Below are 576,716 nucleotides of genomic sequence, written 5' to 3'. Positions count from 1 at the left end.
ATGTGGTTAGGTCCAGTGATGGTATCCCCAGAATAAACATGTGGACAAAGTTGTCAGTGGGGTTTGTTTCAAGGAAAAGTTTCAGGATTAGTATACTCTGGTGTAGCCTGTGATGGCCACTGGGAATCTTCCTTAGGTTACAGCAATGAAGGGTCCTGTGGCACCTTATAGACTAACAGAAAAGTTTTGAGCATGAGCTTTCGTGAGCACAGACTCACTTCATCAGATGCTTAGGTTAGGAGCTTGTCTATAGAAGAGGACAGGCCTGTCACCTAGGAACTTCCAGAGTGTAGCATCATGATCTAGAACAGGTTGTAGGTTTTTAATAATGCATTGCAGGGGTTTGAGCTGTTTTGTAAGTAGCTCAGGGAAGACACTTAACATACACTACCCCTTCTTCAGTTCTATGTATTTGATTTGTCAGTTTTTATTCCTTTGTGCTACTGTGTCTGGACTGCAAATTCTATAGATCTGAAGAAGTGCGTCTGTCCCACTTAAGCTCATCACTTAGTAAAACATTTTGTTAGTCTTTAAAGAGCTACATGACTTCTGTGTTGTTTTGTTAGAATACAGGCTAACATAGCTACTTCTCTGTTGTTAGAATAGAAGCAGATAAAGGTTCAGCTCTTCTAAGAATAAATCTTGTCTCGAAGCTATTACAGTTCTTTGAAAGGGTTTGCTAAATAGTGACAAAAATATATATCTAGACTTATAAAAAGCTATTGAAAAATTCCTTTCAGCCATTTTCAGTCATGAATTCTTGCTGACCACATTGGTGTTTAAGGGATAAAGGTAGGTGACAGGGAGCTGAGACATAAGGTTGTAGTATTGATTAAAAAGTGTTAAATATTAGGCAAAAATAGGTGTAAGTGTCCAGTTTTTATCATGGAAAGATCTTAAAGGAAGTTGTAGGACTGGTGTTTTATATATATGGAAACGAAGGGTGAATAGAAAGGTGGCAAAATATACCATTAAAATACTAATTAGGTTTCTCGAGCATATGGAGTTTTCAGAAGTACTGACCACAGCCAGAGGGTCTGGCAATGCGTGAAATTCCAGGTAGACCAGTGAAAAATATAGCATGTTAAAAGACAGTTTAAACTTCTAATGTACAGTGACAAGTTGTGAATTAATAATAACCTCACAAAAAAATCTAGGTATTGGATTTTAGCAAATATGTACACTAAGCACACCATCTTCTGCCGGGGGGAGAGAGGGCAAAAGAAGCATGAAATAGGCACTAGTCCAGCACTTTGCATCGTTGCAATGGTGACCAGTGTTTTCATTGTGAGGGACAAACTTTTCAATAAAGTGAAGGCTAAAACCAGTACTCTGAGAATATTTATCCTTTTCCACTCTCTTTGCACTGTTCAATTAGCACAAGGGGAGCAGAAACCACTCTTGAGTGCCAAGCAGCCTGAGATGACATAACTACCTTCTGCGTCCCTTAGTCAAGGGGAGCATTTTGCATTCCAGGTATCTCCAGCTGACTGACCCATTGAGGCTTATAGCTGGCACAACACAGAGTATCCCCCAAGCTGCTATAGTCACATAATCTAGGAGAAAATTACAAACATCAGTTTGTACACTTTGTGACATAAACTGGTCCATTGAGGATAGAAAGGAATCCCACACCCCATTTGCTATAGTATGTCATCACTTGGTGTCCCTATGTGGGGATGGCACCCTCCTCTGAATTACCATACTTTGACCACTTAGAAAAAAGACTAGACAACTGATCTATTCTAATATAACAATTTTTATAAGAGCTAGATATTATTTTTGTGTTCTTGGGTACAAAATGACCCAGGTTTGTAAAGTGACCGAAGGGTAAGCATCCCAGATTAAGTAGCATAAGAGACACTTTTATTTTCCCCAGTAAAATTTATCCCAGCAGTCTACTGACATTAGTACAGTCCATGATTGTGTCTAGGTCAGTTTGTTCAATTTGTTTAGCTATATTCATTCTACCTTGAGCTCCCTTGCCCTTTTCCCAGGTGGCATCAAGAGAACTGTATGGTATGATTTTGATATGTCTGGAAAGAAAAGCAAAGGGGGCACAGAGCTGTGACTAGTACAAAGATGCTTAAATATTCAGCAGATGTATCTGGGATGACAACGCAATTTATGCTCCTCTGTGGCAGGCCCTTTCCTGTTCTTGGCTTTTGGTTAATTTCCACAGGTGTGAAACACGTTATCTGGAGCCATTTGACTGCTGGACTCCTACTCTGAGAAGGTGGGTATAGAATTGCATGTTTTATACAGTCCTTATTTGCCCTTCTGAAAGTGCCCTTTGGGCCACAAGGTCTCAGGCTGCCTGAAACCGTTGCTGTAAAACAGAGCCTGTTAATCAGCACTGAGGCTTTTGCCCCCAAGTCTTCAGATGTGCTGTCCCTGACTCACCTGTGCATGTATGTTTTGTCTTTTGGTGGTACCCAAGAAGGCTATATATATGTTGACACTGCTTTTTCTTCTACTAAACAAATTATTAAACAGTTAATGTGAAATTATTTTTGAATTTGTGTGGTGTTTGTTTTAAAATCTGTTTTCAGTTAAACATTTTTGAATAACTTACTTCATGCAGATTATATTAAAGCAATATTAAAAACAGCATCTGTTTTAGAGGCTGGAGGATGCAGAAGCTGCCTCGCTCTTTTTGCCTCCCAGCACTTTTGCTTGTGTGGTGAACAGAATTTGACAGAGAGGTTTATGTATTCTGTGGAAGGACTGGTGATGACAGGGGGAAGGAGATTTTAGTCTTCCCTTTTCCACATTTCTTGGGTATTTTAATTCAGCATCAGACTTACATCTACTCTCGAATTACCCTGCAAGTTGACTCTTATGTGATTGCAGAACTTGCCCCTTGTTATTTCACCTGCCTGAAAGGGGCTTGCTGCTGCTGTCCACATACCCACCGACCCACCCCTTTAAAGTATGTCAAACTGAGGACTTTGTTATGAAATATATTTATCAGAGGTGTTATTTATCCCAGAAAATATTGCGCAGGAGCTTTTCTTATGTCTATATATAATGCAAGTTGGGCTAGTTCTGCCATGAGAAGAAATGGTTGATCTCGCTTGTGCTGCATGAATCTTATGATGGCAAATGAATGTCCTCAAGTAATACTTGCACATCAGCCATACTCACTGCCCTTTGCCCTGCTACATAATCAATATATTGAATTACCGAGGGTATGCCTGCTTTCACTCCACTGGTGGTGAATTTCCCTGTCTCCTTTTGTTAATTTACTTCAGAACTTGAGGACTATCTAAACATAACTACAGAAGCACTGAAGTGTTTTCTATCTGGTTAATATTGAGTAGTCCAGGGATGAACTAAAAGAGCAACAGCTACTCTGATATTTGTAGGAAGTGGATTTTGCTGATTTCACTGGATGTGGATGTGGAGTGTATCCCTTTTCAACAGAGATCTCCAATATCTCCTGTCTGTCACAGCTGTGGACCACAAGATAATTTAGATTCTGCAGAATATTAGTTTTTCGTGTATTCAGAACAGTATGTCTAGCCTTTGTGGATGTGAAAATAAGCTGCTTAATGGTAATGACTGATGCAGAGAGATGTTCCTGAGTCTGCAAACAGTCTGAGGCTGTAGGAATGAGATGTAAATGGTGCTATCGTGTTAATTGTAGCTGAGTGTTGGCTGCAAAACCTACTGATAATTTAAGCATTATTTACTTGCTGATCAGTTTACCAGATGGAATGGGATATGAGTGATACCTGGAGGTGGGAATTGAGAGCTGCTGCAGGGGTAAGTGCATAAGGAAGAATAGAAGGCAAAAAGCTAATGAAATAAGAGGAAAAGTGAGGCAGAAATAGCAGTAGTTCTGAAGCTAAGTGCTACTGTATTTGGTAAAAAGGTATAATACTTATAAATGAAAAAAATCAGTTCCTGACTAAGGGCCCTATTTTACGCTGGATCTTTGTAAATTGACAGCAGTATGTGCTTTGATAGGAGGAGTAGCATACAATCTCATGGCAATTCTCTTTTGTAATGGGATAACTTTGGAATGCCACATTGAATTAATTCCAAAACTTCAGGGAATGTTCTAGATACCAAAAAACACAGCACTTTCGATGTTGGTACATATCAGAACACAGAAATGCCTCACCAAAAAAGCTGTGCCCTCCTGTGCACCCTGTATCAAACACAACAGCTTAACTTGTTGTATGAGGAGATTTGTCAATAAGCTGGAATCGAGCAGAAATTAGAGTATTTCAAGGAGAGTGCGGAGGAAGGAGGATGGATGAGATGAGGAAAGCAGCAGAGCCTGGAGGTAGAAGTGGAGGTGAAAAGTGGTGGGAGGAAGCAAGTTCTCAGGACAAGGACAAGAGTGGAGCAGGCATATGAGCAAATTGTTAATTAGGTAATGAGAGCGAAGTGGAACCAGGAGGCTGTCAAAGTGGACAGGAAGGTGTAGAACAGGGGTGGACGAAATACAGTCCACAGGCTGGAACTAGCCCAAAATACATTCAGATCCAGACTGTTATACTCTGGGTTGCCAATGTCCAGTGGGACCCTAAGGCTTGCTCACTCCTCAGAGCTGCCAGCTTCTTGGGCCAGTGTGTCTCTCTGTGGGGTGAGCCCCTTACCCCTAGGTGCTGCCCTGCTTCCAGCACAATCCTTGCAGCTCCCATTGGCCAGAAACTGGCCAATAGGAGCTTCCTGAGCTGTGCTTACAAGTGCAGGCAGCTCATGGAGACCTCTTCCCCTTACTGTGTGCACCACACAGAAATGCACAGGCTAGTCCCAACAGCCAGATGCTTTGAGCAATGTGTTGGAGTGTGGCAGGCAGGAAACATGCCTCATGGCGCCACTGAACTGGTGGCTGGGGTAAGCTGCTCTCAGCCAGAGCCTGCACCTAGCCACCTTGTTCTGCACCCCAACTTTGTCCGAGGTCACCATGCAAACCCTTTGCACCGCCCTCTGCATCTGTTCCTTGATTACAATCAAAACCCTCGTCATCCCCTCCTGCACCCCAATCACCTCACAGGCTGCATTCCCTCCTGCACCCCAATGCTGTGCCCCAGGTCACAACCCCTTCACCCAAACACTCTCCCAGACCCCACACCGCCTTCATGAATAACATAGAAAAGTATGGCCCTTGACCACTCACCTAACTTTTGGAATGGTCCCCCATCAAAAATTATTGCCCACTTCTGGTGTAGAAGCAGGGACATGGTGAGCAAAGGGGGAGTAACACAAGGGACTGCCATGGGGAAGAGGGTGATGCGCTGGACCCTGATATAAGGAGATGGGAGGGGCATATGGGGAATGGAACACCCAGTCATGTGGGGACAGAGAATGGGGGATAGTAGTAAGGCAGGAAGAGCATGAGAGACAGCCACAGTTGGGGAGAGGAAGTAGGGGGATGTGTAAAGCCCTTAGCATGAGGAGCAATGGGAGGGCTGCAGAGAGTCTGAAATGGAGGGAGCTAGACTCATGGCACTTAAACTGTTTGGGGGGGCCAGGGGAGTGGAGAGATGCGTGGAGCCACTGCTATGTGCAATGAACTCACCCTACCTAAACTACAAAATGTAGTATACCCCAAATTAAAAATGAACTTTGACTCTTTTGCAGAATGAGTTTGACAACTCTGCTTTTGATTCATTCTCTTCCAACATCTCTTGCTGGGACTTCTCCAGGGCAATGGTGAACTGCTTCCCCCTTCTTCAGATGCCACAGGAAGCTGGATAATAAAATTTGAAAGGCAAGTGCTAGTCCTGTCCTGTTCAACTCAAATCAGACCTTAGACACTGGACAAAGTTTTCAAAAGTGATGTAGGCACTAAAGAGCATAAATCGCATTGACTTCAGCATTTTTGAAAATATGATGTACCCTCTCTATGAACCATGAACTTGATAAAGGAAATTCTCAGTGAGGTTTATGTATTTATCCCTTTGATGTCTAAGTGCTAATTTATGCCATACTTAATATTGCAGTGAATAAGCTCAGTTTGTGCCCCAAAGAACTTACAGGTGTTTGCAGTGAATCTAATTTTTAATATTTGCACAGTGCCTAGAACATAGGACTTGCTTTCACAGCAATTTTCATGTGCTCCATGGCAAGCTGAAAGTAAAGCCTGTAGCAAGGTGTATAGATTCTGCTGCACTTTGGTGAAGCTGGCTGGAAAATCCACAGCAGCTTCAGTGATGTTCAAAAATGGAAGCTTTCTTTTGAATAAGAAAAGGAGTAAGAGCCGCAACAGTGGAAATGCAGTTGTTAAGAAGAAGGCTTGGAGTCACAAGGACGGACCACGTTCAGAACAATGAATTCAGAAAAGTGTAGAGGGGTATTAATTATAGAAACCAGAGGGACTCCCGGCTTAGATGGCATGAGCATGTGAAAAGATAAGGAAAAAGAGTTAGAAGTGGAGGATAAGAAAATGGTTAGAAAACCCAAAACTGAATTGACGCTGTAAGACACAGTGGAATAAAGAAGGATTTAAAGAACCAACCCCATAAGAGCCAAGACTAGGAGTAGTAGTAAGAACCACTACACCATGTCCCCTTATGTTATTTATTTTGGTATTCTGTGTAACCACAGTTGTGAGTTTAAAATGTGCAACAGTGTAGGATTGTTGCACAGTTGGGACTTGTAGCACCAGGGTGGCTGTTTGGGATTGTGAGTTAAGCACATTAGCTGGATGTTTGTTATGCTACTAACCATTTTAACAGTTAAAGTTGACATTAAAGATGTGTTAAAATGGTAACTGTGGATGATTTAATATAACAGCGGAAGCAGTTCACAAAGCTCAAATTGGTGGTTTCAGACTACCTGCAAATTCAGTCAGATATCCTCTCTGGGTTATAAAAGGGGCGAGAACCATTTCAAAGCTAATGGTTGAAGTCTAGAGTGTGAAACTGATGCAAGGGATAGATGCAGATGGTGGCCTGGAATCATGATGTGTAGAACCCTGCATTTAAATATTGATAGAGAAAGAAGTGTAAAAGAGGATGCCGAGAAATCACTGAGAGTAATGGAAGAAAGCACACATGGAAGAGGGATTTAGAGGAAGGTGGAAGAGAACACGAAACAGACGTCTAAGCAGAGATGACAGCTGTTGCTCAGATATTTGGGTGGATGCCATACAAAAGCCTTAGGCAGAAAGAAAGGGTAGTGGATTTGTCAGCTGGGATGTAGAAGGGAGGCAGTGAGAGAGAAGCTGAGCTCAGGTCTGGAGACTGAATTTGAGAGAGGCGCAGAGGAAGAGATGTGAAACTGGTGGGGAAAGGCTGAGGCCAAACAGAATACCAGGCCATCTGCTGCATAGAAGAGGGAGCTATAACTATAGCAATTAGTCACCTAGGAAACATACAGTAATCCTTAATATTTGTGGTAGTACTTCAAACTCTTTACACAGGTGGGTGTTGCTCACTCCATTATGCAAGGTTGGAAACTGAAGGCCCAAGAGGTAATAAGTGTGATACATTTCACGGCCGGCTCAGCAATTATCTCAATTATCTTATGCATTACAAGGACAATTTCCCCACCTTTTATATTTGCAGGAATGGCAGCCATCCCACGTAATTTACTCTTGCAATCGGTCCTTTTGATGATAGGTGACCCCCATCCTCCCCCCAACTTATTTTCTCCCCCACCCTCACTTACATTTCCCTGAGTCCCTATTTCTACTCCAGAATCTGATGAAGTGGGTCTTACCCATGAAAGCTCATTACCTAATAAATAAAACTGTTAGTTTTTAAGGTGCTACATGACTACTTGCTTTGTTCTGTGAAGCTATAGACTAACGCACAGCTATACCTCTGAGACTACTGATTTCCAGCTGTGTACATTACATCCTCTTTGTTTTTATTCTACAAACTAAATAGGGCTGAACCTCAATCCTCTGACATATTAGGTGTCCCAAATCCTGCCTAAAGGAATTTGATATTTTACTGGTAGAGGAAAATTTAATGAATTATACTGACAAGTACTCCTCTCACCTGTACAGGGCTCATGGCTAAAGACTTCCAGATTCCTGTGTTTCAAAGGCCATATGGTCATGTTCAGATGCCACACTCCTTATATAATCTATCCTATCTTAAACTGTTTTAGAAACAATTTACAGGTTGATCTTCTCTAGTCTGGCACTCTTGGGACCTAACTGATGCCGAACAGCAGAATTTGCTGGATCACAGGAGAGCAATATTGTCTGGCAGCATTACCAACGCTTTCACTGCGTACTAGGCTTGTAGAAGACATTTAGGGTAAATTAGAGCTAAATAACACAGAACACAAAGCCAGAACTGTTGGCTGTACACAAACTTTATGGAACCACAGGAACTTGGCCACACCCATAAGTGGCCATCTAACTAAAATCATGCCGGATTCTGGATGTTGCCAGACGAGAGTGCCAGGTTCAACATGTAGTTAAATTGATACTGTAGACACAGCTATACTAATGTAATGGTGCTTATATTGGTATAGCACAGTGTTTCTCAGCTGGTGATCGCCTTTTGTAATCCAGGGAGTGTGTGACACTGAACAGTTTTTATTACAAATCTAAAGCAAAGTTAATAATTGGAAGTACAAAAGCATTCAAAATTTGTGAGATCACATAGTTTTGTATTACAGGGTATATCAAATTATGCACTTGTTACTGTAGTTTTTATATTACATGTAGGGAGTTAAAAATGACTTTGGAAGAAGAGGCTATCAACCTGAAAGGTCTGGAAAATGCAGGCCTACCTTATTTCCCTAGAAATGTAGCTGCATTGACATAAGCCCTAAATTTCTGTTCTGTACTGTTAAAGCAGTGGTTCTTATCCTAGGGTGCACGCACCCCTTGGGGGTGTGAGACATGCCAGCCTTTTTTTTTTAAGAAGGTAAATTGTCGAAAGCACAGGCATGTAAGTAAAACTACTTTTTTAATCAAACCTATATTTATTAACATTATACATTTTTAATAACAAAACTATTTTACATAGATTTAATATGCATTTAAAAGTTTATAGGCCCCCCCATATCCATTTTTGATAAGGTGTGTGAGAACTTTTGAGAGCCAAAGGAGTGCAGACTGCAGTAAAGGTTAAGAACCCCTGTGTTAAAGGATCAAATTCTTGACATACTGAAATCATTGGTAAAACTCCCATTGACCCCAGTGGGACCAGGTTTCAGTATGAAGATTAGACAAAAGGTGATGAAATGTTTATCATTAGGCCTGACAAACTACTGTGGGCTTATCTGTACAAAACTCTGCAGTCTAAGGCATGTCTAAATGAAGTCTAGTACATGGCAAGCCAAAGTATAAGTCCTACAGCAGGCTAATATGACATGCACTAGCTGGCTGTGTGGCCCCAGTGATCATGCACTAGATGTTGGGAAGTATGCTTCCAATACAAAACATTACTTTTAGTGCATGCTAGGTAGATCCATGTGGCTAGTTCCTGTGCATCAGGCTAGTGGGCTGTAGATTTGCACCCTACTTTGCTGTGCAGTAAGTCTCCATGTTAAGTTCATGATCTAAGGAGGGGACTATATTACTGAGCCCCCCACAACACAGGCAGAGCACTTGAGCTCAAATTCACGGAGGTAGCTGGGTTAACTGAAAGAACATACTGCAATAACTCTATTAACCAAATATATGCTTTCCAAATCCATTTCTGTAAAGGGCTTGGTCAAGTTAGATCACTCCACAGGCACCCCTACAGAATGAATGACAAACGAAAAATCAAGACCCTAGTATTCGGCATAATGGATGGCTCAAATAGGAGAGGCAGACCCCATAGAGAATGGATAGATGATGTAGTAGATTGGTGCGGAGCTAGTCTACAGAAACTAAGCTACTCTGCACTGGATAGGGAAAGATGGAAGGAAATTGTGAGAGAGGCATCAGACACTAATGGACGCTGAGCCCACGGTTATTGATGATGATGACAGGCACCCCACATGAGCCTTACTAAATCTTTTAGGTATGTTTTGTATATCGCTTGAGCAGTTAGGCCTGGGATGTAAAATGTCCTCTGGGAATGGAAAAATAGCAGAAGCTGGGGACTTGCACATTTACATAGGACAGATTACAATTAAAACCATCTTCTGAAAATGATCATTTGTATAAACAGTAAATTAGCTCTTGAGACAGAATACCACAACACATCCCTATTCTTAATCAGCTTTCTACATCACACTTCTGGGGTATGCAGCTCATCACTGGGCTTCATAATATGGCTTTGACTTTTACCACGCAACATTGCTGCCTCATACATAAGCCATGGTTTTGGGATTCAGGGACTCCCTGCATCACTGCCTGCAAGATCCTGGCTGCCTGTCCTGCAACAACACACAGCCCAGTAGTACTAAAGACTGCAGAGGGAATTTTTCCTTCCCTCCCTTCCCCTTCTTTGTGCTTCCCTTTGAGGATGCTGGCTGGAACTGTACAGAGCTCAGAACCTACCCATCTCACAGGATATACCTTGACTAAAATATAAGATTGTGTTTAGAACACAACCTTGAAAAATGTTAGTCAATGCAACGTTAAGCACTGTGTCCTATTTACAGAGTTCTGTTTAACAGCAGCAGTATCATTTGCTATGGGGAAAGGGCCCTTTCCTTTGAGCATACCCCCTACTTTTTGTAGGTCTGTATGCTCTAGGAATGTAAAAGCCCATTTAACTAGCTAACCAGTTTAACATCAAATTTAACAGGTTAATTGATTAAATAGGGGGCCAGAATGTCCCTGCCTGCAGTGCTCCTGGGCCAGGTCTGCTATGGACAGTTGCTGTGTGCAGCCTGGAGCACCCCTCACCACAATGAGCCTCGTGGATGTGGAGGAGCCCCTTGCCTTGGTTACCTATGACCAGTAAGCATCCATTTTGAGTGTGGTTTACCTGTTAACCATTAACATCCCCAATACACTCTTACATCATCTAGTTTTTGATCCCCTGACCCTGTAGGGACCAGCACATATATGTACTATATGGTGACACGTTTGTCCTCTCCCTGCAGAATTTTTCTGAAATAACATGACTCTCCACTATATTAAGGTGTCAACTAATACTGATGTTCAACGGGACTTTGCAGCTACTGTATGCGGGAACTAATCCAGTTGAATATTGTGCTAATGGGCTTGACTCATCCAGGTTCCTCATTCCGTCATCCTGATAATGGGGCAGTGTCTAACCTCCAAACACGCACGTGCCAACACCCGGACAAGGAAATATGACTGATCTGCATAAATCCACAAGATCCTCGAGTTCCTCTTTCTCTCCAGCCCTCCCCACTTTAATTTCCGCACACGAGCCAGCAGCTGCATTTCATTGCAAAGATCCTGCCCTCGTTTTGCAAGTCCGAGGGAAGGGCCACGTCACGGCTGGATCGCAAAAATCCTGAGCATCTCCATCCCTAGGCTGGGGGGCTGGCAGTGCTGGGCGCGCGAAAAGGTGCAGGAGAGTTAGCCCGGTCATTCTCCGGTGCCATGCCCGCTGGAGTGCTGAGAAGGGGGGAAGCGCCCGCCAGGGGGCGAATAGCAGGAGCCCGTGCTGTAGACGGTACCACGCGCGTTCTCTCTTGGGTTACTATTAATGCGGCTGTACGACCGGAACGCAATAGCCGCTCGGCCCCAACTAGCGCTTTGCATGATGGGATTTATAGTCCTAGCCCGCCCCGCCAAAAAACAAAACAAAAAACAAAAACACGCTCAGGCGCAGGAGACAGTGGCCGCCCTATGATGAAGTTTGACCCTTTCTCCGCTCCCATCTCCGTTTGTTTTAACTTTTCTGCTTCCAGGCGGCAGACGCCGCACATTCCAACGTGCGTTCCACTGGCGAGGTCCTTCCTCTCAGGGCTGGCCAGACGCTGCCTGACAAAATATTTTAATTCAAGGTGGCGTTTTTGCTATTAAAACAAAGACCTGGTAGCTAAAAACGCATCGTCGCTCACACTGAAAGAGACGCTGGAGAGCAGGGGAGACGTTAAAAGAACACAAGGCGATGATGTGAATGAGGCACCGCTTCCGGCAGCCCCTGGTGTCGGGTGAGAGGTCAGGCCGGGGGCCTGTCACTTCCCCTCCCCCTGACATGCCAACCCGGCAGTCGGCTTGGTAGCTGCTTGCGCAGAGTGCGTGGGGGCAGCTCGCTTGGGCAGGGGTTAGGCCTGGAGAGGGGGGAGGGAGCTGACAGGGGTGACCCCGATGTGGGGAGGGTGGGGTTGAGGAGCCCCCGGGCTGCAGCTGAGCGGGGTGGAACAGCTCGATGAGGGGCCTCGCCGCGGGTCCGGCGCGCTCGTGACTGACTCTGCTTTGCGCTGCAGGTGCCAGCTTTGTCCCTCGCAAGGAAACGGGCCGGTGGGTGCCAGGGCAGAGGATGGAATTTGAGCTTATGGAGAGCGACATCCTGGAGTCGTTGGAGGATCTAGGGTAGGTGTTCTTCCGCGGGGTACGCCTGGCCCTCCTACACCCTCTCGGCGCAGCCAGACAGACTCGCGCCAGGTGTCCTTTGGGGGGGGGGGGGAGCGTGGATCTGCCCCGGGTAGATGACTTGACAGTTTTCATTAGCCTTATCGAGGCTGAAATCTCCCTTGTTCTCCCTTTCTATGTTAGCTCCGGCTGGTCCGTGTGACACCGGCCTTTTGTTCCCTCTTCCATAGCCACATGTGAGGGGCTTCTCTAGTGGCAGGTGGGGATTCAACTTTTTCAACTCAAAAGCTTTGTTCTGGAAAAATCCTGACTTCTCAGGTTTGAAATGTCTCAGATGCAGGCCTGAAAAATCGATTGATCAGTCTGTCTCGGGGAGGACCTTCTTGTTTTAGTACAATAGCATGTCTGTTGTCTCATCTGTGCTATGGCATTTTGTTTATTGATGATGCTTACTGCATTCATGAAATCCAAATATCTGAGGCATGGTTTACACCTGTGAGAGACAGAGCTATATAGACCTAACCCCAATGTAAAATGCTTCCCTCAGTTTACCTTCTCTCTCTTGATCCAGTGAACTGTCTATGTTGATGGGAGAACTTCTGCTATCTGCCTAGGTAGTATGTTTAGTGAAACATTATGCGGAGTAACTACAGTGTTTTGTGCATATGCAAATGCTTATTGCCTTGCAATCCTTACACACATAGTCTTGCAACATCACTCAGTGGTTAGGGAGTACTGTTATACCTGTTTTACCTATGGGGAGTTGAGGCTTAAGGTTGTATAGGAAGACTGTGGTGGAGCATGGAATTTAATGTGGGGTTCCCATGTCCCAGATTAGCCAATGGACAATTCATTCTTTGTAATTGAATGTTTAACCAAAGATGCCTTGCTACAAAATTTTCGGCAAGCACTGAACTCAAATAGATGTTAATAAAAACAAATAAACCAAACATCTTTAAAATGTTACAAGTCTCTTGATTAACATTCCCTTAGTTACTCCACATTCATTCCCTTGATTTTTGTGATATCATCCCTTAATTCTTTTGTCAACACATGCTTTCAGGAGGACAGAAGAGGGAGAAACAGGAGGGAAACTTTCCCTTTAAAGAAGAGAGAAAAAACAAGCACAGTTTTTGTACAATGTAAAGAAAATTAAAAGGACGTAGGCCATTTTCTTTTTTTCTTTCAGGTTATCTTTGTAGCACACATGGCCAAATTCTTTATTCAAGGAGTACTCTGGTTTAACTTTCAGTGTCAATAGATGGTTGCACAGATGTAAGGAGGGCTGAAATTGGCCCACTGTGCTTTTGTTGATCCATTTGGACTAAACAAATGCTGTTATAGTATGGATTACAAGAGGCTGTAACAGGAGTAGTACAGCAACAAGCGTAGGGACTTTATTGGAGGCAAGAGATTGGATTGCTAGCTAAAGATTTCCACAATTGGACCGGTATCAGAGGGGTAGCTGAGTTAATCTGTCTTTAAAGACAACAAGAAGTCCTGTGGCGCCTTTGTGGGTAAAGGCCCACAAAATTGTACCAGGTTCTATGAGAGATGCTAGCTGGGATGGCATTTCTCAGAAAGGGAAATTGTTAGGAAAGTCAGAGAGTGGGCCTTTCACTTGACAAACTACTTAGGCCCTCTGTGAGTAACAACCCAAATCTCTGCAGGATGAGTGCTCTCATAGGCTAGTTGAGACATCTGTCATTTTAAGAACTGATTTCACCAGTTGTGTCAAAGCGGACTCAGTCATTTGAGGTTTTACTTCAGCATATAAGGGTAACTTGAATTGTATTTGACGTATCTTTGATTCCTTTTCAGATGGATACAGGACATCAAAACAATCAAGCACATTTTATATTTGCCACAGTACAAGCTATAATGAGTTGTTTTACAAAGTATGGGGAAATTTTTCTTTTTTCCTTTTTGTCCCAAAAACTTATCTTCTAAAACAGTAAATAACTAGAACGTGTTGCGATTAGTATTAATGTGTGCAGCTCCTATTGCAGAACTCTGCTTGTATATGATAGGACTAACTTTGGCATATAATTCTCCACTTTACTTCTTTTTAATGTCAATTTTAAGGTTTTAATCAAAAGAAAATTTTTCCTACTTTACTACTTATATAACATCTGTATCCAGTATTTCTTTTTTGCATTGTCTGGCAACTCAGTAAAAATATGAAAGCAAATGACGTGTGGGCAATAAAAAAAAACAAAGGAAATAAAACAATCAGACACTAGTTACTTAACATTTCATGAAGTAGCAATTCCAGAGAGGTACACTAGAATTTCAGAAAGAATAGATCAGTAAATTAATATTTGTGATTGAAGTTGCATTCCATATTTCAGTAGCATTGTTCAGAATGAAGACGTTTTGACTACCTGTCTTGTTTGACTGAAACATTTTTAATGTCCTGCTTACCATAGTTAAACACCTGAATTTGTGTGACTTTTCCTTGTGTCTTCAGCACTTCAGATATAACTGTGATACGCCTTACAAGAACACACAGATGTTAAATCAATAACAGAGTTCAGTCATAATGTATAGTCAGGACTCAATTTGCATAATGGTTATATGTTGTATAAAAACACTGTGCAAATTGAAATTGTGTAAAAAGATATATGTCTATGGAAATAAGTGTTTAGGTTTCATGCTCACAAGATGATGTCTCTATAAGATATAATACAGTACTATAAATGTTAAAATTTTTAAAATTTAAACTTGCTACAGTACAGGTACTGTACCAACCTTTATTGATATTGAAGATTAACTTGATTAAGTATCAGCATTATCATCATGTAGTTGAAGTTAGAGGTCTGAGTGTTCATCTGGAGTGTCTGGGGAGGCCCGTGGAGAGTGGAATGGGCAATGATGGGTGCGGGAGGGGACACAGGCAGGGGAGCACAGGAAAGATAGGGGCTGCCTTCACTCTCCCTGTCCACATGGCTTTGTTGAGGCCCGTGAATATTCTGGCAAGAGGCCTCCTAGGCATGTACCCAGGGCAAGGGGTTGGTGGACAGAGGCTTGCACTGTTCTGCCCATCTGTCTGGTGCTTCTGCCAGAGAGCAGAGTCGGAGACTTGCCCTGTTCCATCTGTCTGGCACTCCAGATGGGGAGCAGCTAGGCAGAGTGGGACGAGCTCTGGACTCTGCTCCCTGTGTGGAGAGCTGAGCTTTCTCTGCTCTGCCTGGTGCTCCAGCTGGGGAGCAGCGTCAGAGGCTTGACCTGCTGCACCCAGTACTCCTGCCAAGGAGTCAGGTCAGGCGTTTGTCCCGCTCTGCATGTTCACCTGGAGCTTCTCCCAGGGAACGGAGTCAGGGCTTTGCCCTGTTCTGCCCATCTAGCACACCAGACATGGAGTAGAGTCCAGGAATCCCCCTGCTCTGCCAAGCATCCCAGCTGTCCAGCAGTGTTGGGAACTTACCCCTCTTCACTTGCTTGGTGCTCACGTGGAGTGGAGTTGCGACTCAGGGGCTTGCCCCATTCCCCTCACCTGGTGTTCCAGCTGGGGAGCAGGATTCAAGGCTCACTTGCTCTGTCTGCCACTTCTGGGGAACAGGATCTGGGTCTTACCCTACTCCACCTGCCCACCTGGGGCATCTGCTGGGTGTGGGATCAGGGACTTGCTCCACCCAGCCAGTTCTTCTGCTGGGGGTGGGTTGAGGGTCCAGGAGGCCTGCTCTGCTCCTCTTGCCTGGCACTCCTGACAGAGAGTGGGTTGGGGGGTTGTGAGTTTACCCTACTGTTCCTGCCTTGTGCTCCAGTCAGGAAGTGGGATAGCAGGCTTGCCCTCTTCTGCCTGGTGCTCATTCTGGGGAGTAGATTTGTGGACCTGCCCCTACCGCTCTCCACAGGAACGCTGAGCAGAGTGGTGCAAGCCCTGTACCCGCTCTTCGTAGGGAGGGTTGGGTGGGCAGCTGGAGCGGGGCAAGTCCCCAACTCCATTCCCTGGTAGAAGTGTTGGGCACAGCAAGGTGAGCCCTGGATTCTGCTCCCCATATGGAGAGCTGAAATTTCCCCACTCTGCCTGGCATTCCATCTGGGGAGCAGGGTCAGAGGTTTGACCAGCTCCACCCAGTACTCCTGCCAGTGGTTGTCTACAGTAGCCCCCTCCTTTGAAAGGGGCATGCTAAGCAGCCCACTTGGTGAATAACAATGAGGTGCTGCTCTGCATATGCAGCCACTCATTAGCATAATTCCTGCCGCACAGACTTCAAAGTTGCTAACTTTGAAGCGCTAGCAAGCAGTGTAGCCCCGGGCACTTCGAAGTACCTGCACAGCTTTGATGTTCCTGTACTCCCAAAATGTTTTGGGAGCAGGACTGGGGTCTGGGAGCTTGCCCTGCTCCACCCACCTGGTATTTCTGCCAGGGAGTGGGGTCAGGGGCTTGGTAAGTAACGTTTTGGGAGTAAGGGAACATCGAAGTTGTGCAGGTATCTCGAAGTGCCTGCGGCTACACTGCTTGCTGCCGTGTCAAAGTTGGCAACTTTGAAGTTCGTGCGGCAGGAATTATGCTAATGAGGTGCTGCATATGAAGAGCAGCACCTCATTGCTATTCACCGATCGGGCTGATTAGCATGCCCGCTTCAGAGGAGGGGGCTAGTGAAGGTAAGCCCCCACAGAGTAAGGTCATGAGGGATAGCTCAGTGGCTAGCACATGGGCCTTCTGAACTCAGGGTTGTGAGTTCACCATTTAGGGATCTGGGGCAAAGAGATTTTTAAAAAAAATAAAATCTGGCAGGGATAGTGATAGGTCCCGCTGTGAGTGCAGGGGACTGGACTCAATGACCTTGTGAGGCCCCTTCTAGTTCTGAGATATGTATATCTACATATATTATGGACTCCTGTCCCTGGCCCAGGGTACCAGGCCGATGGCAGAGCAAGGTGAGCCCCTGGCCACTGGCTGGGGGGGTCAGTGGGGAAGACTGGGGTAAGACCAAACCTCTGACCGCACTCCCTGACAGCAGGGAGTGATGGCTCAGTGGTTTGAGCATTGGTCTGCTAAACCCAGGATTGTTAGTTCAATCCTTAAGGGGGCCATTTAAGGATCTGGGGCAAATAGATTATTTAAAAAAATAAAAGAGATGGTCGTTGGTCCTGCCAAGAGGGAAGGGGACTGGACTGGATGACCTTCCAAGGTCCCTTACAGCTGTATGAGATGTGTACCTCCACATATTTTATTTATTTTAAGTACCAGGTGGGTGGAACGGGGCAAGCTCCTGTGTCCCAGTCCTACTCCCCTCCTGGAGGGCTGGATGGAGCAAGACAAGCCTCTGGCCAGAGTTTCCCAAGCCCAGCTGCAAGGAATGAGTGGAAGTACCCTCTCTCTCCTGTCTTCCTTCCCCACCACTGTCATTAGCCACCCCTCTGAAGTTGGGGCCCACCAAAACGGGTTTTGGTATGCCACTGATTTGCACATCTCAGTGACTGAGCCACACCATCTGAAAGTGAATCCCTGCAATATACAGAAATAAAGGGTAACAATTAATTCTGTGTAACTGAAACCGTGCAAAAATGGTGCAAATCAAGGCCTGACTGTGCATGCATAACAAATTGGGCTTTTAATTTTGCTTGCCAGTTACAAAGGACCGTTGTTAGAAGATGGAGCACTGACTCAAGCAGTCTCTGGTGGAGCAGGTTCCCCTGAATTTACCAAACTCTGTGCTTGGCTGGTATCTGAGTTAAGACTATATTGTAAATTGGAAGAAAATGTGCAAGCAACTAACAGTAAGTAATCGCAGCTCTGAGAACAAAATTATGCAGTTAAGACACTTCTATAGTTTTGGGCTGACATTTCTTAAATCAGTTGTACCACAAAACACTGTCTGCATCCTGTCAGTTTTTGGATTGTTTTGCACTTCATTTTTCAAGCTGAAAAAATATTTGTTTAAAACCTTTTTGTTGAGTTTTCAGTGAGCTGTAATTCTGGAATTCTTCAGACTTAAAATATGGCTTCTGATAGAGTGTATATTGACAAGTTATTCAATAGAATTCTGAGTATTTGTGAAATTGTATACACTTTTTAATTTATTTTTCTACAGGAAACACATAACCTTAATATTTTTAAAAAATTTTTGAGTTACAAACTTTCCTTTACCTTCCATTTGTTTAATCTGCAATAATTTTCCTTGGTACAATTAACACTTCGACACAAAAGACTTTTTAAAAAAGGAAACATAAAACCACACGGAATGGCAAGAACACTCTTACTGTAACCTTTAATTTAATGTAAACTTTAATGTAAAATTTAAACTTGTAATCAACTCGGTGTCCCTATATATTTTGTAGTGCTAGTAAGTGTATCCTAATTCTGTCTGGTTTGGGTTTACAGTAATATTTTCAAGAAGATATCCTGTTTTTTAAATGCTCTAATTTTTAACTTTCTATTTGTATTTTATACTTCGCTCAGCTTGGACGATGAAAAGCTGTCTTAGTTTCCCTTTAGTGCTTGTGCTCTAGCACAGGGAAACATGACTTTTGTTACCTCAAATGTTATACCTTAGCTACTTGAGTTTCCCTCTTACTAAGAAGAAGCAAGTAGGGGAGGAATGCAAACATAAACTTAAAAGGGTTAGGCTTTTGGTGTTCTTGACTTTTCATCTCCAGCAATTCTTAATTATTCAGTGAGAGCACTTCCACCAAAATCATTTTAAATTATGGAGCGATATGCATCTTAAGTTTAGACGGCACCAAGATTCCACAGAGATTTTGGTTTGGTATCATTGATATTGTTAGTTCCAACATCAGTGCTTTATTGGCTACTAAGCGAAAAGTTCCTAGACTGGGAAGAAAACAAATGGAAGTGTAATTCTACACTCAGTGAGGAATTACTTGTCCTCAAATCAGTCAGGATGAGTTCCAAGCTTTGAAAACCCAGAGGAGTTCTATGGCTTTTACCCACAGTGATATTTTAATTTCACTCCTAGCTGCAGCCACAGATTTTTTTTTCTTTAACTAAATCATCCCAGTCTCCAAAGTACTGTATTTCCTAACTGATTTATAATCACAAATTCAGTATCACAAATTTGAATCACAAGTTCAAACTAAGTATTAGAGCTAATTAAACATTTGCTTTTTTAAAAGGTCCAAATGAAGCAGAAGAGTTCCAGCTTGAAGTGAGTGGACTGCTGGGGGAAATGAACTGTCCATATGCATCGCTAACATCAGGAGATGTGACAAAACGCCTTCTCAGTCAGAAGAACTGCCTCCTGCTTCTCAGTAAGTTAAAGGGAACATTTTCATCGAAGCCTGCTAATGCAAAGACTCCACTTCTGTTCCTTTTTCTGATTCTGAGATAGACTAGAGGTGGCACTGGGCTATTTGTTTCCTCCAGGGAGTAAATATTTTTTAGTAATTCTTAAGAATTTCACCTGTATATTTTCTATTACATTTCAAAGGGAGGCCAAAATCCAAACAAAGCAATTGAAGGAGTCCTAGTATGTTGCCAAACTTCAGAAAAATACCAGCCACTTTTTAGTCAGTATCCAGTAAAAAACTTTTGAGGGAAGAGTGCCTGTAGAAGGTCAAGGCACAGAGTTAGTGAAAAGCCAACTGCGTTCCTCCTCATAGGATGCTAGGAAGAGGAAAGCATTTTAAGGTTCCCATCAGGGTAAAGACCTTGGATTTGCTCAGAGGGTTCGTTTTTTGTATTTAACTCTGGTTGGTAGATCTGTCGTCAGTTTGAATTCCCTGTCATGGCCTTCTACCTGAGTCTTGGAATGGGATGTACAGGTGGTGGACAGTTAAGAACTTTTCCTCTTCCACACCCCCAAACGCCTTTTGACTTTTGGGGATAGGAGGAACCTCAGTTTTTCTATATCAGCCTCCTCCACAGATATCTCCTGTATCTTTGTTTTTTGGTGTTTGGAAGCAGCAGAGTAGAGTGACATTCTTGTTGTTTTCTATACAAAGTATCCCCGCTGTACTTTGAAAAGAAGAACTCTTAAATTGCTGTTGAGATTGCTAAGTGAAAGTATAGAGAAAATGTACCATTGCTTACATCTCATTTTAATTCAAACTTTAAAAGTTACGGGAGTCACAGGGTAAGATTAAACATTTAAATCTGATATTAAACATGATGCTGAATTCTTGTACGTAAGGAAATTCTTCACAAGATATTGTTTGGTTTTGTTAAATTCCTGACTTACAATATGATGCCAAGTCCATGTTGTCTTCGTGTTAAAAGCTTTTCAAAGTTCTCTTCAGTCACATTCAGCATCAGTTCCTGCTTTCTTTACAGTGTCCCCACTGCCACTGTACAGGTTGAACCTCTCTCATCTGGCACCTTCAGGACCTGACTGGTGCTGACCGAGAGAATTTGCCAGATGGCAGGCAGTCAATATTTTCTAGCATATTACCAACACTTCCACTGCTTACTGGGCTCTTAGAAGACATTTAGAGGTAAATTACAGCTAAATGACAGCACATAAAACTGAAAGTCAAGACTGGTGGCTGCAAACAAGATTTATGGGACTACAGGAAAGTTGGTCACACCCATAAGTGGTCACCTGGCTAACTATAGTCATGCCAGATTACAGAGTTTACCGTACGATAAAGTTCCAGATTAGAGAGGTACAGCCGGCAGTTGCTTTAACTATTTCCCGGCCAGCCCACCACCCCAGTCCTTTGGATAACCTCCAGTTCTGGCTCCCTGCCAGTCTTTCACTTATACTTCCAGTCTCCCCAATACCTTTATGGAGCCTTATCAACCTGGCTCTAAAATCCATGTGCTAGCCCCCTCTTGCTTTTTTCCTCATGTTCTAGATCAGCTCTCCTCACTCTGCAAAAGCCTTACAGAGGAAGGGTTATGCTTTGTTAGACAATGTAGTAAAGTCTAGTGAAGTAGATCATCTCTGCAAATTGCAGCAAAACTGCCAGTTGACAGCACCTTAGAGCTTCCCCTTCTAAATGAGGGGACCACACACTCCATTTAGTGATTCATATAAATATGAGCTTTTGTTAGGTTAAAAATTACAGTAACTCTTTAAAAATGCTCTGTGTGCACCTTTATCAATTGTAAATACTTTAATTTTCAGTAAATTTAAAATTGATGCATCTTACTCCAGAATCTAATTTTCTTATCCCAGCATACCTCATCTCAGAACTGGAAGCTGCCAGAATGCTATGTGTGAATGCCCCCCCCAAAAAAGCACAAGAAGGAGGTGGCAGCGAGGCCTTTCAGGAGCTAAAAGGCATATGTATTGCATTAGGCATGTCCAAGCCTCCGGCCAACATAACTATGTTCCAGTTCTTCAGTGGAATCGAAAAAAAAGTAAGAGCCAAAAAAAACCGTACAATATTAGCATATTTCAGTCATTTAAACTAGCTCCATTGCCTCTTGAGACTTGACTAGCATGGGGTGGTGGTGATTTTAAGGTAGTTTACTGAATGTGCTATGAGTCACAAAGAAATTGCAGATATAAAAGGTGTACTGCAGGACTTCTTCGTTGTTGAGACCAGAAGTCGGGGTTTTGTGTATCTTCTGGCTGTCTCGTTACCGTGAAAGAACGCAGCTTGAGGGCTGTGTCTAGATTACAGTGACTTGTCAACAGAAGTTTTTGTCAAAGGATATCTTCAAACAAAGCTTCTGTCAACAGATCACGACCAAACTGCCAAGTGGACTGCAAGAGCGATCTGCTCTGTTGACAGAGAGGAGTTTTGAGGAGTAAGGGGACTTCAAAGTTGCCCCAGCACTTCGAAGTACCAGCAGGTGAGCCACAGCTAGACACGTGCCGGTACTTTGAAGTTTAAAACTTCGAAGTTGCTGCAGGGGGAAATTTGCTTAATGAAGCGCTGCCTATGCACAGCAGCACTTCATTAGTAAACTCTCAACGCCCTAATTACAATCCTTCCTTTGAAGGAAGGTGATAGTGTAGACAAGCCCTTGGTGTCCTCTAGTTCTTATGATTAGAACAAGTAAATAACTTTTCTTTATTCACCTTATCCATGCCACTCATGATTTTATATACTTCTATTATATTGCCCCTCAGTCTCCTCTTTTATAAACCAAAAAGTCCCAGTCTCTTTAGCCTGTCCTCATATTGGATCTGTTCCAAACCCCTAATCATTTTATTTTTCCTTTTCTGAACTTCCTCTAATGCCAAAATATCATTTTGAGGTGAGGAGACAACATATGTACACAGTGTTAAAGTTGTGGTCATAGCATGGTTTTGTACAGGGGGAGTAAGATATGCTTTAAGATATTCTTTATCTTATTTTCTATCCCTTTTTAATAATTCCTAACGTCCTATTTGCTTTTTTGACTGCTGCTGCATACTGCGTGGATGTTTTCCAGAGAACTATCCACAATAACCCCAAGATCTCTTTCCTGATCAGCTGTAGCTAAATTAGCCCCCATCATATTGTATGTATACTTGGGGTTATTTTTTTCCAATGTGCCTTACTTCACACTAATACAGATTAAATTTCATTTGCTGTTTTGCTGTCCATTCACTTAGTTTGGTGAGATCTTTTTGAAGTTCTTCAGAGTCTGCTTTCATCTTTACTATTTTGAACAGTTTAGTATTGTCCACAAACTTTACCACCTCACTACTTACTCCTTTCTCGAGATCATTTATGAGTAAGTTGAATAGGATTGGTCCTAGGACTGACCCTTGGGGAACACTACTCCTTAAGCTTGTCCATTCAGAAAATTTACCATTTATTCCTACCCTTTGTTTCCTGCTTTTTTTTACCAGTCCTCAGTCCATGAAATGATCTTCCCTCTTATTCCATTACAACCTAATTTACACAAGAGCCTTTGGAGAGGGTGTTTGTCAAAGACTTTCTGGAAATCTAAGTATACTATACGTACTGGATCCCCTTTGTCTGCATGTTTGTTAACTAATTCTAATATATTAGTAAGACGTGATTTTCCTTTACAGAATATGTTCTTCTACGTGTCTGACAATTTTATTCTTTACTGTTGTTTCAACTAATTTGCCTGGTACTGATGCTAGACTTACTGGTCTGTAATTGCCAGGGTCCCCTCTAGAGCCCTTTTAAAATATTGGCGTTATATTAGCTGCCTTCCAGTCCTTGGTTACAGAAGCTGATTTAAAGGGTAGATTACAAATCAGTTAATTCTGCAGTTTTAAACTTGAGTTCTTTCAGAGCCCTTGGCTGAATTCCATCTGGTCCTGGTGACTTGTTACTGTTAAGTTTTTCTATTTGTTCCAAAACCTGCTCTAATGACGTGGCATTATTTGGAGCATGAGTTGCAGAAACACTGTTCAACTGCAGTTCCCATTGATTTCCGTGGGAACTGCAGGTAGTCAGTACTTCTAGGAAATGAGACCATTAGATTTTTGTAGGCTGCTGAAGACAGTATTTGCAAGTCATGTTTCTGATTTATGCAATAGGGAAAAGAGGCAGTTTCTTTGTGAGTCATTGACCCACTTTTTTCTCCCATTCAATCCCATTTCCATATCTGCATCCTTAGTTGTTTTGAGATGGGAAAGCTCATACAACAGCTGCACACAAAGTGGTTGATCAGCATATAATTTAATTATTATATTACATTTATATTTTATAACAAGGGAGGACCTTTTTAGATCCTTCATGAAGACTTGATAAAAACATTCCAGAACTGAGAATTTTAGATAAAGAAAATTGTTGAAACTAATTCTATATTGGGTAGTTTCTGGGTTTAAAGGGAGATCTCCTCAAGTGTGATTTTTTTTTTTTTCTTTTCCGTTTTAATCACAGATGTTCCTGTCTCTGAGACCATAAGACAGAATTTTGATATTTATGTATATTTTCTCTACCTTTTTAGTTAGTGTTACAACTGATATAGTAATCTTGAGAGTTAAGACTTTTCGTACACAAGTATGATTTGAGACTTAACTGACAATTTTATGGCACAGTGTACTTGGCACAGTCCTGTGTCAAAACAAAAGCCCTCCACTCCCTTTTCCCCGTAGCCTATGATTCCTATATAATACACTCTCCCCAGTCCCTCCCAAAATCTGATCTTTATAAAGCAGTATTTATGGCCACTGTAGCATGTTCACAATATATTTAATTACAGCTGAAAGAAACTTTAGCAAAGGTTCCGCCTGGTCATGTTGGAAAACCTTTACTGAAGAAACCATTGGGACCTGCTCACTGGGTAAGGAATTAAATGTGTGAAACTCTTTCTCTCTTCTATATGGTAACATTACCAGATACTTAGTGTGTGTAGGGTGGGGTGGGGTGTTGTGATTTTTTTTTAAATCAGTTATCTTGTGTATATTTTAAGTGAAAAGAAGGTTTCTCACTAATGTGTGTAGGGTTCATTTATGTTGGTGAAATACATTTTTGACGAAAGATTCTTTTTAAAATAAAAATTTTAATAAGTTTTTTGAGTACCCCCTGTTATCCAAGGTCACAAACTACAATAAATCTCTGAGGGTACAAACTTGCAGCAAAGTACATTAAGAATTCCCTTTAGCACTAGAAGTCTGTTCTTTTGCCCTAGCAGGGACCATTGTTTGCCACGCTGTGAAGCCATAGTGTTTCCAGTGATGTCTTGTTTTTCTTTTTCCTGATTATTAATCATAAAGGAATATCTACTGCATGAGGCTGCCTTGTCTGTGTTGTATCATAGGCTCTAATCAGGATCCTCACACAGTATTTCAAACAATTTTCCAATTACTGTTTTTTGTTTTTAGCTCCACATCTTGTGCCCTAAAAAGGTTTATTTTAGTTTTAAGGAGCTAGGGACTTTCAACTCCCTAGCACTTAAGTATAAATCCTTGTGTTTCTTTGAGTTTGTACCTTGTTCGTATTATTTGGTTGCTCTGGAAAATACTGGAGGAAACAAAACAGCAGCTTGAAAAAAAAAGTGCAGAATATAGAAGTGTGTTTCACGCCTTGTGAACAGCATTGAACACTGTGCTGTTAGGAGGCTGTACTTGGGCTGCCATGAAGAAGAAGTTTCATGACTATTAGGGAAGCAGTGTTAGCAGCTGGGGTGTGTATTTACTGCTCTGTTCCATGACTGGAGAATGAATGCAAAAATTATGCCTTCAGAATATTTAATAGGTAGATAATTATGTGCTAAAGTCAAATCAGTTTTTAATATCTGAATCTGTTTATACCATCGTGCCTATCATTTATTGTTGCAATTGAAAAGTGACCTAAAATATACATCACACTCATGAATCTTCATTTCAGGAAAAAATTGAAGCAATTAACCAAGCCATAACTAATGAGTATGAAGTTCGGAGAAAATTACTAGTGAAACGTTTGGATGTAACTGTGCAGTCGTTTGGCTGGTCAGATAGAGCCAAGGTACAAATTGCTTTCCATAAACATGCAGATCGTTTATGCTTTTTGTAAAATATCTTTTAAACACTGCTTTTTCTTGCATTTAATGGAAAATATGCCCTGATATATTTTTTGATTTATGGATTTCTGAAGAAATTTACTATGGAGTACGTTGACTGCAAAATGCTGTTTAAAACTGATGATTGTTATATGATTTAGTAACTACATAGGTGCATATAACTACATGTAGAAAGCAAAAAATAAAGTTAAATGGATAAATAGGAGAAAAAAATGCCAGTAGGAAGAAAGGATTGCTAATGTGTCAGTGAGTGGAAAAATGTAACAATCTCCCATTAGAACCAGGGAAACCAATATTAGAAACTTTTCCCCATTGTTTCTGAAGAATTGTAAGCAAATCCTCCTCCTGACTACCTCTTTACTTAGCACCAAAGCCTGTGCTATCCACTAGAGCAGTGGTTTTCAATCAGTGTGCCATTACACACTGGTGTTCCATAAGAACTGTCCAAGTGTGCTGTGAAATTTCATCAATTTCCCCACTGAGTGGCTCTTTACAGAGCCACCTTGGGGTGGAGGGTGGAAACTGATTACCCCACAACAGGTGGGGCTCAAGGAGAAAGGCTTCCTGAATCCCAGCTGGTGCAGGGTTGGTCAATTTCTACCCCCAGGGTGGCTCTTTGCAGAGCTGCCATGAGGCAAAATGGTGACCCCACAGGGGCCCATTTACAAAGGAGGCAGATATGGTGCTTCTCTGCCTGAATGGGCTGGCAGGGAGCCCACCCCCATCCCTGCTGTAGCCAGGGGGAAGGGAGGGAGGGAGCTTGTTGGAGCTGGGACATGGTATAAATGCTTGTGCCCCTTTCCTTCCCTCTCACCTCTGTGAGTGAAAGGTGGGTGTGCCATGGAATTGTCTCACTGAAGTGTGCCGAGTTACTGAAAAGTTTGGGAGCCACTGCACTAGAGCATGTTCTGCATTGAACTTGTCCATGCAATGCAGTTTTCTCTGTCATCTGCGCTGTTAGGTAATATTTTGGCATATATTTTCTGTTCTTGAATTGTACAAGGTGATGTGACTTCAACCCCTTCTGAAACTAATTGGTTATAATAATTCAGATTTCCCAACTAATTGCCTGTTTCCTACTGTGTCAAAATTCCAAATACATTGCTCACAAAAAATTAAAATAATTCCCAAACATAACATGGCAAGCATTTAAGGCCCATAATGGGGCAATTAATTAGCTCTACCGCATAAATCAGGTGGTCTTCACCAGAGGCAAGTTTCATAGCCAGATGAAGAAGAATCACATGTCCGTTATCTTTTGACTGAATGAGTTATGTAAAAATCAACAGTTATTAAAAAAATAAATTATGCATTTATTTTCTCTCTGGCTTGGAATCCTCTACCAGTGCACAAACCGGGCTATAGGTGTCATGCAAGTGATATAAGAGGGGCAATATGTCAAGTTTCACTGACAAACTGGGAAGAGGCCTTTCATATTTTGAGTGCTTCAACAGAAAATGAAAGTGAGTAGTGAGAGTTGTAGGCTGTTAGAAACGTGTGGGAATTAGCTTGCTCTCTGATTGTTTTCACCACTGAGCAGAATTAATTTTCATACATGCACCAATGTGGAGGTGATGGGCAACACAGCACTTTCACACTGATACATGTAACAAAATTCATGTGGAAGGACTGAGGCCAAGGGGTTCTGATTGTGGGAGGGAGCTCAGGGCTGGGGCAGAGGTTGGGGTGCAAGAGCTCAGATTGAAGGCTCTAGATTGGGGGCTGGAAATGAGGGGTGCGGGGGTTGGGAGTGGGCTCCAGGTTTGGGGAGCGGCTCAGGGCTATGGGTTGCAGTGCAGGAGGGGATACAGGCTCTGGGCTAAGGGTCTGGGCTTTGGGATGGAGCCAGTGATTGGGCTTGTTTGGGTGGCTTCCTGGGGGAATGGCAAAGATGGGTCGTTTTCCTCCCCAGTCACAGTAGCTCCATGCTGCGGCTGCGGGAGTGGTATTCTCTTGCTGGCACTGGCGCCTTCAGGGCTTGGGAAGAGGTCGCTCTGTGCTGTAGCCCTGAGCCTCTCACTGGGATTAAGAGTCTCTGCATCAGACTTAATGGGAAGCTGTGCAGCTTAGGGGGAACTTGGATGGGCATTTGTAGCTGTGTCACGGCTTTGCAAAACCTGTCCTCCTTTTGTTTAAAAAAAAAAAAAGTGTCTTGCAGGGCCTCAATGTGTGATCAGCTGCTCAAATTCAGTTTTGAAAAAGCAAGTTTGTTTTCACTATGTCTTCAGCAGAAATTTATTTAAAGAACACGGTAAGGGAGAACTAAGAACAGTTTGGGTGGGGGAAATAGTTTGAGCTCTATGTGAGTTTGGAATTAAACTACATATGCACAGTATTTAAGCACTGGCAATATACTGTATTTAAAGTTATTTTCCTATCATGTTTCAAAGATGTGGTACAGGTTGAACCTCTTTAATCCAGAACTTTCGTGTGCAGCAGCATCCATAAAATCATGCTGGATTAGTTAGATGACCATTTATCATGGGTGTGGCCAAGTTTCCTGTGGTTCCATAAAGTTTATTTACAGCCACCAATCATGGCTCAATGTTCTATGTTGTTGTTGTTTAGCTGTAATTTACCCCTAAATGTCTTCTAAGAGCACAGTAAGCAGTGGAAGACTTGATAATGTGCTAGAAGATACTGACTTCTTGTGGTCTAGCAAATTCTCTCATCCTGCACCGGTGAGGTTCCAAGGGTGCTGGAAGATAGAGGTTCAACTTGTATTCATTTTAAAATATGAACTTTTAAAGGCTCCATTTCATAATTTCATTAAGAAGCAAAGATTGCAGTAGTGGTAACTAATTGTATGGATAGGAACTCCAATAATACTTCACATCTTCCTTGTTTTCTTAGCTGACTTACACTGTGTCTTAGGTACTAGTCATTTTAAGGTTAAAGAAATAAATAGTAAAAGTGCTAAAATATTATAGCTCTTCTGTATATTATGTGTGTGTTCACCTCAATGTTGACTTAATTTAAACTTGCAAGCGTTTGGGTTGTAGATCAAGAATGGAAAAGCATTGTACACCTATTCTTTTTCCCAAGCTATTCTGTTCTTTCTGCCTTTGCTTAGTGTCAGGTGGTAAAGTAAGGGTGTCATTCAGTTTTGTTCCCTTTATGGTAAACCATTTTACCTTTAGTGGCTAATGTATAAGTATAAAGTTGTTTGGTTGTATCAAAGAATATTTTCCAGTTGTTTTGTTTGTCCTTGAGTAACCACTTTGATCTGCCCGCTACAGCTCTTATCATTCCTGTTTCCTGTCTTGAGGGGAAGCTAGAGATGGAAAAACCAAATTAGTAAGTCACCTTGCAGATGTTGAAGTATCAGGAGTTCAGCTAGGAGACCAGATTCTCCCATCAACCTGCCCTCTCCCAGTGTTGTCCTCCCTAGGCGATCCACAGCTCAGTTACACCGCTTCATCCCTTGCTCTACTCCTTTGTTATTCCCTCACTCTCCTTTATTCCCAGGTGCATCTCTCTGATCCTGTCCAATTTGGGCTTAGTCTTGATATGTTAGCTTCATGTAGCTTTGATTAGCATGTGATTGTGCCAAACATGTTACTCTGCGGAGATGGGAAACCTTGACATAGGTAAATTTAGGGCGGAGGTCAAGAAAGCAAGCTGTTACTGACAGAAGGCAACAGAGGAGGATGCAAATGGGAAATCAGTAAGCTGGTATTTGTTCCCAGCTGAACTTCTGATGGCTCATCTTCGGAGTGACTTACCTTTATTTGCCTGTAATATCTCTTCCTTAAGTAGATTTTTAACTTTCATTACCTTGGTCAATTGTAGCTCCCCTCAAACACAGGAAACAGGAACCGCTGATGGCAGCGGCCGAAGCATGTGAACCAGAGTGGCTTCTTAGGAAAAAATGAGGTAAAATATTCCTCTTTTAACAAAATGTTTTAAAAAAGAGAGTTACATCCTTGGCAATTGGCATTGCAAGTTACAGGGAAAGCATTTTTCAAACAGATTCCTGCAACTCTGTAAAATGTCCATGTTAATTATACTAGCCTGTGCATGTCTCTTTACCTGTGGACTATCATAATAAGAACATGAATATTTACTAGTCTATCAAACAATTTACTCACATGAGGTAAGGAGAAATCCAAAACTGAACAGCTATGAATTTCTTCAGTAGAAGACTTGAGGCAGATGCCCAGAAGAGGTTTTTTGACCATTCAAAGGACCTGTCATCCGCTCATTGATGTACTGGCTCTTTTCTGTTCTCTCCCTCTTTGGAATATAAAATTTGTTACCCAGGCAAATTATATCTTGTAGAGAACAGGATGTAAGATTATAACAGCAGTTGGAAAGAGTTAAATAGGTTTCTGTTATTTAGTTTAACGGGTGGCAGGTTTAAGAAGTTGGCATTTGCAAAACAGTAAATAACTTTGGCTAATTAAATAATATTTAAAACAGCCACATACTATCACAGTGTAAGGAATATCTGATTATGGTTCAGCAAACCATAACAGATCGTCCCTAAAATAAATCCCTCTCCTTTTTATGACGCCATATGCATTGGTATTACGGTAAAGTCTTTCATATCTGGCATTCTATCATCCAGAACTCTCAGATAACCAGCATTTTAACCTTTAAGTAAATTTTACTTACGTTTTCCATAAGCAGGGTATAATGAAAGTATATACAAATAAATATAGCAAATACAGTATAAGTTCTCAGTGTGTAATGCTACTGTTGGTAAATAAAGTACTCTGCATGCATTTTTATTTGTTTGTTAATATCTAATCTTGTTTTTCTTTAGCGTTATGGATTGTTAGGTATACCTCTCTATTATCTGGAATATTCGAATATCCAGAAACCTCCTGGTCCCAGGGCTGCTAAATATGAAAATATTTACTGTAGGTAATTAGCTGCATTACAGACCAAAGAGGTATCATATCTGCTTCAGAGATCTTGCAGAGTAGGGAAAACATGCCAAGAGGAATGGGTAACATAAAACTCACTTGAGAAATTTTTTTTTACACATCAGCTGTTTAGGAATTGTGCAAGTGCAAAAGGAAAAACGAGAGTGATGCAATCCATATCAGTAACTTTCATTGGCATTGTGATGGTATTGATTGGCTAGAATTCTTTTTCTCAAATAGAAAACTAGTACTATTTATCAGTGACTGCCTCTTGAAGACAGACAAAAATGCGGAATAACAGAAAATGTTTGCAAAATGACATTTTAAGAATCAGGTTAAAACTTAATATCCTTGTGTGACTGAAGTGAAAAAATAACTTGGCTTATGCAGTCCTTACAGTTATCTTTATAGTAAAATAAAATATGTTTAACTATTTTGGTATTCCTCTTGTATTTTAATAACAGATATATTTTAATTGATTTAATTTATTGATCTGGATTTTTTGGGGGCACTGTCACACATGGATTCCTTTAGCTAATTGATTTGTTTATTTTTTTCTTTCCTACAATAGAGTCAAACAGAGAAACTGGCTAAAATCTACCAACCCAAACGTGCCCTCTTAACTACTAAGTGCACTATTTCCATTGCTCACCTCTTGGCAGCTCGGCAAGATTTGTCAAAGATTATGAGGACAAGCAGTGGGTCTATCAGAGAAAAGACTGTGTGTGCCATTAATAAGGTATGTCTTCAGCTATTGTTATGAGAGGGCAAATATAATTTGGTACTAGGCTGTGAACATTAAGTGATTTCATTTTAATGTTGTTTTCCCTCAGTGAGAGACTGAGTTTTTAAAGCACTGAGTGAATTTCCATATTTTTCATCAAAGTAAATGTAAACTGGAAAATGAGTGATGGGAAACTTATCTGTGAACTAGTTAATGATTTTGGGAACTGCAGCTTCCCATATAGGGTCAAATTCTGACATCCTAACGTGCATTGAATATTATCTCACTCTACAAGCACCCCATTGCTTTCAGTGGATCTCAGTCTGGTTTGTAATCCTATTCTGTGAGAGTAAGTGGTTCATAATACCTCCCTGAAGTTTAGTGTTACAGTTGCACAGCATAGTCAATCCACATGAAGTGAGAACGCCCTAAGGAAGCTACTTGTATATTTGTGGTGTTATCATTTCATTATCAAGGTTGCAGGTGTTGATATTGCTGTGTTATTAACAAATACAGGCTGAACCTCTCTAGCCTGGCACCCTTGGGACCTGACTGGTGCCAGACAAGACAATTTACTGAGCCACAGGAGGTCAGTATTGTCTAACAGCATTACCAGCATTTCCACTTCTTATGAGGCTCTTAAAAGACTTGGATGCAACAAACTTCATGGGTCCACTGGAAATGTGGCCACACCCATTATAAGCAGACATCCAGCTAATTAAAATCATGTCTGGATTATGGATGTTGCCGAACGAGAGAGTGTGGATTAGAGAGGTTCAATCTGTACTGTCATCGCATCTAAAAATAAAGTGAATGAAATAATTTCATTGCATGGTTTTTAAGTAGATGGGATATAAGTCTGTTTGCAAAATCAGTGTTTTGCAATTTAGATTCTCTTATGGGCTCTGATTAAATTTATACAGTCAAGGTGCATATTTTTAAGAGCAAGTGTTGCTGTGGAAAGAATATTGCCTAAATTAAGAAATTACACACGTCCTCCCCCAAGACCTTTTTTCCCTGAGAATTCAGGCTCATCTGACTGACTTGCATCATGAACTTGAGACTCATGAACATTACATTATAGTGGATCTGCTTTTCAACAATTAACATGAAATGCCACCCACAAAATACCAAAGAAGGATTCTGTGTTTCAGTAGCACTCAGTGATGGCAGTCGGGATTGGGGTTCATTGTGCTGAACTTTGTAGAAACATAAAAACAGTCCCTACCCCCAAAGAACTTGCATCCTGTGCCTATTTAGATGACAGCAAGGAGATATAGAAGCCAAGCAAGGAAGTGGGCAGACAAGGATGATAGTAAGAGGAACCCGAGTTTGAATATATTCTTCGCTAGGAACGTAAGGTTTGTTATATGGGATCATAGTGGTTATGTGTCTAGTTCTAATTTCTTATTTCCAGCAATGACACTAGAGGCTTCAGAGGAATATACAAGAAAACTCCTGTGGCAGGCAGATGTGTGATTACTCTAGTCCCAATAAAGGTTTTGTCTCAATGAGTATTTAGAGGGGTTGGTCCAGTTCTAGCAAACCCCCCTGTCCATATTACCAAATGCATCATCCTACCTCTGTCTTAACTGACAGATTCTACAAGGATTGATTGGCTTGGGGAGATCACCTGTGCACATTGGGTGCTTCTTTGGGACATGATAGTACATAGTTGAGTGACAGCTTGCACGTCTGCTCCTTGTTATTTTATGACGTGCCTGATATTTCAGTACATAACTTATTCACAGTGACTGTCAGATCAGTACCACCTTATGAGTACTACATCTCCAAGGAAATTGTATTTTTATTTAATTTTAGAAGATGCGTTACACAGATGAAACCAAATATTGGTTCTTTTACATCTTTTTCAAACTGACAGCCAGTTTAGTATTTCTGTTGATTCATTTCATTCTTTGAGGCTGTTATAAAATGTCCTCTCAAACTACTTAGGACCTGATTCTGATATAAACTTCTGAGACACTTCTATTTGAAGTTAATGGAATTACATCAGCATAATACCAGCATGAAAGACCTTAACAGACTTCTCTGCCTTAACTCAAAATCCAGATTGTCCTACAAATCTTGCCCATATTGTCATACAATAAATAAGCATGACTGCATGATATTCGCACTCCTTAAATAATATTTTCCTTACCTTTACAGGTATTAATGGGCCGAGTACCTGACAGAGGGGGCAGACCAAATGAAATTGAGCCTCCCCCTCCTGAGATGCCACCATGGCAGAAGAGACCAGATGGTCCTCCACAGCAAAGTGGAGGCAGAGGAGGAAGAGGTGGCTATGAATCATCATATGGAGGAAGAGGTGGTTATGAACAAGGGGGTCATGACAGAGGAGGGCGAGGAGGTTATGACTCATCATATGGAGGACGAGGAGGTCATGAACAAGGGGGTCATGAACGAGGTGGCCGAGGCGGAGGACGGGGTGGTTATGACCATGGAAACAGAGGGGGAGGAAGAGGAAACAAGCACCAAGGAGGCTGGACAGATGGCGGAGGAGGCTATCAGGACAGCAATTACAGAGATAGCAACTACAGAGATGCAGGTTTTCAAACAGGTGGCTATCATGGTAGTGGCTACCAAGGAGGCGGCTATGGAGGCTATCAATCTTCATACACAGGAAGTGGATACCAGGGTGGTGGCGGCACCAGCAGCAGCGGTTACCAGCAAGACAACAGATACCAAGATGGTGGGCACCATGGTGATCGAGGTGGTGGCCGTGGAGGAGGGAGAGGTGGCCGTGGAGGAGGGAGAGGTGGCCGTGGAGGCCCAGGTGGCGGCTGGGGAGGCAGAGGTGGACAGAACTTTAATCAAGGTGGGCAGTTTGAGCAGCACTTCCAGCATGGAGGCTATCAGTATAATCAGTCTGGATTTGGACAAGGAAGACACTTCACGAGTTGAGGCTACTAAAGCTTTACACTTCAGCAGAGCTCAGATAATAGAAACCTAGTTTCAGAGGCCTGTTCTATTGCTTCTTGAATTAGTCCAAGACCACGTGTCAGGCAAGATCCTGCCTGCATAAGGGGTCATGCTTCAGAAAAGGTATAGGTTCCCATGCAACTCTGCTTTTGTTTTTGTTTGAAAAAAATAAGTTGTCACTCTTCACTAGGATTAACCAAACTTTGAACCAGTAGCTTTGTGGGTTTTTTTTTCCCCCCGGAATCCCTTTGATCAATCATTTTATTCTGAAATTATTACCCTGCTGTTTCCCTTCATTCCGGGGGTATGTATAGTGTACTGACACTAGCAGTGCTTTTTGGTTAGACTTGTAATTCACATACAACATGGGAAATTAAATAATCTTTTACAGTTCCAGACAGTTTTGAATGTTGCTTTTGATTTGCTGCCCTGTTGTCTCAATCAAGAAAAGGTCTCTCACTCGTGGTCATGCACGCCTGGTTCCAAAGTGCTTTCTCACGCATAAGTCTGGGGCATCTATTATATGAGCTCTACTGCAGATACCACATTCAGTAGCCTTATCTTCCACTAATTGAAAATTGTATCTCCTACTCAACTTTGGAGATCTCACCTGCCACCAGAATCTGCAAGATCATTTTTTAAACCAAGCTAAGTTGTGAACTGATAGTGTCTGTAGGGCTGTAGTTAAGTATAGCAATTCAAACTGACCTGCATCCATCCAAAACAAGTTGCTCCTTTTACAAACCTAATTTTTACTTGAAATCAGCTAGAAAGAACAGCAAACTGCAATTTGTTTTATGCACGAGTTAATACCACTGGCTCAGCAAATTTAGGGCAATTTGTTTTGGGGGGGTTGTCTTTCTTTTATTATTACATTTTATTTTTTTTGAAGAAATGCACTACGGCCTGGAAAGACTAATTCCTGCCTGGAGGGAAGCCCTTTTACTATTGCTGCAGAAAATGAAGCCTGGCTAAGTTTGATGTCTTGACATTTTTTTTTCTTTTACTGAAAGCCACATAATGCTTCTTGCTGGGATTTTGTGTACATAAACATTGTCAAGCTGTGAAAGAAAATGGCTGAAGGTGTGCTGTTGTATAAAAGGTGAGCAATAAAAGTATCTGTATGTTCTCCAGGTTGTTGGTTTTTGTAATTTTTTAAAATCATGGTAAGGTCCTAAAAGAATTGTGTGGTGGTAGGAAATTTTGTAGAGGTTCCTGGTGAGGTATTTTAAGCATATTAGACATTTTGTGGGATGGGATGGGTTCTGCATCCCTTGATGTTTTCAATCCAAGAGCGACATGATACCTTTTTGGAAGACATGCTTTAGTCAGACACATTATTGGATTCAATATAGGGGTAACGGACTGAAATTCTGTAGCCTCAGTTGTACTGGAATCTCACACTACATTAATCAGTGAATAAATGTACTCATTTTATTGTCCATCCCATTGTTACCTATTGTTGATCATGTTGAAGTACCTGAATGCAGCAATTCACAGCTAAATAGAATAAAATCGAACAAATAGTATTAATAGTCACTGATTACAACATTCAGAAGACTGGACCAGAAGAAATTCATATTATTCTCTGGCCACTAGATGTTGCTGTTGCTTCACAATTGAAGGCCAGTTCAGATGCACCAATACAAATATATAGGAATCTAGGTCGGGGATCGGCAACCAAAATAGCAAGAGCCATTTTTTTTTTTAGTTTGGTAAAACTAAATAATTCAGGAGCCACAATGCACATCACAATGAGATGGCCCTTAATAAATCATTTCAAACCATACTTTTTGTAATGCTTATTTTAAGCGCAGCGCTCACACAATGATTTGTAATGAAATACATGTTTACTGTAGGACATTCACAAATTTTTTACATATTCTGTTTCTTCACATTTTACCTGTCTGTCTGCACTACCGTCTTCCTGATTTTTCTCACTCCTGAACCCACTTTAATTATGCCAATTTTACTTCGCGTTAAATTTCAGTTTTCTTTCTTAAAATGTGTTGCCATTCACAGCAGGAATGCCGCGAACTTCCTTTTCCTAATCAAAACTTTAGTAGTAAGAGGATCAAAACACAGATACAGTATCATACCCCACAAAGCACTGCACGTATTTAAAGGGTAATTTATCCAACATTTTGAGATCACATATTGTTTGCTATTTAGATACAAGTTGTTCACTGTTGGGCTCTTAGATGTTCACCATTTATGGAAAATAATCAGAAGGTATTTTTTTTTTTTTCAATTCTGCAATTATAGTGTTGGAAGCCACAAAGTCGTCCTAAAAGAGACACATGTAGTGCAGGAGCTGCAGGTTGCAGACCCTCTGATATAGGTCAATGTCTATTCTGTTATCATTTAAGCTGTGGTCTATGTACAAACAGTTTGATGGAGGAAAATGCACGTAGGAGTAGACAGGAGTTTGCACAAGCCCTTTTTTGTGAACCTGGTAATGGATTTGTCATAGTGTGAGCTTGGTGGTGTTAAATTTATTATGAACTTTTGGTTACAGCTAAGCATTTGCACTTCAAAAATGTACAGCTGGCTTCCAGATCCAGGCAGCTTAAGAGTCCCTAGTTGATGCACTTGTTTTCTGGTGAACTGTAGTTCTTTGCCTATAGCAGTTTCTGCTGTCAAGTTAAATTTATTTAAGTGTTCTCTCCTCCCCCCTCCCCCGCTAAATGATTTTTAGGAGTGACAGGATAGCTTTAGATTAGCAAAAAGGTGTTGAGGCTTTCTCATCTATGGTCATTGGTTCAGATTTGGTTTAGGTAAGTGGCTGCTACTATCCATTACTATTTGTGCTTCACTCTCATGGGCTGGTGCTCTCTCACCCTGTTTGTGACTTGCTTCTCTTTGCTAGCTGCCAAGGATGGAAGGTGCAAACTGGATTTGGTTGTAGTAGCTTTTTCTCTTAGCTCTAGCAAGAGATTACTTCCTCACCCTGCTAGTGGGTTAAGTAAGAGGGAAGTTGGTGAATAGAAAACCATAATGTTAGTGCAGTAGGGTCTCAATATTTGCGAACCTAAGGTTGAAGAATTCAATTGTTCGTGAGCTGCCGCTTCCCCCGGGGCTCCGGGCAGGGAGCACCGGCAGCCACCATATTTGCAAAATCCAGTATCCATGAGCATTCTCAACATGGAACTCTCATGAATGCTGAGACCCTACTGTACTCTTCTAGTAGCCATGGAGCTTCCAAAGCAAAGAACTATAAACAGCAAGGCTTGCTTGTTCCTTTTCAGGAACATGGTTTTCACTAAGAACAGATATTTACTAATTTTTAAACTTGCAATGTCATTTGGCTTCATGTTCCCACCACGACCTTCAGCTTCACAAACTTAAGTGTTTAGGCTCGAGTGGCATAGTCAAACATGGCACGTATGCTGAAAACTAGTATGGAAGCTTACTCTTTGACTGTCTTCATAACTTTTAATATTTCTGGTTTCCAAAATATATTTCTATCAAACAGAGGGTGAGGAGAGCTCTCCTGGTTGGGTGTGTGAGAGCTTGTAATTCCTTCCCAGAGAAGGAGGCAGAGAGAGAGAGTGGTGTGTGTGAGGTGAGAGAGAAATTGACTGATTCTTGGTGATTCCACCACAGGGCTACCTGGGGTGGGAAGAGAAGGTAAAGAATTTCCTGCACAGTTTTTCATCAAGAGCAGGTAGAAGAGCACAGGAATTGGAGGGAAGAGCTGTGCTGAGCGAATTATAGGGCCCTGCTAAGTGAAGGGCAGGCTGCAGAAGTTTTGTTTGTTATGGAGAAGAATCGGAATTAAATGGTGCTTGGAGTCAAGAGGGAGTGGGGGAAGGAGTATTAAATCTTCCAATCCCCTGACCTGAAGTGGAATCCTTCCCAACCACCCTGCTTCCTATCTTCTACCTACCCATTTTCTTCCTCTCCCGCTTTACAAACCGAAGAGGGATAAGATTGAGAGGGGACAAGAGGAGGAAAGAAGAGTGCCATCAGTGATGGGGGGGCAGAGCCAATGATCCTAGCAACACCCATCCATTTCATGCTGAAGATGTAGCTAATTTCTGCCACTTGTGGGTGGCACTCAGTGTGTTGTACCCATGCCCCAATCATATGAGGAAGACTAGGAGCATGGCTTGTGCATGGGACTCACTGAAGGAATAGTAGCGAATATCTACTTTCTATCATCAGGTCCTCTCCACACCCCTAGATGAAAAGCTGAAAACCCTGCTGCCTTTAACAAGTATTTTTATTTACCATGGATGTAGAGTCTAAATCTACTAGCTTGTTGGGGTCAGAAGTTGTTGGCGAGACAGCATGTTATACATTGGTTGTAAAAGATTGAAATGTTTCATTGGTTTAGATTTTGATTGTTACCAGTGATATCTAGTTGCACTTTAAAGGGGCAAATGTGTTTGAAATTGTTCAGGTCTCAAAGTAATGCACTCTGTGCCTTCAGCCCCTCTACAAGGTATTGTAAATAAGGTGGAAAGTCAAGACAGCAGGTTTTACTTTTCCAGCAGAGAGAGAAACTTTCTAACACTTGCTGTATTTTTCTTTAACATTCCATTATTTCCTCTTGTCAGTTTATGCCTCCATTTTCTTCAGGAAAGCAAACATGTTTCATGCCCTAAATCATCCATTTTCAAACATTTTGAGCTTAGGTGCTCTCCCATCACAGACAAAAATAGCCACAATACCTATCCATCCAGGTTCAGGTTGTGGAGGGTGTGTGGGATGCTCTTTGGTGGAGCCAACATTGGGTGTGGAGGCTGCCAGAAGAAGTGGTGGATGCTGACTCTGTAACCCTAAGGCTGGGCAGCCTGATTAGATGAGTCAGGGGGCCAAAGTAGTGCTCCATCCCTGACCCTTGCCATGCAAGGCTGGCCCAAGCCACCTGGTGTTGCCACTCATCATCCCCCCACCCCCACCAAATGTTCCATTATGCCCCCATAGGGGTGTGTTGCCCTACAGTTTGAAAACCTCCACTGTAAAAAGAGAGACAGGAGAAGCTTTGATAAATGGACACAAATAACGGTTGGCTCATTCTTTTTTTTGTCTCAAGTCTCTTCTGTCAAAATATATTTTGTGCTGTTTCACCTGTTCTGTTCTCCTTGGGCTGGCAGAATTTGAATCTGGAACTTGCACTACTGTGTAAAAATGTCAAACTTACTTGGGAATGCGGTTATACTGTCAGCTGGGATGTACATTCTGTATTTTATATTTCCCTTGAGCAATAGACAATCTCTTGCTTTGTTTTGGAGTGAGGAATCAAGGGGAGAACACAGTTTTCACGTATGAATTAAACATTAATTTATTTTGTTACATTCAGCAGTACTCTGAGAAACTCATCCATCTTCAGGTTCCTGCTGCTCACGCTCCCTTTGTTCCTCACTCGCAGTCTTTGGCCGTTTCTCTTTTTTACCCCCTTTCATTTCCTTCATGACACCAACTCCCATTTCCTGTTTCCCTTAGGGCTTTGCACCTATTCACCTTCTGTTCCATCTCCCCATTCTTCTCTTCCCCTCGTGTCTCGCCACTCCCTCGTTTGCCCTCCCACTCTTCTGCCTCTTTCTCACCTCCCCTTCTCTTTCCTCGCAGCATCGTCATCCTCCCACTTCCTTCCCTGATTGCCCCCAACTCTGCCTTCTTCCCCTTCTTGTCCTTGCATCCCACCACCTCTATCCCCCACACACCTTCCTTCCCCACTATCTCACGCCCATTTACCCTTATTTTCACCCCTGGCCTTCCAACCTAGCCTCCTGCCCCAATGAGCCAGTTTCCCTCTGTCCTGAATGGGACTAACCTGCCTCCTGCAAGACAGTGCCTAGCTCTGTAGCTGCACATGGAAACTGCTGACTCAGCTGAGCAGGGGTTGGCACTAATGTTATAGCACAGCCTGCTCTTGCCTGCCCCGAGGCAGCTTTCTCTTGTTAAAAAGTGAGCAGGCATAGCCTTCACATTTTTAAAAACTGAAGGGCCATGGCCTGCTCAGCTCCCACCCCCTTCTTGGTTCTAGTGCCCTGGGCCCCCCCACACTCAGCACCTGTCTGGGGGGGGCGTGGACCGTGGCTGCTTTTGGCACCCCAGCCCTCTCCGCATGGCAGATGGAGGGTCCAGCATGCCTCCCCCACCCAGCAATCTGAGCTCCCTGCATGGCTGTGGCCCAGCTCTGGCTTCTGGTCTGGTGGAGGAGGGGCAGGGCCACAGTTCTGCTCCTGGGGGCCCTCAAATTGGCTGTGGCCTCTGGGCATGGGCCATGGGGTTTGTGTGGTAATTCACCACTGCCAGGAGTGTAAGGGCATTGTTAGCCTCCTATAGTGCTTCCCCCCCCCCAGCCCCCTTAGAATAAAGGCACCAGAACTCAAGTCTGATGATCCCTCATAGGGGTTAGGGTGTTCAGTTTTAATGCCCTGGTTCCCCACACTGCTGTGGGACTGCTGGGGGCTCCTGTCCTGGTCTCCATTCTGCTACAGAACCAGTGGTGAAAATTTTTTTGGTGTTCAAAGGGGAAAAAGGTGCTGGAACACTGTTCTGGCGTGTTCCGCCAGGAAAAAAAGCCCTGGCCCCCTGCCAAAACTTAGTGGGGTGTTTGGTTGGCCCTCTCCGAGCACCAATAGAAAGGTGAAGGGCCCTAAGACTGACGATCCCCAGTGCAATGAGGAAAGGCCTGTGTTCCAGGTGAGCCTGATTGACTGGCCTGCCTGCCCTGTCAATGAGGGAGTCAGGAGGTCAGAGGTCCTGTCCTCTCTGGGCTGGAGCTGCCTAGGCCAGGGCAGGGCCCAGCTAAGAGAAGAGCAGGAGCCTGGGATAGGCTGAGGCAGCCTGAGCTGGGGAGCAGGGTCATGGTGACATGTTTTCCTTTAACCTTTCCAATTTTTTCTTATTTTTAAATTGGTTGCTGTTTAACAAATTGTATTTGCTTGAACTACTTGCAATGGTCAGGGAAACATCCAGAGCAGAGAGAGCATCCTGGAGTCATTAGTGTATAAGCTGGTGTCATGTTTAAGCCACAAAAGTTTGCCACAGTAACAAAACCACCAGCACAAATGTCTTCCCTGCAACACAGTCAGGCCTGGAAGGTGTGACGAACAGACTGAACTACCCTCACAGTGCAGAGGTGGCTGTTGTGTGTTGTGCTTGTGCCACAGAGCAGGGTGATGTGTTTTCCTTTAATCTTTCCAATTTTTTCTAATTTTTAAATTGGTTGCTGTATTTGCTTGAACTACTTGCAATGGTCAGGGAAGCATCCAGAGCAAAGAGAGCATCCTGGAGTGGTTAGTCTGTAAGCTGATGTAATGTTTGAGCCAGGAAGTTCGCCACAATAGCAAAATCATTCCCCTATTTACATAGTAGGCACCAGACTAATAGGCTGGAGGGAGCTGTCTAGCTTAGTGTGGCAGTATCAGCTGTGAAGCCTGAAGTTAGACACCTAAAGCAGAGCAACCTTTTCTTATGAAAACAAATAAACAAATCCCTTGATAGCCACTAGTAAGGGTATGCAGATTGTGGGAGACCTGTTTTTCAATCATTGCACTGCCTGAATCAGAGCAATGACTTGAACCTGTAGCTTCCACAGTTCCGTAGACCATGGGGTATTGTGAAGTAACAGGGCAGACTCTTTATTCTCTCCTATTGAAGATTTTATTCTGTGTATTAACTAGTCAATGGCAAGAGAAAAATCCTATAGCTCAGTGGTTGAGCTCTGACACAGTAGGGGAGTCTGACTCATGTCTGTCTGTTAATGATTAGCTCTAATAGAAGAGTCTCACAGGTAGCCGTGTTACTCTATATCTTCACAAAACAAAAAAGCAGTCTTGTAGCACTTTAAAGGTTAACAATATAATTTATTTGGTGATGAGGCTTTGTGGGACAGACCCACTTCAGATCTGGAAAATCCTGATAAATGATAACTGGGATGAAGAGAATTTAAAAGAAAGATAGTGTAAAAAAAATGAATCGGCTAGATAGGACAGAAGGAGGGGGATGAGGGGGGAGGAAAAATTAGTTTGTGCAAGTGTCTATTAAGTGGGCTTCCTGGGATCACTGCAAATATCAAAGGTGGGGAAACTGTCCCTGTAATGCATAAGGTAAGTGATATCTTTGTTGAATCTCAGGTGATAGTATCAAAATTTAGAATTAACTCCAATTCAGATGTCTCCCTTTGTAACCTGGTGTTAGTCTCTTTGTTTTAGAATGCACTTTTAAATTTTGGATGCTGTGACTTGCTCGATTGAAATACTCTGACAGGTTTATGTGTATGCAGATTCCTAATGTCTGATTTGTGTCCATTCATTCTTTGGTGAAGTGATTCTCCGGTTTGTCCAATATACATAGCAGAGCAACATTGCTGACACATGATGGCATATATCACGTTGGTGGAAGTGCAGGAATATGAGTCCCTGACCATGTAAGTGACGTGGTTAGGTTCAGTGATGATGTCTCCACTGTAAATATGTGGACAGAGTTGGCAGTGGCGTTTGTTGCAAGGAAAAGTTCCAGGAATAGTATTTCTGAGATGTGGCATGTGGTTGTTAGTGAGAATTTTCCTGAGATTAGGCAGCAGTCTGCGAAAGAAGAGTTTGCGAGAACTCCTGTGTGCCCTATAGCCTGTTGAATAGGGCACTTAATGGGGAGCTGGAAGATGTAGGTTCAAATCTGTTCCTCCAACTGAGGCAGAATCTTCAATCCTGAGTTATTTACAGCTCTGCTATGGGCCCTAACCATGAAGTAATTACTCTCTGATGCAGCCCTGCCTGCCTTTTGTGCAGCTTGGAGGGATTGAGGGATGGGGTTGAGGAAATGTATAATTTAAGAATCCCACCAAGGCTTACCTGTGAGCAAATGCTCTGGGAGTGTTCTAGCAATATTTATGATGCTGCTCTAGTATGGGAATCTGCATACTCTCATTCTTCAGGTTATGCCTTTCAAAGGGTCATCATTAGCTAGAAATTAATCACAATGCTTACGTGTTTTTATTGGCTAAGCATTCTTTTAAAAACAAACCCCTCTAACAAACAGCACTTCTCAGCGCTGTATCAAGCAAAATGAGAGAGAATTTTTTTTTCTCAGTTGTTTCGTTTGACACCACTGTGCACTGTAAAAAGCAGCATCATTGTTTTCTCTTTGTTGTCAGTTTCCTTTGTTGCCTACATGGGTTTTGCTCCCAATAGGTGTGAAGAAAAACAAGGCTTTTAAAAATGAGAAACTAACTGAAAAATCAGAGCCAGAGTTGCAGATGCATGTTCAGTAGCAGGTATAGGTCCTTTTCATATGTCTAGGAATCTCAGACATCAAGTTTGGCATGAACCTGTAACTTTTCAAGAGTAGTTTAATCCACTGAAAAGCCCAGTATAATTTAAGCTCTTACCTCTGGAAAATGGGGTAAATGGAAGTATCAAAAGTTGCAGGTGACACAAAATTACTCAAGATAGTTAAGTCCAAAGCAGACTGTGAAGGATTACAAAGAGAGCTCACAAAAATGAGTGACCAGGCAAGAAAATGGCAAATGAAATTCAATGTTGACAACTGCAAATTAATGCAGATTTTAACACATAATCCCAACTATGCGTATAAAATGCTGTATGTCTCATATGTTACTACCCAAGTAATAGTTCTTGGACTCACTGTGGATAGATCTCTGAAAACATCTGCTCACTGTAACAGAGAGATAGCTGTGCTAGTCTATATACTATGAAAACAAAAAAGCAGCCCAGTAGCACTTTAAAGACTAACGGAATAATTTATTAGGTGATGAGCTTTCGTGGGACAGACCCACTTCTTCAGATCAACATGAACAAAAAGTGATCTGAAGAACTGGGTCTTTCCCATGAAAGCTCATCACCTAATAAATTATTCTATTAGTCTTTAAAGTGCTACTGGACTGCTTTTTTGATCTACTCACTGCGTGGCAGCAGTAAAATAAGTGGAAAGAATCATTAGGAAAGGGAGAGCTAAGACAGGAAATAATATGCCACTATAAACGCATGGTATACCCACACCTTGAATACTGAGTGCAGTTCTGATCACCACACCTCAGAAAGATTGCTGTATTAGAAAGGGTACAGAGAAGGGCAACCGAAAATGATTAGGAGTATGGAGCAGATTCTGTACAAGGAGAGATTAAAAAGACTGCTCAGTATGGACAAGAGAGAGCGAAGCGGGGGGATATGATCAAGCAGTGTTTCTTAAAATTTTTGAGACCACAGAACACCACACAATATTTTTTTATGTGGAACACCTGTGAACATTTTCTTCAAAAAAAAGTCCAGACCAAAAAAACCCCAAACAGCTATACTGTATGTACAGCAAAAGCACAATGAAGTAATTTAATCAGGTTTCAGGGCAATGAAAAGGTAACGTGTTCTTCCTCGAGTGTCCCCGTGGGTGCTCCACGATAGGTGTCGGGCTCACCCCGGCACCGCAGATCGGATCTTTCCAGCAGTTTCTGCTGGACCGTGCATGCGCTGGCGCGCGCCGCTCCCTTGCATGCTCCCAGCCACATGTGCGATCCAGTCCCCGCCAGTTCCTTCTTAACCGCCATCGGCTGCAGACGGAATCCGCTCAGGCTGCGGCCAGAGTCAGCGTATTTAATGTTTTAAGTGTTTTTAGAGTTTCTTTTCAGTCTTTCAGTCAGCTTGTTGTTTTTCTTATTGCAAAAAAAAAAAAAAAAAAGTATATAAAAGCCTTAGTAACAAGAGGAGCAGCGGAGGCCCGGGGACTTAAGGCCATTAGGCCTCCTGCTGTGGCAGGCTGGGTCCGAGAGGGGAACAAGCACAGACAAGGTGCTAAGTACCTTATTGACAACTCAAAGACTCACTGCAATGTCCTCTTCAGGATTCAAGAAGTGTGAGTCATGCCGCGAAGCTATGCCGGCCTCCAATGGGCACAGTCAGTGTATTAGGTGCCTGGGGGAATCTCACGTCACCCAAAAATGCTCCTTCTGCGCAAAGCTCACGGCTAGAGCAAGGAAGGACAGAGAAATGCAGCTAAAAATGCTGCTCTTTGAGAAGGCCCTCCAGCCAGATGTGCCGGAGCAGCCCCAACAAGAGGGACCCGCAGGGGCCCATAAAAGGAAGGCGGCTTCTCTCACCCCATCAGTGCAAAAACGGAGGAAGCTCTCGCCAACCCGATCCCTGCTGGCAGCCACAGCGAGCAGGACGGGTGCAGCACATAGTCCCCAGCCGCAATCACAGACGAGCGGCGGCGGCACAGAAGCACACGTGGCAGAGGCTGAGCCTCCGATAATCAAACAGCCGGCCTGCACCGTGGGCAGAGCTGCGGCCAGGCAAGCGCCGGAACCAGCGGCACTGCACCTAGCGGCACAGACCCCCAGAGCGCCGACGGTGCAGAGCTCGCAAGCGCGCGGCCTGCAGGCGCCGGGGGAGACCACCCGCGCGGCACCGCAGCAAAGCGTGACGAGCGCGGCGCCGACAGTGGGGCCGAGATCCCCGGCGCGGAAAGGGGTGGAGTAAGCCCCACAGGGGAGGGGAAAGGCAGCAGAGAAAACCCGGCACCGCAGCCCTTCTCCAGACAGGGCTGCAGGGCTGCTCTCTCGAAGCCCTCCCCTTATGCTGCGAACTCCAACAAGGAGGCAGGGGTCTCCCCCAGTCTACCCTGAGCCTCCCTCCCCGTTCCTCCAGCCAGCCTCACCATGGCTCGGGCCACCCTCGCCTTTTCTGGGATTTGACCCTCTGGAGTACTATCACAAATCAGTCTCACCATTGTCTCAATCACCCAGACGATCTCGCTCCCCCAGACGCCGGGGGTATGCGCCTCGAGAGTGGTCCAGGTCTCCATCCCAGGAACCGTGCCAGTGTTGCCATGGTCGCCCCTATCATGCGGGGCATAGACACCATAGGCATACCCCCAGGGACAGGTCCCCTCAGACGGTTCACTATCCCCGCAGGCAATCGCGGACGGGGACGGAAACGCAAATATCTCAGGGGGAGTTGATTCTGGAACCCCAAGATTTCCCCTCGCAAGCCTCCAGCGAGAAGATGTATCACCGTCAACAGGACCCAGAGGGATCCAGAGAGGCTTACCCTAGTGGTTCCTCTCTATCCTCCCCCGACAAGGCTACGGCCCCAGGGGACTTCCACCCCCTGGACGATCTCAAACAGTTCCAAGAGCTGTTTAAAAGGGTGGCCTTTACGCAAGGCATCCAAACAGCAGAGGTGCAGGAGAAGCACCATAAGCTCCTCAAAAACCTGAGACCTCCGGCCTCTTCCAAAATAGCTATTCCGCTCGACGAAGCAATTATGGAGTCCGCTACCACGATATGGCAGACCCCTGCGTCCACTCTGCCTATAAACAAGAGAGCGGATAAGAAATACTTCGTCCCGGCGAAGGGCATGGAGTTCCTGTTCAGTCACCCACAACCAAATTCTCTGGTGGTGGAATCGTCTGAACAGAGGTCGAAAACTTCTCAGTACAAGACGGGGAACGGACAAAGATGCCAAGAAGCTAGAGTTATTCGGCAGAAAGGTCTACTCCTCCTCTACCCTACTGTTGAGAATGGCAAATTATGCAGCACACCTAGCGAACCATAACTTTGACAATTACTCCAGGCTGACTTCCATCATGGACTCGCTTCCAGAGGATAAGAAGCCAGTGCTGAAGGCCATCGTGCAGGAAGGCTATGCAGCCTCGAGGACAGGAGTTCAGATCTCCCTGGACGTAGCAGATACGGCGGCACGCTCAACGGCTATGGCACTGGTCATGCGCAGGGAATCCTTGCTTCAGACATCGAGTATCCCGAGGGATCTGCAGGCAAAGATTGTTGATCTCCCCTTTGACACACAGAAGTTGTTTGCTGAATCAACTGATTCGGTCCTTCATTCCAGTAAGGATTCAAGGGCTAATCTCAGAACCTTGGGGATTTATACCCCTCCATAGAGAACATAAGAATGGCCATACTGGGTCAGACCAAAGGTCCATCGAGCCCAGCATCCCATCTGCCGACGGTGGCCAATGCCAGGTGCCCCAGAGAAGGAGAACAGAAGACAATGATCAAGTGATTTATCTCCTGCCCTTGTTATGAAGGCTAGGGCACCATACTTTATTCCTGGCTAATAGCCATTTATGGACCTAACCTGCAAAAATTTATCAAGCTCTTTTTTAAACCCTAATAGAGTCCTGGCCTTCACAGCCTCCTCGGGCAAGGAGTTCCACAGCTTGACTGTGCGCTGTGTGAAGAAAAATTTCCTTTTATTAGTTTTGAACCTACTACCCATCAATTTCATTTGGTGTCCCCTAGTTCTTGTATTATGGGAAAAGGTAAATAATTTTTCTATATTCACTTTCTCCACACCATTCATGATTTTATATACCTCTATCATATCGCCCCTCAATCGCCTCTTTTCCAAACTGAAAAGTCCCAGTCTCTCTAGCCTCTCCCCATATGGGACCCTTTCCAAGCCCCTAATCATCTTAGTCGCCCTTTTCTGAACCTTTTCTAATGCCAATATATCTTTTTTGAGGTGAGGAGACCACATCTGCACGCAGTACTCAAGATGTGGGCGTACCATAGTTTTATATAGGGGAAGTATGATATCTTTTGTCTTATTATCGATCCCTTTTTTAATAATTCCTAACATCCTATTTGCCTTACTAACTGCCGCTGCACACTGCGTGGATGTCTTCAGAGAACTATCCACTATAACTCCAAGATCCCTTTCCTGATCTGTCGTAGCTAAATTTGACCCCATCATGTAGTACGTGTAATTTGGGTTATTTTTTCCAACATGCATTACCTTACACTTACCCACATTAAATTTCATTTGCCATTTTGCTGCCCAATCACTCAGTTTGCTGAGATCTTTTTGTAGTTCTTCACAATCCCTTTTGGTTTTGACTGTCCTGAACAACTTGGTGTCATCTGCAAACTTTGCCACCTCACTGCTTACCTCATTTTCTAGATCATTGATGAACAAGTTGAACAGGATCGGTCCCAGGACTGACCCCTGGGGAACACCACTAGTTACCCTCCTCCGTTGTGAAAATTTACCATTTATTCCCACCCTTTGTTTTCTGTCTTTTAACCAATTCCCGATCCATGAAAGGACCTTTCCTCCTATCCCATGACCACCTAATTTACATAAAAGCCTTTGGTGTGGGACCGTGTCAAAGGCTTTCTGGAAATCTAGGTATATTATGTCCACTGGGTGCCCCTTGTCTGCATGTTTATTAACCCCTTCAAAGAATTCTAATAGATTAGTTAGACACGACTTCCCTCTGCAGAAACCATGCTGACTTTTGCCCAACAATTCGTGCTCTTCTATGTGCCTTGCAATTTTACTCTTTACTAGTGTTTCTACTAATTTGCCTGGTACTGATGTTAAACTTATCGGTCTATAATTGCCAGGATCTCCTCTAGAGCCTTTTTTAAATATTGGTGTTATATTGGCCGTCTTCCAGTCATTTGGTACCAAAGTGGATTTAAAGGATAGGTTACAAACCACTGTTAATAACTCCGCTATTTCACATTTGAGTTCTTTCAGAACCCTTGGGTGAATGCCGTCTGGTCCTGGCGACTTGTTACTATTCAGCTTATCAATTAATTCCAAAACCTCCTCTAATGTCACTTCAATCTGAGTGAGTTCCTCAGATTTGTCACCTAAAAAGGCTGGCTCAGATTTAGGAACCTCTGTAACATCCTCAGCCGTGAAGACTGAAGCAAAGAAATCATTTAATCGCTCCGCAATGGCACTGTCTTCCTTGATCGCTCCTTTTATATCTTTATCATCCAAGGGCCCCACTGCTTTTTTAGCGGGCTTCCTGCTTCTAATGTATTTAAAAAACATTTTACTATCGTTTTTTGAATTTTTGGCTAGCTGTTCCTCAAAATCTTTTTTGGCTTTTCTTACTACATTATGACACTTAATTTGGGAGTGTTTATGTTCCTTTCTATTTTCCTCACTAGGATTTGACTTCCACTTTTTAAAAGCTGCCCTTTTCTCTCTCACTGCCTTTTTAACATGGCTGTTTAGCCATGGTGGTTCTTTGTTAGGTCTCTTACTGTGTTTTTTTATTTGGGGTATACATTTAAGTTGGGCCCCTAGTATGGTGTCTTTAAACAGTTTCCATGCAGCTTCCAGGGATTTTAGTTTAATTACTCTACCTTTTAGTTTCTGTTTAACTAGCTTCCTCATTTTAGTGTAATTCCCCTTTTAGAAATTAAATGCCAGAGTGTTTGACCGCTGCGGTGTTCTTCCCAACACAGGAATATTAAAAGTTATTATATTGTGGTCACTATTTCCAAGCAGGAAAAAAAAGAAGAAAGTATTACCCTCAGCAAAGACGATACCCGTATCAACCCCAGCGTGCTCACTACCAAAGGGGCTACGAGCAAGGGCGGCATCAACAGCACCAACAGTACAGAACTCCCAGGCGATGTTCTCAACAGAGCCGTGCCTCCTCAGGGCAGGGCCAAAGGCAACAAGTTTGACGGACAGATCGAGGGCTTCACTATCACTACCATCACGCAATGTCATCCAAAGCTAATGTTCCATCATCGCCTCCGACCATTCTACGCCCAGTGGCAAAAGATCACCACAGACAAATGGGTACTGGACATCATAGCCACGGGTTACGCGATCCCCTTCCAGTCGCTCCCACCGCCACGACCTCCACCCAGGCCCCATCTAAAGGACGCCTCCCACGAAGCGAGACTCAAGCAGGAGATGGACCATCTTATGCTTATAGGGGCAGTGGAAAGAGTGCCGGAGCAACTCCAAGGGAAAGGGTTCTATTCAAGATACTTCCTTACAGAGAAAAAAACAGGAGGCTGGAGGCCCATTCTAGATCTTCAAGGCCTCAATCGGTACTTGCGCAAACAACGCTTTCGGATGATCACAGTCACCTCTATACTTACGGCACTGGACGATGGAGATTGGTTCGCAGCCCTCGACTTACAAGACGCGTATTTCCATATAACAATCCACCCGGCTCACAGACGTTTTCTCCGGTTTATGGTCGGCAAAGAACATTTCCAATACAAGGTTCTGCCGTTCGGCCTCTCCTCGGCCCCCAGAGTATTTACCAAGACCCTGGCAGTGGTGTCAGCCTACCTGCACAGACAGGGGGTGTTTATATTCCCATATCTGGACGACTGCCTACTGAAAGGGGCCTCGAAGAAAGAGGTACTACGCGTGATACACGTTACAGCAAGCACGTTCTCTTCACTGGGCCTGGTCATCAACCTGGTGAAGTCAAAGATTGACCCCACACAGGACATAGAGTTCATAGGGGCACGCATAAACTCCATCACAGCAAGGGTTTATCTACCGGATGCCCGCTTTCGCACCATTGGTTCCCTCGTACAAGTCATCACCTTCAGCCCCACGGTACCGGTTCTAATGTGCTTACAGCTGCTAGGCCATATGGCAGCAGCAACGTTCGTAGTACAGAACGCCAGATTGCATATGCACAGCATGCAGCGCTAGCTGGCGAGCGTCTACAAACCGGCAGCACACACCATCCGCAGGGTGGTGTCGCCCACGACAGAGGTGTGCAGATCCCTGCAATGGTGGGTGAACCCCAAGAACATGATAACAGGGGTACCCTTTCATCAACCACAAATATCTATCTTTCTCACCACCGACGCCTCCCACATAGGGTGGGGAGCACACATGGGCGAAAAGGTGACACAGGGACTGTGGTCCCCTACGGAACAGTTGCTGCACATAAATATACTGGAGCTCAGAGCAGTGTTCAACGCCTGCAAACACTTTCGAGACCATATACAAGGCAAAGTAGTCGGGATCAATACAGACAATACCTCCACCATGTTTTATATAAATCGACAAGGAAGAGCTCGGTCCCGTGCCTTATGTGTGGAAGCAGTCCGCCTGTGGAACTGGTGCATCGCCAACAATGTAACTTTGAAAGCCTCGTATTTACCAGGCGCTCACAACGTGCAGGCAGACCAGTTGAGCAGGCACTTCGCACTCACACACGAGTGGCAGATCCGTTCCGATCTGCTACGACCAATTTTTCATGCATGGGGGTTTCCCCAGATAGACCTGTTTGCCACTTATCGCAACAAGAAGTGCCCACAATACTGCTCCAGGGCAGGACTGGGATGGGGGTCCCTGGGGGACGCATTCGCGATCTTGTGGAAGGGCCCCCTGCTCTATGCATTTCCTCCCACAGTGCTCATCCACAAGGTCTTGCAGAAAGCCAGGAGAGAGAGAGCCCACATGATCCTAGTAGTCCCAACTTGGGATTGACAGCAATAGTTCCCCTTACTCCTGCGCATGTCGGACCGCCCACCGATGCCCCTTCCGGTGGCGCCGGACCTGCTCACGCAAGCCCAGGGGTCTATAGTGCACCCACACCCCTGAGGCCTGCAACTGCAAGCATGGTTAATCCATGGCTCAGCTCCCTAGAGAGCACATGTACGGAGGGAGTGCAACAAGTCCGAGAAAGTAGCAGAAGGACTTCCACCAGGAAGACCTACAAGCAGAAATGGACTCTGTTCACTGCATGGTGTTCTACCAAGCAATTAGCTCCCCTTGCTGTGCCTATACCTGTAATATTAGAATACTCACTGGACCGCAAGAGAGGCGGCCTCTCCCTATCCTCGTTGAAGGTCCAACTTGCCGCTATATCGGCTTTCCGACACGAAGAGGAAGGGCCCATGGTGTTCGCCCATCCCATGGTTACCAGGTTCCTGAAGGGGCTGGTAAACCTGTACCCCCCTTGGAAACCGCTTCCACCTTCGTGGAGCTTGGACCTGGTGCTTAACGTGCTAACGGGACCACCGTTTGAACCCTTAGCCACAGTTTCCCTCCGTCTCCTTACGATAAAGACGACCTTCCTTCTTGCAATCACGTCAGCTCGCAGGGTGAGCGAGCTCGCGGCAGTTATGGCAACGCCACCCTGCACAGTATTTTTGAAGGAGGCAGAAACCTTACGGCTGCATCCAGCCTTTGTTCCGAAAGTTTCTTCAGAGTTTCATATTAACGAACCTATAGTCTTACCCTCGTTTTATCCAAAACCTCATAACTCCAACAAAGCGGCGCGCCTACACCTCCTGGACGTGAGGGCACTGGCTTTTTATATAGACAGGACTAAGTCCTTCCAAAAAATGGATAGACACCTAGTCTCTCTCACTCCCAGATCAAAAGGAGTAGGTCTCTCTTCGCAGAGAATCTTGAAGCACATCGTATCCTGTATAAAAATGTGCTACGAACTTAGACTCCTTTACTGGCCCTGCCTAGGGCTCACTCCACCAGGGATGTGGCGGCATCAACAGCCTTTTTCAAGGGCGTTGCGTTAAAAGACATCTGCAGAGCGGCGACATGGTCATCCTATGACACCTTTGCCAAGCATTATGCCCTACACAGGGTATTTCAAGAGGATACCCGTCTCTCTCGACAGCAGTCCTTTCGGGGGCAAGCTACACATAACCCGATTACCCACCTCCTTTCTTGGGTTACTGCTGGGTAGTCACCTATCGTGGAGCACCCACGGGGACACTCGAGGAAGAAAGAGAAGTTACTCACCGTAGTAATGATGGTTCTTCGCGATGTGTCCCCGTGGGTCCTCCACCACCCGCCGGTCCTCTACCACCCACCCATCCTCCCTGCTTCGGATCTCTGTTTAGTGTTTTTCAGGAGCATCCGAGGCGGTTGGTCAAGGAACTGGCGGGGACCAGATCGCGCACATGGCCGGGAGCGCGCAAGGGAGCGGCGCGTGCAGAAACTGCTGGAAAGATCCGATCTGCGGCGCCGGGGCAAGCCCGACACCTATCGTGGAGCACCTACGGGGACACATCTCGAAGAACCATCGTTACTATGGTGAGTAACTTGTCTTATCTGGCTTTAATAGCAGAAACTATCAACCATCAGTGTATGGGATCAAAAAAAGTGTCACATGACACCTGCAAGTTGTTCATGGAACACCAGTGTTCCTTGGACCGTGGTTTAAGAAACGTTGACAGAGGACTTTAAAAGCGTGAATAGAGTGGAGAAAGTGAATGAAGAAGTGGTATTTATCCCTTCCTGTAATACAAGAAGCAAGTATCATCCAATGAAATTAATAGGTAGCAGGTTTCAAGCAAACAAAAGGAGGCACTTTTCTACACAGTGCACAACCAGCCTGTGGAACTTGTTGCCAGAAGATATCGTGAAGGACAAAATTATAATGGGGTTCAAAAAAGAACTAGATCAGTTCATGGGGAATCAGTTCGTCAGTGGCTGTCAGCCAAAATGAATGGGGCTGTAACTCCAAGTGTTGTGTGCCCTAAGCCCATAGCTACCGGAAGGTGGGAGTGGGTGATAAGGGATGGATCATGCGATAATTGCCCTGTTTTGTGTATTCCTTATGGAGATGTCTGAAAATGGACTTGCTGGCCCATTGAGCTGACCCTGTATGGCTGTTCTCATGTTATTACTCACCAGTAAGATCCCCTGCTGTGTCAACAACAGTCTTCCACTGGTGGCTTTTTGCACTAGTCACACAGGGACATAAGCACCTTTTGAGGCAATTGGGTGCTGAAGGCCAATGCTTAGGCACTACTGCCATCCATAACAATCCTGGCAAAATGACAGCTACCTCTGTTTCCATGTTAGTTGCTCCAAAAAGTGGTGATTTCAGTTTGAGTCCTGCCCCCCTTTACCTAGTCTGTGCCCCCCTGGAAGCTTGAGCAGCAAGGGATGAGTGGGGCAGGAAGAGGGAAGGGGAGCTGCACTCAGTTAGTGGGGGTGATTGGGGCAGGGGTGGGGGAGCTGCACCTGGGGCAGGATGGGTTGGCTGCCAGTACCTGTTTTTGCAGAGCTGTTCTTAAATGCTCTTCCAGATGCTAGAAGCAGGTGCTGCTCTTCCCACCCCTGATGACTGGTTACTGTGGGTAGCCAGATTTGCGTCTGGGCAGTTTGAACTTGGGTCAGTTCAGGATTGGCTGGTGCTCTCTCCTCACCCCTGTAGGAAGGGCTGGCCCAGCACAATACCCATCCTGGGAGATTCCTCTGCACCCCTCTAGGGGGCATGCCCCACATTTGGGGGGCCACTGCAGCTATTGCTGTAAGCACTTATAATCCATAAGCTTCTACCATTAGTGAGCCCAAATCACCTACATTTTGGGCTTGATCAGGAATATTCAAAACTTGATCTTGGTACTTCTATGCTCAGTGGAAGCACGACTGGACCTTTTGCTGTTATGATGCCTTCTGCCCCTGTTGCTACCAGTTCTCCCATGACAGTGAAACTACTTTGATTCTGCCACGAGAGAAGGGAAGGTGATATGTACACAGCACCCCTGCCTGCTGGCATCAGAAATCAGGTCGCCTCCTAACAGCACCTGTACGAGTCCTCTGAAGAGTCTCAAAGCCTGATCTAGACACTGGGTAAAGTAGCTCTGTGGCCCAATGGCAAATCTCTCTCCGCCCTAACGCAGGTGTACAAGTTCAGGGCCTGGGCCCTACTATTTAGGGTGGCGGTTAGATAAAAGATTTGCCCCTTAAGGAAGCATGAATAGGTAGGTAAGATTGGAATTGCTGCACTCAGAGAGAGCCAAGAAGAGGCCAGTTACTTGACCCACCAAAGCAGCACCTACCTCAGTGAAAGCTCCCCTGGAGAGAGAAGGAGATGCCGCCATTTAGTTCTCGACTGCTGCAGTGCGTTATGGAAACAAGGGCCACGAAGACGGTAAATGAAGATTAAGAAAACCAGCCCCTGGTCGATAGAGATGACGCCCTATTTCCATTCAGAGGATCCACCAGTTGGTGCATCGCAGATGGTGGAACCAGCCCCCGCAGTGCGCGGCGGAATGATCACCCCTTCTATCTGTTCTCCTGAAGCTGCTGAGTGAGATTATCGAGGGGGGTGGGGCTGTGCGGTACTGTGACTGGCTCAGTTTCTCCCACCAGCCTTTCACACAGTCCAGACGCTATTAGGGTCTTGCGGAAGCAGGGAAGGTGGGTGTGACGTGTGATTATGCAGAGTTCATCTCCAAGAAGTTCGCCTAGTTAAGTACAGTAGATCCTCGATTTACGCGCAGGTTCCATTCCCCATGAACCCTCACGTAACCTGAATTTCGCTTAAGTCGGGGGCAGGGTTTCCCCAGCAGAACTGGAGCTCCTTTTGCAAGGTGAGTCCTGGGGGGTGGGGTGCAGCTGGGGCAGGTTAAGCCTGGCAGTGGATTGGTGCTGTGTGTGGGGGTGGGGGTTAAGCTTGGGGTGAGTTAGGGCTGCAGCAGGGTGGGGAGGGGTGGAGTTGAGCCAGAGCCGTGGGGGGGGTGTGAACCACAGTGAGGGGAGTGAGCCAGAGCCACATGTGGGGATGGTGAGCCAGAGCCCTGCTCGGGTGGTGTCAGGCCACGGTGGGTTTGAACTGGGGCCATGGGGTTAAACTGGGGCAGGAGGATGGAACCAGATCCGCGTGTGGGGTGGGTTGGAGCCAGAGCCACATGTGAGGGGTGGTAAGCTGGTGCCAGAGCCGGGGGTGGGGGGTGAGCTGGAGCTGTGTGCGGTTGGTGAGCAGGGCTGAGGCAGGAGGGCTGAGCTGGGGTAAGGGGAGTGGTATTTTGAGTTCCGCTTAACTAGCGCTAATGCGAGTTAAGCTCAACTTGAAATCTGTGCATTTTGAGCGTTTACGCAAACCTTAATTGCTTCAAGTGTACTCTGTGTACTTGACCCTCTGCCTTGGGTGGGAATAGTCTCCCTAACAGTAAATCAAGCTCACTGTTGTACCAAACTGAGCAGCAGCTCTAGATGCTTGAGCTAAGGAGTAGGGCTTTGCAAATGTAACTAGAGAGGTTCAAACCACAGCCCTACAGATTTCTGCATGCAAAACATGTCGAATACATGTTTCAGTTGCATGGTCGGTCTGGTAGCATGTGACCTACCCACACAATGCCATTTAAGGGATCTGTGTCTAAGGTGAAAAGATTAGTGAAAGGGTGAACTTTCCATTTCTCCCTGGATAAGTTTCAATTGAGGTAACTGCTGGGGGGTGGCGGGGAGAATGGATGGTAGCTAATAACTTTTTTCTACGCTTGAAGTAATGTAGCTAAAATCTGTCAAGAGGCAGGATATTGTTCATGGTTGGCTGCATGTGATGGGGTGTACCAACCCCACACGGGCGCATGCGGCAGCTGGAACCGGAGTATAAAAGGCCTGAGAGGAACTCAGTCAGGACTGACTGCTGACAGGGAAGGAGGTGCTGCTGGAGTTCCTTGAGCTCCTGAGGAGGAACTGTCAGTGGCTCAGGATGAGGAGACCAGGCTGTGGGGAATGACAGGAGAAGCCCCACCTCAATCTGGAAGGAAGAGCCAACAAGGACTGTGCCAGAGAAGCTGGTGGGAAGTAGTCCAGGGTGGGGAGCTGCAGCCCAGGAGCTTGGCATATTTCAGAGGAATCCCCTGCTGAGCTAGTGGTGGGTCCTAGGTCCTCCTACTCCACACAGGGGATGGCCCTTGTTACTATTGACTTTGACTTAGGCCCTGATGCCCTATGGGAAGGGAGCTTTGAGAGGGACTCTGGGCACTGGTCCATGGTGCCCTACAGGACAGTGGAGTTTGTTATTGACTGTGGTTGTCCATATGCCTTACAAAGATGGGATCCAGAGGCCTACCTGATCACATTTGAGTGTGTTGCCGTTGTCGGTAGGTGGCTGTCAGAACACTGGGAGACATTACTGGCCTCCTATTTCATGGGCCCTGCACAGAAAGCTTACTGGAACCTGGGAGTCACTGGAGTACCCCAGAGTTAAGGTGACCCTACTGCATAAAGCTGGGATCTGCCCTGAGACCTATTACCAGTGACTGCAGAGGGAATGGTATTGCCCAGAGGGTAGGCCTCAAGCAGTAGCCTGGCAGATCTGGGATCACGGCTGGTGGTGGCTAGAATCTAAGCAGTGGGACAGGGGCACAAGTATACCTCTCTCACAGAGCTGGAAGGACCCTTCAGAGGTCACTGAGTTCAGTCTCCTGCACTCACAGCAGAGCCTATTGCCATCTGACAGATTTTTTTTTTAAATCTATTTGCCCCAGGGGCTGAGCTCACAACCCTGAGTTTAGCAGGCAAATGTGCAAACCACTGAAGTATCCCTCCCCCCGAGAGGGTGGCCCTAGAATAATTTGTAGAGGTCCTGCCAAGGGGTGAGACTCAGTGGGTGCAGCAGGGTCCCTGCAAACCGTTGCCAAAGCAGTCTCCTTGATAGAGGATTATATTGTGACAGAAAAGCCTGGGAAAGCTGACCCAAAACCAGGGAGTCTGGGGATGTGGAACAAGAGATGAGATTGGGGGATCTGCACTGTCGTGCTGGGTCCACCCACACCTAAGGCCAACCCCACTGGGGAGCCCATTGTTGGGTACACCCACATGGGAAGAGAGAAATGTGCTGAGGCATCTGGAAGTCACCCCAGGATACGCTGGAGCCGGAAGGTGATAGATACCCAGAGATCTTGATGTTGACTTCTTGACCTTCATCTTTTCCAGCACCGCCTCAGTCTGATTACTAAATAAACAAGAGAAGGTCTGTTACCTTCCCTTTGGTTTCAGGTGGGAAAGTAAAAGATCTCAGCCAAGCACATCTTGATAGCACAATAGTGGATGCAGTTGTTCATGCTGCTGAATCTGCCACATGAGAGAGAAGCTCTCAGCACTTCTTTAGGTACTGTATGCCTCTCATAACCAAGGCATCGGTCAGCTTCCTTTGCTCTTTGGCAACCACAGACACTTTTTCCCCCATCAGTGATATTGGTAACGTAACATCACTGCTTAGTACTTTCTGAGGACACGTATTGAACCATCCTTTTGTCTTTTTTGGAGGAAAAATTATTTTGTCTCTTGTGGATTTCACATCCGTCTGCCTCTATGGTGCAGAGTATCTGGGTGATGTAGAGATGACTCTGGAATAATCTTCAGAACTGGGGGATGGCTCTTAGGCGGGGATTGTATCCCCCCACTTGGATCGGAGGCTTTGATTTAGGATCTGATGTTCTTGGATCAAGGTCTGAGGAGCTCCTGAATGTGATTTAGTTCTGCCAACAGGAGCTTCATCCAAAATTTTTTCAGGCAGTTAGGCTTTGTTTGCAAAGTTTGGTGCTGAGAGAGGTGCTGCAGGATGGGATTGAATGTGAGCCTGATGCTGGGGCAGATATGGGATTCTTTCTCAATATATATATATAAATGAAATCTCTTCATCTGCAGCATGTCAAGAGCAGAAACTGACTAGTCTTTTCACCTTAGACAAAATCCCTCAAATAGCATCAGATCTGGGAGCTGTTGCAGACAGAACTTCTTGCAGTAACACAGCTTGACGCCTGTTCTGGTGCTCCTTGTACACCCTTTGGCTAAACATGCTGTAAACAGCACCGGGAAAGAGAGGGATTCTCTTCAGGGCAGACCAAACATCTGGTAAAGACAACAGATGCAGGGGAGACTGCTGGACAAGCGGTGCCCCTTGTAAAGGTAGCCAAAAACAAAGTCTTAACTAGCTTAATCTCAGGGACAGCTAACTAAGCTACATTATATTGAGCATCTTCTTTTAGTGAGGAGAATTTAGGTCCCGTGGATCTAGAGAGGCTCACTTCCACCTGCTGCGGCTGCGGTTGGAAGTAACTGTGGGTACCAAACACCCTTTCATAGGCTTGCTCTGAAGACATTCAGGAATGGTGAGGGGGGTGGGTCTAAGGAGTTCTGAGAAGATACCACTGACGGAGCTGGATCCATCAGCAAATTCCATGAGTGGCAACACACCGGGGATGCTCAAGGAACAACGTGGCCAAAGAGCTATTCTCCAGTTAGCTACTCTATAATCTTCTTTCACTATCATCACTGTAGGCCCCTCTTTTGAAACAACCCCTGCTCATAAGTAACACATGGATTTAGCTCCCACTGCACTCAGCGGGCCTACTTCAGTGAGTAAAGTTAAGCATGTGGTTGAAATATTAGCAAGATCGAGGCCAATATGATCCTACCTTTCCTCTCAGCATCTCCAAAAAAGGTTAGCATTTGGGCTGTAATGGGTGAGGCTGAGCAATAGCCAGCAATAGTGTGTTAGAGTAAGAGCCAGCTCGCAGCATGAGTAATGGGGTATTCTACTCTGAAACGTGACTGTGTTAAAGTAGTTCCTTTCCACTCAACAGATCTCTTTCCTGGGTGTATTCAGAGACCCAACTGCCTGCCTGAGTGCCTCTAATAAATTTTCACTGTTTTATGCTCCCCTTGGCTCTGAAGACCCAACACAACTGAGTGACAGAGTATTCTGGATTCTGTTCTGCTTGGCCAACATCAGTACTATTAGTCACTGAGTGCCAGCCAGTCATCCTTGTGCTGCCCCTCTAACAGCACAGTGTTCATGGAAGGTTTGCAGAGCCCTCATGTGTGAGATGGGAATGACCCCAACTTCACGCTCCAGCCCCATGCTGAGGTTTCAGGTGGGGTACCTCAGAAAATGGCTTTTGCTCTTTACAGAATCCTAGACTCATAGAAGATTAGGCGTCAAGAGACCTTAAGCAGTCATCTAGTCCACGCTCCCTGCTCAAAGCAGGACCAACCCCAACTAAATTGTTCCAGCTAGGACTTTGCCAAGCTTGGATGTAACACCTTCTAAGGATGGAGATTCCAACACCTCCCTACATAACCTAGTCCAGTGCTTCACCAGTCTCTAAATAGTTTTCCTAATATCCAATCTCCACCTCCTACCCTGGTAACTAGAGACCATTGCTCCTTGTTCTGTCATCTGGCACCAGAAGCCCAGCTCCATCCTCTTTTCAGCCCTTCCCCCCTTCAGGAAGTGGAAGGCTGCTATCAAATCCCTGCTTGTTTGTCTCTTCTGCAGACTAAATAAGCCCAATTCCACGTAGCACACAGCAAAGTAGCAAAATGGCAAATTGGTGTTTTTTAACCAGCCTGGACTATTCTGTTTAGACTCGTTGGCTCAATCTATAGTAGCACTTTGGTCTGCCCTGCCAGTGGAATGATTTAATTTGCCATGGTTTGTGTTTTCAGTTGGGATCAATATTCTCTGTAAGCTCTGTGAATGCGAAGACAAGTGGCAATTTTCTAACTACAGCATAAATCATATGTCATATGAGTGCAACCAGCATGTGATCCTGAACTTTCAACTTACCAAAACCTCAGCAATCAGGCTGCCAAACTCAAGATTTACTAGTGGAGACGGGGTAAGGAGCTAGATGGGAGGCAGGAGTTCCTGGAAGGGTAAGGAGTCTCACCTGAGGACTAGGATGTAGGGCTTGTGTAATGTGTCCGATCATTAGGTGTGATTTTTTTTTTTGCATTTTTTCTGCATCTTGGAGGTGGCAAACCTAGTAAACAGAGTACCTGTATCTGGGAAAATCACTGGCAGAATAACCAGGCAGGCTGTCATGCTTTGGAGGGTCGCTTGATTCCATAGCACTAAAAATCTCCATCACTAAGGAATCCTGGCATCTCTCATTGTCCTTTGTGAACCACAAGAGTCATAAGCCTTTCGGCTCAGTGGGGGGATCACAGTGCATTCATGGCCTCCCAAGCTCATGGGGGCAATACGATTTATTTGCTTTTATTTTGTCAGAGCTATGTTAGCTCCAGAGAGGCTGCCCTGACTGTGCTCAGTTTGATTTGCCAGGTCCATTATCATTTCCTCACATCAAGAATCAGCCCTGTTCCCAATGACCGAGATGTACTAGCTTGGGTTGTGCAGAAGAAAATCAGTATGTTATGCCCCAGCATGCTCAAACTAGATGGTTGCAAAAACTCACTCCATTCAGGATAGTATTACTTTCCCCAAACGAATCAATTGTGCAGGTTTGATAAAAAGTCAGGCTAGGTTTTAGGACTCAAATAATAATGAAACTGGACTTGACTTGACAGTGAGAAATCCAGTACTGGACCAATACCAAAAAACATTACTAGACCAAAAACAGTCTAATAGTTAAAAACTATTATGTTGCTCAGTATGTAGACCACAAGCTAAATATGAGTCAACAGCGTGATGCTGTTGCAGAAAAAGCAAACATGATTCTGGGATGCATTAACAGGTGTGTTGTGAGCAAGACATGAGAAGTCATTCTTCAGCTCTGCTCTGCGCTGGTTAGGCCTTAGCTGGAGTATTGTGTCCAGTTCTGGGCACCACATTTCACGAAATATATGGAGAAATTGGAGAGGGCCCAGAAAAGAGCTAAAAAGAGTGATCAAAGGTCTAGAGAACAAGACTGATGAAGGAAGGCTGAAAGAATTGGGCTTCTTTAGTTTGGAAAAGAGAAGATTGAGGGGGACCATGATAGCGGTTTTCAGGTATCTAAAAGGGCGTCATAAGGAGGAGGGAGAAAACTTGTTGTTCTTGGCCTCTGAGCATAGGACAAGAAGCTATCGGCTTAAACTGCAGCAAGGGAGGTTTAGGTTGGACATTAGGAAAAAGTTCCTAACTGTCAGGGTGGTCAAACAGTGGAATAAATTGCCTAGGGAGGTTGTTGAATCTCTGTCTCTGGAGAGATCTAAGAAGAGGTTAGATAAATGTCTATCAGGGATGGTCTAGACAGTACTTGGTCCTGCCATGAGGGCAGGGGGCTGGACTCGATGACCTCTCAAGATCCCTTCCAGTCCTAGCGTTCTATGATTCTATGATTGTTATAAACTATTACATCACCATACTGGAAATTTAAAATTCCATCTTTTAAATGATTAAATTTATAATTCTATTGAATAATGAGATACCAACTGCTAAAAGTCTGGGGGAAAGACTGTTCTGGTTGCTCAGTTGACAGATCACCGAAATGCTTTGAGGGGCTTTCAGGGTCTCCTGGACTTGTGACCAGGAATTAAAACAGGTAAAGTGAGATACTAAAATTGAGCAAGATGTCACACCTAGTAGTAAACATTTACACAATTGCATTGGGGGTTCAGCATGTGCTTTAAAAGTTACACAAAAGAACATCTGCACGTTCTAACCAGTTTGGTTTTCATTTAATCTTAACTGTATCAATTTCTTCCTAATTTACAGTACAGTCATACCCCGAGATACGCCCATTCGGGTCACAAGAATTCGACTTTACAAGGAGTTTCATTTAATACCCCTACTTCATCTTATGAGGCATTTCTTCGCATTTATGAGGACTGATTTGGATTTCGTGTGCCTCAGCAGGACGCGACCACCCTGTAGAGGGAGAAAGGCTGCGGCTCCAGGCAATGGCTGCCCGCCCGGCGCATCTCTCCGCAGCATCGGCAGCGGTTTCCCAGAGCCCGCGGCCAACCACAGCGGGTGCCCACCTCCAGAGCCAGGAGTGGAGGGGACAGCGCCCATCCACACAGCCGCCACCCTGGGTACTTTGGCCCACCCCTGCCTTTACCTTGACACTGCTGTGGCTGGTGTGGGTCTCTGCCTCAGTGCTGCAGCAGCGGCGCACCCTAGCCTGGCTAGCGGACGCGGGCTCCCTGCGCTCCTGGCGGTGCAGGCTGGGGCTGGGCGGAGGCTGGTGGCTCTGGTAGGCGAACACCGAGGGGATGGAGTTGGCTACCTCAGTCTTGACGAAGAGGCCGTGCAGGGGGGTGGCGGCACGGTGCAGGGAGGTAGACTCGTCCGAGTCCTGGCAGTAGATCACGCCGCTCTGCGAGACATGGATGCTGGGCACACAGCCCATCCCGGCCTCGCCACTCGCCCCCCCCTCAGGTGGCTGGGGGGCCATCGCTGCCCCCCCCCCCATGCAGCTGTGCCTCGGGTGCTGCTCGGCGCCTGCGGCGTTCCATCCCATTTAGTGCCTGGCTTGCCTGCCGCTGCCACCTCGGCCGCCGTCAGTGGGGCCTCTCCGCCGCAGAGCCCCGTACGAGCGAGGCATCGCCCCTCGCCAGCTGGGGGTCCCCTGTGCCTGCCTAGCTCCCTGTGCGGCCAGCCCCCTGGCACTGCTTCCTCCCCGCTTAACCTAAGCTGCGCTCAGGCCGGACTGCCTCTCCGTGCCCTGCCCAACCACTTGCACCGGCTCTGCTTCTGCAGCTGTGGGCTGCTATCCGATTTGGGCCCCCTCCCAGGCACTCTTTGATTTCTGTTCCCCTCGCAGCCCTGTCACTGTACCTGAGACAGCCCCCCCAAAAGCAGCTAAACAGACATATTATGGAATAATTAATGAAGGGAAAATGCCTTGTTATGTTATGTTATGATAACTCATGTTAACTATTGAAGTAATTGTGTTCATTTTAATGGGATTTGGTGGTGTTTTAGCATAAATGGGTGTAAATTTTGGGGCTCAGGAACACATACCATTTTTTCATGTTGAAATTAATGGTAATTACTTTTTCAACTTACGAGGATTCGCCCTAAGAGGGTTTTTTCAGGAACAAATTACCCTCGTAAGGTGGGGGAAGAGTGTAATCCAAAACAAGTTGCCAACATTTCCCAAGTACCAAACTAATTCATGTTTCTAGTTTGTGAGTTAGACTATTTATTTTTCATTGCTAAATGAATATAGTCAGTTATCTATATTTAATTTAAGAAGCATTGATAAGAGCAGGTTAGGTTAATTCTATATTTCACATCATAGCCAATGTAATGCATTCAAAATCTCTACCAGCTACCTTTTTGTTTTCGTCTGTTAAAGAGGAAACACTGTGTACTAACCCCCATCATGTGGTGTCACGTGACACAGGTCAGGAAATCTAGACCAATGCTTACTGGCACATGTGTGCGTGACACCTGTGGTTAAAACAAGAAGGACATGGGTCCCCTTCCTCAACCCCTTCTATAACTTTCTCTCTTCCTAATATGGGGCAGCAAAAACTTCTCCTGCTCCTATTTTAATTATGGGTCACAGCTTTTTTCTATCTCCAGTTACTGAGTTCCAAGCAGGAGAAACATACAAGATCCAGGTTGTGAATCAGGCAAGGGAGCTGGTATCCACAAACTTCATTTAGAGACACGCAATCACAGAGGAGTCCTTTGGAGGTTGTTTTCTGATTTAGTTTACACAAGTAAATACCTAATCTTGATTGATGCTGAGATGTCAATGAAGGGATCACGCCTGTCAGGACAAAACCCTTTGCTAGCTTAGGTTCTCAGAATATCCTACAAATAGCTTCTTTCGGGTTGTTTTTTTCCTCTTCTACCACCATGCATAAACCTGAGTTAATCCAAACCAGAGTGTGAATTTGAGTTGTGAAAATTTAAGAATGAGATTTTCCAAAATGCTCAAGTGATTTAAAAATATAAGCCACTTGGGATTTTAACAGGACTTGTGCCTCAAGTTATTTGGGTTCAAACTAGTATCAATATACATGTTCATAGGACAGATCCAAGTATAAGCTTGTGAGGGACACTGGCTATAATCAAGTTGACCAGAGGCAGCGAATTTCCTAAATTCAAGGATGCTGTTCATGAAATCTAGTATTAATTTTTATTTAGATATTTTCAGTTTGATTAAAAGAAGAACATTAAAAAGTAAAACTAAAATATTTATTACATGTTAATTTTATCATAATCAGTGCTCTCCATTTATTGGATAGCCAGACATATGAATAATATTTGTCCTGAAATTCCTACAGTCCTTTAACACGTGCTGCATGTCTGAAGGAGCCTTCTCGTATGACCCTGTTTTATAAGCCTTTGTGGCACATTAGTGTACACTTGGGTTTAATGAGAACTATGTAAACATCTTAAAAATTTGAATACCTGTGTGCCAAAGAATTCATCCCAGAGAAGGATTTTTAATTCTGATGTTTTCAAAGCCTCCTGTGAGATTTAGCAATGAACATAAACTCAGTTCTTTCCTAATAAGCTATTATGAGCATTTGAATAAGGAGCATTATCAAATTATCTTGTGTATTCAGATGCCATCCCCATCACCTTTACCATGGATAGGCACAATGAGCTGATGAGATAATTTCAAAGAAGAGAAGTTCCATCCTCATTAGTCTGTATTATTGTAGGATTGGGTGTAGAAACAGTTTCCACCTGTGGTCATATAGCTATAACAATCATAGATGAGAAGACTGAGTCACATCACACACTGTCGTGTTCTCTCTAAGCAGTGTTCACCAGACAATTTACTCAAGTGAGAAAAATAAATAGTGCATTTTTACTCTAATATCCTATTAAATACGATAACAGAAAGATCTGCTGGATTCATAAGGTTAATGCATGAAATACAGGAATATGCATTCCCATAGCTAAAGGGTAGTCTACTGAATTCCACATCTTGCTGTGTTCTAATGGCCATCTTAATTGTCCTCCATCTTTCAGGGCAAGTGATCAGCTATCCTGTAACCAGAAAACAAGCACTATTTACATATCAGAATTCCACTGCCATTGCTAACAAACTGCTAGAATACAATCTCTTTTACTTCTCCTTACAATAACTGGCAACATTTTGCTTTCATGTACACCAGAGTCCATCAGGTCCAAATTCTGTTGAACTCAACGACTTATTTTGTTACACTGGCACAACAGTACAGAATATGATCTAATTATTCACGTAGTATTCTACTTATTTAATATTTCAGAAGGAAAATAATCCATGAAGTAGAACATCTGACTTCTAAGAGTGCACTTGGCCAAAGCACAGAAACTAATTCCCAGTGTTAGAGTAAATAACAGTACACATAACAAAGTCTGGGTTTATAAAAATAGATGCATATATATATTGATAATTTAGTGTTTGAGTGAAATCTTTTTGAGTGACACAAAAAAGAAAGCAAAGTACCAGCATTTAAAAATGCACATTAAATAGTTTTTTGCCCCTTAAGTAGTGATAGATTTTAAAGTGATCAGCTCATACTTTATTACCCACCTCAGGTTCTTGCCTTTCTTGGAGTGTTTCTATTCCATTCTCATCCAGCATATGCTCTGTGGTCTCTACTTCAATATCCACATGGGCCTGTATGCTGGGCTTTTCGTTCTCCCATTTTGCAAAGCCTTTGTTCTTTCCAGCTTTGCTATGAAATTTGGACTTCATTTTGGGAAAGGTATGGGAACCCAAGTCACTCCAGCCTGGTTCATGCCACAATGGTTCTGTCTGTGTTGCTTGGCTGGTGGTAGCCCGCTGGAGACGGACGGAAATCTTTCGAGAAGAGCCAGTCACTAGAGTGATTGCTCTGCCATCTAAATCCTGATGCCCTGTAGCAATACTGGGGAATTCAAATACTTCATCTTGTACTATGAGAGAGATTGGAATAAATTATTTTCAATATACCACATCAAGATTATTAAACACTTCCAAGATGTTTTCAGCAGAGAACTTCTAAGCCAAATGACAACTCTTACTAATTTATTTAACAGTTAGGGTTTGATTCTTCCATCATTACTTAGACCAGCACTGTAATTCCTTAGATAGCCCCACTTATTTTTAGCAGGGCTTCTCCTGGTATAAGCTGTTCCTTGGTGTGAGGAAGGGTGGCATGAGGAAGCCATTATATAGTAAAATGGGTTCACATAAAATTCCTGGTTTAAAAAGAAAGCAAAATTGGGGAGAGGAAGGGGAGGAGAAAAGGTCACTTTGCAGCTGTCAGCCATGAAGGAATCTTATCTAGCTCAGCCAAAACTCTTCTTGGGTTAGAATGGCAGTTCTACCATGCTATGGAAACAGCCTTTTGGGCCCCAGATCAGCTCCAGTATGAGGGAGATGGCACAGACAGGGCTCCTGGGCCCTATTTGAAATGTCCACACACTATTCTGGGACTGCCATCAGCCTTGCACATGTGAATGAGAGAGGGTATAAGGGGAAGTACAGGACTGGGTAAGGCTGGAGTAGTATCACTACATTTAGTCAAGTACTTAGCAGCACAGCTGGCCTGCTGCCACAATGAGTGTATTTTACTGTATCGTTACTTATGTGTTAGGGTGCCTGGAGTTGGCTTAGGTGTATTTAGTAATGAGCAAATTAGAAGAAAAGGCTGTTTTTACCTGGAGGGAGGGAAGGACTGTTAGGTAGAGAACCATGATTACTGCCCAGGGAGTTTCCTCTGGCAAACTTCCTGCATGCCAGCACCAGCAGGTCTCTACACTGCTTATGGCAGTTGGCACCACAATCTGTTAAAAAAATTGTGAAACCACTAGAAGTTAGCTGTAGTGTCCGATGAGCCATAAGGGCCATTAACAAAAACATAACTGTGCAGAAGCTCTGATCAGAAAAATACGGAGAAGACAAAAGCCAATGGAAATCTGTAGGTCACTGAATTGATTGGCATAAATAAGACAGGCAAGGCGTGTGCATTTTCAAATGGCAACAGAAAGTCAGATTAAGTCACTACTGAAGTCATAAATGGATCCGAACAGGTCACCATCAGCAAAGAATCTGCTTCTCTGCAACAGATTTGCAGTCCAATCTCCAAAAAGTTTGCCAAGTTGGGTCTTTTGTTTAGAGTGGCCACCACTGGGTGCTTCAAGGACTTTCTGTTTAAGTTTAGAGCTTCTGAATTTTGGGTTTAATAAATAAGCACTGCTAAAATAACTCCCAATTAAAAAAAAAACCAGCATTTGTCCATCAGATATGGCTACTTCTATCTGAGGATTTGTCTCCCCATAGCAGTAATGCAAATGATGGTGGTGTGATTTCTAAAGTGCACTTATGTGCTGCATATTTGTTGGTCCATGCAGACCCTGCTGGTGTGCAATAAAAGTTCCTCAGTGGTTTTTATCTTAAGGCTGTTTCAGAGATCATGTTCATGTATGCTAGGAAACATTAGAAAGCGATTACTCATTATAGTATATCCCAGTGTAATGAGTAACATATATTAGTCATTACAATGCATACAAAAAGAAGGCTCTGAAATTGCCTGATTTTTGACAGCTACATAAAACTCAAACATTACTGCAAATAACTCCCTCCAATGAAACAAACCCTGAAAAAAGAGAAGCCTTGTTACATTCTAAATTTGTACATTTTGGACACATTGTTTGTCTTACTCTTCACCTTTGCCAGGGCAGCTCAGACAGAAGCCAGTTAAAGAGCTGGCATTTTTAAAGGACCCTGCAGATAATCAATGTCCAAATTCCATTAATTCTCCCTCAATTTCTTAGAAGTGCTGTGGCACCTTATAGGCTAACAGATATTTTGGAGCATAAGCTTTCGTGGGCAAAGACCCACTTCGTCAGGTGCATCTAATGAAGCGGGTCTTTGCCCACGAAAGCTTATGCTCCAAAATATCTGTTAGTCTATAAGATACCACAGGACCTCTTGTTGTTTTTGAAGATACAGACTAACTCGGCTAACACTCTGATGCCTATCAATTTCTTAGGTTCCTTTGCAAATTGTAGTCTCATGTATGTCTCTGTTATAACTCTTCATGGGTCACTGTTAAAGCACAATTCTGCCCAGATAAGTGACTCGAAAGAACACGGACCAGTTCCAGGCTTATTCCGCTGCAGCTTCCAAATGAATACACTCACTTTACGTGTACTAAAGTAAAGTTACCATCCTTACTTTAAGTTTTATCTTCTCGGAAGGTAACAACAAATGAAACTGAGTACAGGGTTCTGTTTGGAGATACTTAATGTTTTCCAGTGTCTGTTAATCAGAACATATGTCTGTGTTCTTGGCTGTGGCATTTGGCTGGGGTTTTGGGAAGGATCTAAGTTTTCATCTGAATAGGAAATTTTCATCTGATGGCACATGGTCAGTAAGCTGAACAATGGATAAAGGAGACCGTGGCTTGGAAGATGAGGAGGAAGAAGCCATTTGTAATGGTGCATGGAAAAAAACAGTTACTCACTAGTGTAACTGTTGTTCTCTGAGATGTGTTGTTCATAGCTATTCAAGTGAGGTGTGCATGAACTGTGTGCACGACTGCAAGAAAGTTATATCCCAGGTGTTGACTATTGGGTGGGCTGTGGAGACTCCTGGAATGGTGCCGGTGCAGAGTCCTATATAAGACCCTGCCCCTCAGTTTCTTCTTGCTAGTTAAACCGCCAGTGGGGAAGGAAGGTGGATTTTGAATAGATATGAGCAACGCATCTCAACGAACAACAGTTACAACGATGAGTAACTGCTTTTTTCTTCTTAGAGCCACGGTGTCCAATACACAGTCCATTCGCCACGTGTGGTGAATGGACAGCATGGTGTGGTGAAGTGGCTCATTAGAGCTGCCCATGTGGAGCACCCTCTGCCCCTCTGCGCGCACACCCCACCATTGGGTGAGACAAGGGTGGGGCCAGCAGCAGAGGCAGCTTGCTCGGGCTGCGGGAGAGCTTGGGGATGGGTGGCACAGCTCGCTGGGCTGGGCTGGGTGGCTCAGGCGGGGCAGTGCAGCCTGGCTCGCTGGGCTGGGCGTTATGACTCTGGGGCTGGGCTGGGCAGCTCGGCGCAGATCTTGGGGCTCAGTGCAACTCGTGTGACATGGTTGGGGGCTGGGCTGGGTGGCTCAGCATGGCTCTTGTTGCTTGGAGCACCTTGGGGCTGGGCTGGGCTGGGTGGTTCAGCTCTTCAGAGCTCAAGTGGCATAGCGTGACTTGCGTGGCTGTGGCCTGGGTGGCCCAACAGCAGCTCTGGTGAGTCACTGGGGGTGGTGGGTAGAGTGCCTGGCTGCAGTGGGGAGTAGGGTGCCTGGTGGGGGTGGCACCTGGCCAGAGGGGCGGGTTTGTGGCGATCAGTTCAGTTGGTTTTGGACACCACTGTCTTAGAGTGCTTGCCCATATCTATTCAAGCGAAGCCCAGGAGGAGGGGTTGGAGTCAACATATGGCTGACTCAAGGACAGCCGCCCTGAAGGCAGGGTCCCATCTAGACTATTGCACAATAGCAAAGTGAGATATAGAAGTGGAGAGGACCATGTCACAGCTCGACAGATTTCCTGGAGAGGCACATGAGCCAGCAAAGCAGTTGGATAGGCCTGATCTCATGAAGAGTGCACCATAACAGGTGGTGTGGTAACCTTAGTGAGACTGTAACATGTTTGTATACCGGACATGATCCGGGAAGAGTTGCACTGTGATAAAATTGGAAGCCCCTTCATTCAATCAGCAAAAGCCACAAAAAGCTGTGAGGTCTTGTGGAAGGGCTTGTCCATTTGATGTGAGGTGGGTGCTTGCTTTCTATATTGAGAGAGTGCTGCTGCTGCTCCTGCTGGGAGCTGGGAGGTTTAGGATCGAAAACAAGAAGGAAAATATCCTGGCTAGTATGGAAGCTGGAGACCACGTTCAGTAGGAAAGTGAGGTGAGGGCAAAGTTGAACCTTGTCCTTACGGAACACTGTGTGTGGGGGCTCTGACGTGGTGGCCCAGAGTTCAGACACCCTTCTGGCAGATATAATGGCCAAGGAAGATTACTTTTCAGGTCCTTCAAACCTCTGGCCACATCTTCCCTTCTCTATCTCTCCTGAAAAGTGTTGGGATTAACAAGCAATTTGATGGATTGAGCAAGAGTCCCAGCTTGTCGAGAATTTCTCTGGTGAAAGCCACCTGGGCCAGCACCTGACAGAATGAACAGCCCTGCAGGAGGCAATCCTCCAGGTACAGGTAGACCTGAATGCTGTTTTGGCAGAGGAAGACAGCCACCACCACCATGCATTTGGTGAACACTCTAGGGGTCCATAGAGAGCCCAAAGGGAAGGACCATAAACTGAAGGTTTACATACAGGTGTCCCACAGTAAAGCGCAGGTATTGCCAATTGGAAAGCAGATCATGACATAGAAATATGTCTCCTTTAAGTCAAGAGCAGCTTACTAGTCCCCCAGATCCAGGAGGAGAATAATGGTGCCTAGGTGGACCATACGGAATTTGTGGGAAACGACAAACTTGTTGAGTTCCCTGTGGTCCAGGATAGGCCACAGGCCCCACTCCCCTTTGCTTTTGGGATGAGGAAATAACAGGAATAGAATCCTCAGCCCCCGTAGTGAGGTGGCACCTTTTTCACTGCTCCCAGGGTCAGAAGTGATTGTGCTCCCTGGAAGAGGAGCTGAAGAGAGATGGGTGGGGGACAGGAAAATGAGGGAGAATGAAAAGGGAAGGCATAGCCCAGTGTGACCATCCTGAGGCCCCACAGATCTGATGTAATAGCCGACCAGGCAGAGTCTGTTGAGGAACTTAAGGGAAGAATTGATGACATTTGGACTCTGATCTCAGGCGCACCATCAAAATGAGTTCTTGGCCCCTGAGGAAAACTTGGGCTGACGGTAGTTGGCCCCAGCCGGTGGACAGGAAGGCTTACAGTGTGAGCAATGGGGTTTACTGCAGTAGAAGTCTGAGCCCCCATGAGGTTGGAAAGGACTCGACTGGGGCTTAAGTGGCTTTTTCTGCATAGATGGTGTGTGAATGCCCAAGGACTTCAAGGTGTTCCTGGAGTCTTTGAGGCTGTGGAGGTGGGAGTTGGCTTGTTCTGCATACAGCCCCTCACCATCAAAAAGAAGGCCCTGGGTAGCTTGCTGGACCTCTGGGGGGGAGACCAAATGACTGTAACCAGGTCCTTTGACACATGGTGATGCCTGAAATGATAGCTTGGGTTGCTGCATCCCCTGAGTCCTCATGTAGCAAAGTCCTCAGGTAGCAAGTCTTTAAATTTAAGGAGAGAAGCCCAAGAGTTATAGTTATAATGGCTGAGGATGACCAATTGAGTAGTCAACCTGAGCATCGGACCACCTATTTCTCCCAAATAGGTACAGGCACTTAGTTTCCTTAGATTTTATGGCTGGAGACTGTTGACCCTAATGCTCCTTTTCATTAACTGCATCTACCACCGAGGAACAAGAGGGAGGATGAGTGTACAGGTACTCAAACCCTTTGACTTGTTCTATGCCCCAGGCAGCGGGAAGGGATAGAGGCTAAACAGTGGAGGCGGAGGACAAGAATATTTTTAAATGGAAGGGCCACACATAGCAATCCCTCTGAGGTGAGGATGGCTACCATGGGGTAATCCAGCTCAGTGCTCTCTTCCACAGAAAGGTTGAGGCTGCTAGCCACCTGACAAGGGAGGTCCTGGAGCACTCAGAAGTCTGTGGGTAGAGGACCCGAAATGGAGGAACCTGCCATGGCCTTGTCTGGAGAGGAGCTAGAAGAAGCCAATGAGGGGTGCCACCTGTGCCGAAACCACTGGCTGATCAGGAGGCAGCATACAGGAGGCTTCCTCCAGAGGAGTGGAAAAGTGAGGGTCTGGAGCTGGAGGGCTTATTGTAGCCTTGTGGCCAAAGGGGTACCTGTAGGCTGATGCTGAAGAGGATGCATGGTGCCCTGCACCTGAGGTATACCCCAGGCCTCCAGATTTGCTGCTGGGATGGAGGCCACTGAGAACCAACCATGTCTCTGTACAAGTGGGTGTGCTAGGATGGAGTGGTTGGACATGCCCAAGGCCCCCAGAAAGGAGACAGGCAAGGCTGAGTGGGAGGGCCATGGTGGGGCTGATCCAGTTGGAGCTGTTGGTGGAGAGCAGTCAGTGTTGAGCCAGGAGCATGAGAGCTGACAAGATGAGTAAGACCAGTGAAGAGAGTGAAACTGGCATCGAGACAAGAAGCTGTGGTCAGAGTGGAACTAGTGCTGAGAGGAAACATGGCACCAAGAGAGAGAATGGCACCGCTGGTACTGAGAGTGCGAGTGGCATTGAGACAAAGACCTGTGACGGGATCGGGGTGTTGAGCATGAGCGCTGATAAGGTGAAGTCTGGTGTGCTGCAGAAGGTGAGCGCGGAGAGCTGGGTCCATGAGGAACCTGGCTAGTAGAGCTGGACTTGCACGGAGAACAGGATCTGCTGATAGAGCAGGAGCAGCGTCGAGGTGCTTCCAAGCCTGACACTGGATGGAGCAGAGGCAATTGGATTCTGGGACCAAGATGACGAATGGGAGATCCAGAACTGGAATGGTGTCTAGATGGGCATAGGCCTTGAGAGACATGGTGCTGAACATCACTGCATAGGAATCAGAGCCCTCCTGCATGAAGACCTTTGAATGGGAGCGCTGGGCATACAGTGGAATGGAGCTGGATGCTGCAAATGTGACTGGTGCCATGAGTCAGACTGGCGGTGCCATGAGCGTCCAGGTCAGGACTTAGAGTGGCAAGTCCAGGAGGACTGGGCTTGGTGCATGGGGTGCTGGAGGATCAGGGTCATGGGCCCTAAGATTGTTGGGTGCTGCCTGTGTCAGACGTCAGGGTTGATGGAGCTAGTGCTGATGATCTGGGTGTCTTGGAGGCTTGCAGTGCAGAGTTGAGAGCAGTACTTGCCCAGAGGTTTGGGGGAATGCTGATGCTGGGACGAGCCTTTTTTTTCAATGCCAGGCCCAGAGCAGAGGATGGCACGCTGTGCACCGAGGAACTGGGTGAGGAGCCTTGCCATGGAGGTTGAAGTGCCAGCTCCATGAGAACCTGACAAAGCTGAAAGTCACTTTCTTTATGAGCCTGGGTCTTAAATTCCTGCAGATTTGGCACTTATCAGTCTGATGAGCGTCCCCCAAATCACGAAAGCAGGAGTTGTGGGGATTGCTCATTGTCATGGACTTCAAGCAGGAGCTACACTGCTTAAAGCCCTGAGACGTTGTCATGCCTCAGTCCCCTAAAGGGGACACAGGAGGAGAAAGGAGACCCTTCTTCACCCACTGATTGCCTAACCCTAACTGGAAAAGGATGGCTATGCTAAAGAACCATTTACAGACACACAAGAAAGTGCTAGAGAGACATGGCCCAGCAACAAGTATTCAGCCGCAGTTCCAACAGCGTGCACAAGCAGTAAGAAGAAATGGAGGTGCTGTCAGCTCAGCAGGGTCATATATAGGGCTCCATCCTGGTGCCACTCCAGGGGGATCCACAGCCTACCCCATAGGTAGCAGCTAGGGCAGTGATCTTTCTTATGTGGCTCTTTAAGGACTTCTTTGAGGCTCCCCATGCTATAATTGTGTAGTACCCAGAGGCACTGAGACCTCATACTAGGGTGAGTGAAGTCTTTGCTCTACAGCCTCAGTTGAAATCCAGGGGGCCTTTAGCTCATGCAGTGCAGCACAGGGCAGTAGAGCACAGAGCATTAGCCCCTAGGATTGGAGGCTCAATCCCTGGTGCTAGCAACCTGGGTCTGTCAGTATTATGATTGCAAAGTAAAAAAACTCTCTCCTGATAATTTTCAATATTTCACTAAATGTCTAAAAGCCAAACAATTACCAACTCATATCTAAATAGCAAACAATATGTGGTCTTGAAGCATCAGGTAACTCCCCTTTAATACATGCAGTGCATTCTGGGATATGTATGTGCACTGTTTTTAAAATAGGGATTACAAAAAAATACAGTTTGACTTATTTATTAAAGACTGTCTTGTATTCACACGCATTGCAGTTCTTGAATTATTGAGTTTTTTACTGAATTCGCAAACATGGCTGTTCTTGCTGTTTCGGTTGCCAACTCCTGAGCTAGGATAAATCATTCTGACAGTCATGCACGCTGGGTGTGTACACCTAACTTGAATGGAGATAAACAAGCACTTGAAGAAGAAGAATGGGTGCTCACAAGGGACAGGTGGTTTTTGAAATTGCTGCCCCGAAAACTCAACTGGCTCTGAAAGTCAAGCTGAACTCTCACGGTCATGCATCATTGCCTGTCACCTGGGCACTGCAAAGGAGCACATTTCAGTTGCATGCTATGAACAAAACAACAATAGATATAACCTGGTGCTCATGCAGCTCTTATCAGTAGGTCTCAAAGCTCTCTACAAAGGAGGTCAGAGTCAGAAGAGGGAGACAAGCATTTCTTCAGACAACTAAGAGAAGCTTCTGAGTCACAGGCCTTGGTTCTCATGTAATCACCCTGACGTTAGTTGGGAGATCAATACAGCAGCACACAATCAATCCAGGAAGTTTTTGGAGAATGTCGGGGATAAGTTCTTGGTACAAGTGCTGAAGAAACTGACCAGGGGCTGTGTGCAGCTTCACCTGTTGCTCACAAACAGGGAAGAATTAGTAGGAGAAATAGAAGTGGGTGGCAGACTGTGCAGCAGAGATCATGAAATGGTAGAGTTCACAATCCTGACAAAAGGAAGGTGAGTAGTAAAATACAGACCCTTGATTTCAGAAAAGCAGACTTTGACTCCCTCAGAAAACTGATGGGCAGGATCCCATGGGAAGATAATATGGAGAGGAAAGGGAGTTCAGGAGAACTGGCAGTGTTTTAAAGAAGCCTTATTGAAGGCACAGGAACTAACCATCTCAATGTGCAGTAAGGAAAGCTAATCTGGTAGGCAACCAGCTTGACTTACTAGGGAAATCCCGGGTGAGCTTAAAGTCAAAAAGAAAGCATATAAGAAGTGGAAACTTGGACAGATGACTTAAGGAGGAGTATAAATATATGGCTGGAGAATGCAGGGGAGTAACCAGGAAGATGAAAGCAAAATTGGAACTGCAGCTAGCAAGGGATGTGAGGGTAACACGAAAGGTTTTTACAGACATGTTAACAATAACAGGGTGATCAGGGAGGGTGTGGGGCCATTACAAGATGAGGGAGGTAACCTGGTGACAGATGACGTGAGAAAAGCTGAAGTACTCAATGCTTTTTTTTGCCTCTCTCTTCACGGAGGTCAGCTCCCAGACTACTGCATTAGGTAATGCAGTATGGGATGGAGCTGGGCAGCCCCTGTTGGGGAAAGAACAGGTTAAGGGCTATTTAGAAAAGCTAGATGCACACAAATCCATGGGTCCACATTTAATGCATCCAAGGGTACTGAGGGAATTGGCAAATGTCACACAGAGCCTTTGGTCTTTACCTTTGAAAACTCGTGGAGATCGGGAGAGGTCCCAGATGACTAGAAAAAGGCAAATATAGTTCCCATCTTTAAAAAAGGAAAGAAAGACAACCCAGGGAACTATAGACCAGTCAGTTTTACCTCAGTCCCTGGAAAAATCATACAGGGGATCCTCAAGGAATCCATTTTGAAACACTTGGAAGAGGGGAAAGTGATCAAGCATAGTCAACATGGATTCACCAAGGGCAAATCAGGCCTGACCAATCTGATTAGCTTCTCTGATGAGGTAACAAGCTCTGTGGACATGGGAAAGTCAATGGCTGTGATATACCTTGGCTTTAACAAAGTTTTTCATATAGTTTCCCACAATATTCTTGCCCATAAGTTAAGGAAGTATGGGTTGAATAGGTGGACTGGAAGGTGGCTAGAAGCTGGCTAGATGGGTGGGCCCAACGGGTAGCAATCAATGTGTGGTTGGCAGTCGGTTTCAAGTGCAGTGCCCCATGGATCAGTTCTGGGGCCGGTATTGTTCAATATTTTTATTAATGACCTGGATGGGGGTCTGGATCATCTGTACTGCAAGTAGCTCATTCTTGCTATTACATTTTGAGGCTATTAGGCTTATCTGTCAGACAAACAGGACAAAGAAAGAGCATTGCCAGCACACGTGGATTTCCTGAACTTCTGGGCCAAACGAGAATGCTGAAATACTTCAGGATTTCTCTCTACTTCAGATGGAGTCAGTTAGTTTGACCTACATAAATTCTAATGTCTGGCATTGAGCTAGAAATCACACTTGATTTCTGCCTTGTAATGAGTGTCTTAGCATGCAGCTGGGGTCTTATACCAGAAAGAGTTCACTGATTACTGTCAACTGTGTTACAAATGACTCATAAAAAATTTGGATGAACAGAATGTTTTTGCCAAAAAATGAGTGACTTCTGTGTGCCAAACATCATAACACCTGTCTTGAAAACAACAACTATTCATTCTGTATTTACCTTTGCATTTGTATCCTTGTTTGATTATACCCCAGAGCTGCAATGAAAGACAAATAACATCAAGGAATCAGAAAAGAAAGCTGGAAAGAAAACAAAGTCATAAATGAAGGAAGTGCCCATAGCTACAAAAGCACAAACAGGATATAACTGCTCTCAACACCCTTCCTGTTAGATAGAACTCCCCCTCCAGTTGTGATAAAAACCTAGACTAGCTTCCCCCCTCCCACTTCTCTTATCTGCAGTGGCGCTAGCATAGGATAGGAGATACAGAACATGCCTGCTTCCAGAAAGGGTGAAAAATCACCCTTTTTAAAGTGTAACAAAATTAATCTGCATAAAGCATAGCACCGCTTAATGTAATCTAGCTATGCAATGCTAATATAGCCATTCTCTGGTACTGGGGCGGCATGTGAGGTCCAAGTATGTCAGAGTAAAATAATGCAGATTAAAATCTCAACTCTCATCTACTATAGCAGTCACCAATCCAAGCATCATATAAAAACAGCTCTGGCCAGTGTTCCCTCTAATTTTATTCACGCATGTGTGGAATGAATTTTGTTCTGTGAACCAATATGGAGGAGATGGCTGACATCACATTTATTGGTTCAATAACAAGTAATGTGGCAGGGTGGTGCCAAGGGATTCCAAGTGTGGAAGGAGTTTCAGGGCAGGGGCTGAGGGCTGGTCTGTCAGGGTGAGGGCTCCAGATGGGTGTGCAGGTGATGGGGTGGATCCATGGATGAGGGATTTGTCATGCAGGCTTCTCTGGGGCTACAGTGGGGAGAAAAGTTCCCCTCAGCTCTCTTTCCCTGCAACAACACCTAGGCAGGGAGCAGGAGAAGTGCCTCTCTCCCAGCTGCAGGAGGTCTGAGGAAGGCTTGTGGCTTCAGCAGGACTGCCTCGTCCCTGGCTGTGGCAGGTCTGGATTGGGACTGGGTTGAGACTGGGGAAGGGGTGCCTCTTTCTGCCACAGTCCTCAGCACCTGCACAGCACTTAGTAGGCACCGGCACAGTCACACAACTTAGCGGGCATTCAGGTTCTGGGCATCTTATTTTTTCCAAAAACAGCTGAAGACAAAAGTCAAAACTGGCTTGAAAATAGACCATGGGGCTCAGACCTCTAACCCTCCCTCCCATGGTTAGGTGTTGGTCATCCCAGAAGACCTACTGAAATAAAAGAGACAGCTTGCAGAAGACCCATGCATTGCTAAATTTGAATACAGTTAGCTTGAATGTATGATGTAAGAAGCTAGATAAGTTCATGGAGGACAGGTGCACCAGTGGCTATTAGTAAGGATGAGCTGAGATTCAGAACCATGCTCTGAAGTGTCCCTAGCCTGTGTTTGCCAAAAACTGGGAATTCACAACAGGATTGATCACTTGGGCTATGTTGACACTAACCTTCCTCTTTTGAAAGAGGCATGCAAATTAAGTAAATTGAAAATGCAAATGAGGCATAGATTTACACATCTGGCACCTCATTTCCATATTTTTTCAAAAGAGGAAAAGCAGTGTAAATGTGGCTCTTTTGAAAGTAAACCCCATCTTTGAAAGACCCCTTTACCCTAAAAAAATAGGAAGATGGGTTCTTTTGAAGATGGGGTTTACTTTTGAAAGAGCTGCATTTACACTGCTTTTTTTCTTTCAAACGAAGAATATGCAAATGAGGTGCCAGATATGTAAATCTGTGCCTCATTTGTATTTCTGATTTCCTTCATTTGCATGCCTCTTTTGAAAGAGGAGTGTTAGTGTAGACGTAGCCTTGATGATTACCTGTTCTGTTCATTCCTTCTCAAGCTCCTGGCTTCGAACACTGTCAGAAGTCAGTATACTGGACCAGGTGAGCCATTGGTCTGATCCAGTATGGCCCTTTTTATGTTCTTAACGTACATATGATCATGTGGAAGTGGATCATAGAAAATTCCAGGCTAAATAAATGTCGTTATCCATGCACCGCATTCTTCAGGTTACAAGAATTTACAAGAAGGGCTGCTCCCTGGGTGGACAACAAGAGGCAATTGTCTCAGCTTGAGAAGAAGGACCTGGGACTGTCTGAAATTCCATCAGCAGGACGGCACTGGCCCACTGTCTGGCAGCCTGGCTGGTGCTGCTGCAACTTTTTCAGAGAGAATGACTGAAGGGGTGAGGGAGAGAGAATGATGCGGGAGCAATACAACTCCACTGTAACTCAGCAAAAACAGCCCAGAGTGCCGTTCTGACAAATTGGACCAAAAAACAAGTTTGGAGGATGGAAACGCATTTTTTAAAAGATGGAGAGAGGGAGTGGGGACACAGAGCCAAAGCAGGTATGGCGAGAGAAATGTGAGTGTGCATGCAAGAGCTTGTGAAAAAAAAACAAAATGGAGGGAGATGAACGTTGAAAAATATGGCAATTAATTAAACAGAAAATGGAAAAGCAGCAGAAAGACAGAGGAAAGGATGAAAAGGAAAACTAAGTGAGGGTATGCAGGCAAAATAGAAGGATTTGGAAAGGAAAATGAGGTGAACAGAACAGAGCAACCAGGATAGAAGGAAGGTGGAAAAAGAACAGGAGACGTGACAGCAGCAGAAATAATGGCAGTTGGTGAATTTAATCCATAATTTATCCCTACTGTTTTTTTGCTAAAATTCTGCTTTCCTTTTGTTTTCTTTTAATATATACATACTGAACTTAAATTTGATTTACGTGACCAGATGAGAATGGTATGTGTTTACAGTAAACTCTTTCACATCCAGCAGCCCTGGGACTGGGAGGTTGCTGGATAGTCAAATATTCTGGATAATACCTAGCAATTCATAACACTAAAGAAAAACAAGACTAGATTTTAAGAACCAAACAAAAATGTATGCAGAGCACTTTATTTACCAACCACAGTAGTATTGTACATTGCAAACGTATACTGTATTTGCGTATTTATTTGTATTTACTTTCACTATAGTGTACTTACAGAAAACATAAAATTTACTTATGGTTAAAATGCCAATTATCTGAGAGTTTCAGATAATAGAATGCCAGATATGAAAGAGCATACTGTGTATTTGTTTGGAAAGGGACACTAGACCTGACATTATTACCTTGCGAGCCCTTTTTGGGGGTATCTATTTATGATTCTTAGCAGGAAATGGTTTTTAATAATTATTTGCCTCCATTAATCTTTGGACCATTACCACTGAATATTAGTTTGAATGTAAATTATCCTAGCCATTCAAACCAGCACCTTCTTTAGCCTCTAATTTGACATCATTACGATGGCAATGCAATGGCAATCAAGATACAGATTCTGCCCCAGCAAGTGTGAACATGTCTGACACAGATTTTCTGGAAGCTAACTTGAGGTAGCTCTGAGTCAAGTGGAAGCACTTGTGTGGTCCCCATTGAATTAACACAACACTAAACACAACTTTGACCTGTAACAGCCACATCTATTCAACACTATCAAGTGCCAAGAGTTTTTTAGCTTGACAGAAAAGGTTCACATGTATTTAATAATAGATATTGTATTGGCTAGCACTGACCTTTAATTGTCATTTCAATTTTGCCTTGCACACAATCAGTGCACATCATTTTGACTTTGAATCACCACATCAGTTCAGAATTATGCATAACCCCTGAATGAACAGAACTGAAATGAACAATTATGTATGAAAAGCTTTTAAGTTCAATTTCCTTTGCTCTCATTACATGCTCTGGGAGAAGTTCACCTCCAGCACAATGTCATTGGATTCAGTGAATTTGCATCAGGGATATCTTTAACCTCTCTCTTTATCCAGGGTACTATTGTTTGTACATGCTTATTCTTAGGCTGGATTTAACAGAGATTAGAAAAATACAGCACTGCTCTATTATTCCAGAACAGGACATACAGTAAAAAGATTTAGTCCTTTGGAGAGGAGCAGGCTTGTGATGAGGACATTGGAGATCTGGGTTTAATTTCTGCTCTGCCATGGACATCCTGTGTGACTACTATTGAAATGTCAGCACATCAGGATCAGGCCTCAAAAAGCTTCTCCCAAAATGGCATCAAGAGAAAAGGAAAGAAATCAGATCAGAGAAGGTTTGGGACCATCTCAAGGTGATACAGTTTTCTTCTGGTCTGCTTTGTGGAATATCCTATTGTCTCACTGTAGGAGATTAATTAACAGAACTTAAAATTCACAGTGTTTGAGGCCAGGAGGGACCATTCGTTCACCTAGTTAGATCTGCTGTATGTCACAGGCCATGAAATTTCCTCCAGTTGCTCCTCCACTTAACTCAGTGACTGTTGACTAAGGCATATCATCCATATTAGAAGAGTGTATTTACATGCCCAAACAGTTTTCATCACTTTTCAGACCTTTAATAACCCATACATTTATTCAAGAACAACAAGAAGTCCTGTGGCACCTTATAGACTAACAGATATTTTGGAGCATAAGCTTTTGTGGGCAAAGACTTTGCCCCTGAAAGCTTATGCTCCAAAATATCTGTTAGTCTATAAGGTCCACAGGACTTCTTGTTCTCGAAGATACAGACTAACACGGCGACCTCTCTGATACTACACATTTATTGCTTCTTTTCTACCATGAGCTTTTTTCATTAAAACAAAGCTGTCAGTATACTGAGAACCATTATCAACCATTTGCTTTCTCTAAAAAGAAATAACAAGGATTTGAACAGGCAATAGATCTCGAGTCTTAACATTAAATGCTCTCATTCATAGGTGTCTAACCCATGGCCCATAGGCCACATCCATCTTGATTGATGTGACCCACTGATTTTGCAGCATTTAAGCTTCCGTTTAAAAACTACTAAGTTACTAGCTCTCAAGTTTGTGAAGAAAACCTTCCAAATGTAAATCTAGTGTAACTTATTCTGTGATGTCTTCCTGCAACTGCAGATAGCCTGAAAAGGACAGATCTAATAAGTGCCCTTTCCAGGTCTGTGGAGAGACTTATCATGCCCTTTAGCAAGGTGGAAGGGGGCTGATTCCATGCCCCTGGAAGGGGTGGGGCTTTGGTCAGAGGGGGAATGCCCCCCCAAGCCATCCTTCAGGCGTGCCTGGAGCATGCTGTGTGGGATCTGGTGGCAATTTAAAGGGCCCTGGATTCCGGCTCACTATCACTGCTGAAGTAGTGAAAGTAGCAGCTGGGAGCCCTGCGCCCCTTTAAATTGCTGGGCCCAGGGTATCTGCCCATTTTGCCCCCTGTCAGTGGCCCTGTGCCCTGCTCTACCTCCATAAGGACACTTCAGTGTCAACATTAACTATTTCACTGTTTATCATTTTAGCAGTTAGAATGGGAATAGATGTGAATGAAGCCCTTGGGGACGTGGGAATTGCTGCAGAGAAGGAAACTCTGAGGGAAGAATAGAGGAGACTGACAAAGACAGAAGCTGCATCTACACGTGCACGCTACTTCGAAGTAGCGGCACCAACTTCGACGTTAGGCGGCGAGACGTCGAAGTCGCTAAGCTCATGAGGAGATAGGAATAGCGCCCTACTTCGACGTTCAACGTCGAAGTAGGGACCGTGTAGACGATCCGCGTCCCGCAACGTCGAAATTGCTGGGTCCTCCATGGCGGCCATCAGCTGGGGGGTTGAGAGATGCTCTCTCTCCAGCCCCTGCGGGGCTCTATGGTCACCGTGGGCAGCAGCCCTTAGCCCAGGGCTTCTGGCTGCTTCTGCGGCAGCTGGGGATCTATACTGCAGGCACAGGGTCTGCAACCAGTTGTCAGCTCTGTGTATCTTGTGTTGTTTAGTGCAACTGTGTCTGGGAGGGGCCCTTTAAGGGAGCGGCTTGCTGTTGAGTCCGCCCTGTGACCCTGTCTGCAGCTGTGCCTGGCATCCCTATTTCGATGTGTGCTACTTTGACGTGTAGATGTTCCCTCGCTGCGCCTATTTCGATGTTGGGCTGAGCAACGTCGAAGTTGAACATCGACGTTGCCGGCCCTGGAGGACGTGTAGACGTTATTCATCGGAATAGACTATTTCGATGTTGGCTGCACGTGTAGACGTAGCCAGAGACAGAAAGCAAGATGCAGAAAGAACAGAAACAAAGAGTGATGTTATGCTGGTCCTAAAGGAGAATGGATTTTTGCCACTGATACAAAAAGAAATTATGGCTATGTCTATACCAGCACAAGTCTTTGAAATGGCCATGCAAATGGCCATTTCAAAGATTACTAATGAGGTGCTAAAATGCATATTCAGTGCCTCATTAGCATGCTGCCAGCTGCGGCTCTTTGAAATTGCTGCTTTTCGCTGCCGCGTGGCATGTCCAGAGGGGGGCCTTTCGAAAGGACCCTGGGAACTCCAAAATCCCCTTATTCCACTTGCACGGCCATTTCAAAGATTTGTGCTAGTGTAGACGTAGCCTATGTGTTGAAAAAATACAACCTCCTTAATGGATGTTCAAATGAGAAAATGGCAATTCAGCATGATATTTCAGATTATTCTTTGTACTCATTTAAATCATTTTAATCCCACCAATTCATTCTTTTATTATAACTTGTTTGAAGTAGAGATGGTAAAAAGTTACTGGTTTTATTTGGTTTGCTGATTATTCAAGAAATGCTTCAATAAAGTGTTAATTTGTTTAAATGACAGGACTCTATCATTGACTGATAGCATTTTGTATATTGTGGGAGAAATCAAATATTTTTAAATTTTTAAACTGCCATTGATTTATTGGAGATTTTTAAAACAGTCTTAATCTGAACAGAATTATGGTGGCAAGAGCAATTTAAAAAAAAAAAGTTTTGCCTCTTCTTCATCCACATCTTCTGCTCCACACATCCACTTTCTCTGGTACTCAATACTCCAGAAAGGAAACTGAATTAACTAAAGATGCAAATTTAATGCAAGAGCCTTAAAAAGTGTGAATTTAAAGTGGATTACCTCCCTGCGTGGATGCTCTCTTTCAGAAGTAAAGTGGCCTTAATTCACTTTAGCTTTAGGTAAGACCACTTTTACTTCTGAATGTGTGTTCATGCCGGTGTTGAATACATTTTAACTAATGTTCTTTAAATTCACACCTTTGGTTAATTCCATTTAGCTTTCTGTGTAAATAAACTCCCTTTAGGGATATTCTCTCTCTCCTTCCTCTAGGAATTTACAGTCCTCCTTTCCTTGGCCATTGGCATTCTTTCCCAAAGAGAAAGTCTTTATATTTAAACACCCAAAAGCCAGAGGAAGAAAATATGGACTCCACAGAGTCAACATTTTCAGTTTCCCTTTGTAAAATTAGGCCAGGCTGAATACATTAGTTTTAATACTGGTGTCTGGGCCCTGTTTCCTCTTGGTGGTGTTAGTTCATCGTATGCTGAATATAGTATAACTAAGTCTATATGTGAAGAATGAGAATATGAGAAACATACTTACAAATCCTGCACAGTGCTCACAGAAAGTTGGTTTAAGATAGGTCATCTCATGAAAGTTATGAATAAAACCTGGTCCCATTTTACACTGCAGCTGCGATTTAGCCCTCAGAAAGTAGGCCATCATTTCTTCTTTGCTGATAAGACCATCCCTGTTAAAAGAATTTCATGGTAATCTATTAAAATGTTGCTAGGACCTTCTGCAATATAAACACTAGATAGTAATAAATAACAGTAAAAGGCAAAAGACTAATTGTCATTGCTCTTCACGCTGTTGGGTGAAAAGTCAGATATATAAGAAGTTTGGAGGTCTGGGAGACATTGTATGTTCTTTAAAAGTCCAGGGAAACAAATGAAAAAATTGAAGAAAAATAAAAACATACTGGTCTTTGTCCAATACACAAAAGGAGTCCAGGAAAGGAAAGTTGGCAGCTATACTTTCGAAGTCTTCTTGAGAGATGTAGCCATCATGGTCATGATCATAGTTCCTAAAAACAGACTGAAAGATGAGAGAAGTGATTGTTTGATCATAAACAACAAAACGGCAGAATAAAATCCAATTGATGCACATTTGTGAGTCCAAACCAGCTTTTGCAGTTACAGGAGTTAAATGTCCAACTTCATTAACCAGACCCTGCTGAACTGGTTAATTTTATCAAATACCAACTATCACTACCTCGTGCTTTCATGTTCGTAGCGGTTAAACTGCAGAGAAAAGGTAAATTTCTCAACAAAAACTTGCCCTTAATAACAACAAGTCCTGCGGCACCTTATAGACTAACAGATATTTTGGAGCAAAAGTTTTCATGGGCAAAGACCCACTTCGTCAGATGAAGCAGGTCTTTGCCCACGAAAGCTTATGGTCCAAAATATCTGTTAGTCTATAAGGTGCCACAGGACTTCTTGTTGTTCTCAAAGACACAGACTAACACAGCTGCCTCTGTGATACTTGCCCTTAATAGTAACCCAATGTACATTCTACCATGCTCCCACCACACACACAATAACCTTGCTCACTTGCTTGCAAATCATTCTCCTCTTGCACGACAAAGCATAATCCTTTTCATTATGGATCATATATTTGGCAACCCCCCCCAAATACACTTATCAAACACTTTATTTTTAGTATCACAGATTTTCTTGATTGCGTTTTACGGGTTTATGACCAAGACTGTTCCTCTCATCTCCAAAATAAGACTTTATAAATCTGCCTTGCTTATAAATATTCTGACATCCATATCTCCTGCACTGAAGCACACATACTCAGTCTATGACATGCCACCCAATGTAAATACAGATAGTGGTTCAAATTCACAAAGTGCATAAGGTAGTATACAAGACTTTCCCCCGCCACACTAATTTAATTTATTTGTACCTATTTACATTCCCAGTGTGTATGGAACTCAAGGCACATGCAATAAAACTATGAAAAAGTGTAGGTCAAAGTTAAAATAGTTTTATGAAAAAATCAGATCCTGTCAAACCACATGATTTCTGATGCCATTACAGATGTGGTTGGTAACAGGAAATATGTAGAATTATGGAGTGATTTTTAAAAAGCATTTGTCATAATACTGCATGATATTATCATTAAAAAGTTAGCACTATCCATTATCAAAAAAGCACACATTGGATAGTTTAAGAACTGAAAAACTGACAGATTCCAAAAATTAGCTGTCAATAGGAAATCACCATCCTGTGGGGTGTTTTCAGAAGGGCTTCCACCAGCCTGATGCTATTCGATATTGTCATCAATCTGGAAGCAAATATAAGATCACCGCTGATAAAATTTGCAGATCATACAAAATTGGTGGAATGTTAAATAGTGATAAGGGAAGTCCAGTCATACAGAACAATCTGGATTGCTTGGTAAATTGGTCCTATTCCACAAAATGGGTTATAATATAGCCAAATGTAAGGTCACATGTCTGGGAACAAGGAATAGGAAAATATACACTGGAAAAGAGTGACTGAAAAGGATTTAGGGGTCATAGTGGACAAGCAGCTCAAGATTAACTCCCAATGTGTTAATTTGGCAAAAAAGGGCTAATGCAATCCTTTGGAGGTATAAGGAAGAAATAATGAATTTTCTCTTTCTCTATATGACTGTGGTGAGACCAACACTTAGAATTCTTCATATTTGGTTTTGGTGTTCATATGTAAAGAGGGTGTGAAAAATTGGAGAGAGTGAAGAAGGGAGGTGCAAAAGTGATTTGATGGTTGGAGAAAAAACCTTGAGCGGCAGACCTAAATATGTAGTTTATGAAAAAGAAAGAGAGAGAGAGAGACAGAGGGAGACAGGTGATTTTATTACAGTGTATAAATATCTTCATAGGGAAAAAAATCCCAGGTACTAAAAGGCTCTTTGATTTAGTGGAGAAGGTCATGGGAAGAACCAAAGGCCGGAAGCTCATGTCAAATTCAAATTAGAAAGAAGGCACACATTTTTAACAAATGAGGGTGAACAATCATGGAGCTAATTATGAAGGGAAATGGTGGGGACTCCATCTCTTGATATCTTCAAATCAATACTGACCAAAGCTTATCTTCCAGAAAGCCATCCAGTCATGAATTCAAGTAACTGGGTCACGAGAATGGTAAACAGAGTGAAATTCAACAGCTTCTGTTATACAGGAGAACAGACTAGCTAATCTGATAGTGTCTTCTAGTCTTAAAAGATCCCAAAACAAACTAGCACTCTGTGGACAGAAGAAACTTTCATAGTTTAATGGAGGTCTTCTGCTTCTTCAGAATGCAAATTAGCTCATTAAGAACTCTATCACAATTCAGTGGAGCAAATATAAGTTGCTTTAAAAATATCTAAATTAGTGAAAAAAAATTTGTTCTACCTTATACATCCCTTTCAAATTTGTTCCGCTAGCTCCAGAGCACAATTTTCAACCTAATTATGCCCTTGTCTGATATCAGCCTCTAAAGTGGGAGACAGACTATGTTACCTTCAGCATGCACAATACGCGCTCAATGACAACTTAAATTTAAATCAGAGACGGGCCGCAGACTGCCTTGTATTTTTCATTTTGCACATCCAACACCCCCTACCCTCCACAGCCCCTACCCTCCAGGTCTTTAGAGATCCATCTCACATTTTACCTGAACCACTACAGCCTAGTTATAGTGTATCTCTAGGATTAAAGCAGCCTAGGTCTTTGGACTCAAAGGCCCTGTTCTTATTCCCTTTTAAATAAATGGCAAAACTTCCTCTGATTTCAATGGGAGCAAAGCAGGTCCTAACTGTGCTGCAGCTGCAATTAGCACAAGTTTATGATTGTCCTACATCACAGGATCATGTGAGCTAATCACAACCAATGATTGCTTAGACAGTAAAAAAATATTGACCCTGTAGCCCAAAACAGAATGGAGTTGAGGTTTATAGTAGAAAATTGTTGTTCTGATGTTTGGAACCATGGCTGATGGCACTGATAGAATGCACAGTCTACCAAATGCTGCCAAACTCGGCATGGGTTCTCCTTCAAGGTAGCTCATTGAAGGGCATGGAATTTAGACCAAGTTTGTCAGATCTGTCTAAAATAAATATAATTTCTGCCCTTTCTGTCCTGAAGCACAAATTTGACTTGCCTTATTTTTAAGCTGTTGAAAAGTTGCATATTTGGTGCCAAGAATTATGAGATTTGCCAGAAATTTATGGCAAATATAAGGTACCTTAGCACTTAGCATAAGAGTTCAGAAAGGCTCGCAGTTGCATTGGTGCTTCCCAAAACCAACACCCATCTTTCTGAAGTTGGAACTGCTAGGACTAACATTTGCATCTCATTACAAATAGAACCCATAAAAAGGGAAGCCTGACTTCAAAATCTCCTGAAAGTTTATGCTTTGGCATAAACTGGGTTGTGGACTCAAACTTTGATTTTCAGAATAAAGTTAAAATCTGACAGTGTGAGCATGAAAATCACAAATTACTATAACACTGAAAGTCTCAAAGGGGTAGCCATGTTAGTCTGTAGCTTCACAAATAATAAGTAGCCCTGTTCCACCTTTGAGACTAACAAACTTATTAGGTCATGAGCTTTCATGGGTAAAACCCACTTCTTCAGATGGCTCATGACCAAATAAATTTGTTAGTCACTAACGTGCTACAGGACTGCCTGTTATTTGCATAGCACTGAAATTCATTTTGTCTTGGAAATCTCAGGAAAGACAAAGCTGCTCTTCCCTTTTGAGTAACGTAATGTATCAAATACTTACATCCACCAGCTTTCTTATGTGCTTGTTAATGATGGTTGGGTCAGGTTTTGGTAGCACCCCAGATGCCCATTCCAGTGGCACTACTGGCTTGTTAGGAGTTGTTGGGGAGGTAGGTTGCTGACAAAAATAACAAAAAGGTATTTTTCAAATTTTAATAGTAAAGCAAAGTTTGTTGCTAAAGTAACACTGCAGATCAGAACGACAAATGAAAAGCCTATTTGGTAAGCTGTCAAGGAAGGTTTCAAGGAAGAGGAGAGTTCCTTACCTCACACAATGCCAGTCCTCATCCTATATTACCCCCATGCTGGCAGAGTCCTACGCCTAAGCATGCAGCCACCGAACTTCCAGGAGCAGTGACAATTAAGGGGGAAATGTGTTGAGAGCCTTCCCTTTCTAACTGTCTCCAGTTTCTTTCTACCTCCAGGTGTTTCACCAGTAACCAGGCTCTACACTAGATGGTTGGAGGGAAGGTCAGTGTGTCTCTGTAGAGACAAGACAATCAGAGAACAGGAGTTACACAAGATAAGTAACTTCCTTTTCCCCTTGCTGACCTTGCCTCCACAGAGTCACACCACTAGGAGATAACCAGAATTGTCCTCCTGGAGAAGGTGGGTCAAGAAGCCCTGCTTGTTCCACAGTGGCTGGAGCAGTGCGGTCCCAAAAATAGCATTTACTCTTAGTGCAGCACCACAAGCCCAGTGTTTGTGGCCATTGACATTCCACACAGAAGCCCTACTAACTTTTGATAAAGCCATGTTACGACTGCCTGGAGGGGAAGCTGCCAGTCCTGGAGGAACAAGCCATGACTCTTTCTGAAGCGGGGATTTTAGCCAAATCCTAACAGAACTGTGGATTCAATCCACTCCATTTAGACAGCCTTTGAGCAGAAGGACTAACCTTTGGATTTCGTTTCAAAGGCATCAGCCAGCCTGTCTGGTTTTCAGAATAGCATGTTCTTGTTTAAACAGTAGCTGACAGCTCATTTGACTCGAGCTGGGTGAATAGCTGATTTTTCAGTTTGTTGGCAGTTCTAAAAAGTTGTGAAAAAATCCAGTTTGACCCAAACTGACAACTGTGCCAAATTTTGATGAATAAAAAACAGCAAAAATGACAGAACACTTTGTTTGGGGTCAAATGAAACATTTTATTTGGCCTGCAGCAAAACATCTCATTTTGTTTAGTTTCTGGGTGTTGATAGCAGAGGGGCACGTTAATGGTAGTGGCAGCACGGGTAGTCTGACTAATTAAGCACTTAGGGGAGCAGGGACTTGAATGTGTGCCTGTGACCTCTTAGGGGAGTGCCCTAATGACTCCCTCCAGAATAGTTCCTAAATTCCAAAAATTTATTTTGCTCGAACTATTGAGTCAATGTCATAAATAATGTTGGCTTGACCAAAGCCGCATCATTTGGCAAATTCGACCAGACAAACAGACACCCTGTTCCTTGTGTGAAACCTACAGACCAATCTGCCTCAGCTTCAATGACTGTGTAGGTTAGGGGCAAAATAGGACGATAGGGACTTATTCTACGAAAAATCTGAGACAGTCTTGGTTATAAATTTCAAGGAAGGTCCCAAAATAGCCTGATCCAGATGAAAAATGATATAAGGTGGACAATTTTTCTCTTTTTTATTAATGCCTGCAAATCTGACAAACCTGGTTGAGGTGATGGTAACTAGGAAAGAAATCTGAAATGTGGCACTGAACAGAGATCAAGAGCCCGGAAGCTCAAAAGTGCTTGTGTAAGTTTGGCAAGCACTAAAATTGATTCTCACTGATTACCAGGCTCCCTGGTAGAAGGATACCAACTTACGTGACTTGTGGCAGAGCAAGTTAAACTATCAAAAACTTTAATTTTAAACACAAATGTTAAACACTTCCTACCCCCAAAGCTACATGTATTAAAACATACCTGTGCTGCTGTGTTTGTAAGAAAGAGAGTATTTGGGTGTATCAGCGGGGTGGATTAGTTCTACGGTTGGCCCAAGACTGTTAGGAGTTGAGGGACATGCACACATTCCCACTCACTGCTCTTATATTTTCTGCAGCTGCAAACCTAGGTGTACAACTCCTACAATAAGACTGTGGAGGCAAGTTTAGGAAGGAGAAATCTCTATCTCCACAAGCCTAGAGAGTTCAAGTTAATTCAAACAAGAAAATAAAGGGACAAATGACCCTCCAGATGTAAAATGCTCAAACGTTTATTTTTCATCCCAAGATTAGCATGCAAGGGACTTTCTTTGCTAGAATTCATGTCTCAGAGGAACAGTTGGCTGCACCCTTGCAACTGCAAGTTCCATATATTTGAAGTACACAGGCTTTTAAAAATAACACACTAAACTTACAACTACACTAAATGAGTTTAAAATACTTAGCAGACATATGGGACAACTTGCCCTTTAAAAAAAGAAAAGTCGGGGTGCTCTCTGGGGAGTTGAAATAAGGGAAAGTCCCAGGGGAAACAGAACAGATGGTTACCCTATCTAACATGCCAGTATGCAGCTGCACTATTGGTAATGCTACTAGACAACTTGTTGAAGCTTGGATAAAAGCTGATAGGATGAAATCTGGGAGATGTTACATGCAGTTTCTAAGTTGTCAAGTTTACAAATTTATACAAAACCAATAATGAGTAACGACTTCATTAGAAAATGCACATGAAAAAGTTTTTCATTAAACTTGAACTAGGCAAACACTAATGGGTGGATTGTCCTCTAATTTTTAGGCATTTAAAGGTATAATCTCATTACTGCTAATATAAATATGCTGAAATTGATTGCTACTGTATCTCCTTCAAAATTCAACAAAGGTAACTTACTGATTTAGAATTCCTTGGTTCTAGCACCAATGAAAGCTTGTAAATATCATCTTCTGTGTGATAGAGATCCAGGGAAAGCTGTAAATCAACAGGAAGGAAAACAGTGATATTTATTCAATTGGGTTGGAAATGACAACAAGCTTAGCAATTTAAAATAAGGGACTCCTTTTTCTCCTACTGAAGTCAACGAGAGTTTTGCTATTTGGTGCTCCAAGTATGTAGGGAGGCTTGTTCTGAGGAAGTTCACTGATCTGTAATAATACTGTTTTTCATGGAGATATTGTAACCCACTGGTGAGCATTTTACAATTTTCCCTCTACTAGTTGGCAGAACACATCAAATATTACAACTTCCAGCTGCATTATGCTACAACATATCACGTTTGGCAGTCTCACATTTTGGCCATTGTCAAAGGACAAAAATGTATGCAAAGAATTATCCTGCCACAAACACTTCATTGTCCACAGCTTGGCAACCAACATGCCTGGAAAAAGAATCCAGTGGATATGAGAGATGGAAGAAGGAAACAAACATACTGGGTTTTGTGTTAGTAACTTAAACAGGGGTAGCACTATAAAGACTACCAAATAATTTATTAGGTGATGAGCTTTTGTGGGACAGACCCACTTCTTCAGATCCAGAGATAGCGCTGTACTGGAAATAGCACTATCTCCAGATCTGAAGAAGTGGGTCTGTCCCACGAAAGCTCATTCCCTAATAAATTATTTTGTTAGTCTTTCAAATGCTACATAACTGCTTCTTTGTTTTGTTAGAATACAGACTAAGACTTTCTGTTATTATTAAACAGGTAATGTTTTAAACTGTGCTAATTAGAACTTGGCAAACACTCGGCAATAAACCTACTTGTTCATGTAGTGGTATTTTTATCTCACAAATTGTTTGCAAATTGAGTGGTTTTGGTTCAGTGTTGTTTTACAAGTGTTTTATATACACACTTCAGCTCACTCATCTCCTGAATCTATTTGCAGTGAGTGTTGGGTACAGGTAATTAGTTCAAAACTCAAGATGATTTGATCAGCTATGTAAGTCTCATGATCTCTTTCTGTTCCCTGATTGGATGTACATAAAATTCAGCCTCAAGCTGCTGGTGCAAATATTTATGATTACTAATTCACAATTTTCCTTCTACCCATATTATATAACACCACAACAAAAACCTTCTGCCACTAAACTGGCTTTCAAGGACTATCAATAGTCAAACCTGTCAGTTTTGTACTATCATGAGTTAGATTTCCTATAAGAGGAAACCTGCCACTCTGGAGGATGAATGTGTTGATTAACACCATCTGGACCTATACAGGTAGGTCACTAACTTAAGAAGGGCTCTGGTGCTATCTTACTCCCCTGCACCCTAATAAAATCTGGTAACTGCATTACAAAGGCTCTGTCTACACTAGAGTATAAAGTTGATTTTAAGGCACTTAGCTCAATCTTACAATGTGACTGTCTTCACCGCAAATCCCATTAGGTCGATTTTAAGGGCACTAAGGTTGACTTTCTCGCCCAACCCTCCCCCCAGGTTGTGTAACGCCAAATTTGACTCTAAAATGTTGAATTAGTACTAGTGTAGAAACAGTGTTACTTTAAATCAATTTTTATTGGCCTCCAGAGGTATCCCACAATACCACAAATGAGTCTGTTCTGGCTGCTTTCACTTCTGCTGCTCTCCAGGTATGCAGGAAGTGGGTGACAGGAAGACTGGTATTTTGCATTCATTTTCTTTCTGGCCAGCAGCGTGATCACATCTAGCCATGGTTTCTCAGAGTCACACAAGAGCCCCAGCATGGACCCATCAGGAGGTCCAGGATCTCATTTTTCTGTGGGTGGATAAATCTGTGCTGAGTAAACACCAGGGACACTCAGCAGTACCATCTGAAAATCATGCTCCCCTCGACACTCACCTGCCTGCCAGGCTGTGCGGACCATGCCCGCAGACAGTGGTATGCCCTATCCTGCTTAAGAGGGCTTCTTCCCTGCACAGGATTAAGCAGCAGAGGCCAAGAACTTGTTTCCTCTGCTTCACATTTGTGTGGGGCAGCCCCCTGCTCCACAGGCACTTTGTGGCTGGTGGGCTAGCCCCCTTCCCAACCACCACATGGCTAGCTCCTGCCCCACCACGCCATGTGGTGGCTGGCTGTGTGAACCATGCTTCCAGACAGTGCTATGTCCTGCCCTCTGCAGGGTGATGGCTTCTTTACTGCACATGGTTTAGCACCGAGGTATCCGATAGCAATTCAAAGATTGCCACACTTGCAGTTGTCAGACTTTCATATTCTCCACAGGCAACCACAGCTCTAAATAAATGCTTTCCCCCTCCCCCCGAGCCAGGCACTCCCAACCTCCCTTTAAATAAAAGCCCTCCTCCTCCCCCAGAGCCAGGCACCCATGGCCTCCCCATTCTAAATCAATGCCAGTGAGCCACCAGAACTGCTGGAAGTGCCAGGGCTGGGGCCTTTGGGGTTCTCATGCGCTTCTCCCACCAGCCAGTGGGGTGTGTGCCCAGAGCAGGCAGATGGCACTCCCCACATTCAGCTCTAAGAAGAGCTGCATTTAAGAGCCTGTCCTGTTCGCCACATGTGGTGAGTGGCGAGCATGTTGGACACCACGGGTTTAGCAGAAGAAGCCAAGAAACTTGTTTGCTGCACTTCACATTTGGACAGGTGCTATGCAGCTGGCAAGCTAGTCCCCTCCCCCCCATCACGTGGCTAGCCTCCACCCCTCCTCACCACATGGTGGCTGGGCAGTGCAGACGATGCCTGTTGACAGTTTCATCTCCTTTCCTGAGCAGGGCTTCACTGCTTGAGAGGGCTTACCCTCACTGGGGTGGAAGCAGAATGTGGCTGGGGGACATATAGAGTACTCTCCCTTCCCAAATTGTGTGGCTTGTGGGAGGATTTCCTGTGAAGGAATGGAGCTCATGGGTTTTCTCTCTCTCTCTCTTCCCTCTGACACACAGGCAGTTGCTAGGGTTTCTTTACCAGAAGAGGCAAGGGAATCCCTTTAATCGCTCCTCAACTGTTTTATCTTCCAAAGCTTCCTTAATTTTTCCTTCTCTTCTTGAGCCACTGCTGCCTCTGATGGAGTAATGGCTCCTTCAAGTCCTTCTCTTTTATTTAGTCTTGGGGATTCATAATGAGTCTGGAGCTACTACTTCAAATAGTCTCCTTGCCTCATGTTGGGGGTGTCAGCCTCCCTACAGCATTCGTCACTTCTGTGTGACAATGGCTCACAAATTTCTCTCTGGCTCTCTCTCCCCTTCAAATCTGGCTGCTTCAGCTGGATACATTACCACCTTTTCATCTTATCTTCTTTCCTTGTGAATAATATGGTGTCTTTCACGAGTTGCACAGACACCTGTTTGGTGTATTTTCACTAGTGGAAGAGATAGTAACCACTACAAACTAACACCCTCTGCCTTTCCTTCTCTTCTTTTGAGTCATGCTAACCACTAGACACCAATGCCCTCTGGGATTCCATACTTTTCCTTCTTTCCACATGAAAAATATAAAGTCTTTCACTGGTTCCATAGACCCACTTTGTTCCACTTGGGTGTCATGGACTTTAGCTACTGAACCATTCCTGTTTGGTGTATTTTCACAGGTGGAAGAGATGTGAACCACTAGACACCAACACCTTCTGCCTTTCCTTTTCTTCTTTTGAGTCCTGCTAACCACTAGATACCAATGCCCTCTGGGATTCCATACCTTTCTTTCTCAAGTCATTATATCTTCTTTCCTTGTGCATAATATGAAGTCTTTCGCTAGCTGCATACACCTACTTTGAGCCAGTCCTGTTTGATATATTTTCACCAAGGGGTAGAGACTTCTGAAAAATGGCCAGTCTTCACTGCTGTGTGGTGATGGCTCACAAATTTCTTTCTCTCTTTCTAGTTCAAATCTGGATCCTCCAGCCCATCTCTCTCTTCACTTGTATTTAATGTTAATTTAAAGTCTGTTGTAAAAACTCTTTTGTAAAAGCCGCTTCTTTCTGGAATGCAGACAACTCAAACAATTTCTCTCACTAGGGAAAGAGACTTCTGAAAAATGGCCATTTATTTTCAATGGTGGGGGGAATGAGGGTAATACAGTCTAGGAAGATGACATCACACACCCACAACCACTTGAGGGGCATTTTTCCCCCATAATGCATCAGCAAAAAACCCAGAATGCAATGGGGCTGAAGGAATTGTGGGATAGGTTCCCACAATGCATTACCACAATAGTTGAACTTTGGCAGTTGTGGGGACATGCTGAATTGACTTTGTGAGCAGGTGTGGACACTCAACTTCAACTTTATAAAATCTAGTGGTAAAAGGGCAAATTTAATAAATTCAACTTTATTTCATACTGTAGATGTACAGCTCACATTACACTCTCTGTTGTGAAGTCCTAAGACTTTTTTTTTAAGGGAGGGGCAGTGGCAGTTTTCCACTTCTGTGTTCCTGTTTCTACTACCTTTTCCTCCTCTTCCTCCCTAGTAGACTCAGACCTGCAGGACTCAGCAGAGGAGCCATGTAATAAGACCAATGCTGCTAACTGCTCCAGTCTAGTGATGGCTACCAAAGAGAGTACAGCACTGTCTCCCAGCCAGTGTTTGTGAACAGTAATGATCGGGGTTGTGGGGGAGAATCTAGCGTCAGAAGAAGGTGCACTATTGCTGCTGCTCTGTGGAGATAATGCCATGTTGTAACGAAGGAGGAAGTGTCAACGCTCAGAGGAGACTGAAGACGCCAGAATCATTAGCATAGGCCTTGCCCCATGAGATACACAGCCACATGCATGCCGAAGGAGAAGCTCCTTCCTTCTATCGTCCATCAGAGACCTTAAATCCATCCCCAACCAATCCAGTCACTTCAACTCATGTCTCCAGTTCCTGTTCTGCTGACTATGAATATCATGGGCACCCCCTGTTCATGTGGCCTTAGATTTTCATGTACCCAAATGAGAGCCTTCTCCCTCAGCTCCATTCCCAGACCCTCCTGGAGAAGTATAGTCAACTCAATAGTCCCCCAGGCTAGTAGATTCACTGTGCAAGTGAGAAACAGGGCACAGATGTAGAAAAAAAGGGAGCAAATGCTTGCGAGTTACTTCAGCAGCTTTCAGCTAGCTCTAAAATTAATGATTTATCATATACATTGTCTTACCCCCCTGCACTGCAGTGTAAAGGAAGGATATCATCAATGCTCAATAGCTTGGATTATCTAAGAGGCAGGAAACAACAGTACCTATTTCCTGTGATCAGGTCTCTGTAGTAATAGATGCTAGAACCATGGTGTCCAATACGTTTGCCACTCACCACATGTGAGAAACAGGACACTGCAGTGTGGCGATTCCGGCTCTGGCACCGCATGCGTCTCTTGAAGCCTTTAAATGCAGCTCCTCCTACAGCTGCACACAGGGAGCGTCATCTGCCAGTTTCATGCATGTGCCCCACCGCTTGGCGGGAAAAGCACATGGCAGCAACAGCAGCAGCCCCGGCAGTGGCTATGGCTCCTGCGACAGCTCTGGCACCAGCAGCGGCTCTGGCAGCCCTGGCAGTAGTTCCAGACTTGGCAGCCCTAGTGGTGGCTCCAGCCCTGGTGGCCCCAGCAGTGGGCTGGGCTCCAGCAGTGGCTCTGGTGAGTTGCTGGCATTGATTGAGAATGGGGCAGGGCAGGGCTTAGGATGCCTGGCTCTGGGGAGGGGCATTTATTTAGATGGGGGGCTGGGAGGAAGGGGAAGGATATTCATTTAAAGCTGGGGGTGGGGACTGTATTGAATATGGAAGGAAGACAACCACAAGTGTGGCGATCTTTGAATTCCTATTGGATACCACTGTGCTAGAGTAATTCTGATATGAGTTGAAGTTATCATCTACCTTGCAACCCTCAGTTTAATCTGGGCTGTGTTAAAAGAGTTGAAGAGGTTCTGTTTTCCGAATTATCTTTGACTAAAGATTTATGAGGAACAGATACTCTGAAAAAGAGCAGTGCAAATGGCTTCATACGAACAAGTGCTAATTAAATTTCAAAATCATCTCTCAGCAATCAGCTTCATATGGGGAGAACTTCAGTGGATACATTAAAAACAACAAATAATAGATAAAATTTTCACAAGGCTTAAGTCACTTAGGAGCTTCACGTCTCAATGAAAATGGGACTTAGGTTCTTGTGTAAAATTTTAGCCATTGTTCACGTTGGACAAATAGGGCACTTGAAAGATGTTGGAATTCATTTTTCTTTATATTATTCTCTTTTATATATAATTTCCAAACCATTTATAATACACCCAGCTATACACACACACAACATTCATTAGGCTCATACACTCCAGTTGAAGAGTCTTCCCCTCCTTCAGCGTCAGTAATTTGATAGCGCCTTCTAAGCCTGGCTTGTCCTTACTGGTGGGGATGCAGAATTTGTCCCACAGATAATACGTGTATTGTGCTGTTACTGGTAGGGAGCCAAGGTGGGTGAGGAAATATCTTTTACTGGACCAGCTTCTTTTTGTGAGACAAGCATTCAAGCGACACAGAACTATTTTATGTGACTGTTGTAATAAGTTTTGTTCATGTAGTTGTATGTACATCTAAATGTTCTGCTCATATAAACAGGCAAAACTTCATCAAAACCAGCAATATTTAGTAGCTCAGGTTGCAAAGGACAGAGTTAGTAGTTTGAAATTTGTGGGGTTTGTCCTGTTCCCTTTGAAGCCAAGAGAAGATTTTCCATTTGGAGATCAGGTAGCAAGGGAGGATGTAAGTTTGGGGAGGGAGATTGTACCAATATTGCATGTAGCAATTTTTATCATTAATATTTAATTGTGCCCACTTACTTCCTTAGAGACTTGGCCTTTAATATGCAGATATGTTTAATTTAATAAACTTAACATGCAAGTACATCGTAGACTAAATATTATCTAGTCATGAATAATTTTAAAGGCTGGGATTAGTTACTCAATACATTAAATACTAGTAAATAATTTAAGGCTATGCAATTACTGTGTAATTCCAAATACATCATCCAGATTAGTTTCACAGTGTTTCAGTGAAAGATAAGCAAAACTTCTGTGGAAAAATGTACACCATGATTCCCTTTTGCACAGAAAGTAGCTCTTAATTTTAATGTAATTATCACTCTCATTCTATTTATAAATCATTTTGAAAAATAAAGAGGCATAAATTAGTTTTCTGATCTGTAAACGAAACTTCAGTGAGGAAGAATTTATGAGGGTGACCGACTTTCCATTAGATTTTTAGGTATTTGTTGCTCAGCTTCACTAGACTAAAAATGATGGGGACTTTCCAGTTATTTGCATAGTCTCTGAACAGGTTAGTTAAGTAGCAGTTAGTTAAGTAACTGTGAAAGTTAAAAATAGAGAGAAAACAAAAAAACTGGTATAAAATATGATTGGCATATATGACTGGTATGCTATTGAAGTAAATATGTGGTAGGTTAGCAAAGTAACTTTGCATTAGCTACAGTCCTTTTAAGGAGTTCAACAGTTGCCTACAGCCAGATGTTCATTCGCATTATGAGAGTAAAGGGAATGTAAAGTCACATCAACATTGGAGAAATTGTGCAGCAGGTATTACTAGCCCAACATTAACTTAAGCTTTCCCTCAATCCTTCCAAAATGATCTTTTCCTAATAATGCTCTTGGGGGAAGAGGGAAAGGGGGAAGGGAGAACAATATTGTTCTTAGCACTAGTCTTCCTCTGTGTAAAGCCTTTCCTAGAACCGTTCTCAATTTTGCTGCTGCCTGGCTACCAGGATTAGTTTTCAAGACATTTTATACAAATCTCCTCTAAATTTGGTTCAGTGAGGCAATGGGAGACTAGGGGCATAGTTGCCCTGCAGTTTAAATTAAGGGAATGTGCGGATAGCAGTGTGAACCAAAATTTCATGCAGTATTTCCTTTGTGTGGAAATTGGGGGTGCAAACTTAGAAGTCCTTAGTTTGTACTGATGGAGTAGTATTCAAAGAGGATTACATCTGTGAGAACTAGGGACCTTTATGTTTGGAGTGTACAGTGCAACACTTTGGTGTACACTGCTACTTATCCCAAATGAGCCAAACTGCAGGACCCCGTGTACACCTCCGAAACTTGTGTAGTTCAGTTGTCAAATAGTCAGAGGTGAAGGCAGCATAGCACAGGCCAACAGTGTAAGATTCTTTCAAGTGAGGTTAGGCCACTTCCCTTTTAATTTACACTTTGTTCTCGCCTCAGTTTTTACATCATGCCCAGCTTGATTTCCTTGCACGTTAGTAAGAACACATAAAAGACTCTAATTTACACATCACCTCTGACTTTAGCCCTTAGCAGTGCAAGCTGTTTCTCATTTCCTCACACTCTCCTATGCCACATGAACACAGGGGAAAGTGTGACACGTACCAGTAGAGCAAGACACACTTTGACATTTTAGTTACCACACAGCTTTTCGTTTTCGTCTTGAACTAGCAACTGACATTGTAGCTCCCAGTATGTTTGTTTATATATTGAAATGCGTAAGGGTCAAGATCTGAAAAAGCGGGATCCTAACTTTATGTTTTATGCACCTAAAATAAGAGGCGTGACCTTTAAAAGTGCTCGGCACTCAGCAACTACCACTGAAATCAGGATGAGCATTAGATCTCAAATGTATGGTCTAAACAGTTTTAGATACACTAGGTTAGATTATGGAATTTAGACTAAATTCTTGGGCTCAATGCAGGAGTAAGAGGATGAAATCTTCTCTTATAGGGAAGGTCAGAATAGATTGTTTAATTGTACCTTCCAAACTTAAGTCTATGAACCTCAGCAAGTGCTGTACTCTGCTAGTTTCATAGAATTCCTTTCCCTTGCCCCTCACTGAGATACCCATGAGCTAAACTGTCTAACTAACAACCATTCACTCAACGATTAACGTGTCAAATAATTGAAGCCCAGATTGTTGGCAGCTGAATGCAGTGAGGGAATGCTTGGCTTGATAAAGACTTCCAATACCTTATGGTATTGCAGTCATTTTATATGCTGATATTTAAGCCTGGTGGTACAAAAAGTTTCTGAAGAGAACACAGAGTGGGAAAATGGCGCCAGTACATAACAAGCAAGATGATTACCTGATTCACAGTCAGATGCACAACACTATCCCCATTGATTGCCTTCATAAGGGAAATAGCTTCTCTAGGCAAATTAAAGAGTAGAAGGAAGTTGACAGTGAGGGGATGGCTACACTGCAGCCGTAACGCAAAACAACCTGTGCAATCTGCATTGAGCAGTTTGCGCAAGTTATTTTGATTTACCTTATTTCGAACTCGGTGCCATTCAAATGGCTCAGAAGTTCAAAATAAGGGGCTATTTTGAGGTTTCTGCTACCCCTTTCACGACGAGGGGCAATGGAAATGGAATACTGAACTCAGAATAACCCTGCTGTTTCAAGCACGGTGTTTAGCCCTGGGGTTGCTATTTCAGGATATATTTGTACCCCAAAATAGCAACAGTAGTGTGGCCATAGCCTAAGACAGAAAAGGCAGCAATAGACTGACTACAACATTGTCCTTCTGTGCAGTGGAAACCAAGTACAACATTTATTAGTGAGGGAGGAAGAATACAATGGATGATCTCATCACATTTTAGCAGGAGTCAACTATATTTAGTATGCAATTCTTTCCAGATTTTGGCAGCAAATTTTAACTTTTCTCTCTCCACATGATCCAAAAATTCTCACTGATTTATTGACTAGATTATTTCAGAAATATTTTAGCTAGCATATGACTTTACAAGAGTAGAATAATAGATTTTTATGCAGATGCTATCAGTTTATCTTAGTTATTTTTAGGGTGCCAGTCAAAATAGTATCTAGAGGTTGAAAAAATGTTCACATTATGACTGTAAGAAGGGTTTACAATTCCTAACTTTACTGAAGACTATAGCAAAGGTTACAATGGGGCCAGGGTTTCACCCAAGGAGTTTTAGGATACATTGAGCTATCTGTTCTAATAAAGTTTTAAAAGCTGATGAGATACCACCACATTAAAGTAATACACTCAGTAAACAAAAAAGCAAGTGAAGTAACAATTAATCATTACCCCACAACCAGAGTTTAGGGATCTAACATTTCAATAGGTAACATTGCTCAATTACAAAGTCAACATAATGGGCCATTTTTAGCTGTGGTGTAACTGAAGTCAATAGAGTTACAAGAAGAGACAAATCTGACCCAATATCATAAAGTGAAAAGTACTCATCTCTTACTCAGTTATGAGTCCAGGGTGTAGTTTAAAAAAGTAAAAGAAAAATGGGATACAGCTTTTTGAAGGTGACTAACAAATGAGGAAAAGGATTAAACCTCCCCTTCCAAAAAGTAGTAAAGAAGCAATGGAATCATAAGAATACAAGTGGACAAAACTATGATTCTGATCCTGCAAAGTCCTGGGAGGGGTTAAGGCTCCTCAGACCCCAGTGAAGTCAAGATCAGGCCCTCTATGAGAACAGACCACAGTAGACCAGGCAAATGATACATTAGGTGATACTTCACAGCATTTGCTCTTGCTTTTCATACTCAGCTTTCTGTTTCTTTAGCTTTTCTCTCTAAAGGTCCACTTCCTTATATTTAGGTTTGAAAGAATATGTAGACATGAAAATGCAGAGCAGATGTGTGTATATATTTGCAAACAAGAAAATCCCCCTCCCCCATAAACTGAAGATTAAATTAAAAAGGTATATTTTAATACAGAAATTAGAGTGGGAATCTCTGTGGACTGTCTGCAGAGTCATACAAGGGCTGTTTGTTTGTTTTACACCTTTGGTTTGGACACTGTGTAAAATGCCAGTGGATGTGTAACAACTGAAAATGGTTAGAACCTCCTTTTTACATCTCACAGCATCTCATCTACAGAGTAGGAAGCTTGTCAGTTCAGTTGTCTGGTCTATCTTGTAGGTCAGGGGTCAGCAACCCCCAGCAGGTGTACCAAGAGTAGCACGCAGGCTGATTTTTATCGGCACGTGACGACGGAGCTCAGCCCGAGCCCCAAGCAGCTGGGAGCGTGCTCAAACCCATGCTGCCTGTGGATTAACAAAAGAGCAGCTAATGTTACCAACCACCATCTAAATGGTAAAACTTTGTATCTTGATTTATTTATTAATGAAGCTGTTGTAAGTCGGACTATTAGTGACTTTAGGAAGCATCACTGGCAGTCAGACCATATCTAGAGTTTAAAAGGTCAAATTTCGGCATCCGCCTTGGAAAGGTTGCTGACCCCTTTTCTAGGTTCATCTAACCAAGACTATATCTAGTCAAAGTCTTCAGTGACCTTATCCATATTTTACTTAGACTAGTTTCTATTTTGTATATTTATCTTCACTTTTATTTAAAGAAAACACACTAAGAGTGCTGTTGTGTAAATCCTGACAAGAGGTGATTCAGAACCTTCATGACACTTACTGTTAGCAGATTAATTAAATCCATGTTAGGCTCTAGATGATGGGTAGCAGTCTGCAGGGAAACCAGTTCATTCAAGGTAATGGATAGCTGCTGCATTTTCACTATGTTTACTTTATTCTCATCTATCCAGTCTGGAAAGATGACATGAACGGCTATCAAGTCTTTCAAGTGAACTCCTAATATGGGGATTTTGAAGCCAACACAGTCAGCAAAAGCTTTGCGGTAGTTGCAGTAGTTTCCATTGGAGGAGACCAGTTCTGTCATCTCATTCCAATCCTATAAACAGCCATACAAGCAAGACTGTAAGACCATTCATAACATTTGTTTGATTTATTCTAACTGAGTGCAGCTTAAGCAAGTCTCATCAGAATGCTGAATATGTTCATTTTTCCCTACCATAGTCGCCCAAATCCAAGCTCCCCACAATCTAACAGTTTTCTATCAAGAGCAATCTGACCAGCCTTTCTTCTAGGCTGCCCTAGTCCAACGGCTCAAATGCTCCATGTCTTATACCTCTGTCTTGTAATACCCATTACTCACTAGAGATAATACACAGAAAAGTCCAATATTTCTATTTTGGGTCCCTTCATGTTAGAGACACTCTTGTACCTTTGTAACATCGGAAGAGAGATGAGAGTGAGTTTCTTTGAGACGAGAAATAGAGCTGTGGCTTAGGCCTCCCACAACTGCCATCAGTGTGTTAAAGTTCTGAAGATGAAGCAGTTTCTGCAGTGGAATTAAACATATCAGCAAAAAGACTGAGGGCATCTGTATGATATTGACTACTGTTGCACCCATACTAATGCATATAAAGTAATCTACAGCTGAAATGCAATGGAAATTTGACAGAAATATGAATTAAATCATAGTACATCATAATAACCTAGCATAGTATCTCTGATTTCCTGTAGAGTAGGACAACATAAGAACATCCAGCTGAATAATTTCCAGAATGTCATTTTGAATACAAGAAGCCAAAAATGAGAACAGTAGTGAGAAGTTACTGTTAATTTTTCATATCTAAGAGCAGCTGTTTAACATTTTGATCTACATTTAGCTCAATGAATAAACTATGGCAGAATCAGCATTCAGCAAGAAAGCAGCTTACATGCATATCTGGTAAATTAGTTTTTGGTAGCATCAGTTTCTATTACTTCATTCTAGCAGATAAAAACAATCAAAGATTAGTCTTACCTGTGCAACATTGATAAATTTTGTAATTACTTCTGCCCTTTGCTGGGGCGTTGGCTTGCTAAGAACCATCAGCTGGACCCACTTAGAGATACCGTTAAATAATGCAATTGATCTCTCTAGGGTGGGGTTGTTTTCCAAGCAGCCATGAATCACATAGCTTTGGTAATCTGTAAACTAGCCAAGGAAAGATTTACATTAAGGAGTGTATAGAGTCAAAATTATATTTAAGACACTTTTAAAAAGTCCCTCTAGTTAGAAAGAGGCTACCAGTTTTATTTGTTATTTCTTTAAGGTATGTTAAATTAATTTTTACGAGGAACTTCTAAAACATATTCTCCTCTCTTTTCATATACAATCAGAAATGCAGCAACAGACATTGTGAACATGAATTTATCACCATCAGGGAAACAAGACTACAAGGAATGCAGCAGGAAGGAAAGCTACTTTGTGGAGGTCAGAAAGCGTAGGGATAAAATAAAAACTGCAAAAAGCCAAGCAGAGGTGAACCTTGCAGAAAGAATTCAAACCAATAGTCAAAATTTCTCTAGCTGTTTAAATAAAAAGAAAGCAAGAAAAGAAGCTGTTCTATGGCTAAGCACAAAGGATTGGATACATACAGTAGACCCTGATTTATGCAGAGGTTGTGTTCTTGCGCAACCCTGTGTAACTCAAATTTCACATTACTCGGGGGAGCCAGGAAACCGACCAGCTCAGAAGTGCTGATGAGTTTCCCTGCTCCCATCAGTGGTGGGCAGCCCGGAGCCAGGTACCAAATCCCCACCACCCTGAGTCATGTTAAATCGAGATACTCACAACTTGAGTGCCTGTATCTCAGGGTTTTTCTGTATTAAAGATAATCTAGCATAGATCTGAATCTAAACCAGTAATGTTCAACCTTTCTAAAGTACTGTACCCTTTTCAGGAGTCTGATTTCTCTTGGGTTGCCACCCCCTCCCCCCCAAGTTTCACTTCACTTAAAAACCACTTGTTCCAGATGGATGACTCTGATCATGAGTGGTCATCATGTCTGAGTTTTCCTCAGTTTCCACTTCCACAGATGTCCCTCTCCTCCAATCATCAGCTCCAAGGAGACTTTTTACATCTGGCTTTGTAGCAGGCATTACTAGCTTTCAGCAGAAGACACCTTTAGTTCCATTTTGCCTGGCTCCTTGTGAACTAAATCATCTTGCTGTAGGATGTAATCTTTTTTTGAAATTTAGTAGAATGTCAGACATTATTATGATCTGTGGGATGAGCTGGCAACAGCTGCACTCCCAGTGTAACACACTTATGTGTATATTATTAGTTTAAGCATTGGGATCCAAGATTTTGTTTTGTGTGGGGGATGGATTAGAGCAAATGTAGGGGTAAAATTTTGGGCCTGCTAATTCTAATGGTGTCCTTTAAAAGTACTGTGCTGGAAAGTCATCCATAAACATTGCAGTCCGTTAACCAGGAACTGACAAAGCAGGAAAACTGCAATTTTTTTTTAAGAACTAGGAAGTCGAACAATGGCTCCCTTCATCCTCTCTTTTATGCAACATGGAGGAAAAATCAAGTCACTTAGTGGATGAGCACATTTATGAATCATTAAATCAGCATAATATGTGGATACCTTTTATATTATTTATATCAAGATAATAAACAGTTGCCCTCAAAATAGGGAATCTCCACTTCACAACAACTGAAAAGTTGGTTGATGTTGGAGAGAAGTGAGTCCCTTCAACACACATAAATTCCAAGATGTCTCTGAATCAGAGGTGGAAGACTAGAGACAACTACAACTTCTGGAGGAAAGCACTGGAACAGGCAAAATTCAAATCTGCTATTAATTATGGTAGGATGATCATCAGACTGGAATTATTCTCATAATGGATTACCTACGGCAGAAGCCTATTGACAATACAAATAAAAGGGAGCTTAGAAGACATGGGGCTCTCCTGGGAATCAAGGAGAAGGAAATGAAGCAGTAGAATGAAAGAATAAGCTTCAGAAGGTGATGTAATTGGGAAGGGGTTTCAGATAAGCTCCAGGCTTCATCTGAATCAAAGTCTTTAAATTTCATCCTATTGATTTCAGACTGGTTGTCCCATTAAGGTAATGTTGAATTCTGATCCTATTCAAAGCCATTCTTCCCACCTTAGTGTCAGTTGCAAACTTTATAAACATATTTTTAGCATTCTTGTTAATGAAAATACTAAATAGTATTTCAGTTGTTAATGAAAATACTGAACAGTAACCCAGGACAGAGCCCTTCAGGAGCCCAGTTGATTCATCCTTCCAGGATTTATAAATAATAATTCATAAACAATGAAATGGGAAAAAATGTAAAAGTGTTATATATATTAAAGCAGGCAAACTCTCTGTGTTTCAACATGTAGCTCTGGTCCCATTATAACGGAATAAAACAAGAAGTTGTAGGCATCTTACAGCAATCCTTCTAAAAGATTTATGCTCCAGAAAAGTGAGGTGTTCAGCTAATTCAATGGGTTCCAGATGGTCAAACAATAGGCAGGCTTTTCCCTTCTTGGAAGTTTTTTTCCTCTGCGTGACTCTTCTCATCCAGTCATAGGAGGGACTACAGCAGAAAACAGGGTACAATCAGTATATTTTATCCATGCAAATACTCATTTGGACTGCATACAGGATCAAGTTACCAAGGGGCAGATCAAGAATTCCCTGAATTGTGACTTGCAGCATATTGCGAACACTCAGAATAGAAAAAAATCCTCTTCCAGGTGATAAGAATTTAATGGATACTGTCTGAACTGGCTGTAGAGTTATATATCTGGCACACATAAACAATTTTTTCTTCTGTGGTACACTGTATCAACTAATTCGATAGGAACTAATGGCTACATATCAAAGAAAAACCCTCTATGATCAACTTCAAACCAAAAAATTTCCTTGGTAATGTCAAATGTGTGGGGTGTGTTTGTGGAAGACCACAAGCCCTGAAAAATAGAACAAAAGAAGAAAGGGCTTCTGAGAGCTCCATATGACAGCTAGGAGATTACTTTCCTCTGCCTACACACACAACTGAGTTTCACACATACTCAACGTTTAGTGAACTTTTGTTTGCATGTGTGTTTTGCTGTCCCTCCAAAGCCTCATCCTTTATATTGGCTAATGCAGAGATTGGTAGAAGCATCAGTTTTTATTCTAGTCCATTGATGACATTTAGGAACAACCTTTCAAAAGCAAAGTGCTAGTACTAAGCCTCCTAACTTTTAGGTGCACATGGGAGTTAGTTAGGTGGCTAAATCCTAGAGTGGGTGAAGAACTAGAATTTCCATTTTGCGGGAAATGCCGAGATTTTGACTTTGATTTTGTTTCAAATTAGAATAAAATCTCATATCTGAAAATTTCTTGCAAAAGAAAACATTCAAGTTTTGTTGCATATGAATTCAGAACACGTCTATTTATTTTCATTTAATTTTTTGAAATGGTTTATAAAAATGTTACTAGCAGTATCACATCACTAGTTTATAACCTTATCAAATATTGCACTTGAAAATATCAATATGAAATTTTGGTCACAAGATCAATGTTTTTGCTGGATATTTTTGACCAGCTGTACCAAATCCAGGTGTGGCTTTAAAAATGTACTCCTCTGACTAGCGTAGTTACAGAAATAAGCCCAGGCCACACTATTTTGAACTGAATTTTTCTGACATGTATAAAAGTTTGGAATCAGGGTTTTTAGTCAGACCTATGTCTATGTATTTAAAAAGGTTTGGTGACATAGCCACCTAATTCCCATCAATATAAATGGAAGCGACACATTAAATAGATTGTTCATCCCTAACTCCAAGTGGGCTAAGACTGTATTCTAAGGACTGGTCTACAATAAAACTAAATCAACCTAACTGCATCATCCTAGCCTTCAGTGTAGAGGCAGCTAGCTTGACAAAACGATTCTATTGCAAAGGCGAATAAACTACAACATTGGAAACATCCTTCTGTTGATGTGGAAAGCACCTCCCTTATGGCACTAAAGGGGCACACCTGCAGCTCCAACGCTGTGCTTCTCTAGTGTCTATAGAGCAGACTTAGCCTAATGATTATAGGATCATCCAAAAAAAAGAAACTTATCTGTTCCAAGAGTCCACTGAAAACAGCTCAAAATTTCAATTATGAAATATCTGAAACAAACTAAAGAAACTGTAGAGCAAGAAATATTTGAACATCATTTTTAGAGAAAATTGAGAAAAGAGAAGGGTTAAAGAGGCAAAATTTGTTGAAGGCAAATGCATGTAACACTTTCCAGTCTACATTTTCCCAGAATGGTATTTGATGTTTTAGAACTTTATTTCTGTGTTGGAGAGAATGTCACCTTTTTGATAATTGCTTCCTAGTGCTTACCATACCATCCCTTTAACCCAAAATGGGATTCTTAATATCACATATTGTATTCAGTATAGAGGAAGGACTCTAGTGTTACAAAATATGGCAAGAAAGGTGCATGTGGAACCCAACAAATGGTATTCTTACATGCTGGAGATGTCTATAAGTTGGACATGTTCCTCATAACCAAGCTTGCTGGCTACGTCCCGGAACTCCTCAGTCAGACGAATCAAACCAAGGTCTAAATTAAATTCTGCTGGAAATTCCAAAATCCAGTACCTGAAATCATGGGAGAAAGCTTATCCAAAGATCTAAACATAACATTCAGTGGCTGCATAGATACATGCCATAATCACTCAGCCACATACATATGACAGTGGCGGGCAACTTGTGGCCCGCAAAGCCTCCCACCCCATGTGTCTTTCATATTCTGGGACACGGGAGTCCTGCAGTTCCTACTCTTCTCCTTCCTTCCCAGCACTTTTGGAATTTGTTGATTCATGATTCATCCTCACTTCTGGCCCTGCTCCCCGATCTGGAATGCCTCAAATCAGCTGTTCAACTCTGAGTGGGGGTGGCGGGGGAAGAGCAGAGGTGGTATGGAAATTGAACCAGCAGATTTGTGGCACTCCGAAAGTGCTGAATGGGTGTAGGAGAAGCAGGTAAGTGGAGGGCTACAGTGTCCTGAGATGAAAGAGGGCCACTCATTCAGACCAATTACTAATCATCTAAAGTCACATACGTACATGGTAAAAAAGCAGCCCCACCACTGGCTCTGCCAGGAACAGAACCTATATGTTTGATGAATTCTGGCATGCGTGATCCAACAAAGGACAATGACAGAGATGCAAAAGCCTCCGATTGTATACTCTCCCCACGTTGCCCCGGTCCCTGTAGTGGTATGCTGTGGGACTCTTTGGCAAGTAGGCACCTACACACCATCTGCCCCTTTCAAAATACACTCCACAGCTGGTGTAAGGCTTTGCCTGTATGGTTTATACTGAAAAGCTTTCCCAGAATGTGAATTTAGACAGATGTAGTTATGCCAGTAGAATACCCTGTGAGGATACACTTGCTCCAGGATGAATGGTCTGTTTTGGTTTAGCTTACGCCACATCTCCTCCCACAACAAGGGAAAGGGTCCTCTTACTGGATCACAAGCATCCACATTGAAATGGGCTACGGCAGTGTGGGGTTAGCCAGCATAGCTCTAGCTGTTTACATTCCCACTTTACTGCATATTGAAAAAAACCCAAACCAAGCAGTCATATGCAGAGAATGCATTACCAGATCAATGTTGGTATATGTCTGAAACTTCTACACAATAGACAAGGCAGCAGCTGCCAGACCTTCTCCTATTCCTATAGTTTGGGAACCTGGGGCAGCACTAAAGTTGCTGATGCGTCCTCGCTTATTTTACGGCATGTTTCATTGCACATAGGTGTGTCAACACAGCTTAGCTAACTCACATTAAACCCTCCATGAAGGCAAGGCAGCTCTATTTTTGAAACTCAGGTTAGCAGCTCAAGTTAAAAGCTGTCAGGAAGCTTGAGGCTGAACTTGAGCAGCTAGCCAAAGTTAAAAGTCAAGTTGCTTTGACTTCATTGCCATTTTAACTAGCTTTAACCCACTTTTTTGTTTGTTTGTGTTGCAAAGACATACCCTTGGTCTTGAATTATTCCAGTTCCTGTGAACTGAAACTAACAGTTCAGGGACATTCTAGATTATGCTATGATGCACCCCTCCCTCCACTTTTGCATGCTGGGCCAATCTAGTCTCAGTTATAAAGCTCAAAGAACAAATCCCTGTCAAACTGTAGCATGAGTTCTGTAAATTCTTTAGCTTGATACAGTGTAAGTGTTCAAAAACCTGAATAACCCCAGCTGAATAACTATGCTCTAAACAGCATTTCCCCATCACCATTCCTGTAAACTACTCCATGAGACAGCCTTAGTAGAGGTGGACTGACTTAGTTTAGGATTTTTTTATTATTTCTAAAATAACTACAGAGCTATAAAAAACAACTCTGTGAAAAAAATAGCATTTTTACCTCATGAAATAGCAGATTTTTAAGCGAAATTCACTGCAATGTTCCCCACTAGCATCTTTATAGGTAGATTAGTTAAAGAAAGCTTCATGATCATGGTTTCACTAATTTTTTTTACTCTGCAGCTGTCTTCTTCATTTAGAGAATTTTCTCTTTGGTACAGGATAAAGTGTTTTTGTATGTTATTCCTCCAAATTAAAATATGCCATATTATGAGATGAAGGCCACATCTACATGGGCATGTTCTGTCCACAAAACTGGGCTTTTGTTGACAAAACTCACCGAGTGTCTACAGGGCCAAAGTGCTCTGTAAAGAGTTTGTCAAAAAAAACTTTGCTGTACAATTGGCAGTGTTATACCTCTCCCCGATTAGTTAAAATGCTTCTGTCAACACTATTTTGTTGACAGAGTACTCATGTAGACAGTTCTGTTGACAGAGTGGGGTCGTCCATGGCGGCTAGCAGCGGGAGCTGGGAGATGCCCTCTCCACAGCAAGCAGGTCTCTATGGTCACTGTTTCCACACATGCTTAGGGTAACAGGGTTCCAGGAAGCCCCATGTAGGAAGCTGGGGGTGTGGCTGCAGGCTGGCAGCACGTGCTCAATCCCACACCCCAGCAGCCACTCCCCAGCCATTACAAACATGGCACAGGCTGCTTGGGACCACCCTGACACCTCCCAGGAGCCTTGCAATCTGTCCCAGGAGCCCACCTGGGGGACCCAGAAGGGGCCCTTTCCCAGTCTGGCACTGAGATTTGGGACCTGCTGGCTTTCCGGGCTGATGAGCCCCTTATCCTGGACCCCAGCGCCATGTGCTGGAATGCCCTGAGATGTGCATGTATAGCCGGAGCCCTGGTGTGTACAAAAATCAAGGAGCTGCGCCAGAGCTACATGTGGGCCAGGGATGCCTGGCAGTACTCAGGAGCAGGGGTGCCCTCCTGCCACCACTCCCAGGCCCTGTGCCAAGGAAGGTGTCCTTGCACATCCTGAAATTCTGGGTCCATTGCTGGTCCCCCCCCATTGCCCCATGAGCACATGGTCCTAGCAGTCGGTGCTGGTGGGGTACTGCCAGATCCGGGTGGGCATGCGAGGGGGCTCAAGCACTATGGCATCAAGGGGCAGCTCCACAGACGGCCTGTTGGGGGTATTCTCTCAGATGTGGTGGAAGCGCCTGATGATCAGTAGTGGCAGGGCCAACATGAGCTGGTACTCAGGCCAGGGCGAGCCCAGAGGCTTCTCTTGCATGGCAGAGGTGTGGAAAGACAAGGGTCTCTCTTAAATGGCAAGGGAGCCTGCAGCAGCTTTGCTTTCCCTCGAGAAGACAGGCAAGCCTTCACATGGGCAGGGAGCACGGGTCGGGGAGGACCCCCTTGGGGTGTGCAGGGTTGGTGCTCCAGGAAGGGCTTTCCCTCCATGCGCGCCTGCCCTCTGGGTCACGTGGATGGTTCTGTCGACAGAGCAGCTGGTGCGTGTGGCCGTTGTGTGTCAAAAGAGCGGCTCGCTGTTCCAAGCCACTTTTATGTGTGGACCTGATCTGTCGATAGAGGTACTCCCAAGGTTTGTCTGTTAACAGTGACCTCTGTCAACAGAAGCTGCTCCTGTAGACGTAGTGGTGGTAAAATACAGGGAACTATGGACACCATTTTCAGTTTGGAAATTTGCCTTTTGTCCTAGCAAAAACTTGTTTCCGGTATACACTATTTCTCAATTATCTTCTGGACAAAAAAATCTCCCACCAATACAAGCTAATCAAGGATATCAGTAGATACTGAATAATTACAGAGGAGATTTTCAAGAGACTGAACTGACAGGAAATCAAATCACAGAGAAAATCAATGGACATTAAATATCAAACTTTCATTTTCATATTTGTGTACAATTCAAAACTCATTCAAAGCACACTTCAGCAAACTCATATAGGACCTGATCCAAAGTCACTTGAAAGGCTCCCATTGATTTCAATGGGCACTGGACTAGATTTTACACACTATCACAGTTTATCTTCCACAGTGCCAATGCTACACTATATGGATCTTTGAAAGGATATATGGAGAGAAGTTTTCCTGCCAGTTCTGTGGAAGGCAGATACCATCGGTGCATTAAAAGAACCATTCTTGGCAAATGACTGGTGCCCAAATCTCCTTTATTATCTGTAAAATAGAAACACCATTTTAAGTCATATGATCTGCCTTATTCAGTGGTAGAGATCAGTCAATTTCCAGATATCTGTGATGTATTACCGCTCTTCAAGGAAGTCAGATCTATTAAAATGCAGAATTAAAATATATCCAGGGCACCGCCAATTAAAATACCTTCAGAAACACTGCTTAAAACAAGCAAATGCTTCTCTGGCACTGAGTCAGCAAATTCCAATGGCTGTAGCATATCAGTTTTTAAATAAGTGTAAAACAAAAGAGAATATATATTCCTTCCTTTCGCAAAATCTTTATTAAATATTACTGTAACAAGTGGCGTGGTAGCAATACTGGTGTTTTAACATGAACGCCTTCTTCAGATTCTTACAATGCACCCAAAACCAGAATTCTAGATTAGTAAAACATTACAATTAGAAGTTCAGCTGGCTGTAGCTAATTTTAAATGACCATCAGAAAATTCAGTTAATTCATTGATAACTACTGACCATGATGGCCAAATATCACACTCAAATGTGGGTGTACTGGGAGGAGCTAGCAGGGGAGTGAGTAGTGTTTTTCCAGCTACACAGATAATTTAATTAAGTACCAGAGTAAATTAGGCCACAGAGAAATAGGAAACACGCACGTTATGGACCTGAGTACGCAAAAGAGAAGTGTATGTATGTATTTGGCAGAAAGGGAAGGAGGAATGTTTATTCCAATATATAAGATGTAAATGGCCTTTGCTGTCTCTGGTTAAGTATACCGTACATGGGATTTGCACTCTTTTAGGGCCAGATGAACATAAATGAATGCACTTGTGTGTTTGCTTCAGTTGCAGGAACTCGCCGTTGTGATTTCTTCTCTGACAGTGAAGAGATCTCTCTCTCCTACCTCAAAAACGAAGTCAAATTATAACCTCATTCAAATCAAGTAGTCAGAAGATCTTTAAATAAAATCATTTCTGAATGCCTCATTTTGCTTATGGCCTCCAGACTTGGGCTTAAGTGCTTTAAGTGCCTGTTACTTTTTAAAGTGGAAAGAGGTGGTGTATGGTCAGGTTCCATAAACTGTAAGGTTGTAATATGACCATTTGTTTCCATAATATAACTAGCATTATGTAAATTGATATAATCACTTATATCCTGAGGCATGTGGTCATTGTTTTTTCCCCAAAAGACTAATATTAATTTCTATCTATGACAATCCATAAAGGTATATAAGTATGTAAATTACATGATTAGCAACAGGCTCCCATAAATGATATCAAGTTCTATAGGGGATGCTTGATTAAAATAAGATCCTTCAAGTATTCTACTATACAATGCACAAGAAATGTTTCCAGAAGTGGCATTATATAAAAAAAAAAACATCCAATGTAAAAAACACAGCAAAATCAATGCATCAAGAAATAAATTCTTATTTCTTTTGTAAACAGTCACAGGCAAATTCATAAATAATCCAACTGCACAGTTATCTAATCTTACTACACATTCACATGTTAATACCATTCTATCCATCTGTTTTATGTTAAATGCAGTGTGTGTGGTTTTTTTTGTGTGCTGTTATGTGTCAGTGGCTACGTCTACACATGAAGCCTACATCGAAATAGCTTATTTTGATGTTGCGACATCAAAATAGGCTATTTCGATGAATAATGTCTACACGTACTCCAGGGCCGGCAACGTCGATGTTCAACTTCGACGTTGCTCAGCCCAACATCGAAATAGGCGCAGCGAGGGAGCGTCTACACGTCAAAGTAGCACACATCGAAATAGGGATGCCAGGCACAGCTGCAGACAGGGTCAACGGGCGGACTAGCACTTCCGGGGCAACAGCTAGCCGCTCCCTTAAAGGGCCCCTCCCACATACACTCAGCCTGCACAGCACACGGTCTGACGAGCCATAGGCACACAGACCCCGGGCGCCGCAGTCATGGACCCCCAGCAGCAGCAGCAGCAGCAGCAGCAGCAGCTAGAGGTCCACCCAGCCCTCCCGGCAGGAGCAGGGCTTGCCCTGGCTCATGCCATGTGGGAGGCAGCTGACTACCTTCTTGCCCCAGGGGAGGAGATGCCCCCAGGGCAGCAGGGCTCAACCCCTACCCCTGAAGCACCCCGCTCCACCCCCCGCCTCACACGCCGGCGGCTGTGGAGCTACCCCACCAGCACCGACTGGTGGGAGCGGCTGGTGCTTGGGGAGTGGGACGACGACCACTGGCTCAGGAACTTCAGGATGACCCGCCAGACATTCCTGGAGCTGTGCCAGTGGCTCACCCCCGCACTCAGGCACCGGGACACTGCCATGCGGCGTGCCCTCCCTGTGGAGAAACGGGTCGGCATCGCTGTCTGGAAGCTGGCCACTCCGGACAGCTACCGATCCGTGGGGCAGCAGTTTGGTGTGGGAAAGGCCACCGTCGGGGCTGTCTTCATGGAGGTAAGAGAACCCACAGGGGGAGGCCAGGGCAGGGCAGGGGGGCCAGGGCAGGGCAGGGCAGGGCCACGCACACCCTGCTCACCCCTCATTGGGGCTGTCCCATGTGCTTTCTCTGCAGGTCGTGCGTGCCATCAACGCCATGCTCCTGCACAGGCTCGTAAGGCTGGGGGACCCAGATGCCACCATCGCGGGCTTTGCCACGCTGGGCTTCCCCAACTGCTTCGGGGCTCTGGATGGGACTCACATCCCCATCCGCGCCCCGCATCACAGTGGAGGACAATACCTCAATTGGAAGGGCTACCATTCTGTCATCCTGCAGGCCTTGGTGGACAGCCGGGGACGTTTCCAGGACATTTACGTGGGCTGGCCTGGCAGCACCCACGACGCCCGGGTTTTCCGGAACTCGGGCCTGTGCCGCCGGCTGGAGGCGGGGACCTACATCCCCCAGTGGGAGATCCCTCTGGGGGACACCATCATGCCCTTCTGCGTCATCGCAGATGCGGCATACCCCCTCCGGCCGTGGCTCATGCACCCCTACACGGGCCATCTCTCCACTAGCCAGGAGCACTTCAACGAGCGCCTGAACCATGCGCGCCAGGTGGTGGAGCGCTCATTCGGCCGCCTCAAGGGACGCTGGCGATGTCTCCTGACCCGCCTGGATGCGGGCCCCAACAACATCCCCCCAGATTGTGGGTGCCTGCTGCGCCCTGCACAACCTCGTGGAGAGCAAGGGGGAGACCTTTCTGCAGGGCTGGGCCGCGGAGGCCGGCAGGGCACACGTGCAGCCACCTGCTGCCCCCAGTCGGCAGGTGGACCCAGAGGGGACCCGGGTCTGGGAGGCCCTGCGGGCCCACTTCGACCAGCAGGCCGCGGGGTGAACTCTGCCCAGGCCCCCTACTGCCCGCCCCTTCCTCCCCCACACTCCTGCCCCAACGCCCACACCATGGAGCACCCCCCCACCCCCCCCACCACTTGTCCTGGACAAATGACAGCACGAACGTGTGGGTGAACGTAAACTTTTTTCCTCTTTACGAAACTTTTTTTTTTTTTGTAGATAAATAAATATGTGAAACAGAAACCAAAAAGGAGGGACAAACGTTCAACAAAAGCAAGATGTGCACAAATAAAACAATATACAACAACAAAGCAAAGAAGTGTGCGCCATCAACAAAAAAGAAAAGCAGGGAGGAGAACGGGGAGAACTATTTACATGGGGGGGACGAGGCAAACGGGGGCACCAAAAACAAACATTCAAACTATATACAACAAGGGGGGGGGGCCCACGTCCCGGGCCCCTCGCCCCTAGAGCCCAGCACTGGGCGTGCCCGGCCGGGAGCCCCGCCGTGCCTGCAGTCTGGTCCGCGGCTGGGTGGGAGTGGGCTGGACAGGAAGGTACCGGCGCCGGCGAGTCTCAGGGGGCTTCAGGGGTTCCTCGGCGCTGTGGCCCTCGCGGGTGGGTGGTGGGGCGACGGCGGACGGCCCGGCGACGGCTGGAGCAGCTGGTGGTGGGGCTGCAGGAGCGGGCAGGGCGGGCGATGGCTCGGCCGGCGCGGCATGGGGGGGCCAGGTAATCAACCAGCCGGTTGAATGTCTGCATATAGGCCCCCCATGCCTCCTGGCGCTAGGCCAGTGCCCGCTCCTGCAGCTGGAGGTGCTGCTCCGACACCTCCAGCTGCCGGCGGAGGATGGCCAGCAGCTGGGGGTCCGTTGCCGCCGCCGGTAGTAGGCGCGGGGTCCGCCGTCTTGCCCTCCGCGGGGCCGGTTGTTCCTCGGCCGAGGGGCTGCCCTGGAGCGAGGGTCCCGGAGGGCTCTCCGGGACAACCGAGGCCTCGCCGGCGCTCTCTTCCGGTCCTTCGGATGGTGCAGGTGCAGGTGCAGGACACAGGAGAGGAGGGGGGAAAGAAGAATGGAGACAGGCGTTAGTGTGGGCCCCGAGCCGTGGCCTTTGTCCCCCCGGCCCTGTGCTGCAGGTTCCCCATCCCCGTCCCCGGGAGATGCTGCTGTGATGGATGGGGTTCAGGGGTCCCCCTGCCCTGCACCCCGTCCCCTGGTGGGAGCGACTCTCACTTCACCCCGCAGGGTCTGAGAGCAGGAGAGCTTTCTTAGGCCACAGATGGCCAGTTTCTGGCAGGAGTGACAGCACCAGCTGTTGGAAGAGACAGTCCTTCCAACCCGTCGTGGGGAGAAGACCCCCAAGGGGGGCCCCTCTGGGATGCAGCTTTCCCCCTCCTCTGGCTGGCTGCCTACCAGCTCTCCCTTTCCCTAGCCTCTACCTGTGGCCCCTGCCCTCGCCCCCCAATTCCAAGCCAGCTCAGCTCCTCCCTCCTGTTTGCTCAGGGCAGAGGTGTCACCTGCCAGCTGTAGCACCAGGATACTCCTTTGGCCCTGGGAGCTCCTCGGCTCCTGTGGCTCATATGTAGCCTGAGTCTCCCTTTGGCACCCCCCCCACTCCATCACATGCTGCTGCTGCGGGGTGTCCCACCCCCTCCGCCCAGGGGCCCCTCAAGGTTCCGCTCCCCCCTGGCCCGGGGATGGGGCATGGCACTGTCATGCAGGGTGGCGGGGGGCACGGGCTGATGGCTGCAGTGCTGTGAGGGCCATGGCACTGGTGTCCTTGGGGCCATGGCCATGTGAGCGTGTGGGGGGCCCTGGACACATCTCTGTTACCCCCGCCCCTCAAGCACCGGGGTGTCCACCAGAGAGGGGTACCTACCTGTGGGTCCGCTCCCACGGTCCGGAGATCCCCGGGGGTCGGAGGCCCTGCTGCTGCTCCGGGATGGCAGGAGGAGGATCTGCAGGCTGGATTCTGCAGAGGAGGAGCCCCCCTCCTCCTCCTCCTCCTCCTCCTGCCGCGATGTCCCGGGGATGGCCTCCGGGGGGGGCCCCCGGGGTGCGGGGCTTGCCTCCGGGTCGGACTCCGGCTGCAGGGCCTGCTGGGGCTCGTCAGCCAAGGTGTCAAGGGTGGCCGGAGGGGAGGAGGTGTGCTGGGAGCCCAGGATGTCCCTGAGCTCCCTGTAAAAGGGGCAAGTGATGGGGGCTGCCCCAGATCAGCTGGCCGCATCCCGGGCCCGGGCATAACCCTGCCGCAGCTCCTTCACCTTACTCCGGACATGGTCTGGAGTGCGGGCAGGGTGATCCCGGGCAGCCAGGCCGTCGGCCAGCCGAGCGAACGCATCCGCATTCCGCCTCTTGCTCCCCATTACCTGGAGCACCTCCTCCTCGCTCCAGAGCCCCAGCAGGTCCCGCAGCTCGGCCTCCGTCCAGGAGGGGCCCCGCTGCCGCTTCCCAGACTGGGTGGCCCTCTGGCTGGGCTGGCTGCCCTGGCTCCCCTTGGGGGGGGTCCCCTGGGGGCGCTGGGGGGGCTCCTGGCTCGCCATCGCCGCTCTGTGGTGGGCTGAGGGCTCTGCAGGCTGCCCGCGTGTGCAGGCTGCAGCCTGCACGTTGCCTCAGCTTCCTGCAGAGTCAGGGCGGGGGAGGGGACCTTTAAGGGGCCGCTCCACGCAGCCACCAGTGAGCTGAGGGGCTGGAGAGAGCGTCTCTCAACCCCCCAGCTGATGGCTGCCATGGAGGACCCGGCAATTTCGACGTTGCGGGACGCGGATCGTCTACACTGTCCCTACTTCGACGTTGAACGTCGAAGTAGGGCGCTATTCCTATCTCCTCATGGGGTTAGCGACTTCGACGTCTCGCCGCCTAACATTGAAGTTAACTTCGAAATAGCGCCCGACGCGTGTAGCCGCGACGGGCACTATTTCGAAGTTAGTGCCGCTACTTCGAAGTAGCGTGCACGTGTAGACACAGCTAGTATGTGGTACCTGTCCCTTTTTTCAGAGCACTCTAGATGGGGCTCCTGCAGCTGGGGGTGCTGGGGGGCCTCTTTTACAAAAACAAAACAAAAAACAAAACAAAAAAATCCTCAGAACAACAACAAGATTGGTTAAAGGTATGAACTTCTTTGATAATATGTAACGTATATTAGTAAAAATACATGGAGTTTGAACCCATCAAGGCAGGGGAAAGGTTCTCCCACCACCTCATTCAGATAAATTACAGATTCTTCTTCAAAAATACCAGTGAAAGTTTTTCTCTGGGCTATGAACCAAACATGGAAAATTTCACCAAAAAAGGCGTTTGCCAACAGAACGATCAATTAAAACCGATGATAGTCTGGATGAGCTTATAATAGTAGCCGCATTTCAAGGATGGCAAGCAATGAAACAAAAGAGTAAAGAATCATACCAAACATTTCAATGCAAGTGTTTAAAAGTTCATCTAAAGTTGCAGCCTTTCCAAGTGTATTTGACCCCATTATCCTTTAATTGTCGTCAAAAAATTAGAGTCATTTTCACCACGTTGAAGAATATCTCCTCAGCTGCACCGTCCTTAGCTGTGTGTTGCTGGTTGCATGTTTAGCTAGGCTTCATGGAAAATCTGAAGAAAGAGAGCAAAGGAAATGAATGTCAATCTTAGCATTATCAGGATAGAATTTTACAGTTTAACTCATTCTTGTGCAGACTGACTTTTTCCCCTGCACGTCACAGAGAATACATCAAAGAAGGCCATGCATTTTTAACCCATTCCAACTTTTATTTTAAAATACGTTGTTCACTTTTTGTCCACTATACCAAAAGAAATATGTAGTGATGTTAGAAAATAGATGTCACACGGAAACATGTCACACAATTGATGCACTCTTCTGCAGCCCATTTAATCTTCTTTATGCTTGATAACCCATACATTTTAGTACTTCAGTTATGTGTAAAGCAGAACAGATGATCATAAAAATGTTTTATCTAGTGATACTAGTTAAATGATTGATTTTTAAGGCAATGCATTTATTGGTTGGAAAACCCACAAAATGGTTACTATTACAGTTCATAGATGCATTCTAGATGGCAAATTCCAACATACAAGAGGGAGATTTTCAGTGCACAAAGCAGGGGAAAGATATCATCCTGTTCCCTTTAACAGTCAGTCAGAGTTGGGCACCTATTTATCCTTGTACACTGCTCCTAACAATTTACAAGATCATTAAATAGCACTTTCAATACCCACTAAAATGCAAGTATTTTAAGGATTACACATTTTGTTATAGATAGCCAGTTCCAAATTTCTAGAATTTATTTAATCAGCCTTTAGGAAAGGTTACAGTTAGAGAGCAGAAGGCAGTATTAAATGTGATATAGATCCTCCATAGTCTTTCGTGCCAACCTTTATTTCAAATCTCATCTTGTTCTTCTTTTGTATATTTTTTTTAAACAGGCTGGCTCACAGGGTAGGGAAGGGTGCAACTGCTCTGAGCCCCAGCAATTCAAAGGGGCTCAGGGCTCCCAGACGCCACTGCAGTGATGGGTGGAGCTCTGGGGTCTTTGAATCACTGCCAGAGCCTGGCGCAGTATGCTTTGGAGGGTGCTGAAGGGGCAGAGGGAGGGATGTCTGGGTGGTGCTAAAGGCTGGCTACCCTGGCCTTGCCCCTTCTGGGAGCTGGAGTCACACACACCCTCCTGCCCCCCCTCCCCACACCTTGATCAGGCTGTTGGCTCATCTGCTTTTAAATGTGGACTGACTAGTGAAAATTCTGTGGACTATCTAGCCGCTTTTTGGAAAAAAGCCAAGGGAAGCTGTACCATGGCATATAAACCTAAACATTGCTGGAATTCTCTCAAGTTTCTTTTTAAAGGATGCTAAATACTACCTAATTTTTTGTAGTTCTGACAGGTAATGCACTGAACAGTATACATCCTGAGCTCCATCCACAGATACACAGTTCATCACAGTTAGTATCTTTCCAATGCCCTTCCAACTAGCGATAGCATACTTCTAAAACACTTTTTAACAAACTACCCCACTAACAGGCTTATTCCTGACCTTCCCCACACACCCTCTTTTACCACATTATTCTAAACAATTCTCAATTCATGGAAATGGGAGAAGATGCCGCTAAACTTAACTAGGGGCCCATCTGCACTAATGGGAAGATGGACGCAGTGGCAGTCCATCTTCCATGGTTTGATTTAGTATGCCTACTAGGGATGCACTAAATCGAACTGTCATGGTGCCACTGTTGACACTGGTACTCCTGACAGGTATAAAGGAAGTCGACGGGAAAGTTTCTCCCATCACCCTCTTGCTGTGTGGATGGCGGCAAATATCGATTTTACATAAGGTGACTTCAGCTATGCTATACTCGTAGCTATATTTGCCATCTAAAATTGATTTTACCTCCTAGTGTAGACCTGGCTTAGGAGTATAGCTGTTGAACTCGCCATGCAGGTATGTCAGAGTATAGATCTTAAATCAAAATCTAATGATAAGATTTTCCAAAATATAAACAGGTGCCTAGTTTTAGGCTGTTACATCTGTACCTATGTACAAGTGGCTGAATTTTCCACGGAATCAAATACCTTACAATTTCAACCAACTTCAGCTGACATTTATTTCCATCCCTACCAAATTCTCCACCCCGCACAAATCTTTCACGAAAATAAGCTACTGTACTTTAAAATATTGCTTTAGTCAGCTCTTTTAAGAGCCAAAAAAAAATCACACACATTTCTTGGAGTGCAGAGTAGAAGTGTAAGAAGACAAACGGTTCAGTCCTGCTTTCCAGTTTGTTAGTGCTGGTTTGCACTATAATGCCCCCAGGTAGCACAACTAATTTTTTTAAAATTAGTGTTTTATTGAGAAGGTGAAAGAGCAAAAGCTAATGCTCCCATGTTAATTTCACGGAGGGTTTTGTACTATGGCATCTACCCACACACTTCCATGGCCTTCATCCTGACAACGTCTGAGCTCCTCAGTCAGTAAAAGATTTTTATCCTTACAACCCCTCTGAGATCAATACAGTTTCCAGTTTTGCAGAGGAAGAACATGGTAGACTCAATGACTTGGACAAGGTAACTGTCTGTGGCTGAGCCAAGAATTGCACTCAGGTCTGGAGTTCCTGTCCAGTCCCCTAACCATTAGGTCAACCTTTCTATTCATTGTCACTCTTTGCACTGTTCTGTGCAAACCACAGATTAAATAACATTGCTAAATTATCAAAAGATTTCATATCCCTGTGATACTAAGGTGTGGTCCCACAGATAAAGATAGCTTTGTGGTAATAATAATGCCCAGTGCTAAACAGCAACATGAAACACCCATCTCTCCTTAAACGAGTACTTTATTTATGAGTACTTGGTTAAACGAGGGACACACATACCTCCCTTAGATCACCCCATGAGTGAACTCCCCCCCCGCTAATAAGAGCCTTACCCCTCTCCCCGCGGCTCCAACCCCCATAGTCTGACCCCCCGTGACCCCACAGCCTCAAATCGCGGCAGCCAGGCTCAAAATTTTGAGCAGTAAAGGCACTTCAAAGTAGCATGGACATGCATGCCAGCACTCCAAAGTTTGATGCTTCGAAGTTGCTGCAGGGGAAAATTAGCCTAATGAAGTGTTGCATATTCACCACAGCACTTCATTAGTAATCTCTCACCACCCTGATTAGCATGCCCCCTTCAAAGCTGAAGGCAAGGGTAGACCCAGCCCTAGAGTTCCAGCTCCAGCCACCGGGGATTTTTGCTATTGGCAGCTGCTGATGGGCCACATGCCGTTGGCAGCAGTCCCATCATATTATCCTCTCCATAAACTTAGCAAGCTCAGTCTTGAAGCTGTTAAGGTTTTTTTGCCCCTACTGCTGCCCTGGAAAGGCTGTTTCAGAGCTTCACCCCTCCAATGGTTAGAAACCTTCACCTAATTTCAAGCCTAAACTTATTGATGGTAAAGTTATACACATTTGTTCTTGTGTCCACATTGGAGCTTAACTTAACTCCTCTTGCTGCCTGGCATTTATCCCTCTATTTTAGTTAGAAAGCAGCCTGAGCCCTGATTTTCTCAGCCACTGTCCTACCCCACAGCCTGTACCTCCAACCAGAGCTCTCACACCCTTAACGCCCTCATCTTGTGCCCAGGTCTGAACCTCCTCCTACTCGATAAGCCCCTTGACCCCAGCCCCACTACATTAATTTTGTTATGTGTATCAATAGGAAGGTGATGTGTCGCCCATCATGTCCATAACGCACATCACTTCCACACTGAGGCCCATAACAAAATTATTTGTGTTCCAGGGTGAAAAAAATGAGAGGGAACACTGCCCCAGACTCTGTCTTACCCATTCCACCACTTCTCTTTTCTTTACCGTCTACCTCATCCTTAATATGCCACGCTACTCCACCACAGAGCTGTGTTTTTTCTGTTTTTCCAGAATAGCATATCCCCTTCAACTCCTGTACTCCTACCAGCCCTAATATTGTATCACGTTTCAACTATCCCCGTGATATCTGATTTCACTTTCTGCACCAGTAGTTCTAGTTCCTCCATTTTGTTACCCAGACGCCTTGTCTTGGGGTATAAACAACTTGACTGTTGCTGCTCGCTTCACTCCCATTCTTTGCCTGACGGGATAAAGTCATAGCCAGTGTTGCTTCTCTGATTAACATCAGCACTATCCCTCCTTTTAAGGACATATGTGCTGAAAGTGTACAGTGATTTAAACTAACGCAAAATAGCTTTTTCCAAATAATTATGGCCATTACAAGTGGCTGAACTAGGATATGTTAAAATAAGCCCAGTAGAAGTGAAATCAGAAACAATTATCATGATTTGCAAATTTGCTCTTCCTGTTGAGGGATAGACACATGGTTATTTTCATCTTTGGCTCCTAAAGTGTCACATATTTCTCCTATCATTCTGTCCCTGAAATGCACATTGATTTCAGATATATTTGTGGCTTCCTACTGCAGAGAAGGTAGCTTTCATTATGCTGACCATAAAATGTTAAGATGGTTTATCTTCTTTCATGGGATTGCACGCAGTGCAAAGGACTGGTTCAGAAATACTTTAAACATGTGTATGCAACGTGGGAGCAGTTAGATTGTGGGGGTTCCAGCAAGAGACTTGCAGAGCCCAAGACTATGAAGGTGGGCTCCTGAGAAAAGGGGGTCGTATTAAAAGTGTGTGTGGGGTGGGGGATAAGGGCTACCAGCCTCAACCTCTCCATGGAGGCCATCACTGAGTTGGATGACCCCATGAATGACATCCTCACCTCAGAGGGACTGTCGTGTGCGGTCCTCCCATTTAACAAAACCATCCTGTCTTCCACTACTTGGCAAACATTGGCCTCTGTCCATCCCACCATCTACGAGGTGGAGTACAAATACCATGTGCCAATCAACGGCTTTGAGTAACTTTGCCGTAACAGCCAAGCAAGGGAAATGAGCCATCCTGACAGCATCATGCTTGACCCTTACTTTTGATGACCACAGAAAATGGCTCTCATACAACTGCTCCTTCCTCAAGCAGGAGGAGCATAGAAACTGACATATTGTTCCCTCTCTGCTTCCTGCCAGAAGTGTTTCAGATAATCAATAAAAACTCATGTATAAAGAGCTGCGAAAGATTCCAGTGATACATGAGATTACGGAGAATATATAGACAACAAGGGTTGGACTCCTTGCAGATCTGCTGCTGGATGCTGGGAACTCATGCAAATTCCCTGGCACGTGCAATGGACAGCCACCCTAGACATTGGCACTTGTGTAAAATCAGGATTTTGCATTTTCAAAAACCATTTATGGCTCATAATTCACACGTGAATAACCCAACAGGTAAGTAGGCAGAAACCCATGTGACTTGGAAGTGGGGGAACTCTATAAGTCATTCCTTTAATAACTCTGGCCCGCAGATGCTGAACATTAGAATAGATAAAGAGTGTTCCTCCCTAGTCTATTTTTATGTGAGCTTCCCTAGGGAATTGGAGGGGAACAATGAAAGACCCATGGTTTCTGAACAATGTTGCAGGGAGAATTTAAAAAAACCCCTGTATTTACAGTGAACTCTTCCATATCCAGCAGCCCCAGGATGGGAGGTTGCTGGATATTCAAATATTCTGGATAATAGAGAGGTCTACCTAGCAGTGCATAACACTAAAGAAAAATAAGATTAGATATTAAGAAACAAATAAAAATGTATTCAGAGTACTTTATTTACCAACAACAGTAGTATTATACACTGTAAACTTACACTGTACTTGCTGTACTTGTTTGTGTTTACTCTCAGTATACTGAATTTACAGAAAACGCAACTAAAATTTACTTATGGCTAAAATGCCAGTTATTTGAGAGTTCTGGATGGTAGAATACTGGATAGGAAAGAGTTTACTGTAAATGGTGTTGTTTGACACCCAACATTTAAGAAGCTCTTAAAATATGAATTAATTCATGGGAAAATGGTATTGTTTATGTTGAGGCAAAGAAGACACCTAATCTCAATAGTTTGATCAGATTTAGATACATATTTTGTTTTGTTTCTTCCCAAAGAAGAATCAGATGATTAAGCCCCATTCTGTTGGCAAACAGTCTGTCATGGGAGACAAACTGATGAATACAGTAACATAAACAAACAATAAGCTTCCAGTGCTATTTATAACATTTTGAAAGCAAGTTAATAAAGAAATTGAAGATACAGCATCAACACAGCTTATTCCTTCCTCCTGCTGCTCAAAATTAATTTGTACATCTAAGTTAAAGCACATAGCAAACATTATTAATAGTCTACGTAATCACCTGACAATACTACATGGGTTACACTAGTGGACTTACAAGGATTTAAACCCTACTTTGTAAAGTTTATTCACAGCAACTGATTATTTCCCTCACAGGAGAAGATTGACAAGGATTTGCACATTCACTTGAGCACGGGCTAAAACCAAAAAGAATAGCTTAAATACCAGCAAAGAGGGAGGGTTACGTTTGCATGTGTTTAAAAGAAGAAAACCCTTCTCCACTGAAGGGAGGAAATAATCACCGTACAAACATTTTCTAGAGAACAAAACTTAACTTTACATTACATCAAACATAAATAAGAAATTTTACCTTCTTTGGGCTGATTTTTTGGGATACTTTCCTTCCTAAAACAGACCCATACCCACACAGGTTCAGTGCCACAAGAAAGCATACACTGCAACAGATATCATGAAAATGTAAAGCACAACTATTCTATATTTGTTTGCTATATAAAAAAGGGAGAGAAGAGAACAAAACTTACAGCCCATACTATTTCTTTTCCCTAAAAAATCAGTGGGGACATTAGAGAGAGGTATTTTATACAGATTCTGTGTCTTCAATATTCTTTTATCATTGTCATTCTGTGACAACTTCAATAAATAAATAACTTTAACAGAGTCTTACATTTCACTAAGGATTTAACTGCATGAGAAATTATCTTGAGTTAAACAGATTGCCAAGTAACTAGAGGTTGTTAATATCGTCGTACAGGGTAGCATGAGAGAACTTGGAGTAGGTGATGACAGCAAGGGTTAGAATCAGAGTTAATAGAGTTTTCACCCAGACTTTCAAATACTGAGCACCCAGATTTTCTGAATAACTTATCTTCTGGTCGGGCAAATTTACAGTATGGTTGTGCCAACCCTAGAAACTGCACTAGTTTTATTCTATGGATGGAATCCAAGAAACTATACCTATATCCCATTTCTGGCAATTAAGTCTCCCACTGGGATCCCGCCACATCCTGCAGGTGCCTAAACTTAACTTGGTGGCTAAATTTCTCAAAACAAAAATTCTCTGGGTGCCTTTATATTTGCCTCTAAGCACGTGCGCTAATACTTTATTCGAGGCTTCCCAAATGCCCACCTCCCCCCTTGAGTGCCAGAACAATTTACAGATAAGAGAAGGCATCTAATTAGCCAGGGGCTGGATAAAGTATGCCTGTCCAAAGAGCAGGCCCAAACAGACCAGGCCCCATTCAAAATGTGGCTGGAGGTGGTGGTGCTCTTAGCCTATAAGACAGGAGACCCAGGTTCATTTTTCTCCTCTGCTAGAGGCAATGGAAAGACTTGAACCCCTGATCTCCTGCACCTTAGATGGGTTCCCAATTACTGGATTAGAGGTGGTCTCACACTCCCTCCCCCAATCACCTTTTGTTCACAGTAGGACAGCATCAGCCAGAGTGAGAGAGAGTGAGGCTGGAGATTAATGGCCCTAGAGGAAACACGTGAGTGCCTAAGCCAAGAGAGGGGTTCCTGTTTGTGAATTATCAGCAGAATGTAGGTTCCACCCTGCAACCTGGATTTTGGGGCCTTCCTCTGAGAAAGGGGCAGGGCTTAGCACATCAGTATCTTCGCATAGCTGGTCTAGGCATGACGTAGCATTCCAGCCTCTATGGATCCCATTCTCCATGTCTTCCTCTTCCTATTCATTGGATAGGGAGCTGAGGTACCACACTGAGGATTTTTGAAGCACTGTGCTGTTCCTGTGATTTTCTACGTGCCTATAAATGAGGCACCATAATGCTCAGTATTGCACTGCAAAAATTCCTTATGCCGAGTCTGTCCTATCAGTTTCTAAATTGATTCATTAACTCAGTACAAAAGTGTATATAGATGAGCCCTCAGGCTCAGCTTCCTGTCATTTTTATTGGGATACGTACCCATGTCTCAGAAGAGCTTGGCTTTCTAAATTAATTTGAAAATCTGGCCTTTATTATGGTACCTAACTAGGAATAAGCTGCTTTGAAAAACTGGCCCGATAGGCCATGAATTAGCCTTTGAAAAAATGAAAACAACTGTCATAAAGCATTTTCTTGGGATGTTTAAAAATAAAGAAGGCTTTATCAGCTATGGTATTTTAAAATAAAGTGTTATCACTGATGGACGCATCCTAAACATTGGGATAAGAAGGATTTTTCAGGCTAGTGAAGTCTGAAAGAGGAAATATTTTTTTAAGAATGAGAAATAATAGTAAAGCTTAAAGACAATAGTGAGAAGAGCGTTTATAGGAAGTCTGGAAACTGCAGGTGCTCTGGAAAACAGGCAGTTGTGAATTTTGCAGGGAGGAGCAAGTGATTGTGCTAAAATGAACAAGACCTCTCTAGTCACTGAAGGGATTAGTAGACTCTTAAGGAAGCCACCTGATAAACAGTACAGTAAATCCAGAAATTTAGTGGTTATTCTGATCATGACTGTAGTTCAGTATAGTGAAAAAGTATACATAAATGAGAAGGCTCACTAAATGATTTAGTTCCCAAACCTGCAAACACTTATAAATATGATTAATCCCACTGAATTCAGTGGGGCTGACCATGTGCATAAAGATGAGCATATGGGTGCCAAATTTCTGGCTGAACAAGCCCAAATACCCTTACCCTGGCCCTTCTCCAAGCTGCTATCCTGCTCACTCTACCTCCCACCCTTGCTTGCCCACTCATTTTCACCGGGCTGGGCAAGATCTCTTTTCAACTGACTGTTTGGTTGAAAGCCAGACACCTGGCCACCCTGCAATACTGCCAACCCAAACTTTTCAGAAGCCAGAGTAAGGCCACCTCAAAAATCATTGGATTGGTTTAAAACCACAAATGTTTTTTAAAGCAATTCTTTTTCTGATCCTTTAGGTCACATTTGAGTCAATATTTCCAAGCATTTTTCTGCAACGAAGAGCTGGAAACTTACATAAAACATAAAATGGAGATTCCCAAGGAATCTCTTGATTCTGCAGGTGAGACTTGAAGGAAAACATCAGTTATTAAGAGAGCTGGCAACCATGCAGTGTGGTTTGGAGCAGAGATGAATTAAGTATTGGCCTTGCATTGCTGACAGATAAAATTAACTGAGGGACAAGAGAGTTGGGCACTATGGTGAGTAAATCTGTACCACGCTCATGCATGATGGTGGTTATTTCAGGAGGATATCGTTGGACAATGTCACTGTAGCGGTGTTGGGCCCATGTTATCAGAGACAAGGTATAACCTCACATACCTGTCCCTCATACAATTGAGTCAGTGAGCTGCAATTGTTAACTAGAGGAGAAAACATTTCTCTACATAAAATGTATGAAGGAGGCCCAAATTATAGCATAATGACAAGAGAATGGATTGTCTTCTGTAGCTCGAGACCACTGTATAAGAGCAAGTAACAGTACCATACTGAGCAATCTAGCAGCCAGGGTGAGCAAGCTCCCATGCCACTAAGCTAGCTGTAGATACACATTTTTAATGCTGCTTTTACGTTTAGTGTATTAGAATAAACAGAAAGTATGTGTTGTAGTCCACAATACATGCCTGTTTTACTGTGGCATATGTAACTTACACAATTAAAGTCTGTTCAGTGGTCTGTAACCCTGAAAATCAGCTGCCCGCTTACAATGAGCTATATATCTGTCTCAAGCTAAATGGAAAAGCCATGTTTCTCTGGCAGAAAGGGGAGCTGCTATTTCATGTATGCTTTGCTGTCGCCATGCTCTTTGCTCCCCGCCCCTCCAGCAGCTAGGTCAGTTCTTCATACAGTGAAGCATCACTTTTTACTAGAGGAGCATCGGGGGAAGCAAATGCATCACCACTAGAAAAAGAAAGGCTGAGGTAGTTATATACATGTATAATGGTGTAGGTAAAGCAGCACCGCTTTTGTGGTGTTTCCGCAGCTGAGAGTACGCTAGATACTTCTGAACTACCAATAGAGTGGCTGTTTTCAGTTTGTACTAGGAATATATGACAAATCTGGAGCAGAGAGCTCAAGCTTGAGTTTAAAGCTTACTAATAACTTGGGCAGATTCTTCAGCCTTCAGAGCAGTGTCCCCTCAGCTGTGGAATTCCATAGAGTTAACTAAAAAGAAAGGGGAGTATATAGTGTAGATATAGTCAAACTAAAATATTTTTATTTGAATGTGTTCAGAGGTCACAGGAGATGGAGACTTGTGCTTCACAGAAGTCAGACACCAGATGGCCACCAAAACAGAGTTATTCTCAGAGAAAGCCGTATTTTCTGAAGAGCCACCAATTTCTGATCAGAGAGGTAGCCATGTTAGTCTGTATCTTCAAGAATAACAAGAAGTCCTGTTATTGCACCTTATAGGCTAACAGATATTTTGGAGCATAAGCTTTCGTGGGCAAAGACCCACTTCATCAGATGCATGGGGGGGGTGTTCAGAGGAGTATGTAAAGAGGCAGGGGTGCAAAATTTTCATGAGGTTGATGGATTTCCACTCAGTATGGCTAAAGGCAGTACATTGCATGGTGACAAGTATCAGAGAGGTAGCTGTGTTAGGTGGCATCTTCAAGAACAACAAGAAGTCCTGTGGCACCTTATAGACTAACAGCCTTGTTTTCTCCTCTCTTGATATATACTACAGATAATGGGCCATTTCCACCTTGACTGAAGAGACCTTGTCAGCTCTGGCCCTCCCTTTTACTGGGACCCCCTTCTTTAAATACTGTTCTGACTTCCCCGCCCCGCACTCATGTATCTGATGAAGTGGACCTTTATGGGCTAAGTGGGTTTATGCTCCGAAATATCTGTTAGTCCATAGGGTGCCACAGGACTTCTTGTTGTTCTCAATTTCAGATTGTGCATGTTTCCACATTCCCACATGCTGACCTCCCCCCCGCAACCTGAACACACACACATGCATAACTTTGCAGGTAGCAGTAGTCTCATGAAAGTCAATGGGCCTGCTCAGGCCTGAAGTTCAGCAACAGTTTACTTACTTGATTTTCTTGCACCTTTCCTGAAACTTCTCTCTAAATTTAAAAATCAGGTCGAGTCTGTAGACTAGATTTTGAACTCAGCTAAAAAAATCCGACTGTTAGTTCATTAATTTCAACAGACTTTTCAAGATTTATGTGAATGAACATGAGATTAGAATCAAGTGAAAATTTTAGACAGCAATATAAGACAACATATTTGGTGAACAAATCTGGGGGTTCAGGCAGTTTTAGGCCTTGTTACCAATTGTAACCATCATTATATAATTCATAATGATCAGCCAGTAACTGCTATAAAAATGCATAAAAACCATAGCTACTGACTGAGCTTTAAGGATTATATAATGATGGTTTGCAATTGGTAACAAGGCCTGAAACTGCATGAACCCCCAGATTTGTTCATCAAATATGGAGTCATATGTTGCTCTATAAAATAAGGGGTCATCTTGAAAATACAGCAGCTAAATTCAATGGTGGAAAATCAATACATTAGAATACAGATTTACGAGAAGAGGAACAATCTTCTGAAAAGGTAGTTGGGTGAGCTGTTTGTAACCACATCCAGACAGTTTTGGGAAAAAGTTGAGCAAACCCCTACAGCATGTTCTAATCTAGTTTCCTCTCTTTAATGTGGGAATTTCTTGGGAGCAGCCTAGTTTACAACATCTTCAGTGAAAGAATGGCTTGGTGAATTTGTATTTGCCCTTCAGTTAGCTTGTAAAGCAGAAATATGCTTGTCCAGAGAACTGTAAAAGCCAATCTTTAATTTCTATTTAACTGTATTTGACCATAAGCATGGATTTTTAATACATAAAAATGTTTTCTAAACTCTATGAGTCATGTAAAGAAAAACAAAATCACATACAGGCTGCGTCTACACGTGCACGCTACTTCGAAGTAGCGGCAGTAACTTCGAAATAGCGCCCGTCACGTCTACACGTGTTGGGCACTATTTCGAAGTTGAAATCGACGTTAGGCGGCGAGACGTCGAAGTCGCTAACCCCATGAGCGGATGGGAATAGCGCCCTACTTCGACGTTCAACATCGAAGTAGGGACGTGTAGACGATCCGCGTCCCGCAACATCGAAATAGCGGGGTCCTCCATGGCGGCCATCAGCTGGGGGGTTGAGAGATACTCTCTCTCCAGCCCTTGCGGGGCTCTGTGGTCACCGTGGGCAGCAGCCCTTAGCCCAGGGCTTCTGGCTGCTGCTGCTGCAGCTGGGGGTCCGTGCTGCATATACAGGGTCTGCAACTAGTTGTTGGCTCTGTGTATCTTGCACTGTTTAATGAAAGTGTGTCTGGGAGGGGCCCTTTAAGGGAGCGGCTTGCTGTTGAGTCCGCCCCGTGACCCTGTCTGCAGCTGTGCCTGGCTCCCTTATTTCGATGTGTGCTACTTTGCTGTGTAGACGTTCCCTCGTTGTGCCTATTTCGATGTTGGGCTGAGCAACGTCGAAGTTGAACATCGACGTTGCCAGCCCTGGAGGACGTGTAGACGTTATTCATCGAAATAGCCTATTTCGATGTCGCAACATCGAAATAAGCTATTTCGAAGTTGGGTGCACATGTAGACGTAGCCACAGTAAAACTCTTCCATATCCAGCAACCCCGGGACCGGAAAGTTGACAGATTCTGTATAATATTCTGGATAATAGAGAGAGATATACCTAGAAATGCATAACACTAAGAAAAAACAAGATTAGATATTAAAAAAGCAAACAAAAATGAATGCTGAGTACTTTATTTACTAACCACAGTAGTATTGTACTCTGTAAACTTATACTCTATTTATTAGTACTTATGGAAAACATAACTAAAATTTATGTGTGGATAGAATGCCAGTTATTTGAGAGTTCTGGATGACAGAATTCTGGTTAGGACAGAAATTGCTGTAGTAGGACACTGCTAAAGTTCTGTGAGATGGGGAGATGTGCATGGTTTCCAAAGATGGACAAGGATGCCTTCCTGCTAACAGAATCTGTTCTGCCTCCTGTCAGTAGAACCCAATTTAAAGCAGTTAGTTAAACTTTTGAAGAAGTGGCACCAATATCATTCTTGTAATTGCTACCATGTAAAAAAAAAAAAGAAAAGACGACTTTATGGACTGTTGGTCAGGCCCTGATTCTACCAAGTTGAGAGAGATTTCTGTGATGTACCACGCAGCCTTAAGTCCCTGAGAAATGGGTCTTTACATCCTGCACTTGCAAAGACTTGACAACGATTAGGCTGTTAGTGTACAGACACCACTGCCTGTCATGTTAACCAATACTTGTCATTTGTCCTTGCCCCCCGCCCCCATTCCCTCCCCACCTCTACCTGTTGTCTCTCATACTTTGGGGAAAGGGACAATACTTTCACTGAGTGCTTGACCTGCACCTAGAATAGTGGGAGTCTGGTGTATGAGGAGAGCCTCTCTGTTCTGTGATATGATGAACACTCTGTGCTCAACTTTACGTATGAGTAGCCTCACTGACTGCATGCAATGAAACCAGGGGGACCACTATGCATACTGGGCTACGTCTACACATGCAGCCAACATCGAAATAGCTTATTTCGATGTTGCGACATCGAAATAGTCTATTTCGATGAATAACATCTACACGTCCTCCAGGGCCGGCAACGTCGATGTTCAACTTCGACGTTGCTCAGCCCAACATCGAAATAGGCGCAGCAAGGGAACGTCTACACGTCAAAGTAGCACACATCGAAATAGGGATGCCAGGCACAGCTGCAGACAGGGTCACAGGGCGGACTCAACAGCAAGCCGCTCCCTTAAAGGGCCCCTCCCAGACACAGTTGCACTAAACAACACAAGATACACAGAGCTGACAACTGGTTGCAGACCCTGTGCCTGCAGCATAGATCCCCAGCTGCCGCAGAAGCAGCCAGAAGCCCTGGGCTAAGGGCTGCTGCCCACGGTGACCATAGAGCCCCGCAGGGGCTGGAGAGAGAGAGCATCTCTCAACCCCCCAGCTGATGGCCGCCATGGAGGACCCAGCAATTTCGACGTTGCGGGACGCGGATCGTCTACACGGTCCCTACTTCGACGTTGAACGTCGAAGTAGGGCGCTATTCCTATCTCCTCATGAGGTTAGCGACTTCGACGTCTCGCCGCCTAACGTCGAAGTTAACTTCGAAATAGCGCCCGACGCGTGTAGACGCAACGGGTGCTATTTCGAAGTTGGTGCCGCTACTTCGAAGTAGCGTGCACGTGTAGACGCAGCTCTTGAGTTTTGTGCAGAATCTGGTCCTTGATGGTAAGACCTACTAGTGCACAGATTTTTATCTTCCCAGCGTCTGTAATGCACTCCACACTCATATGGACCTCCATGAATAAGAGCAATAGGTATCCTCACAATTACAGTAGCATTAACAGGTACTCATCAGAGAGGCCAAGAGCTGAATAGTCTCAACATTGCAATACCCTCTCATCCTTCAGCATACAGGGTTAGTGCTTAATAGACAGCACGAAAGGGGGCTTGAAATAAGGGTTGAAACAAAACTGCAGCATTGAGAACTTTGCTCCTTTCTCTGTTCTGTGAACTGAGGATTTGAGTATCTAGTGCTACCATTTTCCAGGAGAACTAAATTATATTAATAGTGAAAAGATAAATACATGAATAAAGGTACATCACAGCGTGAGGCTAAATAACACGATTAGGTGTGCATATAGTTCAGAACTTTTAGTTTTGTTTTCTATTTCATTGTTTAAATTTACTGAATTTAGATGACCTTAACAGGAAATACACACAGTGGGGACATTTGCAAAAGGCACAAACTGTGTGCCTGCCATACAGTGAAATAGTTGCTTTATTGCCATTTTTTTCAGGAACAATTCCCTAGTATCTGCACATTATCTTGACACTGTGTGCTTCCATCATCTTCATCATGTAATAATCACCAGCGCCACAGTCTGTTTTGTGAAGCAGCCCCTTTATTCTACTGACTGTACAGAGAAACACAAATGGGGACAAAATTGGCCTCACAGAACATTCTCATAGGCTAAAGGTTCTCCAACTAGCACTGAACAGGCATAATAGCTTTTTGCCCGTCCCCCACCCCCAAATGTACCTGGTATAATGGATGGGTCAGATTTGCGTAGGGGCCAGAAAACAGAAAGGAGGGGTGTGGCCGATGTACTTTGTGTTCCAGGTAGTCTTTGCCAGGAGAATAGCCAATAAAAAGACATCTGGAAGCTGGTGGAATTTTCAGCAGCTGGGGACTGCCCAATAATCTGTGATGAGATCATACATGAGAAGTTCTCATCCCAGCCTACCAGCTTCCACTCCCGAGATATACCTCTCTACCACACACTGAAAGAACGGGCAGCGGTTGCATTTTATATCAGTACTCCATCTGGGGCCACTGGGAAAGAAGCTGGTGATTTTCTCCTTCATAACCTTATTGTTTTTTTCCTGGTGTTATACAGCTCAAGCCCTTTCAATATGACAGAGATGCTTTCTGGTGAATTTCAGGCTTAACCTTAGCATTCAAAAGAACATCCTTCATCTAACCTTTCCAACTTGCTTCATAATCTGATACATTTAACATGGTCCTCACAAGTATACACTAAAGACTAAAAGCTTTTATAGACTGGACTCCTCATGGCTCTAATAATCACGAATGGCACTAAACTGGCAATATCATGAAGTGGTTTAAAAGCCATGATGTCAGAACTGAATAAATAAAGTTCCCTTCTGTGCATGTCGACACCTTTGGATCTGTTGGCAAGTTGGCATCAGAATCATTGCTCCACCTGTCTGTAAGACTAGGAAGGTTCAGAAACTAGTGGTGTTTTCATTGGACCTAATTCTGAAATTGCCTTCTGACTTTATATACACCATCTTGGACTCCGCTTATCTCCACACTCACCCCCTTTCACCTTCGTCTGATGCATCTGGTATAGTTCAACTCTCATGGCAGGATACCAGATTCAAATGCCCATTAACTTGTTCATGTATGGCAATTCCTATGCCCCAGGCCTAAATAACAACTCACTGCGATGAAAAAAATCTATTTAGTTTACAGTATGTATTGTAACACTTCTATTTCTTGCACATTTCTGACCAATATACAGTGACCCTGGGATGTTAAGACACAAGTTATCAGAAAGTGAAAGAATGCCTGAGAAACCTTCGAGCATCCAAATATAAATTGGATTGTGATGGCCAGAGATATTTAGGAGGCTTGGTGGTCCCTGTTTATTGGCAGTATTGTGTATCTATTATGTATGACTGTCAATCATTGAAGCCTTTAATGGCACAGCTTATGCTTTCCCCGCCACATGTATCTGTCTGTTTCTATTTTTTCCTTTCCAAAAATCCAGCCTCATTCATCAGCATATAACAACGAGTAGCATCAATCTCAAGCATCTCTTTAAAGCTGTATTGCATTATAGTGATGGAATTCCTTTGCAGATTTTCAACATCAGTATTATAGAGTGGAATATAACAATGACAAAACTCCCCATTTGTGCCCTTATCCACTTCACATAAAACAGAAAACATCTGGACCATAAACAACCTTTCCATTTCACCATCCTAGCAAACAAACATCTTTCTCCTTTGCTAGAACTAGGGCAAAACAAGATACCAGTTTCATTTCTGCAACAATGAACAATGTTGTTACTAACAAAGGTTCCAGACTAATTAAATTATTCTTGAATGACTGTTTATCATGGGGCAACAAAATATGCCTTGCCTGTAAGTGTTTTTTCCAAGATGCCTAAAATGAATATAGGAAAGCACTGGCAGTTAAAAACAAACAACAACAAGGAAAATCACTTACTGTACTTGGTTCTGCAGAGGTATTCAACACAAACATCACCCTTCCTTGTCCAACTGCCAAGTGCTAAAGCATGAAATGAGCAGCTGTTTCCTTCAAGCTGGGTCTGTGTGTCTTAACTAGTCACATGCCCTTTCTGACAAATCTCATTGCTGTGCCAGGAGGTCAGAATCTGAAGATCATTATTCTCCTTATTAGAAAACCTTTTCATAACAGCAGCATTTGCTAAAACATTTGACTGGAATGTGGAGAAATGTGCTCCCCAACTGATTTTTTTCTTTAAACTTGACAAACAGTAGATAAACCTCAAGCCAAAGCAGGGACAGCTCGAATTAAAAATTAATAAAAAATTAAACACTTCCCTGTTGATTGTTCATTTTTACTTCTCACCTTATACGATGCTGGCTTTTAATTTGGCCTTAATGCCACAAGCAGGACAATTCAAATATCATGTGGCACTAATCTCACACAATGCCATGACAAGCTTCCAGAGACGATGGACATTTACACTGAGTGCAACCCGAACATTGGATTTGGTTGGAAGTAAGGCATCTTTGGTGTTCAAATCTCATGGTGAGAGAAGCATAATTAATACCTTTGATAGACTTAATATTTGTATTACAGTAGCAACAAGCTAGGAACCCGTTGTGCGAGGTACCATCAAACATACAGGGCCTGCCCCAAAGAAGGTACACACTAAATAGAGAAGATTTACCAAGTCTGGATGAAAGGAAGCATCATAAGCCTCTTTTTATAGATTGGAAACTGAAACAGAGAACTTACTGCTGAAAAATTTCAAAGGAGGTGAAGGGAAATCCCACCAAAATTCAATAGGACCTGAGTACCTAATTGCCCTCAACTGCATTGTAAACCTCAGCATAGGGGCTAGATTTTAAAAGATTCTTGGGAGTCTAAAGATGGAGATATGCACCTAATGAAATTTTCATAGATGCCTAGTACTACTTAGTAATAGTTATATCTTTAGATCCTTTGCATCTTTACAAATCTGGTCCTAAGTGACTTGCCCAAGGTGGCACAGGAAGTCTGAGGCACTGCTGGAAATACTATAAACTTCCTGCCTTAAACACATAAGCATCTTGCTTAGAGGAAGACATATTACAAAACTAAGAATTCAGGATGGAACTTTCAAAAGTATAGAACAGTGGGGACCAGGCTCCTAAGTAACTTAGGCTACTTCTACACTACAGAATAACTCTTCCAAAAGAGCTTCTTTCGAAAGAGTGTGTCCACATACAAAACAACAGATCAAAAGCGTGATCTGCTTTTTCAAAAGAGAGTGTCCACATAGTTCCCTCTCTTTCAAAAGAACAGGCCAGGAACCGAAAATGAAGACTGTTCTTTCAAAAGAAGGGCCCTGAAGAGTGTCTACACACATTTTCTTTTGAAAGACGCTTTCGAAAGGGGGCACTCTTCCTGAAATGAGAAAGGAACAGCGATTTCGAAAGGAGCACCACATTCTTTTGATTTACTTTCAAATGAATGCTTTTTGTGTGTAGATGCTCCTTGGGATCTTTCAAAAGAGCCCCCTTCCTTCAAAAAATCTTTCAGAATAACTATCTGATGTAGAATAGTAACAGAGAGTAAGCCGTGCTAGTCTAGATACTATCAAAACAAAAATCAGTCAAGTAGCACTTTAAAGACTAGCAAAACTATTTTGCTAGTCTTTAAAGTGCTACTTGACTGCTTTTTGTTTTGATAGTATCTGATGTAGACACAGCCTTAGGCTCCTGAAAAATCCACCCTTAAACTAGCAGCCTCCCAAAAGTGTTTCTAAAAGATTTCCTTATGGGGCTAACCAGATCAAGCCTCCGTATCTACAATGTAAAGGTTACAGGGGCTGACTCACCAGTGATGTTCAATTAATAGCGAAGATAGTAAGAGTTGAGAGATGCTGGGTGCATCAGTAGAACCAGTTTCAAATGATAGTGGGTAAGAGCAGGTGAGAAGACTGAGAGGGCATGTCTCTAAAGACAGTAGCTTTTGTGAAGATGGAACAGACAAATCAACATACAAACTATTTTTTAATATTTAATTGTCATCCAAAATACTGTGTAGAATAATGTTTTGATAGCCCAGACCCACGCTGGAGCAGAACCTGCCTGTTCAGTGGAATAGTGGTTTTCCAGAAGTTTGGAGTTGTAATTCAACCTTCCTCTGCCCTCTGGAATGCAAAGGGTAGGGTAAGGTACCTTTAAGCCTCTTTTGGTCTCTCTGGAACCTGCTAGGCTTTTCTTGCTCAAGTTAATTTACACCAGCTGGCCGTGATCCCAAAGGACAGTTACTGGAACTGTGTACCTTTTCCCCTTGGGTGAAGCAGCAGCCCTGTGCGGGTAGGATGGGATCCTCTGATTATTTTCAAAGTAGCCCCAAACACCAACACACCATAGAATGGAGCTTTAAACAGAAGTCAGCCTTTGTCAAACTTTTCTCTGAGAAGAAGGGAAGCAGGTGACCAGAGTTTTACCTGTAGAAAGTAGAAAATTCAACTATGCAAATGAGGCGCTCATTTATAAACCATGCGCCTCATTTGCATACTCTCCTGTGATTTGTATCCCAGCAGAGGCTTCTCTCGCCACAAAACAAGTGATGTAGATGTGATTCTTTTGACCCAAACCCCCTTGTTGACAGCCCCTTATCCCTTAATTTTGTCTGTTGAGAAATTATACACTGAAAAAAAAGAGATGCAGAATTGGAGTCAACAGGCCAACTGTAACTCTGCCTTTTAATACTTATGCCTTGAAATATGTACTCTCTTTACATTAGAAATTATTTGTCAATTAATTATACATAGTGCAGATAACAATGCCTACAATTAAGCTTGGGGCACGCTGTCCATTACAATATTCTGTTTTCAATTATTTGTGACTTTACCAAATTAATTGTTTGGCTTGAAATTCTCTGTTGCCCTCATTTGCAAGATCCAGAGGGCAGCAGCATGCTGTGTAGCCATAGCCTTAGTGCATCTTTGATTTGGGTCTCATTACTAGCAAATGGATTAATTTTAGTGCAACTAAGATAGTTAAATTAATAATTTGACATTGATCTGTTGTCTACCTCCATTTAATTTTTTTTTTGAGTTTAGATAACTCAAAAGTTCTAATTCTCAGAAATTAACGTGTATTTTGTGTTCCTATGTAAAAAAAAAGTATAGCAGTTTTTTTCAGAAGCTTTAATATCATACTTTGGAACACAGACCTTTTGTTATCCCTATGAAATTTCATCCAAATTTGGCCACAGCATAAGCCCTTGTGTAGAGACCAGTCAGTTTGCCAGCTACATTTTCCGAAGCTTCATCAGCACTGGTCATGTTCTAGCACTTCACAGCAGCCATATGCTTACCAGGCTGCACAAGCTCTATCCCCACAGAACAATTAAGAATGTATCAACTCAGGGCTACAAGGGTTTCCAGTGTGTATATTCGCATTTGTGATTTCTGAATTTACTCAGATATTCTGCAACATTAACCTAAGAAAATCTTTGTTTTGGCAAACATTTTTGCCAAAAGCATGCTAGTGAGAACATTTGTGGGACGTGAACAAAACCTGGGTGTTAGCATCAAAGCAAATATATTTCTTTTCATGCTGAGTGGTTATTTAGAATGATTATATGTTGTGGAATCATCATTAATTTTGGTATATTGACTTAGTGTATTTAAATAAATGTCAGAGATACCTAAGCCTACAGAGGCAGCTTTTATTCTATAGAATATTGGTATTTTGGTAATAGTCACAAAGATCTTTTCACAATCTCTCTGGGAAATATTGACCCCATTTTCTAGAAGGTTAGACTGAGATACAGGGAGTTTTTAACTTGCCCAAGGTCATACAGGAAATGTGTGGCAGAGCTGGGAACAAATTTTATGGCTGTCTTGTGACACCCACGAGACTAGACTTTCTATTTGATTTTATCCTCTTTTGTGGAGTTTCTGCATATATTAGATAGGGCCAAGTACTTACGTTAAGTAAGAAAGACAAATACATTTCTAATGTGAATAGATAGCTTGAATATAGTGACTCTCTGTCTTCCATAGTCAAATTCATCCCACAGTTTTCCAAGTACAGTGTGATTAAAAGTCCACATACATGATGTGTAACGTTTCTGAGAAGGGGCCTTTTATTCCCCAATCAATGCAACATATGTTGTTCTGATGGAAAGATTCATAGCAAATCATAAGATGTTTGTGAGTCACCATATTCTCAATGATCCAGCTCAGGGAATTTTTCCTAAAACAAAACTAGGCCACAAGAGAAAGTTATCTGCATTACACATAAGCAGAAGAAAAATGTTCTGCTTGTTAATCTTTATTTAAATGCTATCAACGATAGCATCACAACAGCTCTTAACACTGAGAACTTTGTACCATTTGCACAATGAGACAGGAATAGGTCGATACATCAGATTTTCCTTTACCTTGCACCAGAATACCCACAACTGATATAAGCAATCCATACTAACTTAAAATAATGCATTCAAAGAGAAGGAAAGAGAAGATTAAAAAGGCTTGATCCAGCCAGGTGTTGAAAGAGCTGGTCAAAAATGCTGAACAATTTTTGTCAATCTTTTGAGATTCTGAAAAGTTTTAATCTGTGCTACAGAAAACCCTCAGCTCCCTCTGCAGTCAATGGCTATGTCTCCACAAGAGGCTTTTCCCAGCAAAACTGGGCTTTTGTCGAGAAAAACCATGCAGCATCTACACACAAAATGCGCTTTGTCGACAATTTGTCAGCAAAACCCAGCACATCTGTTGGCAGCATTACACCTCTCCCTGTTCAGGTATAACGCCTCTCTTGACAGTGTTCCGTCAACAGAACAGCCCTATAGACACGCCAGAGCCCTTTTGCTGACAGTCAGGGTATCTGGTTCACCGGGCAGCCCTGTTTGTAGAGCTTCGGGCAGCCGTTCTGTTGAGAGAGGGCCGGGCATTCTGGCTGCTCTCTGTTGATGGAGCAGATTGCTCTTTCGAACTGCTTTTATGTGTAGATGCGATCTGTCAACAGAAGTTTTTGGTGGGAAATCCCTTCTGACAGCCACTTCTGTTGAGAGAGGCTTCTCGTGTACATGTAGCCAATGAGGCTAGAGAGCATTCAGCACTTGACATGGAAAAGACTTTCTCAGAGGCTGTCACCACAGTGCTCACCATTTGTGCTTGTGAGAGTAAGCGTGTCTCATCACCTGTGCCATTCAGATCCAGAGCCCCTAGGGTCTAAATCCCCGAACTTGAATGAATGTCACATTTATTGAACCCAGTGGAATCTAGGCTGTTGTCTCTTGTTGAGATTTTCACTTACAGCTGCTAACTGTTCAAAGATGCTGCATTGCTTAATTATCCATATGTGAGGTATCTATTTGTCCCTATACTCTAAATACTGCATTGAAATGTTTCACTGTGTCCAGGAGTCAGTACAGGTCATGGAGCAGTTAGGAAATCACACTGGGATGAAGGCAGTATGGCTGTACAAGCACCAACCATTTTCACAATTCATCTATCACTTGCCATGGAGTGAGACGGCAGAGCCATTGTCATGTACACAAACCCCATGATGAAGAACTAGTTTTAACTATAGAGAAGACCAAATATTTTTGAAAAATCCAGCACTATACTTCTGAGCCAGTCAAGAAAAATTTCAAACTTAGGATTCGGATGTTGTCTCAAGTTTCCCCTTCTGTTATTACGGAGCTACTCAACCCTTGAAGACCCCCTCTTATTAAACAACAACATTCTGTAGAATACTGTAGTTCAGAACAATAAAATAACACAGTGCAGGATTACACAGGGTGCAAAACATTAGTCTATGAGAATCCAAGAATGCTGAGGCAAAAGACATGCTGCACCATCAGCAAAAGCTATTTATGCTTAAAAAGGGGAAGTCCATTTTTCACATATAGCGTGAATTCCCCTCATAAGTAAATCTAACACAAGCTCATGCACATTTAACTCCCACTTAAACTAAGAGGTTTGTATCATTCGAAATAATGCTGTCCATACTGAGCCTTTAAGTACATAATAGTGCCATGTTCTTCCTTAAGCCTTGACCTTGTAAATGCTTTGCTTTAAACAGGGTATGGGGTTCACTGGATGAAATTTAGTAGCCTGGGATATATATAAGGTCAAACTAGATGATATAACGGTCCCATTTGGCCCTAAATATTATGGCTATGCCTACACTAGAGAGTTTTATTGACAAAACTGGAGTTTTGTTGACAAAACCCACAGAATGTCCACATTACCAAGGCACTCTGTCAATAGTAAACCGACAGAAAGCTGCACTTCTGCTGACAGCATTCTGCTGTTCCCCGAGGAGGCAGAACGCCTTTCTCAACAGAATCCGTCAAACAGAAAGACAGTCTGGATACTCTGGTGGGCCCTCTGATGACAGACAGGGATTCTGGGACACCGAGCATCCCTGTCTGTTGTGCTGCCAGTTGTTCGTTCTTTTTAGGTTGTGGCCAGGCAGCCTGGCTGCTCTCTGTTGACTGAGCGGATCAACAGAGTGATCCACTTTCGTATCTGACCACAATCTGTCAACAGAATATTTGTTGGAAGATGTCTTCCAACAGAAACTCCTGTTGACTGATTGCTGTGGTGTAGACACAGCCTGTGAATCTGTGGAAGTTAACGGCTACAATTACACTACAGCAATCTGTTGGCAGAAGTCCCTGTCAGAAATGATTTCCCAACAAAACTTATGTTGACAGTGTGCAGCGACATAGAAAAGCCAATCGGAAGAGCGCTCCACTCTGTCGACAGAGTGGTCGGACTGTTCTCTCAACAAAACAGGCACCTGGAAGAACAGCAAACAGGGCTGCTCATTGTTCTGGATGCCTTGCTTGTTAAGAGAAGGCCCTCCAAAAGTGTCCACACAGCTTTCTTGTTGACAGAATCTGTTGACAGCTGCATTTTGCCTCATGGCTGAGAGGCGGAATGCTGCCAGAGAAAGTTCTGAGGTTTGTCGACAAACTGTTGACAAAATGCATTTTGTGTGTGGAGGTTCTACCAGTTTTATTGACAAAACCAGGGTTTTGTCAGCAAAACTAGCCAGTGTAATCATAGGCGATGCGACTACTCACCAGCTTGAAGTTGAACACCGGCATAAATATTTGCAGCCTTCTGGGGTTTATTCTGTACTTAGCCAATTCATGCATATTGAAAATTTTAAATATTTTCCCTTAAATTAGCTTTCAGCATTAGACTTTATTGTTGTTCTTCTTTTAAGTGCATGTGGTTTGTAAATAACTTTCTGGTGCTGACACACCCAGGACTGAAAGCATTCTATCAGATGGTTAATTCCCTACAAGATTCTGCTTCTTTCCCCCTCTCCTCAGTGGGTTGTGCTAGGCCAGTGGTCTGCAACCTGTGGCTTCGGAGCCACACATGGTGGTTTAAGGACTTCTTTGTGGCTCCAGACACTATATTGCAAAGTAACAAAAATAAAAACTAACCCATCCTTCTGCTTATTTTCGATAAATGGTGAATGTTCTAAAAGCCCAACACTGAATAACTCATATCTAAATAGCAAACTGTATGTGATCTTGAAAAGCTGGATAACTCTCCCTTTAATATGTGCAGTGCATGCTGGGCTATGATACAATACCTGTATTTTGATCATGTTGCTAATAACGTCTTGATTTTGAAAAGGAAAAGGAAAATTACAGCATTGCTGATGTGAAGGGCAACATGCATTTCAAGAAAGCAAATTGAAATTAAACATGAAATAAAATCGGCATAATAAAGTGGTGTCAGAATGGCTTTAACAAGGAGGAACATTGAAGATGAAAACAGAGAATTTCAGAATGAATGGACCCAATCCTTTGAATTTATATTGAGTTTGGCTGGTCTCCCTTTATGTCTCATTTACAATGAGAAATTTGCCAGGAACAAAAAATGCAACCTTGAGAGAATACATGAAGAGTTTGTGAATGTCCTGCAGTAAACATCAAGAAATCCTGCAGGAAACACGTATCGTATTACAAACAATTGTGTGTGTCGTTCTTAAAATAGGGGATACGAAAAGTATGGTTTGATGTCATTAAGGACCATCTCATATTCAAGTGCATTGCAGCTCTTGAATTACTGAGCTTTTTACTGAATTCAAAAAAAGTGGCCCTTCTTGCTCTTGTGGTTGCCAACCCCCGTGGTAGGCTGTTGTATAGATCACCACATTCACAGAAAACTATCTTTAACTGCTGTAACAGGGTCAGGCCAGTAGACCCCAGATGGAAGGGTAAAAGGCAGCCCAGGTCCCAGCCTGGCTTAGGGGGAAAAACAGAGTTAATTAAGCTCCCAGGTGGAGGCAATAGGGTGTGGTGAAGGCAATCCATTAACAAGGACCAGCTAAGTTGACTGCTGAGAGGCATAAACACAGCCGAGGCAAACAGAGCTGGGAGGAGAATGAGAGAGGTGGCAGTGGAGTGTGAGAGACATCCGGTGGGAAATAAGAAGCAGCCAGAAACAGATCAGGAGGACGAGAGTGCCAACAAGAAAGGTGGGAAGGAAGGAGTGATGGGATCTCCTTCCCCTGCCAGGCCGACAGCTCTGGTAGTGAGAGAGGAGGGAAGGAGACTGGCCCCAAACCAGAACAGCAGGGGCAGCCACAGCCCGGACCCTCCAGCTCAAGAAGCAGAGGGAAGGGGCCTTAGCCAAGGTGAAAAGGGCACCTTGAAACACTGCACCCTCACAAAATACCTGAATGTCCAAGATTCTGCTGCTTTCTTAGAATGCTTAGGCGCCATTTAGCGGGATCATCCAGTCCTATGCACCTCTCATGGCTAGGGTACTGCTACTGTGTCCTGCTAACTATTTCTCCCTCAAAGGGCTTCTTAAACTCCTCTCAGGAGATACTTGCTCATTCACCAAACCTTCTCAGGGGTCCAACTTTTATCACATGAACAAAGCTCTGAAATAAAACTCAAATCCCAAAACATAGTCCATCAGTTTTAATCCCTTTCCAGGTGACTCCCAGACTCTTCCTGCCTCTTGTTTCACTAAGAAAACACCTTGCCTTAGATTCCTCTGCAGGAGCTTGCTCTTCCCCAGCATTCTCCAACTTATTCTGTGCCCAAACCTTCCCACTTAGGTCCTTTCCTGCTTTGATAGGCCCTATTTGGAGCCTCAAGTTTCTTGCTCTATTTTTTTCTTCCCCAGCAGCAAGTTTTTCCCTACAACAGCTTCTGGTGCTGCCCACTATCTCCTAAACCTCCTGCCATCTGAACAGTCACCTGCTGCTCTTTAAGCTAATTACCTGATCTCATCCTCGTATGCCTCCTGAATAGTCTGGGTAGGCTGGCTCCAGGTTCTCCAGCCCTTGTGGGGCAAACCACCATGCTGCAGGCTAGAGTCTAACTTGGATTTGTCTAAGCTACTGGGGTAAGCTGACATATGTTAGGCTGCTCCAGCTATGTGAATAACATAACTGGAGTTGAAGTAGCTTAGATTGACTTGCCAAATTGCCTACACTACACTGCATTGATGGGGGACACTATCCCACTGAATTGCTTTACTTCTCTTGTTCCCATGGTGTACTAAAGTCAGCCAGAGAGCATTTCAGTTGCTTTAGCACGTCTTGCTAAATCAGCCTTCACTGGCTTGATTGCGGCAGCATCAATCCATAACCGGGGTGCCAACCCTTCAGGTCTGGCCCACAGTCTCAGGGAGTTAAGTATTAATCTTTAATTAAAGATGATGTCATTTCATGAAATCTCCAGGAATAACATCCAAACTCTGCCATAAAGTCATTGCAAGCTCCATGCCAGTCCCAAGCCTGGATGAAGCAGGAGGGTTGGTCAGATGTGTGTCAATGCACTGACCGTCAAACAATACAAATGAAATCTGATGCCAGTATAACTAAATGTTAAAAGATTCCAGCTCGGACATCGCCTGGATAAACAAGGTCTGTGATACCAACTGAGCGATCGGGATTGGGTCGATAAGTTGGCTACCGAAAGAAAATTACAACTAACTCATATGCTATCTATTGGAGCATAGAACGTCCAAATACTGTGGGCAACTGGTAAATTAGAGCTGCTTCGGAAGGAGATGGAGAGATACCCATGTGATATTCTCGGACTGGCAGAGACGCATTGGATGGCATCAGGAGAGATATGCAGTTGTGAAGTAATTTGGTCAGGAAACAAAATAAAGATGAAGCAGGAGTCAGATTCCTTCTTAGCCAAACAGCCAGAAGAGCATTATTACGATACAAACTGGTGCGTGCAAGAATGATTGTAGTGAGATTTGAAGCAAAACTATTCAACATCTCAGTCATTCAGGTGTATGCACCCACATCGGACAGTATGGAGGAAGAGATTGAGCTATTTTATAAAGACTTGACAAAGACGGTGGAGGAGATACCGAAGAAAGATGTGTTGATCATCAGGGGACATTGGAATGTGAAGGTTGGAACAAATAACGAAGGTTGGGAGAGAGTCATGAGAAGGTTTGGATATGGAGAAAGAAACGAAGAGGTGAGAAACTGCTAGAGTTTGCTACAGAGCATGAGAGGGTGATCTGCAACATGAGATTCCAACAAAAAGACTGTAGGAAGTGGACATGGCGATCGAATGACAGGAAGTCCAAAAACAGGATAGATGTGAGTTTGATAAGAAGATGGATAACATCAGTACAGCAGTGCTGAACTTTCCAAGGGGCGGATATAGACTCAGACCACAGTCTAGAGATCGTAAACATCAAGGTAAAACTCAAAAGAAAAGTAAGACACAGTTTAAGAAAAGAAGAGACATGGCGAGGCTATGTGAGGAAGAAACAGGGAATGCATACAGAACAGCGCTCGAAGAGAAGACTAAGAATCTCACCACAGAGAAAGACCTAGATAAGACAGTCGCGGGGACAGCCATGGCTATAGAAGCGGCAATTGAGCAGACTGTTCCAGAAGAAGAAAAGATCAATAAGAAGTGGATTATCTAGGAAACACTGAAGTTGGTTCAAGAGAAGAGAACGCTGAAGATCAGAAGAGATTTTTCTGTGATGGCAGAACAGCAATATAGGGTGAAATGCAATGAGGTAAGGAAAGCAGACAAAAAGGATAAGGAGAAATTGTTAGAGGAGCAATGTGAAGATATAGAGAGGTATTGCGGCAAATGTAAGACCATGGAGGTGTATAAAACAATTAGGAATATTAATAGGAAATGGCAACCGAAGCAGATGGCGATCAAAGGTGAGAATGAAGACGTGCTCATGAACAGGGAGAAGATTGTGCAGTGATGGACGTGATATTGCACCGATCTATACAAAGCACAGTTGGACCCGAGTGTCTCAGAGAGACTGATTGAAGAACTGAAAAAGGTATCTCCACCAAGCATCAAGAGTGAGACCGATATTTCAAAGGAGGAGTAGAAAAAGCAGTGAAATGACTAAAGAACAACAAGAGCCCTGGAAATGATAAGATCACAGGAGAGATGATCAAATAAGGTGGAGAATGCATGATTCAGGAAATACACCAACTATGTAATATATCATGGAAAGAAGGGAAGGTGCCTAAGGAATGGACAAGATCTGTGCTAGTGACAATACCCAAGAAAGGAAGCACACTGGAGTGCAAGAACTACAGAACAATTGCCCTAACAAGTCATCTAGGTAAGGTGCTGATGATGATACTGACTGAAGCTGCGTCTACACGTGCACACTACTTCGAAGTAGCGGCACCAACTTCGAAATAGCGCCCGTCGCGTCTACACGCGTCGGGTGCTATTTCGAAGTTAACTTCGACGTTAGGCGGCGAGACGTCGAAGTCGCTAACCTCATGAGGAGATAGGAATAGCGCCCTACTTTGACGTTCAACGTCGAAGTAGGGACCGTGTAGACGATCTGCGTCCCGCAACGTCGAAATTGCTGGGTCCTCCATGGCGGCCATCAGCTGGGTTGAGAGATGCTCTCTCTCCAGCCCCTGCGGGGCTCTATGGTCACCGTGGGCAGCAGCCCTTAGCTCAGGGCTTCTGGCTGCTTCTGCGGCAGCTGGGGATCTATGCTGCAGGCACAGGGTCTGCAACCAGTTGTCAGCTCTGTGTATCTTGTGTTGTTTAGTGCAACTGTGTCTGGGAGGGGCCCTTTAAGGGAGCGGCTTGCTGTTGAGTCCGCCCTGTGACCCTGTCTGCAGCTGTGCCTGGCATCCCTATTTCGATGTGTGCTACTTTGACGTGTAGACGTTCCCTCGCTGCGCCTATTTCGATGTTGGGCTGAGCAACGTCGAAGTTGAACATCGACGTTGCTGGCTCTGGAGGACGTGTAGACGTTATTCATCGAAATAGACTATTTCGAAATAAGCTATTTCGATGTTGGCTGCACGTGTAGACGTAGCCTGAGAGATTAAGATTGCAGATAGAAGAACATATAGCAGACGAGGAAGCATGGTTCAGAAAGGATAGAAGTACCATACAGCAGATATTGGCACTAAGACTGATAGCGGAGAAAGCTTGACAAAAGAACAAGAAAGTATACACTTGTTTTGTCGATTTTCAAAAGGCATTTGACAGTATAGATCAGAAAGTGACTTGGGCGGTGTTGGAGTCATACGAAGTGGATAGCAGACTGATACAATTGTTGAAGGATATCAATGATAATGCAGAGGCAGCGGTGAGAACATGCGGGGAGTCAGGAAGTTGGTTGAAAACAAGTAGAGGTACGAGACAAGGAGATCCAATATTGCCAAGTATTTTCATCGCACATTTGGAGAGAGCAATGGACAAGATCAAGGAAGAGGTAGAAGGAATATCTGTGCATGGGAAAAGAATTAACAGCTTGAGGCTCACGGATGCTATAGTTATCATTGAGGAAGATGAGGAGAAGCTAGCGAAAATGATGCAGGTGTTAAATGAAGAAGGGAGGCGGTATGGACTGGTTATGAACATCGCTAAAACAAAAACAATGGTATTGGAGATAAGTAAATAGGAAGGAAGATCAGTGTTGATGGTATTGAACTAGAAAATGTAGATCTGGGGAGTGACATAACGTATGATCTAGAGTGGAAGCAGGAAATAGCAACAGCAAGAACGAGTTTGAAGGTGATGGATAAGATCTGGAAAAGCAAAGCAATTAGCTTAAGAATGAAGCTGAGCGTCTTGATAATGTGTGTATTCAGCAGCACGTTGTACAGATGAGAGACATGGGTGATAACGAAAGATTTGAAAAGAAGAATATTGGCGTTCGAAAGGAGTTGTTATAGAAAGATTCTGAGAATAGGATAGATGCAGAAGCTCACCAATGAGGAATTATATAGAAAGATACACCTGAAAGAGAACCTGCTGCAGAAGGTTATAAAACAGAAGCTACAACTATTTGGGCCTATTTGCAGAATGAATGATGAATGAAAAATCAAGACCCTGGTATTTGGCATAATGGATGGTTCGAATAGGAGAGGCAGACCCCACAGAGGATGGGTAGATGATATAGTAGATTGGTGCAGAGCTAGTCTATAGAAACTAAGCCACTCCCCACGGGACAGGGAAAGATGGAATGAAATAGTGAGCGAGACACCGGACACCAACGGGCACTGAGCCCACAGTTTTTGATGATGATGGTGACGCTGAATCCATCCAACCAGAACTGGTAACTCTAAACCCCAGAAAGTGTAAACATGGCCTTAGGGCACAAAGAGACATGAGGGAGCAGTGTTCCTTGTTAGCTGAGTGCTTAGGCAGCCACCTAGGGGAGATTCAGGTTCCGTCCAGTTGATTACGAGAGTGCCCACAGCCACCCACAGCCAGCAGCCTGTGTTTCTCTTATGGTGCACATCTGCACATGCCTTGGTTCACATAAGAAAATTTATTCTGCCCAGGGATGGAAAAAAGGTAGAGGGACCACTGCAAGGGAGTCGCAATCTTTCCTTGCACAGGTATGGGGTGGCAATCTAGATATCCAGTCCAAAAAGATAGGACTACTGTAAGGTTCCCATGTTTGCAAACTTAATGTTTGCGAATTCAATTATTCGTGAGTGATGGCTTGAGGCTGCTGCTTCCTGGGGCTCCGAGGCAAGGAGTGTCAGTGGCTGTCGCTTCCCCAGGCCTCCAGGGCTGGGAGGGTTGGCAGCTGCCGCTTCCCAGGGGCTCCGGTGCCGGGAGTGCCAGTGGCTGCCACTTCCCTAGGGAAGGAGTGCCGGCAGCTGCTACTTCCCAGGGCTCTGAGCCCCCTCTCCCTCTCCCCCGTATTGGCAAAAATCAACAGTTGTGAGGGTTCTGAACATAGAACCCTTGCGAATGTTGAGACCCTTCTGTAATTAGGCTACTTGCAGTATACCTGGTGGAGTGGGGGGTGGATGGACCCTTGACTCCTCTCTTCTTACGCCTTGGCCAGAGTAAATAAGCTATCGTATGGTGTGGTGGGCAATAATTAATTGATGCTAGAGGCCAATGGTAAATCGTTACCTTCTCAAGAGTTTGCATGGGTCGGGGGAGCAGGAAAGGAATAATGGCTCAGCTGGATGTCGCTAGGTGAAAATCCTGGCTCTGCTGGAGGTATTGATGAAACTTTAACCATTGACTTCAATAGGAACAAGATTTTATTCAGTGTCTCCTAGAACTTTTCATAAGGGCATGCAGTTTAAAGCATCACCTGTTGTTCAGCGCTACTCTCAGATTTATAATCCAATTTAATATATTCCTGAGTCATTAAACTCACAGAAGAAAGCACTTTTGACTTAAAAATAACAAGAAGTCTTGTGGCACCCTATAAACTAACAGATATATTGGAGCATAAGCTTTCATGGGCAAAGACCCACTTCATCAGATGCATACTATTGAGCTGTGCAATCAATATATAGGTATTTCCCAGGGTTCAGTTTCGCGAATGTAGTGGACCACTCTATTCCTTACAAGGTGTGAGGAGTAAGGGAGGTCAATGGGAGAAACTCTTCTGTCAACCTTCCCCTGTACAGACAGCCGTTAGCTGAGTGCAGATATGTCTTTTTTACCTATGCAGTTACCATAGCTAGAATTGCGTATCTGTGGTCAGCTTTCTTAGCCTAGTGTAGCCATAACCTTGGAATGAAATTTGAGAGTTTTTAATACTTCAGTTTATGAATATTGATATAAAATTTCAAGCCTACAACACTGAAGCATAGACACATTAAGGGTAGGATTTCAATTCTGATTGAGTGTATGTGGAGGTTTCATCTCATGATATCATATAATTGAATATTAATCTTTGATTCCTGGAGATTCCAGAAAAATGCTGGAGGGTTGGCAACCTTAATTAAGACCAGGGTAGGAGAAGAAAACAACAGCAATAAGCTTCATTTTAAAATAACTAGGGCAGTCAAACAATTAAAACATGAATTGCTGTTAATTGCACAATTAAAAATTTAATAGTGATTAATTGTGCTGTTAAATGATAATATACCATTTATTTAAATATGTTGGATATTTTCTGCATTTTCAAATATATTGATTTCTACAACAACACAAAACAAAATGTATGATGCTTTATTTTTTATTTCAAATATTAGCATGGTAAGAAAAAATATTTTGCAATTTCTCTATGTGATAACTGAAGGGGTAATACCCTTTTCTGGCTATTCCAGCCATTCAGTTAAATAAAGTATTTTCTCAGTACAGTTTATACCTCTCCATGATCAAAAGACATTTTAAAGGTATTCTTTGTGTTTTAATCCTTTGTTTTCAGTTGCTCTGTGATACTTAGCAACGAAGCAATGTTTCACTGAGTGTGTTTTCTTTTACTTTCGTTAATAAAAGTCAAAAGGCCTTTTTGAGACCATGATCTGATTCCAATGTCCTAGAAGTCATGAGGTTCCATGTGCATGCACGTAAGACTGCACAGCTCAACTACTAACAAAAATTAAAAGTTTTCAAGCTCTCGCCATAGGGAGGGTTAAAAGTGTGCTCGCCTGGGTTTTCAAAGGGGTTTTGCACTTGGTGTGGCAGTGATACCACTAAAAAGCCAGGAAACCTGTGACCCTGGGAGTTTTAATACAAACCTTCGGTGGCAAACATTTTTTAATTTCTTGCAGGCCCCAATCTTCTGAACTCAACGTGCCAGAGCGGGGAACAGCCTGGATACCCCGTTACAAGTACTATAGTGCAATCTTTTTATCATGAAAGTTGAATGTACAAATTTAGAATTATGTAATAAAACCTTCATTCAAAATGCAACAGTGTTAAACTTTAGAGCCTACAAGTCCACTCAGTCCTACTTCTTATTCAGCCAATCAATCAGACAAACAAGTTTGTTTATGTGTGCTGCCCATTTCTTGTTTACATGTCAAAAAGTGAGGCCAGGCATTCACATGGTACTGTCATGGCTGATACCACAAGATATCAATATTTTAGCATATCTTTAATGTGTATATCCCTCTTCATGCTTTAGCCATCTTTCCAGAGGACATCTGTTCATGCTGATAAGGGCTTTTGCTCAATAGTGATCCAAAACAGAATGGACCAATATATGTTCATTTTTTTTCATCTGAGCCAGATGCCAACAGCAGCATATTTTCTTTTTTGATGGTTCACATTCTGCATTTTCTTCATTGGAATCTTGCTCTTTTAAGACATCTGGAAGCATGTTCTCACCCCCCTCAGATTTTGAACTGTACTTCAGATTCTTAAATCATGGGCCACATCTATCTTTGAAATCTCACATTGGTACCGTCTTCACATTTTGTCAAATCTTTTGTGAAAATGTTCTTAAAATGAACATCATGTGCTAGATCATCATCTGAGGTTGCTGTAACATGAAATATATGGCAGAATGTAGGTAAAACAGAGCAGGGGACATGCAATCTCCTCCAAGGAGTTCAGTTCCAAATTTAATTGACACTCTATATTTTTAAGAAGCATCATCAGCACAGAAGCATATCCTATGCAATGGTAGCCAAAGCATGAAGGAGCATAAAAATCTTTAACGCATCTGACACGCAGATATCTTGTGACATCACCTATGACAGGGCCATGCAAATGCCTATTCTCATTTTCAGTGACACATAAATAGGAAGTAGGAAGCATTATCTCCTGCAACAGTGAACAACCTTGTTTATCTGAGAGATTGGCTGACCATGGCCCTAGGTTCAGAATTCTGAATTGGAATTCATTTGCAAGTCTGACACATTAACATGGGGCTTAACAGAAATCTCAATTATCTTACATATTACAAGGCAATGTCCCCACCTTTGATACTCACAGGAATGGCACACATCCCACTTAATTTATTTCTTCCACTGGTTCTATTAGTGACAGGTGACCTCCTTCTTTTTTCCCACTCCTTCCCCTGCCCCCCCACTATATAAACCCTGGATTCTAATTGTCTGCTCCAATCTGGAAAGCTGAGAAGTGGGTCTTATCCACGAAAGCTCATTACCTACTACATAAATTGGTTAGTCTTTATGGTGCTCCAGGACTGCTTGGTTTTTGTTTTGAACATGTCTATTGTTTCCAGGGGGCAATAGAACTGGGAGACGGGTCCATGCTTCTGGAAGTAAGGATGTAAAATTCTGTTTAATTAGCTTAACTGGCTAACCAATTAAATAGCAGGAGGGGGAGGGAAGCCATGGATGGTGCTCCAGCCCAGATGGGCTGGCATGTCCCTGACAGTGGCATGCTGGACCAGGCTGCTCTGTCCAGGCTGAAACGCCCCTGCCTGCAGCACTTCTGGGCTGGGCCCACCATGGACAAGGGCTGCTCTGGTCAAGCTGGAGTGTCCCTGCCTGCACTGGGCCCTGTGGGGGCTGGAGCAGCCCCTGAATGCAGCGGGTGGGGGGGGCTACTCCAGCTTCAGTCAGTAACCAGTAGGCCTCATCATTAACATCCCTACCTGAAAGGGACGGGGCCTTGAGGGGAGGAGGCAGGGCTGGGGGTTGGCCACCCTCCACCAGTCCTCCAGCAACACCCATGGCTCCAAGAGTGAATTAAAGGGCACAGGGGTTCAGCTGCTGTTGCAGTGGCAGCCTGGAGCCCTGGGTTCTTTGAATTTCCAGGTCCTGGGGTAGTGGTTCCCATTTCCCTTCCCTCCTTGCGTCAGCAGGCCTGACAGTTTCCTGTGAAATCCGTCAGAGTGCCTGCAGAGTAAGGCTCACTGGCCTTTCCCGGGGATAGTTACCTCATCAGTACAGAATCCCTTCTTTTGATATACACACAAATCTTTATATTTGCTGGTTATTTAGCACCCAAGCTTCTGGCATCATGTGAGTCTCTCAGAATCTCAGTTTACCTAAGTTAAATTTCCAGCTTTTAAGGTTGCCAAGAAAAGTTTGACATTAACCCTAAAACGACAATGATCAAAAGGCAAATAAAAAAAAAATCCAAGATCTTTTGTTTTTAGAAGTCCCATGGTTTTTAAGATAATCTCATGATTTTTTGGAGCTCAAGTCATAATTTTCGAACACTTGATGTTGGCAGTACTACAGACACAACAGCCCTGATTCTCAGTTGCTCTGTTCCCATGCTGAGTGTAGGAGAAGCAGGGTGTGGGAGTGGAGAAAGGTAGTTATGAGCTCCCCATCCCGTGAGCAGTGGAGAAGAGTGGATGGGTAGTCTGCTGTTTTGAGTGGACTTAGCCCCGTGGGACAAGTTCTGTTCTCAGTGATGCTAGAGTAACTATTAATTTCTGTAGATTTGCACCAGAGCATATCATCAGAATTTGGTCCCTAATTCTCCTTTGTTAAAAGAATGAATTTATCAAAAGTATGAAGTCATTTCTAAGTAAATGCTGCAATCTACTATTTTACATAGGCTCCTGTATATCTGCTTCATTACACTATTCTGTCATTTTAAGCCATAGCAACTCTTGCATACTAACAATATAAAATGGCTGGTTCCCAAATTACTTTCCTCTTCCTGGCTGAGCAATTGTCCCAAGTTTTGCAGACATGTGTAAGCGAATGTACTTCTGAAATGAGACTGTAGTAAACATCTCAGGCCAGAAAAATTCTGAATGTTTTAACATTTATTCAGAAAAAATGATCAAAAGATTCTATATTTTTTTGAATTAACAAGGCTGATACACAGGCATTATACAAAGTACGAATAGTGCTGCCATTCAGCTTAGTCTGTGAAGCCTAGATGTTAATATTTCTTGAAAGCAGCTGCATTTTGAGAGAGCTTTTGCAAGCCTTCAGTTTGATGAGTACTTAGTTTACCTGAGTCGGCCTACTGAAGTGAGCAGGAGCTCATCTGTGTTAATAAGGGTTGCATAATTTACCTTCTTGGACTTAAAAATCATGGACCAAAGCCACTCAGATTCAATCATCTTACAGAAATCAAGCATGAGATTAGAGCTGAGTAAGAACAAATTAACTATCAACCTTCTCCACAAAAATCTATTGTATCTGGCAAGTTACTCACTGCAAATACTTTAATAGACCACCATTCTGCACTGTACTGTGCATCTATATTGTCAATGACTTCAGACTCACCAGAGATGAACCTCTCATGAGCAGGACCACAGTCTCTTAGAAAAGAGAACTGGCAGTGTTTTAAACCAGACAGAATGAGCGACCTGATCCTGTGAATGTTGGTTTACCATAAATTCCACCCAAACTCAAGCTCAGCACATCACAGGATTGGGCCTTTGATAAACAACACTGATTGACACTATTTACCATTGTCCTATCCCAGCTTTTCACCACCATGTGACTCAGCAGACATCCTGCCCTTGCTATCTTCAAAACAACAGACTCTAAATATAACAGCATCTTACCAGGATAAAGTAGTCTAACATCATGCAGGTTTCCTTTTCTTTTCCTCACCAGCAACATTTTAAAAAGCCACTAATCCTTAATAACATGAGTAATTCATGAGTAACAGCGAGCCTACCATTACAGATACAATGTAGTACATCACTGAAACAAGTATAACTATCACTGTCATGACTGATTGAAGGATGATGAAAACCCCCTAGTTTTATCCATATCTTGCAGAGAGTGCTGAATCTTTCATCATGATATAGCCTGTATTTCCAATATTTTGCCTTCAAATCACACCACTGCCACCTCCTATTTTGGCATAAGGCAAAGCAGTTTTGACATGAAAAAAACAAAAACCCAACCTACTCTAGATTGCCATCACTGACTGATAATCTGTATTTTTTACATCTTTCTAAGAGTTGTCTCTTCTTTTCAGTACTAACCAATAAACCGATATATTTTATACCCTGACATTTTACAGTGTAGCTTTTATAGATGATTCAAGTTATGCTTGTTGTGACGTGATGTAATATCTATAAATAACGTACTGAAACAAAAGGCCTGCATTTTCTAATATAGTTCAATCTGCCATTGATTACATTGGATTTTGCAATTGCTGCTGCATCATTTTGCAATTAAACAAATAAGCAAAAGAAGACACTTACCTTAATTTAACATGCATCTATGTTCTGTCCACCCCTTTTCAGTATAGTTCTCCTTTTTCCGCAATATCCTGCTACACGTGTTGGGCTTCTGAAATGTTTCTGTTTGCTCTTCCTCAATCCTTACATTATTTTCATTTTTTCACCCACACTCCCCTTTAAAGAATCTGAAGACAAAAACCAAATTGTGTTCTGTTTACTCTCAGCAACTACAGTAAGCTTTTACAGCGGATTTAAGCCTGATTAGTTCTAGAGTGTTTGGCTAAATGGCAGTCACACTTCCGGCTATTCTTTCCCAACTTAGTATTTCTGCTTCCAGTGGGTTTTTTTTTTTCCCTCGTCTTAGATTATAAATAGGTCTGCCATACAATAGTATATAACAATAAAGAAGACAGGAAATGCATTTAAACCAAGGAGAGATTCTGTATTTTTCCAATTAGACACTTAAATATATATAAAACTTTGAAATGAAGCTTCTTAATGTGGTTTTTCTGATGCTGTTCTTGTTTCTATGAATGGAATGTTATTGGCAATAAAATTTGATTGGGATGTCATCTGAATCTACTTACAGCAGGCTGATTTAAGTGTATGATTTCATGATCTCTGTCACCGAAATTGCCCTTCACCTTCAGCTTCAGTACCAGTTCCTCACTTTTGGTCAGAATGAACTCTCAAGTGGCTACCCCAAAGGTTAATTTCTCCTTCATGCACACCAGGCCCAGCAATGTAGTTTGGGACTCCCTACTCTTCAACTCCATACTGCCCCAACTGGCCATTAAGCAGGATAAGTGCACTGTGTCAGTCTCACACTGTGCTGCCCATACCGGCCATCCTCCCCCCGAGTGTCCATCACACAGGACCAGCACCCTGCTTTCCCTTTCACACGCTGCTCTTCACAGAGTGCTGCCTAGTCCCCTTTCTTGTTCTAATGCCCCACCCTGGCATCATAACGTCCCCCCTTTTGACCCTCTCTGGCCTCTAATGCCCTGTATGTTGCCCCTTTACCCTCTCTCCGCTGTAGCCTCTGGTGGGGGTTACGCACTTACGCACTTACAGCTACCTTTCCCCCTCCTGACCATCGGCCAGCCCTCATGTTCTTTATACACGGCACAGGAGGTAGTAGCCATTGCAGAGGAGAAGGTTCTCTTTCCCTCTTCACACGCTGCTGCCCCTCTTGCAATGTATGCAGGGTAATGCTGCCCCATTACCTCCATACACTGTATATTGTTCCTACTACCCCTTGTAAGCATGTTTCTCCCCCTCAGATTTAGCTGCCCCTATTTCACATTACCCAACGTTTCTCCACTTTTTGCCCTTTAGAACCCATCCTGCTGCTGCACCCCATGATGCAGTGGAGATGTCCTTTTCGCCCTTCCCCGCCTCTGCTTCCCATCAGGCCCTTTATACGATACAGTTTCCTCTTGCCACCTTGCACCTTCTCTGGCCTCTAGTGCTCATTATACAGGTCTGCCCCTCCTTTACCTGCTTCACGCTCTGCTGCCTCTAGTGCCCATTATGCAGCATGGAATCATAGAATACTAGGACTGGAAGGGACCTCGAGAAGCCATCGAGTCCGGCCCCCTACCCTCAGGGCAGGACCAAGTACTGTCTAGACCATCCCTGATAGACACCTATCTAACCTGTTCTTAAATATCTCCAGCGATGGAGATTCCACAACCTCTCTTGGCAATTTATTCCAGTGTTTGACCACCCTGACAGTTAGGAACTTTTTCCTAAGGCCCTAACAAAGGAAATCTCCTAGAACTGGAAGGGACCTCAGGAGATCATGTAGTCCAGTCCCCTGCCCTCTTGGCAGGACCAAGCACCATCCCTGACATCTATTTGCCTCAATCCCTAAATGGCCTCCTCAAGGATTGAGTTCACAACCCTAGGTTTAGCAGGCCAATGCTCAAAACACTGAGTTATCCCTTATTCCTCTTTGACTATCTGCCTCCTGTAGTGAGTCTAACACAGTACAGCCATCCTTTCCCCTCCTCAGAGGTTCTCCCGTTTCATTTTGAGGCAGTCTTGGAGCCAGGCAGGGGAAGGACAGGTCTGGCTTTTAGGAGAGCTGGAGCATCTCAGGCCTGCATGCAGGGTTTTGCTTCTGGAGGTCTTAAAAGCAAGAGCCTTCAGTCTGAGCCTGTCCTGCTCCAAGGCGATTCCCAGTTTGAAAACCTGTGGGAAAACTTCTCCCAGCCAAACTGAGTTAGCGCTCTAGCTCACTCGAGGAGCTCGGGCATCAGAGTCTGGCTGCTAGTTTTGGTCTGCCGTGAGAGTGTCTGAGACTAAAGTTTGGATTTTAGTATAGATTTGTAATTTGCACCTTGAGCCCTGCACATCTGGGCAGTGAGGAGAAATCCTGGGACTACGAGTGGCTTAGAGGACGCCTGGAAGCGGTGGGCATCCACCCTTTGTATGACACAGGAGTCCAGAGTCATTTCTAAACCTGAGGATCATTCACAATGTTTGTAAGTACAGCATTTCTTAGCTACTCAAGGAAATTGAGAGCCCCCTTACTCACTGTGCCATACCCTAAAGTCAGAGGTCAAAGGTTTGGGAATTTTATTACCAGTTATATTTTAAACCTGATAAAGGAGTTACTGCTGTATCTCATTTGTAAGTCCTTTGGTCCAGAGTGAACCCAGCCAGCCACATTACTAACTGCTGCACAGCAGAAGTGGTGGGCACAGGCCATTAAATGTTTCTACAAAGTAGACATAGGAACAGGCCACTAATTTTACATTTGTTATGTCGGGTCACGTGATTGGGGAGCTTTATGGTTGCTATCAGCACAGGCATTAGTGACTGGGAATAGTTTTATTATCATTTTGTTATATTCATTTCCTGTTAGTACAATTACAGTGTTGAATATATGGTAGGTGTTATTTCTTGTGAGCCTCCAAATATTTGGCACGTAACTGGGGATTACGCAATGGTTACGATTTACTTGCCAAAGTGCCTGGGTGATACTGCCAGGAAAGGGTGGAGGGAGGGGAACTGCCAAATCTACTATGTATTTTAGAGATTTTGTCTGTCTGTCTCTTCACGAACTCCCCCTAAACTGCAGGAGAGAGAGATCATCAGATTTAGTATGCAGCTCCCTCTTATCGTAACTTAAAAAAAATGTAAAGATTGTTGTGCCAGGAAAATGGGATGTGTCTGGAATGGGATTGCTTCTTAAAGAGACCAACTCAAGTGCAAGTCCTCAAAACTGACATAAGTGAAAAAATGTTGAAAGAGAGTGACCCAGAGATGAAAGTAAGCCAATGTGCCCCAGTGCAACACTAGGATAAGAGGGAGCCAGACAGCTGGGGAGGCTCAGCTGCTCCCAACCTGGCTTCTGGGGCTGTGCTACAGGCTGCCATGTAAAGCAGCAGGCAGCCAGGAAGGTGAAAGGAGTTGTCTGGCAGTGCACCCCGCCTCTCCGGGACTGCCCCAGCCCTGAGCCTCCTACCTTGCAGGTGTCCTTTAGGGAGGGCAGGCAGGGCTGAAGTCCCCTTCCACAGAGTCCTGTGGGGATGCAGATTCACTTCCACTGTCAGGGAGTGAGGGGAAAGTGCCCAGTTTGCTGCATTTCCCTCCTTCTGGCTGGGGAGGGGAGGGGCAGACAAGCCATGAACATTGTTCTTGCTTCCTGACAGGGACAGGTAGGGGAGCAACAAGCACCTTTGGCCCTCCCTGCACACACACACATACACACCACCCACTGGCTTGAACCCCTTATATCCCAGGCCCGAATCCTGCACCTCTCCACATCCCACCCGCTGGCCTGAGCTCCTCCGCATCCCAAGCCTGACTCCTGCACCTCCCACACCCTAAACTTGCCTGAGGGCCCCCCACACCGAACCTCTTTCCCGACTCCTCCTCCCTTCCATACACACTTCAACCCCCTTCCCTGAGCCCTTCACAGCCTCAGCAGTGCTGCTGTGAGCCCTTCTTCACCCCACACTCCTGACTCCTGCACCACCCACACCTTCTGCCCAGAGCCCCTCCTCACCTCTGAACTTTGACTCCTGCACCTCCTCCCCTAAGCCTCTTCGAAATCAAACAGAACCGAGACACAGAAACAGAGAGAAAGCCGTGCTAACCTCATATATGCCATCATGTGCCAACAATGCCCAGATGCTTTGTATAGTATAGACTTCAAACTCTCTTAGACAAAGAGTTAATGGGCACAAAACAGACATAAAAACACTCCTGAGCCACAAACTGGTCAGCCGACATTTTAATGGAGTGGGCCATTCTGTTAATGACTTAAGAGTTTGCATCTTACTGAAGAGAAATTTTCACACTACTTTGGAAAGAGAGGCAGCTGAACTCTCTTTTATATTCAAATTCGACATATTAACATGTGGTTTGAACCAGGATGGGAATTTTCTGGGTCATTATAGGGGTTCTTTTGCATACTTGGCTTCATCTAATTCTTGACCTCCCCCCCACTCTCTGATTTGCTCACCTTGATAATTTTTTTTTCTGATTTGTCAACCTTGATTACTATTTTTTGTTCTCTGTGCCTTAAAGATTGAGTCTGTTCTGGTATGGCTATGGTCTGAAGAAGTGGGTCTGTCCCACGAAAGCTCATCACCTAATAAATTATTTTGCTCATCTTTAAAGTGCTACTTGACTGCTTTTTTGTTTTGATAGAAACAAGACAGAATCACCAAATCAGACACAGTCCTCAAAACATGACAGAACTGAGCAAATGATGAAAAAGGCTGAATCAAGAGGAGCCAGAAAGATAGGAGGACCCTGGAACAGGAGTGCAGCTCAATAAAGGTGGCAGAAAAGAAATAAGAAAGGAGCATTTGCAGTGATCTGTTTTGCCATAGCTAAATCAATGCTTAAGGTTTGAAAATGACAGCAAAATGTTATTGGAAACCAAATTGCCTTATAGCCCTATTTGTTTAAGCAATGATGAGGTGTTTATAAGGCTGAAGAAAACAATACAAAATGCATTTCCAAATAGCGCTCAGCTATTTCAAACTAGAGTGGCTACACATGGTAGAACCTATTTTGAAATAGATCCATTGGACACACTATCGCTGACAGTAAACGCTTGATATTTACAGACCTTGATTTAGTGGACTTCAGGAACAATGGATATTCCCGCCCCCCATTGTTTCCAAAGACTGCTGGGGTTTGTAAAATCATCCTCCCCTCCTACCACAAAAATTAAGAGACTCAGTGCTGCTGCAGCCTGGAGAAGCTGCAAACCCCCGCCCCCCCACCCCGCCCGCCTGCTGGAGCCGCCATGCACTTCTCCCACCAGGGGTGTGGGGGGCAAACTGGCTTTCATGTACATGTCCCAGCCCTGGGGGCAGGGAGTGCGTGTGGCAGGTCTGGAGGTTGTCCCTCTAGGCCACACACAGTGGGTCCACTGGTAAGTGGCAGGGTTTTCTATTTTTTTGGGGGTGGGGATGGGGTAACCATCTGCCTGGCTTTGGGCAGGACAGCCCCATATTTTGGATGCCCTCTTGGCATCCTGATTTATTTTGCCAAAGGGGCTTCTTGCCCTGTATTCCACTTTTTGAGGAGCACAGATGGCTGGCCCGGTTCTGGCTCCCCATGGCTGGGGGAGCTGGGAGCCAGACCTGCATGGTGGCACAGGTGCCATCTGGCTTGCCCTGATTGGGAGAGCCAGATCTGCGTGGCTGCCACCCGGCTTTCCCAGCTGGCAGGAGCTGGAACTGTGTGGCAGCGCAGCTGTCATGGGAGCTGGACCCACATGGCTACCGCCTGGCTGTCGATGGCTGGCGGGAGCCGGGAGCTGGATCAGTGCGGCTCCTGCCCAGCTTCCCACAGCTGGTGGAAGCTTTGCTGGTGGGGCAGCAGCCCTGTCCCTGGTGCTCCAAGTCATGGGGCAGCCAAGAACCACAGCTGTCTCCACCACAGCCTCTCCAGCAGGGTGGCAGCCTCCACAGGGTAGCCAGTACCTGTCTCCCAGGTAGGGTGACCATCCATCCCATTTTGGCTAGGATGGCGTCATTCCCCCGTATCCCATATTTGGCTGGGGGGGTATGTGGGGGGAGATATGGTCACCCTGGGCTGGGGGCGGGTGTTGGGGAACATGAGGGCTTGGTGAGCCTGGCTTGAGTGGGCAGGCAGGCAGTAAACCCTCACATTTAATGGACTTCCAGGAATAGTAGACACCCCTCCCCCCACATTAGTCCATTAAATCGAGGGTGTAACTGTATTTCAAAATAGGCTCTATTCCCTGTCTGCACGGCCCCTATTTCAAAATAACTATTTCAGACTAGGTGCTCTTCCTCGTGGAGTAAGGGTTACCTGTTTTGAAATAAGGGAACCACAATTTTGAGATTATTTTGAACTGGCAGCTTCCTTGTGTAGATGCTCGAATAGTTATTTCACAACAGCAGATGTTTTTATGTAGCATGAGGCTGTAATCTTGTACTGCTGTTTCTTCACTCTGCTGCTGGACTGTTCTTTGACATTTTTCAACGTGTAGAATTATTGTAATCTTTTAGCTGAATTGTAGTTAGTACCAGTGTGCAAACATTTTACAGCAGTAGGTCAAACTGCTGAACACTTCTGTATGCTGGGGAAGAGTTATCAAGCCAACTGCGTGGGTGAGGATACTGCTACAGAGTGACTTGCTCAAAGGGTCGGTCTCCACTAAAGCTGGAAGGTATGATTCCCAGCTTGAGAAGACATCCCATGATAAAAGTACAGTATGGTCATGTGACACGAAGAGGCTCAAGTCCTCAAATATTTTCTGTAGTTGGGCATCTCTACCGGAACGGTGCTCGGACATCCAATCTGCTCCCTTTGATGTTCATCACTTTGGCCACATGCATGTGCTCTCTTTGGACAACAGTGTAGACCAGCTCCCAAGAACCACAAATCAAGTGAGGTACGACGGCACTGGAGCCAGGTTTATTGTCGTTGACATATGGGCTCCAACACCCTCACGAGTCTCCAATATGCCTCAACAGTTTACATTGGTACACACATACGCCATGACAATGGCCGTGACTCAGTTGATGGCAAGGGGGCTCCATCAGCCCCTAGGTCACGCAACACAGCCCCTGTTACACACACTTTTATCATCGGTATAAACAAGTTACATATCCAGGTACTACACCCTCCTCCCCCACTGTAATACCTTGACACCCCTTAATGTAACCAGACCTACCCATTAACTTGAGGGATAATGGTGGTACCAGCAAAACAATCCTATCCAGCATGCTGTCATTACGACCTGTTCCTGAAATTGGGTCGGCATGTACCTGGTGCTAAGCTGTTATCTATAGGAAGGGTATGGGGAGTGCATGGTACTAAGCAGGATGTGTTTATGTGTATCACTAAGTGCCTGGCTCTGGGTGCTTTTAGGTTTTTTTTTTTTAGGCCCTGTTACTTATCAGCTCTGTCTCTTGCTGCATTTCTGTGGACAGACTCTACCTAGCACAGTTTGTGCTTTAATCTACCATTGTTCGGGCTTGAGGCCTTTAGCTTTGGTGTATGTTAACAAAGCATTGCTTGCTGTCCTTGGCCTTTAGCCTTACACCAAGCCTCTCATTACTACATTTAGTCTTCCAAAATGCTAGGCACATGCTAAGGGCAAATAACTGCTCACACTGTCATGGCTACACTGTGTTTTTACCCTGCTGCCTCAGCGGTAGTGTGTTATGTCTATTTGATCTTAAAATTACACTTCCAGCTCAAAAGGTAGGTATTCCCAGAGTCACCAGGGAAAGTCTGTGGTAGTGTGATGAATCAAATGCCAGGCTCCTGACTCCCAGAGAGCTGTGAGATAACAAGCTTATCCTCCCATTTTTGTTCTTTTAAGTGGCCCAATGAAAGGTTTTTAAAGCAACAATTGTTAGAATTCATTTGCCTTACTTGACCAGTAAACACCCTAAAGAATTTTTATCCCAAGTCTTGTTTCTGATTTTAGTTGCTAACACTGATTGCTTTCTTTTCAGGGTGAAGCCTGGCTTTTCATGTGGGGCATGAGGCTTGAGGTAGATTATAAACAGTCCTAACATGGGAAAAAAAAAAAAAAAAAAAAAAAAAAAAGAGACATGGTTTGTTACTCCCTAAACTGCAGGTTGTTTTTTTTTAACTGAGCATACAAATAACCTCAGCTGAAGTGGGACTCGGGGTGCTATGCTGACCCCTAGTGATAATGACTGGCGGTATTAAAAACGCTAAACAATACATAGCTATAGAGCTTCTCACTGCTGTTCAGCTCATGTTGAATGCACACTGTAATGCAAACACAAGTTGGAAGGTTAATCTCTGCATCTGTGTGTGCAGACTGAGGTTTCTGTCCCTCAGCAGGTCCTTGTGGCAAACCTGCCATAATGGATCCACTCATTCCGGCACCACTTGATGTCCAGACATCTCACCACCAGTCTGACAGTGGCACCAGTCGCACTGCTGGCACCAGTCTCCGCCTCAGTCCATGCCTGGCCACGCCCTTTCAAGGACCGCTGTGGTGGGTGGCTCTGGCTTCAGAACTTCAGTATGCTCCTCCCACCACACTGATGCTTGACACCCTGTCACTATGGGACAGCACCCATCTCTGCAATGCTCCAGTTTGGACTCTTTCCTCTGTCATCCTGGTTCTGGTGCTCAGTGGCCTTGGCCCCTCTTCCTCAGAATGTGCGGATCTTGCTCTCCACACAGGTCCCACACTCCATGCTGGTCCTGCTCAATCCTGGCAGACAACCCCCACCCCCTGCACAAGAGACATGAGAGCGCCTCAGTGGGTCCCCTACCCAGTGGCAGTTTTTTGATACCTAGGGCATCCCATCAGACTCAGGGCACTATGCGCCCACCTCTGTCCTCAGCCACCTGAGGCTACAACTAGTCCCTGGCTCCCCAACCTACTACTTGCCCTGAGGAAGCGCCTTGAACTCTGCTGCCTAAAACCTAGGGAACATGCCGGGGAAAGAGACTGTGTTTCACCATGTTCAGCTGCTGCATGATTGCCAGCAGCAACTGAGAACTGTTTAATTCTATCGCTTGCAGCAGGGCTGCTTGAAGGACGTCACAGTGTTCTCTGTGGCTTAGCTCTGGCAGTACTGCAGGCTGAGGTGTGAGGTATTTGTAATGCTCACAACAAGCGTGCACAGCTGGGTGAGACCCATGCTTTTTTTGGGCTACGGCATACACATGGCCGAGCCAGCCTTTTGAGACAGTGTTGGTTGGTTGCCATTGATCTCAGGAGAGGGGAATAAACTGCATTGTGGTGTATTGTACCCACGGCCCCCATTGCCCAATGACAATGTGTTGGTCCCACACAGCTTTGCAAGTTTTTTGCCCCCACATCCGCTGCAGCTAGGTGGTCTTAAGGATACCTGCCCATGGTGCGCTGCTTTCTGCATCACTGAAAGCACGGCCGGTGAGGCTGCACGCCACTGACACCCTGCAGGAGGTGTGGCCACACCCAACTGACTTTGTGGTATCTGGATGTTGCCTTAAATTAAGTCCACTTTTTTAAAATGTAGCCATGCCCTGAGACTACCACCGTAGCCTGATAATTAGGCAGTAGGGAGAACTAAACCTGGTTCTCTCACGTCAGGTGAGGGAGCTAACCCTTGGCTTCTAAAGTGGATGGTGGTGCCTTCTGGCTTGGCCGGATTTTGAATAGAGCGTGGCTATGCACAGACATATCAGAGTGGCCGCCACACATGAAAACAGGCAGGTGTTTGCATAAGTGGGTGACAGGCAGCTGGATGCCTAGTGAGGTGGCAGTGCATCTGACTGGAGGCAGAAATATAAGCATATAGGGACCATCTGCTCTAAAAGCTCAGGTGCTCAAGTAAATCTGGGCACTTACAGGGTTCAGCAGGTACTTTGTGGATTAAATTGGAGTCTAAAACGGGGACTTTGGGATGGCAACCCCAGAGTCAGGTGTAAGCAAGGATTTAGGCACCTTTGTGAGTAAAGGCACTAAGTCTTCAATGGCCAGGTGTGCTTGTGGAAGGAGACCCAATAGGGAATGTTAGATGGCAAGGCATCCTCCTAACTAACAAGAGGATGGAATCCTGCTGTGTGTGTGTCATAGGATCTATCTAGGCACTTTCAGGAGGAAGACACCATTGATATGTTCAAGCAGTATGAGATCATGTGATAGTCTAGGGTCAATACAGTAATGGAGTATGTTTGACAAGTACCAGGTAGTGTACCAATTTCCTTTGAATACTGAATCCGTACCTAACTAATGAGAACGTATTTGCGGAGGCCACAGGTAGTATGCAAAGAGCAGGAAGAAGTCAGTGGATTTCTGGGGTACTGATCGTGGTGAAGGGTCTGGAGGAGGAGGAGTAGGAAGACTCTGAGGGTTGGGCCAGGGTGGCAGGAGGAGACAAGCAGAAGAGGAGAAAGGAGAGGGGATGGGGAATGTGCAATATGAGAGAGGCAAACTGGGAGAAATCTATACAGAATGGGAATCTGGAAAGATAGGACATTTGTATCTGAGCTTTTCCTTTTTGGTAGCTGCCGCTTCCAGCCCAGAATGCATAAGGCATGCCTCCCTTTGTCTGGGACTCTCAGGCAGGCCAGTGCTATTGCAGGGCATCTTCCTTCCAAAGCTCTAGCTACATTTACAAATGGTTATTAATAAGAAGCAAAAATAGCCCTTTGGCTTAAAAAATATCAAATTAACTATATTCACTTCTCCCACCTGTAGCATTTTTGATTAAACCTAGAGGCTGTATCTACAAGGGCAGTATTAACCACGCAGTGATGAGAAAGTGCTTCTATGATCAAAATATTTGACAGTTCTAGGAGAGTGAGGAGATGTAAATGGCTCTGGAAACTGCCCACCTCTTCTGGGTGATCTGTCTCTGTAGTGTGTAGAATAATAGGAACAAGAATTACAGTATCTCTGTGAGTTGTAACAGTGATAGCTACCAGCAGTGTCCCTGCCGTGGTAAATTGGACTGGAGGATGAGATATAATGCTCCCATGCTGTGCTTGTCTCCTATGAGTGGTGGAGAGCTGGAGCTTGGCTCGCAGACCTCCACGGCTCACAGGAGACTGGAAACTAACCAGTGCTCTTTCGCTGGTCAGTTTTCCTGCTCTTGTGAGTGGTGGGGAGTTGGAGCCTGGCTCCCAGATCCCCTCTGCTCAAGGGAATGGGAAACTGACCAGCGCTGCTGCACTGATCAGTTTCCTGGCTTCCCAAGTTGCACATAAATTCAGTTTATGTGGGGTTGCCAAGAACACCACCTCATTTGGGGGTCTACTGTACAGAGACTGTCTCATCTGTATCTTTGGTGCTTTTTAGGAACAGCTCAGGTTACACCTACCAGGGATTGTCTAGATCAGAGGTTTTCAGTCTGAAGAGTGGCCCCTGGGTGCACGTGCAGTGTAATATTTATGGAGGAAGGCATGAGTTACAAAGCTTAGGGGCCACTGGTCTAGATAATATTTAATCCAGACTAGAGGCAAGGGACTGTAGCTGATAACCTACCAAGGTCTCTTCCAGTTCCACATTTCTGTGGATTTCCTATTTAAAATCAATTTGTATTTATTTGCTCTTTTGTGTCAATATATTGTCTTTTTTCAGCTTTAGTCATTCTGCCTGTTTTGATTCATTTAATCTTACTTCTCTCTGTTAAACCTGTTTCTTTCTGTCTCCTCTCACCTGCCCTGTGCACTTCTTTTTTCATCCACATATGACCACAGAACTACCACCATTCAGCACAAACAAAATGGTAACCACAGGGAGAAATGTGACCGGGTGCTGCCGCTCCACATCTTCTCCGTCCTTTATGATGCTTTCATCTCTTCTCAATTAGAACAAGATGCCAGCTTTCCCCACTCTGACTGATGAACATGAAAGGCATCGAGCTTGAAACCACTATTATAACAGGGACATACTGTGATTATACTACTACTCTTACTAGGTCTCTTCTACCAGCATAGCTTATTTGGAGCTAGACAATACTACGATTACTCATTGTCAGCTCTTGTGCTAATAGTTTCAATGACTTTAATGAGAGTTGCTTTTGAAAATAAAGCCTCTTACAAAGGTGCCTAACTAAGGATTTAGGGGGAATATTGTCCAAAGTGCTCAAGGGAATTAGGAGCACAAAACCAGTAAAAAGTCAACTTTGAATTCAGTCTAATTTCTTTAGGTGTGTTTCAAAAATTTCCATGTAGGAGTCTAACTTCAAGCATACATGACAGAGGGTACCAAACCTTTAGTGGGGCTGCAAGGGTTAACCCTGGGTATCTGTCTGAAAAGTTCTCCTCTTCCCCCCGCCCCAAGCCCTGTTGGGCATGCTCCAGCTGGATGCTGGCTATAAGGGGACAGCTCAGCCAGGGCTGACTGTTGCTGGGGAAGGAGATGCTGTTGGAGCCCCTGAGGAAGAACGGTGAATGGACCAAGCAGTGGGGGACATTCAGTGAGGAATGTCCAGTAAAACACCCAGTCTGCAGGAAACAGGTGAAGAAGAACACAAAAGTAAGTCTGGTAGGAAGTAGCTGAGGGCGGGAAGATACCCTCTCCAACAGCTTTGCTTGTTTTGGGCACATGATCTGCTGAATTAGAGGTGGACCACTCCACCACAGATAGGGTAGGCCCTGGGCTGGGACAAGGTGGAGAGGGAGAGCCCTGGTTGTGGTCGTAGATCTGTTACTGCTGGCTTGGGCTATGAAGCCATGCCAACTTGCATGAAGGGGTGTGGGTATTGACTGTGACTGCAGCCAGTAGGCCCCACTGCCCTGAAGGAAGGGAGTGTTGTTACTGACTCTGCCCACTAGGCCAGCCTGCCTCATGGAGATTAGGAGTATTTATTGGCCCAGGACCACTGAAGCTGACATGTCAGGTGGGTGGTGCACCCTTTGAGAGGCCTCAAAGGCCTAACACCCTACACCTAAGGGGGCTGGGCGTGTCTACCACATGATGGCATCATAAAACTCACACACTTGAAAGTTTAAGGTCAGAAGGCTCCATAGTGATCATTTAGTCTGACCTACTGCAGTGAAAGTCTTGGCCTTAATCGAACAAAATGAGAGAAGAAAAAGATAACACTATGACTCTTTAAACTAGACCAGTGCAAAAAGAGTCCAGAAGTGTCTGAGACTATTAACTGGAGAGAGAGACACTGGTACCCTCATTTTGTTGTAAACATGAGAAAAACAAATGTCAATAAAAATGAGTAAAAATCCATGGAAGAAATAAGATAATCTACAATTAAGGAATAGCTTATTTTCTAAAAAAGAAAAAGGAAAAAGTGATTTTATTGAGTTATAATATACAGCTTTAATATGTTAGGGTAATAATACAAGATCTCTTTTGTATTCAATTTACATATTACAATACAGACATGAACGCTTATCTTTTGTTTTAATGTACAAAAGGAATCAAATAGTTGTCCACTAGCAGCTTTGAAACTTGGCAAGAAAGATTCTAAGGATTTTAAGTGCAGTAAAAGACCATATAGAATACAAAATGAGTACAAAGGACTTTTCTCCAAGGTGTATAAACATTTCAGAACAGCACCTGCTCCACAGGGCAGACAACTAGCAAGTAAAAGTCAGTGACCAATGTTCCAGTCCTGAAAAGAACTGGAAGAGCATTACCCTGTGTTGCAATTTTTATAAAATGGCCTAAAAATCTGTATAAAAGAATTTGCACTGCTCATAAAAGAAGGTTTGAAGAGAAATGGTAGGAAAGGAACTGCACAATCAAAAAATTAAAGAGTAATATAAAATATTTTCACTGCTATTTAAATGCCAATTAAATCAAGCAACAGTCAAAACAAAATAAACCCCCCAAAACAATCACCCCTCTTCTGTTTAAAATAACAGCACTGTTTTGCCCATTTTCAATGAATTGTACTTATGAACACACTATATACTTGATTTTCTTCCATACAGAGAAATGTGTCCATTTGGTCTGTCATTTCAGCGAAGCTGATGAATATCAACTTATCACATTTCACCTCCATGAGACATTTTAATGCTGTTTCCTGTATCGTCATCATTCTAAATTAGGTGCATCTTCAGCTCAAGTTAAATACATTTCTTCCTTTTCTTTATACAGTGCAGAGTATATGGGTTTAGCTTATGTAGATTATCCTCTATTCCAGTTCACTGTCTATTTCTGAGTTCAGTGGTGTGCAGTAATTTGGCTTTTCTGAAGGTACATAGCCTGGCAGACACAAACACTTGTACGAGCCTTCTGTATTAATGCACTTGGCGTTCTTGCAGAGAGACATCCTACTATTCAATTCATTGCATTCATTCACATCTGCAAAAACAGACACATCAGAACATATAGATAAAACTACAATAGAATTCAACAGATCAATGCAATGGTTCTCTTCCACAGAAGCTATTTTTCCGTCTGCATGAAATTAACTTCTATCATAATTAATGGTAGAACATCTATGAAAAAAGTAATAAACTGTGTATTAACTCAGATGTGGCAGAACTACATTATGGGCTACGTCTACACGTGAAGCCAACATCGAAATAGCTTATTTCGATGTAGCAACATCGAAATAGGCTATTTCGATGAGTAACGTCTACACGTCCTCCAGGGCTGGCAACGTCAATGTTCAACTTCGACGTTGCGCGGCACCACATCGAAATAGGTGCTGCGAGGGAACGTCTACACGCCAAAGTAGCACACATCGAAATAAGGGTGCCAGGCACAGCTGCAGACAGGGTCACAGGGCGGACTCAACAGCAAGCCACTCCCTTAAAGGGCCCCTCCCAGACACAGTTGCACTAAACAACACAAGATACACAGAGCCGACAACTGGTTGCAGACCCTGTGCCTGCAGCATGGATCCCCAGCTGCCGTAGCAGCAGCCAGAAGCCCTGGGCTAAGGGCTGCTGCCCACGGTGACCATAGAGCCCCGCAGGGGCTGGAGAGAGAGCATCTCTCAATCCCTCAGCTGATGGCCGCCATGGCGGACCCCGCTATTTCGAAGTTGCGGGACGTGCAACGACTACACGGTCCCTACTTCGACGTTGAACGTCGAAGTAGGGCGCTATTCCTATCCCCTCATGGGGTTAGTGACTTCGATGTCTCGCCACCTAACGTCGAAGTTAACTTCGAAATAGCGCCTGGCGCGTGTAGCCGTGACGGGCGCTATTTCGAAGTTAGTGCCGCTACTTCGAAGTAGCGTGCACGTGTAGACACGGCTATGGAGTGTTGAAAGCTTTTTAATGAATACACCTTTAATGGAAAAATGGTGAATGGTATCTCATAGGAAAACAGTAATAGTTTCAACCTCTTTCACTGTAGGTTGAATCTCTCTCATCCGGCACCCTTGCTGACCAGAATTTGCTAGACCACAGGAGGTCAATGTTGTGTAGCATGTTACCAACACTTCCACTGCTTACTGGACTCTTAGAAGACCTTTAGGGATAAACTACTGCTGAATGAAAAGAGCGGACACTGTGAGCCACGACGGATGACTGGACACAAATGTTATGGGACTCTGGGAAACTTAGCCACACTCATGATAAGCGGTTGTCTGGCTAATTAAATCATGCCATCTTATGGATGTTACCGGACGAGAGAGTGCCAGATTAGAGAGGTTCAGCCTGTAATTTGAATTCAGCCTATGTTGTTAACAATTTTATCAATAGTGATTACTAAATAGGTATGGCAGAATTTGATATCTGGTGAAATTAGAAAAAATACGTATCACTATTTATTTCAATCTTTTTTCTATTTTTATTTTTTTCACATTTGCACAGAAGTATGGATTTTAAACACTTCACTTTTGATCTGTTAACCTTTTCACAGTGGCAGGAAATTATGGGAAGAGGATAGACAATTATTTAATGACAGTAAACACAGATTAAAGATTTATAAAAGCTAGAGCAATACTTGTCAACATCGCATGTTAAATATTACAAATAAATATCCTTCAAACTCTAAAGTTCCTGAACAGCATTTTTAATTACTTTGCCTATCTCTAAATTTCAATTATCATCAAAGGAATTTTTTTTGTCAGTTTACCAAGAATATGAAAAGGTGCATTTAAGTGTGGTCCTCCTAGGCCATGTCTGCCCTAGCCAAAAACTTCGAAATGGCCATGCAAATGGCCATTTTGAAGTTTACTAATGAAGCACTGAAATACATATTCAGCACCTCATTAGCACACGGGCAGCTGCAGCACTTCGAAATTGACGCGGCTCATCCAGACGGGGCTCCTTTTCGAAAGGACCCCGGCTACTTCGAAGTCCCCTTATTCCTATCTGCTCATAGGAATAAGGGGACTTCGAAGTAGCCGGGGTCCTTTTGAAAAGGAGCCCTGTCTGGATGAGCCGTGCAGCGGTGAGCCGTGTCAATTTCGAAGTGCCGCGTCCGCCCGCGTGCTAATGAGGTGCTGAATATGTATTCCAGTGCTTCATTAGGAAACTTCAAAATGGCCATTTGCATGGCCATTTTGAAGTTTTTGGCTAGTGTAGACGTAGCACTATAGTTTATGCATGATGACGATGTGCCCAAAATCAGAGAATCTGAAAGTACAGGTTGAACCTCCCTGGTTCAGGATCCTTGGAACCTGACCAGTCACCAGTTATGCAATTTCCTGGACTTGGGGAGATCAATGCTGGCCTCTCAGCTGTCAGATGCTGTAGGGTTCTGCTCTGGCAGAAGCAGAGGAGTTGGTACTGACTGATCAGGGATGAGGGGAGGAGATACTCAGGGAAAGAGGCAGGTGGCTGTGGAGCCCCATGTCTGGGAGCGCACAAAGCCCTGCAGTTGTGGGGCGGTGCTCCAAGCCCCTGGGCTTCATCACCACCCTTCCTCTTCCCCTCAGAGCCTTCCTGGCCCCACTCCTCCCCAGGCTTGAACACCACAGATAACTCTTTTGCAGCACTCTGAAAGCTCTGGAATGGTGGAAGAGTTGCTGAGGGTGCAGCCCCTGGCTTTTCTCCGAGTGTTCCAGCCTGGGAGCACCAATGGGCATGTTGGACATCAGATGTTGCTGGATGAGGGAATTCTAGATTATGCAGGTCCAACCTATAGTGTACGTTGGTCTATGCATGTGACCTGACTTACTTCACACTTCGGTCTGAGGAAACAAAGGGTGGAGACAACTGATACCATCTCCATTTCCTTTTGTACTGTGAATGTGACAGATCTGAATCAGTGGAGAATGGGTGGGAAGTGAAATACAGATAGGGACCATAGAGCTCAAAGAACTTCCAGTTACAGGTAAATAAATTCTTCTCTGAGTACTAGTTTCTGCTGTATTCACAGTTGGGGACTAAGAAGTAGTACCTGAGTTGGAGGAGGGTGTGAGGACAGAAAGATCATTTGGAGAATCACCAAGTAAAGGTGGCATCTGCTATGTAGTTCCGCACCTAGGTGCAGTGTGTTTGCTAATGTGAGGACAGAACTCCACTCATGTTTGAGAGCCACAGAATCATAGAACACTAGAACAGCAAGGGACCATGAAAGGTTATCAAGTCGAGTCCCCTGCGCTCATGGCAGGATCAAGAAATGTTTAGTCTTTCTAAATGGTAAGAGCTAGGATCACCACATGTGGTATGCAGTTTCCTCTCACTCTAACTCGGTTATGCCAGGATAATGAGATGTGGGTGGAATGTGACTGTTTCGTATCAAAAGGAGGAGTGAGAGAGCAGGGACAGTAATTCTCACCTGTGACCACAGGGGGGCAGCAAGCAAACCACTGATCACTCACTGGCTTGCAGCCTGGCCCCTACCACCCTGGCTTGCCAGGGGAAACAACTGATGGCTGCCACGGGGAGCACCAGTGGGCTGTCTTGGCCACACAAGCCAGTCCTTGAAGAAGACAGCAGCCACAGTGCTTGCCTCAATCCCACCCCAGGGAGCAGCCAGTAAAGGAAGAAGCCAGAGGGTGGGCTCTGTGGTTCCCCTGGCATTGCTGGGTAAGTCTACTAGTATCATATATCAATTTAGAATGTTCAACATAATTCACATGATTGTTTGTGAGAAAGGTTTGCTCCTGCAAACACTTACAGCAAATGAGTAACTTTACTCACATAAGTAGTCCCACTGAAGTGAATGGATCTCCTTGGCTAAGTCTACACTAGCCCAAAACTTCAAAATGGCCATGCAAATATCCATTTCGAAGTTTATTAATGAAGTGCTGAAATACATATTCAGCACCTCATTAGCATGTGGGCGGCCACAGCACTTCGAAATTGATGCGGCTTGCCGCCGCGCGGCTCATCCAGACAGGGCTCCTTTTCGAAAGGACCCTGCCTACTTCGAAGTCACCTTATTACCATCTGCTCACAGGATTTGCATGGCCATTTTGAAGTTTTGGGCTAGTGTCAACACAGCCCTTGTGTGAATAAATTTACTAAAATAAAAAAAAAGTGTGTAAAATACTGCATTGTAATCTCACCAACACAAGTCATTTTGGCCATATCCAAGTGGTAACCATCAAAACAATCACAAGTATAGCCTTCCTGGACTCTCACACAACGGCCATTTTCACATCCATTCAGAATGCCACATTCCTCTGCTTGTAACTCCTCGAAGCTGTTCAGAAAACCTAGGTGGAGAAAGTATTGCAAACAAGTAAGTTAAGGAGCCGCAGAATCTCTTTTATTTTTGTGTTTTACAAATATATTATGAGACTTTTTTGTCTCAGGGTTTTATGGGGATCTGACTCTGTAGAAAATAGGTCAGCTTTAGCAGATCTGTTCCATCTGGAATTTGTAAGGTACTAATAAAATACAGTTCTGTTTTAAGATGAAAATCAAATGTCTGTTTGAAATGTGCTAAAATTAAAAACTTTGATCAATTTTAACAGACACATATTTTGATATGTTACCTTACTAATAAAACATTATTTTGTAATAAAATCTTGTAAAAATCAGACTTCAAAATAGTTTAGGGTTCTGATGTAGGAAATGGTGCCAAGTATGGTAGGATAATTTGAAAAATAATTTTAAAAAGTATTTCTTCTAAATATTACTAAATACAGGGGAGGGAAGAAGATCTAATGCAATTACTCTAGGTGAAACATGCAAAAAATAATCAGTCCCACTGCCCTGAGTGAAGTCAGAGGAAGTACTAGCCTACTGTGGTTTGGTTAATAACTCTCTTGGAGTCTCTCTGGCCAGGTCTCCACTTGCGGGGAAAAATTGATTTAAGATATGCAACTCCAGCTACGATAATTGTATAGCAGGAGTTGTATCTTAAACTGATTTTTGCAGCCATTCCACAACAGGAGAATTCATGCCTGGCCTCAGAGACCTAGGCTGAGGGTTGCCACCACCATCACCACTCCCAGCTCCATGCAAGCTCAGGGCTGCCCCACCTTGTGGCTCCTGCCCAGGCTTGGGAGTGCTGCCTCCTAACCCCTCCCCTTGAGAGCTTCAGCCTGGACTCCTGCATGGTTCCTACCTAAGTTTGTGGCTTTTGCATATGGATGAGGTTGCTTACCCTCATGATCGTGGGAATAGTGGGGGTCATGTAGATCTTTAGGAAGTATAGATATGGCCTCAGATATTTGAATGATGGGCACTGATATAAATAGCTACAAACTACTTTTACTTGTGTAGTGAGCTCTCTGGGACATGGACTGTCTTTGTTTTACTAGTTCATACAATGCCTTTTATGATGGGATCCTGAGCCACGATTAAGGTTTGCTAGGCAATAACATAACAGGGGAAGAGAACATATAATTTAAAATGTATTAACGTTTTAAATGTTCACTGAATTTCAATAAAATTAAAGTGCTCATCTATGTACCAACAAGTTAACATTATACAACAGTCTTACTATCTTTTTATTCTTAGAAGCAATAAATCAAACAAAACTGTAGATGGCAGCCAACCACATCAAAAGGAATATTTAAGAAAAAGTCCAGAGTACTTAATAGCACCCCTCCTGAGTCAGTTTAAATGATACACTGTGGCCTGGCTTTTAGGCTATGTCTAAACTGTAGGCTTTTGTTGGGAGCTTGGAGGTCTCCCGACAGCCCTTCTTCCCCATGGAATGAGTAAGACAGGGATGTCTTGGCAGATGAAGTTTTCCTGACATTCGACCTGCACAATTTGCATATCTTTTGCTGACAGTTCTCTGCAATCTAGATATAGCCTTAGTGTGGTCATGGTGTGCATCTGGCAGGGTAGGCATACAGTGGCTTCTCTACTGACATTTTATTTACATGTTAACGCCACAAACAGACAATTGGTTTTTCAGAGATATTTGGTACATAAATTGTACCTCCACCGTGTGTTCTATTAATTTCTCTCTCTCTTTTACTGATCTTCCCTTCCATCTGACTTTTTTGCATTTTCCCTTATGAGTACATATCCTTCTCATTCTTCCCCCCCCAGCTCTCATTTTCCCTTTCCCTGCCCTACCTTTCTACTTCTACCTTCTCTGTCCTCATCCATATGCAAAAGCCAGGACCTTTAGTAAGAACTGTGCGGGAGTCTAGGCTGAAGCTGTCAAGGAGTGGGGGTAGGAGGCAGCACTCCCAAGACTGGGCAGGAGCCACAAGGTGGGGCAGCCCTGAGCCTGCCTGGAGCTGGGGGTGGTGATGGTGATGGCAGTCCTCAGCGTAGGTCCCTAAGACCAGGCACGAGCTGCAGGGGGTAGAGGCACTAACTCTTGGCTGGAGTCCAAGCAGCTCCCAGGCTGTGTGGAACAGCAGCAGCCTGGAGCTACAGCAGGAGTTACAGGCAGTGGCAGCAGGTTCCAGCCTAGGTGGCCTGAACCCTGCTAAGAGCTGCAGGGAGTGGTGGGAGCAGGGCAGAAGCTCGGAGCCCAGCTCTATGGCTGCTGTGGCATGGAAGTGAGAGATACTTATGCACTGCCTGTCAAGGTGTGTCTAATGTCTCTCACTAGCTGTGCAGGAGAAAGACCAGTCCAGACCCTCTCCAACCCGTCTGATTTTGGGGAGATCACATTTCACCAGGAAGGGCTTATTTCACAGTCTGTGACAGATTTGGGCCACAAAATTGGTAGGGCTTCTAATAAAAAAAAATTTACCAAGCCAGGAAAAGGTGGTGCTCTTGACAAATTCTTTACAAATGAAAGATAACATTTGTTCTTCACTGAGCTCATATAGCATGTGCATTTTTGAACCAGTTCAAACTGGCTTAGATAAGATTATTTCCACTAAATTCATACTGCACGTCTATTTTCAAACAAGTAACAAGCTTTTGTTTGCAATTCTAACAAAATTCGATCATAATACAATTGAAAAATATTTAATTGGCATGTCAAGATCTGGTCTGTAAATACTTAAAGGCTAGGACCTTTCCTGGGATTGCATTACACCCAACACAAGGGGATCACAATCTCATTTGGGACCTCTGAGAAGTACCATTTAATTGTTTATTATTAAAATCATCATTATTAACAATACAACTGGCTAAAATATCCAAAAGGATAGACATGTTGAGTATTTGCTGAGGCACATACAGCATCTGCTCAAGCATCGGCCCAGGTTGGAGCTACACCAATGTGTTTGGAATTATATTCTGTGGTCATTTGGCATTATGATTTAATGGCAGGATACCAGAGAGATCCTAGCTCTGGTACCTCTTCAATATCTCCTAGGTTAAACACAGTTTTCTCATCACTTACTAACAGAAAGTCTTCCATCTTTGCTTACAATCTGAGAAAGTACTTTTCTTAACCTCTTTAAAATTTGGAAATTGGAATAGCAAGCATATCTCCTACTCCATCTCCTTTCTATCATGCTGGAAAGTCATTTCTCTCTGGGATTTTCATTCTGGTACTTCTCTCATCAGTCTAGCATTTTGTTTGACGTCCGTATTGTTTCAAGTCACATGGATGTAGGAATATCTAACTTCGTATTGTCTGTATAAAGTCTGTTAGATTTCTTAGGTGTTCATCAGAGATGAACCCATTAACCAGGTTTCTATAGATCAGGGCTGGGCAAACTTTTAAGCTGGTCTATCCTTTTCAGATCTGCAATTAGCTGAGGCCCCCAAAACCTGTCTAATAAAATCCAAACCAACAGAAAGTTCCGTTATATTCATATAAAAAATCTTTCAGCAAGCATAAGAAAATAAGTATGTAGAATGTAAAAACTTTATTAATTAGTATATAAATACAAATATACATATATAAAACCAGTACATATGACAAAATTTTAATGAGACAAAAGCCAATCCCACCCACTCTCTAGCTTGTGGGAAAACAAAAAACCAACACCTCCCTGCTGTTTAAAGAACCTGCCCACCTCATCACTCCTTCTCTAGCCTCCTGAGCAAATTTAAACAAAAAAAAAGAACAAAAGATCAACATAATTACACTTTAAAAAAAAAAAAGCCTGAACTCTCTCTGGGAAGCTGAACAAAGGGGCTGTCCCAGTAAAAGCTCACTCCCACTCAGCTGCTTCTGCTACACATGCCTCCCAGCTTACTCAGGCTGGGAGACTGGAAATGATTCCAGCACTCCCAGGGGATGGTGGGCCCCCTAGGGGGCAGGTGAACTCGCAGCACAGGTCAGGCTAACCTAGAGAGGCTGTGGCGAGGCTGCAGAGCCCCTCACCAGGGGTGCGTGGGACCAGAAATGAAGCCTGCAAATGGAGGCAGAGAGCACTGCTGACCTGAAAGAGGCTGCGGTGGGCCCCTGTTGGGAGCGGAGGGAGGGGATGGGGAGAGGAGCCGAATGTGTTGCACACGCCCTTTTGAAATTTCATGCCCCACCCCAAAGGGGGCAAGCTCCCCATTTTGCTTATCCCTGCTGCAGAATCATAGAATCATTGACATGTAAGACTGGAAGAGGTGTCAATGGGTCAACTAGTCTAAACCCCTGCACTGCCAGGTAAGTACAGGTTGAACCACTTTTGTCCAGCACCCTTGGGACATGACATGTGCCAAATGAGAGAATTTGCCAGACCCTGGCATGTTACTGTCTATCACATTACCCAAGCTTCTACTGCTTAATGGACTCTTAGAAAGTATTTAGGGGTAAATTACAGCTAAATAACAGAACAGAACACTGAGAGACAGAACTGGTGGCAGAAAACACACTTTATGGGACCATGGGAAACTTGGGCACACTGATAAGTGGTCATCTGACTAATGAAAATCACGCTGGTCTACAGATGTTGCTGGATGAGTGTGTTCTGGATTAGAGAGGTTCAACCTGTACTATTTAGAGACCATGCCTGAAAGGTGTTTGTTTGGCTGGTTGTTAAAAATCTCCATTAATGGAAATTCCATAATCTCCCTCTATAATTTGTTCTAGTGCTTAACTACACTTACAGCTGAAATTTTTCCTAATGTCTAACATATATCTCACTTGCTGTAATTTAAGACCACTTCTTCTTTACCTGTGCTCAGTAGACAAGGAGAATAATTTCTCACTTCATTACAGCCTTTTTTGTATTTGAAAACTGTCTCAATTTTGTCTTGTCCAGATTGACCAGATCATTTTTTTTCATTCTTTTCTCACAGATCATCTTTTCAAGATCTTTAATCATTTTTTCTTGCTCTCCCCTGGACCTTATACAATTTGTCCATGTCTGTCTAAAAGCGTGCCCTCAATTGGATGCTGAGGCCTGGGTAGAATGGATGAATTACTTTTCGTGTCTTGCTTAAAATACTTCGATACATCCCATAATCCTGTTTGGTTCTTTGCAACGGTATTGACTTACAATTTAGTTTGTGGTCCACTCTGACCCCCCAGACTCTTTAGAAGAACTCCTTTGCAACCAGTCATTTCCCATTTTGGATACATGGAACTGATTCCATGACAGAATTCACTGTAGTCCTCTTGCTATGTTCAAAGTTATCATTTTGGTTTCTTTTCCAATGTTTCTTTTTTACATATTAACTCATTTTAATGGGAAACAAGTTGGGTAAGAGCCAAGTGGTCTATTCACACTAAAAGTACAAGGCAGTTGGGATTTACTGTCTTTTTGTAACTACCCTTTTGTTTCTAATAAAAGACTGTGAAGAAATATCCTGGACCAAATTCAGCCCTGGTATAAGCTACTGAAGTCAAGCAGAGTCTTTCCAGAAACCATGCATTTTCAAGCATAAATTTAGAATCATACTTATATAAGGTTCTGTAGCAAGACCTTTGCTTTTCTCATGTCCTATTCATTTATGAGTGCATTGGCATTCCAATTAAAGCCTGTGCAAATCATACTCAGTTGTCATGCTAAACTAGGTGATTTTTTTTTTGAGTAAGAACATCATGCGCATATTGTACTGGCCCCACATAATCTCTGCTGGAAAATCAGGGAAAGCTGGCATGAAGAATTTTTTTAAAATTTTAATATACCCCAAAGGAGTTTAAATCACTTGCTCCAAAGAAAAATTAATTTGTGAAAAGGAAAACCTTTCTGACCCGTGGCTGTAAATCTGTTAGTAAATATAAATTTAGTATACCTAGCATACATTATTTCACTATATTAAACAAAATAATATTGTGCTTTGGGCACAAATGGGCTCACATACAACCCTGGTTTTGGAACCCGGATACCTGACAAAGTTAATGTCATAGGAATAATTAGAGCATAAACAGGTCGCATTACTTAAACAGATTAATGGAGCCAACTGCACGGAAATAATCCAAGTTATAATTCTACTTCCAAGAATTTTATGTAACAGTGATATTTACTTACGGTCTTCAACAAAGAAGGGATCTGTTTCTGGGGTGTAATGTTCCTCAAAATCAACCAAAGCATCTTGCCCGTATGGTCGTCGAGATCCTGGAACTGGAACGTTGCACAGCTGGGCATAATCCTCTGAGGATGAAAAAACAAAATAGGACATAAAACTAAATATGCTTGTAAAAAAGACCACATTACAGCAGTTCCACTGATCCGCAACTCCTGTCAGCTAGAAATAAATGCATTTTCCTAGGAACACCATAAATCTGAAATTTCTACAAATTGTTCTCTCTCCTTCAAAAATAATATAGTTAAAATGCAATGGGCCTAATTAACCCCTTTTGAGACTTCACATTTTTTACACTGAAGGAATGGATTTAATAAAATTCAAAAAATTAAAGGTCAGATTTTGTCTGTTCATTCAAAGAGGGATGGGATGAAAAAGCATAAACAGCATATCACCCTCTCACTGCACAATGGCCTGCTGCAATTACTGTCTTTGTATTCATTGACTGCAAAGACTGCTTCAGGCCAGAACAGTGTTGGAATTAGTCATCCAAAAGTAGGCAAAGAGGGTGAGTCGAGGGTGGCTCCATGTCTGTCCCTCACCTACTCCACTGGCCAGCAAAGATGGAGGTAGATGTTAGGTAGAGAATACTTTGCATCCTTCCATCATAGCCCCTTCTCATCATTCCTCACCGCGAGCCTTGCCCTAAAACCACAGGGCTCAAGTTGCCCCCTAGCTGTGCTTGGCTATGAGACTGAAATGAAAGGAGGATTTGGGGAAATTACTTGACACCACTGTAACTGTGTACAGAGTGTAACTCTGTCTTCTGCTAGTGGCTGGACCACATATTTCATGATTCTGCCACTTGCTCCGAGTTAATAAACAGATGTGGCTCTTTTGACTGAGATAGTAGAAGCCCTTAGATAAAGAAGTTTCAGGTTTGATCCTCTCTGATGATCCTTCTAGGAGGACTGCATTAAATCACCATTTACATCTTCTGCTTGTCCTTTCTACAAGTTAGATCAGCCTCAGCCCTATTCTTGAACTATTATTACATATTGCAACAAACTAGATAGAAGACAGATGCTTTGGAAAAGAAACCTCACTGCCACATAGGCCTACAGCCACTTCCTGACTACTGCTGTAGACACTTCAGCATTAAAGCAACACCTTCCATACAGAATAACTTTTTCAGCAAACCTGCAACAGGAAAAGTATAAAAGAAAAAACTCAGGCATTGGTGGTGGCCATAAAAGGGGCAATGTCACACTGTGCAGAACTATTCCAGATAGTAAATGACTCTGTAAACCTCAGACTCCCTTCACTCAGGCCCAGAACCACTCACAGGCTGGAGTGGTCATTTTTTTCACAGAGAATACCAACTGCACCTGGTTTGGTTTGATATGATTTGTTACTGATAACTTCATGTTGGCTATTACATATCACATCATTTTCATTTAATAAAAAGGCATCTTGTTTCACAGCTTAAAATTATGCTGTTCTAGCTAGGTTTTTGTCTGGGCCACAAGTTCCTAAAAGTGGCCTGTGTATAACCAGAGACACTTTTCCCCATACCCATTTAGCATTGATAATAAGAATTGTATGTCCTTATACATAATTTTTGGAATAATGTCTACTTTTGAAGTAATAAGACAAACATATTCATTTTGAAGTTATCAACGTCGGCTAGCTAATGCTTCAAAAATTCCAATAACATTAGGCAATATTTCTGGGCAGCATGCATTTCCCTGATCTTTAGTAATACTCCATTTCCTTCTCACCTAACAGGCTTCCTTATTTATCTTAAATTACCATGATTCATTCTGCTACAGGGCTAATTATTTTAATAATATCTTTAGTAACACTTCATTATCATGTCAATATGTTCCTCTGTAAGCAGACTAGTATAAAATAGAGCAATTATATCTGTATACTTGCAAAACTGAATTATTAAAATTCATAATATTTATGGAGAAGGTAACATTCATACACATGCACACAAAGAGGGTAGGCTATGCCATCTGCAATGGAGGGACAGAAATTTTAAAATTAAAAAGTAAAAGTAACTCTGTTGAATGATGAACTCTTCTTTCACAAAAACCAGTAACTGACAAACAAAGCAGTTTCATAGGGTTATAAAGGAAACTTGACAGGTTTATGGATGCAAAACAACTTCCTGAGTTCTTTTTTCACTAGCCAGCACTGAACAGTACTTGTTCTTTAGCTTATTAAAATCTTAATCTTAGCCCTGACCACAATAAAAAGTATATTTCTTTGGAAATATTTACTATATACTAGCATATAACAAAAATAAAACAAATCTGAAATTTGCTTAGTGATACTAATTAGTAAAATATATGAGGCGAGTGTTTTTTGAAAAGGTCTCTAATATTCAGCATGCCAATTTAAGAAAAAGTAGTAGTAAAATCTGAATTTCAGAGGTGCTAATCTCCCACAGTTACAATTAATGAGAATGGTAGATGCTTAGCACCTAGGAAAGCCAGGCCCTAGTGTTTTTAAAATGAGGGCATCAAAAATTAAAGGTCATTTTGAAAATCTGGACAGTCCTCTTATTTCCATTTAATAGCACTGCCAATTTCCTTTTCCTTTCTTTTGCTATTAACTCACATACTGAAACACAGGCAAGAGATTAAAATGACTAGAGGGTGTAAAAGTCATCTTAATTACTGAAATTTACATCTCCTTACCTGAGTCCTTCATGGGACATAGTGCACACTGCATACCCCAGGCCTCACCATATAAACAACAGCACTCAGTGTATGTAGTTTGCTTTCCAACCAAAGGCCGGTTACAAACAAAATCCTCACTCAGATGTTGCCAGCAAAGATCCTGGTAGACTTCAGTTTCTTCAGTTTGTTCTGAAGGGGAAATCAGTATTGCATCACCATCACAGTGCTCTGATTATTTCAAAGACATTGGTAACATGCAATTTTAGCTGAAGTCAGGTTACAAGAATAATCTATTACTATTGCTCTACATGAAACCAAAGATGAATGGATTTACTAAGTTCAAATGTTTAACTTACAACATATGACTAAGATTTTTAAAAATGTTTAGTGATTTGGAGTGAATCAAATACTGAGTGTGCAACCAGAAAAATCTGAAAAAGGTCCTTGTACTCAAATTGTTGAGCACCTACTCTCTGAAAAACAGGCTTCTTTAAAGACTTTTAAATTGGGCACCCAAGAATAGGACACACTGAGTTATTAAAAACTCCTGAAATTCTTTGTCAGCATTGACTTCATTCAGCTTCATTTGGAATTGATGGATCTCCCACTGTCTTCTGTGGGAGCACAGCTAAGCCAACACTAAGTACTTTGGAAACCCACCCAAGAAGGAAAGAAAATACTTTAACTTGGATTTTCTTGCACTGGCTAAAGATTCTATCAATAAGACATTTGAAGATGTCTGTACACTAGAGAATGGAGGAATATTTTTGACGAACCTTTTTACATCTCTGTTTACATCTAGCCCTCACCCATGTCCTAATAGCACTAAGATGCTGAGCAGGTTGGTGTCACTTCACCTTCGAGGCTGACAGAGATACAGAGCTGGGTGTCATCACATGCTGAAAATACTCTAAACGAAACTTACTCATTAGCAGTCCCAATGGCCCCCATATACATGTTGGGATGACAAGATGGAATCCTGTGGAATCACACAACTGTGTCCCCAACACGGATAAAAAAACTGCCCAAGACTACCATCTGAGATGTCCACCAAATGGATGAGTGCCCCTGTTAGGGTAGCTACATAACTACAACAACTCATGGTCAACAGCATCAGTTGTTGATCTGAACAGGAACAGTATAATGCCAATAAGGGAACATACCATTTGAATCTCCTGGTCTGATACATCGCTTTTCTGTAGCATCTAGAACCATTGGGTGGGTACAGAAACAGTTGTAAGATCCTTCAGTGTTAATGCACTGGCCGTCCACACAGCTGTTTGGGTCCTGACATTCATCTGTATCTTTACAATGGAAGAAATGCACCAAGAAAAATCAACACCAAAGAAGATGCATTCTGTAAATTAACGCTTGCAAATTCTTAAACTGAAAACTGATTTCCCTGAGTACCAGCCTTTAATTAGCCCAAATACAGTTTTTAGAGGGAAAAATTCTGCTTCCACCTTTGTCGAGGGGGAGGAATAGAAGTCTGGAAGCATCTACACCCTCTTAAGAGCACTCTGAAAGGAGAGGTGCAGGGTGCTGACTGCACCCAAGAACTGAGCAGCTTCTTGATCAACACTCATGGCGGTGCTTCATAGGCCCATATGAGCCTGTCTAGGGCACACCAGACATGCCTATGCTACTTCCTGTGTATACCAGCTGCATCCACATGAAATTCTGAGATAGTGCCTGCATGCTGATCTTTTATTTGACCATTGATGAGTACCCTAATTAAAATCCCTCAGTGCCTCTGCAGAGAAAGGGGCATTTATTTTGTACTCCACAGCTCTACTACTCCTAAGCTTGGCATAGAGAAAAACAGCAAGAATTTAACCCTCTGGAAGCAGCAGACCATTTTTTCTTAAATTACATTAAATCAGAAAAGACAATATCATTGCAGAGCATTGTCGTAGAAACCCCAGGTGAAAAGCTCTCTAATTGTGGTTTCAAGAATTACTTTCTTTCATCATGTTATTCTACATAGTCTACAAGGGTTTTCTACTTAAAACAGCAAAAGTCAGGGCTTATGAATAAATGTCAATCAAATGGCAAGCATTAAGGAGTGAGAAATTCTGCATACTAAAATAAGTGTGTGTAGGGAATATGGCAGAAGGAATGCAGTGCTGCTGAAGGCTGGGAGGAATGAGTCTCCCAGAGGTCATCTGCATGAGAATGCAAAAGGTGTGCATGTGTGATACCTTTTCAGGCAAAGCCTAATGGGTAGCAAGTAAGCCATGAGATTTGGTCTATTGTAAACATGTAGTTGTAAAATCACAATTTAAGCTGACACTTAAGGTGGGAGTTGTGAGATCTCACCAATGCTCTGGGTTGTTGTGGGGGACAGGGCAGTCGCCTTAGCTGTGTAAGACATTGATTACACAGGGCTCCCTGGTTTAAAGCATTGTGAGAGAGCAAGGGGAGGGTATGGATTGAGCCAGCTTGCTGAGTGCCTTGGCCCTGCCTATGCCTTGGCCATATAGCTATAAGCCTGGCTTGACTAACCCTCCCCACCTGTTAAAAGATAGAGCTGGATACTAGGGTGTTTGTGAAACCCCACACTAGAGATACCAAGAGCTGAAATCACAGAGTGGCAGCTGAGGCCACACAGAGCTGAAATCACTGGGTTCTGCCTTAGGGCAATCCCAAGCAGTGGGGTTAGGACCGGCAGACAACAGCAGGACCAGCAGGCGGCTGGTAGGAGCGGCGGCGGTAGACGATGGCGACTGGCGGGCGGCCGGTAGGAGCGGCGGCGGACGACGGCGACTGACAGACAGCTGGTGACAGCAAGGGGAGGCTACAGACAAGTGGACAGCTAGTATTGCCCTGGTGATGTATCTGTGGGCTTTGAGTTTGGGACTGCACCGCAGAGGGTACACCCTGTAACTGTGTGTGTGTGGAAAAGGGCCAAGAGCCCCTGCAAGAGACTGGGTTCTACTGCATACGGGGATGGTATCTGGGTAAAAGGGGTTTTGTCTCTTCTGTGCTGAGATATACTGCATCTGTCGCTGTAACCTTGGGGTAGGTTACGGTCATTAAACAAGCCATTTCTATCTCAGACTCTGTGCTTGCGAGGGGGGGGAGAACCGCCTTAACAGGCACCCAGCATGGGGGTGAAATTGTCCCAGGCCACTGGGTGGGGGCTCGAGCCGGTTGATTGTATCCTTGATAGGAAAACCCCACAAGAGTTGAACCCGGCCCTTCTGGCAGGCATCTGGCGTTAGCAGAAGGGTTACATGTGCTTATATTACATCAGTGACCTGAATTGTAATTCCACATTGCATATTAACTCTTTGGAGAAATCTGTACTTTAAAAGAATGCCCTGGTGTTAATTCGATTTATTTTATTAAAAACTGCACACTTACCAAAGTTAAAGTGGGATAAAATATGCAGGCATTCAATGCCTGATTTGTGCAAAAAGAACAAAAAGCTAGATTGTAACTGGTAGACTGAAGCAGCACTGTGTGGGGAAAGAGGGAGTAGTTTGCTGTCACCTTGTGCATCCCACACAAAGGCCACTCAGATTAGTAGCTACTGTTCTCTGGGGAACATGGGGCTGCTGTTGACATGCAAACCTCTGGAAGGAACTTGCTGAAAAGGGAGGACGTAGGCAGTGATGATCCTATCTTCCACCTCCATACACCCTTCAGGAGAGCTGGGCAGCCATGCAGGAGGAATGGAGAGCATGTTGCTCCCCTTGAAATGATGCTACAGGAGTACAAGAAGCTCTGAGCATACCTTACTATGAGCACTGAATAAATATCACATTTCAGCCTTGCATTTGTACTGCATAATTCTGCAGTAGTCCATGTGCATATCATTATAACATAGAGCAGGGGCAACTGGTGTCTGCTGGGGAAGGTAGTGCAGGGAGGGGATATGTGGGGGCACCCCACTTAACATTTAAAATTTTGGTAGAGGCAGAGAGAAGTGGTGCACCTCCCAAAAAATACCAGGAGTCACCTACGTTTACAGAGTTTAAAAACACTTACCAAAGCACTGGAGTTTAACAGAATCATAATATGTGCCTTGTTTACAGTAACATTCATAACCTGGCTGTGTGTTCAGACAGAAGCCATTTTTACAGATTTCTTGTCCAAAGAGCAGGCATTCATCTGCATCTGTAGAGAAAACTTCAGTTACAGCCCTTACATAGTCACACAGCGGACTACAGAACAAGCCCCACACTTACTCAACTGTTCATACTATGACGCTTGCTCAAGGGCTGGCAACATTCAGCACACAGCAATCAGGGTAGTCTGATGGTGGGATGCAAGACATTATATTACATTAACCATCTGCAGGCTCGGACCCCCACAGCACCCAATTGCTGCAGTTAACCGTTCTTGGTCAGTAGGAGTTGCAGGAAATGGTGGTGAGCATGTCCCTGACATGTGTGCGGCTTCCCACGGTTCCCATTTTCTCTGAACAGTGAACCATAGTCATGGGGATCTGCGGGGGCCCATGCCTACAGATGGTCAATGTAATCAAAACTTCTCACAGCCCACCATTGGAATACCCTGATTGGTCACATGCTGAACACTGCTGAGCCCTGATCTAGCTGTTGGGACCACAGCAGGGGCTACTTGACATTAAGAGCACATGATTTGAGAGTAGGAGTGGAGAGCTGGGGAAGCCTTGGTTTCCCCTCCCTATTTGGGGACTTGAGTATCCCAGCTGAATGCATGAGGAAATCAGTTATTCCACAACAAAAGGTGATCTAACTTACTCCCTTCCCACAGCAAGCAGGAAGCAGGGGAGGAATTGTAATGTTGAACAATTTATGCTCTGGTCTGATTCTGGGGTGCTGCAGCTACACACCAGATCTTACTCATGGAAGACATATGGCCCAATTTTGTCACTTTTATTCATGCTGAGCAGTCCTTTACTCCATAGGTAGCTACTCCATAATTAAGGGACTATGCCACACGAGCAAGAATGCCAAAATTGGGCTTGATAAGCTACTAAAGAAGATAACAACAAGAAGTCTTGTGGCACCTTATAGACTAACAGATATTTTGGAGCATAAGCTTTCATGGGCAAAGACCTACTTCATCAGATGCATGAGTGGGGGGGGGTGGTTTCAGAGGGGTATTTAAAGAATGGGGTCCCAGAAAAAGAGAGGGCCAGAGCTGACAAGGTCTATTCAGGAAGGTGGAAATGGCCCATTGTCAACAGTAGGTATCAAAAGAGGAAAAAACAAGTCAGATCAGACAGGGGATATGAGCCATTGTCAGAGTCTAATGGGGAGATCTTAATTCCCAGGGCAGAGAAGCTGCTTTTGTAAGCTGCGAGCCACTCCAAGTCTCTGTTTAATCCTTGGTTAATGGAGTCAAATTTGCAAATAAATTGCAGCTCAGAGATTTCTCTCTCCATTTGATTTCTGAAATTTCTTTGTTTCAGGATTGTCACCCTTAAATCTGCTACAGTTTCCACCCTACCATCAACCTTAGCCTGGACCAGTCCACACAAGAGATTCACTTTCTGGACACTACTGTGCAGATAAGCGACGGTCACATAAATACCACCCGATACCGAAAACCCATGGACTGCTATGCTTATCTACATGCCTCCAGCTTCCATCCAGGGCATACTAAATGATTCATTGTTTACAGCCAGGCACTAAGGTACAACTGTATTTGCGCTGATCCATCAGATAGAGACAAACATTTACAAGACCTTTACCAAGCTTTCCTCAAACTACAGTACCCACCTAAGGAAGTGAGGAAACAGACTGACAGAGCCAGACGGGTACCCAGAAGCCACGTGCTACAAGACAGGCCTCGCAAGGAAAACGAGAACACCACTGACCAGCACATACAGCCCCCACCTAAGTCCTCTCCAACGCATCATCAGTGATCTGCAACCCATCCTGAACAATGATCTTTCACGCTCACAGACCTTGGGAGGCAGGCCTGTCCTTGCCTACAGACAACCTGCCAACCTTAAACAAATCCTCACCAGCCACTACAAATCACAAACCAGTGGCTCTAGGCCTGAAACTAGCCCCTGCAATAGTCCTTGCTGCCAATTCTGCTCACATATCTACACCAGTGACATCATCAGAGGACCTAACATCAACTTTTACCTGCACATCTACTAATATAATATATGTCATCATGTGCCAGCAATGCCTCACTGCATTTACGTTGACCAAACTGGACAGTCTCTATGAAAAAGAATAAATGGACATATATCAGACATCAGGAACAGTACTATACAGAAGCCTGTGGGGGAACACTTCAATCTCCCTGGATACTCAGTAGCTGCTTTAAGGGTGGCAGTCCTGAAACAAAGAAATTTCAGAAATCAAATGGAGAGAGAAATCTCTGAGCTACAATTTATTTGCAAATTTGACTCCATTAACCAAGGATTAAACAGAGACTTGGAGTGGCTCGCAGCTTACAAAGGCAGCTTCTCTGCCTGGGTGTTAGGATCTCCCCATTAGACTCTGACAATGGCTCATATCCTGCTGTCTGATCTAACTTGTTTTTTCCTCTTTTGATAAGTGCTGTTGATACTGGGCCATCTCCACCTTGCTGAATGGACCTTGTCAGCTCTGGCCCTCCTTTTTTCTGGGACCCCATTCTTTAAATACCCTTCTGAAACCACGCCCCCACTCATGCATCTGATGAAGCGGGTCTTTGCCCACGAAAGCTTACACTCCAAAATATCTGTTATGGCCTATAAGGTGCCACAAGACTTCTTGTTGTTCTCGAAGCTACAGACTAACACGGCTACCTCTCTGATAAAGAAGATAAGTTACAAAAATTTTAGATTTACACCGCTAATTGAAATTAGTGGGAAGTACAAATGCAATAATGTTGTATGTGTAGTACATGCTGGACTGTTAACCAAGCCAACTCCCAGTGTCACACAAAACAATATTATATATGTGAGGTGAATAAGGACAGCTTCCGTTAAATCCATATTACTGACAGTGTGGTAGTCCTCAGGCACCCTATATATCTTGATGCCAGCTGAGGTTAAGGAAGCAAAAGTTAGTTACTCAGCACAAAAGGACAGTTCTGACAGAAATAAAGCCCACTAATTAGAGCAGGAGAAACAGATTACAATAAACTTACTATGTAGGGCAAGGGCAGCCATGGCTCAGGTGCCCTGTACTATATACAGACCAGGCTATGTGAAATCAACAGCATTGCTGCAGTTGGTATTTCCTGTATTTCTGTTTCACAATTGTCCTTAGGTTCAAGCACAACAGATTAATAAGGAGAACATGTCTTCCACATATCATGTGTTCTATTTGTGCTGCTTCTTCTACTTGGCTGAACTTCTTCTGTGACTGTTCACACTTTAGTTTTTGTCTGTGTATGGCTATGTCTAGACTAGAGCCATCTGTTGACAGAAATTACTGATGGAAGATACCTTCCGACAAAACTTCTGTTGACAGATTGCAGCCAGAATGCAAAGCAGATCAAAAGAGTGATCCATGTTGTTGACAGAGAGCAGCCAGACTGCAAGACCTCTCTCTCTCACGACAAAACAGCCAACCAGAAGCACAGCAGACAGGGCTGCCTGTTGTTTTGGAAGCCCTGTCTGTTGACAGAAGGCCCCCCGGAATGTCCACATTGGCTTTCTGCTGACAGAGGTGTTCTGCCTCATGGGGGAGTGACAGAATGCTGTCAACAAAAGTGCCACATTCTGTTGATTTACTGTTGACAGAACGACTTGGCAATGTGGACACTCTGTGGGTTTTGTTGACAAAACACAAATTTTGTTGACAAATCTCTATAGTGTAGACATAGCCTATATGTGAATCTGTCTTTGTGGTTTTGTCTCCTCCATTTTGAAATCACAGATGTAATTCTGGCCCCATTTAAGTTTATGGCAAAACTCACACTGACTTTAATGGAACTCAGATTTCTCTAGCAGTTAGCATTTCCATGATGTAAATAAACAGTCATGGTGCTAGCTATATGGGCTGTCCTAACACTGTTAATTAAGATGACCTGGGGCCCAGTTCCATGGTACAACTCTTTGTGATGGCTGTATACCACCTGCAAGTGTGCAGCATGCATCTTTTACATGCATTTAGCTGGGATCTTACCTGTTTCATTCCAGCATAGTCTGCTTTGTCCATCGCATTTCCACTGTGGGTGATCCATATCTTTTCTACTTGCATCATCCCATTACCACTGTATGACATGACCAAATGCTTTACCCTGACTATGTGCCTTATAATTGTTGTTTTGGTCTCTACACATTTGCTGGCTGAGCACCTCATCTATCTTCCTCCACTGTAGCTGAGCTAGAGTTCTGAAGATATTTTCTGCAGTGCTCATGATTTATTTTGTTGTTTTTTTTAACTTATTTAGGGGACTTCAACAGAGATTTTCCCCACACAGACATTACTAATACTGGTGGACACAATTATATGACATACCAAGAGAGATATTTTCCCAGAAGCAGGGATTATGTAAATATATCTCGATAGTCACAGTATAATCCATATTTAAATAGATAATGAAGCATATTTTTAGCAGATAGAATTAACAATATTTAAAATGAATTCATGCTCTCAATAAGGTTTTGTTGGAAAATATAGATCAGGCTCACATACCTCCTTTTCTACAGTTTTATGTACTTTGTATTCACCTTTTATTTTTTCTTACTTTTGGACTTTGCTTGCTTTTTCCATTCCTTTTAGTTTATGAAACGTATTATATTGTTTAAATCAGACTGGTGTTAGAAATACAATGAAGAATGAAAGGTACAATATATATTAGATAAACTGGGCCAAATTCTGCACTCAATTAACCTGCTGTTAATTCACTGGTTGCAATATTGCCACTCCAGAGTCACACCAGAGTACCAGAAGAATTTAGCCAAGAACTATATTTTCCAACTGCTGAACAGTTCTAAAGGTGAATTGTTCAAATACTTACTTTTCCAGAAGAGCTGAAAGGGCTATAAAATATTTTAGTCACTTTTCCAGCCACTAAGCAATTTTAAACACTAAGTTTTTTCTAAGTTTGATTGTTCAGCAGCAAGATCACTGTAATGATTAATTAAAAATTCACAGAGCTGAATGACCGTCCATCTTTTTTATGAAAAGAGAACATATGATTTTGGGGAAATGCAGGAGGGCTGGGGATTTGGGAAGGGGTGCATACATTTGTTTTTGCAGTAAATTCCAAATTAAAAATCTATGGGTTACTTCTGCAAGATGAAGTATTCTAATAGAAGCAAAATAAATACATTATGGCTGTGTCTACACTACAAAAATAACTTTGAAGCAAGCAACTTCGAAGTTGAGCATCTACACACACCCTACTTCAAAGTTAAACTTCGAAGTATGGCACTAGTCCATTCCTGGGAATGGAGTAAGAACTTTGAAGTTGGGAAACTAATTTCGAAGTAAGGGAAAAATGTGTGCAGACTCTCTGCTGGGTACTTCAAAGTAGCGCCTAACTTCGAAGTTAGTTCCTAGTGTAGACACAGCCTGTGGGTGCACGTACACTAGAAACTGACTTCAAAGTTAACTTGGAAGTTAGGCACTACTTCGAAGTAGCCAGCAGAAAGTTTACACACATTTTCCCTGACTTCAAAGCAGGGTGCACAGCTTCAAAGTCCTTACTCCATTCCTGGGAATGGAATAGTGCCCTACTGCGAAGTTTAACTTCCAAGTAGTGTGTGTGTAGATGCTCAACTTCAAAGTTGTTTACTTCAAAGTTGTACTTTGAAGTAAGCAACTTCAAAGTTATTTTTGTAGTGTAGACACAGACTATATGTTAGCAGAAGAGAGAAATGTCACATTTTACAAAATTATCTGTTCATTTGCAGGTCTGCTGTCTCCACTGTAAATCTGCCATTCATAAGAATTTTGCCAAAACTTATATAATGCAAAAAACTTGTTAATGTAGTGAGAGCTTGCCTGGAAAATATATCTAGTGATAAAATATTTTATTTTCCACATTTTAATATTTTAGCAGTAATGGATATCAATTGCTTGGCAGCACAACCAGACCAAAGCTGCTTTTTATCTCAGATGCATATACACATATGTATCTACAGTGCCAATTTTTTGTTTCAAATAATAAATAAGCATAGCAAAGACACAAATTACATCAGAGGCCTTCTCCATCCTAAAGGAACTCTACTCAAACTGGATTTCCCAGTTCTGCATAGTCTGCTATTGATCTACTAGATCTTTTGCTGATGCTTAAAAAGTGAATTATGACTTCTTTCTGTCTCATCTACATATTATCTGCCAATCTAACAAGGCATGTATTAGCTCAGTCTCACACAATCTTTAATGTACTTATACATGTCATGTGCCTGTGAGGTAGGGAAGTACTATTATTTCCATTTTACATTCGTGGAAGTAAGGCACACAAAGACGAACTGACTTGCCCCAAGGTCACACAGGAGACCTATGCTAGGGCAAAGACTAGAATCCAGGTTTACTGAATCCCAGTCCTATGCTGCATAGACACTGGGCAATCCTTCATCACTAATTCATATATAAAAATTAGTAACCTGTTTGTTACTAGGAGTACAAGAACCCATAACTCTAACTCATTTTAATGGCAAAAGTAGATGCACATAATCTCTCAGAATCAGGCCCTATCTGGAGTAACTTTGAAGGACTGTATTTCTGACTTAGCTATTGGTGATGATGCCACAGCTGAACATATTAACTACATGATGCTACTGCTCTTTTACGTATTGTAACTATTACATTATACTGGAGAATGTTTAATATAATATGAATATACACAGTAACTTCAGAGATATTATATATTTGGTCTGTATAACTCCAAGTCTGATAGGAACAAACATGTACTTTTACGTAGCAACACAGCTACTTTATGAGTCAAGGCAGCTATGCAAATTTCCTTCTAACAACTGAAAATTACAGTGCATTTATGTCACACACTGTGAAAAATTCTCATTCCTGAATTATCAACAGTAGTTTCAGCCTTCACTACCTCAGCAAAGGAATTTTATTATCTTGCTCTTCCCGGTTAATGTTTTTTGCCTACATATGCTCTTTCACTCATGTACATTTTATTTAATTCCCATCTAGGAATATCTATTTCTTCACAGACTTATTTAATTTATGTTCAAATTATCCTTGCTAAGTTTATTTTAAATTTTCAGAATAATTTAACATAAAAAATTCATCGCCTTGGTAGCCTCCATAACAATGAAGGACAGAACCCTTCCCCATAACTCAGAGTAGTTAAATATACTTGTTATTTAAAATTAAACATGGGTTAGTGCTACATATACATGAACAAAAGCTGATCTTTGGTGTTATGAGTTTTAAACATCTGTTCTTAATGCATATGATGAATATTATAAGTGTTACAGCACCTCAGATGAATAAAATGTCAATAATAAAAAGAATATCTATAGTAGTGTCACATGCTAAATACAAGTTTACTATAAGGTAAATATTTTAGGAGTAACATTTTAATTCAAAATGCTATTTCTGTCATGATGAAAAATGGAAGCAACATGCTGACATTGGTGGTTACATAAATTATCTATTATTAGAATTTCTGAAATGTTTACATTTAATACAAGTTAGTATATCTAATTGGTACTTACTGACCTTTGTAATTCTGTGCAATGGCTCCATAATCACCAGATGGGATGAAACCTTTTCCTTCAGGACACAAATCAGTAAATTCAGCTGGTAGAGAAATAAAACCAAACCAAACCAAACCAAACAAAGCAAAAATCAGAAAAAAACCAGTTATTTAGGAATGTAGACTCATAACAGATGATAAACTTTTCATGTTCATGAAGACATTTTAAAATTGCATTCTACTTTCTAACTCTCATTCCCTTTATGCAATATTATACACATTTAGGTATACTTATGGCTAGGGACCCACCAAATTTAGGGTCCATTTTGGTCAATTTCATGGTCATTGCACTTTAAAAATCACAAATATCATTATTTCAGCTATTTAAATTTGAAGTTTTAAACAGTGCTGAAACTGTATGAGTCCTGACCCAAAAAGGAGATGTGGTGTGTGTGAATAGGGGGTGGTGGTGTCGCAAGGTTACTGTGGGGAAGAGGATTGTGGTACTGTTACTTTTATTTCTAAACTGTTGGTGGTGGGGATGCTGTCTTCAGAGCTGAGCAGCTAAAGAGCAGTGACAGTCTGGAAGCCCATCTCTGAAAGCAGAGGTACTGACAGCAGCAGCACAGATGTATGGATGGCATGGTATGGTATTTCCATCTTTACTTCTGCTCTGCTGCCTGAAGAGCTGGACCCTCAGTCAAGCAACCACCACTATCTAGAGGCCCACTCTGAAGGCAGCAGTGCAGAAATAAGGGAGGCATGGTATGGTATGGTATTACCCCTCTTACTTCTGCTCTTCTCCTGGAGGGGTGCTGCCTTCAGAGCTGGGCACTTGGTCAACAACTGCCACTCTCCAACCATCCAGCTCTGAAGTCAGTGCAAAAGTACATGTGGGAATGGCACAACTACCCTAAAATAACTCGTGACCCCCCACCCCACCACAACTCCATTTAGGGTGAGGAGCCTGAACTTGAGAAATACTGGTCTACCCCCAGGAAATCTGTATAGTATGGGGTAGAAACACACAAAAGACCAGATTTCACCACCTGTGATGTGGTTTTCATGGCCATGAATTTGATAGGCCCCTACTAATAGCCAAATTCTGCATTCTTAACACAGGCAAAACTTCCATTGACTTCAACAGGAGTTTAACCATTTCTTAAAAAAGAGTTTTGCCTTATCAAGAATTTAATAAGAACTGCATCATCTGGCTTACAGAGGAAATGAATTACGTTATGTTGGAGATGGCACAGGCTCAAATGCAAACAAACCTTGTTTTAAATTTTTCAGTATAGTGAGTCTTTCCAAAACACACAGCATGAGGCATAATTTCGTAAGTTCAAAGATGTGGCTAAGATAAGAACTGAGAACAAGAAATCTCGTTTCTTTTAAAAATTCTCTCTTGCATTCTGAAGAATTTACACATGGTCTAATCTTAAATGATTTAGTCCAGCTGCACATTGAGCATCAGCCATCATTGTTTACACACTGTGCTTCAAGCACTGTTATCAATATTTGTGCCAAAGACCATATGGTTATGCTCTTCTAATTGGTATTTAAAGGCTAAAAATGTTGTTTCAGACAGTATGATTAACTATATTACACAGTAGGCAGCAGAATGTAAAACTAATGTCATGTTTTATATCAAGTCTAATGTTTCACATTGCTATATAAGATCAGCTGTTATGACTAGTGACAGGTAGACTCAGAAACATACATACGCTCATCTTAATTTGTTACTTTATGTGGGAAAATATAACTAACATTACAATAACATTTGACAAAGCATATATCAAACATATTGCTACTTTAAAAATTATATTAGGAGATAGTATTGACCATAGAAAAAATAGTGGGCCACAACTCCAATAAAGCCAGTGAAATTACATTAGAGTTTAATTTTTCTGACTGCCTTTGTGTGTGTGGAAATTTTGCCTGGATAAGTCTTGAGTAAGCTGTTACAGGAGATGACCTTTTATGAATAGCCCTCATAAAAGCCAAGGATGCCTCTAATAACATAAAGTACACTCTCTAGAAACTACAACTGAATGGAAAAATCTCCTCTTACCAGTTCCAACGACCGGACATGGGAAGATTTCACAGTTATCACCCCAGCCAGCACCTAAAGTACAGCAGCATTCTTGTTTGGTAACATTGGATGTCAACACATTATCACAAAAATTAGCATCATTTAGATTGTAGTAGCATTCCTTCTTTTCCTTTTCAGGTTGAGTAACATCTACTGGTAAATCTAAAGATGAAAAATAAAAAAAAAGTATTGAATTAATCAGTTTTATAAGTGATAGAGGAGAAAAGCAACTGCATGATGTTGTCAAAGCACTATTTTTTATCTTCAGGGTCAGAGTCCTTAGAGAAAAACAGGTCAGCAAAAGAAAGATTAATTGGATTTTTTAATCCTGTAAAGAACAGTAGAAATTCTCAAAATCTCTCCTCGGAATTTCGTGGAACAGTTTTCAAATTTACTGTTGGAAGAATTTCTACATTTGTATTTCTGCTATACTTAAGCCACACACGCACCTCTACTTCTGTATTAAAAACAATACTTAGTACTTACATAGTACTTTTCATATACTTTTCATGTAAAGTACTTCACAAAGGCTAGTAAACATATTTTACAAATGAAAAAAGTAAGGCACAGACAGTGAAAGAGTCTGTTTTTCACCACTCAGCTCCCACTGACATCAATGCTTCTGAAAATTAGGTCCAAAGTGACATACAAAAATCACAGTGATTCAGTGGGAATGACAGAAACTTAACTCAGGTTCCTGACTTTCAGTCTCAGCCCAATATACTGGACTACAATGACATCCATTTTTAGACTAAATTATCTCTCTTATAGAGCACAAGCACAATGTGGTTACAAAGATGTAGTTCACAAACAGGAGCAGTTAAACAGGGCTGTGACAGTACTTTCACTGATTAGGAACCAAGGGTTACATCACCTTCTTATGGTAGCTTTTGCAGTTGCATTATACTATAAAGCTGTAAGCAGAAGAATCAAAATGTATTGACCCTGTAGAAGAGAGGTGCAAAGATAATGGGGTTGGTATTAGTGCAGGTTAGGGGATGTAGGGATTGGGGCATAGGAAAGGAACGCAGGGTTTATGAGTGAAGGGAGCACAATGTAGGTTAGGATAAAGTAGGAGTTAGGAATGTGGGAGGTACAGGGATTGGAGTGAAGGAGGCACAGTGTAAGGCTGGGGTGCAGAAGGGGAGTGGAGGAGTTAAAGTTAAAGGGGGCACAGTGCCAGGGTTAGGCATGAATGAGGGGCAGGAAGCATGGGGAGCCTGTGGAGATCAAGGGCACCAAAATACAACTTTGCCCAGGGGGCCATTTTCTTTAAGACCAACCTTGAGTCTAGTCTATTGTCCACAGTTTTAAGAAATTTATAAAACTTATAAATATCACAAAGATCTCAGAGAGATCTCAAAATGCCTTGTTAAAAACTCTACAAAACATAGATACTAAGTCAATAATTAGCAAGAAAACTTCTCAAAACCTATGAAACAACAGTGAAAGGGCACTCGTCCTCCTTCAACATAATGAATAAAATATCTTAGAATGGTCTAGAGCAGTGGTGGGCAATCTGTGACGCAAGGGCCACATGCAACCCATCAGGGTTCTGTGTGTGGCTTACAAGACATTTTATTTATTGTTGCACATGCACAGGCTTGCCAACTTCTGCTGGTTTCTATCCACGCAGGCTTTTCTCTTATTGGTATTAATAACATCAAACACACTTAAGCCAAGGCCTGGGAAAAGTGGTGTATGCTAATAGTACAAAATATGGATTGTGAAAGCCTTGTGTTCCCCCTGCATTAAATCAAAGCACTGCTGTGGTTCAGACAGCATGCCCTGCAAATCCTACGTACACAAGTGCAGTTAGCAAAAGCATCCTACCCAGGAGACCATATTGGTTACGACAATCTTTCAGCCTACTGAGATGAAGGAGGGCCAATCATGTGGCCCACTCACTAGCTTACATTTTCAATCACTGTTCTAGAGCAAACTTTAGAAAATGACAATACAAAACAGTGTATGGAGAAAAGGCATTCAAATCTTTCATGTTTCCAAAACGCTGAGACTGTTCAACTTTTTAGTATAAAACATACATCTGAATTTGTTTATAACTTGCTTAGAAAAGGGAATATTTTGGTTTGCGGAGTCTGAGGGACTGGCAGACATCTCCATTCAGTTTTAGTACCATGTTGCCACCAACAATGCAAACTCTCCTTTGCTGTTTGCCAATGTAAGTAAGCATACATTAAGGGAAACACCCAGCTGAGTGCTATTTCATCTTTGTTAGTTTAGTCTGTGGTCTCCCTCCATCAGATAATTACAATTTTCCACGATGTACTACATTTCATAAAGTTTGATGGTTTTGTGGTATCAACTGATGTCCAATAGGAACCAAATTAAGACTATCATGTGTTGTAGAAACTCAACTGAACTAGGTCTGTTATTCCAAGGTGAGAGAGCAGTACTTTAGCCACCAAGTTATACATTTTCTTTGGACATATGCCATGTGCCTAACTGAATCAGTGCCAAAGACTTAAATAGCAGAAATGTCACCAAAGTTTTCACACCAATTACCAGGGAAAGAACATCAGAAGCTGTCCCAGGAGGAAGGAGAATCAATCTAATCATGTGATTATTTATTCCCATTTTATATTTTATGTGATGGTTTCTCCTCTCATTATCTGTTCCGCACTTTAAAAGTCTGTTGTTTACACAGCTGTGACTGAGGGTTAGTCAAGCAGGCGTCATGAATGTTTGGAAAGTGAGTGAGACATAGATCTTTAAGAAAAAAAAGAAATTTATAAAGGCGAGTCTGTGTCTAGAAGCCCATAATTTCTCTCTCTCCCACACACATTATTAACCTTTTAATAAACAGATTCTTTTAAAAGATATTTTGGTGTTATTTTTCCTTGGAAAAAAATAATTAGTTCTTAGATATTTATTTTCTCACAATTTTCAATATTAGTGTTTTATTTCCTTGTTAAATAATTAGAAATGTTTCTCTCCTAAGGAACTGTGGGATATATACAGCACTTTGACTGACTCACTGGGGCTTTAAAAATTATTAAAATTTTTCAATTCTAGATAGATACCTAATTGTAAATATGACTGCTATATTAGTACTTACAGAAATCTAGATGCAAAAGGTGGAGGGATAAATATAGACTAAAGGTATTTTATATATAATATACCTTTAGTCTTTATTTATCCCTCCACCTTTTGCATCTAGATTTCTGTAAGCACTAATATAGCAATCATATTTACAATTAGGTATCTATGTAGAATTAATAATTTTAAAACCCAAGTCTGTCAGATAAAGTGCTGTATTATCCCAACAGTTCCTTAGGAGAGAAACATTTCTAATTGTTTAACAAGGAAATAAAACAAAACTAATATTGAAAATTGTGAGAAAATAAATATCTAAGAACTAATTTTTTATATATATTAAATACATTATATATATTATTTTATATATATATATATATCTTGAATCTTAATATGGCACTGATCCAGCAAAGCACTTAGGTGTATGCTTTAAATTAAGTGCTATAGACATGAATCCAACTAAAGCATATGCTTAAAATTTAGCACACTTAAAAACACTGACGAATTATACCCTACATTATTGTAAAAATAAAATGTATAGGGTTGACTGAATCTTAAATGTATAAATTATATAGTGCTGCTCTTTGCCTCCACATGATGTAAGCAATACAAATCTTTAGGACCTGTTTTTTGGCAAGCTACTAAATATGTATTTGTACATTCCTATTTTCTGTACAGTGCAGTACAGAATGGGTAATGCAAATCTTTTGATCTGTTGCACACATGACAAGAAAGAATTCATCTCTTTCAGGCATCTGAATGTGTAAATCAGTAATTCGTGCATGCATATCCAATGACGTGTGCAAAAAAGAAATTCATTGCTATGCATCCAAATCCTTGAAAAATCACACTCCCACAGTTAGCCTGGGTAAAAACAAAAACTATGTATTTCAATACAAATTATTTGGTAATGCTGACAGTACAAAAGGTCTCCATTGAAACTTTAAGGCATTCAGTTTGGATCTGGACACAAAAATGCATGATAAACCTTATAACTTGTTAAAAGGATACACAAGCATATTTAGTAAATCAAAAAGATTTTTCCTCCCCCATTCCAAAATACCAGAAGATGCAAAAGTCCAGCAGATGTTCATTTTATGTAAAATATAACATTTGTTGTTCTAGTGGATTGTTTCTTACTTTGGGTACAACAAAAAAAAGAGAAACAGGAACTTTCTGAGTATTCCATTTTTTGTTACATTTATTTTTCAGTGACTTGAAATGAATACGGGAACAGAACAAGATGGCTGGAACTAAGGAGCTGAGTGCTCATATACTGACAGGATCATTTCAGGACACAGCAAGTAAGAGAGGAATTTCTGCCAAATAAAAGGAAGGCTCTAGCTTCCCCATGATGAACAATAAGAAGTGTAAATGTACAGAGGGAACAGCCTTTAACCACACATGAAAAAGTCCCTGAATTAAAGTTAAGCTTCATTTGTGCCCCACCTTTACCTTCAGCAAAAAACAGCATCCTAGTTCTATTTAGTGGGAATGACATTTCTCTATGTGCAAATGAGCAAACTGTATAAAAACACAAATAAGCAAAGGTTCAATACATCTGAAACATTCTGTATTAGTGTTTACAACAGTATAAGGCAGACAAGATATATTCTTCACTCATGCAGTTGGCATGCCAAAACTACAGGAAGCATGACCTTTGCATGAGTGCAGCATGAACTCCATCCACACCTAGGTGTGGTTGGTTCTAGATAGAAGGATGTGGCACTGCTCCAGCACCCTAGTCATCACTAGCCTTGCAGACTCCTTGTACTCAGGAGAAAACAACAACTAGACTGAGCCCAATCCCGGTGCAACAGGAAAGGCAGTGCTCTCCTCTTACACAACCGTGCAAAGGCTAGCCACCACCTGGCATTCAGCCATTATTTTTCAGCATGAAATTAAAATAAAAAAGAGTCATGGCGAAGAAAAATAAACATACTGTAAACTCCCTAAGAGTTTTCCAAAACCCACAGACATGGTAGGTAAATATTACCATTTCACAGTTTGTTTAGGTGATCACTTCCCAGGATCTTCAGACTCTGAGACTGAACCCATCTGAGCTTAATGAGAGAAAGTTTGCTACCATGATAGCCAAGATATTATGCTTTATCTCTTATATAGTGTACAAACTAATATCCTGTCCAGCGAAACACTGATTGTGGGAAGTGTTCTTCTTTAGCTGTGCAAGTAAACAGAGATAAAAGAATATTTAGATGTTCTGTCCTTCACAGTGTACATCAGATTACAGTGCTCCCTGAAAAGAGACAGGGCCCCTTGTCCCATTAGTCATAATATGGTGTAAAGGGCACCAATTGGGTTTTAACTACCATACTGTCAGGTGTCTCATATGGGATCTTCCTGAACGAGGAACCTAACTAGTAAAAAATGATGAAGTATTTGTTTTGTTCTTGCCCAAAGAAGGGGCTCCATATTTACACAGAAAATAGATTTTCTTTTCCAAACTGAGCACATTTGAAGTTCTGCTCATTCATGATCCAAATTGAGATAACACTCACAGTAGACTGTACTGATGTTAGCCATATGATCAGGCATGCTTGCTGGACTCTGTGGGCTTTCCTTATCAGCAGTAAATAGTATTTGGGTACATCTATGAACTCTGCTTGGCTTTTTGGGCTTCTCTTCCTCTCAGCGGGAACCAGATGTCCTGCTGGGCTCCCTGGAAACAAGCTCCCCTTAGTAGCAGTCTGCTAGGCTACCAGGTCTACGTTCATTTTTGACTGGAAAAATAGTTGGAATCTTGCAAATGCCACCCATTTGTGGTAGCAAAATGAGGTTGTGTAGATGGTGGGAGATCTTCATAATACGATGTACCCTTTCCTTTTTTCATGTGTTGATTAGCAGTGGAATAATGAACAATGTTGTCATTTGTGTTATCATCAATTATTGTGAGGCCTCTTGAGATGAATATCTACTGCAGTTTGTTTCCTCACATGCAAGCAATATATGGCAACACTATAAACCAGCCATTATCCAGATATTTCATTCCTTCAGCCACTTCATAGCTGAGATTCGCTAATACATTACTATGAGCTCAAAATTCATTTTCTTATACCGCTGTTTCGCAGTCACTGTTGCAGTACCAATGTCATTCTTTGTGAAGTACATCTCAGATAAACTTTGGAGAACAAAACACAGAATGTGCACACAATGTAGAAATCTGTGAATGAACAACAAAGAGTGTGGCACCTTATAGACTAACAGATATTTTGGAGCATAAGTGTGATGGACCAGATTCTCAGCACTCCTTTCATACAACTCAGGGAGCAGGGAGACAGTACAAAGAGAGATGCTCTTTTTTTTTGTGGGGGGGGGGTGGCGGGGGGATCCAAATTCTTAGGACCAGAACTGTCCACAGATGCAAGGAAATCCTCAGAAGTCATAAAGCCAGCATCGCTGGCTCCTGTGCCCACCCATCCCTTGCAACTCTAACATATTAGGATGAGAGTGGCCAGAGTTCATGATGTTTAACTGTTCCCAGATGATGGGAACCAAGGCCAGGACAACCCATCCTGAACAATGATCTTTCACTCTCACAAACCTTGGGAGGCAGGCCTTTCCTCGCCTACAGAGAACCTGCCAACCTTAAACAAATCCTCACCAGCCACTACAAATCACAAATCAGTGACTCTAGACCTGGAACCAGCCCCTGCAACACTCCTCACTGCCAACTCTGCTCATATATCTACACCGGTGACATCATCACAGGACCTAACACCAACTATGCCATCAGGGGCTCCTTTACCTGCACATCTACTAATATAATATATGCCATCATGTGCCAGCAATGCCCCACTGCAATTTACATTGGCCAAACTGGACAGTGTCTCCGTAAAAGAATAAATGGACATAAATCAGACATCAGGAATGGTAATGGACAGAAGCCTGTGGGGGGAACACTTCAATCTCCCTGGACACTCAGTAGCAGATTTAAGGGTGACAGTTCTGAAACAAAAAAATTCCAAAAATCAAATGGAGAGAGAAATCTCTGAGCTGCAATTTATTTGCAAATTTGACTCCATTACCCATGGATTACACGAGACTGGGAGTGGCTTGCATCTTACAAAGGCAGTTTCTCTGCTCTGAGTGCTAATATCTCCCCGTTAGACTCTGACAAAGGCTCACATCCCCCTGTCTGATCTGACTTGTTCTTTCCTCTTTTGATAAGTGCTGTTGATACTGGGCCATTTCCACCTTGCTGAATAGACTTTGTCAGCTCTGGTCCTCCCTCTTACTGGGACCCCACTCTTTAAATACCCCTCTGAAACCACCCCCCCCCACATGCATCTGATGAAGCGGGTCTTTGCCCACGAAAGCTTATGCTCCAAAATATCTGTTAGTCTTTAAGGTGCCACAAGACTTCGTGTTGTTCTCCAAGCTACAGACTAACATGGCTACCTCTCTGATACTTGTCAACAAAGAGTGTGTAGCTCTGATTGATTATTGGGAAGGTAAGAATGCACTATGTTCAGTGAGCCAAATCCTGGTTCCATTTGTGTCATCATGAATTTTGTCTTGCGCAAAAGGTATGGTGAGATTGGAGTCAGGATGAAATTTCCAGGGCTTCTTGAACTATGCAAATTGAATAATGGCAATACATCAAGTTATTTTACAGCTATTCAGAAGCTAGCTCAGGCTTACAATGTAAACTCAAAATTAAAGCTTATATAAATCATATTGGCCACTTCTTATTTTCTGCTACTCCTTGTCTCAGACCTGTTCCTCTCCCCAAACAGCAGTGGTGTAGCCCACCTCCAGGCACCTTTCTGAGAGAGAGAGTCCTAAGATAATTCTGAAGTAAGGTGTTTATAGCATCCACAATGTGTTAGCCACTGTACAACAAGGAAAAACAGTGTCCACTCTGAAAGGCTCGTAATCTAAAAAGACAGACCAAGAGGAGAAAAAAAAATAGGGACAAAAAGCTACAGTACAATAAACAAGCAAAGTGGTGAAGATGACTGGCCATGCCTTGATGAGCCAATGTGTTGGAAATTTTTCAAACTATTAAAAAATTCCTGCTCAGCTATCAGTTTTTGAGAGTGCTTCTGTTAAGGTTCAGTAAGATAACTGGATTATGGTACATGAATTTTGCTGTCAGTGTTACACTTCCTTCAGCTTTATCCAAAATCAGTACAGGCTGAGCATCTCTAATGAACACTCTCTGGTCCGGCAATATCCTCTATAGTTCAGCATGTTTTTTGTTAGCCAGATAGCCACTTATCTTAGATGTGGCCAAGTTTCCCATGGTTCTGTAAAGTTTGTTTACAGCCATCAGTTCTGGCTCTCAGTGTTCTATGTTGTTACAGTAAACCCTTGAGTTACAGGAGAGCTGTGTTTCATGCAAGTTGAGGGGACATGGGAACCAGGCTGCAGCTCCTGGGCTTGCAGGAGCAGGCAAACTGACTAGCCCAGCAGGACTGCTCTGTTTCTTGGCTCCCAGAATGGCAGAGAGCCTGAAACCAGGGCCAGCCTGATTCCTGGCTCTTCTCCACTTGCAGAGAAGGGAAACTGACCAGGGCAGCAGCCTCGTTCAGTTTCCTGGCTCCAGCCAGTGGAGGGGAGCCAGGAACCAGGGGCAGCCTGGCTCCCAGCTCTCCTCTGCTCCTTGGAGCCAGGAAACTAATCAGGGCTACTGCCCTGCTTAGATTCTCAGGTCTGCAAGCGGAGGGGAGCCCGGAGCCATGCTGCCACCTGGTTCCCAGATCTCTGCCACTTCGGAGACCAAGAAACCGTTCCTGTCAGGGGAGGCAGCCTGACTCATGCCCCCCCCCACCCCCCGACAGGAAACCACTCCAGTCAGAGGTGGCAGTCTGACTTGTGACTGCTGCCTTTGACAGCAGCGGCTGCCGCCCCTGACAGGAATGGTTTCCTGTTCTTGTTAGGGGCACAGTTGCATTAACTCAAGACATCTCAGGGGTTTACTGTATTTACTTCTACTTTATCCCAAACATCTTCTAGGAGTCCATTCTGCAGTGGAAGTATTGGTAACATGTTAGACAATATTGACCTCCCACGGTTCAGCAAATTCTCTTATCTGGTACCCTTCGGGTCCCAAAGTGCTAGACTAGAGAGGATCAATCTGTAGTAATCTACATACATTTAGAAAAATAATTTTCAATCTCATGTGCCATAACCTTAATTTCACTGCAAAAGATCAATATTGACATCATAGAATCAGCATTGTACCCCTCTCGGGAAATAATATTCCACAAAACACAGTGTGTGGAAAGAAAGGCCATGCTAATCAGAGATCTGTGATCATTTCATGTCTAGGCCATATATTTGTTGTTAATGATTTTAAGCATATTCAAGAATAACAGAACTGAAAGCACATATACCTTATTATGTTAACATGATTTAAAAAGGGGCTCATATGCACTTTTTCTTACTTATTTAACTATAGCAATAAATAAAATCCAAAACTTACACATTTTTATTATAACTCTTCACCCTTTTACAGCCTTTCACAATTTTTATCTAGGCTATGATACAGGAGGATATGCATTTTTATACATTATGTTTGAAAGCAAAGCCTCTGGTATTTTACCTGTTGATGGGCGGGAGTGACACTGTCCAGTCATTGGCTCATACTCCTGGCTTTCATCAGAACAGAGACACAGGAAGGTGCCCTCTACATTTTCACAGAGGGCTTCTCCACAAACCCCACTCAGCATTTCACATTCATTCACATCTGGAAAATGAAGCAGAAATTGATTTGGATGTGTTCTCCATAATTCACAGCTCTTTATTTTACCTGCTCTGTCTTTGCCACATTGTTTGCAAGAAAACAGAGGTGATCTCTGAGGAACAGTCAAAACCTGACTACTGCGTAAGAGGACTCCTAAGGAAATTTGTTCATTGGAGGAGATTTAGACCATTAGAAAGAAATAGAAAATTATAAAAGGCCAGTGTTGATTTTAAGATAGACCCAGAGATTGACTATTTTGGAGCTAGGCAGTCCACAATATTTATTTGTGTATTTTATTTAACAGATATTATGGCCAAACCTGCTGTCATTAGCAAGCAGACCAGGGCAGGATTTAGTCCCTGATATACAAACAGAATTCTCTTCTCCCCACTTTCTGAAAAACTGCCTTCCTGGGGCATGTCCTGTTTATCCTTTAAAATTCTTTTTGTAATAGATCCCTTACCCATAAACCACTGAAGGTTTCACTGGGGCTCAGAAACATTATTCTGCTATCACCCATTAAGGGCTAGGTCTCACTGTACTCTCAGTTGCTGTTGGCCTTGGACCAAAACCATTCTGTGAACTCCAAACTTGGCTCCCAACACTTCTAACCTCATCTAAATGCTATGAAAAGTTTCGGTTTGACAGGAAAGTTGTCCATGCTTTGATCGACATGGGCTTACAAAACTGCTCCACACCAGCTTAACTCTGCTCACACTGAAATCTATCAGAATTGCATACCTGACTGTCCACAGTATTGCATATCCACTAACTATGTAACTGTAAAATTATTACATATTTCCTAATTTATACATGTATTTATGTATATTTAATGGACATTTTACAGTATAGTATTTGTAACAAAGCATACTGGCTCACTTTTATCTACCAAAATAAATATGTAGCCATATAATATACTACTCATTGTATACATTTTTCTCTTATTTAGATCAGCTAACTTAACAATTTTGAAATTCATTTAATTATATTCTTTTGTTTGATGTATATCAAGAAATTAAAAGTCTTTAGTCAATACTGTTCACAAACTGTGCAACGTATTTTCCATTAAAATGTTTTTGGGAGACTGTTAGTACCAAAATCCTTTACTAGCATGTAAGAATGTTTTCAGTATCTTCTATAACCTCATTATCATATGTCCAACTCAGCCAAACTGTGAGGTTCTTCCACAGTGCAGAATCCCATTCATTTCACTATCAGCCAGCAACAAAAATGAGCCTTCACAAATTTTCTTTTCTTCTTCTTCTTCCCTTCCTTCCTATTTTCCCCTGATTTTGCCTTAGTAGTTGAAAAGTCATTATACAAAATGTTACACATAAACCACTGATTATGAGATAACAAAAGAAAAGAAAATATCAACATAGTGACCTGTGGGAAAGCTCATATTTAGTACAGGTCGAACCTCTCTAGTCTAGCACTCTCAGGATCTGACTGGCACCGAACGACGGTCAATATTGTCTAGCAGCATTACCAACAGTTCCACTGCTTACTGGACTCATAGAAGACATTTAGAGGTAAATTAGAGGTAAATAAGAGCACAGAGCAATCAGAGGCAGGACTGGTGACTATAAGCAAACTTAATGAGACCAGACGAAACTTGGCCACATCCATGGTAAGTGATTATCTGGTTAAATAAAATCAAGCCAGACCATGGGTGTTGCTGGACGATAGAGTGCCAGATTAGAGAAATTCAAGCTGTTGTGTTGAAATTAAATTTTGATTTTTTTTATAATGTCAACAATTAAAATTATTGATTTTGTTCTGATTTTTAACTATGTTTATTTTTATATTTCCTGGAAATTAAGGTACGTGTGTGCATAGAGCTGGCTTAGGGCTGAGCTGACAGCATGACAGCTGTTAGCTCCTGGCACTGGTGGTGGCATGGCCGTGGGCACAAAATGCAGGGGAGGCTACAGGCTTGGCGAAGCAGAGCAGAAACCCCTGGCCAGGACTGCAAGGAGGAAGATGACCCTCTGACTATGAGGTCTTGCTGCACTGTTTCCACCCAGGGACAGCTCCATTTTCCTGGATAGTTAGTGAATGAGGCCATGGGAGTAGAGCTGCAGAGGTCTCCCTACATAATTGTGGGACTGGTGACACCAGATCCTTCCAGGCACAAGAGGAGGGGAAGACCAAAGTCTTGGCAGAAACAGCAGAGATCACTGGTCAGGTTCATAAGGATAAATCTCTGGCCATCTGGATGCAAATGGCTCCTGCATAGGGACAGAACCATTCAGCATCAGAGTGGACTTCCTTGTGTCTGCAAGCTCATTCTCTCCCCTCTTCTCTCAGTCCTACCCATAAGCCTCTGCTCTGCCCTGCCAGGCCCTCAGTCTTCATCAGCCCTTGCATCTGCCAGGAGCAGGTGCCACCAGTGCTGTGGCAGCAGAGAGAGACTTCCGCAGTTCCCCCAGCACAGGAGCATGTTCCATGACAGTGAGGCTGCAGCTGCACTGCCACAGGGTTGTTGACACACACTCCCTGGAAGGTGCACTCCTGCCAACTGCTACAAATAGTTTTATCATTGATTTCTGGCTGTCGGCTGACATAAATGTTTACCAACATCTATTTATTTAAAGTTAATCATACCAAGTCTATTTGATTAGTTCGAATAGGCTTAATTTGTTTGAGATTATATTTCATACCAATGGAAAAAAATCACCCCCTTAGAATTAGTTTAGCAAAAAATTATTTCCTTTTAATTCAATCACTAAAATTAAGGAAATAACAAGTTGAAGCAACACTGGCCTTCACACCAGCTAAAAGCCCCAATCAAGGACAACATCCTTATTCAGCGCAGCACTCGGGTATGTGTTTATAACAATTGGATTTAAATATATTCTTAAGTGATGAACCGAAGCATGTGCTTAAGTGCTTTCTTGAAATGGAGTCTCAGTTAACAGGCCTTATCACTCAAATATCAGAAACCAAACAGACTCAAACTTCTCACCTGAACAATAAAATCCCTGTCCTTTCCATCAAGTACCCACCTGCCAAGCATAAACCCAATTCTCCAGAATTGTGCACACGTGTGCTAACTTAACTGTGCCTTCCGAACTTGTATAGTACATAGGACTTTTGTCAGTAAAACTGTGTACATGGTTTCTATCAGTAACAAGAGTTAAAAATTAGAATTTCTTTCCAAATTATAATTTTATCCCACAAATTAACACACATGAAGAGAATGCACAATTATAAAGGTCTGATTTCTATTTCTACCAACTCTTAAACAAACAAAATACAAATTAGTGTGAAAAGGCCTTTTGACAGTTTGAAGCAGAATCTGATGAAAGCCATAAAAAATCATGATGCAGTTTTAATTAAGTAAAAATTAATTATGTACAAAGGCCAACCCCTGTTTTAAGAGAAAACAGTTCGTAGGGCTTGCAGTTCATTCTTTGCTCTGAGTGAGAACACTACATAACTTAAGAATGGCCATACCATACTGGGTCAGACCAATGGTCCATCTAGCCTGGTATCTTGCTTTCTGAGAGTGGCCAGTGACAGAGGCTTCAGAGGGAATGAACAGAACGGGGCAATTATTGAGTGACCCATCCCTTGTCATCCAGTTCCAGTTTCTGACAGTTAGAGCATGGGATTGTGGCCTTGACCATATCGGCCAATAACCTCTATGAATTTATCTAACTCTTTTGAATCCAGGTGTATTTTTGGCTTTCACATCCTGTTGCAGTGAGTTCCACAGATTGTGTGTTGTGTGAAGAAGTACTTTGGGTTGCTTTAAAGCTGCTCCCTTTTATTTGATTAGGGGCACCTGGTTCTCCTACTATTTGAAGGGTTACATAATCTCTTCCCTATTCGCTTTCTCCTGGCCAATCATGTTTTTATACACCTCTAATGTCTACCATCCCTTCTTCGTCAGTTCTCTTCTAAACTGAACAATCTCAGTCTTTTTAATTGATTCTCCTATGCAAGCTATTCCATACTGCTAATCATTTTGTTGCCCTACTCTGTCAATTCTAATATGTGATTTTTGAGATGTGGAGCTCAGAACTGAACACAGTTTTCAAGTTATGAACACACCATGGATTTATATAATGGCATTATGGTATCTTCTGTCTTACTACTTATTTCTTTCCTAATGGCTCCTAACATTCTCTTGGCTTTTTGACTGCATTTGCACATTGAACAGATGTTTTTGGAGAGCTATCGAAAATGATCTTTTCTTTGAGTGATGACATCTTATTTAGATTCCATCATTTCTTATGTATAGTTGGGAATATGTTTTAAAATGTGCATTTATTTGCATTTTTCAACACTAAACGGAAGCTGCCATTTTACTGTTGTTTTTTTGTTTAATGAGATCCCTTTGTAACTCTTTGTAGTACTGACTCTTCCTCAATGTATTAGGTTCATTTATATAGCTGATAATTCTGTTCTTTACTATTCAACCAATATACCATGAACTGGCATTAGATTTACCAGACTAAAATTGCAAGGAAAAATTGCCATTAGCTATCCTACAGTCATCTGGTCCAAATGCTGCATTAAAATTGCTATTACTGCAGTTAATAGTTCCACAATTTCATATTTGAGTTCCTTTAGTACTCCTGGGTGAACCCCATCTGCTCCTGGTCACTTATTATCATTTATCAATTTATTCCCAAAACTCCTATATAGACACCTCACTCTGGGGCGGCTCTTTATATCTGTCACTTAAAAAGAATTGCTCCACTGTGGGAATCTTCCTGATATCTTTTGCAGTGATAACCAATGCAAATAATTCATTTAGCTTATCTGCAACAGCCTGGTCTTTCTTTGAGTGCTCTGTTAGCACTTCAACTGTCCGGTAGCTTCCTTCTTCAGATATATTTAAAGTATTTTTGCAGTTAATATTTGTGTCTTCAAATGCTTTTTTGGCCTAAACATATTTTTACTCTTTATTTGCCAAAGTTTATATTACTTTCTATTTGCCTCAGAAGAATTTTGCTTCCAATTTTAAAGGATATTTTTTGCCTCTAACTGCCTGTCTGTTTTACTCTTTTTTTAGCCATTGCAGCATTTTTTGGTACTTACTGTTTCTGGGAGTTTTTGGTTCAGGGTACATATTACATACAGCACACCCCCACGTAAGTCAAATTTCCCATGCAATGTGGGGTGGGGGGGCTAGCCAGGAAACTGATGAGGGCACCAGCCCTGGTCAGTTTCCTGTCTCATGTGAATGGAGGGGATCTGGGGACCAGACAGCAGCCTGGCTCCCACAGTGAGGCGGGGAGCTGGGAAACCGACCAGCTGTGGCTTCGTTTCCAGCTCTCTGCCACTCTGGAAGCAAGGCGCGGCTGTCTGTGCAGCAGTGGTGCGACTGTCTGTTCACCCGGCTTCCCCAGATGGGAGAATCTGTGCGGGACAGACAGCTGTGGCGCTGCTTTTCCCAGCTGGGGGAAGCCTGGGAGAAGCCACAGAAGCATGGCTGTTTTTCTCCCTGGCTTCCCTCAGCTGGGAGAAGCCTCACCAGGCAGACAGCCATGGTGGTGTGGCTTTCCCCAGCTGGGGGCAGTTGGGGAGAAGCCACACCGCTGTGGCTGCCTGCCTGGCTTCCCCCATCTGGGGAGTCAGGCTGGCAGACAGCCACAGAGCAGCTTCGAGTTGTGCTCAGCTTGTGTTAATGCAAGTTAAGCACAACTCAATGTCACATATTTCGGGGGGTTTACTGCAGTTTGAGACTCTATTGTGGTGTTTTTAGGTTAAATGCTTTTGTGGTGAGTTTCTTTGGTATTTTCCCTCCCTATAAGGATGTTAAATGTAATTACATTATGGTAGCTATTACTAAGCAGTTCAGCTGCATTTGCCTTTGTCACCAGATCCCGTGCTCCATTTAGGACTTAATAAAGAATGCCCCCCCTACCCCTTTCTGAGGTTCCAGAATAGCTGCTCCAAGAATCAGTCAATGACGGTATCTAGCAATTTTACCTCTACATTCCACTCTGAATGACATGTACTCAGTCAGTAATGGGACAGTTCATCCCCAAGTAACAACTCAGTTTGTGTAGCTTCTCAGCAAGGGTGGGGCTTATGGGTTATGCCTTCCTAATTTTATGACCATTATTGTTCAAATCCTGGCCTTGGTTCCCATCATCTGGGAACAGTTAAACATCATGAACTCTGGCCACTCTCATCCTAATATGTTAGAGTTGCAAGGGATGGGTGGGCACAGGAGCCAGCGATGCTGGCTTTATGACTTCTGAGGATTTCCTTGCATCTGTGGACAGTTCTGGTCCTAAGAATTTGGATCCCCCCGCCACCCCCCCCCCACAAAAAAAAAGAGCATCTCTCTTTGTACTGTCTCCCTGCTCCCTGAGTTGTATGAAAGGAGTGCTGAGAATCTGGTCCATCACACTAAAACAAATTTCAAAAGCAGCACTGTCTGCCTCTCCAGCAGTGCTCCCCCACCAAATGTTGAGTTTCAAAGGCTGCATTCCAATGAAAAATAATTTAAGGTCCAAAACTCTGTTTTCTTTTTAAATGGGGGCTGGAACACTCAATACCTTGCAGACCCAGCCCCAAAGAGCACCAGGAAGAATTTTTTGCTGAATATAAGAAACCCTATTTTCACTCTTTCACTTCCATTTTTATTCAGCTCAGTGTTACCGGTAAATGTGTTTCACCTTGAATCTAGTTCAAAGAAATTGCTTAATGAATACCTTTTCTTGATCTGATATTAATTTTGTATTAGAAACCTGTGTTATCTCAGATGGTGCTCAAGTCCAACACCACTATTGACAATAGATTTGGAAATCTATTACTCCCTAGAGAAATCTGTAGTATTTGCATACTTAGGGCATTCTCACATCTTTTCACTGTGATAGGTATCTTTCCCAGAGCCTGAAAATAATGTTAAAATCTGTTCAAATACACTGTTTCTAAGAAGGTATGCTTTTTAATTCAGACAGCCTATACCACATGCCAGACTATACTTCCTGTAGGAGGTACTACAGAGTTCTGGCTGTTTAGCTAAGAGACTAAACAGATGTTGCATTTAAATAAGATGAAGTATTAAATTTAATCCATTATAATTCATATTTGTGAATGGCCTGACATTTTCAGAAATAGTGATTTAATTTTTTTCGATAAAAGGAGTGATTCAGCTTATTTGCTGTTGGTTTCCATTCCAGTTGTTTAAAAAAACAAAACAAAACAAAACAAGATTCTCCTTAAGCAGAAAAACAATAAGTACTCAGATGGTATACTGGGTTTAGTGTGCAGGGCATAGGTGAATCTTGTTTTAGTCTGAAACGGTATAAATTTAACACAAAATGATGGAAGATAAAATAATTTTATGAAGAAATAAATTCTCCTTTGAAATCTGTTTTTCATGACTGGGATTATGCAGAAATAATTAGAAAATCTAAAAACTCACCCACACACCCTTGCCCATCTTGTGGCTCTTGATACCCCTGGTAACAGAGGCAGCGAAAGGAACCAGGTGTATTTTCACAGAACCCATGACTGCCACATAGAGTGCTGTTAACACATTCATCATCATCTGCAAATAAGACATATTAACATCAAACAGATATAATACAAAGGCAGTTTGACAGGTAGATCATTACATCTCTACAAATAGCTACAGATAGTCTACCTGCAGATATTGAAAGGAAATAAACACATAGAACAAGAAACAAAAATATTACTAGCCAGATAATCAACTTCCATTTTAGGGATAAAGGGCTAGCAACAGAGGTTTTTTTTGCCAGTAGAACCACATCTTCACTGCTTGTTTTCTGCTGTTAATATGCAAATGAGCTGCTCAGATATGCAAATGAACATTCATTTTCCATTTTCGAGACTGCTCATTTGCCTCAAGGAGCCAGCACTAGAGGTGCATGTAGTATTAGCTTATAAGTACATTTTTTAGAACAATATAACAGGGATGGACATACATGCTTCAGATTTAGTCTATTACAGGGATTCCCAACCTATGGGTTGCGATTAGATTTGTTAAGCGTTGCCAGCTGGGCAGCTGCAAGCTGCAGGTGGCTCTTAAAGAAGCCATTTGCAGTTTCTCAATGCTGCTGCCTCCGGCAGCTAGCAATAGCGATAGCTGCCATCTCCTGCAGCTATCTTTATCATTAGAGACAGCACTTGCCTTATGCCTAGGTGCTGAAAGCTTAACACTTGAGTTAATTAGTTTTACTGACTGTTACCTGCTGGGAGCAGGAGGGCTGGGGTAGCCACTCAACCTAACAGCCCCAGTGAAGAGGCTGTGGGGAGGTGGGGAGAGTGTCCAAGGCTGGGGCTTTTTAGGGCTATGGGAGATGTGTGTCTAAGGATGGGGGTGATTTAGGACTAGAAGGGGGTGTTTAAGGCTGGGGTGGTTTGGGACTTCAGGTGGTGGGGTCTAAGGCTGGGGCCAGTTTGGGGCTGCAGGTGGGGTTCTAAGGCTGGGTGCCATTTGGGGCTGCAGGGGGGCGGTCTAAGGCTGGGTGGCTGTTTGGGGCTATGGGGGGTTTCTAAGGCTGGTGGCATTTTGGGGCTGCTGAGGGGGGTCTAAGGCTGGGGGTCGGTTGGGGATGCTTGGGGAGTGTAAGGCTGGGGGTCAGTTGAGGCTTCTGAGGGGGGCTAAGGCTGGGGGCAGTATGGGGCTGCTGGAGGAGGCCTGCTTCCCCCCGTTTTTTAATTGCCACAGGTCACCAAGTATTCCTGAATTGCCAAAATGATCTCCATCTGGAAAAGGCTGGGAACCGCTGCTCTATTATAACAGCTGCACGCAGACAGACAAACAATGAAATAATTTCCTAAACTTAATTTTAGGGGCAACATTTTATACGGGACTCACAAAGTCTAGCCATTTCCCTCTCCACATTAGAGTTTAATCCAACAATATATCATCACAAATATAATTCTTGTACACAGAAGTCTTAAGTGTTTTCTATAGCATTCATTAAAAAATATGGGTGAAATTCATGACCGTGCAGAGGGCAGCACACTGAGTCCCCAATTCAGCAACACACAAGCTTGCCTTTAAGATTGTATTTAAGTTTCACTGAATTCAATGGAACATAAGTATGAGCTTTTGAGGGCACAGACCTGTTGTTTTCTGAGTGATTCAACTGCCAGATCAAGTTACAAGGAGGCTACTTGTGGCAGAAAACAATCTGTAATATTATAAATCTTATGAATATATTATTTTAATCTCCATTTGAAATAAGACCTAAAACTCAAGTCCTGACTGCTTGTCATTAAAAATCTCATGGCATGATTTTCAGGTGGAAGAATGTTAACCCCAGTATCTTGGCTAAATCCCAATTTGAGTTATTACATTTTGCTATCCTAAATCACCCCTTCTTTTCAAATGGAGAAGTTATTTCTCTATTCCATTTCTAAAAGCTATTGCAAATGTTGGGTTATGATGCTCTGTGCTGTGAAGCACTTGCAAAATTCTGGTCCTGAGGTAGCTGTATTTCCAAGTAGGACAAAGTGATTCCGTTTAATAATGAAATGTGCCAAATCTAGGCTATTGCTGGTGGGATTTTTTTGTGCCAGTATTTACCAGTAATGAGTTCCCATACACCCTTGCGTAACTCAGGTTCCTAAATCTGAGCCAGCCTTTTTAGGCGACAAATCTGAGGAACTCACTCAGATTGAAGTGACATTAGAGGAGGTTTGGGAATTAATTGATAAGCTGAATAGTAACAAGTCTCCAGGACCAGATGGCATTCACCCAAGGGTTCTGAAAGAACTCAAATGTGAAATTGCGGAGTTATTAACAGTGGTTTGTAACCTATCCTTTAAATCCACTTTGGTACCAAATGACTGGAAGACGGCCAATATAACACCAATATTTAAAAAAGGCTCTAGAGGAGATCCTGGCAATTATAGACCGATAAGTTTAACATCAGTACCAGGTAAATTAGTAGAAACACTAGTAAAGAGTAAAATTGCAAGGCACATAGAAGAGCACGAATTGTTGGGCAAAAGTCAGCATGGTTTCTGCAGAGGGAAGTCGTGTCTGTCTAATCTATTAGAATTCTTTGAAGGGGTTAATAAACATGCGGACAAGGGGCACCCAGTGGACATAATATACCTAGATTTCCAGAAAGCCTTTGACACGGTCCCACACCAAAGGCTTTTACGTAAATTAGGTGGTCATGGGATAGGAGGAAAGGTCCTTTCATGGATCGGGAATTGGTTAAAAGACAGAAAACAAAGGGTTGGAATAAATGGTAAATTTTCACAATGGAGGGGGGTAACTAGTGGTGTTCCCCAGGGCTCAGTCCTGGGACCGATCCTGTTCAACTTGTTCATCAATGATCTAGAAAATGAGGTAAGCAGTGAGGTGGCAAAGTTTGCAGATGACACCAAGTTGTTCAGGACAGTCAAAAGCAAAAGGGATTGTGAAGAACTACAAAAAGATCTCAGCAAACTGAGTGATTGGGCAGCAAAATGGCAAATGAAATTTAATGTGGGTAAGTGTAAGGTAATGCATGTTGGAAAAAATAACCCAAATTACACGTACTACATGATGGGGTCAAATTTAGCTACGACAGATCAGGAAAGGGATCTTGGAGTTATAGTGGATAGTTCTCTGAAGACATCCACGCAGTGTGCAGCGGCAGTTAGTAAGGCAAATAGGATGTTAGGAATTATTAAAAAAGGGATCGATAATAAGACAAAAGATATCATACTTCCCCTATATAAAACTATGGTACGCCCACATCTCGAGTACTGCGTGCAGATGTGGTCTCCTCACCTCAAAAAAGATATATTGGCATTAGAAAAGGTTCAGAAAAGGGCGACTAAGATGATTAGGGGCTTGGAAAGGGTCCCATATGGGGAGAGGCTAGAGAGACTGGGACTTTTCAGTTTGGAAAAGAGGCGATTGAGGGGCGATATGATAGAGGTATATAAAATCATGAATGGTGTGGAGAAAGTGAATATAGAAAAATTATTTACCTTTTCCCATAATACAAGAACTAGGGGACACCAAATGAAATTGATGGGTAGTAGGTTCAAAACTAATAAAAGGAAATTTTTCTTCACACAGCGCACAGTCAACCTGTGGAACTCCTTGCCTGAGGAGGCTGTGAAGGCCAGGACTCTATTAGGGTTTAAAAAAGAGCTTGATAAATTTTTGCAGGTCAGGTCCATAAATGGCTATTAGCCAGGGATAAAGTATGGTGCCCTAGCCTTCATAACAAGGGCAGGAGATGGATGGCAGGAGATAAATCACTTGTCTTCTGTTCTCCTTCTCTGGGGCACCTGGCATTGGCCACCGTCGGCAGATGGGATGCTGGGCTTGATGGACCTTTGGTCTGACCCAGTATGGCCATTCTTATGTTCTTATGTTCTTAACTCGAATTTCACATCAGTTGGGGGGCAGCTTTTTTTCCCTGCCAGTACGCATGTTCTGAAGCTGGGGAAACAGCAGGAGCACCTGGAGCTCCTTTTGAAAGGTAAGTCCTGGGGTTTGGGGGGCAGCTGGGGAGGGTTAAGCCTGGTGTGGGTTAGGGCTGCAAGGGGGTGGAGTTGAGCTGCAGCCACAGGTGGGGGTGGCTGAACCAGGGTGGGGGCGGATTGAGCTAGAGCCACACACGGGAGTGGCAAGCCGGAGCTGTGCTCGGGTGGTGAGCCAGGCCACAGGGGTTGAGCCAGAGCGATGTGCAGGGGTGTTGAACTGGAGCTGTGTGTGGGGGTGGTGAGCCAGAGCTGCACGCAGGGGGTTTGAGCTGGAGCCGTGCAAGGGTGGTTTGAATGGATGGGGGACGTTTGAACCAGAGCCGCGGGTGGGGGTGGTGAGCCAGAGCTGTCCTCGGGTGGTGTGCCATTGGAGGGTTTGAACAGGGGCCGGGGAGGAGTGAGCTGGAGCCAGAGCCAGGTGTCGGGGTGAGGGGTGAGCCAGAGCCATGCACGGGTGGTGAGCGGGGCCGCAGGGGTTGAACCAGGGCCAGGAGGAGTGAAATTTTGAGCTGTGCTTAACTCATGTTAATGCACGTTAAGTGCAACTCAAAATCATGCATTTCGAGGGTTTACGGTAATACATAGTTGGCATGTTGTCTGTACTCACTGATGTGCAATGCCCCACTAGGATGTTCTGTCACAACTTGTGCACTAACCCGATAGCCCTGAGTGCTCTCTCACACTGATGTGAAGCTTGAGGTCTGAAGCGCCCAAGAGAGCCTGAGTCCAGTGCTCCTTCAGATGCACCCTGAGGCTAAATCTGATGTGTCAGTTACCTGGGTCAGGGAAGGTTGGGGAGGCCTGAAAGGTACCCTTGCTCAGTTGGTCTGAGCATCCAGCCACCAATGCAGGCTCCTCAACACCAGCTGTGGCAACATCGTTAATTTGTCTATACTGTCCCTCACAGGGTGGTGCACTGAAGCGAGCCACAACTGGAGGGGACGCAGACAAAGTCAGGCATGTTGTACGGTGAATGCACAAGCTGCCATGTGTCCCAGGAGCCTCAAACAACACCTGACCATCATAGTGGGGAACTTGATTGTGTTGTTTATGATGTTGGTCATAGCCTGAAACCTCTCTGGAATGGAGGCCCTGGTGAGTTTTGAGTCCAGGAGAGCCTCCCCAAACTCTATTCTGTGAGTGGGGACAAGCACTGACTTTGCTTGTTTATCAGGAGGCCAAGACTACTGAAGGTTTGGCAAAGGAATCTTATGTGTTGATGAACCTGGGCCTGCAAGCTCCCTTTGACTAACCAGTTGTCTGGGTATGGGAACAACTGGACCCTGTGCCTGTGGAGGAAGGCTGCCACCACCATGCACTTGATGAAAACTCTTGGAGCCACTGACAGGCTGAATGGAAGGACTGTGTAATGATAGTGTCCTCCATTCACTGCAAACTTTAGGGTGGACAGATTGTGTTGCGGAAATACGTGTCCTGTAAGCTGAGAATGGCAAACCAGTCCCCCATATCCAGCAATGGGATAACGAACCCCTGAGAAACCATGCAAAACCTGATCTTTCACACAAACTTGTTCAGGTTTCACAAGTCCATGATGGGCATCATTCCCCTTTTCAATTTTGGGATTAGGAAGTAACAGGAATAAAACCCCTGGCCTCTGAATTGAGGAGAAACCTCCTCTATTTTACCTTGGTCGAGGAGTGACTGGATCTCCTCCCTGAGCAGACTCTCGTGAGAGGGGTCCCAGAAGAGGGATGGGGAAGAGAGATGGAAAGGAGTTAAGAACTGAATTGGATAGCAAATCCCCTTTTCTACCAGGCGAAGGACCCACTGGTCTGACGATATATGGCACGAGGCAGGGTAGAATGGACATAGGTGGAAGGAAAACTTATGGCATGCTGGATCCATAATGGGCAGTGGTGTGGTGCTCCTGACCTCACCTTCAAAAGTTGGGCTTAGGCTCTGGTGGGGGTTTCTGCTGCGCTTGGTCTTGGCCAGCCTGACGGTAGTGCCTACTGCTGCTCCGAGCTGTTCCCCTATTTTTATCCCAAAGCTGCTGAGGGAACTGCCTAGCAGGAGGACGGGGATTGAAATGCCTGCGCTGTGTCATAGGAGTATGGAGGCCCAGTGACCTCAGGGTGACTCTGGAATCTTTAAGGCTGTGCAGTTTCTTATCATTTTTTTTCTTTAAACAGAGCCCTCAAAGGGCACGTCCAGAATAGTCTGGTGAACTTCACAGGGGAGGCCAGAGACTTGGAGCATGCACCCCTGCTCATGGCTACATCTGACACCATGACCCTTATCACCACATCACCAGCATCCAAGGCAGCCTGCAAAGCTGCACATGAGATCAGCTTGTTCTCTTCCACTACAGCCTTAAACTCAGATTTGGCATCTGGGGTGGATCACCTCTGTGAATTTGGAGAAGAAGGACACTGTATTGTACGAGTATCAAGTCATCAGGTCTTGCTGATAAGCTATGCACAGCTATAGCCCCCCAGCTGAATAAAACTTTCTACCGTACAAGTTTAACTGTTTCACATATTGAGGGCCTCTGAAACCCCTGTCTCTCCCTATGGCTGGCCGCATCCATGACCAGGGAGTCAGATGGGGTGGGTGAAAAGGTGCTTGTGCCCCATAGAAGGGAAAAAGTAACTTCTTTCATTCTTTCTTGCCATGGACTGGGACAACGCTAGGGTCTGCCACATGATCTTGGCCATCTGGGCTATGGTCTTAATGAGAAGCAGTGTCACCCTAGTGGGACCCGACAAGGATAAAATATCCACCATCGGGTCAGCCTCGTCCTTGACCTGCTCTGCTTGTTCCCCACACCCTGGGCCGCCTGGCAAAGCAGCGGCTGGAAGGCCTGGACATCTTCCAAGACCAGGAAGGCAGAAGAATCTGAGAATGCTTCATCCAGGCAAGAGGCATCCACCTGCAATGGACAGTCTGCAGCCATGGTACCTGACAGTTCCAGTGTGCCCACTCCTTGATGTGAAGGGAACAGCCCTGACTCCTGTCTGTGTGATGCTGAGCCCACAGACAGCAGCGCCGAGCTCCACACAATGAAAGGAGGAGGAGCCATCGACTCCAATGTCATCAGGAACTCTCCAGGTCCTATAGGTGCTGGCATTGTTGGTGCCATGGTGAACGGCACCAATGGGAAAAGCGTTGAAACCATCGGAGCTGACAATGGTAATGGCACTGAGGGAGTTGGTGCCAATGAGGATTGTTCCATGGCAGGCAGCTGTTCTGATGAACCATCCTGCAGAGCGGCTCCCAGCAAGGCTGATGGTACCAAATGAGGTACTGGGGAACCTCCCAAAGCCAACACCAGCGAAAGGGCCCAGGATGGGGTGTGGATGGATTGCCCTAGCTCCCATGGAACACCCACGGCATCCAGATCAGCCACTGTGGTTCCAGTTGCCAGCTCAGCAGCCACTGCCCTGGCACAGAGCATCAACTCCATCTGGAGGAAAAGAGAGCACGCCTACTCTTGCCCAAGCTGGAAAAGTAGGAGTCGGACTCTGACCCAGAGGCCTGCAATGCTGAAGACCAAGGAGGTGCCTGTCCTGAGGGTGCCTGCATCAGCACCAGTGATGACAGAGTCGGCACTGTAGTTGCTGGTGGGGTGTAGGCGGCCATGTCATCATGGCAGGCCTGCCCTGCAGTGGAGGACAACTAGACACCTACCTCAGGGACTTGGTTCTCCTCGGCAGTGAGAAGGGTACCATAACTGGTAGTAGGATCTGTACTGCTCGGAATGTCAATGGTATGTGGGGGGAGTGGGGACTGGTGTTGACACTGACTCTGGACTGGTGTTGACACTCGACCTTCCATGGTCTGCCAATAGCACATCTCCCTTAATGCCACCTGGGAGTTCTCCTTGCGCTTAGACACTGCAGAAGACTAGACCCTGTCATGCCTTTTCTTTTTATGAGGCTCCGGGGACTGAGATTTATGTCTCCGAGGAGGCTGAGATGACGGCCCTTCACCATGGCATCAGGCTTCCTTCTCGTTCATCGACCCTGTGGCTGATCTTGGTTCCAGACATGCCGCACTGAGGAAGATGTCATTGGTCCAGTGGATGGGGATTTCTTGGGCTGGAGAGCTGCCTCCATCCACCAGGCTTGGAGGCACCGAGCCCTGTCCTTCAAAGTCCTAGGTATGAAGATCTTACAGATTGGGCAGCAGTTCTGCCGGTGACTCTCGCCCAAATATTTCAAGCAGGCTGAGCGTGGTTCACTCTTTGGTATGCACTTCCCACAGTCAATGCAGACTTTGAAGCCTGGCGACCTCAGCATGCCCTGGTGCGGCAGCCTTGAGGAGGGAAAATAATCTCCCTACTAGGGCCCAAGGAACCACTCTATCTAATTGCAATAGAACTATTAACACCTAATTAGAATCTATTTACAGATGAGATCTAAGTACTACCAGCTAACTGAGAAGATTGCTTGCATGAGTGACAGGGAGTGCCAGCAACCAACACCATGGCAGGCAGTGGGCGAACACTATAACAGCACCGCTCCATGGCGCGCACAGCAACCCAACAGCTACCGGCTAAGGGAAAATTTTCTGGCAACTGGGCATGCACACATGTGCATGCCTACATTGGAATGCACATGAACAACCACTTGAAGAAAAACATAAGTATGTCCACAGTGCTAATCTTTGGTATCTCTCAGAAAGGAAAGACCATTCAAGGGACTGCTTCTCTCAGCTTTCACAGATACAGCAACAACATCTCACTATTTAGAATGCCAAAGGTCTAAAAGAATCAGGAAAGATACGCCTTTTTCATCTCCTGAAAGAGACCATTGAGCAATGATATGAATAAAGACTCCTAAAAAACCCCAAATCTAAATTCCAACTGAGAAGAGTCAAGGAACTCTCTTCTGAATCACTTGGTAATGGGTCCTCAATGGCTGCCTAAATTTTCGTGGCCTTTCACTGCTTGGTTATGGCAGCAGTACTACCTAGAATCTGTGCTATGGTTCCGTCCAACATACCCACACCACTCATTCCCACTCCCATCCCAGAACTCCCACTATGCCACATCTTGTGAAGAAGTACTTGGTGAACAGCCTTTGCTTGTCTGCCTTAGAGGCTGTTCTAAAGGAATTCTCCCTCAGCTGGATCTAGGGTCCCCAGAGCCCTTTTTATGCTGTTCAGTCCTTTTCACATGACACAGGGTAGGTCTACACTAGCTGTGGAACATCAAAAGCTTAGGTTCAATCTTCCAGGGTGCCATTTCGCACACGCAAAAAATGGCTCATTCTGGGATCAAAGTTGAACCTGGAACTCCTTATGAGCCGCAAGGGTTACGGAATGTTGGTGGGAGAAGCTCTCCCATCAACATTCTGCAGTGAAGAATGGGACCGATGTCGATTGCTGCAAAATCAATTTTAGGTATGCAACTGGCCTACCTAAAATTGCGTAGCAGCTGTTGACATTCCCAGTAAGTGCAGACATACCCATAGAAGGACTAGACCCAGTACTTGCGTCTCCCTCATAGACTTCTAAGGCCAAAAGGGCTTAGTTGGATCATTTAGTCTGAGGCCTTGCACAGCACAGGTCACAGAACTTTACCCACTGATTCCTTCATCAAACCCAACACATTATGGTAGAACTAAAACCTTTTAGAGACATACCTAATCTTCTTTTAAAGACTCCAAGTGATGGAAAATTTATCATTTTCCCCCCTAAGCTGTTCCAATGTTTCATTAGCCTCTCTGTTAATGTATATATCTTATGTGAAAGTATGCACATACATATTTATCCCAATATAATATTCCCAATATTATACTGAATACTTTTGTTGTATTTATTATTGTATTTGGTATTTTTGTCACCTATAGCTTGGATTGACACAAACATATTTTACTACTGAAGATAATATAATTTGGAAGCATGAGAAAAAACTTTTATCAGTGATTGGGCAATAGAAGATTGATTTTTGCTAATAATTTTTTAAATATAATTCTTTTTATCAGATGAAGGAAAAATACTGCGGTAATTAATCTGGAAAATGGTTATTTATCTTTGGCAAATAATATCATTTACATATTATTTCACAGAAAATGAATGTGACAATAGGATTCTGAATGGATAGTCAAACAACTGGATATCAAACTGTTCAACCACCAAGGAAAAACAGCAAAATTTACAAAGCAGTAAGAGTAGCCAATATAGTATGTATTACAATCTTAAATAAATGTCATCAAGATTCAGAAGTCAAAAACTTACCTTGCATGCCAGATACTTCCATCTCCTAACTAATCATCACAACTGTAGCACAATTAACAATAAAGATGTATCTAATGCAGTCAGAAAAGCAAAAGCATGAGACGACAGCTAGGATACATGCACTTATTGGATGCACTTTTCTGATTGTCTCCTTTTGCTACTGAGAATAAGATCATTTTATTTCATTTAATAACCTCACATTGTTGTTTTCAAATTTTTCTACATGTGGCCAGAGAAAAAGGTCATGATCCTGAACTCTTTATTCAGACAAAACTTCCATTCATGTCAAATGAGAATTTTGTCTGAGTAAGAAATATACAATTGAAAGACAAGTATATAAGACTATGGCTGTGTCTACAGTAGCCCCCTTCTTCGAAACATGGTAATCAGCCCAAGCGCAGAATGATAATGATAATAAAGCACCTCATTAGGCTAATTCTCGCCACAAAAACTTCAAAGTGCCAGCAAGTCATGTAGCTGCAGGCACTTCGAAGTACCTGCACAACTTCAAAGTGCCCTTACTCCCAAAAAATTACTCCAAAATTTTGGGAGTGAAGGGAACTTTGAAGTTGCACAAGTATTTCACAGTGCATGTGGCTACACGTCTTGCCAGTGCTTCAAAGTTGCTAATTTTGAAGTTTCCATGGCAAGAATAAGCCCAATGAGGTGCTGAATATGCATCACAGCAACTCACTCTTATTCCCCGCGCAGGCTGATTACCATGGGAGCTAGTGTAGACACAGCCAATACAAAGTAATTGCATTGCACTGCAGAGTGTACATAGCCAGTGACCAATTACAGTTCAATTACAGGAATTCTGAGCCACAGAACACACAGTTATCCATGTTTTAAAGTCTATGCAGAGAGGACCAGAACTAGGGATTTAAAATTACATAAATTACAATATATTTTTCTGTTAATAACTACATATTAAAGAAAACAGATGGGAAAGGATTGTATAACTGTTTTCAAAAGTTAAAGTGAGATTATTGACTAAAAAGCAGCAGAAAGAAAATCTATCATTGCAACAAGTGTCCTAATTAAATATATAACACATCTACAGAGGATAATTTTATTTTTTAACAGTACACAGTCTGCATATGACTGACTCATACAGTGAGTTACTGGGAACCTACAGAGAGGATCCAAGCACCAAATATTTTTCCTTGTCTAGACAGCTCACTGAAAGGGCTCCTGTTTTACAGCCGGAAAGGGCATTTGTTGCTTTAATCACCCGTAAAACATGTGGTTTGTAATGGGCAAAGGTCTTGTTATACAGAGAGAGAAGTGGGAGAACATAAGTATTTAAAATGCCATATGTCTATACAATTAAAATGTAGCTTTATAATTATCATGTATTTCAAAATCCAATGCCACTTATGCATTCCTTAATCAAACCCTAATGATCTGAAGCAAGTGAGTTTTACTTGTTATGAGTGCAAGACTGAGACCTTGAACGACAAAGACCTTTAAAGGGAATACGTCATATTGGAAAATTGACTGGAAAAGGGCAAATATAGTGCCAATCTATAGAAAGGGGAATAAGAGCAACCTAGGGAATTACAGACCAGTCAGTTTAACTTCTGTGCCAGGAAAGATAATGAAGCAAGTAATTAAGGACTTCATCTGCAAACATCTGGAAGGAAATAAGGTGATAAGTAACAGTCGGATGGATTTGTAAAGAACAAATCATGCCAAACCAATCTGATAGTTTTCTTTGATAGGATAGTAAGTAGGGAGAAGCGGTGGATGTGGTATGCCTAAACTTTAGTAAGGCATTTGATACAGTCTCGCATGATCTTTCCATTAATAAGCTGAGCAAATACAACGTAGATGGGGCTACGATAAGGTGGATACATAATTGGCTAGATAACCATTTTCAGAGGGTAGTTATTAACGGTTCACAATGATGTTGGAAGGGCATAACAAGTGGGCTTCTCCAGGGGTCTGTTTTGGGACCGGTTCTGTTCAACATCTTCATCAACCATTTAGATATTGTCATAGAGAATACGCTTAGTAAATTTGCAAATGATACCAAGCTGGGAAGGGTTGCAACTGCTTTGAATGATAGGGTCATAATTCAAAATGATCTGGACAAACTGGAGAAATGGTCTGAGGTAAATAGAATGATATTTAATAAGGGCAAATGAAAAGTACTCCACTTAGGAAGGAATAACAGGTTTCAAACACAGAATAGGAAGGGACTGTCTAGCAAGGAGTACCACAGAAAGGGACCTAGGAGAGATAGCTGACTACAAGTTAAATATGAGTCAACAGTGTGATGTTGCAAAAAAAGTAAACATGATACTGGGATGTATTAATAGGAGTGTTGTGAGCAAGACATGAGATGTCATTCTTTGGCTCTACTCTGTGCTGATTAGGCCTCAGTTGGCGTACTGGGTTCAGTTTTGAACACCACATTTCAAGAGGGATGAAGAGAAACTGGAGAAGGTCCAGAAAAGAGCAATGAGAATGATTAAAGGTCTAGAGAACATGAGCTATGAAGAAAGACTGAAAGAACTAGGCTTGTTTAATTTAGAGAAGAGAGGACAGAGAGGGGGGCACGATAGTGGTTTACAAGTACCGAAAAAAGTGTTATAAAGAGGATGGAGAAAATTTGTTGTTCTTAGCTTCTGAGGACTGGACAAGAAGCAATGGGCTTAAACTGCAGCAAGGGAAGTTTAGGTTGAACATTAGGAAAAACCACCTAATTGTCAGGATGGTTAAATATTAGAATAAACTGCCTAGGGAGGTTGTAGAATCTCCATCACTGGAGATATTTAAGAGCAGGTTAGACAGACATCTATCAGTAATGGTCTAGATGGTGTTTGGTCCTGCCATGAGGGCAGGGGACTGGACTTGATGACTGCTCGAGGCCCTTTCCAGTTCTAGTGTTCTATGATTCTATGAAACAGGCGAAATACTTAATCATGTATTTAACCCCACACCTATTCACCAAAGCATATGAATCCAAGTTAAGGGAAACTGCTTAAATCACTCTGAATTCTGTTTTCTGGGGGAAAGACTGTTTCTTTTCATGTTTGTATAGTACAGTGTTTACTGCAATAAGGTCTCAGTCTTAGCTGAGACCTCTACGCACTTCCATAATACTCAACATAAATAATAATTATTGTAATATTGAGGAGCAGTGACAGTAACTAGGATTTTGAATATACTGTTTAGATGGTCCCCTGAAGTATTGATGAGTGGCTACTCCATGCGGTGATGGTGATGTGCATCTCTGGGTTAAGGAAGAGTTTTCTGTTTTCCATTAAACTTCTGGGCCACTGCTTTAGCCTCACTATCATAGTAATAAACTGGAGGTGGAGCGGGGGACAGAACGAGAATTCCTAAGAGCAGAGTAGAGGTTTGGGTATGAGGGGAGGGCTGCTGCTTAGCACTAAGGATGCTGTTGTGACTTTATGCTGCTAAAGCCCTCTGACAGTGGGTGAGAGAAGAACTTTTGCAAGGTTTGAACAAACTCAGTGTAAAGCTAATGAGTTAATCACTCCAATGTTACTTCAAGCCTGACCACCACACTCGTCTCTTGGGAAGGGAGCAGTGATGGAATACCACAGCTACTACAAAAGTTTGATTTACTTGTTGCAAGAGAGTAGAGCAGATGTGCAGATGACTTTGGACAGGAGTCATAAAGACTCAAGACCAGAATTAAACCACACAAGCTCCTTAATTATCTTATATTGTTTTTAACCTTTCAGAAAACCGTTGAGCTTGTAAGAAAACAACCCAGATAGATGGAAAATCATCTTCCCACATAAATAAATGCAGCTAAATCCAGTGAAATGTCATTAGCCCCTACTCTAGTGATATAAGCAACTATTCTCACTCACTTATCTAGAAGTAAAATTCAGAAAGGCAATGAACTAGTGTGAAGAACAGCAGCTTCCATAGCTGGAAGCCACACCTTCTCACAGTACCTGGGAATGTTATAAGTTTTTTTTTGTTTCTGTTCTTTTAAAATGTATTTTATGTTAAACTGAATTCTGAAAATGAGGGACATACAAAAACCGGAAGTTAAGGGAATGTTGTCTGCTTAAAAGCTTTTTCAGAACTCTATATTTTAAGATCTCTTTTTAGTACATTATATTTTTATTATTTTTTCAAATTAAAATGGTTGCATACAGCAGCCAATTATAATTGAAAAGGATTGTTACCGCTTCAGGAGACTTAGTCAGGTTGCTAATTTCCTCAGTATTGAACATACAGCCTGATCTGCCTACAATATGCAACACCAGGACCCATGGTTAATGGGTTTTATAATTTTTATTTTACTTTCCATTGTTTATAAACATATTTAGATGCCTGGAAATAAAACTTCTGAATTCATCCTTTTCTATTTGGTTAAAAGTCTGACTTATTGTCCGTAACTAAGATTAGCTTTGTACACACAAGCATCATCATGAATTATATCACCACATCTCCGAAAACAGTGATTGTTTTAACTGCCACATACCTGGTCAGAGGAGCTCACTGTTTTGTAGGATCCCCTAAAACTAGTAGTTACCACTTTTGTTAGTTGAGTTTCTTTTTTAATTCTCAAATTTCATAATTTTTGAGTGCTTGACTTTGTAACCTTGATAATGTTCCTTTAACACAGTTTTGTTCCTGTGACACAGTGTGTTTAGTTTAAACCTTCCTCAGTTCTTCCTTACAGTCTACACTGAGGAAGACACCTACCACAGTGTCCTTGTTCAGAAGCTGGAGACCTTAACCTCTCCCTGTGAACACTGAATGGAGTCTACATGGCCTGTCACAGTTTTACATGAAGAATTTTAGCAGTCTGGATTTTGAAATATTCTCATTCTTTGAGATCATAAAAATGCATTGCCCCACCAGAGTGCTTCAGATGCACTGTCTCCTCTCTAGCTAACAAGGATATCCTAATGGCAGGAAAAGCATGATTCTTTCAGTTCATGTTGTTATTAACTACTGAGTACCAACAAGATGGTTGGTCACATAACAGATCTGAGTATTTGGCTCCCATCTCTTCATAATAGTACAGCAATATCCCTGGAGGTAAGTGGGGAAGGAGGAGGGAACAATCAAGTGGGTTTCCTGGGTGAAGAGGAGAAAGTGGGCTAATCGGCCCCTTCTCTAAGATGCTTGTGCACTAATGCCCAAAGCCTGGGGAACAAACAGGAAGAATTAGAGGCCCTGGCACAGTCACACAAGTATGAGGTGGTTGGAATAATGGAGACTTGGTGAGATGATTCACATAACTGGAGCACGGTCATGGAAGGTTATAAATTGTTTAGGAAGGACAGACGGGAGAAAAGGAGGAGGAGTTGAGCTCTATGTGAGGGAGCAGTATGATTGCTCAGAGCTCCAGTATGAGGAAGGAGAAAATCCAGTTGAGTGTCTTTGGGTTAAGCTTAGAGGTGGAAGTAACAGAGGTGATGTTGTAGTTGGTGTCTGTTATAGACCGCCAGATCAGGGAGAGTAGATAGATGAAGCTTTCTCCAGGCAGCTTAGTGAAGCTTCCAAATCACAGGACCTGGTCCTCACAGGAGACTTTAATCATCTGGACATTGGTTGGGAGACCAATACAGCAGCACACAGACAATCCAGGAAGTTTTTGGGGATAACTTCTTGGTACAAGTGCTGAAGGAACTGACCAGGGGCTGTGCGCAACTTGACCTGCTGCTCACAAACAGGGAAGAACTCGTAGAAGAAATAGAAGTGGGGGAGAACTTGGGCTGCAGCGAACATGAGATCGTAGATTTCAGGATCCAGACGAAAGGAAGAAGGGTGAGCAGTAACATACAGACCCTTGATTTCAGAAGAGCAGACTTTGACTCCCTAAGAGACCAGATGAGCAGGATCCCTTGGGAAATGACGATGAAGGGCAAAAGAGTTGAAGAGAACTGGAAGTATTTTAAAGAAGTCTTACTGAAGGCATAGGAACAAACAATCCTGCTGCATAGTAAGAAATGCAAACATGGTGGGCAACCAGCTTGGCTTAACAGGGAAATCCTTAGTCAGCTTAAATTCAAAAAGGATGCATACAAGAATTGGAACCTGGGCAGTTGACTAAGGAGGAGTATAAAGATACGGCTGGAGAATGCCGGGCAGTAATCAGGAAAGCCAAAGCACAATTGGAACTGCAGCTGGCAAGGGATGTGAAGAGTAACAAGAAGGGTTTCTACAGGCATGTGAACAATAAACAGGTTATCAGAGAAGGTGTGGGGCCATTACTGAATGAGGGAGGTAACCTAGTGACAGATGATGCAGGAAAAGCTGAAGTACTCAATGCTTTTTTTGCTTCAGTCTTCATGGACAAAGTCAACTTCCCTATGATGGTCCTAGATGATGCAGTATGGGAAGGTGGAGGGCAGCCATTTGTGGGGAAGGAACAAGTTCTGAGCTATCTAGAAAAACTAGATGTGCACAAGTCCATGGGTCTGGATTTAATGCACCCCAGGGTTCTGAGGGAATTGGCAGAGGTCATTGCTGAACCTTTGGCCATTTCGACTCTTGGAGATCGGGGGAGATACCGGGTGACTGGAAGAAGGCAAACATAGTGCCCATCTTTAAAAAAGGAAAGAAGGACAATCCAGGGAACTATAGACCCATCAGCCTTACCTCAATCCCTGGGAAAATAATGGAGGGAATCCTCAAGGAATCCATTTTGAAGCACTTGGAAGAGAGGAAAGTGATCAAAAGTAGCCAACATGGATTCACCAGGGGCAAGTCCTGCCTGACCAATCTGATCAGCTTCTGTGATGAGGTAACAAGCTCTGTAGACATGGGAAGTCAGTGGATGTGATATACCTTGATTTCAGCAAGGCTTTTGATACGGTCTCCCACAACATTCTTGTCCATAAGTCAAGGAAATATGGATTGGATCCTTGGACTATAAGATGGATAGAAGGCTGGCTTGATGGTCGGGCCCAACGGGTAGTGGTCAATGGCTCAATATCTGGATGGCAGTCTGTTTCAAGCGGCGTGCTGCAAGGCTCGGTTCTGGGGCCAGTGTTATTCAACATCTTTATTAAAGACCTGGATGAGGGACTGGGTTGCACCCTCAGCAAGTTTGCGGCTGACACAAAACTAGGGGGAGAGGTAGATACGTTGGAAGGTAGAGAGAGAATCCAGAGTGACCTGGATAAATTGGAGGACTGGGTCAAGAGAAATCTGATGCGGTTCAATAAGGAGAAGTGTAGAGTCCTACACCTGGGGCGGAAGAATCCCAAACATTGTTACAGGCTGGGGACCAACTGACTCAGCAGCAGTATGATGGAAAGGGACCTAGGGGTTATGGTGGATGAAAGGCTGGATATGAGCAAACAGTGTGCCCTTGTAGCCAAGAAAGCTAACGGCATACTGGGGTGCATTAGGAGGACCATTTCGAGCAGATCTAGACAAGTAGTTATTCCTCTTTATTCGGCACTGGTGAGGCCACATCTGGAATATTGTGTCCAGTTTTGCACCCCCCAGTATAAAAAGGATGTGGATTTGCCAGAGCAGGTTCAGCGAAGGGCAACAAAAATGATTAAGGGGCTGGAGCACAAGACCTATGAGGAGAGGCTGAGGGATTTGGGCTTGTTTAGTTTACAGAAGAGAAGACTTAGAGGTGAGTTAATAGCAGCCTTCAGCTTCCTGAAGGGGAGCTCTAAAAAGGAGGGTGAGAAACTGTTCTCAGTGGTGTCAGATGGCAGAACAAGGAGTAATGGTCAGAAGTTGAAGAGGGAAAGGTGTAGGTTAGATATTAGGTAAAACTACTTCACCAGGTGGGTGGTGAAGCACTGGAATGTGTTGCCTAGAGAGGTAGTGGATTCTCCATCCCTTGAGGTTTTTAAGTCCCGGCTAGACAAGATCCTGCCTGGGATGACTTAGTGGGGGTTGATCCTGCTTGAAGCAGGGGGCTGGACTAGATGACCTCCTGAGGTCCCTTCCAGCCCTGTGATTCTGTGATTGCCAACAGCATATCTGGCTTTATTAGCTATTATTACAGCAGGTATGTGTTACACAAAAATTACTTTACTCACCTACACCAGTATATCTGTCACAAGATTGGGGGATTTTAACCAAGCAGGAGGTCTTCACACACCATCTCCACTACAGGGAAGGTCTTTGTATCAGCCCTAGAAAGACTTATGAGGTGAGATCCATAGGGCTGGCACCATGAGAAAAATGCTTATGGAGTGGAGAAGCTGGTTGGGTGCCTGAAGTCCACTTCTCCTAATTTTGAACACAAGGCTGCTTACAACTCTACCCAGATTTTCTGCTATTTGTGCTTCTCAAGATGTCTGCTTGTTTTTCTTTTTCTTTTTTTTTTTGTCTTTTTTCTTTCCTGGAATATGTTTTATGTAGTTTTTGAACTGATTAGTACACGTATTTATATGAATGTCCATTCTTAATCTATTGATGGCAAAAATCACGCTTTCTCTGTATTATGGATCATAAATCTGTTTTTTAAAACCCACCCTCAGTGCACCAGAGGAGCACCACTGGCAAATGTGTGCTTTCAATCAGCAACAGGACACTTTCTTATGTTGGAGCCAAACAAAAACCCCAAGAGCACCTCATCTGCAAACTTTCCAGGCCTGTGGTTGAGGTTTCTCACCATTGTTATTACTGGAACAGTTTTTACTACCATTTATGAAAAAGATCTTCATACTTGGTGTGTCTGCATGTGTGTGTGCGCGCGCGCGCATGCACGCACATGAGAGAAAGGGGAGCAAGAGAACAAAGGGGTTTAAAATTGAAAAAACTAATTTGAAGAATTTTAACACAGCTTCATGCAAACAGAGATTAACCATGGTTGCAATTTGATTTATTTCTATTGTATAAATATTTCCACCATGTCTATGTTTATGAATGTATTACAGAGTTTTATTGTTTCAAATAGAGCGAAGAGAACATTAAAATTGTTAAAGTTTTATTGCTAACACATTTGAGAAGCCCTACATTAAAGGTTCCTAAACTTTTTAGAGTAATGGCCACTCTTAAAACTTGGTAGGAATCTGAATACCATCTTTAATTTATATGCATTTTACGACCAAATTCCCTCCTTCCATGTCCACCACAGGATTTTGAAATAAAGGCAACATTTTCCAGCTATGAATAGTTGTCTCACTTTACAGCTGTGTTTCTTCTTGCTTCTCATTCACCCTTTTTCCATTTCTTTATTTCATTCTCCCTCTCTCTCCTTCCTTGCATCTCTTATTTTCCTTTTGAATTATATCCTCCACATACTGCCACTTTATTCTATGTAATATTATAGAGCATTAAGGTTGCACATTAAAAGCATTAAAGTCACCAAAACAACAAATACAACAGAAGTTAAGTTTCTAACATTTACTCAGCCTTCCTGCTTCTTCTGCATGTTTCATACTATACATTTATGAAATAAACAGTTACATTAAACTACACTTACCAAAAAACAAGAATATAAAACACGACATACTTTATGTGCAAGTTTGCTACATTAATTTTGATTTTGGAATTTTATACACAAATTTTTGATCACCTTATTTACCAACTAGTTCCATACAGTCAACAGGATCACTTACATTCATAAGAACTGGCCTTTAATTTCCACATTTCTTAACTTCTTGTGGCTAATTATGCACATTCAATATTGCATTAGCATAGCACTTAATATTTAATTCTCTAGAGTCTCTTTAAAACATTTAAGGCAGCTATAGGTGCTTCAAAAGAGGAAGAAGACAACTTTTATGTCATCTGAAATGCTTTTAACAACATAAGCACTTCTACTACATGAAATCCTTAATGTTGTATACAGCTAAAGGGTGAAATACACTGTAGCATTACTATTCAGCTTACCTTCACATGTTTGGCCATCTGTAGAAACTGAAAAGCCTTTTTCACAAATGCAATGGAAAGAACCATCTGTATTTAGGCATTCCCCATGTGGCAAACAGAGTTCAGATCTTTCACATTCATTGATATCTGGAAAACACAGAACAGAGTTGGAAAATCTTTCAAACACGTCTCAGTAATCAAAACAAAAAAACAGTCATATCGCACTTTACAGACTAACAAAAAATAATTTATTAGGTGATGAGCTTTTGTGGGACAGACCCACTTCTTCACCCCTCACTAATATTACTTTTACAGTTGATTCTGATTTGCATTAGTGTTCCGCATATTACCATAACACATTTACATTGCTTAATGATGGTCAGTTAAATTATTTAACCATATGTGAGGAGTGCTGATACCTGTTAACAGAAGAGTGCTCCAGTTCTCATACATGATCCCTTACAGGGAATGGTGCGGGGCAAGCTACTTCAGCTGTGCCCTAGCTGACAACTTCCATTTCTCAGGAGACTTCTCATATGGCCAAACTGATCGCTTCCTGGTCCCGCTGTGCTGCTCAGTTGGCACAAAGGGTGCAAAATACAGCTAAGCTTTTGGTTGAAGGACTTGACAGCAGAGTTTGAAAGCTTATATTAATACGCTGATTTTCTACGTGCTGCAGCCAAAAAGCATCTTTTGAGTTATGTCTTATTCTCAAGATGTTGATGCACATGGAGTAGCCAAGCACTGATCAGTTTTTACACGTAAAGATTTTTTTTTCTCCCTGATTACTCTGAAAAACTCAGCCTGGAATCAGAAAGTCTTTGTTGTTTCTGGATCAAGCATCAACAACAAGAACATCTGCTGCCCACACATACTCATTAATTCTGTTGATGATGGCGGGGAACCTCAGAAGGCAGGCAGGTGGGCTAAGAGGTATGGTCAACCTATCAGGTGACAGTCTCAAGCAGACCTCTGCGACACAACCAGTCACATAAAACTAATTGTGAAATTTTATTTTTAATTTATTTTCCTCTTGTATATTTTAAATGTTGTACTTATCACATCTATAATGTATTAAAAGAGGTATAAAATGCTTTGTTGTCATTTTTGGTACAACGTATGCTATCAGAATAAGTCTCTGTCTAAACTTGGAAAGATACAATAAATCTAACCCTAGGTTAGTTTATAAAGAATTCCCACCTTATGATAGGAAGGCTGACACTATGCCTGTTGGAACAATTTTGCAGTGTTCGGGGAAGTCTGTGCCACAGCAGATGACTGCTTATGACGAGAAGAGAAGGATGACAAGGCTCTTGTAATCCCATTAGTTTGCGATTCACTTTTACACAGCAATTTATAACATTCATCAGATATCCTAACACAATCAGACTGTACCTTCACATCCCCTGTTGGCCATGTGCTGGAAGCCATCTTGACAACTGCACTCATAAGAACCTTCAGTATTCATGCAGGTTCCTCTAAGGCAAATGTCACTGTCTTGAAGGCATTCATTAATGTCTGAAATCAAACCATTGCCAAAAATGTAGACAATTTCAAAACAGAATGAACTCCTAAGAGAGGCATATTTAATACTGGTATATCAACTTCAGGTAATAACTTATACTTATTATATTTAAATAAAAGTACTTTTTAAATGCTGTCTCTCTCTAATTTCCTTGCCTGCACATTAACTCCTCAGATTTCCCTCCTTAATATTTCTAAACAGTACTAAAGTTTGACTTTTTTACATTTTTAATTCTCAGCAAGAATGCCCACACAATGCTTCTTGTAATGTTGAGACAAGTTCCTCAAGAGACGATTACATAAAATTCTCTCCCATTTCCAAGTGAGCTGTGCGGCTACTGTACGGCAAGTAACTTGAATAGCTTAGAAACCTAAAGTGTGCACATTTAGAAAACACAACCTCCACAGTGATGCAAACACAGATTCTGATGAACATGCAAGACACACATTGCGATATTTCTGCAAAATTACTTCTTGCTGTGCAAACACGACTAACTTAATCTACTGTCATTCAATAGGATACACATCACTTCTCAGAGCTAGAAGGGACCTTGGGAGGTCATTGAGTCCAGTCCCCTATCCTCTTGGCAGGACCAAGCACTATATCCCTTTTTTTTTAAAAAAAAAAAAACTATTTGCCCCAGATCCCTAAATGACCCCCTCAAGGACTGGGCTCACAAGCCTGGGTTTAGGAGGCCAATGCTCAAACCACTAAGTTATCCATCCCCCAACACTTCAGTCTCCCTCAAAACAGTTTTAATAAATAAACGCTGCTCAGGTTTACTCACTCTTACACATAGATATACATGATGTTATGTTCACTGCACCAATTTACCATCTGTAATTGAGCTGCATTCATGCTTTGATACCTCTAATGTTTTCTGAACCTGTGAGTTTTGGACACTACTGGGCCACCATACAACTATAAAATGGTACTGATATTAAGAATTCACACTCAGGTCCATATTGTCTGTAATTATAATTCAACATAGCTCTAAGGCACTGTATCAATTTACACTAATGGACTGAATGAAAGCCCTCAGAGTCAATGGAAAAGCTTCTGTATACTTGAACAGGGTTTGGATAAAATCTCAACTGAGAATCAGGACCTCAACCACTGTGATACTAATATGATGGTAACAAGTATCAGAGGTGTAGCCGAGTTAGTCTGTATCTTCAAAAACAGTAAGAAGTCCTGTGGCACTTTATAGACTAACAGATAATTTGGAGTATAAGCTTTCGTGGGCAAAGACCCATTTCGTCAGATGCATGAATGGGAGCAGGTTTCAGAGGTTCAGAGGAGGGTTTAAAGAGATACTCCCCCTTTAAACCCTACTCTGATACCCCCCACTCATGCATCTGACAAAATGGGTCTTTGCCCACAAAAGCTTATGCTCCAAATTATCTGTTGGTCTATAAGGTGCCACAGGACTCCTTGTTGTAATACGATGGTAGAAAATGAAATGATCCACTGATAAATGCAAGGGAGGAATAAATCTGCTATTTTGTTATAGGAATATATAGAAAAGTGATGATAGCAAAAATGCTTACGTTACGTGGATGCCATATAAACAGTTTATTCTGCTACAGTCTACAGGAATATAGAGTCTTGTCTGATACAGAAAACAAATAGCTTTATTTGATGATTTTGACTACTCTGACCTTTTATGTATGACTTTTTAGCAGTCCAAAACTGATCCCGCTTTTTCCATGGGCACACGAATCCAGCAAAAGAACATAAGACTCCTTTTCAATTTACTTTTGGAAAGAGTGGTTGAATGTGCACTGAGGCCTAGCTATTACTGGGATTTAATCTTTTTTTTTTCCCTAAAGAGAGCTGTCTTGCATCTGTGAAAGTTCTTATTTCAGATAAAATAGCACTTAATACTGATGATGTTATATGACCTCTTTATAAACATATTTTATTTCACATGGAGGTTTTATATTTATGTAATATTTTCAGCTGAAGAAAATGGGGGCTTATTTAAATGGTAATTAACTTTGACTAGGAGCATGTGAAAAAATTAGCAATTCCCTCACACTGAAAAAATGCCAAGCCACACAAAAGGACAATGTTTTCTGCCAAATTCATTCAAAATAAAAATTTATTCATCTTAACATACGACACATATTTCCCCTCTTCTGTTGTAACTGTTTGTGGGTCCTATGACCAGAGTGCAAGAACCCAAAGAAACAGAGCATTTCTTACTTGGTTTCTTTAAACATTGGATTCTATGAATTGCAAAAGAAGGTGAATTCTAGCCTGTGAAGAGAAGATCGCATGATTGCCTACCTGGGCTATTTTTTTCCACCAACAGAGGTATTGAATCATTATGGCGATGGTATCTTTCCTTTTCTCTGAATGTCTTATTCAGTCCTAGCCTCTAAAGAGAACACCCCACAGCTCCATCTTGTTCTTGAGACTTACATGAGACTTAAAGATCCAGGAGTAGTATGTGAAGAAGCACTGCAAAGACTCTGGTCCTTCTTGTGTATGCTTATACTCAAAGTGTGACGATCACATGGCTTTTCTCAAAGGGTAGGCCTACACAGCAAAGTTCTTTTGAAAAAACTTTCCTAGCATCTACACAACACAACTGGTACTTTGAAACTATTTAAAAAAAGCAGTTAGCTTATTTTTTAATAGGTAAACTTCATTGCACGAAGAATAGTGCCTATTTCAAAACAGCTATTTTGAAATTCAGGCTGTTTAGACAGTGAATAGAGCTTATTTCAAAATAATCCATACTGAGTCCAATGGCTCTATTTCAAAATAGCTAAATGCTATATTGAAAGGAATTCTGTACGTAGCAGCATTACTTTGAAAAAAACTATTCTGAAATACCTTTTCCAGAATAGCTTATTTTGGAATAACGCTGCTGTGTAGACATACCCTAAGATAACTTGCGACCACTGTTCTTAAAATTTGAAGAGAGACCCTTTGGGGGAATGTTTTCAAGAGATGAAGTTCATGTTTAATCATGTCATGAAGCAATAAGAATAAGGAAGGACAGAGAATACACCTGAATTAATTATTTTATTAGTTTGTTAATACCAAGCCCAAAATCTTTTATTTGGGATATCCCCAAAAGATAGGAAGAGCATTTTCTACAACACAGTGTATCTTATGGCATTCTGTTATGTATTTTAAATTTACTCTGCTTTGTCTGACTGATATGCAAACGGCATTTGTGAGACAGAGGAGGCTTATGAGCTCCAGAAGGAGTCACCTCTGGGGAAAATCACGTACTGTTTATACTGCTTTCCTCCCCAGGGGTATTACCACTGGGCTCCACAGGAGCTAAGCCAGGCCATCCTGCCATTGATGCTGATTTCTGGGGTTGTGATGGTTGGTTGCAGGACACCAAATGAGCCACAGAAGCACCTATACTCCAGGCAGCCTTATAGGTGGACTTTCCAGACTGGTAGAAGCATTCCAGTTGTGAATACAGACCTCTGTTTTAGTAGCTGAACAAGGAAGAGATTTTCTTGTTCGAAAGAAACAATCACATTATTTTGCTTGATTTCCTGTTGGAGCCATAACTGCAGGTGACAGGAACTGTGTGACAGAATACATGAGATATGTGGTGGTGTACACAAAGATCATCAACGGGCCAATAAAGATTGATAAAAGGAAGAGAAAAATGTTTCATCTTTTTCCACTCTCAGAAATGGCTGTGCCTATGGTAGCTCATTGGAAAAAACCCATCAGTACCTTAAGTCACATACTGACCTTCACATTGGTCTCCCATAGCTGACAATGTGTAACCTTGGCTACAAATACATCTGAAAGACCCATCTGTGTTTTTGCAGTCCCCATTGGTGCAAAGATGATGTTGCTGGCATTCGTCTATATCTGTGAATGCAAAGAATATGGGTATCTAAAAAACACAACAGAAATGCTGTGCTTCAGAAGAAGCCTGATTTTAAGCAGAAGGTGTCCATATCCCACTCAAACAAAACATAAGAGTCAAAAGAAAATCACTTTTCTTCTGGTTCAGTTTACTAACAAATAAGTTCAAAATACTACCAGATGAAATACACACACACAGAGAAAGAGAGAGAGAATATGAGAGAGAGAGAGAGCGCCTGAGGGCTTCTTCGACCTCCCACATAGCTGGCTGAGGTAATGAGCCAGCTGGCCTACTGAATCAGCAAAACTCACAGAACAATTTCCAATAGGATCACCATCTTCTAACAGGGTATGATTTTTCAGGCACACACAGCCAGGCTCTTACACAGTCAATCAAATTTTACATAAAGATCAGATTTTCTTATTTAAACAGTTGCTCTGTATTAGAATTAATCCTACAATTTGTCAAATGTCTCTCTTTGCTACTATAGCCACTGCTAATCCCTCAGTGCTTACGGAGATCCCTTCCATTCTCACAAACTTAAGTGTGGCCTGCCCAGATCAACATCGGATTTGGACAGGATACACAAATTGGATAGGATGCTGCAGGAAGTGGTGTTGTTAATTTAGAAGGTAGCACATGCTTCTATGAGTCACTTCCGAACCATTACCCCAGAGTGATGTTAAGGAACCATGTGTTACTGGAGCAGTGTAGTCTTTTAAGCCCTGTCTAAGAAAAAATGTTTTTTAGAAATTGAATTAGCCAACATGTTTTAATTTGGTGGTGTTTAAAATGTTTTAGTACCTACTATTGATAGGCTTTAACATCTTTAAAAAGATGTTAGCTGGTTGTGGTCCAGCCTGGGGTGTGTGTGTCAAAACTGGTTTTGATTAAACAAAGATATCTTCATTTCATATCTGCCAACATGTATGTGAAAGGATGTCATGGATTTTCCATCACTTACAGTCTTTGAATCAAAACTGGATGTCCTCTGAAAGAGGTATAGCTCAAAAAGAAGGGATGGACTTGATGCAGAAAAAAAAAGTGAGATTCTTTGGACTACATTATATAGCGTTCAAACAAGATAAACATTAACGGTCCCTTTGGCTTTAACATGTATGAAGTCCCATTGACTTAACTGACTGGCAAGTGTCTACACACATGTATCATGTTGCAGGATCAGGTCCTTATTTTAGAGTGTGCATTTCAGGAAAGGCCAACTTTCCAGGTATGCCCATCTTGGTAAATGTGATTTTCCACAGAAGTCTCTGAGGACATTAAAGAAATATTTAGGCAAAGTTAGACTAAGCCAAAACTGTCTTGTCTCCTGAGCCTCTTCTCCAAACCCTCAATCTTCCCCTGAATTTTGTTTATGTTTACTAGGAAACCTGAAATAAATTATCATTAGTAAGCATTATTTGTCTTATAGGCTATGTCTACACTAGAGGGTTTAGTCGACAAAACTGTCATTTTGTTGACAAAACCCAGGGAACTTCCAGATTCCCAAGGCACTCTGCTGACAGTAAATCGACAGAAAGCAGCACTTTTGTCAACAGTATTCTGCCATTCCCCCATGAGGCAGAACACCTTTGTCAACAGAAAGCCAGTCTGGATGTTTTGTGGGGACGCTCTGTCAACAGACAGGACTTCCAGGACACTGGGCAGCCCTGTCTGCTGTAATTCCAGTTGACCACGTTCTTGAGAGAGCGGTTGGGCAGTCCGGCTGCTCTATGTCAACAGAGTGGATTGCTTTTTAGATCTGCTTTCCTGTCTGGCCGCAATCTGTCAACAAAAGTTTTGTCAGAAGATATCATCCGACAAAAACTTCTGTTGACAAATCACTGTAATCTAGAGATAGCCATAGTAGCACCAGAAAGTCCCATTATGCTAAGCTTTGTATTAATGTGTAGAAAACAAGATGGTTTAGGGACATATCCCCATGCTACTCCTTGCTTCTACAGCAAATCCCAAAAACACCTTTAACTTAGCTACATGAGTTTATTTGTATTTTTATATTATTAGAATGATTACCTCAGATATCATAATATGTTTTATAGTATACGTTAAAGAGTATAAAGAATGCACAAGAAAGTAAAGTTAGCACAGAAACCTTAGTGCTTGCATTTTCTGTCTTAACTATTTAGCCTTTATGTAGCACATGATGTTATCTTGCATTAATAATTATTTTGTAAAGCATCTGGGATCCCACTAAATGAAAAATGTTACAAAATCATTAGCTGTTTTATTCTGAGTTTTAGCCACGCTCCTACCTTTACACTGGTCCCCTGCTGCAGACAGCTTATAACCTTGGCTACAAGTACACCTGAAAGATCCCTCGATGTTTTCACAACGTCCATTTGTACAGAGATTACCATACTGACATTCATCTATGTCTGTGAATACAAATAAAGCATGAATATATAATTACGCATTAGTTCCTTATATGAGCTTTCAACAGAGTTTGCAAATGGTATTTAGATTTTGTGTGAACATGGATCCAGTTAAACTAGATTATGACATGATTTGGCCATCCACTATGGACAGGCCAAAATTTATCCAAATCATATTTTAAAAATATAATCCAGTCTACATTACCACACTTTTTGTCTAAATATTCTTGAATTATGAACTGTATTCTAGCCTAGATTAGAGTAAACAGTTTCAAAGCATGATTCTATCTTGAGTTAGCTATGTGCATACTATCCTTACCTATACTAGTCTTTTTTTCTCCTGAATCTCCTCATTGTTGCCAACACAAATGTAGCCAGAATGCAGATCAGGTATCACTGGGTGCTGGCATTTTTACTCCTGTACTCTACAAACATACAACTACGAAGCACACACAACACTATTAAAAACCCACCGATTGCTAGCGCCTTGCAAATACTAGCACTGTCCCCACTGCTACTGTGGGAAACATTCAGAAAAAAAAGTCTATTATAGACACAGCTAAGATGTGTTAGAATCTGGTTTGCTGCAGTTTCTGTTTAACACTGAATATAACTAGAGTTTCCCCCTAACTATGAAGGGTATTCTGTGGGCAGTGCTGCTATTCTTCTATAAGAATGATTACACATACCATCTCTTACCATTTCAGGAGTGCTCTTGAGCCAATAACTTGAATAGCAAACAAACTATATAAGCTTTGCTTTCAGCATCTGAGATAAAATATTCCAAATGTTCATTTGAGAACTTGTTAAAACAAACACCTAGAGAGCTGATCTCACTTATGCACATGTAATTCTCACTTGAAGACATGAGCAATCTGTATCGTAGGCCACAATATACAGTAGCATGGTCCCAGCCTCACCTTCTCTTGTTGCATATTTTTTAGAGAAAAGTTATGTTAAAGTATGAATCAGAGGGATTTTATTCCTGCTTTAAGTGGAAAAAAAAAACACACAGCATTGTCTTAACTCTGGAGATGTTATTAACGTCTCTCTAACACATGCAGATTTTAATGAGAATTTGTCTGTCAAAGAGCTAAGTAAAAGCTGAATAAGAATCTCAGGATTTTCTGGCAACCGCTGACACAATAACAGAATCTATAACAAGACAAGAGGATCACATATTAATCTGGTACGCCTATCATTTTCAAATGTCCCTTTTGGTTTGAACACTGAAAACGACCAGGTTAGGGCAAGGAATCAAGGTAAATGATGACTACGTTGTACAACTAACAGCCCAAGTATAGATATTGCAAAAAACACAGGAAAACAGCAAACCTGCTCTCTGAATTTTCTTCAGAAATATTAATTTCATAAATACCCTAATCAAAGATGCAGGCATTAGGGAATGCAATTTTTAAAGCATAACTACAGATTAGCAGAAACATTTTCTAAGGCCACATTTCTTTCAAATTATGTAAATCATGACTTTTTTCACAGGCTCAATTCTGGAACTGTCTCCAACTTCCTTCTTTCACTGAGTAAAGAAGGAACAGGATGTCAGGCCCTTAGAATGAATGATTATTTTCTTCCTATGGACAATGCAGATTCCATTTTATATAAAGCTGGACCTGAGCAGCGCACAGGTAAGTATGAAAATATTTGTAATAAAGCTTGTTAAAGGGCCCTCCGGTTGTGGACTATGTCTCCCTGGGGGATCAATTTAGTATATATTAAAGCATGCTAATAGGTGAAATTCCAGAAGAAAAACTGCTATAGTCAGCTGGTGTGAGGCTGCTCTAAAAGCTGAGAATGCAGACCACAGAGGCTTCAAGGGGGAAGATGGCTCTACATCACATAGGCTACGTCTACACGTGAAGCCTACATCGAAATAGCTTATTTCGATGTAGCAACATCGAAATAGGCTATTTCGATGAATAACGTCTACACGTCCTCCAGGGCTGGCAATGTCGACGTTCAACTTCGACGTTGCGCGGCACCACATCGAAATAGGCGCTGCGAGGGAACGTCTACACGCCAAAGTAGCACACATCGAAATAAGGGTGCCAGGCACAGCTGCAGACAGAGTCACAGGGCGGACTCAACAGCAAGCCGCTCCCTTAAAGGGCCCCTCCCAGACACAGTTGCACTATACAACACAAGATACACAGCGCCTACAACTGGCTGCAGACCCTGTGCCTGCAGCATGGATCCCCAGCTGCCGCAGCAGCAGCCAGAAGCCCTGGGCTAAGGGCTGCTGCCCACGGTGACCATAGAGCCCCGCAGGGGCTGGAGAGAGAGCATCTCTCAACCCCCCAGCTGATGGCCGCCATGGAGGACCCGGCAATTTCGACGTTGCGGGACGCGGATCGTCTACATGGTCCCTACTTTGACGTTGAACGTCGAAGTAGGGCGCTATTCCGATCCCCTCATGAGGTTAGCGACTTCGACGTCTCGCTGCCTAACGTCGAAGTTAACTTCGAAATAGCGCCTGACGCGTGTAGCCGCGATGGGCGCTATTTCGAAGTTAGTGCCGCTACTTCGAAGTAGCGTGCACGTGTAGACGCAGCTATAAAGATTCATAGATTTTTATGGCTGTTCTGAAGTGGTGGAACAACATAACAGGGACCTACCATGATGCAGGATTGGTCTGTGTCATGTATTTCGAAGCAATATTTGACATAATAGGCAGCAACATCATTGCCAAAAATAGTACCATACAACTAAAAAGAAAAGTAGAAGACGTGTTGAATATATTGCATTCTGCTGGACAAACTGGAACACAATAGCTAGAGATAGATATATTGCTGATCCTGTTGAAATTCTGAAAGAATGTCCGAAAACATAGCAGAAAGATAACTAAGGACAAGTTTAAATTGCAGGCAGTGGAAAACCAGAAGGAGAAAGCACTTATTCCACTCTTTTATATATCACACCACATTCTCAGTCCAAATTACAAAATCAGATGTCTAAATACAAATGAGGGGGACGGCACTGTGATGTGGGTATCTGCTAATTATGGATCAAGCCTGCCCACTATGATGCATTCCATGGAATAAGCAAAACCTTTGACAAAAATGTTTGCTGTGGGAATCACTAGTAAAGTGAATAACTGTAAGTAGTGGAAATTGCCTGCTATGTAGTCATAGAATTCACAGCTCTGATAACCCAGCTTTTATTTCCTCTCCTTTAGGCTTACTCAAGGTATCACTATGCTGCAATTAGACACTGGTGGCTGACCTGTGCCAGCTGACTCAAGTTTGTGGAGCTTCAGCGAGGTTGCACCCAAAGCTCTGCAACCCTTTCACCTCACAGGGTCCTAGTGGCCAGGCTTCAGTCTGAGTCCAAATGTCTACACCACAATTAAATTGCTCCTTAGTCCAGGCTGCACAAGCATGAGTTAGCTGGCATGAGCCCATGTTAGCTGCAGTGTATAAATTCCTACAGAGCCCCTTGAGATCTGGGAAACACAATCAAGTGTCAGAGCTAAACATAATGCAGACAGGTCTGCCAATGGAATGAGGGGCCAAAGGGACAACTTCCCTGGGCCTGGTAATTCCCAGAGCTCCTTACTGCCATTGCCACTACAGTAGCAGTGGCAGTGGCTGAAGCTGTGGGCCTTTTAATTGATGCTGGAGTGCACTCTATTGCCTCAGGTGGCACACTTTAGACTGCACTGAGGGCAGGTAGCTACAGTGTAGTGTGTTCTGGGCAGTGCTGAGGGCTGGTTGGCCTGCCCCTGCCCCTTAGGCCTGAGGTCCAGCTCCTTCTGGGAGCAAAGAGCCAAGCTCCCACAACCACTCCTTGCCCAGTGGCCCAGAAGGTCTATCAGCCCCTGAACACAGAACAGATTTTGAATTAACATGTGTTGCAAGAGATCATTCAAGGTGAAGTGGACAGCTAACACTGCTACAGTCATAGACACAGGAGATGAAAGTGGGCTACTGATTGCTGTAATGAGCTATACATTCAGTGTCTTTATTAAGTCCATGATTTTTGGTTTCTAGTAGGAATATGAATTTAAGTTTCCAGTCTCATCTTTTGAAAATGTTGTGCAGATTTCCTTTGAAGGATGAGAACTGAGATATAATCTTCAATTTCACCCCACAAATTTCTGATTTGGATGTCCCTGTTCCACAGAGTTCCTAATACCATATACATATATACCTATCTAAATGTAAAATGAAATGAGACACTTACTTTTCATAAAACAGGAGAGGATATAATTTGTGCTGTTAAAGAGCACTGGGATTGTTAGATTATTTTCCCCCTCACAGATCAATTAAAATGAGTGCAGGAATGAAGAACAAGAATAGGGAAATGTACTAGAGAAGACTGGCAAAACTACAGAAGGGCAACTGGTATGAAACTGCAGCAAGAATCTGACCAACGAGCTGAATGCAGAATCAAGGGCCTCTCAAGTCTGCCTATAAATACCTTCATAGGTAGCGTAGGGCGGAATTTTGCCACATTGTGCACAGGGCACTATGTTGTAAAACTACAGAGTTGAGTTAAGAGGGAAAAGCCTGTCTCCATTAGACCTACTGAAGTTCACATGGATAATGCTGAATGGAATTCAAGTCCAGGATAAGCAGAAAATGAAGACTGATTATATCACAAAGAGTGTGGGTGAACTGCCTTGGTTACATGTGGTTTAGAATTTTATATGAAACAAGAGAAAAGAAAAGAGAGTTCTGCATGCCTTTAGTAAAAGATTATATATGCCTTCAGTAATTCAAAACAGAGATTTATTGCTTGGAGAAAGCAGTTACATTTGTGACTCTGGGTTGAGTAATGCAGTGATTTAACATCTCTGCTTGCACTAATAATCTGGCTGGCAAAATGAAAAAAATAAGTGATGTAATTCTGGGACTCCACTAGCATATTGGTATTTTGAACTTGGTTTTATATATATAAAGATATTTCTGTGGAGATACAAAAATTGAGCCTGATGTTAGAAAATATGCACTCTTCTTAGATCACCTCTGAAGTTCTATAGTCAATTGTAGCATATATAGAAAAGTAATATACAAAAATAAAGGCAACCTCGTTCTTCCTAAACAATAAATGGAAATCTCGTGTTGTAGGAATAGTTCCAAATCATTGCACAGACCACAGTCTCTGCATATATAGATACAGGGACACATGCATATCTCTTCCCTCACAACTGAAATTCAATCTGTGCTTCAATTAATCCAAAGGAGGGGGTACACTCATCTTCAGAAAAAAGTAACACTGTATATTATTACATAGCACCTTTGCTATCAATTTCAGAAATGGGTGTTAATATGCGTGAAAAGAGCAAGGCAAACAACTGAGGAAAAACAGCAACTGGGACGAACAGAGCACATGAAAAAAAATCTGTAATAAAACTTGAACTACAAATAATCCTTACTAAATGGTTTTGAAACTGTTAGAGGTATGCTGACAGGCTTGCTGAAAATACTAACAATTAAGAAATGATATCAGCGTGTTTTTTGAACCAGTATCTGAGTGTCCTTAAACAGCACACCATCCACACTGAAGTATTATAGCAATCTCAAGTTTTTCCCAATTGCTTACTAGCCTTAATAATGGCTTTGTAGCATATCATTAGTTTAAAAATTTCTTAAATTTTAAAATTTCATATTTATTTCCTAAATCTCACTTTCATATCTCATGACACTTATATCATAAATTTAATTTTCATTGCTCTACAATGAAGAAACCTTGTCTGACTCCATCTGTCTCCAAGACCAGAAATTATTTTGAAATCTTAGCTACTTCAGTTTCTATTTCAAAACAAAAGGAGGACTTTTTAACATGTTTCAATTAACACCATAGTGTCTCAGAACACTAAAATAACAATATTTAGGATACAAATACTACAGAACAAACCATGGCATTGTCCATTCCAGCCTCTGAATCCATCAGTGCAAGGAACACATTGGTAAGAGCCAGGACTATTAACGCATTGTTCATCTGGACAAATATTTTGCGTCAGGCATTCATCAATATCTTTAAAAAAAAAAGGGAAAATGTAGGTCAGAATCTTAACAGTCTGTTGAAGAATAAACTATTCTGATTAGTGTGACTGCACTTACATATTATGTTTTGTATTGTGAGCAAGATTCTCAGCAGGTACACATGAGGACAACCCCACTAAAGTCAGCAGACCACATCCTTCTCACCTGGTGTAGGTGAGCCCTGTTCCATGGAAAGCCAAAGAGCCCTACAGATTTACACCAGCTGCGATCAGATCTTTCATTTATAAACTGACTGAAGATACAACGGTAATCACTTGTACCTCTACTATTAAATTATGGAGTTGATGATAGTGGTTCAGTAGTGAAGGACGTATCAAGCTATTAGCTTTGATAGGACCTGACTACCTCTGCGACTACATACATACTTACTGCTTAAATACATTAAAAATTGGAAATGCTCCTTGAGGTGACCCTGAATTTCTGAGAGTATTGTGAGCATTAAAAATATTTCTGAGGTGAGATATAAACATTCAAAACATTTGTTTAGAGAAATTTGGGTGCATCTCATCTATTTTCAGCACCCCAGCTATCTAACTCTAGCTACTCTTGCTTTTGTACAGGGCTGTCCCAATGGCATGGCAGGACTTACTGTACCCCTGGCTTGGTTTCACTAGCTAAAGTGGCATTTGTTGAGATCTTGGGGATGGGGCACATTGAGGTGGGACATTGAGGCTATCTTGGAATTTGTTCTATGCAGAAGCATATGGTAGATAAATGGTGGGAGGACTACAAATGCAGGCAGTGTGAGTGGCAAACAAAGATGGATGATAATGGAGGACTACTGGAAGAAGAGGTTGTGTGTGACTGGACAATCTCATGCAGCTGCAGAAAATGGTTCAAAAATGTACAGGGTAAGTGGCTGCATCAGCAGATATTCTACTACGATGTTGAAGCTTAGTCATGTCAAGAAAACTTATGCCTAACCCTCAGGGCTCACATTGATAGATCCAAAAGTAACTTCCATCTACATACAAAAGAACCCCATGCTACTCACAACACACACACTTTCATAAAAACTAAAGTAACATTTTTATGGTTGCAAAGTCAAGCTTTCAGAAATTAGGAAATGTCAGAATTAAGTTTACCTATGCAGCCTGAATTCGAAACCCTTGTGCATATGCTTCATGCTCTTAGTCTTTAATTACATGGCCACATATTATTTTTCCATAGGTCTCCTGTGTCATCCAATGGATAAAACGCATTCAGTCTCCCCAGATCCTGGTGCCGTACCAATAACCAGACTCAATGTTCCCCATCAACAATGCACACTATAACTTCTATTCAACTCTGGTCTCCACTATAGTTAAGACAAGTGGTTTCTTTCTCTATGGTGCACAGACATAAGTAGTGGCAGTACTGATAGCACAACGGAGACAGTCTTAATTCTGGTGCCCAATGCCACAGTGGTTCCCAGGAGCCTGAAGGAGCAATTGCTGGGAAAGTTTTCCTCTGCCTCTACGTTCCCTGGGTTGTCACATTACCAATGCAGATTAACATTCAGAGAATTTAGCAACCAGATTATAATAATTGTCTCCTGAGCATGTGCAAATAGTAATTTTTCAATGGCTCAGAACTTGGACAAATTTGGGTTATTATGAGAACAGCGAAAGGCACATCACTGACCACCTCTTCCCAATTTTCAAGTCTTTGCTCCAAAACATGGAGGCACAAGAGCTTCTGATTGAAATGGGTGTAAGACTTTTTTTTAAAAACACGGTCAAACAATACATTTTCCCTTAAACATGTTCTCAGGAACAGCTGGACCATTTTTGTGAAAAACGTACTCCCCGCATTCCTCCCCCAAAAAAGAGCTTGAGGCACACAACACACAAAATGTGTGCCCATATAGGTGAAGCCTGTCAAAGTTACAAGAAAATTACAACAGGATCTACAATGGGAAGCATCAAGCAACCTCAGGTATAAGTGGCTTTACCAGCTCTGCCTATGATAATAGGACACTTTAATTTTGAACCAATACTCTTAAAATATGATCACTAGGTAAGATCCAGACTTATGATATGTGTTTTTGTGGGTGTGTAAAGTCTGAAGTCAGAAAGTGTAGTTTTGTAGAATGAGTTGCAAATATTGTGTGTAGTGAGGGAGAGGAGTGAAGGGGATTGTGTGGGAAATGGAAGGGAGTTATTTGAGGAGCCAGAATGGGTCAGACTGGGAAATGGCATGTGTGGGCATAATAATGTGACAAAACTGGTTCTCTTAACATGTCATTTCATTGATTTAAAGGGTGGGCAAAGGAGGGATTTTCCTTTAATCAACCTTAACTAGTTTTCAATGTAGAATTTGTTTGTACAAATTGTATGTTATATAATTGGAAGCTATTGTCCAAAATCTTAGCTAAGAAGAAACCGGATACATTGGAGAGAATGTTTTGAAACAATTAGTAGTATAACAGAAAAGTATACAGAAAATAATGGATGGTTCAAACTAGAAGGAGTTATTTAACAGATCCCCACAACAGCCAATCTATTTGCTGTTGTTACTGGATGCTGCTGTGAATGTCTGTTTTAAAGTCTCCCATTGGAAAATTGCTAAACACTTTGTCAAAGGAGGGCAGACAGAGGACTTGATGATGGCTCAATCTTGCAAGATGCTGAGCAAGACATTCATGTCTTCAACTCCCATCAAAGTCAGTGAGCATAGTGGTTGCTCAGTGCTTTGAACCCTAAAAGCACTCTCAAATCCCTCTATCTGTGATAAACAATCTCAAAGTGATGTATGGAAAGATAAAATATTATTCCTAAATTAAGACATTTTATTTTCAGACCATGCAAAGACTTTAATCTTATTTCCCAACATCTTTAGCACATGATATAAATAATCCAGTTATCATTCTCTCAACTACCCCTACCTACAAAGAACACCTAAAAGAGTATGAAAAGATCATCCCAGAGCAAGATTAAAAACCCCCTAAACCTGGTCATTGGGATTGAAGCACCTGTGAAACAAGCTCACACCACCATGTTTCGAATATCCCACTCTCACCACATTAATTTAATTGGAAAGTCTTCTCTTACAGAAGTAACTGATTTATATCCATCAGTAAAGACATTACAAATGAACTGTCTTTCCTCTCAGCTTGTGTTTGAACATGCTTTATAATCAGGTCAGAGCTTGTCCTCTGAAGCACAGGCCCAAACAAAATCTACACATTTTGCATGCATTTCTACTTGGACCCTAATATAAATAAAGCCCTAAAAACAGTATGTACTTACATTTCTTCTGATAAACACAGTTCTTCCTTCATTGCTCAGCCCCTATCTCACTCACGATCATGTATGTACATTTTATTTTAAAAACCTCAAATGACTTTACCTCAATTTGGAAACTTTTTATTGTGAATTAAAAAACAACAAAAGGTTTTCCTAAAAGTTATCCTGAGCAACCCCACATTTACTAGTACAACCACACCATAATTTCTGCTGTATAATGCTGAAAAGACCTACTTTTTTAAAATGAATGCACAAAAATGCAATTACATGTGCCTGCTTGTACGCAACAACTTCACTACTGTATCCATACTGGTTGCTGAATATGAATCCTTCTGAAAATCTGGACCAATATGTCTTATGCCAGAATAAACTACCTTAGAACAGCCTGTACCACAGCAGGTGATGAGGAGCATTTCAAACCAATATAAAAACAATGAAAAATACTTTGAACTGTCTTCTGCAAAAACATTGTAAAGTCATCTTAAGTCAACGAAAAAATGTGTGGTGCTGGACTGCTACCAGTTTCTGGGTTATTGAAACACACACAAGGCAATCAGGATCCTACAGAATATACTGCATCCGCTTAATTATTACAGAAATATGTAAATAATTTTCTTCTATGCTGAGTAATCTAGATTACAGTAGAAATGAGGATATATTTAAAATGCAATGATTTACTGTAGTTTTAATTTGCTGATCATAAAATCAGTGCTGAAGAGGTAAGGAAAAAAAATCCCACAAAACACACACTAGAGAAAAAGGTGATGCCAAAAAGCAAAGGGTACAAGTTTTCTCGGTCAGATGTGCTGGGACTCCTCCCTCATTCTATGAAACGACAGTGTCTGGCACTTTCATCCTAACCCAAAGGTACCCCTTTGCTTAATTTCTGCTGAACATAGATGAAAAAAGATGAATCTTATTGTGGATAGATTTTCAAATAATCGGATAGCAAAGGAAGAGATTAAAATAAAATGTTAGAAAGACTCCAGGCCAGCAGAAGTTCAAGTATTGCCCAAACTAACAGCTGAATTGCACTGAATTGCAAAACAAGAACTTTATCTTTGTTCTTTTGTATTTATTTTTCCACATGGGACATATGATATAAAATTTTAATCAACTACCCAGAAATTAAACATAACCATGATCAAATTAGCTATATGAAAATTAGAGGTGTATGAAATACATAGAAAGACAGACAACATGAACTGGAGAAATCAGAAATGCTAGTTTGGAAACATCAAGGAAGATCTAATATGAACATACTGCTATTAACTTGCCAATGGTTTGGCTTGCTTAATTTCACTGCCCTACATCTATTATTGTAGAATCAAAACTCTCCATCACATTGTTTTCTCCTTTTGTTCAGCATCCATTGACACAGCATTTACATTTAAATGAGCCATGGGTCTTTACACAGAAACCCTTCCCCACAGATGTGAGGTCTAAAACTTTTAAAAAAATCTGCAAAGCGGGGCAGAAGGGAAAAATCAAAAGGTGTACATAATCTTAAATTCATCAACAAATAACCAATACGTATAATATACACACTTCTCCTACACATTCCCATATGTTTGCATGATAAAAAAAGGAGCAGAGAATTACAAAAGAAAATCTTAATGTTCAACTTAAGGAGAGGTTTTAACACTCTGAAGAATAATACATTGTAGTTTTGAAACACTGTGGGACAGATATTGCTTTCAGTTACACTTGTGTAAATCCAGGAAAACTTTTACCAGATCCTCAAAGATATGTTGGTATATAACTCCCATTGACTTCAACAGAAAGTAGGCACCTAAATACTTCGGAGGACACAAGGCAGTGTTCCTTCACGTTCTCTGTATTACACTCTTATCAGGGGGTGTCTGCCTTTTAAGGACAAGGATGCAGCCAGTTGTGTTCTGGAAAGGAGCTCACCTGGCAGGTACTGGAAATGATCTTATCCAGCTTGGTAGTGTCAGGTGATTGGGTCTGATGATTACTAGTTTGGTGATACAGACGTGGGCCTCAGCTCCACTAGGGTGCCTGAGTCCAGGAGCATGCTGGGAGAATACACCCCTGTACTACAGAAGAGGACTGTGAGGGAACGAGAGGTCCTGAAAAAGAGAAGTTACTCACCGTAGTAACGATGGTTCTTCGAGATGTGTCCCCGTGGGTGCTCCACAATAGGTGTTGGGCTCGCCCGGCACCGCAAATCGGAATTCTTCCAGCAGTTTCTCCTGGATCGCGCATGTGCCGGCGCGCGCCGCTCCCTTGCGCGTCCCCAGCCACGTGCACAATCCGGTCCCCACCAGTTTCTTGACCAACCACCTCGGATGCTCCTGAAAAACACTAGACAGAGATCCAAAGCGGGGAGGATGGGCGGGTGGTGGAGCACCCACGGGGACACATCTCGAAGAACCATCGTTACTACAGTGAGTAACTTCTCTTTCTTCATCGAGTGTCCCCATGGGTGCTCCACAATAGGTGACTACCCAGCAGTAACCCAAGAAAGGAGGTGGGTAATTGGTTTATGTGCAGCTTGCCCCCAAGAGGACTGCTGTCGAGAGGCGGGTATCCTCTTGGAATACCCGATGTAGGGCATAATGCTTGGCGAAGGTGTCATAGGATGATCAGGTCGCCGCTCTACAGATGTCCTTCAATGCAATGCCCTTAAAGAAGGCTGTTGACACTGCCACCGCCCTGGTGGAGTGAGCCCTGGGCGAGGCCAGCAAAGGACTCTTTCGAAGTTCGTAGCACATTTGTATGCAGGATACAATGTGCTTTGAGATTCTCTGTGAAGAGAGACCTTCTCCTTTTGACCTGGGAGCGAGAGAGACTAGAAGCCTGTCCGTTTTCCGGAAGGACTTAGTTCTGTCTATGTAGAAGGCCAACGCCCTTCTCACATCCAGGAGATGCAGGCGTGCCTCCTTGCTGGAGCTGTGAGGCTTCGGGTAAAACGAGGGTAAAACTATTGGCTCGTTAAGATGGAATTCTGATGAAACTTTTGGAACAAAGGCTGGGTGCAGCCTTAAGGTTACCACCTCCTTTGAGAATACTGTGCAGGGCAGCGTTGCCATAACTGCTGCAAGCTCACTGACCCTGCGAGCTGACCTAATTGCAAGGAGGAAGGTTGTTTTTATCGTAAGGAGACGTAGGGGAACTGTGGCTAATGGTTCAAAAGGTGGACCCGTGAGCGTGCTGAGCACCATGTCCAGGTTCCACGATGGCGGAAGCGGTTTCCGAGGGGGGTACAGGTTTACCAACCCCTTCAAGAACCTGGTAACAATAGGATGGGCAAATACCGTGGGCCCCTCCTCTGTATGCCAAAAGGCTGATATAGCGGCGAGGTGGACTTTTAGCGAGGATAATGAAAGTCCGTCCCTCTTGAGGTCCAATAAGTATTCAAGTATTACTGGTATAGGAACGGCAAGGGGAGCTAACTGTTTGGCGGAACACCAGGCTGTGAATCGAGTCCATTTCTGCTTATAAGTCTTCCTGGTGGAGGTCCTTTGGCTGCTTTCCAGGAATTGTTGTACTCCCTCCGTGCATGTACTTTCTAAGGAGCTCAGCCATGGATTAGCCATGCTTGTAGGAGCAGGCTCTGAGGGTTTGGGTGCACTATGGACCCCTGGGCCTGTGTGAGTAGGTCCGGCGCCACCGGTAGGGGGAGTGGTGGGCGGTCCGACATGCGCAGAAGCAAGGGAAACCATTGCTGCCGATCCCACGTTGGGACTACTAGTATCATGTGAGCTCTCTCCCTTCTGGCTTTCTGCAAGACCTTGTGGATAAGCGCTGTGGGGGGGAACACATAAAGTAGGGGGCCCTTCCATGGAATCATGAATGCGTCCCCCAGGGACCCCCGCCCCACTCCTGTCCTGGAGCAGTACTGGGGACACTTCTTGTTGTGCTGTGTGGCAAACAGATCGATCTGGGGAAACCCCCATGTATGAAAGATCGGTCGTAGCAGATTGGCGCGGATCTGCCATTCGTGCGTGAGTGCGAAGCACCTGCTCAGCTGATCTGCTTTCACGTTGTGAGCACCCGGCAAGTACGAGGCTTTCAACGTAATGTTGTTGGCGATGCACCAGTTCCACAGTCGGACTGCTTCCGCACACAGGGCACGGGATCGGGCTCCTCCTTGTCGATTTATGTAAAACATAGTGGAGGTATTGTCTGTATTGATCCCGACTACTTTGCCACATATGTGGTCTCTGAAATGCTTGCAGGCGTTGAACACTGCTCTGAGCTCTAGTATGTTTATGTGCAGTGACTGTTCTGCAGGGGACCATAGCCCTTGCGTCACCTTGTCGCCGATGTGCGCTCCCCATCCTATGTGGGAGGCGTCGGTAGAAAGAAAAATAGAAATTTGTGGTTGGTGAAAGGGCACCCCTGCTAGCAAGTTCTTGGGGTTTACCCACCACGCCAGGGATCTGCGCACCTCTGTCGTGGGTGACACTACCCTGTGAACGGTGTGGGATGCCGGTTTGTAGACGCTCGCCAGCCAATGCTGTAGGCTTCGCATGTGCAATCTGGCATTCTGTACCACAAACGTCGCTGCCGCCATGTGGCCCAGCAGCTGTAAGCACGTTAAGACCGGCACCGTGGGGCTGTATGTAATGACTTGCACCAGCGTACTGATGGCGCGAAAGCGGGCGTCGGGCAGATACACCCTTGAGGTGATAGAGTTTGGATGGTTTGGATGGTGACACTTCTGCTGTCAATTCAAGTGATTTAGCTGGAATGCATTCTGCAGCAGATCCAAGGTGATGGCACGACAATGTCTCACTCTTTAACAGGCTGCTGAATTTTACTTTTTTCCGGCACTGCATGTTTTTCAGATTAATAGTTTGGTTATCAAGCTCTCTCTTTGGTCTTGCAGGTACTGAAGAGAATGTACTGATTTTTACATCAGGAGTTTTTTCCTTAGTAGATGTAATTTTGCACACTTGTTTTCCTGCTACAGTTGTTGAAACACTTATCAACTCAGAAGACTGTTTATTGCATTTCGATGTTGACTCTCTCCCAACATATCGGTCTTGATGGCCCTCTGATATGGGCTCCAATATCTCTGAGAGATTTGACAGCTGTGGCATCTTATCTATGGTCACTGCTTTGCTGCTGTCCAGGAGAGTAGAATTCTTATATTTAAGACACTCCTCAGGATTGGAATTACTTCTGTCTAAACTGTCTTCATCCCTAAATATTTCAGGTGATGGGCAACTATTCATGCTATCACTACACTCTGTACTGGAATCCATGTCCAAACAGTCCAGTAGAAATGTAGAGACACCTGTAGGCAAAGACATTCCAGAAGTAGTCTCACTGTTTCTCAAACTTTTACTTTCAGAGATGACAGGCAGTGATTCCTTCAGTAATGTAGTACTTTCCCCCCTGTTGTCTTCATTTTCTTCCAGGTCTACAATTTCCTCATCTACTTAATCACTAAGTCTCTGATCAGCTGAACTGCTTGTTCTGGTCACTTCAATGTTCTCTTTGATTTTTGGTAAGGCTTTCACACTGGGATTTCCCTTCACGCTTTGGGCATTGGACTCCCACAAGGGTGGGGCAAAGAGGCAACTGCAGGGCTGGGAGGTGCTAGCTTTACTGCTGCGTCGGGGAACGGATGCAACTGTCCCTGGTATGGGGGACATAACACTCCCAAATTAACTGTCATAATGTAGTAAGAAAAGCCAAAAAAGAGTTTGAGGAACAGCTAGCCAAAAATTCAAAAAACAATAGTAAAATGTTTTTTAAATACATTAGAAGCAGGAAGCCTGCTAAAAAAGCAGTGGGGCCCTTGGATGATAAAGATATAAAAGGAGCGATCAAGGAAGACAGTGCCATTGCGGAGCGATTAAATGATTTCTTTGCTTCAGTCTTCACGGCTGAAGATGTTACAGAGGTTCCTAAATCTGAGCCAGCCTTTTTAGGCGACAAATCTGAGGAACTCACTCAGATTGAAGTGACATTAGAGGAGGTTTTGGAATTAATTGATAAGCTGAATAGTAACAAGTCTCCAGGACCAGATGGCATTCACCCAAGGGTTCTGAAAGAACTCAAATGTGAAATTGCGGAGTTATTAACAGTGGTTTGTAACCTATCCTTTAAATCCACTTTGGTACCAAATGACTGGAAGACGGCCAATATAACACCAATATTTAAAAAAGGCTCTAGAGGAGATCCTGGCAATTATAGACCGATAAGTTTAACATCAGTACCAGGTAAATTAGTAGAAACACTAGTAAAGAGTAAAATTGCAAGGCACATAGAAGAGCACGAATTGTTGGGCAAAAGTCAGCATGGTTTCTGCAGAGGGAAGTCGTGTCTGTCTAATCTATTAGAATTCTTTGAAGGGGTTAATAAACATGCGGACAAGGGGCACCCAGTGGACATAATATACCTAGATTTCCAGAAAGCCTTTGACACGGTCCCACACCAAAGGCTTTTATGTAAATTAGGTGGTCATGGGATAGGAGGAAAGGTCCTTTCATGGATCGGGAATTGGTTAAAAGACAGAAAACAAAGGGTTGGAATAAATGGTAAATTTTCACAATGGAGGGGGGTAACTAGTGGTGTTCCCCAGGGCTCAGTCCTGGGACCGATCCTGTTCAACTTGTTCATCAATGATCTAGAAAATGAGGTAAGCAGTGAGGTGGCAAAGTTTGCAGATGACACCAAGTTGTTCAGGACAGTCAAAAGCAAAAGGGATTGTGAAGAACTACAAAAAGATCTCAGCAAACTGAGTGATTGGGCAGCAAAATGGCAAATGAAATTTAATGTGGGTAAGTGTAAGGTAATGCATGTTGGAAAAAATAACCCAAATTACAAGTACTACATGATGGGGTCAAATTTAGCTACGACAGATCAGGAAAGGGATCTTGGAGTTATAGTGGATAGTTCTCTGAAGACATCCACGCAGTGTGCAGCAGCAGTTAGTAAGGCAAATAGGATGTTAGGAATTATTAAAAAAGGGATCGATAATAAGACAAAAGATATCATACTTCCCCTATATAAAACTATGGTACGCCCACATCTCGAGTACTGCGTGCAGATGTGGTCTCCTCACCTCAAAAAAGATATATTGGCATTAGAAAAGGTTCAGAAAAGGGCGACTAAGATGATTAGGGGCTTGGAAAGGGTCCCATATGGGGAGAGGCTAGAGAGACTGGGACTTTTCAGTTTGGAAAAGAGGCGATTGAGGGGCGATATGATAGAGGTATATAAAATCATGAATGGTGTGGAGAAAGTGAATATAGAAAAATTATTTACCTTTTCCCATAATACAAGAACTAGGGGACACCAAATGAAATTGATGGGTAGTAGGTTCAAAACTAATAAAAGGAAATTTTTCTTCACACAGCGCACAGTCAACCTGTGGAACTCCTTGCCCGAGGAGGCTGTGAAGGCCAGGACTCTATTAGGGTTTAAAAAAGAGCTTGATAAATTTTTGCAGGTCAGGTCCATAAATGGCTATTAGCCAGGGATAAAGTATGGTGCCCTAGCCTTCATAACAAGGGCAGGAGATGGATGGCAGGAGATAAATCACTTGTCTTCTGTTCTCCTTCTCTGGGGCACCTGGCATTGGCCACCGTCGGCAGATGGGATGCTGGGCTTGATGGACCTTTGGTCTGACCCAGTATGGCCGTTCTTATGTTCTTATGTTCTTATGAGTTTATGCGTGCCTCTATGAACTCTATGTCCTGTGTGGGGTTGGTATTTGAGTTCGCGAGGTTGATGACTAGGCCCAGCGAAGAAAACGTGTCTGCTGTGACGTGTATCATGCGTAGGACCTCTGTCTTCGAGGCTCCTTTCAGTAGGCAGTCGTCCAGGTATGGAAATATGAATACCCCTGTCTGTGCAGGTAGGCTGACACCACTGCTAAGGTTTTGGTAAAGACTCTGGGGGCCGAGGAGAGGCCAAACGGAAGAACCCTGTACTGGAAGTGTTCCTTGCCAACCATGAAGCGGAGGAAGCGCCTGTGTGCCGGGTGGATCGTTATATGAAAGTAAGCATCTTGTAAGTCGAGGGCTGCAAACTAATCTCCATTGTCCAGCGCCGTGAGTATGGAGGCGACTGTAATCATCTGAAACCGTTGCTTGCGCAAGTAGCGGTTGAGGCCCCGAAGATCTAAGATGGGCCTCCAGCCTCCTGTTTTCTTCTCTGTGAGGAAGTAGCGTGAATAAAACCCTTTCCCCTGGAATTGTTCCGGCACGCTTTCCACCGCCCCTATGAACATAAGGTGGTCCACCTCCTGTTTGAGCCTTGCCTCGTGGGCAGCGTCCTGGAGGTGGGGACTGGAGGGAGGCTTCGTCGGTGGGAGCGACTGGAAGGGGATCGCGTAACCCGTGGCTATGATCTCCAGCACCCATTTGTCTGCGGTGATCTTTTGCCATTGGGAGTGAAACGGTCTGAGGTGATGATGGAACATGAGATGAGAGTGGCGTTGCGCGATGGTAGTGATAGTGCAGCCCTCGACATGCCCGTCAAACTTGTTGCCTTTGGGCCTGTCCCGAGGGTGTACGGCTTTGTTGGGAACGTCGCCTGGGAGTTCTGTACTGTTGCTGCTGTTGATGTCGCCCTTGGTTGTAGCCCCGCTGATACTGCGCACGCTGTGGTTGGTAAGGGTAGCGTCTTTGCTGAGGGTAATATTTTTTCTTCCTATATGGAGGGGTATAAATACCCAGGGTTCTAAGTATAGCTCTCGAGTCCTTACTGGAGTGGAGGACCGAGTCGGTTGAGTCTGCAAACAACTTTTGCATGTCAAAGGGAAGATCCACGATCTTCGCCTGTAGATCCCTCGGGATGCCCGATGTCTGGAGCCAGGATTCTCTACGCATGACCACTGCTGTAGCCGTTGAGCGTGCTGCTGTATCTGCCACATCCAGGGCGATCTGGACTCCCGTCCTCGAAGTGGCGTAGCCCTCTTGCACAATTGCCTTATCCTCCGGAAGTGAATCCATGAGAGAAGTAAGCCTGGAGTAATTATCGAAGTTATGGTTTGCTAGGTGTGCTGCATAATTTGCTATTCTCAATAGCAGGGTGGAAGAGGAATATACCTTCCTGCCAAACAGCTCTAGCTTCTTGGCATCTTTGTCCGATCCCCCCGATTTGTACTGAGGAGTCTTTGACCTCTGCTGGGACGATTCGACCACCAGTGAGTTCGGTTGTGGGTGACTGAAAAGGAACTCCATGCCCTTTGCCGGGATGAAGTACTTCTTGTCCACTCTTCTATTCATAGGCGGAACAGAGGCCGGAGTCTGCCATATGGTAGTGGCTGACTCCATAATGGCTTCGTCCAGCGCGATAGCAATTTTGGATGAAGCTGGTGGTCTCAAATTTTTCAGGAGTTTGTGATGTTTCTCCTGCACTTCTGCCGTTTGAATGGCTTGCATGAAAGCCACCCTTTTAAACAGCTCCTGAAACTGTTTAAAGGTCATCCGGGGGAGCAACATCCCCGGGGGCTATGGCCTCACCTGGGGAGGAACCACTAGGGTAAACCTCCCTCGAACTCTCAGGTTCCTGCGGTCGATGGTGTACCTGCTCGTTGGAGGATTGCGAAGGAATGTCTCGGGGTTCTAAAATTAACTCCCCTTGAGATAACTGAGTTTCCATCCCCGCCTGGGAGCGTCCACGGGGGTATTGGCTGGCCGGGGGGGACCTGCCCCTGGGCGTAGGCCTGGGGTGTCTGTGTCCAGCATGATAGGAACGACCATGGTAGCATGGGCACGGGTCCAGGGATGGAGACCTGGACCACTCTCGGGGTGTGTACCCCCGATGTCTGGGAGAGCGAGACCTCCGCGATGACACAGATAGTGGTGACACTGGTTTGTGATAGTATTCCAGCGGATCCAATCCCAGAAAGGGCGAAGGTGGCCCCAGCCATGGTGACATTGGTTGGAGGAACGGAGAAGGAGGTTCTGGATAGGCTGGTGGAGACCCAGGCCTTCTGGGCGGCGTGTGTAGCACAGGGGGAGAGCTTGTTGTTAGCAGCAGCACAGCCCTGTCCAGAGAAGGGCTGCGGTGCCAGGTTTTTGCTCTTGCCTTTCCCCTCCCCTGCAGGGCTGGCACCGCCCCCTGCCGCGGCGGGGATCTCGGCCCCGCTGTCGGCGCCATGCTCTGCCCGCTCAGCTGCGGTGCCGTGTGGATAACGTCCTCCGGTGCCTGCGGGCTCCGTGCCTGCTGGCCCTGCACTGTTGGTGCTGCGGGGGTCGGTGCCGCCTGTGGCAGTGCCCCCAGTTCCTGCGCTGGCCCGGCCACTGCTCTAGGTGCTGCGCGTGCCGGCTGTTTTGTAATCCGAGGCTCAGCCTCTGCCACGTGCGCTGAAGCAGTGCCACTTACCTGAATATGCGGCTGGGGGCTGTGTGCTCCGCCCGTCCCACTCGCTGAGACCGCCGGCAGGGATCGAGCTGGGGAGAGCTTCCTCTGTTTTTGCACCGAGGGGGTCAGAGAAGCTGCCTTCCTTTTGTGGAACCCAGACCCTTCTGATTGCCTCTCCAGCACGTCTGGCTGGAGGGCCTTATCAAACAAGAGCATTTTAAGACACATTTCTCTGTCTTTTCTTGCCCTGGCTGTGAGCTTAGCACGGTGGGAACACTTCTGGGTAACGTGTGATTCTCCCAGGCATCGGATGCATTCACTATGCCCATCGGAGGCCGGCATAGCTTCACGGCAGGACTCACACTTTTTAAAGCCTGAAGAAGCCATCTCAGTGAGTCTTTTACTGTTAATAGGGTACTTAGCACCTTATCCGTGCCTGTTTACCCGTATTGCGGACCCCGGCCGGCAGGGCAGCGGGAGGCCTACTGGCCTTTACGTCCACTCTTCTTCTCTGCTCCTCTCTCTCCTTTTTTTTTTTTTAATATTCTCTTTGTCCTCTCTCTCTCTTTTTTTTTTTTTTTTTTTGAAAAAAAGAAACAACAATTTACATGTAGAAACACTGTCTAATCTGACTCTGGCCATAGCCTGAGCGGATTCTGTCTGCAGCCGATGGCGGTTGAGAAGGAACTGGCGGGGACTGGATCGCGCACATGGCCGGGGACGCGCAAGGGAGCCGCGCGCGCCGGCACATGCGCGATCCAGGAGAAATTGCTGGAAGAATTCCGATCTGCGGCACCGGGCGAGCCCGACACCTATTGTGGAGCACCCACAGGGACACTCGATGAAGAACTGCTCTTCCCTTCAGCCCCATAGCTGAATGAAGGTTCTAACACCCAAACATCTGGAAACTGGAGCTGGGTGGGGATAAAGTCTCAGGTTGGGAACCACAGGCACTACTTTATACTGTCATGCCACACTTCCTTTTTCATGTTGGACAACAACCAGAGCCCTGAAGTGAAGGTTATGAGTTGATCTGGGTGTGGCTAGTTATTTTTCCCAGGTGGTAATCAAATTCACCAACCTACATGCTCTGTTGGGAGATGGCCAGAGTAGGTCATATCCAGAGCTATGTGGGGTCACCTGCTATTTTCCTATGCAAAAGAGAGGAGGACACAAGGGAGGGCGGTGGGTGCAACTGAAGCCTCTGGGAGAAGTGGAGAGAAGAGCCATCAAGGCAACGTACAAATGCTACATGAACAGCGTGGTTACACTGCGGGCTTTAAAGATGACCAAAACGGATAGTTGGATAATGCCAACAAAAACTGTGGAAAAGCAGATTGGCCTGCCAAATTCAGAGGAGCTGAGACATAAGGAGCTGTTTTGTCATTTTTAAAATAACCCACCGGCTGCCAATTAGTTAGGAGGAAAATTCAGATTAAAAAGCGTGTTTGTAAAAAGCAGTAACTTTTAAAATAAATGGTTAGTGTGGTTAACCACATCCCCCTGTAGCTATAAACACAAAAACACCTGGGAGTAGGGTTTGGGCATTTTGCACTTTCCTAATAAATATGTCATGAAGAAAACATTATATTGATCTCTTTGGCCCTGTCCTCAAAAGGTATTTAGGCACCACACTGATACTGATTTTGAGGATCTAGGCTCTAGCGCCTGATTTAGTGGTCATGCAGGTCAAAGGGAGTATTTTCAATGTCTTCAATTAACTTTGGCTCAGGCTCATAATTATTAGTTTTAAAATTATTTACTGTCATCGTGTGAATAAAAAAGAGCGGTGATTACCAATGCAGTCTGTTCCTTCTTCATTGGCCATGAATCCTGCTTGGCAAACGCACAGGAAACTCCCTTCTGTATTTTCACAGTGTCCAAGGGAGCACAGGTGGGGTGTCTGAGCACACTCATTGATATCTGTTTAAGAAATAAAAATAAAAGGATATTGAAAAATGTCTGAATCAAAAAGTCTGAATCAAAGAGTTGTAGCTGGAAGAATCATGGTTAAAGCTATAGGACTAATCAAATTGCCTGAAGACTACATAGTGGATGCTCTTCAAATAGAGCAACGAAGGGTCCTGTGGCACCTTATAGACTAACAGAAAAGTTTAGAGCATGAGCTTTCGTGAGTTAACTCACTTAGCATCTGAAGAAGTGAGTTAACTCACGAAAGCTCATGCTCTAAACTTTTCTGTTAGTCTATAAGGTGCCACAGGACCCTTCGTTGCTCTACAGATCCAGACTAACACGGCTACCCCTCTGATGCTCTTCAAATAGTTAATTTCTTGCAAATGGGAATTTTAATGCTACAAGACTGTTTGTTATTTCTAATGCTACTATAGTATTTATGGTGTTTCCCATATTAAACATTGGCATTGCTACAGGCTTAGAACAAACTATAAAGCTAAACAAAATATAATTTTATAAAATCATCACTAGTCTATAGCTGTGTCTACACTACCTCCCTCCTTCAAAGGGAGGATGGTAAGTAGGGTGTTGGGAGTTTATTAATGAAGTTCTGCACTGCATATGCAGCACTTCATTAAGCAAATTCCCCACCCCCACAGCAACTTCAAAGTTTTAAACTTTGAAATACCGGCTCGCATCTAGCCCCGGCTCACCCACCAGTACTTCAAAGTGTTGAGGCAACTTCAAAGTCCCTTTACTCCACTTCTAAGTTGCCCTGGCACTTTGGAGTACTGGCGGGTGAGCCGCGGCTAGACACGAGCCGGCACTTCAAAGTTTAAAACCGCGGGTGGGTGGTGGTGGGGGGAAATGTGCTTAATGAAGTGCTGCATATGCAGCGTAGCACTTCATTAATAAACTCCCAACACCCTACTTACCATCCTCCCTTCGAGGGAGGGAAGTAGCATAGACAGGCCCTATGTGTGTTTGTATCATATATATTAAATGTTTTAGGACCAATCAGTACAGGTACTCTTTTGAGTAATTATTGACTTTCTGATGAAGTAAAAATGAGTAATGGCATATTTGAAAATATAATGCAATTAAATGCAGGGGCAGGCAATAAGCAGTCCACGGGCTGGGTGAAGCATGCCAGGGTTATCCCCTGGCAGGCCAACAGCACTATATTTGTGTACTTATCCACATTCCTGGCCCATGGGAGGTATGGGAAGCAGCATGGGGCAGGACACCATTTTCTGCAGCTCCCATTGGCTGGGAATAGTGATCCACTGCCCAGGAGAGCCAAGAGCAGCCGTACCTGTGGACGTGCAGGTAAATATAGTGCCAGTGGCCTGCACGGGCCTAAGCCTGGTGAGCTACACCCAACTTACTGAGAAATAAAGGGACTTTGATGTAGTGCGGGCACTTCGAAGTACCTGCTGCTGACCCACGGCTCCACCCAAACCGGCACCCAACACTCTGAAGTTGCTTCGGGGGAGATTTTGACTAATGAAGTGCTGCATATGCACCACAGCACTTCATTAGTAATCTCCCCACACCCTAATTACCATGCCCCCTTTGAAGTTCAGGGCTAGTCTAGACACAGCCTCTATGGACTGAATTATGCTCCAAATTATAATCATGTGGACCCATGGTTAATGGTGCTGTTGCACAATTATAACAGAAGATGTAAGGCACAATTGATTCTGCCTCAGTATGGTGGGATGGACTAGATCAATGGCTCTCAACCAGGGATACTCAGAGGTCTTCCAGGGCATATGCTAACTCATCCAGATATTTGTCTAGTTTTACAACTAGCTATGTAAAACAACAGTAGGGAAGTCAGTACAAATTAAAATTTCATACAGGCAATGACTTGCTTATAGCGCTCTATACACTATACATAGAAATGTAAGTACAGTATTTATATTCAAATTGATGTACTACATGGTAAATACATTAAAATCAGAAATTTTATGTCAGAGTCTGTAAGCAAGTAGTTTTTAAGTGATATAAAACTTGGGCAAAGACAATCTATGAGGTCTACTCCTTCCTAGACAGAAGGAGAGAATCAACTGCACTCTCAGAAGGATTCTATCAGCAACACAGTTCAATATCCACTGGAAAAACCTGAGAAAGATTCTGTTTCACTCAGGCAGGGTCCTTCCTAGACTTCCTCGTGGTATTGAGTGATCCTGTGCATCCCAAAATGCAGACTTTTGCCTCCAAAGCATGATTGATTCCACAGGTAAAAGAGATTTTGTCATTCACCATGCTTCATATATTTTCTCACCCTTGGATTGTCAAACACATATCAGGTCAGACAAGTTGAAATGGTTTCCTTCTTATTGTCCTCAACTCCCACCGACTTCAGTGAGACTTTTCATGAGTACTAAATTCTCTCTCTCTCTCTCACACACACACACACACACAATTTTACAAAGTCCGTTCATCTTGGACTGGCAGAAAGGTTCACTGGAGCCTGGTTTGGTGAATATTGCTTGATATGCAAAAATTTCACATCTGAGTTGTTTTGGACTGTACAGAAGAGGGTATCTTTGTTGTATATTGCACCTGGCAGGAAAATGCTCTATATTTGCAAATGTTTCATACAGTGATCACTCTAAATTTCTGAAAAAGTTCTTTCTTACCAGAGCATTTTGTCTGTTGATCATTCAGCTTGTAACCGTCATAGCAGATGCAGGTGTATCCCACAGGTAAATTAACGCAGTGTCCTGCTCCACAGATATCGGGGTTTACAGTACACTCATTGATTTCTATTTACACACATAAAAAGAAAAAAATTATGACAAACTTATGTTAAATATTTCTGTAAATGGGTGCTATTTAGTTGTTCCAGCTAAAAGGAAGGAATTCCTGAAATAAATTTTGAGCACACTGATCAGTCCAACTTATCCTGAAGGCCAAACACACTGTACAGATAGATGCTTCTTCCTGTCCCTGCCTGTCCTGTCCACTTCCTTCTCACACTCACCTTCGCCCCCCCACTTTATGTACAAGTCAAGTGGGTGCATACGCAAACCCAAGGTGAAGATAAGAATAAAATGAAAATAATTATGGATGTTAAGTAACTGTTAGCTGTCGCAGATTACAGAATTAGTTGTCACAGACTAAAGTTTTTAGCAATATTAAGGCAGGTTGTCTATGACTTGTCTATGAAAACACACACTTCCTAATTACTTCAGATACAGATTTGGCTACTTTGTTATAAGTTGTATGACAACTCGGCTAAATATAAGTTTTTTTTTTGGTAGACAGCTCATAATATCAACATCATTTTCAATTTCAAAGCATTCTATTTTACAATGCAGTTTCACTAATTTCTTCCTTAAACCTACTTTAAAGCCTCTTTATCAAGCTTGCTAGTTTATGACTCAGGATATTTACTGTTGAAATAATGTTCAAACAGAAACTTCAAGTCATAAAGGGCAGGAGGTAAGGTAAGGAAGTTTTGAAAACCGATTAGAAAGGACTGAACATCAGTGTGCCATTTGAAAGAATAGTAGCTATGGATGATATATATTCTGGATAAGGACCATTAATTGTCTATTAAAATCCCTCATTAAAGGTTAAATTATCCTGGGATAGAATGATAAAAAGACATGTGAAATGCCACTATGAGACATGGACCCGGCACTGCAATCAGCAGCATTTGTATACCAAGCAGTGTAACTAATAGAAATGCAAATAATGGCCCTAGAGAGTGATGCAGAACTCAAGTGAAGGCAAAATGTTACTCATAAATTCATCAAAGAAAGAAGCTGCGAAACCAAAAGAGTGGCTCATAACATGCACAAGTGTTTATACATGAGAAACAAATTCCTCTTCTGACTGAATGTGAATGGTCACTGAGTTAAAAAAGGAAACCATAAAACAAGAGTTTGTGACACCCCTAACACTGAGAAAAGTGACCAGGCTCAAGCTTAAACACTGAGTCTAGTAACAGTGGTATGTCATGAACAGTCAGAATGACAACTCTTCTTTCAAACCTCAATTAAATGGAACTATTTGTGTCATATTAAGACATGTTTATGGGAAAGGGTGTCTCCCAGTTACTTACAAGATGAAATAATGGGAAGACATAAAGCTTGTTATATACTCCACTCATAATGTCTCACAAAACTTATGAAACACACTAGGGACAGCTGGGAAACAAGACTGCAAATGTGAAGAGCTGACACACTCTTTAGTATTTGCAGAGACAAAAGGGACAGGCTCAGACATCGACCTGGCTTGAAGGATTTGAACAAGACAATTTAAAAGATATATTTCCTCTTGCCCGCAAGGTATGAAATGTTTGCTGACATGGCAAGAGCCAAATTATTCTGCAAATTAGATACCTCACAAGGGTTTGGCAGATTCCCATGCACACAGAAAGCTCCAGATTTGTACTTTCGACAATGATTTGGCAAATTGCCATTTGGAATATGTTCTGCACTGAAAGTATTTCACCTCATAACAACGTGTCCTTGATACTAGAAGGTCTTGCAAGAATACAAGTGTACACTTATGATGTAATAGTCCAGGGCAGCGCTGAGACAGGACGTAAGGAGCAATGGTGAAGAGCACTGAGAATTCCAAGAAGAAACAACCTTAAAATGGAATATGACACATTGTCAATTTCTGACAACTTAAATCAGCTGCTTGGTCAGGAAACTTATGACAAAGGAAACAATGTTTATTGAGTCTAATATTGAAATTATATTGACTGTGTAGAGAGACAAAGATAAAAACAGAATTTGGAGATTGCAAGGCATGCTAAAGTAGGTCATTAAGTTCATACCCAGTTATGAAGTTCAAATAACTCATTTAAGAGAACAACTTCCAAATACAGAGGATGGGCATGAAAGCAGAGAAGAGAGACCTCAGATCTATACTATACAGAAACATCAAACATCAGTGCTTCAAGTTATCTGACTCAATGGAAGAGATAAGATTCTCCATGAAATGCTTCAAAAGAAAAGCTGTGAGGAATACTGTTGCAGATATCCATATAACTCAATGGCTGCCTCTCATAAAGGATATGACAGCTGAAGAGAAAATGTGCATGCAAATTAAAAAAGCCTTGTTAGGCTGTGAAAGTGTATCATTTTTTTTCCTACCAATGTAACTTCTGTGTTAAATCGGATTACAAAAAGTGATTGCGCTTCCCAAGAAAGGACAGCCTCAAGAGTGTACAGATTACTTAAACTCAAGGGTATGCTACAATTTTTCTAGTCACTTTTGATACCACCTACTGATTATGACACTCTTTCACCAGAAAATGGGATGAGCTGAAAAAGAAACACTAAATGCAGCAATACAAACTGTATGTGGCATACCTGTACCTTGAGTAGGTGCAATTACTTGACTTGCACTTGAAGTTGAAACTTCAGGGGCAGCTTCAACAGGCAGTGGGTGGGGAGAGGTTTTTTCAATCAATGCAAATGGATGAGGTCAACCAAAGAAAGTGGGGGGAAAGAAGTAGAGGATAAAGAACACATCAATGAGGAATATACTCAGAAGTGGGAGTGCGGAAGATGTAAACGTGCCAAGAGAGATGACACTGTGGTAGAAGGAGAACCCAGAGAGGATAAAGTAAAGTGGACAGATCGACAGACAACATCATAAACACAGAATCGTCCAAAAGAATGAGACTGGGAATAGTGCTACCTTTCAGGTTTGACCAGGAAGTTCCTGGTGGACACCCTGGAGAGAGCAGTTTTGGTAAAATGAAGTAGATGGACTAGTGAGGATCTGGGCTGGAGGAGGAACAGTAACTAATTTAAATATCTACAAGCATGATTCTTTGTGCCTTAGTGTTGGCAGAATAATTTTGGAAATACCAGCATGCCAGTTATCTCCTTCACTTTTGACTCTAGGGTGAAATGTGGAGCCTGAGGACAGTTTTGCCCCAAGTATCTTAAAATGTCTGCGATGCTTTCCATTCAGCTGCTATGCTCAGACATAAGCACCAGTGTAGATACTGACATGCAAGGTTAATCTTCCTGTCCACTTCACTGATCTTCCACCACAAAATCATAAGGAACTTTTACCCTTGATTTCAATGACAGAAGAATTAGATCACACACATTTGGAGTTATGGCAAGCAGTTTTCTGTCCTATTTTTCTTCTTTGTATTATATTTAATTCACAATCCTCAATGTTTAGTAATGTACAGTAAAATTCAAGATAGCATCTCAGGCTTCTTTTCATTGTCCTTAGCTTGCTCACTGTCTTTCAATGTCTTCTCACCTTCATAAGGTTATCCAGGATCCTCTCCACAGTATTAAAATGCAATCAAAACAAAAAAGCAGTAAAGTAGCACTTTAAAGACTAATAAAATAATTTATTAGGTGAGTTTTCATGAGACAGACCCACCTCTTCAGACCATAGCCATACCAGAACAGACTGGCTATGGTCTGAAGAGGTGGGTCTGTCCCACGAAACCTCACCTAATAAATTATTTTGTTAGTCTTTAAAGTGCTACTTTACTGCTTTTTTGTTTTGATAGTATATAGACTAGCATGGCTTTCTCTCTATTATTAAAATGCAAAGAATTCTCTCACAGGCTTTATTCATTCCATTCTTATCTTTGCCTTCTGAAAACTTTCAATTTCTTTGTCCTCCTCTATTGCTGAGGTGTCTACCAATATTTTATCCATTATTAGTGTCTTTTGACTACTTTCTTCTGATAGGTTGGGCTTTCTGAGAGCCTTTTTCTGTCATTCAAGGATACATGCTTTCCCCTCCAACAAGGTGACTAGTTTGATCTTCACACAGCTAAAGGTTTCAAGCTAATGCTGGGGTATGAACACAGTATCCACTACACTGGACTCCCATGGGTCATCTTTCTCTTCACTGAACAATCTGTCTTGACCACAGGGTGCATCTCCCTGGTCCAGCATGATTGGGACCAGTCCAGTTCCAAATAGGAGAACCTGCTGGACCAGGGGAGGTTTCCTGACACGGCCCCAAGCACCTGCTTCAGCTTCTTCCTCCCCCACAACCTCCTGGCCCATCTGCTGTGGGTCTCTGGCATCTGCACTGTTGCTGTGGGGCTCCGGCTCCAGCCCCTGCTGGGGCTCTGAAGGGTTGCAGCAGGAATTCCCGCCAGCCCACTCCTGGAGCTCTGGCCCTGGAACTGCAGGAGGACTCTGAACTGCCAGTGCTGCCACAGAACTCCAGTGCTGGCACGGTGCTCTCAGGCTCCAGCGCTGGACTGAACTCCGCTGGGCTGCAGCAGGGCTCCATCCCTGGATGTCGGGGGCTCTGATGCTGGATTCCTGGCAGCTCTGTCCCTGGACCCTTGCTGCTGTGGGCTGCCACAGGGCTCTAGCCCTGGGCTGCCCACCTCCTTGCAGCTGGCAGCCTGCCCTTCCTCTCCAGCTCTCTCATTCAGGAGCATTCATGGTCCTGCCAGATGCTGGATGTTGCCAGATGAGAGCCGTTTTTTGGAGGTACAAACTGTATTAAATATTAATTATTATCAGTACTAGTACAATGGTAGTGCCTAGGAGAATCCCATTATGCAAACATGTAACAGATCATTTCACATCCTTTTTATATGATTACATGTTGTGCCTGCATTTTTATACCAACAATTGAAATATGAGTGCAAGTGTGTACATTAACTACCTGACTGAAAGAGCAAATTAGGCATCTAAAGGTCGAATTATTCAGATTTCTATGAACCATTTATTTTGTGAGCATAAAAATGAGGCAGTAAATTGTACCTGCAACCAGGGTAGCCAAAATCACTAGCTTTGCTGAAAGCACACTCATTATTGTGCTATCTTCCCATCCTATGCTTTATCTCCCAGTTATTTATTCCCTTTAATCTCTACTGTTACTCTACCTGCTATTCCAGTACAACAATAATTGGTGTGGTACTAGTTATGTGCTATTGTCGGGAATGTGTTCACAGTCATATTTTAACTTTTTTTTTTTTTTAATTAAAAGGTTAGTACTATACCTGTAACTTGAGTAGGTGCAATTACTTGACTTGCACTTGAAGTTGAAACTTCAGGGGCAACTTCAACAGGCAGGGGAGGAGAGGTTTTTTCAATCACTGCTGTTTGACACAGAATGGAAAACAAGCATTTTTAAGATGTTTTTCAACATGACACACAAAATTGAATTTATCTGATACAGGTCGAAACTCTGTAGTCCAGCACCCTTAAGACCTGACTGGTGCTGAACAATAGAATTTACTGGACCATGAAGGGTCAATGTTGTCTAGCAGCATTGCCAAAACTTCCACTGCTTACTGGGCTCTCAGAAAACATTTAGGGGTAAATTACAGCTAAATAACAGCACAGAACACAGAGAGCCAGGACAGGTGGCTGCAAAGAAACTTTACGGGACCACAGTAAACTTGTTTACACCCATAAGTGGTCATCTTGCTAATGAAAACCATGCCACACTATGGATAGAATCATAGAATCATAGAAGAGTAGGACTGGAAGGGACCTCGAGAGGCCATCGAGTCCAGCCCCCTGCCCTCATGGCAGGACCAAGCACTTTCTGGACCATCCCTGAAAGCCATCTATCTAACCTCTTCTTGAATATCTCCAGTGATGGAGATTCTACCACCTCCCTTGGCAATTCGTTCCAGTGTTTGATCACCCTGACAGTTAGGAACTTTTTCCTAATGTCCAACCTGAACCTCCCCTGCTGCAATTTCAGTCCATTGCCTCTTGTTCTATCCTCAGAGGCAAGGAAGAACAAGTTCCCTCCCTCTGCCTTATGACACCCTTTTAGATACCTGAAAACTGCTATCATGTCCCCCCTCAATCTTCTCTTTTCCAAACTAAACAAGCCCAATTCTTTCAGCCTTTCTTCATAGGTCATGTTCCCTAGACCTTTGATCATTCTCGTTGCTCTCCTCTGGACCCTCTCCAATTTCTCCACATCCTTCCTGAACTGCGGTGCCCAGAACTGGACACAATACTCCAGCTGAGGCCTAACCAGCACAGAGTAGAGCGGGAGAATGACTTCTCGTGTCTTGTTCACAACACACCTGTTAATGCATCCTAGAATCATGTTTGCTTTTTTTGCAACAGCATCACACTGTTGATTCATATTTAGCTTGTGGTCCACTATAACCCCTAGATCCCTTTCTGCTATACTCATTCCCAGGCAGTCCTTTCCCATTCTGTATGTGTGACACTGATTGTTCCTTCCTAAGTGGAGCACTTTGCATTTGTCCTTATTAAACTTCATCCTGTTTACCTCAGCCCATTTCTCCAGTTTATCCAGATCCTTTTGAATTATGACCCTATCCTCCAAAGAAGTTGCAACCCCTCCCAGCTTCGTATCATCTGCAAACTTAATAAGTGTACTTTCTATGTCAATATCTAAATCATTAATGAAGATATTGAACAGAACCGGTCCTAAAACAGACCCCTGCGGAACCCCACTAGTTATACTTTTCCAGCAGGATTGAAAACCATTAATTACTACTAGGATGTTCCTAGATGAGAGAGTGCTGGTCTAGAGAGGTTCAACTAGTAGTAATTTATGTGGCTTTTATTTGCATTAAGAAAATCAGTTTGCTTTTTTCATCATTATATCACTTGTGGGGGAAAACGCTATACTTTATTAAACAAATAAAAATGTATAGTGGCGATATTTTTTGCACTTACATTTTAATTTGCACTAAATTTAGATTTACACATCTCTCTGATAGCTCCCATTTTCAGATATTGATTGCACCCACGGAACCATAGGGTTCAAAATCCTTGTTCTCTTATTTAAGGTCCTTCACTATTTCACCTCAACCTACAATATTTATCTTTTGCCTCTTACCATTCTTCCCACCCTTTTGCTCCTCCAGTTATACCAGCTGTAACCCCTTCCACTCCCACTACCTTTTTCCACCCAGACTCTTGTGACTTTTAGCCCTCTGCCTCATTGTATGCTCTCAAAATACCTGCTTGCCAAACTACTACCATCTTCTTATGAATATCTCTTCAAAAAAGTCCATATCTTTCAGGTGGCTACTAGTAGTGCACCAGTTTACCATTAACAATAACTTAAACACAAACAACATGTGCAGGCTCACTAACAGTCATTATGGGGTCAAATTATCACCCTTCTTATTTTTGCACCTTTGATTTACCACTCTCATGTGTATTCAGTTTGAAGTGAGACTGTAATTTCTTTGGGGGAGAGATGATGCTTCTGTATTTATTCTCTAAGCACTCAGCACATTTTTAATAACCGTGTTACAAAGTTTGGCTGTTTTGTATTATTATTCCATTTATAATTTGCCCAGCTAAAGAATTTCACTCCCTACAGTAGAATCCTTTCATTAGTATTCCCGTTATGTCATTTCGATTGACTTTTCAATGGGAGTTCTGTGTGAGAAGCATCTGAAGGACTGGGCTTGGAGAGAACAGTTCTGCAAACACTAACACAAGTAGTCCTCACTGACTTTAATGGGACCATTCTTGTAAGGGTACCTTGCAGAAATAAATTATTGCAGGATCAGGCCCTAAAGTTGTCAGTCCAGAATTTCAAATTAGCAATTAGGTTTTGAAACTGATAGGAACATAGAGCAAATTATATTATTCCATCGTCTGAATCACATAAGTGCCAGCTAGTAAAGGACGAAGACACAAAAAGGGCTACCTGGAAACTGTGGATGCAGATTAATTGTTGAAATTCCAGGAGAAAGCTGTGGTTGACCAGGCTCTAGTACAGGTTTTTCTTGATCATCAAGTGAAACCAATTCCTTAAAAAAAAAAAATAATAATAATAATTACAATTTGAAAATGTGATTTTTAATGCTGTTTTCTGAGCTGTGTGGGGAACTATTATCTGCAGACCAGTGGATGTTCTTCCATACTTATTACACGTTAATAGAAAACAAAGTATTGTTAATTAAAACATGAAATAATGCAAAATGGCATACTGTGTAATACTGCTGTTATCTGAAGGGTTACTCATACGGGCCACGTCTACACTGATCCTCACCTTCCAGAAGGGGCATGGTAATGAGTGGAGTGGAAGATGCAAATGAGGTATGGATTAATATCTTGTGCCTCATTAGCATATTCCTACAAGATCTTGCTCCCCCTTCCGGAAGTAAACACTTATGGAAGGAGGATCTTCTGGAAGGGGGATTTCCTTTCCTTCCTAAGGAGCCCCATCTACATGGCAGCTTTGATTTTGGAAGGGGAGCTTCAGGAAGTGAAATCTCGTGGGAATTTGCTAATGAAGCATGAGATATTTTAATCCACACCTCAACTGCATCTTCCGCTCCACTCATTAATATCCCTCTTCCAGAAGCAGGGGGTCAGTGTAGACATGGCCAGTGGGTCTAGTTCTAGAAACTCATGAGCAGCCTCATTTCTCACTTTAGAACAATTCAAAGCATATTTAATTACAGTTTACTGTGCAATGTTGTATTTCATAAATATACACATCTCACAAATGTAGGACACATTCATAAGCATCTATAGGCCATTGGCTGACAGAGAGCTTATAACAATGGTCACTGTTTTACCCTTTTTATTTTTGTAAGTTAAGAGATGTTTGCATCACTATGGAGGAGTGAAATGAAGCATAGCAATTGTAAAAACCTAACAAACCAAAGCAGAAATATTGCCCATTGCAATATATTGGTCTACTTTGGGGAGGGGTTGTTTTACATTTCTTCATTAGGCAAAATTCTCACTGAAGTAAATGGGAGTATTGCCTGACTAAGGACTAAATACATAAGTACTAAATTAGTTCTTTGTGTGACAACTATTTTATTTTAAAAGTATTTTAATGACTTTTGTAGCTAGGGTCTGAAAATTCTTACAGTTATATAGCTTCATATGGAAGAAATTAGTAAACTATACTGATTCACAGAGTCACATAGTTTAAGGCCAAAAGTGACTATTAGATCATCTAGTCTGCCCTCCAGTATAACAAGGAACATTAATTTTATGCCTCTGTTGAGCCCAATAAGTTGTGTGACTAAAGACTATCTTCCAAAAGTTATCCATCTTGATCTGAAGACATGAAGAATCAACCAATTCCTTTGGCAGTTTGTTCCATTGATTAATCATGCTCTCTGTTAAAAATGGTGTCTTCTCTCTAATTTGAATTTTTCTGGGTTCAGCTTCCAGCCATTAGTTCTCATTATTCCTTTCTCTTCCAGCTTACATAGTGTTTAGTATCCTATTTTCTTTCTAGGGAGGTAAACATATACTGTAATCAAGTCACCTTTCATTTTTTAAAGCCAGACTGGGTTTCAAGTCTCTCACTGTAAATATTTTTTTTAGCTCTTTTTGGCACTCTCTCCAATTTTTCAACATCCTCTTAAAAATGATGACACAGAATTGTACACACTATTCCAGTATCAATCTCATGAATGCTTTATACAGAGGCAAAACCTCCTCTCCTGTTGATATGTAAAAGGACCACATTAATCCTTGCCATAGAAATGCATTAGGAGCTCATGTCAAGTTGTTTGTCCACTATGACCTCTAACGTCTTTTCAGAGTCAGTTCTCCGTGATAAAGCCCTCCATTCTGTAAGGACGCCCTGCATTCCTTCTTCCTAAATATATGGCCTTCCATTTGATAACAAAAAAATCACATTTTATTTGAATGGGCTCAGCCTATCAAGCAATCTATACTAGTATGTATGACTTCCCTATTTAACCTCACCATGGAAATTTTTATTAGGGGAATTCTTGCGGGCTGTATATCAAGGCCCCAGTTCAGGAAAGTATTCCATTCAAGATAGTACTTAATCACATGCTCAAAGCCCACTGAAGTCAATGGCACTTGGGTCTGTGCAGGCCTGCTGACTGGAAGATAGGGAGGCATGAAGAGGGCAACAGCCCCGGACCCAGCAATTCAAAGGGCCTGGGGCTCACAGCTGCTGCTTTGGCTGTGATGGCAGTAGGAGCCATAGGCCCCTTAAATTGCTGCTGAAGCCTTCAGGAAGTGCACTCCATATGACACTGAAGATGGCTCTGATGGCTGATTACACATGGCCCTGCCTCATCCACCCAAGGTCCATGCCCGTTTCAGGAGCACCGAGACAGCCCTCCCCCCACCTTGCCCAGGGGCCTGGTGAGTCCGTCAGCCACTCCCCCATGCCTCCCCAATTCTGTGCATAAAGTTAAGTACATATTTAAGTATGTTGCTGAATACAGATGGAGTGATGAGTCAGAGCCCTAATCTTTATGAACATTGATGAATCATAGTGTTAGCCCTAAGAAATTATGACTGGTGCTTTTTCATTGTCACTAGTAAATTTCAGCAGAAAATTAAACAGTATTTGTATTTAGAATGAGTCTGAATGGCCACAGCCTCAAAACAGTAACTATAATAGTCACATATACAGTATATTTCTCATAACTGGATGGAAATCTTATATTGTAGTTATTCTGCGAATGTACATAATAAACAATTCACATTTTACCTGATCAGGAGCTGCAGTTGCCACTAAAATCAGAAAGAAAAGGAAATTAATTAACTAGTTTGAATAGAAAGAATGTATCAAAAACATGAGTTCGTTCAATGTAATCTGAAATTACTTGTGCATTCCAGGCTTTGTCCCATTGAAAAATAATTAACTAAGAAATTGTTATCAGAATTAAATTTCCGCTTGGTTGTCTCACAGACTATGGGCCTAAGTCTGATCTTGCACTGGTGCAGATGTGAAATAACTTTGCAAAAGAGTTTGGCCTTATTCTAACATAAAACAAGATCAGAATTAGGCTCTATTAAATAACACCATCTGCCACCTAGTCCCCTAATTTTCACTTCCTAGCTATTTCTTATATACTTTTCCTAGAACTTTTCCAAGCTGCTGGGAAACACAGTAAGGCTTGCAAAAGTATGGAATAGTATTTTGAAGCATTTGTTTTATACAGTAGTTTTGTTCCTGCTGTTGATGTTGTGAGAGGTATGTACATTTTTGTGAGTTAAAGAAAAAAAGGGAGGCTGAAGGAACTAAAATAACAAAATCCAAAACAAGTGCAATTCCTGAATTTGTATCAAGAAATACTTGTGATAAACAACACAGCCCAGTGCCTTAACTGAAATAAATCAACATAAAGTCATTGAATTCAACAGAGCTCCATAGATTTACCCTAGCTGACAACCTGAACCAGTAATTTAGATGACTCCAAAATAATTTTTTATATTATTAAGCACTGCTATTGTAATGAGACTGTGCGAAAGGCCTAAGTATGCACATTACAATATGTAGTTTTGGTGAGATATAGGACTTATATTCATATAAAATGCTACAGCAGCACAGCTGTGATGCTTCTGTATAGACACTATCTACATATATGGAAGGGATACTCCCATTGCCATATGTAATCTACCTTCAATTGTTGCATCAGCCTAGCACTATCTACAACGGGATGGCACTCAGGGGTGCAAATTTTTCACACTCCTGACTGAAGTACTTAAACTTATATAATTTTCCAGTATGGACAAGGCCTTAGTAATGAATTGGGCAGAAACCTGGAAACAAGATTTTTTCTGTAAGGAATTTTTGTTTGGGGATTAATCTGCTCAGTTGTGAAGTATTTAAGATGTAAAGCAGCAAAATATACAACAAATAGAATGTCCTTCTTGGCAAGTTTGTCCCCAAAAGTTCCTTATCAAAAATATTTTAACAAATGAAAATTTGTTGGTAATTCGTTCTTAAACATTTGAAACTGCTTCATAATCCTTCAAATCCCGTAAATGTAGGGAATTTTTGTATTATCCCAGCCACTGACTGACAAACCTAAGACTTTTAAATCCTTAAAAAGGACTACTGTCAATTTATATAAGTCTCAAAGTTTATCTTGAATGTAAATCCAAAGCATTATCCCTAAAAGATGTTATTTGCTAACAGAATTTAATTCTTTTAAAACAGGATTTGGATTTTCAAATCTATTGGGCCAGACTCCTGGCCCATATTCCAGACAGAAAACTGCTCCAGCACCAATGGAGCCACTCTTTCTAGTCCCTCTCCTGTGAGGATTCATCCGAACTACGGCCAAGGAGCACACAACACATTCTCAAGAGATGTATGACTTATCCTGGGGTGGGCCCAATAAAACTCTAGAACAGCAGTGTGGAAATCACAAAGAAATTAGCCTTGCCATCAAAATGGAAGCCAGGAGGAAGAGTGGAACAGCAAACTCTATCCGAGATCTATGATCCTTCTGTTGCAGGCTACGCTGGCTTTGGATACAGTACGCACTTGTGAAGTAGCGTAAGTGCTATGTTAACAGCTCTCCAGCCTGGGGAGTCTACACATTACAGAGCTGGAGAACTCAGCAGACTCCTGGCCTGTATTTTTCAACCTTAACTGAGGAAACTGTCATAAATGGAGCATGCAAATCTCTTGATATGGGCCTATGAGGTCTCTGGAAGTCGAAAGTTAGTTAAACTGGAGATATTCAACTTGAGGTGCTTGCAATCTCTTCTGGATTTACCAGAAGAGCAAGGCATGCTTAGCAGAGGTGTTCTTAATAGAGCTGGTCAAAAGTCAGTTGAAAATGTGTTTTTCCCCACCAAAATAGCTTTTTTGTTACAATTAAAATTTCCATGAAAATTCCATAGAAAGATCAGGTGTCACCAAAAATGAAAACCTGTTTGTTTGTTTTTTTTAGTTTCTAACAGCTAATAATGAAACACTTTTTGCTAGCTTTCATTAGAAATAGTTTGAGCTTCCATTTTTGTAAATGACTTTTTCCATTTTTGGGCAGGGAGGGGGTTATGACACCTCCCTGAAAATTTTTAATGGAAGCACAAAACATTTCTTCACCAACCCTAGTTTTTTAAGCATTGCAGGTAAACTGAGTATATAACCTAAAATATATTCTGCACTTGCAACACCTACAGCTTTATTAAATGCATAAAAGGATAAAAAATTCTAACATGCATGTACCACTACTGACTTCAAGTGAACACAGTTTAATATGTGTAATTTTAATACCAGTGAGTCAGTTTTTTTCAAACTTCCCGACTTTTTAAATCTCCCTGAACTCTATAGAATTTAGTTTCTAACTTCAGTTATTTTGATTTATCTTCACGCTAAATTTCTGGTGGGAAAAGTGTAAATTTCATTTTTGGGCTGACATTAATCATGGAAAATGTCAGTTCTAAAGGAACTGTGTAAGAAAGGTACTTGCAACTTTTAAAGGCAGGATTAGAACAGACAGAAATAATTCCTCAAGTCCTTTAAAATACCAACTAGTTTTTATCTTCCTTTGAGAGCCTAAACAGGTCGACAATTCTTGGCCAAAGCCTGGAGAGTCTCAAGTCTTTCCTTCTACTTATGTAACTCATAGTAACTGGAACTCACTTGAAAATTATCTCATTTTTAATACCATCCTGAGCCAGAAAAATCCCTCAGCTTTTCAAAATGAAGGCTTCCAAGTTCAAGATAGGATCTTCCAATGCAAACAAGAGGAGTACAGTAGGGTCTCAACATTTAAAAGGGTTCCATGTTGAGATCCCTCATTAATGTTGAATTTTCCAAATACAGGGGGCTTGGAGCCCCAGGGAAGCTGCCTTGGTGGCTGGCACTCTCCACCCTGAAGCACCAGGAAGCGGCAGCTGCTGGAGCTCCATGCCGTGGAGTCCTGGGGAAGCAGCCACTCATGAATACTTGACTTCGTGAACCTCAGGTTTGCAAATGTTGAAACCCTATTGTATTTACATTTTTTTTCAATTACAATATTAGGAGTTTTTAAGGAGCACCAAGGAACTGATCCTCAGAAGTAAATCTATGGTGACTGTATTTCCCTTGAAATTCTGAAAAATTTACTCAGACACTTTCCAACTATTGCCCCTGTGCACCACTTGCATAATTGCTTCTTAGAACTAACATATAAAGGACTCAAAACCATCACAACACTCCTCACAATCAGATTTTTACCTGCCTGTATTCTGTTCACCAATATCATGTTGACAATGCATTTATTTTTGCACATGCTGCAGGCTGTCTATTTCTTTGCTTCTGCATTCATATTAAGCATGTTAAAAACAGGGCATTTTAAAGCGGCTAAGGGTATATAGAAGAGCTTGCAGAAACCCATGCAAAGCCTGAGAAAAAAAAACTTACAAAAATCAACATTTAAACAGGCCTTATTGTAAGACCTAAGACAGTAATGAGACTTTTCATATTTTAGGGTTGCCTAATATTGTTACAAGAATCCTTATAATAGAATAAACATATTTTGTTTCTATTGCTTACAAAAATTAGACCAAACTATGCTTTTCCCTCTGTGTAGTATTTTCAGTGTATAAGGAGAGCTATAGTATAAACAATGGCTGGGAAGGACAGTCTGTGACATAATGCATCCAGTGACATAGAACTTGTCATTATTAAAAAAACTCATCATATTTGATACATATACAATTTAAAAAGGATGTAAAACAGTACATGCACATAAATAAAGCTATCTACTATACTATATTTCAAGATCCTTTCCCACTCTCACCTTCTTGCACAGCCACCTTGGGCTCACTTTTCTCTGAGAAGGTCAGTGCCTCCACTGGCTCTTCCTTTGCTGGGAGAGGTGGAGGAGAAGTACCTTTAGCAACAGGCTGAGTAATCTGGGTCTTGCCAATGACAGGTGGCTGTACTCTAACTGCAGAGTGATGATATAGCTTGTTTCTATGAGAGCCAGAAACCGTATAACCCATTCCACCAGGGCAGATTTCCTTAAAAGCAGCTAGATTTGGGATGGGAAAATATTGCTTTTAAGAGTCTAAAAGCGCAATATGTTGACACAGTGGAAAATATAATGAACACAAATCAACTGTGCTACTGTATGTACATTGTTATAACATTAAATATGCTATACTTAAGAAAAAACATTAGTGCATGCTCACATTATTGAATACCTCTGAAAAATTACTTTAGGTCTTAATCCATTCCTTTTTAAAAGGCTTTAACTTCACTTCATTGCAGGTTGAACCTCTTTAATCTGGAACTCTCTCATCCAGCAACATCAGTAATCCGGCATGATTTTAGTTAGCCAGACAACCATTTATCATGGATGTGGCCAAGTTTCCCATGGTCCCATAAAGTTTCTTTACAGCCACCTGTCCTGGCTCTCAGTGTTCTGTGTTGTTATTAAGCTGTAATTTACTTCTAAATGTCTTCTAAGAGCCCAATAAGAGCAGTGAAAATGTTGGTAATGTGCTAGACAATATTGACCTCCCACAGTCCAGCAAATGCTCTTGTCTGGCACTGGTCAGCTCCTGAGGGTGCCGGATGAGAGAGGTTCAGCCTGTATTTCTTCCTTCAGCCGTGTTAAATATGACTCTACATCTCAGCCATTTTTTTTAGTGAATCTAATTCAAACAGTATGTTATTTCTGAGGTGACTTTTTATCTGCCATTTGTCACTGTGTATAGAGCATAAATAACTAGGATTTATTATTTCTACAATTCCCTCTCTAAAGTTGCCAAAGAATGAAAAGCAGTTGCTCACTACCACTGAACCAGAAACCTCAAGATGAAAAATCTTGATTTATAACATTTAAGCTATATGAATCAACTACACCAGAAACCTTACATGGCTTTTGATGTAGAGCCCACTGACCTCAACTTGAGTGAGTCTTTCCACTGAAATCAGTTGGCTTTGGATAAGGCCCATAATGAATGCTAATTTTCTAGTGAAATAATGACATACTTCTTATGTCCTAATATGAGGCTACAAAGCTCACATATTAGTCTCTCAAAACAAGTGAAGTTGAATACAATTTTACTATGGAAAACATTGTTTCAGTGGAATACTAAAATCTCCTACAATTTGAAAAGTTCTGCTGGATACCTCCTCCTTGCTGGGAGAGGAGACCACTGAAAAATGCGTTACCAGCAAAAGCCTATTTTAGATTGGAGCTTTGAGAGAGTCACGTGTAACAATCTGACTTTAGAAAAAGGTATTATCAGAAAGGTAAACGTATGTTTAAAAACAGGCAATGACTATAACTTACATGAAAAAAATCTCAAGTTTTAAAAACTACTTTGTCCTATATTAAACTTTTTATTAAAGATAAGAAATATCCTAGTGACTCAAATTTGATATTAATAAATGTTTTGCCGGAAATCTCTGGCATGTCATTCAGAAATCTACAACAACATAATGGTGTCTACTTTTTTCTTAAAAGTAATATTAAACTGATTTTAAAACATCTCCGGAAGTAAGGGTTTCAAAGTATTTCCCAAATATATAGCACCTGTTTAATCCTAAAATATTATCTTTACATTAAATTCTCACTGGAATTTAAAATTTATACTGAATCCATTCTTCTGATGCACACACAAATAACAGGATCAAATTACTGTAGTAGGGTATAATATTCCAAAAATAACATGTCCTTCTTAACAGAAAAAACAACATTTTATCTGTATTTTTATGCAGTAATTCTCTAGTACTTGCTAAGAGAGTGCTGATATAGAATCAGATCATCTTTAGAAGGGAGGAGTGGAAATCCTGTTCATAAATCTATCAGAAGAAAAGGCAGCTTGATCTAAGCAGCATCTATCCAGATCCAACATTTGTCCCTCTGCATGAATTCCTGAGCTTCTGAGGTTTGGAAATTGTAGCAGGATGCAGAGGGCCTCAGGCTCTGTGATCATCCCATCCCAAATGGTGGGTCTTGCTCTATGCTTGCAAACCTCAGTCGAGGGGAAGAGAAACAAATTAGAGGTTTAGTGGGAGCAGGGACCCATTGTCATGACTGCTCTAAAAACAATCAGGTTGATAATGTGGGATAGTGAGCCCAGGGACAAATGCAGAGATTCTGGCCATCCATGCTCCAGTAATGACACTTAACAGTGGCAAAAGATCTGCCCCTATAAGGTGAAATTTTAGTGGAACAAGAGGCCAGTTACTTTTAGACAGACCAGCAATCCTTGCCAGCGCAAGAAGGTGATGCCTGAAATATAAAATGTACTGAGTTATGCATTTAATTTTGATCATCCCAGATGTTTTTATGATGGAGGGCATGATCTAGCCTACTGCATTCATTTTTCATTCCAATTAGACCAGTACTTTGGCAAATACTAATATATTTTATTAAATGGCTACCTCGTGGTTTACCCACCAAAATAGGACAATATTTTAAAGCAATCTTCCAATTTTGCGCTTGTAGTCAAAAGGAGCAAAAGATATAATTTAGAAATCCACTGAAGTCACAAATCAGGTAGTTTGAGATCTATAGAGCCTCACTCATGATTATTTTTAATTACAGACACTAAAGCGGAGATTACTTCTAAAATGTTAATGCATAAAAGCTGTAGTTAGTTATTTCTCTAAAATAACGTCATAATGGCCAAAACTACTCCACAGATTATTCATTCTGGTGAAGAAATCACTTTGGCTTTTTTTTTTTTTTTTAAAGTATACATCCTTAATTTTTTTGCAGTGAGTTCAGTGGCAGTTTTAGTAATGCAAATGATGTAAGATGAAATTCCAATTCCATTGAAGTCAACAGCAAACTCCTAGTATTTTTAATGAGGGCAGGATTTCATCTATAGAACCACACTCATATATTCAATACATATATGACTTTTTGTGTGTTTTGTATATTAATGCAAATTAATACAATTAATTAATAAATAAATACATTAATTTATTTCATTAGAATTTTCACTCTAGGGACATAAATTCCATACAGTACTGAAATACTTATTTCATTTGAGAAACAACCTTTGCAAAAAGATATTTGACCAGTTCTCGTTTAGATCAAGCACGACATAAAACCACTCCTAATCTTTAGAATTCTCACAGGAATTGTATGCTGTCCCTGAAATAAAATAACTAGTCACCTGATGAGAAGATTGTTTAATGCAAAAACTGCTAAAGCCTTACTTGTTTGACAGTGAAAACATAAATGGACTTTAAAAATGTCACCATTGAGGTATGCACTCTCAGTCTAATTCAACTCAAAGCACCTTAGAGGGGTCCAGGATTTTCTGAAAATTAGATCCTGTTATATTACATGCTGGACACCCAAACATTTCTATTTAGTTCTGAAAATAAGAAGTGATGCGCCATAAACCCATACTCTAGATAAGAATAAAAGTTTCCTATGATACTGTATGATATCATACCAGTGACATCTATAGCAGCTGTTTCAGTAAATGCAGTGTACTGTAGTTCAAGTTCTATTCTATCACCTACAAATACAGGAAACATGTATGCTAATCCACTAAGCACAACTGAAACAATCTCTAAATTTAATATACATAATGGTAATAAAATTGAGCTGATGTTACAGTGCTTTTAGAAATACCTAGTCATTTACTTTACCAAACATCCAAATGAAACAGTGAACTAAACCTGGATTGCGACCTTAACAGATTCAGAATGCTGACACACAAGTTTTAAGTAACATTAGATAATATAAATTCTCTGAAAAAATCTTTACTATTCAGATTGAGTAGTAACTTAGTCTGTGAGTAGCTTCACTAAACCCAATGGTCCCATCTCTTTGGTGTACCAAGGTGATGCCTTATACATCTCTGTTTAATTCAGAAGACTTAAAAAAAAATTTCAAATGAAGTACTCATGGAATAAGACGTCACTCAAAGTAAGGAAGGATGGCAGAATCTAACCCTAAGCATATCACAACTGATTGTTTCAGCCAGAGGTAACATGTAATATTAAATTTTTAAGATATTACTCATCTGCTGATATCATCCTTGGAACGACTTGCAAAAATGTGCTCGAAACGTACAAGAAAAACAGGCAGAGTACGCTTGCCCACATGGAACTTCTCTAATATATAATGAAAGCTTAATGTATGCAAGTGCAATAGACTGTTTCCCAAGATATCCCATTGTTTTGCTTGTGCCTTTTATGTTTGAAAAGTATTAAGGACATTTTGGTTTAATGTATCCAAATCCCCAGATACTAATCGTATCTTCATTTTACAGAAATTAGGAATTAAAATGTCCCATACTGGGATGGGTATATTTCTTAACTAGAAGCCTACCATTACATAACAAAGGAAAATATCTATCTACCTACCTATAAAAGATGTACTGTACTTTTTTATTAGCATTTACAAAACCAGTAAGAAACTACAGGACACAAAAAATAAGGAGGAAGAGGAGGTGATATAGGGCGCATACTGCATACAGTATGAGTGAATGTTTGAGGTTTTTCTGGGCACCTCTTACCTGTTCCTGGAAGGGGACATTTCTCACAGTGTGGGCCCCAGGCCTTGCCAACACTGCAACAGCAGAGCTGCTTGCTGAGCTGAACAGAGAGAGGATGCATGCACTGCTTTCCTGCACTGACAAACCGGTAACAGGGCCCTTTCTCTTCAGAGACCATAGGATTATCAGCTGCAGCAAAAAGGGAAGGAGGACGCTAGAGTTTACAAGAAGTTCCATTACCAGTGAACAGGATTAACACTGACATCTGCCAACATTTTTAAAAACATGCCTGGGTCTCTCAGTATGCAGAACACAAAGAAGATTTTTTAATTGGCATCAACAGCATCTGAATTTAGACTTGTTAGACACAAAATATTTTTGGAATCAAAGCTGACGTACAAACAAGAAGTTGCCATGCTCTAGCGACACAGAATTATTAGAAACAGCTCTCTTTCCCGTGCATGAGCACTACAGCAATAAGCTGAAAGCAGGTGAACAGTAAAACAGAACACTGTCAGATTACACAGTCATGACACCACTGAGACTTAAAAAAGCCATACAAACAGATGGGACTGCAAGAAGGGCTATTACATATCAGACAGCTGTTCTTAAATGGAGAAGGCAAATTACATATTTACATTTCACTACATTTTATACATTTTAACAATGGCTAGTTGAGTATTTCTAGTCCTGACAACAAAGAGATTTTGGAATTGAAACAGCTGAACAAAGGGAACAATTTTAGATTAGACTGCTGTTTGTTTCTTTAAACGACTTAAGAGCTGTCTGTTGAAATACTCAACCTGTAATGCTGCAGGCCATGCCCCACCTCTTATGCTACCAACTACCCTCTCAAATATATGTGATAAAATATTCCACTGAGATTTAAAATTGCCCTGATCCAAGAAAATCACAGTGCCTTAGCATATTTTTGATCACTGCATATGCAAAAGATATAAACTTTGTCTGATGTGGATATAACACGAGGCTGAGATCCATCCAAACTTACTATTCTCCCCCCACTTCCCCACAAAGAAATAATGAAGTTGACCAAGTTGGCTAAAAGGTTCAGTTAAATGAAAATAAGAGCAAAGATTTCAGAAATGTGGAAATCAAATAGAAATGGCAGCATCGAGGGAAATTAAGTGCAACACAATTTTTAAACTAGAAAAATTGAAAAGATTCTTCTCTTCAAAATTATAAAGTTATTTAATATTGGAGCATCAACAGCCAGCTACATAAGACAGTGACTTTAAATCTCAGCACACGACTGATTCACTAGTTAGGGTTGTGCTTCCAAAGGCAAAGCCACATGAAGTGAAGGAAAAATATGGACTGATTTCAAGCTTTACGCATATTTGCCCCATTACATTAGGTTTTTTTAGATTAAAAATCCAAGAATTGCTTACCCCATTTCCCCTAAAAGGCACTATGATCAATTGGAGAGGGCAGGAGTGTATGGCATTAGAAAAGTGAAACAGGTACTATAAATCCAAATTTAACTAAGGGAGGAAATTATTCTTACGCATATTGTTTACAACATTTTCATTTAGCCAACAGAAACTTCACTCCAACACCCAAGAAAATTTTGGGAGAAAAGATGTTCTTATAGAGTCAAGAAAATTAAAAACAAACATTTAAAGTATCTCGCCTTCATGGTGGAATTTCACTGAACAGTATGTGTTGCCTCTGCTTACGTAGTCTTAAATGGCCATGACATTTTTGTCACTTTATCACACTTACAACATCATAAAAACGTTTAAGTTGCAACCAACAACTAAATAAGGTTTTAAATGTATTTACAGTAAATCCTAAATTCTCCCTCCATCAAATACAGGGGAATAGAAGGAAGAATACTGAGGTGACAATCTCATTATCATTGGAGCAAAAATGAAAAGTTTTAAGGGTGTTTTTGTTGTATCCTTTGAATTACTGCATTATGAGACGCTTTCTCCCACTAAGTATCAGCATTCCTAGATTATTTTTGTTAACAAACCTTGAATTCGTGCCAGAACATGTAATTTTAATTCCTCCCACATTTCTAAGATCGCACCTATTTTCTTGATAGTACCAGCACCCACAGCCATCTGGCATGCATCTCAGATTTCTATAATAGTGCCACTGTGGTCAAAAATCACATTCTCACCATTCTTGGGTAAACAAACATCCTTTCCACAATAACATTAACATTGAGTCTCTGCTACCTCCACTTTTGAATGGAAGGAATATAGCATAGTCTTTGCTCTCAAGGTGACATCCACCCAATATTTCTTTGGAAAGACTGATCAATTTCTTTTTTTTTTTTTTTTTAACATTTTTCTCTGTCACATACATTTCAACTGCAAAAACCAAAAAAAAACAAACAAAAAAATCCCTCTCACACACACACAAAGGTGACAAAGCTTTGGGGTTGGAAGATGGCAGAGTGGCTAGAAGGGAACTGCTAAGACTGGGCATTGTTGTGGGGTAGGAAGAAATTAGGAATAAGTAGGCAAGGGCACTAGAACGTGAAATGGAGAAAGGGGCAGAATGGGACAGAGAACTGGAGAGAAGCAGATGCAGGCACAGGCAGAGAACCAGTAAGTATTGAGAGACGGAGACTGAATGAAGACCTAAGTGTTGGAGATGGGGACTTGCAGGGAAAGAAGACTGGAATGGAAAACCAGTGGAGCTGGGAGAAGGAGGTGAGATGAAGGGGTCAAAGAGACTGGGACAGGAAATATGGGACTAAGGGAAGTGGAGGCCAGGATAAGAAAGAGGGAGAGACTGAATGAGCAACTAGGAGAAGGGAGGAACAGGGAGTTGCAGGACAAGAAGACAGACCTGGGATGGGGGACGAGAAGTCTGACGAATGGAGACTGGGAATCGTGATAAATGGGCTTCCAAATTTACCCAGTTGTAAGTTCAACTGTAAAAAAGTATAGTAACAGAGAGGGAGCCGTGCTAGTCTATATACTATCAAAACAAAAAGCAGTCATGTAGCACTTTAAAGACTAGCAAAATAATTTATTAGGTGAGCTTTCGTGGGACAGACCCACTTCTTCAGACCATAGCCATACCAGAACAGACTCAATATTTAAGGCACAGAGAACGAAAAACAGTAATCAAAGATTTTCACACCGCTATTCAAAAGGAAACAGCCAAGCTGTCTTTTATATTCAAATTCGGCACATTAACACGTGGTTTGAACCAGGATGGGAATTTTCTGAGTCACTATAGGGGCTCATTTGCATACTTGGCTTAATCTAATCCTTGACCTTCCCCCCTCCACACTCTGATTTCCTCACCTTGATCATTTTTTTCTGATTTGCCCTCCTTGATTTCTGATTTGTCCTCCTTGATTACTGTTTTTGGTTCTCCGTGCCTTAAATATTGAGTCTGTTCTGGTATGCCTATGGTCTGAAGAAGTGCGTCTGTCCCACAAAAACTCACCTAATAAATTATTTTGCTAGTCTTTAAAGTGCTACTTGACTGCTTTTTGTTTTGTAAAAAGTATGTGAAAGTTAATATGATGTCACAATAATCTGTAACGACAAATGTTGACGGGAAAATATAGAAAAGCAAGATAAGACTGAATTTGTCAAAAACAAAAAGGCCTCTTACTGTAACTCAAAAACTGTGTGAAGATCATGCTTGGCAAACAAGAAAAGCATGGCAACAGAAATCAGTGAACCCAAACTCATGTGTTGGAAAATAAGCCTAATGGTGGACGAAACAATAGGGGTGAGCTATTCCACCCACTATTCCCTTTGTGGGTCCTTAAAGAAAGAGATTGAGGGAGAAAAACTGGCTACTAGAGCAAGCTTCACCATCATGGCTGCCAGCACCTGCCTCTCCTAGTACCATGGCCCTTGCCCATCCTGATCTGGAGATATCCCAGCCAGACTGGGTCAGAGAGAGGGACCCAGGTGACATTACTACCTCCATTAGTTCCAGCTTAATCCCAAACATCATCGGGGATGAAACAAGTGTGGACTTTAATAACAGCAACAACAGTTCCAGCCCATCTCGACTCACTTCTTTTCTCCAAAAGGACAGTTACTACCAACTCAGTTACTCTCTAACAGTATATCAAATGAGAAGTTTTTCCTTCTAAAAGCTCTCTCCAGCTAAAGGAAAAAGAAACAACATATGCTGCTAAAATGAAAGTCTTATTTAATACTTTACATTTCAAGTATGTTGTTTTTCCTTCTTTTCTTTATCTTTAATAACAAGATAAAAAGATTTTTAGGTGTGTTTGCCATGGTACTAAGTAGGCTGAGGTCTCTATATACCAAATTCCAACCTTGTTTAATACTGTTGAATGTTGGACAATGACATAACATTAACACCATTTGGTCCATTTATTCTATCTTAATTCATGTGCCTACAAGTTGGAATATAAGATAGCAATCGTAGACATTTATAGATTTCAAGGCCATAAGGTATGATTATAATCCAATAGCCTGACCTCCTGTATGTGTCATTATTGTTAGATTCAAGTTCAGATCCTTAGTCATTGACTGGAGAAACCTGAATCTGTGTACGCATAGAAAAATTCTCACCAGTGAGAGTCAATCAGAGCTCCTCTTAACACCATCGTGTAAGAGAGAATTTCCCATAGTTCACAAAGAGTCCAGCTTGAGAGAAAAGGGAAATGATATACTCTAAGGCTGCAGTGGCCTCCTGCTGGCACCTACCCGATCAGCCAGTCACTGCAGATGTAGGTTCCCTTTCTTTTTAAATGTATTGACCCTTCTGCCAGGCATTCTGTAAATACTCTCAGTGGTGTGGAAAATCCAAAAGGTGGAATCCTGTATTGATAATGGTTGGGCCTCACTGAGAATCTTAGATACCCCCTGTGGGCTGGATGGATAGCTGTATTGAAGCATGCATCCTGCAAATCAAGAGCCATGAACCAGGAATGAGCTTGGAGAGAGATGATGGAGACAAATGTTACCATTGTGACCTGAGACTGTGTTTATGTATGTGCAATGATACAGAGCTCTTTTAGGACTGGGGTGTGAGCCAGTACCAACAGGTGCCTCTGTACCAATGATGCTAATGGCTCTTCCAGACACACATTTTTAGTCATCAGCATGGATGTAGAGAGGCATATTGCCAGAGCAGGGTTGGTACCAGAGGAGTCTTTCTTTATGTCACAGGACGCTCCTTATCACCAGTCCTGGAGGCCGTTTAGGGCTTGGTGGATTTTCCTCTAGAAGCTTTACAGTATCTGGTCTTGTGTGAAGATACATAGCCAGACCTGGATTCTGCTTTTGTGACTGGAACACTCTTTTTTGATGCCAGACATTGGTATCAGAGGTGTCATTTGTAGTACTGATGAAGGGTGAGTAGAGTTTGCTTTCATGCCGGTGGAGTTGGTGCCAGGTTTTTCTCAGTCCCCTCTTTTCTGCATTGGTCTTAGGCATTTTGCCAGACACACCACTGAATGAATCTGGCTTGTCTGCTACCAACAGTCTTGTGCCCTCTTCTCAGGATTTGAACAGATCGAGTTTGCTCCAGGAGATAAGTTGCAACCATGCAGCCTGTACCTCATCTGCTCTTATAGAGAATGACAGACACATTGAACATCTTTCAACAGAATAATAACAGAGAGGTGGCTGTATTAGTCTACACTCCAACAAAACAAAGCAGCAGAAATTGTTAGTTTTTAAAGTGCTACATTTCTGCTGCTTTATCTTTCAACAGAATTAGTCTTATCGCAGGATGGGCAGGCCTGAAGTCTGCAGCTTCGGATCTGCTGTGTTGAAGTGTCCTATACAAAGGGTCTCTACAGCAGGGGAGTACAGGAGGTTTGGACCATCAATATTCATTCCATTTGGATTGATATCAGTTACAGTGGTCATGTAACAGCAAACCAAAGAGTTCGGAAGTTTTTCAGGTTTTGAAAAAATTTAGCCGAAGGTAAGAACTTGTGGGTTGGACACTTGCCAGTTTCCACCTGACTGAAATGGGTATTAAGAGAGAAGTAAGGGAGGATCTTGGATGCTCCACCCTTTAAGCTCTCATGCATGAGCACAAAGAAGCATAGGATGCGTACGTGGACACTGCTATTAAAAAAAACCTCTCTCTGGCACTCCTAAGGTGTATAATCTTGAAGGGTTTCCACACAGACACATACATACTGTGACAGTTTCCCCTGTCAGCCCCTGTGGGTCCCTGTGCTTCCTGGTGGTTCTCTGTGGTGCCTCAGAGACTCATGGAGGTAGGTGTCTCCGCTTAGTGAGCCATCCTCATCATAGGCAAGTCCAGAATGGGAAGGATAAAGCCAGTCCCCTTGCAGGCCCACACCTGCTCCAGTGCAGTAACCCCTGGGAAGGGTTGGGGGAGTACAGACCCACTCTCTACCCTGGACTCCGGCCCTAAGAGGATAAGAGGCAGCTGGCAGGGCCTTCACCCCTGCCCCAATGCAGCAACCTCACCCTAGGCCACTTCACCCACCACTTCCCACTGGTACCCTCTCACTTCGCTTCGCTCTGCTCTCCAGTGCACCTTCCAAAACCTTTCCCCCTGATCCCAGGCGGGGAGCCTTTCATAGGGAGTGCAGAGCCTCAGCTGACCACAAGTGCTGATTAGACTCAGCTGTGGCTAATCCTTAATGAGGTCCCCAGCTATCTGCCTTAATTGAGTTTACTTCAGGAACAGGAAAGCATTCCCCCACCAGGCAGCATACTGCCTTCTTGCAAGCTCCTGTAGCCCACTGGCAGCAGTCTGCCACAACACTCAGAGAGCAACCCAAAATTCCTGATTCACTGTTCACTGAAACCAATGACAAGTGAAAAAAAGAATCTCACCCCCAACTAGACATGCTCCATGTAGACAACAACCTACTATTGCTATAATTACTCCTCACTCAAGTGGCAGAGGTCTGTACAGTTCATTTAAAGATTCCAACCCCACTGTTGACTCATGTGGTTGTCAATATGATGCCACAAGATGGAATTTTCTTTAAGCCTGGTTATTTAAAAACCTAAGAAATTACACATATAACTGCACTGAAAGAACATTATTAAGGTTGCAAAGTCAAGCACTCAAAAACTAGGAAATGACAGAACTATGGTTGATTGTGCAACTTTGAAAATTTGTTTTCAAATTTTTCAAATATGGTTGATTGTGCAACTTGTTTGAGAAGCTTCATCCTCTGGGTCTTCCATTAACTGCATAATTCAGAATGGCAGGTTCCTATTTCATTATTGTTCTATATTTAGAGGCTTTTAACTTGATTATATACGCTTCTTTGTAACTATATGTGATTACAATATCTTTAATCAACAATAGTTGGCTTGAAAGTCTAATTTGCTTATTCATTGCATGTGGTAAGGAAAAAAAATCTTTTATAATTTCTATTACTTACGTATGCATCTTGAAAGAGTAGGGTCTGGCACAAATCCCATTTTGCAGGTACATCTGTAGCTGCCCATGGTATTCAAACACTCACCATTTGGACATACCCCTTGCAGATGGCATTCATTAATATCTGTAGGGAAACACGAACATTTATCACGGGGAGACTGGAAATAACTAAACAGGAATATTAATCAGTTTAGTCCTCAATTTAGGAGTTACTCTGCTGTTTTACCTGTAAGACACTTGTGCAGCATCTACTACAATGGATCAAATTACATGTTGGTTAAAGTAATTTTTCTAACACTGGCCACATTTGACATTTCATCTTGTATAGACACTGATAAGACAAAATTATGTCCACATCATTTTTAAACAACTCACTCTGAACTTAAAAATGACATTCCCTCCTCATGTTATAAACCCCAAGATTTACTTTCAGTACATATGGAGGAAAAGATGGTTACTTATCTTTTGTAACTGTTAATCTTTGAGATGTGTTGCTCATGTACATTCCAACAGTGTGGACGGGCACAGCAAGCATGATCGCTGGAAATTTTTTCCCTTAGTGGTACCCTTTGGGTCAGCTGTGGAGCCTCCTGGACCAGCACTTTCAAGGCACTATATATAAGATACTCCCAACCCCCCACATCCTCTCAGTTCCTTTTTGCCTTATTTTTCTGACAGAGGGGAGGAGGATGGGATTTGGAATGGACATGAGCAACACATCTAGAAAAACAACAATCAGGAAGGGCAGGAAAACCTTTCTTCTTTGGGTGATTGCTCATGCACATTCCAATAGGTGACTCGCCAACAATTCCCTTCCGGAGGAGGCATCAAAGAGAACCTGGCTGCTGACCAACCTGCTGCAAACTGCACTGTGTCATGCCTGCTAAGTGATGGCAGAGTGCAACATGAAAGTGTGGATGGATGACCACCTGGCTGCTCAACAGATGTCCTGGAGAGGAACTTGTACAAGAAATGCTGCAGAAGGAGGCCTTGCACCCTCGTGGAATGTGCTATCAGCAGTGATGCTTGGACTTCAGCTAAATCATAGCATGCCCAGATAAAAGATATTTGGAGAATTTTCACCCTCTCTGCCACTGCAATAAATAATTGAGTTGATTTATGAAATGGTTTCAAGTGCTCAGTACAAAACGGCAGGCCATGTCTGATGTCCAGTGAGTGGCGAGACGACTTCCCTATCAGTGGCATAGGGGTTAGGAAATAACACTGGCAATAATACATCCTGGCTCATATGCATATGGGAAACCACCTGAGGCAGAAATGCTGGATGGGGGTGTAGCTGAACCTAGTCTTCAAAAAAGACAGTATAAGGTTGCTCTGAAGTGAGAGCTTGGAGCCCAGTCTGGGTGAGGTTATGGCCACCAGAAAGGTCACCTTCAAGGCCAGGTACAAGGGACAGGTTACCAGGGACTCAAATGTGACACCCATGAGTTTAGAAAGGACTAGGTTCACATCGCAGAGAGGAATTGGGTCCTTGACTTGAGGGTACAATGTGTTCAAACCCTTTAGAAACCTCCAGGGTTTCCAAAAACTGATTTACCCCCTTCCCATGAATGGAAGTTAGAGATGGCTGCATGGTGAACCCTAATAGATGAAAAAATTAAGCCCTGGTGCTTCAGGTGCAAGAGATACTCAAACACCAGGGGGCAGGAACCTGCTGTGGAAGAAGGTTAGAGCAAAAACCATTTCCACTTCGTCACATGTTGTCTGTATAGAAGCATCTGACATACAGGGTCAGAGCACTGTCTCTTGACTTGGGTGAACCATGGAGCCTCCATAAATAGAAGTTCAGGCGATGATCTCTATCTTTTTAGTGAGAGGCCTAAAGGTTCTGTAGATAGGGCACTTTTCTGTTTGATGACCGTCACCAAAGCACTTAAGGCAGGAAGAACGTCATTCCCCTTGGTTATAGGCTTCCCATATTCCTTGTATGCCGTAAACCTCTGAGACTGTGGCACGTCTTGATCATGGAAACTCCATAAGTAGAGGGACAGAACTCCCCCAAGTTAACTGCTCCAACTAAACTACTCTAACTACTAACAACAGATACTGAAGCACTTGGAATCCCATTGGGGGAGGGATAGCTCAGTGGTTTGAGCATGGGCCTCCTAAACCCAGAGTTGTGAGCTCAATCATTGAGGAGGCCATTTAGAGGCCCAGGGCAAATGGATTGAAAAAAGAAAAAAAAACCTATAGGGGATGGTACTTGATCCTGCAAAAAGAGCAGGGGACAATGACCCCTGGAGGTTTCCCCCCGTCACAGTTCTGGGAATGTGTTTCTCCATATCAATGTAATTCATCAGGGGTGGGGGGGATAGCTCAGAGGTTTGAGCATTGGCCTGCTAAACCCAGGGTTGTGAGCTCAATCCTCTAGGAGGCCATTTAGGGATTGGGGCAAATAGATGTCGGGGTGGTGCTTGGTCCTGCCAAGAGGGCAGGGGACTGATTTAGATGACCTCCTGAGGTCCCTTCCAGCTCTAGGAGATGCATATCTCCAATTAAAAAAACAAACAAACAATGTAAGAGACTAGGAAGCTCCAGTGACCATCACTGGCAGTAAGAAGGAACTGAAAGGCGGGGGGGTCATCAGTGCCTTATATACCATGCCTCAAAGGCACCATGCCAAAGTGGCTTCACAGCCAACCCTACAGGTACCAGTAAGAAAAAAATTATCTGGCACATGTACACACCTTTTGGAATGCACTTGACAAATTAAATTTTACTTGCAGGAAAACCCATGGTTAACACATTTTAATCTCAAACATCTGAAAATGCATAATAGATGTGGCATATTTTATATGCAACAGAAAACTGCTTGACTAGTACATTATTATTAACATTACAATAGACGCTGATATCCCAAAATAGGGACTTAGTTCCAATTGTGCTGGAGGAGGGTACAAGCATAAAATAAAGAACAGTTCCTGGCCCAAACACCTTACAAAATTTAATAGTAATGAGATATGGCAGGGAGTGTAGAATGTAAAGGTTGGGGGTGGGAAGGAACAAGGTCACAGTAGTGGGAACCCAATTTACATAAAAACTAACAGGATGCATTTCAGATCAGACCAGAGTGTGTGTGCGGGGACAGAAAAATAGTATCAAAAATGAAAAATTACGTACATATCGAAACACAAAGCATGGCCCCTTATTCTAATCTGGTGTTCACCTTTTAAACGTTAGTTCTTAATAAACGTTTAGAAAATAAGTAGAGTTAAGAGAAATCTTCAAACGTATGTTACAACTAGAAAGTCTTTGAACAGTTTTATTCCCCCACAAATAAGCTAATTTATACATTTTCATTCACAGAAAATCTCACTACTACCAAATGGAGGGAAAATATCAGAGAAGGAAATCTACACAATGCCATTTTATTTTGTTTGCCCTATTTCCAGAACTCACACAAATCATAGCAAGCTATGACTTACTCATTTAAGTATACTGAAAATAATCTTGCAAGCCCAGTTAAGAAAACTAGCAAAAATAATTTGCTTAATAAAAAGGTGGCATTTAATAAAGGTGGAGTAAAATTATGCTCAATTGTTCAATGCATTTTGTGATATGTTGGGACAGTAAAACTTTTTAGAAAAGACTGCTTACCAAACGCGGTCTCTAACACAGACTTCACAGTATTATTGATGTTAATAACCGGGGACACAAAGAGCTTATGTTTCCTCTAAAATTCATAGATATATCAACAGATTGTTTTCTTAAAAACCATCCAGCCTGTCCTCTTCTCAATAAATAATTCTATAACACTTTTCCCAGATGAACCACTCTTGCTCCTCAAGCATCTAAAAATACTTCTCAGCCAACAATATGCAAAATAGAGATATACAGTTCCCTTATACTAATGCAATTTCATTATATTTAAGCATTTCTGCGAAGATACATGTAGTATATAAATGCTGATATTGCCTGCTTCCCCCCTCTTTCAAAAATGAGGTCAATGATACCAGCATTACTTCTGTTTAATTTACTTTTTATTTTTAACTTTCATCTGGATGTTCTAATGCATCACCACAATTCAGTTCTTGAATGTTTTTCATGTCTCTCTTCCAGGTCTTTTGCTTTTGACTTAGCTCATCAGAGAACCATTGTGTTGATGTATGATACTGCATTACAGAGTTCTATCTAGGGATTCAACAGGAACCATCCACAAACTGATAACAAACCTTAAATGTTTTAAAGGAAAGTGAAGGGTATCATGCTAGAATGCTTTTTAGTTATGCATTTCGGGCAAAAGTCCTTACAAAATTTCCCATCCATCGCACATTAACTCACCCCATAGTAAATGGCCACGTACCTAAAACATTTCCAGCCACCAGCAGACCTATGCAGCTGTGTAAATTACACTGAAATCAATTCATTAAGGCAGACAGAAAAGGAATCTAGTGCAAGATTAAGTACTTCTTTTTCATAAAGACTCTTCCTTTAAAATGACATATAAACTGAATTTATTTGCTTTCCTTTTGTTTCTTAAATAAAAATTAGAGAAATATATATTTGAAAATTGTCTGAATGGTCTTTTTCTCATGGAGAACTATAAGTAAGTTAATATTTGTGATGTGGTATAAAGTGTGAAACAATATATAAAGAGAAGTTACTCACCGTAGTAACGGTGGTTCTTCGAGATGTGTCCCCGTGGGTGCTCCACCATAGGTGACGGCTTGGCCGGCGCCGCAGATCGGATCTTCCAAGCAGTCTCTGCCGGACCGCGCATGCGCCGGTACGCGCCGCTCCCTGGCGCGCTCCTGGCCATGTGCGCGATCCGGTCCCCGCCAGTTCCTCGACCAACCGCCTCGGTTGCCCCTGCAAAACACTAACAGAGATCCGAAGCGGGGAGGATGGGCGGGAAGTGGAGCACCCACGGGGACACATCTCGAAGAACCACCGTTACTACGGTGAGTAACTTCTCTTTCTTCTTCGAGTGTCCCCGTGGGTGCTCCACCATAGGTGACTACCCAGCAGTAACCCAGATAGGTGGTGGGTAATCGGATTATGTGCAGCTGGTCCCCGAGAGGACCGCTGCAGAGAGACGGGTATCCTCTTGGAATACCCTGTGAAGGGCGTAATGTTTGGCGAACGTGTCGTAGGATGACCAGGTCGCCGCTCTGCAAATGTCTTTCAATGCAACGCCCTTGAAAAAGGCTGTTGATGCTGCCACCGCCCTGGTGGAATGAGCCCTGGGAGTGGCCGACAAAGGAGTCTTTCTGAGCTCGTAGCACATTTTTATGCAGGATACAATGTGCTTTGAGATTCTCTGCGATGAGAGACCTTCTCCTTTAGATTTGGGAGCGAGGGAGACCAGGAGTCTATCCGTTTTTCGGAAGGACTTGGTCCTGTCTACGTAGAAGGCTAGCGCCCTCCTCACATCCAGGAGGTGTAGGCGCGCCTCTTCGCTGGAGTTATGAGGCTTTGGATAGAACGAGGGTAGAACAATAGGTTCATTGATGTGAAACTCGGAAGAAACTTTGGGAACAAAGGCTGGATGCAGCCGTATGGTTACCGCCTCCTTGGAAAAGACAGTGCAGGGTGGCGTTGCCATGACTGCCGCAAGCTCGCTCACCCGACGGGCTGACGTAATTGCAAGAAGAAAGGTCGTCTTTACTGTAAGGAGGCGAAGGGGAACCGTGGCCAAGGGCTCGAACGGTGGTCCCATGAGTGTGGTAAGCACCAGGTCCAAGCTCCACGAAGGTGGAATCGGTTTCCGAGGGGGGTATAGGTTTACCAACCCTTTGAGGAACCTGGTAACCATAGGGTGGGCGAACACCGTGTGCCCTCCCTCCTCATGTCTGAACGCCGAGATGGCGGCCAGGTGGACCTTTAACGAGGATAGCGAGAGTCCTGCTCTCTTGAGGTCCAGTAAATACTCTAGAATTGTAGGTATAGGCACCGAAAGGGGGGCCAGCTGCTTGGTAGAACACCAAGCCATGAAGCGAGTCCATTTTTGTTTGTAGGTTTTCCTAGTGGAAGTCCTCCTGCTACTTTCTAGGACTTGCTGTACTTCCACTGTGCATGTGCTCTCTAGGGAGCTGAGCCATGGATTAGCCACGCTTGCAGTCGCAGGCTTTGGGGGTGCGGATGCACTATGGACCCCTGGGCTTGCGTGAGCAGGTCCGGCGCCACCGGAAGAGGCATCGGTGGGCGGTCCGACAGGCGCAGGAGTAGGGGGAACCATGGTTGGCGATCCCACGTTGGGACTATCAGGATCATCCGAGCCTTGTCTCTCCTGGCTTTTTGCAGAACCTTGTGGATCAGCACTGCGGGGGGAAACGCGTAAAGCAGGGGGCCTCCCCACGGGATCGCGAACGCGTCCCCCAGGGACCCCCGGCCCAGCCCTGCTCTGGAGGAGAATCGTGGGCACTGTTTGTTGTGCTGAGTGGCAAACAGATCTATTTGGGGAAACCCCCATGCGTGGAAAATAGGCCGTAGTAGATCGGGACGGATCTGCCACTCGTGGGTGAGCGCAAAACGTCTGCTCAACTGGTCTGCCTTCACGTTGTGCGTGCCCGGCAAGTAGGAGGCTCTCAGGATTATATCGTGGGCGATGCACCAGTTCCATAGGCGGATTGCTTCCGCGCATAAGGTACGGGATCGAGCTCCTCCTTGCCTGTTTATGTAAAACATGGTGGAGGTATTGTCTGTACTGATCCCGACGACTTTGCCTTGTATACGGTCTCGAAAGTGTTTGCAGGCGTTGAACACTGCTCTGAGCTCTAAAACATTGATATGCAGAGACTGTTCCGTGGGTGACCACAGTCCTTGAGCCACCTCTTCGCCCATGTGCGCTCCCCACCCTATGAGGGAGGCATCCGTAGTGAGGAAAACCGATATTTGCGGCTGATGGAAGGGTACCCCTGTTAGCAAGTTCCCGGGGTTTACCCACCATTGCAGGGATTCGCGCACCCCAGGTGGGGGCGACACCACCCTGTGAACGGTGTGTACTGCCGGCTTGTATACACTTGCCAGCCAATGTTGCATGCCGCGCATGTGCAACCTGGCGTTCTGTACCACAAACGTAGCCGCTGCCATGTGGCCCAGCAGCTGCAAGCACGTCAAGACCGGCACCGTAGGGCTGAAGGTGATGACCTGCACGAGGGAACCGATGGCTCGAAAGCGAGCCTCTGGAAGGTATACTCTCGCCGAGACTGAGTTTATGCGAGCCCCTATGAACTCTATGTCCTGTGAGGGGTCTATCTTTGATTTTGCCATATTGATAACCAGGCCAAGTGCGGAGAACGTGTTTGCTGTGACGCGTATCATGCGGAGAACCTCCCTTTTCGAGGTCCCTTTGAGCAGGCAGTCGTCCAGATACGGGAAAATAAACACCCCCTGTCTGTGCAGGTAGGCTGACACCACTGCCAAGGTCTTGGTGAAGACTCTGGGGGCCGAGGAAAGGCCAAACGGTAGGACCTTGTATTGGAAGTGTTCGTTGCCCACCATGAACCGGAGAAAACGTCGGTGAGCCGGATGAATGGTTATGTGGAAGTACGCGTCTTGTAGATCGAGGGCTGCGAACCAGTCTCCATCGTCCAGTGCTGTAAGGATGGAGGCAATAGTGATCATCCGAAAACGTTGCTTGCGCAGATACCTGTTGAGGCCACGAAGGTCTAAGATGGGCCTCCAGCCTCCTGTCTTTTTCTCCGTCAGGAAATACCGAGAGTAGAACCCTTTCCCTTGCAGTTGCTCTGGCACCTTTTCCACCGCCCCTATGAACTCTAGGTGGGCCACCTCCTGCCTGAGCCTGGCTACATGGGAGGCCTCCTGGGGGTGGGGCTTGGGCGGGGGTCGCGGCGGCGGGAGCGACTGGAAGGGGATGGCGTACCCCGTGGCTATGATCTCCAGCACCCATTTGTCTGTGGTGATCCTTTGCCACTGGTCGTAGAATGGTCGGAGGCGATGGTGAAAAAGTCATTTCGGATGATCTTGTGCAATGGTGGTGATGGCGCAGCCCTGGATTTGTATGTCAAACTTGTGGCCTTTGGCCCCGCCCCAAGGACGTACGGCCCTGTTGTGAGCGTCGCCTGGGGGTTCTGTACTGCTGGTGCTGCTGATGCCGCCCTTGCTCGTAACCCCTGTGATACTGGGGGCGCTGTTGCTGGTATTGGTACCGCCTTTGCTGTGGGTAGTACCTTTTCTTTGAGTATGGAGGGGTGTAAATCCCCAGGGTCCTGAGTGTGGCTCTTGAGTCTTTACTGGAATGAAGGACCGAGTCAGTTGATTCAGCAAACAGCTTCTGCAAGTCGAAGGGAAGGTCGATTATCTTCGCCTGCAGATCTCTCGGTATGCCCGAGGTCTGGAGCCAGGACTCCCGTCGCATCACCACTGCAGTTGCTGTGGAACGTGCTGCCGTGTCCGCAACGTCCAAAGCAATCTGAACTTCCATCCTCGCAGCCGCGTAGCCCTCTTGCACTATGGCCTTGAGGACCGGCTTTTTGTCCTCTGGAAGCGAGTCCATGAGGGAAGTTAATCTGGCACAGTTGTCGAAATTATGGTTCGCCAAGTGCGCTGCATAATTTGCCATTCGCAAGGTTAAAGTGGAGGAGGAGTAGACCTTTCTGCCGAACAGCTCTAGCTTCTTGGCATCTTTGTCCATTCCCCCTGTTTTAAATTGAGATGTTTTTAATCTTTGCTGCGAGGACTCCACCACCAAGGAGTTTGGCTGGGGGTGGCTAAACAAGAACTCCATGCCCTTCGCCGGCACGAAGTATTTCTTATCCGCTCTCTTTTGGACAGGCGGAATAGTTGCCGGGGTCTGCCATATGGTAGTGGCGGACTCCAAGATCGCTTCATCAAGCGGGATTGCTACTCTGGAGGAGGCCGGGGAGCTCAAATTTTTAAGGAGCTTATGATGTTTCTCTTGCACTTGTGCTGTCTGGATGCCTTGCGTGAAAGCTACCCTCTTAAACAGCTCCTGAAACTGTTTGAGATCGTCCTTGGGATGGACGTCCCCTAAGGCCGTGGCCTCATCCGGGGAGGAAAACGAGGAACCGCTGGGGTACATTTCTTTGGACCCTTCCGGTTCTTGATGGTGATGGTGCGCCCTCTCGCTGGAGGTTTGCGAGGGAAAATCTCGTGGGTCCACGGCCAGCCCCCCCTGGGATGCTTGAGTCTCCGTCCCCGATCGCGATTGCCCTCGGGGGTACGAGGTAATATGTGGGGATCTCTCCCTGGTAGATTGCCGATGGTGTCCATGCCCCGCGTGGAAGGGACGACCATGGTAGTATAGGCACTGTTCCTGGGAAGGTGACCTTGACCATTCCCTTTGCACGTACCCTGTGTGTCTGGGAGAGGGGGATTGTCGAGACACTGGAGAGAGCGATTTTGCATAATAGTCCAGCGATTCAAATCCCAGGAAGGGCGAGGGTGGTGCCAGCCATGGGGAGGCTGATTGCAGGAAAGGAGAAGGGGGCTCCGGGTAGGCTAGGGGGGGCCCCTGCCTTCTGGTTGGAGTCTGCAACATGAGCGGAGGGCTGTGAGAGAAGAGCTCCACAGCCCTGTCTGGAGAGGGGCTGCAATGCCTCCTCTTGTGTGCAGCCTTCCCCCTCCCTTGAGGAGGTAACTCCGCCCCCTGATGGGCGGGGGATCCCGGCCCCGTCGGCACCGTGCTAGGCACGCTCGAGGGCGGTGCCGCACGTGCGGAGTCCTTGTGCGCCTGCAGGCTACGTGCCTGCGCGCCCTGCACCGCCGGTTCCCCGGGGATCGCTGCCGCTGCCTGCGGTGCCGCTGGTACCGGCGCTTGCTTAGCCGCCGCCCTGCCTGCGGTGCGGGGCGGCTGGCTGATCATCGGAGGCTGAGCCGCTTCCACGTGGCTCTCCGTGCCGCCGCCGATCAGCTGTTGCTGCGGCTGGGGGCTGCTCGCTCCTCCCGTCCCGCTCACTGTTGCTGCCGGCAGGGATCGGGTTGGAGAAACTTTCCTCCGTTTTTGCGCTGATGGAGTGAGGGAGGCAGCTTTCCTTCTAAGGGCCCCGGAGGGTCCCTCCTGCTGCGGCCGCTCCGGCATGTCTGGCTGGAGGGCCTTGTCAAGAAGCAGCAGTTTAATTCTCATCTCCCTGTCTCTCCGTGCTCTGGTCGTTAACTTTGCACAGAAGGCGCATTTTTGTGCCACATGGGACTCCCCCAGGCACCTTATGCATAGACTGTGCCCATCGGACACTGGCATCGCCTCTCGGCAGGACTCACATTTTTTAAAGCCTGAGGAGGACATTGTTGGTGAGTCTTTGAGTTTGCTTGTGGGTACTTAGCACTTCTTTGTGCTGTTTCCCCATCCGATGGCCTGCCTCCGCAGGAGGGCTGATGGCCCTAGCTCCCGGCCTCCGGCGCTGGTTACTGGGACTGGCTTGAGCTGTCCCTCCGTAGCTTGTTTGTTGTTTGTTTTTTTTTTTTGCAAAATAACAACCGGTTACTTATGGTATCCTAAGAACTGAAAAACTTTAAAGAGAAAAACAAATAAAGTCGTTGAATACGCTATGTGGCTTTAGCCTAGTCGGATTCCGTCTGCAGCCGACGGCGGTTGAGAGGAACTGGCGGGGACCGGATCGCGCACATGGCCAGGAGCGCGCCAGGGAGCGGCGCGTACCGGCGCATGCGCGGTCCGGCAGAGACTGCTTGGAAGATCCGATCTGCGGCGCCGGCCAAGCCGTCACCTATGGTGGAGCACCCACGGGGACACTCGAAGAAGAAATATTACATTTTTGTTAAGCAGCCATGTTGTAACATCTACAACACTTAGAGCCATAGTGGACAATATGAACACTAACTTGCTCCAAGAAAACTTTAAAAACTGAAACATACTAAAATGGATACTTTTCAGTGAACAAAATTCTGCTGAACAAAATGTCTATCACAATACTTAATTTCAACATTTTTGTATTGATTTTAATTCTGACCCACCTCTGTGGAAGGAGAATCAGACAGGGGCTATGGCTTGAAAACCAAAATGGAAAGACTTGTTCTGCTTGCACAGCAAAAAGGAAGAACAAAAAAGGGCGACAGAATTAGCAGGACATCAAAATCTTCAGTGTGCACATCCTTCCTGATAAGGAAGTACTGTCTGAAGTTTTGTATTACCCATTTTAAAAACCTGCAGATAATTTTTTTAATCAGGTTTTATGGAGTCTGCCTCAATCTTCTCTTTTCAGAGCAAGCTGAGTCAGAGATGTAGAAGACCCTCATTAAGCTAATGCTGTGACCCAAATTGTGAAAAAGCTTTGCCTTGCTGTACACGCTGGATGGTACCAAGGAGCTCTCCTCTCCCACCCCCACAGCCAACCAACACTTTGTACAGCTGTGCAAGGACCATTCATAACAGTAGTCTCTGAACATCAGGGGCCAGGATCACAGAAAAGGGGCAGAGAAGAAGCTAACTTATTGCTTTAGCCTCCCGGTACATGTGTCCTGGAGCATGACCAGTGCAAATATGTGTGTTGGGCGGGGGGGGTAAGAGGCACATAAAGTAATAATCTCCTCCATCTGTGTTCCAGAAACAATGTGGGGAGAGAATGTGCCTATTCAATTAAAAGACATTACTAATTCTTGAGTGACCAAATATAAACAAGTGTGTGTTTTGCGCACTTACAAATGCAGTGGATAGTAAATCTGCAAGTGTGGAGGTCCCTCAATTGTCAGAACTAGCATAGTTCGCACACCTTGAGTGGTGCAGTCCTGCTTCATATGAGTTATGGTTGAGTTAGGGATTCACTGATATGCTCATCCTGTCATCCTCCCTCTCAAAAGGTTGTCTGAAGGATGGTGTATAAGGGTACGAAGTGGCTTGTACAGCCACTGGGCTAAAGCAGATGCTCTTCACCTTTCCAGATTATTGTACCCTTTTCAGGAGTTTGATTTGTTTGCATACTCTCAAGATTCACCTAATTTAAAAATGACAAAATCAGACATAAAAATATGAAACACATAGCACACTGATACTGAAAAACTGCTTATTCTCATTGTTACCATTTTATTGTCAAGCAATCAAAGAAACTAATCACAATTAATTGTGCAATTGCATTCTTAATAGAATACACTTCATTTAAATATTTTTGGTTATTTGCTATAGTTTTCAAATATTTTGATTTCAATTACAACAGACAATACAAAGTGTACAATGCTCACTTTATTTTTTATTATTTATTTGCTCTGTAAAACACAAAAGAAATGGTATTTTTCACTTCCCCCTTTATAAATGTGATCTCTTTCGCATGAAAGATGAATTTACAAATGTAGAGGTATGTATAAAAATAACTGCATTCAAAACTAAGGTATGTAAATCTTTACCACTTACAAGTCCACTCAGACCTACCTCTTGTTCAGCCAATTGTTCAGTCAAACAAAATCTATTTAAATTTGGAGGAGATAATACTTCCCACATCTTGTTTACAATGTCACCTAAAAGTGAGAACAGGCATTCACATGTACTGATGTTGCTGGCCTTGCAAATATTTATGGGCTAAATGCATTAAGGATTCATATGTCCCTATGTGCTTCAACCACCATTTCAAAGACATGTGTCCATGCAGAGGACAGGTTCTGACTGATAACAGTCTAAAGTGGTACTGACGAATGCGTGTTTATTTTCATCTGATGCTACCAGCAGAAGGTTGATTTTCTTTCCTGGTGGTGTGGGTTCTGTAGTTTCTGCATTGTAACATTGCTCTTTCAAGACTTCTGAAAGCATGCTGCACAGCTCCTTCCACTAAGATTTTGGAAGATGTACCACAGTCTTAACCCTGGGGTAATACGCTGTAGCTATCTTTGGAAATCTTACATCACACCTTTGTTCAGGTTTTGTCAAATCTGCAGTGAAAGTGTTCTTAAAATGAACACGGGTTGAGTTTTCATTTGAGACCATTATAACATGAAATTTACAGCAGAAAGTGAGTAAAACAGAAGTGACATACAAATCTTCCACAAGGATTTCAGTTGCAAATTTAAACAATGCATTATTTTTTAACAAGTGTTACCAGAAGGGAACAATGTCCTCTAGAAAGTGGCCAAAGCATGAAAAGGCATAAGAATAGTTAATATAACTGACACGTAAATACATTGTGACTTTCACAAATGTGATCACCTGTTCCCACTTTCAGGTGAAACTGTATATAATAAGCAGGCAGCATTATCTCCCATAAACGTAATTAAACTCGCTTCTCTAAGCAATTGCCTGAACAAGACTTAGGACTTTAAAATTTTACATTGTTTTGTTCCTGAATACAATTATGTAACAAAAAATATACATCTCTAAGTTGCACTTTCATGATAAAGAGACTGAACTACTGTACTTATATGAAGGTGAACTGCAAAATACTATTTATTTGATTTTGCAGTAAAATATTTGTAATAAAAATAATATAAAGTGAGCTCTGTACATTTTGTATTCTGTTGTAATAGAAATTAATATATTTGAAAATGTAGCATATCCAAAATAGTTAAAAAAATTCCAATTGATATTCTGTTTTTAACTGTGCAACTGAAACTAGGATTAATCAAAATTAATTTTAACTTGCAATTAATTTGAGTTAATCAAGTGAGTTAACTGTAATTAATCGAAAATCCTACACAATCATGAAATAAATCAATCTGAATAGAAATAAGGTACTTACATTTCACTGTATAGAATAGAGGGCAGCATAAACAAATTATTGTGCGCATGGAATTTTAGTTTGTACTGACTTTGCTAGTGCTTTTTATGTACCCTATTGTAAATTCTAGACAAATACTTGACCTCTGCATACCCCCAAAGTTACAAGAATTCCTTGGAACCATTGGACTAACATTGAGTTTCCTGGAGTCACTCTTCTGGCATGCTGAGGTCTGTAGGGAAGGATTCCTTCTCTCTGTACATTTACCCAGCTATTTTATTGCCTAGAAAAGGTGGTGTCATCAAGGTGGATCCTCTGATGGTGTTAACTGCCATAAATCCATTCAGTTCTCTGGAGCTACAATTTATATCAACTGAGGATTTTCCCTATCAAATTTAACTCTCTCTTTTATAGCGGATCTGAGTGTGTGTGTCTGGGCCTGGACATAAGAGAGGGTGAGGGGGGCAATGAAAAGCAGACCTTCCCTTTTTGCACACACTGCCAAGGCCAACCAAAGGAACAGTCTATGTGCAGCAATTGTTTCTTCCTAAGGAAATAAAACATGACAAAAGGCGAAGGTAGGGCACAGCTTCACCATCTTCTTCCCTGGCATACTCATACCAGGGAAGCTATCTGTCATCTTCTTGTTCTCCCAGGAACCTGGGGATTGACTGCATCCCTCCAGATACTTCCTAGAGGACAGTGAGACTCCATGCTGCAGTGGCATTATCTAAATGTCACTATCCAACTCTTACAGGAAAGAAGATAAAATAAAAAAAAGAGTATCAAAGTATGTCCTTTAGGTGGTCAGCAAATTAGTATAGCAAACAGACTGAAAGAGTGAAATCAGTTCAACCTTTGTGCACATAACTTTGCCATTGGAAGTCTGGCATGTGCTGGACATGGAAAAAACTCACACATGCATTTCAAAACAAGAAAAAGAAATCCCTGTCAATTTGGTCCTCTTGCCTTGCTTGCTTTAATTTTTTAAAAGACTTCTACAAAGCCATTGACTGATTTGAAAACTGTAGGTCTTTGATGCCTGTTTTTTAATCTTGAATTATTTCCTTCTTGAAAGATAAAAAGAATAAAAGGAAAGGGAGGTGAAATATTAGTGCTAATGACATTGACTCATTCAGAAAGAAAAAATACTGTTGCTTTTATAGGTGGATGTTTTTATGTTTTGATGTTAATGAAATGTGTCACTCTAATTCAGGCACTCCTTTTGTTTCATTTAAAACAAAATTGATGAGAGAAATCTAGCTAGGAAACTTCTTTTATTATTAACGATTATGCTACTATTATAAAGGATTATTCTTTTGCTGCTTTATTTATATATATATTTACAAATCTTCAATAAAGAAAATTTAAAAAGCATTAGAATTACAAGTATCAGAGAGGTAGCCCATGAAAGCTTATGCTCCAAAATATCTGTTAGTCTATAAGGTGCCATAGGACTTCTTGGTATTCATTAGAATTACAGTTGGCATAGCAAATAATCTGGTGTTCAACTGGTGTAAATCAGTGCAGCTCCTCTGGCAGTGAAGTTATTCTGTTTTACTTCAGCCTAGAATCTGACCCTTTATCATTATTGTCCAGAATGCTTCATGTGCACAACACATGGGATTTGCTCCTAATACACTGAAGTTCCCAGTCATTAGTGATTTGTGGCTACCTTGTCCACCAATATCAACTTATCTCACAAAATTCCAGGGTAACATGAATTTAAAAAACAACGTTTAACAACAAAAAATAGCATATAACAGCTTTCCACAGATTTTATAGGATTAGCGCGCATAAGGTTAAATGACTACTCAAAAAGAAAATGTGTTAATGACTCACTTGACGGCTGAATTTCCTGGAGAAAACAGGCTAAAATAAACAGTGATTTCCTATCTGAATGTTTGCCCACTCATTGAAGGATATAAATGAAAAAGGTGACTTTAATGCCATAAAACAAAAGCTGGAGGAAGGAGATCTAGGGGTGACAACAGGTAACATTAATGCAGAAGGAAATATAGCTATCATATTGTAGATTAACATGATTATATTGCATAGTTTGTATCTGTAATAAAAATATACCATAAAATTATATTAAAATTGTTTTGCAAAGTGAAATTTGAAATGAGCACTTCCACACATAAAGCACAGCAAAGGCGGGTTAAACAAACCCAAGCTAATCACACCTGCTATATAATGAACTACAGGCCTAATCATCTCTTTTGAGTTTAATGGTGATGGGGATGCAAGTTTCAGAAATAATGTTAAAACAGTTAAAATGGCCATATATTTTTGGAAACTGAATTTGTACATTATCCAGGAAATTCTGGGTACTATCAGAAATAAATCAGTATGATGAAGATTATGAATAAGTAATAAACACATTGTTAATAACAAGCAAGAAGACTGAGATGTGTACATTGTCTTGTAAAGAAGAGCATGATTTGGCCCAAACAGTGTAAGAGTTTGGGGATGAGGGTTTCATGATAATTTCAATAACAGGATTTAACAATATTAATCAGCACTTGTCTTTATTTACATTAACTTATTAGTACTAGAGAGGGGAGATACTGAAAAACTCAACAAATATTGGCTTAAACTTAAGAATGAATTGGCATTTCCAATGCTTCTGCCTCTTTTTTGATAGTTTTCTGTGATTATTCAAATAAACAAATTTTATTCATAAAATAACCATGCAGAGTTCATGTTAAGCTCATATATGCAAGTGTCTGAATTCAAAGTGAAGTATTTTATATAGCATAGGACAATTGCTGGTACAAAAAGAAATCAGTGTTTCAGGAAGATCCCTTGCACAAGTCCTGGAATGCAAGCAATTAAAAGAATCTGACAAGAACTGACCCCAACTTTACTACCACAGTTACACCTACACATACAGAACTTCTTGATGTGAATGTAAGAAAAGAAAATTAAATTTTATTAGCTTATATTCCACCAGCAAATCTCACAGTAATCTATTTCTAAAACATTTTGATTCTAGGAAAGACTAATAGTCCAGAAAAGGAAAAAACTAACATTCTCTAATATTACCCAATCCTCTTTTTCTGCTACTTACCTCTAAAGCTGCGTCTACACTAGCCATTTCTTTTAAAAGAGCAGGTCTCAGTTCGAAGTAGTGCATGGCACATCTACACACGCCACATGCTCTTTCGTACATGAAATCAACATTAGGCACTGCAGGAATCAAAATGGCTCTTCCAAACAGAAAATACGAAGAGGCTGCTCCTTCAACTTCTTTTTTCCAAAAAGGACATGTGTACATGCTCCGCGTCCCGCTTTTTCCAAAGAGCAGGGTCCGCCAAGGCATTGATCAGCTGTTAGACGGAGAGGTGCTGCCCAGCCCCTGCGGGGCTCTATGGTCCGTGCGTGCAGTGGCTCTTAAAGCTGCACAGACCAGAAAACCCCGTTTCAGGAAGCTGAGAGTGTGCAGGCAGCAGCCATCGCAAGTGCTGCCCCTGCACACCTGTGATTCCCTAAGCAGCTGCCAGACAGCTATGGCCAGCACCCGGGCAGGTCAGGAGCCCCAGGGCCTCCCACCCTGAGCACAACCAAAGCTCCCAAGGGTCCAGACAGGCAGAAAAAGCACACCCCCTCCTGGACAGATCACAAGCTCTGGGAGCTGCTGGGGCTCTGGCAGGATGAGGAGGTGCTCTTGGTGATGGGTATGAAGTGGGGGAATGCGGCTGCTTTTGCCCGGCTGGCTGAGGGCCTGAGTACCTGGGGTCACCTTGCCTGCAGTCCGGACCGAATGATAAGGGCAAGGAGCTGCAGTAGGGTTATGCCCGGGCTTGGAACTCGGCCAGCTGGTCGGGGGCCACCCCTGATTTATACCCCTAAAACCGGCAGCTCAGGACCATCCAGGGCCCCTGGGACACCTTGTCCCCACCAGTACTCCTGGACACTTTGGCCAATGAGCCCCAGCAGGGAGAGGAGCAGCAGCCAGGACCATCGGCCAGCCCCGCAGCACCAGGGCTGGACACTGAGCCAACCTCAGGTGGGTACTGGTCAAGTGAAGAGGGGTACCTGGGCACTGACCTCCCCTCTTGCACTTCCACTTGGGCATCGGCCAGACGGCCATCCCGACTTCAGTGGTGGACCCTCAGATATGTACCCAAAAAGGCACACACCCTGAATCATGAGGCAGGGCACCATACATGACTGGGGGTCCGCCCCACACCCAGCAGACTCCGGCCCATCAGGGCCCAGCTGGACCACGCCCTGGGGACAGCAGCATGGCTGCCAGTGTCTGTCAGCACATGCTCCCACACACAGTGCCACACCCTTTCCCCAGGGAGAGGGGGGCAGACCGCACAAAGGGGACACCCAAAGGGCCATTGTACCCACGGACAGGGGAAGGGGACCCAGCACCCATGGAGGGAGGGGGGCCACGTGACAGTGGTCGGTACGCATGGCCTGTTTCTCTCTTCCCCCATTTCTACAGCTGCACCATCTGAGAGCCGGGAGAGCCTTGCCCTGCTGGTCATCCCAGACAGCTCCCTGGAGGTGAAGGACGGTGACTGGCTGGAGCCAACACCAGTGCCAGGATGGGCCCAGTTGTGGTGGAACCAGAGGCAGCCAGTGGAGGACGCCCACCTTGCCACCTCCATCCGGTGCCCAGTGGAGCAGGCCATGTGCCAGATCTGCTTCAAGGAGGGGGAGGCTGCGTGGTGCCAGGTGGCCTGGAGGAAGTTCCTCACCACTTTCCAGGACATGGCGGCCACATACAGGGAGCTGCTGGCCCAGCTGCCCCCTCCCACAGCTCCCCTGCTGCCCCTCCCACCGTGGCCCCCCCCCGCCAGCCCCCCAGGAGAGGACCCACTGGCCCAGATCACCAGCCTGAGGCCAATCCCTGGCCCTAACTCCCCATACTCCCCACCCTCTCCCAGCCCACTGGGGACACCAGATAGGAGCCGTGGGGGACAGAGGGGCATGGGTCGCACATCTCCACCCCTGCCCCAGGGTGATGGCCCAATAGGGGGGTCACCTAGGTCCCCCTCCCCCTGTAAATAGTTGGACGTTCCATTATGTTTACCATGAAGTATTACCCACCGTTTTTTGTAGTTAACACCACACCCATTTATTTTTCCAAAACCTTTAGGGTGTGCGGGAGGCCCGTCAGGGGTGGCCAGGGTGGCACTCGCTGGGCCTCCCCTCAAAGTACCCGCTCAGGGCCTCCCAGACACAGATCCTGTCTTGGTGAGCCTGGCGGCTTGGTGCGGTGGCTGGCTGGGGGTAGCCCTTGCTGGCCTTGGGCGCCCACCCCTGCACAAAGGCTTCCCCCTTACTCTCTAAAATGCTATGCACAGTGCAGCAGGTGCTCACCACCTGGGGGACATTGAGGATGCCCATGTCCAGGTGGCTCAGGAGGCAACACCACCACCCTTTCAAGCGGCCAAAGGTGCACTCAATCATCTGGTGAGAGTGGTTGAGCTGGGTGTTGAAGCTCTCCTGGCTGGTGGGGTGGCCTGTATAGGGCCACATGACCCAGGGCTGGAGCGGGTGTGCCACATCAGCGGCCACCAGGCAGAGGGGCACGGTGGTGTCCCCCAGTGGGATCTCCCTCTGGGGGATGTAGGTCCCTGCCTGCAGTCAGCAGCACAGGCCCGAGTTCCGGAACACCCGCATGTCATGGGTGCAGCCGGGCCAGCCCACGTAGATGTCCTGGAACCAGCCCCAGCTGAACACCATGGCCTGCAGGACCACGGAATGGTAGCCTTTCCTACTTAAGAACGGTCCTCCACTGTGCTCCAGGGCGTGGATAGGTATGTGGGTCCCATCGAGGGCCCCGAACCAATTCAGGAACCCCAGTGTGGTGAACCCTGTGGTGGCCACATCCAGGTCCCCAATGCGGACAACTCTCTGGAGGAGCATGGCATTTAGGGCGCATACCACGTGTGGTGGGAAGGGGACACAGGCACCCCCCTGCTGGGTGCATGCCCAGGCCTCCTTACCTCCATCAAAGTGGTGTCCCACAGAGTGGTAGCTGTCCGGAGCGGCCAGCTTCCAGACAGCTATAGCAACCCTCTTCTCCATGGGGAGGGCGCACCACACCTGAGTGTCCTGGTGTCTCAGGGCATGGGACAGCTACTGGCAGAGCTCCAGGATGGTCTGTCGCTACATCCACTACATCTGGAAATTCTGGAGCCACCAGGTGTCGTCCCACTCCCCTATTACAAGTTGCTTCCACAACTCAGAGCTAGTAGGGGAGCTCCAGAGCTGGCAGAGTGCTCAGGGGGCCTGGGGTGTCCCCTTCTGCCCTCGTGGGGGAGACCCTGCGAGGAGCTCCAAGGCAGCCACCAGTGCAGCAACCAGCAGGGTTTCCAGCTGCTGCTGGTCCATGGCCTTTCCTGTGGCTACTGCATCTGTGGGGCTTCTGGCAGCTCCACAGGTCTCATGCTATGCAGGCCGAGGGCACTGGGGAGGGGCCCTTTAAAGGAGCAGCTTGCTGTGGCCCTAGAAGGGCTTGGTCACCCTGAGACCCCGTCCATGGTGTTTCCTGCCCCTTTCTTTTGAAAAAGGGACTGGCTGTGTGTGGACACTCTCTCTCGATGGCCTGCATAGCCCCTTTTGACGTGTCCCATGGCCCTTTCAATGGCGCTTGTTGTGGCATCACCTGCCCTGTCACCCTGGGTGCCTTAAATGCCTCATAGCCCAGCTGCCAACAGCAAGCAGACAATCATACATTACTGTGAGTGGTTCCCACCGGTGACAGGGCAGCCTAGAGGCTAGGGCTCCTTGCCGGGGCCTGGGCTGTGGGTCTTCACCCCCACCCGAGAGTCTGTTGACTAAGTTTGGGATGTGGCCCCAAAAACCTAGTTTCCTCTCTGGTTCCCTGGGAGGGGCTTCCCCGCCTTTGTGCCTGGATCCTGAGGGTCTGCCTCTGGCGGCTGAGCGGGTGACAGCTCTGGATCAGGCCCTGCTGCCTCAGAGCCCACTCCTGCCCCTTGGCTGGTCAGTCTCCAAATGGGCTGGCTTCCCTCCCTTTATACCCCTCCAGACCTGACACTGGATGCAGGTGAACCAGGGTGGGGCTGATTGGGCCAATAGGCCCTGTTTAACCCCTGCCCTGCCTGGCCTTGCTTTCACCCTCTTACAATTATCCTAAGGGTCTATGTTCTCTGCAGCCCTCCGTCAGCGCTTCTGACTTCCAAGAGCCTGCCACAACACAACAGACACTATGGTTTCCACCAGCTTTGGCTACACCTGGCAAGACAGCCACAGCACAATTCCAGCCCCAAATTTCTCCAAAACATCTGCCCTGAAGTATCCAGCTCTCTCCTGGGCCTCTTAGAGAAATGGTCCTTTAAAGATTTAATACTCATCATTTTGCCATGTTAACTGGAGTTAAAAATTACTTCAAAGCAAACAGCAGATTGGCTTGATTTAAATTAAAATAAAATTGGTTTACTAACAAGCAGACTCAGGACAAATGATACTAGGTAAAAGGACTAACATCAGAAACACTATAAAAACTAAACATATGCTTTCTAAAGGCAAAGACTCAGCTTAACATTCCACTCACTAGTTTGGATTGCACTCTAAAATGTTGACACCCTGATTCAAGTAGCTCTTGAACAACTCTTCTGAGGGTATGCAAGGCTGCAAAGCAGGCAATTTCCTCTTCTCTCCCGGAGGCATACCAGGACCTGAAAGGGGCATTTCCTAGAAGGGAGGATGCTTGGCCAGAATACACACATTTGGCTGTAGCAGGCTGTTTTAATTGTCCTTTATGTAAATTATACAACCTAGGGCTGTATTAGCTTATGCTGAAGACCACTGCAGCTCTCCTCCACCTCTGAATCTGGGAGGCCCAACAATGGGACAAAGCCACCTTCGGTCCTTCTCTATTCTTTTCCTGGGGTGCGCCATGCTTTGCTCAACCACAGCTTTGAATAAAGGTCGTTGACAACAATGGAATTACTCCTGACTGACTCCCATGTAATGAACAACAGAATTTAGCTCATTTTCTCTCTTCTTCTCCAACAGTGAAGTATTCTAAAGATTAATGACCAATTCTAGGGACAATTCCGATGCACAATACAATGAGACCTGCACCTGCCATTTATTTATTGCTGTAAATATATGCTTTGGTTGGTTATTGTTCAATACGCTTAGTGATTTATCTTTTGCATTGTGAAGCTATTACACGTCATTAATTCACCTACAAACTGTAGTATTTTTACCCTAATAACTCAGCCAAGAAAATGTGAAAACTCAACAACACTATCTACAGTTTTAAGACAAATCAAAAGAACCCTATGAACTACCCACTGAAGGAGCTCCTGGACTCCATTACCCATCTCTCTTTGTACTCTGCTGGCCTAGTAGGCCAGCTGAGTGTTGGTCTGTTCCATATCATCATCATCACCATCAATAACCATGGGATCAGTGTCCACTGGTGTCTGATGTCTCTCTCACTATTTCCTTCCATCTTTCCCTGTCCAGTGTGGAGTGGTTTAGTTTCTGTAGACTAGCTCCACACCAATCTACTATATCATCTATCCATTCTCTGTAGGGTCTGCCTCTCCTATTTGAACCATCCAGTATGCCGAATACCAGGGCCTTGATTTTCTGTTCGTCGTTCATTCTGCGAATATGCCCAAACAGATGTAGCTTCCATTTTATAACCTTCTGCAGCAGGTTCTCTTTCGGCTGTATCTTTCTATATAGTTCCTCATTGGTGACCTTCTGCTTCCATATAACAGTGGGCAAACTAGGAGCTGATGGAACCGGCTTTGCATCACTTCCCTTTGCTCTCCCCAGCATAAGGAAGTACTGGGGAAGGGAGTATTGTTTGCACTCCTCTACATTTTCGCTATCCCTGTAACTGCAGTGGGCCTTTTGGGGCCATTACAGTTGGGTGGGACCTGGACTGGTGTAACCAACCTGCTAGGCTCAGAACAGGTGAAAAAAAAGCAGTGTAAAGCTACCCTCCTACCCTCACCATGGATTACTGAAAACTGTGTTAAAAATGCAAACTAAGGCCAGGTCTACACTACGGGGAAAAAGCAATTTCAGATATGGAACTCCAGCTACATGAATTGCATAGCTGGGGCCGATATATCCTAAATCAACTCTTCCTGCTAAGATTTTGGATTTTAACAAAAAGTCTTGCTGTAACTTTACAAAAAATAGTAATTTATGTTTTTATCTAAACTCTCTGATTCTATGCCATGAACATAACACCCAAACTACAGCTTGTTTAGGCCCAAAGCACCAAGGCCACTTGTAGGGTGCGAGAAGAGTTTGTAACGGTCTCATGAGAGCAGATCGACCCCTCTGTGAATCCTCAGGAGAATCTAAACAGACCAGTCTGTGCAAGGTGAAAGCTGCAAACGAACTGCCATGGGAACAGCTGCAGAACAAGCTGCGCTTGCCAAGATTTCAAGGCTACGCTGGCAGTAGGCCACAAGAGATAGTGATAAGAAATGCATAGGCAATTTTAGGCAATCTTATGTTAATGAGCTCAGCTTTATCAGCTAGTGTTAGGAGGCCTGTTACAGAGCCTCTCCCCGAGCAAAGCTCCGACGCGTCGGGTTTCCCCCACTGGTGACTGCGGCGTCTCCGGGGCTCTCGTTGCGGGTGTCACGCGCTTTCAATAAGCCAAATATAGCACTCGTCTTCTGGGTGCAGCCTCGTCTCTGGGGAACCCGAGCCTGGTTGGCTACAATTGGCGCAGCGAGCAGGGTTCTCCAGGTATGATGCCTTTTTGGTCGAAAGCGGGGGAGGCACGGAAGCCAGCACTGTCCCTGCAGCGCATACCAGGATAGCCCTCGACGGAGCGATGGGGGCTGGTAGCGCGGATGGTGGCCTATTGGGCGGCCCCAGCGGACTGTCCGGAGTTGCAGGAGGTGGCAGGTGTGACGCCAGTACAGCTACCTTCAACCCAGATGACAGCATGGCACCTCAACTCCTTGTCATCTTCCTGACTACCTCGCTGACCTCTGCCACACCTAAGCACCCCCTCAGGAATGCCATCCAGTCCATCGTCTCCACCGCTGGTGCCACGGATTGCTGGATGTGTACCCTGCTGAACTCCTCTACCAGATTGGGAATTGAGTTTGTCCCTCTGAACCTGAATGATTGGTGGGACAAGAGCAACATCTTCCAGTGAGGACCAGTCTGGTTTGATGACAGCAACGTCCACTCCTACCTTCCCCGCGGCCCCTGGGGTTCATGCTGAGATAGGGTAAGCCCCTACCTGGATAAGGAATCTGGAAGTTCTGGTTCTGGTTTTGTTATCGTACCCTGTAACGGGATGAGGCTTGCTGGAATTTGAGTCCCTGACAACCTTGTCATCCCAGGTGCTGGGAGGGTGGAACTGAGTGTCTTGCTTGTAATTCCTCGGAGTGGAAGCCATCGTGTGCGAGGAAGCTCCAAGGTTAGGCTGGGCCCTTCTGTCCCGTCCTCCCAGCCAAGCTGGTGGGGGTAGACGTAACCGGTTGAAACCTTCTGGATTAGACCATAATTCCTATCTGCCTTCCTGTCTAATTGTTCTCTCTCTGAGTGTCAGCAAGGGATGGGGTGGGTCACGGATACCTCTGAGCGTGCACATACGGGCATGGCCCAAGCAGCTACCCACTTCAAGTGGAAACACTACTTACAGCAGTGCATGCGCTTGGGAGCCCCCACACTTACTGTTCCACACACCCTTCTCCTGGGAACCATTACTTTTAACTTTGCTTTCACTGCTCTCATATGCTGTTGTCAAGTCTGTTCCACAGGTGCACACTGTGTTGCCAGAATAGCATCAACCACCTCACTTGATTCCTACTAGCCTCGGCGTTCACAAAGGGGTCGCGGGGAGGAGTGTAGGGTGCGAGAAGAGTTTGTAATGGTCTCATGAGAGCAGATCGATCCCTCTGTGAATCCTCAGGAGAATCTAAACAGACCAGTCTGTGCAAGGTGAAAGCTGCAAACGAACTGCCATGGGAACAGCTGCAGAACAAGCTGCGCTTGCCAAGATTTCAAGGCTATGCTGGCAGTAGGCCACAAGAGATAGTGATAAGAAATGCATAGGCAATTTTAGGCAATCTTATGTTAATGAGCTCAGCTTTATCAGCTAGTGTTAGGAGGCCTGTTACAGAGCCTCTCCCCGAGTGAAGCTCCGACGTGTCGGGTTTCCCCCACTGGTGACTGCGGCGTCTCCGGGGCTCCCGTCGCGGGTGTCAGGCGCTTTCAATAAACCAAATATAGCACTCGCCTTCTGGGTGCAGCCTCGTCTCTGGGGCACCCGAGCCTGGTTGGCTACACCACTGTCTTTGTTCTTTTGTGATGTTGATCCAGGCCCATATTTGGTCAAAAATATAAGACGGAATTTGAAAAATGTGTAAAATGAAATCTGGATCTTCATTTTTAATGGAACATAATTTATACTCATTGAATCAAGATTGCTTGACACATTTGGCAGAATTTAAAAAAAAATCTGGAAGTGAATGTGTATTTGTCAGCATGTTCAGGTCAAGCACACGGGCTGTGGCCACACTTGGCCAAAACTTCAAAATGGCTATGCAAATGGCCATTTCAAATGAGGCACTGAACAGAATATTCATCTCCTAATTAGCACAAGGATGCTTCCGGCCATGTCGCTTCAACAGTGCCGCTTTCGAACGCACATGGCTCGGCGTGGCTACATGGGGGTCCTTTTCAAAAGGACACCGCACATTTCAAAATCCCCTTATTCCCCTCAGACCCCACACATCTCAAAATCCCCTTTTTCTTCTCAGCTGAGGGGAATAAGGGGATTTCAAAATGTGCGGGGTCCTTTTGAAAAGGACCCCTGTGTAGCCGCACCAAGCTGCGCGTGTTTGAAAGTGGCGCTTTCAGAGCACTGTGGCCAGAAGTATCCTAATACTAATGAGGCGCTGAATATTCAATTCAGCGCTCACTAGTAATCTTCGAAATGTCCATTTGCATGGCCGTTTCGAAGTTTTGGCCAAGTGTGGCCATAGCCACTTTCTTGTGACAGCATACTATTTAAATTTGCTACGTTACTTTTCAAAAAAAAACATTATAGCTCAACAGAGAGGTCATTACATGCATTTTGAATCATGTAATTCTACACAAAAGTTATTCCCTAAATACAGTGTTTAGAGATTTTATTTTTTAAAGGATGTCACTGGCTACCAGTCACTTAAAGAATGAAATAAAATTTCTTCTTGAAGGAACAGTGGTAAACTTAATGGCAGTATCAGCTATCATTCTTATAGCAAAAAAGAGTTCCAGAAATTTCAAAAACATTAATAATGTCAGCAGTCCATCCTACCTATATTTCTATCAAACACTTTCTCCACTTTTTTAATTTAAGCACAAAAGAATTTTTAAAAGTTCTTAGATATTATATCTAAGAGCTTCCTGAAATGACCTAACACTCGTTACAGCTTGGTAACATACTCTCTTACTTGTATTACAAGATATTCCATATAATCTATTTTGTACGTGATTTATTGGGAAGCATGTGAAGAAATTCCTCCACAAAACAAAATCAAATTCTTATGTAGACTCATGATTTCAACACCAAATAACATGAACTCATGAGAGCTGACAACACTCCAATAGTGCCATTTTAGCAGAGCAGCCCTTGGAACTGTAGCATGAATCAGACTTGAAATCAATGGCTGATGGGACTACCTCACTCCCTTGTTTCTTAGTTGTGTTGAAGGGAGCATATCTGGTTCTAGAATATTTCTCAGAGCCTCCAAGCCCTAAGGTCTTCTTGGTTCCTTGCTTTCTCTGATAGTGTTTGGATGGGAGAAATTTTAGGGCCTGTCTTGAATTTGACTTCCATGTCAACTGCTGATAAGACTGATTCCCTTTGATGACCTATTGCTCCTCCTTGGACTTGCTCTCCTGTGGAGAATCTAGTTTCCCTAGATCTGAGAGCCACTTAACTTGCTTTTGTTCCATCTGGGAAAGGACCCAGTTGATTTCTCGTGCTCCTACGAACTTTCTACAGTTTCCCTTTCAAGGGCAGACATTTTTAGGAGTCTTCCTGGTGTTTTGACTGTCAATGCCTAAAGCACTTGCATGTTTCCCTTTTATGCTCAATGGCTCATTTGGCTGCCCCAGTAACAGTCTACAGTTATTACCTGAAATGGCACAGCCCTTGGTTTGGAAGCACATTTTGTCCAAAACAAAACTTACAAATTATTGTATATTTTGGAATCTGTCATAAAGGAAAAATTACACATCCAATAAATAACGGTTTAGAATTTACCAGATGTTATGGCTTACTCCCGAATCAATCCTCCCTGTGGCTTCAGTGTGTACTACTAAAGAGGTTTTAAATATTTCTTCCTCACATCCAAACCCTGGTTTGCTGTTTATCTGAGCTGCAGCGGTAAAGACCACAGCTCAATTTCCTGAGCAATGCTTCTAGATGAGGCCAGAAAAAATAGATAATTTGAAGAAAGATTGTTCCTCAGTCACTATAGCCCTAAAAATGGAGAAATACCTCTCTTGATTTGTTTAAATATTTGGAAGGATATCTACTGAGCCATCTTCCACAGAGATTTAGGCTACATTTCAGCAAAGCACTTAAGCCTGTGTTTAAGTTTTATTGATGTCAGTGAGACTTATCCATACACTTAAAATTCAACACTTGCTGAAGTGCTTCCCTGAATCAGGACTTGAAAAAGTAAATTACTTGATTCTGAAGGTCAAAAGTATTTTGATGCCTCCTTTAAGGGTCTGACATTTCAGATTCTGAAACAAATGCAGTGCCCCTTCACTTTCTTAGTGGAGAAATTTTGAGCTTATTTAATGGGACTCCCTTTGGATGTTTGAGTGAGAACTGAGAATTTGTATTTTGAAGTCTTCAGCATCTTTAGACAGAAACAGATGAAGTCCTTGAGAGAGGGAAAGAGAGCAATTCACTGGGTCAGGAAGCATATTTCAAATTCCACTTAGGGCAGGATCTTTTCTAACAGCTGTCTTGCTTCACTTTCAAAGTGTTCCTGAGGTCACTTTCAGTCCAATAAGGGCTTCCTCCCAAATATCAACACAGAAAATCCCAGAGGCAGTATAGGTCTAACTCTGCTTCCACTACCCTGTTTGCCATTTTTTGCTCACAATGACTGTTGCACTTATCTCAACAGATAGAGCACAATCTCCTGAAGGAGTCAGGGCCTGCTGTCCTGCCTCATGTTTCTGTTTAAATTTTCAGGAGTAAACATAAAACTAGAAAAATACTGCAAGAGTGTTGAAAAGCAAGACATCAGAAGATATTGCTCCACTCTACACAAGACAAATAAGACCTTCACAGGAGTACTATGTCGAGCTCTAGGCACCATACTTCAAGAAAGATGTGAACAAATCAGAAAAAGTCCAGAGAAGAGCAACAAAAAAGACAAAAGGTCTAGAAAACATAACTTGCAATGAAAGACTGAAAAAAATGGGTTGGTTTCTTCTATAGAGAAGAGAAGACTGAGGGTTTGGGGTGGACATAATAACAATCTTCAAGTACGTAGAATACTGTTACACAGGACCATGAAAAATTGTGGGCTGGAAAAGAAGCAATGATTTTAAATTGCAGCAAGGAAGATTTAGGTTAGATTTTGAAAAAAGCTTCTTAACTATAAACTTAGTTATGCCCTGGAAAAATTACCTAGGGAAGTAGTGGAATTTTGATAATTGGGGTTTTTAAGAGCAGGTTAGACAAACACCTGTCAGGGATGGTCTAGATAATATTTAATACTACCTCAGTTCAGGGAAATGGACTAGATGACCTATCAAGGTCCCTTCCAGCCCTATGTTTCTATGATCATATGATTCTATGCAGGCCCAAGGTGAAAAGCCTAACCAAAGGATTAGAACTTATACTGATCTGAAATTAGGACTGAGCCCCAAATAGAAGATGGCACTAAGAACAAGTTACACAAAACAGTAATTATCCAAACTGGCAAATAAAAGAGTAACATGGAAAAAATTCCAGATTATGAAGAGAAAAATATGAAAGACACTTCTGGAACAAGAGAGTAAAGGCTCTGATACTTAAAAGTAGTCAGTGGCCATAAACAAATTCAGAGCCACTGAGGTCCTCTTTTTAATAACCTCTGTTGCAAACTTTTCATGCCCGAAGACTCAAACTCTCACTGATTTCTTTAAGTAGTAACAGAGAGGAAGCTGTGCTAGTCTATACACTATCAAAACAAAAAGCAAAAAAGGTGGTCTGAAGAAGTCCCATGAAAGCTCACCTAATAAACTATTTTGCTAGTCTTTAAAGTGCTACTTGACTGCTTTTTGTTTTGATTTCCTTAAGGTTCAAGATCTGCAGCACAATGGGAACAGATACCCCCTGTAAGGACCTCCACAGCCATTTCTCAGAGTAGAACCACATAGTAGTTCTAAATTCTGATCCTTACTGCAGCACTTAGCAAGCAATTAAGCTGAATGAAAACATTTATTCACATTTACTGCACAGTATTTTATTTACTATCAATAATAGGCCCGTATATTTAAACTTTTTAGCTTGTTAAACAAAATAAAACTGCTGGATCAGTTACATGAAAATTAGAATTTGTCGAAGTACCACATAATTTCTTAATTAGAGGCTTCTTAATTAGAAACTACTCATTAATCAATTGTGGAATGTTACTTAGTAGATATTGCCTGCAAGATGAGTGCATATAAAAACTGCCTAACGTGTAGTAACTCATTGAATATATTAACTAAGTGTGGAATATTCTGTATTGGGCTCATTTTTGGCACTCTGAGTCATGTTAGTGAGCACTTTCTTGGCTATACGAGAATTACTCATTTAAGTTTTCTCCAAGTGAGAGTAAAGTTCACACTAGGGCCCTTATTTTTTGTTGTTGGTAGGAACATCAATTATGATCTGTCAATGCTAATGAAAGTAAAAATATCGTTCCCACCTGACATAGCGAGACTGTTAATTTCTCTCATCTTCCCAACTATATTAATTACATGACATATCTATCTTATTATCTCCATTATATTTGATTATTTGAATGATAAGACAATCCTGATGGCAAACTTAATAAATGCACACAGATAGCATTAAAGAAAATGGGATAGCTTCAGTAGCTAATGTAGGTATTGTAAGACAGGTTGAACTGCTCTAGTCCAGCAACCTGAGGACCTGACTGGTGCTGACAAAAGAATTTGCTGGACCGCAGGACATATATTATTTAGCAGCATTACCAATACTTCTACTACTTACTGGGCTCTTAGAAGACAGTGGCTATGTCTATACTAGCCAAAAACTTCACAATGGCCATGCAAACGGCCATTTCAACATTTACTAATGAAGCGCTGAAATACACATTCAGCACCTCATTAGCATGTGGGCAGCCGTGGCACCTCGAAATTGACGCGGCTCGCCGCCGTGCAGCTTACCCAGATGGGGCTACTTTTCTAAAGGACCCCGGCTACTTCGAAGTCTCCTTATTCCCATCTGCTCATAGGAATAAGGGGACTTCGAAGTAGCCGCGGTCCTTTCGAAAAGGAGCCCCGTCTGGATGACCCATGTGGCGGCGAGCCGCGTCAATTTCAAAGTGCCACGGCTGCCCGCATGCTAATGAGGCGCTGACTATGTATTTCAGTGCTTCATTAGTAAACTTCGAAATGGCCATTTGCATGGCAATTTCAGAGTTTTTGGCTAGTGTAGACACGGCCAGTAAGAGGTAAATTACAGCACAGAACACTGAGAGCCAGAACTGGTGGCTATAAACAAACGTTATAGGACCATGGGAAAGCTGGCCATAACCATAATAAGTGGACATCTGGCTGACTAAAATCATGTTGTTGGACACGAGAGTGCCAGACTAGTGAGGTTCAATCTATATAATTTAAAAATGTTACCATGAGTTGCAGATGTCCATTCTAAGGAATAGTCAGTTGATTTCTAACAGCAAACACAGGACCAAAATTAACTAAAACCCCTCTGTGCCAGGAAGATGGAACTTACAAAGTTGCAACATATCTGGAGTCCTACTTCTCAAACACAGTGTGAAGGTTCAATCTATAACCCAGCCATATTTCTAGGAATATATTTCCTTGTATTTTTTTACGAAAACATCAATTCATAATCAAAATCTACAGGTGAATTTAAATCTCTTAAAACACAACTAATTAAAAAAAATAACATGACAACAGGAAACAACAGACAACCCTCAAATCAGCTACCAACAGCCACTATCAAAAGGATAAACTTACGGATGAAACTTTCAGAAGTGATTAGTGATTCAGGGTGCTCAATTTTTTGAGTGCCCATCCTGAGAAAACTTAAAGGAACCTGATTTTTAGGGAGTGGGTAAATAGTCTCAGATGGATAGCAGTGTTAGCCTGTATCTTCACAAAACAAAGCAAGCAGTTCTGTAGCACCTTAAAGACTTCCTATTTTATTCATTAGGTAATGAGCATTCATGGTAAAAGTCGTTTCCTTAGACTGGGTAGCTAAAACATTGTGAAAATCAGGTCACATTCTACAGTTGCTTTCAATTTGCTTCCAAACTCAATTCTAAGTATACATGATAACTTATGAAGTTCTGTGTGATCTGCCATCCAGTAACTCAGGAAACTTTTACAGTATTTAACAACTACAACAGCAAACAAAAACAACAGCACAATAATTGGTAGCAGTTATACGACTGTAATGGAAATATAAAAGTTATTTTCCATTTTAAACATGACAAATACTCTGGCACTGCAGATACCAGTACGGTTAATGCAGACTTTTTATTGATGAGTATTGAAAGGTACCTGTTAAAATAGGAGTTAATTTCATGACTAAGGTATGTGACAGTGGAGGTCTTTTAAATAAAAACTGAAAGCATACATTTATTAGAACATGAAAGAGAAGGCAGAGTGGAGCAAAATCTGCCTTCAAATTTCTGTGGGTAACCAACTCTGAAATCACTGGGACAAATCCTGAAGTCCAGAGCCATGCATATTATTGTGGATCCTGGCCCATTAATTATTTTGTGCATGCTCATATTTTACATAACTTTAAACACATTAAGACCAAATGGGACTACACATTATCTTAAAGTTAAGCACATGAGTAAGTGTTTGCAGGACTAGAGCCAGTGTATAATCAACTTTCTACTTCACTGAAAAGCAGCAAATATTCAGGTATTTTTGCAGTTCTGCAAGATAAGATTTATAAGGAATTCTACTGGCAGAGTGCTCTTCTCTTGACAGAAGGAAACCAACCTTTCACCAGCTGTTTTTTCACTCAATTTATTTTTTCCAAGAAAGCCATCCTCGTAATGATAAAACAATAAACACAATTCTAAATCCAACCAGAAATTAGAGTTGCAGATATGTTGTACCAAAACAATATAAAACTCTTATAAGTTCATAATATTTTGGGTTTAAAAACAGCTTTGTGGTTTTTGTGTGTGCATGTTATAAATCAGCCTACTGAAAAGATAATTACTCCACTGATGAGGTGGAAACTTAGTTTGATATTAATATGCACACAGATGGTTCTTTGTTATCTGTACACTCATGAAAAAGGGAGTGCTTCATTACACTAGTTTGTTCAGCTGAAAGGAAATAATCAGTGTCTGTTTATTAATCATGCTAATACTACGCAGGCTTTGCAACCACACAACAGAGGAGACAATGGCTGGTTGAACAGCAGAAAGAAATGCAGAAGACCTGGAAGACCATCCACAAGTCCCACCACTTGAAGCGCTTAAGGTGGTAATCCTCAACCAGGTGGGCCTTTCAACAGAAAAGTAAAACTGCCCCAATGTATTTGCCATGTGTGCTTAGTGTGCCTACTAGGGAAGCCACGGTATGGATCTTTGTGAACTGGGTCTCTAAATTCAAGCATTACAGGTATATAATAGCTATTCCACTATCTCCAGTATACATTAGATTAATGTATTCACACAGGAAATTCTAAAAATTCAATATGCAATAACTTCTCCTCACTAACCTGATTAGCTGATTTGTTACATGTCAGTACTCAAGACATTATTACCTATCACTTCCATATCTGTCAGAGATACTTCAACCTTCCTCTTGACCAGACCATGGTCAGGAGGAAGGGGATGATGTCGGGACAGCCACAGTACTGAGTTTAAGTTTTTGGGGTTTGAAGTTTGTAAAAGGTTTTTTGTTCTAGGATCTTTAGTTCACCATTCCCTCTATTCTTCTTTCCCTACCCATTCTTGTCCAGTGAGTTCCATAGCTCACAACTGCTGTCTTTCTGTTCTTCTTTCCATGTTTCACTGCACAGCACAACACCTTTAAGATGATACCTTATTTCTACATACATCTGCTCTTTTGTTCAGCATTCCAAGAGCAACAGGATCCACCATGAAAATGCCTTTTAGGCTCAGCCACAGGCGCCAGAAAAAAAAAAACAAAAAACAGCCATTTCAGAAGCCCAAACTGCCCATTTCATCAAACAAAATTGTGGAAATTCTCCTCTAAAAGTGAGAATGTCAAGACAACCTTGAAGATTATGAACTCAAAAAGCATCCAGTTTCAAAATAAGTTACTGTTGTGTGTGTTGTGCAAAATGAGAGGGAGTGAAGTTCTGTTTAGTTTTACTAACACCTGTAAAGACAAAAAACTTCAAATCCAAATACAGTTTGTTTTGTATGAGAACCACCTTATGAGCTGATATTCTCTGTTTGAAGGATGAGTTAACAGAGCCTTACTGAAGACAAGTAAGACTTACTGAAGACTACTTGTTCTTATAATATACATTAAGGAAGAAATTGCTCTGATTGAGCTGTGGAATTATGCTACCTTCACTTCTACACCAACATAATACTGAAACAACTCATTTGAAACCAGTGGAGTTATAAATGTAAATCAGGAATAAATGAGATAAAAATTGGGTTCAAGGCTATTCTTTGTCAAAAATATAGTGATACCAGGTTTTGCTTACCTACTAAGCACAAATTAAAAAAAAAACAAAACTTCATATTGACAGGCTGCAATTATGTGTCAATGGACGGTAAAAATATATATATAGTACTGCGACAAACCAGAAATTCTTAAGCAAAAAATACAGTTTGCTTAACTGGAAATTAAAGTTGAAAGGACTTTCAGGAAAAGCTTAAGAACAAAAATTCTGTATGAAAATGTAACAGATTTCTCAGCAAAATGCAAATACTGGAAAACCTAAAAATCAAAGTGAAGATTCTATTTGAAATATCAAATTAGGAAACAGGAAATATCTAATGAAGATCAAATTATTTCCTAACTTTCCAATATTTATGTACATATCTGCCTTATTAAAGGCTTGATCATGGTGCTGTGCAGATAATGGGTCACAGCTGAGCACATGTCTACGGTCACTTCTCTGCTTGCTGTGGTGCTGATACCGCTGGCTCAGCTGGCCAGTCTTACCTCAGCAAGGCAGCCTGTGTTTGGGGCTGTGTTTTTATGGAAACTTCTAAGTTTCTGTAGGCTATTACCTTGTGCCGCTGGCAGGATGTAACTTAGTGCTCATAATGGCTATAGAAAGCTATCCTGTATTACCACTTCTGTCTAATTTGGTTTCTGTTTATATTTTCTGTTGATTATTTTTGTGTGTACAATACATATACAAATATTTAAGAGATGTTTGAATGATGGGGCCTGATTCTCCTTTCACATCAGTGTAAATCAGGAATAACTCTCCTGAAGGTATGGATAGTAATCCTTTGCCCTCCTCTTTGCCAGTACTACTCTGCAGATGCTCCTGCAGCATTAGGAAAGGTAGATTTAACATTCTTCAGCAACAGAAAAAAGTGTGGGCCTGATATTTCTTATTAAAAATATAAGCAAAATTGTACGAAAGACTAGTAAGTGTCATAAAAGACCAGTGAGGGTACAAAGAGCTGCTTCCTTTGCAGTAAACTATGCTAGACAGCTGCCAATATTTTCAACTCAGTTATACCAGTTTCTCTCAAGAACAACCAATGGGCCAAATTCAGCCATGTAACACCATTGTAATAAACGGAATTATTTTAGTCCAAAAGAGTTACTCAAAAAAAATCAAGTTAATTGTTGACAAATATCTTACCTTGGCAAAAGGTAGCATTAATCCTCTTGTAACCTTGGGGGCATTCCACCATTTGGGTGTATCCAGGGTAAGCTGGGGGGAAAGAAAAGAAAACTACTGGCTAATTATTACAATATTTATATGAAGTGCACACACCACATTCAAATTACTAGATAATTCTATCAGAAAATTCTTCATTTATGTTTTTCAGGAATGCATAGTTAAGCACTTAAAAGTCAGGAAATGTCAAAATTTAGTTTTACATGCAATTTTAACATTCTCTCCTTCTGTGTATGCATAACCACAATTTTAATTACTCAGTCAAATTCATTGTCTGACTATGCTAAAATAAGGGCAGGAGATATTTAACATGGCTTTCATCAGACCACAACTTTACTATTAGAGCCCTGTGAATAACGGGCAGATAACAGGTACAGCGAAGGTAACCCCTCCTCACCTCTTACTACCTCCCCTCCATCCCACCCCTTCTTTGCCCATGTCCCTACAGCAGGCCCACTGATGGGACCTTAAAATTCCAGGGTGCGGGCTTTAATTAACTCCCCCCACTTTCCATCAAGGTTCCTCCAGCAAACCCATTGCTGGGACCTTTCTGATCACTCCACTCACAGGAAATTTAAGGTGGACTATAATGCTAGGGGTGAGTTGACTCCCAATCACAGGAGTCCCTAACTACCCCCATCTTGCTCAATTACTAAAAGCACCTCCCCTCAAGTCTTTTCCCCAAGGCTGTTACTATAGGCCTTCTTTTATGGAGTACCTGCACTGAACACCCACTACATTCTTTAATAGTTAGTTTCAACATATGGCCTTACACCCATCATGTTATGCATAAACACTTTAACTTGCTGTGAGGAAGGCAAAAAAACATCATTTGCATCTGGGTCAATCTCATGGAAAGGGAAAAATTCCTTCCCATCCCATGTCACCTCTAGTGTAATGTCCACAGGAAACATTGCCAGTAATCTGGCATATTTGTCACTTGAATGGGGAGGAAGGGTGGATGCTGCCTCACCTGCTCAGTATGAAGGTGAAGGTCCAGGCACAGACTGAACTTTTTAAACACCTCATGCTAGGTGGTAAATCAGCCACCAGGCTGACCCCCTTTTCAGCAGTTTTACAACTCTCTTTCTCCCTACAAGCCATCAAGAATGACTCTGTTGTCTCAGTTGGACAGCCAAATACCCTCCTTCTCAAAATTCAGGCAGGCCTAGCCTTAGGGCAAGGTAAGCAAGATGGTTGCCTTTGGCCCTGCACCTTCAGGGACCCACACTTCAATTGCCTATAGCTATCACTGCTCATTGGCCAGGCCCTACTGTCAGCATGCCGCCCTGAGCCCCACTGAGCTGGTTCCTAAGGCAGGACAGTGAACATAGTATTATGACAGGAGTTCTTTGAAATGTGGACTTGGGTATATGAGAAGTTACTTCACTGACAAAGCCCTAGGTATAAATCTTAGCACTCCAGTTTACCACCTGGCAATCACACATCCAGACACTGTTGTAGCATGCTAAGCCCCACTCCAGGACTTCCACATCCTGCACTGGCACAGCCCTCAGGAAACTTTTTGTTTCCTTCTACTCATTTTTTAAAATGACTGGCTCATCTTTGCTCAAGCTACCTACAAATATCATTTTCAGAAAGTGGCCCATACTAGAAAATTTCATCCTGGAAGACAACTGTTTTATGAACATATGAATGACTAAAATTGGGGTTAGAATAGGAACCTGAATGCAACCTTACCTATGGCAGCAGTTGTTGCTCCAACTACAATAAATCTGAACATATCTGAGTTATTCTGACCACAGGGTCATTCTAGAAACTCATGTTCAGCCGATTATTTACCATGACCCTCAAATCTTTTTCAGCATCACTGCTTCCCACAGTCACCTCTCACAGTGGAGTGTAGGGTATATGGGTATCTCACAGATGAGCAATGTGGTAGATAGATGAACTCCTACATTTATTTCTTACTCATTTAGCAAGTACAAGTTGAACCTTTCTCATCTGGCAACATCCATGTAACTTGTTGACATATAACCTGTTTCTATTTGCTGCTTATATTTTCCATACTATTAAGCCTACAATCCACAAAAACTATTTCAAGCCAAGGTATATGTGCACTGTAGGTCTATAAACCTTTTACAATAAAGTATTTAAGTACGAGTTTAACTTCAGCAACATGGAAAAATTCCATTGAAATCAACAGGATTTAAGAACATGCTTAAAATTAAGCACATGCTTAAATGCTGTATTGAACAGAGAAAAGAGTATGTAAAAGTAGTGTGACAACATGCTTGAATGCTTTTTTTGAACAGGGGTCTTTCAGACAATTACTAAATACAATTGCTCAAAAACTGGCCTATAAAAATATATTTCAGTCTCAAGTAAAGATCATGAAGCACAAAACCACAAAAGAGAGAGCCACGGAAAGTCTATTTTCTTCCAAGATGACTACAGTTTGGGAAGTAATACCAACTCAGCAAAGGAAAACTGTCAAAATGACATGGGAATAATGTGACCCTGAATCTGCATCCTGTGAATGAGTCAACGGAAGACGATGATACAATTTAAATGTCAAACTGTTAACAGTTCATTTGATTTTCTTCTAATCTGTATCGGCAGTTTTTGGGATAAGTCAGTTTGTTCAGCTTTATTAAAAACGAGTCAGCATTTTAATGCTTAAAAAAATCTACAGAAAGGATGTAAGTGGATGTGGGTGTGTGAATGAAGAAAATGAATACATCATATATTTACAAACTCCACACCCATTGCTCAGTTGGGTAATTTCTCTATGCTCACCACAGCCAAAAATCACAACATTGTGTACGTCCTTTTTTTCCCAATGTCTCTGCTGAAGAAACCAACCATTCTGTACCATGATACCAATGAAAAAACTTAAATATTAATATTTCATATCTATTATTCTATTTTACACACATGCTCCAGTCTTTTTATCTCTCTGTTTTCAATTGTAAATTCTTTAATCCTATATATTACGTGGTTATGTCTATTATTCTCAACCATTTAAAACTTCTTACCTTCCTCATCAAATATAAGACTACCTGATGCAATACAGACCCTCAAATAGAGACAACATATTTTTAATAAAATTACTTCATGAACTGTTATATTTAGTCTTTGGAGAAGCTTGTTCAACAAAAACTTACGAATTGGTGCAACTACAAAGTACAATTTAGTATGTATGCCTGAAAATAAATAAGGAAGTGTTATTGACTCCTTCACATAATATAAGAACTAGGGGGTCACCAAATGAAATTAATAGGCAGCAGGCTTAACACAAACAACAGGAAGTATTTTTTCACACAACACATAATAAACCTAAGAAACTCATTGGCAGAGCATGTTGTGAAGGCCAAGACTATAACAGGGCTCAAAAAATGAATTGAGTAAGTTCATGGAGATATGAATGGTCCATATGCCAGCATAGGCAGGCATGGTGCCCCTAGTCTCTGTTTGCCAGAGGCTGAGAATTGGTAACAGGGGGTGGATCCACCTGATTGCATGTTCTGTTCATTCCTTCTGGTGCACCTGACATTGGCCACTGTTGGAAGGCAGGATATTTAACTAGATGGGCCTTTGGTCTGACCCAGTATGGCTGTTCTTATTTTCTTAAAGACACCTAATAAGTGCTCTATGTGGAAGCAAATCCCAAGATTAATGGACTCTGGAGCACCAAATACACTGCTTCATAAATCAATGGGCCAGATTGAGTCAGAGATAACTTTTGCAGATTCACGTTCTGGACTGTAAAAAAGACTCCTGACAAAAAATGTTCCATCAGACCTCTGGTGCTGCCTGTGAAATGAACAATCACAATATGACAAGATTTTTTCCATTGAGAATTTTTGTATGGACTACAAATATAATGCATCACTAGATTCATGGTTAAAATATGGTGCACTAGGCAAAACAATTAATATATTTCCTTAAGTATCTCATGTTAATAATTGGGTGAGGGATGAGTTCTCCCTAATGAATACACTACTGAACTGGGCTTCAAGAGACCAACCTTTTATTCCCTGCATTGCAACTGGCTAGATGGATGACCTTGGGCAAGTCACTTTAGCCTCTGTTTGTATCAATTTCCCAATCTGCAAAATGGGGCTAAAGATACCTATTTTGCAAACTGCTAACAGATCTACTGAGGAAAAGTGCCATTTAAGTGCTGTGGAGCTGGCAGCCAGGTGCAGCAGCGCCCTCAGTTTCTTAGCTCACTGCCACTTGCAGGAGCCAAGAAAATGACCAGCGCTGCTGCGCTGGTCAGTTTCCCAGCTCCTTGGAGTGGCAGACAGCCAGGAGCCAGGTGCAACAGCATCAGTCCAGCCTCTGGAGGCTAATTAATTCGATTCAAAGACATGGTGCTTCCACACTAGTGTTCATTCGAACTGTTACATTTGAACTTCATGCTATATCCCCCTGGTTCTGATGATGATGTTATGTTATCAATATCAGTGCTCCCTAAATCTAGATAACGGTATTTCCAGTGAAGACAGTCACTTGGTACAATCAAGCTAATTGCCTTAAATTCAAATTTATCTCATAGCGTAGACATAGCCTAAGTAGGAACTGGCACTTCTATCATTTAAAATTTTTGTGCAAACTTAAAAAAAAAAATTACAGCTAGGTGCAAGATGATTCAATATCATTATGTTCCTGCACTGAGAAAATACAGTAAAGCACCAATACCTCAGTAAAAGCAGCAGAAGAATAAAAGCATTTACTCTGAAGCACATAAGAGAACGCAGTTTCTGTCACCTGTCATATATCAAGCCACGGGGTTCTTTTGAAATACATAGCATTGTTTTTTCTTTAAAAGAAATGCTACTTAGAGCACCAATAAGTGAAGTTAAGCAGAAAACAATAATGAAATCACACTTACATGGCTTCTTTGGACATTTGTGACATTTATTAAAGCCCCAGGAAGTACCCACAGTTCCACAGCAGTCTTCTTGCTTTGACAGTCCAGGGAGTGCTTTACCACACTGGAATAATTAAGTAAAGAATATTCAGGTTAGTGTTACTCTAAGACTCTCACATCTAGAATACTGCTGTATAACAATCACCTTGGGTAAAACTCACCCATTTGCAAAGGCCCACTGAAAACTCACTCAAGCTCATTCAGTGGAACTTGCACTAGCCTAGGGTTATAGCCCTCTTTGTGGGGGCTGAACACATTCAGTTTTAAAACATTTTTATCAGCATTCTTTTTATCCTTTCAACTTTCAGAACAAAATCCAGTCACTGAAATGAGTGAGCATATTTCCAAGTTAGTTATTCCTCATTGGCAGTAACTCCTTCTATTTTTCATTACAAAAATCTGTCCCTGCACGTTTTCAAAAGCCATATAAATCATTACAAATACAGTTCCCATTATTCTTCTACAAATACCTTTTCCACTATTCTTTTTAAAAAAGGACCAAAAAAGCACCACCACCATTTCTCTAATGTAATTTCCTATTTCATCTGTACCACAGAAATACTCTTAGGACCACAAATCACTGTCAAGATGTGCCTGAAGTTTCTGACCTGTGCCTGAAATTGTCAAATAATACTTGAAAGATTCTAGTATTTCTAAACTGCAAGAGAATTTAAAATAAGAAAAAATGCCTAGGGAAAAAAGAGTGAGTGATGCCTATTTTTATTTGTGAGTCTTTAATCATGCAAAAAAAATGAGCCAAACTTACTGAAGCAAAATTCTTATTTATTTCTAGTGGTGTTTTATTTTGAATAAGAAAAATAGGGCTCTATATTAGTATACTATATTATTTAATATGCTAACAATTTAGCAATAGCCAACCTTAAATTTACCTCCTTGATTGTTGATTTTTTTTTTCATTTTGCAAGGCGAAGGAAAGCAGTATGGATTTTCTCCATAGAGAATGGACACAAGGTTTTGTACACATTCTGTACTTGAAGAATATCAATGAGGTGTAAAACATTTCTGCAACATGGAATCTGTCTCACTTTATACTATTCTCTCAAGCTAAAATAGGTGAGTTACACATCAATAAAACAGGCTCAATGTTCAGAAATGTAGAATTATTTTGAAATGTTGCTACTAGAAAACTGGAAATTTTCTCTTCTCAATGTTTTCAGGATTAGTTAGTCTAGATGGAGTTCTAGTCTTTTTTAAGACTGTTCACTTAGTTTGTGCTTCTATAGTAAACGCTTTCATATCTGGCAGCAGCAATCTGTCGACAGAAGTTTTGTTGGAAGCTATCTTCCCACAGTAACTTCTGTTGAAAGATAGCTCTAGTGTAGACATAACCAAGATGTAACTGCACTATGGCCGCTCTTTGTCAACAAAGCAGATTGCTTTTTCAATGCTCTCTGTGATCTGGCCACAATCTGATGAGGAGGTTGCCAGATATTCAAGCATTCTGGATAACAGAGAGGTATATCTAGCAATGCATAAGACTAAAGAAAAAGAAGATTAGATATTACAAAACAAATAAAAATGTATGAAGAGTACTTTATTTACCAATAACAGTAGTATTGTACACTAAAAATGTATATTGTATTTGCTGTATTTATTTGTATTTACTTTCAATATACTATATTTATGGAAAATGTAACTAAAATTTACTTGTGGTTAAAATTCTTGTTATTTGAGAGTTCCTGCTGGATATGAAAGAGTTTACTGTATTGTACTTAGGAACTAGACTTCATCTGCTGCAGGAGAAATTTGTCAGTTGGAAGACAGTGATAAAATGAAACTCTCATTGATCCTAATGGGGCCAAGATTTCACCCCATGTTTTTCTCTCCGAAGCCACATGCAACCCTGGGACATTACACTTAACCACACGTTAAAGAGATATTATGCTTTTATTTAAATAGGGGCAAGATTTTCAGAAACCCTCTCAGATTTTTTTTTGTTCCTATCAGACGAATCAATGGCAGGGTACAGGGGAGCAGCGCACCATCTCTCCTCAATGCCTGAGAGGATAAAATTATGCACTGAAACTTGCTATACCTTAACTAGATCTGCCTGAGTCTTAGAACTCACTCAGCTAGACAGCTTTCATACAGTAAAGTGCAGCCCTAAACATTTACAAGGAGTTTCATTCACACCTGTATACAGCACTACTCTCTTGACCAGGTATCCTGGTCAGACATTCTATTTGGAAGGTCAGTTTCCATTTTAACTAGAGCTGCTCAGCCTGCCTTCCTGGAGACTGTAGTACTCTTGTGAAATTCAGAGACGTTACTTACTGGTAACTGGAGTTTTTTGGGAATACTGCTGATGAACATTTGTATTCATATTCCTTTCCCTGACATCCTGCTCTCCCTTTATTCCTCAGTTCTACTACTTTTTTTGGTGCCTGAGCAATAGTGGGGGGAATCAAGATAGCTGAGACTGCATCTCCATTTAAGACTTTGGACCATGAGCATTTGGTGCCATAAGGGCCACTTATGTGGCACTTAATAGGCATGGCTATTTGAGAAGGATCCAAGCATCTGTGGCATCAAGAGCCATCCCAACAGTGTACGCTGTGAAGAGACAATAATCCAGAAGCATAGTTTGTTTTTTTGTTTATTTGTTGTATCATTTAACTGAAAAAAACCCAAACAAATCAACAAAATAAAAGCATTTTAATAAAGGTAAAGCTCACTTTTAGTCTGTATTGGTGCTAAAGGATTTGTACTGTAGTGCAGATCATGATCTCTTATGGTCATAATGGTTTCAAATTTCCACATAAAAACCATGAGCAAGAATAAGGATTCCAAATTCTGAGTCATCTGGCAACTGAGGTTTGCAGCCCTATCAATAAATACTGGCAACAATTTAAGATCTGGCTTCCATTCTATGATGAATTGAAGTCTGAAGAATCAGTGATCATTTGTTTAGCAGCCATCAACTTCAGAAACTGGACATCAAAGGAAAGCAGCTGCTATGTGGGGCTCCTTTTAGCAATTGTATGTGTCCATTTTTTATTTTAGATCTCCTATAATTAAAGAAAGCGCACAGTATTCCCTCTTATGGTTTAGATTGTGCTGCTGTGCAGAGGTCACAAAAGCCACATCAATTTTCAGAGCCATTTCAGCCACAATCCCGGTCTCTCCACAAGCTGGGTGCTCTTGCCAGTGACAAACTCCCCCAAAGAAAATGGCAAGACCACACCCCTCAGCCTCCTCAGCACAGATGAACCAGTACACCAAGGAAGAAATGGACCTGCTTTTAAAGAGTGGTAGAGATCCTCATCTGCCAAAAAATTCCAGAACAATCAGAAAGAATTCTATCTGAAAACATCAGGATGCCTTTTGGGACTCCCACTGCCTTGTGAACCCTTTGCAACTCCCATTTGTGGTGTGTTACCTAAAAGCCACAATATCACCCTTAATAAATTGTTAATATCTGACTATGGCTAAAATCCACAGGTGCTCAGCCCAAGGGAGAACTAATGATTTCAGGAGTCAACTTAAAGACTGTCTTTCATACACTGTAATAGCAGAAACTCCAGAGTGAATGGACACACTGTCAAGCATTCTGAAAACTTTTCAACAGGCATAGACACTGAGCTATTACATCTTTCCTTCCCCATATGGACACTACATATATGACCCATTTACTCTATCATATTACTGATATAATATCCATACAAACATATTGGATACCTGAATGGCAGGTTATTAAAAAGAAGAATATTGTCCAATATAACTCTGGCTCAGTAACAGGCATTGTCTCATAAGGATAGTAGAGAAACTCTTAAATACTTCCAGACTTTCTAAAAGGACTTGTAAAAGAATTTGTTTTGGCTTAAGTAGAGCATTCTTTATAGGCAAGTAAAAAATATTCAGTTTTCTTTTATTTGAGTAATGAAATCAATGTTTGGTGGTTTTGGTATCTGATACATTTTTAATCCTCTGATATTTCAGGGTATTGATTTTGCAAAGAATCTGTTAAATGAATTCACACTGATTTTCTGACAGTCTATTTATTTAAAAGATTCTGAAGCCAAACCATGAGCTTCAAGGAATTCCAGACAACTATTTTATATTATGAAACGGTATTTTTAAGACCACTTGCAAGAAAAAAAGTTTTTAAAAGTGCTCTGAAAAGAAAAAGTACTAATGTGTGAAACATCTGATTTTACTTTAATATTTTTTAAAGAATTCGTCAAATTATAATATGGCAGGTATTTTCTATAACTTTTGAGCAATGAAAATCTATATTCTGCCATTTCCATTGTCAATGTCTGTAAAAACCTATGCACAGTATGGTCATTTACATTGTTTAACAATCAAGCTACCCTTATATCTGACAAAATGGTAAATTACTATGGTCATGTTTCCATACTAACTCCTGATACATCTACAATCATATCATCCATCATTTACATAAAGGTACTATAAATGGATTAGTTTATTCACTAATAACTTTAAATATAGTTTACTGCTCTGATCACAAACTGAGATCCGTTTTCTGCTTTATTTAATAATAGCAGTTGGGAAAAACATGTTAGTAACTTAAATCAAGTTCTTACACACACTTACGCATGTGCTAAATATTGTGCATAAAGTAATTGGAACAACTAATGTGAAAAGAGTTAAGCTCATGCATAAATTTTTGTATGGACAGGTTCATAATACATCCTGTGAACTTCGCCAGTTTCTAAATTTTCCTAACCGACAAAGTCTGTTTAGGCTATACCAGGGGTCTGCAACCCTTGGCTCTTTCAGGACTTCCTTGTGGCTCCTGATGGTATAATTGCAAAGTTTAAAAAAAAGGGCCTCCTGACTATTTTTGACAAACGGTGAATGTCTAAAAGCCCAGAAATGAACAGTTCATATCTAAATAGCAAACAACATGTGATCTCAAAACATTGGATAACATCTCCTATCGTCCTCCAAAGACGGAGAAGAAAGTTCAGGAGTGAAAGTCAGGAAGACAGTGGTACAAACACACACATAAAGTGTGAGGAAATAGAATATGTAAAAAGTTTACGAACACCCTGCAGTAAACGTGTATCCATTACAAATCACTGTGCGCGCGCTTTTGTTAAAATAGGGGTTACAGAAAGTGTGGTTTGATGTTATTTATTAAGGTCTGTCTTGTATTCACATGCATTGCAGCTCTTGAATTATTAATTTTTTTACCAAATTGAAAAAAATGGCTCTTCTTTCTATTTTGATTGCTGACCCTGGTCTATACTTTACAATATCCAATACTTATAAGCTGGAGGCCACTTCCAATCCTAAATAGATACATCTAACACTGAATCACTTCTGAAAAAACAAGGTTTATTAAAATGCTCCTATAAACTAATTTCTCGGCATATTTATTAAGTACACATTTACCTTCTTCAGTCATATTCACAAATTAAATAATTCAATACTCTCTTTAGAAAACATTTGAGAAGAATAAGCAGTAACTTATACTTCCCAATGAAGTCTTCAATAAAATTAATTATTTTAAATTTATTTTGATTTATAAACACATCTATTAAAAAGGAACACCTATCCTTTGCTCTATATGCCTCTTAATTTATTTTAAAAAGGCAGTGATCAAGTAGATTATTACAGTAAGAACTCCAGCTCAGGAATCCTTTGTGATCTCAACTATAACAGATCTCTGGGTCCTGCACAAGCCTATCACAATGTCATGTACCAAATCCAGTGCACTAAATGACCTACTAGTAACAATGTAGATGAAACCAATCACTGGCTTTTGAATGAATTCACAGAAGGAAAGGGCAAAAGACAAAAACAAGCAATATCATTTATGGGTGAACACTTCACAGAGCGATCACTCTATATCTGATCAGTCGTAATCCTCAAATAAAACCTGCACAATACTTTCAAAAGAAAAGCCTCAGAGCTTAAAGTAACAATGTTGCTGGTTACTAATAATCACAGACTGAATAGACACACTGGATTTATGGTTTATTACAACAACAAATTATAACCCACTAACACCATCTCCCACCAGCTCCTTCAGATCCTCCCTTTCCTTTCCTGCCTATGGCTAGAGGGATGTTAATGGGTCACTTCCCCTTGTATTGTCCCTTGGTAATATGTGTTAACTACTTATGCTAAATAATCTGTCCTAGGGGCTCATATTCCTGTACCTCCACGAATGTTATATCTGCCAGCAATGCCCCTCAGCAATGTATAATGGACAGACTGGACAATCATTTCGCCAAAGAATGAATGGATTCAAATCAAACATCAGAAATCTGAATACACATAAACCTGTCAGTGGGCGTTTCAATGGAGCAAGCTATAGCATTACAGACTTGAAAATCTGCATCGTAAAGCAAAAAGACTTTAATATCAGATTAAAAAGTGAGACAGCTAAACTGGAGTTTATTCTCGTGTTTGACACTTTGTGCTTAGGTGTCAGTAGAGATAGTAATAACCTTACATGTTACAAGGAGAGTTTCCCCATTTTTGATATTCATAGTGATCTCAGGCAAGTCACTTAACTTAACAGACACTTGCAGTAAGTAATTTTCTTCCCCTTTGCCTTTCTTCCCCTCTTCCCCTTTGCCCCCACCTTCTCTCCTATGTTTCTGTTAAATTCTCATTGTGCCAGTTTACTTTCATCAGAATTTCCACATCTGAAGAAGTGGATCTGTCCCACAAAAGCTCATCATCTAATAAATAACTGTTAGTCGTTAAAGTCCTACATGACTGCTTTCTTATTTTGTGAAGATACAGACTAATATGGAAAGACAGACAATCAGAAGACAAAAAGACAGAAGATCAGTATCAGTTTATGGACAATCGAAGGAAAAGAAGAGAAGAGATTTTTAAAGGTATGGGCATATTGAGATAACTTTGCAAAATTCTACTAAAAATGAGACCATTATTTTGCTCTCTGTGACCAATCTGTCCTATGTTGTATTTGGCTGTGAGAGCTTATCTTCACAGTCACTATAATGCTCTAGTGAAGACCCTACTACCCTGATGAGTGGACTTTTCTTCTTGTCACAGTTAATCCATCTCCATGAGAAGTGGAAGCTATGTTGATGGAAGAGACCTTCTCACCAACATAGCACTTTCTGCATGGGGGAGAAGGAGAGGTTAGGTCAACATAACTATCTCACTTGGAAGGGAGGGGAAAGGGAAGGGACTTTCACATCTCTGAATAACAAAGTTATTCTAGTATAGGTCTATAGCATAACACAGGCCTTGGCAAGCTTCCCAGACCTGAAGAGGAGCACTGTGTAAGCTTAAAAGTTTGTCTTTCATGCAGAAGTCACTTGTCCAATAAAACATTATTACCTCACCCAAATTGTCTTGATAATATCCTGGAACCAGCTAATCTACAACAGTGCATATAGTATGCAAAGAGGGACAGACTTTTAGACAGTCATTTCAAGGCTTTATAGGTCAAAATGAGCACAATAAATTCCACTAAGGACTTAACGGATAACCAGTGCAAATCCAAAAGCACTGTCATGTGAATGAGTGTGGTGTGGTTTTTTAAAGTCACAAATGCTTTCGTTACCAGAAATTGGTTGTAATTCAATAAAACTAACATTCAAAAAATCCTGTCCAAGAGCCTAAATTATAATTTGTTACTCTGAGAAGATATGGGATTTCCTCTGGTTTAGTCAAAGACATGGCAGTCCTTTTGTATGCTATACAACATGGTTTCCCAAACTGGGGGGCCTGCCCCTCTGGAGGGGGTGTGAAGAAATTCCAGGGGGGCACAAAGTGACCCAGCTCCCCCCATCATCTCCCTCACTTGAAGAAAGATCTGGCCTTTGCTTCTGGCTCTCAGCCCCTGCCATTTTATGTGGGTAACCCGGTACAGCCGCTATAAAAACCAGGCAGCTGGCAAAGACCCACGTGGAGCTAGCTGCCTTCTACAAATGAGTGAGTGTGGGTTGAGGGGGGAAGGAGGAGGACAGGGTTAGATGGGTGGCTGCGGGTGCCTGGCTTTGTAGGAGGGCAGAGGAGGGGCTCAGATGGGCGGTAGGGCTTGCGGGCCTCGGTCAGACAGCCAGCTCATGGGACTCGTGGGGCTCAGGCGGCTGGCCCCAGCAGCCTGGAGCTTGGGCAGCTTGAACTAGTGGATGGTTGGCTGGCCCCAGCATCATGGGGCTCAGGCAGCTCCAGATGGAGGATGGGAGGCTGGTCCTGGCAGCGCGGCACTTGGATGGCCAATGGGCAGGTGGACGGCTGGCCCTGGCAGCTGGCAGGGTGTCTGGCCCCCGCGGTGAGGGGCTCAGGTGGGCAGATCTGGCAGCGCAGGTCTCAGGAGGGCTGAAGGCTGGTGCAGACAACTCTAGAGGCTGGCACAGGGCTCAGGCAGCTGGCCAGCTGGGGCTGTACCAGGTAACCACAAGGGGCCAAGAAAAATTGTTTGTGTTCATTTTTAATTTTCAGTAATATTTTTATATCAAGCTTTTGTGTTTATTTCAAATTATGAATTGAAATTTTTGTCAAAGGGGGGTTAGATGATGGTAGAGTAGAGGTGGGGGGGTCGTGAGGGTTTCTCAAAAATCAAAAGCGGGGGCGTGATGCCAAAAAGTTTGGGAACCAGTGCTCTATAGGGTTAGGCAGATGGCAGGTTTGGCTTCAGTGCTGCAGTTGCACCAACTGTTTCTTCTAATATTGCATGCTCTGGGGTTGTATGTGTAAAAACATTCTTCATCTCTCTGACCTGGGTAAGGCCAGAGTGATTGGGATTTGAAAACAGCAGCCATCCTATGCCTAGTGAAGACTGTCACTTGTAACTGAGATCCATGAAAGAAACATCAAGAACATTAAGGTGGGCAGGAATGTGTTGGCCAGGGAGGGAAAAAAAAAACTATGGAAGATTTGGATATAGAACAGAATAACAAGAATCACTGACCTGTGCCTGGGAAATTAAATGATTATATTCAGGGAGGAAAGACAGCAGATCAGGATCAGTTTAGAGAACATAGGGACGGAATGAAGGAGAGAAAAGATGTTAAAAATTGTGGGCAAATTCAGATAACTTTGCACAAATTCTACCAAAAAATGAGAGTGTTATTTTGCACAGTTAGACTCAGATACTCTGCGTGTATCGGAATTAAGGTTGCACGTATGTACCTGAAACATAACTACACACATAAGTTCCCCAGTACAGCTCTGGGATTCACTACAGTTTATTTATAAATAGTAATTTTAGAAATCAGATCAACAGAACACTTTTTTCACCTATGCTAAAATCAAAGAATAGAAATCGAAAGATAAGCAAGGTCCTAGACTAGATTGGTTGATTTGTCTAAAAGGGATCATACACACACACTTTTCCTCAGTGTCTTCTGCACAGAGTAAATCACCGTTGATCCCAAAATAATCAATGATTTTAGAGCAGTAAAGCCAACCACACAAAGCTACTGTGCAGGAAACAAACACTGACCATTGTTAAACAAAATAATAATACAGATATTACCCACAACTGACTCAATATTTTAACTGAGGATTTTAACATGCTCATATCAATAAGGAACCCTCAGTCTGGCAACCTCTGTAGACATAAACAGAGGCTCCATCACACTTACCAAAGCAAATATTGATTTAAAAAAATGGCTCCTTTTAGATTACAGACCTATTTGAACCTAATAAATTTATGGCAGGTCATAGCACCTGTCTTTGGCTGCTTTGAAAGTTGGCTCTACAACTTCAGCTATAAATTAAATTATTTAAAACAGAAGGTTTCTCTCAGACTGCATTAGGCTTCAGCTACAAGGATGCATAAAAGTTTGGGACAAATAGGAACATATCTCAGTCTAAACTGGAAGGGTACTCCCCACGTGCAGGGGTAGTGCACAGATGTATTGCTCCAAAGGGAGTACTGAGTACTTATGTCTCACAGAAGTAGAATGCCTTATGTAGCCCCGCAGTCACAGGGTGAGTATGGAAAAAGTGCAGCCTGTTATCCTCCACTCACTGGGTGGGTAAGACATAACAATATTCTCTGTACTTCCAATTTGCACCTCTAAAAGAATAGGGAGGAACAAATTCCTGTGCTTTATTGCCCATGATACTACCTAGCTCTTATGCAGATCTCTCAAGGGAACTCCTTAACATCTTCCACTCCAACTGCTACAGACACAATGTAGTCCTAATTTGCAAGCATAAAATATACAATGATAGCAAACAAAAACATACCCCAGAACAACCACAGCATTCTACTAGAGTAGTAAGCACCTACTGTCTGTGATTAATTGCTTATGCTCCAGGTCTGCACTTTCCTATCATATTTCTGGCAGTTAGTAATATACCATGTCAATCATAGAATCATAGAATCATAGAATACTAGGACTGGAAGGGACCTCGAGAGGCCATTGAGTCCAGCCCCCTGCCCTCATGGCAGGACCAAGTGCTGTCTAAACCACCCCTGATAGACATCTACCTAACCTGTTCTTAAATATCTCCAGTGATGGAGATTCCACAACCTCCCTTGGCAATTTATTCCACTGTTTGACCACCCTGACAGTTAAGAACTTTTCCCTAATGTCCAACCTGAACCTCCATTGCCGCAGTTTAAGTCCATTGCATCTTGTTCTATCCTCAGAGGCCAAAAAGAACAAGTTTTCTCCCTCCTCCTTATGACACCCTTTTAGATACCTCAAATCTGCTATCATGTCCCCCCTCAATCTTCTCTTTTCCAAACTAAACAAGCCCAATTCTTTCAGCCTTTCTTCATAGGTCACATTCTCTAGACCTTTAATCATTCTTGTTGCTCTTTTCTGGACCCTCTCTAATTTCTCCACATCTTTCTTGAACTGCAGTGCCCAGAACTGGACACAATACTCCAGCGGAGGCCTAACCAGCGCAGAGTAGAGCGGAAGAATGACTTCTCACGTCTTGTTCACCACACACCTGTTAATGAATCCCAGAATCATGTTTGCTTTTTTTGCAACAGCATCACACTGTTGACTCATATTTAGTTTGTGGTCCACTATAACCCCTAGATCACTTTTTGCTGTAGTCATTCCTAGATGGTCTCTCCCCATTCTGTATGCGTGAAACTGATTGTTGCTTCCCTAGTGGAGCACTTTGCATTTGTCCTTATTAAACTTCATCCTGTTTACCATTTCTCCAGTTTATCCAGATCATTTTGAATTATGACCCCATCCTCCAAAGCAGTTGCAACCCCTCCCAGCTTGGTATCATCTGCAAACATAATAAGCTTACCTTCTATGCCAACATCTAAATCGTTGATGAAGATACTGAACAGAACTGGTCCTAAAACAGACCCCTGTGGAACCCCACTTGTTACACTTTTCCAGCAGGATTGAGAACCATTAAGAACTACTCTCTGAGAACAGTTATCCAGCCAGTTATGCACCCATCTTATAGTAGCCTCATCTGTGTTGAATTTGCCTAGTTTTTTTGTAAGAATACCATGCGAGACTGTATCAAATGCTTTACTAAAGTCTAGGTATACCACGTCTACCACTTCACCCCTAGCCACAAGGCTCATTATCCTATCAGATTGGTTTGACATGATTTGTTCTTTACAAATCCATGCTGGCTATTCCTTATCACCTTACCACCTTCCAAGTGCTTGCAGATGATTGCTTTAATTATCTGCTCCATTATCTTTTCTGGCACTGAAGTCAAACTGACTGGCCTGTAGTTTCCCGGGTTATTCTTATTCCTCTTTTTATAGATTGGCACTATATTTGCCCTTTTCCAGTCTTCTGGAATCTCTCCTGTCTCCTATGATTTTCCAAAGATGATAGATAAAGGCTCAGATACCTCCTGTATCAGCTCCTTGAGCATGCTAGGATGCATTTAATCAGGCCCTGGTGACCTGCAGACATCTAATTTTTCTAAGTGATTTTTAACTTGTTCTTTTTTTATTTCAACTTCTAACCCTACACCTTTCCCACTAGCATTCATTAGGTTAGGCATTCCTTCATCAGACTTCTCAGTGAAGACCGAAACAAAGAAGTCATTAAGCATCTCTGCCATTTCCAAATTCCCTGTTGCTGTTTTTCCCTCCTCACTGAGCAATGTCCCTACCCTGTCCCTGGTCTTCCTCTTGTTTCTAATGTATTTATAAAGAGCCTTCTTGTTTCCCTTTATGCCTGTAGCTAGTTTGAGCTCATTTTGTGCCTTAGCCTTTCTAATCTTGCTCTTGCATTCTTGTGGTGTTTGCCTATATGCATTCTTTGTAATTTGTCCATGTTAATAGAGGAGCAAATCTGATAATCAAACAATAATGCAGGGCATTTTTCTACTCCTCATAGGGTATAGCAGAACAGTGTGAATAAATAAAAAATTAATTTTGTCCATATGCTCTTCTCTACGTTAAATTTAGGAGTAATCCTCTGATTAGTGCCAAATAAGTCAAATTTAATGGCACTCCTTTCTTTTCTCAGTTTCTAACAGGTTTTCATCTTCACTTCCTTTGCCAAGTAATAAGTGTGTTCTGCACCCTTTCCCCTTTCTTTTGTTGGGGAAGCATTCATTACAAAGGTTTCTGCCAAGTCACAGTCCAGTTTAGTTGCCCACACTGGTAAGTAGAAAGGTCTGCTAAATAATGTCAGACATGAATCTGGCTGAGATATGGACAAGCAGATACAGGATGGATGAATTGTAAATAATTCCTTGGGTAACTTGTTCCACCAAGATAAACAAATTTCTTTCTTGAATTTGATTCTTTCTGATCAATACACTTGACGAAATGTTCCCGATCAATCACCTTAGTGCATGTCCATATCTGTGATGTAAACTACACCGCTCTCACATTTTAAATCATGGTTCATCTTACAAACTAAACATCAAGAAAGGTTAAGCACAAACACTGTGGCTGTGGCCACACTAGCCCCTCCTTTTGGATGGGCTATGGTAATATGGCACTTCGGGATAAGCTAATGAGGCGCTGCCATTCATATGCAGCAACTTATTAGCATAATGGCAGCCACACGCACTTCAAAACTACCAGTTTCAAAACGTAGGCCGCCCGTGTAGCTAGAGTGCCTTTCAAAACAGACCCCTGATTTTGAAAGCCCCTTATTGCCATCTGGTTTTGGGATTAACGGGGTTTTGAAATCAGGGGTCTGTTTCGAAAGGCCCCCTGGCTTGATGGCCAGCTGCATTTCGAAACCGTCAGTTTCAAAGTGTGAAGCCATCATTATGATAATGAGGCACTGCATATTCACGGCAGTGCCTCATTGGCATATCCCAAAGTGCCACATTACCACAGCCCCTCCAGAACGAGGGGCTAGTGTGGCCACAGCCCTACTGTTGGCTGAACAACAGGACTAGCTGAACAAAGGGGAAGAAAAAAGGTTATATTAACAAGGCAACAAAAGCTTGCTAACTGCTTAATAATAGCCTAATACTGAACAGAAGACCAACAGGTAAACAGCACAGGAACTAACCATAAACAATGTTTACTTGAAAACCAATATATTTTTATGATAAAAAAATTCACTGGATGTACTGTTTGAAACTTGAACAGAACAGTTTAACTATTTATATTTAAGCTTCCCCCAAAAAGTCAACCTGAAAGCAGACAACATGGAAAATTTCACCCCAAACAACTGAAGTAAATCAAAGTTAAAACCAGTCAAAAACAGGGTCTTATAATACAAAGTGTCAGGCAACATTACCAACAGATGTTGCTACTATCTTCACCTATAACTTTGTTTCTCACCCTTTTCAATTTGATAAACCATTCTCCAAAGTAATAAAGTTATAATTACTTCACTATTGCCATTAACATTTCTCAAATTAAAACAAAAGTAGGCATAAAATGTATCAATAGTAACAATGCTAATTCTAAATAATTTATTTGAGGATGGGCTGACAGAGAACACTGGACCTTGAAGAGTAAGAATGTGTAGGTGGTGTGGGGAGTAAGACTATTTTGGATGGAACAAAATTTTCAGTGACTTAACGATCACCTTTTGGGACACATTCCCACACCACAATCCAGCAGTCAAAACCCAAAGACATAAATTACTGAAAAACATATGTAGCTGCTGCAAACTAAGGAAAAATATGTCAAAGGAGATATCAGCCACCTGAACAAAGTGGGCACTGTAGACAAAGTTACTGCGCCTTTGGAAAACCATTGTTTAGGAAGAGGAGAGCATCAATTGTTGACGAGACTTCCTGCAGCTTGCTGAAGTGGTAGTCATTTGATGAGAGAACCACTTTTCTCATTTTTAAAAGCATCCCGTAAAAGGAAAAGAACCACCCAGCTTTATATATCACCTGAAATAAATATTTCAAGGAGGCTGGTGGGCTGCAAAAGAAGGCACTAGCACTGAACTATTAGCACTATTTGCCAAACGAAATTCTATAGTCACCCTGAGGACTATGGAATCTCCTATGGAAAAAAAAAGAACATTAAAGTGTCCTTTGCTGATTGATGGAACGTTTTTCAGTGTTGTACAATCATAGTGAACTCATGATAGTGCTCAGAAGATGCGCTGCCCACCTGTGCTCACACCAAAATTTTAATTGATAAATAGGGTGCCCCCCCATGTCCCTTTCCTGTCCTCTAGGTGATGTTTCCTGAACCTCCTGCCCCTCCAGGCACCAATCACACCAGTGTATAATAATGGTTTGAAACTTCCTGTCTCAAAAACTATTTGCAAATATTTCTTACCTGTGTTCCAGTGGTCTCCTGGAAGCAGCGCCCAAGCTGAGTTTTAGCAGAAGCAGGAAACACATGAGGAATGGGTTGCTGATGTGGGAAAGCAGAATATCCTTTCTGGGCCTTGTGATATGGAACGCCTTGGTATGAGACTTGGGGTTGTCCTGGCTGCGATACTTTTACTTTCTGTCCTGTTGATGTACTGTCTATTCTTGAAACTTGATGGAACTGTACTGAGGCCTCAGGGGGATGTTTCACATGGATATTCACTACGTTAGGAGGGAACTTCACTAAAATAATTGGAAAATAAAACAAAAAAAACAGTAAAAAATGCTACACAGAAATATCCAACATCTTCAAACATTTCTGCAGTATTAATATTTGAATAAAAATTTGTATATTACACCCTAAAATGAAAAAATATAAAGCCAAATTGAGAAAAAAATAAAATGTATGGCATACAGTTTAGAATGGATAAGAATTCAAACTCTTTGTACAGAAAAGTAAGACCTTATAGAAAACAATGTTTAAAAACTACAGTGTTAGGTGGATGTCCAGTGTGGCAGTATCTGTGGCCAGACAATGTAAAAAAATTGCCATTCTAAATCCCAGAATTCAAACTGCACTGTGCTATTTCTACATATACGGAAAAGTTGTTCTATTTTTCAAATCCATTTGCTCTTTTGGAACATAGAGAAAGCACCAAATTTCATCATTTCACCTTGGAATAAGATCCAGTTCCTGAATTTGCCCCTGAAATCACTGATGACCAGTGCTCCCTGTAAGCTGAGTGCTTAGGCAGCCAACCAGGAGAGATTCAAATGCAGCCAAGCTCAGTAGCAGAGTGCCCACGTCCAGCAGCATGTGTTTCTATTGGTGGTGCATATCTCACATACTTCAGAGCATATAACAAGACTTGCTCTGAACACGGATGGAAAAATTTAGAGAGAACATTGATGATGACCTCTCAACATTCAAAAAAACCCACTTCCCTCACTGAACTATGAATTAAGCCTGTCAAATAAGAAGGGGCATCTTTACAAAGACTTTATTTTTTAATGGAGTTATAGTTTTAAGTTTGTGCACATAGTTTCAGAAATTCTACTCACTCCAATGTGAATTAGGAATACCTTGGTTGAAATCAATGAAATTACACATATATTAAACCAGTCTCATAATTCCAAAACTATTATTGATTTGGCTTCTTAACATATTTTAAATATGATTTTTTACAAAATCTTGGTGTATCTTTGAATTCAATCTTAAATCCACTTTAAGAATTCACTGTAGAACAATGTTAAGAATAGGAACAACATACAAACAATATTCTCTAGGTAGGTAGCTATTTTCTCACCTCTAAATTTTGTGTTTCCAAGAAAACAACTTCAGTAATGATTATAAGTCTTGCATTCATTTGGTTATAAAATAAAAGCATTTAATACATGCTGTTCAACACAATTTGGAAAAAATCACTTAATTTTTAAGTTGCAATAGTACAACCAGAAGTCAATATTTAGCCCTCCTATCTGGGATGATATTTTCAGCATTTATTAAATGCGCTTTCCTGTAGTGTACTCCTATGGCCAGCCAGACAAGTGGGTATACTTTAACTCCCCTGTCAAACCATCATATGGAGTTAAGAACACACAGAAGTCTTGTGACACTTCTTTTTCTATAAAGGATGTTAGCTGATCCTGCTTAGCTCTTTTTCTGTCTGTCTCCAGCAGATGCAGCAGCTGTTCTTGAGGCTTAAATGTTTCTTTGCTAAAACTGTAATTTCCACAAGTCTTAGTTAGTTTAGTCTTTTTTTTTTTGGAATTAAATTATTCTTGTGTTTCCACCTCTTTTTCTCTAGAGTATCCCATGGCAGGCACTTCCAGCATATCCACTATATCTTGCTTAGAAGAAGCAGCCTTCTAGTTTTGGTTTACCCTGCTTTCTTCTTTTACATCTGAAAAGCCACATCTTAAGGGTAGGCAGAGGTACCAGGAATTAGCTGATAAGAACGCAGCAAGTATGTCTCCATGGCTTTATTGCTTTTTGATTCCCCTTGATATCAAAAAGAAAGAAGTTCTTAATGATAGATGAGGTCCATTGTAGTCAAGGCACAAAGGGAAAAGGCAAATGTTGTCAGAAGAAAAAGGTAAGGTCTCTACCAGGAAAATCTTTTCACTAGGAACTGATACAATTATTTTAATGTCATTTTGTATTACATCAGGAAGCCAACATAACATGGCTACTTCTGGCAAACAAAACTGATTCACTTACATGAATACGTTGTAAGTGGAAATTCTTTTCAGGCTAGTACTGTGGTTCCAATCTGACTTAACTGCTCTTTGCAGGTAGATCTTGAGTTAGGTGCTTTGCCAGATTGTCTAAGTCCATCTAGTTCTGCTAGGGATGTATAGCCAATTCAAAACTGTGACAACTCAAGATGGAAGTTCTTCCTTTCAGGTAGTGTTCGTTCCCAAGGCACCTTTTTTGCCAGGTTTTCAATTCTTATCTAGTAGCACTCTTCAAATTTGCTTTTTGCCAGTTTCTTACAGATGATATATTTCATCCTCTTACCCAGACAAGGAGAATTCCTCTCTCCATTACACATTGTCCTTTCTTGGACATGGTAATGGCAAGCAAAGACAATGGGACTGGCGATGGCTGTTATGAGGGGCTTCTTCTAAAGGGGTAGGAAAATTCCTCACATAAGCAAGAAATTTGCTGTACTTTTCAAGTTTGTTAGCTGCACATTAACTCTGAAGCGTAACTATGGCCAAACTTAAAAAGACCCATTCTTTTTTAGTTGGTAACCATTTCATACAAGATAGCTTAAACTCTGATGGAATGCGCACAATGACATTAAATATACGGCAAAAGAAAAGTTCAAAGTAATTCTAGCAGCCCAAGATAGTGCCTAATATTTCTACTCTGGTAAAATAATCTGTTTTCCAGTGGATTGCATAGTGTTCCCACAGGGTCTGACTTACTGAAAAATGGAGATGGTGCTTAAGGGTACCTTCTACTTCTAATGTTGCCAACTAGATGACTATTGACATAGCTATTGTGTATTTTGATAATAGAGTTATCAAGTTAGACTACACCTGTCATAAAGATAAAATTAACCTGCGTCTGTTTTTAGCAAAGTGATTTAGAGTAACTGAACACCTAATCCCAAAAGAAAATTATTTTAAAAATGTATTAATTCAGTTGCAACATGGAAAAGTTGGCTGTATGTTACCAGTTACAGTCAAAATCAGGCTGGTTATTCAAACAAACAAAAAACTAGTGTTACATTGCTGAACTGTGGAATTTTAATTGTGGAACTCTCCAAGAAAACAGAAACAAACATGGATGAAACAGACTGATAATCTTCTTTGAGTTTATACTTCATCAAACAATATCAAGCATTATCATCATACCAGTTGCAGATAGCAAGCTGAAAGGGACTACGGGTAAGTTTATTGGTTTTTTTCCTCACATTTATCTTGCTTTTAAAGAAGTATTTCTCTGAGTGCTTACACAGCACGATCTACGATTTCATCAACCTCACTGGAAACGTTGTATTTAACTGAAATTTTCTCAATCTCCTGAAATTATATTTATGGTCCATATCCTGGCATCTGTAAGTTAAAAGGATCACAAAGAACAACCTATGTACACAACAGTTCACTGAGTAAGAGGTAAGTTGTAAGGATAAACATGGATTCTGCTCTCATTTTAGCATCAAGATAATTATGTTGGAAGGATTCTGCTCTCTGTCCAACACTAGCGGGAATAGCTGTGCTACTTTAACAGCCATGGGCAAATTACAGACTGTGTTCTGGAACAACGCCTTCTCTCCTTCCCCATATGGACTCTGTCTATGGAATTTTATTACACCAAAGAATGTGGCACCCTTTTTATTTTGGTGATCTGGACTGAATTCTGACCATGAATTAAAGTAGAATTACCTTACCAAACTCATTTCAATAACACTATGTTATTATTCCAAACATCTACGGAAAATAACTTCCAGTCATTCAGGTAGGCTCTGGAGTCAAGCTGTGGTATCTAGACTCAAACAGTGTAGACAGATGTCATCATCATTACTGACCTGCAACCACAATTAGAAACTAAAACTAGCTCCAAAACAAAAAACATCCATAACAGAAAATAAAAAAGTTACCTTTTACTCCTTGCTGTCCAGGCATGGTCAGTGGTAAAGTATGTGTAGAATGGATGACATGCGATCCAACGGTCTTGCTTGCCTGCTGTGGTTGATGGTAAAGTTTTGGAGTGCTGGCACTCAGTACTGGGATTTGACAAAGTTTACCAGTATAATTAGGAGGACACTGGCATTTATCTCTAGAACTGCACTGGCCACCATTCATGCATGGAAGATGGCAAATAACTGAAAGGATAAAAACAGAAAAATACAGAGATGTTGTTAATACCTCTTCAGCTGCAAAGTCACTTGATACCTCATCATGGTACTGACAGCAGTAGAGGGAGAGGTATGAACCTTATTTCTTCTGACATTTGGGGAATGGCTGTCCATCTGAGATAGGTTTTTTCTTTCTTAATGGCAGGGCCAAGTATCCCGCTTATTACCTCTGTATGGTTCATGTATTTAGCTCTCTCTACAAGTGCAGCATGTGTATTTCTTCCTTAGGAACCTAACTGATTATATTTCACCATATGATAAAAAGAATGCTATGTTTAGTAGCATCCTTTGGGTAAAACCCTGTGTACGGGCACCACTTCCTGGAAAGTCTAGCTTTTTTTCCTCAAAACCCTCATGCCTGTGCCTTCTTTGGAGAGAGGAATAAATCCCTGCCAGATCAGATAATGCCTGGAGTGAATTTCCAATTTCCCTTGAATGCGCTGATTGTTCTTTGACAAACTGTCTCCTCTTCATGGTAGCTTTTTGGTAGAGGTATACATATATATTATTTTTTCAGGCATGAGCCAGTATTTATAATCATCCATTAGAATAATTAAAATCCCAATTAGTTTTATTCCAATAATCCCAGAAATGTAGATTCCAAGCTCTAAAAATATTATAGTGCCTACATAAATACCCAACTATGGCTGATTACTTCTGTGCCAATTTGTACTTGGATGTCCACATAATTTATCAATTCAAAATGCTGAAAATATTACATGTGAGTTTAAATTCAAAAACTATAAAAGTTAATATTTACCAATAAGTGGTCTTTTATGTCTGAAGTTCATTCCTTTCTAACAATATAGCACAGGGTTTTAGAATCTACTACAGTTTAGCTGCATTGTAAAAACTTTCAGAAACTAAATCAAACAGGAAATACAAAATGATGTTGCTCCGGATAAGCTAAAGCCATTTGTTTCATTATTTTTACATAAGATTCTAGGGCTAGGTCTACACTTGCTCCCCACTTTGAAGGGACCAAGCGCAGACATAGCCTTGGAGACAATTTAGCATTTACTTGTAAGCCATATTTTTTAGCACACTGATATTTTGTTAGATTTATACTGCTTGATTGTTTTGAATTACAGGGTAATTTAGAAGTGACAGAAAGTGGCACGTGTATGTATACACTGCCACTACTACCCCAAGCGGTGTAATCTTTGGAAAACCACTGTATATTGCTATCTTACAGTTACTATAAAAGGTCAGTATTAGAAAAAAATGTGCATGTTGTTTGAGGTAACAAGATAAAGTAGGAAGTTTAGAAATCACAGGCATACCAACTGAGCTGTATAATCAATTTGGAGTAAAAAATGCATAGGAAAAATAAGCAATCAGATTGGCTCTTAGCAGAAGCATAATTACATTATATTGACAGTACTTGGTACCTGTCTGCCACGTCACTGGAAAGGTATTACCATACTTATGTACAAATGTAAACAACCCACTATGTTTTGTCATTCTGTTCTACAGATTTCTGTATATTCTGATCCCTTTGCAGGACTGAAGCCTAAAACAGAAACATGTTTCAGTTCTTGCATGAGTAATGATTGTTCTGAAAATATTTTGTAATAATGAGGCAGTGTAAACATGATACTGTTTTTAGATCACAAGGGAGTACAGTGAAAAATTCCAGTCACAAGTCTCTGTAAGGCTACATGAGTAGACAGGCATTCTAGGAAACTATGAAGTGGGAATTAGTATTCTCACTGAGGAGATCCTCAGCCACAAGAAACCTTTATTCTCCAATGAAATAAAGGGCCAAATTCAGCTCTCAGTTAAACCACATTAAATCTATGTTAACTCCACTGAAATCAACTGAGCTATTCTAGATGGACACTACTGTAATTGAAAGAAGAGTCTGGACTCACACCTTAAATTATTGGGTTCCTACACTTCCATAGGCTTTTAAAAGAAAAACTAAAGTATTAAGGTTATAAGTAGCATTGTCATGTTTCATGTAACAATTTCTGTTTTCCTTCTCTTGATGTTCACAAAATGTCATTTACCAATCTGGCTAAAGCATGAATTCTGAACAGCAACGTCAGTTAAACCACAGTGCAAGGCACTCAGGACAATATCAAGCAAGCTTGCCAACTGGGGAGAGGAAAAGCTGCCCCAGGGCCCAGCAACTTAGAAGGGCCATGGTCTCCTGTCGGTCCCTGTAAGTACCAATGGCAGCATCCAGAGCCTTGGGACCTTTAAATTGTTTCAGGAGCTCTGTTCATCATGTACAAGGTGGCACTGAAGTGCTGGCTGAGGAAGCTAGCTCCCCAGCACCGCCCCTTCTGAGCCCCACAGCTGTCCCCTGACTTTGCTTACGGTCCGGTGGGATCTGGTGACCATCCTCATAGCAAGTATCATAAAAATACCCTCTCTCCAGGTAGGATGCAGATATTTTATTGTGATATTTCAACTTTAAGTAATGTGGATTAATTAATATAATTTTCTTGGTGGAGTTCACATTTAACCCAAATTCCACTTACACAACTGATGTCAATGAGGTCTGGTTGCTCAGTAGTTTTGAAAATTATATCAATTATTTAGAGATATGATAGAAATATAAGGCTAAAGAAAGGTTTAGAGCATGGGTGTCCAACCTTTTGGCTTGCCTGGCCTGCACTGAGTGAAGAGGAATTGCCTTGGGCCGCATATAAAATATATAATATAGTTAATGTATATAAATCACATAATAATGTTAAAAGTTTATGATCTTGGGGGGCCGCATTACTAGCTGTCCTAGCTGTTCAGGGCCGCATGCGGCCCACGGACTGGACATGCCTGGTTTAGAGCCTAATTATAGGCACCTGTGTTTTTAGAAAAAATTTCCCTCAAACCTGAAAGTGGCTAAATTACCCCAATTCCAGAATTTCTGCAAAACCACAAATGTCCCATTCAGAATTCTGAGTGTGTCTCACTGATAGTAAAATCCAACTCATGTACAAACCTAGGACATGGTCCTGAGAGGTGGTGGGAACTCATAGCTCCCACTGACTTCCCTGGGGGGTGTGAAGATTTACTTCCCAGGTACAAGATCTGGGGCACTTGAGCAGACAGCCTGGTCACAGCACGCAGCACTCTATCATCCCTAGGAAACCCTGTGGCAGGAAGTTGAGAATGTGCAAGCAGCAGAGCAACACACTGTTCCATCCAATGCCCTCAGATCCACGCTGTCTATCCAACCACAATGGCAGAGGTCACGTAAGACACCCCTCCCTGGGCCCTTGAGGGAGCAGCCTGAGGGGTTCCAGGAGCCACCCCAGGGCTCCAAGGGGTGGACCCCCTCCTGGAGCATGGCCAAGATCCAAGCCCTTCTGGACCTGTGTTGGGAGGAGACGACCCTCCAGGATGGCCACTACCCTGGCCAGATGGGACACCCCACCCTGCACCATGGAGCAGGTCCATACAAAAGTGAAGGAGCTCAGGCAGGGCTATATCTGGGCCTAGGACACTGCCAAAGGCTCCGGGGCAGGACTTGCCACCTGTTCCTACCACAGGGAGCTGAATGCCATCCTGGGGGGGGGGGGGCACATCCCCCCCAGTGCCTGAGCACAGACATGGCGCTTGAGGCCCCCCGCTGCCCCCACCAGCCCTCTTGCAGGGCATCCTGGACCTGCTGCAATGAGCAATGGCTTAGGCCTCCCTGACCCCACCTTGCCCCACCCTGCCCATACCTCCTCTTGCTCCCAGCCCCACCCCAGTCAGGATGAGGGCCCAAACCCATGGTGGGAGGGAATCCCAGGGTCACTGCCATTTGGGGTCTCACTCCACCTGAGGTTTGTGGCTCTCCACCCCCTCCTTGGACTGAGGCCCCCCGCACCCTGTCCAAACCCCCCACATCCCAGTTCTGAGGCCTTCCACCCTGTCCCAAACACACCCCCCACTGTAAATAGTTGCTTGCACTGCTCTGTTTGTAAATAGTTTATTACACTGTTTCTGTTTAAAATGTTTTTCCATGGCTCAGTAAAATAGTTATTTGTTCACCATACCCACATACCTCTTTATTGAGCAGGGGTGGAGATGAAGCAAATGGAGGGATCATAGTGGGGACTGGGTAGGGCTGTAGGCCTGAGGTCCCCACTGGGAGTACTCTGGGGAAGGTTACTGGGGGCTGTGGGAGAATCTCTCCCTCAGGCCTCATGGATCTGTACCCCATCCTGATGGGCCTGGCGGATGGCAGCTGTGTCCAGCTGCATGTATGCATGGCCCTTGCAGCTGGTAGCCACCCCCCACCCTGGGAGGAAGGCCTCCTGCTTAGCCTCCACAATGGTGTGCAGGGCACTACATACTGCCATAACTTGGTGCATGTTGTGCTCCCTCTCTACCAGGTGGGTGACCAGGCACCTGAAGCATGCCTTGAGGTGGCTGAAGGTACACTCAGCCCGCATCCTGGCTTAGGTGAGATGGGCACTGAACAGTTCCCATCTGAGGGCCAGCTGGCCTATATAAGGTTTCATAAGCCAGGGCATGAGGGGGTAGACCATGTCTGTCACAATGCAGAATGGCATCTGAATGTCCCCAAACACCAACTCACAGCAGGGGATAAATGTGTCTGTCTCCAGCTCTGGCACAGACCTGATTTGCACAACACATGGGCATCATGTTCCTGGCCTGACCTCCCAATGTAAATATCTGTGAACTGTCCATGGTGGGTCAGCCAGGGCCTGCAGCACCATTGAAAAGTCACCCTTGTGGTGGATGTACTATGCTATGCTCCGGGGCATGGATTGGAACGTGGATCCCATCGATGGCCCTGTCACAGTTTGGGAACCCCAGGGAGGTGAATATGGCCACATCGTAGTCAATGTCTCCCATATGGATGACACTCTGCAGCAGAAGAAACCTGCAGAGGGAGGGGACCAAACACACATGCCAGGGACTGAGAGACACCCCCCCCAACCAGGACTGTGTGAGAGTGGGATGGCATGGTCCCCTGAAATGGGGATTTCCCTCCACCCCAACCCTTGCACCTCTGACCCTGCTTCCTGAGGGTCCTCCTTAGGCAGGACAACACCCACTGCCAGCGCAAGGACAGAAGCCCAAGAGTACCTTACCTCCATGAGGAGGGCCCTCACAGTGGACTTCCCCACATTGATTTGGTTGCCTACCAAGTAGTAGCTATTGGGGTGGCAAGCTTCCAGAGGATGACTGCAACATCTCCACAGGGATGGCAAGCCACAGCTAGGTGTCCCATCTCTGGAGGGTGGGGGCAAGCCAGGCACACAGCTCCAGGAAGGTGGAAGTTCTGAAGCCTCTTCTGGTAGTCTTGCTGCCCCTGAACTGCCACTCCCACCAGTCAGAAATGGTGCCATGCCTCCAGAGCCACCTGTACACCAGGGGGAGTGGCTGCAGGTGTGATCATCCTGCAGCCAAAGTGAGGTTCTCAGAGGTGGTCTTGGGCTCGCCCTCCAGGAGAAAGAGGACAATGGCTGTCAGGACGTTCAGCAGGTTGCTGCAGCATCTTGATGTGGGGCCAGTGCAAGCCCAGGGGCAGCACTGGTGGAATGGCTCCCTGGGAATAGCTGTGTTGTCCACAAAGATGTGAAGCCCTGCTTTAGCTGTGCTGTCCCTCAAGGAGGTAGGCACGACTACAGCAGAGGCAGAAAATGGGTATCAGGGGGAGGGTCCCTTTAAGGCCATTTCTCACCACGGCTCCCAGAAAGAACTAGTGACCTACAACCCTGTCTGCTGTGGTTCCGGATGGCCATTTTGCTAGTAGAGTGGCTGGGTAGTCCAGCTGCTCTCTGTGGACAAAGCAGATCACTCTTTTAATACATCTTGGTGTCTTGACACAGTCTGTTGAGAGAATTTTTGTCGCAAGATATCTTCCAACACAAACTTCTGCCAATAGATCCCTGTAGTCTAGACATAGCATTACTGAACCACCAAAAGTGGTAGAAACAGAAAGCAGGCCTGCAAGATCTTTATTATTTGCTAAAGAAATCCCGGTAAAGTTGCTGTGTAATATTTTGCAATGTATAGGGTTTAGAATCATGAGCTGAGAAGATATGCAACAATTGAATTTGTCACTGCAATTACATCATCTGGTTTGTTTTCATGATTCTGAACTCCTCTAAAGAGTTCCAAGTAAACTTAATACTGTAGTCAAGTTCGAAATTTTTAATCCAATCAAAATAATGTGTAACAAACCAAATTCTTGGGCCCTAATTCCTCCTAATCCTCAGAAAATAGCTCATACTTATCCAATCAAGCCCTGAACATGGATGGAAACTCTTTGCCTTAAACAAAGAATCGGCTGAAGGTGGCTTTACAAAAAGTTTCCCAACTCCTTTCCAAATATACACCCTACATTTCCCCATTAATCTTTGCTTTTGCTTTTCACAAGTTAACAACCACTCAAATTTAGTCATGTATAAAAGCACTTAATCCCAGATCCTTTGCATACAACACGCAAGGCAGGCTCTCTGGAGCAAACTGCAATATTTTTAATTAAATATAATATTTCCACTGGATGTATCAGAAACTAGCAGATTTTTTCCCCCAGGCTTCCAAATTGTCCAGCACTAATATGGATGCAGAGATGGAGACTTGAAATTGATTCTTCTGGGTTAGAAAAATTTGCCAAGCACTTAAAAATTACAGATGTAGTACTGAAACACAATGAATACAACTAGCCATAGACTGGAAGAGAAGCTTGTTTTGACAAAAATGACAAATCAGTGCACATTAAATTCCTCTAACTCACATTCTTTACATACCATACATTTGTAGACATAAAAGTCAGCACTGATATGTATGGTGGCCCAATGTTCCTTTATATTCAAGACCTACTCTCATTTTCTAACTACAAGATAATCTAGGTGCCACTTATACCTTCTTCAGGCTCCTTGGTGTTTATTTTAAAGTAGGTGGTGCTATACTTCATATTACACAATCCTGTACTCCTATTTATTGTTTTTCTTTTTACATTCTTCTCTTCTGATCCCTCAAAATGGTGAGCTACACCATATTAGATTCCTTGATACTTAGATTCATGGCTCAAATTCAGAAGTGACAGGTAAGGAGGTGGAGGTAGTTACTAGTTGATGAGTGGGAATAGATCTAAGTAAGTGTAACAGAGTCTAAGTTTGTCTGAGAGAGCTTAGGTGTTACAAACACTGATCATGGAGAGGGGTGAATGGAAGGAATGGTAAATTGAACTAATTTAATCACACTTTAATCTCTAGACTCACCAATGAAACTATCCCCAGTCCATACAAATGTTCATGCAAAAACAGAGGTGAGACTGCAGCATGCATTGATCTAGTTATATCAAACAATAGTAGTGAAGTCATGAAGCATGGACTTCAGAATAGTCTGTACAATCTTGCTGAGGATCACAGGCATGCATTCACGAGCAGCTAACCTGTGCAAATGCCTATGCTGCTGTGGCTACTCTATTATTGTTACTTGAGCTAGCTCAGGCATGTTTACATTTGCTGCAGTTGCACTCTGATTACTGTGTAAACCTGAGACAAAACTCCGAGAGATGTTTTCATACGGTAACTAAATGATAATTTTAAAGTTGTATATGTAATAAAAATATTCATGGAAGTAAACATTTTTTCCAAATGTAAGCCCACTGGTTAGAAGCACCAGAGGGGAAAACCCACTGTATCCCATCTATTGGGAAAAAAAGCAGAAACAAACAGCCTATGCAAGCAATGCTATCTACCTACAATTCTTACTACTGCTATTCTCTGATCGAAATAGAGTCTGGCATTTGGTGGGTAGGGGAAGTGGTGTAGCCAATGGACTATTTTGTGAAGGACACTTTCAACCAGTAGGTGGGAAGGAAATTAGATGGAGTATTGCCAGAATTAATGGAAAGGTGCATTTTCCTCTTTATTCACATATATGTATACTGTTTCTCTGTTTTCTTAATTGAATTACTATATTCCCTTTCCACTAATAAAGGTGTCATTATTTGTCCAGTTGCAGTGCTTGCAAGTGGGGAAGTTCTATCTATACCCCAAGAGGGCACTTTTATTTTTCCCTGGGTTCTGGGTTGGCAGCTCAAACGAGTGAAATTATTGGTAAGGGCGGGGGGACCCTACATTTACTGAACTCACTAAACACCTGAGAGAGGATTATGCAAATTATAACAAGAAGCTGTTCAAAAGAGTATAAGCATTGAACACCATGATTTGCTATTAAAGATATCCTTAAAACAAGGAGCATCATACATTACAGGTTTCCAGCAGGGACAAAAAAAAAAAAAGACAAATAATTACCACATTTTCTTGGGCCACAGACTATACTCATAAGAAATCTATTGAGCATCTGCTGATACGGTAAGAATAAGTAGATAGATATAGGGCCAGATTCTCAGCTAGTGTAAATCAGCCTATCTTCTCTGAAGCTGTGCCAATTTATATCAGCTGATAATCAGTTTTACCATATTTAAGCAATGTTTATTACCAATGGGCTGTGTGACAAACAATCCAAGTTCCAAATGGGTAAATACTGATGTCACCGTATAGTGTTTTATCCAGAAAAGGAAAAACAATTTATTGCCAAACTCAGCAAGCTTTGTGGTGCCAATCCTCTCATGGTTATGCCTGTTTTAAGAGAGAAAATAGCACAGCAAAGCAAGAGAATGAGCCACATAGATCAGTGCTGAGACAAGTCTGTCATTTTTCAGAAAGTCAAGACTTTTTTTGGGCATATGAAAGTTATTTTGAACAAATAATTATTTTCTAAATTTTGCACTGGAAATAGGAAACAAAAGATGATTACAAGTATCAGGAATGTTATCACTTATTAATTCTCCCAACACAAGCAGAGACACCTCTAAAGGGGAAGCTAAAGCTGTGGACACTACACTTCAAGACTCTTAGTATTCAAAAAGCTAAAATATGCTAGAAAATTCATGATATGTAGCACTAAAGCTAAATTTCCCAAACAAGATACTGACTCAGACGACCACTCTGCCTTATTAGACTTGCAGCCATGTGTATTTTCAGAAACCACTAGGGTACGCCTCTCTGGACCCTTCCGGTTCCTGTTGGTGATGGTACATCCGCTCGCTGGAAGCTTGCAAGGGAAAAATCTCGGGGTTCCATAACCAGTTCCCCCTGAGATACTTGAGTCTCTGTCCCTGTTCGCGATTGCCCTCGGGGATACGGGACCGTCTGTGGGGATCTTTCCCTGGTAGACTGCCGGTGGTGTCTATGCCCCGCATGATAGGGGCGACCATGGCAGCATGGGCACTGCTCTTGGGAAGGTGACCTAGACCACTCCCTTGGTGCATACCCTCTGTGTCTGGGGGAGCGAGATTGTTGAGAGACCTGGGACACTGGAGAGAGCGATTTGTGATAGTACTCCAGCAGCTTAAACCCCAGGAAGGGTGAAGGTGGTCCCAGCCAGGGCGAGGCTGGTTGTAAAAATGGAGACGGGGGCTCCAGGTAGGCTAGGGGGGACCCCTGCCTCCTAGTTGGAGTCTGCAGCATGAGCGGAGGGCTGAGAGAAAGCAACTCTGCAGCCCTGTCTGGAGAGGGGCTGCGGTGCCTTGTTTTGTGTGCAGCCTTCCCCCTCCCTTGAGGGGGTAGCTCTGCCCCCTGACGTGTAGGGGATCTCGGCCCCATCCGCACCGTGCTCGGCATGCTTATGGGCGGTGCCGCACGGGCGGTGTCCTCCGGTGCCTGCAGGCTGCGTGCCTGCGCGCTCTGCACCGCTGGTTCCCCGGGGTCGGTGCCGCTGCTTGCGGTGCCGCCGGTACCGGCGCTTGTTTAACCGCCACCCTGCCTGCGGTGCAGGGCGGCTGTTTGATTATCGGAGGCTGAGCCACCTCCACGTGGCTCTCCATGCCGCCGCCGATCAGCTGTTGCTGCGGCTGGGGGCTGTGCGCTCCTCCCGTCCCACTCGGTGTTGCTGCCGACAGGGATCGGGCTGGGGAGACTTTCCTCCGTTTTTGCGCTGATGGGGTGAGGGAGGCAGCTTTCCTTTTATGGGCCCCAGAGGGTCCCTCCTGCTGCGGCCGCTCCGGCACGTCTGGCTGGAGGGCCTTGTCGAAGAGCAGCATTTCAAGCCGCATCTCCCTTTCCCTCCTTGCTCTGGCTGTTAATTTTGCACAGAAGGAGCATTTCTGCGTGACATGGGACTCCCCCAGGCACCTTATGCAGTGACTGTGCCCATCAGACGCTGGCATTGCCTCTCGGCAAGACTCACATTCCTTGAATCCTGAATAGGACATTGTTGGTGAGTCTTTCAGTTGTTAATGGGGTACTTAGCACCTTCTCTGTGCTGTTTTCCCCCTCTCTGATAGCCTGCCGCGGCAGGAGGGCTAATGGCCCTAGGCTCCTGGCCTCCGGTGCTCCGCTTGTTACTAGGACTGGACTGAATGCCGTCCCGCTTGTTGGTTGTTTTTTTTTTTTGTTTTTTTTTTTTTGAAAATAACAACTGGCTAACTTAACAGTAGCCTAAGAACTTGAAAACTTTAAAGAAAAACAGTTAAAACCATTGAATATGCTAACTTGGCCGTAGCCTAGTTGGATTCCGTCTGCAGCCGACGGCAGTTAAGAGGAACTGGCGGGGACTGGATTGCGCACGTGGCCAGGAGCGTGCAAGGGAGCGGCACGCACCGGCGCATGCACGGTCCGGCAGAAACTGCTTGAAAAATCCTATCTGCGGCGCCGGGCGAGCCCGACACCTAATGTGGAGCACCCATGGGGACACTCGAAGAAGAACCCTACCATTCATGCATGCCAAAAAATCTCACCAAGCTATTTTGGGTGGAAGAGAGGTTCAAGTGGCAAGGAAAAGAAGCATGGTCAAGGCTGGTGGAATAGCCTTTTGCAGTGGTCCTTGGGGCTATCGTGGAAGGCTGACCTCACCTTCCCTCCAATGTTCAGGGACTGCGATGACAAAGGGGTGGGTGAGCTCTCTTCAGGGGACTCCCAACTGCTGCATTGAGAGCCCCTCTGCAGTTCAGGGCCTCCATTTGGTCAGTCACTGCTGTCATGAGCTTTGCCACATTTTCCATCTGCTTTGCCACTTGCTCTCTCTGGAAGTCAAGCATACTCTGCCGCCACTCTGCTGTTTCCCTTTTCATGTCACTAGTTTCTGCTTCGGACCGCCCAATGTGCTGCAGAATCAGATCCTGCTTGTGTCTTTTGCGTTTCCTTGGCCTGTCTCCCACACTGGGTATGACAGTTGGAAAGTGAAAGTCATGATTGAGAGACAATTCACACTAAGCCCTTACCCATCAATGAATGGGTCTCTCTCTCTCTCTACTATCAGGGAAAGTCTCATTTTGCAAGGATGCTTAAATTTTATTAAGGATAGCATTCAAGGCATGCATTGCACAAGCCATCGTTTACCACCATTTACCCAGAACATTTTTGTGGTAGACATGGTAAGCTATTGTCTGCTTTGTGGAAGGAGAGGGGGGTGCTACAAAGAATGGTAAGCTGTCTGTTGTCCTGGAGCAGGGGAAAGAGAAGTTACTCACCTGTGTAGTAATGATGGTTCTTCGAGATGTGTCCCCATGGGTGCTCCACCGTAGGTGTCGGGCTCGCCATGGCGCTGAAGATCGGAAAATTTCCAGCAGTCTCCGTCGGGTCGCGCACGCGCCGATGCGCATCGGTCCTTCGCGCACTTACGGTCACGTGCGCCATCCGGTCCCCGCCAGTTCCTGATCAACCGCTCCGGATGTCCCTGAAAAATACGAAACAGAGCTCCTAAGTGGGGAGGAACGGGTGGGTAGTGGAGCACCCACGGGGACACATCTCAAAGAACCATTGTTACTACACAGGTGAGTAACTTCTCTTTCTTCTTCGAGTGGTCCCCGTGGGTGCTCCACCGTAGGTGACTACCCAGCAGTAACCCCCCCCAAAAAAGGAGGTGGGTACCCGATTTATGCACAGCTTGCTTTTGAAAGGACTGCTGTCGACAGGCGTGTATCTTCATCAAACATCTGGTGCATGGCGTAGTGCTTGGCAAAAGTGTTGTAGGATGACCAAGTCACCGCTCTGCAGATGTGTCTCAGCGCGATTCCCTTGAAGAAGGCCATCGACGACGCCATCGCTCTAGTGGAGTGAGCCCTGGGCGGAACCGGCAGAGGAGTCTTGCGAAGCTCATAGCACAGTCTTATGCATGACACGATGTGGTTTGAAATCCTCTGTGAAGATAGGCCTTCCCCTTTCAACCTCAGTGCGAGGGACACCAGGCTTAGTTCTATCTATGTAAAAGGCCAACGCCCTTCTCACATCTAATAAGTGCAGCCATGCCTCTTTGCTTGAGTTGTGAGGCTTAGGATAAAACGACGGTAATATTATCGGTTCGTTAATGTGGAAGTCTGAAGAGACCGTTGGAACGAAGGCTGGGTTTAATCGCAAGACCACCGCTTCCTTTGAGAACACTGTGCAGGGCGGTGTGGCCATTATTGCTGCAAGCTCGCTCACCCAGCGAGCTGACGTAATTGCAAGAAGGAAGGTTGTCTTCATGGTAAGTAACCGAAGGGGAACCGTAGCCAATGGCTCAAAGGGCGGTCCTGACAGCGTGTGGAGGACCAAGTCCAAACTCCATGACGGCGGTATCGGTTTCCAAGGGGGATACAGATTTGCCAACACCTTTAAGAAGCGCGTGACAACAGGATGGGCGAATATGGTTGCTCCCTCCTCTTTGTGTCAAAAAGCTGATATAGCCGTGAGATGAACCTTTATCGAGGATGGAGAGAGCCCCTTTTGTTTGAGTTCTAGCAGGTAGTCCAGAATTGTGGTTATAGGGGCGTCCAGAGGTGTCAACTCCTTGGAAGAGCACCAGGAGGTAAAACGTGTCCACTTGTGCTCATAAGTCCTTCTGGTGGAAGTCCTCCGACTACACTCCAGGACTTGCTTCACTCCCTCTGAACATGTACTCTCTAGGGTGCTGAGCCATGGATTAGCCATGCCTGTAGGCGGAGTCCCTGCAGGTGCAGATGCAGTATTGACCCTCGAGCCTGTGTGAGAAGGTCCGGTACTTCCGGTAGGGGAAACAGCCGGCGACGTGCCACGTGTAGAAGCAGTGGGAACCATTGTTGTCAATCCCAGGTTGGAACTATGAGTATCATGCGTGCTCTCTCCCTTTTGGCTTTCTCCAAAACCTTGTGTATGAGTGTTGTGGGAGGGAACGCATAGAGTAAAGGGCCCTTCCATGGGATCATGAAGGCGTCCCCCAAGGATCCCTGTCCTATGCCCACTCTGGAGCAGTACTGGAGACATTTCTTGTTGTTGTGAGTGGTGAACAAATCGATTTGGGGAAACCCCCATTTGTGAAACACTCAGTGGAGCAGGTCGGAACGGCTCTGCCACTCGTGCGTGGGCGCAAAGTGTCTGCTGAGTTGGTCCACCTTTACGTTGTGGACACCAGGCAAGTATTAAGCTCTTAGGGTTACGTTGTTGGCAATGCACCAGTTCCACAACCGGACAGCCTCCGCACAGAGTGCACGAGATCTGGCCCTTCCTTGTTGGTTTATATAAAACATGGTGGAGGTGTTGTCGGTATTTATCCCGACTACTTTCCCGTGCAGGTAATTCCGAAAATGTCTACATGTACTGAACACTGCTCTGAGCTCTAGTATGTTTATATGCAGTGTCTTCTCCACGGGGGACCATAAACCTTGAGTGGCTTTGTTGTCCATGTGCGCCCCCCATCCCATATGGGATGCATCTGTTGTGAGAAAAACAGTAATTTGCGGTTGGTGGAAAGGTACTCCTACTAGTAGGTTCTTGGGGCTTGCCCACCATTCCAGTGACCTTCGCACCTCCGTTGTGGGTGATACCATCCCGTGAACGGTATGGGCTGATGGTTTGTACACGGTCGCCAACCAAGGCTGCAAGCCTCGCATGTGCAGTCTGGCGTTTTGTACCACAAACGTGGTGGTCGCCATGTGCCCTAGCAACTGTAGACATGTTAGGATTGGAACAGTGGGGCTGTACGTTATTACTTGTACCAGAGATTCAATGACGTGAAAACGGGCATCGGGCAAGTATACCCTTGATGTAACAGAGTCTATTCGGGCTCCTATAAATTCTATATTTTGTGTGGGCTCGGTTTTTGACTTTGAGAGGTTGATGATGAGGCCCAGTGAGGTAAATGTGCTTGTGGTGATGCGTATCATCTGTAAGACCTCCGCTTTGGAAGTTCCTTTCAGCAGGCAGTCGTCCAAGTATGGAAAAATGAAGACGCCCTGACTGTGTAGGTACGCTGACACGACCACCAGGGTTTTGGTGAAAACTCAGGGTGCCGAAGAGAGACCGAATGGAAGGACTCTGTACTGGAAATGTTCTTTGCCTACTGTGAATCGGAGGAAATGTCTGTGCGCTGGATGAATTGTGATACGAATATATGCATCCTGTAAGTCGAGGGCTGCAAACCAGTCTCCATCGTCCAGTGCTGTGATTATGGAAGCCATTGTAGTCATTTTGAAGCGTTGTTTGCGCAGATACCGGTTAAGGGCCCATAAATCCAGGATGGGCCTCCAACCTCCTGTCTTCTTCTCTGTCAGGAAGTACCGGGAGTAGAAACCTTTGCCTTGGAATTGTTCTGGTACTCTCTCCACCGCTCCTATGAACAAGAGGTGGTCCACCTCCTGTTTTAATTTTATGTGGTGAGAGGGATCCCTGAGAAGGGGCCTGGTGGGAGGATTCGGTGGTGGCAACGATCGAAAAGGGATTGTGTACCCTGTGGCTATAATCTCCAATACCCATTTGTCTGTGGTGATGCTTTGCCATTGAGAGTAGAATGGCTTGAGTCGATGGTGAAACATATGTTGAGATTGGCACTGGGAGACGGTCTTGGTTTTGCAGTCCCCGACATACCCGTCAAACCTACTGTTTTATGTTTTGTCCGGAGGGGGCGCGGCCCTGCTGTGGCCGACGTCTAGGAGCCTTGTACTGTTGTGGCTGTTGCTGGCGCCCCTGATCATCCGCCCGTTGAAAATGAGTGCGCTGTGGTTGATAACTATAACGCCGTTGCTGAGGGTAGAACTTCTTTCTCCTGTATGACGGGGTATATATACCCAGGGTCCTAAGTGTAGCTCTCGAGTCCTTACTAGAGTGTAGAACTGAGTCAGTTGATTCCGCAAATAATTTCTGCCTGTCAAAAGGAAGATCTGTGATTTTTACTTGCAGATCCTTGGGAATGCCGGATGTCTGGAGCCACAATTCCTTGCGCATTACCACCGCAGTGGCTGTGGAACGAGCCACTGTGTCCGCTACGTCCAAGGCAAGCTGGACTCCTGCTCGTGAATCTGCATAGCCTTCTTGGACGATTGCTTTGAGGACCAGCTTTTTATCCTCTGGGAGGAAGTCCATGAGGCAGGTAAGTTTAGAATAGTTGTCGAAATTGTGGTTCGACAAATGAGCAGCGTAATTCCCCATCCGTAGCAGTAAGGTAGATGATGAATAAACCTTTCTGCTGAGGAGGTCTAATTTCTTTATATCCTTGTCTGATCCCCTGGATTTATACTGGGATGTTTTGGCTCTGTGTTGCGAGGATTCAACCACTAGTGAATTAGGCTGTGGGTGACTGAACAGAAATTCCATGCCCTTGGCAGGGACAAAGTACTTCTTATCCGCCCTCTTGTTAGTAGGAGGGATGGAGGCTGGAGTCTGCCATATGTTAGTGGCTGACTCCATAATTGCATCATCCAGTGGTATGGTTATCTTAGATGAAGTCGGAGGTCTGAGGTTTTTGAGGAGCTTATGGTGTTTCTCCTGCACCTCCGCCACGTGAATGTCTTGTGATTGAGCCACCCATTTGAACAGCTCTTGAAATTGCTTTAGGTCATCTGGGGGAGAGATATCTCCAGGAACAGCAGCTTCATCTGGGGAGGATGAGGAGGCATCGCTGTTATACATCTCCTCCAAGTCCTCGGGTTCCTGATTCTGTTCACATGGTTGCACTTTTAAGGTTTCCAGGTGGGGTTCCAGATCCTTGGCACCAGTCTCTGACTCGGAAACTTGTGGTGTTCCCCCAGGTTGAGGCTGTGCGCTGTGATGTTGACGAGGCGTTGATGGGGATCTACGCCAAGACCCGGAGCTCCTGTGTCGATGTCCCGTATAGTAATGACAGCCATAGCAACAAGGGCAAGGGCCCGGTGATGGGGACCTGGACCACGACCTGAAAGCGTAGAGGTGATGTGAAGAATGGTGTGACCGTCGAGATGACACTGACATAGGCGGGGATCCCCTGCGATAGTATTCATAGGGATCCCTGCTTGAAGTTGGTGAAAAATGTCCAAGTCCAGGAGATGGCGGTTGAAGAAATGGGGATGGAAGTCTGCAGCAGGCTGATGGAGTTGCTGCCCGCTGAATCTCTGGGGGAGAGCGAGGTGATAATGGCAGCGCAATGACCTCAGAGGAGGGGCTGCGGTGCCGGGTCTTTGCTTTCGCTTTCCCCTGCTCAGGCGCCGCAGGTGTTCTGATCGGTGCCGGGGGGCTCGGCACCGTAGTCGGTGCCGTGCTGGGTTCCATTGCCCCCGGTGCCGCGCTCGGTGCCACTGTCCTCGGTGCCACTCGGGAAGTCTCGTCTGGCACCGTTGGGCTCCGTGCCGGGTGCTCTTGCTCCGGTGCCGTTGGAGCCGTAAGGCTCGGTGCCGCAGCAGCCGGTGCCGACCTTTCTGGTGCCTGCACAGCCCTCGGTGCCACCTCCTTAAGAGCCAGAGGCCCCTGCACGGACACATGCGCCGCGGCCTTCCCAGCAGAAGAGGCCAGCGGGCCCAGGCCCCGTGTTCCACTCGTCCTGCTCATAGAAGTAACTGGCAGGGATCGAGTTGGTGAAGTCTTTTTCTTCTTCTGCACAGACGAGGTCAGAGAGGCCGCCTTCCTCTTGTGCAAACCTGAAGAGCCCTCCTTATGGGGCTTTTCCGATGTTGCAGGCTGAAGGGCCTTGTCAAAAAGGAACATTTTGAGTCTCATCTCTCTGTCCTTTCGAGCTCTAGTTGTTAGCTTAGAGCAATGAGGGCACTTTTGGGGGACATAGGCTTCCCCGAGGCACCGAATACATTTACTGTGCCCGTCTGAGGCAGGCATGGCCTCCCGGCACAATTCACACTTTTTAAAACCCAGTGAGGACATTGTTTAGCTTTAAGTCTTTAAGGTTCTTAAGTGCTAACAGGGCACTTAGCAGTCAATCAAAGCAGCAACCAATAACCGTTAACAGTTAAATAAACAGCCTTGAAGACTTTCAGATAGTGAGCCTGCCCGAAGGTGGCCGCCTTGGTCCTTTTTCTCGCTCCCTTTTCCTTTAAAAACTATGTACACGGTAAAACTAACTTACTATAACAACTAATTAACAATTAACTATAACTATAACTATTATCAATAAGTAAAACAGAGTTTATCTGTCTCAGGCTTTGGAGCTGGAGTGGATTCCGTCTGCAGCCGTTGGCGGTTGAGAAGGAACTGGCGGGGACCGAATCGCGCACGTGACTGTAAGCGTGCGAAGGACCGACGCGCATCGGTGCATACGCGACCCGACGGAGACTGCTGGAGATTTTCCGATCTGCGGCGCCGGGGCGAGCCCGACACCTACGGTGGAGCACCCACGGGGACCACTCGAAGAAGAAAAATTTCTTTTGCCTGTTCCTGGAGCACTCCTCCGCAAGTACCAAGGACTGAAGAGCCCAGCAGCCACATGGCAAGGGGAAGGATGGTGAAGGGTTCAATTCCAGCCACATGGATGGCTGGGCATGGAGGGATCCCTGTATATTGAAAAAAAAAAATGCTGGGGGAGGGCATGGTTTTCAGCCATCTGCTAGGTTGTGGTAAAAAAGTTTCTCAGTGGTCACCAAAGCAGCCCTCATCAGGGAAAAGAGGCCACATACAGGAGGGCAAACCTACCTGTGCTGCACATGCCAGTTTGTGGTAGCAGAGTCCGCAGAGCCCGTAAGCCACGTGGTGAGGGGGAAAGGTGGGGAAGGGTTCAGTTCCAGCCACATGGATGGCTGGGTGCACAGGAATTCCTACAAAATGAAAAAAAAATGTTGGGGAAAGGGAAATGGGAGAGGAGAAGGCACGGAGAGCCTGCCAGCCATGTGGAGAGGAGAAGATGAAGTGCATACTAGCCACATAGTGCAGCAGTGTGCTCCAGGGAAATGTAAAAGGGCAGGAAGCACTGCAAAAAATCCAATCCAAATTTCCATGCTTCTTCAGGTTGCCAAAGAAGACATCACCCTCCTAAAACTAACAGATATTGACAAAGAATCGCTGTACATCCTGTGTGACCAAATGCCTGGAAAATATGCCAAAATGCTGTGCGGTGCCATAATACCAGATTGTTATGTGTTTGCCTGGCATGGCAAAGTGTGCTATCATAGAGACTGCAATAAGTCAGGTCTGCCCAAAAACAGGTGCAAAAAATACAAGAGTGCCTGGATGAGGCATTTGAGGAGATCTCCAAGAAGGACAAGCACTTCATCCCCAGAAATATTTACAAGCTGTTCTGTGGGGCACAGATGCATAAAAAACCTGTACCCATACCCAACCCAATATGTATACCCACCTGCAACCTGCTTCTAGCATTCAGAACAAAATACTCACCAGAACAGCTTGGTCTTGGGAGCTCAGGGACTAGCATGGGGGGGGACAAGCATGGGGTAGACTTGTTCCAGCTCTAGGATGAAGAGCTCTGAGTTGTCGGGAAGAAATTCCTTGGCCCCTGATGGCTGCCCCCATCCTCCTCTCCATTGGCCTCTTCCTCCTGGTCCTCCAGCTCCTCTCAGGTCACCCCGGACACCAGACCAGGGCCTCCACAGCTGTTGTAATTAATACTGGGGCACGTGGTGTGCCCCGCCCCCCCAAGAAACACACACAGCTGTTTATAATAGCAGCAGATCTGTGAAGATGACCCGGAACACTGGTTGGCTTCCCAGACTCTGTGATAGGCCTGCTGGAGCTCTTTCACCTTCAGCTGGCAATGTGTAGAGTCCCGGGAACAACCTCTGGCAGCCATCAACTGTGAGATCCTATCTTACATGTTCGCATTTCTCTTCAACACCCAAAGTCTGCTTGCCATTGATTCATCTCCCCAAACTGCAAGAAGATCCAGGATCTCCTGATGGGTCCATGTTGGAGCTCTCCTGTGAGCCTGAGAACTACAAGGCAGATCACTACCTTCAGTGCTCATGATTGCAGGAGATGGCTACTGATGTGGTGTGATGTGATGAATAAAAGAAAATTTTCATTATGGGCACCCTTTATATTTCAAAGACTGGGCGCTGATGAATTCAAATTCAAATGAGCGGTCTTCCTGTGACCTCCTTCATGAACACCTGGACAGCAGCAGCCATACCTGGCCATACCATATGGCTTTGTGGGATACATATGGGACACTTCTGGAGGCTAATAAATTCAATTTTGGGATATGGTGCTTCCACACTAGCCCTTATATGAAATTTTAAATTCCAACCTGATGCTACGCCCAGCCAGTACCGACAATATTATGATATCAAGAGTAGTGCTCCCTAATTTGAACTAATGGTATTTACACTGAAGACAGTGACATTTTAATGTCAAGCTAACTGCCTTAAATTCAAATTTATCTCATAGTGTAGATGTAGCCTAGGTTTGGTGAGGGCAGGTGACCAAAGCCCACAAGTAAGACATAAACATGGAGAACTAGCTAAGAGGTCAGAAATTGTAGGGAGCATGGGCTGTTATAGCAGGGATAGATAAGAGACAAAGCAGAACTGAGGGGTAAAATCAAATCAGTATCTTAGATGTCTATATGCTACTGCAAGCAGTACAGGAAATAAGCAGGAAGAACTTGAAATGCTAGTAAATAAACTCAACTATAACACAGTTGGTATCACAGTGACTTGGTGAGATATACACGGTACAGGCTGCACCTCCCTGTCCAGCACACTTGGGACCTCAGTGGTCCCAAATAAGGGATTTTGCTGGACCAAGGGAGGTTAAAGCCCTCCCGGTCCCTGGCCACCCCCAGCTAGCCCTCTGGTCATGGCTCCATGGCTCTCCAGTTGCAGCTCACCACCACACCCCTCCCCGCCCCCGGTCCCAGTCCCCCATGGGGCTGCCAGGGGATGGTGGCACTCTGGCCACAATCCCATATGGGGCTGCTGAGGGAAACCAATGCTCTGGTTCCAGTCCCCCATGGAGTTGCCAGGGGATGCTGCTGGCTCCAGCCCCAGTTCCCCTTGGGGCTGCCAGCTGGTTGCCCTCCTGCCCCAGCTCTCTGGCTCAGGAACATTTCTCAGGTCCTGCTGCATGAGGGATGTTGCCAGACCAGAAAGTGCCAGTTTGAGGAGGTGCAACCTGTACTGGAATATTGGTATGAAAGGGTACGGCTTGGTCAGGAAGGTCAGGCAAGGTAACAATTGAGGAGGTATTGCCTTACATACTAAAAATGCACACACTGAAATTGAAATGGACATGGGACACAGACTTGTTGTGAGTTTCTGGGCAAGGATAACAGGGAGAAAAAAAACAAGCGTTCATGGCAGGGATCTACTACAGACCATCAAACCAGAAAGAAGGCCGTATGAAGCATTTTTTAAACAACTAACAAAACAATTCAAAGCACAGAAGTTGGTGGTCATGCAGGACCTCCATTTTCCAGACATCTATTGGGAAAGTACCACAGCAAATTATCCAACAAGTTCTTGGAATGTGTTGGAGACAATATTTTTATTTCAAAAGCTGGAGAAAGTGTTTAGAGAAGATGCTGTTCTACATTTGATTTTGATAAAGAGGGAGGAACTGGTTGAGATTTTGAAAGTGGAAGGCAGCCTTGGTGAAAGAGAACACGAAATGAAGAGTTCAGGATTCTAAGGAACAGTAGGAGGGAGAACAGCAAAATGAAGACAATGGATTTTGAGAATGAAGACATTAGCAAACTCTGGAAGTTGGTAGATAAGGTCCCATGGGAAGCTAAGATGAAAAACAAATGGAGATAGCTGAAAGATTTTCAAAGAAATATTATTTACGGAGCAAGAGCAATCTATTCCGCTATGTAGAAAAGATAGGCAATATACCAAACGATAACTCTGGCTTAACCAGGAGATCTCAAATGAATTAAAAATAAAAGGCCTATAAAAAGTGGAAACTAGGTCAAATTACAAAGGATAAATATAAACTAGAGAAATGGTCTGAGGTAAATACGATGAGACGAAACAAGGACAAATATAAAGTACTCCACGTAGGAAAGAACAGTCAGTTTCCACGCATACAAAATGGAATGTGTCTGTCTAGGAAAGGAGTGTTGCTGAAAGGGATATACAGGTTATAGGGGTCAACTGTACCACACTTGCAAAAAAAGCAAACTCCATCTCGGATGTATGAATAGGAGTGTTGTAAGCCAGACATAAGAATTAATTCTTTCACTCTACTTTGCACTAATGAGGCCTCAACTGGAATATTATGTCCAGTTCCAGACTACACATTTCAGTAAAGATGTGGAGATATGGGAGAAGGTCCAAAGAAGACCCACAAAAATGATTAAAGGTCTTTAAAAAAAGGTCATGTGAGGGAAATAGGTTTGTTTAGTCTGGAAAAGGGAAGACCGAAAGGGGACATATTAACTGATTTCAAGTACCTGAAAGGTTGCTACATGAATGGAGAAAAATTATTCTCTTTAACCTCTGAGGGTAGGACCAGAAGCAATGGGCTTAAATTGCAGCAAGGGAGGTTTAGGTTGGATATTAGGGAAAAAAACTTCCTAACTGTCAAGCTGGTTATTATTTTTTCATTATTTAGCCAGTGGCTGTTTTCAAGCTAACTATGCAGTAGTTATCCAGGTCATTCCACTTGTTCTTTTCAAATATTGGCATAATAGTACCTCTCTTACAGTCTTTTTGAATGTCCTTTGTATTCCAACATCTATTAAAAATTATCGTCAGCAGACTAAAGATCACCACAGCCAATTGTTTCAGGAGCTTGAGTGCAAATTATCCAGGTTTACATTAATAAGACATGTATCCTTACTAGAACTTATTCCATAGCTACTAGAAGATTAAAAAGTACATTACAGTCCTCACGTTATATAAATACACAATCCTACTTCATTCAAATACAAACAAAAATAATTAAACTATTTCTGCATTTTCTGCATTCTTAACTATATTAGGATCTCCATTTTGTAATAAGTATAGACCACTGTTAGAATTTCTTTTCCTAATATTCTTTACATAACATTTTATTGTCTTTAGTCCTGCCAGACGTGGATTTTTTCATGATGTCTTTCGTGTCCCTTAACAATTTGCCGCATGTTTTAAGTTCCAATTTATACTGAATTCTACTTGGGGTTTTCTTCCATTTATGTAATGTATAATCCTTTATTAGGTCTAGCTGCTGCCTTCATCTTACCACTGAGTCAGGATAGGTTTTGAGCCAAAGTTGTCCTCTTTCCTGATTGTGTTATCATGACTTTTTAGCCATTTAATGAACTCTTCCTAAAAAATCTGAATTTTAATTCATATTTTTCAATCTAAATTTTTTTCTCAATCAATTTCACTCATTACTTTCCTGAACTGAGGAAACTTTTATAAAAAAAAAAAAAACACATGAGAAAAAAATGAGGACAGAACTTTGTATATATATATAGCAAGAGAGAAATATACATCTCATAGAGCTGGAAGGGAGCTTAGGAGGTCATCAACTCCAGTTCTCTGCCCTCTTGACAGGACCAAGCACTATCCCTGACAGATTTTTTTTTTTAAATCTATTTGCCTCAGACCCCTAAATGGCCTCCTCAAGGATTGAGCTCACAAGCAGGGGTTTAGCAGGCCAGTGCTCAAACCACCAACCTATCCCTCACCACCTCCAAAAGCACTCAACACTGGCCTGCCTCTACTCCAATGGAAGGCTGTAGGAGGCACGGATTTGTAAATAAATTGGAGTAGGAATTACACTGTAACTATCTGTAAGAGTGGAATTTAATTCTCAAAATATAGGTCTAATGAATCCTGGAGTTTTACATGTAGCTTTAGTGGAATTCTTCCGCAACAAACAAATCTTTTCTTCCTTTACAAACACAAAGTGACATGAGAGACATATAACAAATCCTGTGGCACTCAAGATGAAATTGAATAAATACTGAGTCACCTACAAAGATGGAGTTATTTGGGTCTATTTGTAATCAATAAATTTTAAATACCTTTAAAAGTGCTGGATTAAGGTATTAATCACATAAAATCTGAAGATATCTTTGTATTACAATTATCACTGTTCTGTAAATAATAATTACCTTCTTCTGTAATTATTCTGTAGAATAAAGTGAATATAAAACATGCTTCCTAAATGTAAAAATATCTGTGTAGATGCTTTTTCAGAGACGGAGATATAGTTTCCCTGGTACTATACATTTCTGAGATTGTTCTTTCAAGAATTAAATAGATGTTTTTTCCCTAAAGAAAATCTGGAAAAATATATTTAACTAAATAAAAACCAATACAAACCCCAAAAGCAACTTATCTAATTTCCTGAAATGTTAAATGTTCTCCACTTCATTACTTATATTTCCATTTGAATAAGATGATTCTTTATTACTCCTTTCCAACTATCTCCATCAGCCACATAAGACATTAATCTTACAATACAGCAATTAATACATTAATCTCAGATGAAACAGAATGACTGATGTGACTTAATGTAGCATTATATCTGCATTGCATGGCAGTGTGACAGCATCTGTTCAAATTATCTGTAGAAGCAGCAAAAAACAAAATAGAAATAAAATAAATAAAATATAAAAAGAACCAAATATGTTACATCCTACAGTTTCCCTCCTAATCCCACAATAAGAATTCTCAGTTTAAAGCACATTCTCTAACCTCACCCAGGAACAATCAATGAGATTAGGCTCAACATCTGGGATAAGCATTACTTCCATGAATAATTAAGCTCTCTCTGACCTGGTGAAAAGGAGACTGGTAATCAAAGTCACCTGAAAGTAGTGTCGTTTTACTGTAAACAATGTGCATATGTGTAACAAATTAGGTAAAGATTAGAAAATAGGAGTGATCTACTTTTAAATAATGAGATGAGATCTCTGTGCTAGATGTAGGCAGAAAGCAGACAGAGTTTGGGCCATATGAAAAACAAAGGCTAACTCATGTAAGAACATTTAATACATTTATTGGGACTATTCAGGTAAGTAACTAGGGCATACAGTTTTGTCTGAGTGACAGAATTTTCCAGGAGAAGGCCCCAAACTCGCGATCTAATCCATAAGGAAGAACTGTATTGTTTTTGTGGAGTCCCACTGGAAGTCAATGGGATTCTGTGAAAGTGCATGCCATCTGGAAGGATAAGACTGCAGAACTGTAACTTATTTCTCATTGTATTTTATGTTAAGCATAAGAAGAGTCATAAGAGATTCCATCCTGTTTTTTTTCCTATTACCAGTTCTTTGTCCCTGGTGACACAACTTCACTCCCACCAGGATGTCTCTGAATGCACAATTTATGTGAAGTTATGCTACATGGAGGGTGACACTTTATTTCTGTATAAGTGCCAAAGGCATACAGAGCCACTGAACCAGAAAGAGACAAGTCAACAGTTTCTTATAGAGCCTCTTTTACTATTAAGCAAGGCCGGTTTGCACATTACGAGAACAGGAACATTCTCCAACACCCATCTAAATACCAAGTTGTGAGATGAAAATTTCCTAGGTTGGTATATTTGATCTTGCTAGTCTCCTGAGTCAACAAATCTAGTAGGAAAGGAATGCTGATTGGCAGCTGAGTTAACACATGCATGAGGAAATGGAAACCAGAACTGCTTAGGCCATCTAGAAGTGATGAGAATGACTCATGCTCTGTCATGTCAAATCTTCCACAGTACTTAAGCAAATAGTGGGATAAGAGGGAGACATACCTTAGACAGGGATGTAAAATCCCATTTAATTAATCAGTTAACTGGTTAAACAATGTTAAATTAAATGGGATGGGCCTGGGCTCACCCCGAACCAAGACTGCTCTGGCTGGGCTGGAGCGCCCCACTTTCCTGGGGCATGCCCCTCAGGGCTGGAGCAGTCCCCTCCACAGTGGGTGAGGGCTGCTCCAGCCCCCACTGGTTAACCATAACAATTAAGCCTCATCCATTTAGGGTGAAACTGACTGGTTTCTCGTTAATAAAAAGTAGGAAAGCATCACCTGGAGAATTAGCCCTGAGCTCCCCTGCAGCAGTATATGCTGCATTTCCTGTTTGCCTGAGTGATGAACAGATCCCAGGTTCACCACTGAACTGTGTAATTCCCACACACAGTTGGTAACAATCTTTATCCTTCATTTGTGGGGAAAATAATGCTAAGCATCTATCACAGCAGATCTGGTAGTCCAGTAAAGATTGCATCAGAAATTGTTTGAAGATCTCAAGCAACCCATCAAAAGTGTCTTTTGATTGGAGGGCCAGGTTGGGTAGCTGCAGAAGAGGTAGATGGGGCATTGTATCTGAACTTTTCTACCTGCTGCCTTTTGCAAGGTGGCTGGCTTATAAGGGCATAGCGGTAGAAGAGCAGGTGTGAAAGTCTCAGCTTGTAAGACTATTGATAGCACTTCCTCTTTGGAGCTGTTGTATGTATGCTCATGATGGGGAGGTTTGTCCTGAAATCCTTTAACAAGTGTAAAACTCTTATCACTTCTGGAGGAAAAGATCATTTTTTTTTTTTTATTAAAGAGAAAGTCTTTCATGGTATTCAGTACTTCTCTGGGGAGCCCCAAAAGGTGTAACCTGTAGAAGATTCAATTTATTCCTTGTATGAAACAGAGATGTTTAAATGAAGCCCACGTGGCCTATTTGAATTTGCCTTCCACACTCAACCTGGATTATACAAAGTATTCTTGTGTAGCTACTGTCTTTAATCAAGGTTGTTGAAAACCGACTGGTTCTATCACAAGGGTGATGACTTGCTTTCTTTACTTTAATATTGCAAGTGAATATTCAATCCTGAAAGGTTTCAGACTAAAACCCAATATCAATTCTCAGAGCAGGAGCTAATACAACACAACTAATGACAGCACAAGGGCCGTGTCTACACTAGACCCAAACTTCAAAATTGCCATGCAAGTGGCCATTTCGAAGTTTACTAATGAAGCGCTGAAACATATTCAGCATTTCATTAGCATGCGGGCGGCTGTGGCACTTCGAAATTGAGGTGCTTCGCTGCCGCGTGGCTCGTCCCAACAGGGCTCCTTTTTGAAAGGACCCTGGCTACTTCGAAGTCCCCTTATTCCCAACTGCTCATGAGAATAAGGAGACTTTGAAGTAGGCAGGGTCCTTTCGAAAAGGAGCCCCGTCGGGATGAGCAGCGTGGCGGCGAGGCGTGTCAATTTTGAAGTGCCACGGCCGCCCGCATACTAATGAAACGCTGCATATGTATTTCAGCGCTTCATTAGTAAACTTCAAAATGGCCATTTGCATGGCAATTTCAAAGTTTGGGGCTAGCGTAGACACGGCCAAGATTTCTGTATTCCCTCCAGAACGAATCTTAACCCTTTTCTAGAGGGATACCTCTCATTCATATCACTTAAATTACTGGCCTCTCTGATGAGACTACCAATAAAGATACCAATTAATGTCAACTGTAAACTTAATTGTCACCTGTACTCTTGTAACCAGGCCAAAACATCCTACTTATTTCACACAGGACACTAAACATAATAAGGATACACTACTAATATGGAGTTGAAATTAAACTTGTAACCTAGAGGAGAAACAGCTCTTTCTCTATCAATCCTTATAGCTATCTAGTTTTCATCAGAATGATGATTTTGGTTCCTCTACATGCATTGCTCTGCAGCAGGGAAAAAACCCTCTTCACCAGCAACAGTAAAACCCAAGACTACAATGAGAATATTTATCTTAAAATACAAATAATTACTTTTAAATTTGTCCTTTGCTGTAAATACACTCATGTAGTAGTAACAGTCACAGAATAAATTGTGAAAACATTCATCACATAGCTCTGACCACATGACATGCAGTTTCTCCACTAATCTATTTTTCCTAAGTACACCTGCAACATTCCAAACATCTAAGCAACTTCACACAAGGAGCGTTTGAAGAGCAGAGGGAAAAGGTGAGACAAAACATGGATTGGGATTCTCTGCTCCATTACATTGGTTTTAAACCACTGCAACGCCACTGACTTCACTGGAGTTAAGCCTGCCCTACAGTAGCATAATATGAGAGGATTTCTGTACTAAGGCAAGTTGGGAATCGCTACACAACACCTCCACTTTTGAAATATACAAGGCATGTGCTTTCACTATGATGAACTGGAGGATGTCAGACTTTAAACCAGAATATCAACATATACAGCAAATATACCCTAGTCATTTTGAGTGATTTCTTAAATGCATCTGTCACAGTTCAGATTAACTGCACCTTTATTCCCACCTTGTTATTCACCAAGGGCACCCATTCTGGGCTCCAAACGCCTCACTTACCATCATCTTGGGTGGAGATCCACACCTCTCCCTCTTGATCAAGAGTTATTTCAGGATGCACAGTTCCCTACAGACACTATGATATCCCTAGAAAGACAGACTGCTTAAAAGATCAGCATCTGCACTTTGGTTTCCCTCCAGGGCCATAGACAGCGTAATTGCCAGCAGTCACAAGTTACCACACAACTCTTTTGAAGTATTCTCATGATGAAACAATTTAAAAGAAAACATGTTAAAATATATTAAAAACAATAAAAGAACTTATCTGTTTGCTTAAAAGCTTACCAGAGATTACTTTAAGTCCAACCTCAAGCTCTGGTCTTTCCAACCCTTCCATCAACTTGCTCCCCTGTCCCCTTGGGCAGAAAGTACCATCCACTTAATGGATAAACAAGAAGACCCTGAGTCAGTTTAAACCCAAGATATTTATCCAATCATCCTTTCCTTCTCAGATGGTCTCTGAAGAATTCAGTTTGAACTAAAACATGCAAGTTTCCCCAACAAGTGACATTTCTCTGGAGGGTTTCAACCTTTCTGGTTTCTCTTAATTACTATCTCCTGATTTTAATTCCTGGAAGAGCTGTGATAACCCCTCCCTGATGGAGTAGAACATAATCATGCATTAAAAATTCATTTAAAACAATGGAGGCTGAAAGATACTTAATTCAATATTGCCTCCCAAATATATGCAGGAAACTGCATCTGTCACCATATCAGCAATCAGTTCTTCTCCCTGAAAAACACCTGCAGTTGGATTCGTAGTTCTTAGTAAGTCTGGGCACAGAAGGATATACAAGACATTAGCAATAAATACTAAAACTCTCTCTTACATTCTTAAAATACCTTTTTGCAAAATAAATATCAAACAGAAAACACATGTATTGTAATATAAAGGTTTTATAGGGACTACTTTTGGATGTCCTGCATAATGTATTAATGGCTTTGCCAATCCTAAGAACCATTGTCATTGCAAACACAGTACCCTCCTGCTTCCAGCTTCTGAAGTCCACATGTTTCAGTGGATACCCAGAGTCAGGAGGGCAGGAGTTCCACATATGTTGGTTATGTTGTTATTCAATGGCACGACTGCAGGACACTAGCTCTAGTTTCTAGAAGGCCTGATGAAAGCTTTGTAAGGAGATAAATACTAGCAATGTAGTGTGGTTTGAAGTGGAGATCAATGCAGGTGTGTAACACAAAGCCAGATATACCTGCAGGCAAGATCTTGAAAAACCATAAGGAGCAGTAATTTCATGGTTTAGTCATATTGCAGAGCAGAGCGCACCTGCTCTCACCAGCATCTGAAACAGGAGGAACAGAAGATCTCTACCACAGCACCAGCTTTTTTGAGAAAGTTTGCAAAAAGAATAAAGTGAGGATAATCCCTGTCATGTAGATCCTCTTCCATCATACAAAGAAGGATCCGTTAACTAAGATCTCCAGGGCTAGTTCAGAATCACTAGTAATAGAATGAGGGGAATTTGAAATTTCTTGACATAAAATTATGTTGACGAAAGACTAAAAGTTTTGCTGGGGGGACGACTTTAGGAACTAATGAGATACGGAGGTTGTGAAAGAGACAGAGTCTGAGTAGTGAATGAGCACATGGAGAATAGGAAACTTGCAAGAGACCAGGAGGAAAGACTGAAATCCTGAAGTTTGTGGGGAAAGGAGTCAAGGGATTGATGATGAGTGGGAAGGGAAAATGTACTACACATTGACAATCAGAAATGTACACTAAATACATGCACATCTGGAATAGCGGTATCATTAGGGACTCCATTCAAAACAGCTTAGTAAGTGTTTACACTTGCACTTATGATCCTGAATGCACAACAGTCATTCAAATACATAAAAAAGTGCACACGGCTTTCATGAGCAGTTCAATAGAATGGTCAGTCATGAGGCTGTACACATACTACTGCACTTTCGTAAACTGCAAATATTAATAATCCCTTTGCACAAATTATCGTAAGAAAACAACTAAAGACGCATTTGAGCTATAAAACAGACTTCAGATAGTCTGAAAAGAATAAACATCTGCATTCATTTACTGCTGCTGTCAAGAAAAATGTAGACAAAGTAAGTTCTTACGATCATTCTTGACTCTCTGGCAAAGGTTTGATTAGTGTTCACAGTAACAAAAAACTGTGTTTATTATTATGGCAGATCCCACTAGAGACTTAGGTCTTTGCTACCTATTGGCCTGCTCCCACACACTTTGCTGGTGCAGTATGAGGATCAGGATAAGGGTCTCATTACACAATGACAATTTTGTCACAGTCTTTACCTCAAAAAGTTTACTAAACTGAGATAAAAACACAACAAGGGAGCATGACAAGAAAAAAGAAGAAAAGAGAGCAAGGAATGATGACCATAAAAATAAGACGAAGCAATTATATAGGCTAACTATTGCAGTCTGAAGTTTCCTGAAAGCTACAAGTGGTGAGCACAGACTTCTTCTTGCTTAAAATAGCAAGCGGTCTTATGCACTGTATTTTTAAAAAAAAATAGTGCACAGGAAGATATCTGGAATGACCTAGCCTTGGAAAATATTTTTTTTAATTAATTTAGCCCCAAAATGTAAGCTTTGTAGCTGGACTGCACACTTGATATTAACTAAATACTAGCTCTGTGAATGGAAATGGAGCACTAAAAAACCTGAAATCACTAAAGCAGTAGATGGGGACGGTGGGATTGGAGCTGCAAAAAAATAACCTGCTATATTAGCCTATGAGGCTCTGAACAATAAAAACTACAATGCTAGACTGTGAAAAGATGCTGTGCGTGAATTACATCCCTTATAAAACATTACACTGCAGTGTCACTTAATATTTCTAAACTAAACTGAAGGTGCTACAAGTATAGCAAGCATAAAAATACGCTCATATATAATTAAGTTAAGAAACGCTAATTAATGTAAGATTTAAAAAACAGATGCATATGGCAAAATTCCCATGGTGAAATCCCTCCCCAGCTTTGCAGGAAGCCAGTACAAAACCTGTTTAGTACTTAAGCCACAGGCAAGCCCTTAAAGTAGGACACTTTAGTAGCACATAGACCTTTTTGTGTACAAGGTGCCTCATGTAGGGCTCTCTCAAAGCAGGACTCACCACATCACAGCAGGCAAAAAAGTACTGTTCTTTTTGCTGGTCCTCCACAAAGGTGAATTTCATCTTCAGTGGGCACAAAGAAGTTGTATATCTGCACACATACTTTCCACATACACACGACTTTGACCTGAATTCTTTAGAACTCATATTTCGGCCCATGTGTTTAACATGCACAATTTGTGCAATTCATACACATTCACTTTTTCATGCTAACTTTTAAAAATGTGAACTTATATTTTCTAAAATTATCAACAAATTAATTAAAATTCATATGCCTTCTATTCATATTGGTAATTCCCAAGAGTTTATAAAGGGTCTATTAAAAAATATCAAAAATTTCAAGGCTTACTTCTGACAAACAGTGAAATAAATTCAGCCCCAGTAAAAGCTAATGAAACTCCATTTAAGTCAGTGGAGTTGCACTTGATTAAACTAAGGCTGAGTTTGGCCTGGGATCTAGACATTGGATATCTCTCAATCTGATTTTATACGGGAAAGGGGCTGAGGTTACTCACCTGTTTGCCAATGTGGGTTTTTTCCTCATTATTCAGCATATATTAGGTTTTATTCATCTATTTCAGTTCATAACCCAAAGCCAGACAACAAGCCATGACAAATCAACAGCTGGTGATTTAAACATCTTTTTTCAGTTCTGACTACAAACAGCCCAGTGAAACCAAAGGATTCAGGTTCATTTGACTTTCCCCAGAGCTGAAAGCTGATGTGAAGAAAATACATTACTACCTTGTGAAAAACATCAGTGAGGAATTTTTCCAAGGGAAATGGAGCATTTTCTAGCATAGTACAACCCAAACATAACCTCCCCCAACCCAATCATTTTCTCACAACAATTACGTAAGCAGCCTGAATGAAATATTGTCGCTATTGAAGTCAATGGTAAAACTCCCACTGACTCCAAAAGGTAAGGATTTCATTCTTAAATCTGTAACTTGGTGATCTTGCTCTTCCTCCACTCTTTAAGGATGAGTATACATTTTCCTCAAAGAATAAGTAAACAAACATGAAAGCAGAAACCATTCAGATTTCAAATGCAAAGTGGATGTGTGGTACAAAGAGATTTTCATGCCTATGATACAAAGACCGACCACTTAATTACAGGGGCATTGACGTGTAAGAGTTAATGATTAATTATAATGGGTAAGGAAAAGTTATATGGATGTGTGAAGACAGTAAAGGAATTATCTGGAGCAAGATAAACCAAAAAAGTAAAATGGTGGGAGCTGGAATCAGGGGAGACTATCATTGGTAGGGTATTGACAGCTGTTTGTCATGAACTCAAAGGCAAAAGTCTGAGATAAAACCAGTTGACTGTCTAAGTTATCCAGCTATGACAAAAGGTGAGTTTTCATCAGGTAAGAAATCTGAGAGACTCTTTTTTGCACTTGGGTAATTCAAAGGGCATTTTCGTTTTATCTGACCTTGCCATACACTTGAGCTCCAAATGAACTTCATTCAAAGACATTTGGTTTAGCAACAACACAATTATACCTGTTCAAAGCAGTGTGTTTATTTGAATAAGCGATGGTGTAATCATTCAAATAGCTGAGTTCATCATTCTTTTTTAGTAATTTTAGCTCAAACATATTGCACTTATATTTAACAGTTAAAGCCAAGTTCAGTAAAAAATGCCATACATTTACCATTTTTTTTGTTTTGTTTTGTATTAACTTTCAGGAGAACACGTGATGTATTTTCTGAATGAATGCAGGCAAACATTTTGAAAATTTCCACTTGTGTTTTTACTACGAATACCATCCAAATAACTGTGCAGTATATAATGTACAATTTGATGAGTGCCGTAAAAACAGATGTATTCTGTCTCTGTAGAGATGGGCTACAGTCCTGAAGCTGAACAGGAGATGGAAAAAAGTCACTATTAGGCTTGTCCAAAGCCAGTCTTCATAACATCATTTGATGAACAGTAAAGAACTGCAACACAATTTAATTTCTGAAGTAGTGTATCACTTCTATTAGCGCCTCAAGGTAAGATCGTAAATTTGGCTAGTCTAACAATTATTAAAAACATGCTGATGGGACACAGGTTTGGTAAACAGAGGCTTCCTAAGATCATAACTGACTGTGCCTTATTGAATTCTCTGATTAATATGAAGATAGGAAATAAGAGAACACTTAAAGTATCGTTTTACTTACACAGGGAAAATAAAACCAGACCCAATGAGGATTAAGACAGTTAAATGAACTCCCCTTAGTAACTAAGTCCCATCACAAACTTCACTTTCTTCTACTGTGTGTCAAGGACAAGTCTTTGATCTTGCTTTTCTTAAAAGAAACACAACACAACATGTGCATTAAAAAAAAAAAAGCAAACAACAACTAACAAAATAAGACACTCCACTGCACACAATTCTCCCTCTACAGAAAGGATGACAGAACAAGGGCACTCGGCTACTGTGCTTATGAGTACACTATAACAACCTATATAGAACAGAGCTGAATATTTCATTTTCTACTGGACATGTGTGTATCCTTTTGATAGTTTGAAAAGAGGAGGCAAAAAACCTGACCATGCCAGCAGAATAAACCATGGTCCTAGATCAGAATTCAGACTGAGGCCTACTTGTGGGTCATTGTGGGAAAGCTTATACTGCAGTTACAGGTTCTGTGAATGAACAAATAACTTCATTTTCTGGTGCATTTTATAGACAAAAATAAAAAACAGGAAACATAAATAATCTTCAGAAGGCAGTCCCCTCTAAAAATCAATTTAGCTAACATTTTTCAGTGTAGCTTTGAGATTGTGTCACACCATTTTTTGTTGTTTTGTGTATTGGCCTTTTTTTTGTGTGAGTGGCAGCAAAAGGTGTTACTATGAAGTATTCATATGCTAGTCTCTTTAAATGTAGAGTGAATTCACAAAGTTGTTCAAAATTCATTAGCTTTCCATTCCAGTTTATACACACAGTCCAACATCTCAAGAAAAGTACTATGCTTGGCTATGGTTTCACTACTGTTGTTATTGTGCTGCTGCATAACAAATTATTTCAAGAATGGTCATCATTTGTATAGATTAATTTGTAAACTATCAACTGGAACAGGGAATAAAATTCTATGTGCTGAGCCTTGAGCCCTGGTCTAAAGCAGATTTTGAAAGACAAATTGAACTTGCTTACTCTCAGCCGCAGTATATTGAACAGGTGATTGTCTAAACAAGCTGTTCATAACTTAAAATTTTTCAGGTCTACTAGGTAAAAAGAAAAAACACCATCAGGTAGCACCAAAAACAAAATATAACAAAATTCAACAAAAGGGAAATGATAATTACTGCAAGAACAGCAGAATCAAATCTTTTAACAAATAAGACTATATGTGATTTTGATTTTTGCAACATCATGGGCAAGATCCATACCATAATTGATCGGATCCTCTCCAGCCATAAATCAGCACTCCTTTACTGACTTCAGCAGAGCTTCACCAATTTTTACAAGATGAGGCTCTGGCCTATAGAACTTACAACATAAGAGAAAGTAAGTAATGTTGGAGCAAAACTGCATCTATTTGTTGTGTACACTGTCATAATTTTTTAATTTCCCTAATCCTTCCCTAAGACAAGGATCTTACATCAGAATAGTCTTGTATGTTTCTAAATGCCAAGTGTATACAGTCAATACAAAGTCTGGCCCAATACATTAATACTAAAAGAAGAATCAAAAGGGTTCAACATCACCATTTCACTGGGAAAGGACAATACTAATGAAATATTGTGTAAATAGTTAATTCCAGAAACAGCTACTCAGTGATTAGAGCATTTAAAGGGACAACTTCACAAAACATATGAAAAAAGATTTTTTAAAACTGATTATTAATGACATAGCTGAGAGGAAGCTATGTCATTCATAATCACTTATTTTAAAAAAACTAGCAGAAAATTGTTTTCAAATCAGATTTACAATTCTCTAGTGTTGCAACTTGTTTTCATATGCTAATTCCCATACAGACTGGGTAAAGCTCACTCTTAGGCAAAGAACACACACAAATCCTCCAAAGCAGAAAACATGGCTTTAGTTGAAGGCTACGGATGCAAAGGTCTTACGTGTGTCCACTGTACAGCATGTGGCAAGATGGCCCCTCTGCCTTGGCTCAGGCCCCTTGCCTCTTCCCCTCACAGATCTGTTGGTCTGGCTTAGGGAGGGGAGCCCACCACACCTCCCTCCCCAACCCTGCCATCAGCACTCTTCTCTTGATATTCTCTTGCTAATTTTTACTTCCCTCACAGTAAATTTTTACTTCCCACACTTCTCATGCGCCTCCTCTCTCCTCTTCATTTGCACCCCTTGCTTTTAAGCCTCCCCGCAGTGAGCTCAGCTGAACCTTGCTAACTGATTACCTCTATGTACCATGCCCTATTGCCTCCACCTGGGAACTTAATTAACTCCTTCTGTCTTTTCCCTAGCCCAGGCTAAGTTCTGGGCTGCCTTCCACCAGGGGTCTGCTGCCCTGCCCCTGTTACACATCCTCTCCCTCTGCTCATCACTGGGGTTTGGCTACTTGGTACGGTAAGCAATGTATCCTTAACAGGCTGTCTGCATTGCCATGCTAGACTCTGGCGCCGTGCTGCACTTGGAAGTGGAAGGGCTGGAGGAACCACCATGTCACTCAGGCATTCCTGTTTTTGTTCCGATGCATCCACCTCGGAAGTACATAGTCAGTGACTAAGGTGAATTTGCAGCCCAGTAGATAGTACCAGAGACTTTCCATGGCCCACTTTACTGCCAGGCACTCTTTCTCCACAATGGCATAGTTTTGCTGCCAAGGCAAGCGTTTCCAGCTTAGGTACATGATGGGGTATTGTTCTTCCCCAACTATTTGGGACCGGACGGTGCCCAATCGAACCTCCAAGACATAGGTTTACAATAAAAATTCCCTCTCAAAGTCCAGGGCCACTAGTGTTGGATCACAGCATAGAGCTGCTTTTAGATCCACAAAGGCCTCTTCAGCTGCAGGGGACCACTCCACTAGATCTGGGCCATGGACTTCTGCTAGTTCAGTTAGAGGGTGGGCTTGAGAGACAAAGTGGGGGATGAACCAATGATAGTACCCCACCAGCCCTAGGAACACTTGCACTTGCTTCTTCATGGCTGGCCATGGCCACTTTTGGATCACCTCCACCTTGTTCAGCTGGGGTTTCACCACACCCCTCCTGACAATGTACCCTAAGTATCTGGTTTCAGCCACCTCAAATGCACGTTTCATGGGGTTTGCAGTGAGCCCATCCTCCCTCAAGGCATCCAGTACTGCCTCCACTTTAAGTGAGTCTCCCAGTCTGGGCTATGGATGACGACATCAGCAAGCTAGACGGCTGTATCCTGGCGATGCGGACATAGCAATTCATCCATGAGCCTCTGGAATGTTGCTGGGGCCCCATGTAATCTGAAAGGGTAGACGGTGTATTTGTAGAGGCCTTCTGGCACTGCAAAAGCCGTTTTCTCTCTGGCTTCCCTGGCCATGGGAATCTGCCAGTACCCTTTAGTTAGGTCGAGTGGATAGAAACCGGGCCTTCCCCAACTGATCAATGAGTTCATCTATCCAGGGCATAGGGTATGCATCAAATTTAGATACCTCATTTAACTTACTAAAGTCATTGCAGAACTAGAGGCTGCCATCCAACTTAGGCACCAGGATAACTGGGCTAGACCAATGGCTGTGGGATTCCTCTGTAACACCTTTCATACCCACTCGCACTTCACATTTGGTATTCGGTACGGCCTCACATTTACCCTCACTCCAGGCTCTGTGACGATTTGGTGCTCTATCATGCTGGCCCTCCCAGGTTTGGGTGAGAACACCTCCAAGTGCCACACAATCATCTGGAGCACTTCTACCCTCTGGCCTGGGGTCAGCTCTGGGGAGATCCACACCAACTTCTGGGGGTCCTCCTCAGGCACTGGTTCCCCCAGCATGACTACCTGTGCTTCTTGGTCATGCCTGGCTTTCAGAAGATTGATGTGGTAGACTTGTCCCAATCTGGTTGCTGCACGTTATAGTCTACATCCCCCACAACCTCGACCACCGAGTAAGGTCCTTGCCACCTGGCAAGGAGCTTGATTTCTTCCGTTGGGACCAGCAGCATTACTTGGTTTCCTACCTGGAACTTCTGTACAGTTGCCTGGTGATTGCAGTATATCTGTTGGGCCTATTGGGCCTTTTCTAGGTGTTCACTGACAATGGGGGTGACTTGGGCTATTCTGTCTTTCATGTGGAGGACATATTCTAACACATTTTGTCCATGGGTTAGTTGCTTCTCCCAGGCCTCTTTTGCAAGGTCTAAGAGGCCTCAGGGATTATGCCCATATAATTCAAATGGGGAAAACCCTGTGGATGCCTGAGGAACCTCCCACACCGCGAACATAAGGTACAGCAGCAGGGTGTCCCAGTTCTTCTTGTCTCGGCTCACCACCTTCCACAACATGGTCTTTAGGGTCTGGTTGAACCGCTGGACAAGACCATCTATTTGAAGGTGATACACTGAGGTCCTCTGGGACCGTATGTGGAGGGAATTACACAGGTGTTTCATGAGCTTTGAGACAAATGGAGTTCCTTAATCCATCAGGATCTCCTTGGGTATCTGCACTCTTGAAAAGATTTGGACTAACTTCCTGGCTATGGTCTTGGAGTCAGTATTCCTTAGTGGTACTGCTTCTAGGTATCTGGTGGCATAACTGAGGACTACCAATATGTGCTGATGTCCCTGAGCAGACTTTTCCAGGTGGCCCACCAAGTCCATGGGGATCTGCTCAAAAGGTATCTCAATAATAGGAAGGGGCACCAGTGGGGCTCTTAGGTGTGGCCGGGGCTCATGGAGCTGACATTCAGGGGAGGACATGAAAAGGGGCTGACCTCCATGCACACGCCTGGCCAACAGAACCTCCGTAGGACTCGGTCCAGGATTTTGTCAGCCCCTAGGAGTCCCCCAAATAGATGGCTGTGGACTAGGTCTACAACTGCTTGAAGGTGTCTCTGAGGCACCAGGAGTTGCTCCATCACTGGCATTTGGCCCTGACTGGGTACCACCCAATATAATACCTCCCGATTAAGCACGTAGTATGGCCTAGAGCCTTTATTCTTCCCTTAAATGGGGACCCCATCTACCTCAACTACTTCCCAGCATATGCTGTGATACATCGGATCATCAGCCTGGCCCTGCTCGAAGTTCTCAAACAAGACTCATCTGTTTGAGTCCAAAGGATTCTCCTTCTGATTCTGCCCCCGGGGTCCTCAATGTGCTGGGCCCAGCTTCAGGCTTGCCCACATCCTGGACTGCCCCCTTCCTGGCTTGCTCAGCCCCACATCCAATCTGGGCCTGCCTTAGACTCTGGCCCAGGATACAAGTGCCTAGCTTTTTTGCTGCCCTCTTTTCTCTCCTCATTTTCCGGAGCTTTCTAGACCCCAGGAATAGATCCTGGTCAAACTCCCAGAAGGCTGGGTGGGGGCTCCCTCCTTTTGTGTCATCTACAGGGAGTAGGGTACTAAACCCAGGGAAGTCCCTTCCTATGACAACAGGATATGGGAGTCAGGGAACCACCCCGGCAACTACTGTTTTGACATCTTCTTGGACTTCCATCAATACGGGAATGGCAGGGTAATAACTGACATCTGCATGCACACAGGTTATGCCTGTGCACTTACCACTGGATAGCTGCTCCCACGCCATCAGTCTCTCCGAGATCAGTGTGACTCCACTGCCTGAGTCCACCAAGGCTATAGTGTCTCTGCCATTCATTTTGATTAGCTGAGTGTACCAATTAGGAGCCATTGTAATGCCCACCAGGTTGATGAGGCAGAGGGGCCTCTGAGATCCTCGAGGTTGCTCTGTATGGGCTCCTCTAAATTAGGGCATTGGGCTGCAGTATGCCCATACTCCCCACATGCATAGCACCTGTGAGTGGCTCAATGTCCCGCTGTGCTCTGGGCACTGCTTGGCCTCGCCCCCTGTCCTTCTCTCTCTCAGCTTGCAAATCCCTCTGGAAATTCTTCAGTCCCTTCCTCCCGTTCCTAGCTTGGTCTGAGGGCTTGGGTGCCTGGACCTTGGGGCCTGTAATAGGCCTCCCATTCCATCATGTCCCATCCCCAAGAACCCAAGGGGGGGAGACTTCTAGCTGTTATCTGTCTCTGCATGAAGGCCACAATCTCCTCATAGAAGGAGGGGTTGTTCTGGCTGACCCAGCCTCGCAAGTTGTGTGGTAGCCCCCTCATATAACAGTTCAAAACAATGGTCTCTATGATCGCCGCAAGGCAGCAGGCCTCAAGTCACAGCCACTTCTTGGCCAAGTGAATGAGGTCAAATAACTGGGACCACAGAGCATTGGCTTCCTGGAACCTCCAGTCACGGAACCGTTGGGCTGGGACTGCATTCATCACCCCAGATCTTGCAAGTATCTCAGCCTTTAAATGGGCGTAGTCCATGGCTGCTTCTTCAGCCAGGTCAAGATAGGCCTTACGGGCCTCCCCACACAAAAGTGGGGCCAGGATGCTGGCCCACTGGGCTCGGGGCCAATCCTCCCATTGGGCCATTCTCTCAAATGCCAGGAGGTATGCCTCCATATCATCCTCCCCCATCAACTTGTACAAGTACTTGTCTGTTTGCTGGAGACGTGTCCCCTCGTGGCTGAGCACCTCAGAAACCTGGGTCCTCAGCTGGGCAGTCACCTCCTCCAGGATAGCTCAGCCCTGGACTACTTGGCTCTCCAGCAGCTGATTGTTTTCCTGTTGCAGGCAGGCAGATTCTTGCTGAGTGGCCATCTGGTCCCACGTAACCTCCTGCTGGGCCACTGCAGCCTGCACAAGTGCCTTGACAACATCCTCCATTTTGTCTACACCCTTTCACGAGCAGCGTAGCCCGTCTGGTATGGGTCTGCTACAAGGGTCTCACAGCAGCACACCATCCCACTCCTGGCACCATATGTAGCAAGAGGTGCCTCACTCCACCTTGGCTCAGGCCCCTGGCCTCTTACCCTCACAGATCTGTTGGCCTGGCTTGAGGAGGGGAGCCCACCACTCCTCCCTCAGCAGCCCTGCTGTCAGCACTCTTCTCCTGATCTGCTCTTGCTAATTTTTACTTCCCTCACAGTCTCTCTCACACTCCTCCGCCTGCTCTCCCTCTCTCTCCTCCCTCTGCTCTGTTTGCCTCCCCTGCTTTTAAGCCTCCCGGCAGTTAGCTCACCTGGACCTTGCAAACTGATTAACTGTACCATGCCCTATTGCCTCCACCTGGGAGCTTAATTAACTCCTCTCTTTTCCCTAGTCAGGCTGGGTTCTAGGCTGCTTTGCACCCTGGGTCTGCTGCCCTGACCCTGTTACAAGGGGAAAATTTCACCATTTACAAAGAACTATACATTACTTTGTAATAATGAGGAAGCTGAAAATACATTAGATAGTGTATTGCACTTTTGGTAGTCTCACTGGACTTTTTGCAGCAGAGTGGCCAGTAAGCAAAAATATAGTTATAACAGGTAGAAAACTAAATACTGACTGCCTGACACAAGCAGCCAGAGCAGTTTTTAAGCCTTTTTCCACTGCCATCCAAACAGTTCTTCAAGCTGTTTGTCTGACTTTATTCTTCCTTCTAATCTGCTTCCCTGGCACACAGAGATTTGTCATCAGTCTTTTCACTCCACTTTTATATGAAAAAAATGCCTGACTGTTGTGCTATTACATATCAGTATTAACCAAACTATCCTGGAGAGACTTCCTCAGTTATCATAATATCTCCTGAATCCTGCGGGATTCCAAATATGAACTAGAGCAATGAAAACAAACTTGGGCACTTGTATTAAAACGCAAATGGCACCAATACAAGGAAAGAAAAAAGGTATGATTAAGCATCCTGTTTCTAAGTAATGAAATCTGGTGTTCATTTTCTTTCTTCTATGCCTACACTGACTTTTTAAAAGAAATTTCCTTAAAAATATTTAACTGCTACTCACTGCTATTGGATTTCTTCTCATACCAAAACTACAGTTAAAAATGTGCTGGCTTCTTTACAAGTCACATTTGTGTTTTAACTAAAAGTTTTCTACAGTATTTTCCAGAACTACTTCAATAATAATAAAAAAATTAACTTTTAAACTAAAGAGGTAACACAAATTAATGAGCAGCAGGAGTCTAAAAACATGAATTTATTTGTGATAAAGTATTAACACATCAATTTCTATATTACTTTATATTCTCAGAGTTTAGTAATTATCTAGAAAGACCATTAAAATAATGATAATTGCATAGTAACACATTACCTCTACTACATGCCATCCTAAGAGCTAACTGCTTTATAATGAGTACCCAAATGTATTTTCATTACTCTACGGGTGTGTCTACACTAGGAACTAACTTCAAAGTTAACTTTGAAGTTAGTTCCTAGTGTAGACACACCTGTAGAGTAATGTTAACTTTGAAGTTCGGCACTACTTCAAAGTAGCCACTAGAGAGTCTACACACCTTTTTCCCTTACTTCAAAGTTAACTTTGAACCCACTGTGATTCAATACATGTAGGCTGTGCCTACACTACAAAAAGAACTTCGAAGATGAGCATCTACACACACACTACTTTGAAGTTAAAGTTCAAAGTACGGCACTATTCTATTCCTGGGAATAGGGTAAGGACTTCAAAGTGAGCCCAACTTTGAAGTCCTTACTCCATTCCCAGGAATGGAGTACTTAAACTTCAAAGTAGGGCACTCTGAAGTATGGTGTGTGTAAATGCTCAACTTCAAAGTTCTTTTTGTAGTGTAGACACAGCCTACATGTATTAAATCACAATGGGTTCAAAATATATTGTCTAGGATAATGCTTAATGTGTACCTAGGCACTGCAAATACACCCATAACCATAGTATCTAGGGACCATATTGTATGACTTTAAAAAGCTATTTTCTGACACTTAAATTGTGCAAAATAACTAGGTATCTTTGAGCAAGACTATATGCATAATCTTTTCTCAGTAACATGAGAAAGATTGCATATTCTTCATAAATTATATGATAAACACAAAAGAGGGTAAAAATTTAGCAAAACAGTTGTGTCTCTACTTGGAGGTTTCTGACTAAATACCCTGGATCAAGGCTCTGAAGTTGTGCAAAAAGCACACCTAATCTTCACAGTAAACATAATACAGTGAGGTTGTTAACGTGATTACACTTTTTGATGAAAGACATGTAAACACGCTACATCATCCTTCAGTGCTATTCATTATGTAAAGTATACAAGTTGTTTCTAAGACAAAATTTATTAATAATATAAGCATTTGAGCATTATTCCACCACAGGGCTATGCAACCTCTGGCTCTGGAGACATATGCAGCTCTTTAAGGACATCTTTATTGCTACTGACATTATAATTGCAAAGTAAAAAATAAAATCCCTCCTGATTATTTTCAATAAATGACGAATGTCTAAAAGCCCAAAAACGAACAACTCATATCTAAATAGCAAATGATATGTGATCTCAAAACGTTGCATACCTCCCCCTAGCAACCTCCAGAGAGAAGTTTTGAGAGTGAAAGTCAGGAAGACAGTGGTACGAACACACACACAAAATGTGAGAAAATAGAACATGCAAAAAGTTTGTGAACATCCTGCAGTCACTATGCATCACATTATAAACCGTTCTGTGTGTGCTGTTCTTAAAATAGGGGTTACAAAATTATGGTTTGACGTTATTTATTAAGGACCATGTCATAGTCACAACTGAATTCTAATCTGTGACATCACAACTGCATATCAGCTGAGGATCCCAGGATTCTCCTTACTGACTTTTCAGGGTACGGTAGGAGACAGAATACCTTCACAGGGACCAAGCAAGAAAAACAAATTGAATGGACTAGCAGCTTCTGACTCTTAGTCCAATGATATCTGAAGGGAGAACAGGTCACATGCACCAAGAGTTCTAAGGCAGAGCACCTGGCACCCTACTCGCTCTCCCTAGGAGGACAGCACCAGTCCTAGACAATGCGAGTGTTAACTTTACAGTCTGGGGAAGCTGCAGTAGGTGTTCTCTTAAGTGTTCACGAGACTACCATAACACAAAAGAAGGGAAAAGGGAAAGAGCAATTAAGAATTTCCCTTTCCCACAAGGCATACTTACTGAAAGAAATCGTCAGTCCCTCACCACTGGCTAGATGAAAGAAGGAATTGGGAGGTGAAAGCAAGGGATGGAAAGAATAGAGAAAGAGAAAAAGGGTGGGGGGAAGAAAGGTGTAGAAGAGAGAAAAAGGGAGAATTTGAAATGGAACTGAAGAAGTGGAGGGTGAGACTGAGGAGTGGTGAAGTATGACATAAAAGGAAATGGGAGAAAAATAAGTCTATCATTGTCTCTGCTATAGTCCTCCTGTGTGACCTTTGGTACATCACTTAATATTTCTCAAGGCACCATCTATAAAATATGGATAGTATTACTTTCCTACCTCAGAGGAGTACTGCCAAGAAATTCATGTTAGTGAGGGGCTCAGATACAAAGATGATAAATGCAGAAAACACATATATAAATGAAAAAGTACTCATTCGGGGTAGGGTTGAAGAAAGGAGTGCAGACGTGGGGATACATACAAAACAGGGATGTTAAAAATAAAATATGAATGGTTGCCTGTTTTAAAGTGCTTCAATCAGGCAATCCTCCTGTGGAAAAAACAGCATGTGATCTTATAATTAAAGATTGTGCCATAATCACAATGGGGCAGAATTAAGATTGTACAGATAATCTTCATTTTGGCATTTCCTAAATTTTGATGTTTCATTTTACAGATGTAATGGTCTTTGAGTGAAGGTTTTTAAAAGGATTTTTCTATTTAAAAAAATGCTAAAATGTGCAGTTATTTGGTAGAAGTAACAGACTGTGTAATATGTCTGTGTAACATGAATACAGCCCTTGTTGTATTCTGTATGCATACTTCCATGCCCGCATACACAGACCATATAATAGAGACCTCTACAGCTGCATAAGAATTAAACTCCACTCAACCTTCTTATGTGTAAATGTGCATATCCAATAAAATACTCAAAGATCACTTCTTCAGCAGAAATTACTATTCACACACAGACCCACTGAGGAGGGCAGGGAACAGCAAGGAAGCAGCTTCCCCAGGTCCCACAATTCAAAGGGGCCCATGGCAACAGCGGTGGCGAGAGCCCCAGGCCCTTTATGTCACCACCTGAGCGCCAGAGCACTGCTCTACACAGTGGAATGGCAGTGGGGAAAGTCGGCACCAGGGTCCGGGCGGCACTGATGTCTGGATGCCCTCAGCCCCACCCCTTCTGGAAGCATGGAGCCAGGACTCCCCCACACTTTGGCTGGGGGCCCACAGAAGCTGCCAGCCCCTACTGTTCATACATGCTTCATACCAATGCCATATCGGTAGTTTATTAGTGCAATGAAATTCATGTGCAAGTTAATTTTTTAAACCAAATTTCATTTAACTCAGGAAAAGGCATTTCTGTAATCTTGGAACTATCTCTCTTCCAAATATCAGATTTTTATCATCTCTAGAAGTGATAGATCTCTTTAAAAAAGTTTGTTTTTTTAAAGTTAGCTGAAAAAAATTACATTTTTCTCAATCTGTATATTGTTCAAAACTAGTTGCCCATTTCTGGGGCAAATTTTAAGAAAAAAAAAGTCCTCCCTGACTAAGAACTAATACACAAAGTCTGAAGTACCTAAAAGGTTATAAGGAAGAGGGAGAAAAATTATTCTCCTTAACCTCTGATGATAGGGATAAGAAGCAACAGGCTTAAACTGTAGCAAGGGAAGTTTAGATTGGACATTAGGAAAAGCTTCCTGTCAGAATAGTTAAGCACTGCAATAAATTGCCTAAGGAGGTTGTGGAATAGCCATCATTGGACATACATAAAAGCAGGTTATATAAACATCTGTCAGGGCAAAGCCACATGGGGCTTGTCTACACTTGCCCCCAACTTCGAAGGGTGCATGTTAATCAGGGTGACGGGAGATTACTAACGAAGCGTTGTAGTAAATACACAGCATTTCATTATGCTAATTCTCTCCCATGGCAACTTCAAAGCTTCAAACTTCAAAGTGCTGGCATGCGTGTAGCCGTGGGCATTTCCAAGCAACCGTGCTACTTCAAAGTCCCTTTACTCCTCAGCTACACCTACACTTACCAAAAACTTCGAAATGGACATTAGCATGGCCAGATCAAAGAATACTGATGAGGCTCTGAAATTCATATTCAGTGCCTCATTAGCACGCGCCGCCCACAGCACTTCGAAAATGCTGCGTTTCGCTCCCGTGCAGCTCCTCTACACAGGGGTCCTTTTGAAAGAAGCCCACCATCGAAATCCCCTTACTCCTATGAGCTCAGAGGAATAAGGGGATTTCAATGGTGGGGGCCTTTTGAAAAGGACCCCCATGCAGGCAAGCCACGCGGGAACGAAATGCAGCAATTTCGAAGTGCCGCAGCCAGCGACATGCTAATGAGGCGCTGAATACTCATTTCAGAGCCTCATTAGTACTCTTCGATCTGGTCATTAGCATGGCCATTTTGAAGTTTTTGGTAAGTGTAGACACAGCCCTCAAGTTTGAAGCTTCGAAGTTGCCACAGGGGAGAATTAGCCAAATGAAGTGCAGCATATTCACCGCAGTACTTCATTAGTAATCTCCCATCGCCCTGATTAACATGCCCCTTTCGAAGCTGGGGGCAAGTGTAGACCCAGTCATGGTGTGTGGAACTGCTATGAGTGCAGGGCACCAGCCCTCTCAAGATCCCTTCCAGTTCTAGTATTCTATGATTCTAAGGCCGTGTCTACACTAGCCCCAAACTTTGAAATAGCCATGCAAATGGCCATTGTGAAGTTTACTAATGAAGCGCTGAAATACATATTCAGCGTTTCATTAGCATGCGGGCGGCCGTGGCACTTCGAAATTGACGAGGCTCGCCGCCACGCGGCTCATCCCGACGGGGCTCCTTTTCGAAAGGACCCCGCCTACTTTGAAGTCCCCTTATTCCTATGAGCAGATGGGAATAAAGGGACTTCGAAGTAGGCGGGGTCCCTTCGAAAAGGCGCTCCGTCAGGACGAGCCATGCAGTGGCGAGCCGCGTCAATTTCGAAGTGCCACGGCCGCCCGCATGCTAATGAAGTGCTGAATATGGCTTCATTTCCATGGCCATTTCGAAGTTTGGGGCTACTGTAGACACGGCCTAAGTGTTTCCTCTGAAGAAACAGCAAATTTTAGGAGACTGAAAATGACCTCTTAGAATGGAAAAGCTTGGGAACCCTTAATATTGGCATCACTTTATGTTCCACCTAAAATCCTAACTGCGACAAATCACTATTTTGCATCTCTAAGGTTGAAAATAAACATAAAATGAAAGTTTGTTCATTATGAGGAATAGAAGCTCATCTACAACATAAGAGAACAACTACTCATTTTGAGCTCCCAGCACACAATTTGAACTTGCTCATTCACACACATTTTTTCTTCTCCCTAAAGCAATTACACGAAGCATCAGTAAAAGTCTAAAACAGCATTTTCTGATTTTTCCCTTGGGCACCTCTTATGAGAACTAAGAATTTACTGTTCAAATAGGATATGTGAAATTATGATTTTCACTTATAGGATAAACTGATGTTTCTGTAAATATAAGTTTAAAAATTAGAAAGGTAAAAAGAGAAGTTACTTACCATAGTAACGATGGTTCTTTGAGATGTGTCCCCGTGGGTGCTCCATGATAGGTATCGGGCTCACCCCAGCACCGCAGGTTGGATCTTTTCAGCAGTTTCTGCCGGACCGCGCATGCGCCGGCGCACGCCACTCCCTTGCACGCTCCCGGCCGCGTGTGTGATCTGGTCCCCGCCAGTTCCTTGACCAACCGCCTCGGGTGCCCCTGTAAAACACCAACAGAGATCTGAAGCGGGGAGGATGGGCGGGTGGTGGAGCACCCACGGGGACACATCTCAAAGAACCATTGTTACTACGGTGAGTAACTTCTCTTTCTTCCTCGAGTGTCCCCGTGGGTGCTCCACGATAGGTGACTACCCAGCAGTAACCCAAGATAGGAGGTGGGTAATCGGTTCATGTGCAGCTTGTCCCCGAGAGGACCGCTGTCGAGAGACGGGTATCCTCTTGGAATACCCTGTGAAGGGCATAATGCTTGGCGAAGGTGTCATAGGATGACCAGGTCGCCACCCTGCAAATGTCTTTTAGTGCAATGCCCTTGAAAAAGGCTGTTGATGCCGCCACCGCCCTAGTGGAGTGAGCCCTAGGCGGGGCCAGTAAAGGAGTCTTTCTAAGTTCGTAGCACATTTTTATGCAGGATACGATGTGCTTCGAGATTCTCTGTGAAGAGAGATCTTCTCCTTTTGATTTGGGAGCGAGAGATTAGGAGTCTATCCGTTTTCTGGAAGGACTTAGTCCTGTCTATATAGAAAGCCAGCGCCCTCCTCACATCCAGGAGGTGTAGGCGCGCCTCTTTGTTGGAGTTATGAGGCTTTGGATAAACAAGGGTAAAACTATAGGTTCGTTAATATGAAACTCTGAAGAAACTTTGGGAACAAAGGCTGGATGCAGCCGTAAGGTTACCGCCTCCTTGGAAATTACTGTGCAGGGTGGCGTTGCCATAACTGCCGCAAGCTCGCTCACCCTGCGAGCTGACGTGATTGCAAGAAGGAAGGTCGTCTTTATCTTAAGGAGATGGAGGGAAACCGTGGCTAAGGGTTCAAACGGTGGTCCCGTTAGCGCATTAAGCACCAGGTCCAAGCTCCATGAAGGTGGAAGCGGTTTCCAAGGGGGGTATAGGTTTACCAGCCCTTTGAGGAACCTGGTAACCATGGGATGGGCAAACACCGTGTGCCCTTCCTCTTCATGTCTGGAAGCCGATATAGCGGCAAGGTGGACCTTCAACGAGGATAGGGAGAGTCCGCCTCTCTTGGGGTCCAGTAAATACTCTAGTATTACAGGTATAGGTGCAGCAAGGGGGGCTAATTGCTTGGTAGAACACCATGCAGTGAATCGAGTCCATTTTTGCTTATAGGGCTTCCTGGTGGAAGTCCTCCTGCTACTTTCTAGGACTTGTTGCACTCCATCCATACACGTGCTCTCTAGGGAGCTGAGCCATGGATTAACCATGCTTGCAGTCGCAGGCCTCGGGGGTGTGAATGCACTATGGAACCCTGGGCTTGCGTGAGCAGATCCGGCGCCACCAGGAGGGGCATCGGTGGACGGTCCGACATGCGCAGGAGTAAGTGGAACCATTGCTGTCGATCCCACCGTGGGACTACTAGGATCATTCGGGCTCTCTCTCTCCTGGCTTTCTGCAAGACTTTGTGGATAAGCACTGTGGGAGTAAAGGCGTAGAGCAGGGGGCCCCTCCACGAGATCGTGAATGCGTCCCCCAGGGACCCCTGTCCCAGTCCTGCCCTGGAGCAGTATTGTGAGCACTTCTTGTTGTGTTGAGTGGCAAACAGGTCTATCTGGGGAAAATCCCCCTGCATGAAAAATCGGTCGTAGCAGATCGGAATGGATCTGCCACTCATGTGTGAGTGCGAAGCGCCTCGTTAGCTGGTCTGCCTTCGCATTGTGAGCGCCTGGTAAATACGAGGCTTTCAAGGTTATATTGTTGGCGATGCACCAGTTCCACAATCAGACTGTTTCCGCACATAAGGCACGGGACCGAGCTCCTCCTTGCCGATTTATATAAAACATGGTGGAGGTATTGTCTGTACTGATCCCGACCACTTGCCTTGTATATGGTCTCGAAAGTGTTTGCAGGCGTTGAACACTGCTCTGAGCTCCAGTATATTTATGTGCAGTGACTGTTCCGTGGAGGGCCACAGTCCTTGCGTCACCTTTTCGCCCATGTGTGATCCCCACCCTATGTGGGAGGCGTTGGTAGTGAGAAAAACAGATATTTGTGGTTGGTGAAAGGGCACCCCTGTTAGCATGTTCTTGGGGTTCACCCACCATTGCAGGGATCTGTGCACCTCTGTCGTGGGCGACACCACCCTGTGGACGGTGTGTGCTGCCGGTTTGTAGACGCTCGCCAGCCAGTGCTGCATGCTGCGCATATGCAATCTGGCGTTCTGTACCACAAACATTGCTGCTGCCATGTGGCCCAGCAGCTGTAAGCACATCAGAACCGGCACCGTAGGGCTGAAGGTGATGACTTGCACGAGGGAACCAATGGCGCGAAAGCGGGCATCTGGTAGATAAACCCTTGCTGTGATGGAATTTATATGTGCCCCTATGAACTCTATGTCCTGTGCGGGGTCTATCTTTGATTTGCCAGATTGATGACCAGGCCCAGCGAAGAGAACGTGTCTGCTGTGACGCGTATCATGCGAAGTACCTCCTCCTTCAAGGCCCCTTTCAATAGGCAGTCTTTTTTTTTTTTTTTTTTTTTTTCAGATATGGGAATATAAACACCCCATCTGAGCAGGTAGGCTGACACCACTGTCAAGGTCTTGGTGAAGACTCTGGGGGCCGAGGAGAGGCTGAACGGCAGAACCTTGTACTGAAAATGTTCTTTGCCTGTGAGCCGGGTGAATAGTTATGTGGAAATACACGTCTTGTAAGTTGAGGGCTGCGAACCAATCTCCATCGTCCAGTGCCGTAAGTATAGAGGCGACTGTGATCATCCGAAAATGTTGCTTGCGCAAGTACCGGTTGAGGCCTCGAAGATCTAGGATGGGCCTCCAGCCTCCTGTCTTTTTCTCTGTGAGGAAGTATCTTGAGTAGAACCCTTTCCCTCGAAGTTGCTCCGGCACTCTTTCCACTGCCCCTATGAGCATGAGATGGTCTACCTCACACTTGAGTCTCGCTTCGTGGGAGGCGTCCTTTAGGTGGGGTCTGGGTGGAGGTCGTGGCGGTGGGAGCAACTGGAAGGGAATCGCGTAACCCGTGGCTATGATCTCCAGTACCCATTTGACTGTGGTGATCTTTTGCCACTGGTCGTAGAATGGTCAGAGGCGATGGTGGAATAGTAGCTTCGGATGACACTGCGTGATGGTAGTGATAGTGCAGCCCTCGATCTGTGTGTCAAACTTGTGGCCTTTGGCCCTGCCCCGAGGACGCACGGCTCTGTTGAGAACGTCGCCTGAGAGTTCTGTACTGTTGGTGCTGTTGATGTCGCCCTTGCTTGTAGCCCCTGTGGTACTGGGGACGCTGTAGTTGATACTGCAAACAGCTTCTGTGTGTCAAAGGGGAGATCAACGATCTTCGCCTGCAGATCCCTCGGGATACCCAATGTCTGGAGCCAGGACTCCCTGCGCATGACCACTGCCATAGCTGTTGAGCGTGCTGCCGTATCCGCTACGTCTAGGGCGATCTGAACTCCTGTCCTCGAGGCTGCATAGCCTTCCTGCACTATGGCCTTCAGCACCGGCTTCATGTCCTCTGGAAGCAAGTCCATGAGGAAAGTCAGCCTGGAGTAGTTGTCGAAATTATGGTTCGCTAGATGCGCTGCGTAATTCGCCATTCTCAACAGTAGGGTAGAGGAGGAGTAGACCTTTCTGCCGAACAACTCTAGTTTCTTGGCATCTTGTCCGTTCCCCCGTCTTGTACTCAGAAGTTTTCGACCTCTGTTGAGACGATTCCACCACCAGAGAATTTGGTTGCAGGTGGCTGAACAGGAACTCTATGCCCTTCGTCGGGACGAAGTACTTCTTATCCACTCTCTTGTTTATAGGCGGAGGGGACGCAGGGGTCTGCCATATTGTGGTGGCAATAATCTGCCATGATTGCTTCATCAGCGGAATAGCTATTTTGGAAGAGGCCGGAGGTCTCAGGTTTTTAAGGAGCTTATGGTGTTTCTCCTGCACCTCTGCTGTTTGGATGCCTTGCGTAAAGGCCACCCTTTTAAACAGCTCTTGGAACTGTTTGAGATCGTTCGGAGGATGGACGTCCCCTGGGGCCGTGTCCTCGTCAGGGGAAGATAGCGAGGAACCGCTAGGGTAAACCTCTCTGGACCCCTCTGGGTCCTGTTGACAGTGATACATCCTCTCGCTAGATACTTGCGAGGGAAAATCTCGGGCTTCCAGTATCAACTCCCCCTGAGATATCTGCGTTTCCGTCCCCGTCCGCGATTGCCCTCGGGGATATTGAACCGTCTGGGGGGGATCTGTCCCTGGGAGTATGCCTATGGTGTCTATGCCCCACATGATAGGGGCGACCATGGCAACACAGGCACTGTTCCGGAGATGGAGACCTGGACCACTCTAGAGGCGCATACCCCCTGCGTCTGGGGGAGCGAGATCGTCTGGGTGATTGAGATAATGGAGAGACTGATTTGTGGCAGTACTCCAGGGGTTCAAAGCCCAGGAAGAGCTGGGTGGTCCGAGCCATGGTGATGCTGGCTGTAGGAATGGGGATGGGGGCTCAGGGTATACTGGAGGTGACCCCTGCCGCCTCGTTGGAGTCCGCAGCATAAGTGGAGGGCTTCGAGCGAGTAGCCCTGCAGCCCTGTCTGGAGAAGGGCTGCGGTGCCGGGTTTTCTGTGCTGCCTTTCCCCTCCCCTGTGGGGCTGGCTCCGCCCCTTTCCGCGTTGGGGATCTCTGCGCCGCGCTCGGCACACTCCGCTGCGGTGCTGCACGGGTGGTCTCCCCCGGTGCCTGCAGGCCGCGTGCCTGCAAGCTCTGCACCGCCAGTTCCCCGGGGGTCGGTGCCGCTAGCTGCAGCACCACCAGTTCCAGCGTTTGCCTGGCTGCCGCCCTGCCCTCGGTGCAGGGCGGCTGTTTGATTATTGGAGGCTCAGCCTCTGCCACGTGCGTCTCCGTGCCGCCACCGCTCAGCTGTGACTGCGGCTGGGGGCTATGCGCTCCACCCATCCCGCTCGCTGTGGCTGCTGGCAGGGATCGGGTTGGTGGAAGCTTCCTCCGTTTTTGCGCTGATGGGGTTAGGGAAGCAGCTTTCCTTTTATGGGCCCCTCTGGGTCCCTCCTGCTGAGACCGCTCTGGCGCATCTGGCTGGAGGGCCTTGTCAAAGAGCAGCATTTTCAGCCACATCTCCCTGTCCTTCCTTGCTCTGGCTGTGAGCTTTGCGCAGAAGGAGCATTTCTGTGCCCATTGGAGGCTGGCATCGCTTTGTGGCATGACTCACACTTTTTGAATCCTGAAGAGGACATTGTGGTGAGTCTTTGAGTTGTTAATAGGGTACTTTGCACCTTCTCTGTGCCTGTTCCCCTCTTGGACTCAGCCTGCCGCGGCAGGAGGCCTAATGGCCTTACGTCCCCAGGCCTCCGCTGCTCCGCTTGTTACTAAGGCTGTAAAACTTTACTTTTTACTCTCTTTTTTTTTTTTTTTGAAAACAATAACAAGCTAACTTAAGATAAAGACTGAAAAAGAAGCTCTAAACGCTTTAAAAACATTGAATACGCTAACTCTGGCCGTAGCCTGAGCGGATTCCATCTGCAGCCGATGGTGGTTAAAGAGGAACTGGCGGGGACCGGATCGCGCACGCGGCCAGGAGCGCGCAAGGGAGCGGTGCGCGCCGGCGCATGCGCGGTCCGGCAGAAACTGCTGAAAAGATCCGACTTGCGGAGCTGGGGCGAGCCCAACACCTATCGTGGAGCACCCACGGGGACACTCGAGGAAGAAACATATTTCCTCTGACCCAAACAAGGTGTTTTCATAGCAGCACATCTTCAACAGAAAACAATCACACAAACCACCTGCACATCCATCTTTAATTTTACACTGTGCAGCTTTAAACAATAACGTACCAGGGTCTTTTCAGCCAACAGAATAAATAAAACATACTAAAAAATTAAAATGAAAGGAGAATCTGACATGGCTCAGATTATCATTAGCCTATATGTTAGGAGAATGTCTTAATCCCATCTAATTTAATAAGAGGCATCTGTCAAGTATCAGAATTGAGACATTTGTACCACACAGAACACCATTAAAAATATGCTTTTAAGCCCTCAATCAGTCAAGAGATCCCTGAAAATTAGGGGCTACTGAAGTAATTGAGTCTACAGGTACATTGGTTCAGCCCTGGTCCTGTTCTTAAATATTTAAATCCACAGGCTATTTATAACTGGAGAGTCTAAAAACATTGTTTAGATCCTAGTCATCTTAATTTTTATGAGGATAACTATTCTGAGAGCAAAAGTCTTGCTTTGAGTTTTTCTAACAAACTCTGTCTATAACATAAGTGCATGATGTAGAAAGCTATATTATGATGAATGTAACTAAATTAATAAGTATCCATACATGTAAAATGATTTATTAATATGCACATCCAAACATGACACTCCTTTTCCTTTCCACCGAATACTATTGGTTTTGTTGAGTCTTTTTAAGTAGCAACTATTATTCATGCTGAATCAAAAAATACCTGGCCTAAGGCCAGGAAAGAAAGGGTGTTACATGTTTTAACAAGTTGATTTCCTCTCTCTCTCTCTCTCTCTAAGTTTTCAAATATTGGTGAATAAGAAAGATTACAGCACATCTTTACATAGCAAATGAATTATATGTTTCCACCCTCAATGTTTTATCCTTTTATCAAAAATAAAGTCAAATAAGGAAATTGCTTAGCTATGGCAATTGCCAATAATTAATAAAAGCCCATATTAATAGTAAATGTCAATTACAATTAATTTAGCACTCATTAGTAAAAATCCATTTTTTAGAGAAAAAAAGGTGTCAGAATAGCCACGTTCCTCTTTTTACAAACCTTGTTTTTAAAGCAAAATAAGACCTAAGTTATGCTAATGAGAATACAATAGTAATGTGAATTGTCAAGGAGTGTGCTTTGATTTCAAAAGAGTTTGCATCCACAGCAAGGTAATCTAGTAACAGCCTTAGAGTGACTATTCAGTACTTGGTATCTTCTGTTTTTATGTAAGAGAAGAATTGAAAAATCTTCCCCCTCAGAGAACGAAATACAGTGCATTTTTAAAAGGGCAGCATTGGCTAGCACCAATGCTGCCTAACGTTTTGTTTATATTACCAAGAAACTAAAATTATAACGTATGTATCAATGAATGCTTGAATGCACACTGGCAAAACAAATGATAAAAAAGGAGTGGATATGAAAATACCATAGGATTTTTATAATAGAAAAAAAAACGCTCTCAACAGCAGCAAGGATATGTTTTGAGAAATAAAGAATTTAAAGACTACATACCATACCTACCTCTACACATATGGACTTCTCTTAATTTACACAAAAAATGTATTTGTACAAGAGGTACTACCGTCACATAATGGAATTAAACTATATAAACAAATTATCCCACAAATTATTCAGGATCTGTTTCACCATAATTTAACAGTTTTAGGTGATAGACAAGTATGGAAATATAAGTATTAGTAGCGATATGACTTCTTCCAACAGAGAAATTACAGTATGTCACAATTATTAATTATATTTCTAAAAATTCAATCTCCTGTTAAGAAATCTGATACATAATAAATCTGCTTTATTCACAGCACAAAAAAGGCAAAAATTGTAAGCTGGGAACTCCACTGTCATAGGAATGTAAAATCAAGCAACCCTCTGACAGAGCTTTTCAGGATAATTTTATTAACTTCAAACTAGTTTCCACCTTAATTCACTACAGTTTAAATAAACACAACATTTTTTGGCATCTATCACATCTTTCAGAATGTACTAATCCAAGCTTTGGAGTTATCAACTTTTTTGTTTGTCAATTATTTTGTTTTAAAGCAAAAGCTACAGTCTGCTATACTGTAATCCTGCAACTGACATTTTGGATTATAAATGCAGTTATATAGCCTCTTTAGGATGTTGGGAAATTATCAAGACCATTTCACAAGGAAAAAAACAAACTTGTCTGACATACAAGTGCTTTTACTTAAGTACACCTTCTCCACACAAAGAGTAACACACAGAACTGATACTAATCACTAAAAATCCTCCTCTCTCTGTTAGCCCAGAAAGCTAAAAAGAGTATGGTTTGAGGGTACTTACCTACTCGGAAATTAGTGGCAGTCAGGGTGTCAGCTGCATGACCATTTTCACTAATGAGGGTGGTGGTATTTCCCTTCTCACAGTTGTTCTGACAGTTGCCCTTGGTACAAGTCACTTTACAGATGCTGGGTGTGAAGACCACCTTGATGCGGCCAGTGTGATTTCCCACTGTGAGTGGAGGTAAAGAAAAAAAGAAAAACAAACAGATCACTTTGGTATCCATTGATTTCCTTCAAAGGATAAAAAGAAAAAGGCAACAGATCTATAGGAGGAGGCAGTCTGCAGTACTCTCTCTCATCGATCTCCAGTGGTGTCTCTGGAACAGGAGTAGGAAGCTTAGCAAACAGAAATCCGGGATGCACTCCAAAACCACATTTAAAGTCAAGTCACTAGAGTAGGATTAGCTATCACAATGCTGCACTTTATTCACAGTCAGACAAAGAGCAATACCAAGGGCACGACAGTTTAAACAGCAAACTCTGACAAGCAGATGTAAAGTGAAGAGGCTGGCTGTGCACCTAGAGGTGAATAAACTCTTGTGTCCTCCCGCATACTTCTCCTGTTCCTTAACTCATTAAGTCACTATTTGTAGCTCAACCCTTGGAAATGTTTTAGGCATGCCGCATGTCTGAAAACATCTGTCTCAAATCTCCTGGCACCCCAGCCTGAAGTGATCAAACCCTGTGACGCAGCTGCCAGGACCCTTTTTTTTTTATTCACAGTTTCTTGGCACTATTACTCCAAATGGATTTACATATTATAGATTGAGTTTTTCAATCAACTGTTTATACTTAAAAGTAAAGCAGCGGAAAGGCCTAACAAGTATCAATAAAGCGCTACCTTAAAGTACTTACAAATATAGGAGAAAATCTGCCATTATCCCTTTTGTCTGTATGCTTTTTTTAAAATAAAGTAGTAACAAAGATTGTCTATATATTAATTTTAGTTTAAATTCCTCAAGCCTCATGTAAGTCATTTAAATTAGGTAGGTTATTGGCTCCTTGCCAGTTTGTTTAAAGCCAAAATCCAAGTGAAAGAATAAAAGTGATTCTATTTTGAAATTCTTTCAGAATAGTATTTGTTGTTGTTTATTTATTATTTTGTCAAATACCTGTAATTATGTTAGGATACATTTGTGAACATTTCCATCGCAAATTTTATGGTTAAAAACAATTTTAGCTCCACAAAACGAGAGACAAACAGCAAGAGACCCTCAGTTTTCATACTGCTACAACAGCACAAGCAATCAGATTACCCACAAGCTGTCCAATCTACTTCATGAAACCCCCTCTACAAAAATATTTTTTATAAAGCTCAGGAAGATGAAGAAAATCTTGCCTCTTCAAAAGAGTATAAATTTATATTGTTTCTGGCTCTATAAAATAAACAAATGAAAAAGAAAAAACAATTTTGCCAACTGTTTCACCTGCAAAAAGGGGCATTACTCTAGCTGACCAGCAGCTGCTCTACAGATGCTTTTACCTTACCCTAAACAATACTTAAAAATGAGGACAGGCTAGGGAAAAAAACATTTGGTGAACAGTTTGATTTCATTTATTTTAATTAAAGGCATTATAGATTTTTCAGAAGCCAAGGCATTGTTTATAATAACTACTAATTCATCTTTCCTGACAAACAGAAATTGAATGGCTTGTGAATTGTGAAAACTGCCAAAAGAGACTGAAAATCGCCTACAGTTTCACAAGGAATATTAGTTTATATTTTATTTGGAAGATTTCTTTAAAAAGATAAGCTATTTCCTCAGGAAAAATAATTTTATATTTTGAAGACTTTTTGTAATGTTTCCTTTACAAAGTGATCCAATTAAAAACAAACAAACAAACATGGTTGGTTGAGTAACGAAAGTAGGTCCTGCCTACACTGTAAAAACTACTGTATTGGTACACTCACAACAGTGTCCCAAGTCAATTAAAATACAGTTTGTTTTGCCTGCATAGTTGAAACTAAACCATGCTGTAACTGTATTCCAGAATCACTATATAACACTGCCAAGTCTCAAGTAATAGCACAATTTCAGAACACAGTTAAACCACAATTTGATCAACAAAATAATGTTTATTATACAGTTAATAATTTATATGAAAACATCCATGTCAGGAGCATTTTGAAGGATTGGTAGGCATGATTCTTAGGATCAGACCAACCATTCGGTTAGTTTATCACTTTTATGACTTAAAATTTGCAGTCTTCCACTCCTGGGCCAAGTCGACACAAGCAGCCTCTGGTGACAGATGTCACTCTTGGAAGAGATTTCCAGACAGGATGTCTGTCAATAGGACACTGCTACACACAAAAACAGATGAAAAGAGCAATCTGCTCTGTTGACAGGGATCAGCCAGACTGCCCGGCCCTCTCTCGACAGAACAGCTGACCAGAAGCTCAGCAAACAGGGCTGCCCGGTGAACCAGAAGCCCTGTTTATCAACAAAAGGCCCCCGGAGTGTCTACACGGCTGTTTTGTCAACAGAACACTGTTGAGAGACACGTTATACCTAGGTGGGGAAAGGTATAACACTGCTGGCGGATGTCCCAGGTTTTGTCAACAAACTGTTGACAAAGCACATTTTACATGTAGATGCGCTGTGGGTTTTTCTGACAAAAGCCCAGTTTTGCCAGGAAAAGCCACTCATGTAGACGTGGCTCTGGTGTATATGTCTCAGAAAGAGAGAGATTATTTTGGCAAGCTAGTTTAGGCTCCTAAATATAAAATTATGAGTCTTAACATTAGATAATCTAGTTTTTAAGTGTAGGCCAACATCTGTAAGGGTGAAGAGTCTCCCAAAATCTTTACAGGTGGCCTTCTGAGTGAGTAAGGTATTCAGATAGACATTCAACCAAAGCCATAGAGGATTAATGACAGGTGTAAACCAATTCACTTTTTCAGGGTATCCCTGGAACTAGTATTTTCTATTTGGCTGACAAATACTCTTAGATTCCACACCCTCCCCCAAACACATGCACAGAGTGCAACGATGGAGAAAACACCCCTACAGGGTGCTCTATGCACTACTCATAGACCACAGGGGAAAAGAAAAAAGACAAAAAAAATACTGCCTCTTTCATTTTCCTTTATAATTATGGACCTTGGTTTTCCTGCATATCCTGAGGTTCAGATTCAATACTTGTAAACGTTAACGTATATGCCTAAATAGATAAAAGAGACATCAAACTTTTATTCTGAAAGAAAGCATTTGTCAGAAACTCTGCCCAGTGAGCTCAGAGTTTTCTGCATTCTCTTCCCCTCTTCTTTAGGTTTTTCACAAGAGGATATGACTTACTTCCATGTGAGGAGTATCCTCCAATGCTTTCTTAGTAGGTTTGGCAGAGTTGATGTTAAAAATAACAATTATTGCTGGCTTGACAAAGTGCAGAGTAGTTATGGCTTGACCTCTTCCTCAAGTTTGGCAAAGGTATAGTTTGGGAGGACAGTGTAATTGAAGGTCAAGCACACACTGTATTTCTTCTTTACTTGATGAAATTCAAAAGATAATGTCATTGTACTATTGACAGGAACAAAACTGGAACGTCTAATTTTTCAAACATTTTTTTTAAGTGCATTGTGGTGACACCAGCACCACATGCTAGTTCAAGTTTAATTACGGACTGAAGTATATGATAAGTGCCTCATTTGAAAAAAAAGTAAGGAAAATGAAAAATCTTGCTGTACTACTGACTTTCCACTTGATCTGCTTATGTCAATATAATAGCAAAATGATAGAAAAATAGGATAGACAAATGAGCCAAAATAAGGAAGTAAAAGGAGCTCCAGGAGCAGAAGGTACACTCAAAGCATCATCAGCAAAGCTACTAAGAAAATTAACAGTAGACCTAGAGAGGAGTTAAAAGTCTTAATTTCCTCTATCTATAGGACGCAGAGGCAGACTAGATTTTTAGCCAATGGCACCCTACGAACTTTAGGAGGGCTTGTACAGGTTGAACCTCTCTAGCCTGGCACACTCTAGTCTGGCAACATCTGTGGTCCAGCACATTAGCCAAATGTCCACTTACCACAGTTGTGGCTAAGTTTTCCACAGCCCCATGAAGATTGTTTACAGCCACCAGTCCTGGCTCTCAGTGTTCTGGTCTGTTATGTAGTTGTAATTTACCCCTAAAAGTCTTCTAAGAGCCCTGTAAGCCATGGAAGGGTGGGTAATGCCACTAGACAATACTGACCTCCAGTGGTCCAGCAAATTCTCTTGTTCAGCATCAGTCAGCTCCTGAGGGTGCCAGACTAGAGAGATTCAACCTTTAGTACCTTTTCAAAGATACAGTCTTCCTGCACTAGTCCTTTGTGCCCTACGTGCTACTCCTATCTTACCTGTCCTCTGTTTTTCCCCACGTCCTACCCTATTTGCCATCTGGGATACTATCCCCAATTTTTCTAGGCTCTGCTCCCTTCTATCAGCCTCTTTTTCTAGCTTCCTGCCTAACGTGCCCACATGCAAACTCCCACGCCCCATGATGCACTCTCTGCCCCTGTAACAGACTAACAGATCCAAACTAACATGGCTACCCCTCCGATACTCTCTGCCCCTGTGTTACAAGCCTTCCCACCCATCAGCATTCATATGCTCGTTTCCCCCTTTTTATTTTATACCACACAGCATCTTGAACCTCACTCCACTCCTTTGTATTCTAGTCTCCTTCACGTCTGCCCCACAGCTACATTCCACTTCTCCCCTTCCGTGATCCTCTCATTGTTCGACCACATATTATATGCTGCTCCTTCCCCTGACTCATATCAGGACCTCTCCCCAAGCCTAGTGCAGCTGCCCCTACACCTTGGGGTTTCCTTCAGATTGACATCTAGACGTGTTTGTTAGAGATGGGGCAGATGGATCCCCATGCCTTGAGTCCCAGAATATGGTGCTCTTGACTCTGGTCTGCTGGCTCCCTGAGGTGGCAGGGGGAATCCTACCAGGGCAGCAAACTGCTACATTTGCAACTCCATTAGCCTAAAAGAGGAGCCAATTGGGGTGGGGAGATGGTGTCAGGAAGTCACAAAGGATCACTCCTGTCTGCATGGAGTATCCCCTTTGAAACGTGGGAACAGTTTTCAAGGAGTCCCAAACACAATTATACCAGACTAGGGGACAAGTCATAATACGTGGGCATGATAGCATGTGTGAAATTAGCAGGCTAAAAGGTATAATTGAAGGTGCCACCATTTGAACCACTGCTGTGCTCTCCACCCCAATCCTCATTCCCTGGTTGTAAAACCTACGTCTGCTACCGTCTTCAGTGCATAAGTTGAGGGATAGATTCACCATGAGGAAAATCAGCCAATGTTACTCCAAGTCATCAATACTTCTGCTCCATGGAGCCTAGTTTTAGTTATTTCTGGTTGTTCACAAGACCACTGCCTATAAAGACCGCTGGAGGGATGTGTTACTAAAGTTGCGATTACACTACGAGATAAAATCAAATTTAAAGGAGTTAGCTCGACATTAAAACATCACTGTCTTCACTGTAAATGTCATTAGCTTGATTTAGTCTGCCCTAATATTGATAACAAAATGTTGATATTAACGGACAGGTATAGCATCCATCTCAAGTTTAAAATGTCGAATAAAGGCTGGTATGGAAGCACCATATCTTTCATTCAAATTTATTAACTTTCACAAGTGTCCCCTATGTATCCCATAAAACTATGTACTCTTCCTGGCTCGCAGGTCCCCACTACTAGCAGGAGCCAGGAAACTGACCAGGGTGGCTGCACTCCTGTCACGCGGTGCCAGGAACCCCACAGTCAGGCTGCGCTGAGCCAGGCACCCTTCAGTCAGGTGGCTCCAGCTGCGCAGGGCCAGGCACCCTGCAGCCAGGTGGCTCCAGCCATACAGGGCCAGGCACCCTGTGGCCAGGCGGCTCCAGCAGCAATACCAGTGGAGCTGGTGAGTGGCAGGGGTTTGAGGTTTTTTTTGGAGAGATCTTTTTTGGGGCTTGGGGGGGATGGTTTGGGGTATTTTGTGGGGGGGGTGTTGTCAATGTTTGGTGATTTCAGTATAGAAGCAATATGTCAAATTTGTTGGGAGGCTGTGGGAACTGAGGATACTCAAAATTGAATTTTAAAAAATTGGCATTATAAAATTGATTTTAATAAATTCAAATTTATCTCGTAGTGTAGCTGTAACCTCTGTGCTAAATGGGTATGGTTTGTAAAGTTTTCTTGGGCCAAATTCCCAGTGGACTCGCAAGGCCTCAACTGAGAGCAAATTTTAGTTTAAAACTGGTATCTCATATTCATACATTCTTCATCTTCCTTTTTTTTTTTTTTAAAGATGTTGAGATATAGTGGTGATATCCATGACAGATAGATGTTTAATGTACATTCATTGTTTAATACAGAACTAATAACGTACTCAGGGCTGTCCATAAAGATTGTCAGGTCTTCTGAGTAGGGACTATCTAATGTCATTAGAAATGGAAAATAAAAAGGCAAGCAATGATCTTTCACCATCACTCTATTGTGACCAGTGGTGGTTTGGTCTGTTATATAATATTTCAGTAAGAAGGATGAATGCAATGAGGAGGGAGGTAGCTGGCAAGGTCTAGGACAGCTGCTTTGGACATACCTGGCACAAGGCTACAGAAAGCAATAGAATCCCTCAGGTTAACCTCCTGGATTACTTTGTCTACAATGCTAATCAGAATTCTTTATTTTTATAAATATGTGGATTTTTATATTTTTTTATTTACTTGAGCTACACCACATCCTTCTGAGGTTCCCATGATGAGCCTCACAGTTACAGTATGCTGCAGGCTTCCTAACCATGATGACATTCAATAATTTAAATAGATCTCAGCATAACTGGTGCATGACCCAACTTATTCATTTCAGCAGGAGAAACCGTGGGCGCTTGTTATGAAGAAGGCTCTTCCATCTCATCAAAACAAAAAAGCAGTCAAGTAGCACTTCAAAGACTAACAAAATAATTTATTAGGTGAGCTTTTCTGGGACAGACCCACTTCTTCAGACCACAGCCATACCAGAATAGACTCAATATTTAAGGTACAGAGAACCAAAAACAGTAATCAAGGTGGACTAGCACGGCTTCCTCTCTGTTCCGATTCTTCCTTCTCATGTGTGAACTTGAGTAAGAGGTGGGAAGGAGCAAATTATCCAGACATCTAATACAAAATCATGTACATCTATATCTATTTTGAGGGCAGAAAACAAGTCTCCACTCACAACTTGAGTTCCTTGACAATATAGTACTGTATTTGTATGATTTGGAGGATTCCTTTAAATAACCAGTCATTCCATAGGATAATACACATTATGATGGACATGCTAATGGCAACTTCAAACACCCTTACCAAGGAAAATATGTCCAAAACACAGTACACAAACTTGAAAGAATTTGGTGACCTTAAGAATGCTACTCTATCTTCACTCTCTTCCTCTTTTATTATAAATAATCCCACTTAAGTCACACATTCAATTTTTTTAACTCTTTAGTTGACAAACTTTTTTTTTTTTTACTGCTGGACCGAAAATAAAAACACTTAGATGGAAATGACTTATTTCCTAAACAGTTATTTTACTACTCCCGCCTGGTATAATTTTTCCCCACAGATTTGTTTTTTCAGCCAAAAGGAAAGCTGACATTGTATAAAGTTCTACCATGGAAGTAAAAAGTTTATTTATATTTTTGTTCAATAATGACCTATGTAACCATTAACAATATACAGGGAAAGCACCAGTGAGTCATGAACAACAACAAATCTTCCTGACGACTAATTAACAAATTTCCTCAGAGACTGTGCCAGGTCTGTCCTTAGGATACCGCCCTATGCAGTACTGGTAAATCAGTGCCCCTATGCCAGATGGCAACTGAGGGTGGAGAGGGATGACTTTTTAGAAATTTGATTTCATAATCTTCAGCAACACACTAATTAAATATTTTTCTAACAAATTTTAAAGCATGGGTGGGGAAACTGCAGCTTGCCTGGATCTGGCCTGCAAGGCTCAGAGATCCCCACCTCATGCTGAGAATGATCCAGAGCCCCAGCTCCCCACTGTGTGGCGGGGGGGAACAGCCTCTGCCCACTGCAGAGAAGCACACCCCATCAGCACCATCAATTGCTTTCATTGGCCCAACTGTAACCAATGGTGTGGGGGGGGGCAAGTGGGAGAGGCACTTCCCTCCTGTGTTCAGAGCCACATGGGCCTGCCCCCCACAGAGCTGCACCACGTAGGTGTCCCAATCCCCTTTCCCCTCACCTCTACCCTGCTTCTATAGCCACTTCCAGAAATCCAGCCCCACCTCCAGCCTACCCCAGCACCTTCTCTCCCAGACAACCCCCAGCTCATCCTTTTACACTCCCTCACAGAGGTCCCAACTTCCATCCCCTCCCCACACTCTCCCAACCCTTCCCCTGCCACATCCTGCATTCCAACCACATTCTGCTCCTGCCTCCTACCCACCTTTCATCCCTAGCCACTCCTGCATCCTCCCTCTCCTGTGAGTTCAGACTCCCACCCCTCCTGCATTCTACATCCCACCCAGACCTCTCACCCTCACTCCCACCTCACTCTTGCACCTCATCTTCCACCCAAACCCTGCACCCCAAGCTCACTCCTGCACCCTACCTCCTGCTTGGACTCCACATCCCCACCCCAATCTGCTCTCCAGCAACCCCTTCCCATGCACTGAATCTCTCTTGTGGCCTCTCCCCAGAAACATGGCACCCATGAAATCTACTAGCCCTGATCTCCCTAGGCTCTGGGATGCAGCCTGAGTGTAGTGAAATGAATGTTTTGTTTTGTTTTTTCCGCAAAGGTGTCTTTTTTTCCCCTCAACTATGGTCCCCAACAGATTTTCCTGTGGTTAGTGGTCCTCCATTACAGATGTCATGCCCTTGTTTTACACTAATGTCCTGTAGACCAACGCAGTAAATTCAGAAAGTGACAGGGGTAGACACATGCCTGTTAAATGGTTTCATTGACACCTGAATGGCTCCTTCACCAGTTCTGCTGCTAACAGCTCTGGCTTTCACACCGTTGACCAGATCCTCCCCAGAGGAAGCAGAAACACAGAAGAACGGTGGTGGACATTGAGACCCAGTGGTGCCTGTGGTCTGCGTACAGGTTAAGGATGGTTTTCACTAGCACAATTTAAAACATGGCTTTAAAAATTCCCAGAGTATTTTGCCTAGTTCCTCTACCTGTCATAGTGCAGAAAATCAATTTACAAAATGAGCAAGGGAATTAAGAAAAAAGCTGTTTCAATTTGATGTCCAATGGACGCCCATAGTAAGGGATCCCAGGGTTCAGGATGAGTGTACCCTGAGGGGATCCAGGGAATCCTTACTCAGGGTACACTGAAAGAGCTATGCGTTTTCTAGCCCTAAACTCTACAAGGTTCAGCTTATACTCACAGCTGTACAGGCTCACTCTGCAGGTCAATGTAGGAGATCATAGCCCCACATTCTTTTCAGGGTGCCTGGCGGGAATGGAACAGTATTTGCTCACTTGTGAGCAGAAAGACTAATGCTGCCTGGCTCTTATGTATTCCAAGCAGGGGAAGAAATTCTCCTTCACTCAAACCCCATCTGTATAAAGACTATTCATAGTCCTTAGTCTTTTTAGTGATATCAGCCAAAGACTAGACCATTCATCAATTCCAAATGATGTTCTGTAGTTGTGCTGTAATTTTAACAGCACAGATTTAGGGTGCCTATGTAAAAAGAAGATAAAATGTCTTAACTCTTTCCAGATGCTCAGTTTGAGTACATTTGCATACCTTGCATTTAATCTTATTTCTACTAGCTCAAAAAGAATGCCTTCAAAAAGCTGGAAGGAACTAGGAATATCAATGGAATTAGACATAGCACCACAGTTTTATTTCATCCACGACCTAGTGGCCTAAAATGTTACTATACAAAAAGTACCCACTGGTCTACTATATTATGTGAAGCGTGTGTGTCTAGAACACACATAAATATTACGAACAAGAGGGAATACAGGTTTGAGAAGCTATGCCTTAAATACCTGTGGCCAAACCTCTACCACTACATTGTTGCTACCAACTAATGGTTGCATTTTTCCTACCTTCTTTAAAAACATTACCTGTTAATTATTTTGCTACAGTTTTATTACCTCACTGTTGCCCTCCTCATTAAGTATTACCAAACCTCTGATACTGTTGTTATCTAAAAGCCAAGGTCTATCACTAAGGTGATCATATCTCCCTGTTCCAAATATGGGATGGGAGATATGGTGGGAGGGGCAGCTCCTCCAAGCCCCAGGGAGCCAGGGAGGAGGTTGCAGCTGCTGGTGCTCCCTAGAAGCCCCGGGAAAGTGGCAGCTGCCAGCCCTCCCCTGGAGAAGCCTGCCCAGCGCTCCCCGGTATCTCAGGAAAGCTGCAGCCGCTGGCACTCCCTGGGAGCCTGAGGAAACCACAGGCCTCAGTGACCTTGCCTTGGCTTAACCAGGAGATCTTGCATGATCTCAAAATAAAAAAGGAATCGTATAAGAAATGGAAACTAGGACAAATTACAAAGGATGAATATAGGCAAACAACACGAGCATGCAGGAGCAAGCTTAGAAAGGCTAAGGCACAAAATGAGCTCAAACTAGCTACAAGCATAAAGGGAAACAAGAAGGCTTTTTACAAATACATTGGTAACAAGAGAAAGACTAAGGAGAGGGTAGGGCCATTGGTCAGTGAGGAGGGAGGAACAGTACCAGGGAATTTGGAAATGGCAGAGATGTTTAATGATTTCTTTGTTTCGGTCTTCACTCAGAAATCTGAAGGAATGCCTGACATAGAGAATGCTAGTGAAAAAGGGGTAGGTTTAGAAGTTGAAATAGGAAAAGAACAAATTAAAATTTACTTAGAGAAATTAGATGTCTGCAAATCACCAGGGCCTGATGAAATGCATCCTAGAATCCTCAAGGAGCTGATAGAAGAGGTATCTGAGCCTTTAGCAATCATTTTTGGTAAATCGTGGGAGACGGGAGAGATTCCAGAAGACTGGAAAAGGGCAAATATAGTACCCATTTCTAAAAAGGGGAACAAGAATAACCCGGGAAACTACAGACCAGTCAGCTTAACTTCTGTGCCAGGAAAGATAATGGAGCAGGTCATTAAAGAGAGAGTAGTTATTAATGGTTTACAATCCTGCTGGAGAAGTATAACTAGTGGGGTTCCGCAGGGGTCTGTTTTGGGACCAGTTCTGTTCAATATCTTCACTAACGATTTAGATACTGACATAGAAAGTACACTTATTGAGTTTGCAGATGATACCAAACTGGGAGGGGTTGCAACTTCTTTGGAGGATAGGGTCATAATTCAAAAGGATCTGGATAAACTGGAGAAATGGGCTGAGGTAAACAGGATGAAGTTTAATAAGGACAAATGCAAAGTGCTCCACTTAGGAAGGAACAATCAGCGTCACACATACAGAATGGGAAAGGACTGCCTAGGAATGAGTACAGCAGAAAGGAATCTAGGGGTTATAGTGGGTCAACAGTGTGATGCTGTTGCGAGAAAGGCAAACGTGATTCTAGGATGCATTAACAGGTGTGTTGTGAACAAGACACGAGAAGTCATTCTCCCGCTCTACTCTGCGCTGGTTAGGCCTCAGCTGGAGTAGTGTGTCCAGTTCTGGGCACCGCAGTTCAGGAAGGATGTGGAGAAATTGGAGAGGGTCCAGAGGAGAGCAATGAGAATGATCAAAGGTCTAGAGAACATGACCTATGAAGAAAGGCTGAAAGAATTGGGCTTGTTTAGTTTGGAAAAGAGAAGATTGAGGGGGGACATGATAGCAGTTTTCAGGTATCTAAAAGGGTGTCATAAGGCAGAGGGAGGGAACTTGTTCTTCCTTGCCTCTGAGGATAGAACAAGAGGCAATGGACTGAAATTGCAGCAGGGGAGGTTCAGGTTGGACATTAGGAAAAAGTTCCTAACTGTCAGGGTGATCAAACACTGGAATGAATTGCCAAGGGAGGTGGTAGAATCTCCATCACTGGAGATATTCAAGAAGAGGTTAGATAGATGGCTTTCAGGGATGGTCCAGAAAGTGCTTGGTCCTGCCATGAGGGCAGGGGGCTGGACTCGATGGCCTCTCAAGGTCCCTTCCAGTCCTACTCTTCTATGATTCTTCTTCTATGATTCTATCCCCCGCAGCCTCAGGGAAGTCACAGCTGCCAGCCTCCCTGGGATCCCTGAAGAAGCAGCAGCTGCCCACGCTCCCCCTGCTTCCCCAAGGCTGTTGGGGCGTGCAAATATGGTACAATTAGTCCCTCTGAAAAAAAAAGTCGGGATACCTTTTTAGCGTCCCAAATACATAATCATCCCGCCCAATACAGGATGGATGGTCATCCTATTTATCACCCTTACTCAAGCCAATGGGACTACTCACAAAGCAAGGTACGATCTGTAACATGGATGACAGAACCAAGGCCTTAGTAGCTTTCTTCTCATAATGTCATTCTTAATTTCAGTGCTTCCTTTATTACACGTGCTCCTGTATTTCTGTAGTCACAAATATGACAATGCAGGCTACCTTCACATATAACTCCTTTCTTCTCTAGTCATGCCTCCTGTGCGCAGCTGCACTGACCTACACCTTTCTCCTCATTCACTGTTCTCTCCACATCTTTCCATCTGCCTTCATTATTCTGTTCTCACAAGCTCCACTGCCTTCTTTATTTAAATCTTCCCAGTTCCACGTATTTTCTCCTTTTCAGTCTCACAAATTCTCTTTTCAGTTCCACTTCTCCCACTAGATATGCTGTGGGGCAAGGGTACAAGCAGAGAACAGGGTGACAGAATGCTAAAACTGCAGGTGTATCAGTCAGGTGAACCCATTCTCTTCTGATCAAGCCAGTCCAGCATCTTTCTGAGAGCATGATAAAATGGCTGTCTCTCAGTCTGCCTGTCCCCCACTTCTATAGATTTGCCCTAACAGTGGGTGCTGTCTCTTTTTTTTTTTTTACCTCTATAAAACAGAACGCCCCAGACTTCTTATTTATGCAGCCATTGCTCTTTACTTTCTTACTTATTTATTTATTCGTCTCTCTTTCTTCCTTACTGTTCCTGTAGTATGAAACAAAGAGAGGAAAGAGAGGGTAGGAGAATTGAGGTGGTGAGAAAAAGATGTTTGGAAAGAAGGTCTCGTCAGAATCTCATAATCAGAGCTGGAGATTAACAACAACTCTTTGCCTTTTTGATTCCCATTGGGTACCACCACAACAATCTGTTCTGCATTCCACTGCCACAGGATAGGACAACAAACAGGGCCATACAGTAAACAACTTGTACTGATTATGTTAAATAAGCAATCTTACACACAGTAATACATCTAGGTCACTTATTAAAAGAAAAAGCTTGCATTTCGGTTCTCGTTGTTGATACTGACTTAAGCTAAAGTAGAAAGTACACAACATATCTACGTTAAATAAATCACTGTGGCAAAAGCTGCTCTGTCCAAGAAGTATTATTTCATTAACCCTACCACATTCTGAAAAAGTTTCTGCATTCCACAGTGTTAAAGGCTTGCTCCTGTCCTTCCCTTCTACACAATGATGAGCATCATTCAGTATATCATAAAAGTAGCTGCTGCACATGCAGGCCCAAGTGCTGCAATGATTTTGCAAAAGTCTCAACTATATTATATGCCCTGGCATCAGCAGTCTTTTATGGATCAAGCATGCATGCTCGCTCGCTCACTCTCTCTTTCTCTCTCTCAGATGAGCACCACTTTTTTGTCTGAGCCAGAGGAGTGCACAATAACTTAACTGATTTTGTTCATCTGTGTAAGTGTGTAGCATATGAATGATCAAGCCTGAGTTATTAAAGTGGGGTCTTGTCAAAAGGTTTTATGAATCACCTTTCTCGTTCCTTGTGTATTTTACTACCATCAAGAGTCTCTGTGTAAGATCCTCAGAGGATTTTGGACTATAGCCATTTTTCCATGTTTAAAATAATGTAAAAACATGCCTAATAGCAGTGTGAGCAATACTGTTATTGTTTCCTGGCAACCAGCTTCAGGGCATTCCGGCAAAAAAGAGTGGCCCAAATAACGAACAGAAGCAATAATGTGGTTTGTGGTGCCTAACAGAATGGTTTTAATTCTGCATTGACTTGTCTATTTTGTTTTTTAAAAATCATATTATACCGTAAGTCCTCAGGTTCAAGTTTCAAGGGGACCCAAAGCCGTAAATCCAACTTGGAACCATATTCTCTTTTCAAAATTAGGGGATAGAAACCAGCATTGTTTATTATGCATCTCAGATGCCGAGTAGCATGGATGTTTTAGCCAGTGTCTCAATTAGGGCTTTGCACAGAAGGCCAGAATAAAACATGTAAAGGTGCAACAAACACGAAGAATTTGTGTTCGGTTGTTGAACTCAACAAATTTCCACATCATAGATTCACAATGAAACAGGATTCAGGTTGTCAATGGATGGATGAAAGCAAATTTATTTTCATCCTCCCTCTTCATTGTGTGGGTCCCGAGCCTTGGTCACTTTATATCAGCAATAACCAACCCAGGCCAGTGAGTGGGCTGCATGAGTGACCCTCCATCTCAGTGGGCTCATTAAAGGTCTCACAGGATAGGGTAGTTTTGCTAACTGCACTTTTGTACCTAGAATTTGTGGAATGTGCCAACTAAACTGTAGCACCACTTTGATTGGATGCAGAGGGGGAACACATCTCCTAGAATCAATGTAGTGTGTTATCAACACGCACCTCAATTCACATGCCCTTGCTCTATGTATATGTCACTTTAATAAAATTGGCAGGGAAAAAACTATTTGGACAGAAACCAGCAGAATCTAGCCTTTAGCAAAATGTCTCATGGGTTGCACATTGAACCCAGGTGGGCTGCAAATTGCCCACCAATGCTTTACATCCTGAATTAAATAAAGTTTTAGAGGGTTTTTTTTCCCTTCTTGGCTTTTGCAATTGAGCTCATCATAGATTAGTGCCTCAAACAAACAAATCTGTCTTCAAAACACCCCTTTTCAGTAGAAAAGTATTAGTAACCTATTTTACAGATGAGCGACTCTAGCATATGCAAAAGTATCCACTAACTTTAGAAGTCACCATGACTATATGCCTATTTTGAGACCAAATGACTCATATTTCAGAGGAGCTAACCATCCACCACTCCCTTTCACTTTATCTGGAGAGGTGAGAAATCTGACAAGACCAGTCTCAAATTGAGACCCAGACAATAGGTCACACAATTAAAGACCATTTCTGCAAAGAGTGCATTATGTACCTGTATATGGAGGGTTTTCATCACTTGATAGGGCCCATTCCACACAAATATGACTCATGATCAGTGCAGACAATGCATGTCAGGATGCCAATGAAGTGCAGTCTGCAGAAGCCTGGTCAGAGCTACATCTGTAGCTGCTGCTTGTGTGATGGCCTAGTTTGTTGTGAGCATGTGGACAGATTACCCATCACATGTCCCACCAGGATACATCTGCCAGTGTGGCTAAGGGAACATCCTGCAACTGTACAGAGTACACTGTGACTCTATCCAGTGAGAGTATGTTGGATGATTTGCAGTATTCGGAGATATACCAAAGGACTCATATGGAGATTAACTGCTACAAAAGGGATTGATCCTTTGACTGTACAACAATGGTCATAAATAGTTTTGGTGATATGAAAATAGTGGAGTTGTGTGGAGGCAGAATGCTAGTGTCTGAGAGAAGTCAAGGCAGTGGGGCAGGTATGCAGCCTGGCGTGGAAAACCAGTAAGTGTGCACACTGAATGAGATGGAATATATATCCCAAAGGATCATATTGTCAATTTGGAATCCTTGTGAGAGGAGAGATTCATAGGTCTTACCATTAAACAGTTTGTTCTTGTCAAAAGGCAGACCCTGGACCTTCCCGGGAAAGCCAGAAGACTGTATTCACAAGCCCCTTCACAAATCTACCCTTAGCAGGAGGACCCGTCAGCCATGTCCACTGCAACCTGGAAGCTTTTCCTGCATCTATCAGTGCCTGGAATCACTCCTGGTATTCTCTTGTCAGAGGGATAGACTTCCCTGGCAGCGACAGATGGGGTTCATCGTCCACAAGTGAGCAGAGGGCAGGAGAGAAGGGGAAACTATGGGCATGGGAGGATTAACTCTTCTACTGACAGGACTGTCTCCAAGTGGCCAGGAGTCTGCAAAGGACTGGGGAAAATGCCAGAGAGGTCAGCTGGTGTCTGTGGCAGACACATGAGTGAGAGTGGAATAGGTAGTGATGCACGCACCAGTGAGTGATCTGAACGTCTGGGTGGTGAGGTGACCATTGGTACCATCTGATCACACTTGATCCTGGCTTTACCCTCCATACAGGGAACCTTGGGCACTCGTCCAGCCAGATTCACAAACAACATCTCACACAACCTGGGTTGGCTTGGGACAAAACCCAGTGCTTAGGAGCGGTCTGCTCTTGTGCCTGTAAGAGTGTTTGTTCCTCTAATGTTGGGAGTTATCTTTAGCCTTTGGTACACCTGGTTCTAAGGCACCTGCAGAGCTCAGAGTGGCATTCACTGCCAATAGCAGCTGCTGTACAGGGAGGCCCTCTGTGCCTGGATCCAAATGCACCTGGGGTTTCATTGCTTCTTCCATTAGGTACTCGCTAAGGAGAAACTTTCAGGCTACGTCGGTCTGGGTGGGAAGGATTCACAAATTCCACAACATGCCATGATATGTGCCTTGCCCAGACAGCGAAAGCTGGCTTGCCCTGGTGCTTCCCAGCCCCTGCCACGACCACCTGTTGGACTGCTAGAGCTCGACACTAACAGACATGGAGCATGGGTAGGAAACACTTTTTGAAGCCTGGAATCCTGGACAGAATCCACATTGTGCAAGGAAGAATGCCGTCCCCAAATGAAGCATTGTGAAAAATTACACTGACTACACTAAACTTATCTAACACTAAGAAATTCTAGGTCCAGCTACATACAACTATGTATAAAGTTACTCTTTGTAAACAAAGAGCAAAAATGAACAGAAGTTACTACTCAGAACATGCCAGGGAAAAAGAGAACTGGCATGCACTATCTGCACTCCCTCTTATACCTTTAGCTGAGGGTACATGGAACTGCTTGATAGCAGTGTCCATTGACTTGCACATATAAGAAAAACTTCCAGAATCAGATGCACAGCATGCATGTGCACCCACGTGGAATAACACATACAGGCATCACTTTGAGAAAAAATATATGTTGTAGAAAATCAATTTTAGGGAAAAATATAGCAGGTTTTTAAAATTTCACTGAAGCTGTCTTTAAATCTCTTCACGTGTTAAGACTGCTGCTGTAGTTACTACAGGTCATATCCTAGGCCCCATTTAAGTCACTGCTAAAATCCCATTTAGTTTAGTGGGGCCATAAATTCAACTGGAACAGACTCAAATGAAACCATAAAACCTCTAAATATAACTTAAAAGATCTTTTCCATTCAGGAAAGTGTCTGACATTGAAGTATAATATCCAGAGCTATAAGTGAGTATTATGTGTGTCCCAGCGGAAAGCTGGGAACATCCTCTTCCTTCTTGGACTCAGTTCTCTGTATTCAAGTTCTGCCCAGCACAGCACACGAAGGGCAATTAAGAAATTGGTTATGCTCCCTGAATTTGTGCTGGCCTTGTCCCAACAAAAAAAATTTGCAAATTTATCACAGAAGTATTTAAAAAAATGCCCACGGAAATTTGCCTTCATTATCCAGGTCTATTTTGCACCTTCTAATTTGCAGATAGCATGCATCTGAAGACTGCCTGTTACTGGCAGATGGTATACCTCGTAAGTAATTATCAAAATTATTTTGCTGACAGTGATGCCAAGAGTGGATTACATTTACACATTCACATTTTTAATAGAGAGCATAGAGTCCTTCTAGTCTATACTTCTCTGCAGCATTTAATTTATAGAACCCATCATCCCGGTGCTAATATTTACAGAATTCAAATTCCACCCATGCTGTCTAGTGTATATTTAACAGCTGTTTTTAAAGACTCAATGTCAATGGAAATTTTTTACATTAAGTCCTACCTGAATTTCTACAAGTTTTATTTGCTTGGTCATTTATAAACTGTCAGGCTAAACGGGGAATTGCACTTGCTTCTTTAAGAAAGACAAAGCCCACAGACAGCTGCAGGTACTCCTGTCAGCCAACAGGGGCCGAGGGAAGGGAGAAGGGGAATGTCACAGATGTCATGATTGCCCCACAACTCATTCTGCTGGCTGGGTGTTTCGCCTCTTTATTCCTACTAGTATTGGTCTCACAGATCAGAAGTCTTTGTCAACTAATTTCAGGTTTGCCAACATAGGCAGCAGCTTCAGGAATAGTTTTACCCCTTAAATGCCCTTAGGGTCTACATCCACCCTCTTTCCTTGCCCTCTCTCAAGTGGACAATGGTAAAAACAGACTTGTCTTTAAAGTGAGTCTTATACTTTAATAATTTAGGACTTATAAAATATTATACCAAGTTAATTTCAGATGCTAAGCATGTTGGAATGGAACTACCTAAGGAGTTAACAGAAATCAATATAGGAATGTTACATAAGAACATAAGAATGGCCATACTGGGTCAGACCAAAGGTCCATCCAGCCCAGTATCCCGTCTGCCGACAGTGGCCAATGCCAGGTGCCCCAGAGAAGGAGAACAGAAGACAATGATCAAGTGATTTATCTCCTGCCATCCATCTCCTGCCCTTGTACTGAAGGCTAGGGCACCATACTTTACCCCTGGCTAATAGCCATTTATGGACCTAACCTGCAAAAATTTATCGTGCTCTTTTTTAAACCCTAATAGAGTCCTGGCCTTCACAGCCTCCTCTGGCAAGGAGTTCCACAGGTTGACTGTGCACTGTGTGAAGAAAAATTTCCTTTTATTAGTTTTGAACCTACTACCCATCAATTTCATTTGGTGTCCCCTAGTTCTTGTATTATGGGAAAAGGTAAATAATTTTTCTATATTCACTTTCTCCACACCATTCATGATTTTATATACCTCTATCATATCCCCCCTCAATCGCCTCTTTTCCAGACTGAAAAGTCCCAGTCTCTCTAGCCTCTCCCCATATGGGACCCATTGCAAACCCCTAATCATCTTAGTCGCCCTTTTCTGTACCTTTTCTAATCCCAATATATCTTTTTTGAGGTGAGGAGAGCACATCTACACACAGTACTCAAGATGTGGGCGTACCATAGTTTTATATAGGGGAAGTATGATATCTTTTGTCTTATTATCTATCCCTTTTTTAATAATTCCTAACATCCTATTTGCTTTACTAACTGCCGCTGCACACTGCGTGGATGTCTTCAGAGAACTATCCACTATAACTCCAAGATCCCTTTCCTGATCTGTCGTAGCTAAATTTGACCCCATCATGTTGTACATGTAATTTGGGTTATTTTTTCCAATGTGCATTACCTTACACTTACCCACATTAAATTTCATTTGCCATTTTGCTGCCCAATCACTCAGTTTGCTGAGATCTTTTTGTAGTTCTTCACAATCCCTTTTGGTTTTGACTGTCCTGAACAACTTGGTGTCATCTGCAAACTTTGCCACCTCACTGCTTACCTCATTTTCTAGATCATTGATGAACAAGTTGAACAGGATTGGTCCCAGGACTGACCCCTGGGGAACACCACTAGTTACCCCCTCCATTGTGAAAATTTACCATTTATTCCAACCCTTTGTTTTCTGTCTTTTAACCAATTCCCGATCCATGAAAGGATCTTTCCTCCTATCCCATGACCACCTAATTTACATAAAAGCCTTTGGTGTGGGACCGTGTCAAAGGCTTTCTGGAAATCTAGGTATATTATGTCCACTGGGTGCCCCTTGTCCGCATGTTTATTAACCCCTTCAAAGAATTCTAATAGATTAGTTAGACACGACTTCCCTGTGCAGAAACCATGCTGACTTTTGCCCAACAATTCGTGCTCTTCTACATGCCTCGCAATTTTATTCTTTACTATTGTTTCTACTAATTTGCCTGGTACTGATGTTAGACTTATCGGTCTATAATTGCCAGGGTCTCCTCTGGAGCCTTTTTTAAATATTGGCGTTATATTGGCCGTCTTCCAGTCATTGGGTACCGAAGCGGATTTAAAGGATAGGTTACAAACCACTGTTAATAACTCCGCAATTTCACATTTGAGTTCTTTCAGAACCCTTGGGTGAATACCGTCTGGTCCTGGAGACTTGTTACTATTCAGCTTATCAATTAACTCCAAAACCTCCTCTAATGTCACTTCAATCTGGGAGAGTTCCTCAGATTTGTCACCTAAAAAGGCTGGCTCAGATTTAGGAACCTCTGTAACATCCTCAGCCGTGAAGACTGAAGCAAAGAAATCATTTAATCGCTCCGCAATGGCACTGTCTTCCTTGATCGCTCCTTTTATATCTTTATCGTCCAAGGGCCCCACTGCTTCTTTAGCAGGCTTCCTGCTTCTAATGTATTTAAAAAACATTTTACTGTCATTTTTTGAATTTTTGGCTAACTGTTCCTCAAAATCTTTTTTGGCTTTTCTTACTACGTTATGACACTTAATTTGGGAGTGTTTATGTTCCTTCCTATTTTCCTCACTAGGATTTGACTTCCACTTTTCAAAAGCTGCCCTTTTCTCTCTCACTGCCTTTTTAACATGGCTGTTAAGCCATGGTGGTTCTTTGTTAGGTCCCTTACTGTGTTTTTTTATTTGGGGTATACATTTAAGTTGGGCCCCTAGTATGGTGTCTTTAAACAGTTTCCATGCAGCTTCCAGGGATTTTAGTTTAGTTACTCTACCTTTTAGTTTCTGTTTAACTAGCTTCCTCATTTTAGTGTAATTCCCCTTTTTGAAATTAAATGCCAGAGTGTTTGACCGTTGCGGTGTTCTTCCCAACACAGGAATATTAAAAGTTATTATATTGTGGTCACTATTTCCAAGCGGTCCAGTAACAGTTACCTCTTGGACCAGATCCTGCGTTCCAGTCAGGACTAGATCGAGAATTGACTCTCCCCTTGTGGATTCCTGTACTAGCTGCTCCAAGAAGCAGTCATTTAAGGCATCAAGAAATTTAATCTCTGAATCCCGTCCTGAGGTGACATGTACCCAATCAATATGGGGCTAATTGAAATCTCCTGTTATTACTGTGTTTTTTATTGTGATAGCCTCTTTAATCTCCCTTAACATTTCAGCATCACTATCACTGTCCTGGTTAGGTGGTCGGTAATATATTCCTAATGCCATATTCATATTAGAGGAATGAATTGTTATCCATAATGATTCTACGGAACATTTTGATTCCTTTAGGATTTTTGTTTCGTTTGATTCTATATTATCCTTCACACATAGTACCACTCCGCCACCCGCACGACCTGTTCTGTCTTTCCGATATAATTTATATCCTGGTATGATAGTGTCCCACTGATTGTCCTCATTCCACCATGTTTCTGTGATGCCTATTATGTCAACTTCCTCCTTTGATATGAGGTACTCCAGTTCACCCATCTTCTTAGACAGACTCCTAGCATTTATGTAAAAACACTTTAAAAAACTACCACTATTTATATGTCCGCCTTTCACAGACGCCTTGGATTTTTTTATATGTGATTGTTTCACATCTGATCTTGCCCATCTATTATTTCCCACGTTCCCTATCTGACTAACTTCTAGGGCATCCCTATCTATGGAGCCTCATGTAAGAGAAGTCTCCGTCCGATCCACGTGCTTCCCCGCACCAATCGGCTTTCCCCCACCTCTTAGTTTAAAAACTGCTCTACGACCTTTTTAATGTTACATTTTGTATGACAATTAAGTCTTTCTTCTATATGAGTATCAGACAGATTTCGCCTACTTTTAATGGAAGAGTCTTTTAGTTGGCTATGTGGCAGTCCTTTGGCTTTAACTACTGCAAACTGATGCAATTCTACCTTCTAAATAAGAAAATATTAAAATATGTCAAAAATATTTTAAAAATTGGATAATCTGATAAAAAATTCATACCAGACAAAATGCAAGTAAAATAACTCATTTTCTTGAAGTCAGTGCTGCAAATATAAAAGGGAAAATATTTTGAGCCAAAAATGTGTCTGAAATGTAATTTAAAATTAACTACCACATGAAATAAAATGTTTGGTTTCTCTTATAAAATTCTTTGATCTGACTATTATCAAGATCATACATGGTTTGGAAACTCCTGCTGCTCACTCTCTAGAACAAGAATGTAAGATTTCAGAAAAGAAACAAATAATTTCATGAAATTTAAGCATCTATCAAAATGTACAGGTACAAATGGGTGGAGTAGATATGGCTCATGCTGGATGTAATTCAGCCAGAATATTGAACTATCGCTTGGTAACCTGTCAGTAGAATTGATATTTGCATAGCCATTTAGACAGTTACAAGCATAGAGCACTCAAACAACAGTATTATTATTATAATTATTATTTTTTACTATACTATGGTTGCAAAGGAGTCAAATAAACAGTTACTGTAAGGTCCCCACATTCACAAACAATGTTCACAAACTCAGTTATTCGCAAGTGGCAGCTTGAGGCCGTTGCTTCTCAGGGCTCCAGCGGAGAGCGCCAGTGACTGCCACTTCCCAGGACTCTGGGCGGGGAACACCAGCGGCTGCCACTTCCCCGGGGCTACAGGGCTGGGAGCACCATCGGCTGCCGCTTCCCTGGAGCCCAGGGCAGGAGTGTCAGGGGCCACCGCTTCCCCAGGGCTCCAAGTCCTTCGCCCTCCCCCTCCCCAGTATTCATGAAAATCAACATTCACAAGGGTTCTGAACACAGAATCCTTGCAAATGTTGACACCCTACTGTATTTTCTTCTGCATAACATCATCTGAAGAACCTCAGACATCAGATTTGTTTGGTGCTACAGGTTAAACTTCTCTAGTCTGTCACCTTCAAGACCTGACAGGTACCGAATGAGAGAATTTGCGGGACCATGGGAGGTCAATATTGTCCAGAAGCATTACCAACACTGCACCTGCTTACTGGGCTCTTAGAAGACTTTTAGGGATAAATTATAGCTAAATAACAGCACAGAACATGGAGAGCCAGAACTGGTGGCTATAAACAAACCTTATGGGACCATGTAAAACTTGGTCACACCCTTGGTAAGTGGTCATCTAGCTAACTAAAATTATGCAGGATTATGGATGTTGCCGGTCAAGAGAGTTCCACACGAGAGAGCTTCAAGCTGTACTCTTGAGTTTCTTCCATATTGGTGAAGACCAGCAAGGGGCCCATTATTGCTGCAAATTGTTAACACCTCTCCTAGAAAGGGCAGAATGCAAATAACCTGAAGTTCAGCCTTTGCTCCAGGAATAGTACCCCAGTCTGACTAACTATCATATGAGGAAAAGTGAGGGTATGGGGTTTTGTTGGTACTTTATAGCATTGCTTTGCACTTTTAGCTGATCATGTTAATTTCAATTCTGTTGTTTTTTGTTTCTGGATAGTTAGTTTTGTGTGGGTTGAGATTTTAATTAATTTTCAGTGCACTCAAAACTTTAGATAGGCTGTTTTGTTTGCATGTAAATATATAGCCTACCTAAACAAACTAAAATGGATTTATAGACTAGGAAAATAAACAGAACTGCATATGGAAGCTATGTTCACAGATTTTTAACTACTCTGACTGATGTGAGGCTCTTTCTACGTTCATGACAGAAAGTTTCTCTTTACCACAATACACAACATATAGGCTACGTCTACACTTGCACACTACATCCAAATAGCCTATTTCGATGTAAGGACATTGAAATAGGCTACTTCGACGTGTATCGTCTACACATTCTCCAGGGCTGGTGCCATCAATGTTCAATGTCCACGTAGCGACAGAGAATGTCGAAAGGAGCCACCCTGGAAGGAAATGTGGAGTGTCCACACACACACAAGCGCTCCCCGTCGAAATAAGGGGCCAGCAAAGCCCCAAGCCGTTCCCTTAAAGGGCCACTCCCAGACACACTCGGCCTGCACAGCATGAGATCCACAGAGCCGACAACCAGTTGCAGACCCTGTGCATGCAGAATTGACCCCCAGCTGCAGCAGCAGTGGCAGCCAGAAGCCCTGGGCTAAGGGCTACTGTGGGTGGTGACCATAGAGCCCCGCAGGGGCTGCACAGAGTGTCTCTCAACCTCTCAGCTGATGGCCACCATGGAGGACCCCCCTATTTCGAAGTAGCAGGACACGGATCATCTACACACGACCTACTTCGAAGTTTAACGTTTCGAAGTAGGGTGCTATTCCCATCTTCAAATGGGAATAGCGATTTCGATGTCAAGCTGCCTAACATCAATTTCAACGTCAAAATAGCACACGGCACGTGTACACACGACACATGTTATTTCGACGTTGTGCCAGCTACTTCAAAGTAGCCGGCTAGTGTAGATGCACCCATAATGAAGTTAAATTTAGGCAGGAGTAGCTTGTTGGGAATAGAAGATAAGGACCGTACTTCCTCAAATCGATTGCATGACCTTTTAACTCAAGGAACATTTCTTCTGATCAAGCCAGCAGACACTTTGTAATGACTAACTCATTATTCGTGACATTCTACAAGCTTTAAGACAGAGCTTGTCCTTGAGCTGCCCACACGACCGAATGTGAGCCAAGGAAACAAGCTGGGCACCTATACAACCATGAACTAGACACTCTGCTAACTGTGCAAAAAGTACACAAACACGTAATAAATTAAACATTTTTAAAAGTCACTGATAGAAAGCAATCCTGGACATAAGACTGGAGGCAGGGATATCTCAGTTTATATTGGCTATACTATGTTACATCTAAATCTAGTGGAGCTTTTTTTATCTGAAAAGAAGCCATGATGTAGAAATAACATTACTAATTCCAAAGGTGAGTCAGGTTCACATTTTTTTATTATAAACAGGGAATCATACTAAATGTTCAACATCTTGCATGCATGAAAATTATCTTGGTTTATTTATTATCTTGACTTATCTGTTTTCACATGGTAGGGCCATCCAAACATTGTACGAGATATTTCCAACATTTGAAACATGTTTTCTCTATGCTATTTGGTTATACTTTTACTCACAATGGAAAGGCGATGCAAGTTGATCCTGGCCCATTCTTAGAGGCAATGAACCCTCAGCAGACTGTTCTCCTGAAATCAGTTTCTTTGCTGGATAGTATTTGGGTTTGAACCCATATTCTTGTGTCTGGCCATGATGAAGATTCATCATCAAAGTCTGAGATGAAAGGGGAATCATTCTATTTAATGGAAATAAAGAGATGAAATAAATTAATCACTGAAGCAAACACTAAAATAAATACATATTATAGAGAGAAGAAACCATTGTTAATGCCTCTGTATTCATTTTAGGTCTCAGAATAAAGTTTAGAAAAGTTATTGGATAAAAGTCTTTGACTCTGAAATACAGCAACTGAGTTTCAATTTATTCCAGCTAGTCATGCCTTTAGCATTCTGCTGGTCTTGTGTGTCCACCACTCTTCATACAACAGGGATATATTCAGTTTGTGCAGACTGTCTTATCATATTCCTAATGAGTACTGACATCATCTAACAGGTAACCAAAACCATATATAGGTGTGGGAGTGTGGGGAAATCTCTCTTCAGAGATCTAAGTCAGAACTCAATGTTATTAAAATAACAAATTTCCAGAATGGCTCAGACAAGTAGTAGTACATCTAAGCCATTCTCTGCATCTAGGCCATTCCACTGAAGATACAAGAAATCCTACAGTAAACATAATGAAACAGTTTGCTCATTAGAGAAATTTCTTCTATTGCAAGCTTGATTAGCTTAAAGTATTTAGGTTTACAATAACTTACAAATTTGTATCCTCTTTCATGGACCTCTCTATTTATACCAGATCTAAATTTGGCCCATGATGATTAATCTCATGACAAAATGGAAAAAAAAAATTTTTTCAGTGAGCCTTCCTTTTTATTATGGGTTAACAGTGAAAATCTTTCCAGTTTAAATGCATTTTGAAAGAGAGATTTTATTATGATTATTGTTACCCCTTTTAGACCCAAGCAACCAGTCAAAGTTCTGGACCTTAGAAATGCCCTAGTTGGAAGAAGAAATTGATCATCATGTCTGGTAAATTCTTTGCTGCCAACTTCTTTATTTGCAAGGAATGTACAAAGACCTTCTCCTCTGAAGGCTGCAACAATCAGAAAATGGAATAGCTTCTTTGCTTGCAGCCCCAGGATGCATTAGCAAGCATCAGAGCTAGAATCTTACTCTAGGTATTACCATGGTCACATCATGTTTGCAGGCTACAACTCAGCTTTTTTCCTCATGAGCATCTCTGTTTTCTGTTGTCCCTCACCCCTCCACTATAACACCACCACATACACCTAATACTCAGGAAACACCTACACCCATTCAGTCAAAAACTCCCTGGTAAAAGCACAAATATTTTTATTTAATGGGACAAGTTCTAATTAACTTATCCCATCAATTAGATGAATTTAAGGGTGTGTTTCCACGCACTTTCAAAGAGGTTTGTAATCCATGCAGTCACCAGTAGCTCTCATTATAACATTATTATTTGTATTTCTGTAGAACCAGTACTTTCCTGTGCCAGTATTTGCTGGTACTCAGTACCAGCATCTCAGTAGCTTCAGCCATGGGATTGGCTGTGGCAGGGGAAGGGCAGGAAGCCAGCTGAGTACTGTCTCCCCCCGCCCCGATTTTTTTAAACAAAATAAGCACTGTGTAGAACCTTGGGGCTCTAGTCACAGACCCAGGCCCACATTGTGTTAGGCACTGTACAAATACAGAACACAAGCACATTTTAAAAGTGGAGGAAGTAGACACGGAGTAGGGTGTTAATTCCAAGCCTAAGAGAGGGTAACTGATGTTGCTAGATGTTTCTAAAAATAACAGCGTAAAATGCATCTGTGCCCTAACCCCTACATTCCCATCCTCTCCATCTATCATACTCTTCCCATTTGCTTCCTCCGCCCCTCTAGTATCTCACCTATCCCACCTTGTTGCTCCTGTAACATCTCCCATTCCCTCCAACTGCAGCACTCATGAAAACCTAGTTTTCCCTCCTCCATGAGACTGCTTTGCATCTATTTGCTTATAAAATACTATCTTTTTCTCATGTGCATCCAATCCCAAATCATCTGCAAGAGCACATAATGGGCACACAGGGCTTCTGCTTGACTCTTCACTTCCTGGGTCTCATTCTCCTCCATTGAACTTTTTTTCTCCTCTCCAGCCCATGTACCATGATTTTTCTCTAACCTTATCCCACTTGAACTTTTGTTCCTAGCTCTCACTTCTCCTTCTTTACAAGATCCCACTCTAAGCCTCCACAGCTTCGGCCCCCATTTTAGTCTCATCTGACATTCTAGACATCTGCCTACTTGCTCTCACGTTTTGAAACCCCGCTTCCCATATGCTATCTTCATTATACAGTAGAACCCCGGGATACACACACTCAAGTTGCATGAGTCTTGAGCTAACATGACTCAGTGGTGGGGCACTAGCTCCTGGCTGTCTGACACTCAGGGGAGCCAGAGAACTGACCAATGCAGCTGCTCTGGTCAGTTTCTTAGCTCCCCCGAGTTATTTGAAATTTGACATACAGGGTTGTGCAAGAACACAACCACTGCATAAGTCAGGGATCTACAGTACACTGCTTCAGTGATTTCTCAATTTCCACCATCCCCACTCTGAACCAACCTTAATTAACTTCAGTATTGCCCATTCCATCTGTGCTACTGCCAACCCTTTCACGGTTGTCAAAAACTTCCCCAATGCTTTCAGCTGCCTCTACTCCAGCAATGGGTAATGTAAGCTAGTAAGTTTTCCACGAGTGGCCCTCCATCTCAGTGGACTGCAAGATTCTAGAAACCAAGAATCTCCCAGGATAGCGTAGTTTTGCTCACTGCACTTCTATACCTAAAATATGCAGGATGTGCTGGATGAACCATAGCAGCACTTTGGTTGGACACAGAGGGAGTGCACGACTCTCACAGTCAGTGTTGTGTGCAGGCGGCAGGCTCCTCACTTCACATACCCTTGCTCTATGTGAGAGTCACTTAAGCAATACCAGAAGCCAGGGTGGCAGAAAACTATGCTGATGAAAAACAATGGAATCTGGCAACCCTGCATGAAAACAATGGTAAACAAAATGTCTTGAGGTATACATATAGAAGCCTACAGCATGGCATGTAGTCTGGGAGCCACCAATTGCCCACCATTGCTCTACTCTAGTCTCTCTTCAGACTGGTCTTTGGATTATAATGTAAATTTTCTCCAGCCCCTTTCTTCCACCTTCAAAACTTTTGCCCCTCTTTCTCACCAGAAATGGATGTCTCTCCATTTCCTAACCCTGGCTTACCTTCCCAATCGACTTTTACTCCTCCTATACAGCTGCACACCTGTGCAGAGTCTCACAACCACATTGATTTCGTATACTACAAAATTGTTCCTTCTGTCTACACCATTTCATCAACCCAATTATATCACCCACAATCCCAGACAAAGTGTTTGTTAAAAATCAATGGGTTACTCCACACCAACACTTTGCAAATCTCTGATAATGAAATATTCCTGATGTGGGTAGAGGATGTCACATGTACCCTACTAAAGTTCAGTGGGAGAATTAAAGCAGGCAGCTGGCAACACAGCAGGGCACACTCGCTTAGCTACTTTGAAAATCTTTATGACAAAATTGCTTGACCTCTACAACACCTAGCAATGGCAATAAACAAATAGTGCAAGAGCCTGAATGCTTTATTATATTAAGCCAAAACCAAAATCTTGGCTACGTCTAATATGTGTAATTTATCTGCTCACTTTACTTTACGTGGGTTTGAGAAGAAAACTAATAGGTTGATTTATCTGTTTAGATAAAAATAGGAATGAACTTCAGATGAGGTTGGGGAACTACTTTGTCCCTTGGAAATCTCACATGCATAGGTCGGCCCTAAGTGCCTGAAAATCTCACACCCTCTTGGCTGATGTGATAGCCTCTGGGAAAACCAACTTTAAACTGAAATAGACTAAATCATTTATTATTAACAGAACTATGTACATAATTTTAATAGTCTGAGTAGTGCAAATATCTCCTGTCCCGGTGGTCTTTATTTCTGCCCCAGTAAGAAATGTTTCCCAGAAAACCAAAAATACTACATAAAGAACAAACAAAAAGTAGCCACCTCCAAATTTCGTGGAAGACTTACATACAAATTGGACCTCCCTGTTTTGGCTCCCAGACAAGGGAGTTTGTCAGACCAGCGGAGGTCAATTTTTCCCCAACCTCTCACCGCCATGGGATCAAATCCTGGCTCAGGTGCTGGCCTCCCAGACAGTTCCCCCTTTCCCCTGTCCCAGATAGGATCTGGGCCATGAGCCACAGCAGGGCCCTGGACCATAGGCTACACCACACCGCAGGCTGGGCCAGCCTGCTTTGCTCCCATCTGCTGGCCCTGCTTCCACCATATCAGGCTCCTGGCCTCGCTGCCACACCAGGCTCCCAACCCCACGACCCATTGCTGAGCTGGGCTCCTGGCCCTGCCCCACCTTGCTGGCACACCCAGCTCCTGGCCACCAGCCCCAACAGAGCTGTCAGCCCCTCTGCTGCTGGCCCTGCCAGGTGCTAAGCCACTGGCTCCCTTGACCTTGACCTGATCAAGCTCCCAGTCACCAGCCCTCCAACATCCTCCCAGACCATGAATGTTGCTGGATCAGGAAGTACCAGTCTGGAGAGGTTTAACCTGTACCACATTTTCCCTTTTTCAGATCCCTTTACTGAAGTAAATCATTATCAAGCTAAAGCTACAACAATTGACTTAACTTCAAGTTACCTAAACACAACATGTCTTGATCAGTCTTCACAATGTTTCTGCAATCTTACCAATCCTTTGTATTGCAAACCCTCTTTAGACAAGCCCTTGGCCTAACTGACAAAGTCTCTCAGTCAATAAGATCAATTTGTGTATCTCTTCACCTTGCACATCTGCTCTCACACTTCATTAGTATTGCCCGAGTTGTCAGACGACTACAATTCCTTCAGAAAATTTTACTATCATCTGAGATCACTGAATATGAGCAAGATGATCACTGTAGCTTTGAATGAGCAGCGTCTATCTTGCCAAATTTTCACCAAGTCTTTGTTTTTTAATAAAGACTTGGGAGGGACCTTACTTTTTCATTGACTGTACTTTACCATTTATTTCCTCTCTATTACACTTCCTTTTCTTTTGTCCCACATCTGGCAATCAAGTATTTATATATCTGTTGCAGAGTTCAGCAGATGAATTTCCACATTTCAGTGATGTAGCTCTATAACTGGGTAGTGTTAAAGATTGATCCTGTATTGCTTCTATAAAAAAGTTCTTTATTATACATACAATGCTTTCAATTAATCCATTGACTTGAGGATAGCTAGGACTAGATGTCATAATGATTGTTATACATTTTGGGAAAGTCCAGGAATTCGCTATTTATGAACTGTGGTGTGTTGTCCATTATTACTGATTTTGGAATCCCATGGCATGCCGATGCAAATTTAATGTGCCCACAACTGTTGCTGCTGTGGTATCTTCAAAGAGGACTATTTCTGGGAAAGTGGTAAGGACGTCCATTATAACCAGGTTAAATATGTCAACTCCTACTTTGTCTCATGGAGCTACAACTTTTTATGCAATTTCAATAGTTCTTTCTGCTGGGAAACTCCGGTCTTCTGACACATTCCACAACTCCTCAACATTTCTTCACTATAGTAGCATCTCACAAATTCAATTATTGGCAAGCCACTGACTGGCCACTTCCCCTTGGTCCCCAGGTAGGAGAGTTGGCAGCCGTTGCTTCTCTTGGGGCTCTGGACAGGAGCACTGGCAGCTGTCTCTTCTCTGGGGCTCCAGGCAGGAATGCCAGCAGCTGCTGCTTCCCTCTGGCCTCCGGGTAGGAGCGCTGGCAGCCACCGCTTCCCCAGGGCTCCAGGCAGGAGTGCTGGCAGCTGCTGCTTTTCCGGGGCTCTGGGCAGGAGTGCCAGCAGCCGTTGATTCCCCTGGGGCTCCAGGCAGGAGCACCAGCAGCTGCCACTTCCCTGTGGCTCTGGCAGGAGCGTCAGCAGCCGCCACTTCCCCTGGGACTCCAGGCAGGAGTGCCAGCAGCTGCCACTTCCCTGAGGCTCTGGACACAGAGCACCAGCAGCCACCGCTTCCCCTGGGGCTCCATGCAGCAGCGCCTGCAGCTGCCACTTCCCTGAGGCTCTGGGCATGGAGCACCAGCAGCCACCACTTCCCCTGGGGCTCTGGACAGCAGCCACCACTTCCTGGGGGCCCTGGGCAGGAGCACCAGCAACCACCACTTCCCTGGGGCAGGCTGCCATATTCACAAAATTCAACATTGGTGAGGGTTCTCAACACAGAAGCCTCATGAATGTTGAGACCCTACTGTACTAGTATTTATCTGTGACCTTATTTGGTCATTCCTTGGTCCTCCTCTTAAACCTCTTCTGTTTTCCTTCATATCACTGTGGGAACCATGATCTTGGTCCCTTCAGGAGAGCACCTGAGAACACTGCAAATTCATTTTTATAGTGGGAATTTTTTTCACCTTTACTTATCACTTTCATCATTGCTTGTGGCTTTTCATCTTTAGCTGCTTCTGCCTCCAATTCACGCCAAATGCCTAGAGATTCTGCACAACAGCTTTCTCATATTTCACATATAGGTTCATTGCTTGCTCCAGATGCTAAGCTGGACATTGTCAAATGGAGCACATGCTCTTAAGTGTGTGTCTACCATTGCTAAGTGACATACAGGTAGGCACTCCAGGTTCTCATCATACATCTGTATTTATCAAGATGTTTTGACATCCTTGGTGTGGTTCTCCAAGTCCCTTTTTGTGCATTGTAATCAGTGGTTTGTAATCAGTTTTTGCACTGAAACTACAATCAGAAATTGTGAAATATTATATACCCATATGCCAGACCTAGGCCATGTCTACACTACAAAAATAACTTCAGAGTTGCTTACTTCGAAGTTGAGCATCTCTACACAGCCAAACTTTGAAGTAGGACACTACTCCATTCCCAGGAATGGAGTAGGACTTCGAAGCTGGGAAACTTCGAAGTAAGGGAAAACATGTGTTGACTCTCTACAGGCTACTTCGAAGTCATGCCTAACTTCAAAGTTAGTTCCTAGTGGAAATGCACCCCTAGAGTTGCTTTTACAATTAGTATATACATATTCTCTACAGCTGTCACAATGCTATATGCATACAACACAGACAGCTAATTAGTTCCATGATACTGTAATAGTACTATTTCTAACATTCCTTTGGAGGCAGCTGTGGAGAGTTTTATGTCTTTCAGCAGTGCAAAACTTGGAGCACTGAAGCCAATAAATCTGTGTTTAAATTACTGAATTCTCCTTCAAGACCTGGCAAACATTCCCATTCAATGTCTTAGGTAAGCTGTAAGAACTGAATAGTCAAATAAGAATTTGCTGACAAAATTTAACATACTCACAGTCTTTGAATTCCCTTTTTGTCTTCAGGTCTCCACGTTTATTTTTACATAAATCTTTGATTCACTGGGTAAGAGACTGTTGGGGGTCTTTATGTCAGTTATGTTATTTTGAACTTGACATTTGACTTTTTTCATTTTAAGTCTTTCCAAATGCTCAACATTTGCAGTGTTGTAGCTATGTTGTGCTCAAGATATTAGTGAAACAAGGTGGGTGAGGTAATATTTTGTACTGGACCAACTTCTGCTGGTGAAAGAGACAAGCTTTCCAACTAAACAGAGCTCAGAAAAAAGCTGGTCCAATAAAATATATAAACTCATTCAGCTTGTCTTTCTGAAATGTCCAGTGGCAGCATTGCTCCTAAATTATTATGTCATCAAAGTACACTTTCACACATGGTAGGGTGGTACAGCATCGTCTAGTGAAATATTTTTGGAGTCATCCACTCCAAAAAGCAGTCTTAGGTACAAATATTAGCCAAATGGTGCACTGAAAGGGCAGATCTTACAGCACAAAATGTCCCAGAGGATTGCCAAAATCCAGCTGACATCTAATTTACTGAAGAAATTTGCTTGTGCCACATCAGACAACTCTTCACAATTTTGTGAGGAAATGGAAGTGTTCTCTTCAACCATTTCTACAAATGCCACTTTAAAGTGGCATGCTAACAAATGGCACAAAAAATGCTAATGAGGCACGGATGTAAATTTCTGGCGTCTCATTGGCATATGGTTACATGATCTGGAGTCTGGAAGAAGCTCTTCTGGATTCCAAAACAGCATGTAGAGGCACAGCCCCAGGGGAATCTCACAGAATGAAGTCCTCCTTTCAGAAGCCCCTTCTTCCTGATTCAGGAGATTCAGACTTCCTTGCAGGAGATCCACCAGGGGCCGCACCTCTACACGCTGTTTTGGAGTCCAGAAGAACTTCTTCCGGACTCCAGATCATGTGACCGTATGCTAAAGAGGCACTGGAAATTTACATCCATGCCTCATTAGCATTTTTGGGCTGTTTATTAGTATACCACTTTCAGAAAAAGTGGCACATGTAGAAACAGCCTTCTTGTTTAGCTCCACAGGATTCATATACAGAGCCTCCTCATTTTCTCCTCTATAATTATTGAGGAGCAAACTCACTTAACTAGTTTCTTCTGTTCCCTGAATTATACCATTTTCTGTCATGTTTTGCAGTTGTTCTAGCTCTTCCTTAAGGTTTTTGAAGATTTGTGTATTGTGTGAACTAGAGATTCTGTATCTTCTCTTAACTGCATCTGACACATTACTGGGAGGTGCCTATTTCCTGTGATTACATCTTCCTGTGGTGCCATTAATACTTTCATACCTGGTTCTGTGTTGTCTTTCTGACTACATCTGGTATAAATCCTCTAAGCACCAGAAACTTTTAAACCCAAAACTAGTTGATTGCCTCTGTGTAACATGGCAAACTCTTATATGAACAATTTCCCTTTTTATTCAACTGTAGGTGAATTGTTGCTCCATTATAATCATTCATGGACACTTACTACTCTTCTGCTTTGTACTCTTCACATTTCTCTATTTCAGTGTCTGCTATCATGCTTACTTGTGCTCCAGTGTCTATCTTGGATGTCTATATCTATATATACACATACATATCATTTGTTCATCATTTAATTAGTCAATCCTTCATTTTCAACCTCTTACATTATTATATTTAAAAACAGCTCTTACTTTTCACTTGAGGAAATCTTTCTGCACTAAACTACATCTACTTTCTCTTTCTCTGCACCATCGAGCATAATGGTTGGATTTATAACCATTTCCACATATCTGACTGAATGCAGGGCATTTCCTAAATTCATGATGGTTGCCACATTCCTGGAATTGTTTCCTGCTTTCCATGTTTTGGTCTTAGGCCAATTTAATTTCTTAATTTTTCCATTGCTGGGTTAGCTCTCATACTCACAGTCAAATGCTCCATACCATTCTCTAGGCTTGTTATTTGTGCGGGGGGGAGGAGGTGGGTTTCTTTGTTTTTTTTTTTCCTGAATGGAATAAACTGACTGCCCTTTCTAGTGTTAGACCAATCTTCCTTGGTAACCATTTACAGATGCCTATATTGGTATATCCCAGGACAATCTGGTCTTTAATCAGAGTTTTAATATTCCATATTAACATGAACAATGAGAAGTCCTGTAGCACATTACAGACTAACAGATTTTTTGGAGCATAAGCTTTCATGGGCAAAGACCCCCTTTGTCAGATGCATGTCTCCACTTTTAACATTCTCACGAGGCTGAAACCAAGATTATCCTGTCTTCTAATTCCTAGGTCAAATGAAGGTATCAGGGCTGATATGGCTATCTGGTGTTTATGTTTTATGTTTAAGACTATAATATAGGGATGGGAACTGGTTGTACTACAGGAATGGAAGTTTCCACTCTTGCACTCTGAGGCCTACATGCGGCTCTTGACGGCCTTTAGACCTGCAGACAAGCCAACTGACATATTATATGACACATGGGCTCTGTAGCAGCCATTTCAGTTTTACCTCTGGTGTGTCTTTCACTTCTAGCTATCTCCTGGTCTACACTGTGAATTCATGCCATTATAAGTATGTTGCTCAGGGCTACAGAAAATCCCCCCATGTGGTAAAGTTAGGCTGACCTAACCCCTCAATATAAAGGAGTGCTATGTTGATAGGAGGGCTTCTCCTATCAACATAGCTGACATTTCCTGGGGAGGTAGAGTACCTATGCCCATAGGAGAATACATGGCATCTTCGCACTCAGCACTATGGTGCTGCAAATGTAGCACACGTTGACAAAGCTGATCACTGTCCAAGTAAATATTTTGTTATGAGCATAACAGACAACAATCTACCTCTCTTTGTAGCTGCAGCCTGCAACCGCTCTTTCATGGGCTTGCTTCTGCCCCAGTATGAAGTGTGTACCAGAAAACCAAAATATTGTACACCATGTACAGGAACCAAAAACGCAGTCCTTTAAAGCAGTAGCACTTTAAAGACTAACAATATAATTTACCATAAACCATTGAGATATGCGCAACCAAGTTGCACGTGTCTCAGGTTAACACGACTGCTGCCCCTGACAGGAGCAGGAAACCATTCCTGCCACGGGTGGTAGCCACAAGTCAGGCTGCTGAGGCTCCTGTCAGGGGCACAGCTGAGAGTCAGGCTGCTGCTCCTGACAGGAGCAGTTTCCCGGTTCCCAGAGTGGTGGGGAGCTGGGAACCAGGCAGCAGCCTGGCTCCCGGTTCCCATCCACTTGCAGAGCTGGGAAACTAAGCATGGCAGTAGCCCTGGGCAGTTTCCTGGATCCAAGGAGTGGAGGGGAGCTGGGAGCCAGGTTGCTGCTAGTTCCTGGCTCCCATCCAATGTCCAGAGCCAGAAAACTGACCAAGGTTGCTGTCCTGGTCTGTTTCCACTCTCTGCAAGCAGATGGGAGTTGGGACCCAGGCCATTGGCTGTTTCCCAGCTCCCTACTGCTTGCGGAACCCGGGAAACTGACCAGCTGGTCAGGTATTTGGGTCCTGCAAGCATCAGGGAGACAGGAACCAGGCTCCCTCCTGGTTCCCACCTCCTTTACACTCTAGGAGTGGGCTGGTCAGTTTCCTGGCTACTGCAAGCCCAAGGGAACCAGGAACCAGGCTGCAGTCTGGTTCCCGTCTCCCCTCGACTTGCAAGAAAATTCGAGTTATGGAGGAGTTGCAGAAATGCACCCCTGTGTAACTCAAGGGTTTACTCTATTAGGTGATGTGATTTCAAGGGACAAACCCACTTCTTCATGAAACAAACCAATTATATTGTTTAAAGTGATACAAGACTGCTTTTTTGCTTTGTGAAGATACAGACTAACATGGCTACCTCTCTGTGAATGTACAGGAAGTGTGGCATCTGTATACTTCCTAGAAGGCCTATATCGTATAAGGAACATGGAGACAGAAGTAGTCAAACATGGCAGTATAGATGGATGAAAAATGACACTGCTGTGGAATGGACCTTATTCAGTCTGTTTTTCAGCTTATCTTGTTTTAGCAGTAACTAAAACTCTCGGACCATCAATAGCAAAGCCTACACCTTGTAAATGCCCATATTAAGAACTTCTTCCATTCAAATGAGTACATCCAGAAGAATGATGTTTTTCTTCTCTGGAAAAAGTATTTGTTGGCTGTGTTGGAAGCAGTTTCTAGCCATGGTATTGGATGGTAGGGGTCCAACAGCCTTGCCAGGCCCCCTGAGCAAAGTTGGAGGAGGGTCTGGTTCTGTAGTCCAGGAAGAGGTGGGGCCCCTTGGCTGGAAGGGGCAGCATTGGGGCAGCCAGCCTTCAGCACCACCCAGAGTGAACCATGCCATGGCCTCCACCCCCCCGCAAGCTAGCCCTTAGCACACCAGACAGTGCTCTAGTGAGAATGTAAAGGGCCCATGACTCCAGCCACTGCCATTGCTGCAACAGAAGTGGCAGTGGCCAGGAGCCCCAGGCCCTTTTGAATTGCCAGGCCCTGGGCAGTTGTCCCATAGGTCCATCCCATCTCAATCAGCAGGCCTGCAGGAATGGTGCATAACAGAGGTTAGTTAGTTTGGGAGTTGAATAAGAAGCTGATTGGACATCTGCAGCAGGTCTGTTGATCAAAACTGTCTCAGCCAAAGCTATGAGAATGATCATGGCTGTCTCTCTCCTGATCTTGCAAATTATCCTGGGAATTAGGAGAACTGGTAGAAAGGCAGAGAGCAGGTCTCTGTTCCACTGCAAAAGGAAAACATCTGGTAACAGGCCTCCTCTGGAACAGTAGATCTGACACTTGACTTTGTCCTCACAAATGATGGAACATCAGTTCTATAATGGATGTGTGCAGTACTCATTTGCAAATGGTCACTGATTGCACACAGGAAACCCACTAAGGCTGCTGCTGACTTCCAGAAGATGAAGGGTGAACAGAGATCACCTTGGTCTGAGGGCACCAAGTCCAGAATTCAACAGCATCCAGGTAGGAGCAGGCAACTAAGTAGGGGCAAATGTGAATGCCCTAGCCTCATAGGTAGGTTATCATCACTGTTAGGCATTTCAGAAAGGCCAACAGAATTATAGACAGTGAAAGTATATTTTAGTGGTAACAGACTGACCCCGTCTTGAACTCCCAAGTGGTTCCAGTAGACTGAGTAGTTGTTTACACAGAAGTATGCATCTCATTAATGAACAGCCATGAACCAGTCTTCATCCTGTGGAGGTGAAACGATGGAATCCTTTTCTAAAGCAGAGTATGTATTTGTTCAGTCTCCTAAGAACTACGATACGGCATAGGAACACCCCACCTCTCCTCCTCCTCCCACCCCTGAACACACTCCTTTCTTCTTTGGGCTAAAGAAGTATTTGGAATAGAAGCTTCTTTCCCTGTACTCAGTATCTCTCCTTGACAAGTGCATCCCTTGACTCGCAAGTCCTTGAGAAGAATTTACACATCAAATACTTACCAAGGATGAGACTCCCACAGGCAGAGTAGGTATCAACTATTTTGTAGTTAAGAAAGGATGATTTGAAGCTTAGTAGAAATTCCAGGTTTGACACTTGGAGGGTTCAGTTATGCTGCCAGACACAGGAAGAGGAAACTGAGGCAGGACGGCAGCTGCTCCACACTTTCTTCCTCTTTAAGGGAGCATTAGGTGGTGTAGGGTGCATGCTCAGCGGTGACTGTCACTGCTATTGAAAAAAATCCAACACTGTGTGCATACGTACCTAACAGTGGAATCCACCATGACACATACTTGGCGAACATGCATTATGACTTCTCTCCTCTCCCCTTCCAAATCTGTCTGGTCTCTACCCTTTGACATGTCCAGTTTCGTCGACCCTTCCTGGAGCTGTAGCTTCCACTGGCATCGCTCTCTGGGTCATTGAGATACACAAGTTACCTCACCATGACAAGGAATGGAGCCAAGCAAGCACCTCACTAGATGGGAGGAAGATTTTAGAGAGCTACTGCATTGCCCTGCCCACATGGAACCTCCAGAGTTACCACCTGCAAATATACCTCCGTAAATTAACAGCAACAGGCCTACAAAAGAAGGAATCAGAAAAGCCATTGCCCATCTGAAGAGCAGAAAAGCACCTGGTCCAGACAACATCCCCACAAAAGCAGTCAAGGCAGGTAGTGACCACATCAGTCAACATGGTGTAGGTTCTATTTGAGAAAATCTGGGACACTAAGGTGACCCCACAAAACTGAAAACATGGTTATTTTACCAAGCTTCCAAAGAAAGGCAACCTGAAGGAATGCAGGAACTGGAGGGGCATTCTGTTACTGTTTATCCCAAGAAAAGTATTCAAAAGGGTTCTCTTGGAGAGTGAAGACAGAAATTGATAGACAGGTCATGGAAGAACAGGCTGGCTTCTGAAGGAAGAGATCTTGTACTGACCAAATAGCGACTCTCAGAGTGATCATAGAACAGTCACTTGAGTGGAATTCTCCCCTGTACATAACCTTCATAAACTTCGAAAAAGCCCTTGGCAGCATTGATAGATATACTTTGTGGAAACTGCTTCAACACCGCGGCACCCCATCCAAAAAAATTAACTTGATTCATTCAATGCATGAACCCTCAACATGCCAAAATTGTTCACAATGGTGTCCTGATAGCATCCTTCATCATACTGACAGGAGAGCGACAAGGGTGCCTACTGTCACCTTTCCTGCTCTTGATCATAATGAATTGGATTATGAGCAGCACAACAGATGGCCATCAATGGGGCATTCAGTAGACACTTTTCAAACAGCTAGAGGACAAAAATTTTGCTGACTACGTCACCCTCTTTTCATACCAACATGAAAGCATGAAAGAAAAGGTAGCAACACTAGACAAAACTGCTACAATGACTGGACTGAGCATTAATAGGGGAAAACCCAAGACAATGAAGATCGATCCGTCCAACAACACCACCATCATGCTGGGAGGGGATGACCTAGAGGATGTGGAGCAGTTCACCTACTTGGGGACTATTATGGTCAGAGATGGAGGAAAATAAAAGGATATCAATGCCCAGATAAAGAAAGCAACAGCTGCGTTCAAGACTCTTAGTTCCATATGGAGTTCACAAATATATCTGTGAAGATGAAGCTGCAGATCTTCAACACAAATGTGAAGAGTGTGCTCGTGTATGGATACGAGATTTGGCATACTATGAACTCTTCAAATGAAAAGCTACATTCATAAACAGATGCTTGAGGTACATCCTTCACATCAAATGGCAACTTTGTCACAAATGAGGAGCTTTGGAACAGAGCAGGGCAAAATCCACTTGATGTTCAAACCAAAGAAAGTGGGGATGATGAGGCCACACTCTCAGAAAAACATCATCCAGTATAGCCTATCGAGCTCTCACATGAGTCCTGCAAGAAAAACACAAAAAAGAGCAAGACCTCGGACAATGTAGGGAAGATCTACAGAGACTGAAGGACAACAACTGGAGAACTCCCCGAGTCAGCTAGAAGTTTTGTCTCTAGACAGAGTGAAGTGGAGAAGAGTTACCAATGACCTATGCTCCATGCAGAGTAGAAAGGTTTAAGTCAAGTAAGTCCTCTCCCCTTCTCCTCACCTCTTTTGACACCCTCAGTCTTCCTAGTCATAATCTCTGAAGTCTTTCGTTTGTTTACAGCTTCTAAACAAATCCTTCCTCAAAGCTAATGCATGATACCTGTAAGAAATCAAACTACTATTGATAGGAAAGTGGAATGACAGCTGAAGATAATCAGCTCGTTTTAAATATTTATAAACAACAACATTAACGAGCATAAAAATGGCACGTATCTTAAGAGTTTCCAATTCTCCCTGGCCCCGTTTTAAAAACATTTTTTGTCTTCTCTGACTATAAGTTCCTTGACAGAGGTGCTTTGCAGTAATGCTCAGAGGCACCACTGAGCTATTACTGAATATAAATGTAAATACTGTTACAACATGTGCAGTTTTGCAAAATTAAAATTAAGTATTGCACAAATCAATACAATGAGCTTTTGTGGGACAGACCCACTTCATCAGATCAATCTTATTTCCAATACAGACTGACATTTATAAGCACAGAGGAGCAAAAAAATGAACACGTGGTATGAACAGAGACATCAATTACCTCACGCATTACAAGCACTGCTTCCCTTCCTTTGCTGCTCGTAATTATCTCAGGCAGGAAAATCAATGTCCCCCTGTATCAGTTTTTATTGCAATTTTTTTTTTTTGGTCCTCTGTACTTATGTCAGTCTGTACTGGAAATTAGATTGATCTGATGAAGTGGGTCTGTCCCACAAAAGGTCATCACCAAATAAATCACTTTGGCCGTGTCTACACTAGCCAAGAACTTCGAAATGGCCATGCAAATGGCCATTTCGAAGTTTACTAGTGAAGCATTGAAATACATATTCAGTGCCTCGTTAGCATGCGGGCAACCGCGGCACTTCGAAATTGACGCGGCTCGTCCAGACGGGGCTCCTTTTCAAAAGGATCCTGCCTACTTTGAAATCCCCTTATTCCCATCTGCTCATAGGAATAAGGGGACTTCAAAGCAGGCGGGGTCCTTTCGAAAAGGAGCCCCGTCTGGACTAGCCGCGTCAATTTCGAAGTGCCATGGCCACCCACATGCTAACGAGGCGCTGAATATGTATTTCAGTGCTTCACTAGTAAACTTCAAAATGGCCATTTCGAGGTTTTTGGCTAGTGTAGACATAGCCTTTGTTAGTCTTTAAAGTGCTAGATTTCTGCTGTTTCATTTTGTTGAAGTACAGGCTAACACAGCTACCTCTCTGTTACTATAAATTAAGATGAATTTTGGAATAAAGTTTCATTTCACATAGATTATATTGCTGTAATTTATGTGTAAGTGAGACTGTAAATAGTCAAAATGGATATTAACTTAAATACATTTGACTAATAAGACCTCCTTTGCTGGAGGGTACATGAGCCACATGAACAGATATCTCCCTATGCTTCTTCTCCCTTCAGTCCATCTACACAATACCAAAAATATTAATAAGGTTATGAAAACACATCCAGGGAGGAATAAAACTTAGTATCGCTAACTAACCTGCTTGGAAAAGAAAGTTTTCTTACTCTGATGTATAGCATTCCTGGACTGCTTTTATCAAACAGATCTGGCAGGCAGAATTGAGAGCAGCAACATTTGGCATAAAATCTTCTGTCTAGACTAAATAAGTCAAGCCTGACTCAGGCTGCCTTCTTCTAAATTCATGTTATTTACTGTAAGTCTGATTCTGCTATACTCAGCCCCCCATAGCTAGAAATACTCAAGGAAACTTGACTTGCCAGAACTATCTTTTCATACGACTCAAAAGAAAATATCCTTCCCTCTCTTACATATCCATCCCAAATTGAAACAGAAGATGAACTAGAAACAACATAAGATTATTTCATCTTTCTTAAATATTTATGAAAATCAAGAATATCGTCAGACCTGGATTTCTTAAGCACGGAAACATAACCAATATTTTCCCTTCCATTTTAATTTAAAATATTGACATTAGTGCAGCCTGATCTCTGAAAGCTGTTTTCTCCTTCAAATAAACTGCTTATGCATATTTATAGTATGATGGACAAGATTTGACTTTCAAACAGATAATGCCTGTGGAATTTCTTCATACCTATGTGCTAATAAATATGGCCTATTTCAGAATGTCTTCAAGAGCAGGGAGCATTCAAAACTTTCCATTCTTCTATTCAATCTCATAAAAATTGCATATGACACCAAAATGTACAGATGAAGTGTTGTCATTGGGATACAGTACAATTATCACAACATATATATTGTGCTGGACCTATGCTGAAATACTAAATGTTAAGTTAGTATTTTCATTAGAAGCAAAAGTTAACATTTAAAAAAAAAGAGCTTTCAGGCTCAGTTTCACAGTCAGTGCAGGGAAATTTAATCTTTAAACAATAATCAAGTTACATGAGAAAAATGATGTTCCTAGTTTCAGATTTTGTGCCCTTTTAATTCAAGTTTTTAAACTGAGATTTTGCACAAAATGTAAACTGGATTTTATCGAAGACAAAAAATAATTGATAGAATGGATTTTTAATAGACATACAGCTTGAACCTCTCGTCTGGCACCCTTGGGGCCTGATCGGTATCAAACAAGAAAATTTGCCAGACCATGGGAGGTCAGTATTGTCTAGAAGCACTGTCAATACTTACACTGCTTACTGGGATTTTAGAGGACATTTAGGAGGAAATTAGAGTTAAACAACATCACAGAACAACGAGAGCCAGGACTGATGGCTGTAAACTAATTTTATGGCCACACCCATGATAAGTGGTCATTTGCTAACTAATATCATTCCAGATTATGGATTTTGCCAGATGAAAGAGTTCCAGACTAGAGAGACCCAAACTGTACCTAATGTAGATAAACTGCAATGACATGGAACTCTGAAAATATATCAAACAAAAATTCATTATGCACCGTATCTCACTTTAAAGTTCTGTAATTTAAAAGCTCTCTAAATAGGACTTACACCCATAACTACCTCTTTTACACCAATTTTCCTGAATTATATGAGTACATATGTTTGATACCATTTTTAACTCCTCAAACTTTCTGTCAAAAACCAAGTAAATATAACTCCATTTTCTCCAGCTTTACATTTCAATGCAGAAGCATCATTACTGGACAAGAAGAGCATCCACAATCATAAGTCAACCTCTTCCCTCTCTGCTTAACTCGTATTTCCTGTTTAACTCAACTCTGTAATATTGATATCCGGCTTGACCATGAAATCTCTTCATCTCTCATTTTCAGTCTGTAAATCTGTGTGTTATCTTCTATGCAACACTGCCTGAGTAAAAAGGCTCCTGAAGTCCACGTTCTCTGAAATAGTACTCAGTATCATAATCTGCTTGAGTACGGTTAAGACTTTTCTCTTTGATCTTCCAAAATTTCAATGCTGTCAGCTCCAGAATCCTTAATATGCAGAATACTGCTGTTGACTTGCATGTCTGCACAATAATGCAGAATCATAGCACTCCATTCTCAATAAGCTACACATCAGACCTGATCTCTCACTGCTTTCTTTCCCTTCCTATCTGCTCAACTATCACATATCACCTTCCTCACCAATCTCAACACAATCTTAGTTATAAGAAAGGCTATTTCTCTGTAACTGCCAACATGTGGAAGAGCCTTCTTGTAGCTTCTGCCTCATGAAATAGGTCCTAGATAGCCTGCAGCAAACTGACCTTCAAGTATATGAGAAGCTTCCTGAATTTTGTTGCATTGTGCTGCAGCTCACTAGAAATTTGATGATGGGATTGTTTAAATTTTTTTCAAATTGAGGATTTAAGTCAATAAGAAAATTAGTGATACAATCTGATATTAATTATGTTAGTTATTTTACACTGTTTCCACATCATCAATTTTCAGATGAGCTAATATTTTTGTACTGAAAAGCAGTAACTCCATCAATGAAATTGTTTAAGGGAAATTTAAAGCTTTTGGCAAGTAGGTAGGGAACAGATGGGTCCTCTGACAGCTAGGGAAGCAGGGGAGGAAGTTAGTAACTATGGGATAAACAAAGTAGCTGGATGTTTCTTGTAAGTGACCAGTGAAACAGTTAACAGTTTTAACATTTATACTGTCATCGCTAAAATGTCAAATTTATTCAGGGATTGAGGTAGCTTAGCACTCAGAGCTATTGTTTTGTACTGTAGATTCAGGCAGAAGACACTACATCAGCTAAACTCAGGCTATGTCTACACTGTCCTGAAGTTCAGACTACAGGGGTACTGCCAGGGTTACAAACTTGCCTATGTGAGCACAGTGCTGAGGACAACATTGACAAACTAGGGATCTTTTATTTTCGGCTTTCACTATTCACACAGGGGGAGTCAGAGAACAGCACTTCCAGGCATACTGCTATTATGACCCCTGTAGTACGAACTGTAGGGCTGTGCAACTGTGCCTTAAGGTCACATTCTCTAAATTATCTTTGCGACAATAAGGCAAAACATCTTTTTCTTTAAAATTAAAGTTCTCATGCTAGAGTACAATTATGAGGCAAGGGGTGAATTCTACAGCCATGCCCAGCTCATGGACTGGCTGACTGACTCAAAGCCCTCCTGAAAACATGTATCTTTTTCCTTTCTACATAATTCAATATTTTTCTCTATTTATATAAATATTAATGTTATCACTATTATTTACCCCATATACCCCTTTGGAATAGTGTACACATGCAAGGGGCAATGTCACTTGGCTATAAATTTACAGCTTGATAATTTGATGAAATGTAAATTAATACTGCACAATACTAGAAACCTATCTTAGTAAAAACAATTCCCTTTAGGCAGGTTGACTATTCTTGTGTCAAAAAAGTGAAAGCGAAAGGCATTTACTAACTAAATAAAGTTGTTATACAATAGATATGGGACAAGAAGAAAGGATGAGTAAGGACACTGTAACAATAAGGAAAAGCATATAAAAGTACAATATAATAAAGGAGCAAGATCCCATCCACAGTTTAAAAACAAATGGTGAAAATTTGGCAAGATGGGCACTGGCCAGTCAAAGTTACAGTGATCAAAGAAGTGTCACCTTGCTCATACTCAGTGATCACAGATGAAGGCAAAATCTTCTGAAGGATTTGTAATCATCTGACAACTTGGTCAACACAAATGAAGCGAGAGCAGATTTACAAGGTGAAAACATTTCAGAAAATGATGATGTTGGCTATGAATCTAAACATGCAGTTAAGACAAGGATTTAAACTGGAAGGAATGAGGGAGGAACTTTGTGGTAGTGAGATTGGTAAACACTGTGCAGCTCTCCATCACAGGATGGAAGGCATTAATAACAGCCAAACATATCCCCCCATCCTGACCCACAAGAGAACTGAAAGATGGACCAGACGTTTCAACAAGAGAAAGATTTCCAAGATAGGAGCCTCAGGAGATAAGTGGCCCTATTGACACCACAGAAAGAATTATTTCCACTTGGCATCACAGCCCTTCCTTTTTGAGGGTCTCCTGCTATGATTAAAAGGATGGAATTCCAGCCAATCAGAGCAGTAGAGGGTGGTGCCTGGGAGCAAAGGTGCAGACCCATCTGCTCCTGCACCCCCCTCCCACCCAGATCTTCCATCCACAGACCACTTCTGCACCCTCCCTTCCAGACATCATAGCTCCAGCTTCTCACTTCTGTGGCCCCCAAATTGTGTGTTTATGGGTCAGTGTCCCCACAACCCAAAAAATGTTCCCCACCCCTGGTTTAGTTTACATCATCTGGAACCAGTTTAAACTAAACTGAGAAAAAGTCTCAAAGGAATAGCCCTGTTAGTCTGTAGCTTCACAAAAAAACAAGCAGTCCTGTAGCAACTTAAACACTAACATATTTATTTAAGTAATGAGCTTACATGGGAAGCTGGTCTTACGATACTACAGGACTGCTTGTTTTTTGTAAACTGAAAAAAAAAAACACTCAAAGCAAAGTAAGACTGTCCAGATGGGATGTTATGTGAGTATAATAACTACCTTGTGTACATAAGGGCTATATATCTGTAGAAAAAATTGTATCACAACATGGAAGAAAAATTCAATCACTCAAATACTATAAGCACTACACATGTCAAAGGCTTAAATCCTTATTTGGAATAGAGTTGTGCTTCAACTACTTATAAATACCCAAATAAGAGGCACAGTTCTGCTTATTGAGATTACATGTTTTATATACAAGATGACACATTAAAGTTGAGATCTTGGTAGATTTTGAACATTCTTAATGCTTATTTAAAAAAAGAGTATCCCAGGAGTCTTCCAAAATCCATGTACAATACTATGTTTCCCTAGCTCTCACAAGGTGAAAGGCCTCTTTAGAAACAAGGTATCTGTAAGCTTAATAGGTACTGCAGACACAATAAAGTATCAAAAACAACTGAAAGCAGCTCCAAAAAGAGTTTTAAAACCATTACAAACAAATCCTTCAACAGCACATTATCATGCACATTTCACATGAATATTCAAAGACCAAATATACTTAAGATCCACCTTGAAAAGGTATTAAATTATAAAAAGGCATAATTACGCAAGAAAAATGAACAATAAAGCAGAAGGGTTGTTCATTATGCCTCTTCACCTGGATGTGTGTAGAAACGGGCTTTTGCTATCAAGTTCCAAAAAGTGTGGGCTTCACCTTCTTTTTAAAGTATCAAGTTTTAACAACCCACACTAAACAGCAACAGCCAGTAAAACATGAAAGAAAGTAGAAGCAACTTTCTCGATTCAAAACCTGTTTTCCTTTCAACTCCCACTTATGAAGTCATGTGTTCAGAATTTATTAATTCAGTTTATAAATTATAATTCAGAAGATAAAACAGAAAAATTAAACCATCCTTAAAGTTCTGCCTTAGAAATGTATGTTGTTCATAACACCACATTAAAAAAATAAAGTAGCTTCAACAGCCATTACATTTTCAGGAAAAAAGTTGCAATACTATGGAAAAGATTGAAAGGAAGTAAGTTCAAAAATAAGCCATCTATATCAAATTCTGGTTGGATTAAGATGGAGCATTGCATATTGGGATCTGTAGTTTCAGTAGGCTGAACCTCTATACTAAAAAAGTGAATAGCGTCAATATGCTCTATTTTGTGTAAATTAGATACAGTTTCTGGAAAGTTGCCACTGCAAGCCTCAGCTGAGTAATCATATAGCACCCCTGGTGTGGAACAATTCTGACTAACAAACAGGCAATACATTAAAGTTAGTGGTCAGGCAGCCTCAGTTTAAAAGTATTTGAAAACACACACACACACACACACCCTGAAAACCAGCAACCACTAACAATAATTTGTGATTCTATGACTAAGGCAACCATTAGTCATAAGATGTTGCCTTTTATATTAAAAAATGTATACATCTGCAATGAGATTCAGATGGAAATAGGAGACAGACTTGTTGAAAGCCTCTGGATAAGGATAAAAGGGGCAAAAAACAAGAATGATGTCATGATAGGGATACGCTGCAGACCACCCAATCAGGAAGAAGAGGCCAATGAGGCTTTTTTTAAAAAAAAACATCAAAATCATCCCAAGCACAGTAGTGATGGAGGACTTCAACTACACAGTTATCTATTGGAAAAATAACACAGCAGACCAAAGATTATCCAACTACTTCTTGCAATATATTGGAGATTTTTTTTTAATTTCACAAGGTGGAGAAAGCTATGAGGAAAATAGCTGTTTTAGAGCTGATATGCACAAATAAGGAGGAACAGATTGAGAAACTGAAAGCGGAAGGCAGTTTGGGAGAAAGTGAGCATGAAATGTTAACATTCATGATTCTAAGGAATGGTAAGACAGCAAAATAAAGACTCTGGATTTCAAGACGACAGACCAGCAAACTCATAGACTTGGTAGGCATGATCCCACGGGAAGCAAGTTTAAGAGGAAAAACAATTGAAGGCAGCTGGCATTTTTTCCAAAAAGTTATTAAGGGCACAAGAGCAAACTATCCCATTTGTAGGAAAGATAGGAAGTATGACAAGAGGCTACCCTGGCTTAATCCAGAGATCTTGGATGATCTACAAATCAAAAGAGTCCTACAAAAAGTGGAAATTAGGTCCAAATACAAAGGATGAATATAAACAAATAACACAAGCATGTAGCGGACACATTAGAATGGCCAAGGCACAAAAAGGGATCAAACTAGCTAGAGACATAAAAGGGTAACAAGAAAACATTCCTATATATGTAAAGAGGAGAAGATGCAAGAAGCTTTGTTGGCCAAACTGGAGTTCAGCCCCCTCATGCTGGGACTGTTTTCTTCTCTTGGCCTCATGGGAACTAGACACCCCCCCAAGTAGTAAGATTAGCAAAGAAGAACCACTGTGCCTTCTCATCTCCCCACATTGGCCAGCTGAGCAAGAAGGCTCAGAAAGGTATGGCAATGAATGTGCACCCCATGTATATCTGAAAACTCTGGAAAGGACTGTACAAACCTAGTGAAAATTAAGATACAGGAGATTTTTTAATGTACAGGTAAATATTTATATGCCCATCACAAAAACAGACGTTTTCAGTTTTCAGCCTGAATTGGGGGAAAAGGAAGAGTAAACAATGCACATTTTAATTGCATTTCAATTTAAACCCCCCTAAAAAGAGATTTTCTTGTGAATTAGGCAGTACCTTCAATCAAAAGTTAGAGGACAGTAGTTTTTAAATCCTTATGGTAAATTTAGACAATGTCCAGACATTTATCATAGCAAGGCAGCCACATCGACCTTTCTCCATTGAAAAATTCAAGAAACTATACGACAAACATTAAATTATTATGGGTTTTCACATGAAAGAATACTTGAAGAAACTGTGCATTCAACCCCACACAGTGTGATGTAATGAGAGAGAGCACTAATCTTATTTGTATTGGTAACAAGACCACTAACATAAAAAGGTCACTTCAACAGTACTGAAGAACTGATTAATGATAATGCAACTAATAAAGCATTATTCAAGGTCATGGCCTGGAAAATTCTGCAGTCTTTTTTGTATTCTTTTTCTCAGATAAGTCATGGATTTTACACAAAAAATCTTGGTGACAGCTTAACAAGAAGACTGACATTTTTGTTTATTTAAACAAATCAAAACCAACACACAAAAGTAACCAGAAAAGTATTATTGGCTTTGGTCTATCAAAGGCCAAATCCTGCTCCATGAGATGCACCATTGAAGCATAACATAAACAACATTTTTGAAAGTTTCTGCATTGTTAACAGAAGTACGTTTTTGGGCTGCTTTTCCATAGTAGGGATGTGGCAGACTGCTATGCTGTCACTGCTCTGAGACCTTTCACAAGTCTTACAAAAAATTCAGTATTTTCTGAGGAAGGGCCCTCTCACTCAGAAAATTTATGAAACAAAGGCATGGTGCACAACATCTACCCCATTTTGTGCCCAAAAGAACCCTAACATCAGATAAGGATGATCATGCACATCTACAACAACTGTGACACAAAGTCTAACATTTGATTAGTGGTACAGAAATGGGTTTTTCATAAACTTTTATTACAAAAGTTTAGTTTTTAAAGAGTTAAAGTTAAAACAAATGTTTTAAAAAATGAACATAGACAACAAAAAAGATAAGGGCCCAGATTTTTAAAGGTATTTGGGCTTCGATGCACTCAGAATTGCAATGTCTAACATATATAGGAGCCTAAATCTCATTTTCAAAAAAGACTTAGGACCTTACCAGCTAAAATTCCATTCATGGGATTTAGGCTCCTAAGTACTTAAATCACTTTTAAAAATTAGATTTAGGCTCCTAAATCAGTTAGGATTGCAATACTTAAATACCATTAAACATCTGGGCCCATACCTTTTTGTTTGTTGGTCAGCTTTGTGATTTTCAATAAAATACTATTCTACTCAAAGCAAATTTTATATACTTTAATAAAGTTCAATGTTCCACTAATAAGGAGACCAATGCTTATTACAAATAACATTATGACATAATCATTGTTCCTACAATTATAGAAAATAAATGGAAAAGGCTTATTAGGTTACCAGTTACAGAAGCTCTATACATGTTAAACTCCCACTATACTTATATTAAAACACATTAAATTTCCACCATGTGTAGTACTTGCAAGATCAGACCATAAATAATCTAAGACATAATCATGCAAGCACTAATGAAAATGCTCTGTTTTACAAAGCTCAGTAAAGCTGAACTCACTCAGACTGCTCAGATGTGTAAAGCTAAGCACATAAGTGATGGGTTAAAAAATTGCATCTGTAGTCTTACTGAAACTACCACACTGATTCATACTTTCTTTGCCATTTCACTTCTAACTAGGTCATTTGTGAAAGTTAAAATAATATGTGAAAATTACATTTGAAAATTAAGACAATGGCATCTCAAGCTATAAATTAAATCAATGCTAAATCTGCTGAGTTTGTTTTCTTATTATTATTCTCTCTTAACCTAGAAAGATTTAATAACTTTGAGATTCTGATGGACTTTCTTCCATTTCTCAGGCAATGGCCATAAGTCAGTTACCCCACCTCTTAAAATAGAAGTAGGCACTTATGCCCAAGAATTATTCATGTTTCCATTTTCAAACACACCTTTTTTCTATTTGCAAATTAAAATAAAAAATGAAAGAATTGTTGTACCAAAAATTTCAGTGCACATCATCAAGTGTATGTTACATCTCCCAGTGAAATCAATGCGAAGAGAACTGCTGCTGAATTTCTGCAACATTAAGACTTTATTTTTTTAAAAAGTAACTTCTTAGCATGTATAATTTTCTTATACATTTTGTCTGTCTACACTGCCCCCTCTTTTGAAAGGGGCATGCAAATGTGGCCAATTGAAAATGCAAATGAGATTATTTGCATACATGGCATCTCATTTGCATAATATAGGCCACGTGCCATTCCAGCAGTGCTGTTTTTGAAATGCAAAACAGCTGTGTAGAAGGGTTCTTTCAAAAGGAAGCCTCTCCCTTTCAAAAGCACCCTTCCTCCTTGAAGGTGCTACAAGATTTTTTGCAGATAGAGACTAATACAGTTACCCCTCTGAGACTTGAAAAGTATTGTTAATAACTGTAAAATGCTTTGAAATATAAACTGCTAAATAGACAAACATATGCTGAAAAAATGAAGACTTTAATACAATCTGCAATGTACAAGTATATCCCCTACAAAACCACGTGAAATCCTGTCTCCACTGAAGTTAATGGCAAAACTTTCACTGACTTTGGGGGGGCTGGAGTTTCACCCCAACACTTTCCCATTTGTCAGACAGTGCCTCTCACTTTTGGCCTTGTGATCCATATCCACTACATTTCAAACTTCTTTTAACCTCCCTTTGAAAGCAGTGGTAGAGATTCCACTTGGTACTTTATTCTAATTTCTGAAAGCCACATTTGTCACCCTGGAATGCAATGAAATGCAAACAAACTTAAAAGAACACTGTATCCCTGACTTCAGCCCATGATCAACAAAGGAACAAAGTATGTGAAAAGGGATCTAACTCTTTATTATAAAAAGAAGTCTAACTGCAATTTAATGTCAGATTGCAAGAGGGCAGCTATGAAGAATTTCTGACATATGCCTGAACTAATAATGTCTGGAAGAAGCTGGATCTCTTATTCCAAACCACTTTGCCGATTTTCTAAAGTAATGTGACTAAAAGCCCAGACTGCATACCAGAGGTCTAGGAATAGCTTGTTTTCCTATGTAGGATAGGTAAATTTAAAATCTATAAGGCATTCCTCTGGCTTTAAGGATGTCTATGTTCTCTCCTCAAAAACTCACTTTGTTCTCTTTTTCCTGTTAAAAAGTTTCTATTATCTAAAAACTATAACTGAACAAATATAATTTTTCAAAGTATATTTTGAAAATGGCAGTTAGTTTTAATATTTGGAATTTTTTCTCACTTTATTCTGGTCCCCAGTGTTGGCAATTTTTCTTGATTTCCGTATATCAGATAAAAGTTAAGAGTCACAGGCTGAGGCTACACTTGGCCAAAATTTCGAAATGGCCATGCAAATGGCCATTTAGAAAATTACTAATGAGGCACTGAATTGAATATTCAGCGCCTCATTAGCATTAGGATGCTTGTGGCCGCAGCACTTCGAAAGCGCCGCTTTCGAACACTTGCGGCTCGGTGTGGCTACATGGGGGTCCTTTTTGAAAGGACCCCGCACTTTTCAAAATCCACTTATTCCCCTCTTCTGAGATCCCTTTTCACATACTTTGTTCTTCTGAGAGGAATAAGGGGATTTCGAAAAGTGCGGGGTCCTTTCGAAAAGGACCCCCGTGTAGCTATGCCAAGCCGCGAGTGTTTGAAAGCTGAACTTTCAAAGCGCTGCAGCTGGAAGCGTCCTAATGCTAATGAGGCACTGAATTAGTAATCTTCGAAATGGCCATTTGCATGGCCATTTCAAAATTTTGGCCAAGTGTGGCCATAACCACAATCTCAGTTTCAGACCACAAAAAGGCACAACAGTAAGCCAATTTTAATGGTATATTTTTTCCTCGACTACATAAGCATTTTCTGTTCAGTCTTGAAACTGAGTACCGTCACTAATGCAAATTTAAGCTATAAAAAAGAGAGGCTGTAAGGTGTTTGAAATCACATCCTCAGGGCTCAATTTTAGACGTTTCTTTTCAAATTCTTTTGATTTACATCCTTACTGAAATGTCTGTTAGAACTCTTTTTCTCCCTTCTGAATGACTTCAAACCAATACATGCTTGAATTCCTAAATATATTAAACTAATTTAAATTATCTTACAAACCTTTTTACTCCCCAACAAACAAGAAACACACACTTGGCTTCTTCAAATAAATAATTTAATAGATAAGAAACTGACCACAGAAGTATCACACAGAACAACAGCACAACTATTAATAGATTACCAGTACATAAAATTATTTCTTAAATGTTTTAGAATTACTACATTCAGATAACAGGTTTGATTTAATTTCATACTCATACTCCCAAAATTTGATAATTAAAAGATTTTGTAAGCTTTCTAAGGCTTAACTTTGGCAATCTTTTAATTCTATGGTAAAGAAAAGGTATATATCCTTGAATAATAAAACAGCTCAGATTTACTGTTCAAATCCACTATCTGAACTATTCTCTGTATCATTTTAACTAACACCCTAACACATTTGTGTTTATTACCTTAATGTGATACACAATCTATTAAATGCACTGTTTTTTCCTGTCTGTTTATTTTTGTAAAATTGTCAAATAAATATCAAGAAACCAACCATTACAAAAGGTATTTCACAATTTATCAGTGGTGATGAAACTATGTCTTCAAAAACAATGAGGCTTCTTAAGTACAAATGGAGAAATATTTTTGCTGTTTTAGGCAAAGGACCTTTTTTAAAAAATTGTAAATCAAGTCCTAATAATATTTAATATCAAATTGGTATCAGCAACTATTGTTTCTACTTCTCTCTTTGAAATATCGGTCTCCCTCTCAATGCTCAGCAGAAATATCTCTTTCAGTTCTTTGAACAGTCTCTCTGAGACACTGCATTTTACAGATTGGTGCAATATCTCGTCCATTGACGCATAGCCTTCTTCTTGTTCATGAGCACCTCATCGTTCTCATCTTTGATCGCCATCTGCTTCAGCTGCCACCTCCTATTAATATTCCTAATCATTTTATACACCTCCCTGGTCTTTCACTTGCCATAATACTTCTTGATATCTTCCCACTGTTCCTCTAACCGTTTTGCCTAACCCATTCTGGCTGCTTTAATTACCTGATAGCATTTCACTCTATATTGCTGTTCTGTCCAATTGGAAACATCCCTTCTGACCTTCAGCACTCTCTTCTCTTGGACCAACTTCAGGGTCTCCTGCATAATCCATTTCTTATTGATCTTCTCTTCTTACAGAACAGTCTATTGACTTGCCTCTTCTAGTGCTGTGGCTGTCTCTTTGACTCTCTTATTTACGTCCTTCTTTGTGCCCGCATTCCTGATCTTCTCTTCAACCCCTACCCTGTATACATTCCCTATTTCTTCCCCACCTAGCCACTCCGCTTCTCTTCTTTTCTTAAACTGTGTCTTATACTTTCTCTTGAGTTTCATCTTGATGTTCAGAATCACTAGACTGTAGTCTGAGGCTATATCCGCTCCTTGGAAAGTTCAGCACCTCTGTATTGAGAATACCCATCTAAGCACTTATCTATCACATTCTTGGACTTCCCATCATTCAACCACCATGTTCACTTCCTATGGTCCTTTTGTTGGAATCTCATGTTGCAGATCACCATCTCATGCTCCATAGCAAACTTGAGTAGCTTCTTGCCTTGTTCATTTCTTTCTCCATATCCAAACCTTCCCATGACTCTCTCCCAAGATTTATCATCTGTTCTGACCTTTGCACTCCAATCTCCAATGACCAACATATCTCTCTTCGGCATCGCCTCAAGAGCAAGACCAAGATGTTCACGGAGGAAGTACAAAGAGCAGTGAAATGACTAAACAACAACAAGAGCCCTGGAAATGATAAGAACACGGGAGAAATGATCAAATATGGCAGAGAAAACATGATGCAGGAAATACACCAACTACATAATATAGCTTGGAAAGAAGGGAAGGCGCATAAGGAATGGACAAGACCTGTAATAGTGACAATACACAAGAAAGGAATCACACTGGAGTGCAAGAACTACAGAACAATTGCCCTAACAAGTCATGTAAGCAAGGTGCTGATGATTATACTGATGGAGAGACTCAGATTGCAGATAGAAGAACATCTAGCAGATGAACAAGTGGTATTCAGGAAAGATAGTAGTACCACAAAGCAGTTATTGGCACTAAGATTGATAGCGGAGAAAGCTTGACAAAAGAATAACATAATCTATAAATGCTTCATCGATTTCCAGAAGGCATTTGACAGTACAGATCAGAAAGTGACATGGGGTGGGTACTGGAGTCATGTAGAGTGGATAGCAGACTGATACGGTTGTTGAAGGATATCAACGACAATGTACAGGCAGCAGTGACAATGTGTGGAGAGGTGGGAAGTTGGTTTAGAACAAGTAGAGGTACAAGACAAGGAGCTGCAATATTGCCCAGTATCTTCATCATGTACCTAGAGAGAGTGATGTATAAGATCAAGGAAGAGACAGAAGGGATATCTGTGCACTGGATGAGAATTAACAAATTTAGGTTTGCAAATATAGTTATCATTGACGAAGATGAAGAGAAGCTAGCAAAAACAGTGCAGGTGCTAAACAAGGAAGGGAAGCAGTACAGACTGTTTATGATAATCGATAGAACAAAAGCAATGGTACTTGGAGATAAGGAAATAGAAATGAAGATCAGCGTAGAGGCGATCAAACTAGAGAACACAGAGAAGTTCACGTATCTGGGGAGCAACATAACATATGATTTAGACTTTAAGAAGGAAATAGCGACTAGAATAGAGAAAACAAGAGCAAATTTGAAGGTGATCGATAAGATCTGGAAAAGCAAAGCAATTAGCTTAGGAACAAAGCTGAATGTCTTGAAAACATGTATTCAGCAGCATGTTGTATGAATCTGAGACATAGGTGATAATGAAAGATTCAAGAGAAGGATATTGGGAGCTCAAGAGGAGTTTTTAATAGAAAGATCCTGAGAATAGGATGGATGCAAAAGGTCACCAATGAAGAATTATACAGCAAGATACAGCAGAAAGAGAACCTACTGCAGAAGGTTACACAAGGGAAGTTACAGCTATTGGGGCATATCAGCAGAATGAATGGCAAATGAAAAATCAAGACCCTGGTATTTGGCATAATGGATGGTTCAAATAGGAGAGGCAGACCCCTCAGGGAGTAGGTAGATGATATGGTAGATTGGTCCGGAGCTAGTCTACAGAAACTAAGCCATACTGCAGTGGACAGGGAAAGATACTAGGAAATAGTGAGGGAGGCATCAGACACCAATAGGCACTGAGCCCATGGTTGTTGATGATTATGATGATGACCTATTGTTTATTAAGGAAAACTATGTGAATATTGTTCTCTGTCAAACTTTATCTAATAGGCTTCCTCAGGGTTCTGTTCTAGATCTGGTACTGTTCAAAACTTCCATTGGCGACTAGGATGATGGCATGGGGAATGCTTGCAAAATCTGAGGATGACAGCACTTTAGAGAACAGTATTATAATTCAAAACAACCTTGACAAGTTGAAGATTTGGTCTGAAATTAACCACAGTCAATTCAACGGACGAGTACGAAGTACCTTAAGGAAGCAAAAATCAGACACACGGAAACAAAATGGTGAATAACTAGCCTCCAGGCAGTAATAGAGCTGAAAGGGATCTGAAAAGGATCTGGGAGTTACAACAAATCATAAATTGAATATAAACCAACAATGGCCGTGTCTACACTAGCCCCAAACTTCGAAATGGCCATGCAAATGGCCATTTCAAAGTTTACTAATGAAGCGCTGAAATACAAATTCAGTGTCTCATTAGCATGCAGGCGGCTGCGGCGCTTCAAAATTGACATGGCTCACTGCTGTGCGGCTCGTCCCGACAGGGCTCCTTTTCGAAAGGACCCCGCCTACTTCGAAGTCCCCTTATTCCTATGAGCAGGTGGGAATAAGGGGACTTCGAAGTAGGCGGGGTCCCTTCGAAAAGGAGCCCCGTCTGGACGAGCCACGTGGCGGTGAGCCGTGTCAATTTCAAAGCGCCGCGGCCACCCGCATACTACTGAGGCGCTGAATATGTATTTCAGCGCTTCATTAGTAAACTTTGAACTGGCCATTTGCATGGCCATTTCGAAAAGCTTTTGGCTAGTGTAGACATACCCAATGTGATGCAATTACAAAAAAGACTAGTATGAGTCTGGGATGGATTAACTGGAGTGCCTTATAGAAGACACACAGAGGTGCCTGTCCTGTTCTGCCTGGCACTGGTAATGCCTCAGATGGAGTACTGTGTCCAATTCTGAGTGTCACACTTTTAAGATGTGAGCAAATTGGAGAGAGTCCAAAGGGGAGGAACAAAAGTTATAAAGCGTTTGGAATATCTGACCACTACTGAAAGATCAATAAAACTGGGTATGTTTAGTAGTGAAGAAAGAAGACTGAGACAGATAACTGTCTTTAAAATTTAAGGCCTAGTACAGAGAATGTGGTGATCAACTGTTCTCTATGTCCGCTGAAGATAAATACAAGAAACAGTTCACTCAATCTGCAATAAAGTAGATGTAGGCTAGATATCAGGGAAAAAAATTCTACCACCATGACAGTTAAGCCCTGAAATAAGCTTCCAAATAAGGTTGAGAAATCTCTGTCATTGGAAGGTTTCCTGTCAGGGATTATCTACATATAATTGAGCCTACCTCAGCACACCTTTCAAGTTACCTTCCAGGCACAACAGAGGGGAGACTAAACAGGACCTAAGGTTCTGGGATGTCTTCTAACCCTTTGTAACAACTACTTCTTCCTCTTCTTTCCTTTCTCATAGGCTACGTCTAGACTAGCCCAAAACTTCGAAATGGCCATGCAAATGGCCATTTTAAAGTTTACTAATGAAGCGCTGAAATACATATTCAGCGCCTCATTAGCATGCCAGCAGCTGCAGCACTTCAAAATTGCCACGGCTTGCCACTGCACAGCTCATCCAGATGGGGCTCCTTTTTGAAAGGACCCCAGCAGCTTTGAAAACCTGTCACCACTGCTGAAAACTTACCTTGTATTGCACCTAGCTATTCTGTACCTGACGTAATCAATTTGAGAAAATTAAAATGCTGCATTCGCTTGACAACAATAGTGGACTGTATAAAAAAGATTTTGAAGTTGCCAGGGTCCTTTCAAAAAGGAGCCCCGTCTCGATGAGCCACGGAAATTTCGAAGTGCCGCGGCTGCTGGCATGCTAATGAGGCACTGCATATGCATTTCAGCGCTTCATTAGGAAACTTCAAAATGGCCAGTTGCATGGCCATTTCAAAGTTTTGGGCTAGTGTAGACATGGCCACGAAGAGCTCCATCTTCCTTCTGTTACATTATGACTGTGTTGGATTTGGTTTCCTTGATGCAATACTCAATCCTCAGTTCATGTTGATTATTATCCGTTAAGCGGGGAACCACAAAACTATTTTTTTCTTCTCTTCTTCTTCCTTCTCTTCTGTTTTTTCTTGAAAGCCTGGAAAGCACAGCCTACAAATTCTGTCAGAATTAGTCTGTAATATCAGAAAAACTTAGCAGGGGATTTGGTACTTGATGTAAGTTACTGTAAGTAAGTCTGGGAAAGCTTTTTATTGTGTGTGTGGGGGGGGGTATAAATGTATCTTAAAGTTCAGATGGAAGAAAGACACCTGATGCAATATTGAGGTTTTGCAGGTAGAAGGGACTTTGGATAGCCTTTTCTGAAATATCCCTGGATGGAAGGAAGTCTGAAAAGAAAAATCCGCATTGGGCATCTAAAAATGATCCTAATTATGAAAGTTCTGACCACTCTGCAGTTCCCAATTAACTGAATGGAATGTGCAGGATAGTGAGCACATTTGCAAATCAAAATATGGATTTAGGCTCTACTTTTAGGGCACTCACTTTTTAAAGTTGTGGTCTATTGTACTAAAACATAGTATTTGTAAGAAATTCAGTTATATTTTATGTTAATACATTAATTGTAAAATAATTTATCACAATATAAAGAGAAATTGTATTAAGGCATAAGCACAAGCAGGTAGAATTAAGTTTGAGATTTAGGCCTGAAAACTACATTTTTTAACTTTTCTTCTTTTGATTTCTGAACATTAGGTTTCATTAACACCAGTGTTGTTATCAAACTAAGAAATACAGATTTGTATGTCAGGCTTTTCATTTTTTTTATTTATCCTTGTTCGATCCAATTGTTTTCAACACATCAGTAAAAATAATTATCGAATGAGTAAGTCGGGTTAAACTGTGCAGGAGGCTTTCTACAAAGAGGAGGAGGGAAGCAGAAACAAACATTTTATATTTTTACTTAAAACCGGGGCAACTGGCGAAGTGGAAGAAAAACACCTGAAACATGGGGGGGAGCATGAGACCAGCCCTCCTGCCAGAGGACTCCTCTCTACCCCAATACCCAAGGCCCCATATCTCCCTGCCCCTTCTCCATCTCTTCTGTGCTCTTGCTACTGTTCTTCCCCCAACCCCCCTCCCCTGGAGTGGTATATCCTGAGGGACTAGCAGGACTGCGGGTGTGGCACCAACAGCAGTGTGGGGAAGAACAAAGCTCATGCAGCCCCTGTGTTTCCCCCTGCTGCCAGTGCAGCATCAAAACTGACATTCCCTCCTCTGAGCAATGCAGTCAGTAGCCAGGGAAGTGGGCTAGGGCCATGCTACTCTGCTTTCCCCTGTCACAGTCCCCTGCTCCTGACACAAGCCCCTTCCTCACCCCAGACTGCTGGAGGCTCTGTCTCCACTGGCTGCTACTCCCTTGCCCCTCCCATCCACAGTACTGGGAGGCACATGCCCCCCACCTGTCACCTCTGCTTAAAACTTACCTTGTATTGCACCTAGCTACTCTGTACCTCATGTAATCAATTTGAGAAAATTAAAATGCGGCATTCGCTTGATAACAATGGTGGACTGTATTAAAAAAAATTATGTTAAAATGCTTAACCAATTAAATGCACTTAATGGATTAACCATTTTAACACAGAGTCTGCCACCCAGTCCTGCCGCATCTGCGGAGTCCTGCTGTAGTTGTGAGGGATTCACCCATCCAGCCTGCTGGCCCCTTCATGGCCAGGACTTCTGTGGTCTAGTGCAACTAGCTGCTGCCTGGGTTCACCAGCAAGGGCCTACGAGCAAGCCTCATGCTTACTGGTATGCTTACTAGTTAACCATTTAACATCCCTGTAATATAATCCCAAATTAACTACTTACTTGCACTCTTTAATACTGGACAGAAAACAGTAATGGTTCCATACAACCACCACGTGCAATTTCTAGCATTTTTGTACAAGATTTAAAAACGTGTGAAGCATGCAAATAACTTCATACAAGTAATTTATTGCCACTGCTGTTGTGTGTAAAAGGAAATTAATATACCAGTTGTGTAAATACTATAGGTTCCACATTTCCAGAAGTGACTTACAATTGCAATTCTTACAAAAATTATGTTATATATCCTGTGGCACCTTATAGACTAACAGAGAAGTTTAGAGCACGAGCTTTCATGAGTTAACTCACTTCTTCAGATGCTGGACTGAAGAAGTGAGTTAACTCACGAAAGCTCATGCTCTAAACTTCTCTGTTAGTCTATAAGGTGCCACAGAACCCTTCGTTGCTGCTACAGATCCAGACTAACACGGCTACCCCTCTGATACGTTATATATCCTGTGTACCAGGGAAGAAGTGAAATCAGATGTAAATCCCCCTTTAAAAGCCAGGAGTACTTCAGAACTTTCTGTATAGTTAAGATAAGCAAACCTAACAAAACCACAGTAACATTTACACTATGTCAAACAACTTGGCAAAATTATACATGGTGAGTTTTAGACAATCTACCCCATCATCAGCATCAAAAAAAATCTGACTTTGAACTGTACTTGTGGTAAGAGAACCATTTAATAGGCATCCCCAAAAGAATTTTGTAGCTAAAACTGCAAGACCACCAAGGATAGACTAAAAAGGAGTGGGTAACAAGCAACAGCTTTCACTGTCTCTTCTATTTCCTTCTTTTATGATGACAAAACATTTTCAACAATCTTCTTACGAACATGCAACAGAATACTCATGCAGTCAAGAAAGATAATTTAATGCAATAATTGCCTTATTTTCAAGCTCAACTAAACTGTATCATTTCCTGAGTTGCATTTTCTAGAGGTACACTATAATTAATAGAAATGGTCCATAATAAATATGGAATTATAAGTACTGATCTATTTAACACACGCATGCATGCACACAAACATTTTTGCAAGGTCATACTTTGTAACATTTTCTGAGCAGAGGACTCTTTCACGGCAAAAGCTGGTCTCCTTTTCAGGAGATTTTTTTTTTCCATATGTGAAAAAGATTTCACTTTGACACTTCCCAGTTGGAAGAACGGAAAAAGGTTTTCTGCTCAAACAACTGAAAAAAACCCCACACCCACCCACCAATAATGTTCTTTTAAAACCTTGTCACACCTTAATGGAGGCACGTGATTTACCTATTTGAAGAAAATTAAATTAGGGAATACTATTTCTGAATGAAATCTCCAACTACAGCAGAGGAAGGCTGGAAAAGAGTTTTTGTGGTCCTTTTCTCCAGCAAAAATCTGAAGGAACCGGACGGAACACCATCAGTAGAAAGGATGATAGGTTCTTCATTGTTGTTGAACAGTTAATTACCAAGGACCCCAGCCCTGAGTCTGAATACTCTGATCTGCATATAACTGTATGCCAAGCTACCAGCAGCATCTTAAATCTGCTACTATGATTAAAGGCAGAATAGATGAGGTTATACACCTCCATTCAGGACTGCTCTCTGTCCTGGCGGCCCTGCATGAATTCCCAGCTCTGTGAGAGTTCTCAGGTGGAGAACAGGAAGGACATATACATTTTATTTCTACCTTCATTCTCATAAGCAGATCAAAGGACAATCCAGTGTGGGAACTTCCCAGCCTGTTAAAAGCTTCATCAAAAAAAGCAACATCTAGAGTTCAGAGGTGGGGAAATATTTCAGGACACAAGATAGTCCTTGAAGCACTAAGTCTCTGGTCTACTAAAGAAAGAGTATGACTCCTTGCTGAGTGTCTGAATCTATGTAACAGCTGGAAAACCATATATGATCACTGCTGTGAAAAGAAGCTTCTGTTGTTAGTAACAAAGAGACTGCAAAAATCAGAAGTCATAATCCTTCATTTGTGAAAGGCAGGGCATTTGTCTTCAGGATCTTGGCTGCAGAGGCAGAACAGACTGTGGCTAGCTGGTGCTCACAGCAGATGCTAACTGCTGTGGTATCTGATGCTTCAATAAAAATAAATTAGTGGTTAAACAGTTCTCCATGCCAACAACTGTTATGGGTTTTCATGTAAACTAATTTAGTAATAGCATCAATTCTGGTAAATTCACTCACGCCACTAGGGCTGCCAATTTTGGTTGGACATATTCCTGGAGGTTTCATCACAAGAGGATCTTTAATTAAAGAGTAATCTTTATTCTTGGTTGCTTCGGGACAACTCTGGAAGGCTGAAAAATTTAGGGTACATCTACACAGCATCTTATTCTGAAAAAAGCTATTCCAGAATAGCTATTTAGAAATAATGCTGTGACATACAAAAATCCATTTTGAAACAACACTTAGCTATTTTGAAATGTACTGTCTGCACACATAGTGCTCATTTTGAAATAGATGCTATTTCAAAATAGTTATTTCCAAATAAGCGCTATTCCTCATAGAATGAGGATTACCAATTTTGAAATAACTGCTATTTCAAAATTATTTTGAAATATTGGTTGTGTCATGCAGATGCAAGGATAGTTATTTTGAAATAACACCTGTTATTTCGAAATAACTATGCTATGTAGACATGCCCTTACTTTCCATTCACAATTCAAAACTATTTCCACATTTTGTGGAAGGCACAAAGATCAATATGCATTTCTCTGTTGACAGAGGATGATTCTGACTCACCTACTCCAGCAGTATATAAACACTGAGATGAAAAAGGCTGATGGAGAATTTCTCCAGGGCCAGACCAGCATGGATGAAAGTAATACTATATTGCCCCCAACTCCTCTATAGGCCCCAATGCAATAGATTCTGAATGCTACACGATTCTGGGTTGCTGCACAGCCCATAAGTATCTGGGATCTGTTCTAACTTAATCCAGGAACTCTGCTATTTCTGCAGTGTAGATGTGGGTAGAAAACTACTTTTGACCCAATCCTCCCCCATCTCTGCTGTGTCTCAAAACAGGCACAAAATCTGCCCCAACTCCATTCCCTCCCCCCCAAAAAAAAGGTGACATTTTGGCCCTAAAGCAGTTATTTTCTAAAATCCTCACTTTATTCCACCAAAAGTTATTGCTAACCAGTGGGTGGGAACTTCTGACATTTCAGTGCACCAGCTTCTGATCTAACGTGAGCAGAGTAGCGTGGCTTTGGGAGTAGCAATACACCAAGAAACAATAGTATATCTTTGGACGTTCACTTCCAGTCTCAGTTTTCAAATTGTTTTGCTATTACCATTTTCCTACCCCCAATTATAAACAACAAAACATACTGTTTGACCTGGCAAAAAGCAAATAATACATTTTGGGGGAATGTTAAAAAGAAAAAAAACTTAAATTTATTTTGATTGGAGGGTGCTGCTGCTTCACAACCAGTTTAGAGCTCTATTAGAAAGCTTCACCTAACAAATGATTTGGGATTGCCCATGACAGCAGTTCATTTGTTTTTAATTTGTTTTGAGTATTAACAATCATTTGCTGAAAACTTAAGATAACAAAATAGAGCTCATATGTACCAATTTATACCCATCCACCATTTGAGGAAGAGAAATCCAACTTCAGCATTCAACAGAAAGGCAATTATACACAATGAACAAAATAGGTGGTTCAAGATGTGCTGCCAAGAAATGACATATTCCAGTGAATTCAAACCACCCTTTTCAAATTCTGGCGTTCTTTGGTATGTAAATAAATCTTAAAAGAGAATGAAAAGCAAAGTTTGCCACCTACTGCCCAATAACATAATAGTAAGTCTTAGTATTGTCTTCTAAGTTTCTTATGTTTTTGAAGCCTATTTGTCCTTAGTACACATACATAGAATTGCCTCTCAAAAAAATTTAATAAAACTATATTGCAAGTCACAGTACAGATCACGCAAAAGCAACATTTCTCATATAACAAAATATATTTTAGTTAGATGAGCTGTATATAATAAATATCTAACAAGATTATAACACTGTTTATTATAGCATCCAGACTAGCGAGGAATTCCTTTTAACATGCCAGCAGTGTCATATGCACTATAAATCTGTCCTCAAGCTGGATGGCATGGAATAATAAATCAGTTTTCTGTTTAATGCATACTTTAGACTCCAAACATTATTGCAATTTACATTTAATCTATGTTAAAAAAATGTGTGTGTTTGTTTTTTTAAACCTTTTCTTAAGCTCAACTTTACACTGGAATCTTCACTACTGGTCTGTTTTCAGAGGCTCATAATTTTTTGAAAATTTTTCCCTTGGAGATGAAGAAGTTTTCATATTTGATCAAAACTAAGGCACCTTCTTTTTTGGTTTTGTGTTTTTGAAAATCTGAAGAAAATCTCATAAAACATTAGTGTGCTACTGAAAAAGTAAAAAAAAGTCTTACAAGTATTTTCAGATTTTTAATTCACAAATAACTTAAAAATATTTGGGATACTGAATAACTCTACATTTCACATATGAATCATTGTGAGGAAAACACTCCCTGCTATGTTTAGGGGAATCGTTTAAAAAACTGAGATAGTTGTACATAATTGAAACATAACTTCTAAGCAGATTAAGTGAGCTTCAGTTCAGATTTTAGTCATCCAATAGAACCTGGGGGCAGATCATCAACTGGTTTAAAGTGTTTTAGTTCCATTGTGCTGTAGCATGAACAGCAGCCACACCCCGATAAGCTGCTCTGACAGGCACGCTAAACCTACTGGGGGTAGTCGACATGTCTGGAACCTTTGGCGAGATAGGGACCTGCCTAACCCAGCATGCAAAGTCAGCTCCAGTGGACTGGACAGATGAGATCACCAGCGAGATCTAATGACCAGGAAAGCGGTTCTACAATGCTTTGTGGAGAGGGAAGGAAGTTTGACAAGGCAATGAAGACAGCACAGTCATCCACTGCAGTCTAGGAAGTCTCCAGCCACGACAACTTCTCGTACCACTGGAACCAGGCTTCTGAGACTGAGAGAGCGGAACTGCACCTACGCAAAAGCTTTTCCACTTTAAACACTCTCCTGCACAGGTACTCTGCACATTCTCATCTCTCAAATCTGTCTACTTTATCCTTCCACATCTTCTGTTTATTTAACAGTCCTGAGGTGATGGGGGAGGGGCAAAGCGACAGGTGGAGGTGAACACTGGGAGTCATAGTTCCAAACCTGCACATAGGCAGCCTGTGGACTCTGGTCACTCGACTCTGACCCTCGGACAACATAAGAGTTCGGAAACATCCCAGGCAACTGAGCAGGCCTTTTAGGAGCAGCATTGCTCACCCTCAAACGTGGGAGGGGACTAAAAAAGGTGCCCCAAAAATTGTTTGTCCCAACCAAACTGGCCAGCATGCCACAGCTGGCAGTTTTACCCTCACAGCTGTCAAAAAGCAGTGACAAGAAAGATGACATTTGGAGCATGGAACGTTCACACCCTCTTGGACAGGGAGAACACTATGAGCCTCGAGCAAAGAACAGCCCTCATAGCAAGAGAGCTGGCATACTGTAACATTGACATAGCTGACCTGAGCAAGACCAGACTTGCAAAGGAAGCATCCATCTGCAAATCAAAAGGAGGTTACACCTTCTGGAAAGGCAGGCCAGAAAACGAAGACAGAATCCACAAAGTGGGACTTGACATCAAGACATCACTTCTGTGCCAGCTTCCTGACCTACCAACTTGCATCAGTGAGCACCTGATGAAGCTCCACTTCCCCCTCAACCCCTCTCACCACATCACAGTCATCAGTGCATCCACCCTTCCTCTGACCAACAGCAATGAAACAAAAGAGAATTTCTATGAGAACCTTGACTATCTTGCGAAAGCAACTCTTCCTAGTGACAAGCTTCTCTTGTTGGGTGACTTCAACACCAAAGTCGGCAAGGACTAGAGGAACTGGAGAGGGGAGCTGGAGCATCACGGTGTTGGTAACATGAATGCCAATGGCCTGCTTCTGCTGATCTTGTGTGCAGAAAATGACCTGACAATTGCCAACACTCTCTTCAGTCAGGCCAGTAAATACAAGACCACATGAATGCACCCGAGATCAAAACAGTGGCACCTGATTAACTATGTCATCAGTTGCAGGTGGGACATTTGTGATGTTAAGATCACCAGGGCCACGCAGCAGCTGAGTGCTGGACTGATCACAGACTTGTCATATCTGTCCTTATGCTGAACATCACACCACTGCACCGCAAGAAGTGGTTGTCAGACCCTCCTTCAACATTGGGAGGCTGCGACATATTGGTTATCATGAGCAATCTGTAGCCCGCCTTGACAACTTGCTGATGTCCCATGGACCTCTGACTGGAGACCCAACACAAAAGTGGGACCAGTTTAAAATCCTGGTGATGGAGTCAGCCAAGTCAACACTAGGACTAAAAAAGAGAGTTCACCGAGACTGGTTTGACTAAAATGATGAGACCATCATGCAAATCTTAGAGGAAAAACAGAATGCATTTCTGGTATGGCAGAACAACCAGTCCTCAATTTCCTAACATGACCATTTCAAGCATCTTCAGAGTCAGGCGCGGACTGCACTTCTCAAAATGCAAGAAGAATGCTGGAAGAGAAAAGCTGATGAAGTCCAACACTACACTGACAGCGAGAACTCCAAGATGTTCTTCAGTGCTATCAAAGCTGCATATGGCCCTAGAGCAGATCCCTCAGAAACCCACAATAGACAGTCATGACCTGCCCCCTCAATGCTAGGATCTGCAAGGCCAACCAGGCACCAGGACTGAGAGCACAAGAGTTGAATCAGCACAATATCCAACAGTCTACTAAACTGAAAGCATACAAAGATGTAGTCCTGACTAGTCTCCTGTAAGGATGTGAAACCTGGACCTTGTACAGAAAACATGTGAAACTGCTGGAGTGCTTCCACACACACAGCCTGAGGTCAATACTGAACATTTGGTGGCAGGAAAGAGTCATGAACCTGGAAGTCCTTGACACAGCAGGAACCACAAGCACTGAAGCCATGATTCTGAAAGCCCAGCTTCGCTGGACAGGGCACGTCATATGAATGGAGAAGTCAAGATTCGCTAAATAACTCCTCTATGGTGAACACTCGCAGAGCAAAAGGAATCAAGGTAGCCCTTGCGAGAGGTATAAAGACTGCATTAAGGCCAACACTGCTCATGCTGGATTAAAGCCAAAGCAGCTAGAGCAGCATGCAGAACACCGAACAGGCTGGCATGCTCTCGTATGACATATGTATGACAACTTCGAAGAGCAGCAACGCATATGCCTAATTGATGCTTGTGAGAGGACAAAAGCAACAGCAGCAGCCACAGAGGACAATTCCCTTGCCCCAACTGTGAAAGCCCATGCCATTCAAGGCTTGGACTCCTCAGCCAGATGTGAGGCTGCAACCAATGAGCCTGTGCAAGCTCAAGATGTCATTATCAGACATGACGGACCACCAAGACGTTCCATTATGGAGTTAGATGATAATCTGACTCCTGGCTTCTCCAACACTCCCTCCCTTTATGAAATTATAGGGTACAGTAAAACGTGGAGTTATGCAGGGATTGCGTTCTTGCAACCCCCAGGTAACTTGAATTTTCGCACAAGTCTGCAGGGAGCTGGGAATCAGGGAGCAGTCTGGTTCCCATCTCCTCACTGCTTTTGGAACCCAGAAAACTATTTGGAAACCATCAAGGGCTGGTCTCTTTCCCAGCTCCTGCGAGCCCAGGGGAGCCGGGAACCAGGCTGTCGCTTGGTTCCCAATTCCCCTCCACTTGTGGGACTGGGAAACTGACCAGAACACCAAGTATGGTCAGTTTCCTGGCTGCTTCTCCCGTGACAGGGCTGTCATCCTGACAGCTATCAGCTGCAGGCAGCTGGGAGAACTAAAAGCCTTCCCCCGCCTTCCTCAAGCCCCACAGCTGTCAGCCTGATAGCCATGCTGCTGGGGGAAAACAGGGGGAAGGGGCCACAGAGCAGTTTCAAGTTGTGCTTAACTTGTGTTAAAGTGAGTTACACACAACTTGAAGCCACCTATTTCAAGGGTTTACTGTACTTCTGAGGCTGCTGCTGGGACACCCCTGAGGAGGGAGATCATACAGGACTCACTGAAACTCACAACAAAGTCCTCCAAAACAATATATCCCTGCATCAAGGAGCCATTACACAATACTTAATGCTACCTTTTCCACCCACACAGCCTTGTCACTCATCATATTCTACACTACATTTTTTTTACTTTCTACAGAGAGACATAGTGATGCAGGACATCTGTTTCAGAACATGTACTGATAAACATTGATGTCCAGCTTTCAGATGAATAGAAGGTGAACTGAAATGCCTCCTTATTTTTATAATTATTTGTTAATATAGCACATTTTAATAAGACAGCCACTTTGAATTCTTGGAAAGAATTTCTAACAAATGACAACAATGGTACTGTGTCAGATCAAATTTTATCAGGTTCTGGTAAAACAGTTACACAGGAAGTATAAAAATTGTTCCTCAAAGGAAAAAATGAAAAATAACGAGATGCTAAAAATGAAATGGAAAATAAGGTTGTTACTGCTGGACAATATATCCTCTAGTGATCCTAAATTATTATTAAAAATTAGTGAATCTTAAGGTAATGTGAATAGTAACAGAGAGATAGCCATGCTAGTCTATATACTATCAAAACAAAAAAGCAGACCAGTAGCACTTTAAAGACTAACAAAATAATTTATTAGGTGACGAGCTTTCATGGGACAGACCCACTTCTTCAGATCATAGTCATACCAGAACAGTCCCATGAAAGCTCATCACCTAATAAATTATTTTGTTGGTCTTTAAAGTACTATTGGACTGCTTTTTTGTTTTTTTAAGGTAATGTGATATTTGTTATGATCATAAATGGCAAATCCCTAGAAGATAACTGTTTTTGTGCCAAAATTAAGTGACCAAATGTTATGAATGAAGAAAGGGAGTCTAATCATCTGTTTCTTATCTAAAATATTAAATACTGAGTCAAATAAGCCTCATATACACAGGTTCTCCGCATGTGTTTTTACTATACTTGCTCCTAATGGGCTGGAAGTGGAAAACACCTTCTAAAGTGAAACTAGTTCAAAAAAAGAAAAAAAAAAATCAGCTGATTACTGTGCCTAATTTCTTTGTTAAGTATGCATGTCAAAATGTTATGCATGAATCTTGTATTTAGCCCAGAAATGGTCATATTAGCACATGGTCTTATGCCCACCAAAATGGATTCCCCATTGGAAAGATTTCCCTTAGTGATACTCATCAGGTCAGCTGTGAAGCCCCTTGGAACGGCACCATTATGGCGGTATATTTATGACACTGCCAACTCACTACCAGCTCAGTTCCTTCTTACCAAATTATTTAGACAGAGGAGAGGTAATCAGGATTTGGGAAGGACATGAGCAACAAATCTGGGAGAACAAGTTACAAGAGGTAGGTGACCATTTTTTCTTCACGTGCTTGCTCACACCCATTCCAATAGGTGACTTCCACACGCTTCCAAATGGTGGACACTGTGCTCTTTCTTTCTGGTACCAGTTAACTAGGAAGATCATCTAAAAAGGGGAGGGAAAAAAAACGGATTCTCTGCATTCACTAGCTGTGGGAGCAGAGAACATACAATTGGAGATGGATCTCTACCAGTGGATGAGAAAAGGTGAGCTGAAACATGAATACCCAGAATTACTAAATAGGTATAATATGAACTCTGGGTTATAGAAGCATGCCTGGGTATGAGATAAAAATCCCCAGCAGGATCCAATAAGAGCTGAATTTTTGTTTCTCTGACATGACTTGTTTTCAGTTATGGCAATTTACATCTTCTGTTAACATTTTTCTGAGAGGAGACCTCATATCCTCCAGCCAGACATAAAATTGACTTCTCTTGAACCATGTGTCTGTTTTGTCTTGAATCCAAGGTTGCTTGCTTCAACCTTCAGTCAGCACAGAACAATGATCAGAAAAAAAATTGTCCAGGAAAAGAGAAATGAATTTCCTTCTTCTGTACAGCCAATATTATTGCTACCCTGATGCTGAGGAAGGCTCTTGGGAGCCGATGTAATGGTTATAATCAAAGTTGGGAAAATAAAAAAAGCTGCCATCCATCTGCAAAACATAAGAATTGTCTAAGGATGGCAAAATGGGAACACTTTGAAGACAAGCCTCCATGAGGAACTTATTTAGATGTTTCAGATGCCAGCAAGCGGAGCAGAGACCTGATGCTCTGTAGAGAGAAACAGGATGAGAAACAGGTTGCTGTGCTCTGACATGAAGTAGAGGATAGATGATTTCATTCATGTTGTGACCTTTCCATGGTTTGCTGAGACTGCAGATGGGACAAAGCTGTTCCTGTAATTCCTGTACAGCTCCACAGGCTCTCTCCTCTTTGCAATGTCCAGTGACTTCATTTTGTCAAAGCTACATGCAAACTGTTTTGCTCTCAAAATGAGAGAGCCTGGTATTAACTGGGGGAACTAAACTATATTTTCACACATTTTATTTATATATGCACAAGTATTTAGAGTTTGTGCATCTGCCTGTTTTTAGAGGGACCATACCTGCAATTTTGTCCACTAATTTTAGTGTTGCTTGTGAAAGCAAATGGAGATACTTAGGGTGTTACATGACTGTTTTATTTTTGTTGGTCTGATGCCCCTTGAGAGTTTTCATGCCGAAAGGAGGGGGCTGAGACAATGTCCTCCTGAAGTTAGCTGCATGTGAAGGGGCTGTATAGATCCATCCACTTCTTCAGTTAAAAAAACTCCCCTAGTTAGAAAGGCAGAGTTCTGGACCACCAGTAGCCAGACAATAGGCATATTTACCTTCAGTAGTGATACCAGATTAAGCTTTGGTTAGTGCAAACTAAGGGACTTTCTGCCTTTATAAAATAGAAGCTGTACTAGAAAGAAATAAGTAGTGTCTATCATAGGGTTACTGGTGCCTAAGAGGGGGCAGCATCCAGTACACCTGTGATTGTCTGTCACACAAATGGCTTTAAAGGAATGCACCTGGGCCTTATAAAAAGAGACAGCAGGAAGAGAGAAATCACTGGCCGACATCTTTCATCCAATGAAAGTGAAAAAGGAAAGCTGTTGCTGCTGCTAAGGCTCATTAAGGAAAGAGCTGTAGAAGCTGCTAAAGAAATGACCTGAAAGTTCAGTAAATACAGCTCCAAGAAAGTGGCCTGTGCAACTCCCTAACCCAGGGGTCAGAGCCATTAAAGAGCCACTTGTGGGTAAGAGCGCTGCCGCCGCTGACTCCACTTGCAGCTCTGGAGGCTTCTGCCACTTAAAGTCCGCTGTTAAAACTGAATTTAGGTTGTTTTTTTTTTTTTTTTCGTTTAAGTAGTGGCAGCCTCCAGAGCCACAAGTGGAATCAGTGGAGGCAGGAAGCCCCAGAAGAGAAAGCCTGTTGCACTCAATTCCAGGTTTGCCAGCTGCTCGGGTAGTGCGCTGTGCAGCTGGAGGACAGCTGCTGCTGGTGCTTCCCCAAGGAGAGCCACTCTACTCCCTGAGCCTTCACTCTGTGCAGTGGCTCACCAGCCAGAAAAAACGGATCTGCCCTCGAGGTGAGCTCTTTCCTGAGGAGGACACATGTCAGAGGTTCTGCTGGTTGATGTCTGTTAAACTGGAGTCTGTCCTTCATCCCTTCTGAGGCTGTGAGAAGCTTTCGTCTCTATACTTGGATATTTGATTGACTTTGGCTCTAGAATGCTGGTACTGTATAAGACTTAGGAAAAGGAAGCTGGCCGCAGGAGAGAGCGGAGAGGGGTGGCTGAGCCTGCCCTGCCACAGCTGTGCTGAGAACAGGGTGACAGGAGGGGAAAACAGCAAGTCGGGGGGTGGGGAGACAACAATGGAGGAGAAGTGCATGCAGCTTATGCCTCAGGCAGGTAAATCTTGGGGATGCGGGGGCTGTTGGGGCTGACAGGGGTTAAACCTGGGGATGCAGGGTGGGTTTGTGGAATAGAGAGGTAATTCTTGGGGATAGCAGGGTGGATTTGGGGGCTGAGGAAGGTAAAGCCTGGAGATGGGGGTAACTGAACTTTCTGACTGGTACAAATCATTGTGTGTGCATTGTTCTTAAAACAGAGGTGACAAAAAGAATGGTTTGACACTATTAAGGACTGTCTCATACTCACATGCATTGAGGCTCGAAGTATTGATTTTGTAAATGAATTTGAAAAAATGCCTCTTCTCTCTATTTTGGTTGCAGACCCGTGCCCTAACCTCATGGGAAGAGACTGAGCAGGTCCTGAAAAGGGCTGATAACTGTGCCTAGCAGAGAGGCTTTGAGTATAGGGAGAAGGGGCTGTGCCCAATGGCAGTCTTCGGTGAGTAGATACAGACTTTATTTAAAGAAGCCTGGAGGAATCAGACAAAATTCAGGGATGGACAGCTACACCATGCAGAAGATAGTTCAGTTTGCATTTGTTTTATGTTAATAAACTAGTCCCCAAAAAGGAAGGTCTGTTATTGGGCATAAACCTCTGGATTATTCCTGAGAATTCATGATAAGGAAATTGGGGCAGAGAGCACCACAGGCCAAGCATACCCCTTTTACAGTGGGACAAACAAGAGAACCCTTACTGCCTGCCAGTTCTTCCACATCTAGGATGCTGTCTTCTCACTCAGACAATTGCTGGAGGAAAAGAGAGGAGACAGTTACAATGCCTGGCAGCCTGAACATAAGTTGGAAACAATAACTTGGACATTAGTGCCTGGTCACCCAGCAGCTAGAGCAATCTTTTTGGTGTGGCAGGAAATCCTTATCCCTCTGTTACACCCTCCCAAGGACCATCAGACACAAAGGGCAGAAGTCACTTGCTTCTGGCTTTTCTCTGCTCAGTTCTCTCCCTGAACCCTACAGGGGACAAGCTCTGTACTTGCCACAGAGGGGAAGCAGAACAGAGGAAACTGTCTCCCCCAGAAGTAAATGCAGCCTGGAGACAAACCTTGGAATTGCAGAGCTACACTACTGAACCAAATTGTTAATCAAAACATCAGAAACAAAGTTTGGTATTTCCCTCAGAAAAGTGCTTCAGCAGGGAGGCCTGGCTGAGCCACCAGCCACTGTGGAGGCAGAAAAAACTACAGAGAACTTCAGGAGACAGACATTCCGATTGCCAGTGATGGATTCTGCTCCCAAGCTCCAAACAGATTGAAGTACCCATTTTGACAGACCCGTGGAACTTAGCTGGAAGAGGAAATAAACTTTTCTAGCTCTTAAGTTTTATTATAAATGAAAATCACAAAAAGAACCAGAGCACAATGTAAAAGTCAAATTTTACTCCTCTCAATGAGTTGAGCTGTTCTACCATGCCAAATTCTGCTCTCAATTAAACAGTCATGAGACATTGGACTTGATTTTCCTCTCACACAGGTGCAAATTAAAAGTAAACTCCACTGTAATCAACATCAGTGTAAAAATCAAAGAGAAGAGAATCAGACTCATTGACTTTAATGGTATTTCTTCAGTACATCGAGGCTATGTCTACACAAGAAGCATCTGTCTGCAGAACTTACTGTCGGAAGAGATTTTCCGACAAAACTTCTGTTGACAAACTGCATCTATGCATAAAAGCAAATCAATCTTTTGAATCACTCTGTCAACAAAAGGGCCACCCACAGTGTCTATATGTCAACAGTTCTTTTTCCACAAAAGGCATTTTGCATGTAGATGTTCCGCAAGTGTTTTTCGACAAAACCCCAGTTTTGGCTAAAAAACGCTCTAGTGCAGATGTAACCTGAGTGGCTCGTGTTATAAAAGCCACAGTGCTTATATTTAGTGGCTACCTCTACATGAGAAAGTTTTGTAGACAAATCTGGGGTTTTGTCGACAAAACATGCAGAGCATCTACACACAAAATGCATTTTGTAAAAAGAAACTGTTGACTAAAAAGCCATGTAGACACTCTGAGCGGCCCTTTTTTGACAGAGTGATTCAAAAGAACAATCTGCTTTTATGTGTAGATGCAACATGTCAACAGAAGTTTCTGTCAATAAAAACATCATGTAGACACTCTGGGGAACCCTTCTGTCGACAAAGTGAATCAAAAGATCGATCCACTTTTATGTATAACGTGATCTGTCAACAGAAGTCTTGTTGGAACATCTCTTCCAATAGTAACTTCTGTAGACAGATGCGTCTAGTATAGACGTAGCCAATGAGTTCTTTTTTAAAAGATGCTTCTACACAACTCTTTGAAAAGATCTCCAAGTTAAAAAATAGTCTCTCCACTGCATGAAGACAGTTAAAAGGAAAAATACAGTAAACCCTCAATTCAACAGACTTTGGCAATAATGGACCGCCAGCACCCCCCACCCCAAAAGTAAATGCCATCCACTCACCAGAGCCTCCACTGCCGCTGGAGTTACTGGGGCCACCACCAGAGTGGCTGGAGCCACCAGGGCCAGAGGAGCCACTGGAGCTGGCTGGGGCCGCCAGGGCCAGTGGAGCCTCCACCATGGCTGGATCCTCCAGAGCAGCTGGATGCACTGCGAAACTGCCAGGGATGGTGGAGCCTCCACTGTGGCTGGAGCCACCAGGGACAGAGAAGGATCTGCTGCAGCTAGAGCCACTGTCACAGCTGAAGCCACCGGGACCAGAGGAGCCTCCACTGTAGCTCAAGCTGCCAGGGACAGAGGATCCTCTGCCACAGTTGTAGCCACCACCACAGCTGAAGCCACTGGGGCCAGAGGAACCTCTGCTGTGGCTGGAGCCACCAGGGATGCCATGGCTGGAGCTGCCAGGGATGGAGGAGCCTCCACCACAGCTGGAGCCGCTGCTGGGGCCAGAGGAGCCACAGCACTGAACGTGTTGAGAGCTATGGGAGGTGGAGAGAGCCAGGCCAGTGTGCAGCTCCTCTCCCAGTGACTGGGACAGGGAGGTGAAGGTGAAAGGGGAAGAATGGGAGGAAGTAGGGGAAGTAAGGGAAGAGAAGAGCAGAGGCAGAGAACAGGAGTGAATGATGGGCTGGGAAGGTCAGTACATCATCATATAGTAAACCATTTGTATTTAACAGACTTTCAGCATTAATGGACACCCTTCCCCCCATTTAATCTGTTAAATAAAGGGCTTACTGTATTTTGTTTTAAATTATGCATCTCCCTAAATGTAACATATTCATAAACAAAGAAGAAAGAAGGAAAAACACAAAACACTTACTGTGGTTGCAGTTGGCGAGGTAATCCAACAGGGGGATTCTGCTTGAGAGTGAACGTCATCTGAGCTAATGGGCTGACTTTCTGTGGAACCTGTACCTTCTGAGAGAAGGTCTGCTGAGCAGCCTGCTGAGGAATTGGCCATGGTGGAGCCACAGGACTCTGACCTCCAGTGGAAGAAGTATCTTGCTTGACAGTATCCTCACAGGAGCTACCTTTCGTCCCTGGCTTACACACACAAAGCTGAGGTCGCAGACACATTCCTCCATTTTGGCATGGTGGTGAACAGTTAGCTAAGAAAAGACATTTTAAAAAGTACCAGTGAAGCAAAGCATGATGGAAACAACAAACTCTCACCTAAGTACAATAGCAACATGTGCTGAGTTTCCCCAAAGACAGAACTGAAGCTCATGGTTGAAAACAAAAATGAGGAAAAATTCAGCAGTGATATAACTGTACATGTGGTAGAGATGTGTAACTTACACTTAGTTGACATTCAATACTTTGCTTACGTGAGGATGGGCAGAAGGCTTATAAAAAGAAGATAAATTGTGTGAGGCTGCTTTATTATAGACCCTCCTATTAGTAGCTTCCTACTTGATTCCTCCAGCTTTACACCTTTCAGTGTATAAACTGGATGCATTCTTCATATCCACTAAAAATCAAACTGATGCAAGTTACACAACTTTTTTACATATGTAACCAAATTCTCTTCACAAGTATTCAATGCACCAAAAAATGCTGCAGGTACTATTAGGAAGTGTTCCACTCTTTTCACAGATGAGTAAAATGAGCAGCAGAAAAGTTAAATAACTCACCTATTACCTTCCACTAAAGCTGAGATGAAAATTATGTATATAAATATATATAACTATAATAATAAATAGTGTAAAAACATACATAAAAGTGTTCCTAGAACTAGCTAGCAACACCTTCAAGAGAATAGCTTTCCTTGATGCAGAAGTGCAGCATTAATTAATCCTTAACAGCACTCAAAGCTTATGTCACAAATTCCAGCAAAACTTCCATCAGAGCTAAGTACGATAGTACCCCAGTGAACTAACATTGTACAAGTTACAGGGCAGTTGAGAAAGAATTAGAGGACAGACTATGTCAGTCTCTAAAACCCAGCCTCTGAGCATTATCACAAGGTGAATTTATATGTTTAGGATAACAGGGACTCCACACCCTCATCTGCATGCTCAATCTACTAGCCTATATTATTTTCTTAAAATTGTAACTGCATGCATCATTATCATCTTGGAAAACACATAACCAAAAACCCTGCAAATCTTTGCCCCAGCTATTCCACAGAAACAACAGACCCTTGAATATCTGCAAATCTTGAGATACACAAACCCTCTGAGATGTGGGCTTCCTGATGCTCAGCCCAACCTCTAAAAACAAAGCTGATGTCTATCACTCAACTCCCTTCGATCCCAAACTGCATTCATGTATGTATAAAGACTGGTCATCCAGCTAACTAAAACCATGTCAGATTATATATGTTGCTGGGTGAGAGTGTGCCAGACTAGAAATATTGAACCTGTAGTTAGCAGTGCCAGAGAGTTTTTAGCCAATTCCTGCTTAACCATAACCATGATTGACGGGAGAAAAAAAATTATTACTTTATCAGAATTAGCACAATTTTAATTAAACTACGCATCATAAACCATGTACAAGTCTAGTGGTTTGTGAAGCTAATCTCTTTATTTAGCCCACTTAAATCAGAATATTTCAGCCCCATTTAATGAACATCAACTGGTAAATAGCAATTTCTTTTTTTGTAGTATTAGAAAGGTTTCTTTCTCTGTAATACTGACAATTATTGGTCAGTTCCAGCTCTTCTCTGGTTTCTACACATGTTCTTTTCTTTGTTTAATATTCTATTTGAACTGTTGTTTTGCAACTAAGGATGGTGCTCCTATTTTCCCCAGTGTTGCTGTCTATTTAGCAAAGAGCTGTTCCATTTGCATATATCATTAAACTCATATGAACATATTACAGCTCATGCCCCACTTCAACAAGTATCACACAAATCCATTCAAAAATAATTCAAAGTTTATTGCACTATACAATTAATAACCTTAATATAATCTAAATATATATCTAAAGGAAATTTCTTGCAGCTCCCATTACTGCAGAATGTAATCACAGTCAAACTATTAGCCACAATTTCATTAGAGATAGTTACTCTTTAAATATAGACTAAAGATAATTGATAGATAATAACTTTACCTCCACTATACTAGAATTGCAACAGCATAGATCATAATAAACCAAATAAATTCAATTATCCAAATGTATAATGTAAAATAAAAACCTGGTCCAATACCCATTTAAGTCAAAGGAAAGGCTACTTGGGACTTTCAAGTAAGTTGGAGCTGTCTCTAAAATATTTAAAACAAACATGGGGTGGAATTAAAACTGCTTAAGTGCTGGTCACTACGAATTTTTCAGTTAATGGTGCATGTGCATGCCCTGAGTGTTAATTTGGAATCAGAATATTTTATGCAACCTCAACTTGTGTTTTCCATGTCATTCAGATGCTATGGTGATAGACACTTTTTAAGCTGATAAAGTTATGCAGACATAGAAACAGATATCACTTCTGACTAGGAGTCAGGAATAAAATGAATAAAACTAGTCACAGCTTATGAACCCTGAAAATTTGTATTCTAGTCAAACCTAAAATATATTAAAATCATGTACCACAGGGGCAGTCTACACTAGGGAAATAAGTCAATTTCAAATACGCAATTCTAGCTATGGCAATTGCATCGCTACAATCAACATATTGGAAATCAACTTGCCTGACTGTCCTAGGAAAGGTCAACAGGAGCTTTTCCCCCATCAACTTCCCTTATTCCTCACGATAGCAAGGAGTACGGGGGTCAACTGCTGACCCCAGAGAGATCCATTTTGCGCATCTTTACCAGACACACAAAACTGAACTCCGGAAGAGCAACCGTGAGCAGGTCGATCTTTCCAGAACTACAGACATGCCCTTACTCTCTAGGCTCTAATAAGTTTAAAAACACACACACAAATTTAAGACAATCACCTGCTCAAAACAGCCCCAACCCACATAACAAAACATTTAAGCAGAATATTTGAAAATATAAACAAGAACTCCCACCACTCAAAAATAAAATGAAGTGGTAATTATGACTGCATAGTTATAATTGTGCCAAAAATACTAAAAGAATTAAGATCCTCAGCCCAAATTCTGCTCCAGTTACACAAACATAAATCCTGAGTAACTCCACTGAAGTTCATGGAGTTATTCTAGACTTATACCAATACAACTAAGTAGAATTTGAAATCTCTTGGGTGAATACAGTTAAGATAATTTAGAATCATACAATAATTTCTTAAATTCTTTATACCAGGGGTCAGTAACCCCCAGCACAGGTGCCAAGAGTGGCGCACGAGCCAATTTTCATCAGCACGAGAAGTGGCAGATCAGCCTCATCCCTTGAGTAATGGAGGGAGAAAGAATAGAGAAAGCAGAGGCAGAGCCTCAGAGAAGGGGAGAGGTAGGAGTGGTTGGTTTTGTGCATTTAGAAAGTTGGCAACTTTAGTGACAGAAGATGAAAAACTATTGCATTTCATCTTCATTGCAATTCCCAGCTGCTTTTTTACAGAAGATATTCAATAACACAGATCATAGAATGACAAAATGGGAGGTTACAATTGTAATACCTCATAAAAATGTCTCTGGTCTCCTTACACCCACTTACAGTAACATTTTAATTTTTCTAAATATCCAAGACAGGCATTTGTAACATACAACAAATATATGACCTAATTGTTATGATGTAACTTGAACTAGATGTTCTGTTATTACTATGTTTGAACACCACTGTTCCCCATAAAGATAAGTTTCTAAAATGTGGAAGTACAGCTATGACACCTAGATCAAGGGCCAGTACTGCTCCTCTTTCAGTCAAAGGAAGTTTTGCTATTGATTTCAATAAGAACAAATTGGGCACCAGAGACAAATTTCAGCCTAGATGTACGTAATAATGTAATGTGGGTACAAATTAGTCAGCAAATGGTCAGACAAGTAGCAAAGTAGTAAACTTGACATTGATTCCGTATTTGTGGATAGTGAAATTCACCCTTTTGCAGAAGGCCAGCTCAAGGCTCTTGGGCTGAAGTAAACTAAAAGTCACGGAAAGGCCTTCTGCTGGTCTTCTGGGGAAAAGTGAATTTCCCCCTTACAACACAGTACAGAGAATAATGGTACAGGTGCAAACTGAAGTGCAGAGCTGATTTATCTTACATATCCTTTTTTTGCTGCTTTTCCTTCTACATTCTCTTGCCTCCATTAGCATATACATTGCACTCATTTTGTACACATTGAATGCCAAATCAATATAAGTTTCTGTTTTCTAAAGCTTAATTATAATAGTTTTATTGCAAAGTACATGATTTTTCAATTTTCTCTTTATGCTCATATGCTTGTGCCAGCAGGTTGTCTGAGAACTCAAACTCAGTGAATACTTTGATGATACTGGTTTTGCTCACTGTTATTTGACTTTATCTAAACTTGTTTAATCTGAAAAATAAAGTTTTACATTTTGGTGAAAATATAACACCACACTCAAATCTTAGCCAACTGAGTTATATTTTAGAATGCCTGGGAAGAAGTAAAATAGTTCCCTTCACCTGTTTCCCCCCACCTCAAGAGGGATGAAAAAATATTTTACTTTTCCAATAACTCTCAACTCATTTTCTAACTCCCCAGGACTTCTCTCTCAGTAGACATATCTGTTAAACTGAACAGCGAGCATCTGCTTTGACCTCTTTTCACTATGTTCTCCCATATAAAATAAAGTGAATTGTCAGACAAAATGCACACACCAGAGGAAGTCAAAAAATAAAGTCACTAGAGGTAAGATTAAAATAACAAATGTGGCATTGTCTCAAATTCCAGTGCAGTAAGAGCTGGAAAAGATGTCTGGATCAAATTTAGGTCATGAAAAGAAAAATGCCAAGTTTGACAAAACCACCTGCTCCACAAGTCATGGTTTCAATTTCCTTTTCATGCCAAAGGAGAATAGGCTTTTACAGGTATTGTATAACAGAGCATGGCAATCACTGATATTTTATGTTAATGTTGACTTTTACATTAATATTGTATTTACTCCAATAAATTCTTATATTGTACATTTTAAAAACATATTTCAGTATTCACCAAGAGTAAAATTCACCCTTGTGCAGATGGCATCCCAATAAACCCTGTTTGAGGATAGGTGGGTCTTAAGGACTGGGCCTTTTGCTGCCTATCTGTATGTGGCAAACTAAATTTCACCCCATATGACTAATCCTTTCATGAAGTCCAATATTAGGCTTATCTGAACAACCTAGAGACTCGTTAAACTCACTGGAGTCTTTGGATATTCTCCATTGTACTGACAGTCGTTCAAAGCAACGGCATTGAGTTCAGTGGTATGACTCTGAATCTATATCACTGAAACAGACAACTGAATTTAGACAGCAGACCAATAGCTGTCTGTTAACAATGAGATCTGAATTATATCATGGTGGAGTGCACATGCAGCCACTATGGCACAGTGTCTTTGAAACTATGAGAAGGGTGGTCAATGCTTTTGAAAAGGCAGTCCAGAGGCAGTACCATCATAAACATTCTTGATTTTGTAGGAGTCAGTAGTCTCTATGTTACAGCTACACTGGAATGAAAGCTCCTCAGAAAAGTCCCAGCTGGTCATGAGTCAACTGACTTAGTCTTATAGCATTTGGGCAATGGACCTAAAAACTGATGCACGGATGTTTGGCCTCAGACTGAGCTCAGGCCCTGAGACCCTTCATTGTGGAACCCCAGAGCTCAGGCTCCAACCAAAGCCCAAGCTTTTTACACAGCAATTTTGCAGCCTTGTACCCATGAAAACATTCACACTGAATTGAATGAGACAAGAACAGACATTGTGCCCACAAATTACCGGTCATTCAGGTTCCCCTGCCCCCATAACAATTTCATTATACATCCCATAGGAATAATTTTCAAAAATTATGTCTGAATGGATTTGACAAGTAATTTTATTTCTGCAAGAATGATAACCAATAGGACTACAAAATCATTAAAACTGTGAAAATGTTATGATTGTAAATAAGCTTGAAGAAACATAAGTCATCTTGCTGCTAGTTCTATAAATAATTTTTCATTCAGTTTTTTTTAAATTCAGAAAAGCAACCAATGTTATATTCTTTAGAAAAGCGATACAGTAAACCTTCGATTTAACGGACGCTGATATAACGGACTTTGGAAACAAAAGACATGGTCTGACAGCCCCCCTCCCCACCCCAGCCCCCCAAAAAATGCCAGAGACTCACCAGAGCTACTGCTAGGGCTGGAAGAGCTGTGAGAATGGCTGGGGCCTCTGGGGCTGCAGGGGCCACCACAGTAGTTGGGGCCACAAGGGCCAGAGGAACAGGGGAGTTGCGGGGGAGCTGCAGCAGAGCGCAGGAACTCTCCTCCCCCCGCCTCATATGTGTGAAGTATGTTGGCACCCGGCCACTGCTTCCTACAATGGCAGTGAGCAGCAGCCATAGTGTCAGAGGCTGCCGGCAGGCTGGGGTCAGCCATGCTCTACCTTCGTGCAGGCGGCTCAGAGCTGGGTCTGGAGAAGCTGCAGCGCTGAGAGCTGCAGGAGGTAAAAGGAACCAGGCCAGCATTCAGCTTCTCTCCTGGTAACTGGGAGAGGGAGATGGTGGTCTGAAGAGAAGACTGGGGCAGGAGGAGGGAAGGGATAGGTGGGCAGAGGACAGGAGTGAGTGATGGGCTGGGAATGTCAGTGCACCATCATACAGTATAAACATTCGGGTACAACAGACTTTTGTCATTAACAGACACCCTTCCCCCCTTTAGTCCATTAAATCGAGGGTTTACTGTAAGAGTCTCTTAGTCCTTGGGGAGGATATACTGTGCCCATCTATATCTTTGTGCACATGGATTTTATTCTTATCAAAACTCTTAGGCCCAAGGGAATTCTTTTTCTAAATACACATCTAATAAAAGTGTGCAACGTTTCTGGAATTCTTAAATGGTCCATTTCAAAACATTCTGATACATTCCTATATTGACTTCTATGATTATATAAACATGACCTCTTGGAATGTGATGAAAACAATGCCTTCACTATATATTCTTAATCTTTTGCTCCCAGGCAAAAATATGCATATGGCTAGTATAACGACAATATGACATACTCTATGCAACTTTACGGAATACTCTTTTAAAAAAATAACAAAAATAACCCCAGCAATCAAAAGGTAAGCACTGAAAATTTCATTTTAGCAAAAGTATACCTAATTAGACCAGCTACATCCCACACATTGTATTTTTGATATCTGAAATGCAAAGTGAAATGCATTATTTGAAAAACATTTTAAGTGCATCATGACCTAAGAATATGAGTTTTGAAAGAGCAAGAAAAAATAAATTAAATTTTCAGATGTTGTATTTCCTTTTGTTTTCAAATTCAGTATCCCCAAAATATCCTTTTCCTATGCATCATCCTAACAAGTGCCCAACACACAAAAATGCCAGAGGCCAAAGTATTGCCGTCATCAACAGTGCTTTGAGTTCAAAGTGTGATGGATCTGCAAAGCAGGGAGTAAAGTGGCTCCCCCATCAACCTCCTGCACACTGTATATCCCTTTCTCCTGACTGCGCAAGGATTACTGTTCCCATCAGCCCTCTTCACTTTTCCTGGCCAAATAAGGCCATGGTCATGAAGTGCCTGGGATCTTGAGGGAGTGAGCATCCTGGCAGAAGAGAGCTAGAGAGAAGCCCCAAAATCTGTGGACAGAGCCATACTCTGAGCAGGATGTGACAACACAGGTCTTCATGGGATGTATATCAGAGCAGAAGCAGCAGCAACAGTTGGGCAGGGAACTAGTGTAAAGAAGCCCCACTGAGAGACATTAAATAAACCTGGCTTGGAATCCTTCAAATGCCTATTTGCTTGGAGAGAGACTGGACTGGAGAGGATACCCCAGGCACTAGGCCTGAAGAGCCCTAACTCAACTGGACCACGCGAGGGACTCAAACGGGAACTACTGTTCTGCACTTTGAACTGTAACTCATAAAGCCTCTGTAATATTTGCAATCAGTCCCTTTTCCTGCCAGCCCAAGTAAAATACCCTCTCACTTAAGTCCATGGCAAGAGCAAGAAAAGCCATTTATTTTAAATTCAGTTAAAAAAAAATCAACAATTCAAGAGCCTCAATGCATATGAATATGAGACAGTCCCTAATAAAAACATCAAACCATACCTTTTGTGACCCCTATTTCAAGAACAGGGCACAAGCATATACCACAATGCACTGCACATATTAAAGGCGGAGCTATCCAACATTTTGAGATCACATATTGTTTGCTTAGATATGAGTTCATTGTTGGGCTTTTAGATGTTCACTCAAAACAACAAAAATAGTCAGGAGGGCTTTTTATTTTTTTACTGTGCAATTATAGAGTCAGGACCCACAAACAAGTCCTTAAAGAGCCGCAGGTTGCAGATGCCTGGCTTAGCCGTACGTATCAGTGGTTACAGGAACCCAAAGTAGTGCTTACAGGCTAAATGTTGAAACACCTACAGCAGCAATAAGCTATCCAGGCTAGTGAGTGGGTCACAAGACTGGCCCTCCTTCTTCCCAAGATTGAAATCAGGCATGTGCACTAACCATGACTCCAAGAATGATTAAATACATTGCTCTCGATTCTCCTTCTTTGTCATCCCTTTTCAACCCAAAGTGACTCATTAGGGGAAAATTAAACTGCTGGCAAAAGTAACAAAGAGGCAGAGGGAGCGTATGTCTCTAACAGTTTTGCATGCAATCATCATGCACTTCACATGTGCCCTGGCTTTAAATGTCACTTCTCTTTTTGTCAGGGCTGCTCCACACCTCCCCTCTGCTGTAGGCTCTGCCCCCATTCCCTCCCTTCCCTCAACCCACCATGCAGCATTGTCCCTACCTTCTCCCACACACCCAGTCCATCCCTTCTCCTCCACCTCCCTTCCAGCATTTCTGGAGCACCACGAACCCACAGATTCACACACCATCCCTTCTCCTCAGCAGACCTGCTGCATTCAAGGTCTAGGAAGAGGAGCAGGGATAGGCACAAATTAGCTGTTTCACACTGGTCTGAAAGTTCTGGGAGGGTGGGGGAGGAGTAAGTAAGTGTAGGGCTCCCTGGGTGGAAGGGGCACAGGTGGAGGGGGAACAGGGAGTTTGTGGAGGCCCCATGTAGAAGCACTGTGGATTGCATGTGGCCCACAGACCACAAAGTTGCCCACCATTGACTTACAGTGCTTGCCTCTGAGACATGGTACTACTAGCACCCTAGAGATTTAGAAAATAGAATACCCAAAAATTACAGAAGAATTGTGGCATTGAATTTTTAGAACTTCAACACTTAAAAACCATTTCAGCCCTTCTCCTCACAGTGCTTGCTCACTTAGCTATAAGCAAGCACTGTGTATTGAAGTATTTTGGAATAAATAGACAATAAATTGAATGCAGAATTAAACAAAAATTCATAAACGGATACTTTGTAGCTAGAGTATTTAATTTTGAATCCAGAGTTTGAACGAAGTGCAAATTAAATCATTATGTAAGACTCAACTGTGAAACAGTACTTGAAATAAATATCTAGTACTGGAGAACTTTCCACTAATTCAATTCGAGAAAATTAAACATTTCAGCTATTGAGTTATTTTCAAAGGAATCTAAGGGAGGTAGGTGCCCAAATAATACTGAATTGAAATGGGATTTGAGTGCCTCACTGTCAGAAACTTTGAAAATCCCAACCTAAAATACCACCTAGATATAACAGAAAATATCTCTGGCTTATGAGTATCAGTTCCTGTTAGAAAGGACTGAGGAAGCAACTTCATTTTTATCAAGAAGTGACTGCTCAAATTTCTGAATCTATATGTGGATTACTAACAGACTTATGTGGAAAGATATTTCTGTCTCCTTACTTAAAGAAGCACCCTAGCTTGCTAACAAGGAAGAAATTTTATCTTTCAGAGTGTGTGCAATTAAAGTGAAGGATGGAATGATGCCAATGAGAAAGGAACATTTTATCACGAAGAGGCGAGCAGGGGCACAGCAGGGCTTAAACGGTGGACAGGGGTTGTTTTGGACTTTTCCCAGGCTGGGAGGCTGGGTAACCTGGCCACTGCCCGTCCCTGCTGCCCTGTCCCCTGACCTTCCCCTCATCAGTCACCAATGAATTTATCTTAACCAAGAAATTACTTACGCAACTTCTTCTAAACTTAAATGCCTCCTCCAGGTTATATTCTTGTTGTTGCTTATTTAATGTGCATTTCTGAAACAGACCTACTGGTGTTCTCTAGTCTGTCAACAACCGATCAAGGTTCACTTACTAACACTGTTGTTATGACATAACCCAAAAGCTGACCATGAGTGAGTTCTGACTAGTGACAGGGTGGCCCAGTGCCTAGGCCCTCTTGCTGGGGTGTGGGTCTTCAGCCCTACCCAAGAGTCTATTGGATAAGTTTGTGGCATGGCCCCAAGAATCTAGCTTCCCTTCCAGCAGGAGAGAGGTTCCCTGGGAGGAGCTTCCCCCGCCTTTGTACGTGGGGGAGGGTCCTGAGACTCTGCCCTCCGCCGGCTGATCGGGTGGCAGCTCTGGCTCGGGCCCTACTGCCTCAGAGCCAGCTCCTGCCTCTTGGTTTGTCAGCACCAAACTGGGCTGACTTCCCTCCCTTTATACTCCTCCAGGCCGGACACTGGCTGCAGGTGAACCGGCATGGGGCTGACTGAGCAAATAGGCCTTGTTTTACGCCTGCCCTGCCTGGCCTTCCTCTCACACTCACATATAATATATTATTTTAAAATTAAACTCACTGAACACTTTAAGATGTGTGTATGAAATGTTATAAATGTGCACTAGAATTCTGTTCTTAAAGTGCATTTGACAAACACTGCATAAACTGGTTGCTTTAGAGAAAGGATGCCAGGCACAGACCATTAAGACATATTAAATATAAAGTGAACTTCAAGCTAACAAGGGCAGGGGGAGGTAACAGCTCAGCTATCACCAGTGAGGACACACCAGTGTATAACATTATCGTTAAATACATGCATTAACACCATGAGGAATTATACATACTCACTGCTATTATGCAGTGAAGTATATATACCAAACACAGGAAAAAGCATATTTTCCTCCAGACAACAGAGAACGTACCTATCTGGGAGTTCACCGGGGTCATTCTGCATAAAGCAACTGGGCAGCAGAAGCCAGGATGTTAGTGTTAGGGCTGTAATCCATAACAGCGATGGCAAAATTGCAGGACAGGTGGTAACAAAACTCCTTACTGAACTAGGATAATTCCCACAGGGTTACAACAATAACATATTCTGTTCAAAATGTTCATGTTTTGGGAATTTGCACCCAAAGTACATTTTGAAGTATGCATTAAAAGCAAATTGCAAGGAAGTCCCACAGAAAAAACACTGGACCCAGGGGTTTAATTAAGCCTTAACGCCACTGCATAGTCATACCAACTGAAAAAAGGGCCCAGAAGATTTGACAGCTTTTCTTTTCAGTCCTCCATAAACATCTATTTACATGTCTGAATGCTCCAAGGAGCCTGAGAAATTTTATTTGAATATGCTCTTTATCACCCACATACAGGTCGAACTTATCTAATCTGGCACCCTCAGGATATGACCTGTGCCGGATGAGAACCTTCTGAACCACAGGAGGTTAACATTGTTTAGCAGCATTGCTAACACCTCCAAAGCTTACTCCTCCTAGACATCCTTCAGTCTGCGTAGACTATGGATCATGCCCTTCGTAACTCCATTTAAGATCATCATTTACAGCGTTGACTGTGACTGTGGAAGCCTACACGAGAGTGACGGTCCTTGCTACATCTCCTGCATATGTAGCGGGTGTCTGGCAGGTCCTTTCTACGGGCTCGCTTCTCCTCTGCCAATGGTCCTGATCTTCATCTCACCCTTCTGAAGGCCCTTGTGTAGCTCCTGCTTCCAGCTGCTGCAGTCGTCTACCAGCTGTTCCCAACTATCTGGGTTGATGTCTACCTCCTTGAGGTCCCTCTAACAGACGTCTTTGTAGCGCAATTGGGGGCTTCCGGGAGGTCTTTTGCCAGAGGCTAGCTCACCATACAGGATGTCTTTTGGGATCCTTCCATCATTCATCCTGTGGACGTGGCCAAGCCAGCGGAGCCGCCACTGCCTGAGGAGGGTACGCATGGTTGGAATTCCAGCTTGATCGAGGACAGCGCTGTTGGGCACTCTGTCCTTCCATGATATCCCAAGAATGCGCCTGAGGCAGCGCAACTGGAAGACATTCAGCCTCTTTTCCTGGCGGGCATACAAGGTCCAAGACTCGCTGCCGTAGAGGAGGGTGCTGAGGATGCAGGCTCTGTGGACTTGCATTTTGGTGAGAATGTACAGCTTGTTGTTGTTCCACACTCTCTTGCTAGGTGTGAACAGAGTTATGGCTGCTTTTCCAATCTTCCTGCTTAGCTCAGTCTCCAGCGACAGGGTGCCAGTGATGGTGGACCTGAGGTAAGCAAACTCGTGGACGACCTCTAGCATATAGTTGTCAATGCTGATTGATGAAGGTTGAGCAACGTTTTCTCTAGGCTGATGGTAAGCCCGAAGTCCTTGCATGCTTTGGAGAACTGATCCAGCAGTTTTTGAAGCTGGCCTTGTGTGTGTGTCACTACAGCAGCGTCATCTGCAAACAGCATGTCTCTAATGAGCACTTCCCACACCTTAGACTTAGCCTTCAGCCTTGCAAGATTAAACAGTTTCCCATCAGATCTTGGGTGCAAAAAGATGCCCTTTGTTGAGGATCCAAAGGCAGGCTTCAGAAGGAGTGCGAAGAAGATCCCGAACAATGTCGGAGCAAGGACACGTCCTTGTTTGACGCCATTCCTGATACTGAAAGCATCCGATGATGTGCCATCATATTGGATGGTTCCTCTCATGTCTTCGTGGAAAGACTGGATCATCTTGAGTAGTCATGGTGGACAGCCTATCTTGTGTAGCAGTTTGAACAGTCCATCCCTGCTGACTAAGTCGAAGGCCTTGGTTAGGTCGATGAAGGCAATATAGAGTGGCTTCCTCTGCTCCCTGCATTTCTCCTGCAGCTGCCTCAGCGAGAAGACCATGTCAATGGTAGATCTCTCTGTGCAGAATCCGCACTGTGATTTGGGATACACCCTCTCAGCAATCTTCTGCAGTCTGCCGAGGATGACGCGAGCGAACAGTTTACCAGTGATACTTAGGAGGGAGATTCCACGGTAAATGTTGCAGTTACTTCTGTCTCCTTTGTTCTTATACGAGGTTACAATATTTGCATCCCGCATATCCTACGGAACCCCACCCTTTCTCCAGCACAGGCACAGCAGCTCATGTTGGGGTTCCAGGAGTGTGTCCAAGGCACACTTGATTACCTCTGGTGGTATACCATCCTGGCCTGGGGCCTTTCCTACTGCAGTGCTGTCAATAGCTTTCTTCAATTCAACCACAGTTGGTCCTGGTCCAGCTCGTCCATGACTAACAGGAGCTCAACGGCATTGAGGACTGTATCAACCACAGTGTTCTCGCATGAGTACAGTTCAGAGTAGTGCTCGACCCATCACTCCATCTGTTTGGCTTTGTTAGTGATGACTTCACCAGATTTGGATTTCAGGAGGTGCCGTCTTGTTCTGGATGGGTCCCATTGCCTTCTTTGTGCCCTCATACATTCCCCTGAGATTACCAGAGTCAGCACAGGTCTGGATACTGCTTCATAGCTTAAGCCAGTAATTGTTAGCATAGCACCTGGCTGTCTGCTGTACTATTTTTCTGGCTACTCTGAGTGCTTGCTGGGTACTCTGACTCGGTGAGCATTTATACTCCAGAAGCACAGCGCACTTCTTTTTGATGACTAAAATCATCTCATCAGAGTTAGTTTTGAACCAGTCATTTGTGTTTCCAGCTCTTCTTCCAAACACTGACAAGGCCATATTGTAGATTGTGTCCCTCAGATGCTGCCATCTGGATGTTGCATGAGCACCCCCAGGGCTGCTGCCCAGATTCTCCTCAAGGGTCTCTCTGAACATTTCGGCTTTTTCTGAGTTTTCCGTCTTTCTGAGATCAATGCAGGGCCTTCCAGTTGGTTTAGAATGGTGCAGCTTCTTGGGTCTCAGCTTGAGCTTGGAGCAAACTAGCAAATGATCTGTATCGCAGTCAGCACTATGGTAGCTGCGTGTCAGGAGGACGTTTTTGAGTTTGTCGCGTCTGGTGATGACCAAGTCTAACTGGTGCCAGTGTTTCGAGCGTGGGTGTCTCCATGACACTCTGTGCTGTGGCTTGGTTCGGAAAAATGTGTTTGTGATGCACAGAGTGTGGTACATGCAAAGTTCGAGGAGACGCTGTCCATTGTCATTCATTTTTCCCCGCACCTAAGTGACCTAGGCAAGAGGGCCACGAGTCATGATCGGCTCCAACTCTTGCACTGAAGTCACCCAAAAGGTATAATTGATCACGAACAAGTATTTGCACTATGGCAGCACTAAGCTCGTCATAGAACTTGTCCTTTGTTTCTGGTGTGGCGTTCAGGGTTGGAGCATAAGTGCTGATCAGGTGGACAGGACTGGCACAGGTTTGAAGTTTGACCTGAAGGAGTCTTTCTGATCTGCCCATGATTAGTTTCACCATTTGCAGAAGGGTGTTTCTGATGGCAAAGCCGACACCATGCTCCCTGGGTTCCTCTTGGGCTTTGCCCTGCCAGAAAAAGGTGTAGTCCAGGAATCCCGAAGCTGCGAGTTGCATCTCCTGCAAAGTGGCAATGTCAACTTGGAGCCTCTTCAGTTCCTCGTTGATGACAGCGGTCTTTCGGGTGTCGCTGATGTCCTGAAGATCTTCAGTCAAACCAGTCAACGTGGCGCATACATTCCAACAGGCAAGCTTGAAACTTTGATGATTTCCTTTTCTTAATAATTTTCTTGTTGGTTTGTCTGATGCTCATTTCAGTCACTTGTCAGGTTTGGAAACCTTAAGCCTCATGCACCCAGTGAGACAAGTGAACTGTGGCGAGACACTACTCTACTAGCTGTGGGCTGCCCAGCTTAAGGAGGGCGGTGACTGTCCAATGAGATGCGATGATCTCTCCCACCGTTGGAAGCAACCCCTGGCGCTCACTCTCTACACCAATCGAGCAAGAGCTTATAACCGGTATCTGTTGCCTCCTGTGTTGGTTCAATGCTGTTAAGCAATGCTGGAGTACCTCTCCAGGCGCGAGCCTGGGCAATTTTTATGGAGACCCTGGGCTGCCCAGACACCAGCCCCCCCCCTCCCCCATTTCAGCTTTACTGATATAGTCCAAAGGAAAGGATAACCTCTACGTTTGGTACCAGCTCAGCTGCAGGAGTTGCCAGGACAGTGCCAGAAGTTGACACAGAACCGCCTTCGGACTTCACTCCGGATTTTCTGTCAGGGTTTACTCCCTTAGCCTCACTCCTTCCCAGGATAACCCACAAGGCTGTGGGGCCACAGCTTACTGGGCTCTTAGAAAACATCTAGAGGTAAATTACAGCTAAATAACAGCACAAAACACTCAGAGCCAGAATTGGTGGCTGTAAACAGACTTTATGGGACCACAGGAAACCTGGCCATATCCATCATAAATGGTCATCCAGCTAACTAAAATCATGCCGGATTATGGATGTTGCTGTACAAGAAAGTTCCAAATTAGAGAGGTTCAACCTGTGGTGTTGTCATCAATGCCAGTTCACAGCACAATATATCATCTGATTTGCAATAGAAGAAGGGAAGACTGCTTGATCCTTCAATATTTAAGCAGAAAAATATAATTTAGAGCTTATCCCTGCCAAGTAAGTCAGGGCTGGATCACAAAGACAAGGGGGAAGAAAGTCTCACCTACTGATGAGATGACTCCTAATTCTCACCCCCACAGCAAGGAGCCTGATGAAAACAGCAGGCAGGCCAAAAGACATTCTAGCAAAATGTAAATACAAGATCAGGCTCTTTTCTCTATAGATCAGTAAGTGTGTGAAAGGAAAGCACAAAATGGGCATTACTGCAATTAAGAACCATCTTTCTATCTGAAACGAACACAGACCTGTTATCCAAAAGTAAATCAGCTAAAGTAGGAACAAATTATCCAAGTTAATCTGAGTAACTGAAAGACAAGTGCTTAAAAATAAAACCAAACTACAGATTTAAAAGGACTATCTTATAAATTAGTTCCGAGAGAAGAAAACATAGGTGTAGCTATTATAAAACTGAAAAGTTTAATGACAGATTATTCATCTCCCTAACCTAGTAGGCATCCTTCTCTACTTCTTTGCAACAACATGCTAGTGTTTCCTTTTCTTAATTACAATGCAACCACTCTACCCCACCTGCCCCCAGCATTCATCTCTCCCACTCCACTATTGGACTCTAGAGTTCCTCAAGGCACTGGTATTTTTATTAGAATATGCAGCAGTTACACTAGGCATGTTAAGAAACAACTCAAATTAACACTCCATATCACTGTACTGTTTATAAAATATTGGCAAAGGTTCCTCTGACCATCCCTTTCTGTTATAAAGTGCTCTCATGCACTGTTTGGGAGATTCCAAGTACTGTAAACAGCAGGAAGTAATCTTTGGAATTTGCCAAGTTAAAAAAATAAATAAATAAAAACCCTTTGTAATTATGAATAAAGTGAAAGAAAGGCACAACTTTACAAAGGAAGTTGTACTCAATGGACAGGAAGTTGCTAGTTGCCCCAGTTGAAAAATAAAATGACCCAATGGAATGAACATGAGGGTGGACACCAGGAACTCAATTTCCAGTTCCAGCTTTGCCAATCAGTTGTGATTTGCCCAAGGCCACATTTAACCTCTCTTACCATCTTCAATTCCCTATCTATAAACAAAACAAATGTTTTGTTTTTTTTTATTTGCCACAAAGGAATGTTGGAGAATTAATAAAGTTAGTGTGCTTGCATACTGTCTTGACAACACAAAATACTGAGTGTTGCTAATAAACATATTACAAAAAGAGTGACATTTTAAAATTTGATATGTTATTGCACTTTAACTGGTTACAACCGTTACAGCCAAGCACATTTCACATGCTCACGACTTTCCAAAGCATGTATTGTTTCGGCTCAAAATTTCCACAACCGATCTGTAACTAAAGGTGAATTGTCTTCTGACGGTGTGAGCAAAATCTCAGCCTGCTTTGAAGTTATTTTCCCAGTTTCAAATTGCTCTGAACACAGATATTGTTTTCTTTTAAAGTGGAACATTACAACTTCACACTTATTACACAATAAGGATGCGATTGCTGAGCAGAAAAGTTTAGTAAGTCTGAAAAAGACTTATTTTAAAATAAAGATTTAAACAATAAAAAGAGAGAGTAGTCCAGGAGACAAGCACCTGCTTTAAGTTGAATGTGGTGCACATTTACTCACAGACTTCTAACAGCAAAGCAGTTTGGTTACTTACAGGAATGCATAAACTCACCCTCTGAAGTAGGAATAGATTATAGGATCAAGCAGCTCAATAGAGGTGCTGAAACTTGCAGATGTGAGCAAGCAACATATTGCCAAACTATAGCGTTTATAACCAGAGTTTGGAAAATACATCTGTATTTTCCTAAGAATGCACACAATAAGCTCCAGGGACCCTACTGCCATTGTGTGAGGTAAGGGAGTTCCAAGTCCTAGCACTGAAACAGATGTAGGGAGCTCATCAGCTGCTGCTGTTAAAAAGAGGGTATCCTTCAGCAAATGCCACCCCCTGGAACAAGGAGCACTAGAGGCCCAGCCACCCCTGAAGAGTGCTCTCTGTGTAGGGGGAAAGATGTCCCCTAATAAATACAGCCATTCCAGTACAGAAAAAAAAAATATATTGATAAGGACTCAAACATCTGCTCATTTGGGGGAGAGAAGCAATTGCAGGTTAAAAACTTTGATTTCGGCAAAATCCAAGATTTTTTTTGTTTTGTTTTGTTTTTTTAAAGGTTTCTAGCTCTTACAGCTATGGAGTTAGCCTTCCAAAACTAAGCTAACATAGTGCTACCATCCTCCCTCTTCTGATGGACATCTCCAGCACCTCTGGTGCTATTCATAACTTTGCCAAGTTGCCACCAAGTGAACACTATTAGATTATGTCTACACCACCTGCTAAACCTGCTAACTCTATTGTTGAAACACGCTCCCGTCAACTCCAGTACCTCTACTGCAACATGCAGCTTAAGCTAAATTAGTAGTAGAGTTTCTCCAGTCCACCCAATGTGATGTAGTGACTACAACAAGTCAGTCTAAGTTCCCTCAACTTATTCACATAGTTGAAGTTCCATCACTGTAGTACAGATCTGTGCAAAAGCTGAAGATATTCACTGATGATGGGGAGTGAAAATCAGACACTGAAGTAAGAGGGGAGGAATAGAGAGAACAAGAATGTTTTCTGTAATAATCTTCTGTTTGTTAGGTGTCTGGAAAATTTTTCAAGCCATATGGATAACAGGGGGGTGGAAAGATATGAGACTGTGCGTGAGAATGTAGGTCAGTAGGAAGAGCAGAGAAACTGATTATTAATTATGCTTATAGCAATCGAAAGTGGCCTCAGTGCCTCACAGAACTCCGGTTGCAGTTCTCATAGGATTAGGAGACCCCAATCCTACAATGGCAGCCGTGTGACTGACGCTACGTCTAAACTAGAGCATAAGATTGATTTTAAGTCACTTAGCTCAATTTTACAATGTTTGTCTTCACTGCAAATATAATCAGGCTGATTTTAAAGGTGCTTAAGGTCAACTTTCTCCCCTCGGCCCTCCGGCATGGCATAATGCCAAGTTTGAATTTAAAAGGTCAAATTAATGCTAGTGTGGAAATAATGTTACTTTAAATCAATTTTATTGACCTCAGGGGGTATCCCACAATGTCCAGAATGTGCACGTTCTGTCTGCTTTCACCTTCACTGCTCTCCAGGTGTGCTGGAAGTAGGAAACAGGAAGTCTGGCTATTTGAATTCATTTTCTTTCTGACCAGTGTGGTGATCACATCTTGCCTTGAAAGAGAGCCCCAGCCTGGACCCCACAGGAGAGCCAGGATCTCATTTCAAAATGTGGTGGCTTGGCTGCAGGGACCAGACAGTGGCACAGCAGACAATGGCATGCCCTGCCCTGCACAGGGTGATGCTGCCTCCCTGCACAGAATTTAGCAACAGAAGCCAAGAAACTTCTTTTCTGTGCTTCACATTTGTCCAGCACAGCCCCAAACCCAGGCACCAGGTGGCTGATGGGCTAGCCCCCACCGCACCACACTATGTGGCTAACCCCCCGAACACCACACCACACAGTGGCTGTTCAGTGTGGACCATGCTTCCGGACACCAGTATGTCCTGGCTGCGTGGGGTCAAGGCTTTTGTGCTTCATATTTTCTGGGGCTCACCAAGTGCCAGGGGGCTCCCCCAAGGTGGCAAATATTTTTGAGGCCTGCCCCCTCCCCGTGCCTGGGCAGACAGATTGAACCACATCAACAGGATACTTAGCTGGTACACAGTCAGGAAGAGAAAAGAGGTATAAAAATGAAAATGTCATGCAGTAATTTTTAATGTACTGAAGATATTTGACTGTCAACACGTTGCAATTAAATGAAATACACAGTGAACCAAAGCTTTGTGTCTTTAAATTGCTGGAGCTTGGTGAGGTGGGTATTTTTACCCCTCCTAGTGACTTGGTATCAGGGAGGGTTTTCAGCACTTTAAATAAATACTCTAAGTAATAGGAAACAGAAATATTTCAGTCTGATTATTTAAATATCTAATTGCTGCAAGAAACAGACACATTTATTTCATTTGACACATTTTGGAAGACATGAGTATTTGAAAGACTGCATTCAATATAAAGGAAATTGGGAAGAGAAACCATGTTCTTTGTGCTTTCTCGCTAATTAATCATTCTATTATATAATCCTTTAGTTTTTAAGGCATTTTGCCATACAGGTCAAAGATACAGAACCTCACTGAAAAGTGAAAGCCACACTGCCCACTGTGTTGGAAAGTCTCACACAGGAAACCAACAAGACACGAAAAATGCTAAACTGATCAATGGCCCAGTGTCTGTTTGATTTTGTGGATACTCAGCAGAAGGTAGGCAATCCAAGTGGAGAGCTGGAGTCCTTGCAGTAGCTTCCAGTTCTTCCCAAGACCCATAGCAATAGTGTGTCTGCTTGGAATTTTGCAACCACTCCTGACCCACTCACCTAGGGTTCTTTACACAAGCAATAAAAATGCTGACCCAGCCAGAATTATTTTATGCAGTTAATTCTTGCAGATATACAACGGAAGATACTATAGGCCAATGTGTCCAAAATGTTAGCCACTAACCACATGTGGCTATTTGGCTGGTTGAGTGTGGCTAGTTGGTTTGAACAGTATTTTCAGAAAAATATGGCTAGTTCACTGTAACAGTAGCTACTACAGTGCTTCAAAACTGGTTGGACACCATGATGAGTATGGCCATTCTCAAACTCTACCCTTTCCCCACTATGCCCTGCCCCTGAGCAGAGCCTGACCATGTGGTTCTCTGGAGCCAGAAGGATGTATGCTCCTGAGTCACTACTTCCTACTTCTGTATCTTTGGGAGGTTTTCCACCCTATCCAGGCCCCTATCTCATCCACTTGCAAATGTCACAACATGAACAGCAGTCAGTTTCCTTCACACTCTGATCACTCACACATCAGAAAGATATCCGCACCCCAAAAAAATTCACTTCTGCACACAAAATCAACTTGAGAAATTCTCATTCTTGAAGAAAATTGTGAGAGCCAGGAAACAGGAGTTTAGAATGGAATGAAAATCCAATGGTTAATATTATAGAATTGCTACTTTCTCACAAGCTTGTAAGTAGTTAACCCCCAAATGAAGCATTGAGAGCTAAGCAAACAAATTTACTAGTTACACTAACATCAGGTAAGTGAATGCCTTACACATTCATTGTCTAATAAATAATAATCCAGATTCTCCGGATTTCACCACAAACCCTCACTATCCAATTTGTAGGTTCTGACTTTCGCATAGAGTATTCTGGTGATGAATGATTGTCTAAAGTTAACGGACTAGGGCTACATTTTGGAGTGTCAACTGCCCTCCCCCCAGGTAACCAGACATCCCCAAAAGCAACAAGTTGTCCTGTGGCACCTTTTATTTTGGAGCATAAGCTTTTGTGGGCAAAGGCCCACTTCCTGCATCCATCTGATGAAGTGGGTCTTTGCCCACAAAAGCCCATGCTCCAAAATATCTGTTAGTCTGTAGGTGCCACAGGACTTATCATTTCTGTAGATACAGACTAACACAGCTAACCTTCTGATAGAGACATCCCCACCTACTCCATAGGTACTTACGTTTAGTGCACCTCTGGAAGCCAGGAGCTTTGCTCCAGCCATGACAGCACTGCCCTCCACAAACATTCACCCTTAAATAAAGAAAGGAGACAATTCAGCACCAGGCCTGGCCAAGCTCTGGATACTGTACCTAGGTGTAGGGCTCTCAAAGCAATGCTCCCCAAGTCCACAGTGCTCATAGCTGGGCCAGAACTGCTTCCACAAGATACTATTCCACACTGGGGTGGGGGGTCCTGGAAAAGGCGGGAAGAACTAAAGACCCCAGGATCTGAGCACTCCCCACGATCCTCCTGCCTATAACATATGTCAGGGGCCGGCAGGGATCAGTGTGCAAAGTCCACAGGAGAAATCCCCTGGTTTGAAAGACACAAGCGCGCTAACGCCTAACAGGCGCTGCTTGAAGTTAGTAGAGCCGTTAACGGAATGGGGTCTCGCGCCCCTGGCCCCTCAGAGGGAACGGAGGGGGTGCACACAGCGGGGTCCACAGGCTCTTCCTTCCCACGTGACCTGACGAGCCGCCCCCACCCCGCTGCAGGGGCATGGAGCGGAGCACTCGGAGCGGGCCTGGTGGTCATGCTCGAGGCTTGCCCCGCGAGTAAACCCCCACCAAAGGCGGGTTCTGACTCTCCCCGCTCCACACTGACCTCCCAGGGAAGAAGGATAAGCCCCGCCCCGCTCCGCCCCCCTGTAAAGATCCACCAGGAGGCTAAAACGAGCCCCACGCTCAGGTGCGGGGGCGGAGACAAAGCCCTGCGGCGGGCGAGGAGGCTGTGGAGACGGGGCCGAGTTTTCCCGAGCTGCTGCGGGAGGGCGAGCCCAGGAAATGAGGGGTGGGCAGGTCCGGGCCCGGGCCCGAAAGGACGAGGAGGTCGGGTGTCGCCTCGTTTTCTCGCAATCGGTCAAACCACAACAACGAGCGAATAACGTCCCGCTCTCACGGGAGTCGCCACAGCCGGCACCGTGCGCGGGAGAAGTTGTGCTATGTGCAGTTACCTCGCACCCACCCCCTTCCCGCCGCTCAAGCCTCAGGTGCCTTCCCCCTCCAACCTCCCCGCCCGGGTGAGCGCAAAAGCCACTGCCCGCCCCTCCCGCGCTGCTGCTGCTGGGAGGTCTGAGGCGTGCACGCGTTTGCACGGTAACCTCATTAATTCCGCAGCCTCCGCTGGGACGCTTCCAGGAGTGGGGGGAGGTGAGCTCGCCTTACCCCTGCAGCGGGTACTTCTGGTGACCCGGCGGGCTGGAGCTGTTGTTGCTGCGGGTGTCCCGTTGCTGCAGCTTGGAGCGCTGAGCCAGCCTGGTTGGCTTGGCGAAGGGGGCTGCTGGGCCACCGGGCGCCTGATGGAGCTGCACGCTGGAGCCCAAGCGGAGCTGCATGCTGGGACTTCCCGATTTGCTCATCCTGCGAGTCCGCTCTAGGGTGCTGCTGCTGAACCGGGTTTTCAGCTCGACGTTCAAAGTGCGCTGCTGCTGCTGGACCCCGAGAGGAGCCGAGCTCTGCAGCCGGCTGCTGGAAGCGCCCGCCTGGCCGGGGTGCAGTACGTATGTGATTCTCCTCAGCCTTCTCTTTTCAGCTGCATCGAGCGCCGGTGACAAAAATATACATGCACAGAGCAAAAAGCCCCACCTGATCCAAGTCATCTCCATTGCAAAAGCCCCTGCAGCCGGCCAACTCCACAAAGCTCCCGGTGCACGGATTTCCTCTCCTCTAGAGTTTGTGTGTGTGTGCAACTCACTGTGCCTGCGATCAAACTGCACCGCCCCCGGGGTGCGGGCGCTTCCACTCGCCTTTCCCTTTTCTTAGAAGAATGGAACTTACTCCCCCCCCATTCGCCCCCAAAAGGTTAGGAATTCTCAGCAAACAAGTTGTCCCATAGAGCAGGAAATCTTTGTTAAAGAAGAGCAAGATCCGAGCAGCAGCAGAGGAGGGAGGAACAACAGCAATGGAAGGGGGCTCTCAATAAAGAGCAGATGTTTAAGTTGCTAGAGCTGCCAGTGGTCTCTCGGTGTGTAAGAAATACTCTTTAAGCCAGATCAGGCTCAAAAACTCTTTTTAAAGTTTCTCTGCGAGAGAGAAGGAATATGCAGCTGCCCCGAGTGTCAGAGCTGAACAGCCAATCTCGAGCAGACATGACGTCAGGCAGCAAATCCTAATTGGGAAAACCATAAAATGGGGCTGAGACTTCAGTCACAATACACTTTAAAATACAGTTACTGTACGTTTAGAGAGCCACAGCTAGGGGCTTTCTGCCTCCCAACTTTTATAAGACAGGGACAAAGAACACAATGGAGTCATTGAGGGATCTTTTACTTCTGGCATTTTACTAGTTAAGAGGGCTGATAGTGTGCTAATTAAAGATGTTTTCCTATACAAGAATTTCCCTGTAATGTACACACGCATACATTAGCTAAATAGTGGTGTAGAGACTGTATAGATTAATTTGAACGTATAAAATGGTATAACCTGATGCAGATGCATCCTCTTATAATGTACAACTTAAATGTGTATTCTTAATGCCCGCATCACACCTCAAAGGTACATTTTTTGCCAGTGACTGCTATGTTACTTGGTTAAAGAAGTAACCATTTCACAAAGTAAATGTTATTTAGTAAATTATTATTTGCTAAGAGTTGGTTGAATTTTAATGGTCCAATTGATCTTTATAAAAACATTTATTGTGTGTGCTAAATTAGGGAATATGGCTAAACACAGTCCAACTATGCTCCAGCTGAGTAAAAGGGTACATCTGTATGGATTAGTTTTCTGGACTGGGGCCTAAAGCTCCAAATCCCACAAAGTTTTATACACATGGTTAACTTCACATATGTAAGCAGTCTCATTGAAGTCATTGAGATTGCTTACAGGTGTAAGGATCAATACATGCTTAAATGTTTGCAGGATTCGAGCCTTGGATTTTAAATTCCTCAAAGCAGGGACTATATTCTATTTTTTACTACAGTGAACTCTTTCACATCTGACATTCTATTGCTTGGAACTCTCAAATAACTGACATTTTAACCATAAGTAAATTTTAGTTATGTTTCCCATAAGTACAGTATAGTGAAAGTAAATACAACATATACAGTATAAGCTTACAGTGTTACTACTGGTGGTAAATAAAATACTCTGCTTCCTTTTTTGTTTCTTAATATCTAATCTTATTTTTCTTTAGTGTTATGCATTGCTAGGTATACCTCTCTATTATCCAGAATATTTGAATAGCCATCAACCTGCTGGTCCCAGGGGTGCTGGGTATGAAAGAGTTAGTTTTACTGTACGTGATCCTTTATAAAATAAAGACACATTGCTTTTATTAATCACTTTCTTCAGTATCACAGATAAATAAAAGAAGTCAAAGTTAATATGGTACCCTGAAGATTCCATCCTTTGAAGTATTTGGGATCTAATATATGAGAGCCACCCACTATGCATCTTCATGCATGGGAAATGAAACAAGGTGTTGGGAAAACAGGATAAAATCTTTCATGTTACCTCAACCAAAAGCTTGCAACTCCAATCTTCCTCCTTTAGTTCTCCTTTCCAGGATGTTTAAGAGTTTGAGCCTGGCCCCAGCTGACTGGATTTTGTGCTTAAAAGCTATTGACATAGCTGCTCAACTCTGTGTATGAAATAGAAGCCATTCAAATTGACATGGCTACATGGAAGAGTTGGTATAATGAGCATAACAGCTCACTCCCCTCAAGACCTCATCTATTTAAAACTGCTCAGATATAAATAGATGCTTAAAATAGATGAGTTTAGGGTTGCTACATTCACACTACACCAGAACCACATCAATAGCTTCTGCATTTGTTCCTCTCCCTCTACCCAACTAAGCAGTGATGCTTAAAGATAAAATGCTGCCAGTACAAGAGGCAGGCAGGTAAAGGCTACATCCAAAACAGCCCTGGAAGTGCTAGGTGGTACAGAAAAACCTAAACAGGGAAGATACAGACTGGAACTAGCTCCTACTTCTATAACTAAACCATTAATGGCAAGACCATCTCTTTTCCTCACCTCACAGATCCTGTACATCTGCCATTAATGCAGAAAGTTGTCTGTGTATCCAAAATTACAATGCATAGTTTTTAGTGTCATACCTACAAAAATTTTACAACTACCTTTAACTGGTGTGGGGACTGCATATGAAGAGGCAAACTGATGGGATGGTTGGGATTACTGAAATGTATAGGGCTGTTGCAATTCAGAATTGCATATAATTCTCAGGGCAAATGCAAGGAATTATCTGGAACTCATTGACTCATCTACATGTCAGATCTTGGATCCAAAATTCTCTTTGCTCTGTGGATTAAATCTAGCCTTCTCTGCAGCTCTAGAGGGTTCCTAGACAGTAGAGTGGGAGTGGTTCTGCTGCATGAGAAGGTGAGTCAGGATACAAGATTGACATCTGGCCACAACACAAAGAGTAATATAAGAGCAGTGCTGAAGGAACTATATACAGACCCTCAGAGGCTACTCCCACCATTGACCTGGAGTATCTTCCAGGGAGAGGTGCCAAAGCTATTGTATGACCTAGGAGGGATTATTCCTCCCCTCCCACATACACAAGTCAGTGCCCTGCCTGCCTTCTCAATTGGGCACTGGGTTCTACACTGGGGCCTAAATGAACATAATTCTATTGATGCCTAACAAGGTTCTGTGTAAGCAGCAATTACATAATACAAGTTATGTTCTGCCTTAAGTAGACCCTAAAGCAGTGGTGGGGAACCCCCAGTCTAGGGTCCAGGCTTGTCTAAATCTGGACCCTGAGGCTCAGGGCTCCCCTCCATACCATCCAGTCTGCGGCAGGGTGGAGGGTTTGGGACCCTGAGCCTTGCAGGCCTAATCAGGCAAGCTGCAGTCCAAATCTAGACCATGAAGTGCTCCTGGCTCTGGACTCCAGTGCCAGTTGCTGTTCTCCCAGGCCAGGGAGCAGCAGTAGCCTGGGCAGCCTTCAGGGTGGGTCTGATTGGTTGGAGTTCTGGTCAATCAGAGTGGTAGAGGGTGGTGCCTGGGAGCATTGTGGAGGGGTCACAGAACCATGTGCATCTGGGGATGGTACAAAGGTAAGTGCAGGCTCATTGCCCAGACAGCTCCTGCACCCCCTCCCATCCAGACTCCCACCCCCTTTTCTGCACCCTCCCTCCTTCAGTCCTCTTGCCCAGACTCCCCACCCATATCCTGCTTCTGCCCCCCTCCCTCCCAGACTCCTAACCCCCACCCTCACCCCTCCTTTCCAGACCCCCCACCCCAAACCCTCCTACACCCTTCCTGTCACCTTGACCCTCACCCTCAATGTGTTCTTGCACCCCTTCCCACCCAGACACTCACCCTTCTTACACTCCCCTCCCTGCCCAGATGCCCCACCCACAGTCTGCTCCTGCACCCCCTTCTGGCCCAGATCACTCACCCCCAGCCCACTTCTGCCCCCTCCCTCCCTCCCAGACCCCCCAGTTCCCAGCCTGTTCCTGTACCCTCTCTCCCTCCCTGCTTTCCATACAGTTGGGGAACTCATCAGTGACATGGGTGATTTTTTTGGTTTGGGGTTTTTTTGCTTCTCACTTTGACTGATCTGTTCATGGGTCAGCAGCCCCCCAACCTAAAAAAGAGTCCCCACCCCTGCCTTAGAGGAATCTCACCTTGAGAGACTTGTCATAGAGCTACCAAGATTTAACATTTAACCAACATAGAAATTATGATAAAAGATATGACAGGCTTTGAATGTACAGTAAGGTATAAAGTGCAAAATCAGATGTGTGTGTGATTCTAGTGTAAGAGAAAACTAAGTCTGGAGACATACATTTGTTTTGTAAACAATAGACATCAGAATTGCTTGGAGGGAAGTTTCCCACATAATCTGCTAGTCTCATTTCAGCAGTAGAATTGCCATCTAACAATTCTATTGATAAAAGGTACTACCAGGATTTCTGTAGTTTTGAATAATAAAGTCAGGTTATATTCTGAACAATAACTACAACAATGGCCACGTGAAAGGCCAACGTTTTAATCTGCTATATTGTATTATTAAACCAAAATGTAGACATCCAATGAGAAATACAAAACTGTTGGCAAAACACTGTGAAGCTGTTAATCAAAATAACTGACAATGTGAGAATTACAGCAAGTAAATAAAAGTGAGAAGGAAAAATAAAACTTCCAATTTTCAAATCACAAAAATAACAGTGACTCACCTATATCACACCAGGGCTATGTCTACACGTGCCCCAAACTTCGAAATGGCCATGCAAATGGCCATTTCGAAGTTTACTAATGAAGAGCTGAAATGCATATTCAGCGCTTCATTAGCATGCGGGCGGCAGCCGCGCTTCGAAATTGACGCTCCTTGCCGCCGCGCGGCGCGTCCAGACGGGGCTCCTTTTCGAAAGGGCCCCGCCTTCTTCGAAGTCCCCTTATTCCCATGAGCTCATTGGAATAAGGGGACTTCGAAGTAGGCGGCGTCCTTTTGAAAAGGAGCCCCGTCTGGACGCGCCGCGCAGCGGCAAGGCGCGTCAATTTCGAAGCGCGGCTGCCGCCCGCATGCTAATGAAGCGCTGAATATGCATTTTAGCGCTTCATTAGTAAACTTCGAAGTTTGGGGCACGTGTAGACACAGCCCATGAATTGCAAGAATAACCATGTGCTCTGGTTCAACCACAAGTTACTGGTTTGAAAAAATAATTATGGGGTCAAGTTTTATGGACCACTGGTATGCAGCAAGTCACACTAAAGCCACGTCTACACTAGCCGGCTATTTCGAAGTAGCCGTGCCACCTTCGAAATAGCGCCCGCCACGTCTACACGTGCCAAGCGCTATTTCAAAGTTGAAATCGACGTAAGGCGGCGAGACATCGAAGTCGCTATCCTCATCAGGAGATGGGAATAGCGCCCTACTTCGACGTTGAACATTGAAGTAGGGCACGTGTAGACGATCCGCGTCCCGCAACATCAAAATAGCAGGGTCCTCCATGGTGACCATCAGCTGAGGGGTTGAGAGACACTCTCTCCAGCCCCTGAACTCTATGGTGGCTGTGTGCAGCAGCCTCTTAAAGCTCCCCGCCCCCTTATTTCCTGTGCAGGAAGCTGAGAGCTCGTGCAGGTAGCAGCACAGCCACATGCACAGCCTGCACATCCTCAGCAGCCCCAACCCACCACCCTGCACCCCATGGCATCCAGGCAGCCCCCCAAGCGCCCACAGGGCACCCCCTCCAAGGGGACCCAGGGCTCCCAGCCTGCCAGCCAGCAGGGGAAGAGGCAGCAGGGCCCCTTCTGGACGGAGGCCGAGATCCGGGACCTGCTGGGGCTCTGGGGCAAGGAGGAGGTGCTCCAGGTAATGGGGAGCAAGAGGCGGAACGCAGATGTGTTCGCTCAGCTGGCCAAGGGCCTGGCTGCCCGGGTTCACCCTGCCCGCACTCCTGACCACGTCAGGAGTAAGGTAAAGAAGCTGCAGCAGGGTTACACCCGGGCCCGGGACATGGCCAGCCGATCTGGGGCCGCCCCCGCCGCTTGCCCCTTTTACAGGGAGCTCAGGGCCATCGTGGGCCCCCGGTACACATCCTGCCCCCGCCCCCCCAGCCACCATTGACACATCGGGCGACAAGCCCCAGCAGGCCCCAGAGACAGAGTCCGCCCCGGAGGCCAGCCCTGCACCCCAGTGGCCCACCCCTGGGACACCGGAGGAGGAGGAGGAAGAGGCCTCCAGCGACGGGGCAGCTGATAGACCTCCCCTCCTGCAGCTCCAGCAGGGTGTCCGCCTGATGAGTGTCCCGCAACCATGGGAGCGGACCATCAGGTATGTACCCGCCTGGTGCACACCCCTGGGGTTAAGGGGCGGGGACAAGAGACATGACCAGGGCCCTCCACACACCCAGATGACCATGGCCCAAAGGACAGCAGTGGCATGTCCCTCAGAAGAGTCCATCAGCCCCTGCCCCCCAGCAGGACAGCTCCATGCCACATCCCTGGGGATGGGGGGAGCGGAACCTAGGGTCCCCCGGTGGGGGTTGGACACCCATCATCATCAGCAGCAGCAGCAGCAGCAGCAGCAGCATCTCCGGGGGACGGGGATGGGGAACCAGCAGCAGAGGGGTGGGGGGACAAGGGCCATGGGTCAGGGCCCAGACTAATGGCTGTCTCCACTCTTCTTCCCCCCTCAGTTCCGCAGCTGCACCATCGGAGGGCCCGGAGAGCACCAGCGCGGCATCAGTGGTCCGGACAGCCCACCGGGGCCATCCCACCAGGCCAGCCCCAGGATAAGCCCGACAGCGGCAGAGCCATCTGCGTGCATCCACAGACCCCCAGCTGCTCGCCACCCTCCAGCGTCAGCTGGAGGTGTCCGAGTGGCGCCTGCAGGTGGAGGAGTGGCGGCTCCATCTCCAGGAGCAAGCGCTGGCCTGGTGCCAGGAGGCTTGGGGGGCCTTCATGCGCACCTTCGAGGATATCGCACGGCACTTGGCCCCCCACCCGCCGCTCCGTCTGCCGTCCCTCCACTATCAGCCGTCCTGGGGCCTGCCACCAAGGGGGACCATGGGCCTCCAGACTCCGCCCGGCCCTATCTGCCGGTCTTCCCGGCCCCCACGCAGCCTCGACCGGGCCTCCGGCCAAGACGTGGGTCGTGCCCCCCAACACCAGGTGCAGGACAATAGGGGGTGCGTGGCAGAGGACGTTGCCCCCGAAGGCCCCCTCCAGCCCCCTTGTTTGGACATATTCCCCCCATCTTTGTAAATAGTTTTTGTTCTACCCCTGTTTTGTACGTGCCCCCCCATATACATAGTTCCCCCCTTCTTCTGTTAATAATTAATACAGGTTGCACAGTTTGTTTAAAAAAAGTTCCATTTATTGCACAGAAGTGTGGGGGGGTGTGCTCTCGTGTTCTCTGTGGTGTGGGCATGGGGTCAGGGAGTGTTGTGGAGGATGGGGGGGTGCAGTTGGTGGCTCACCCGCAGCTGGCCCTGCCAGCGTTCACCCCGCAGCCTGATCAAAATGGGCCCGCAGGGCCTCCTGGAACCGGATCCCCTCAGGGTCGACCTGGCAACTGGGGGCAGCGGGTGGCTGGACATCGGCCCTGCCAGCCTCCACAGCCCAGCCCTGGAAGAAGGCCTGTCCCTTGCTCTCCACCAGGTTGTGGAGTGCGCTGCACGTGCCCACAACCTGGGGGATGTTGGTGGGGCCTGCATCCAGGCAGGTGAGGAGACACCTCCAGTGCCCTTTGAGGCGGCCGAAAGTGCGCTCGACCACCTGGCGCGCATGGTTCAAGCGCATGTTGAACCGCTCCTGGCTGGCTGTGACATGGCCCGTGTAAGGGTGCATGAGCCAGGGCCGAAGGGGGTACACCGCGTCTGCGACGAGGCAGAGGGGCATGGTGGTGTCCCCCACAGGGACCTCCCGCTGGGGGATGTAGGTCCCTGCCTCCAGCCAGCGGCACAGGCCCGAATTTCTGAACACCCGGGCATTGTGGGTGCTGCCAAGCCAGCCAATATAAATGTCCAAGAGGCGGCCCCGGCTGTCCACCAAGGCCTGGAGGACCACAGAATGGTATCCCTTCCTATTGAGGAAGCGTCCTCCGCTGTGCTCTGGGGCACGGATGGGGATATGGGTCCCATCCAGAGCCCCAAAGCAATTTGGGAAGCCCAGGCTGGCAAACCCCGCGATGGCAGTATCCGGGTCCCCAAGCCGCACGAGCCTGTGGAGGAGCAGGGCATTGATTGCGCGGATGACCTGCAGGGGAAGGACATGAGAGAGCACCGGTGAGGGGTGTGTCTGGCCCTCCCCTCAGGGCTCCCCCCCTTGCACCCCAGGGCTACCCCCCCCGGGTCCCCCCCAGGTCCTCTTACCTCCATGAGGACAGCCCAACGGTGGCCTTGCCCACGCCGAACTGCTGCCCTACGGATCAGTAGCTGTCTGGAGTGGCCAGCTTCCAGACAGCGATGCCAACCCATTTCTCTACAGTGAGGGCACGTTGCATAGGGGTGTCCTGGTGCCGTAAGGCAGGGGTGAGCCACTGGCAGAGCTCCAGGAATGTCTGCCGGCTCATTCAGAAGTTCCGGAGCCAGCAGTCGTTGTCTCACTTGCCGAGCACCAGCTGCTCCCACCAGTCCATGCTTGTGGGGTATCTCCACAGCCGGCGGCGTGTGCGGCGGGGGGGGCTGGGAGGGCAGCAAGGTGTGGGGCTGCTTCCTCATCCCCTGAGGGCAGCTCATCTTCCTCAAATAAAAGATGGTCAGCTGCCTCCTGCATGGCACTGAGCAGGGCAGCCACTGGTCCTCCAGGGGCGGGTGTGTGGGCCTCTGGCTGCTGCTGCTGCTGCTGCTGGGGGTCCATGGTGCTTCACGGGGTGTGCGTGCCTATGGCTCTGCAGACCGCGTGCTGTGCAGGCTGAGTGTGTCTGGGAGGGGCCCTTTAAGGGAGCGGCTTGCTGTTGCCCTGGAAGTGCTAGTCCGCCCTGTGACCCTGTCTGCAGCTGTTCCTGGCACCCTTATTTCGATTTGGGCCGCTTTGGTGTGTAGACGCTCCCCTGCAGTGCCTATTTCGATGTAGTGATGTCCAACGTCGACGTTGAACATCGACGGCACCAGCCCTGGAGAATGTGTGGATGCTATTCGTCGAAATAGCTTATTTCGATTTCACTACATCGAAATAAGCTATGTCGATGTAGCATCCCAGTGTAGACATAGCTTAAATGATCTTAATAATCCTTCCTAGCCTCAAACTATGGAGCTAAGAATCTCTTATTGATTTCTCTATAAAGGTTTATGGGCTCATTTTCTGTCACCCCAATGTCAATCAGGAATAAGTTACACCAGTGTGTAACACAAGTGAAAGACAAAAATCAGACAAACATTATCCCAGATAGAATTACATTTTGAAGCTCAACATCTAAGAGCTTGACTTTCTAATTTCATAGAATTTTCAAGGTCACTTTTACCTGTACAACACAAAATGCAGCATGCTACTGTGACTCTTTGAGAAATTTGTCTGTGTGAATTTAAGAGTTCCAGGTTGTTTTTGTATTTGTATGTTTATACCCTTATAGTTGTCTTTCACTGAAAGATTCTGCTTCTGTTATGGGGCAAGGGTTGAGTACCTGCATAGAACAGGCCTCAAAGACCATCAACAGCTGTATAAACTTGCCCTAGCAGAACAATGATATGGCTGCTACCTAGGGAAAAACAGTTGTCCCCATCTTGTCTGCAGGAGGAAAGGTTAAAGCAGAAGCAAGTCCACAGAAGAGGAACAGAGAAACAAAGGCTGCATCTACACTATGAGATAAATTTGATATTTAATAAATTTGAATATTTAACCTCATTATCGTGAACTTGAATAAAGTGTCCACAAATCTTCTTGAAATTAGGTCCACCTTTTTTCCTTGTCAAATCCCTGCATCCCCATTGCCCCGTGCAAGTTCAACAGCTTGAGCACTGCATTGTGGGTAACTATCCCACAGTGCCTTAGCCCTGGGTGCTTGTGGATGTTTCATATTAGAATTCTAGAATTCCAAGCACTGTCCCAGAATTCACTGCATCACTAACCGTGTGAAAAAAGAACTGGAGATCACGCCATTTCCTGCTGCAGCATTCCAGCGCAAGTATGGATCCACAAAGGCTCCAACTCATAGCACAGATCATTTCGGCAACCACAGTGGCTTTCACACAATTTGTCCTTCAATTCCAAATCTCAGTGATGCTTGGCTATCCTACTGGTGCTGCTGTTCATGATGATGATGATGATGACAACGAGGAGGTTGGTTTGGAAGAACAAATCTCCCAACTGCGTTCCAAGAACTCAGAGCTGCTGGCTGCCATGACCGCATTGCTGACAGTGGAGCGGTGGGTTTGGACTTGAAAGACCAGCACTCACTGGTGGGACCACATCATTTTGAAGTCCTGGGATGACCAGCAGTGGGTGCAGAACTTTTGCATGTGCAAGTCCACCTTTATGGAACTTTGTGATGTGCTGGCACCTGCCCTGAAGCACAGCAACACAAAAATGAGGCAGGCTTTAAAGGTTCAGAAGGGGCAACAGCACTGTGGAAGTTTGCAGCCCCCGACAGTTACCAGTCAGTGGCAAATCAGTTTGGGATGGGCAGATTTACAGTGGAGTCCGTGGTGATGGAGGTGGCCCATGCAATCTGTCAGCATCTCCTCAGGGGGACTGTGACCCTGGGAGATGTACAGGCCATAGTGGATGGCTTTGCTGTCCAGGGCTTTCCTAACTGCAGTGGGGCAATAGATGACATGCACATTTCCATCATGGCCCCAGCCACCTGGCCTCGGAGTGTGTTAATCAAAATGGGTACTTCTCCATGGTCATGCAGGGGTTGGTAGATCACAAAGGTTGTTTTACTGACATATGCGCTGGCTGGTCAGGGAGGGTTCATGATGCATGCATATTCTGATATTCGGGACTGTACCAAAAGCTCCTGGATGGGACTTTTTCCCTGATCTGAAAATCAAGATTGCCAATGTGGAGTTGCCCATTGTTACATTGGGCGACCCTGCTTACCCTCTCCTTCCCTGCCTGATGAAACCCTACACAGGAGCCCTGGACCCCCACAAGGAAAACTTTAATCAGAGACTGAGCAGATGCAGAATGATGGTGGAATGCGCCTTTGGATGTTTAAAAGCAAGGTTCAGATGTTTATTGACCCATTTGGAAGTTTCTGAAGCTAATGTCCTCACCATTATTACAGTATGTGCTATTTTGCACCATATCTGTGAATCAAGGAAGGAGATTTTCCCATCTATCTGGAATTCTGAAGCAGAGGCAATAGGCAGGGCTTACTCACAGCCGTCTACACTGCTATCCACAAGTAGCCACGCTCAGGCTGCAGCAATGAGGGATGATTTAAAATACAGCTTTATGACTGATCTGTAACACACATGCTACCTATGTATTTGTCTTCCATAATGCCAATAAATCATACTGAACCATAATGAATGAATGCCTGTACTTGGTGGGAGGGGGTTAAGTTGCCCTCTTCATCCAAGCCACCCTGCTCCTCTGGGCTCACCACAAACTCCATACCAGTGCCTCCACAAGTGTTGTAATTCAGTCTGGGCTCCGTGGTGGGGTCACTCCCCATAAGCACATTCAGCTGTTGATAATAGCGGCAGGTCCATGGAGCCGCCCCAACCGCTGGTTGGCTTCCTGGACTTTTTGATAGGCCTGCAGAATTCTTTAACCTTCATCCGGCACTGCTTAGAGTCCCGGGAGTAACCTCAGGTGGCCACCTCATGCGCCATCTGATCACAGATTGCCACATTTCTTTTGGCCACCCAAAGTCCCTTCATCACCAACTGGTCTCCCCAAATGGCAATGAGATCAAGAATCTCCTGGTGGGTTCAAGCTGGGGCTCTCTTATGAGCCTGAGAAGTGCTAGTCAAATCACTACACTGAGTGCTCGTGATTGCAGTGCAGGGCTACCAAAAATTGCTACTTATGCTGTGTGATGGCTACTGCTGTGGTGCGATGGCTACCGATGTGGTGTGACACAATGGGCAAAGTGATCTTTTCATAATGGGCTGGGCTGCTAAATTCCAATTCAAATTTTAATTCAAATTCAAAATCAAGCAAAACTTCACAGGCTTACTTTGTTTTCCTGCACACCTCACAGCAGTGCACAACGAAGTGGCCGTGATTGGAGGGTCACCACATAGCTTTGTGGGATACATACGGGACACTTCTGGAAGCTAATACACTTGAATTAAGGACATGGCACTTCCACACTAGCCTTGATTCGAGATTTTAAATTCAATTTTGATGCTATACCTGTCCCATAATATCGATATTTTGAAATCAGTATTACAGCTCAGTAAATCAAGTTAACTGTATTAAGTGTGGTGACATGCATGATTTAATATCAAGCTAACACCTTGAAATTCAAATTTATCTCATAGTGTAGATACAGCCAGAGGTTTAGAACTGGCTCTGAAAAACTCAGATGCTTTCTGAGGGTGTCTACACTTGGGAATAAAGTCAAATTTGTGACAGTCGACTTTGTAACACTAGATTTTATAAAGTCAAAGTTGACTGTCCACAAAGTTGGCAATGGGTCCCCATTACATTGCCTAAATTCCACTGTTTCAGCAATGCATTGTGGGCACCTATCCCACAGTTCTTCTAGGCCTGTTACATTTTGGGTTTTTTTGTTTTTTTTTTGCCAGTGTGCTATGGGAAAAAATACACCTCAAGTGGTCGTGGGTGTGTGATGTCATCATCACAGAGTGCACTGCCCTCACACACCCCATCATTGAAAAGAAATGGCCATTTTTCTGAAGCCTGCCCCTGAATCAGGGCACTTTGATTATTGCCATCGTTAGAGCTGGCTATTTATGTACCAATCTTCCTGGAGCACAGTAGACTGGCGAAGTTGAGGAAGTCGTAGAGGATTGTAAAGTTGAGGAAAGTGAAACCCTTGAGAGTGTTGTCAATGCCACATATGAAGGTATCTGCACTCCAGCTGACTGTGCCATGTTAACAGGTGCCTCAGTTTTCACTTGGTTTTCACCTTTTGCAAGGCAGCACATCAGGGATCTGTTTTCCCCTGGTAAAAATGTAGCAAACAGGCCCCCGCTGAGCCTGTGTGGCTCCCCCAAGCCACACTCTTTGAGAAGAGACAGTAATATAGTGGTGTGCCTTGGCAGGGAGGGAGTGCCAGCCAGAATATAGATGCAATAAAGTTTGTCCCTGCCTGACAAAGCTCAGCTGGCAGGGGCCAGCTGAGGCACCTGTTAACATGGTACAGTCACCAGAATACAGATGCGGCCCTGCTGGGGGAGCCTTCCCCGCATTGTGTGTTGTCTTACAGGGGCCAGACAGTCCCTAAAAATCTTTGCTGCGGGATCTCCCCCACCCTGCTTCCCCATTGACCATCAACAAATATTTCCTGCCAGAGAAGCCTTCCCCCCCTGCCCCAGGCCAGGACATTTTGCTGTCTGGAAAGCATGGTCAACACTGGACTGCCGGCACATGGTATGGCGGGGCAGGGGCTAGCGACATGGTGTGGTTGGTCGGGGGCTAGCCCGCCGGCTGAACTGAGACCCTGGCTCTCCTGAGGGCTCCATGCCAGGGCTCTCTAAAGTGGCTAGAAGTGATTGCCATGCTGATCATAAAGAAATGAATTCAAAATGCTGGGGTTTCTGTTTCCTACTTCTTGCACATCTGGAAGGCAGCAGGAGTGGAGCGATGACCTGAAAGGACACCTCCAGGGGCATTGTGGGATAGTTTAAAGGCTAATAAAATTGATCTTAATAACACTGCAGTCTCAACTTTCATAGTTTGACTTTGCAAATTTGACTTCTCAAGTTACTGCCGGGGGAAGCCAGCATTACATAGAGTGCCTCAGAAGTTACCTGTTGAGCATGGGGGTGTGAATGGAAAGTTTATAAAATTAAACTTAGACCCTTACATTTGACTTAGTCTCCTAGTGTAGACCAGGCCTGAAATAAAGGGTAATGACTGCTAGACCAGCCTGTACTGAAAGGAGCCAACAAGAAACCATGTTCAGAAAGGGAATACTGAGCTGTAGATGAGAGGTCCATGAGAGACCTGGAATGCTTAGTAAGACACTGACCAAATCCCAAAGAACACTCAAGAATTGTAAACTCTCTGAGGGAGAATTAGTGGGGAGTCAACGCTGATAATGGGAGCCCAAGGCAGCTGTACCACAGGGACCTTTTCTCTGGAAGGGATCCCAGGCACAGTGTCATTTTTGTGGCTGAGAATTGTACCGTAGGGTCCAAGCTAAATAATGTGGCTGGAGCCTGCCCAGTCCCAGGGGCACTTAGAGTAGAATTTGGCCTACTGGTGTTGAGGGACTTAAAAAAAAACATTTCTGATGGTTAGGTCTCAGGTTGAGTTTGTAGGACTAGCTGTCAGAAAAACTAATTTCCCACATTTATCTCAGAAAAAAGTAAAATTAATGCCACTGACATCAGTGGCATTTCACTAGTGTCGACTGTCTTGTGCCTTCTCCAAGTACTTATCCCTGTACAAAGTGGCTTTATAACAGAGCACTGGCAACCTTAAGGTTCAAAAAAATGAATCACACTGTGAAATATCATAAGATTTGCCTCAACACACACACACACACACACAGTGAAATATCATAAGATTTGCCCCCCCTCCCGCCACACAGGGTTTGGTCCATCTTTTGATTTTTTTTAAACTCATCCTGCTCAATTAATATCCCCATGCTACTCTGTTGGGGAGAGAGACACACAGCATTGCCCATTCTCCCAAATGTACTGAGTAAGCTGCTTACTACAGGCCCTCGCTACAGGACCTCTATTTCACCATTCTATTTGCCCATCCCCCCTGCCTAGGAATTAATTCTGCACTCTCAACATCAAACTCAGTCTTATCTCCCAATCCACATCAGCTTTGCTCCCACATCTGCCCTGACAGTAAATCAGCTGTTTGCAGCATTCCAGCTCTGGGAGGTGGGAGGAGGCGTGGGGACGGAGCACAAGTCAGGCCATGCTCTGAAAGTGCAGGGATCTGGCGTGCCAGTATGCCAGAGCAATATGGGAAAAGGGAAGTAGATAGCAGGAGGATGGGCCATGGGGCTGCAGGTGGAATACCAGTGGGCTACAAGCTGATGTAGCCCACTGAGGTGAAGGAAGGCCACTCATGTGACCCACCCACTATTTGTGATTACCCAGCCCTGATCTAGATAATAGTTCTAGCCGCTGATATTTATGATTGGAACTTACAGGCCTAGATGGAGAATTGATTGGAAAGTTGCTTGAGGGGCATTCCATGTATGGTCAAGGGTAATGGTGTCTCTAGTGGTATACCCCAGCAGCATGAGTTAGACCCCTGTTTGGATTTGCAGAGAGGCCAAGCTCTAATAGTGGAGGGTGGTGTTTGGCTATGTAGTAGCCTGCCTGTAAATGCAGATGTTGGAATACAGTGGATCCATCAATGCCTTGGGTTTAAGCAAGTTGGTTAGAACACAAGACACCTAGGCTGCATTAGCACTAAACACTGAGGCTATGTCTACACTAGAGAGTTTTGTACACAAAATTGGGGGTTTGTAGACAAAACTTGCAAAGTGTGTACACACAAAGGCTATGTCTACACAGGCAGCTTCTGCCGACCAATGTTGCTGTTGGTAGAGTTACCCCAGCAAAACATCTGTTGACAGAGAGTGTCCACATGTAAAAGAAGCTTGCTGCTCTGTCAACAGAGAGCATCTACACGGCACCCAGATCTGTCAACAGAGGGAGCCCTTTAACCTCCAAAGTTTGGTGTGCATGGAGAGCAAGCCCTTCCATGACCACCAGCTACACACATCCTTAAAGGGCCCCCTCCCTGGCCACAGTCCCTAGGTGTGGCAAGCCTTGCAGAGCCCTGCTGGCACAGCCAAGCTCCTGTCAGGACCACAGCCTCAGTTTCCAGAGCCTGTTGATGACACTGCATGTCAGGGCAACTCCCAAGCTGTCCCTGGAACGATGGGCAGCTCCTGCTCCCTCTGCCTCTGATCCTCATGGGGGTCTTCCATTACCTATGGAAGGATGACCCTGAGGAGCAACCCACAGATAACAGCCCCGTGGCCCCTGTACCCCAGCAGCCCTCCCCTGGTTGGGACCATCTAGTGATGGGGCAGTGGGACAACCACCACTGGCTTTGAAATTTCCAAATGAGGAAGGCCACTTCTCTAGAGCACACCATCAGCTTGCCCCTGCCCTGCACAGACAGGATATCAATATGCTGCCCACCCTCACTCTAGAGAAGCAGGTGACCATAGCTATGTGGAAGCTGGCAACACCTGATAGCTCCCACTCCTGGGACACCAGTTCAGGGTTGGGAAGTCCACCGTTGGAGCTGTCCTGATGCAGGTAAGGCAGCCTTGGGCTGCATGGGGAGAGGGCACAGGGGGATGGGGGAAAGGGAGGCTTGAGGGACATCTGTGCAGGGAATGGCTGCCAGGATGTGCCTGCAGCCACATGCAGCAGGCCTGTAACCATGCCTCCTGTTCCCTGCCTGGGGCTGCCAGCCCCTTTAAACACAGCCAAAGGCAGTGGTGATAGAGTTGTGCCTCTGGGGGAAAGAATGCCTCCCAGCACTGACCTGCTGGCACCATGGAGGACTTGTTCTGTTGACAGAACAGGCACTTAGCATCTACATGGTAATTTTGTTGATAGAATACTGTTGACAGAGTTCTCATCCATGACTGGGGAGACGTATAACACTGCCAGCTGAAGAGCTGGGTTTTGTCAGCTCTCAACAGAGCACTTTAACTGTGTAGATACTCTGCGAGTTTTGTCAACAGGAGGCTTCTTCTGTCAACAGAGGGTGCCCATGTAGACCCAGCCAGCATGTGTTTTGTAGTCAGAAACTGTTGACACAAAAGCTGTGCAGATGATCCAGGAGGCCCTTTTGTTGACAGACTGGATCAAAAGCTCAATCTGCTTTTATGTGTAGACAGCATTTGTTGACAGAAGTTTTGTCGGAACACCTCTTCTGACAGTAACTTCTGTAGACAAATGCTTCTAATATAGATGTAGTCTTAAAGCAGAGAGCCTGGTGACAGCTTGCAACAATTCTGTTCTTCCCCTTTCATGGCTACCAGAACAAGCTACCTTTAAGGATTATCTCATTTGGTAAGTTATAATAAAACTTGCAGTCATTTGGCCAAACTGAATGCTTGTGTCCATCATTACTGACTATCCTGCCATATCCAACAAAACCATTTGCTTAAACCAAGTAGAATTTGGTCTCTTTTCAACATTCTGACACAAATGTCACAGCTAAAGTAATCTTGTGCATTTATGCACCCTCAGCACCTACCACCAATACAAGCAGAAGTAGCTCCAACAAATAAATTAAGAGCTCTACAGTATATTCCATTCACAAGTGACTGATTTGGAAATGAACAGGATTTTAAAAACACCTACCATATTTCCCTCAAAGAAGAAAGTATTTCTTCTCCACAAAACAATTAAAATAGCCATTTATTTTAATTAGAGCATTCATTAATTAAGTAATTAATTAGATTAATTTACAAATTCAATTATATTATTAATTATTGCTTTTTTCTCTGTTCAGTCCCACACACGCTAAAAATAAACAGTTTCCGGGTGGGGGTGGGAATCAGATGAATGAACCACAAAAATGAAAATAATATCATTGCACTTAACCTTAGGAATAGACATGTTTAAACTAACACATTCTTCACAAATGCAAAGTAAATATTATAACTAATATTTGAAAACTGTAGCAGCATGAGTGTGGCAGATGCCAAGAACACTAACCTTTACAAAAATAAACTTCAGCATTTGATCCTGATTTGCTCTGTTATGCAGCATGTTTCTTAAATACATGACGTTTCAGAGAAAATTGTCTGCATGAAATAAAAAACATCATTATAAGGGCATCCCATTGACTTTAATCCAACCTGGAGTGAGCTATAATGCTTCATAACTACAAATTCAGCCAGTCAGGGCCCACCTGCATAGGCAGAGGGTATAAAATCAGTAGAAATGGACATGAGAATCGGAAAGATGAAAGAATGGTACCTCCGTCTAAAAGGCGGCCAAGATACTAATTCTGCCGTAACTAGATGACCTCTTTGAGCAATGTGCTGAGCAGAGGAACTGGGTCTTTGTAGCACACGTTCCACTCACTTTTGAAAAAGAAACATATCCAGAAGATCAGCATTCTCAGGTTTATCATCCCAAGCAGGATAAACATCTGGTTCTGGGGCAGCAGGACTCCAGCTCTCTCAGGAGCCGCAGACAGCCTCTCTTAGCATTAGGATTGAAGAAGGTCCAGCTCTGCTCCCTCTGCCCTGGGAGTTCAGGGATATATATGCAAAGTTCCCCCAGGTGCTGCCCTTCCAAGCTTCTGGGGTGGCAGGAGTGGTGGGGAGAAGGTGGGAGAACAAAAAATAAATGTGCTCATGTGGAAAGTGAGAAAAAATTAAATGGCAGGTCTCCGTCCTCATTCTCCCCCGTCTCTCTGCAGGTCTATGCAGATATGTTTAAACATATGCAAATTGCCAATCTGCTTGGTTTTGGTGTCAGGATGTGTGCACATCTTGAAAGTCCATGCCACAGAGGGAACCTAGCCTAGGTGCTGGCAAGTAAGGCTCTTGGCCAATTGACTGTCTCAGCCTTCAAAAATAGCACTATGGGATGGGGCTGGCATGAGGCTGCTTCAGGCACAGACTGACCCATGTGCTGTTTTCTGAAGGGACACAGCAGGCCCAAACAAAGCCTGAACCCAGGATGTGAAAACCTTGTGAGCAGCCTGAACCAGGCCTTGTCTGTAGATATCTTACAGCAGGTCTGACATGAGGGGACATCTGATTTGTCATACTCTGACACACATAACTTGCCTATCTGTGTCACAGAGGCCTGTCTCTTGCGTCTCACACACATTCTCTCTGACACACCCAATCCTGTTTCTGTGTCACAGTCATCTCCCAACACATACATTTATGATTATTGTTGTTGGTACTATTTGGTACTTCCCACAATGCACGTATATTCTCTATAATTTTATTTTTTCAAAGTGTGCTCTTTAAGGCTATGGCTACACTAGAAGCATTTGTTGACAGACATTTCTGTCAGAAGAGATTTTCCAACAAAATATCTATAGACAGACTACATCCATACACGAACGCTGATCGAAAGAGTGATCCATTCTGTCTACAGAGCAACTGGCCTGCCCCGCTGCTCTCTCGACAAAATAACTAACTGGAAGCACAGCAGACAGGGCTGCCCAGCATCCTGGAAGCCTGTCTGTTGAGAGAAGGCCCCCCAGAGTGTCCACACAGCTTTTTTGTTGACAGTCTGTTGAGACTGGGAGAGGCCGAAGGTTGTTGGCAGAAGTGCCGAGTTTTGTTGACTCATTTTGTGTATGGATGTATGATGAGTGTTGCTGAAAAAAAATCACTAGTGTAGCTGTAGCCTTTGTATTTTGGCTGATCTATACATTTTTATTTTTTCTTACACTTAAATTTAATTCTTTCCCTAGTGAGTTCTAAATGTCTCATCTCTCCTGACTGGAGTCATTATCCCTATAGTAACACTTTAAAATATATATTATAACAAAGGGTTTTTTTTGCTTTGTTTTTATTGTGGTACACATCTGCACATACTTTGATGCACATAAAACAATGCATTGTTCACATCAATCAACAAAGTAAGAGGGAACATGCCAGCAGCACAGGAGCAACATCACCCAAATGTCAGGCAGACTATCAAAGGTTGCCCAAAATCTGTTTTGCAATGGGCCCAAAATTACTGTTAGTGTGGCTGGGACTGACTGACTTGGATCCAGGAGCAGCTGCACCACAGCTGTTCAAGTCAATGTAGCTGAGAAAATCTGAAAGAGGAAGAAGATAGGTGGGTGGGATAGGGGACAAACCACCAACCAGTGGTGTCCTCATCACATGATCTCATGCTACTTTGCTAACTTAGGAGCCAAATCCTGGGACACCCAAGGGATATTTAAAAATAGTTCAAATGCCTTTGGTCTCCTGTGCAAAAAGGCATCCCCCCAACCCTTCATATAGGATTCTTTATAATGCTTGAGCAATGTGGAGCAGTGCTCCCTAGCACTTTCATGGATGAGAACTGAGATCAGGGAATGCAGCCACTGGATCCCCATCCTACAAACAGGATTAGAGGGGACAGCAAACTAGATCTGCTACTCCTCTCCATGGGCCTGTGCCATAGCCAGCGCAAATCGAAGGAAGGACATAACATACAGACCCTTGATTTCAGAAGAGCAGACTTTGACTCCCTAAGAGATTAGATGAGCAGGATCCCTTGGGAAATGAAGACGAAGGGGAAAAGAATTGAAGAGAACTGGAAGTATTTTAGAGGAGTCTTACTGAAGGCACAGGAACAAACAATCCCGCTGCGTAGTAAGAAATGCAAATATGGTAGGCAACCAGCTTGGCTTAACAGAGAAATCCTTAGTCAGCTCAAATTCAAAAAGGATGCATACAAGAAATGGAAACATGGACAGTTGACTAAGGAGGAGTATAAAGATACGGCTGGAGAATGCCGGGCAGTAATCAGGAAAGCCAAAGCACAATTGGAACTGCAGCTGGCAAGGGATGTGAAGAGTAACAAGAAGGGTTTCTACAGGCATGTGAACAATAAACAGGTTATCAGAGAAGGTGTGGGGCCATTACTGGATGAGGGAGGTAACCTAGTGACAGATGATGCAGGAAAAGCTGAAGTACTCAATGCTTTTTTTGCTTCAGTCTTCACGGACAAAGTCAACTTCCCCATGACAGTCCTAGATGATGCAGTATGGGAAGGTGGACGGCAGCCATCTGTGGAGAAGGAACAAGTTCTGAGCTATCTAGAAAAACTAGATGTGCACAAGTCCATGGGTCTGGATTTAATGCACCCCAGGGTACTGAGGGAATTGACAGAGGTCATTGCTGAACCTTTGGCCATTATTCTTGAAGACTCTTGGACATTGGGGGAGATACCGGATGACTGGAAGAAGGCAAACATAGTGCCCATCTTTAAAAAAGGAAAGAAGGACAATCCAGGGAACTATAGACCCGTCAGCCTTACCTCAATCCCTGGGAAAATAATGGAGGGAATCCTCGAGGAATCCATTTTGAAGCACTTGGAAGAGGGGAAAGTGATCAAAAGTAGCCAACATGGATTCACCAGGGGCAAGTCCTGCCTGACCAATCTGATTAGCTTCTATGATGAGGTAACAGGCTCTGTGGACATGGAGAAGTCAGTGGATGTGATATACCTTGACTTCAGCAAGGCTTTTGATACCATCTCCCATAACATTTTTGTCCATAAGTTAAGGAAATATGGATTGGATCCTTGGACTATAATTTGGATAGAAAGCTGGCTTGATGGTTGGGCCCAATGGGTAGTGGTCAATGGCTCAATATCTGGATGGCGGTCTGTTTCAAACAGAGTGCCGCAAGGCTTGGTTCAGGCACCGGTGTTATTCAACATCTTTATTAAAGACCTGGATGAGGGACTGGGTTGCACCCTCAGCAAGTTTGCGGATGACATAAAACTAGGGGGAGAGGTAGATACATTGGAGGGTAGAGAGAGAATCAAGAGTGACCTGGATAAATTGGAGGACTGGGCCTAAAGAAATCTGATGCGGTTCAATAAGGAGAAGTGTAGAGTCCTGCACCTGGGGCGGAAGAATCCCAAACATTGTTACAGGCTGGGGACCGACTGGCTCAGCAGCAGTACGATGGAAAGGGACCTACGGGTTATGGTGGATGAAAGTCTGGGTATGAGTAAATAGTGTGCCCTTGTAGCCAAGAAAGCTAATGGCATACTGGGGTGCATTAGGAGGAGCATTTCGAGCAGATCCAGACAAGTAGTTATTCCTCTTTATTCGGCACTGGTGAGGCCACATCTGGAATACTGTGTCCAGTTTTGGGCCCCCCAGTATAAAAAGGATGTGGATTTGCTGGAGCAGGTTCAGCGAAGGGCAACAAAAATGATTAAGGGTCTGGAGCACAAGACCTATGAGGATAGGCTGAGGGATTTGGGCTTGTTTAGTTTACAGAAGAGAAGACTTAGAGGTGATTTAATAGCAGCCTTCAACTTGCTAAAGAGGAGCTCTAGAAAGGAGGGTGAGAAACTGTTCTCAGTGGTGTCAGGTAGCAGAACAAGGAGTAATGGTCAGAAGTTGAAGAGGGAAAGGTGTCGGTTAGATATTAGGAAAAACTGCTTCACCAGGCGGGTGGTGAAGCATTGGAATGTGTTGCCTAGAGAGGTGGTGGATTCTCCATCCCTTGGGGTTTTTAAGTCCCGGCTGGACAAGGTCCTGGCTGGGATGACTTAGTAGGGGTTGATCCTGCTTAAAGCAGGGGGCTGGACTAGATGATCTCCTGAGGTCCCTTCCAGCCCTGTGATTCCGTTTATTTTAGTGGGCTGTGAATGGAGGCCCACATGTGAGAGCTACCATCTGCTCAGGATTTATTCACCTCCCATTGTAGTCCCTGTAGTTTTACTCTGACTTTGCTTTTGGGACCAGAAATTTGACCTCCAGTGCTCGACAGTGAAAGTGAAAGATATTCATTTGCATCTTACCCTAAGCCACTGTGTCTAAAATAAATAACTGTAGCTGCCAACTTTTTTTTTAAACCTGCCATCATAATTTTCTGTGGTTACCTAATGCAACAGCAAACAAATCCAGACAGTAAACAGTTTGTGGTCCAGAACATGTCCCCCAACATCTTCCTGCACTCAGACATTCCAGTGACAGTCAGCCAGTGAGTCATTCATCCCACTGCTAAGCCACACCAGCCAAAGAAGTGTACTTGAAGGGGTAGGGGGGGATACGTTTTTCATTTAAAATCAGTCGTCCAGGGCAGTTCAAATGATGCATGAGTAAGGCAGGGTACAGTGGAAACTAACTGGTTAACTTCTAGCATGCAATTATTTCATGAGGATTTTTCCATGGAGACATGGACACATATATACACTAATGTGTTTGATGATACTAACATGGAGGATTCTGAACATACACACTCAGATGCCCCATCTAGGAGCTACACACCAACATGCACAGGACCTGAGCAATCCTGACTTGAAATGGTATCTGTATTACTAAAGTGGACTTATGGGCAATGTCGTATCATGATGAAACCTGCCCTTGCTATGCTTATCCTTGGCCTTGCAAGTCCAATAAAAGGTGTGGCCAGTTCCCTCCTCCTCAAAGCAGGACTCATCAGTGGGTTTGGTTTCAGTGAATGCAACAATATTTTACCTCTTCAGTGTTATGGCAGCCAGGGATATTCTTCATTCCAGCCTTTGGTCATTATTAAGAAGATTTTTGACAGTCCAGGATCCAAAAGTCTGATCATGTCTGTGAACCTTTGTGTAATTTTGATGGCTGAATTGGATAACAAGCCAGGAACAATAGTCTGACAGTACAGAAGAGGTGTTCCTTTTCACTCTCTTTCCCCAAACCGGGGAGAGCAGCACTGCTCTATCACCTCAGGATAATATAAGCTTCATCTCTGCCCTGTTCCGTACAGAACTACCCTCATTACTGTATGTAGAGCTGTGACTAACGTCTGCCAGTAGCACCCTCTGCCTGTCCACCTCACCACCTCCCTTTTGCCACAGGACTCTAGTGAGTTGATTAAGTTAAGAGATTTAAATGAGTTGAGTCAACTGAACAACGTGCACTATGAATGGACTCAGGTGAGTGAGGTTTGTACAGAGCCTCACACACTCTGTTGCAGTGCTGGTACAAAAAATGCCACAAGCACAGCAGCTAACTTTGGTACAGGAGTTGTAGTCAGAGTTGTCCTCCTCATAGATGAGCTACCTACTTGAGCTGAAGAGCTTCATCTCTCCATCGATTTAGGGATTGGCCAATGAGTGCAAATATAATGCAGGTTGCCATTATGTGCCATCACATGACATGCTCAATTGCCACCCTCCCCAACGGAGTCAATGACTGACTTATGGTGCTGCACATAAACTTGTCTAGAGACCAGTATGCCACCATTACCAGCATTTATGGACAGAGAATGATTCAAACAGATGGGATCAAGCAGCTGTTTTATGAAGATCTCAACAGGATCACCAGAAGTGTGCCACACCAAGAAAAACTTCTTGTCCTTGGAGACTTTAATGTGTGAGCCAGCTCTGACCTGCAAACAGGTTGCTAGGCCATTACAACATTGGAAACACAAACTCCAACAGCCAACTACTTCTTTCCAAGTAGGCCAAGTTCAATCTCACTATTACCAGCTCAGTCTTCCAACAGACCAACTATTTTAAGCCACCATGGATGCATTGCAGGTCAAAACAGTGGCACATGTTGAACTATGTAAAAATATAGTCTAGAGACATAAAATGTGTACATCACCTGCTTTTTGAGAGCCACTGAATGGTAGTCAGACCATCCACTTGTGACAAATATCATGTCACTACATTACTCAAAGTGCCCAGAAGATGTCTCAAGCTATATAAAAGATTATTAGTATGGCTACCAAGAAAGACTCCAGCAAACAAGCAAAGTTGGAACAGTCACTGAAGACTGTATCAGTTGAATTCCACAGAACTCCACAGACATTGAGGCAACCTGGCAGAACCCCAGAAATGTAACATATACTATGGTGTCCAAAGTTCTTGCTTTGTAAGGAAGAAATATCAAGACTGGTTTGATTAGAAAGTCTGAGACAAACAAGTTACTAGAGGCCATGCATGAGTTCTACATCTTTGTTAAGAAATCAGCAACAAAGAAGCCAAGTACCATAAAGTCAAACAAACATTACAAACCAAATGAAAGCTCATGAAGACCTGCTGATGGGAGCAGAAGGCTGCAGAACTTCAGGAAGCACCAAACAAGCATGACACAAAAACCTTTTTATTAAGGTTTTGTGACAAAGTCCCTTGTCAGCCTCTGTGGGTCCCTGCACTTCCTGGCAGATCTGTGCTGCCCCAGAGACTCACGGAGGCCCCCCTTGCCCAGGCCCTTCCAAAGGCAGGGGTCTCCGCTTAGCGAGCCATCCTCATCATAGGCAGGACCAGTACAGGGAGAATAATACCAGTCCCCTTGCAGGCCCGCACCTGCTTCAGTAAAGTGATCCCTCGGGGGAAGGGTGGGGGGAGTCCAGACCTACCCTCTACCCTGGACTCCAGCCCAGGGTCCCTATGAGAACAAGAGGCAACTGGCAGGACCTTTACCCCTGCCCCAAAGTAGTAGCCTCACCCTGGGCCACTTCACCCACCACTTCCCCATGGTACCTTTTCACTGTGCTCCTGCTCCTCTGGTGCACCTCCCAAAACCTTAGCCCCTGCTACCAGATGGGGAGCCTTTTATAGGGAGCACAGGGCCTATCTGACCCATGAAGGTCTGGGCCTCGTCAGGGAACAGAAATGCATTGGCCCACCACTCAGTATACTGTCCTTCTAGAAGGCTCTGGAAGCTTCCAAGTAAGGGTCTACCACATATCCTGCCCCCCTGCTCAACACCAGGGGGTTGGGCAACTTGGGACATCATGCAGTGCATTCGAGAAAGCCCATCTGCATTCCCGTTTAGTTTTCCTGCCCTGTGTTGTACCCTAAATTGGAAAGGCTGTAACGATACGAACCACCGGGTCACCCTAGCATTCTTTTCTTTGTTTCGCTGCATCCACTGTAGTGGGACGTGGTCTGTGACCAGGATAAACTGACGCCCGAGAAGATAATATCATAAGGCATCCATAGTTCATTTTACTGCCAGGCACTCCCTCTCCACAACTGCGTATTTTCTTTCCCTGGGGAGCAGTTTCCTGCTGAGGTATAGAATCGGGTGCTCTTCTCCTTCTGTTACTTGGGACAGGACTGCCCCTAAGCCTACATCTGATGCATCTGTTTGTAGGATGAATTCTTTGGTAAAATCGGGGGCTATCAATACTGGATTACTACACAGCGCAGTACGGAGATCCTTGAATGCAGCCTCAGCTGCCTCTGACCATTTCACTGGGTCAGGGCCATGAGCTTTCACCAAGTCTGTCAGGGGGCTGGCCCGTGTAGCAAAATGGGGAATGAACCGTCGATTATACCCCACAATCCCTAAGAAAGCCCGAACCTGTTTCTTCCATTTTGGTTGGGGCCACTGTTGAATGGCCTCTAGTTTATTTAGCTGGGGTTTTACTACCCACTTCCCTACAACATACCCAAGATACTTGGCCTCAGCAAACCCCACAGCACACTTAGAAGGGTTTGCCACAAGGCCCAATCATCTGAAGGTGTCTAGAATGGTCTCTACCCTTTCCAGGTGGGTTTCCCAGTCTGGGGTGTGTATCACTACGTCGTCTAGGTAGGCGGCCGCGTACCTGGTGTGGGGTCGCAACAGTTTGTCCATCAGCTGTTGGAAGGTGGCTGGTGCCCCATGTAGACCAAATGGGAGGACTGTATATTGGAATAGTCCCTCAGGCGTGGAGAATGCCGTCTTCTCCTTGGCATCTGCAGCCAGAGGGATCTGCCAGTAGCCTATGGTTAAGTCTAACACGGTCAGGTACCGAGCATTGCCCAGGCGGTCTATCAATTCATCGATGCGTGGTATGGGGTAGGCATCGAACTGGGAAATTTCATTTAGTCTCCTAAAATCATTACAAAAACACGTAGTGCCCTCTGGTTTTGGTACCAGGACTATAGGGCTGGACCACTGGCTATGGGATTCCTCAATAATGCCCATCTTCAACATCCTATGTACCTCAGTCTTGATTTCCTCTCTTTTGGCATCTGGGACTCGGTAAGGTCTCATTGTCACACGTGCCCCAGGATTTGTAATTATCTGATTGACTGCTTCCGATGTCCGGCCAGGTTTTTTGGAGAATACATCCTGGTTCCGGGCGATCATGTCAAGGACTTCCTTTCTCTGGGCTGATGTTAACTCAGGGCCTACTCTCACCGGGACTGCCGGTTCATCAGGGGTTCTGTCCCCTTCTTCCCTTCGGGCCACCACACAGGCCTCTCTCTCATGCCAGGGTTTTAAGAGGTTCACGTGATATATCTGTTCCTGTTTCTGTCGCCCAGGTTGGCATATCTTATAATTCACTTCCCCAACTGGTTCGACGACTTCATATAGACCCTGTCACTGGGCCAGCAGCTTACTCTCATTAGTGGGGACTAACACCATAACCCGGTCTCGAGGTTGAAACTGTCATAACCTGGCCTGGCGGTTGTAGTATAACCTTTGGGCCTCCTGAGCCTCTTCCGTGTGTCTCCTTACTATAGGAGTGACTTGAGTTATGCAGTCCCTCTTCTGCATCACATAATCTATTATGTTCTTCCCCTTACTTGGCTCTTCCTCCCAGCTCTCCTTGGCAGTATCTAGAACACCTTGGGGCTGGCGCCCATACAATAACTCAAAGGGGGAGAACCCGGTGGATGCTTGAGGTACCTCCCATATAGCAAACTGAGATAGGGCAATAGCATATCCCAGTCTTTTCCGTCTTTGCTCATGACCTTCTTAATCATTGCCTTGCGAGTACAATTAAATCGTTCCACCAAGCCATCAGTCTGAGGATGGTACACTGAGGTCCTCAGAGTCTGGATGTGGAGCAGGGAACAAAGGTCCATCATCAGCCGAGACATGAATGGGGTGCCTTGATCAGTCAGAATTTCCTTTGGTATACCAACCCGAGCACATATTTCCACTAGTGCCTTGGCGATGTTCTTAGAGGCTGTACTTCGGAGAGGTATGGCTTCAGGGTACCTTGTGGCATAGTCCAGAATCACTAAGATATACTGGTGTCCTTGGCCCATCTGTTCCAGTGGTCCCACTAGGTCCATCGCAATCCATTTGAATGGAACTTCAATAATGGGTAATGGTACTAGGGGTGCCTTTACATGGGGCTGCGGACTGTGGAGCTGGCATTCTGGACAGGAAACACAGTACCGGCGGACATCTTCATGTATCCCGGGCTAGTAAAATCAGCGCAGAATCCTCGCCTGTGTCTTCTCCACCCCAAGGTGTGCCCCAAAGAGGTGGCTGTGGGCCAGGTCCATGATAGCCCGTTGATGTTTCCAGGGTGCCAGTAGTTGATGTACCTCTTGCCCTTCAAGCTGCATGACGCAGTACAGCAGGTCCCTCTTCATGATAAAATAGGGGCCAGGGCTACGTGCCTTGCCCTCTACTGGTACCCCATCAACCTCCACCACCTTCCCTCTGATGTTTGTGTATCGGGGGTCCTCTACCTGATCACGCTCAAATGTCGCTCTCCCTGGGGCAGCCAGCTCAAACCCTGGGGGAACCCCTTCCGGCTCTAACATTGCTTCTGTTGGGTTGGGGTCAGTGCTGGCCTCTGCCTCCTTCTCAGCCTCTCTCTCTCTTTCCTTTGGCACTTCATGGTCCCCCCACCCTGAATGTCTTTACTTTCTTTTTGGGCATCATGGGGGTGCCGATTCGCACAGGCGACCCTTTGAGCCTGCATCAGGATCCGTGTCCCTGTTTCTTTAGCTGATCGCCTCTGCCTCTTTCTCTTCTGGTCCTTCTCAGGGCTGGAGCACAATTCTTGGGCCAATTCTGGGAACACTGGAGTCCATCGTTCTCTGGCTTCTACCTCCCTGTGTTGGGGGACCTCCCCCGATCCCTGCTCTTCATAGGGAAGCAGGCCGCTAAACCCTGGGAAGTCCCTTCCAATCAAAACCAGATAGGGTAGGTGTGGAACCACCTCAGCTTGCACCTGAGTGCTGGACCCCTGGATGTGTATCCTCACCCTTGCAATGGGGTAAATGTTCACCATCCCATGAACGCAAGTCACCCCTGTGCGTTTCCCTGGCAATAGCTGTTCCGGCCTGACTAGGTTTCTAGACACTAGGGTGACAGCACTCCCTGAATCTACCAGCGCCAAAGTCTCCTTTCCTTCCACCTGCACAGGCTGGGTATACTTGTGGGGGGTTCCGACTACCCCCACTAGATCAAGCAAAGCACATGGGTTGGCCCAGTCCCCGAGGTTACGTTGCATTGGCTCCTCTTGGTTGGGGCACTGGGAGGCTGTGTGCCCCATCTCCCCGCACCCATAGCATCGGTAGGTTTTCCTAGAGTCCCAGGGAAAATGGGGCTTAGTGTTAGAGATGGGGGCCCATGGCTCCCTTCCCCCCATCTCTGATACCCGCAGGCCTCGGGTCCCCTCCTTCAATTGTCCGGGGCCCACTGGGCTCTTGAATCTAGTATCCAGTAAGACTAGAGCTGGTGTCCTTTAGGGTTAGGCCTGGTGTCCGGGTGAGTGCAGGCCAGTCCCCTCGCTGCTAGCCAGCGCTCCACCAGTGCAACTGCTTCGTCATACATAGTGGGCTCGTGTTGGCCTACCCACTCCCGGAGGCCTGGGGGTAACTTTCTTACAAACTGGTCTATCACTAAGACCTCCAACATTTCCTCAGCGGTATGGCCCTCAGGGTGCAGCCATTTCCGGGTGAGATGGACCAGTTCAAAAAGTTGAGCCCTCGGTGGCTTCCCTTCATGATATTCCCAGGCATTGTACTTCTGGGCCCGGACTGCTGGAGTCGCCCCAAGTCGGGCCAGAATCTCTTCCCTGAGCCTAGGATAGGTATTGGCGTATTCTGCTGGCAAGTTGTAATACGCCCTCTGGGCATCCCCACAGAGAAATGGAGCCAGGATACTGGCCCATTGCTCCTCCGGCCAGACTTCCCGCTGCGCCATCCTCTCAAATGCAAGGAGGTAGGCCTCCACGTCATCTCGGGGAGACAGCCTGTGGCCCTCAGGGACCTTGCCCCCTCACTGCCAGGGGTCCGACCCGCCAGTTCCTGAAGCTGGTCCACCACCTCTCTGAGGAGGGCCCGATCTGCAGCAGCTTGGTCAATTAAGAGTCTGTTGGTCTCTTGCTGCACCCAGTTGGCCTCTTGCTGAGTCGCTGTGGCTTAGACTAATGCCCTCACTAGCTCCTCCATTTTTTTAAGGTAGCCTAACACCCACACCCAAGTGCTTCCTTTTTCTTTTTTAATCTCTTTGTTTACCCCGTGTAGTTACTATTGACCACCGCACAATGCAATCCCACCCCTGACACCAATGTGACAAAGTCCCTTGTCAGCCTCTGTGGGTCCCTGCACTTCCTGGCAGATCTGTGCTGCCTCAGAGACTCACGGAGGCCCCCCTTGCCCAGGCCCTTCCAAAGGCAGGGGTCTCCGCTTAGCGAGCCATCCGCATCATAGGCAGGACCAGTACAGGGAGAATAATACCAGTCCCCTTGCAGGCCCGCGCCTGCTCCAGTAAAGTAATCCCTCAGGGGAAAGGTGGGGGAAGTCCAGACCCACCCTCTACCCTGGACTCCAGCCCAGGGTCCCTATGAGAACAAGAGGCAACTGGCAGGACCTTTACCCCTGCCCCAAAGTAGTAGCCTCACCCTGGGCCACTTCGCCTACCACTTCCCCGTGGTACCTTTTCGCTGTGCTCCTGCTCCTGCTCCTGCTCCTCTGGTGCACCTCCCAAAACCTTAGCCCCTGCTACCAGATGGGGAGCCTTTTATAGGGAGCACAGGGCCTATCTGACCAATGAAGGTCTAGGCCTAGACAGGGAACAGAAATGCATTGGCCCACCACCCAATATAGTGTCCTTATAGAAGGCTCCGGAAGGTTCCAGGTGAGGGTCTACCACTGGGTTTACCACAGTTTCTATGTTGTATATGGTGCAAAATCCATTGTCACAATTCCTGTCCACACAATATATGCTAATCAGCTACTCACAGGCAAAGGTGATAGTCTGTCTTGCTGGGCAGAACATTCTGATGTTTTGGCCTGTCAATACGCTATCTCCAATGAAGCCATTGACTCATTCTCAGAGCATCCTGTTCACACAGGATTATTAAAGCCATGAAGCAACTGCCATGGGCAAGTCTCCAAGCCCTGGAAGCATTCTGCCTGAATTGTACAAATGTAGAAGTGCCCATTTAGCCAGGAAATTCTCCAGCCTTTTCAAGACTATGTGGGAACAGGGTACAGTACCCAGGAGTATAAGGGTATATTCATAGTTCATCTATACAAAAGAAAGGGAAGCATATGTAGCTGAGACACCCACTGCACAATCTCTCTATGATGAAGCTCCTTGTACTGTTTGTCCCCAACAGGCTTGTCTCTCAACTGATGGACTTGGTGTATCCAAAGTTACAGTGTGGCTTTTGGGCTGGCCAAGGTGCCACAGACCTGATTTTTGATGTCTAGGAAATGCAAAAGAAGTTTTGTGACCAGAATGAGGACCTATGCAAGAGCAAGGCTGAGCAAGGCCTTTGACATGGCAAATCATGTGAGACTACGGAAATGCCTTCGTAAAGGTGGGTGTCCAGGGAAGATGATTGCTATCACATACTAATTGCACAATGGCAGGATGGCCAGGAGGATGGGATGTGATGGCTGATCAGGATGTGTAATGGCTCCAGACCTCTTTGCCACTGTATTTTCAGCCAGGCTCTTATTTGCATTCCATTATTTTGACAGAGGTGTACATGACCCATTCAGATCAAATGGCAAGCTATTAAGAGAGCTTCAGTTTGCTGATGACTGTGCCATCATTGTTTGAGAACAGTCAGCTTATCATGAACTATTTTGCCTATGCCTCAGAATCTTTTGGTGTCACAATCAGTCTAAAAAAAAAAGTGATGTACCAGCTGGCCAGACCAATGCCATCATCAGTACCCTGATCCTCATGCCATCATGACAACTCAAAACACACATCTTGACTCAGTTAGGTAATTCTGCTACCTGGTTAGCATACTTTCCAGCCTCACCATATCAGATGATGAGATCACTCAGTACACGGCAAAGGTGAACCTGGCATTTAGCACACTCACCCACAGACTCTGGAGGGAACACAGAGTCTGCCTAAGAACACAGACAAAAATCTACCACACTGATGTACTCACCTTACTCTTCTACATTTTCAAGACACGGATGCTTTATCAATGCCACATAAAACCAGCTAGGCTGTGTCTACACTGGCAAGCCCTTTCAAAAGCAGAACTGAAAGGACGGCCCCTTTCGAAAGAACCCACGACACAGCCATATGCACAAAGCACTCTTTTGAAAGATCATGGCATGTCTTTTGAAAGAGCTCTTCCCTTACCGTGTCAGGAAAACCTCTGCCTTTCAAAACCCTCTTTCAAAAGAGGGCCAATGCTCTGCAGTCCTTCATGGCACCGGTCAGCTGGCATGCAGAGATGCTCCTGCCAGCACGAGGGGCTCTATGGCTGGCATGTCTGGACGCATTTAAAGGCACACTGGCCCAGAAGCCCTGTGCAGGAAACTAAGAGCGTGCTGGCTGCAGGCACTGCATGAGTTTGCGGCAGCATGATCTCACAGCGAGGACAGAAGCCAGTGAGACACCACACCAGCCTCATGGCTACTCCCCCCCCAAGCCCCCCCATGGCCCACAGGAGCCCCCTCTGACCCACCCAAGGGGTCTCCAGAGGGCAGCCAGGGGCCAAAAATACCGGGCCCTCTCCTGGAGTGAGGGGAAGATCAAGGACCTGTTGTGGCTGTGGGAGGAGTAGGAGGTGCTCCTCCACACCACTGACCAGCGCAGGAACACTGCAGCCTTTGTCTGGCTTTCAGCGGGACTGAAAACCCAGGGTCACCCTCCCAGCTTGGTGGAACAAGTTCAATCTAAAGTGAAGGACTTGTGCCAGGCATACACATGGGCTTGGGATGCAGCTGGGTGCTCACTGCAAAGCCCTTGCCTAGCTGCTGGAGCCAAGGGATGCTGCTGAGCTAGAGGCCATGGTGGACACGGCAGCACCAGAGGCAGAGGCCCTGCTCGTTCCAGGCGAGCGGGAGGGAACCTCGGGCACAAACCATGGCTGAGAACAAGATTTGTCCTCAGATGGAGAGGGTGCCCTGGTAATTGAGAAACCCTGAGGCTCCTCCAGCAGGGATCCCTCCATCCAGGCCACCCCCAAAGTCCTCAAGGGACCGTCAGGTAGGTGACCAGTGAATTGGACACCCTGGGCCATGGCCAGCCACCAGCACGGTCCCAGTCCAGCCTGCCATGGCCCGCAACCCATGGGGTGGCCCACACATGGCACTCAACACCCCGTACCATGGACAGCACAACAACCTGCAAGCCCAGGGAGAGGGCCCAGGAAGGGGACGGAGCCCGCTAGGTACACAGCCCACCCATGCAGGGACCCCCAGATGCCCAGGATCCCCCAGGACCTATTGGCCACTGGGGGTAGGGGACACGGCCCCTGGGGCCAGAGCAAGGGGCTGACAGGTTGCCCCCTCCTCTCTTGTCTCCAACAGCCCCCCAGCACCTCCCGTGCCACCTCCCATGCCACTTCCCCCACTGCCCCCTGCCAGCACCCTTGCTGCCCCCAGACCTTGGCACCCACTTGATGCCCCCCCAGCTGCCCTGCTGGAGCTGCACACCTGCTCCTGGGCAGGGCAGGCCATGTGCGCTGGCCCCCCACACCTGCCCCTGGCACCCAGGCTGCGGTTGCCGCACCCCTGGGAACCTCCTACCTCCTTGTGGTCCTGGCCTCGTCCCAGCCTCACCAGGGCCACCAGACCCGGGGTGGTAGAGCCCCCCATGGTCACTATGGATCATGCCCCCCCACCCTGATGGAGGACTAAGGCCCACCCCTCTCCAGAATCTGCTGCCCCCACCCTCTCACACGCTGTACATTGTTCCCCTGTTCACCCCTGTATATAGTCCACTTGTTAGTATTATTGGTTCCACAATGTTCATTTTAAGTTTTAACATGTTTATTTGCAAACACCCCTGTGTCCCATGCAATAGATGGGGGAGTTGTGATGTGTGCAAGTGGGGTGCATTGGTGAGGGGTGCATATTTGAGGGAGATGGTGGGGCACACATGGGGGACCATGGTGGAGAGTGCTGGAGGGAGGGTCATTGGGCCCCTCAGCAAAGGCCGCCTAGAAGGCCTCCCTCACCCACACCCCGTCCTGGTTCACCAGGGGGCACAGGGTATGGGGAGGCTGCCTGTAGCCATGCACTGCCTTGGCAGCCCACCCTGGTATGTAGCACTCCAGCTTTCTCCCCACAATATCGTGGAGAGTGCCAGCACACGGCCACCACCGCATGCACATTCCTGATGCTGACCTCCAGCCTTGTGAGGAGGCAGCAGAAGCACCCTTGGGACAGCCGAAGGCCCACTCCACTGTGTCCTGGGCCCACTTCAGGAACTCCTTGAAGCACTCCCAGGTGGGGTTGATCTGTCCCATGTAGGGATGCATGAGCCACAGGTGGAGGGGATAAGCAGCATTGGCCACTATGCATGGGGGCATGATGGTGTCCCTGATGGGGAAGGTCCGCAGGGGCACATAGGTCCCCTACTACATTCTGTGGCCCAGCCAGGAGTTCTGGAAGATCCAGGTGTCATGGGCCCACCCAGACCTCACATGCAGATGTCCAGGAGACAGCCCTAGGCATCCGTGAGGGCCTGGAAGACTACCGCATGGTACCCCTTTCATCTGTGGTCCGGGGCCCAGATGAGGATATGGGTCCAATCCAGGGCTCTGAAGCAGCTGGGGAAGCCCAGGCTGACAAAGCCCTCCACGGCGACGTCCAGGTCTGCGAGGTGGACAACCCTCCCCAGGAGGACGGCACTGATTGCTCGGACGACCTGCACAGGACCATGTACCGTGTGTTTGCATCAGGGTACCGCTATCACCTCCCCTGTCTCCTCCCTGGGCCCCTTCTCCATCTCTGATGGTCACCCTTTCCCAGAAGCCCCCATTCTCCCATCCCCAGGGGTGGGTGTGTGACCCCAGCATCACTTACTTCGAGCATGACGGCCCTGATGGTGGCCTTGCTCACCCTGAACTGGTGGCCAACTGAGCAGTGGCTGTCCAGGGTGGCCAGCTTCCAGATGGCAATCACCACACATTTCTCCAGGGGGTGTGCGGGCCTCATCTGTGTGTCCTGATGCTGAAGGATGAGGGCCAGCCAGTGGCACAGCTCGAGAAGGTCTCTTTCCTCATGCAGAAGTTCTGGAGCCATCGCTCGTCATCTCACTCCTGCATGACCACCTGGTCCTTCCACTTGGAACTTGTGGGGTGGCACCACATGCACCAGATGGCACAAGGGTTGGGGCATGGGTGGTGCTACGTGGTGAGGGCCTGCAGGACCAGGGCAGGGGTGGGGGCTGGGACCACCCTCTGAAGGACGAGGAGGGCTGTGTTGATTATTGTGGCCAACAGCCTGACCACATCGCTGCTGGCGTCCCTGTCAGGAAGCTGGATGGCACCCATGGGTGCCCATGGTATCTGAGGTATCTCCGGGCACGGGGTCTGTGCTGCTGTCTCTGCCACAGTGGCTCTCAGCTTGTGCAGGCTGGGGCTTTTTAGGAGGGTCCCTTTTAGGGAGCATCTGGCAGTGGGTCCTGGAAGGGTTTGTCCACCATGCGATCCCATCTGTGGCATTTCCTAGCTTGCCAGGGCTGTGTGGATGCTCTCTTTTGAAAGACCGGATCAGTGGAATGATGCACTTTTGGTGGCATCTGCACTCTTTCGAAGCGGGCTTTCTGGAAGCTTGCCACTCAAAAGCGCCCTGTAGTGTAGACACGGCCCTAGAGGGCTCTAACTTTCACTGCCTAAGATCCACCTGCCACATCAAGTGGCAGGATGGGATACTCAATGCTGAAGTCCTTGAGAGGTGCCAAATTCAAGGCATTTTGTGAGCATGCTCATCAGGACTCAACTTCACAGGGTCAAACATATGGGATGCATGGATACTTCCCATATACCCAAGGCAGCACCCTAGAGCCAGCTGACCATGAGAACCTCCCCTTTAATGGTCGACCATCCTCAAATATAAAGGCCAACCTAAAAGATACAAACTAAAAGCTGGGAACTTGCTGTATTGAGCAGACCCAGATGGACACATGCAGTATTGGACTCACTTTCCATGTGAGAACCCATTAAAAACAAATAAATCTGTTCAAGTGATAGGAGATGCTATTACATTACCAGATTAAGTGGTGCTATGCTGAATAGTCTATTTTTGTATATGCTTCTCTGAGTCACATGATACATGGGAAATAAAGGGCTGAGCCCTTATTCATTCATGCTAGAAGAGTTTTTACTTTTTGTAGCAAACAGTATGCAACCATGTAACCATATTTCCTATTTCCCATTTACTTGTATGGAACCTCTGGACCATATACATGAAGATTTGAAACTTAATGGAATCAAAATCTGTACTTTTGTACCTGTATATATACTTTTTCAGTAGTTTTCTTATTTTCCACAGATTTCATTTTTAATAAAATAATATCTATTTCTCTCTTTCCAACTGTGAATAAGGAAGAGAAATGATCAAGCTACTTAGAAGAGACAGAGCTTTAGACTATCACAGGAAGCATAATCAACTCATAACTGAAAAGAATTGCACCAAGAGAGATTCTGTAGTTATGCTGAGCTTATTGTCTACTCCACCTCACAGGGCACTAGCATAGATGATTGTCTTTAACCTAAAATCAAGTTACTTCTCTGTTAATTTTGGGTTGCATTAAATAACAGTGTCCTTCCTTTCCTGCATGAGACTGCACGTTTGTCTTTGTCAACTGACAGTACTGAGTTTGAAGATTACTATCAAGCTCACCTGTCAAAAGAATATGGTTCTTCCAAGGAGGACGGTTGTAGTTTCTTTGGAAAAGTATCTATTGAAAGTCAGTTATTATGACAGAGGACTATTTCATTTGGGTGAAATTTGTTCCAGTACAGAGGGCCTGAACAATAGTTAGACAAAAGACAGTGATGGGTCTTAAAACCTTGCCAGATTCACTTAAGATAAATGAGATAATGTTCTCAGTATCTACAGCGTTCCCTTGTAGTTCCCAATAACTTGGATAATTAAGGTCCATCTTAGGGCTAATCTACACTATCGTGGAAGATCAACCCATGCATGGTCGATCTTCACTCAGTTTGTCTCCGTGGGTCATAAGCTGTCCTTCACCAGAGTCTGTGTCAAACCTCAAACTTCTCTCTCTCTCTCTCTCTCTTTAGCATAACAGCAACACCCTCTGTTTTTCCCGCAGACCTGACAAGAGCTCCAACTCTTGCCTCTAGACAACAGCTAAAGGACACATCAGGTTAAACCCCAAATTCTCTCCTACTTCTTTATCCCCAAGCAATTTTTTCACTCTGCTACAAAGTCTCAGCTTCCCTCTTGCCACTTCCCCATGTCTGACTCTCTTACCAAAATGATGCCCATTCCTTGGGGTACTTTGGGTCTCTCTAAATCTTTTTATTAGGCTACTTTCAATGTCCCCTCAGATTCTTCTCTAGGCCCTTTGATTGCAGATATCCTGTTCCTATCCCTTTCTTAGGGCACCTGATCTCTCTTTCAATGACAAAAGGAAGTTGTTTATATATAGTCTCCCTTCACAGCATTGTCTGAGCTCTACAATTTCTTTGCACTCTGAGAACTTCTGCTCCCAGAATGCACTGTTTGGACTGAAACTAGGAACAAGGGAGGACTGGACATATAGCTGATAATAAAGAGCCAGCAACGTTTGCTACAATCACCTTCTTTACCACATCTTGTCCTGAAGGTGGTAATATTGACCAAGTATAATGGTTTCTCTTGTAAACAAGTGACACTATGAAGTGTGTTACCAGTTTGGTGCAATTAATGTGTCCACAGTGCAATGCCAGCAGGAGGACATATTTATTTTAAAATAAAATAAATAGGGTCTCACCTTTACAAAGCTAAAATATTTCAAATAAACATTGCTTCTCTACAAACAAAGCATATGTCTATACTGCAATTAATAGCCTGTGCCAGTTGACTTGGGATCATGGGGCTCAAGCTAAAGGACTGTGTAATTGCAAGGCAGATGTTTGCTCTGGGGCTGGAGCCAGACCCCAAATGTCTACACTGCAATTTAATAGCCTCTTGGCCTGAGCCCAAGATAGCTGACATAGGGTAGTTATGAGGTTTTTTAACTATAGTGTAGACATACCCATAGAGGTGTGCAATATATATGCTATATTGGGTTGGGAGCTTTTCTAAGACATGTTTAAACACAACACATCTGAAAGACAACACAGGCCTAAATTCAGAGTATAAGTTTATTCCCATAGAGTCAACAGTTTGTATATCTCACATTAGAGGGTGCAAAGAAGACACACTTATTTAAATTACCATAGACCAAACAGTGTGGTTCCAAGGTGGAGCTTTAATATTTATGGGATCCCGTGATGATACATATGCTAAGCTCCAAGCCGAGTCCAAGACAGTCTTTCAACAGACTATGAGTCTATTGAAGCTCTTGGCATGTTTTCATAGTTTCATTTTTAAGGAGAGTTTCACATATGTAAATGCTGAAGTCTAGCCACTTGTGACAGATAAATAATATTCTCCTGACCTTCAGTAGGGGGTGAAGCCACAATGTAGCTTGAGGGATCTAAAGGAGTTACATTTCCAAATTTTAGCTGTCTGAGCCAACCATTTGAAGATGTTTCAGGTCAGAGGCTTGCGTGTACAAACTAGAGAGGCACTAATCATGTTACAAAGCTTGATTTTCATTTATGAACACTTAATTGTTCTTTGTTCATTATAGTTGTAAGCGCTATAATATATGAAACAATTTACTATTACCATTATTAATATTTTATAACAAATGTCATACTTGTAGAAGGATTGTTTATATTAGATTACAAAGATTCTATTAGAAAACCTGGAAAAAATTTCTAACTTTATTACAGGTTCTTTTTGTTTATTTGTTTTCTAGAAGACCCTTGCAATGGGAGAAATGAGTGCATGTTTTTTAAGTTTCGTGTTATCATTGAAAAGTGGTATCTGGCTTTTCTAAACCCATAAACAATTATACATAAATGACTCAATGTAACCTGAAGGTAGGAAACCACTTGTTTAAACACATATGCCCACAGTACTGTAAGTTCACAACTGGCAGTAGTGTCTGAAATAAAAATTTACATTAGCGCTGTATATATAGAACAGCGAGAAGTCTTATGGAAGCTACAGACTACCACGGCTACCTTGCTGTGTATATACTTGCTCTTATGTCTGTAACATAATAGCCACAGCATTTTGTTTTCAAATCCTTTCATTAAAATTTGTGCAGTTTTCCTGTTTAGGAATAGTTCAAAATTATTCAAAGTACTGTATCAACACATAGCTATTAACTGTAGCAATGCAAAGATGTTTCCTTTTGATTCTTTAAAACCATGTTAAAAGCCAATATAGTCCATGGCACACTAGACTCCAACTGCAGCAAAGACATCCAGTTTCTGCAAGACCCTGGTGTAGAATTCAGCAGCAAACTGGAAATTCAGCAGTAAGAGCAGCAGCATGAAATACATAAAAAAACAAGCTTCTAAAAACAGAATGATATATAATGTTATTTGTATTACAGTAACACCTCAACTAGGCCAGAGCCTTGTATATGAAGTGCTCTATTCACAGACTGAAAAGGGAAGAGGTGCAATGGGTGAAAAGTAACAGTGGGTGTCAGTGACAAAAGATCTTTCCCCCAGACAAAGGGATAGCTGGAAGGCAGCTATAGAAGGGAACTGGAGGGGGCCAGACACCTGGGAGAAAGGAAGAGAAGGCAGAAACGAAAGAAAGGCTTTCCAAATCAGGTATCCCAAAAGGTGTTTTTGCAGTCAATACCATGACCCACAGATCCATAGTGTAAGAGCCCTTCATCAGGTTTCACTGTTCTTAAGAGAAGTTTTTAACAGGAATACAGAAGTCCTACAACCATTTCTTATTTTCTACAAACATTTTAAGCAAGAATCTATCATATCTCAGTAATGCCTGATAAACAAACCCTGAAATATTTTTTCACCCTTTAACAAATGAGTATTTAGGACACATGTATGTCATCTAAGGACACGCTATCTAAGGTTTATTCTCTGCAATTATCTAATTCTGTTAGAAAGCTGATCATAGTACTTAGCACGTACATAACACTTTTTCACCCATAAATCTTAAAGCACATACAAAGGCAAGGAAATATCCTCCTTTCACATGGGGGAAACCTGAACGCTAGGGAGGTTTACACCAGAATTTCTAACAGCTCCATGGCTGAATTGGAATTGGGGGTTGTTTCCTCTATGAACTCATGGCATTTAAAAAAGGGGATTAATTGATCACAAAGGGCTGCAAGGACCCAGGCAAAAGAAGAGCATGACTATTTATATGGCATTTTATAAAGGTTTACAGGGCTCCTACTTCCCCAAAGAGGTGCAGCTCCTCTAGCCTCAGGCACAGCAATCTCAGCAGGTGCCATTAATACACTCACCTAGCAGACACACTCATGGACCAGGCAGGTGCAGCACTTCTGCAGACCCCATTATGGTTAATTACAAACAATACTTAACATGCTGCAAAATTAGAAAAGACCAAGGAGACAAGTGGCTGTAGAAACAGCAAGAGCTCATGAGTAAGAGCACGCATGTAGTATGGATCACACGGAACAGGAGATAAAGGGGAACTGTGAAGAATACGATTCATCTCATGCACAGAGGCCCTGATCCAGCAAAACTCTTAAACACGTACTTAATTTTAAGCATATGCCTGTTTCCCTTTGACTATAATGAGCCATTAGGGATGTGCTTAAGTGCTGTGTCAAATTTGGAGCTGAACAACACATGGATCTTGTATATTTTATCATATACTATATATTATCATATACTTAAAGACTGTCAAATGTATAAGAGGGCTGAATTAAGGTTGCACAAACAATCTTAGTTATGGAATTTCTTAACCTGAGTGCTTGACTTAGAAACCTTAGTAATGTTCTTTTACAGGAGGTGATCTCTTTGATACATTGTTCTGGAAGGCTGTGTCTACGCTTGCATTCCTGTCTCGAAGAGGCATGCAAATAAGTTAAATTGAAAATGCAAATGAGATGCAGATTTATATATCTGGTGCCTCATTTGCATATTCTTTTGAAAGCACTTCTTTTGACAGAAGAAAAGCAGTATAGACATGGCTCTTTTGAAATTAAACCCCATCTTCCAAAACTTCTCTTCCCATAAAAAAGGGAGGAAGGGGTCTTTCGAAGATGAGGTTTACTTTTGAAACAGGTGTATCTTTCAACAGCTCTTTCAAAAGAAGAATATGCAAATGAGGCACTAGATATGTAAATGTGCATCTCATTTGCATTTTCAATTTCCCTCATTTGCATTCCTCTTTCGAAAGAGGAATGCAAGTGCAGAGACAGCCAGAATGTTTGTGGTTTTATACTGCATTTATATGTTACCCCAGCACAACCCCTCAAATAAACAAAAGACCTGTCAGAACTAGAAATGGAAAACTGTAATTACACAAGAACAAACCTTCTTGTTATAAATTCAAAGAACAGTATGTTCTTGGCGTGAAAATTTCCTTTCCATTTTAGTTAGGTTCTGGGCCTCTCCTGAATGGATAGCAAGCATGTCAAATTAACTGCAGGTCTTTTGGCATATAGCTTATTGCAAAATGTTACCATTATGGTGATACTGAAGCCTGTATTTATGATTTATAAGATAATTCTGGATATGAAAGGGTGATTACATGTCTATCCACTGGCATTTATAACCCACAATAGCTCAATTTCCTTTCAATGTGGGGACACATTTTTTAAGCTTAAACCACAAACACAAGTTAATTTTAAAAGAGTAAAGCATTGTTTCAAACAGACTATGAGTTTTAATCAGTATGTAACTAAACTTTAATCTTGGGAGAAACTATACACAACTAAATAATCTACTCTTTCCGGGAAATTACACTTACAAAAGAGCTGTAACTTTTTAAAAAACACAAATATTAGAAAATTGGTAGCAGCATCCAGACCAGTACTGACTCTGGTAATCTCAGGGGAATGTACGAGGGCATCAAGAAGGCATCAGGACCCACCCAGAACAAGATGGCACCTCTGAAATCCAAATCTGGTGAAGTCATCACTGACAAAGCCAAACAGATGGAGTGCTGGGTTGAGCACTACTCTGAGCTTTACTCACACGAGAACATTGTGGTTGATACAGCCCTCAATGCCATCGAGCTCCTACCAGTAATGGACGAACTCGATCAGGAACCAACGGTGGACGAACTGAAGAAAGCCATCGACAACATTGCAGTAGGAAAGGCCCCAGGCCAGGATGGCATACCACCAGAGGTAATCAAGTGTGCCACAGATACCCTCCTGGAACCCCTACATGAGCTACTGTGCCTGTGCTGGAGAGAGGGAGAGGTTACACAGGATATGAGCGATGCTAACATTGTAACCTTGTATAAGAACAAAGGAGACAGAAGTGATTGCAACAATTACTGTGGAATCTCCCTCCTAAGCATCACTGGTAAACTGTTCGCTCGCGTCATCCTCGGCAGACTCCAGAAGATTGTTGAGACGGTGTATCCAGAATCGCAGTGTGGATTCCGCGCAGAGAGATCTACCGTTGATACGGTCTTCTCGCTGAGGCAGCTGCAGGAGAAATGCAGGGAGCAGAGGAAGCCACTCTATATTGCCTTCATCGACCTGACCAAGGCCTTCGACTTGGTCAGCAGGGATGGACTGTTCAAACTGCTCCACAAGATAGGCTGTCCACCACGGTTACTCAAGATGATCCAGTCTTTCCACAAAGACATGAGAGGAACCATCCAATATGACGCACATTATCGGATGTTTTCAGCATCAGGAGCGGCATCAAACAAGGATGTGTCCTTGCTCCAACATTGTTTGGGATCTTCTTCGCACTCCTCCTGAAGCACACCTTTTGATCTTCAACAGAGGGCATCTTTTTGCACCCAAGATCTGATGGGAAACTGTTTAATCTTGCAAGGCTGAAAGCTAAGTCTAAGGTGCGGGAAGTCCTCATCAGAGATTTGCTGTTTGCGGATGATGCCGCTGTAGTGTCACACGCAGAAGACCAGCTTCAGAAACTGCTGGATCAGTTGTCGAAAGCATGCAAGGACTTTGGGCTTTCCATCAGCCTAAAGAAGACAAATGTACTTGCTCAGGACATTGCTGAACCTCCATCAATCAGCATTGACAACTATTCGTTAGAGATCATCCACGAGTTCGTTTACCTCGGGTCCACCATCACTGACACCCTGTCACTGGAGACTGAGGTAAATACGAGGATCGGAAAAGCAGCCACAATTCTGTCCAGACTCAGTGAGAGAGTGTGGAATAACATCAAGCTGTACACTCACACCAAAATGCAAGTCTACAGAGCCTGCATCCTCAGCATCCTCCTTTACGGCAGTGAGTCTTGGACCCTGTACGCTTGCCAGAAAAAGAGGCTGAACATCTTCCACTTGCGCTGCCTCAGACACATCCTTGGGATGTCATGGAAGGACAGAGTGCCCAACACCGCCGTCCTTGAGCAAGCTGGAATCCTAACCAGGCACACTCTCCTCAGGTAGCGGCGGCTCTGCTGGCTTGGCCACATCCACAGGATGAATGATGGAAGGATCCCAAAAGACATCCTGTATGGTGAGCTAGCCTCTGGCAAAAGACCTCCCGGACGCCCCCAATTGCACTACAAAGATGTTTGCAAGAGGGACCTCAGGGTGGTGGACATCGAGCTGGACAGCTGAGAGGTGCTGGCAGATGATCGCAACAGATGGAGGCAGGAACTACACAAGAGCCTTCAGAAGGGCAAGATGAGGATCAAACAGCTAGCAGAGGAGAAGCGAGCCCACAGAAAGCACAGTAAGGACCTGCCAGACACCCACTACATATGCAACAGATACAGCAAGGACTGTCACTCTCGTGTGGGCCTTCACACACAGTCGACGCTGCAAATGATGATCCCAAATGGAACTATGAAGGGCGTGATCCATAGTCTACGTAGACTGAAGGATGCCTACTACTACTATTTCAAAATTAAGCCTTCTCTTAAAATAAATGCAGATATTTGAAAATAGAAATGCACAATTAACACCAAATGAGTATCATAACTGAAGTGTTAAACAGCAAAGGTACATTAGACCCATATTTTCCCCAATTTGAACACAAAGTATGTCTTTGTATCAGCGCATGGGAAAATTCAATTATTAGTGTATTATATTATACATTCCAACTAGACATATCAGGGTATACTTTAAAATCAAAGGTTAATAAATCATGTATTCTAAGAAACCATTTTTCATTGTTTTACAGAGAGCCCATCCAAATACTCAAACATATGATCTGAATTTTACTGAAACAATTGGAGGATAGTCACCAGCATCTCCAAGCTCATTATCATTTTTGAAAATTAGGTCACTTATTTGATGCCTATATATAGATTTAGGGGCCTAAGTTTAGTACCATACTTTTTAAAATCTTAGCCTTAGTGCAGACTTGATCTTCTGCTTATGATTCAGTGGATTCTCCTACTGGCAAAGAAATTCAGACTGCAAAAATTCACACCATCTGCTAATATAGCTAATCAAGTTTAAGTTGCTGGGCTTTTCTTTAAAGCTATGTGCTGCCCTGTATATATGGCTGAACTCAAAGCCTTAATCTAACCCTATTGCTAGCAGTCAGCTCATTTTTCCATATTAAGAGGGGAAACACCCTCTTTGAAGTCATGTCACCGTAGGAGTTCTGCACGTAAACAAGAGCCCATATTTGAAATATACCTCTGACAACATGGGAAAGCACTAGACAGGGAGGAGAAAAGAAACACAGGATGCACAGACAGAACCCTAAAAATAAAAGGCTATAAATGTATTGTAGAGTCAAAAATGAATGAAATGTTTTCAGAGAAACCTAAAGGCAGGAATGGAAGAAAAGCAGACCAGCCCCCTGGGAACTCTGCTTTTCTAAATCATAAAAACCTTCTGGTTTCCCCTGTCTGGAAAAGCTGTCCACAATGCTTGGAACAATGTGTTTTTATTTTTAGTCTTTTACACCAAACAACCATGAAGCACCATTTTAATGTAACCGTCTATTAAGAGGCAAAAGATGCCTGTTTTTATGTATAAAAATAAGGCAGCTAAAGTTAGACAGGAAAGCAAAACTACAGAGGAAAACTAACAAATGCATTTAATGCGCCAAGAAAATGTCTAGGGCTTCAGCTAAAGCAAAATCATTTGTATTTTCTACATTGTGTTATTGTACTATGCTATATATAAATATCCATTTTATATTTTTTCTTCTCTAGTTATGAACTTCATGCACATCTGTGATCTCTAGAAGGTTTCTTTTTTTTTTTTTTTTAAAAAAAGGAGTCAAATATGGTACATTGTATTGAATCAAATAGTTTCAAAACTGTCCCGCAAATGTGAAAGCAGAATGAGGCTGTTTTGATATTTGTTTTGTTTTTCTGGAGGGCTCTCATTGTGTAGGAATGCTTATTTGTAAATTTTAATGGTAGACAAAGAATCAAAAATTTTACTTAGGATTTCAATACATAATGTATTCATTAAATTATAATTACATATAACTATTTGGTTCTATACAGTCATGCATATTGAGTGGAATACTGCAGTCTTGAGACAAGCAAAACTCCTATAGAATTTTAACTTGTCAGGCATTTTGACTGGTTATGCATAGAAGGATGTGGTCCCTTGTCAACTAATGCAGTGGTGTCCAATAAGAATTCAAATATTGCCACCTTTATGGTTGTTGTCCTTCCATATTCACCACAGGCCTGCTCCCTGCTGTAAATAAATGCCTTCCGTCTCCCCCAGAAACAAGCACTCCCAGCCCTGTTCTAAATCCATGCTGGCAATTCATCAGGGCCATCAGTCACTGCTGCAGGAGCCACTGCTGCCGGGACAGTCATGGCTGCCGCTACCACGTGCTTCTCCCACCAAGCAGTGGGGAGCGTGTGGAGCGGGTGGATGGCACTCCCCATGTGTGGCTCTAAGAGGAGCCACATTTAAAGGCTCCAAGAGCCGCATGCACCTCCAAAGCTGGAAACACCACACTGCAGTGTCCTGTTTCCACGGTGGTGAGTGGCGAACATGAAGGACACAGCAGAACTAATATCTTTAAAAATGCAAATGTTGATAGTTACGCTATATATTTCATACCAGTAGCATGTGAAACTGCTCTCACCATTTCTCACTGGCTAGGCAGGGTCATATCTGGTCATTTCTGGGATGGAAAAACTACAAACACGCAGGTACTACAGAAATTTGAAAAGTTATTAGTCAGCCAGTGGGATGTGCCTGGCATGGGACTGTCTCTCATAAAACTAAACAGAAAAGAGACAGAATGATCAAATCAAGTACAGTTCTCCAAATTGGCATACCTGAGTCAAAGTTGAAAGACAGAACCAAGATGAGCCAGTAAAATTAAATGAAGCTGGAATAGAATTTGCTTCTCAGTAAAACTTACAGAAAACAGATAAAACAGAAATCTGGAGTAGTGCTCTGTTTTGGCACAGCTAAATCAATGCTTAAGGTTTGAAAACAGGAAGAAAATGTTATTGGAAACCAAAGTGACTAAAGCCCTTTTGCTAAAACATAGTAAATTATAGGAGTGCATAGGGATGAATAGAAAACATACACTTCATGGAATTCCAGTTTTTAAAAATTTACAAAAAGTAAACAGAGAACATTAACAATCACTTTTTATAAGAAATCCAAAATAAAATTAACTTCATAAAATTATTCTGTATTATTTAAAAATACAATAAATAAAGCATGTGTATTTTCCTTTTATTTAAAAATTAAATTAAGGACCTGAGCAATATAAAGTGGATACAATGATCTGCAGCAGTTATTAATGATCTCATGGCAACTTGGGTGCAAATACATTCTATATGCCGATAATTCGTATGGACATAGCATTTTTCTTAACATTTTTTCTGATCTATGGCATTTTATTTCCGTGTGCTTCCAAAATCCATATAGCTGATTAGTGAATTAAACGATGTGTAAACAATGTGTAGTTGTAGGCTTTAAGATATTAGGATTAAACATGCTGTTTAAATGCCAGCTCATGATTATTCAGTAAAATATTTCACATGCATGTCAGACATGTGTGCATACTTAATAACTTTCGATGTGTTAGCATCTACTCATATTGCCTGAGCAGAGAAGGAATTGAACTGGCAATTTAGGATTTCATTTTCAGTCATTTCATAATATACATGTTTATGGTCTTTGTCTCCAGGGGTTAAGAATGACCACAATTCCCAGGAAATTGTGGTCAGGATAGGTTATGCACCCATTTGTAAGCATAATTTAGGCACTTGAACCCAGCTGTTTATAAGCAGCAATGCCTAATTAGTTAAGCAGTCTAAATCTCTCAAAAGGACTTCAGGCACATCGGAGTCTAAATTCCTTTAACATTTGATTTAGACTGTTGAGTGCCCAAATCCCTTTTGAAAATCAGCTTTAAGACTCCTAACTCAATTAGGTGTTGTGAGGCTGAACTCAATAATGCTTCAATAACTTTAAAGATCACGGCCTTAGGAGCCTAAGTCCCATTGGCTCCTAAGTCACTCGTGAAAATTCAGTTTATGATTCCAAATTACTTTAAGCATTTTTGAAAATTTTACCCCATTTGATACTTAAGAGGAGCTATCAATAACTCCGTACCTCAGGCTGCTCCACACTCACAGTGTTAATTCCTATGGACCCTACGGCTGTACCTGTAAAGCCACAGAAATTTCACCCAAAACTATTCACTGTTTTAACTGTATGGAAAAAAGAACATAGGCACAATGATTAATTTTATACATACTAATTTCTGCTTGGAAAATATATGTGTTAACACAGAAACTCATAAACTAACATGCAATTTGGGCTAAATTTTCACTGTCTGAAATTAGCCTCTAATTATGCCAGAAAATAGTACATTATCTTCGAAAATGGAAGTTATAAAGAAATACACTAAATATCAGAGATTCTGGTTACTCAGTTTCAAGGATGCTGAGTTAACTACTGGGATTCTAAATGTACTTAATTAAATGGAAAGGGGAAACTGTACAGGTCAGGGGGTGAAGAGGTTAAACGAGAATAATTAAAGTCAGTTTAAAGCTTGCAGGAAAATGATAGGGGAAAAAAGCAGGATGAGACACTGCTAGAGAATATAAGACAGACATTTAAAATAGGTAAGAGGAAAAGTAATACTAGGGAGAATATGTATTTATTCATCAATGACAAGGTGAATAAAATTAATGATAGCTCAAAATGGTTAAAAAGAAACTCCTTTTTGAACTTTTTTTAAAAGAACACAGTGAAAAACAAAAAATACCAAACCAAAACAAACAAACAAAAACTAGTTAAAGAAAGGGGATGTATGGAATACCCTGCACACATAACTAAAGAGTGAAAAGGGGGAATACAGGTTGAACCTCTCTTGTCTGGCACCCTTGTGAGTTGACCAGTACCAAGTGAGAGAATTTGTCAGACCACAAGAGATGATAATATATGGAGGTACACATCTCATGGAGCAGGAAGGGAGGCTGGGAGGTCATTGAGCCCCAGATCCCTAAACAGCCCCCTCAAGGCTTGAATTCATAACCCTGGGTTTAGGAGGCCAGTGCTCAAACCACCAAGCTATCCCTCTCCCCTAAATTTTGTTTAGCAATTTTGTTTAGCAGCGTTGTCAACACTTGCACTGGTTACTAGGCTCTTAGAAGACATTTAGGGGTAAATTACAGCTAAAAAACAGCACGGAACACTGAGGGCCAGGACTGGTGGCTGTAAACAAACTTTATGGCACCCCAGGTAACTTGTCCAGTTAACTAAAATCATGCCAGATTATGGATGTTGCTGGACAAGAGCCTGACAGATGAGACAGGTTCCACCTGTACTTGGAAAATTTGAACAAAGGCTATTGACAAAAATTATATCGTGTTTGTTTGTACACAGTCACACAACCCTAACACACAGGTGTTTGTGTACATGGAGAAGGGGTGAGTAAAGAAGTATTATGTTTTTTAATTTAACAATATTGTTAGTCCTTCTCTTTTTTCAGCTGTAGACAGCTTTAGAAGGAAAACCCTCTTTGCTTGACACTCTCTTAGATGATACTAAAGATGGAGTAACTGTCATTTTGGCAAAAAAACCCAGAAGTTCCATCATCATCATTTTCTCCAATAAGGATGAATATCCAACATACCAGATTTGATTCACTAAGTTTTGGCTTCACATCCCCTGTTTTTAACAAGCATAATTTCAATACAGTCCTTGAATTATACTAACTCGGCCTTTTTGTTTAGACTAATTCAGTTATTCTGTCCTCCTTTTATACATTTTCTGTCCCTATTTGTTGTTATAGTTACTGTATCGTCTTAAGAACTTTACAGACATTTTTACAGTTAAGCTCACAATTTGGGTCAATGTATAGGTTCACCAGTCACACAAACACACACTTAGGCCACATCTACACTAGCAAGTCCTATCAGAAAAGCAAGCAAACAGAGCATCCACACACAAAACGTGCTCTTTCGAATTCCTTTTGAAAGAACACAGCACTTCTTCCAGAGGCCCTATTCCTCTCGCAAATGAGGAAGATCACCTTTTTCTGAAAGATGCTTTTAGAAAAAAAGTGTGTGTAGATGCCCCAGGGGCCCTTTGTTTGGAAGAGCAGTGCTCATGGTGCTGGATTTGTCAGTCCCTGGCCCATCTTTCGAAAGAGTGTGGGCTGTGCGGACAGTCTCTTTCAAAAGAGCAGACTCCAGCTGAGGCCTAATCAGCAAAGAGTAGAGAAGAATTACTTCTCATTTGTGGCTTGCTTATAACACTCCTATAAACACACCTCAAAATGATGTTTGCTTTTGTTGCAACAGTGTCGTACTGTTGGCTCTTATTTAGCTTGTGGTCCACAATGACACCTAGATCCCTTTCTACAGTACTCCTTCCTAGACAGTCACTTCCAATTTTGTATGTGATTGCTCCTTTCTAAGAAAAGTACTTTGCACTTTCATATGATGTACCTCAGACCATATTTTTTTAGTTTGTCCAAATCATTTTGAATTATAATCCTATCCTCCAAAGCATTTAGGACCCCTCCCATCTTGGTGCTGTCTGCAAATTTTACACGTGTACTTTCTATGCCATTCTCTATATCACTGAAGAAGATATGGAACAGAACCAGTCCTAAAACTGATCACTCAAGACTTATCAATGGACACTCAGCAAACTTAATTTGAATTAACTAAAGTTGTGGATTAGTTAAACTGCATTAAACCTCTGTGGGAAATCCCTCATTCAAAATTAAATTGGACAATTCATTTAATGTTACTTCACTTTCATTGTATCTGCAGGTGAGACAGAGAATCTAAGACTGAGAAAATGCACAGTTTTGATCTGGGCATTACTGGAGATAACTACATTGTCACTTCCCTGGATTTAGCACTCGACTTCCTCCACTTCTGAAGCATTTCTTGGAAGACCATCTTGGCAAATAACTTCATAGTATATTCCACGTATCTGCCCTTTGCCTTTTAATAACCCTTTCTCTGCCTCCTAGTCACTCTTCTCAGCCTCACATCATCAAAAATCAGACAATTTAAAGCAGATTACAATCAAGTTCACCCGAAATGCTCCCCACTAACTCCTCAAAGACCAAACACCTCCAAGGCACAGCAAAACTGGAGACCAAAACTGAGAACATAATTCCAACTCACCCAGATTCCCAGGCACAATGACAAACACAAACAGCATAGACCACACATCCAAATAATCCAGATGCAGCCCTCCTTATGCACACATCACTTACCACCGCTGACATTCCCTTAAGGTTTTCTGAGGGAAGAATTTCAGAATGAGAAAGTCAGAAATGCATATGAAAATGCTACAATTGCTTTTTTTCCCTTTTTCTTTTTTTTTTTTTTTTTTGGAATAGGAAAAATATCACAGCTTGTGGTTTGTTTCTTACTTGCACAGCCATGGCACCTGCAGCAATCAGACCCTCAAGGACAGGGCCTTCATCAACAACTGAACAGCTGGCTAATCTGAAGGGACAAAACAAGAAAATGGGATTTTTGCAGCCATTACTGCAGAGTCCCAAAACAATGCAGAGATGGAGGTTGTACTTGACATGGGGGTGGTAAAAAGAAATTCAGCTCTCCAAAGGGATTGTTGGAGTGGCCAAAGATAGTGTTGCAGTGGCCAGGGACAATTCTGCCATTGCAAAAGGCACTTTTGAGAAAGACAGGGAGCAGCACAGACAACTCTTGGAGACCTCTACTACAGTTTCTAGAGACCTGGCACAATACAGAAACACCAGCATCTGCACTCAGTCCTACCATCACAGCTGTCTTCATAGGGTATGTCTGCACAGGGGCAAAAGACAATGACTGACCCAGGTCAACTGGCTCTGCATAGCTGTTTGGTTTCACACTAGTGCCTAAGCTATGGGATGAAAGCCCGAGATCTGGCACCCTTCAACCTCACAGGAATCCCATAAATGTTAAATAATTCACAGGGTTTCACAAATGTATCCAGTCACAGATGTGAGGCAAAATGTGGGTAGCCACAACCAGGGACATGAGCAGAAATTAATCTCTGACCCCTTTTGGGGAGACCTTTTCTGTGCCTCTCCCACTGTAGCAGGAGCTCACACTTCCCAGCACTGGTGCCCCAATGATTACTGTGGGGTCTTGCTCCTGTTTGGCTACCTTGTGCATGCCCCTGGACACAACATTCAACTTCCACCACCCAGAAATAAGCTGCACAGGTCACAATCCATTCCAACACTCAGTTCCAATTCACTAGTTAATGGATGAACATACAGGCCAGACACTCGATGTCTGAATAATAGGCATCCCTGACAGTCTTGGTCTATTTCCATTTTCTTTTGGATGGTTTGCTCTTTGCTCAAACTACTGAGCAAGTCACTGTACCTCAGGCTCCCAGCCATCATTACAGCCTTCTCCCTCTCTCTCACAAATACTGCGCAAAACACAACGTGCAGCTATAATTTTGGACAATTTTTTTCTTCAGCATTCAACCTATTCCACGAAGTTGCCTCACCTTCCTCTCAAATGGCCAAAAGCACACTCCATGATCATTTTGCAACCACAGAGGCAACAGTTAAAGAGTTCCTTCCTTCTGTCCAAGTGGCCTGTGAATGACTTCATTAACCAGGCTAGCAGATGATGACCCAGGTCTCCTGGGATAAATGAAGCACTCTCCACATTGTTCATGTTCATAATGATGATAGTTACAGGCAGTAATATCTACCATAATGGAGAAAGGAATGAGTTCTGAATGATCCAAACATTGTGTATCCTTCCAGAACATTCTACATTTGATGGTCAACCAGTCCTTGGAGCACAGTGGAGAAATAAAGTCTTGCACTTATAACTTCTGAGGCTTAGGGTAGCATGAGGGCAAATAATAAACACATGGGTTCTGTCAACTGGCCCAGTATAATTTGCAAATCCCATGTTGGCAAACAGGTAATGGTTGCTTTTCACTGAAACCTGCGTCCCTGTTACTTCTCCAAGAGGTAAGAATCACAGTAAAGGAGATGACAAGGGGGGCAGCTTCAAAAGCCTTCTTTATGGCTAGCAGGGAATCCAAAGTTATGATTCAATAATAGTACATTATACCCAGCCTCTCATTTTCAAAGAGTTGCTCAAAAACTATCCATTGAGTAAATCAATTTGGTGAATTTTGTCCTTTTTCTTGGAATAATTTATTTACTTTTTGAGCATTTGACCAGATCTGCTTTTGATATTAGTGTGGGTACTGGAAAATAAATTTGATTTATTCAGCAGCACGTAAGGAAATCATCAGATGGCCTGTTATAAAGTACATTCTTTGTGGTGTTGGGTCAATTTTCGTAGAATTCTATGCATGATAGGAATTAAAGTCATCCTGTCCATTTCCCTTGAGGATTGCTCACTAGAATATATTTTGCAGTATTTTGTCGCATCCAGTAATCCAGTTTTAATGTGTTTAAGTAATGAGACTTCCCTTGGGATACTAATTCCTTGCCCTACTAGCTTTCACAGTCTCTACAGTGTGAGTGTATATCTATTACATTTAGTTATACACTAGATATTATATAAATGCTATAATTTTTGGCATGAGTTTGGAATGTTTGTCTCACTCACTTCACTGTAGTACCCCCACATATCAACCATGTGAAAGGCACAGTCTTGCAGCTGCAGAGCCTTGGCTGGACATATAGCTGGCAGAAAATCTGCTCCTAGCTCCTGTTGCCTACTTTCTTTCAATCAGTAGATGAGGGATGCTTTCTGAGTAGGGACTATATAGGCTGCTGGACAGGGCCTGTGTTGCTACCACAGGGCCAGACCACGTCAAGAGCCTGAGCTGGGCTGAGGGAAGGGCGCAGGAAGCAGTATGCCTGTATTGCCCATGTGTGCTTGCTCTGTGCAGAAGAATCAGAGTCAGAGCCCAAAGTGAAGCAAGGGCACTGACATATGTCTAAGGGAGGACTCTTACACTGTTTGGCTGTTGCTGAAGATGACCACAGCTGATAAAAAGTGAAGGTTATTGGACAGGTAATGAAGTGATTTCTGGGTGAACTCATGCCTGCTCACAGGCTGAAGGAGAGTCTCCATTTCCATTGCAACTCAAGGGATGTGAGTTTGAAACTATCAGGCTGGAAAGACAATCACATGCTATCATGCACGTGTCACAGATGCTCAAGAAATTGACTTTTTTTAAGGACTGTTTCTTTATTCTAATCCTTGTGAGTTTACATGCACATGCCTTAATCCCATGATTATACCATGAATGAGAGCAATAGAAAGGTCTAAAATGACCTACGCTCCAATTGTTTTTCTAGACATAAAAATGCCACATTTTTAAACTCCAGTATCTTGATATCTTCCAATGAAAAAAACAAGGACTGTGTTTGTCAATGGAGAGTCAGGAATCTTCTTTTTCCAACTGTAGTAAGATCCAGTTTGTGTTCACACAGGAAATTTTGCTCTTTCAGCGACTAAAGTTTGTTTGAGGTCTCCTGCTGAATGCTCTGCTTGTTGCCATCTCCGCCTCCAATAGCTGGCTCACATTTATATTCAGTGCTATGTACCTTCTCCAACATGATATCAAGGGACCAAGTATCTGGAAATGGATTTTGCAGCTACACCAACTGTGGATCTGACAGTGTCACCAGTTGCATTCCTGTGATCTGACACAAATTGGATCAGCTCTCTTTTGCATTCTTTTTCACATATTTTGGCTCTTTCAGCAGGTTTTCCAACAAAACTCAGCAAAATGACATGTAAAGCAGACATTTTAGTTCTTCAGCCAAACAGAGCTGAGTGGAAATCTACGGAAATTTACAGGTGTTATTTTGGCCCCCCGAGAGAATCTCTATTGTTTAATGAGCCCCAAACAACAAGTTGGGCTTTGTTCTAGGCAGGGGTGGCCCTGTACAAATGTATCATGAGAAGACTCATTTATCCAATGAGCTCACTGACCAGGTTCAAGACAGGATTCAGAAGGAAAGGTAAAGGACAAGGAAACAGTGAAACAAATTATAATATTTTCTATAATAGGTCAATTCACCATCTCTATAGCTGTTAGATGGGAGTTCCCTGAAAGCAACCTAGCAAAGGGGAGTCTCAAGGAAGGATTTAGAGGAGGATAAGACAGCAAATGACTTTATGGATCTGAATAGGGAATATTATGAGTATAGTATTCAACTAATGCCTGTTCCCATATTCATATTAGGAACTCTAATGCAGTATATGCAATATCAAATTCACAGAAATATGCTCCAAATACAAACTCCAATGCTTCTTTTTTATTGGAAGAAGGTTTTTCAAATGCCAACATTTTCACAGATTTGATACCACATGGACATCCTAACTCTTGTACAAAATAAACTCCAGAAATATATTGGTATGTACCTATTTCTAACTATCTTGAGTAATATCAGCATCCCGCTTGTCATGTGACAATGGTACAGAATCACAGAACAAGTTGTTTTTTTCACAATACTGAACGAGAAAATGTTTTCGAGTAAGGAAATGATTGCTATCTGAAACACTACTATCTTTCACTGCTTCAAATTCACTTACTTTTCTAAAAATGTTCAAATGTTATGGGCCTAACTCTTGTCTACCAACATCCTTTGTGTCATTTACACCTGTGCTAAATGAGTGCAAAGTGTTTTTAATACTGTGCTAATTTGATCTATGTAGTGTCTTACAGCATTTTTGCACAAATGTTGAAATATGACCACACAAATTACACGGCAGAGAAGAATCAGGCACAACATGTATTATATAATGTTTAAAATGTTGATTCTTCATCCACCAAGAGCTTTGTAAGCAGCCTAATACATAAATTGAAAAATAAACAAAATCAACACAACGTACTCAAACACTGACAAGCCATTGAATGTCCTTGTTCAGAAATACACAGAAAACAGCTTTAAACTGAAAGCTCAACGCCTTGAGTTCACTAAATAATACATAAATAGAACTACTTAGCCACTTTGCACTCTCCCCCAATATACAACATACAAAGCCAATGTACATGTGGGTGGCCTGCTATAGACTTCATTCAATTTATTCAATTACTCACTTGACTACACTTGAAAGAACCATAAAAAGGCATCTTAATTGCTCAGTGTCATTCAGAATCTTTTTTCAAAGTTCATAAACAATAAAGGATTGTAATGATGTCACTTTCTTGAATTCACTATTCAGAGAACAGTTTCATCTTTATTCCAAGCATAATTAATTAATTAATTGGGCTGTTGATTAATTGCCATTAACTCACATGACTAACCAAAAAAATTAATCATGTTTTTTAAATGTATCACAGTTAATTGTGGTTGTAACCACACTGTTAAAAAATAGAGTATCAATTGAAATGTATTACTTATTATTGAATGTTTTCTACGTTTTTAAATATATTGATTTCAATTACAACGCAATACAAAGTGTACAGTGCTCATTTTATATTAGTTTTATTACAAATACTTGCATTGTAAAACAAACAGTAGTATTTTCAGTTCATCTCGTATATTTGTGAAATCTCTATCGTGAAAGTTCACCTTAAAAATACAGATTTTGTCACATACCTGCACTCTAAAACAAAACAAATGTGAAAGTTTAGAAAAAACGGTGACTCACTGTCATTACTGTTGTTCTTCGAGATACGTTGCTCATATGTATTCAAATTTAGGTGTGAGTGTATTCAAAATCTTTCATTGACCCAAAGTATTTGTGCTCCACCCCGCAAGTGGTGGGAGGGCTGGAGGCCAGCGTTTGCCAAATGGTGGAAGTGGAGGACAGGATAGTTTTGTTACACAGGAGGGCCATATGCAATGGTTCCTTCAGGGTAAGAATGTCACATGGAGGGTCATTGGACTCAGTCACTTGTCCCATAAGGAGGTTGAGGCTGATAGCCACCCAATGAAGGAGAGCCTGGAGCACTTGGAAGTCTGCAGGCAGAGGGCCTGAAACAGAGGAACCTGCCTGCCTTGTCCAAGAAGCTGGAGGAGGCTAATGGGGGTGCTATAGGTGGTGAAGTCCCCAGCTGATTAAGCATTGTGCAGGAGGCTTCCTCCAGAGGTGTGGAAGGGTGAGGGTCCAGAGGAGGGGGTGGTTGACGGTAGCCTCAGGAGCCAGAGATGTAGCCCAAGAGTGAGGCTGAACAGAGGGCATAGTGCCCTGCACCTGGTGGTATGCCGTGGGCATCCAGAACTGCCACTGGGATGGAGGCCACCCAAGTTCCTGTGCACCGCTTCCTGTCCTAGCACTGATCTCGCTTTCCGCATCAGTCTCACTCTCCTTGCTGATCCAGTTTGCCTTGTCAAGCTCATTGACTCTTGGCTCAACCTAACCACGGTCTACCAAGGGCTCCAGCACAGTCAGCTACGCCATGGCCTTCCCACTCAGCTTCACCAGCCAACTACATACAGAAATAAGTTTGTTAACATTTATGAAGCTAAAGCAGCAGAAATGTAGCACTTTAAAGACTAACAAAATGATTTATTTGGTGATGAGGTTTCACGGGACAGACCCACTTCATCATATCAATCTAATTTCCTATACAGACTGACATAAGTACAGAAGACCAAAAAAAAAACACAACTGTAATAAAACCTGACAAATCAGTTTAATTTAATTTTATTTTTTATTGCATTTTTTTGGTCCTCTGTACTTATAAATGTCAGTCTGTATTGGAAATGAAATTGATCTGGAGAAGTGGGTCTGTCCCACAAAAGCTCATCACCGAATAAATCATTTTTTAGTCTTTAAAGTGCTACATTGCTGCTGCTTTGTTTTGTTGGAGTACAGACTAACATAGCTACCTCTCTGTTACTATTTATGAAGATAATGCTGCTTACTTCTTATTTAAATATCACATGAAACTGAGAACAAGTGTTCACATGGCACACTTGTAGCAAGCCCTGCAAGGTATATATGTCCTCATTCATATGCCTCTTCACAATTCGGCCACCATTCCAGAAGACACATGTCTGTGGCTGTACACACTCATTAAAAGAGAATAAAGAATTAAAAAAAAACAAAAACCATGAATTAAACTTGAGTCTGAGCTTCTTGGGAGAGAATTTTGTTATCTCCTGCTCTGTTTTACAAACGTGAGATTTCTAAAGATAGGCACAGCATTTCATCCATGGTTTAAGACTCTGTTATGCCTTCCCAAATCTTAGAAGGAGGAGTGGGAACACTGGTGAGGAGCAGGGTTTTGGAGCTATTTTCTAAAAACATGTCAACAGTAAGGACAGCATTTACCACCAAGATCAGAGCTGTTAGCAGATCAAGGTCCTGAATGGCTGCAAGACAGCTTTACATTAATAATAATAAAAAAGTTGAAAAAAATTAAAAAGCTCGACTCAATAGCACTCATTCATCTGAATCCTTAAAAAACGATTTACAGATTTTTAAAGCACATCTTAACACATATCCAGGTGCAAAACAAATGTAAAATATATTTCAAGGGATCACAGCAAGTCCAAAAATCACACTTTGGTCTCTCTCTCTCTCTTTTTTTTTCAAATATGGTTATATGCAAAATGAAAGGTCAGTATAGCTGATGGAGATTAACTAAGCTTTCCATTTTTTAACGTATTTGACTAATTACCTTGTTCACTTTTTCCCTTATGTAGTCAGTTTCCTTTGTTCTTATAGTGGATATTTAGCACTGCAAAAAAGAAAAAATGTTAAGCAGGAAAATATTATTAGTAAACAAACAAAAAAAATAAAAATCAGTGGAGACATCTGAGTCAGGTTTATAGTAATTCTCTAAACAAATCTGAACTCTGTAACCTTATAAGAAAGGTCTTATGAATGGGTCATACCACTGATTTTTATAAGCAGTGTTCATTGCTTTCAATGGATAGTTTCACTTAAACATAAACGTAGATAGGATATCTAAATCCATGATCAAAACAAAAGTGGAAAAGTCATTGGTGCTCATTCTATGCCTTTCTGTGCATATTACTCCTTTATTATACAGATATATGACTTCTTGTAACAATCAACTAAAATCAATAACTATATTGCAAAGTTTTAATTTTAAATGATGTTCTTGCATTTATTACACATCTACTTTTTTCTGCACAGGATCATAATCAAGCTTGCATTTTATTAAATAACTACCGGATGTATCCGGTATTGCTCAGGTCTTTAACTGAAGTAATTTTTGAAACTAAATTTAAAATGTACATATTTTTTTAAATGATAGCATTTTTCTAAAAGGAGGAAAAATTAAGGCTGGGATGAGGATTCAGGGTGAGGAGGGGCAGATGGTTGATGGGGGCCCAAGACAGGCAGGCTCAAAGCAGTGTGGGGAGCAGAAGTCAAGGCAGGTAGGCAGTGCAGAAGTTATGGCAGGAGTCTCAGGACAGGGGGCTATGAAACATGGGGAGGTTATCAAGGCCTCTGTGGCACTGAGGATGACACTGCTACAGCAGCAACTCCTCCCAGGGGGTCAGGGCATGCTCCCTGGCCACCAGCTCCTCCTGACACGGCTGGGACTCTGCACCCTATCCAGGGATTTCTCCTGGGAGGGATGGATCCAGGGCTGTGTGCTTGTTGGGTGGGAGCTGGGCATCTGCTATCTGAGGGGACAGCACTCTGGGGATGGCCACAACCTCCTGCACTGCCCCCAGGGCTGCTGGCTGTAGAAGAGGGGTTGAGGATCTGGGGGCTTCCTCTAGTTCCCAGAAGGCTCCCCATCCTCTTCAGCCTGCAGGCTGTTGGGCGGTGGCAGGCTGTCCCCCTTCAACTGCCCCCCATGGCTTGCAGGCTGTCTGGGTGGGGTGCCAAGCTCCAGGGGCAACCCCACTCTCAACAGCTTCTCCATCACCTTCAAACTGTCTGTGCAGGGGCCAGCTCCAGGGACTGCCCCCCAGTGGCCTGCATAGGGTGACCATACCTCCCTATCCCATATTTGGGACAGAGAGATGAAGCGGCTCCTCAGCTGCATCTGCCAAGGGCTGCCGCCCTGGCTGACCTCCCCATCTGCCCCACGCGTTGGGGTGCTGGGAAAGGCAACAGCCACACTGGTGCTCCTCCCAGCTCCCCCACACCTCAGGGAGCCGGGAGCTGGGCAGCAGTCTGTGGGGACTGCCCCCTGCAGTAGCTCCCCTGTGGCCTGCAGGCTGTCTGAATGGGGCAAAGTTCTGGGGCCTGGCCCCAGCCTCCAGCATCCTCTCCCATGGCCTGCAGGCTGTCTGGGGACTGTTCCCCCATCTCTGTGACCTGTAGATTCTCCAGGGGCAGGTCTGGGTTTGGGGAAGGAGAGCTACTTACCCAGTCTTTGCGTCCGGCAAGATGGTGGAGCCGTAGCCCTACTGGCCTCTCTCTTGGTGCTGCAGCTTCCCTCAGTGGCCACTCTCAGTATTGTGTCTCTCCTGTGCATGCCCCTCCCTGTCACCTCCCTCCTTTCTGTCCCTTCTCTTTCCATGTTCTGGGAAATCCTGGGATTTCAGGCATTTCCCACTTTCCAAGCACAACCAAACCCCGACCTTGGTTTACATTAGGGTAAGAGGAAAGTGAACACCAAATTTTGTGTTCATAGCTCTTAGAGTTTAAATTCATGAATAAATGGGCACTGACAGCCAGCCTCTAATATGAAATAATATAAATATGGAATATAGGATAGAAGATTCCTTAAAGAAATAAGAAAAACTAGAACAATTAAATAAAAGCTGCCAATGATTTATCCCTATACACACCAGTCACAGGATTTAATATCATGGATTTTAATGTCTAATTAATTGGTCTAAACACACGATGAACACAATTCTAGAATGTAAACGTGTCAGCTACAGGCATCAGTTGTCTCTGTAAGACAGCCAGGCTGAATAAATAGAAGTTTGTTTGTTTGTTTTTCAATTTGCCTATAATAGGAGAGGCACCCGCTCCACCTCTCCCCAGACCAAATGGAAGCATTTGTATCATCTCAAATTGCCAGAAATTGAAGTAATTCTGCTTTCCAGCATTAGCTAGACTCTAATTCTGCTTTTGTTAGTCATAATCACATTAAATGCGATTTTCTGTGGTTCTTGTTATATAAATGGGACAATAATTTGTTGTTGTGGCTAGAGTGTAATGATGATTAATCAAAGACTGCGTCACGAGATATTTTGCACAGTGGGCTGGCATTTACTGACTGCTTGACTTTGCAACCAAAATATTCCTTTACTATAAAAGTATTCATATAATGTCCTACATTTACATTAGAAACTTAAATTGAAAAATAAAGGCTCCATGCAGAACCATACTGATTTCTCCATATCCTTTAGCCATAATTTCCCTGCCACATGGGTCATCAGCAAATTTGAAATTCTTAGCTCCTGAACATAGTCCTCGACCACTTGAGCTAACAGAGAAGCAGTTAGCAGTATAATACTACTATCTTCCACGTAGATCTGTCACTAGAAAGGGCTGGAAACATTTTGCCAGTGACTTTCTCAGTTGTTGGCTATACAGCAACGAAATGCTGAGACTCAGAAATCCTTTGTTCAGTTCCAGGCTCCATAGAAGAGTGTACCCTCGTGGTTCCAGACCCTTCTGCCTGGCTCCCCATAGCCTCCTCCCTTCCCCATCCCACTTCCCCACCTCCTACCTTTGCCCCCCATCCTGCTGCTAGTTCCCTCCAATTCAGACCCCAGCTTCTCTCTCATTGCATTTCTTAACATCCTCCCAAGCTTCTGCAAAAGCCCCTTTCCTCTCCTCCTTCTGTCTTCCTCACTGTATGCAGCTGTCCCAGTTTACAGTTCCTCTTGTTCCTGCCCTTGTTACTCGCCCCAACTTCCAGGTCCCGCTCCTAACCTCCTCCTATCCATGAGTTCCTGCCGCTGTTCCCCTTCTCAATGCATTCCACACCCTTCTGCATTCAAACAACACTGCCTGGGCACAAGCACAAAGAAAACTGAGAACACAGGAGAGAGAGAATCCATGTCCTCAGCCCTTGTACCCAATGCCCTAATACTTTCTGGCTGTCAGGAACAGCAATCAAAGGAAAAATCCTGCTCAGCTGAATCATACTCAGCAGCTGTATATGGATGGTGGTTGCACAATCTGGTCACAATGTAGGATCTGTGAGGGGACTGATCGTGCTCAGTGAAGCTTGGTATCCAGAGAATGAGCTGCCAAAGTCTAACAAGTCTCAACTGAGCATGTGTAAACTGACATTTTTGAGAGGCTCCTATGACCAAATTTTGGTGGATTCCCTCTCACTAGGGTGAGCTACACACCAAGTTTCAAGCTCATGCTCCTAAGAATGAAGGTTTTAAAAACTTCTCTCTGTAACAGCATTACACACTTTCTTGAACATTTGACACTTACCCTCACTTGAGATAAATTAAAAATGTAAAAACCTGAAGATTAGCTTCACTCCAAGTATGTCACCTGCACCCAAATCCTACCAGTGTGTGTAGCACATGGAGACCCCTTGATGTCATCAGGACTCCAGCCATGCAAGGTACCAGCCTGTAAAATTCTCTAGGACAGGAACTTTCCTCTTTGTATATATCACTCTAGGACCCCAATCAACCAGGATTTGCAGGTGCAACAAACAATAAATAATTGTAATAAAGTGATCATATAGAATGTGCTTCCTTGCAAATTCTGTAGTTTAAAATATTTTATTCATGAACTAGTTTTACCTAACCCTAATTTGGTGGTGGGGCAGATCTGGTTTTGTGGATAAAATCTTCCTTTGTTTAATCTCAAAGCACCAAAAATGTAATTTGTTATATCTAGAATTTTTTAAAAAAGGGAAAAATCAGTATTACTTATTCGCACTCTTGAAAACAAAAACAAAGCAACAAAAAAAGACACCCTTTTTTGAAACAGATATAAAAATAACTGAACTTTGAAATGTGGCATGCAAATAGTACTAATTTTGGAATATGAACATGTCCAAGCTTGAACACAGAATAGGTGGGATAAAAATAAATATATAAGCAATTCTGAGTATGCTTACTTGACATCTGCTAAGGTTTTTAGCAGCTCCAAATGAACACCACTCCTTTGCAAACTTAATGCACATTTTCCTGCCCAGTCTGAAGTATGAGTGATACTACAGGGACAATTGTCATGAAGGAGACTAGAATCTTGCATAGATAGCCATGACAGAACCTTGCTTCCTACCCCACCCTGCCCCTGAAAAAAAATCACAAAGGAGAAATCTGTACTTGTGAAGAAGCCGATCTCAACATATATGTTATGGGTGTTAACCTTTCCCTTTTGTCTTTTTTTCACTTACTAAAATTATGCCATTACAATATCATTTGGTCTGCTGCCCTGTTAACCCACACTTGTGGTAAACCGTCTACAAACTAAAAGCGGAGGCAGAAAAGATGTGACACCCTCCTACCCCATCTCATTCACCTCAATGAAAAATCTAATTTTTTTGATTATTTAGCCTCTGCTTCAACAAAATATTTAAGCACATGCTTAATTTTAGGCATGTGACTAATCCCATATTATGAAATGAAGGACTCTATCCTGAGAAGCACCAACTCTGAAAAGGACTAGGACATCACAGAGAACAATCAATTGAACAGGAACTCACAGTTGATATTGTGGCCAAAAAGTTAATGTGATCCTTAGATATATAAACTGAAGTCTGAAGTAGGAGTGGAGAAGCTGTATTATCTCTGCATTTCACAGTGGCGAGACCACTACTGGAATACTAGGTCCAGTTCTGGAGTTCACATGTCAAGAAGAATGCTGATAAATTTGAGAGAGTTACAGAAGAGTTATAAGAATGATTAAAGTATTAGAAATACACACCTTAGCATAATACTCAAGAAATTCCATCTATTGACCTTCAAAAATAAAAGGTTTAAGACTGACTTAATCACAGTCTGTAAACGACTACGTGGGGAACAAATTTTGATGAGCTCTAATTCTAGAAGAGAAAGGCACAACAATATCAAATGAAACAAAACATATTCATACTGGAAATAAGAAGCAATATTTTAAACAATAAGGGTAACTGAATAGTAGAACAGTTGATCAAAGATTCTGGGAGATTTTCTATCACTGGCAATTTTAAAATAAAGAATGGATTTTTTTCCCCAAAAGCTAATCTTGATTCCAAACAGAAATTCATTCAGCAAAGTTCTGTGGCTGGAGTCAGCAACTCCCAGCATGGGTGCCAAGAGCGGCACGTGAGCTGATTTTCATCAGCCCTCAAAGTGGGAGCTCAGCCTCACTCCTCCTCCCCAATGCAGCTGGGAGCTTGCCATCTCTGGATTAACAAAAGACCAGCTAATGCTACCAACCAACACCTAAATGGTAAAGACCTGCATCTTAATTTACTTATTAATGAAGCTGTTGTAAATAGGAGTGTTAGTGACTTTAAAAAGTATCACTGACAGTAGAGGTCAAAAGGTCAACTTTTGGCACTCAGCCTTACAAAGGCTGCTGACCCCCCTGTGCTATGGATTGCGTTATGCAGGAGGTCAAACTAGATTATCTCCAAAATCCCTTCTGGCTTTACAATCTATTAATCTTAATTTAGTGAATTGAAACAGGCACTTAAATCTCACTGAATTCAATGGCACACATTAAGTATTTTGTTGAAAAGGGATAACTCAGGTGTCTAAATAACTTGCTGGAGTCTTACATGCTAACATTGGTAAACTCCAGAAATCAATTTTATTTAGAGGAAACTAAGGAAATTCCGTCTTGGTTTTAAGTCTGCACAGTTAAAATGACTGAAAATGAGGAACTGCAAAAGCTAAGGTACTCATAATAACTTTACCTTAGCTATATTTCATTGCATATCCTCTTTATTTCATTTATTTTCTCTTTACTTTATCCACTTAACACAACAAATGTACTAACCTACATTTTTAATAACCCTCTCCCTCCCTCCTCCGAATATTTCAGATGCAATATGGATAAATTAATATTGCTATAGGAAACTTAAATTTTGCATTTCCTTGTTTTCTATCATTTCAACTGTGCAGTCTTATCGTTACGTTAACATGGAGCCAAAACATCCCCTTCCATATGAACAGCTTTGGGAGGAATATTTTATGAAGATATTCCTAAGAATATTTCCTCAGAATGATTTCTCCCAGAGCACACTGTTGGGAGGTGAAGGACATGGTTTGTGGCATCACAGCAAAGTCTGCAGGACATAGCCACAAACATGGCAGAACCTACACAGGTCCAGGGAAATCCATGAGAAAGCAGGGTCATGTGTACAGAAGCTCTGTCTCCCTGTGCTTTAGCTACGGCCATCAGCGGCCACTTTCTTCACTAAAAAAAAAATGAGAAGTCCTGTGGCACCTTACAGACTGACAGATATTTTGAAGCGTAAGCTTTCATGGGCAAGGTCCCGCTTCATCAAATGTAAGACACAAGCAATTTTTTCACTGACTGACTGCCAGTGTAGCTTCAATTGTACTGGCTGTCCAAGGGCACACTGCTTGCCATAATAGGAGAGGGAACCCATGGAAAATTAATAGGAGGTGGAGAGTGTTACCTTTCCCAGGTGAATTCTACATGGCTGGAATAAGAATTGCAGTTTCCCCTGATCTGGCCTGTCCTCCTCCTAGATTGTCCCGACACCATTCCTTCCCACATGCTGCCCTCCCGGCAGCACAAAGCATTTTACAAGGCCCACAAAGCAGGGATGGATGGTGACAAGGAGACACCAAAACATCATTTCTCTGTTGGTCCTCTTCATGCAAAGATCTGAGGGAGAGAGTGACTGAGTGATCTTCCAGCTGATTTTGATGAGGTCTGACTATCTGATTGTATTGCAGTTGAAGCCAAAGACATCAGTTTGAATGAGGGCTCCACTATGTTGGGTGCTGAATGCACACACACGTGGGCTGGATCCAGACAAGCCACAGACTGGATCTGGCTCCCAAGCTCTGCCTGGCAGGAGGAGGAAGCAGCTCTGCATGTTGCTGCTCTCCCTTCTCCCAGCTGAGGGAATGGCAGCAAAACAAAGCGCTTGTCTGGAGACATTTCTCTTGATGCTCCTATTGACCACAAATTGCAGCCTATGGGAGCTGTGTGGGGTGGTGCCTGGGAGCGGCAGGGCATGTGGAGCCACATATGTCCCCAGGAACAGGGTACCGGGTATGCATCCATCCTCCTCATGCCGTATCCTTCCCTCCCCGGTCTCACACGCCCACCCTCGGTGTGCTCCTGCATGCACCCTCCTTCCCAGACCCCACACTCCCACCCACCTCAAGCACACTTGAGTTTAAAAACAGTGCATTAAGGATTTATTTTAAGACATGCAATACAGATTCAGTACTCTATAATAGTTTGTACATAACAAAAGCTTTAGTAATGGATTTTGTTTATGCTTTATTACGGCAAACAGTCACGGTTTAGAAAATTCCACAATCCAGCATCATCTGTCTCCCCAAATTGCTGGATTAAAGAGGTTCAAATGTACTGCACTGAGTCAAATGTAAGGAGTCAAGTTTCCAAAAGCACAACAGTAAATTGACTCAAGAGAGCTAATAAGGTGATCCAGGATGTTTTATTGTAACAATCAGTTATTGGAAAATGTGCTTCCTGCTCCCAAGAAAACACCCGATCACCTTAGGCCTGTACAAAATAGAAAAACTACTGATCACAACTGCTCTTTGGAATATCATCCATTTAAAAAAGGCATCATATGACTGAAACTTATGTTCCTTTTTCCACACAATTTTAAATCTGAAAATTACTCCCATCTGTTGCTTCTTATATGTGCCTATGACAAACATCACTAGTACAGTTTTACAGGTGAGGAAGGTCTTGTATGGCAACATTTACAAGATTCATATGCAAGGTATCATCTAATCACAAATACAAATGATATTTTTAAATGGCTCAAGCAAAAGCAAGAACGGCCTCTGCTCAGCACTTCTGGCATGAACATCTGACAAAGAATGCAACAGAATTGCCCCCAAATAACTTCACCCTGACCCATCACCACAGGAATAAAATAAATGAGACAGTTTTCTTCTCCCCTCCTCCCTTCCTAAGAAGTCAGCATTCCCTTCACTGAAAATAAACCAGTGTCAATAAGTGACAAATCTGGCATTGTCCCTGGGAGTTGAATCCCAGCTGGGATACTAAATCAGGTCACGAGAATGTGTCCTATTGAAAACCATTTGCATTTAAATCCTACTGCACCATTTTGGGGTGCTTTGTCTCATAATAAAGAAGACTTCCACATGGGCGCCATTAAATAATATTTTATCTGGCAGATCTGTAACCATCAAAGAGACATGCCAGGTACACTATTTAAATGACAGTCTTCACTCGCAGGGCAAATACTAACAGATGATCATAATTCATGTAACCACTAGAGCAGAAAAATAAACATTTTAAAAGGTCTAGTACTCAAAAACAATATTTTGCCTATCAAACCACAAGCAACTTTTCCACATTACAACTGAATGACAACAGAAGAATAAAATCTGTAACGCTTGGACCAAACCCAGTTTGCCGATTATGAATGTGGTAGAACACCCTGTAGGAGACTACAGCTTTCAGTTCTGATCCTATTTCCACAAGATTAAAATTCAGCTTTCCATCAGATTTATGATACAGGATCAGATATATGGTGTTTTGCCTCATCAGAGAGGCATAAAGCACTATGAATGTACTGGGGAATCTAGTCCTTGATTTTTGAGTATTCATTGCATGGTTTGCTAATGTTGGGAACTACAATGCTAAATGGACTAAATTGCAAGTTAACTGTAAATTCCTCCATGTGCTACCACATAGGGCTTTTCTGCCAACTTCTCTACCCTGCTATGCATTGCTCTTTGTTATATACTTGTTCTTATTTACATTAAGTCTGAAATTTATACCGTTTTCCCTCCCATATTACTTTCATGGACCACCTGGCATGCAGAAAGTAGTACATAATATGAAGTGCCACACATGTTTAGTTAAAAGAGTGTAGAAAAAATGGTAGGATTGTATTACACTGTTTGAGAAAAATGTGATGAGTTGATCCTCAGCCTTTAATTATATTTTAACTTGATGTAAGCAGAGCTCAATGGATATGTATGGATTGAAACCAGTCTGAAATTCTGGGTCTGTCATTAAACCTACACGCAAAGTAAGAGGAATGAATGTTGTACAGTTTAATCTTAATTTTGTAACATTAACATGCATTTTGTGCTTTAATCCAATCAAATTCTCTTTCAAAATGCTTTTTAAACATTTAAATACTAGTTATTATTAAACTTCAAAGGAAACAAAGTGCTGTAAATGTCTGAGACACACAAAAATGGAATTTGACCACAAACTTAAAGAGAAAGGGACATCAAAGCAGAATTTTAAGGAACATTACCACCAATCTGTAGAACACTTTTTCAAACACACATACTTAATATTGTATTAATTTATTCTTAAATAGTAAACTTGTTTGTATTTGATTTATTTGATCTAGATAAAAGATGAAACGAGTACAGCCAGTCATACCCTAAAGACTAAAAGGAGATGAAAGCGCACATATGCTCCTTAGAAGGTGGAACACAGGTTGAAACACACAATTAAAGGATGGGTACAGCAGCATTCAGAATTAATGTTCTGTCTTTTGAAACTGCATACTTATTCGCCCAGTGCTTAGTGTTATTTCACATTCATGTTAACTCAACTCATGAAAACAATGTTCAACAAATGGTATAATACTTCAGAATAAAACTATTTTGAGCTGAGAGAGTTTTACAAACCCTTCTGTGGAAGCATGATGGAAATCATCAAGACTAACTGCTTTGGAGGCAGAATCTGTCATTTTATCAGTCTGTCAGTGTTATGCATGCCTATAGGTGTATAAATAATAAAACTAAAATGGTCAAAAACGTCACCCTCGGTTGTAGCCTCTATAAAAATGTCATAGTAAATTAGAGAACAGCAAGAAGTCTTGTGACACCTTATAGGCTAACAGATATTTTGGAGCGTAAGCTTTTGTGGGCAAAAATGCAATCTGATGAAGCGGGTCTTTGCCCACGAAAGCTTATGCTCCAAAATATGTTAGTCTATAAGGTGCCACAAGACATCTTGTTGTTCTCGAAGCTACAGACACTGCTACCTCTCTGATACTTGTCACCACAGTAAATTAGCAAGTTGTTTAAGTGCCTGTCAAACAACTTTAAATGTAATGCTTAGATATTATTCATGCAGTCTATCTGACCTAGGTATATTAAGCTTTCCATAGATCGGTACTTCCACCAAAGAGGATTTAAGAAGAAATTTTCTGCCCCCTCTCCAGAGGGATACTCTCCATCAGAATAGCATGTCCTAACCCCTTTTATTTATGCCATATGATCTTGTGTACTATTACGATAAGGTTGCAAAACAGATATTAAGCATGTTTTCAGAATTTATTTTAAGACATTGAAAGGCCAGGACCAAGTTAGCAGTCCTTCATGGCCTCTAGAGAAAAGACAACCTGCCCTCTTCGGTTGTCAGAAGTGATCTGAACAATGGCTAGCTCAAACATGTCAGACAATAGGTGCTCCATTCTAATACAGCTAAGTGATGAATAATTGGACTATGGTGAGTATGACCATCTGAGATGTAGAAATTCTGCCTTATGCACAAATCCTGGCTATTCCTGCTATGTTAAATCACCTCTTCTTATAGTGCAGTCCCTTAAGGAATGGCACATCTCAAAGGAAATTATTTTAACTGATTATTTTATTATTATTTTATTATTTTAACTGACACCAACCGCTGGTAACACAGATTTCTCTTTTCAGTATTTCAAAGTATTCTAAATTTGTAAAGTGAAAAATGTTCACAAAAACAGACATATTATGCACACCACACTGTTACCCTGGTCTGACTTGCAAAAAAATGCACTTTACTGAGCAGCCACACCTCATTTGCTGTAGACATTATGCATACCTATCACACAGAACTGGAAAGGACCTTGAAGTCATCAAGTCCAATCCCCTACACTCGCAGCAGGGACTGTTCCCATCCCTGACAGATTTCCATTTTTTAAAATCTACCTTACTCCCCTGAAAGGCCCCCTCAAGAATTGACCTTGTAACCCTGCGTTTATAGGGCCAATGCACTAGCCACTAAGCTAAAGAGGGCACTTTTAGCTAGCAGACAACAGGCATAATAAAATCCAGTGGCTGACAGCTGAATTTAGATAAAAGCAAAACAGGAATTAAGATGTAACTTTTGTACAGTGAAAGTAGTTACACACTGGAACAAGCTTGTCAGGAGAGGTGGTCAATTCTCCAAGACTATTCCAATCAACACCTGATGTCTGTCCAAAAGATGTGATCTAGTTCAATCAACATATAGCAGGAATTACCGGACAAAATTCTTTTGGCTGTATGTGAGGTCTGACTGGATGATCAAAGTGGTCCTTTCTGGCCTTCAAAGTCTATGAGTTCTTAACTGCTCTCCAAAAGAGAGTACTAGGTGAACGTTCCTGAGACGCTGTGCCTCTAATTGACACCTTTTTGTTGACAGAATTTTCAATGAGCTTTCTTGTTTTATGACCCTCTTGCAGCATCACTGACCTCTGTCCCAGAGTTTTCTAGCTGTATTTGTCAGATGGTCTCTAAAAACTTTTACCTGCTTTATTATTCATTTGACCATGCTGACCCTTGTCATGTTTAACAGCTGGAACTGCTCTCTGTCCTCAAAAAGATAATACTCAGTTTTTCACAAAGATGACTGCAGAGTCCCATCACAGCTACCAAATGGCATAGTGGTACTTGCAGCCTTATGCTAGTTGCATTATATTGGCAGAGGTCAGGAGCAGCAACACTGGCTGCCCCACTGCCTACTTCAGTCATGCAGTAGTCAGCATGCAGCAGGAGTTAAGAGGCCACCCCCCTGCCTTGTGTGCCCACACAGGTGTGGCTCCATGGCCTCTGCATCATGACAAAAAGTTTGGCCTCCATCACCCTCAGCCTACTTCTAGCAGCCTGTGTCCCCTCTCAAAGGTGGGGAGTGAAACTGCAACCTGGTGTTATGTCTACACAGCAAAGAACAACAAGTGTTATTTCAAAATAACTTTGTGAGCACCTATGCTATGCACAAGCTATTTTGAAATGAATTCAAAATAGCGGGCATGTTATTTTGAATTTTGTAAACTTCATTGTAAGAGAATAACACGTATTTCAAAATAGCTATTTCAAAGCAAGTGCAATTAAAAAATAGAATAGCACTATTTCAAAATAAGCCATAATGGCATCTAATGGCACTATTTCAAAATAAGCACTATGCCTGTGTCTATACTTGCATTCCCCTTTCAAAAGAGGCATGCAAATGAAGGAAATTGAAAATACAAAAGAGGTGCAGATTTTCATATCTGGTGCCTCATTTGGATATTCTCCTTTCAAAAGAAGAAAAGCAGTGTAGACATGGCTCTTTGAAAAGTAGACATTATCTTCAAAAGAACCCTGCTTCCCATAAAAAAAAGGAAGAAGGGTTCTTTCAAATATGGGATTTACTTTCAGAAGAGCTGTGTCTACACTGCTTTTCTTCTTTTGAAAGAAGTTCTTTTGCAAAAAGAATATGCAAATGAGGCACCAGATATGTAAATCCGCACCTCATTTCCATTTTGATTTCCCTCATTTGAATGCCTCTTTCGAAAGAAGAACACACGTGTAGACACAGCCTAGCTACGTCTACACTAAAGCACTCTTTCGAAAGGGCACCTCTCGGAAGACAGTGGTCAAAAGATGCCCTTTCAAAGTGGAACATCTACACACGGGCCAGGACTGGCACTGTCGATGAACACCATCAAAAGGGCCATGTGCCATGTTTAAAGGGGCCATCCAGGACATTGAAAGAGAACATCTACACTCACCAATGGACTTTTTCGAAAGAAAGGGCCAGAAAACGCTGTGGACGTGGTGGCATGGCGGCCAAGCCCTTCCTGGGCTGCAGCAAGCTGCTCCTTTAAAGGGCCCCTCCTCAATACCCGTGGCCTGCATTGCACAAAGCCTGTGGAGCTGCCACAAACCCCACAGACACAGTGTCCACAGGAACGGACATGGAGCAGTAGCAGCTGGACACCCTGATGGCTGCAATCAGTGGAGCGGGCTCCCTGCTGGCCGCAGCACAGGTTGCCACCTCGTAGCTCCTGGCTGGGCCCTCCTCCCCAAGAGGCAGAAGGGAACATCCCTGACCCTGAGACACCAGGGCGCGGTGCACCATCCCTGTGGAGAAGAGGGTCATGACAGCTGTCTGGATACTGGCCATTCCAGACAGCTACCGCTCTGTGGGGCACCAATTTGGTGTGGGCAATGTCACAGTTGGGGCCGTCATGATGAAGGTAAGGAGGCCTAAGCATGCACCCACTGGGGTGGTGGGGCAAGCGGGGCCCAGGATGGGGCCTGGGATGGGACTCGGGGGGGAGGGCATGTCCTATACTTCCTCATGGGTGCCTATGCCCCCTTCCCACAGGTGGTCTGCGTTCTAAATGCCATGCTCCTCCAGAGGGTCGTCTTCATCAAAGGACTTGGACACGGCCATCATGGGCTATGACGCACTGGGTTTCCCGAATTGCTTCGAGGCCCTCGATGGGACCCACATACTTACCCATGCCCCGGAGCACAGCGGAGGACAATTTATAAACAGGAAGGGCTATCATTCTGTGGTCCTGCAGGCCATGGTGGACAGTTGAGGCTGGTTCCAGGACATAAAAGTACATATATGGCTGGCTGCACCCACAATGTGCAGGTCTTCCAGAACTTGGGCCTGTGCCGCTGGCTGGAGGCAGGGACTTACATCCCCCACAGGGAGATCCCACTGGGGGACACCACTGTGCCTGTCTGCCTGGTGGCCAACGCCAGTGGGCCAAGGTGACCAGCCCAGTGGGCCATCACACTGGAGCAGGAGTGGAGGGCTGCAAGCCACACCAGCTCCAGGTCCCAAGCCTCCTCCCCCTCGTCCAGGGTCCCCAGGGGGGCTGGGAGTGGGCAGGGAGTAGCGGGAGGTACAGCCGGGGAACTGCCTTGGGCTGGTGGTCCAGGCCAGTGGGTTCCTCTCCTGGGGAGCTGGTAGGTGGGGCCAAGGTGGGAGGGGCAGCTGTGGAGGCAGCTGGATCCAGGAGCTCCCTGCAGGTGGCCACAACATCCCAGAACATGGCCGAAAACTTCCCCCAGGGCTGCCCAGCACCAGGTGACCTCCCCCTCCTCAAAAGGGAACCAGACCTTGGCCAGCTCCAGTTGGCATCAGATGGAGGTGGCAAGGTAGGGGTCCTCTGCCGGCCACCTCTGGCTCAGA

General features: G+C 43.2%; 4 protein-coding genes across 15 annotated transcripts; 1 reads left to right on the top strand and 3 right to left on the bottom strand.

Moving 5' to 3' along the window:
- Positions 1-12,030: 12,030 nt before the first annotated feature.
- On the top strand, positions 12,031-35,367 carry FAM98A (family with sequence similarity 98 member A). 2 transcript variants are annotated; one of them, XM_074989712.1, is made up of 9 exons: positions 12,031-12,075; positions 12,268-12,373; positions 17,955-18,103; positions 19,460-19,594; positions 21,463-21,647; positions 24,405-24,485; positions 25,532-25,648; positions 31,146-31,313; positions 33,465-35,367. In XM_074989712.1, the coding sequence occupies exons 2-9, from the start codon at positions 12,321-12,323 to the stop codon at positions 34,218-34,220; spliced, it is 1,644 nt and encodes a 547-aa protein (XP_074845813.1). In that variant the 5' UTR covers positions 12,031-12,075; positions 12,268-12,320; the 3' UTR covers positions 34,221-35,367. The 2 variants fall into 2 exon arrangements, with proteins under 2 accessions (XP_074845813.1, XP_074845812.1); XM_074989711.1 differs by lacking the exons at positions 12,031-12,075; positions 12,268-12,373 and adding an exon at positions 13,797-14,271.
- A 26,792-nt stretch (positions 35,368-62,159) lies between these two features.
- On the bottom strand, positions 62,160-156,635 carry RASGRP3 (RAS guanyl releasing protein 3). Of its 3 annotated transcripts, none has more exons than XM_074989708.1 (17): positions 156,407-156,635; positions 119,005-119,196; positions 112,245-112,347; positions 110,203-110,265; positions 108,300-108,431; positions 106,236-106,383; positions 103,806-103,979; positions 103,221-103,337; positions 102,612-102,887; positions 91,188-91,265; positions 88,370-88,486; positions 84,529-84,644; positions 84,150-84,297; positions 76,792-76,828; positions 67,053-67,178; positions 65,941-66,305; positions 62,160-65,411 (listed from the first exon to the last, which is right to left on the bottom strand). In XM_074989708.1, the coding sequence occupies exons 2-17, from the start codon at positions 119,072-119,074 to the stop codon at positions 65,403-65,405; spliced, it is 2,079 nt and encodes a 692-aa protein (XP_074845809.1). In that variant the 5' UTR covers positions 119,075-119,196; positions 156,407-156,635; the 3' UTR covers positions 62,160-65,402. The 3 variants fall into 3 exon arrangements, with proteins under 3 accessions (XP_074845809.1, XP_074845810.1, XP_074845811.1); XM_074989709.1 differs by lacking the exon at positions 156,407-156,635 and adding an exon at positions 136,084-136,134; XM_074989710.1 differs by lacking the exon at positions 67,053-67,178.
- A 12,991-nt stretch (positions 156,636-169,626) lies between these two features.
- On the bottom strand, positions 169,627-505,857 carry LTBP1 (latent transforming growth factor beta binding protein 1). 9 transcript variants are annotated; one of them, XM_074989698.1, is made up of 32 exons: positions 503,936-505,857; positions 502,732-502,802; positions 481,293-481,581; positions 431,289-431,464; positions 406,228-406,395; positions 351,547-351,771; positions 347,400-347,677; positions 332,723-332,825; positions 327,823-327,894; positions 293,216-293,338; positions 285,880-286,047; positions 281,184-281,417; positions 277,151-277,173; positions 274,358-274,460; positions 271,698-271,796; positions 266,374-266,499; positions 263,609-263,734; positions 248,140-248,259; positions 242,146-242,268; positions 239,755-239,877; positions 235,893-236,015; positions 234,519-234,644; positions 214,465-214,590; positions 206,931-207,074; positions 197,285-197,467; positions 195,237-195,317; positions 187,648-187,776; positions 184,818-184,958; positions 183,673-183,843; positions 180,970-181,092; positions 174,748-174,897; positions 169,627-170,636 (listed from the first exon to the last, which is right to left on the bottom strand). In XM_074989698.1, the coding sequence occupies exons 1-32, from the start codon at positions 504,373-504,375 to the stop codon at positions 170,467-170,469; spliced, it is 4,857 nt and encodes a 1,618-aa protein (XP_074845799.1). In that variant the 5' UTR covers positions 504,376-505,857; the 3' UTR covers positions 169,627-170,466. The 9 variants fall into 9 exon arrangements, with proteins under 9 accessions (XP_074845799.1, XP_074845800.1, XP_074845801.1 ...); XM_074989699.1 differs by having other exon boundaries at positions 271,698-271,793; positions 503,936-505,849; XM_074989700.1 differs by having other exon boundaries at positions 281,184-281,252; positions 503,936-505,848.
- LOC142010111 (meiosis-specific kinetochore protein-like) lies at positions 251,155-257,145 on the bottom strand. Its single transcript, XM_074988377.1, is given in 2 exon segments — positions 251,155-251,167; positions 256,130-257,145. Coding segments are annotated over 2 exon segments (1,029 nt in total).
- Positions 505,858-576,716: the final 70,859 nt, after the last annotated feature.

Source organism: Carettochelys insculpta, chromosome 3, assembly GCF_033958435.1.
Source record: "Carettochelys insculpta isolate YL-2023 chromosome 3, ASM3395843v1, whole genome shotgun sequence".
Taxonomy (NCBI): Eukaryota; Metazoa; Chordata; order Testudines; family Carettochelyidae; genus Carettochelys; species Carettochelys insculpta.
The sequence above is the reverse complement of the archived record's forward strand: the minus strand, read 5'-3'. Positions and strand labels throughout refer to the sequence as shown.

Coding starts and splice junctions, on each gene's coding strand:
- FAM98A (XM_074989711.1), top strand. CDS start 14,195: ATGGATACAGGACATCAAAACAATCAAGCACATTTTATATTTGCCACA. Junction 21,648..24,404: donor TCAGTGGAATCGAAAAAAAA/GTAAGAGCCAAA, acceptor ATTTAATTACAG/CTGAAAGAAACTTTAGCAAA. Junction 24,486..25,531: donor CATTGGGACCTGCTCACTGG/GTAAGGAATTAA, acceptor TCTTCATTTCAG/GAAAAAATTGAAGCAATTAA.
- RASGRP3 (XM_074989708.1), bottom strand. CDS start 119,074: ATGGGGTCAAATACACTTGGAAAGGCTGCAACTTTAGATGAACTTTTA. Junction 110,266..112,244: donor GCAGGAAAACTTCTCTCCAT/ATATCCTTTCAA, acceptor TAACTAATCTAC/CTATAAAGATGCTAGTGGGG. Junction 67,179..76,791: donor ACAAGGATACAAATGCAAAG/GTAAATACAGAA, acceptor TTTTTTTAACAG/ATTGTGGTGCCAACTGCCAT.
- LTBP1 (XM_074989698.1), bottom strand. CDS start 504,375: ATGGAGATGACTTGGATCAGGTGGGGCTTTTTGCTCTGTGCATGTATA. Junction 195,318..197,284: donor ATGTCCGGTCGTTGGAACTG/GTAAGAGGAGAT, acceptor TTTCTCTACCAG/CTGAATTTACTGATTTGTGT. Junction 174,898..180,969: donor TCCCTTCTTTGTTGAAGACC/GTAAGTAAATAT, acceptor TTCTCCACCTAG/GTTTTCTGAACAGCTTCGAG.